The sequence below is a fragment of the Oryctolagus cuniculus genome, chromosome 14 (assembly GCF_051225735.1).
Source record: "Oryctolagus cuniculus isolate XC-2025 breed Fujian yellow rabbit chromosome 14, ASM5122573v1, whole genome shotgun sequence".
In the NCBI taxonomy this organism is placed as follows: domain Eukaryota; kingdom Metazoa; phylum Chordata; class Mammalia; order Lagomorpha; family Leporidae; genus Oryctolagus; species Oryctolagus cuniculus.
The window spans coordinates 5243323-5713363 of record NC_142880.1 but is presented as its reverse complement, the minus strand read 5'-3'; the positions used below and the strand labels follow the sequence as shown (position 1 = coordinate 5713363).

The 470041-nt window shown below is 46.8% G+C and overlaps 3 protein-coding genes and 1 long non-coding RNA gene across 63 annotated transcripts; 2 read left to right on the top strand and 2 right to left on the bottom strand.

Moving 5' to 3' along the window:
* Positions 1 to 126761: 126761 nt before the first annotated feature.
* On the bottom strand, positions 126762 to 165392 carry ATP6AP1L (V-type proton ATPase subunit S1-like protein). Of its 12 annotated transcripts, none has more exons than XR_016220386.1 (9): positions 156110 to 156375; positions 155577 to 155683; positions 146957 to 146997; positions 146663 to 146721; positions 145582 to 145817; positions 138244 to 138294; positions 131861 to 132101; positions 129829 to 129962; positions 126762 to 128737 (listed from the first exon to the last, which is right to left on the bottom strand). XR_016220386.1 is itself a non-coding variant. In XM_089312959.1 (9 exons), exons 3-9 carry the CDS (start codon positions 155669 to 155671, stop codon positions 128438 to 128440), a joined length of 1023 nt encoding a protein of 340 aa, XP_089169085.1. In that variant the 5' UTR covers positions 155672 to 155683; positions 156110 to 156375; positions 165162 to 165392; the 3' UTR covers positions 126762 to 128437. The 12 variants fall into 12 exon arrangements, 9 of the variants coding, with proteins under 9 accessions (XP_089169085.1, XP_089169090.1, XP_069912488.2 ...); XM_089312959.1 differs by lacking the exon at positions 129829 to 129962 and adding an exon at positions 165162 to 165392; XM_089312964.1 differs by lacking the exon at positions 129829 to 129962 and adding an exon at positions 165066 to 165356 and having other exon boundaries at positions 146658 to 146721; positions 155577 to 155599.
* Positions 165393 to 165699: 307 nt separating this feature from the next.
* RPS23 (ribosomal protein S23) lies at positions 165700 to 167117 on the top strand. The gene is made up of 4 exons (XM_002713934.6): positions 165700 to 165731; positions 166032 to 166191; positions 166692 to 166812; positions 166924 to 167117. Exons 1-4 carry the CDS (start codon positions 165728 to 165730, stop codon positions 167068 to 167070), a joined length of 432 nt encoding a protein of 143 aa, XP_002713980.1. The 5' UTR covers positions 165700 to 165727; the 3' UTR covers positions 167071 to 167117.
* A 12374-nt stretch (positions 167118 to 179491) lies between these two features.
* On the top strand, positions 179492 to 181819 carry LOC138845129 (uncharacterized). Its single transcript, XR_011381858.2, has 2 exons — positions 179492 to 180140; positions 181586 to 181819. It is a non-coding gene; the product is annotated as an uncharacterized LOC138845129 (long non-coding RNA).
* ATG10 (autophagy related 10) lies at positions 180681 to 452355 on the bottom strand. 49 transcript variants are annotated; one of them, XR_016220373.1, is made up of 13 exons: positions 451816 to 452355; positions 435377 to 435496; positions 418948 to 419036; positions 378386 to 378493; positions 311519 to 311609; positions 284726 to 284864; positions 274468 to 274496; positions 273785 to 273839; positions 271593 to 272884; positions 267684 to 267781; positions 183334 to 183431; positions 182649 to 182763; positions 181945 to 182339 (listed from the first exon to the last, which is right to left on the bottom strand). XR_016220373.1 is itself a non-coding variant. In XM_089312938.1 (11 exons), exons 1-10 carry the CDS (start codon positions 452125 to 452127, stop codon positions 182664 to 182666), a joined length of 1227 nt encoding a protein of 408 aa, XP_089169064.1. In that variant the 5' UTR covers positions 452128 to 452355; the 3' UTR covers positions 180983 to 181120; positions 182649 to 182663. The 49 variants fall into 49 exon arrangements, 35 of the variants coding, with proteins under 35 accessions (XP_069912475.2, XP_069912483.2, XP_089169064.1 ...); XR_016220372.1 differs by having other exon boundaries at positions 181945 to 182763; XM_089312938.1 differs by lacking the exons at positions 181945 to 182339; positions 271593 to 272884; positions 273785 to 273839; positions 274468 to 274496 and adding exons at positions 180983 to 181120; positions 264938 to 265009.
* Between the last annotated feature and the right edge of the window lie 17686 nt (positions 452356 to 470041).

Below are 470041 nucleotides of genomic sequence, written 5' to 3'. Positions count from 1 at the left end.
TCAAAGATTTTTATTTATCTGAGAAGTACAGTTATGGGTTGGGAGGGGTGGGTAGAGATGGAGAGAAAGGTCTTCCATTCACTGGTTCACTCCTCAGATGGGTGCAACAGCCAGAGCTGGGCTGATCTAAAGCCAGGAGCCAGGAGCTTCTTCCAGGTCTCCCATGTGGGTGCAGGGGCCCAAGCAGTTGGACCATCTTCCACTGCTTTCCCAGGCCATAGCAGAGAGCTGGATCAGAAGTGGAGCAGCTGAGACTCTAACCGTGATCCATATGGGATGTCGGTGCTGCAGGAGGAGTCTTAGCCCACTATGCCACAGCACTGGCCCCTTAAATAGATTTTTTATGAAAGGTAGTTAGGGAGGCCAGCACTGTGGCACTGGCATCCCATATAGACTTTGGTCTGTGTCCCAGTGGCTCCTCCTTTGATACAGCTCTCTGAAATGGCCTGGGAAAGTAGTGGAGGGTGGCCCAAGTCCTTGGGCCCCTGTACCCATGTAGAAGCTCCTGGCTCCTGGCTTTGGACTGGCCTAGCTCTGGCCATTGTGGCCAATTGGGGAGTGAACCGGCTGATGGAAGACCTTTGTCTCTCCCTCTGTCTGTAACTCTGCCTCTCAAAAAAATAAATAAAATCCTTCAAAAATAATTTGCCTGAGTAACTTCATAGTCTCTGCAAATGTCAGGTGACATCATTTTCTCAACATGAAAACCTGCTTCCCGTCTACCCCTCCCCCTCCCACCCCACCACGGTTTTCCAAAGCAAATTGGGAAAATGACCAGCCTCTTCCCACATGGTTTACCAAGGACCTTGTCCCGGCTGCTGCCTTCTCCATGGCCTCCCGGCATCCATCTCCTTCCTAAGGACTGACGTCCTCAGGGCATCTGGGAGCGAGTGAGGTCCGAGCGCTATCCCACTCCCTTCATGCTGTAGTGTGGTGCTGACCCAGGAAGAGAGTCCCCACGGCCTCTCTTGTAGCTCTTCCTAAACCAGAGAGCGCTCTGAACACCTGGTGGGAGCTGCCTTTCTGGCCTGTTTCATAAAACGGGAGAGACAGGGAGGGAGGCCAGGAGGCTGAGGAGTAAGCTTCAGCCGTGTGGGGCTACCTCTGGCGGTGGAGGCGGCGGGCAGCAGGCCGAGAGGTGGGGCACAGGGAGAACCAGCCCAATGGGCTGGAGGGAAGGAAGGCAGAGGCCGATGGCAATCAGCTGCGGAGAGATGAGGTCATTCATACACGAGACGCCGTGGGCCGGAGCACAGGGTGAGGAGCGTGCAGGACCGAGCTGGGGGAAATTCTGAGCGAAAGGAAGTCTCTGGAAAACGGCTCTCGCAACCCAACTAAGCAAGAGCTACCCAACCACCACACTGGGGAAGCATTCTAAGGAACTTCCTCCGCGCGGGCCACCACCACAGGGGGCAACCTGCACAGCGTGCTGGGTTTCTGAGCACACTACCTGTCTCGCAGCTCCTTACAACAAAACTATGGGGTGACGTGGCCACACCGCTGTACAGGTGTGAAAGGCGGCAAGGGACGGGCGCTGATTCCATGGAGATAGACCGCTGGCAAGTGGTGGAGTCAGGACTGTCCACAGCTCAGTTCCTAATGCTTTGCTATCTTGCCCCCCTCTCTCTCTCTCCCCTCCTTAATCATCATAATATTATCTTGCCCCCCCCCCTCTCTCTCCCTCTCCCTCTCCCTCTCCCTCTCCTCCTTAATCATCAGACTTTCCCTCCAACACATCACCTGCCCCCAGAAAGGACTGTGGCGCCCCCAAAGGAAACGGACAAGGCACGGTGAAGGCACACGGTCTCGCTTGTGCATTTCAAACTTCGGAGGCAGGCTGATGGGATCCTGGCTGACAAACACGTCTTATGGCTCCAAATCCTCCCTCCAGAATGATGAGTTTTCCATGTGGGATGCCTATCAGAATTTCCAGGGCAATCAAACACCGCCTCACACCTTCTCTGGGTCAAAAGGGAGCGGGAGCGAAGAGCCTTCTCTCGGGGGTGGTGGTATCCAAGGGAAGACCCTGCTTTTGTAAAATTGAACAGCATTCCCAGAAGTGCCCTGCTTGCTAAGTTGCAAAACTGCTGTTCCCCAAGCTCACTCTTGGACGTTTCCTACCTCATCTTTCCTTATATCTCAGCTCAGAAGAATTTAGCTGGAGAATGACAACAGGAAAATCCGAAAATGAATAAAAGACCTCTTGGGGGAAAGTATTCTTTAACAGTACAAGTTTATTTGCCTCGGGATTTGACTTCCTCATTCAAAAAGCACTGACCCCAGCGGTCAGGGTCAGCCTCCGTGAAACTGTGAATTCAGACTGCCCCCAGCCCCCACCCTCGATGCACACACAGCTTCCTTGCACGGCCATCAGATGTTGGGTATCTCCACCCTGCTTGGAGCTTATGCAGGCTTGCTCTCTCCTTGCCCCCACCCCAACACACACAGCCACAACGTCACACCAAAACTGATGCGTGGGGAGTGTGTGCCCTTCTAATTACATGAGATCATATGGCACACTGCCTGGGGACTGGATACCTGGCTGTGTTGTCACCCCCTTACACCAAGACCAGTCCAGCAGAGCCCACAGCTCCTAGAAGGCTAGTGGCTGGGCTCAGTTGCTAACTAGCGCGAGTGTTGGGTTCAACTATCACTTGGATGGAACAGCATATATGTGGAATTCGGCCATGACTGCCTAATCACGGTGCACCCCTTCCTCGTTCTCCAGCTGTCTTCTCTGTCCACTCACTCACTTATCCTCTTGCTTGCAAGCGGCCCTGGGTGAGGACATGATCCTTTGGGCTGTGGAGCTGAGCAGAGATGAACAGCACAAGCCCTTCCCCAGGACTCTGTCGGAAAGACAGTCCACGCTCCTGTCTCGGAAGAGCCCTGTGACACTCTGGTCAGCAGCCTTCCCATTCTGAGCAGCCCCTCAGGTCTAGGCGGGGGACAGACAGGAAGCCCTGGATGATGAACGCTTCCCGGACAGCTCTGGAGAGATTCACCCCACACAGTAAATCTCCCTGTCTCGCTGGTGCTAAGATGTCATCTTGGAAAGCTCCACGTTTCGCAGGCTCGGGGAGCCAAGGGCTAAGTCCATCAGCAGCAAACACGGCCTCTGATGTGGAAACTCCCCAAGCATTATTCCAGAGTTCCAGCCTCACTGAACACTGAACAGAAAGCCAGAACTGTTCTAATTAGCTCCATCTTGCACAAAACCATCGGCTGCAAAGAAGGTATTGCTGACCTCTTTAATTCAAGTAGCTATGCCTTCATGGTGGAGGACGATTGTTTTAATACTTTGGGCTTTTGTAGATGAAAGTTCAAGCAATTACCATTGTCCAGTTCCTGTTCTGTGTTCAGCTTGCACCAGACAGTGGCCCAAAGGGTCACAGCAAATCTTGACTAAGGACTGTCTTCGTGCAAGTCCTATGCCAGGGACCAGGAAGATGGGAGGGAGTTACTTAGTGCAGGCAATCAAGGAAAAGAGTCCAGGCAAGTGTTGATAATTCTGATCCACACTAAAACTTCCAAACAATTGAAGGAAGTTGGGAAACTGGTTAATGTTAAAAAAAAAAAAAGTTCAGATAAAAATGCCAATTCGATATCTACAAAGCCAAAAGTAAAATGTTATTCAGCTGTTTTGGAGCCATGTAGATACAAGGTCTGGGCTCCAGGAAATCATACAGATAAAGTGGAATGAAATAAGGAGACATGAATGGAAAAGCTAAATACATCGCCTCCCACTCAACCCGTAACCCATCTCCACAGGAGACATGATCATTGCTCTACTCTTTCCCGCACAAAGCCTCTCCCCTTTCTCCCAATAGTAATACCTTAGCAAGAGTCATCTAAACAATTATCCCAAAATTACACTTGCTGTGTCTACTCACACTCAATGAGAGGGGAGAATAATTACACTATGAAGCCATCCAGGGTCAGTGTTGTGGTGTAGCAGGTTAAATCACCACTTGCCACCAGGGCATCCTGTATGTGAGCACTGGTTTGAGTCCTGGCTGCCTTGCTTCCAATCCAGCTCCCTGCTAGTGTACCTGGAAAGGCCGTGAAAAATGACCCCAATGCCTGAGCCCCTGATACCCACCTGGGAGACCTGATGAAGCTCCAGGACCCTGGCTATGACTTAGCCCAATCCTGTCTGTTACACCCATTTGGGGAGTGAACCAGCAGATGGAAGACCTCTCTCTCACTTGTTCTCGCTCTCTGTCTGTGTCACTGCCTTTCAAATAATAAATAACTCTTTCAAAAAAGAAAATGCAAGTCATCTGGTCAGGGAGTCATGTGAAGACGGCCTGCGGTACCTGCCTGCGTGGGTACAAAGTCCCCACACTGTGGGCAGCTCACAATGTGCGAGGGAACCCCAGCTGGGGCGGGTGGAACCTCCGGCACTAATGCAGTGGGTGTCTACTGAGAGGCACAGCAGCCCCCCAGGGGCTTCTGGTGCGGGCGCCTTCTCTCGCCACACTCAATCCCAGATGCCGTCACCCCGTTCTATGATTTGCATGAACTATTTGCAAACCTGTGTCTCCAGCCAGCCCCCACCCCAGGGTATTCAGGGCCCTGGACAAATGGCTGTTGCCAATGCTCTGTCGACATAAACAAAGTGAGTCACCCAAAATCAACCTGTCAGCACCATTCTGGCGGCTCAGTGTCACCCAATTCTGTAGAGAAAGATCCCACTGGGCAGCAGAAGGACTTTCTTGGGATGACCCCATCTGTGGATCCCCTGCCAGCGCCGGCTGTGCCAGGCACCCGAGGGACACTGGGGAAAGTGAGCCCAGAGCGATTGAAGCACAGGCGAGGGCAGCAGCCCACTTGTCCTGGCTGAGGAAACAGTGTCTCTAGCCTTGACCTCTGAACCACATTTCCAATTTGTCAGAAGTCATCCACCAGTCCGACCACGGGTCCGTGTGTGCACGGTCACTCCTCAGTCTGTCGTACACATACGTGGATGGCATAGTGCAGAAACCACTGGGCCCAGACTCACAGAGGACCTTAAACCCCCAAGTCCTAAGTGTGGGGAGCAATCCGGACTGGACTGAGTTACTGGAATTGAGACTTATTCTATGCATCTGCTCTCCCACAATATGGCGCTGGGAGAGAAGAAAACAGCTTCTACACAGCTGCCTCCAGTTCAACCAATAAACTGTAGGACTTGCTCCTGATTGGAGGAGAGCAGCATACTCGGCGTGTGGGCAGCCGAGTTGGGATTGGCAGAGGAGGACTATAAAGGAGGAGAGAGACGGCATGCACCAGGAACATCTAAGGGGAACATCTAAGGGGAACACCTGTGCAGCCCCCGAGAGAGCCGGCCGGCGGTGTGCCGCTCCCCTGCGGAAGTAGGGAATGTGGCCAGGGGGAACTGCCCTTCCACGGAGGTGGAAGGGATAGTAGCCAACCCGGGAAGAACCAGCAGCAAACCCGGGGAGGGCCGAGCAGACGAAAGAACAGCGTAGGGTCCTGTGTCGTTCCTCCACGAAGACGGGGAGCGACATAATGGTGCCGTGACTCGGATAGGAAACCTAGGACGGATATGAAACTTAGGAGGGAAGAAACGGGAAGAATAGGGAAAATATCGGAGAGAGAGACTAGCAAACAGCCTAGGGAAAAGCCGGACGAAAAAGGTGCCGGAAGAAGCTATTGAAAGCCTAGGCATAGACTCGGATACGGACTACGGGGGGAAGCTGGGAGAAATCTCTAAGGTCGAAAGCGAAAGTGAAAGCTAGAACAAACAGACTCGGATGCGGACTGTGGGGAGAGGCCAGGAGAAATGAGGGAGGAGTATTGTTGGAGGAAAGCTTGGGGAAACATACCGGGTAGAGAAAAATGTTAGGGAAATTGAAGCCGCGGGGGGCAGGCCGAGGCGGAGACGAAAGCCACTTTGGGATTCTCAAGTTAGCCCGGGAATAGGGGGCGAAAAGTTGAAACCAGAAGCAGAAACGTAAGCCAGATTGGGATCCGTCTGATTAGCCCGGGGAGCAAAGGACGGGAAGCCAAATCATGGGGCGGAGACGTAAGCTGGGTTGAATTCGCCAGGCTAGCCCGGGGAACTTGGATTGAATGCTAGTGGTGGAGACGTGAGCTGACGCTGTGTGACTCGCGGAGGCTGCCGTGCGCAGAGAGAGCGTGCGGGGCACAAGTAGATAGGGAACGCTGGGCTAAGTGCGAGACCGCGGAGTGTGCGCGCAAAGCCGAGCCGTGCAGATAAGAGAGACGCGGGCTGAAGCGGCTCAGCCGGAAAGCCGCCGAGAAATAGCCTCGGGGCGGGCGCCGGGAGGCCGCGGGGATAAGAGAAACAGAAGTTTAGAAGTAAAATGAGAGCGGGAGGCTGCGGGGATAAGAGAAACAGAAGTTTAGAAGTAAAATGAGAGAAATAGGAATGCTGGAAGATAGAAGTAAAATGGGGGAAATAGGAATGCCCGGAGATAGAGAAATAGAGAAATAGAAAGGCCTCCCCTCAACATGGCAATGAGAAAGCTTGGATTCGGTCTGCCTGATTAGGGAGGCGGTGAGCACCTGCGGGCGGCTAGCAGCTTATGCGCCCGCAGGTCACCGAAGACAGGCACGAATTAACATCAATAAGGCCTCCCCACAACACTGCAATGTGAGAGCTTGGATTCGGTCTGCCTGATTAAGTGAGGCGATGAGCACCTGCGGGCGGCTAGCAGCTTATGCGCCGCAGGTCACCGAAGACAGGCACGAATTAACATCAGTAAGGCCTCCCCACAATACAGCAATGAGAAGGCTTGGATTCGGTCTGCCTGATTGTTAGGGCTTGTAAGCCCCTGCAGGCAGAGCAGAGCATGCGCTGCAGGGCACCGAACACAGGCACGCATCAGCGCCTAAAAACCTCCTCACAACATGGCGAAGAGAGGACCCGGATTCGGTTTGCCTGATTGATAGGACTTGTAAGAACCTGTGGCAACTCTAGCAAGTGGAGCAGAGTGTGTGCCGCGGGACACCGAAGACAGGCGCGTATCAACGCCAAAAATAAAAAGAAAGGGGGATCTGTGGGGAGCAATCCGGACTGGACTAAGTTACTGGAATTAAGACTTATTCTATGCATCTGCTCTCCCACAATATGGCGCTGGGAGAGAAGAAAACAGCTTCTACACAGCTGCCTCCAGTTCAACCAATAAACTGTAGGACTTGCTCCTGATTGGAGGAGAGCAGCGTACTCGGCGTGTGGGCAGCCGAGTTGGGATTGGCAGAGGAGGACTATAAAGGAGGAGAGAGACGGCATGCACCAGGAACATCTAAGGGGAACATCTAAGGGGAACACCTGTGCAGCCCCCGAGAGAGCCGGCCGGCGGTGTGCCGCTCCCCTGCGGAAGTGGGGAATGTGGCCAGGGGGAACTGCCCTTCCACGGAGGTGGAAGGGATAGTAGCCAACCCGGGAAGAACCAGCAGCAAACCCGGGGAGGGCCGAGCAGACGAAAGAACAGCGTAGGGTCCTGTGTCGTTCCTCCACGAAGACGGGGAGCGACACTAAGTTATTGGCACAAAGGGGGGGGGGGGACTGGACCCAGCCGTGGTGCTTAGGGAGTGGGCTTGGGAGAGAGGTCCCTGGGTCACGGTGGTGGCAACTTCAGAGGTGGTTCTCCCAGGAGGGCTGTGACCCCCGCCCCTCTCTGCTGCCCAGCTGGCGGGTCTGAACCTCCTCTACGTGTGTTCTGCTAAGGCCAAGTGCCACCCACATCAGAGGCCGAGCCAGCACGGCCACCCTATCTTGGGTTTGAACCTCAGAACCTGTAAGCTAAATAGATCTTGTCTCATTAATAAAATTCATTTCCTCTGATGTTTCATCATAGCCGGCTGGCACAAACACGTGTTGTACGTTGCTGTCCTCTCCCTAGCAGGCTACCACCACAAAGCCAAATCGTCATTAGCACAGCAGTGGGAAGGAGGGGACGGGGGGACCCAGCTGACATGGTCCTGAACCAAATAAGACAACCAGCCCCAACCAGGCAGCGCCATCAGCGGCAGAGAAAGCTGGAGGGAAGTTAAGTCTCTCTGACGCACTTCGCCCTGCGCCCCAACCACACCCGTTTACAGAACAGAGGCGACTCCCAGCTAAGATCTGCAGCTCAGCCCTCTGGCGGACGTGTCTGCTGGTCCCACAGGTTAAATAGGGCAGCCTAGGCTGTGGTGCTTGCCCGGGTACCTGGCACTGGGCCCTTCCAGGAATCCCTGGGGGCCCGGAAGCCTCTGAAGAGGAAAGCAGCTGCTGCAGTTCAAAGAACGCAATGGAGAACCAGAAAACTCCGTTTCCTTCCCTCCCACAAACACAGGGACGCTCTCCCGGTCTCCAGTGCTCGCTCCCCTCTCCGCTGCGGCACGACGGCTGTTGTACTAGAGACACACCGTGACCTCCTCCAACCTGTGGCTTCAGGGCCTGCTCGCGCGCCGCTGTGAAACGTCACAGGATCATCTGGGAGTTGGGGGAGCTTTCCTAGGTTGTAGTCGTGCAAAAAGACAGCCTGAGGTTGGGTGCACGGACAGCGGGGCAGCTGCACGACCTAATGCCCTGCCCTGTGCACACATTCAGCAAACAACCACACACCTGCTTCTAACACCTGAGGCCGGGCCCTCGTTTTCTGCAAAAAGCCTGCAGTGGTGTTTCCTGGCCGAAGGATAGCCGAGGTGCTTCAGAAACGCTCACCACCTTGGGCTACAAGGATGACCCGTAGGCCCCATTTTCCCTGAAAAAACTCACAGCGGACCCACACAGCCAGGGGCACAACTGAACTCGTTTACACTGCTTGCGCTGCACCTCCGCCCTATTCATTGATTTCCATATCAACCATAAAAAGCAATTTGGCAACAGGCCCAGGCTCGATCTGCCTACCTGGGTTCTTTGTTCTGTTATACAATTCTGACATTCAACACATTGGAGCGGTACCACTGCTCTCGCAACACCCAGTGATAGTGCGCAAACAGCCCGCCCTTCACAGCCTCAACATCTTTCCGGTTCAATGTGTCTACCACATTATCCACCATGTGCAGACCTGTCCTATCTCTTCATTTAGTTCCAAACAAATAAGATCTTGATTGATCTGTTCAGGGAGGCGTGTGAGACAACCCGGGCATCAAACGATTGATGAACACCTTGGGGCCTGGGCTCGTAGACTGGCATCAATAATGTCAACCATTAAGACAGGCAGTAAAAACCTTCCCCTCCGAATCCTGCAGACAGCAGCAAGCAGAAGGTCACGCTGACATTCTCACTGCTTCAGGGGTGAGACCAGTGAGCACCTTGGCTGCAGTGTGTGACGAGGTCAGGACACAGAATGCAAAACGGTTTGCCTTTTGGGAAATAACCAACGGAGGCAGAACAAAGTTGTGGATTCGCATTGCACAGCAGAAGGAACGCGAACTCCCAGGTGTCTGGGGAAGCATTGTAGATTGATCATCACCGTCTTGGCTGGCTGGCCGGCTGGGGACTCTCACCCACCACGTCTTCCCTCCATGAAGTGTCCTGCAACTTTAGCCTTAAAAACGACTCACAACAAAACACTTCAACTTCTTCCTCTTGTTTCTGGGTCCCTCCAGTACCATCTCCCACAAGGCTGCCGGAGCAGTCCTTCTAAAACGTAGACCCACCTCCTTGCGTAAGGTCACTGCAGCTTTGCAGACGTAACATAAAACTCAGACACCTTAGCATTGCAGGCAAAGCCCCCTCCCCCCAGCCCACACCAGCCGTCCATCGCGAACTCCTGCTTCATGGCCCCACCGTAATGAGTCATCTGCAGTTCCCAGAATTCCCCAGCTCCCTCGGGCTGCCGTGGCTTCCTTGTGCTGTCCCTTCTAGCTGGAGCACCCAGCCCTCCGTGAGAGCCGGAGTGCATCCCTGGACTACCCTCAGTGCGTAGTTCCTTCCTCTCTGGAATCTCCTCCTGACCTCCCCTAATCTATCCCAGACCCCCTCCCTCCTCTCCGCTCCTGTAGCACAGCCTCACAGACCTCATTGCACCGTCCTGTAATTGGAAAATGAAATTATATATAATTTCCGTCTGCAGCGTTTTACAAAAGGAAACATGATATAAAAGTCTATAAAGTATATAAATATGAAACAAGACTCTGTGAAAGCCTCCCCCCCAACCCCCTGAGGCCATGCACCTTCCTTCTTCTGCTCCACTGTGACTCGTGCAAGGCCTTCAGGTGCCCTAGGTCTCCATGTGCCCTCTAAGACCTTAAGCCAGACAGTGCTTGTCTCACCTCTGCTCATCAGCCCCACCCAGGTGCCAAAGAGGCAGGGAATGTGGTCTCTGGCTACATGGCCACCTGCCAAGCTAAACTCAAGGATCCTCATACTACAAGGAGGAGGAAACAGGCGCTGCAAAAAAAACAGCTCGCGGCAAGCAGCTCCAATACTGCATGCAGAGAACAAATAGAGACGTCTGCAAATACAGAGCTGGGAAAGTATTAACAAAACTTCTAATCCCCTGGTACAGAGAGCAGCCCCTGGACAGTGCAGCGGAACTGGAGGAGGAGAACCGGACCAGAACGTGACCGGGCTGCATAGGCTCCTGTTTAGCAGCAAGTTTCAAACACGAGCTTTAGACGTAACAGTCCCTGAGCTTTGAAACCTCTGGGCTGTGAATTAGCAGATACGCGTCTGCTCGGCTCCGCTTGCGCAAGCTCACTTGGCAGAGAGGAAGCGCTCCGCACGTGCAGAGCAGTTTCCTGAGATTTAACGCAGACAAATTAAAGATTCCTACAGAACTGTGCACTCTGCCGAATCTTGGCAATCCACTCATTTCCCCAATGGCTTCTGTACTCTCTCCATTTCTGGATAGCACCATCCTAAAAGAAGCAATTATTACTTAAAAATAACCCATAAGGAGCACAAAGAAACACGCTTTGCAGTTACTGACTTATACGTCGATTCCTACACCACTTGGGCGCTTGATTTTTCTCCTGCTGTTCAGCATCTCTTCCTGTCAAAAAGCAGGCGACGGGACCGTATTTGCCGTTCACAGGCACGACTGTCACAGGTGTCCTACAGGAGCTGGGGCAGGCCATCGCAGGACTGCGTGCAACTGTCCTTTAGGAACCACAGAAAAGAGAGCGGCGCAGAGGCTGCCGGGGCAGAAAGCAACCCGTGGGGCGGGTGCCGCAGCTCACTAGGCTAATCCTCCGCCTTACAGCGCCGGCACACCAGGTTCTAGTCCCGGGCGGGGCACCGGATTCTGTCCCGGTTGCTCCTCTTCCAGGCCAGCTCTCTGCTGTGGCCCGGGAGTGCAGTGGAGGATGGCCCAAGTGCTTGGGCCCTGCACCCCATGGGAGACCAGGAGAAGCACCTGGCTCCTGCCATCGGATCAGCGTGGTGTGCTGGCCGCAGCGCGCTGGCCGCGGCAGCCACTGGAGGGTGAACCAACGGCAAATGAAGACCTTTCTCTCCGTCTCTCTCTCTCTCTCTCTCTCACTGTCCACTCTGCCTGTCAAAAAAAAAAAAAAAAAGAAAGAAAGAAAAAGAAAGCAACCTGTGAGAAAAGACCTGCGAGGAGAAGTCTAGTCTCCTGGCTGGGGGCCGTGGCTCTGACAAAAGAAGCAGGCCAACCAGTTCTTGGAGAAGCAGTGAATTACTGAAGAGAACTCCAAAGAAAGACAGGCAGAGAGCAACAGGAACAGGCAGAGATTGACCCAGCGCTGGGGCAGGAGTGGGTGAAGGAGAAGGTAGCACGCTCAGTCAGCTAGCGGAGAGTCACCATAGTAGGCTCACAAAATAATCTGCAGTTCTGTTTCCAGCAACACTAAGTAACCAAAAAAAGAACTTAAAAAGAACAAAAATGGAACTTTTAAAAACATCTGATTTTGTGCATAGGCAAAGGAAATTCGGGGTGGGGGCGGTCAACATGAAGGATAAAGTAAAAATCAGAGTGGTGATCCTTGGCGTCTGTGGTCTACGGACACAATGGGATTCCCCCCTCCCTATCTCCTTCCTTCTACTCTTCTGTCTTCTTCAGTTTTTGATATATCTTAAATTTACATTACAACACAAAGGCTTCATACCACACCACATAAATTTAACAAGTAAAAAGCAAAAAGACCCTAGTTTAATGGGAATACAGACAGCAGCTATCAACAATAATTGAATGCGCAAATGACCATCTCACCCATACTCTTTTTTAAAAAAGGTTTATTTATTTATTTGAAAGTCAGAGTTATACACAGAGAGAAGCAGAGGCCAAGAGAGAGAGAGAGAAGTTTTCCATCCACTGGTTCACTCCCAGTTGGTTGCAGTGGCCAGAGCTGCACCAATCCAAAGCCAGGAGCCAGGAGCTTCTTCCGGGTCTTCTACATGGTTACAGGGGCCCAAGGACTTGGGCCATCTTCTACTATTTCCCAGGCCATAGCAGAGAGCTGGATCGGAAGTGTAGCAGCTGGGACTTGAACTGGCGCCCATAGGGGATGCCAGCACTACAGGCAGTGGCTTTACCCACTATGCCACAACACCAGCCCCCCCCCACCCATACTCTTTAGAAAAGTACAGAAGCACTTAAAATATAATAACAAAGAAATTTTGAAATTAAAAAAGAGTAAAGAAAGATATACTGAACAAATAAAAATTTTTTTAAAAAATGGTGTAGCTATACTATTATCAAACTAAACGGCGCTTCAGGCGAAAAAAGTACTAAGGACAAAGACAGTTATTACATTAAAGTGGCAGGAACCCACGACTCCAATGTGTCCTGTGATGTGGCCTGAAGCTGTGCATGGCAGGGTGCCACATCCAACAGCTAATAATCCAGGCTGACACAGTCTCGCACTGGTGGCTCCTGGAGGAACATCTGGTCTTGCCTACACAGACATCTGCAGAACCAGGAAGTTGATGATGGGACCCTCGCAACTCCATGTACATTGGCTCTCAGCAAGGCAAGCTGGCAGGCTCTGTGGGGACAGTCACCTTTATTAGAGTCCCAAGGCAGGAGTTAGGAACTCGGAACAGGCATCTTCCATCTCCCGGTCCCACTTCCTCCCCGGCCATACGTGAGACACAGGTGGGTCCTCACTCTGCCCAGGGAGACTCCGGTGCGCACACTTCTTCACCTAAAACACGTGACAAAGCCCCAGTCCATGGCGAAGGAGGCTTCACCTTCCATCAAGGTTACACCACCTGCCCTCGGAAGTAGCCCACCCACCCTGGTGGCTAACAGCCCCGGCCTGGCCTGGCCACCAAGAGCAATGACTCCAGGGAAGCAGAGGGCACTTGGACGTGAACACCGTCTGCCACAGCTTCCACATTTATCACCAAGAAATTCCACATGCTCGGGGCACCGTTTGTCACAGAAGGCTCGGGGAGAGCTGTTGAAGCCGTGATTTCCGTCACGGCCATGCTAACAACGGTGATGACATGAGCAGTCATGACGCCAGCAAGCGGTCCCTCTCCAGTTACATCCACTCGGAATTCTCGCCTCCTGCAAGGCTGGGGGCGGAGTCTTCTATCAGCATCACGCTCTTACACAGGATGAGGGCGAGGGCTTTAGATGAAGCCAGTCCCTCCTGCTCCAGTCCTGGCTCTGTCCACTACTGGGCACCACAGTCTACACACAGAGGGGCATACTGTGACCAGGGAGAGGCGCTGCTGCGACCCCTTGCTGCCCCCCAGAACCAAGGGAGTCCCGGGCGCCAGGCTGCCTCCCGCCAACCACAGGAGCTGAACCCCCAATGTTTTCATCATCCCATGAAGGCCACCCACAAAGAAGAAAATGCGCTCCTACTTTTCTCTCTTCTGCGGGAGGCACTGGAGCGAAGAAGCCAGTCTGGGGACACAGCCCGGTACTGGTCAGCCTTCCCTGCCCCCACCCCACATCAGCAGAGCCCAGGAGGCTCCAACTCACAAGCGCACTGGGCACAAACTGCCCCTCAGATTCACAGCCGGCCACGGGGACAGCACAGAAAACCCAAGAAGACAGGAGCAACCCTGCCACGGGCACCGGGCCCTGTCCTGTGCCTTCGCCACTCCCACTCCTCAGCCCAAGAACAGCCTTGCAGTAGAGGCGGAGGGAACCGTTTTCCCAACCGCACCAGGGACTTCAGAATGTTCTTGGGAAAGGCAATTGACAGATAAGTGTATTTGGGTACCAGAAAAGGAAAGGAGGGAGGGAGGGAGGGAGAGGGGAAGGGAGGGAGGAAGAGGGGAGGGAGGGAGGAAAGAAATAGGCTGCTGTTGTGTCACAGTAGGTAAAGCCTTCCCCCACAACGCCGACATCCCATATGGGTGCCATTTAGAGTCCTGCTGCTCCACTTCTAATCCAGCTCCCAGCTAATGCGTCTGGGCAAACAGTAAAAGATGGCCCAAGTGCTTGGGATCCAGAAGAAGCTCCTGGATCCTGGCTTTGCCCTGGCCCAGCCCCAGCCATTTTGACCATCTGGGGAGTGAACCAGCAGATGCAAACTCTCCCTCCCTCTATAATTCTGACTTTAAAATAAACAAGTAAATCTTTAAAAAATATTTGAAATCCATGCATAGTTTTTTCATAATATGCAGTTTTCATATACCATTATGTATGGATTTCAAAAATGTTTATGCCAAAATAAACTTCAACTCAAATTCCATTTCCCGTGAACTTGTTGCCTGCTTGGTACTGCCTAGTGTTGGATTTCAGCTCCCCCCAGCACATGCAGCTAACGGACATGGCCCTATGCCTGCGTAGCCTCCCACTCAACCCCGAGAGGACTGTGGGTCCAGGAGGGAAGGGGAAAGACAAGGAGCAGCTACCTCTTCCCCAAAAGCCAGAGTGCCCACAGCGCTCTGCAGAATCGCGTTCAAATATGTTGAGAAAGAGCATTCGTGGTGTCAGGGGGAAGAGGAAGCTGTCCCAGCACGTCCACACCCCTTTGCAGGCTTGCAAAGAAGCTGGATTCTCTGCGCTGATTCCTGCCATTCTTTCTGTGTGTCTGTTTTCACCATTTCTTATTCCAGACGCGTGCATGGTTGCCTGGAGAGCCAGTCATACTAGAAACAAAATCAAGCCAGGCAGCTGATTGCCCCCTGCTCATTCCGGCTGCACCAGGTGTAGTACAGCCTACCAGCAATAAAGTCGACTCGGGCTCAACCCTGCTGATCATTTTTATTCCCGTCTTGGATGATCTATGGCAACAAAAGAATCAGCTTCCATTTCTCTCCTGCCTGAAGTCCTGCAGATACATCAATATCCTCCAGTCTTTGGGACATGCCTCTTGTTTGTGTGTTTCTGAATTTTTCTTCCTTGCACATGGCTCATGAGTCTGTCAACATGACCTCTGGCTTATTAACAGAGATTCTGAGGTCATACAATGGAGAACATCTTTCCTGAAGCTGCTGGGGCGTCTCAGATTTTAACTTGCAGATCCATCATGGTTTGGTTTTTGCACGGATGGCCGCAGCCTCCCCCTGTGGGGAAGAACAGATGGAAAGATAGAACGGGCAGATTTCCCGTGGAGCTTTGCCTCAAAGTTCAGAGACCACTGTTATCCATTTGCAGCTCTAACTGTCTGGAACTCAACTTCAGCATAGTTCAACCCGAAGTAGCAGAGCCCCGTGAAAGGGGAGAGCAGCACTAGCAATGACCTTGAGTTTTCCATGCCGTTCACCGTTGATATCAACAGCCAGGCCCCCATGAGTCAGAGGAGAAAGGCACGGAACAAGGAAACAGAAAGACCCTCAGCCAGCAAGGCCTTCCAGGGCACCACCCACAGAATCACAAGGGCGAGGACCCATGAAGTGCCCTGAGAGGCGTGGCTCTTCCCAGCCCGTCTGCAGTCCCCTGGGGTGTGTCTGAATGTTCTGCATCAGCTCCCTGCTTTTTGTCTAGATGGACAGCACGCAGCTTCCAGGAAGCTAGGACCATTGTTCTGGCAGAAACCCCTTGAATAAAACAGCTGACGCCAACCATGACGCCCCACCTGAGTGTCCCCAGGGCTGCCCTCTCAGAACCCACCACCCTAATGCCAGCTGCATCAGCTGAAAGGTCAATGCTGGAATGCACTGGCGTATCCAAAGGGGACGGGGGATGAACAAGCAGAAAGGGCTTCTTCTGTCCCCAGGAGATGGGACAATGCCGGTGGGAAAGCATGAACCTGGTGACCGGCAAACCTGACGTTCCTGAGGGTGACAGCCAACACGTTTAACCAATGACCAATCTGCCAGCTAAGCGACTTGAGCATAGCAAGGCATCAAATGCACCACTGTTTTTACTTGCTGACGTTTGTATGGCACCATACAGTGGTTAGGTCCTCTTCTCATGCAGTATCTCATTCACTGTTTGCAGTACTTCTGAAGGGCGATGATCATTATGCACACTTGAGACGTCACAGCCCAGCTCGTCTGAAGCCCCAAATGTAAATAGCAAAGCTCACTGGATCCCTGGACACTGAACTGCTAGCTCAGTGTGTTTCCATTGGACCCCAGATCCCTCACACAGGAAGTTGTCTCGTTCACTTCCCAAGATCCTAATGCATGTTACCCTGGTTATGCTCACACAGCTCTGTAAGATATGTGCTGGGTCATTAGGCTCATTTTTCTAAAAGGAAAACTTAAACACAGGGGGATCACGGGATTTACCCAAAGTCCTTCTAACTAATGGTCACAGCCCAGGTCTTCTGAGGCCCCAATCCAGTGTTCCTTGGGCATGATGACAACATCATCAGACCATGACCCTGTAGCAGGGAGAGCCATGGCTGAGCAAAGCCATGCAGAGGGATCCAACCATCCTTGACATCAGCACAGTAATCTTGTAGCGAGGCTGTTGATACAAGCAACACCAGGTGCATTTTTTTTAAAGTTTCCAGTGGTTCTCATGCTGTAGAAGAAGCACCTTGCCCTTAGCTCTCTCCACTGCTGGACACTGCCACCAAATCCATGGCCAGCCCCAGCCCATGCTCCATGTTTCACCCCCTGCATCCTCTAGGCAGAGCACGTGACTCCCTAGAATATATGATCTACAGTGAGAGGAGAAGGGGTTCCACTGCATGAACTGGGGAACGCAGCACATGACACGTCAACCGGGAAGTACTCATTCCAGTCCCTGTTTCACGTATTGATACCAACTACAAATCCAGAGAGTTAGTGGTAAAGGTTCATTCTTTCTAACTGCAAAACTCCACCACCAGGGACACATGTGGAATCAGCCCCTCTGTGATCAATAAAAGGAAAGCACTTTCCTGGCTTTGGGCAAGGGCCAACCTCTAAGGGCCAAGGACAACTGTAACCAGTCGCTCCGAATCTCAGGTGACCCCCTCTTTGGATGGATGAAGGTGCAGGTGCAGGTGGGGAAAGGAGTCCACTCACCCACCGGGACCGACTAGGAAGAAGCCAGCGGGGCAGCATCTCACTTTCTCTCCAGCCTGAGTTACTTCCCTTTCAACAGGACACCTGCCTCGCCCCAGGCCAGATGGCAAGAGCTCCAAGTCAGCCTCCTGCGGTACAAGGGGACAAAGCACCAGGGACCTGGGCCTTGGGAAGAAACACAGGTCTCTCTTCACTGGGCTTTTATTATTCTTGTTTTCCCGCTGGTTGATAATCCCAGCTGTGAATTCCAGCCAAAGAATGCTGGACAGTGGAGGGTGACAGGACAAAGACTGGAGACAGGGGAGAGTTTAGAGCAGGCAAGGAAAACTAGCTTCTATTAAAAACCCTCCTGGATGCCAGAAACACTCGGCTTTGGAAAGAGCCCCTACTCCGCCTACCAAAAGCCCATAATGCAGCTGCATCCCTCTACGAAACAACATCTGCTATGTCGCTGTAAAAGAAGAGCTCAGGGCTTTCCACTGGAGACTGACTCACTTTCATCTGGAAAGCTTCTAATGCGGTTGGCTCTGGGCATTTTGTATTTTGGAAGCAGTAAGATTGTGTTCACAAGTTGATCTTCATTGCGAGTCTAGGACAACCTCCAGGTCTTCGTCTCACGCAGTGTGTGATGTCTGAAGAGTGCACAGCCTGGGCTGAGTGTGAGTGAGCTGGGCTATGCAGACAGGGGCAGGGAAGGGGCCAGAGGGGCAGAGCAAGTGATGCCTGCTGCTGGGGTGCGGGGGATGCCCCCCATTGTTAGCTTGCTGTAATAGGAGGAGCAGGACTGCCCGTTCCCAGACATCAGCTGGGGAGGGGGGGGGGGGACCTGATGCGACATAACAAAGTGTAACAGAGAACAAGTCCATAATGACAAATCCTTCCCAGAATGAGCCACTCCAAGAGCCCACAGCCTGAACAGGCTCAAAGTCCTGTTCTGACCCTGCCCTGTATCTACACTCACCAATGTCCCTGCCTCGGTCAGGGCCCTTGGAGAAAAACAGCATCCATCCCCTCTCCCCAGTCCAGGAGAATCTCATCGTCCTCTAGAAGCAAGCCTCTCCGGGCACGTCTGGCACTGGGAGTCAGCAGTCGCTTGGAGGGCACCGGACCTGACACCAGAATCTTCCAGATAGTCTGTGGGGAAGTGTAAGCTGGAGAACGTATTTCTCAAAGTGGAGCTGAAAGGGCACCACTCATGGGACCCCAGCTACCCAGTCCAACCTGCCTTATGGAGACCTGGTCCAGCTCTCAGCCTTACCCTCAGTGTCAGGCCAGTAGGTCAGGCACGCATGCAACTATGCCCTGTGATCAGATCCCTACGAACGCAACTGAGTAGCACCACCAGCGAGGAAACACAGCTCACCTGCACACAGCCCTCCCCACAAAGAAATGAGAAAGTGAAGTTCAAGGTAATCTAACTCCAAATGCAGGGGCAACACGTCTAATTTTGCAGAAGCACAACCGCCAATTGCTCAACAAAATATTAACATAATCATTAATTATTATTAAAAGATTAACAACTAGGGCACCTACTTTAGGATTATTAGAAAGTATGCAAGTTTTTTTCCCTTAAATCAGAGAGGAAAATGTGTCCACCTTACACCTGCCTATGTAAAAGAGTTAAGTAGCTTTCCCAAATCAAAAGGTCAGGCTTCTTCAAAAGCAAATCACGGCCGGCGTCGCGGCTCACTTGGCTAATCTTCCATCTGCAGCACCGGTACCCCAGGTTCTAGTCCCGGATGGGGCGCTGGATTCTGTCCCAGTTGCTCCTCTTCCAGGCCAGCTCTCTGCTGTGGCCCGGGAAGGCAGTGGAGGATGGCCCAAGTCCTTGGGCCCTGCACCCCATGGGAGACCAGGAGAAGCACCCGCCTCCTGGCTTTGGATTGGCGCAGCGCACCAGCCGTAGCAGCCATTGTGGGGTGAACCAACGGAAGGAAGACCTTTCTCTCTCTCTCTCTCTCTCTCTCATTGTCTAACTCTGCCTGTCAAATAAAAAAAGAAAAGCAAATCACAGGGGCCAGCACTGTGGCATAGCGGGTAAAGCCACTACCTGCAGTGCCAGCATCCCATTGGGGCACCGGTTCAAGGCCCGGCTGCTCCACTTCTGATCCAGCTCTATGCTACGGCCTGGGAAAGCAGTGGAAGATGGCTCAAGTCCTTGGGCCCCTGCACCCACGTGGGAGACCCGGAAGACATTCTTGGCTCCTGGTTTGGGATTGGCCCAGCTCCGGCCATTGCAGCCATCTGAGGAGTGAACCAGCACATGGAAGACCTCCGTGTCTCTACATCTGCCTCTTTGTAACTCTGCTTTTCAAATAAAATAAACACATCTTTAGGGAAAAGAAGTAAATTACAATCCCTGCTTTAAGAGGCACGCATGTTTGAACCTTTTGAATGGCAGCTTTCTATCTTCCAGGGAAAGAAAATGTTGACATCACCTTCCTACTGGAAACCTCATAATTATGGAGTGGCCCGTGTCGTGCAGCTCCGTTCTGGGCCTTCGGGGGGAATTCTCTACCTGAACTCCCCCTTTCCCATGTTCTCCGGTAAGAATGCTGATGCCCACAAGGCTAAGACCAGGAGTGAATCTAAAAGACGGACCAAGGACACGTGGTCTGCAGGAGCCAAAGGAATTCTCTCAACCCACGTGTGGTCCTCGCAGTGCCCAGCAACCTCAGAACCAGCCAGTAACTCGCCAGAGAGAAGCTGCACCCAGATGGGGGCCCATGCTCGTGACCACCTTGTAATTGAATTCTCTCTCTCAAGACCCCATCTGCAAACACAGTCGCATTCTGAAGTATTGGAGGCGGGGCTTCAACCCAGGAGTTCCGAGGGGCTGTGGTGCAGCCCATAGCGGGAGGTGAGGAACCAGGCGCGTCCTGAACTCTTCAGCCTTCTCTCCCTCCTCCGTGACTCTGCAGGGCAGAGGCCTTGCGTGCGGTGATGGACCCAGCACCCTGACCGTGCCTGCCTGTCACTGAGACGGGTACCACTTCCACTCCGCAGGCTGGGACCCGCCACAGCAGCGTCTCAGGTCTGGTCGGGCTGTTTTTGAACTGCACTATCTCAAGGGCGCCCAGACTCTGATCTCAGCATCTCTGCATCCAAGGTGAGGCTTCCGTTTTGAAGCAATCTGTAAATATTCTGGGACAAGCATTTCTTGCCACACATTGACCTTGTCTGGAATACTCTGCGCGTGTGCTAAGAATAGCAATTACATTAACGACAATTGTTTCCATTCCTGCAAGACGCGAGGACAGCCAAGGTGCATGGAAGATTGTGCGCAGCCCTGTGCCTCCCTTCAATTTCCTGGGTGCCCAAAAGACTACCTCCAGCCTCCACAACAGCAAAACAAGGCGACTCAGGTACAAGGTGAACACTCTCTTATTGCTGCTTGCAAAGCCGATTTCCCTGGCCTAGAGATGAGATAAAACTGCAGAGAGTAGAGATAAGACACAGCGGTGACAAAGGGGAGGCAGACAATAGGACAGAGGCTTCCTGGAGGTCAGAGGTACACAGATACCCATCCAGAAAATTACGTGATGTGGGGAAATGGTAGCTTCCATTTGCACAACCCTTGGCAACTTGTCTACACTGCGTTACTGGATCATCATCACACAGCCCATGAGGCCGGCTGAGCTAGCTGTTACAAATCCCATTGTATAAAAGGAAGTGGGATGTAAGGGTTAGCTAAGTCTTAGCCAACGTCACATAATTAGAAAGTGGCAGAGTCGGAACTGGTTTTCTAGTATCTCTCCCAGCTCACTCTCATGGCTCCATAGGCCTCTCCCCCAAAAACAATGCAACGGTAGAGCATTCTGGGAAGTTGAAATCCTCAGTGAATGAGGTCCATTTTAGCCACAAGTAAAGGTCTCCGGTTCTAGTCAGGTAATTCTATTTTTGTTTTCTGAGCGTTAAATCAGCAGGCTGGGAAAGATTCCATGTGTCCCATTTCCACTGCATACTCCCTCGCTGTGAAGCACAAAGCCCCGTAAACTCCTGTTCAGCACCCAACAGACTTTCAGTCTCAAAAGAGGAAAAGGACACCCAACGACCGGGTTTCTCACTGCTGCTTTCTCATGCTCATAGACACAAGTCTTGTAGGTAGCACACGCGAAAGCAGTTTTCATCCTAATTCACGCAACTGATAGATCGAAGTGAGACGTGCAGTTACTGCACAGCTGTGGAGGCAGACCTTAGTCATGGACCACAGAACTAGGTGCACGGCCAGCGGAGGTGGGCCCTGGGGAGGACAGGACCAATCTGCTAGGGGCTTCAGGACAAAGGAGTTCAGGCCCAACCAGGAGGCCCAGACAAGGCCCCCCAAGAAATGTGCCTATCACGCAGGCTCTGACGGAGCAGGCAGCGAAGACGTGCGGCTGGCTCAGTACATCCAGAGGGGACACAGCCCGCGTGCGGTGTCCCCATGGAGCCCCGATCCTGGCCATGCAGGATCCGGCATGGAGACATTAGGCATGGGGAAGGCAGGCAGAGAACCAGGAGGCTGAGAAGGGGGACTTTCCCTCGAGGAGGCGAGCCCCACTTCGAGAAAGGATTAACGGGGACCAGGGGCTAAAGGTCACCCCCGCTATGCAAGCACCGGTTCCCCAGGGCCCTGAACAACAGGACAAGCACCTGTTTCCCCTGCTGCCCCTGTGAGGCCCTCCCTTTGTGTTCCCAGCGCTGGGTCCCGTCTTCCCCAGCCCCTGCTGCATGCAGCCTGCCTGCTCTCCTGGCTACGTGGGATGCAGCGCGCTGGTCCTCCCCGAGGCACGCAGGGAGACCCACCACCTGTGCTGTGGGCAGCTGACAGGTCTACCTGCCCGGAACCGCCTGCTCCCAGCCCACTGAACTCCCGGGGAGGCTTCCAAGCACAGGGAGCTCCCGCGCGTGTGCAGGAACCACGACCAGGGACTGGTTCTTCCCGGCGCGGAAGGTGAGCTCCCACCATTACACACTGACACACAGCGGGCTTCAGGATACCAAGGGCAGGAGGAGACAGGCACCCGAGGGCCGAGCCTGCCGTGGCCCTGCCTCTGCCTCCCAGGCGGCAGTGCGATGGGCAGCTGGAGGCCTGTGGCCGTTTCCTGGAGGCAAGGACTGACTCAGAAGTGGTCTCCCCGGAGGAGGCTCCCCATCCTGAAAGTGCTCCCCCCATCCTGCTGTGAGGCGAGCGCTGTGGGCGCGTTATGGGAAAGGATGCTATGTGTGTGCAGAAACAGCCCCGAGCCAGACACGCTGCCACTCAGCATCACGAGCCCACGCCCCCTTATCGAAGCCCCCGAAACTGCCACGAGGGAGCAGCCATTGCTATTATTATCATCTCCCATTTTAGAGGGGAAACTGAGGCAGATGGATGTTCAGGTAATTCTTCCAGAAATAAAAAACAGTTTATGATTAAACATCTAAAGAAAGGTTTTGTTTTTTTTTTTTTTTTTTGCTCTGAAAGTTTAAAATACATGGGCCGGCGCTGTGGCATAGCAGGTAAAGCCGCCACCTGCGACACCAGCATTCCACATGGGCACCAGTTCGAGTCCCAGCTGCTCCACTTCTGATCCAGCTCCCTGCTAACACACCTGGGAAAGCAGCAGAGGATGGCTTCAGTGCTTGGGCCCCTGCACCCCCATGGGAGACCTGGAAGAAGCTCCTGGCACCTGGCTTCAGATCGGCGCAGCTCCTGCCATTCTGGCCATTTGGGGAGTGAACCAGCAGATAAAAGACCTTTCCCTCTGTGTCTCCCTCTGTCTCTTTGTAACTCTGCCTTTCCAATAAATAAATATATCTCACATCTCACAAGGCTATCTTGTAGAAGACCAGGTAGTATTCAGGAGATATTAACAGACTCTTAGGTAATATTTTGAAACTGTCAAATCAAGCTTTGATTATTTGTCAAAGGATATATATTTTTAAAGACTTATTTATTTATTTGAAAGTCTGAATTACACAGAGAGAGAAAAAGGGAGAGAGAGAGAGAGAGAGAGAGGTCTTCCATCCGCTGGTTCACTCCCAGTTGGCCACAACGGCTGGAGCTGTGCTGATCCAAAGCCAGGAGCCAGAAGCGTCTCCCAAGGACTTGGGCCATCTTCTACTATGTTCCCAGGCCATAGCAGAGAGCTGGATGGGAAGTGGAGCAGCCAGGTCTTGAACCAGCACCCGTTTGGGATGCCGGCACTTCAGGCCAGGGTGTTAACCCACTATGCCATGGCGCCAGCCCCAGAACATAGTCCTTAAAAGGTGGTTAAGTAAGTGACGGTGCCTTTGTGTAACATCTGAGCCACGTAGCTCAGCTCAGTGCCCAAACTCAGTGGAACATGCGGCTCACAGAGCCGGAGACACGGTCCACAGTGCCTGGGTGAGTCTGCTCAGCAGCCACGAGTGCCACCGACGTGAGTGGCAGTGTGTTCCCTCACAGTCCTGGAGGGGGTGGGTCTACGATCAAGGCAGTGGCAGGACTGGTCTCTCCTGAGACCTGCCCCTCGTCTTGCAGGTGGCTGTCTTCTTCCTGTAACAAGACATAGCCTTCCCTCTGTGTGAGCACACACCAATGTTCGGGCCACCCTTTGACCTCAGCTGAACTGAATTAGCACTTTTGAGACTGTCGCCAAACACAGTCACATTTTGAGGAACCAGGATTTAGGACTTTAGCCTATGACCTTGGTCAGAAGACATTCACCCAAAAATAGTGGCTTAGCCTGTGACTTGGGAAAAACTCAGATCCATGGACAGGAAGACACCAGCAGAGCTAGGACAGCAACGCTGGTTGGACACTTGCTGCACCTTGGGATCTGTCTGTCCCTGAAGGGAGGGAGCCCAAGGAGTGGGAGAGTATTCCTGAACGCAGGTCCAACTCCACTTCCCTGCAAACAGGAGAAGGGCGCCCTGGCTACCTGGAGAATGTGCCCAAGAAGAGAAGATCTGCCTGAGACATGCGCCTCCTTCCCCTAACTGCACCCTTCCATCGTTAGCTGACCTCTTGAATGAGCTGAGAGCCCAGACAGGAACATAAATACGGCAGATTCCAGGGTGGACATGGGTGAGCCCAATTCCATCTCAGCCTTTGAAAGGATACGGCTTGATGATGTGGCCAGGAGCCTATTCTGGGGCTAGCTCATGTGTTTTTGATGCATTTCCTCTCAAAAAGAAATGCAGTATGCTTTGTCTGACACAAGCAAAAATAGAGCTTAATCCTGAAAGCAACCCGTGTTTTTATTTGCCTTTTAGATTAACTAGCCATTTTTACTTTCAGTGCTATTTTCCTTTCTTCAAAAATATCTGCCAAGTTACATTACATGAAATGTGTGTTACTGTTACAATTTTAAAAAAGAACTTCTGCGGAATTATCACATACTTCTCAAACGCCCATTATTATTATTATTATCATTTTTTGACAGGCAGAGTGGACAGTGAGAGAGAGAGACAGAGAGAAAGGTCTTCCTTTGCCATTGGTTCACCCTCCAATGGCCACCGCGGCCAGCGCACCACACTGATCCGAAGCCAGGAGCCAGGTGCTTCTCCTGGTCTCCCATGGGGTGCAGGGCTCAAGCACCTGGGCCATCCTCCACTGCACTCCCGGGCCACAGCAGAGAGCTGGCCTAGAAAAGGGGCAACCAGGACAGAATCTGGTGCCCTGACCAGGACTAGAACCCGGTGTGCCAGTGCCGCAGGCAGAGGATTAGCCTATTGAGCCACGGCGCCAGCCCAAACTCCCATTTTTTACAAAAAAAAAAAGAAGCAGTTTGTAGTTTTGAATTTTTTAAAATTTGTCCAATAAAATTTTCTTCACTAATTAAATACAAGTGATTCTAAACTGGGTAAAATGAAGTTTCGGGGAATGAATCACACATTCTCATTGTAACTTCAGAGGGGCTCCCGTAAAGGGAATAATTGGGGGATCACAGAACAGGAACTTCTTATTGCCAGAGTCACTCCTCTTGCCAATGGTAAAGAAACTTGCTGAAACTGGAAGAAAGCCCAAGAAAAACTGTCATCAGCATGGGACGGGCACTGAAACCCCAAGAGCATTTCAACAAGGAAATTTTACTTCTAAAGATCTAAATTGGTACAATGCGGAAAAATGTTTGCCGTATATGCACACATGTGAGCAAGAGCTAGTAATTAAATATTTGAGAAACTTCTATAACCCACAATAAAAACCCAGTAAGAAATGCACAAATGCCTTAAACAGTCCTGTGACAAATGAAAATATACAAATGAACAATAAACACACAAAAATATCCTTAATCCAGGCTGGCACTGTGGCTCAGTGGTTAAGCCACAGCTTGCAATGCGAGTATCCAAGACTAGAGGGCCAGTTCGAGTCCTGGCTGCTCCAGCTTCCTGCTAAGGCACCTGGGAAAGCAGGAGAAGATGGCCCAGGTAACTGGGCCCATGCCACCCATGTGGGAGACCCAGATGGAGTTCCAGGCTCCTGGTCTCTGTCTGGTCTACCCCTGGTTTTGTGCCCATGTGAGTAGCTTCTTCCCAGGCTCCCACGTGAGTGCAGGGATCCAATTAGACCACTTTCCTCTGTTTTCCTAGGCACATCAACATGGAGCTGGATCAAAGTGGAGCAGCCGGGACTCAAACCGGCACCAATATGGAATACCAGCACTGCACATGGAGGCTTTGTCTGCCACGCCACACCATCAGCCCCTTGGCAGCTTCTTATTGAACTAACCATATACCTACCATTTGACTCAGAAATTTCAATCCTAAGTATTTACCCAAGAAAGTTGAAAAAGTTCATCCATAAAATGTTTATACAATAATGGTTCTAGAAACTACTCCATAGCTTCAAAATGGAAGCAACTCACATAGAAAATAGAAGATTGGAACAACAAACTGGTGTGTTCAGGCAATGCAATACTACATAGAACAATGCAGAAGGAGTTCCTGACACAAATAACAGTCTAAAGTATGTTACACACTGTGCTCTATTCAGATACGCCAACGTGGAACAATGCTTCCTGCCTGGTTCTTTGAAAGCAGCTCAAGAGGAACCACTGTAGTAGAACAGCAGCATAAGCTACTGCCTGTACCAGTAGGCATCAGCACCAGTTCAAGTTCTGGCTGCTCCACCTCTGATCCCGCTCCAAGCTGATACAGCTGGGAAAGGAGCAGAAGCTGGCCCAAGTGTGTGGGCCCCAGCACCCACATGGGAGACTCAGACGGAGTTCTTAGCTCTTGGCTTCAGCCTGGCCCAGCCCTAGCTGTTGCCGCCATTTTGAGAGTGAACCATCAGATGGAAGATCTCTGTCTATGTATCTCTTCTCTCAGTAATTCTGTCTTTCGAATAAATCTTAATGACGAAATGACAGGGAAATGTCTGGAGTGAAGATGCATAATTTTTACCAAAATTCACCGATTTGGCCCTGTAATACCCGTGGTTTTTCGTGGTGTGTAAGTTTACTTCTATGAAAATGCTTCCAGTGGTTCCACAAAACTGAACTTTGCAGTTTTCCTTTTTTTCACATCTAGTGCAGTCTGTGCTTCTCACGTGCGACTTGGCTAGCTCGCCTGACTTGCCTACCGCCTACTCACAGGCCTCCTGGCACACGGTGACACAACCCTTCCGTGGAGGTCAAGTGCACCCCACAACATCCCACTGTGAGGCCGTCCAGAACGTGGCATGGCACAGGAGAACAAGGTCTACCAGACCCTCTTCCAGACCTGTTATTTCTGACTGCCCTTAGCAACAGTGATGTGGTAACATGGAAACACAGCCAAGGAGCCAGCTAAACCAGAGATCACATTCTAGCTCAGCCATTGCCCACCCTTGATCAGGTTGTTTAATCGCTCTGAGCTTCTGTTCTTTTCTTTGCAGAAGGCCCATTGCGAGGATTACAGGCTATATTATAGTGTTGTCTAGGTTAAGGCTTTGCACATACTAGGTCCTCAATAATGGACAGCTTCCATTGGCAATCAACTCCCTGAAAGTAGATGACCATGACTGTTCAGCACACAGTAGGAGTTCACTAAATATTTCCTAAATGAACAGCCCAAGACATTTCTATTTTTCTTTAGTTCTTATGAGAAAACACCAAGGGGTGTGGTCAAGAAGCAGCAGGAAAAGTTATCTCTGCATATATCCAGTCTGTTACGGGGAACACGTGGGATCAGGCGCGACGCTGAATTCAGAATGTTTCTGATTTTGGCATTGGATTATGGTGCCTACACTGCGCATATGTAAACTCCCCAGTAGATGGGAGCAGCACCCTACACCAAATACACTGTGAATCCCACAGCAAAACAGAAATACTTACATTAAATGGAATAAATAAGGGCACAAATTTCCCCATCAGTTCAGGTTAGTTCTGTCACCAAATAAATTATTTTTAAAAACAAAACTTCCCCCTTTTCACGGATGAGTAGTCTTCCACCGTGTATACGCACCATATTTTCTTACCCATTCATCAGTGAATGGGCACTTAGGTCCGTTTCTTAGCGACAGTGAATTAGACCGCAATAAACAGTTAGTGACAGGCTGATTTTACTTCCCTTAAAGGCATGTTATTTGCGACAAAATGGATGGAACCGGAGGTCAATACTTAAGTAAAACAAGCCAAGCACAGCAAGACAAAGACCATGTGATGGCATTCCTCTGAGGAACCTGAAAGAGCTGACCTCGTAAAACACTGAAAGTAGGATGGTGGTTACCAGAGGCCAGAAGGGCAGCGGGGAAGGCGGGAGAGGGAAAGGCTGAGTACCGAGGACCACGTTCCAGCTGGGGAGAAGAAGGAAGGTCAGCCCGTCCGCTGCACAGCAGGGTGACTGTGGACAATGATTGTATACTGCATACCTTCCTAAGAAATACTGGAGTGGATCTGAATATTTTCACCAAAAAGGAATGATAAAACATGACAAGATCAACATATTTACCCTAACTGGACATTATATAGTGTATACATGAATCAAAACATCACATCCCATAATATGCACAATTTTTACACACCAGGTAAATTTTTTAAAATATTTTAAATGTAACACAATAGGGGCCAGCGCTGTGGCATAGAGAGTAAGTCTCCACTTGCGGTGCCAGCATCCCCTAAGGGCACCGATTCATCCCAGCTGCTCCACTTCTGATCCAGCACCCTGCTGATAGCCTGGGAAAGCAGAGGAGGATCTCCCATTGGGCCCCTGCGCCCACATGGGAGACCCAGAAGAGCTCCTGGCTTCAGATCAGCCCAGCCCCAGCCACTGTGGCCATTTGGGAAGTGAACCAGCCAATGCAACACTTCTCTCTGTTTCTCCCTCTCTCTCTCTGTAACTGCCTCTGAAATAAACAAATCAATCTTTTTAAGAAAAAAATAACAAGGGGCCAGCACTGTGGTACACTGGGTTCATGCCCTGGCCTGAGCGCCAGCATCTTATATGGGCGCCGGTTCGAGACCCAGCTGCTCCACTTCCTGTCCAGCTCTCTGCTGTGCCCCAAGTCCTTGGGCCCCTGCACTCGCATGGGAGACCTGGAAGAAGCTCCTGGCTCCTGGCTCCTGGCTTCGGATCGGCACATTTCTGGTCATTTATGCCATTTGGGGAGTGAACCATCGGATGGAAGACCTCTCTCTCTGCCTCTCCTCTCTCTGTGTAACTCTGACTTTCAAATAAATAGATGAATCTTAAAAAAAAAAAAGGTAACAAAATACTGGTTGCTTGATTTCAAAGCTGTTGGTACTTGAGTATTGTTGAAAAATCTGTAAGCTACCTTCATGTAGCACCTGCAGTGCACTCCGCCCTCTGGCTTAAGCACCTGCGTGTATTAACCCACTTACTCGTCACAGCAACACCTTGAGATGGGTGCTATGGTGACTGCTTAGATTTTAGAGGAAAATGAGACACTGGGCACGTAATGTGCCCGAGGCTACACCCAATCAGCACCCCATTAGTACAGAGGCCCGTACCTGAATCACTTTCCCACACCGCCTCATCTCCCCTGCGGTTGGTATCTCAGCAGTGAGCTTTGAGGAAACATGACTCTCTCCCTCAAAGGTTGAAAATCCCTCGAGAACACAGGTCCTGCTCTGCCCACGCTGCCCACGCTGCCCACGCTTCTCCCACTGACTCAAAAAGGGCGATTTTCCTTTCAGGGGGCCATCCAGTTAAACTGCAGACACACACTGCCCATCAAAAACAAATACATGAAAAACTTGTCAAAGGGATGGCTAATAAAAGGCCACGCTCGGAGGCTGCCCCAGCGGTGTGCGTGGCAGAAGAACAGCGAGAAACCGGCCGAGCAGAATGGTGCTTCCAGCAGCCGGCAGCTCATTAGAAGGCACATTCGAGTTTCCGGGTTACCCGGCCGCCTTATCAAAGGAAAACAACCTAAGCCCTGCACAGCAGCGAGGGCGAAGGGAGAGGCAGGCACCGGCATCAATCATGTGGCGGGCTCCATGCTAACAGCTTCTAAACGGGCAAGGTGAAAGAACCTTTGTCCACCAACGGCCGCTTTGGCAACTGATGGGGGAAGGTTTCGGCACACGTGTTGGAAACTGTGCCTCCATGTGTGCCTTACTGTACCCCTGGGCCCCGTGTGCTTGGGAAGCGAGGTCACTGGGGCCAGCAATTAGTCTGGCACTAATCAGTGTCCTCTGCTGAAGCCCTCAGGAAGCCACTCCAACCTAAAGGAGGACGCCCCAGGCCAGCTCTGCCTTCACAGCACATACCCAGCCCTGAGCTAATGCCCTCGGGAATACACACTTCCCCTCTGCCAGCCAGCAGTTCCTGAGCGTCTAGAAGGTACTTAACCCTACAGTCCGTGCTTGGGAGCCCTTGTTAAAAGAAACCCAGTTTCCTCCTGCAAATAGTTTAAAATCTAATTGGGGAAATAAAAAAACACAGTGACGTCAGAAATGGAAAAATCTATGTGCATGTAAGAGTTGACAAAATGTTTTGACTTGTGTTTCTCTGTTTCTCTTTGTGTTTTATACACCACTCCAATTACAGTCTTCGGGCCAACCTTGCTGAACGCTCAGAGAATAACAGCCCCACTCAGGTCAAGTATTTCCAAAAGAAAGCAATGGTTCTTTCAAGCAATCCCTCTGCTCCTCGCACCACCTCCGCACAGGCTGTAGAACAAGTCATACGTGTGGGGCAGAGCAGACAGACACACGGCCCCGCTTAGCAAGCGTCTGTTGGAGTGAACTGAAACCCTGCCCTCGTCTACCCAACCAGGATGATTTTGCTCATGAACCTGACCGGACTCACCAACCACCAGTGACTTGGGCCGACACAGTTCAGAGAAACGTTCTCCCCAAAACAACCTGCACTCACTCATGATAGAAAGCTCCGGACAGGATAGCACAGCCTAACCTCCACAGTAAACCTTTCATGTTCACCAGATACTAGTTTGCTACTAAGTTAACGTGTTTTAATATTGGCCTGTCCAGGGCTGGCACCGCGGCTCACTAGGCTAATCCTCCACCTGCGGCGCCGGTCCCCCGGGTTCTAGTCCCGATTGGGGCACCGGGTACTAGTCTCGGTTGCTCCTCTTCCAGTCCAGCTCTCTGCTGTGGCCTGGGAGTGCAGTGGAGGATGGCCCAAGTGCTCAGGTCCCTGCAACCGCATGGGAGACCAGGAGGAAGCACCTGGCTCCTGGCTTCAGATCAGCACAGCACCAGCTGTAGTGGCCATTTGGGGAGTGAAGCAATGGAAGGAAGACCTTTCTCTCTCTCTCATTATCTATAACTCTGTCAAAAAAAAATGAAATTCTATCATTTGCAACAAAATGGATGCAACTGGAAACCACTGTACTTTGTGAAATAAGCCAGTCCCAAAAAAGATGAATACCATATGTCCTCTCTGACCTGTGGTAACTAACAGAGTACCTAGAAGGTAAGCCATAGATGTGAAATTGATACTTCGAGATGCAATGATTGTTGAACAGCCCTTTTCTCAACTGTTTGTTTCTTTTTCTCTTCACTTATTTATTAAACTCTATAATCTTATGAGTATAAAGTTAAATGAAAATAGATCTTTGTAAAAAAAAAATGAGAACGGTAGTAGGAGAGGGGGGAGAAAGAAGGGTAGGAGTCCAGGTGGGAATCCAGCACTGCTGCCCAACTTTCTTCACGACATTGGCCCTAAAATAGTGGTCTGTTTGCACCACACCCCGGGGAACTTGACAAACCCACAAGATGGCAGACACCTGGCTACCCAGGCCCCTCCTAAGCACCCTGAGGGGTTAGGAATCCTATCAACTCCCACACGTCGTTGACACACCCGGAGGAAAGCCACCAGGAGGTATTTCAACTTCCGGTGTGATCACCCCAGCCTCCTGGTAGGACTTCCGGTAGTAATCCCCACATCGTGGTAGGACTTCCGGTAGTACCCCCTGCCTCCTGGTAGCACTTCCAGTAGTACCCCCTGCCTCCTGGTAGGACTTCCGGTAGTACCCCCCTGCCTCCTGGTAGGACTTCCGGTAGTACCCCCTGCCTCCTGGTAGCACTTCCGGTAGTACCTCCCTGCTTCCTGGTAGCACTTCCAGTAGTACCCCCTGCCTCCTGGTAGGACTTCCGGTAGTACCCCCCTGCTTCCTGGTAGCACTTCCGGTAGTACCCCCTGCCTCCTGGTAGGACTTCCGGTAGTACCCCCTGCCTCCTGGTAGGACTTCCGGTAGTACCCCCTGCCTCCTGGTAGGACTTCCGGTAGTACCCCCCTGCTTCCTGGTAGCACTTCCGGTAGTACCCCCTGCCTCCTGGTAGGACTTCCGGTAGTACCCCCTGCCTCCTGGTAGGACTTCCGGTAGTACCCCCTGCCTCCTGGAAGGACTTCCGGTAGTAGCCCCTGCCTCCTGGTAGGGCTTCCGGTAGTAGCCCCTGCCTCCTGGTAGGACTTCCGGTTTAAACGCTGCCTAGCCAGATCTTTCCCAGCTTACCACTGAGTTTTTGTTTTCATTTTAATAGATTCGAGGTGAGCTAGTTTATTATCAGAAGCTTACAAACCAGCTGAAGAGGAGGAGCTGCAAAGACTCTTGGCTGGATAGTGGATGGTTGGATTCAGGAGGACCTGACATACTTCCTGTCCCCTGAGCTTGTCACTGAGTATCCTCAACAAACCCTGGGGGAAGAAGGAACGCAGGCATGAGAACGCAAACAAGAGGAGAGGGAAGACTAGGGCAGAGGCTGAGTGGGAAGTGTGCGAGGAGGAGAGGAAGTGTTTTCCATGCGGACGGGAGTAGCCATCCGCATGGGGATACGACAGAAGGGGCAGCTCTCTTGCCAGCAATTCACAGCACTCTTCCAGCCCTCCCAAGTGCCTGCCTCCCTCCTTCCCACCTTGGGGCCCTGGACACGGTCACTCCGAGTGGAACACTCTCAGTGCCTTCTCACCTCCACTGGTGGGTCTCCTCTGGGACAGTTCTCCCTCCCGGGGACATGAGCAGTGTCTGGGGCAGGAGGACAGTGCTGCTACTTCCAGCCAGTAGAGGCTGGAGTGCTACCAAATATCCTCCAATGCCCAGGACAAAGAGTTCCTGCATTCCGGCCAGCTCTGTGGAGGCCGATCACCCTGCCCTGTGCTCCAGTCTCTTCCCACCACCCTGCTGGGGTGCTTACTCAGGGAAGCACCCCCCCCACGACTGCCAGGAGGGGCTCTCATCACAGCCTGGGCTTCCCCCCAGTGTGTGCAGTGTGTGTGTCAGGACAGTAAGGAGAACCCAGGGTCTGTTGTACATCTGTGTCCACTGCTCCCCTGGGAGCCCCCGGAAGCCCAAATCCTGCCTGTCTTCCTGGGCACCATATATTCAGCGCTTAACACAGCGCCTGACGTTTGTTGCAGGAAAGAAAAGAGCTCAGAAATCCCCACGGAGAGCAGCCTTCAAAACAATCCAAAAGCCACACAGTGGACCTGTCTCGGCGCTTACACTCAGCTCATTTTTCACTGACAATGGCCCTTCCCAAGATGACGTCACCAGCTTGTCCTCCAAATGCCGCTAGCTGTTTTAAAGACCAGATCCCTCCTCAGAGAACACAGAGTGGCCACAAGAAGGGAGTTTGCAAAAACGGGAAGGAGGCCAGAACACGGACACTGCACAGGAGGGAGCCCAACTCCGCAGCTGAGCACTTAACCTCGAAGGGGGCGATCCTGGGAGGAACCAGCGTTAAGACACTTGCTAAGAGACCAATGGTGCACTCAGTAGTCCTAACAGCACTATTTGTATTTATCCTAAGCAAATGGGATGCCAGGCAATTTTGTGAATGAGAAGAACAGAACATGAATGGGCATGACTTAAAGGAGGTGTGTAGAGGTTTCCGCAGTGAGCTGAGAAGCATGTAAACTCTGGAAGTCAGAGAGAGCCATGTCGGAACTCTGGCTGTATCCTTAGGAAGCTCTATCAGCTTAGGCTACTTTCTTACATTATCTGAGCATCAACTGACTAATAAAAAGTGGAAATGAAACTTCTTGGAATCACTGTTAGGATTAATGGGTTTTATTAGCACAACCCCTAATCCCACCCTTAGAAGACACTGCTAAGAATAAGTTTACACCTCATAAAAAGCATCATTCTGACCTCAGAAACGATATAGCCTGAAAAGACAGCTAAGGATCTTCCTCCTCTAGTGCACTGAATGGTAATGAGCACCTGAGCCCGTCCCTGGGCTACAACACTAACTAAGCCTGAGAATCTTACTACAATGAGGTTCTTAAAATATTGTTGCTCACTGACACCTGCAGTGCATGCAACAGTAAAATAGTAGGCACCCAAAATGCCATGTTTCAGACTCACAGCACAGTGTTCTTGCCTTCATAGTTGTCAATCATCTCCTTATAATTAATATTTATATCATTTTGCAAGAAACAGAACCCCCCCCCAAGTAATTGGAGTCAATAGCGATTCATTACAAAGATGATGTGGGAATCCGAGGCCTGAAAAAGTAGGTTCAGAAAGGGTGGGGAGCAGAGCCGACCCTGAGCGACCCCACGTATGAGCGCTGCAGCAGGCACTGTGTGTGGTTAGCATCCTTCCTTGCTCCACCCCTGTCAGGCACCAAAATCCCAAAGAGGGAGCCCCACAGCCTAGCTCAGGCTGGGTACCCCACCCACACAAAGGAAGGCTGTCTCACCCCTAGTGACAATCTCAGCAAGCAAGCCAACAATAACAGATAAGTTATCAAAAAGGAAGCTGCGTAATATTATCCCCCCAAAATCATAACGCATGATGGAAATACAGCAGTAACAACAATGGGAGCTGGCTTTCCACGAGTGCTTACTGTGTATTGGGTCTGATGCGAAGCATCTTATAGCAATTATCTTATTGAACCATTACCACAATCCTATGAGGTAGAGAATATTATTCCCATTTTAAACATTAATAGATTAGGCTCTGGGTCCACCACTATGGCATAGCAGGTAAAGCCACCAACTGCAAGGCCAGCATCCCATACGAGCGCCAGTTTGTGTCCTAGCTGCTCTACTTCTGATCCATCTCCCTGCTGATAGCCTGATAAAGCAACAGAGGATGACCCAAGCACTTGGATTCCGGCACCCACCTAGGAGATCTGGAAGAAGCTCCTGGCTCCTGGCTTTTGCCTGGCCCAACCGTGGCCATTGTGGCCATTTGGTGAACCAGCCAATGGAAGATATCGCTCCCTTATCTCTCTCTCTGTAACTCTGCCTTTCAAATAAATAAATCTTAAAATAATAATAATGAATATTCAATATTAAAAGGAAAACTGGGGCCCCTGTACTCTGAAAAGTATATTTGGTATCACAGTAAATGATGGCATAGTTATAGAAAAGCAAGTGGCAACAGTAATAAATGCAACACAGAAAGCCAGAATAATGTTTTGCAAAAGGAAAGAAAGGTGACTTATTGACTACAAATGCTTTTTTCATCTCTCTGTAATTTGGAAACTTAACCTTGGCAACAAACTAATCACTTATTTCAGATTGGATTCCAGTTGCCATCACAAGTAGGCTTTCAATCAAATGCCTGTGGATTAGTCAAGCTCAGTAAAAAACTGAACATATACAAGTATCATCTATCATCATGTTAGTGCTATCTTGAAAATAAAACCTCTCTCGCTAAATTGATGAGAGAGAAGCTGAGATTTCTTCTCACCTAACCAATAACACTTAGCATGAACGAATAAATATTTATAACTATGTTGTACTTCTCAAAATTTTAAATGATCTCACACATAACTCCAGTAGTCCTAATGAACAGCTGGAGGTGCAAAACTAAAGAACCCGCCACTTCTTCCAAAGCATCCATCCACCCGGAGTGGCACTGCTTCCGATGCTGCAGGCTGTGTGTGTTGGGCTGAGGGTCTTGGTCCAGGGTCAGACTGCCTGGCTGTGAATCTCAGGCTCCCACTGCATGCCTTTACTTCTTTAGGCTTTGGGTGTCTCGCCTACGAATGGCTGTCGCTAAGAGTTTCTCTGAAGACGAAATGAACAGCACCAAAAGCTGCCCGGCGTGGACCTGTCTTAAGATGGGATTCCCCAGAAGCAGAGCCAGTGGTGGGGATTCTTGCTTTTTTGAGGGAGTAAGAGAAACAGAATGGGGCAGGGCAGTGAGCTGGGAGAGGATGTGACCTCCGCAGGAGACCCGCTCCAGGCAGGTCCAGGCCAGCTCTGCAGAAGGAACCGCACGAGAGGCTGGTCTCATATTGAGGCAGGGGCTGGGCTTGGGTGTGGTCACTGGCCACTGAGCAGAGGTTTAGGGGACAGAGGCCAGACGGCGAGGCTACTGTGGAGCGCAGAGTAGCTGTGAGCACGAACAGCCGATGAATCATGGCAGCTAAAGCGTTGGAACAGGGCACCCACAGTGTTTGCTGCACATGCCCGGGGCACTGCCGAAGGGTTGGATAAACACAGCTCTTATTTTACTCTCCACTTCGCAAATATTTATTGATCCCAGGACCTTGTTTGGCAGTGAAGCTGTAAGATGAATAATGTATAGTTCCTGCCATGGAAGAATGCACAGCCAGGCCAGACAGGTGCACATTGGATAAGGTGGCAATGGGTATGCGAGAGACTATTTTTTGTTTTATTTATTTATTTATTTATTTAGACAGGCAGAGTGGACAGTGAGAGAGAGACAGAGAGAGAAAGGTCTTCCTTTTCTGTTGGTTCACCCCCACAAATGGCCGCCGCGGCCAGTGCACCGTGCTGATCTGAAGCCAGGAGCCAGGTGCTTCTCCTGGTCTCCCATGCAGGTGCAGGGCCCAAGCACTTGGGCCATCCTCCACTGCACTCCCGGGCCACAGCAGAGAGCTGGACTGTAAGAGGAGCAACCGGGACAGAATCCGGCACCCTGACCGGGACTAGAACCTGGGGTGCCGGTGCCACAGGCGGAGGATTAGCCTAGTGAGCCACGGCGCCGGCCGAGAGCCTGTCTTTGGGACTCCTCTAACATCCTCCCATCCTTGAATGCCCTCTTTCTTCCATTCCACAGCAAGTACTTTGCCATCACTTCCTTGGCCACCATGCTCACTACCCAGGCCCATATTTCAGAATTTTTTTTTTTGCAACATTTACCACAGATAGATATGTGATAATGACATGGAACTTCTCTGCTCTACAAATAAGATTAAAAACTCTAAACTCTTCAACTTTAGGTGGGATAATAGGGCAAATACATATTTTTATTTGACAGGCAGAGTTAGACAGTGAGAGAGAGAGAGACAGAGAGAAAGGTCTTCCTTTTTCCATTGGTTCACCCTCCAAATGGCTGCTAGGGCCGGCGCACCGCGCTGATCTGATGGCAGGAGCCAGGTGCTTCTCCTGGTCTCCCATGGGGTGCAGGGCCCAAGCACTTGGGCCATCCTCCACTGCACTCCCTGGCCACAGCAGAGAGCTGGCCTGGAAGAGGGGCAACTGGGACAGAATCTGGCGCCCTGACCGGGACTAGAACCAGGTGTGCCGGCGCCGCTAGGCGGAGGATTAGCCAAGTGAGCCATGGTGCCGGCAGGGTAAATACATATTAATGTTGTGCTCAAGTTAAGAAAGTAGGTGGAATTGCATCAAACTGAATACTCCTGTGGACTGTAACTTGAGTCTCCTTCACCCCAGGAATACCCAGTGGTCAAAGATGTTGCACTATTCAGGAGAGTGAGCCAGGGGGATGGGAACCCCCTCTTGTGTGTATGTGTGTGAGTGCACATATGTGTGAGTATGCATGCGTCCCTCTGCCTCTCAAATGAATACTTTAAAAAAAAAAAAAAAACCCTATTCTATACAAGACTTTGTTTTCTGGTTGTTGTGAGGTACCCTGGTGCCTGACCTCCTGGACTTTAAATCTCTTTTGGGAGAAAAAAAATGCATGCAAAGAAATAAGAAAAAGGAAATACAACTACAATAACATACATGAACCTTTTTTTAAGAGAGGAAGGGGATTTGGTTATTGTTCTTCGATTTGTTTGTTTGTTTGTTTCTAATTCCAGAAAGACAAATAGGAAGTGTAGAGCCATACCAGGTGGAATCAGGAAAACAAGGTTGGGCCAGGAATGCATGAACTAGGGCCAAAGAAAGGCAAATTAAGCACACTCGTCTGTGCTTATCTGACACACGGTAAGCATCCCATAACCGTTGGAGTGCACACAGAGTGCCCATCGCTGATGAGTGGGTTGATCCACCGAATGTTCCCAGGAACCAGCAAGAGCAGCAGTTAGCAGGGACGTGCCTCGTGCTGGGTTTTATCTGATCTCCACAACAGGAAGTGTCAGCAATCTGGCGACACTGGCCACACCAGCACTGGGTGTAGACATCAAGAGTATAGACCTGGAAGAAGCCCCTGCTTCCCGGCTTCAGCCTGACGTAGGCCTGGCTGTGTGGCCATCTGGGGAGTAAACCAGCAGATGGAAAATCTCTCTCTCTCTCTCTCTTCTCTATCTCTTTTTCTCTCTGACTCTGTTCCTCTCTGACTTTCAAATAAATAAATCTCTTTTTTTAAGAAAAAAGACCATAACACCTGGGGAACACAGGAAAGAGACTGATTTGGGCTGGGTTAGATGACAACAAAGCTAAGACATGAAAGAAAATGTCATAAAACAGTGCCAAGATACACAGGAAATCTGATCTGGATAATTTTTCCTTTGCACTATGTTCCTTTTTAATCAGCTTTATTGAGGTATTATTTACTCATATCAAAATTCACCTGTTCTAAGTATACAGTTTGATGAGTTTCCACAAACACCTATGGCAGTGTAACCATCAACACAGTCAACACACAAGACATGTTGCTCCCCTTGGGACATTCGGATCTGGCTAAAAGGTCATGAGAGTCTCACAGGTGGAAAGCCATGACACGGTGGCAAAAAACAATCTAAATGAAAGATCCTGGTGAACAAGACCCCAGCAGAAGGAACAGGCCATCAAGGAGGGAGGCGCCTTTCTCTGAAGGGAGGAAGGAACCTCCACTGTGATACGGCCTTGACTAATCAAGTTCAGAGTCAGTGAACTCAAGGGGCTTCCATAGCCTGGACAGCTCATAGCAAGAGTCTCGGGTGATTGCTGACGTCATAAATAAGAGTGCCAATTGTTAAATCAACAACGGGAGTCACTGGGTACATGCTCCCCACGTAGGATCTCTGTCCTTAATGTGTTCTACTATGAAACTTAAAACAACACTACTAGTCGAACAATACCCTATACCTGTGCAGTTGTGTGAGTGCAGCCTGTTGAAATCCTTGCTTAGTATATACTAAGTTGATCTTCAGTATATGAAGGTAATTGATAATGAAACTCGATGAAGGGCAGGATGGGAGAGGGAGTGGGAGAGGGGAGGGCCACAGGAGGGAGGGAGGTTGGGTGGGGGGAAGCCACAACAATACACAAGTTGCACTTTGTAAATTCACATTTATTAAATAAAAAAAACTATATAACAAACAAAAAGAAAGAAAAAAAAAGAACTTAATACTTTACCCTTTTAGTATTTTTTATGTTCTACTTAAAACTATTGGTTGAACTCTGTAATTAATACACAATTACTCTTAGGTGTTTAATTAATGCTATAACTAGTACTCAAACAGTATTTTACACTTTGTGTTTCTGGAGGGTGCAAACTGTTGAAATCTTTACTTAATATATGCTAAATGGATCTTCTGTATATAAAGAGAATTGAAAATTAATCTTGATGTGATTGGAAGGGGAGAGGGAGTGGGAGAGGGGAGTGTTGTGGGTGGGAGGGAAGTTATGGGGGGGAGCTATTGTAATCCATAAGCTGTACTTTGGAAATTTATGTTCATTAAATAAAATAAAATATATAAAAAAAAACGTGTTGTCCACCGCCCTCTTCCTTCACGTTGGAAAGCAGGCTCTGAGGTGGATGTGTTCAGCGCTGGCGTTAAGGCAAGTTGTGTCGGCCTATGATCCTGAACACTGACTTTATGTCTCAGTAAAGAAATCAAGGCAATTGGTGAGACACAAAGAGAAGACAGTAACAGCAGCAGAGACTGTACAGGACCAGCCACCTCCAGAGACCCAGTCTTCCTCTTGTCTGCACCAGCGTGATCGGAGCACCCATGGGACTAGCGTATCTTCAGTGCCAATGGACTTGTGGAGGTGGGGGGCCAGACTCTGCCCCACCCCCAAGGTAACTTCCTGAACAACCCCCGAGGTAACTTCCTGAACTTCCTGAACCAACGTGGCGGTCCAGAGAAGGAAGTGACCTGAGCATCCTGCAGGCCCCTGAAGGTTTACACGGTGCAGCCTTTTGTGTTCTTTCTAAGGGGTGGACGTGGACCCGAGCCCCACACAGTAGAGACACATCACTCTCAATAGCCACGTCCTCATGAGGATGACTGTGCTCCTAAGTTTCAGACAGATGTTTTATTAAAAAAAAGAAGAATGAACAAAAGCCAGATGGGAGTATTAAAGGCAGGAACCAAATTAAGCCTGAGATTACCCAGCAAGATAAGACGAGGACTGGGAAGGTAACAGCCCGTGCTGACCAGAGAGCGCTCCGCCGGCCAGCCCGAGCAGACAGACGCGGCCCAGACCTGGCTCACGTCCAAAACAAGCACAAGGACATCGCCCTCTCCAGAGCGGCCAGGGAGTGAACCGTGCGCTGAGCGGCTGAATCACCACGTTACAGTAAGCGTCCGCCACCCATTGGGAGGAAGAATGCTTTGAGAAGAAAACGAAATCTCACATGGCTGGGCAGGATAAACTCCAGAGACGTTAGCCCAGGGCCAAGAGACGGCCAACGACAACGAAATACAACGTTGACACACACACGCCGCCCAGACTGTTTTCAATCAAATTTCAAAAGTAGCAAAACACATGAAAAAAAAGCACAAATTCCAATCTTCACCCTGCAAAAAAAAGGGGGATCAAAAGGCTTGAGAGCGTTCTATTTTTCTTTAAAGAGCTATTTATTTTTATTTGAAAAGCAAAGTTACAGAGAGAGAGTGGGAGAGACACAGAGAGGGAGGGAAAGACACAGAGAGATCTTCCATCCACCGGTTCACTCCACTGAAGCCAGGAGCCTGGAGTTTCTTCTGGGTCTCCTAGTGAGTGCAGGGGCCCAAGCACTTTGGCCATCTTTGACTGCTTCCCCAGGCGCAGTAGCTAGAAGCTGGATTGGAAGTGGAGCAGCCAGGTCTCTGTATGAGATGTTGGGGTCACCGGCAGTGGCTTAACCCATTATGCCAAAACACTGGCCCTGAAAGGGTTCTATTTTATAGTTTCAAAAATGTCAGTCCCACTCGAGCATGAAGCTCCCATAATGATGTCCTAGAGGTCACAGAGGTCACACCGTGGATGCTCAGTGGGCATCAGTTCCCAAAAACCCTCAGCCATGACCTTGAGGTGTCTGTCCATCAGCTGTTCTCTCAGCAGCAGGCACAGACGAGTGCTGATTCACTTCATTGCACCACCAAACGTCCCAAGTCTTACTAAACACTCCCATGCCTGACTTTGGCCAAGGCCTAATCCATTCCCTTAGCTGGGCACTGGGCCGGACCCAGCTGAGAATGGCCCCATCCCTGCCAGCTGCCCCACCTTCTGGTTCACCTTTGCAGATTCCAGCTCACCCAGCGTCCCCCCTGCCCCCAGCCGAGTCCCCAGGAGCCTCGAGGGCCGCCTTCCTTTCCTTCTGACTCACCTTGAACCTAACAGAGGCCGAGTTAACCTCTTGCAAACATCAGCAAAGAGACCGAAGCACCAAGAGAGGGAGAAGAGGTGGTGCTGAGAAGCCACTGCCCACCTGACTCTGAGCACAGGGCTGCAGTTCAGACCGGCGAGATGGGGTCTCACCCGAAGCTCTTGTTAAAACACACAGATTCTGACTCCAACCTCTGGGCTGGGCCCAGGCCTCCGAGCTCCCAGGCGGCACCAACCAGGCTGGCCGTTGGCTCTCCCTCAACTAGAGAGTTCTCGGAGTCTTGCCTAAAAATTCAGATTTCTAGGCTCCACCTCGACTAACCGGACTTTCTGCTCTTTAGAAGGTTCCTGCACAACACTAAATGTTGAGAGCTTCTAATTCCCTGTGTCCCTATTGGGACAGTAACACCTAAGTCTATACTTACCTGGGTGACAGCCAGAGTAGCGACCGCGGGGGGTGGGGTGGGGTGGCAGGGGAGCATTCCATCTCCCGGAAGTCTGGACAGTGGCTGGGGAACACAGGGGCCGGCTGAGCTGCTTTCCTAACCCGGGGGCACAAGTGGAGGTGGGAATTCAGTTCACCTGCTACTGGGGGTGGGGCGCTGTCCCACGCTATGGTTGGCTTCTCTCTATGGTTTCTGTCCTACTCCCCAAGAAGCTTTATTGCTTTTGCAGTCAGAGAAAGGAAACCTTTCTAGACGTGTTTACCCAGGGGCATCCGCGTCCTGCCGATACCACAGCAGAGCACAGGGCTTCCCAAAGCAGGGGCGCCGCGCCTCGGAATGACTGCCACTGAAGGGTACGCATCCCTCTGCACGCCACTGGACTTTCTCGAACTCCTCAAAGTCCACATCTGGATGGCTCCTATGACAACGTCCGGGCTGTGCCTTCTGTCCTCGCCTGGGAAGCAGGCAGGCTGCGGTCTCATCAACACATCTGTTTTTCTCATAAGAAAATGTTCAGACCTACCTGCTTTTGACGACTCCTCACATTCTATTTCTTTTGGGTTTTAGTTGTTTGGTTTTAATAAACCTCACTGCTGATTAAATGAAGTAAATGGCCCACATCACCTTTTCCTCAAAGGGACGCACTTTTAACTGTTTTATTTCCTCTGCTCTTTTCTACATTTTTTTAAACTTGTCAAACATGATGAAAGACGCACACTCAGTTCTCTTAATTCCTATGTTGTTGTTGGTATTATTACTAAGTCTTCATGTATCACATACAGAATTCTAAGTGTTCTGACACCTCCGTTCCTTATTCTGTTGGCTCCTGATGCCACCCAGGGTCTTCCCAACACGTCAGCTGATGCAGCTACCAGGGGGTCTCAAGTTCACGGAAATTCAGGCAACTTTTTCCGTCCACTTTTTCATGAACACTGTGAAACTGCCTTGTGCGAACACCTCTACTGCGTACCTCCCTTCTCCTTCCCTCCTTCTCTGTGAAGTCCCTCAGCCTTCAGTCTACAGCTGCTACTTCCATACGCTAACCGTAACTGTCTTTAGAGTTCTAATGCTGAGAAAGGAGCCAGCACTCAGCACCTATGGCATTACGCCCACCTGAATACTGTTCACAGCCAAGCCAGGAAACGCGCCGGTTTGCATGTCCACAGTCCCACCTGGCCAGTTTCCATGTCAACAGTTGCAGCTGGCCGGGCTGGGCAAGCACAGGACCCCCATGAGCACCCAGGCAGAGGGATTCTCCCGTTCCGTGGGGCCTCCGTCACTCCCAACCCTGGCACTCTTGGGTTTGCTTCATATGTGGGCCATGGCTTCCTTGAAGTTTCTGTGTTTGGTTGGGACTGGAGGGCAGAGGGGAGGGGGTATTTGATTAGCTTGTTTTCCCCTCGCAAATAGCAGAGACGGGTGCTTCTCCCATATTCTGGAAACTACCCCCGCCCTTGCACAAAGTCTACTTTTTCCAAGTGCAGTGTCCGCTGTAGGCCCTGGGCCCTCGCCCTCCCGCCCACCCAGCGGCCTCCTGGTCCCCCTGAGCTCCCATCCTGGGCTTCCCCCTGAGCACACTTGGCCTGGACGAAGCAAGTTCTCTCTCAGTTCTCACCCGTGTTTGGTTGTCCTGGAAACACACCTTCCCAAGGGTGCACAGTAGGGACACATTCTGAGCTCTTGCAAGGACGAACGTGTTTTTGTTCTACTCCAATACTGGATTCCTAGAAAGGGTGCAGAACTTCTGTGTCTAAATAGCTTGTCTTCAAAAGTTGGAAGCATTGCACTGCTGATTCTCACAGCCCGTGCAGCTGATGAGATGCCCAAGTCGGCAGAGAGCGGTCTGATTCTCCTTGCTCTTTAGGGGAACCCTGTTTCCTTAGGGAACCCTCCTGGGATAACACACATTTCCCACGTGTTCAGAAACTTTATTCAGAATGTGTCTCTGTGGTCTCCGTCACCCTGTACAGCATGTGATGTGCTCTCCTCACCTTCAGTACTGTTCTGGGTGATTCTATTATCTTCGTTTACTTCGTCTCGTCTGTTTTCTCTGCTTTCCATTGTGGGTTTCCTGTTAAAGTCCTTCCAAATGTATTGTATCTATCTTTCCTATTTTAGTGGTGACCTTGTCTGCTGTTATTTGATGTTCTTGGAATTTTACTTTTCAGCAATCATTTGTAATTTATAAGAGTCATTTCTCATTTTGCTTTTTTTTAATGGAATCCTGCTTTATTTTATGGGTGTACTGTGTTTTCAAGGGCCAATGCCAATTCTAGTAAAACAGGATTTTTGAAGTTCTCTTCTGCTTCCTAAATTATCTCTATTTCCTTGGGGGTCAATCTATATATATCTTATATATCCTATATATCTTTTTAAGTATATATAAAACACACATATTTGCTTATGTGGGCTTAACTACTACTTTTCTGTGGTGTTTGGTATGTTGAATGTCCATATGTAATTAGGAGGGCAGATGTGGATGTTATTCTAGATAACTGGTAGGGGGTTCCTGTGCACTACGATTAGGTAGGCTGTTCTCCCGCGTAGGATGGCCGCCAACTCTGTGGTCATCAGCCAGAGTATGAGCTAGGAGGGCTTGGAGTGTTGGGTGGGCGACCTAATGGCCAGAAGGAGCGTCCCGGTGCTCTAGCAACCTTGGTTTTCTCCCAGCAGATGAAGTTCCTCATTTGGCTGCTGGCCAAACTCTTTCACACCATGACAGACCTCAAAAGCGATACTTCTACTGGGGCACTTGGCCCTGAGCTGTAGAAGATGCACCAGTAGCTCTAGCCACTCCAAGGCACTTCACCCTGCCAGCAGCTCCACGCAGGGAGGCGGGCAAGGATGCACCTGCCACCCGGCATAGCACAGATTTCAATCCATTCCTTCAGTTTCCTGCACCCCACACCTGCCAGTGGGAGCCACATCCCATTTCATCCCATTTCCCCTGTGCCCGTGAGCCAGCTGTCTCCTGCACTGTGTCCCCCTTCCCACAGCTCTGTTCTGTCTTCCAAAACTGTGTTCAACTCTCATCTGATGATGGCCTCTGTGTCGCTTTCTCCTGACTGTTAAGAACTTCTAGGCTTGTTTCAGCGAGAGGAGAGGCGGGAGGCAGGTTAAGAAGCATGCGTGGTCTGCCATCTTGAAATCTTGGATCCAACTGCACCCGTCCCCCAGCAGCCAGGAGAACTCTCTGTCCTGCTTTCTCCGTGTTGCATTTTCAGACAGACATTACTCTTGAGTTAAAGATTTAAATCATGAAATTATCCTTAATTCCTCCTTAGCCTTGATCCCCACATGCAGTCAATCATGAATCCTATCTATTATAGCCCACAAAGGTTTTGAAATCTGGTTCTTGTTTAACATTCCCATTGCCCATGTGGAAAGTGTAGACTGATGAGAGGCTGTTTAAGACCTTAATAGCCTGATCCTCATACGCCCACCTGCTCTGCTGAGACAGCTCCCGCAGTCTCCCTGCCTGCAAATTCTCCAGCTCTAATGCCTCCCACCCTCTGCTCGCCCTCCTTCTCCGTCACTCACTAGCCCAGGCACCCCTGGAGGTGCTTCCCAGCGCCTCAGGGAAGGTTGTGTAAGACTCAAGCATCTTGACCTTGAAGTCCTTCCATGTCCAAGCTTCTCTCTGCATCTCTGGCCTTGCCACCCCTCTGCTCCTCCTTCAACACTCTGAGTTCTAGCCAAGCTAAACTACTTTCTAGGCCTTTAATTTGCTCTGCAGTTTCCTATCCCTGTGTCCCTGGTTTTCCTATTCAAAAATCCCGTTCCCCTTTGGAGAAAAGCTGTTGTCAAACTCTCCCCTACGTCTCAGCAACCAGCTTAAATGCCTCGTTCCTGAGATGTTTCTGGATTCTCCCTGCTGGAATGAGTTTCTTTTTCCGATCTTTGATCTAATGTGTTGGTTTAACACCTGTCTTGACCCTCCTGCCATATCCTCACACTTACTCAAGTCAGTTCAGTGCGCACATTTTATCACTAAATAAAATCAGTGTAGACCATAAACCGCTGAGGGTAGAAATCATGATGGCCATTTCTTGTTCCCTTACAACAGAACAAAGACTCTTACAAGCAGCTGGTGCTGAGTGGAGGTAGATGAACCTTTCTGTGAGAGACCACCATGGGACTCTCAGTAACTTTTCATTGTTCAAGTTGGTTACCCTAGCGTTCAAAGTCCTCCGTCTTAGATCCCCCAAGTGCACCCACTCATTGGAATCCTCATCCATTCTCAGTCTACTCAGGGCCGAAGGGGCCACCACACGGTGCCCATCCCCTCTACTTGACCGCTTTTATTATCTTCATGATTTAAGGCAAAGCACCTCTCCACAAAGCCACTGCATGAACTGTAGCCATTAAACCACAATGCTCTTTCCATCTGCTAATCTCATTCGGCCATGTTCACATCAGCGATAATTTTTCTTGTTACTTAATTATTATTGCAAAATACCTTCCCTGGCTAAGTCGTGCTTCCTCTTCAATTGTCCCAGTAGTTTGCCCACAGCCAGCTTCAGCAGAGGTCTGATTTGTTAAAGATTTTTATCCTCATTCAAATTAATCAGTGACAATATTACTCCAATATAACCAACCATGTTAATGACAGGATTTTAAGATATGCTTCAGAATTTTCCACTATAATGTATTAGCAGTGACTACATTAATGAAGAATTACACATAAAATACATATGTACTAACTACTTGACACTTCAAATTAAGTCTTTTATAACAGGTCAACTGAAATGTTATGGTCTTTATATCATATATGTCAACAGGTTTATGTTATATACGCGCTTTTAGAAATACCAAAATTCATTCCGGATAGATACAAGTTATTCTCAATTTCAAAAGGCTGGAATCATGGAATTAGAGCTTGCTGTAAAATACAGAACAATCCCTTCTCTTTTCAAGTCATGCCTATAGATTTTTTGGTGATAACTTTAAGACAATATGAATTCATTTTAACAAAAAGATGTCATACAAAGGAATAAAATTTTAGTACAAAGTCAAGCTATGTTGCTATGTGCTTTCAGTGTTGTCAGGAAACTTGTCATCTCATCGAAAACAAGTTACTTACTCCTGCTTATTTGTTTTCCAGAATTTTATTTCCATCTTACAAATATATTCCTACCTTGCCTTACTTGTCTTTCCTTCATAACCTCCTATTGCCTTGTGTTTTCTGTCCATACAGAATGTGCATCTTGCTCTGGGCTTCCTCTGTTGAGCCTCGTGCCTGGTGCCTCTCTCTCCCTTCCACTCCTTGAATGGGGTATTGTAAGGATAACGGAGAAACCTAACTCACAGGCTGTCTGCAAGTGGCTTAGGTGTCCAGGGAACATATCATTGAAATTATAACACTGTAAGACATGATGTCATAACATACTAACTGGAGATTATGATTCAATAGAGAACATGACTAAGGTCTCTAGGCTGGAATTATCAGACATGGCTGGATACCATAGAACTTGACCTTCAGTCACATAGACATTAACAAAGTAATGAGGCCGTGTGAATGGTGGAAATGGCATGATTTTTGATGCTGGATAGAACTAGATTCTGCATATAGGTCTTCCACTAACTAGCTTTGCTGTGTAAGGCACATCTCTTCACCTCAGTAACCCATAGTTCTCTGCACCATGGCCAGCTATCCAGTAGGGGAACCGATTCTTACCTCATGGCGTTGTTGGAAGGATGGGAAGACAGCAGGAAGCCAACATGGAACCTGACATGCAGTGAACACTTAGCACCTCGCTTCTTCAAAGACAAAGCAATCTATGGGGACACCCCCCACGCAAGTCAGCGATGGGCCCAGCAGAAGGAAGGGAGCAGCTGCCTACAGCCCATCTAGGCAGGAGGGGGGGCACTCCTCAAGCCGAAATTCCCCTCCTCATCTACCCTCCTTCCTCTTCCCCATCAGGAGAACTTCCTGCAGCCACTTCTAAACCATAAGTCACATCCACAGGCCAAATAGTGTCGCTGGATTTTTCCCCTGCAGAAAAAAATGTCATGGAGGCAGAAGGAAAATATCTCTGTTGCTGCCCCAGACAATGCCGTCCGGCAAAGCAGCTGACTCACAGCCGGACAACCTGCAGAAGGAAAATCTTCCCCAAAACAGCGACAGTGCCACAGAGTTAAAAGGCGGGAGGGAAGGAAAAATATGTCATGACCTGGCACTCCATCCTGATGTCATGCGAATGACTCACTTCACTGTGGATCGGGTGTTGCGGCCACTTTGGAGGAGCGGGTGGCGGGAGGAGTCTCACCCCAGATGGTGACTTTCCACGCCACTTCACTGAGTGTGGCCCAGGTGCCCGGGCCCAACTCTGCCCACATGGCCCAGGGGGTGTGAAGGTCTGCACTCAGGGAGAGTCACCATACGGGCCCCTCCCATCCAGCACAGGCAGGAATTCATCAATGGTACTGCTGAGGTCGCATGCGTCCAGGTTGAGAAGAAGCAAGGGGGGAAAAGCCATCAAAAATGACCCCAAAGCTTCAGGATGGCCAAGAGGAGGGGTGATAAGAAAGCCCCTGATGCACCTGCAAGCACAGTTGGAAGGCACCAGGCCCGGCAGGACTCCAGCTGGACAAGGTCAGAGGTTAGGGGACCTGGACATGTTGGGCACTGGCTGCGTGGGAGCAAAGCAAGTTTCCACTAGCAGAGCCTGGGTGCCCAGCCTGGCCACCCAGCCTGGCCGACAACAGGAGCTCCGCAGAGGTCATCAGGGAGACAAAGGAGGGAGTCCAGGGGAATGGAGGCTGGGCGAGCCAGAGGGGCGGGCACGTTCCAGCCCTGGGAACTCTGCACAAAGCCGGTGCGAGATAAAGCCTGGAGCAGAAAGTGGAGGAGTGACGAGACGAGCTGCCATTGACCAAGGCAAGAATGGGAGAGATCCCTGTGGTCCGAGAGGGAGGTGACGTGTGCAAGAGCCTTCCAGGAGAAGAGGGGAGAGGCAGTTCAGGAGAAGAGGGAAATATCTGTTTATTTTCATGGGCAATTGTGGGTTTAAAAGGCAATCTTGGGGACGTTTAGCCTTAAACAGATAAATGGTATACTACTTGCTAGTCGACCCGGTATCTGGAACACGATTTAATATGCAGTTCCCAGAATGAGTTCTATTGAGCTGGATATCCAGTCCAGCCCTGTGAAAGGCTGTGTGTCTCTTCTCCCAGAAGCGCGCTGGGAGTTCTGCTCACTTCAGCCTCCCGCTTCTCCACGCTGCCCAGCGTCAGGAGATGCCTCTGACAGTCGTCAACATCGCCGCCAGTGCTCTGCTTCCCCCTCCCCCACCCCCCAGCCAGGGTTCGTCCAGGTCGGGCTCTGGTGCAAAGCCAGCTTCCTTAACACCTAATGGAAACTAAGCCCTGCCAAAGACGGACAGGAGCGAGCACGAATCCACGTGCAGTGCACACACACTTGGCACCCAGCAAACACAAGACCACGCCCCCAGGGGCACCACCTCTGCGTCCATGCTCTCATGATCTCCCTCACTTCTGTTTGAAGAAAACATTCAGAAAAGACTTCCCACTTCAAAACCCAACAAATTACTTTGATGCCGCTTCCAACTCTGCGCTGTCAGTTCTCCCACATTTTTGTGCTGATCCTGGGATAAGAAACCAATGACTGCATTGCTGGTGTTTATGGTCTTATCTTCAGGAGACGGCCTTAACCCTTGCCCTTCGAGGTAACCCCGCCAGTGCTTCTCAGCCCAGACAAACTCAACTGAGCATGCCTGAGCCACCCGGAGTCTGTCCTGTGGCGCTCATGTTCAGCTGTTCAGGCCACCCCCACTGCCCCGCCCCCACAGCTAAACTACCCCTCACCCCTTTCCCACAGCATTCAGGAATAATTTTATTTGCTCTTATTCATCAGCAAAGGAAAAAAGTAGCAACGCTCTGAGCCATTAACTATTCATCCCTCCCTGTTGATAACCCTGACCCCGGTACAGCCAACATCTGTCTTGTGTTTGAGGTGGCTGACGGCCAACTGGGGATCAGAAGACAACGGCTTCCCTGGTCGGATGAAAACCCTGTCCAGCATGTTGACTTTATAAACCACCCTGTAAGCTCAGCGCATTTAATTGGTAGATGGGCTTGTCTTTCCTTGGCTCATTTCCCGCCGATTAATGTGACCGGCGCAAGTACCCGTATGATCAGACATCCACTAACAAGGTTCTGTCTAGACAGGCAGAAAAGAACGCTTTCCTTTTTATTTTTTTCCCCTAGAGTTAGGCATTAATGTGCTGGTCGTGAATGGAACAAATGTTTACACAAATCCATCCTGGGAAAAGAAATACTGCTCTCGACTACTTCCAGTGGAGACACTTTAGACGGGATTAGTTAGGTATAAGAGCTACCATATTAGTTTATTCCCTGGGTGGGTGCTTCCAAGTCGTGAGAGCCAAGCAGGGGGAGAGCAGCAGGGTGTGTGAGAAATGTGAGGACAAAGATGGCCAATCAGTGCTCCCATCAGGCTGATTCCAGCTGGCTTCGCTTTAACCACGATCGACCTCAATTTATGGAACCGGGGAGATAGCAGGCTTGGCTAATCGTGTTGAAAATGAAACTGGCCATCCCTGGAATATGGTCTAAGAAATTATCAAAGGCACTTTCAAAAACTACTTTGAATAAATGAGCTATGCCTTGTCAGAATAGCTAACCTAAACTGTAACATTCTTCTTATCTAAAGAGAATTTTTCAAAGCGTCCCCTCCGAAAAGTCAAGTTCTAAGACATAAATACAACTACACACTAACCTTCCCCCCCTCAGCTCACTCACAGCTTCTCCCAATGCCTCTTTAATACTTGCTTACACTGCACAAGTTATGAAATTCAGTTTCCTCAGGAACACTAAATTCATGAGTTTGGGGTAAGAAACGCCGAAACCGACACTGATTAATCATGATATGAACTCATCCATTGTCACAAAGGATCAAATCGTGTCAATTCTTAGCATATTTGCAAAACTCTAAGCTACTAGTAGCATATGGCCCTGCCCTCAAGACTAACCAGGTCATCCACACCAGTTTAGTTCATAAGATTATTTCTGTGGGAAACTGAGACCCAACGGACAGTTTCAGGTTGAAAAGAAAGATTGCCATCAATTTAATGGAGAGTAACAACATCTCCCTTTCAGAGAGAGTTACATCAGCCCTCAAAGACGAGGATGCAATAGGGCTGCCAATCTTAGCGTCCACTTCCTCCCGGCCAGGAAGAGAGGCGTGGAACCCCAGCTGGACCAATCACAGTCCTGCCCTTGACAGTTTTGCCTCGGACCCTCTCAGGTGCAGAGCTTTGGGAGGCCTGAGGCTGGAGCTGCCCGTGGTCGTGGCTTGCTGCCCCTGGAGGAATGAAGGTGGAGAGATTGAAACCCCCATGCTAAGAGCAGCAGACACAAGACAGATGGAGCAGCCCCAGTGGCTCTGTCTCCACACTCCTGAGATGGACCTGCCCCTACCCTCACCCGCCCCACAGCCTGGCTGTGTTTGCAGTAAGTCCCAACCTGGGCAGCCTGGTTGAAGCTGGAGTTCTGTCACTCACGGCCAAGACACCTCTTGACATCAGCTTAGAGCTCAGAGACAAGAGCTCACGTAACCAGAGAGACGAGCTTGGGCTGCTGCAAGAATGACGCAGTGGGCATGGCCATTATATGATGTGTGAGTTCTCGTCCGAACAGCGAAACTGCCACAACAGTGCGTGTGGGACTGTGGTCCCTGATCTCCAGGTCTTCTCAGATGCCTGCGCGAGTAACTTTACACCCAGACCGGGCTCCAGACCCCACGAGTCATTCTCAGGTCATCTGTCCTCCATATCCTGCACTTGCTGAAACACTCCAGAGACCGCCGGCCCTGGTCAGCCGTGCTGCTCCTGCCATCGAGTTCCAAGAGCCCTCCTGTTGCTGTCAACGTCTGCACCTCCGCACACCTCTGGACGTGATCACTCACACACACATTCCAATGTCACCCACACTGTCCCTGCCTTGTCACTGAAAGGCCCTGCCTCCCGCCTGGCCATCTGGCGGCCACATTAACAATATCACCAGCCCTTCTTTCCTGGGTTCCTCCCAACTCAGAGAAGCCCTGGGGTCCCCCACGAGGACCACACTTTGAGAACCTCGGGGAAGACGTCTAGGCCATGTCTGCAGAGCAGTGTGCGGGGTCCTCCCTCCGTGTGTCCTGTGTCTGCTTCGGCAGCGACAAGGGCAGATCTGGGAAGGCCTCCCCCCTGCTTGTCCCACAGTTCCAGAAAACAAAAGACAGGCAGCACGTGAACCTCAACCAGGAAGACTGTTTTTCCAGCTGCTTTTCTTTAACCTTGCGATGCCTGCATTGAAGTGGGGGAGGGAGAAGAATTGGGAGTGGGGCTTGAGAGATTGATTCCTGATAGTGAGGCTGGGGTGTGCGTTTTCACCCACTGTTCAAGTGTTTCTCCATGCTTCACTCACAGAGGAAAGTGTTCTTGGGAGGCAAATCTGTTTGAAATTATTGAGCTCGGAGACCGACATTGTAAAATTAGAAAGCGAGGGTCAAATAACCTTTCAGCAAAAGGCCCCGGAGCTTGCCTAAGCGAAGTGTGCGCAGGCACCACGTAGAAGTTTTCAGATGGCCCTGGACATTGAAAAGACTCGACGAATTGTTTATAAAAGAATTTTCCTTACAGTAGAAGAGATCCAAGTCCCACCCACACCATTTTTTTTTCCTTATGCTGCCTTGACCCTCAGCTGCTAACACAGCATCTAAATTACAGCAGATGCAGTAGGGTTTGGAATCTCCATTAATATTTACAAAGCTTGCCACCCAGGCTACGAACCACCCTGCTGCGTCAGGATGATAAATTCTTCTGTCTCCACTGAGGCCTGCAAAGCCTTATTTCGCTGGGGAATACGCATAATTCCTGCCAGACACGTGATGTGATTATCATGTCTGGTTTATTAGCCTGCCTGGTTCCCGAGGCTATTTCACGGTAAGAATGTGTTCAATAAAACTCTGGAATGACTGGGATAATAGCACTTTCTCCAGAAGTCCTATTTCCTCGGTAGCTGTTAATCTCTCTAAAGTGCAGGTAGACACAAGGCCAACAGGGGACAACAGGTAAGCGTTGGCAAATGCACCATGAAACATGGGCCCCTGAATGAGACATGCACTCAGCAGCAGCAAGGGGTAGAAATGTTTTCTGCCCCAAAACTCGCCTTTCCAACAATGGCTTTGTTTTGCAACCTTTACTCGGGAAAATAATGAGCTGACAACATTTGTTATTTTGATCATGTTACTTAAATGTACAAAAACTGAAATGCACCCAAGATTTTTTTAATTATTTTTTAAAAGGCAGAGTTAGAGAGGGATCTTCCATCTGCTAGTTCACTCTCCACTCCCCAGATGGCTGCAATGGCCAGGGCTGGGCCAGGCTGAAGCCAGGAGCCAAGAGCTTCTTCCAGGTCTCTCAAGTGAGAGCAGGGCCCCAAGAACTGGGGCCATCTTCTGCTGCTTCCCAGGGTGCATCAGCAGGGAACTGGCTTGGAAGTGGAGCAGCTAGGGCTCAAACTGGCACCCAGGTGGGATGCAGCCACTAGACCACAGTGCCAGCCCCTGCACTCAGGTTTGAAGCATCAAAGTCTGGGGCTGGCCTTTAGCCTGGTAGTTAAGATGCCCACATTCCACATTGGAACACGTGGGTTACAGTCCCAGCTCTGGCGGCTGACTCCAGCTCCCCACCAGTGCAGACCCTGGGAGGTGGTGGTGATGGCTCAAGTGAGTTGTTACCACTCATGTGGGAGACCTGGACTGAGCTCCCAGCTCCTGGCTCCTGGCTTTGGAACATACCAGCTCTGGCCATTGTAGCCATCTGGGGAGTAAACCAACATATGGAAGATCTCTCTCAGTCTCTCCCCCACCCCACCTCTCTCCATAAACCCTGACTTTCAAATAAATAAATAAATCATTTTTAAAAACTCAGGCAACCAGGGATCAGCATTGTGAGCTCTGGGTTAAACCACAGCCTTCAATGCCAGCATCCCATCTGGGTGCAAGTTCAAGTCCTGGCTGCTCCACCTAAGATCCAGTTCCCTGCTAATGTGCCTGAGAAAGCAGCAAAATGTGGTCCACATGCTTGGGTCCCTGCACCCATATAGAGACCAGAGTGGAAATCCAGGCTCCTGGCTTTGGTCTGGTCCAGCCCAGGCTTCTGCAGCCATTTGGGGTGTAAACCAATCTTTCTCTCTCTCTCATTCCCTTACTCTGCTTTTCAAATTAAAAAAAAAAAATCCAAATAAAAAAAACATCTTACCTGACATGAGGTAGTCAGTAAGTAAATTATAACTAACATTTTGGTATTGATTTTTCCAAAAACTCACCCTTTTCTTTCAAAGAAAAAGGAAGATCTAAGACTGCACACCAAAGTTCACTGCTCAGTAACTCAAATGTTGGTCTGTCATATTCATTCACTGTCTGTGGCACCACTGAAACTATTACTAATAGTATTAGGAGCAAATATGTATCATTCACAGTGAGGAAGGCATTGTGCTGAGTGATTTGCAGTCCAGCCCCACTTAACACGGTTGCACGGTGACTGTCATCCATATTTTGCAGAGGAGCAAACCAGACGAACAGAGGCGAAGTAAATTTATCAAGAACGTGAAATGTCAAAGGAATATGTTTGGAGAGGATTTCCAATTAGCATCTAAGTCAAAAACCTGCTGCTTTGATTACTCCAGCTAACTGATTCGCCAAAATGTCTTTCCACTCCATCCCTTTACTAAATAAATTTTACAGACGAAAGAATCTGTTCTGATTTGAAGCAGAGAATATTTGAAGCAAAAAAAAAACCTAATTATCAAAAAGTGCTGTTTCTTCCTGGGGAGTAAACATCTATCAAAGCATCACCGTGTGAGAGAATCGGCGAGATCCCGACTGACAACTCACGATTTCACTGTTCCCAGCTGTCGCTCTTGTCTAGTGTTACAGATGTCAGCTTCCGCGCAGCACTGACCAGGTCTGCTGCGAATGCAAAACGAACTTCCAAGTGAAAACTTTACAGCCACGTTATATGCAGGGCTCTGGGACTATTTGGAATTAAATGAGATGGAGAAATTCCTGATTCAAGGTGGCTAGTCTTTTGGGGGGAAAATGTCCAAATAGCCCCGCTATCAAAGAGTACTTGATAAAATTAGTTGCCCGCTATGCCTGTGGAGCTGTGCACTGCTTGGCCTGGGAGATAAAGCTCGTGAGCAGTCCGGGGGCTGCCCCAGCCTTGAGGTCCAGAACTCCACAGATATCCGGACTGGCGAGCCAGTGACCTCCACACATGCTCCTCCAAGGGGCAAAGAGGCACAACACCCTATACAGGGACAGGCTGTTAGGCCCAGAGGATGGACAGGACGATCACAAGCAAGTTAGTACCAGCAGTAACCCGCTGCAAACTTTTCACCCAAGCTCACCAATGTATATGACCCTTGAAATCCAAGGGACCCTTGTGTGGACGTTGTATCATTGGGTCCACAGTTGTAAAGATCGCTTCATTGAATCACAGCATCTACATGGTGACATACCCTTCTTCCCCCATTCATGGTCATTGTCACAAGTTCCTCACTTTGTGCTATCAATCTTTGTTTTCAAGAAAATAGTCTATGTGCATGTATGTAACATCTATATATGAACTGAATGTGGCAACATGTTAAAAAGTCTCCAACTTAAAACTAAAATTAAAAAACTATTTAAAAAAAAAAGACAAAAGAAAGACATCCAAGGAACCTATGTGACCCAAGCTTTAAATACCATTCCATTCAGGAGAAAAATGTCCAAACACCAAGAGTCCTTTGGAAAGCAACTCAGATAATTTACGTGCATTTCTGGAAGGCCTCATTCTTGATCCGCAACAATAAATTCTAAATCTTCTTTCTTGTCTTTCCCAGTTCTCAGGGCTAGAACGACTCCCACAGATGACTGAGAATTGCTAAATCTTTTCAAATTCTCTGCTGAAACATAGCCATGAACTGCAGGTTATATGACGGATACACTTTCTGCTGTATGACCCTTCCCTCTGTGAGAAGAAATACCTGCCCACCCTGGGAACACTGGCCTTGACCACAGACCAAGGCAACGAAGGTACACTTGAGCATCCCTCACGGCCACAATGTGGAGGCTTGACTCGCGCCTCTGTGCCCACTTCTTTTTTTTATTTTACAGGTAGAGTTACAGACAATGAGAGAGAGACAGAGAAAAAGGTCTTCCTTCCATTGGTTCATTCCCTAAATGGCCGCTATGGCCGGTGCTGCGCCAATCTGAAGCCAGGAGACAGGTGCTTCCTCCTGGTCTCCCATGGGGTGCAGGGCCCAAGCACCTGGGCCATCCTCCACTGCCCTCCCAGGCCACAGCAGAGAGCTGGACTGGAAGAGGAGCAACCAAGACTAGAACCCAGTGTCCATATGGGATGCTGGCGCCGCAGGCAGAGGATGAACCAAGTGAGCCAAGGCGCCGGCCCTCTCTGTGCCCACTTCTACCTGCCTTTGCTGTAAGGAGAGGAAGCCCAAAGACTTCCTGAAACAGGGAACAAGAGGAACTTCAAGGACAGAATGTAAGTAAAGGTTAGCAAGCAGGATTAAAGGAACTGCACAGTAAAGTGCACACTCAGGATGGAGTGCCAGCAAGCTTGAGAGACAGCTGTACTCTACAAGGTTCAGGCCATCCCATAATATGAGCTGGGGACATAGGCAGTGGTGTCTGTGCAGGGTTTAATGGAATATTCGTAAAGGGTAGCATTTGGGTGCATTTCCTTGCCCTGTTTTAGAAAACAGAAATATCAGGGCATCAGGCACAGGATAGGGGCAGGTGTGTCAACCATGGTAGTTTTTTTAGATTGACCTTATAAGGAGAAAAGGCCCTCAGGAAAAACAGCCAGCAGCCATGTTGGTGATTTTTAGCCAGCACTGGTTCCTAGCAGCAAAACCACAGTAACTGGGTTTTTTCTGCTACCCAGAGGGTCAGAGGCGGGCGGTGGTTGGGGTGCTGCAGAGAGACTGGTCATCTCAGCTCCACCCTCCTAGCTGCCTCCTTTAAAAACAAATATTGCTACTATCGAGGAAGCCATTCATTCCCGCGCTGGTACTTCCACCTGTGCAGCTGCTCTTAGACAGGACCAGAGCCGCAGCACTCCTGCCTCCGGGCAGAGGGAGCTCAGGAACCCTGATGGGCAGAGTGGGTTCCTGGAGGCCCACGGCCTTGGCTGATGGAGCCGGGGCCACTCCGTCAAGGCGAGTTCTGAGAACAGACTAAGAAGTCAACGCAATTAAAAGACTGAGCCATGGGCTGTTTCTCAAGCAAAGTCTCCCCGTTGCTTTCCAGAGGAGCCCTGTGTCAATGCTTTTTGCTTGTTCTCCTTCATCCTTACTCCTTAAGAAAAAAAAAAAAAAAAAAAAAAAAACTTTTTTTCCTAGCACATTAACATGGTGGGGGCATTTGCTACCTACTTCCAAGTGCCACTACAAGCAGGCCATTGTAGACCGCGGATGAGGCAGTGGTAAGCACTGAGGGATGAGCAATAACACTTCTGCACTAAGACTTACAACTGCAAACCTGCAAATCTCTGGTTTACATATGCAAATGTGAGGCCAATTAGGGATCCACCTGCAACTGCCAGTTCCAAGGCCTGGGTGATGGTTGGCCCCTGTGCGGGCAGACTGGGGTCTGGCTGCCCGGCATCAGCTATGCCCACACAAAGAACGGCCCAGGGCAGAATCTCCAAAGATTAGCTCCCAAAAGAGCCATCAGAATTTTTATATCTACTAATTTAGAAGAAAAAAAAAAGTCATGTGGGAAAATGTAATTATAATGTAGCTAGAAAATAAAAACAGGCAAAGCAAACCAGGCATTGTTGCATCATTAGAAGAGAAAATAACCCTTCTGCGTATTTTTCCCATGGAATTTAGAACAAAAAAAAAAAGAGAGAGAGAGAGAGAGAATTGGAAAAAGGTTTGGAAGAAACCACATGTGATTCTTTGCCCTCCAATTACAACAAATTTCCACAGTTCTCAACTCAGCAAAATGCCTGAACCAAAGCTTGGCAAACAACAGGGAATAAAGTTGTTAATAAAACAAAAAATTCAAGTCCAAGCCTTGCAGACAGAGCGAGGCTGAAGAGGTTCTCATATTACTTAAACTAAGTTGGGAGATATTTATTCAATTTCTGACTTCCAGGGTCAGCTAAAACAATCTAATTAAAATTCAAATTTCTCCAAAACCTGCTTCCTAAGGCCCGTGAGTGGCAGACTCTGCAGATCTGCAGTTGCACAGACCTCAAGGTCAAGTGCTGGCACAGGGCTTCTTTTGTTGGCTTCCGTGGCTCAGGCACCCAGACCTAAATGACTCAACCACTGCTGTGACCACAGCCCTTTATGCTCTACTGTCGCTAAACCCACACCTCTCCACGACCCTCAAGCCCCAGCCCAAAGGACAACCATGACATGAGCTATTTGACCAGAAGCCAGGCCTGTGGCCACACCGACATCTCCATCAAAGGACTGCTGACTGCAGGCGCTGGTTTGGTTGGAAGCATTTGTCCTGGGCAGCACTAGCACGTTTGGGTTGGACAAGGGCCCCCTCAAAGAGCATCTTGAAGAACCTAATGAGGTGTCGCCTAAGAATACTGCGTAACTGAGTAAGCGCGGAGGGGAAGCAGCAGGTGGGTTGCGTCTGTGTGCTGCCCGCAAGAAGAGCTGGCGGAACCTCCTTAGGCTTACCTCATCAGCATATCTTGCTGCCTTGGAGAGAGGAGAAATAAATAAGCAAGGCTCGGCCAAGGGATGTGCAAACACTGGACTTGGAGCTTGCACGGCCACACCACCCAGGCTTCATTTATAGCTTTTCTGATCAACGTGTCTGCTGGTTAGGTTTAACCTCATTGAGTGTCTGTATATTCCGTGAAAAGACAGCACATCTTCCCGGATGCATTTCTCGCCACACTGTCCTCGTGCACTTTCCCACAAGCCAGGTAAGGCCGTAAGCTGCCCAGAGTCGTCGTGCTGTGCAGTGCGGGAGGCGGGAGGGCCTCCGGGCTCCACAGGTGCTGTCCCCAGCCATGCCAGCTGCCACCACCATTTGGAGAAGCCATTCCCCACCCACGCTTTGTCTTCTGCTACTTTTGATATAATTGGGCCCCTTATTTGGGGGGCGGGGCTTCATTTTGTGACTTTTCTGTCTTCCCCTGTTTCTGTTTCCTACAGTTTCCACAATTCTCTGTGCTTCTTTCTTTATACACCTGATTCTCCACTCCTCCCCTTCCATCACTTCCACGTTGACACCAGGCATCCCAAATCCTGCATTATCAGAAACATCAGAGAAAGACGCAGGAAACGTCTACACGGTCTATCAAACCCACTTTCGTTTAAAGAAACCAAGTGTGGGAAAGGTTGAGCAACAAATTCAACTCCCATTCCTCCTAGAGAGTTAGACTCTGGGAGCTCATAGGCTAAGACGGATCCAGAGCCTTGGGCTCCTATGTAAGCAAAGGGAAACTCAACGCCCATAAACAGTCAAAGCAAACTTGAGCTCAACTAATCAGAACCTGCTGACTAAACCGTAACTAGGGACTGTCCACTTTACCCAGCCAAGTGCTTTCTTTGCTGGCTTCTGCAAAGGCTTGTAAAAGTCTTCCCTTTGGCCCCATCAGAAGAGCCTTGAAACACAGCTTGGCGCTGCCCAGTTCATGAATTGCTCTGTGTGCCGAGAAACTCATTGAAACTCCAGTGTGCCTAAACTCACCTTTAACAACTCAATCTAGAAACTAAATCTTACTTCTTCAATGTGAGTTCTACCTCTTCGAGTGCCCACCCCTGCTCCTCAGCAAAGAGTCACCACGGCGATCTACAACCACACTTGCGCTGTCCCACCCCACACTTCGCAGCAGAGGTGCACCTGACTGGAGTCCCTGGGGGCACACGGCTTGGCTGGCCACCTTTGTATCTCCAGCACTGGCCACTGGGTTGGAGCTCCATAAACACTTGGGGGAGAAGGAATGGGTGGGTATATTTACTCCGCTTATTCCCGATTTCTTCCCAAGTCCCAGCACAGAGCTGCTCCAGTTCTACTCACGCGATCTTCAAGTTCTTCCTGCCTGGCATGCCACACCCCACTCCCTCCACTCCACTGGTTCATTCCATCCACGTTTCAGAGAAAAACTCAAGTCCTGGCTCTTCACGGAGCGTTCATTAAGCACTCAACTGAAATGCCCTTCCCTGGTCTCTTATAGAAATTGCCATCATCATAAGCCAAGTTTGAATTTGATGATGTGCCATTTTTGCTTCCTTCATGTGTGTCTCGCCACGGGATCTATGGGAATCAGTGTCAATTCTTGCGTTAAACATAATAGAGGCAGGCATTTGGTGCCGTGGTTGAACTGCCACTGGGTACACCCACATTCCATACGAGAGTGTGTGTGCTCCACAGCTCTGTCCTGCATCCCAGCTCCTGCTAATGCACACCCTGGGGGGCAACAAGTGATCATTCAAGCAGCTGCATTGTGGGGAGCAATCCGGACTAGACTAAGTTACTGGAATTAAGACTTATTCTATGCATCTGCTCTCCCACAATATGGCGCTGAGAAGGGAGAAACAGCTTCTACACAGCTGCCTCCAGTTCAACCAATAAATTGTAGGACCTGTTCCTGATTGGAGGAGAGCAGCGTACTCGGCTTGTGGGTAGCAGAGTTGGGATTGGTGGAAAAGGACTATGAAGGAGGAGAGAGACAACATGCACGGGGTACATCTATGGGGAACATCTAAGGGAACCCGTGCAGCCCCCGAGAAAGCCGGCCGGCGCTGTGCCGCTCCCCTGCGGAAGTGGGGAATGTGGCTAGGGGGAACTGCCCTTCCACGGAGGTGGAAGGGATAGTAGCCAACCCGGGAAGAACCAGCAGCAAACCCGGGGAGGGCCGAGCAGACAAAAAGAACAGCGCAGGGTCCTGTGTTGCTCCTCCACGAAGAGGGGGAGCGACACTGCATCTTTGCCCCCCCCGCCCCGTGGGAGACCTGGACTGAGCTCCTGCGCCCTGGCTTTGGCCTGATCCCGCCCTCGCTGTTGCAGGCCTTTGGGGAGTGAACTAGCAGATGGGGGTACTCTCTCGCTCTCTCCCCCACGAGGCAGGTACTGGCTGCCTCTCCAACTCCCATTCTGCCTCCTCCCAGGTTTTCAAGCCCCAGGGCCGAAACTCTTCCATTAGCAGGCTGTCCCTCTGCCTTGGGGCCAGCACCATTTCACACTTTCCCATGGACTGAATAACCGATGCGCCGGGGACTGCAGAGAAATTCACGGAAAATGAAATTAAAGGGTGAGTTTCTTTAGATGCAAAAAAATATTTTAAAATCCACGCACAGTTTTCCACAATGCACATTTTCCATGAACTTTTTGAACACCCCTACTTTCAGTACTGATTCAAGTTTTCTCTTTACCCACACATTAAATTCACATCCCTCCAGTTTCCTAATATAACTTTTCTTTCCCTTAATCCGATTCCTCTGGTTTCCCCTTTAATCCGTGTCACAATTATGCACAGAAGGAAATTAGGTACCTAAGAAAGCCTGCCTTCCTTTACCTTGGCCTTTTGGTCATACACTCCCAACACAGGTAAACTATGAGAGCCGCTAAGGCTGTGGTGGCACAGCTGCTGCCTAATGGACCCTGGACCTCCTAGGTTCCCGGAGATCATCCCAGCACCACAGACCCTGATGCTTGCTCTACAGGAGAGTCAGAGTGATCTGCATCCCATGATGGGAACTCATCCCTGAAGAACAGCGTTTGCAACTTTCGAAAGAGCTGAAGGCACAGAATCGCAAAGAGAAGTCGAAGGAAGACCTGGGGGAGGAGCTCCTGCACACCTGCTGTCCGTGGCTGCCTGCAAAACACCCTCCTCCTGCCGGCGGACGTCAGGGCCTCAGGTGGCAGCGTTCCGTTTCAGAGTGTTTCTCACCTTTTCCATCAAAGATATTCTCTTAGAAAACTGTCTGTCCCGGTTGCTTTTTTTTGGTAATAGGCAGTGTCGCTCCCCCTCTTCGTGGAGGAGCGACACTAAACCCTGCGCTGTTCTTTCGTCTGCTCGGCCCTCCCCGGGTTTGCTGCTGGTTCTTCCCGGGTTGGCTACTATCCCTTCCACCTCCGTGGAAGGGCAGTTCCCCCTAGCCACATTCCCCACTTCCGCAGGGGAGCGGCACACCGCCGGCCGGCTCTTCTCGGGGGCTGCACAGGTGTTCCCCTTAGATGTTCCCCATAGATGTTCCTGGTGCATGCCGTCTCTCTCCTCCTTTATAGTCCTCCTCCGCCAATCCTAACTCGGCTGCCCACACGCCGAGTACGCTGCTCTCCTCCAATCAATAGCAAGTCCTACAGTTTATTAGTTGAACTGGAGGCAGCTGTGCGGAAGCTGTTTACTTCTCTCCCAGCGCCATATTGTGGGAGAGCAGATGCATAGAATAAGTCTTAATTCCAGTAACTCAGTCTAGTCCGGTTGCTCCCCACAAGGCAGTGATGTGCCTTTTTTTTTTTTTTTTTTTTTTGGACAGGCAGAGTGGACAGTGAGAGAGACAGAGAGAAAGGTCTTCCTTTGCCGTTGGTTCACCTTCCAATGGCCGCCGCGGCCGGCGCACCGCGCTGATCCGATGGCAGGAGCCAGGTGCTTCTCCTGGTCTCCCATGGGGTGCAGGGCCCAAGCACCTGGGCCATCCTCCCCTGCCTTCCCAGGCCACAGCAGAGAGCTGGCCTGGAAGAGGGGCAACCGGGACAGAATCCGGCGCCCCGACTGGGACTAGAACCTGGTGTGCCGGCGCCACAGGAAGAGGATTAGCCTAGTGAGCCATGGCGCCGGCCAGTGATGCCCCTATTCTAACCTGTAGTCACCATGTCTGCAACAGGTTAAAGCTGCATAAGGCCATGAAAGGTGTATAAGGAGAATGAAACCTCAAAACTTACTGAAATAGTAAACAGATGTCATTACACACTCCCATAGCCCATTGATTGCACACCACCAGGAGTGAGCCCAATGTAAAATATGCACACTGGGTGACAATGATGTGCCAATGGCAACGGCCCAATGGCACTCGGCAGCTGTAGTTAAAGGCCCCACCCTGGTGATGTTGACAATGAAGGACTCTGACCCTGAACTGCTCTAAAAACAGTCTCTAAAAAATAAAGAATTTTACAAGTGAAATCCAACCTCTGTGGCTACATACACACCTGGACTTGCTCTACAAAGCTTACTGTATCCGCAATATCAGAAGCAGTCACGAACCTCGAGAACACACGGCATTCACCTTGACATCATGACACGTCAATGAAAATGCACCAGTCGAAAGTGGGCTCCAAGACAGAAGCCAAGAAGCTCGCTTCAAGAACGAAGTCCAATTCCCAGTCACTGTGGGGAAACCTCCACAGAACCCCTGCCAGCTTACGGTCAGTTTTAAACTTAGCAAATACATGTTGGGGATTTATTGGCTAGAAGAGACGAGCCGGAGGGCTGGAGAGCTGCACAGCCTTTTCCAATCTGTAGCCATAACCATCCCTGGGGAAGGAATGCTTTCTTCGCTCTCCTGCCTTTGATCCCCACGGGCCAGACCTACAAGCTGTCAACAGCCCCTTCCAGGCAGGCAGCGAGCGTGAACCTCTGCCGATGAACACTCACACTCTTGTCTCCAGCATCCTGCATGCACACAGGGCGGGCTGTATCTTGCGTGGCCACATGGCAGTGAGCTGCAGCCGATGAAGTAGAAGCAACTGCATGGCCACCTAGACTGCGCTGTCTTTGAGCAGTGGTCCCACCTGCTCTCCCCCCAGCGCTGGCTTCCTGAAGTTCCCAGTGATGTCATTTCTCATGTCATTTGTCCATTTCCAACTAAGCGTGGTAGACAATCTGAGTGATAAATAAGGAGTAACTGAAGCAAGTCTTCGCAGTTGGTTCAGTCATACTGGATTAATTATTAAGTCCTCAAACGCGCTCTTCCAGGACTCCATCACTCATTCTGCCAACTCCAGGCTGTCAGGAGCTCACGGGCCTTATTGTCAAAACAGCAGCAGGATGAGGGGAGCTGGGCTGGGGGCAGAGAGAAGGGAACCCCTATTCTCAGAAAAAGTTCAGAGGCCACCTTTTATGCCAATCCCCAAAGACTACAAAGGAAGAATATAGTAATATAGTCCACTGCCCTAAGGACAGCAGACCCATCCCAGCGAGGGCGGCAGTTGCTCTGCCTTCTGATGACGTCTTCGCCCACCAAACAGGAGTCGAGATGCTTGCCTTGTTACGGAGGTGATGAGACATGCTCTCAGGGCACCAGCTCATCTAGAATTTGGATTCAGAAACTGTCCTGAGATTTTGCTCTGTCTGACCAGAAAGAGAAAGCCCAGGAAAAGGCAGAGTTTAGAAGACAGAAAAGTAGAGGCCGGCGCTGTGGCACAGCGAGTTAACGCCCTGGCCTGAAGCTGGCATCCCATATGGGTGCCGGTTCAAGACCCAGCTGCTCCACTTCCCATCCAGCTCTCTGCTGTGGCCTGGGAAAGCAGTAGAAGATGGCCCAAGTCCTTGGGCCTCTGCACCCACGTGGGAGACCCAGAGGAAGCTCCTGGCTCCTGGCTTCAGATCAGCATAGCTCCAGCCATTGCGGCCATCTGGGCAGTGAACCATCGTATGAAAGACCTCTCTCTCCTCTCTCTCTCCTCTCTCTCTCTCTCCTCCCTCTGTGTAACTCTGACTTTCAAATAAATAATATAAGACAGAAAAGTGTTGACCCCTTTATAGGAACTCTAGTCATCTTTTCTTTTTGACTCTCTTTATTTTAATACCTTTTAGATTTCCTTTTTTTTTTTTCATTTTACTTTAAAGGCAGAGAGATAGAAAAAGATCTAGACAGATAGAGACAGAGAGAGCACCTCTACCTCCTGGACCATTGCCAAAATGCCACAGCAGCCAGGGCTGGGCCAGGCTGAAGCCAGGAACCCAGAACTTCATCTGGGTCTCCCAGATGGGTGGCAGGGACCCGAATACGTGAGCTGTCACCTGCTGCCACCCAGAGCACCCATTAGCAGGAAGCTGGTGGGAAACAGGAGACTCGGAACTCAAACCAAACACTCTGATATGGGAACCAAGCATCCCACACAGCAGCTTAGGCACCAAGCTGAACACCCTCCTTTTCTTTCCATCACAAATTCTTCACTTGGGGAAGAGCTATGGATAAAATCAAGGAGTTATTCAGAATACAGGGCCAAAGTCATACACTTCCTGCATCTCCTAACGATTCCTACCACACCCTAACGTGTTAAAGAAAGTGACCCTCTAGCTGTCCTGCCTGGATCTGTCACAAACCTTCCCCTCTGTCCTTGGTGAAGTTCCCCTAACCTGGCTTTTTGTCCAGACCACATTCAACCTTTACCCAATTATCTAAGTTTTCCAAAATCACTCCTCACCCCTCCCCGGGGGCTTGAGTGGGGTATAAGCTAAACAAGCTTGGACAGAAGTTAAAAATGGCTCAGTCCCAGTGATGAGTGCGTGAGGGTCTCTTATACCATTTATTTGACAGAGGCAAGTTGCCATCTGTATTTGAAACTTTCCCCAACAAATTGCCCCAATGAGATTTCAGCCCACCATCACCTCAGTCAAGTACAGTGCTTTCGTGGTTTTTTGTGGTTTTTTTGCATTTTATTCGAAAGGCAGAGACAGAGAGATATTGTCCATCTGCTGGTTCACTCCCTGTGGTGGAATGAGAAGGCCATGCCAAGATGGCCGCTGGCAACAGAGCCTGACTGGCAACAGGCTGTGATTGGATGGTTTTCAGAAACTGCCTGGCAACAGAGCCTGACTGGCAACAGGCTGTGATTGGATGGCTTCGGAAACTGCCTGGCAACAGGCTGTGATTGGTTAGGGCATAGACCGCCCCTTGACCGGATTGGCTGCCTTGGCTATATAAGCTGCTGTAGCAACTGAAATAAATGAGTCTGCAGGCTGCTCGCCTCTGGCCCGCTTTCACCCTACTCCCCGGGGGGCTGTGTGGTGACTCCACGCCTCTTGCCCCCACATACTCTTCCTCTCAGAACAAATCAACCTCATCAACTCCCCAAAAGCCCACAGAAGTCAGGGCTGGGTCAGGCTGAAGCCAGGAGCCTGGAGCTCAGTCTAGATCTCTAAGTGGTTTTAAATGAGAAATTATGAAAAATATCTTCCAAAAAGGACTCCATGTCAGAGCTGCCCTACATTCTATCCCTCAGCTACAGAGACAGCCCCTGCTGCTTGTCCCGCACTGCAGGTAATTCAGCCTGCTCCCTCCTCCCCTCCTCTCTGCAATCCATGATCCGCAGTTTCGACAGGAGTGTGGTGAAAAGCAGTGCACTGCCTCCCAACGCAGTGAGTGTTTTGAAAGAGGCTGGGAAAGCCTAAAGGAATGGCTTAGCCTTGGGCAAACTGGCTCCTGCTGGGAGGTGTTCCAGGCTCCACTCTCAGCTCCCCTGCCCCAGCCAGGGTACAAGCGTGCTGGCCAGTGTGCATCAGCCCGTGCTTACAGCTAGCTGTCCATGGGGTGGAAAGACCTGGATTGGAAGGCTTTCCATCCTGATCAATGCTAGCTCCCAAGGTGAGGGCCCTGTGTGGGGAGCTGGGAAGCCACGAGCACACTGAGCACCTGGGAGGAACCACCTCCACTGGCTGCTGCAAACAATCATGGCTGACCCTCTGGGGAAACCGCCCCAGAGCCCAGAGTGTCACTTCTCAGGACGCACCCGAGGACAGCTTGCAGTCAATGCCGAACTGCTATGGGGCCCAAAATAAGGACCCTGGGCTTCAAGGTCAGGCAATGCTGTTGGGAGATTTCTGTATCAGAGTCCCTGGGGAATGAGAGCCCATCCCTGGGGACCACCTCACTGCTCAGCACTTCCCCTTCTGATCCTGCCTCCCTCACTTAGCAGGAGGCCTGTAGGAAACTGCACGCAGCTGAGTGTTCGATGAGGGTTCAGCCTCCAGGAAGCCCAGCCTAGGCCTAACACACCCAAACATATCCCAAGAGTTAAGCTCTCCCCAGCTTTTCCCTCCAATGCACCCCAATTAAAATGAGGAAATAATTCTACTCCCAGGAGAGCCAGGGTTTCACAATGTCTAACTACAAACACTACATTTTTGAAACCTTTTAGTTTTGCAATAAAAATGCATGTGAAAATCTTAAATTACATTCTGTAATATATCTCTTTTTTATATGCCATTGTCTTCTCATGAATTCTTTTTTTTTTAAAAAAAGAGATTTATTTATTTATTTGAAAGAGAGGGTCACAGATGGGCAAACAGAGAAAGAGAGATCTTCCATTCTCTGGTTCACTTGCCTAATGGCCACAACAGCCAGGGCTGGGCTAAGCTGAAACCAGGAGCCAGGAGCTTCTTCTGGGTCTCCCACATGAGCACGGGGGCCCAAGTACTTGGACCATCTTCCACTGCTCACCCAGGTGCATTAGCAGGGAGCTGGATTGGAAGAGGGACAGTTGGGACTTGAATCAGTGTGCATATGGGATGTGGTGTTGCAGGCAGTGGCTTAACCCACTACACCCCCGGAATTCTTGAGCAGAATCAATGCCACGGGGTGCTGGCCTATCTTGGACACATGAGAGTGTGCATGTCCACAGCAGAGAGTCCAGACAAAGTGGGTCTGGGGGCAGTGGGGTCCCCTGAGACACTGGGTACTCAGTGTCCAGCTGTGCAGTGTCCAGCATTCAGTCTTGGCACTGTCTCTCCTGCACACAGGCTCACAGCTGACCTACAGCAAACACAGGTCAGTATATCTAGTGTCTGCTTCAGTTTAATCAGGAAGGAAGCGGGAAAAGAGGGAGAGGACAAAGGGTTTCAGCCACAGAGGGTCAGACCTCTTCCTGTGACGAGTGAGCACACTGAGACCTAAACCTCTGGCTTCCGAGCCCGGGGTCTCTGTGCCTGCCCGTGCCACCTGCCCAGCTGGTCACCTGGGAAGACGCCGGTGCCGACAGCACAGCCTTGGGCGGCGGTTCAGCAGCAAGGCAGCCTCCAGACTCCACGGGTTTACAAGTGCGTGCCAGAAACCGCTGCTGACTTCACCCAGGACCAGAGCGCGCTGTGGGTCCCAGCCTCCGTGCCTGGGTAATCCGTGGACCAAGAATGCCCTCTGGTGACTCCCCACTGCGCGCTCAGGCTCACTGGAGGCAGGACTGTCCCTCCTCTGTGGGAAGACGACAACGAGAAGCTGCACTCCTGGAAACCTTTTCCCTCCCAACCACGTGGTGGCTGTTGACCGCGGACCGTGGCAGGGTCCCACCAGCAAGCCGGGTAAAACAGAATGCAGGGTTCCACCCCGGCTGCCGTGGCCTTCTGCTGTCTAACGATGACTGAGCTTCTAACTGTACAATTACCTCAATACTTGCTCCCCATCAGTAATGAATACAAGGCATAGAAACAACAGACTGGTAGGCGTGAAATTCTCTAACACAACTTTAATTTAGGCCTGTCCTGCTCTGCTAGTCTACATCAGATGCTCAGCACTTCAAAAAGAAAAAAGAAAAGAAAAAAGAAAATGAGCAAAAGCCAGGCCCCAGGTCCTCAGAACGGACCTTCTCAAGGTCACGGCCACCCCCTGGGTCCTCAGAATGGACCTTCTCAAGGTCACGGCCACCCCTGGGTCCTCAGAACGAACCTTCTCAAGGTCACGGCCACCCCCTGGGTCCTCAGAACGGACATTCTCAAGGTCACGGCCACCCCTGGGTCCTCAGAACGGGGGGACATTCTCAAGGTCACGGCCACCCCCTAGGTCCTCAGAACGGACATTCTCAAGGTCATGGCCACCCCCTGGGTCCTCAAAACAGACCTTCTCAAGGTCATGGCCACCCCCTAGGTCCTCAGAACGGACATTCTCAAGGTCATGGCCACCCCCTTGGGTCCTCAGAACGGACCTTCTCAAGGTCACGGCCAACCCCTGGGTCCTCAGAACGGACCTTCTCAAGGTCACGGCCACCCCCTGGGTCCTCAGAACAGACCTTCTCAAGGTCACAGCCACCCCCTGGGTCCTCAGAACAGACCTTCTCAAGGTCACAGCCACCCCAGTGTTGGTTACATGCACGTGAGGGAACATCTGCATTTGTGCCCCAAGGTCCACCCGTGAATGCTGGGGAGAAGCCATGGTAAGAGCAGGCAAAGGCTTTTCCGATGAACACATCTATCTGTGCTTCTCAGTTCTTCTAGATCAGAAATACAAAACGTGAGGTCTGGAAACGCCCTCGTCCACATCAGGATGAGTCAGAGTCAAGCGCTGTTGCCTGCTGAGTGTTTCCCAGGAGCCAGGGCAACGCACACACCTGCACGTGGATTCTTCATCCAACCCTCATGTTGGCCGACAGAGAAAGGAGCTGGGACCTTCTGCACTGTGTGTGTGGGGGGGGGGGGGGAGACCTGCAGCATGGGAGGGGGGGGAGACCTGCAGCATGAGGGTGTGGAACGAGTTGCCTGAGGTCACGCAGCCTTCAACAAGCCAGACCTCAAGCGTCCATTGCTCGGCTCCTGAGCCTGTGAGTTCAGACACCCTGCTATGTGGCAGCCAACCTTCCTCTAAAAAAAAGAAAAAAAAAAACACATTGGTTTGTTTGACTTATTTGGGGGGAGGGGGATGGAGAGACAGAGAGAGAGAGAGAGATCTTCCATCTGCTGTGTTACTCCTCAAATGGTCACAACAGCCAGGGTGGGACCAGGCTGAAACCAGGAGCCCCAGAGGGGTGGCAGGAACCCAAGCACTTGGGCCACCGTCTGCTGCTGTCCCAGGTGCACTAGCCGGAAACTGGCTCAGAAGTGGAGCAGCTGGGACTCAAACCGACGCTCAGATACAGGATGTGGCCTAGCCTGCTGCACCACAACGCAAGCCCCTGCACCCCCACCCTTGCTCCATAGCCTCCCTGGCCCTTCCTTGAACTCATCCAACTACAAGCAAATCATCGCCTCATTGCACGGTCCATGTCGCTTACGGAACTGCCGCCCCCATCCCGATTCTGTGTACTGAAGCCAGCTGGCACGTTGCATCGCTCCCTGCCCCACCAGGGCAGAGCCATCCACATTGGGGTTCCTGTTGCAAGGCCGCTAAAGGCCACTTCTGCCCCAGCAGTGCCACACTGATCATTCACACGGGACTCACAATGAGCCGAAGAGTCTCAGCCTCTCCCACCCGGGAAGCCTTCTGCCAGCCCACACACGCCCGGGGAAGGGTTTCTTTACTGTCAATGTCCTAGTCCTATTTCTCCCAGGGTCTTCCTTTTTCCCTGTACTGAGACCATCCAGAGCTCAAGTCGGGATGTGAAGATGCTGCAAACAGAGCGAGAAGCTCCCTCCCGGGGGCACACACTGGTCCTGAGCAGACACAGTCCTTCCGGGGAGCTGTCAGCCGGCTCCCCTATCTGCGTCTTTCCCACAAGGACGGCCTGAGAGGCGTTATCAAGCGCCTTCCTGAAACCCAGACACGTTCTGCCTGTGGCATTTCCCCTCCGCACAGTCTCCCCAGCCTATCAGAAAAGGAAGTGCAGTTAGTGGAGCATATCTTGTTTTTAAGCAAACCCACGTTTAGGGAACCCATATTTGCGTGCACAAGGCTCAAAGAGATGTTTATTTCAGAAAATGATAGTACCTCCAAGAAATCTAATTTTGAGCAGACTAGAGAATCAGGATTTTGGCTACATTTTTGTTCTTTCGAAAGCACTTGCGAACAATGTATGTTTTCAGCAGCATACGGGGCTCAGCGTTTACTGGTTGTACAAACACCACTATGTTCCCAACTACAGCTGAACCGTAAGAACCATCTCCTTCACCACGCAGGAGTGTCTGCATCAGACAGTCGCCAGGGAGGGAAATCTCCCCCAGAAACCCTGGATGCCTGCATTTAACCCCGTATCCAGGGCACGCTAAGTTCCACTTGCTGGAATTTTCAGAGCTGCCATTCAGGTCAATGAAAAGCCGGCATTGAAAGATTCTTGTACCACTGACAATTCCCTTGTGTAAGCCCCCATACACACCAATCCCCCCAGAGCGGGAGAAGACATTCTTGAAGATATTATTTACCAAAAGTAATATAATATTTAGAATCAGGGTGCTCTTAGAGCTATACAAACATTAACTCATTTAATCCCTATAACAATTTTTTTTTTTTACAGGCAGAGTGGACAGTGAGAGAGACAGAGAGAAAGGTCTTCCTTTTGCCGTTGGTTCACCCTCCAATGGCTGCCGCGGCTGGCGCACAGCGCTGATCCGAAGGCAGGAGCCAGGTGCTTCTCCTGGTCTCCCATGGGGTGCAGGGCCCAAGTACTTGGGCCATCCTCCACTGCACTCCCTGACCACAGCAGAGCTGGCCTGGAAGAGGGGCAACCGGGACAGAATCTGGCGCCCCGACCGGGACTAGAACCCAGCATGCCAGCGCCGCAAGGCGGAGGATTAGCCTAGTGAGCTGCGGCGCCGGCCACAGTTCTTTTCTATAGTTACTTTTTAAAAAAGATTTATTCATCTGAAAGTCAGAGTTAGAGAGAGAGATCTTCTAGCTGCTGGTTCACTTCCCAAGGTGGCCGCAGCAGCCAGTGCCGGGCAAGGCCAGAGGCAGGAGCTAGGAGCTTCATTCAGGTCTCCCACGTGGGTCGCAGTGGCCCAAGCACTGGGTTCTCTCCTGCTGCTTTCCACAGGCCACTAGCAGGGAGCCGGATGGGGGTGGAGCCGCCGGCACTTATACCAGCGCCCGTATGGGAGGCCAGTACTGCGGGTGGCAGCTTTTACCTGCTACACGACAATGCCAGCCCCTGGGAGTTACTTTCCCGGTCTTCATTTTAACGGAAGAGAACAAGAAGGCACAGAGAGGGTAAATGGCTTGCCCAAGGACACACAGCTGGGAGGTGGCATGGAGCTTTGACAGTAAAAATGACAAGATTTATGCTTAATATGCAAACAAAAAAAACTCATACTGGCTTTTATTCCCTCCCTGAGAGTCACCGGGAGGGTCTAAGCACTTTAGTATTTCTCTGCACATCCACTGGCAGTGTTGTGCACACCTTCGTAAAAGAACAGGACAAAAAGGAAGAAAACCAGACCGACAAATGAGGGCTAAGCTACACCTGCAGCTGGTGTTCACGGAACACTCTTGAATCCATGGGCTGCGGCTGACTGTGTTTCAATGCCACAGCCTTTCTTCAGGTGCACGGTCTTCTCTCCTGGCCCCCGGCGGGTGCTAATGGGCTGGCGTTTCGGGTGTTCCCAAGCTGCCCCATATCCAGGTAGCAATGCCAATGCTTATCACAGTAAACTTTCCACGTGCTGTTAGCGTGCCCTCTCACTCACGGGAGATTGAGACATAGTTCTGTAAGTAACATCCAGGATGCCTGGGGCCACGCGTTAGCTGAGCCTTTAACAACCCCTGAGTTCCCACGCACGAGCACAGTAGAGCATCCCAAATCAGTCTTACACCAACGTGAAATACTATGAAATGAGAAAACGCACCAAGTCTCTTCACGCTCGCGATTTGAAGGAATACAATCCCATGAAACCCAAGTGCTCCCAGGGGAGGGCACAGTTTCCAAGTTGGCGGGCACACGCACTGTCAGGCTGAGTGAGGCCACTGCCCAGATCGTGCAGGCACTCACTGTGCAGCCTTGAGTCCCCGCCTCCCTGTCTGTGCCCTCGGCCCCCACCCGTCCCCAGCAGACAACACCAATGGAGCTGACGCCTTTCTGGGAGGCTGAGCAGACCCGGAAGCCTCATGCCAAGGGCACCGCCGTGGGTCTCTCCACAGTCTACGGAACCATGGAGAGCAGAGGGGAGAGAGGAGAGACCCAACCGTGGGTCTCTCCACAGTCTACGGAACCATGGAGAGCAGAGGGGAGAGAGGAGAGACCCAATCACACCCACACACCTGCAGGACGCGGGGGAGGGCCCTGGCCAGGCAGCCCGCAGAGAGACACACTCGCTCCACTCCGGCTCCAGGCTCTCAGGGCTCCCGTCCTGCATCTCAGTGAGAAACCACGGCTCTCTCAGAAGCCACGTCACCTCAGGGTAGGAGAAGACCACAGAGCAGCACGTGACAGAGTGAGCTGAGACCAGGGCACCCTGGAAGCAGCATGTGGGAAGGCATGCGACCAGTTCCACGTAGACTGCAGACAGGGAGAGACGCAGACAGGGAGAGATGCAGACAGAGAGAGACGCAGACAGAGAGAGACGCAGACAGAGAGAGACGCAGACAGAGAGATGGAGACAGAGAGATGCAGACAGAGAGATGGAGACAGAGAGAGATGCAGACAGAGATGCAGACAGAGAGATGGAGACAGAGATGGAGGCAGAGATGGAGACAGAGATGGAGACAGAGAGAGATGGAGACAGAGAGAGATGGAGACAGAGAGAGATGGAGACAGAGAGAGACGCAGACAGAGAGAGACGCAGACAGAGAGAGACGCAGACAGAGAGATGGAGACAGAGAGATGGAGACAGAGAGATGGAGACTGAGAGATGGAGACAGGGAGAGATGCAGACAGGGAGAGATGCAGACAGAGAGAGATGCAGACAGAGAGAGATGCAGACAGAGATGGAGACAGAGAGAGATGGAGACAGAGAGATGGAGACAGGGAGAGATGGAGACAGGGAGAGATGGAGACAGGGAGAGATGGAGACAGAGAGATGGAGACAGAGATGCAGACAGAGAGATGGAGACAGAGATGGAGACAGAGAGATGGAGACAGAGAGATAGAGACAGGGAGAGATGCAGACAGAGACATGGAGACAGAGAGATAGAGACAGGGAGAGATGCAGACAGAGACATGGAGACAGAGAGATGGAGACAGAGAGAGATGGAGACAGAGAGATGGAGACAGAGGGATGGAGACAGAGAGACAGAAAGCAGTCTTGATTTCCTTTCCCGCACTGCACGCCCGCTGAGACTGTCCCTGGTATTTAAGAAAGTGTGGGCATAACCAAAACTAAGAAAAGAAAGGAGTTTGGCCAATCTCGAGGGTGACAATGAACGGAACGGAGCTTGAATTCTTCCAGGAGCACCGAGACCCTGAAGGTCTTGAGTTTTATCCATGCAGCGGCCTTCCTAACCGGGAAAATCCAAAGCCAGTCACTTCCAGCGCCTGCATGCGCCTGATCAGGTGTGCCCTTCCCCGAGCCATGCATGACTGTCGGCTCCTGGGTCATCTCTCCAATGGTGAGGTCAGCAGTCTTCACTCAGATTCCCCAGCCAAGCCCGAGGCCGGGTCCTGAGCTGACGCTCCTCCAGTCTAGCGGAGCGACACTGACTGTGAACCTGTCCTTGTGCATCCCTGTGCTCCCCTCACTCCCGTCCTGCAAACCGACCAAAGTGAAACAGAACGCGGACAGCCCCAAAGTTAGGGTCGGCACAAGGGCTTGCTTGGCCAGGGTGAGCGCACCCCTCGTGAGCAGCGCCCCAGCGAGAGGACACGCAAGCACCTGTCAGGCAAGAATGTCCTGGGGCTTCTTTGTTTCATTCTTACACATGAAGAGCTCAGACAGGGCAGGCGGCGAAAATTTGAATCTGCAAGTCCCAAACCTCAGTGCCCTCAGGGACCAGATGGTACAAATTATTAAAATCCTAGGTGTCAGGAAATAGGGAGCCACACCGACTTTTTCCAAATGTGCTAAGCAGACGAAGCACTTATGAGGTCCTGGACACACACACACACACCCTACTGCAGTGTGCAACTCCTTCCTCTGCTACAGGCCATGTTATAGCATTTTCCCAGGCAGACAGACAGGAGAAGAAAACTGAAAAAGAGCCATAGACACGGAGGCTCCTGTCACCTGTGCAGGCAGGACGGAGACCACAGCTTCCGACACAGGGAGAAGGGCTCCTGCCCCTGTGCTCCCCGGGAACCCCTCGGGATTCCCCCAGTGGCAAATGCTCCTGGCTCTGCCGCCATCTCCACCCCGGGGCCCAGCCTCCAGAACCTCACCCCGCCTCTGCCACCTTGCCTGACCAGAGCGGCAGCTCGTCCAGCTCCAGGAGCCTAAGAGGGTCGCAAGAGCTCCACTGGGCTTGCCTCAGGGCCAGGCCACCACCAGGGGGCGCCCTAAAGTACCCTGGGCAGTGTCTTCTGACCAAAACAGCCAAGCTTCCGCCATTTTGGTTTCTTTCTCTTGACTCTTGAATAAGCAGGAATTGGGACTGGGGGTTAAGTTTAAACATCTCTCCTCTCCAAGGCCTTCTCAGCCCTCATGCCAGTGTCGTGGCACCTCAGGTGGCAGAACGAGAGTGTGCATATCCCTCTGCTGGTCTGTCCCCTGCTGTACCTCTGCCACCTGTTGTCACAAGCTGTCCCCAAGGGATGCCACATGAGCTGCTTCCCTGGCTTCTCTGGGAGGTACACACACAATTGTAATATTGTGTCTGAAACTCTACTGTAGAATAAAAGCTAAGGTCAAGATGATACCAATACAAGGCAGGAAACTCAGGACCCATCTAGTTGACACAGGAAGCAAGGTATGATTTTTTTTTCCTTTTCTGGACTTACAGAACTACCAGCTGCAAACTGATACACACGCAGAGTCGGGGACAGGGACGGGGCACGGCGCTCGGGCTCTGGCTGTGTGCAGCCGCTGCCTGTGTCACAAGGAGAAATGCTGCGGCCTGCAGCCAGCGGCAGGATTGTCACAGCAGCACAGCCAATCTGCTGAATGGGAAAGCGTCGGGCTACGAACTGAAAACTGCAGGCCTAACGTTTTAACCGATGCTCGTGCCTGGTAAAATCATTGAACTCTGTTCTCCCAACCCTGAGAGCTGCACTCAGCTCAATTTAGAAATGAGCAGCGGCGCCCAAACCTGCAGGGATCAGGATCCTCAGGGAGGCGTTCTTTAAAACAACAGATCCCCAGCTCTCACCCTGGATCTCATCCACGGGCTACTAAACTGGAAATCTGCATGGGGGTGCAGTTGTATCAAGTTATCCGGCTGACTCCAAATGACCAACCAGACTTCAAAGCACACACAGCACAGGAACCCATTCCCCTGCTCCGTTCCCAGGGCAGACATTAGTAATCAATACCGGCATGCTATCCCACTCTAGCCTGGCTGGGGCTCAGAATCCTTCTGCACATGGATCTCCAGGCAGCCCCCACCACCCGAGAAAGCTGGTTCAGGACTTGAAGCCTATCGGCCACACTTGAACAAAGGCCACGTTGTCCACCAGCAGGTCGTGCTCCGTGGCCCCTTCCAGCCAGCACCCAGAAGGGCTCACTGCAGAATCCTTTCTGTTTGGACAAATGTTTTCAAACACAGCCTCTCAGGAACACGGTGCACTGAGGAGGACACGCGTCCTGATCCTCACTTCACAGATGGGAGTCACGGGAGCTCTCGGGGCTCGCCCAGGTCAGGGAGCGGGGAAGCAGTGTAGACAGAGGCCACCCTGACCTCCTGCCTCCCACACCGCATGCCTCCTTCCCTGTGAGCTGGGCACAGGGCCGCTGTCCCTGGCCCCTGCTGTTCAGCTGCCCCCCCTTCTCCTCTCCTCCAGCCTGCCCCCAAGCGCCCTGCTCCCCCGGGCCTGGTTCCCTCCTCTCAGCCACGCTCCCCTCTCCACAGCCCACCCCCTCTTGCCCCTGTCACTCTGTCACTTCCTTCCAAGTGCAGAAGGAAACCACCCAGCTTACTCAGAGCAGGTCCCGGCCAAAGGGACTGCAGATAAGACAAGCACCTTGGCAGGGAACGGGGAACACAAAGCCGCAAACACTGGAGTCACAGGGCTGTAATCTTCTGAGAGCAGGAAGCGGGGCGGCCTCGTCTCCCCGTCTCCAGCAGCCAGCGCCCCAGATGCCACCTTGAGTCCAGCTGGGCGGACATGATCTCACAGGCCTGCCTGCCACACGTATGCGTCCCCGGCCTGGACACAGGAGACGTGCGGCTACCGGACTTGCTTAGCCAGCCTTCCGTGTGCTCGGACGCAGCCTGGCTGAGCTGGCTGTGCCCTGGGCAGTCTGTTTAATCAAGCACTTTCTGGCTGTGGAGCCAGCATGCCGAGGGTCCCCGAACACAGGGACTGGCTCACCCCTGCCACCCACAAGGGTGTAACCGTGGCTGAGTTGCTTGATCCCTCCCATCTCAATCTTTCATCTACAAAATGGGATTCGAATGCCCATACGTCCCTCCCAGGTTACTGTAAATACTAAAGTGGATACCAGGAATGAGGACTTAGCAGGATGGCCGACACAGAGCAAGCAGGCAGTGTGAACCACACAGCTCTGCGTTTTAGACAACACCTCAACAGGCCTCCAGGTATTTTAAGGTCACAGTAAATGGGTTTAAATAGCCAAACACAAAACCCTACTTGTTAGTAGCTTGTTAGTATTATCTTCAGTGAAACAAATTCTACACATAGAAATGAATAAGGAATTAACAAGAATTTATAAAAGCCATCTTAAAGTGTTTGTGGAGATGTGTATCACCCTTTGGCTTTTTAATAGTACACACTTCTAAACCTTCCAAGTTTCTATCAATAGCACTGGGAGAATTAAATCAGAAATAAACAGGCAATAAAATTGAGTGTGATGCCTGCCAACGTAGAGACACAGAGAGCCGAAGGAAACGGCCGAGAACGAGTGAGGACGCCCAGGTTGCTCCGTGGCTTCCCGAGCTGCCCCAGCAGGACAGCTCTGCTGGGACACCAGAGACCTCGGGCACCAGATCTGCAAGGGGACGGGACCCAGCGCGTGCTCAGTTACCACCGCAGTCCCCCTAGCACCGAGCAGGCCAAGTTAGAGCCACCACCTGAGCTCGTCCCACGTGTCTGGACACAGCCTCGGCCGCCGGGGCTGCTCAGGGTCACCCTGCCAACTGTACACACGCGTGCACAGCACCCACACAAAGTGTGCACAGCCCACACATATGCACGCACATGGGCACAGCCTCTACACACACACACACACACTGCCAATACACACACATGCACACTGCCAATACACACACATGCACAGCCCACACATATTCGCAGTCTCTCCACACACACAGCCCTACATAGACACACACACACATGCACAGTTTCTACACACACACACACTGCCAATATACACACACACACAGCCCACACACACAGTCTCTCCACATACACAGCCCTATATAGACACACACCCATACACACACATGCAGAGTTTCTACACACACAAACACACACTGCCAATACACACATACACACTGCCAATACACACAATACACAGCCCACACATATATACAGTCTCTCCACACACACAGTCCTATATACACACACACCCATACACACACACACGCAGTTTCTACACACACACACACTGCCCACATACACACATGCAATCTCTATACACACACAGCCCCATATACACACACACACACACACAGTCTCTCCACACACACAGATCTACATAGACACACACACACACACACATGCACAGTTTCTACACACACACACAGCCAATATACACACATGCACAGCCCACATACACACATGCAATCTCTATACACACACAGCCCACACACACAGTCTCTCCACATACAGCCCTACATAGACACACACACACACGCACAGTTTCTACACACACACACACTGCCAATATACACACATGCACAGCACACATACACACATGCAATCTCTATACACACACAGCCCCATACACACACACATCACAGTCTCTCCACACACACAGCCCCATATACACACACACCCATACATGCACAGCCCACATACACATACACACATTCACAGCCCCCACACACATGTGCACAGTGCACACACAAGGACACACACACAGCCCACACACATGTGCACAGTGCACACACAAGGACACACACACAGCCCACACATACACACAGCCCACACACACAAGGATACACACACACAGCCCACGCATACGCACAGCCCACACACACAAGGACACACACACAGCCCACGCATACGCACAGTCCACACACACAAGGACACACACACAGCCCACGCATACACACAGTCCACACACACAAGGACACACACACAGCCCACACATACACACAGCCCACACACACAAGGACACACACACAGCCTATGCATACGCACAGCCCACACACACAAGGACACACACACAGCCCACACATACACACAGCCCACACACACAAGGACACACACACAAGGACACACACACAGCCCACACATACACACAGCCCACACACACGACGCACACACAGCCCACGCATACGCACAGCCCACACACACAAGGGCACACGCACAGCCCACGCATACGCACAGCCCACACACTTCCATTTCCACTGCTCTGCTCCTGCGGAGACCAACAAGCACCAGCAAACCTGTTTCTTTTTCCTGATGCATTCTGGGAAGTTCAGCCTCCTTTTTTCAATTTCAATGGTTAAAAACATCCCCTCCCAGAGCACACTGTCAGCTGGTAAAATGCGAATTCTCACGAACCAGCCAACACTAGTGTCCTGTGAGCATCACGAACAAATCTGAAGAACTGCTGTGAAGGCCGACTTGACGCGCCAACCAGACAGACGGGCGCTGCAGCGCCTCCCATCCGTGCGTAGGGGCTGCAAGCAGAGGGACCAGCTGAAAGCCCAGGGAGCCCTGGTGTTGGCTGCCACTGAATGGGAAACTCAGGGCTCCTCAGGGTTGAGAGAGGCCCCAGCAGATTCCACATTTACAAGTCAGTAATATGTTAAGAACTTAATAAATGCCCAAGTACTGCCACAAAAATATGATAGTTTCAGATGTTTACCTTTAGCAAATGAACACTTTTGGCCCAAGAACAATGTTGAGAACTATATGCCTGCTGAAGGAGTCTCAGTGTGTGTCTGAAGCCAAAGGCCCTCTCCCTCCACCCGGACACCGCCTGGGGAGGCCTGAGGAGGACGGCCTGGCGTCAGAGGCTGTGGACTGCACCCCAGCTCCGGCCCCGCCCACATCTGCCTCGTGGCAGACGCACGGCCAGGACGAGGGGCTGCAGGCGCAGGCTGCCCCGGCCCCCTCAGCCCTGACCACTTCTGGAAGTTGGACAGAAACAGGGCATCCAAAGCAACAAAACCTGTGCTGATGGAGCTTCTGCCACTTTGCAAGTATCAACCTGCAGAGGGCCTCGTTCTGCGCGCCCACCTGCTGCTCAGCCTTGGTTTTAAGACCCCAGATCCAAAAGCCATCAAAGAGAAGACCTGGGGGCTGGGGCTCACTGAGTCAAGCTGCTGCCTTTGCCGCCAGCATCCCATACCCGAGTAATGGCTGGAGCCGCGGCTGCTCCACTTCTGATCCAGCTCCCTGCAATGCGCCAGGGAGAGCAATGGAAGATGGCTCAAAGGCCTGGGCCCCTACCGCTCACATAGGAGACCCACACAGAGCTCCAGGCTCCCGGCTTTGGCCTGACCCAGCCCCGGACCTTGAGGATGGACGATCTCTCTTTTTCCTGACCCTGCCTTTCAGATAAATAAAATAAATCTTTTTTAAAAAATAAGGAGAATGTTCTGCCAAAGTGACAGTGAGTAGTCCCACCACCCGTGTTCCCATTAGGGTGGGAGAAAGGACGTTCCGACGTCACTGGGTTGGTGCTGTGATCCTGAAAGACGCACTTCCGAAGAGCAGGATCCTCGAAGTCGAAACCTTGAAAGGTCAAAATCCCCAAAGTTGAAAATTCTGAAATAGCAAATAAAAATTTCAAAAACCACAATTCTTGGGAAAAGAACCTTTAAAAATTCTTTAAAAAATAACCTTTAAAAATTCTTTAAAAGTTCTTTATTTACATTTTCAAAGGGGATTTACTTGAAAAATACTTTTTTAAAAAACCAACAGGTATTTTACTCAATAAGATAGTCACTAATATATGTATTTTTGCAAGCATTAACTACTCAGTTATGCCAGCAACAGCCACAAGGACATGGTAGTTATGACCAAATGAATCGCATTCCTGAAGACATTGGCAAAAAAGCAAAGTGTTTACCCACCCATTGCTAGCATAACTGTGTGCGCTCAGCTTTCTAGCTGTGCTCATCTGAGATACAGCCGGGAGCAAAACTCCAGTTACCGCCACAACATCCGTACCCCCAAATGCCGCGCTCTGCAGACAGCTCTCAAAAACACAGAGGAGCAAACAATCTCTGTTGAACCAAGGACAGTGCAACATTTTCACACACAAAGCCAGTGAGTGGTCACGCACTTTCATGGGGTCACATCTGGGGGAGAAAGCTCATAAAACAAATGAGAACGCTCTAAAATCTCACGGAATTTACACCTCCGGGTTTGCAAATGACGCAATGATCAATTGACAGCAAAGCAAATTGTAAAAACTAACCAACAAAAAAAGCCTAATGCTGACAATTTTATACAGCAGGGAATAAATATAAAAAGCAAATTTGCTGGCACCGCGGCTCACTAGGCTAATCCTCCACCTGTGGCGCCGGCACCCCGGGTTCTAGTCCCGGTTAGGGCGCCAGGCTCTGTCCCGGTTGCCCCTCTTCCAGGCCAGCTCTCTGCTGTGGCCAGGGAGTGCAGTGGAGGATGGCCCAAGTCCTTGGGCCCTGCACCCCATGGGAGACCAGGAGAAGTACCTGGCTCCTGGCTTTGGATTGGCGCAGCGCACCGGCCGCAGCGGCCATTTGGGGGGTGAACCAATGGAAGGAAGACCTTTCTATCTCTCTCTCTCTCTCTGCCTGTAAAAAAAAAAAAAAAAAAAAAAAAAAGCAAATTTGACTTATGAAAAAGTGCACTGCAGATAGATGGCAGGAACTGCAGAGAGATCATGCCTAAGCATTGGGGCAGCGTTGGAGGGGTCAGCACTGTAGGGGCCAGCGTTGTAGGGGCCAGCGTTGTGGGGCCAGCATTGTAGGGCCAGCACTGTAGGGGCCAGCACTGTAGGGGCCAGCACTGTAGGGGCCAGTATTGTAGCAGCCAGCGTTGTAGGGGCCAGCACTGTAGGGGCCAGTGTTGTAGCGGCCAGCGTTGTAGGGGCCAGCACTGTAGGGGCCAGTGTTGTAGGGCCAGCACTGTAGGGGCCAGCGTTGTAGGGGCCAGCATTGAAGGGGCCAGCATTGAAGGGGCCAGCACTGTAGGGTCCAGTGTTGTAGGGCCAGCACTGTAGGGGCCAACGTTGTAGGGCCAGCACTGTAGCGCAGCAGGGTAAGCCGTCACCTACAATGCCAGAATCCAATATGAGCACTGGTTGAGGCCCTGGCTGCCCCACTCCCCATGCAGCTCCTTGTTAATGCACCCTAGGAAGGCAGCACTTGATGGTCCAAGTATGTGGATCCCTGCCACCCATGTGGGAGACCAGAAGGAAGCTCCAGGCTCCTGGCTTCAGCCAGCTCCTGCCCCAACATTGTGGCCATTTGGGGAATTAACCACAGAAAGGAGATCTCTCTCTGTCTCTGTCTCTGTGTAACTCAGCCTTTCAAATAAGTCAGTCAATCTGTAACTTTGTGTTGCAGCCCTGTGTCGTGAGGAGTGGCTGCTTTTGACCTTGCAGGGAGTTAACTCTCTTGAGACAGGGTGTTCACCTGCATCTTCCACGCAGCACTGCTCTTTCTGAAACTCCTCCGGGCCCTGCTGTGCCCCGCCACGTACAATCCCACCTTCCGCACCTGCTCTGTGCACACACATACAACAGAACACAGGTCTGGCCAAAATGACACTGGTGATGAAAAGCCAACAGCGTTCTTGTCTTCTACCGCACATAGAATTATTTTCTAGCCAGTCAGTAACTTCGCCGACTCCCTCAGGCCAAGGCACCTTCGATTCATTAAAAGCTGGTGGAGTTTCATCAGCTGGAAGGCACGCCCCTGCAGCCCAATGACGCATTCTTAGACTGCAGTTTTATCCCGGCCTTATCCTGTGGCCAATTCCTTACCCCAGTATGCGACTTCCTCACTCTTTTTTTTTCCCATGAGAACTGCTGCTTAGAGGATTTGGGCTTTCAGGATTTTAATCGTTTGTGATTGTGATTTGGAGGATTTTAGCCTCTCGATATTTTGATCCTTTGGGGTTCCAGATCATTCAAATTTACGGCTTGTGAGACTGTGTCTTTCGGGATGGGAAGGGTCACCAGACGTAAATACACGACACGGAGAAGCAAACAATTTCCAAACTCTGGGCCTAACCTGGCTCCCAGGTGACGACAGCCTGTCTCAGGTCCCCAGAAGTACAGAGCAGCAAGCCTGGGGAACGGTCTCCGGGTCTCCAAGCCCTCCTAGTGATAGGAGGGAGACAGGGGAATGATGCCAGGGACTTTCGCGAGTGACCTCACGACAGCCCCAATGTCCCCTCCTCTGTTCCGGGAATGCGGCACTCCCAACTCGGCAGCTGCTCACACAGCCTCCGTAATCCGGCCCCCGGCGCCTGGCGCACAGCGCGTGTGATCACTGCTTTGGAAATGAGCGAGCGCTTCGACGCAGACACGCTTTGAAGTCAGTTCTCATTCTGGGTTGGTGAGCTCCGTACCTAGTCTCCACATAGGGTCCGCTGTTGACTAAGAGTCTATCCAGCAGACACCAGAGCAGGCCTGTCCTGTTTACCTCCCAGCTCCAAGAACACTGCTCCTACTGTCTCACTCTGCGGCTTGCAGGTTTGAAGAATAACATAAGAACAAAGAAAATAAAAGGCGGTGAATCTATTTAAGAAAAGGCATCCACGATTCTCCAGCAAATGCATCCCTAGACGTTCAGGCCCGTGGAAAGTAAGAAGCCAGGGGCCGGCATCGTGGCGCGGTGAGTTAAGCCACTGCCTGTGACACTGGCACCCTGGTTCTGCTGCTCCCTGCTAATGCACCTGGGAAAGCAGCAGGAGATGGCCCAAGTCCTTGGAGCCACCCACGTGGGAGGCCCAGATGGGATTCAAGGCTTCTGGCTTTGGTCTAGCCCAGCCCTGGTCACTGCCGTCCTTTGGGGAGGAAACCAGTGGATGGGAGATACATCTCTCTCACATTCTCTGCCCTAGAGCCCTGCTGGGCACCTCGTAACATGCTTGGGGGCACAGAAGGCCAGGAGGTGGTGTTCAGGGAGACGTACTTCCCTGATGACAGTGAGAACACAGGCAGCCACCTGCAGAAGACGGGCGTCACTCCTCCGAAAGTGTACTTCCCCATGCCGGTGCCTCCTGCGACCACCTCCACACATCCGTCCTCCCACAGGCCGTGGGTTTCCTGAGAGCCCGGCCCCGCGTCCGTTCCCCTTTATGGTCACTGCGTCCGCAGGGGCGAGGGAAAATCAAGACTCTTAAGAAATGTTCGGCGGAAAAACTAACATACGCCGCTGTGTCTCTGGAAATGACGCCCAGAATCCTTGCGTTGAGAGGCGAGATCATCAAAGTAAGAAGTTCTCACATCGAGCGCTCCAGACCCGAGAGAGGACTTCACGGTTCTCCAGGCTTCAGCAGCGACCCCTTACGGACACCGCCTCGCGTGTTCTCACGGAATGCTGAGACGCACTCTCGCTACCACTGACACCATCAAAAATGCCAGCCGTGTTCACGACAGCTCCAGTGCCTGTGACCAGGAAGAGCCGCACACAAAGGACCCTCAAGAAGCCATGGCATTGTCCCAGGAAAGCCTGGGGGGCTCAAGGAAGCGGGGTGGGGGCCAGCTGTGCCTCTGTCCCCAGGGCAGGGTCACACACGCACAGCACTGGCTGATGGCGGGAAGCCGGGCTAGGGGCCAGGGCTGGCCTTCCACCATGGGGCCGGGTAAAGGACACTGTCCTCACCTGCGCTCTCCCAGGCGTGCTCTGTCCTTACTCGGCACGAGGGAGAGGCCCTGCCAGATAAGTCACGCTGTCACAGAACCTCTGATGCTTGTGTAGGCGTGCTCCCCGCGAGCGCCTGGGAAGCAGAAGCAGTACTGTGTCTCATGGTTTCTACCGTCAATGGAGAAAGAAGGGACATGGCCGAGGGCTCACGTCTGTGCCGGCTTCCAGTCGACTGCGTTGCTATCCACTGACGTAGCTACACGCTGTTTTTTAAATCTTTAGAAATTTAAGAATCCGACTCTGGGTGTCCTGTGACTACCTATTCATGATGGAAAGACAAAGCATTTCCACCTCCTGGAGTGGTTGATAGCAAAAGGTTATCAGGCGTCTGACACAGCTCAGTGAATCTCTAGCGATCTCTAGTGGCTAGAACAGGAACTCATTTTGTCGTGAACAGAAAAAGCAGCATAGGCCTGGAGGGACTGTTTGCAGGGACAAAAGACAGACCTAGAACCTGGTGAGCTCCACTAACAAGCGCCTGGAACTTTCTGGAAGAGAAAGTCTGGATCATTTCCTTGCCAATTACCTTCCTCTCGTTTCTCTTCTTTGTGCCCGTTACAATCAGCTGTGCCTTTGACACCTGTCTGCCCCCCAACACATACCCCGGAAACACCCACTTCACGGCTTGCCCTGGAAGTCCACACAGCAGACACCACTTTGCCCCTTCAAAGGACTCCCGTTTCTCACATGCATTCCAGGGGCCCCAACACCTTTTTTTCACCCTCCACAGTCCCTGCATCTTTTATTCCTTGATTCTCACGACTGCATGTACTCCCCCACAAGTCCAAGGACGTGCTATGGCTCTGTGCCTGTCACCCCTATTCTTCCCAGATAGAAGAGAACGCCAACATCGACAGGACACTGGCAGATGCCCCAGCCCCACGCGTGAAGTCACTCTCACACATTTGCGGGAGGGAGACGGACGGAAGGATCATTTTAGCCTGAGCACTCGCTGTGTGTACTTTTCAGTTAGTTGTGGTTTTCCTTTCCCAAATTCTCTTATTCAGCTGCTAAGATTATGGATCCAAAGGTGAAGCACACATTAGCATTTATACTCACGGAGACCCGTGGAAGGACAGTCCTGGCTCTGGCCTAATCCCGTCTCAGATAACAGGAAGTGGGGCCTGCAGGTCCACCTCCTGTAGCTCTCACCTGAGCGCACAGCCTTAGCTTTGATAGTCCCCTCCCAAGCCCAGGAGAGGTCTCTCTGACTGGTTAAAAAGTCCATCAATCAATCCTCCCTGCAAATGAGGTCTTTCTTTCTGAGGGGTTGGAATCTGTGGCCAAGGGTGGGTCAGCCTAATGAGCCAGAGGCAGCAGCAGGTGCAGAAAGCCCGGGAAGGGCCCACACAACCTGCACCTGAAGCAGGTAATGTCCGCTCGTTCTCAGAGCACAGGATTTCCCAGAAACCCCCCAAATTAGCAGCTGGCCGGAAGCAGTCACAAACGGCTGATGAGTGGGGAGGCGTATCCCATTGGTTCATGGCATCAGAGAGGCTTTTAATGAAGTTAGGGGATGGTGGGAAAACCCCAGAAACTCGTTCCTTTGCCTCCCTTCCTTAGTTATCTCAACGTGGAAATGGCTGAGGTCACTGATCGACACACGATGGTGTTTCTAGCGCATTATCAAAACCCAGGACCATGATCCTGCTGAGAAAACAAACTAGATCCTCTGACGCAAGTATGCCGTCCAGAACAGGATGGGGCGTGTTATAAAAACCGACAATTTGTTAATCTCTGAAATATATAAGGAGAGTGTAATCTATGAAGGCTAGCCCACTGATATTGCAAAAGCTTTGGCTTTATCGCGCTTCTATTTTCCAACATCACAGCAGTGTGCTTGCGCATACTGAAGATGTGTTTTGAAAAGTTTTACGGGGACGGGTGGTACCACAGCCCATCTCAGGGAAGGAACCAGCTTTCTTTCCGATGGTCCACTGTGGTACAGGGTGAGACCCTGAGGCTGGGAGGGGCAACAGGAAGGCACGTGGGGAGGGGGCTGCTCACAGAAGAACACGGCAGCACTCTGCACTGAGAGAGGAAGAGCCAGGCAGACAGCACGGGAAACGTGCAAGGCCAGATGGCCACTGCAGAACACACCATGGTAGGATGAATGATTTTAAGAACAAGAGGGGCTGGGGCCGGTGCTGTGGTGTAGCAGGTAAAGCCTCCACCGGCAGTGCTGACATCCCATATGGATGCTGGTTCGAGTCCCGGCTGCTGCACTTCCGATCCAGCTCTCTGCTATGGCCTGGGAAAGCAGTAGAAGATGGCCCAAGTCCTTGGGTCCCTGCACCCACATGTGAGATGCAAAGGAAGCTCCTGGCTCTTTGCTTTGGACTGGTCCAGCTCCAGCTCTGGCCATTTGGCCAGTTGGGGAGTGAACCAGCAGATGGAAGACTTCTCTCTTTCTGCCTCTCTTCTCTTCTGTGTAACACTGACTTTCAAATAAATAAATAAATCTTTAAAAAAGAAGAAGAGGGGCCAAAAATAAGAGCTTGGTTTAGAAACAAGAACTGAATCATCAGAAACACTTGTGTCTCTGCAGAAATCCACCTGTACCTCCCCGTCAGCTGTCCGAGCTCAGCTCGCCTCATGAGTGTGGCCCGCCGACGTCTCTTGCCCCTGGCCCCAGCGACACCACTGCTTCTGGTTCCCCGAAGCCCTCTTGGGCCAACTGCTCCACCAGCCCATGCCCGTTGCCCAAGCCTTTATAAATGCATAAGAGAAGTAAGTAAGTTGGAAAATCAGTAAATTCAGCCAGTGAGCCATTCAGCAATTGTCCACTTGTCCTGGAGCTCTGAGAACGGCAAGGCTGCAGGCCTGGCAAGGCTGCCGCCACTGCTCCTGGGCTCCCAGTGCCCTCAGCCCCACAGGGACACCAACGTGTCTGAACCCCAAGAACCAAGGGGACCAGCAGCTCAGACTCAGGCCTGCAGAGAGAACCTCAGACGGAGGCTCCCATCTACAGGGCTCCTTTAAGGGAAACGTGGTGAGGACCCGACTCACTAGGGCTGCCCCTGGAAGCTCTCTGGGATGGAGGTGCTTCTGGCAACACCGGAGGTGACATCACAAGTCAGGCGGGAACCGCTGGCGGGAACTCATGACACCCCAAGGCTCACAGTGTGTCCCCCGGCACCATTGCCAAACAGATGCCCACGGGTCAGAGGAAGGCCTGGCGGTCACCTCCACCTCTTGGGCCCACAAGCTCAGTCGCACCTCCTCTTCCTCGCTGTAGCTCCATCTGCACCATTCAGGATCTCCTGTGCCATGCAGGCGGCGGCACTCAGCCCCCTGTGCCCTTCTAACCTCATCCAGTCTCCCAGAACCATCCCACTAAACGTACACTCAAGAGAGCTTTCACTGCACCGAGCAGGAAAAAGCTGGGAGCATAGAAAACACCCCAGGCACACAACACCCCTTAGGCGGCCCCCACACGGTACCCGCCAACACCCCGCAGAGCGACAGCCAATGACACAGCTGCAGAAATGCAGCCATCAGCGCGGCACAGGTCCAGGGGGCACCAGGGCACGGGTGGCAGGGCGTCTACCGCCTCGCTCCACCCGCAGGTCCCGAGGTCCTGCCAGCACCAAGCCGGGGAGGGGGCTCCCTCCCAGCTGCGCCCGTCCAGGTTGAGTGCCGTGGGCGCCGGCACAGCGGGGACAGCTACCTGCAGGCTGGCCTCTGCACACAGACCAGCCTTGTACCTGAAGGAGAACCTGGCAGCTCTGCTACCAAGGCCAGCGGACTAGGCGGGATGGAGCGCTCCGCAGGCCCCTGCGACAGATCCCCGCGGCGCCATCTGCAGCCACAAGCCGGCTTCTCAGGAACCACCAACCTCCATACCCAAACAGCAAGGGTTGAATCTTCCGGGAGAGGCCTCGGCCCGCAGTTACTCCCGTCTGACATGCGGCTCCGACTCTGAGAGGCGGCTCACGTTCCCGACACTGCCCGCGCCCTGGTCAGCCCGCCAGGGGTCCTTAGACAGGAAACCACGGCCCCCAGGGAAGCCAGCCCAAAGCCTGTGCCTCTCCAGACCTCAGCTCCCTCCGCTTCCTGGGCTTCGATGAGAACAAGGCCAGGCAACAGAAGTGGGTCAGATTTCATGCTCTAGCCTCCCGGAGCCACCAAAGGCCTCGGGCCCGCCACCTCCTCCTAAGGTTCACCAAGCACAGCGGCCCCCAGACGGTCTGTGCATCACCACTCTGCCGCCCCTGGCTGGGCCCTGCCAAGGTGTGCACTGAGAACTCACACTGTCCCCCTTGTTGGGAAGGGAGCCCCAGACCACACGCTTCTCCCCCAGGGGCACACTGCCCTCCCTGTGCAAGCCCCAGCAGCTGAGTCCTTCTTCCCAGGAAACAAGGTCCGAGCTTGGCTGCCCCACGGAGCCTCATCTCCGCGCCCAGGAAGAGACCGGACGAGCCATTTCCATGTCTGCAGACAAAACTCACAGGCAGCTCGTTCCTAAGAGAGCCCCTGTCGCCCACCACAGCCCCAAAGACCCCTGCCATTCCTCGGCGGTGTTTGCTGAAGCACCCCCTGGGAGTCGTGCTGCACGGGAGTCAGAGAAAGGAGAGAAACTGAGGCAGAGTGGGCTCCAGAACTGCTCACCTGACAGCCGATGATCCCGGCAGGGCCCGAGAGGACACGCAGCAGCTTGTGGGCAACCTGCCTGTTCCTCTCCCCGCGGCTGGGCAGGCAGCCCAAAGGGCAGGCGAGTGCTGGGAGAGTGGTGGAAGCCAGCTCACCTCCCATCAGCCTTCTCCTCCTGGGCAGAGGGGGGTTGGGGTGGGGTCGGGACCAGCGAGAAGGCCCCTTGCACAGGAAGGCCGGGGTCAGCAGAACCACGCGCACTGCCCATCTCTGATGCTCACCACGGAGTGGAGCTCTGTGGAGGACACAGAGGCCCCAGGTCCCATCTCCAGAGAGATGGCTTCTACCAGGCACACGGCACGCTGGGGCCGGAGGGTGTGCGAGCTGAGGCCAAGGACTCCGTGTCCAATCTGCCTGGGTTCCAGTCCAGAGCCCGCCTCTCACTAAGCTGGAATTCGGGGCCGGTTCTGTGGGTCCCCATTCTCTCATTTGCAAAGTACAGACAGTAACCAGGTCAACCTGACAAAAATTGCTGTGAGAGCTGAATAAGCCCTTGCACGGAAGGTGCTAATGCATACGTGTCAGCTATTCACGGGAAAAGGGAAAAAAACCTCATACGTATCAGCTATTCACGGGAAAAGGGAAAAAAAAACCTCATCAATTATAAAGCCAAAAAAAAAAAAAAAAAAGACAGACGTGAATCACCCACAGAGTGGGCAGGTGGCTAAGAAGGACCACGCAGCCCACTTTCTGTGAATCAGCCCGAGTCCAACTCAAACACCCAGGAAACACTCACAGACCCTGCCGGGCTCCGGGGCTGCGGCAGAGTCCCAGGACCCCAGGAAGGGCTTCCTCACCCGCCACCTGCCAGCCGCCGCTCGGGGCTCTGTGAGGTGCCCGAGGGCCTGGAAAGGGCCCCGCCTCCCCCCACCCAGCCACCCGAACCACCTGTGGCCATCCCTAGGGTCCTCCCGCAGCCCGGGGCGCCACCAGCCCCATCCCCACTTTGAGAGCCTCTCGTTCCTGCTCACCCACAAAGGCGCTCCACACAGTCCCCCTTTCTCTCCAAACCACCCAGGGCACCTCGCGCTGCCACCTGACAAAGGCAGGAAGAGTCCACCCCAGGCAGTTTTAGGTCTTCTCCCAGTGGCAAAGGTGTTTAAATGGGGACCTGGGCGCCACAGGAAAGCGCCAGAGAAATTACAGCCCAAGGTAACTTCTGCTGCATCCCATAGGATGAGACGGGCGGATGCCGGCTCGCCAGGATGCAGGCCTTCAGAAACACAGCTGTGTGCTACGTGATCTCGCCGGGTGCAGGCTCGGGGCCACAGAGAGCAGCTGCGTGGTCACCCCAGGGGACACGGGGGGTCAGGAGGGCGTGCTGTCGGGGAGGACTGCTTCAGCAGAGTCTGGCGATGGGAGACAGAGGAGAGAAGGGGAGGGCATTTCAGCCGGAACTGGGAGCAGAGGTGGGAGAATGAGGATAAAGTACGTGGCCACGGAGGAGTGAAGACAGGGAGATGCAGGGGCAGCAGGGGCTTCCTGGCACCTAGCAAGGGAGGACCACAGCCGGGGGGGCCCCAAAAAGCAACAGAACTTGTGCCAAGGAGTTGATCCCTGACCCTGGGGTCCGCAGGGGAAGACAAAGCCTCAGAGTAATAGCCGCAGCTCCAGACAGGCGCCCCCATCGGCCCCTCCACGATGCACCGAATGCAGTGAGCAGGATGCAAGATCTGAGTAAAATGTGCAGGAAAATGGGAAATGTTTCACTTATAAAGAAGATGTCCACGGATTCCTAGGGACTGCACTCGGCTCTCTCGATCCTAAGTGCGCGTCTACAGCATGTTTGGCCAAGTTCTTAAGAGCTTCTTTAAAAAAAAAAAAAAAAAAATTGGGGCCAGCACCATGGCTCACTTGGTTAATCCTCTGCCTGCAGCGCCGGCATTCCATGTGGGCGCCAGTTCTAGTCCCGGTTGCCCCTCTTCCAGTCCAGCTCTCTGCTGTGGCCCAGGAGTGCAGTGGAGGATGGCCCAAGTGCTTGGGCCCTGCACCCCATGGGAGACCAGGAGAAGCACCCGGCTCCTGGCTTCGGATCAGTGCAGCGCCAGCCATAGCGGCCATTTGGGGAGTGAACCAATGGAAGGAAGACTTCTCTCTGTCTTTCTGTCTCGCTGTCTATAACTCTGTCAAATAAAAAAAATCAAGATGCCCAGTTTAAAAGAAACACACACACACACACACACACACACATTTTTTGTCACAGCCACTCAGTAACACTCACAACCCACCCCTGAAACCAGAGTGAAGGTGTTGCAAACACTGTCTACTCTCCATACACAGGAACCCCTTGCCTCCATCCTTGCCTTTCCTGTTTAGTCTGTACGGCCGGTGACCTGGTCACAGACGACCACACTGATTTCACAGCTCCCCCCGCCCCCATGGGTCCCCGCCCACCGTAGGAGCACTAAGGCCATGCTGATGAGCAGACATGGAAGCGACCGAACAAGGAAGCGCCCTGGTCGCTCTGTGGGTTTAGAAAGCCGTGCTCTGGGCTCTGCAGTTCCCTGCGGAGGGCATGGGTGGGAGGGGCAGCTCACGCAGGAGGCTCCTGGGATTCGCAGGGGTCTGCAGCAGGACTCGCAGGAATAAAGCGGAGGTGCTAGTCCCGGGTACTGGGAAGCCAGGGTCAGTCAGACTTGACACTGCACTGGACACACTGCGAAGGGTCTAGAACGGCTCCCAAGTTTCCACCCCCGTGCTGGGTACCCTGTTAACTGAAAATAACGCAAAGCACACAGGGCTGCAGGCACAGCAGGTACCTTGTGTCACCTTGACTTTGACTACGAGAGCCACCCAGCTGGCATTTCCAGACACAGGTCAGAAACTCCCGGGCAAGATCAGAACGATGTGAACATTTCGGAATCAAAGGCAAGGGACAGCACTTAAAACTCAGAGGGAGGGCTGGTGCCACAGCTCACTAGGCTAATCCTCCGCCTGCAGTGCCAGTACCCCGGGTTCTAGACCCGGTCGGGGCACCGGTTCTGTCCCAGTTGCCCCTCTTCCAGGCCAGCTCTCTGCTGTGGCCCGGGAGTGCAGTGGAGGATGGCCCAAGTGATTGGGCACCTGTACCCACGTGGGAGACCAGGAAGAAGCACCTGGCTCCTGGCTTCAGATCAGCACAGCGCGCTGGCTGAGGTGGCCATTTGGAGGGTGAACCAACGGAAGGAAGACCTTTCTCTGTGTCTCTCTCTCTCTCTCTCTCACTATCTAACTCTGCCTGTCAAAAAAAAGAAAAAAGAAAAAAAAAAAAAAAAACCTCAGATGGCGTCTCATCCCTAGGGAGCTTTTCCCAGTACCTGGCACATGGAGCTCACTGCCTCTTACGTGTATGACTGTGCTTCTACGTGAGTACCACTTCGCAGACACAGTTAATCGGCTGACATAATATTCTACACACACACACACCCCGAAAACAAAATCAGCCACAGACCTCGCCGTGAAATACACAACGGAGATGCAAGATCATTTCACCACGCTATCTCCCCTTTGGTTCATGGCTGCAGCCTCCTCATGGGACCGGGGGCCCGTCGGCCAGCTCACGGCTGAAGCCGCACACCCGACCCTGTGCTCAGCGGAGCACTGGGTACGCAGCAAGCACCCTGGGAGAACCGCCACCTCCACACTGAACCATCACTCCACACACCCATGCACACTGAGGTCAGGATTTCGGTGGGGCCACTGAAAGAGAGACCCGTTTACAACAGGGGAAACGCTCAAATTAAGAACGCATAACGCGCATTGCTTGGAATTGAGGCCAGTTCTTTGGCAAGCAATGAGAGAAATTAGTTGCGTACCTAAAGTCACAATACATAATGACAGAATAAAACAGTCCTCCGCTATGAGAATAGGATGATCATGTTCCTAATAACTGTACGAGTCATGCTTGAACGGCTTAGATGAATAATTCCCCTGCTGAGACTCCAACACATTTCCTTATACAAATACGTGATTTCACAAAGATGTCACATTATATAATTTTTAAACTATCAAAAGAACTTACTCATGCATATTTCAAGGCTTCTACAAAGATCTATTCTAACTGTGTAGTGAGTAACAAATTTATTACAATAAATTATTTTAAAGTATTATTTCCATTTTCCGCTTACAATAAGCCCATTATAAACAGCAGATCCCTGAGGGAGTTGAGTATTTGTTTGATGTTAAGGTAAAACAACCATACAAAACCTTCTAACCTGCATTCGAACTTGTTTTAGTGTGAATTTTAATCTTTCATGTTCATACATTAAGGAGCCTAAATATTTCTCTATTCATAGAAACACAGAGACTATCCATTCTAGTGTCTTTAATTTATTCTAGAATATTTCCATATAAACAGGTTCATTTGTACATGAACCTGAATTTAACCTGGATTCCCCAAAGGTGATTAGTTCACATTTAAAAGAATTTTCTCTCAAAAGCCTGCTACGAGCAACTTCAAACATTGCTTCCCAAACGCAGATGATGTAACTAGCAGAAAGGAGTTTAGATGACCTTCCATTGTTAAAACAGGGAAGCTCGAGATAGGAGGGCAGATGAGAATTGCTGGCAAGCACCCAGCCTTGGCGTGCGCCAAGGATAAAAGTTTGCCATCCTCACCTCCAGGATAAGGCACCACGGCTGCTCCGGTCTTCTGCCACGTGACAGGACTTTGCCACCTTTTCAAACTTGGCTTGGGTATTCGCTTGTTTGTTTTAAGGCTTATTTATTTATTTGAAAGGTAGAGTTACAGAGAGAAAGAGGGAGGGATAAAGAGAGAGACAGAGAGGCAGAGAGACAGAAAGATAGTTCTCCCATTCACTGGTTCACTCCCCAATGGCCACAATGGCCACAACTGGGCCAGCCTAAAGCCAGGAGCCAGGAGCTTCTTACCGGCCTCATGGTGGGTGCTGGGGCCCAAGTACTTGGGCCATCTTCTACTGCTTTCAGGCTAGGCTTGGTTTTTCTTACCTTCCAAGAATACTATTCCACCTGACTTGAAGTAAATTTTCATGCAAGGTATTTGCCCAAGGACAAAGCCCTTATCAAGATGATTGGGTGCAGACTGTGTGACTACGTGTTAACAACATCTAGGTTGAGTGTCCCTTCTTTGAAATGCTTGGGGCAACAAGTATTTTTAGAATTTTTATATCTTTTTTAATTTGGAAATATTTGCACACACCGACATCTTATGTTATGAGCAGGGCTCAAGTCTAATCACAAAGTTCACTTCTGCTTCATACACACCTCACACACACAGCTTGAAGGCAGTTTTATACAGTGACTGTAATACTTCTGTGCACAAAACGTTTGTGTATACTGAACCAGGTTTTGTCTACGACCTGTCACATGGAGTCTGGTATGGAGTTTTCCGCCCATGGCTCCAGGTTCAATACTAAAATGTTTCCAATTTTGGAGCACTTCGGACGTCACAATTTTGGGTTAGGGATGCTCAGTGCATAGTAGAATTCTCCTGGAGACTTGCTTCCACTGGGAATAAAAACGGCAGCAGTAGCAGCCTTCTAGTTTAAACAGGTGGCAAAGTCCTCTGTCGCTGGCAGCAGCCCAGAGCAGCCGTAGGGCGTCACCCTGAAGGTGGGGATGGTGAACTTCTATACTCTGTCCATGTCAAGGCTGAGGGGCTTGCCTACAATTGTCATGTAACAGCTCCCACTGTTGGAAGCCACTGGTAATTTCCAAGGGAAGCTGACCAAACTGACTTACGGGAGTTCTCAGAATTCCAGAGTGGAGGCCGGCAGAGATACTCGGTAATGGCTGACCCTTCCAACGTCTGAGCAGTCTCAGAAAGAACAGTGGCCTACAAGACGGAAGGTCTCAAACAGCTGAGCTAGGGTAACCCTCTCATTCCAGAGGGTGGCACCCAGGCAGGAGAGAGCAGAACCTCACAGGAAGCAGGTGAAGCTCCGTGCACAGTGCTCAACACCAGCCTGGGGCAGAGAAGGGTCTGCCCGGTCCTGTCCCGAGGAGGGGGTCGGCTGAGACTGCCCCGGAGGCAACTGGAGGGTCGCAGAAAGACTTCTAGCTCACAGCATCGTCCTGGGGCTGCCATCGGCTGCTGATGTTCCTAACAGGTCTTGGTGAGCCAAGCCCAAGAGATACAGAAAGACAAGGAGGCTGTCTGAGACGGCTCCACAGCGCGGGATTTGCGGTGGGACTCGGCGGGGTAGAGCTGGCGCGACTCACTCACGCACAGATACCACATGTGCTCGGCAAACATTACTTGAGCACCGTGTGGATGCCAGGCACCATTCCGGGCACAGGGAACATGGCAATGGAGGGGAGAATCGCCTCTTCCAGGCCTGGGGGAGGAGCCTGTTCTCCAAGTCTCACAGGACTGGGTGTATCTCCACCCGCTGGATGGTTGAGCTCAGAGCCCCGGTGAGGCCTTTCCTCCCGCCGAGCTCACAACAGGTCCAGATGGTGGCCAGATGTGGAACTCACCACTCCGCTTGCCCTGCACCCTCCCCGGGGCCGGCTGCTCAGAGACAGGGGCAGGTTGGGGCCGACATGCAAGGGCTCGCTGCCCGGAGATGGGGCCCAGGGTCTCAGACTCAAGGAGAAAACCCGCACGTCCTGCAGCTGGGGCTCAGAACCGCCCTTGGCAAAGGACTTGCAACTGCTTGGAAGAAGCCAAAAGACTTGCTAGACATCACACGTGCAGAACGCTGCTCTCCCGAGTTGCCGGTCAAGGACTCTGGGACGCATGTGCATCACACTTCCCTCACTGGGCACGAGGAAGAACGCTGCTGACAAACCACCCATTCCATTGCCCCGATGAGGGCACCGCTGTGATAGAGTGCCCATGACGTCTCCTGTGTGCAGCCCCCCAGGGCATGCATCTCCCGCCCTGGGCCAGGCTCCTCCATCAGAGGCGCTCAGAGTAGGCGCTCAGACTGTCTTCCGCGACCCAATACCAAGTGCATCAGACTGAGTAAACCGAACCCTCAATGCTTATCCAAACTTGAGATTAAAAGTGACTCGGGCAAATGTAGTAAAATACTAAATCATCTCGGAGCCCTGGGAGCCCGTCAGCAGCTCACAGGGGTGCACTTTAGCCGGGGCCTGGTTCTGGGTTTGGAGACGCTTCTAAACACGGTGATGGTTGGTGAAGGCGGAAGCAGCCGCAAGTGACCTCTCGTGTTTCCCTGACAGATGCTGCTGGCTGTGACTGGCACACGCACTGCTCTGCCCAGAGTGCACCGTGACACCAGATGGCCAGCTGTGCCCCAGGGCGCAGGGCAGACTCCACTGGAGGCACAGCTGTGCCCTGTCCTTGCCACCGTTGGGTTGGCCAACCTTTCTGTGTGACAGCGCCCCACTGACAACACCACTGGCTCTGCATGTGTGGGAGAGGGCATGGCCTCCTGCCTCCAGGTTCTCTCCAAGGATCGCACACCCAGGGGCTTCCCAGCATTCCAGATCCTGGGAAGGTGCCGACAACAGCCAAGCAAGGAACCGTGGTACGGGTTCCAGTATTAGCATGTGGGCCACGTCGGCTGCTGGACTCGGCTTAGCAGAAGGTGCACTGGGCTTACAAGGGGTCATGTGTCAGGCACACCCAGCCTTTCAGGTATGTGTCATCCTCCTCATGGCTGATGGGCTAGAATGAAGAACATGAAGGGCTCATTGCGACTGAGCAAACTCGTAGGAAATACACTAAAGTATTAACTATATTTAACACATTGGCAAGGTTACATAGAAGCCTTGATGCATTTGGAAAAGGCAAATAGTAAAGGATCTAATGGGGTTAAAAATAATAATGGGCTATGAATTGTGGGCTTGTCCTTCTCCCATTTAGCTCCCTTGGTCCTACCACGGTCTCCTTGGTGAAACAGAGCTCAACACTTGACGGCTGATGGGTCTCTAGGTTCATCCCAGGACAAAAGCTAAGCCTATCTTACTGGAAAAGCAACGCCGAAAGGCTGCCACACAGAATCTGTAACTTCTGACATCGTGGTCTGTGCACCCAAGAAAGGGCCTCCCAGAAATGTTTGGTCCAAAGGGCTCTGGGCAGAATTATTCTGGGAAGAAGTAATTTCTGTGTTTGTCTGAGTCCACAGCAATCCCCAGCAGACAGGGCAGTCATGACATTACAAGGCTAAGGAGGGAGGTTGACACTTTCCAAACCCACATTAGTGATTCCGTCCATTAATCTCAATCTCCATCTGGGCGAGGGTGTACAATGTGGTCTAAGAGCTACCGAACAGCAGGAGCAGCTCAGAAGTCTCTCTGGCTCCATCATCCACGACACTTCTCCTGCAGGAGCAGCTCAGAAGTCTCTCTGGCTCCATCATCCACGACACTTCTCTGGCAGGAGCAGCTCAGAAGTCTCTCTGGCTCCATCATCCACGACACTTCTCCGGCAGGAACAGCTCAGAAGTCTCTCTGGCTCCATCATCCGTGACACTTCTCCAGCAGGAACAGCTCAGAAGTCTCTCTGGCTCAATCATCCATAATACTTCTCCCGCAGGAGCAGCTCAGAAGTCTCTCTGGCTCCATCATCCACGACACTTCTCTGGCAGGAACAGCTCAGAAGTCTCTCTGGCTCCATCATCCACGACACTTCTCCAGCAGGAACAGCTAGAAGTCTCTCTGGCTCAATCATCCATGACACTTCTCCTGCAGGAACAGCTCAGAAGTCTCTCTGGCTCCATCATCCACGACACTTCTCCAGCAGGAACAGCTAGAAGTCTCTCTGGCTCAATCATCCATGACACTTCTCCTGCAGGAACAGCTCAGAAGTCTCTCTGGCTCCATCATCCACGACACTTCTCTGGCAGGAACAGCTCAGAAGTCTCTCTGGCTCCATCATCCACGACACTTCTCTGGCAGGAACAGCTCAGAAGTCTCTCTGGCTCCATCATCCACGACACTTCTCCAGCCACATAAAAGCCCTGAACGCCATGATCATGAAAGGTGTTGACGTATTTAATGGGTTTCGTGTCTCAGCCTTGCATCCAGCCTAATTTTTTTTTAAAGAGATTTATTTAATTTATTTGAAAGACAGAGTTACAGAGACATATACAGTCAGGGAGAGAAAGAGAGGTCTTCCATCTGCTGGTTCACTCCCCAAATGGCTGCAACGGCCAGAGCTGAACTGATTCAAAGCCAGGAGTCGGGAGCTTCCTCCGGGTCTTCCCATGCAGGTGCAGGGGCCCAAGGACTTGGGCCATCTTCTACTGCTTTCCCAGGCCACAGCAAAGAGCTGGATTGGAAGTGGAGCAGCTGGGACTCCCCCATATGGGATGCCAACACTACAGGCCAAGGCCTTAACCCACTACGCCACAGTGCCAGCCCCCAGCCTAATTTTTATTGTAACATCTTCTAGAAAACATAGTCGTGATTATTAACAATCCCTAACAGCCTTACCTAGAAATTTCTATGATCGAAGAAGCTAGGAAGGTGGGGTGGGAGACAGGCAGGCCCGGAGGGAGGGAGAAAACCCACACACCAGGCCGAGAGCATCTGTGGACTTGAAAGTGATCACACTGGATGTGGCGCCTTGCCATTACACCATGTGTCTGAATATAAGAAATACGGTGAAAAATAGAGGGCAAAGCGCAGTAAAGAATTATAAAAGAGGATTAAATGATTTATTTGGGGCTGGCGCTGTGGCATAGGGGGGAAAGCCGCCGCCTGCAGTGCCGGCATCCCATATGGGTGCTGGTTCGAGTCCCGGCTACTCCACTTCTGATCCAGCTCTCTGCTGTGGCCTGGGAAAGCAGTAGAAGATGGCCCAAGTCCTTGGCCCCCTGCACCCACGTGGGAGACCTGGAAGAAGCTCCTGGCTCCTGGCTCGGGATGGGCACAGCTCCAGCTGTTGCAGCCAACGGGAAAGTGAACAGGCAAATGGAAGACCTCTCTCTCTTTGTCTTTCTCTCTTTCTCTCTCTCTCTCTCTCTCTGCCTCTCTGTAACTCTGCCTTTCATATAAAATAAATAATTCTTTGAAAAAAAAAAAAAGAAAATAACTTCTTTGAGGATAAAATCATTCCCACAGAACAAACTGGAAGGAAGTTTTAGATGGAAGAAGGGTGGGAAGGTCCCAGCTAAATAACTTTTTACCGTTTTTTAATGTGACGGTTTCCACACAAAATCCCAAACAAACTTTAAACTGCTCTCACTCCTCCCCAGGCATGGTACTTCGCGTTTCATCATGTGCTGGGTTCAACCAGCACCATCAAGGACGCAGCCGACAGGAGCGTGACCGCCCAGGGCTTGGGAAGCATCGGTGACGAATCCTGCCTCTCCAGAGCGAGCCGCCTGGCGTGGCCCTGGGTGGGAGAAGGGTCCCTTCCGAACCCGACCTCCAGACGAGAACAGAAAGACGCGAACAGGAGGGCGTCTGATGACAAAGGACGATGTCCTCCCCTTCAGTCAACCACGGGACGCGACCGCCAAGGGTTTCCAGGTTTCGCACTTCTCCCTGGAATAGCTGTTACCAAGCTTAGTAGAGACACACGGAGGGTTTCTTCCGGGGCATTACTTGAACCTCGTTCTCAGTTCTTACTTCAGATGCCGAGTCCTGCAGCTGCCATCACAGACGTGCTCCTGGAGGGGGAGGGGACACACTGCCCACGGGTTTTAAGGGATTCCAAAGAAGAAAGGAAGGGGGAAAAAAGGCTAATTTGGAAGGAATAATTTAGGCCAGAGAAGAAAGCAGAGGCAGTCTAAATGCAAACCATTTATGTTAAACAAGTGCAGCCATGCGAAATAACAGAATCAGAGCCTGAGACACAAAGAACACAGGGAGATTCTTATGCTTACAGAGAACCATCCTGCTTGGTCCTGAGGCAAATGAGGAGACTTGCCTCAAACGTGCTGGGCGCCGAGACCCATTCCCAGCCCAAAGCTGCCTTCCCCTGGCCCAACTGACGGACGCAACAGCAAGAGCGGCCAAGGGGGCTCTTGGACACGCAGACCTGAGGACAGAGGTGATGGAAGAAACGAGAATATCTCAGAAGGAAGTCTAGAACCTGGGACCTGGTTCCCAGTCTGTCACTCTCTAAACGTGAAACACAGCAGGAATTCAGCCGAGCCACCGTTTCTTATTCAGCAAAATGGGATGATAACCCCTGCTCTGTCGAGGAACTCAGGACGGGGATCAAGTATGGCATCAGGGGCTGGCGCCGTGGCTCACTAGGTTAATCCTCCGCCTGCGGCGCCGGCATCCCATATGGACATCGGGTTCTAGTCCCGGTTGCTCCTCTTCCAGTCCAGCTTTCTGCTGTGGCCTGGGAGTGCAGTGGAGGATGGCCCAAGTGCTTGGGCCCTGCACCCCATGGGAGACCAGGAGGAAGCACCTGGCTCCTGGCTCCGGATTGGTGCAGCGCCGGCCGTAGCGGCCATTTGGGGAGTGAACCAATGGAAGGAAGACCTTTCTCTCTGTCTCTCTCTCTCTCTCTCTCTCACTGTCTAACTCTGCCTGTCAAAAAAAAAAATAATAAAAAAATTTAAAAAAATTTTTTAAATGTAAAAAAAAGTATGTCATCAAAGTAAAGAGGTAATGAATTTGGGGAACAATAATACACTGTCTTTCTGGTTTAAAGAAGTAAGATGGTGGGGCCAGCACTATAGCGTAGTGCACTAAGCCTCTGCCTGCAGTGTCGGCATCCCATATGGGCACTGGTTCAAGTCCTGGCTGCTCCTCTTCTGATCCAGCTCTCTTCTCTGGCCTGGGAAAGCAGTAGAAGATGGCCCAAGCCATTAGGCCCCTACACTCACAAAGGAAATCTGGAAGAATCTCCTGCCTCATGATTTCAGACTGATCCAGCTCCACCATGGCAGCCAGCTGGGCAGTGAACCAGTGGATGGAAGACCTTTCTGTCTCTATCTCTCTGTCTGTAAGTCTGCCTTTACAATAAATAAAATCTTAAAAAAAAAAAAAAAGAAGCAATGGGGCTTCAGTTTGCTGGCAGATTTTAGTGGAACAAGTTGGAGGGTTAGCAAAGAAAACTAAGATTGAAGAAGCCTGAGATGTTAGCACTGAGTGCTTCCTTGGTTGTGGGTGAGAGTGAACAGTAAGCCTCCTTGGTGCCCAGGGCACTTCTTGATCTAAAGAACATCACGCAAAGCCATGTTTCAGTGGGGACGGGAGTCTTGCTAGCCGCTCTCTCCACCTGGCTCTTTCGTGGGCTCCACCATCTTCAATCTCACTTGGACAACACTCTTGAAGCAAAGTTCAGCTTATCTGACTCCGCCGGGGTGTTGAGTTGTTTGCGTCAGGGCTGTAGGAATAAGGCACTATTCTTAGCTGGGCTTCCTGGTGAAATGCTTAGCAGTGGCCGTTAGCTATTCTAGGAATGGAACTGACCTGGGAGGGGAGCAGGTTGGCGCCTCCGCTAGAAAAATGCCTGTTCTTGTGAGGAAGGCAGCTTGCAGAGAGCAAGTCCACCGCCTTGTGGACAAACTCACGTTCCTGCAGCCTGAGGGCTCCAAGTTTACTAACGAAATATCAAGGGTAGTTCCTGTCTGCCTACCCTAGCTACCACGTTAGCTGGTTGAATTCACTGCGTATTCCACTGACAAAAGACAAAAACCCTCCCAAATAGCTTGCCATATAATTCCTGGCAACAGTGCGTGATGAGTGTCTTAGAAATTACAGGTAGACAAACCCAATTAAAAAAAAAAATCAGGGGCTGGCGCTGTGGGTGCCGCATGGGTGCCAGTTCAAGTCCTGGCTGCTCGTATTGTGATCCAGCTCTCTGCTGTGGCCTGGGAAAGCAGTAGAAGATGGCCCAAGTCCTTGGGCCCCTGCACCCACATGGGAGACCTGAAAGAAGCTCCTGGCTCCTGGCTTCGGATTGGCACAGCACCAGCTGTTGCAGCCATTTGGGGGGTGAACCAGTAGATGGGAGACTCTCTGTCTCTGCCTCTGCCTCTCTGTAACTTTGCCTTTCAAATAAATAGAAAAATCTTTTAAAAAACAAACAAAAAAAATCAGAGACTTTATGAAGCAGAAGGAAAAAACAAAACCCCTTTAGAGCTCAGCTGGCGTCTAAAAGCTAAATAATACGTAGGCAAACTCGGCCTGCTTCTACGGGCTGGGCTCCAGAGGTCCAGCAACCATTGCTAATGTCTACATGCTCACGTTTCATGGCCAACGTCCCCCCTTCCCTCGGTTCAAGAAGACCCACCTATGAAAGTCTTTTCAATCACTCATTTAATCTAGGTGAGTGTTACAGGAGTTATTATCTATAAGCACTTAGAAAAATCCCTGCCACATAGGAGTCTCTATATAAATGTTCATTAAACACAGAATTTAAGATTCTAAAGCATCCACTTTTTAAACCAGTTGCTATAATGGCACGCTACTTGGAGCACTAAAATTCCCTACAGTTTCTTGCTTGTTCTGGGGACACACGAGCCATGTCATAAACACTAATTCCTAACTGAGTCATCCTAACCATTTATTGGATACCCAAAGGGTCATTCAAAAAGAACTGAATACTTTTAAAAACGTATCCTTCAGGCCGGCGCCGCGGCTCACTAGGCTAATCCTCCGCCTTGCGGCACCAGCACACCGGGTTCTAGTCCCGGTTGGGGCGCAGGATTCTGTCCTGATTGCCCCCTTCCAGGCCAGCTCTCTGTTGTGGCCAGGGAGTGCAGTGGAGGATGGCCCAAGTGCTTGGGCCCTGCACCCCATGGGAGACCAGGAGAAGCACCTGGCTCCTGCCTTCGGATCAGCGCGGTGTGCCGGCCGCAGCGCGCCTGCCACGGCAGCCATTGGAGGGTGAACCAACGGCAAAGGAAGACCTTTCTCTCTGTCTCTCTCTCTCTCTCACTGTCTACTCTGCCTGTCAAAAACAAAAACAAAAAACAAACAAACAAACAAAAAGGTATCCTTCAGGAATCCAAACTGTACACATGGCCGAACCTGAACACATGGCCAGAACCAGCAGGTGCAGGAACACTGGCAGCTCACTCCCTAAGCTCGCACACGCTCTGCGCGTTAGCTGGCAGACCTCAGTCCCGCCGTGGCCGCTGTGTGGGACCTCAGCCCCGCGGGTCTGGGGGAGTGGCTCAGTGGGAAGCAGAGGGGGAAAAGTCTCCCAGTGTGAGATCTGGCAGTCGGAAGACCAGTGCTCCCAAGAGAGAAGGGGCCTTGGGCCCACATTCAGAGTCACTGCTTGATTCACCCAACCCAGGGAGCATTCGTACTACAAGGCCTAAAATATCCCTCCTCTTTAAGAGACTTACTCCTTCGCAGCACGCATGCTGTGTTTGGGCTGTAATTCTTGTCCACGCCTATATATATAGTATGTCATAGATCAGAACAGAGAACAGTCCACGAGTGCTTATGCAATTCTAGTCGTTTTTACACGCCTCATTTTCTTTATCTGAAGTGCTCATTTCTGGGCATTCTATCCACGTGATTTTTGTGGAGAATATAGCATTCAGCATAAAAGAGCCATTTTCCTGCACATATGAGGGTACTCCAACAAGTTCACAGAAAAATGCAATCAAAAAGATGTCTGTTTCAGTGCAAAATATTTTAAAAATCCATGCATATGAGAGAGAGACATCTTCAAAAACATTCATGGGAAACGTGTATTATGAAAAACTAGATATGGATTTCAAACTTTTTTTGCACTAAAATAAATGAACCTTTTCCTTGCATCTCTCCACGAACACTTTGAAGCAGCCTTGTGTAGTGTGCTGTGCGTCAGTGTCCATGTGGGCATCGGCCTCAGGTCCTGGGCCCAAAGCCTAAGCCTGCCTGTCCTCCCTTTGCCTGAGATGGACTTTCCCTTCCACACAGCCTCTCCCGGGCTCAGCCTTCCCTGTCTCCCTGTGCTCAGGGGCACTGGACGGTCCTCCCCATCTCGTACACCTCTTCCCGGAGCGTCAGTGACACATGACTCATTTCTTCCAGCAAAACATTTACAAATGCGGTCAGTAACCCTGAGCCTCCTGACCCCTCCAGTGCCTGGCACATCTCTCCGGTCTGAAGACATCTATGTAACCCCGGCCTCTGATTCCCAGTCTGCTTCAGCCTCGCCCACCCAGCACATCCGTAATTAGCTTTCTAGGTCACATGTCATCAGCTCCTAAGAGGAAAGCTGCACTCCAACCTAGGAAGGTCACCTTTTTTTTTTTTTTTTTTTTTTTTTACAGGCAGAGTGGACAGTGAGAGAGAGACAGAGAGAAAGGTCTTCCTTTTGCCGTTGGTTCACCCTCCAATGGCTGCCGCGGTTGGCGCACTATGGCCGGCACACCGTGCTGATCCAATGGCAGGAGCCAGGTACTTCTCCTGGTCTCCCATGGGGTGCAGGGCCCAAGCACTTGGGCCATCCTCCACTGCACTCCCGGGCCACAGCAGAGAGCTGGCCTGGAAGAGAAGCAACCAGGACAGAATCCGGCGCCCTGACCGGGACTAGAACCCGGTGTGCCGGCACCGCTAGGTGGAGGATTAACCTAGTGAGCCGCGGCGCCGGCCACCTTTCATCATTCTCTCGTTCCCATAACCAGAGCTCAGTGCGTCCAGACACCACCATGGCCGAGCTTATTATCCACTCCGTCTGGGGCACACCCCCGAAACCACAGAGATGAGAGGTGGGCTAGCCCAAGAGTTCCCTTCAGAAAAGAGACGTCCTTTATTTTATCAGTCTCCAGGTACCTCCTTTACCCAGCATTCCATGCCACAAGGGTCTCAATGAAGACACTCTTCTCTTAAGGCAAGAGAAGAAATGGAAAGATCTCAGAACAGAAGACCTCAGACACGAGCATGCGTCCAGATCCCAGGCTGGGGCTGACTTTCCTCCAACAACCGCAAGACTGTCGCTCCCCCTCTTCGCGGAGGAACGACACAGGACCCTGCGCTGTTCTTTCGTCTGCTCGGCCCTCCCTGGGTTTGCTGCTGGTTCTTCACGGGTTGGCTACCGACCCTTCCACCTCCGTGGAAGGGCGGTTCCCCCTGCCACTTTCCCCACTTCCGCGGGGGAGCGGCACACCGCCGGCCGGCTCTCTCGGGGGCTGCACAGGTGTTCCTTCAGATAGATGTTCCTGGTGCATGTTGTCTCTCTCCTCCTTTATAGTCCTCTTCCACCAATCCCAACTCTGCTACCCACACGCCGAGTACGCTGCTCTCCTCCAATCAGGATCAGGTCCTGCTGTTTATTGGTTGAACTGGAGGCAGCTGTGTAGAAGCTGTTTCCTCCCTTCTCAGCGCCATATTGTGGGAGAGCAGATGCATAGAATAAGTCTTAATTCCAGTAACAGTCTAGTCCGAGTTGCTCCCCACACAAGACCAGGGGACTGAGACTGCACTTCTGCTAACATCGGCACCGGCACCGCAGGGACGGTGGCCCTCACCCACACACAGCTGTCCTGACCCTGTGTCGGAAGTAAGCCCCAGGCGGCCTTGTGCTCTTCCCTAAAAGTCCCGTGTGCCCCCCGCCAGTCCTCTGCACTCCAGATGCAAGAGTGCGAGAAGCAGCTGGAAGGCTGGCACTTTCATCGCGATGACTCGCACCGGGAACAGATCCGAGTGCACCACAGATTCCCAGAACTCCAGCAACCCAAAGGCAACTGGAGCTGTGATGGTCTATAAACCTCAGCTTCTATTTCACCAAACTCCGGGCAAGGCCTGCATCTGAACTCTTTCAACAGTGAGTCTCAGCACTTACACACAGTAGACGCTCAATACCTATTTATTGAAAAGCTAACGAGTAAATGAGCGAGCAAACGAATGAATTAGAGCTGTAGTCCGGGTATCTTTCCTCAGGACGACAATGCTAGGTACAGCATTAGCAACAGACCCTTTATACTTGCTTTTTGTCTCACAGCACTTGCAGTCTTAAATAATAATCAACTAACTTAAATGACTTGCCCAGTTTCTCACACTTCTATTATCAATATTTAGTGCTTCTAAGCTCAAGAAAAATGCTGAGGCTGGGAAGTTAAATAGAACAAAAAGGCCATGGAAATCTGTAGGCGCTCACAGGCACAAAGTCTGAAATCAAGAGTATGTATGGGGACCAGTGCCGTGGCTCAGTTGGTTCATCCTCTGCCTGTGGTGCCAGCATCCCATATGGGCACCAGGTTCTAGTCCTGGTTGCTCCTCTTCCAGTCAGCTCTCTGCTGTGGCCTGGGAAGGCAGTGGAGGATGGCCCAAGTGCTTGGGCCCTGCACCCGCATGGGAGACCAGGAGGAAGCACCTGGCTCCTGGCTTCGGATCAGTGCAGCTCCGGCCATGGCGGCCATTTGGGGGGTGAGCCAACAGAAGGAAGACCTTTCTGTCTGTCTCTCTCACTGTCTAACTCTGTCAAATGAAAAAAAAAAATTTTAAGGGTATGTATGACACACTGATAAAATAGATGAATATTAATAAAATAAATAATATAGTTTACTTTAATACCTCACTAACGCACGCACTTGATAATCCCAGGCTGCATCACCAACATCACTGCGATATGTACAAGAGAATGTCAAGCCTTGCACAGTTGCAGAGCTTGGTCAACATCTGTATATTGAGCATTTGTCTAAATCAGCCGGAAAAGTGAAATGTCCGGGGGGAAGTACAATCGTGATGGAGAAGCTCCGTGTTTTTACATCTGCAAGTGAAACACACATCTCTGACTGCACAGTTTCAGGTGTGGGTTCTACGTTCACTACAGACCAAAGTGGAGCACTTCAGCAGTGACCCAGGCATCTCACTGTGGGGAGAAGGGCTTTGCCAATTCCACCATATACTTCGCACAAAATTAGGGCCTGGTGTGTTCCATGTAATCTGGGAGAAGTCTGCGTTCTCCTGAAAATCTGGTAGTCACGTGGGATGACCCTTACGTGCAGTGAGCTGTGCTGTCCGGCAATGGACTGCGTGTGCTGCAAAGTGGATTATGTGTCTTCATGTTGCTAATTTAAAATACCAGAGCATAAAAGATGAGCATGCTGACCTGCAGGGACGGGAGGAAGAGCACTGCTTATTCATCTGAATATTAAATATAAACACGGTTCTTTGACTCTAAATATGAGCGAATCCGACTCGACACCAAGTCCCTTACTTGTCACCTTCCCAGCCGTCCGGTGGACCATGAGGGCCTGACGTCTGCTTCCTGGGAGGCTTGGCCCTGCTACAGCCTCCTCTGAACCCAGAGCCAGCTGATGAAAAAGCAATGAGTCAGCAACTGAGCGCCTGACTGCGGAGGAAACAGATTGTGTGTGTTAATCCATCTACTTAAAATGGAAATATTTTGAAGATCTGAAACAGGAACCTTGGATCCCCAAAATAAATAAATGCAGATTTGTGGGAACAGTTTATAGGAAAAGACTGGGTGTGTCTGCATTTTCCTTACTGATGTCTGTGACCAATTAAGTAATTCAAAAGGCAAAACTTGTTAGTAGGACAGAACTGGAAAGAAATGTAATTTTTCTGACAAGTTTTCTGTTATAGATATCAAGAAACAAGTGATCTCTCCTGCAAAGACAAGCCAGCACCCTCCCTGCAATCAGCTATGCGTTGGCTTTGGCTTGATTTTCCCCGGTTCTCCCTGACAAACGGAATTTGCTGGAACTTAACCTGGTCCTCTCTGTGGGAATCAGAGCGCCCTGAGTCTGGTTTCCCCCAGCGAATGGAGGGTGAGGCCCCGGCAGCTGTGAGGCCTGTGCTTTCAGGGCAGCTGGGCAGGCTGAACAGCTGAGCCCCAGAGAGAGAATGTGTGCTCCTATGCCAACGCACATGCAGAGAGCCAGGGGGGAGAGAAGCTCTGGGTCCTGAGGCTGGAGAGGCCAATGCCGGGCAAGTCTGCTTCCTAGGGGAGAGGACACTGCACAGGACATGCTCATCTCCCAGGACACCCCACAAGGCTACACGCTGAGGCCGCCGGGGCGGGGGGGGGGGGGGGGGGGCGGCACTGAAACGCCTTCCGTGTTTTGACATTTAAACAATGAGATGTGGCTGCTTGGAAAAACCCTCCTGACTACAAAGGAACCATCTGGGGCTGATTATGACATCCAGTCCCATTTACGACCATCATTTAATGTTGTAGGTTGAGTTCCTCCGTTAGTTAATTAAGGCTTCCCCTGTCCCTACCATAATCTCATATATATATTATGGGGTGTGCCGGGGTGGGGGGGGGGGTTCCGTACATCCATATTTGGCTAAGAGTTATGAGTTCTCCAGGACTTGTTTTAACTGGAAATCATCGTCCAAGTCTTCCTGAACAGGTAACGGTAATAGTTCGGGAAGACGTCAGTGGCTTATGTCACATCTGGACACCAAGACGGCAGGGCACGTGTGTCACTTGCATTCTGGAAGCCCTACAGACCCAGAATAAGGCAGGCCCCGCCCTCTGGTCTATGGAAAACCCCACGCGGAGCCACGAGGCCAGAAGGAGCCTCAGAGGAACAGAGGCTGGACGACATGGAAGGAACCCCTCTTCTTGCAAGCTGCTCACGGAACACAGACATTTCTTGGTGACCTCTTTCCCACGCCACCACGTTTCAAACTTCCCCTTCGGGGAGAAGTCTCATGGCGGCTGCAGGATGCTCTCACGTCTCTTTTCTACCGAAGACTGAACTTGGAAAGGAGCCAGCGTGAGGTCTGGGGGATGATTCTCTCTTGAACTGTCAAGGAGAGAAGCCAGCACCCTCAAGAGAAGGGAGACTGCTTCCCTCTTTCACTGGAGTGACTTCTTTCCCCCGCTGTGGTCAACACGCTGAGGAGACCGTGACGACCCGGGGACTGCTGAATCCATCGTTAGCGTCTGCTCATCCTTCCTGCTGGCCATCCCCTACCCCAGAGTCTGGCTGAGTCAGGCCGAGAGAAGAACAACTTGACCACTTGCGGACTCTCTGGCAAAAGGCTGAGTGAAGGGACAAGGTCAAGTAAATTTCTAAAATAAATTTTTCAAATATTATTGGTACAAACCCAAGCTGTTTCGCATTACCACAGATACCAGGAATTAACTGTAATTTTGCTCCTATTTGATTCCCTGTAGGGACCAAACCACATTTTTAATGCCAGCGCATGCACATTCTAACGTTACAGTCAACGTTTTTCTGACGCATTTACAGATTCGCCAGAAAGAAAGAGGCGATCTGAAACACTTGGCTCCGGTGGAGTGACTTCACTGAGAATCAGTGAACATGTCAGAAAGCAGGACCATGGAGAAAGCACTAAATCCACTCTTAACAGACCCTCAGGTTAGAGTCTGGATTACCAGAAAAAAAGAAAGAAATGCAAATTGTTTATTATATTCACATGTACAGTAAATTCAAAAAATTGTGTTTCTTTAGAGAACCATATGGGACAGGCTTTCTTTTCATCAGGAGTGGTTTTGCTTGTTGTGCCAAGAGCTAAAAAGATGTTTTTAATAACTAGAGCCAGTTGGCTATGCAATCTGTGTGGAGCCGGCTTGCCAGAGAGATGAAGGTCCCTGGGAAGGAACTGTAGAGTGACGGGGCAGTTGTCGGAGATGACAGAAAACGTGTGCAGAAAATCGCAGAGGGGATGAGCAGAGACGATTCCCAAGGGATCACCTCTGCATCCCGCTGGTAGAACTCATTTGCGTAGTCACTGGAGAACCATGGGTAGCAGTTCCTGCAGCTTCCCTCTTGTAAGTGTGTGGCCTCGTTCTTTATGAGGGAGGCTGTGAAAAACGCACTGGGTGCTGTAGTTAAGTCTGCTGAACACCTAAGCTTGTTGCAAGTGAAGGGTGTCCTGAAAGACCCTCAGAGAACACGGCTGCTCTTTGACCCAAGAGGAGGTCAGCTCCCTGCCTCAGAGGTTAGGGGAAAAGGGGTCTGAGCAACGCCAGCGAACCCCCGGGCTCACCCAGGTGAGCTCCGCCATAATGAGCTGCTCACGGCCCGTGATGGAATGAGAGAACTCAGAAGTCTAGTGCACTTTTCATAAAGTTAGGCAGATCCGTTTTAAGGTCACTCCCTTATTTTAAGATTATATCCTTCCTATATTCCTCGAGTTAAAATATGCTTTAATATATTAGATTGAACCACAGGAAATTGCCAGTATTCAACTGCTTTTGACCTACAAAAACAGCAATTTCCTAGGGTTCAACCTAACATTAAATGATGACGATTGGATACAGGAACTTCTAAAGGCTTTGTGTGGCAAGATGTAAAGGTGGTAACCATATGTCAGTACTAGATTTTTTTTTTAATTTTTTTTTTCAGTTTATAATACCCAGAAGAAGAGTCAGGTAACCCTAGAGTGCCTCTTGAGGCCATCTTACTGGGCAGCCGTCTCGATTTTGACTGCCACAAAATGAAACAAAACCCAAAAAAATGACAGCCCCAGATGCTTAGTAGGATGAGACAGACAGAAAGGCCTATCTCTCTACAAGGACAGGCTGGAACACCTGAATCTCAGAGCACCCTAAAGACATGAGACAGACCGGGTGAAGAAAGTCTTCACTCTCCTGCCCCGGGCTGTGAGCGCCATGAAACGAGAGCTTTCTGATCACCCCCTCATTCCACTCCAGTGAACGGTATGGAAGCCCACCCTCCACTAGGAAAACTCGACGGGTGACCCGAAGAAAACGATTTCCAGAAACAGAGTGGTGCCTTCTGCCAGCAGCACATGTTGAAAATACCCACCCGACGCCCTGCTTCCTACAGGAGTCCTACCCAATGCCAAGAAAAGGGTATTTTTATCGACCTTGTCAATCACTGTTTGAGCACATCTGAGTCTACCAAGGTAGACCCATCAGACTTTTTGGGGGTGGGCATTTGGATTTGTGGAACGTGAGCTCAAGGGTCTGGCAGAGACCAAGGCTGCTGTTTGGGGATGGGCACAAAGAAGATATGTGCAAGCAGAGAACTGGAGAGAAAGTGAAGCAAGCATCAGACGGGACGAGAGCTCAGAGAGAAAGTGACGGAAAGACGGCAAAACCAAGAGGCAGCTCCCTTAGCTGCAGGCTGCATTCCAGATCTGAATCCACTCATTCAAGCAGCTCTGGCTGGGTTTTCAGACTCTGAAGACCCATGAGAGAGACCTGGGCTTAATTTTTCTCTACTTAAATGAGCCTGGGGGGGGGGGGGGGATTCTGAATCTTAGAAACCAAAGATCCCTGTTGAGCAGTAAGAGGTCTATTTAACAGGGGAAGAAATGGGATTATAACCAGAACCGGCTAAAGGCCATCGCAACCTGACTCTCTGTCCCTCCTTTTGCGTCTCTTCCTTATGGCTCACTCCCTGTTTTCGTCCCTCTGATGGGGCAGCTGTAATGTCTCAGACATGCAGGTAGCTAATTTGGAAATACCTCTCCACTTGACGGCACACCAGTAAGCGCTGGCTGCGTAACAAGCCACTCCGAAGACAGAGGGGCTCAAAGCAACCACCATTCTTCACCACACAGGTCTGTAAGCAGGACACCGGGCTGACTCCCCCTTGGCCGTCAGCTTCTGGGCCAGCGGGAAGCTCGCTGATCTGCATGGCCTCAGCTCAGCCGGCTAACCTCTCCTGCACGCGCTCTCCCATCCTCCCGCAAGCTCTCCCTCCAGAGCTGTCCACTTGGCAGCTGAGCAGACTCCAAGGTAGTAAGTGGCTGCTCGGGCTCAGAAAGGATCCAGCATTACCTCTGCTGTGTCTGTGGACCAAAGCAGATTAGACGACCCCAAATTCAAAAGCTAAAGAAACTAACCCCACTTCTTAAGGCAGCAGGGAGGGCAATGCACAGTTAATTCCCAAGAGATGTGGGTACCGGCAGGGGAATAATGGTGGCTACTCTGCAAACAGTTGGCCACAGGTGGCCTTCCAGCCCCAGGGTGGGGTCTGGACTGGTGACTTAGTCCCTGCTCTGAGACTCAGGGAGACGAACTCTTCTTCATTTACCTGCTGGCTTCCTCTGTCATATGCAGAGTCATGAAACACACAGGACAAATGCAGGACATGGACCAAGAAGGGGGACTGTGCACTGGGAACCAAGAGGCTGGCAGTGGATGAATGGAGGCTCAGAAGAGACTCCGTCTGAAGAAAAGCCTGGAGAACTGTCAGGATGTGAGATGGACATTTGACCACATCAATTCAAAAGCAGCTGTTTTGACTGTTACTCCAACTGATGCACCTTCCCTATGTACCTCTCCATTCCTTTAAGCCTTCATGGTCTTTTCAGAACCACTAACACAGACTTTTCTCCATCATGCCACCAGTCTGAGGACGCCAGCAACATCAAGTGACACAGAGAATGGAGCAACAGAGTGTCTTACTATCCAATGTGCAGGACCTAACAGTAAAAACAAAGGAAACAGGGGCAGTGCTGTGGCACAGCAGGTAGAGCTGCCGCCTGCAGTGCCGGCATCTCACATGGGCGCCGGTTTGAGTCCTGGCTGCTCCACTTCCCATCCAGCTCTCTGCAATGGCCTGGGGAAACAGTGGAGGATGATGTCCCAAGTCCTTGGGCCCCTGCACCTACGTGGGGGACCTGGAAGAAGCTCCTGACTCCTGGCTTCGGATCTGTTCAGCTCCGGCTGTTGCAGCCAATTGGGGAGTGAGCCAGTAAATGGAATGGCTCGCTCGCTCTCTCTCTCTGCCTCTCTTCTCTCTCCCTCCCTCCCTCTCCCTCTCCCTCTCCCTCTCCTTCTTTCTCTGTGTAACTCTGACTTTCCAATAAATAAATCTTAAAAAAAAAAAAGAGAGAGAGAATGCTCTGAGAACAAATTTAAAAGGAAAAAAAAAAAGGAAACAACCAGACAAGAGAACGTAGTGATTTCAATGGGCAATGAATACAAAAAAACTATAAGCCCAAACTTAAGTTTATACTTGAACAACAAAATCTTTGGGATTTGTATGATTTGCCATACCCAACAATAAGTACTGACAATCAGGTTTAGGCAAGAAAGTACCAGAAAGCACCCAGCACATAGAGTAGACAGGCGCTTACCTGATGCAATTTCAGTGGCCGCCAAGTCCCCAGCTTTTGCTACCACAAAGCTGCAATGTCCCACTGATAGAGAAATTCCTTCTCTGGCTAAGCCAGAAAAACACTCTTAGACTATAAGTGTGTTTCAAATAGATTTGAAAATATGACTTGCTGATTCATTAGCAATGTGTCATTTTCCCATCAGAGTTCAAACCGCAAACAAAGGAAGAATTAAAAACGAATATTCAATGAGATGGAGCGATGGGGTAGAGGAGTAGACAGTGTGGCCTGGGTCATCCGAGTCTGCCTAAGAAAGCAGAGCACAGAGGAAGGGGGAGAAGGAACAGTCTCTCCGACAGGACCCACTCTGCAGCCTCCACACGTCTGCCTGGAGCCGTCCCTGCAGAGAGTGATGGGGACTGGGAAAAGGAAGAGGAACGTGTGGTAAGGCACAAGGCCCAGCCCCATCCGTGTCACTTTCTTTCGGGTCCAGTTCCTCATCGGGGCTTCATTGCCATGGGGACAGATCGCCACACATTCAATAGCTGCCAACACCACGAGCGTCCAACCCCATTGTTCTGGATGTCCCACACTCTAAAATCAAAGTGGCACCACCACCCCACAAGCTCCTAAGGACAGCTTTCCCTTGCCTGCTGCTAGAGGCCACCTGCAAGTATGGCTCATGGCTCCCTCCTTCTCCCATTCCCACTTCTGCTGTTGCATCCATCGCCCGCCCACCCCTTTGGGTCTGCCTCTTCTGTCTCCCTTCCTTTCACAAGGACCCTAGCGATTACGTTGGGTTCACTTGGGTAACACGGAGAATCCTTTTGCCATGTAATCTAACACACTCCCAAGGGTCAGGATGGAGACAATTTGGAGATTAAGATGCCCACAGGGTCTGTACTCAACACACACACCAACAGTACAAGGTTGTCTGTCCTTCTCTGAGAACTAAATATAATTAACACTAACAAGGAAGAGAAACCATGATGCTGTGATGCCTAAGGGGCACCGTTGGAAATATCAGTGGTGGAGGGGATGTTTTATGGAACCTTTGGCAAGCTCCTATTGGCAAATCACAGCGAGGACCCTTGGGATCTAGGAGCAGAACCACCCATCCTGTTCAGAGAACTACTCTCCTTTAGGGATTTTGGATTTCTACTTGACCTTAGATGTGGAACACTTGCCCACGTACTGTGCATCCTAAGCTCCCATCTCAAAATAGATGCTGTCTGGCTCACCAAGCCCACACAGCTAGGTACACACAGCAGCCCACCATCAAGAGAATCTGGCTAGGGGAGGTCTTGAGACACAAGTCAATTGCATGACACAGTGGCCTGGGTGCCCACAACCCAACTCCTGCTGATTGCCCTCTCTCTCTCCGACCAACCCCATGGCCTTTGTGAGCAGTTGACTGAGAAAGGAGATATAGGTGTGGTTTACAGATGATCCTGCTTCATACACACAGGCACAGCCTGAAAGTGGTGGCTCCTGTGCTCAACCTGAGGCCAGAATGGCCTCTGTGGGTAGTGGCAATGGGGAAGCCTCCCTATGAACAGAAATTTGGTTGTTTGTTTTATGCTGAAGGAAAGTTAACCAGAAGTAGGGTCTGTGGTACTTCTTGAGGTCCAGCTAACGGTTTGCCTGGATTTTCAGGGGCTTAGAAGAGACTCAATTATGACACTCGTAATATAAAGGACTGGAGAAGAGATATTTGGATAAACCTCCCTGAAGGAACACAGACTGAAAGTATTTGAGTGTCATGTGACCACTCATCAACGTGTTCCTTAGCTTTTTCCCTTCTACTCTGTCACCAGCAACAAGCTCAGATAAGATGACCATGGTGGTAGGATAGACTTCTACTCAGCAAGGCTTCTGTGGCTACAGCACTGCTAAGTGTCCAATCTGCCAGCAGAAGAAACCAACTCTGAACCCCTAAAGCAGTGTCTCTCTAGGGAAGATCAGCTGGCTGCCTGGGGAAGGACCAGGTGCACTGGGTCATCTCCATCACAGAATGTGAGACACTTCTCCTCGCTGGGTAAGCATTTGTCATAGATGTCCATTTCTTTTCTTGATCACAGTGCTTCTGCCTGACTACTATTGATGGGTTTACAGAAAGCCTTATCCATCACCACGATATTTCACAGCGTTGCTTCCGGTCAAGAAATTCATTTCATAACTGAACACATACCCAGTGGGTCTGTGCTCACAGAACTCACTAATCTTACCATAGAGTACTGCTGGCTTGACAGAACAGAATAGCTTTTTGAAGACTTAGGTATGGTACCTAGTAGGTGACACTCTTCAAGGCTGAAGACACAGTCACCAGGTTGTAAATATACTCTAAATTAACAACCAATATATGCTTATTTCTCCCTGAAGCAGGATTTATGAGTCTGGGAATCAAGGGACAGAAATAGAAGTAGCTCTCACTAGACCCCATGATTCACAAGCAATGTTTTTGCTTCCACTGCCCGCAACCTAAGGATCAACTGGTTTGGATTTCCTAATACTTAGGGAGGAATGTTTGCACCAACAGACAAAACAATGACTCCACTCAACTGGAAGCCGAGACTGCCACACCGCCACTTCAGGGTTCTCAGGCTTTCAATTAACAGGCCAAAGAAACAGATTTCTCCATAGATTCTCAACTGGGGGTGATTTTGTCCACCAGGGGACAACTGACATCTCTGAACATATTTTTGGTTGTCGTGACAGGGGGAAGAGATGACACTAGATACCATGTATGTAGGAGACAGAAGCCAAGAATGTTGTTTAACATCCTGTACAATGCACAGGGCAACCCACAAAGAATGTTGGCTCAAAATGTCAGTTAAGCAACCCTGGGTTATCCTAATAGTCCTGGTGATTGATACCCACTGTCCATGGGAAACTGAATTTCCCCATACAACTGGGACAGAGAGGAACTCAAGGGTGCCCCTTGAAACTCCCATGTTCTGTGATTAAAGTCAACAGAAAACAAGTACCCAAATCAGGCAAGTTGGCTAATGGCACAGAAACTTCATGAATAAAGGTTTGGGTTACCCGTAGAGATGGAAACCACAACTAACTAGCTGACAGAGGCAACTTGAAATACCAAGTAGACCAGGTAACCAGCTGTAGAAATGAGCACTACCGTTGTGACGAGCACTTTTGCTTATTTTAATATGAGCATGTTTGAATATATATTAGCCAAATACTTTTCCCCTTCTTCTCCCAGTCCTCTATCATCTAACATAAAATGCACTGATAGTTATTAACCTATATCCCAATACTTAACTTACAGGACATCAAAGGGGGAGGCTGGATAACCTAAGAATGAGTAAGACCAAAGACACAAAAGGGAATTAGTATCCATTTGTGGGGAAAGGGTTCCCATGTATTCAGCTGTGCACAGGGTGGTTGTAAAATGTTAGGCAGAGGCATGCTTTTGTCAATGTATCCTTTTCAAAAATAAGTACCGTGAGAGATACATGGGCGCGGAGTTGGCAATGGGCAGACTGCAGTGGTTCATAATACCTCGATGTAAATAGGCCGATCCATGTTTCCCAGGATAAGGTGAGCCAACTGAGAGGCATACTTGCATGAGACTTAGAAGGCGAAAGTGAAGCAGCAAACTTTTAATCTTCCCAGCATAGGGGCAGGGGCTTCTGTAGCTCATGTTCAGTGCCACCTGTTGGCTGGCTCACTTTGTTGGCACAGGGCAGCACCCCTGTGGCTCAGCCATGTGCCAGCTCCTCTTTAGTGTCTCTAACTCCTGGGCCAAGCGTGATCCACCAGTGAGCATGGACATGGATCCCAGTCCCTCACCCACCACGGTCCCAGGTCCTCTCTGTGGATTCCAGCTTATCCGTGCCCGCCCCACCTTATACCCACCTTCCTACCCAGGTGTCTGACATCAACGTGGAGACACCAGGCTCACAGAGCCTGCTGAGGCAGCCCCCATAACCATGCATGATGCCAAAGCTCTATTTCAAAATTCATACTTTATATTTATAATACATTTATAATGAAATAATAAAATGTATGCATACTTTCTCACACACACACACAATTTATCAGGCTCCTTCCATAGCCCTAAAAGGGTCCCTAGCAATGTGTTATCATGATTATGTTTTTGTAAAAATAATGTATTTTTAATCCATCATGTCAACAACTTAAATTTTTAATTCGTTGTGATTTGTTTCCTTTCTTAACAGAGAACCACATCCATGCCTAGTTTATATCTGTAAGTTTACAGTCACTTTCCCAACGAGTCTCCTGGTGTGTGCTACAACATCTGCAACCGTCCTGCAGAGAACACGTCGGACGCCCGTTTTGCAGCTGGAGGAAGAAACAGATGCAAGCCCAGGGGTGGAGAAGGCTGGCGAGTTCTGAGCTCTGAGCCCAGAGCACTGAAACAGGAAGTGAGTTCAGCCATCCTGGGCCTTGTGGTAGCTTGCACCATGCGGGAACCGCTCAGGCTCGGGATACACACAGCCTTTACAGGAAGCAGGTAGCACCCAGGGGCTGTAGACTGTTAGGGTGAGAACATTTATCAAAATCTCCACCAGCGTCTCTCCCTGGACTCCAGATCCGTGACCTCTCCGAAGAGCACAAAACAAGTAACACATAAAGATTCTCCGATTTCCCTGCACTGACTCAACGAGGTGGGGAAAGGAACGTGCCCATTTGAGGAGAAGGACGTGAGAGTGTTGAGTAAGTTTTTAAGTTGGATACCCCACATCAACGGGACAACAAACTCTTACGGCCAGAGATGCTTGACTTTGGCTCCAAATGTCATTGCTGGATAAAGATGAACATTTTCGGAAACTTATCGCTATAATACAGCTGGAAATACAGTTTCACTCCTTTATCAAAAACTGTGATAGTATGCATTCTGTAGCCAATCCTAAGGAATCCCCAAAAAGGTTCACTGAAATGTGTATTGGGCCAGTGCTGTGGCATAGCAGGTTGAGCTGCCACTTGCGATACCAGGATCCTATAGTGCTGGTCTGACCCTACTGCTGATCCAATTCCCCGCTAATGTGCCTGGGAAGGCAGCAAGACAGCCCAACTGCCTGGGCCCCAGCCATGAGCGTTGGAGACCCAGGTGGAATTCCTGGCTCCTGGTTTTGGCCTGGCCCAGACATGGCTGTTGTGGTCATTTGGGAAACAAACCAGCAAATGGAAGATTCTCTTTCTCTCTTTCTCCCCCCTCCTCTCTCTTCCTCTTCCTCTGCCTTCCTTTCACATTTAAAATAAAGTTCACCTTTAAAATAAATTAACTTTAAAAAAAAAGCAAGCTAAAACAAAAAATTCAAATGTGTTTTATGAAAAAAACTGAATAATTTCAAAAATGTTTAGAACCAAAATAAATTTATCTTTTAATTCCAGTTTTTTTCCCTGAAATTTTTGAAGGACGCTGGTGCTTTGCAAACCAAACAATTGTTTTCTTCACATTTTTAAACTTTTCTGTGACAACTTGTCCACGGAAGAGCTAATATGCATCTTTCCCGACCTAAACACGTAGATTTTTAAAATATCTTCTGCTTTTTAAAAAATATTGTGTCTTAGTCTACTTTGATTTACTGTAACAAAATGCCTGAGGCTAGGCACTTTACAGAGAAAAGAGGTCTGTTGATCTCCCAGTCCTGGAGTCTCGAGAGCAGGTGCTGATATGTTCTGGGCTCTGGTGACGGCCTCGTGGTGCACAGCCTCACAATGGTGGAAGCAGCCATGCGAGGAGACCAGAGGCGAGATGCTGGGCAGAGCCAGGCTTGCTCTTCTCACACCAAGTGGCCCCCTCGAGACCTGTCTTCGCAGCCCTCCAAAGTGAAAGGCAGGCACCAAAGACCTAACCACCTTCCCTCTGGCCCTCCGACAGGCCCCACCACTCCTGGACTCCACCACTCCTCTGACCAAGCACCCCGCACAGGAGCCCCTGGGAGATACGCCATACCTGAAACACAGCATTCTGCAAGCCACATTCACCGTATATGTCTCATAGGGCCGATGGGAAGGAGAGAGAGAGAAACGGTCTGATGGGTGCACAGCTGTGACTTTCAAGCTGGTGGTGGGGTGTAAACACAGTAAGGGCAGGAGGAGAAGGGCTGTGTTCCTGAGGAGCAGCCCGCGCTGAGTGCGCTGCTCAGGAAAGCTGGGATTCTTTGGCACCAACCTCTACAAGAGAGTTCCAATAAAGAATCAAACCATTCTCCATCATAAAAAGGATTCGAGAAAACAAAAGGGAGGTTCCTCAGGTCATCAAAGAAGGAGGTACCTTTCTCTGAAGGGAGGAGAGAACTTCCACTTTGACCATGGCCTTGTCTAAATATGATCAGAGTTGGTGAACTCAGGGGGCTTCCATAGCCTTGGAAACTCATGACAAGAGCCTAGGGTGATTACTGAGGCCATAAACAAGAGCGGCAATTTGTTAAGTCAACAACAGGAGTTACTGTGCACTTACTCCTCATGTAGGATCTCTGTCCTTAATGTGCTGTACATTGTGATTTAATGCTATAACTAGTACTCAAACAGTATTTTTCACTTTGTTTCTGTGTGGGAGCAAACTGTTGAAATCTTTACTTAATGTATGCTAAACTGATCTTCTGTATATAAAGAGAATCGAAAATGAATCTTGATGTGAATGGAAGGGGAGAGGGAGTGGGAAAGGGGAGGGTTGTGGGTGAGAGGGACGTTATGGGGGGGAAGCCATTGTAATCCATAAGCTGTACTTTGGAAATTTATATTCATTAAATAAAAGTTTAAAATAAAAAAAAGGGGAGGTTCCTAAGATGGTCCAAGTTCAGAGCCAGAAGAGGACCCTGGCCAGAAACCCCCTGTGATGAGTGAAAAGCATTAATCACCCATGAACGGGGGATCTGGGATTATCTCCCACCCTGTGATTAATTAACCTATTATTTCCCAGCTTTCAGGAAAAGTCCATGATACTCATGCCACCATCAGGCAGCAGTTCCGGGAATGGACAGAGCCGCAGGAGCATCTGAGGCCACCACAGGAGCATCTGAGGCCACCACAGGGGTGACTGGAAACCAACTGGAGAAGTGACAGAACATCACCGCGGCTCACGCCACCGACCCACCCTTCTGCTGGCTTCTCGGCTTTGCTGGGGAGCAGACTTGTTTCTCACACTAAAGGGGCTCAGGTCACTCTATTAGGAGAGAAAGTACAGGTCTCCCCATAAGACCAGAGAACCTGCAGATACCCAAGTGGCCAGCATTAGAGGTAAGTATCTCACAAAATGACTGATGTAACAACTGAACTCGATCACATGCACCTACCCTGTTTTCCCTTAATAGAAATATAAAAGATGCAAACTACACTCTATTTGTAACTAGCAGTTTGCTTTAGTTCCCTTTGGTCCTTGGAAAATGCTGTTCAGCTCAGGAACCAACAGCATCCTATAGCAAATGGCCCAAGTTTTACAATGCAGAGAGAAATGTGTAACAAAAGCAAATTGTCTCAAAGAGCCACAGAGAAAATCTAGATCTGTTCCGTTAATTATCTTCCTGACTCTTGAGGTCTGAGGGCCTGGACGGCTCAAGCAGGCCAGGGGCAGAAGGCAGAACTGCTCAGGACTCGGTCCAGAAGGTTCTGGCCCTCCTGTGTCTCTGCTGAGGAGGCAAGTGGCTCCTTCTCCCCACCCACCTGTCACTCCCCCACTCGCGGAGGAAGGACACCAGACCCTGCGCTGTTCTTTTTGCCCGGCCCCTCCCAGGTTTGCTGCCGGCCTCCCCCCACCCGCCTCCGCGGAGGGGCGGCACCCCTGCCGCTTTCCCTACTTCCGCGGAGGAGCGGCACACCACCGGCTGGCTCTCTCAGGGGTTGCTCAGATGTTCCTGGTGCATGTTGTCTCTCTCCTCCTTTATAGTCCTCTTCCACCAATCCCAACTCTGCTGCCCACACGCCGAGTACGCTGCTCTCCTCCAATCAGGAGCAGGATCAGCTCCTGCAGCTTATCAGTCGAACTGGTGAGGCAGCTGTGTAGAAGTTGTTTGCTCTCTCTCAGTGCCATATTGTGGGAGATCAGATGCACAGAATTAGTCTTAGCAGTTCCAGTAATTTAGTCTAGTCTCAGTTGCTCCCCACACCCACCCGGCTGTAACGCTGCAGTCTAGGACCAAGCCCCATCGTTTTCTCCTCATCTGCTGTCCGTATTTGTCTCCTTTCTCTTTCCCCTAGTTTCTTGCTCCTAGCCCAGGGGCTCCCAACTCCACGCCCTGCACGTAAGTTAGAGAGTATCCAAGAGCTGCCCAGTAAGAACGGCATTCTGGCATTCCAATGTGCCCTTTGGAGTGAGAACACCCCAATCCGGTGCCTGGGAATTGTCTGTAGCCTGCAGCCTATCCCAGCTGCCCATGGACCCAGCCTCAGCAGGGGTCCCAGACACCTGAAGACTGGGAGACAAGGCAACCAGATGTGGGCCTTCTACGCAGGTGCATTCCACGTCGAAGTCAGTGCTCATAATGTTGCAATGGGCAAAACAAAAAACAAAATAACTGGGGGCCACTGCCTTACCTTATATCAAGCTTGGGTGTCTTCCATCTTATCAAAATCTTATTAAGGGGCCAGCATTGTGGCATAACAGGTTAAGCCTCTCTCTGCAATGCCAGCATCCCACAAGGGCACTAGGTCAAGACCTGCTGCTCCACTTCCCATCTAGATCCCTGCTGATGGGCCTGGGAAAGTAATGAAAGATGGACCGAGTGCTTGGGCATCTATATCCACATGGAGACAGGCAAGAAGCTCCTGTCTGTCTGTCTCTCTCTCTCTCTCTCTCCTCTCTCTTCTCTCTGTAACTCTGCCTTCCAAGTAAATAAAAATCTTTTTTAAAAAAATCTGATTAAAATGGTTGCTTAAATCCTTTCTGAAAAACTGTTTAAAAATGATAGATATAAAGAAAGAAACAAAGCACACAGTAAGTTTTAGCTGGCCTAAACCTCTGTGTAAGCCTAAGCCCCAGCAGGTGGGTGTACTTGAAAAGGTCCCAGCAGGGGACAGGAAAACCACAGGGACAGTGTGGTGCACTGAGCGGGCACTAAGGGCCTGGTTCACATCTCTCAGACCAGCGCAGAGAAGTTACTGGAAGCTGGGAGCAGGCAGGCACGTGGAGGCAGCCACCTTGCGACCAATGGTGGACTCTGGAGAAGGGGTGCGATCAGTCCCAGCTATGCCCCCTGGGGAAAACCAGGGGGATAAATACTGAGTCCTCCCCAGTCCCTCTTTTCCATGGAGAGTTAATGTTCATCAATGACTTCTTGCTGGCCAAATCCAAGAAAGAAACACTTCCCAGTTCTTTTCCGACGGTAACGCTCTCCAGCACCGGACAGTGCTGACCGCTTCCTTCACCTCTATGGTCTTTCCCTCCTTCCATTTTCTGAGACCCTCGTCTTCCTCGCTGACTGTTCCTCCTCTCGCGCCTTCACAGACTCCCCTTTGCATCCTGCTCCCTGGTGATGGTGTCCCCTGGAGTCTACAAGCAGCCCAATGTTTCATCTCTGTCTCCATCACCACCGCTCCCACCAAGTTGTCAGCTTTCCCCAAATGCCTTAGTTTGGGTTTCCTTGGAAGCAGATCCTAAAATAGAGACTTCAATGTGAGTAGATTATTTTGGAAGTGGTGCCAGGAAATCCCAGTAGGGGAGTAGCAAAGTGAGTCAGAGAAGAGAACGGAACCAATCAATTAACGCACTCAAGCAAGTTCTCCCAGGGGCCAAAGAGCTTCGTCCCATAGGGGGAGTCTAGAGTTCTCTCAGCCACAAGGCAGATGAGCTGGAGAATTACGCCACAGCTTCTGGGAGTCACTGGCTGAGGTCTACGCCCAGCTCCCACGGGTGGAGCAGCCCTTGAGGACAGCTGTTGGCAATGGACAGACGGGCCAGGATGGACCCAAGGGGTAAGGGCCAGAGGAACCTGGGTGGGACGATGATAAAAGCCGCCACATTTCCAACTCTCTACTTCTGACCCACATCTCCCTATTTCATCCCAGGTCCTACTCTGACCTCTGTTGTGGGATCTGCCTGCCCGGACCTTACACTTCCAGCCTCATCTGTTATCTTCCTGAATTCAGAAGCTGGCATCACATCCTTCCAGCAGACCCCAAGACAGGTACCTACTGGTCTTCTGTGATGTGCCGATGGGATGCCAACCTCCTAACACTTTCTCCAGCTCCCACCTCCCCTCCTAGTCTCTTAGTTCAAAGCTCCATTATTTTTTTGTCTAACCTATTGCAATCTACTCCTAATTGACATTTTGGTCTTTATCCTATTCACACTCACACGTCATGCAATCATCTTGCTCTGAACCCTCCAAGACCCTCTCAGGGACCTCTCCATTACCTAAAGTCAGGCTGTTAAGTCTTGGGTTGAGCACAGTGAACTGGCCCCGCCCTTTCTCTCCATGTCTCCTTCTTCACCCCTCTAAAACTGAGGGATATTCAAAGAGTTCATGGAATTACAGGTTATGAAACAACTATGCACATGGATTTCAAAATCTGTGTGCCAAAATGAACTTACCTTTTTTTTTTTTTTTTTTTTTTTTGGACAGGCAGAGTGGACAGTGAGAGAGAGAGACAGAGAGAAAGGTCTTCCTTTGCCGTTGGTTCACCCTCCAATGGCCACCGCGGCCGGCGCACTGCAGCCGGCGCACCACGCTGATCCGATGGCAGGAGCCAGGAGCCAGGTGCTTTTCCTGGTCTCCCATGGGGTGCAGGGCCCAAGCACTTGGGCCATCCTCCACTGCCCTCCCGGGCCACAGCAGAGAGCTGGCCTGGAAGAGGGGCAACCGGGACAGAATCCGGCGCCCCGACCGGGACTAGAACCCGGTGTGCCTGTGCCACAAGGCGGAGGATTAGCCTAGTGAGCCGCGGCGCCGGCCATGAACTTACCTTTTAACTGCGTTTTTCCACAGCCTTTTTGAAGCACCCCCTTCTATTCCTGCCCACGAGTGTGTATTCAAAGATCTCCGTGCGTGAGAGAGCTGGTCTTTGCAGTTGTGTGTCCTCCTGCCACGCTTGTCCTATGCCTGACCCACCTGGTCAACTCCTGTTCATGTCGTACATCGCTTTCTGTGCCCTGTTGTTCCAGATCTCCCAGGCAGACAGACACCTCATAGGCTATGCTTCCAGAGTAGTACCAATCAAACAGTAATACTCGCCTAGCTGTTGGGTGAAGAGTAACGGTGCCTACAGAAATCACCCAAGTACTTTACCTGAAAATCAGGACACAACAGAAGTCATGAAAAAGACAGATACAAACCCAGAATTGCTCACGATGATGATCAACGCCAGACATAAAGACCAAGGGCCCCCTTAAGAAATGTCTTCCTGGGGCCGGCACCATGGCTCACTTGGTTAATCCTCCACTTGTGGCACAGGCATCCCACATGGGCGCCGGTTTCTCCTCTTCCAGGCCAGCTCTCTGCTGTGGCCCGGGAGGGCAGTGGAGGATGGCCCAAGTGCTTGGGCCCTGCACCTGCATGGGAGACCAGGAGGAAGCACCTGGCTCCTGGCTTTGGATCAGCACAGCGCCGGTGGTAGCAGCCATTTTGGGGATGAACCAACAGAAGGAAGACTTCTCTCTGTCTCTCTGTCTCTGTCTCTGTCTCTCTCTCTCATTGTCTATAACTCTACCTGTTAAATAAAAAATAAATAAATAAACCTTAAAAAAAAAAAAGCCTTCCTTCGAGGAGTCTGAGTTGGGAACAGATTCAGCCCTGGGACCCACCACACTGGCTGAAGCAAGAGGTTTTGAGCCACCTTAACATTTTATCCTCACTGTTGTTGTTGTTGTACAGTGGACTGTTCAGTCACATCTGTCCTGGGTCCATTTACGAGTAACAATAGAATCCAGGAACAATTTATCAGTAATGAATATGACCCAACCTGATTAACACTGTTTGTACTCCAGTAACCAACAGAATCCCATCAGATTAATACTCCTGCCCTCAGCCCTTTGAGGTCACTGTGCTGCTACCTTTGTCTGCCACGGCAGGATCTCGGCCTCGCTACCGAGATGAGGGGTTCCCCAGAAAGGACAGCGTCTTCCAGCTTTGCCCAGAGCCTAGAGAGGACAGTAACTGGGCACGCGTGAGGCATGCTGCCAGCGCGCTTCTCAGAGTTAGGACACAGCGGGGATTCTCTGGGCCTGGACGGAGGAAAACAGTGTGGGTGAGGAGAAGCCTACATAAACATATCTAAATCTTACTTCTCTAAGTCATTAGGCTTCTTTTCTTTCTCTAAACAGTACCAGGGAGTTCCTGATCTACCGCATTAGGATATGTCACCGTGGAGTACCGGTTTAAAGCAGCTTTCTAAACAAAGAGTTGGAAACACTTCCTTGGGGCCAGCATTGTGCTGTAATGGGTAAAGCACTGCCTGAAACACCAGCATCCCTCAAGGACGCCGGTTCAAGGCTGGCTGTGCCACTTCTGAGTCAGCCCCCTGATAATGACCTGGGAAAAGCAATGGAGGATGATCCAAGTGCTCGGGTCCTGCCACCCACGTGGGAGACCTTGATGAAACTCCTGGCTCTTGACTTCAGCCTGGCCCCGTCCTGGCTGTTGGGGCCATCTGGGGAGTGAACCAGCAGATGGAAGTTCCCTCTCTCTCTGTCCCCATCTCTCCCTCTCACTAAATAACTCTGATGTTCAAATAAACAAATCTAAAAGAAAAAATCAGCACATTTAATCCCAAAATCTGGTAAGAAAACTCATGTCAAAAAATTCATCACAATCTTAAAAGTATGCATCTCTCTCCCTGGGCTTGCATGTCCGGAATCCATTCTCAGATATACTCTCCTGAGTCTTCTGCTGAGGATGGCAAAACTAGCTTTGTAATTCAGTACCCCCAGATTCGACATCACAATTGGTTCCCTATCACAGTCTAGAAGCTGACTGCAGTTGCCTACAGGCAGTGAGGGAAACCAGCAGTCGCTGGCAAAGTTACTACCTCTGGAGAAGTCATCAGAGCCTTCAAGCAAGGGCACCGGAATACAGTACCATCTCCCAGAGGTTCATCTGACAATGAGAGTAACAAAAACCTTAGTGGAGCTTGTGAGTGTTGTCTAAAGCCTTCCCACAGTGACCATTCCCCCTCTCGAGGACACTCGCCTTTATAATCGGTGGTTTCATGTTCCCAGAACAGACCCGAGAAGGCTGTGAACTGCACCAGGAATGCAGGGTAGCAGACTGCAGGACTAGACCAGTCTCTGATTTTTAATGCCGTCCCTTTGACAAGAGGTAAGAGATCCCTTTAAATCACTTACAGAAACTCCCCAGATCTCTGCCCATGCTTTGAGATACGAATTTAAAGCCTCGGGCTATTGCTTGCTTCCTGTAAGCCACGCAACACAGTTAGAAAGCGCCAGTCTGGCCTGCAGTCGCCACCTAAGCCCAGGAAGACTACACCCCACTCTGCTTGGTGCCATCCTGCTGTCTGCAGTCACTGAATGATTCCCAACTCCCCCTTTCACTTTCAAAAATGTCCCAGTTTCAACAGAAAATTGTTTTCTCCTCCATGCACCTGTAACTTCTCAGCCAGCCATGTACACCACCAGTAGACACTCAAGGCAACCACAGTGAAAAATCTGTCTCACTTCGGAGTGGCATGAGTATCAGTCTACCATCCCCAATGCTTACAGAGTTTCCACTGGTTTTAAGCCAATTGGAGTAAGACAACCCACCCTAGATTCTCACTTTCTTCAGAGTCTGTTTCCTGCAGTCGTGTTGACACGAGTATGTCAGTCAGGATTCTTGGTTGCAGACTACAGAATCTACTCCGGAAACCGTCAAAACAGAAAAGAATTTATTGTAACATGTTGTTCTTACAGAGCCGTGGGAGGGCTAGAACCAAACCTACATTCACAGCCAAGAATAACACAGCCATAGGAAATGACAGACGTGAGTATGTCCCATCAGAAACTTCACTGTCATTGTCATCTACTGCTCGCTACCCAAGCTGGGACTCATGTTAGACCCATCAGGATGGCCAACCGGAAGATTCAACTTTTCCATGCATGACACCCAACCATCACCCAGTGTTCCCACCTGCATTCCGAGGCTTGGGCCAGGGTATTTGTTCTGTGAACCTAGTTTACGTACGGGACCCTAGTTAGGAAAGTGCACTGTTCTTTTTTACATTATGATCTCTCCGTCACAGGAGACAGAGAAGTTCTGGTGAGGATGGAGAGAGAAGCGATCTTCAGTTATCTGCCAAGAATGGAAAAAGATCTGGTGGGGGTGGTGGCTGCAATGGAAGAAGGTGTTGGTAAGAACATCAGTGGTGGTGCCAGCATTCCATTCAGGGGAGCTTAGGGGCCATCACCTCACTGGAGGGGGTCGGTGGACGTTTTTACAGAGTGGCACACTGCTCTGACTTGGCCCAGTAATGAGCAACCATTAACACCTCCATCAAACTGGAGAGTACGAAACAGTCCAGAGTGTGCTCCCAACTGCACTCCACTTCTGAACAGCACAGGGAACAAGCAGTCTTGAGTAAAGTGCTCTGCCACACCCACAGGGGTCTGCCCCAGACAGCTCTGAGAAGGAGGAAGGAAGACTACCTTGAAACAAAACGACGCTACTTCTGCAAGATGCAATGATGATATAAAAGTTTAAACTCCGAACTTGCAGACAACCTCAGGTTAGTTATCTCTCTCTATTCTAACCCCATCCAAATTGGCCCAGGCAAGGAGGACCAGCCCAGGGGGACAAGTGCGCTTTCCTTTATGATTTGCTGTTTCTCTCTCTCATCCCCCTACTTCTCAACATTTGCCCACAAGAGGTCTATGCAGCAACGTCAGGATCTCTGAGCTGCTCCCCCGCTGCCCCAGGTCATTCTAGGCAGGCTGGCGGAGGCCTCTTTTTTTGTTAACCAAGCCATGGACAAGGGAGCACAGGAAGGAAACAGCCCCTCTCAGGGCTCGTGTGGACAAGGAGAGGGGCAGGATGTTCTGCTAAGTGTAGACTGTGCGGAGGGCTGGCTCCTCAGGGCCCGTGTGGACAAGGAGAGGGGTAGGCCTGTGCTGCTAAGCGTAGACTTTGCGGAGGGCTGGCTCCTCAGGGCCCGTGTGGACAAGGAGAGGGGTAGGATGTGCTGCTAAGCGTAGACTGTGCAGAGGCACTGGCTCCTCAGGGCCCGTGTGGACAAGGAGAGGGGCAGGATGTTCTGCTAAGCGTAGACTGTGCGGAGGGCTGGCTCCTCAGGGCCCGTGTGGACAAGGAGAGGGGCGGGCCTGTGCTGCTAAGTGTAGACTGTGCAGAGGCGCTGGCTCCTCAGGGCCCGTGTGGACAAGGAGAGGGGCAGGCCTGTGCTGCTAAGCGTAGACTTTGCGGAGGGCTGGCTCCTCAGGGCCCGTGTGGACAAGGAGAGGGGCAGGCCTGTGCTGCTAAGCGTAGACTGTGCAGAGGCACTGGCTCCTCAGGGCCCGTGTGGACAAGGAGAGGGGCAGGATGTGCTGCTAAGCGTAGACTTTGCGGAGCGGGTGGCTCCTCAGCTCGTAGCAGTCGGCCCCCTGGCTCCGGAGCAGCTCCTTCTCGGCGGCATCACCGGCGTTCAGCGGTGGGAAGCGGGCAGGAGAGGTGAGGCACTCGTAGTGCTGGTCCAGAGCGCGCAGGTAGGTGAGCATGTGCAGGACGTAGGCCAGCACCAGCAACAGGACCAGGGACGTGGCCAGCCCCATCAGGATGGCAGGCGAGAAGGCAGAGGCGCAGTCCCGGGCTTTGGCGAAGCGCGCCCCCTGGACGGCGAAGCCTTGGATCTGTCAGGAGAAGGAGGCGGCTGCATGAGGGTCGCTGCCTACCCCGGAGAGCTGCTGCCCGCGGCGCTGGCGGCTCTGGGCCAGGCAGCAGCCGGATTCAGTGCTGGGCCACCGTCACTGCGCGTGATCTGACAAATGTGACCGTGCTGGGGCCGCAGGGAAACTTGACTCTCCGTCAGGCCTGGCCCAGAAACTCCAGGGTGCACGGCTGTCCCAGCTCAGAAACACAACCGTGATTGCAAGGCTCGGGAACAAAACCTCTTTTACTCTGACCCCGAGGAGTGTTCCTGTAAAACCACAGCTGCACGGTGCCTCTGAACCCCACAGCGCACGTGTGGGGTTGCAAGTGTCAGCTGAGTTCCACCGAGACTTCAAGTCTCAGTTCCTCCACGCTTCACTGTTTCGAAGGGAACGATGCAAGAGGAGCCCTCGGAGGGAGGGCAGCGTGATTCCCATTTAGATAAACCATGGTGACAACAAAAGCTAACGCGGCAGGAAGGCGATGGCGTGCCAGATACCAGCTGGCAGCACTCACTAGAGCATCTGCCTAACTCACTATTCATCCTATTTTACAGATGTGGAAACTGAGGCACGGGAAAGTTAAGGTGCGTGCGCAGAGGCACACAGGCTGGCTTCAGACCAGACCCGGCGTGCGTGTCCACAGTGCCTGTGTGCCCTGCCTCTTCTGGCCTGACTCGCTCCCTCCTTCACGTGGCCTGCTACCACTCTGGGAAGAGCCGGATACCGGCCCCTCCTTGCATCCTGCCCCAAGAAGGAGAGGGGTCTTCTCAAGTCCATGGAAAATGTGAACTGTGAAAACAAACGTGCATGGATTCAAACATCGTTAGCACTGGAACAAACTTATCTCGTAATTCCATTTTCCACAAACTTTCTAAAGACTCCTAGTGGGAAGAAAAGCTTTCTCGTGTGTGCAGACAAGGCGGTTCGATGACCTGGAAGGAGAACACTTTCAACGATGCTCGGCCCCTACCCATGTGCTGCCAACACGGAAGAGCCAGGGCCATAGAGCTTTAAGCACACAGCTGCCTTGCAGGATAACCCTACACACACCGCCTCACTCAGTCACCCACCTGGCTTTAAAGGGGACATCAGAAGAACAAATACTGGGGTGGCACTGTAGCACAGCAGGTTAAGCTGGCATCCCATGTGGACGCTGGTTCAAGTCCCGGCTGCTCCACTCTCGATCCAGCTCTCTGCTAATGGCCTGGGAAAGAAGTGGAGGGTGATCCAAGTGCTGGGGTCCCTGCTCCCATGTGGGAGCCCTGGAAGAAGCTCCTGACTTCAGCCTGGCCAAGCTCAGCCACTGTGGTCATTTGGGGAATGGACTAGCGGATGGAAGATATCTCTCTCTGTCCTTCTCTCTCTGTAACGCTGGCTTTCAAATAAATAAATAAATCTTAGGAAGAAAAGAAACACCGAATTGTCTAGCAGTGCAGTAGTGAGAATCCATTTTCATGGCACAGTGGGCAGTTCAGTGTGTTCCTGTGCTAAAGTCACTGAAACCTCGCACGGCGCTGCAGACCTCAGGGCCCGGCTCGCGTGACCGCCTGTGCTCTGACTCCTGCAGGAGGCTCTGGGCCCAGCTGCACGGCCACCTGGCCACTGCCCCACATAGCGGGAGAATAGCCCCCAAAAAGCAGAATCTGAGTCGAGGTCTTCAATGGCAGATGATGACCTCATTTGATTCTGCAACTTCCCCACCCCCTGCCAACGAAACTATTCTCATGGTGACTACTCCTTAATTCTCTTTTTGTAAAAACAAAATTCTTTATTATTTGAAGGGCAGTGTGACAGAGAGGCAGGGACAAAGACAGGGAGAGACATCTTCTATCTGCTGGTCCGCTCCCCAGATGGCTACAACAGCCAGGGCTGGACCACCTCCCAGCCAGGAGCCCAGAACTCCATCCAGGTCTCCCATGTGGGTGGAGGAGCCCAGGTCCTTGGGTCATCTTCCACTGCCTTCCCAGGTGATCAGAAGTGGAGCCACTGGGACGTGAGCTGGCACTCCAATGTAGGATGCTGGCGTGGCAGGTAGTGGCTTAACCCGCTGCACCACAATGCCAGGCCCCACCCCTTAACTCTTGACAAGACACGGCTGAGAACAGCCAGTGCGCAGCCTACCTGAAGGCCACGTGGCCCGCCGTCTGCTGGACTGCAGGTACAATACAACGTAGCTGGCACACAGGAGAGTTCCGTCTGGCCCAGGGTTCTGAGCACCCCAAGCATTTCCACCATGTTCATGGCATTTACATCCCCACCAGCAGCGCACAGGTTCCCGTGTCCCCATATCTTTGCCAATACGTATTTTCTGTTCGTCTGTTCTTGGTAACAGCCATCCAGATGTGCCCAAGGGACCATCTCGTCATTTCAAACCAGGTCTGCCTCATTCTCAAAGGCAAGCTCCCTCCCCTAGCCTCTGTCCCCTCTGGGGACCCACACAGCACAGTGACTATCTGTACACGTGGAAAAGGTCAGAACGCACCCGTACCGCGGACCCGAGGAGCCCTCCTGTCGTGTGAGGGGCTGGAAGAACACACAGGTGAGCAGGACGGACGGACTAGACAGCATCTCTGGCCTGAGACACTGGCGCAGGAAGGAGCCTCTTACCTGGCCAAGCCCCTCCCAGACACTGTCGAGAGAGGTTTGGAATATTCTGACTCCCTGGCCGATGATTCGAATCCTGTGCCACAGGGGTCTTGCACAGTGCTGGTGTACTATTTCCCCGCCCTGACAGCCTCACGGCTCCACTCCCTGAAGGGAATAAAACAGTGGCCCAGCCGCGCCTCCCCCAGAAAGGCCTCTCCGTGCATGGAGGGTCCACCGCAGGCCTCAGCCACAGCGTCCCTGGGGCTGGCGTGGCTGCCACTCCCCCGACCGCTCCTAGCAATCGGATGAATGGGAGGTCCAAGCACGCCCTTGAGAGGTGAAGACGCAGAGGTGCAGGGAAGCAGCTGCTCTACCCGGTCCACCCGCCCCTCAGAAGATAAAGAACGGAGCACCAGTGTTACTTTAAGGACAGCCACTCCCGTCTCTCCCCGAAACAGCCGTGTTCCTGCCAGGTGACACCCGGCCGCAGCCTACCCAAGTGCTTCAGTTCCTTACCTGGAAGTCAGTGAAAGAAACCTCCCACGGGCTTGCCATGTCCGCGGGGTCGCTAGGCAACAGGAGGGCGTCGGCTCCCTGCAGGCTGCTGACCAGGTGGCAGTGGTACGAGTAACTGGACGGAGCGTATATGCCAGTCGCATTGAAGGTCGCACGGACAGAATTGTTGAAAATCATCTCCACCCGGTGCAAACTAAACCAGCTCTGGATGGACAACTTGTTGTAATTGGTAAGGACGAATCTGAAAATGATGACAAAACAACGATTACCCCCAAAGCACTTTGTGCTTACTGGTACAGGACATTGTCTATGAGCAGTGCGATGGTGCCCTCTGGTGGCAGATGGTGGAACCACGGTGGGGGCAGCTCTCCCTGTGTTTCCAAACAGGAGCCTCTTCTAGAAGGCTGGGACAACACCCAAAGTGAGCAGCTCAAATTCCTACAGAAGAAAACCAAAACAAAAAACAAACAAACAAAAAACTTTTTCTGTCTTTTTTGAACTCAAAACTTCATTTGATGTTTATTGTTGTTAAAAAAAAAAAAGGAGGCCGGCGCTGCAGCTCAATAGGCTAATCCTCCGCCTTGCGGCACTGGCACACCAGGTTCTAGTCCTGGTCAGGGCGCCGGATTCTGTCCCGGTTGCCCCTCTTCCAGGCCAGCTCTCTGCTGTGGCCAGGGAGTGCAGTGGAGGATGGCCCAGGTGCTTGGGCCCTGCACCCCATGGGAGACCAGGAGAAGCACCTGGCTCCTGCCATCAGATCAGCGTGGTGCACCGGCCGCAGCGCGTCAGCCGCGGCGGCCATTGGAGGGTGAACCAACGGCAAAAGGAAGACCTTTCTCTCTGTCTCTCTCTCTCACTGTCCACTCTGCCTGTCAAAAAAAAAAAAAAAGGAAAAACTTAAAGACACTTCAGTATAGAATTGAATAGTGCACTAGAATTCACAGGTGTAGCTCTCTTACTGTGTGCCAGTCTCCCTTCCATATCACACATGTGTACTTTATTTCATCTTCCTATGAAATCATGTGGTGAAGGACATTACTCTCCTTGCACAGAGCAGAGTGACACCTCGTGTGCACTGACTCACGGAAGCATCAGGGCTTCACAGCCACTCCACGACCAGAGCGCTCACTCCTAGCCACTTAGCAATGCAATACTCTCCAGCCATCAAAGAACTATAATACACCTATTCCAAGATTTTTTCTTTTTCTTCCTACTTACAAATATGGATTACTGCATATGAAAAATGCCATAGCAAGGATAGATAAAACCATTAACACTGATTACAAGTGCTCCTGGGGTTATTGGTGGCTTTCTCTTTTTTTCTGAAGGAGCCTTTTATTTAAGGTATACAAACTTCATGCATTTCATAAATACAGCTTTAGGAACACAGCAATTCTTCCCACCATATCTGCCCTCCCACCCTTTTCCTCCTCCCTCTCCTATTCCCATTCTTATTTTTTACTAGGATATATTCTCAATAAACTTTACACACAGAATATTAATTCTATACTAAGTAAAGAACTCAGAAATAGTATGGAAAAACAAACTTGGGCTGGTGCTGTGGCATAAAGGATAAAGCTGCCACCTGCAGTGCCAGTGCTCCATATAGTCCAAGTCCCAGCTGCTCTACTTCTGATCTACCTCTCTGCTGTGGTCTGGAAAGCAGTCGAACATGGCTAAACTGCTTTGGCCCCTGCATCCACGTGGGAGACCTGGAAGAAGCTCATGGCTTCTGGCTTCAGACCAGCCCAGCTCCAGCCACTCCAGTCACTTGGGGTGTGAACCAGCAGATGGAAGACCTCTATCTCTGTCTCTACCTTTCTCTGCAACTCTACCTTTCAAATAAATAAAAACAAATCCTTAAAAAAAAAACTGTTCCTCAACAGTTTTTGGATGTCTCGTTTGATTTCTTCTATGATCCACACTGTTCATTTTCAGTCTCTTTGCATTATGGCCTAGCATGTGGTCTAGCCTAGACAAACTTCCAAGCACAGGTGAGAGGAATGTGTATTCTGCAACTGTAGCGTAAAAAGTTGTGTAGATTCCTATAAGGTCCGTTTTGTCTATAGTGTCAATTAACTGTTGTTTCCTTGCTGATTTTCTGTCTGGTTGATCTGTCCATTCCTGAAAGTGGGGTATTGAAGTCCCCCACTACTATTACATGGAAGTCTAAGTCTCCCTTCAGATCCATTAACATATATTTCAAATAGCCAGGTACCCTGTAATTAGGTGCATATACATTTATAATAGTTACATCTTCCTGTTGAATTGATCCCTTAATCATTGCATAGTGCCCTTGTCTCTTTTAACAGTTTTTGTGTTAAAGTCTATTTTGTCTGATATTGGGATGGCTAAACCAGCTCTTTTTTGGCTTCTGTTAGCATGGAATATCTTTTCCAACCTTTCACTTTCAGTCTGCATGTATCCACGTATTGGTGAAATGAGTTTCTGATAGGCAGCAAATAGATGGGTTTTGGTTTTTAACCCATTCAGCCAGTCTGTGTCTTTTAACTGAAGAGTTGAGGCCATTTACATTCAAGGATAAGTAACGACTTGGCCCTGCCTTTTTTCCATAAGTATTCCTATTGTTTACTTTGGATCTCCTTTGTATTTTTACTGGGAGATTTTCTGTCCTCAGCTTATTTCATAGTGATGACCATGTTTCTGTGTGCAGCACATCCTTAAGCATCTTTTGTAAGGCCGGATGAGTGGTGACAGATTTTTTCAGTTTCTGTTTGTTATGGAAGGTCTTTATTTCACCTTCATTCATAACTGAGAGCTTTGAGGGGTACAGAATTTTGGGTTGAGTTTTATCCTCTTGGAAATATATCTTGCCATTCTCTCCTAGCCTATAGGGTTTCTGATGAGAAGTCAGCTGTGAGTCTAACTGGAGATCCTCTGAGAGTAATCTGACGTTTCTCTTGTGCACAGCCTAGAATCTTTTCTTCATGTTTTACTGTGGAGAGTTTGATTACAATGTGTCGTGGTGAGGATCTTTTCTGGTCATGTCTATTAGGAGTTCTAAGTGCTTCCTGTACTTGGATGTCCCTTTCTTTCTCCAAATTAGGGAAGTTTTCTGTAATTATTTCACTAAAAAGGCCTTTTAATCCGTTCTCTCTTTCCACACCTTCAGGAACTCCTAAACACATATGTTGGGTCATTTGATACTATCCCATACATCTCCAACATTGTTTTTCAATTTCTAATTTCTAATTTCTTCTTTCTTCTTCTTCTTCTTCTTCTTTTTTTTTTTTTTTTTTTTTTTTTTTTTTTTTTTGGTCTGACTGCAAAATTTCCAGATATTTGTCTTCTAATCTGGATATTCTGTCTTCTGCCTCACCAACTCTGTGGCTAAGGCTTTCCACCGCATTTTTTATTCAGTCTATTGAATTCTTCATTTTCCAATATTTTGATTTCTCTTTAACATCTCAATTTCATGAGAAAGATTTTCATTCATGTCAGGCATGGATTTCTTTGACTTGTGGATTTCCTTCTGATCACTCTAGGTAACACTATGATCGATTTTCTGAATCCTGTTTCTGGCATTTCTTCAACCTCTTAAATTTCACATTCTAGTATTGAAGTGTTGTTGTGTTCCCTTGGAGGTGTCATATTGTCTTCCTTATTCTTGTTTCTTGAATTCTGAGGCATTTGTAGAAATACTTGTTGGGTTCCCCTCCCCATCATGATGGCTTTTATCTTTGGACTACGAATTAGTGGCCTGCTCCTTCAGTGAATACCCTGAGGCGTGTGCTGCACGTGGCCAGGGAGTTCAGTACTCCAAGGTGAGGGTGTCTCCAAGGTGACATCTAAATTGGGTATTTTGTCTTTTATCAGAGAGGAGGTTTAATCTACTCTGCTGGCATAGTCTCACGCTCGTCTCCTCTCCTCCAAGGAGACCAAGCCTGGCTGCTAGCCCCAGCAGGTACAACACTCATCCGCACTGCCACAAGACCCACTCAAAGGGTCTGTGCAGTCCTCAGGGTGAGCGCGGGTCCTGCAGCAGAGACCCTCACTAGGGAATCAGAGCCCCGAGTGTGTGCAGCTGCCCACAGTGACTGCCCAGAGACCCAGCCACACCCTGTGCCCTCCCAGCAGCCACAGTGTTTTCCCAGTCCCAGCACACAAGGCTCCCACAGTCACGAGCACCCAGCCCCCTGTCAGTTCTCCCCGCCAGACTCAGGCATTTCATCTGAGCGAGTTGCCAGGTACACGGACGTGAGCTGGCACAGCTGTTACAAATGTTCAAAATCGAGCCCATCCTCTCTCAGCTAGTTACAGGACACCAGTAACGGGTGGTCAGGGACAGAGAAATGTGCCCCCTTTTTCCCCTCTAGGTTGGCAGGTACACGGTCCCCCAGAGGGCTCCAAGCCAGACTCAAACCAGGCTCTTCCCCACCTTTATTGCCAGAGGCTTGGACTGCTGCAGTCTGCTCTCATCGCAGTCCACAAAGCTGGGGCTGAGGCTCTCGGCTGCTGGGATCCTGTGTTGTACACGTCCATGCCCTCCACATAGATCCACAGTCTCTCTAATTTGCGTTGAATTTCCTCTGCCGCTTTCTCCCTAACTTCCCTGAGACTGTACTCTCTCCACCTTTTTTTTTTCAACTATCTTACCCTAGACTAGGGCAGTAAGCTTCCTCCCTATTCGGCCATATTGCGTGCGCTCTCTCTCTTTCTCTCTCTCTCTCTCTCTCTCTCTCTCTCTCATTTGCTACTTTTTATTGCTCAGTATTTGCTGATTTTAATGGCTTTTCTTAACTTGAAAGTAGACACCAAGATGAGGATGTAAATGCAAGAATATTTCAAATGGTTGGAGAAAAAAAAAATAGAATTAAAAGGTAAGTTTATTTTGGTGAAGAGAAATGCTGAAATCCATCCACAGGTTTGTCTTAATAAGCATTTTTCATAAACTTTTTGAAGACCCCTTTCTGTGTGTGGTTTTCAAAATTTTTTTGCACCAAAACAAACTCATCCTCTAATGTATTTTCCATAAACTTCCTGAAGTACCCTCGCACAAAGGGCACCGTGGGGTACACCTTCCAATCCAGATAGGCAGAGTAGAAAGGAGGCACAAGAGAGGAATGGAAAAGCTGCCAACTGGGGCACATCACTGAGCAGGTTTCCACCGTGAACAGGCCTCACTGCCCTTCCGAGACTGGGAGAGGGAGCTGGGGTATTTGCACACTTCCTGGACTGGGGATGGGAGGCAGGTGGCTGCTTCCTGAGCCAGAGAACGTGTTCGGTTCGGGCAAACAGAGGCTGACAGCTGAAATCTGGGCAAGTGACGCCTGCTCTCAAATGGAAAGGCCCAAGCAGGCGGGAATGGAGTACTGACAGCACCTGCTGTGTGACCTTAACACCAAAATCAGTATTACCAGAGCTAGTTTCCATTTGGAAAAAAGAAGTGTCGTGCATGAAAACACTCCCCACTTTTATCAAACAGACATGCATGTGTGTTTGGCCACCCTGTGGCATTCCAGTTCCTGATAATGCTGCCCTGTAAGAAGAGGCCTGTGTCTCCTTGTTTTCCGTGTCCCACGGGATGCAGGTCGGAGGAAGAAAGCTGGCTGGGGCTAATCCCAGCTCAAAGCACAGCAGTCCCCTTCAGAGCACGCCTTCTCACACACTTGGATACCAAGCCTACCTCCTCCCAGAGCAAGACATGGTGTGTGGTGGTTCCGGACTCTCACAAACACTTTCGCCAAGCAGAGGTGTCCCACAGGGCACGGCTTCCCAAAGGCTGCCCTGGCACAGCCTGCTGGGGCTCCAGGGGGAGTCAGGAACACAAGTGCTTATCGCCATGGACGGCTTCGTCTTATGGGAACTGAAGGACTGTATTTGTATGAGAAAAATATTAATACCTTCTCTTTGTTCTCCCCCACTCAGGAGCAGTTCCCGAACTTCCTGGATAAACCCTGCGGGCAGGTGCCCCTACCACACCTAAGCACAGCCAAAGGCCAGCCCGTGTGGCTGTCTGCTGGGGAATTCTGACGGTACAGGCGTTTACACTGTACTCTGATAACAGTGAGACTCCCTGTAAGGAGCTAGAGACCCTGCATTCACACCACAGCCTCAACAGCCAGAGCTGGCTTTCTTTATCCTCTGAATCTTCGCTCAGAAGTAAAGAGAACACGTGGTCAGGCCCATGCATTCTTCAAGTCCCTGCTGAAGGAGGTCGGGGAGGAAGTGCAGGTGTTTTGACAGGAACGAAGGAAAACATTAACAGATTCCACTGCAGAACACATGACTTCTCCATGTAATTAGGAAGATTTGGCATCCGCTACATCACAGCACTTGGCTCATAGCAAGCTCTCGATACTCACGTGTGAAATGAATAAATCATATAGACTATTCCGAAGAGATGAAGCTGTAACACTCACCTTATAACAAGACCTGTGAGATTTTCTGTGCCGCCAAACTTCAGAGACAACCTAGTCAAAGAGAAACAATGCAGTCTGTCAAAATGGCTCTGATTCCACACTCTTCCCAAAAATTACTTCAAAATGGACCACGGATGCAAATGTAATAGTTAAAGCTCCAAAATCTACAGAGGAAATGAAAAAGAACAGTTTTACAGTCTTGAGGTAGGCAATGATTTCTTGAGAAATACAAGAGGATGAGACGTCAAAGAAGAAAAACTGGGCTGGCGCCACGGCTCAATAGGCTAATCCTCCGCCTTGCGGTGCCAGCACACTGGGTTCTAGTCCCGGTCGGGGCGCCGGATTCTTTCCCGGTTGCCCCTCTTCCAGGCCAGCTCTCTGCTGTGGCCCAGGAAGGCAGTGGAGGAAGGCCCAAGTCCTTGGGCCCTGCACCGCATGGGAGACCAGGAGAAGCACCTGGCTACTGCCTTCGGATCAGCGTGGAGCGCCGGCTGCAGTGTGCCAGCCGTGGCGGCCATTGGAGGGTGAACCAACGGCAAAGGAAGACCTTTCTCTCTGTCTCTCTCTCTCTCACTATCCACTCTGTCAAAAAAAAAAAAAAAAAAAAAAAAGGGAAGAAAAACTGACAACCTGAACTTTACTAAAATCGAAGATGTTTGTTCTTCGGAAGATGCAGTTAAGGAAACAGGTAAACCACGGAACAGGGAAAAATATGGACTTTATCCAGAACAAGGCAAAGGATACTAACAGCTCAGTAAAAGTCAGCTCAACTCCAAAAGGAGCCAGAGACTTGGCCAGTTCACACAGGAGATACACAGATAGCCAATAAGCTCAGGACACAATGTTCAAAACACATAATGAAATCAAGTCAGAAACCACCATACAGAAATCCAACAACTGACTCTTAAACTCTTAGTACCTGTATTTATTCACATTTTCCTGAAAATAAACACAAGATTCCCTGGAGCAGAGTTAGGTCACTACTCACACGAGGGAATAACCGTATCAGTTACGTTTATAACCCAGTTCTTCCCCTGGTTAACATGATGAGAGCCAGATGTCACCCTGCACAGACTGGGATGTGCAATGCAGGTGAGGGAGTTTGTACAGGGGGGGACAGCACCCCCGCCTCACCTCCGGAGACAGAAAGAGAAGTATGTGTTCCCTGGCGTCAGTCAATTTCCCTCAGGGAGAGGAGGAAGATCCTAAGCCCCACCCTCACCCCATAATAAGCTGAGGAGCTGCGGCAGCCTTGGGATGGGAGCAAAGAGCAGGCCATGAGGAGACAGATGGCTGCCGGTCGAGCACCTGTGGTCAGGACTTCCTGACCCCGGAACGGCTCTGTGGTCCTGAGTCCCACTACCTCTCCAGGTCAACACGCCCCTCTGAAGAGGTCAGTGTCTTCACGGCTTATCTGTTAACGCGGGTGCCAATAATTTTATTCAGAAATGACCGCGCATGCAGAAGTGTACAAGCGTCTTCTCTCCAGTCTCCCAGTGACCACGTGACGTGTCGCTGAGGACGCGAAGCAACCGGAACTCTCAGGAACACCACTGGAAAGGTGAAAACACCGCCATGGCTTTGAAAACCAGCGTGTGAGGCCGTTTCCCTAAAAGTTAAACACACGCATTCCGTACGATCCCACCATTTACTCGTGGGAGGAAGGGCACCGAAGAGAAATTAAAATGTTCACTGCCGCAGACTTGCCCATGATAATTATTCATAGTGGCTTCAGCTGGAAAATGACGCAAAAACTAAGGAAAAAACCCATTTCCATCAGAGGGGAATGGTAAGTTGCAGGACACCCACGCAACTCAGCAATGAAAGGGACACACTGTTGATGCGTGCAACAGCACAGAAAATTATCCAAGTCCATGCACAACTGAGGATGGAAGACTGAAAGACAGTGCACACTCTGTGGTTATCTTTATACGGCGTCCTAGACAATGCCAATGAAGTGACCAGTGTGGTCTGGTCTGGAGAGCTGGAAGTGGCTGTAGGAAAGGCTAACCCAGGGGCACCAGAGGACTGGGCGTGACGTCTGCTGTGTTGATGGTGGTGAGGGTTCCTCAGGTGTGCAGATATGTCAACACTGAGCTCACTGGACATGTTAAAGATGCGCAATTCACTGTTCTTCACTCATCTTTCAAAAAGGCTCCAAATGCAGAAGCGATAAGAAGCTAAATATAATTATAATAGATAATTATATAGGGAAATGTGAGAAATCTAAAGATATAAGGAAAGTTGCTACTGCGTCAGGAACTTTTTGAAGACCCCTCAGACATCTAAAAGTTGTAACGACTCAGTTTATATTAGAAAACAAAAAAGCAAAAGTAAATAGTTACAAAATGTCTGATTACAAATGTGAAAAGCATGACACCTACACAATGTAATTAATTTGATCCCGCTTAAAAAGAAATAAAAATAGCAATGATTGGGTTAAAGTTTAGCTACACACTATTTTTTTTCTTTATTAGAGAGACAGACGGATAGAACTTCAACCCTCTAGTTTGTTACTTTAGCTTTTTGTGCCTGTAATGGCTGGGCTGGACCACAGCTGGAGCTTGGAGCCATGAACTCATCCAGGTCACGCACACCCAGGTGGAAGGAGCCCCGTCACCTGAAACACCACCGCTGCCCCCCAGGTTCTGCCATGGCAGGAAGCTAACGTTGGGAGCCGTAGCCAGGTATCAAAGCCACGTGCTCTGATATCTTAAAACTATTTATGGGGCAGGCGGGATAAGCATTTAGAAAACAAGCCATATAAACAGGTTGCTAAGAGAAGTTTTTTATTCCCTAGCATCATAAACGTACACTCCACAAAAGCACCCATAGCAAACACTTCATAAGCTTTGTACTCAGTAAAGCAAGTCTTCAAGAAGGCCTTTCTCCAACAACATGTTTGCAGCCTGCTCCAAAGGACCGAAAATACTTTAAAGAAAATGCATTTTTTGAGCAGCATTTTATAAACGTGACAGCCGCTTATTCTAACAGAAACGCCCCCAGTTCTGCCACGGAATCAGGAGAGCGTGATGTCCAGAAACTGGCTCTGTGGCTCACAAGCTCAGCCTCCAGGCAAACCCGCGTCGGGCCCACCTCCCCTCTGCCTCTGTGCCCTGTCAGGGCTGCCCGTCCTCACAGGGCTTTGCTCCAGGGGTCTTGGTTTCAGGGGAGCTATTAACATGCTCTGTTTCCCAGCAAAGAACACGAGGCCGGATTTCAACAAAGCAGTCGGTGTGCAGCCAGGCGGTGTCTCGTCGACAGGGAACGGAAGAGAAACGCAGCGGAGAACACGATGGGCTCAGCAAGAACCCATCACCCCAGGCTCCCTGCTCTCATGCGCTTCCAACAGACTCCGAATTCTCCAGACTGTCGCTGCCTACATTCAAAACACACACGGTAGCCGGGATCGTGCGTGATTTTCGGGATTTTCTCTATTTAAAAGGACTTCCGCGGCAAATCTGCGTGCCCACAATTTGCCTCCCCCCAGAACGTTTCATTTCTGAGAGCTACAACAAGTTTGTTTATTTTTTACTCCAAGCTTTTGACCTTACATGGTGATGTCTTTGCTTGGGCCGGTTCTGTGAGCAGCTCCTATTCTGGTTCTGGAGAACCTAGGATTTCCTCTCCAGCACAGCAAAGGCCTGTGGCTAATCCACGGGCACTGGCCACACTAAGCCTCAGCAGCGGGCCCCTGGAGGCCTCGCCTCCTAGGGCACGGGGCTTCCCAGGACGCCTGCGCACTCAGCCGAGCAGGAGCCCGGAAGTGCTGTGCACACAGAGGCAGTGCCCAAGTGGACAAACCATGAGCCTGTGTGCTGTGCAATCAGGGTTTCTCAGGGCAACTCCAGAGGCAACCAAAACACAGAATCACTCTACTAGTGGCCATCCTTAGTACCAGGCGTCTCCCAGAAGCTCATGGCAAACACGTATCAGGAAAAGATTATGCGTGGACTTCATAATGTATTTTAAAATAAACTTCTAATTCCATTTGATCAGAGATTTTCTGAAGCGCCCTTGTATGTAAGGAAGGAAGAGAAGCCTAGTTCTCTGAGTAGCACGGGACAAGATCACAAAGCCAGGAACACACATCGCTTCATCTGGATTTCACACTCCTCTGAGACAGGGCCACAGGTGAGGAGGCAAAATGATGTGTTCACTTTATTTACTTATTTTCACGTCATTTGAAAGAGAGAGATCTTCCATCTGCTCGTTCACCCCCCAGATGGCCACAGCAGCCAAGGGGCTGGGCCAAATCAGGACTCAGGAACTCGGGCAGGTGCCCCACCACAGGGGGCAGGGACCCACGCACCTGCGTTGCTACCTGTCGCCTCACAGGTGCATCAGCAGGAAGCTGCACAGGAAGTGGAGGAGCAGGAACTTAACCAGGCCCTCTGACGTGGGATGTGGGCGTCCCAAGCAGCAGCTTAATCACTGCGCCAGACGCTCGCTCCAAAAATGCCATTTTTTTTAGATTTATTAATTTCTTATTTGACAGGGAGAATTAGAGAGAGAGAGAGAGAGAGAGAGGCCTTCCATCCACTGGTTCACTCCCCAAATGGCTAAAGTGGCCAGAGCTGGGCCAGACCAAAGCCAGGAGCCAGGAGCTTCATCTGGGTCTCTCACATGGGCACAGTGCCACAAATTCCTGGGCCATTCTCCCGCTTTCCCAGGTGTACTAGCAAGGAGCTGGATCAGAAGCAGAGCAGTCAGGACATGGATGCCGGTGCTCATGGTGGTGGCTTAACCCACTGTGCCACAGCACTGGCCCCAAAATGCCATTTTTAAAGATGTTTGATGTGAGCTCTACTAACACACAAGCTGTGTGACTGTAGCAAGTTTTCTTTCTTTTTTTTTAATATTTTATTTATTTATTTGAGAGTTAGAGTCACAGATAGTGAGAGGGAGAGACAGAAAGGTCTTCTGTCCATTGGTTCACTCCCCAGATGGCCACAACGGCTGGAGCTGCACCAGTCTGAAGCCAGGAGCTTCTTCCGGGTCTCCCACACGGGTGCGGGGCCCAAGGACTTGGGCCATCCTCCACTGCCTTCCTAGGCCACAGCAGAGAGCTGGACTGGAAGAGGAGCAGCCGGGACTAGAACCGGCGCCCATATGAGATGATGGCGCCACAGCTGGAGGATTAACCTAGTGCGCCATGGCGCCGGCCCCTGTAGCAAATCTTCTAAGCTCTTTGAGCTGTGATTTTCTGAGACATTTGGGACAGTGATAATAAGAGCACCTGTGACTGAGGGCACTCCCATGAGGAATAACAGCCATGAGGCCTCGGGAAACTTGGCACAGTGTCTGGTCCGTGGTCAACACCAAGGCCATCATCTCCATCCCACACGTGACAACCCTGCAGGTCCTTTTTGTAAATTCACAAAACTCACTGGAAGAACCTGGCCCAGAAGTCACATTTTCATTCTTTGCATTCCAGGTTCCCAGACACTGCCACGATCCCCAAGCCCAGTAAAAAGCACGGAGCCCTGATTCTCCCCACCAATACTGAAGGGGCATCCAGCCGGGGACAGGCAAGATGATGCCAGCACAGTCAGCCTCTCTTCAGGCAACTGACCACCAAGAGCCCTGCAGGGAATTGCTCAGAGCCACAGGGAGAAGCCCTGGGCTCTCCGCAGAGCTGGGGTCTTTGATGGTCATGCTCTAACCGAATACAAAGCTGGGAGGACTCTGGGTGCTCACACTTAGAACGCTCTAAATTCCAAATAAAAGACACCCATTCTCATGGGAAGCCAAGACACTCTGGCAAAAAAAAAAAAAAAAATCACCTAAATGAAAGATCTCCGCAAGTGAGATCCCAGTGGAAAGAACAGATCTTCAAAGAAGGAGGTACCTTTCTCTGAAGGGAGGAGAGAACTTCCACTTTGACCATGGCCTTGTCTAAATATGATCAGAGTCAGTGAACTCAGGGGGCTTCCATAGCCTTGGAAACTCATGACAAGAGCCTAGGGTGATTACTGATGCCATAAACAAGAGTGTCAATTTGATAAGTCAACAACAGGAGTCACTGTGCACTTACTCCTCATGTAGGATCTTTGTCCTTAATGTGCTGTACATTGAGATTTAATGCTATAACGAGTACTCAAACAGTATTTTTCACTTTGTGTTTCTGTGTGGAGGCAAACTGTTGAAATCTTTACTTAATGTATGCTAAACTGATCTTCTGTATATAAAGAGAATTGAAAATGAATCTTGATGTGAATGGAAGGGGAGAGGGAGTGGGAAAGGGGAGGGTTGCAGGTGGGAGGGAAGTTATGGGTGGGGGGAGAGAAGCCATTGTAATCCATAAGCTGTACTTTGGAAATTTATATTCATTAAATCAAAGTTAAAAAAAAAAAAACATTGGTAGGCAATCTTGCCAACTTAGTATTCTGAAAAAAAAAAAAAAGACAGCCATTCTGAACAGCAAAACACTAACACTTGTAATATGGCTTTTAAGTGTACACTAACATAATCTCTTTTTAGTCACCATCAAGATTTTTTAAGTGAGAAGTAAAGATTAGGGGAGACAAAGACATTTCCAGCCAAACTATTTAAACTACACACACACACACAAATATGCTACAGCTTATATAAAGCATCTACCCAACAAAACCAGGCCAACACAAATGTACAGAATCCTCCGAAAGCATCGACTATACCAGCAAATGTTGAAGAGCCTTATAGAAATTGAGTAGGACAGGCCAGTTTCCCGCCGCTTGGACCAAAACAAATGGAAGCAAAAATGTTTTGCTTGGACGCCTGAAGAGAAGAGAAAGGCCCTGGACGTTGTGTGCTCTTCAAAAGGGATGCTTGTTTAATCTGCTTTCCTCAAATCAAAACTCATTATTCTAACCACTCTGAAAGGTCCTACAGGATCCCTGAAATTGCCCATCCAAGGGTCACGATTCCAGAAAAGCCCCCTGGCGTCAAACACCTGTCCTGGCTAGGGCCCGGCTCATCGGTTCCAGAAACTGGACTGGATGACCCCGCTGACACAGGTCACTCCTCCACTAGAGGAACAGACGTGGTGTGACACTAACGCTGGAGTCGAGACCAAGACTGGGATCTTTTTCTCCTTTCGGCAGAAGGAGTCTGAGAACCCTGATGTTCAAAACTCTCATTTTCCATGTATTATTGTGACAATCAGAAATTGCCAGGGTGGAAAAAGTTGGTTTTCCAAGTTAATGTCTGAGTTTATTCTTCCATTTTCTACATCCCATTTCATTTTAAATGCTCAAAGGAACCCATCGGTTCTGTTCTGAAGTGACAGAAATCTAGATTCACAAGGTCACCAGACCACAGCAGCCCCGGGGCCTCCTCCACCCCAGGTCCACTCACGTGGCACTTTCTTCACTGCAGTTTGAGTTGACGATGTCCACCGTTGCCTTCTGGCCAAAGGCTTCCTCTGCAAGGTCCAGCCAGGTCTGGTTCTTAAACTTCACGGTGATTCTTCTGGCCCAGAAGAGAATGCAGGGAATTCCATCGATGGAGACATTAACTGGGCTCTGGTGGCCAAAGGCATTCCAAGGTTGTTTCTCTAAATGCCCTTCTCTGCTCAAGGTGTCATTGAGAGCCTAATTAATCAAGTGAAAGAAGTTGACAAGGTAAGTGTGAATCCATGGTGTAAAAGGCTTCCTAGAAATGAAATGGCTAATTCACATCATGGAACGGTGGATGCAAATTGTATACATTTATTAAAAACTCCTAAAATTCACACTACAAAGAATGAACCAATTACTGCAATGGAAATGCAAATGAAAGAAGAATTAGCTAACAGGGAACAATGACCCAAACTCAGTGAGAGAGAAACCGTTCCTATAATGATCCCGTCTGGAAAATGGCAAAAATAAAACAGTATCATAATAAAAATACAAAAGAACAAGTAAAATTAGGTAGTTCACTTTTTTCTCAACTGTTAAGATTACTGTAAGACATGTTTCCACTCAAAGTTCTGGCAATAATATGTTAATAATTAACATGGTTATTACTTGGATTTTACAGTGGTTCTGACATGACTGAAATGTTTAAGACAGGTTACAATCACGTTTCCTTTTTTTTTTTTTTTTTTTTTTTTTGACAGGCAGAGTGGACAGTGAGAGAGAGAGAGACAGAGAGAAAGGTCTTCCTTTGCCATTGGTTCACCCTCCAGTGGCCGCTGCAGCCGGCGCACCACGCTGATCCAAAGCCAGGAACCAGGTGCTTCTCCTGATCTCCCATGGGGTGCAGGGCCCAAGGACTTGGGCCATCCTCCACTGCACTCCCGGGCCACAGCAGAGAGCTGGCCTGGAAGAGGGGCAACTGGGACAGAATCCAGTGCCCTGACCGGGACTAGAACCCGGTGTGCCGGTGCCGCAAGGCGGAGGATTAGCCTAGTGAGCCGTGGCGCCGGCCAGAATCATGTTTCCTGATACAACCATACCTGTGCGACTGGTGTTGTGGAATTCCGGATTGCTGTCATACTTGCATTATTCTCTTGATCTGTCAAACAAATAATATGAGGACCATAGTTAAATGCCATCAGCTTATTAATGCAATTGATCTGTGAACAATACTGGGCCTTTTTGTGGCCCATATTTAGAATCTGCTAGTTTAGAAGATTCTCACAAGGGGCTCCTGGTACCAGTGCATTTGTCAGGGACGTCTGTGGCAGACAAAGCCTTTCTTCAATTCCCCCCACCCCCACCGGAATCACAAGGGCAGCTGGGAGTCTTACCATTCTTTATAACCACTTCCTTATCTGAAGATGTTTGAGAACTGAAATTGGAAAAAGTACACAAAAATTAAAAGGTGCTGAATGAATATCTACAATTCAGACGTTTACGTGACTTTTCAAAGACTTATATGTTCAATTATTTGAAAGGCAGAGCATCAGAGAATAAGGGAGAGAGAGAGATCCTCTGTCATCTGATTCGCTCCCTGAATGGCCACAGCCGTCAGGGCTGGGCCAGGCAGGAGCCAAGAGCCCCATCGGGGTCTCCTGCGTGGGTGGCAGGGACCCAAGTACTTAGGACATCATACGCTGTATTCCCAGACACATCAGCAGGAAGCTGGGTTGCCAGCAGAGCAGCAGGGACTTGAACTGACACCGCTACAGGACGCTGCACTAGCAAGAGGGGGTTTAACCTGCTGTGCCACAATGCCAGTCCCTTTTACGTGAAATTTTATGAAGTATATCTAGGGTTATTATATTTCAGAATAGAGGAACAGAAACTTAGCTGGTCAAAACTGCTTGTTTTTAGAATATTTATTTACTTATTTATTTATTTATATTTGAAAGGCAGAGACAGAGATTTAGAGTGACAGACAGAGAGCTCTCCCACCTGCTGGCTCACTCCTCAAATACCCACAACAGCCGTGGGCAGAGGAACCAAGCTGAAGCCAGGAGCCCAGAACTCAGTCCAGGTCCCCTACACAGGTGGCAGGGACCCCAGTACTTGAGTCATACCCTGCTGCTTCCCACAGAGAGCATTAGCGGGAAGCTGGAACTGGAAGTGGAGCCGGAACTCAAACCCAGGCACTCCCACAGGGGCTGTGCGAATCCCAAGGGGTAACTGCTGCCCCAAATGCCCACCCCAGAACTGTTCACTTCTTAAGATAGTGAATTTGTGATTTAAAAAACAATAAATGTTCTTCAAAGAAAATATGAAAAATACAAAACATTTTATAGAATAAAAATTTTAAATCATCCCTGATCCTTACTCATTGAATAACATACACAGGGTGGTAGATCCTGAGGTTTAACAAATAATAAATAATAACTAAATAATAAAACATAATAAAATAGCTTGCAGTGAAATAATTTTGTGCTACATTATATTATTAACATATTGAAGACAAAATATATACCCTTTATTATGTAAAAGACTCAACTGCCAAAAAGATATTTGTGAAAGTATAAGGATATGTAAATTATGATATATATTCTTTCAGTCTCTATTAAGACACATATATATACATTCATATTTATTGTAATAAAATTTAAAAAGACTTTTGGAAACATATTGTTTTGGAGCCTGTAAATTTTTTTACTAAAAATAATCACAAATATTTTCCCAAGTTATTATATATTTTTCAGACCCAATTTTAATGCCATGTGGTGTTACATTCTAAAAATCTATCAACATGTATTTATCCAAATTCCTATCCTTAACTATTTGTTTCCAACTTTATGGTATTATTATAATACTTCATTGACTATGACTGTAGATGGTTCATTACTATGAGAGTCCTTAGGAATGATTCTAGAAGTGACACTGCTAGCTTAGGAGATTTATACTCTTTTTTACCATGGACTATTTCAAGCATACACAAATAAAAACAGTAAAATACACTAACTATAACTAACCCACGTGGGCCTACACCCATCATCCAGTTTAGTAATTATCAAGTCATAGTCTTATTTCACTTATAAGCTCACCTACTTCCCCCCATGATATTAATTTGAAGAGAATATCAGAAACTGTATCATTTCAATATGTATATCTAAAAAGTAAAAATTTTGAAAATAACAGGACAGTTACATATAGAAAATAGTGATAATTCCTTAACATTAAGTATCTGTCAGTGTTTAAACCTCTTTCACAAAAGTTCCACGAAGATTTTAGGTTTTGGGGCTGGCACTGTGGCGCGGTGGGTTAATGCCCTGGCCTGAAGCACCAGCATCCCATATGGGCACCAGTTCAAGTCCCGGCTGCTCCTCTTCTGATCCAGCTCTTTCTATGGCCTGGGATAGCAGTGGAAGATGGCCCAAGTCTTTGGGCCCCTGCACCAGCGTGGGAGACTGGGAAGAAGCTCCTGGCTCCTGGCTTTGGATCGGCGCAGCTCCGGCCATTGCAGCCAATTAGGGAGTGAACCATCAGATGAAAGACCTCTCTCTCTGCCTCTCCTCTCTCTGTGTAACTGTGACTTTCAAGTAAATAAATCTTAAAAAAAAAAAAAAAAGATTTTAGGTTTCCTCGCTGCACATTTTAAGTTTCTCATAAGTTATATCTCTAGTATAAGGGAATACAGATCTAATTTCACAGTTCCTAAGGCCTGTTCTATCACTGTTATATAAACTCTTAGCATTTTTAAAATTAGACAATGATATAGATTATATGTCATGATGTATATGCAAAACATTATACCTTTAGAGGTACTAAATCTGTATCATAGTAACATGCTATAGAATTAATTACATGGAACCAATTACAAGCTAAATGCACCATTCCCTTTTTAGTATGATCTCTATTGTCTAAAGAGAATTTCTGAAGATGACAAACTGGTAGCAATGTTTACCAATTACCATTAATAAATTCATTCATGCCTGAAATTATTCATCTATTTTTATCAACTTTACTTAAGCATAATTTATGCACAGAAAACTGTCTCAGTACAAATCATACAATTCTATGAATCTTGGCTTATGCCGAATACCATGTCATGACACCACAATAAAGATACAAAGTATTTCTATGGCTCACAAAATCTTCTTATGCATTTGGGCAGTGGAGAGATGTTCCCTCCACATTCAGGTCCAGGCAACTTCAGACTTGTGTCATTTTAGATTAGCTTACATTTTCTAGAACTGCATATAAACAGAACCATATAGGGACTGTTTTGTGTTTGGCTTCTTTCATCTCAACATAATGACTTTGAAACTCTGCAGGTTGTTGCCTACATCAACAATCCTGCCATTTAACTGCTCAGAAATATCTCATTTTGTATGGCTATACCGTATTTTTATAGGGAATACACTGGTGGGCATTTAAGTCTTTCCAGTTTGAGGCTTAAATAAAGATTTAAGAACATCTGTGTACTGGATTTTTTTGTGAAATACGTTTTTTTCTCTTGAATAAATATCTGGAAGTAAAGTTATATAATAGATGTGTTTTACTTAAAAAAAAAAAAAAAAACTGACCCTTGCTGTTGCTCAATATGCTTGCTAACATTTGGCCATCTGGGCTTGTTTAACTGTGTGTGGGTTGCTAGTTACCAGAGGTTAACTTGCTTCTCCAAAGACTACTGAATGACGCTTAGCATCCTTCCTTGTGCCTACTGACCAGTCTTGTATATTTTCTCCTGTGATGCGTATGTTTGAATCTTCTGCTCATTTGAAAAATTAAATTCACTGACGTCTCACAGTTGAGCTGTGTTCTTGGCGTGTACTGGATACGAATCCTGTCCTAGACAAGCAGTAGAAATGCTTTCTTCCCTCTGTGTCTTGCTTTTCCGTTTTCTTAATGGTGGTTCTCAAAAACCCTGAGTTCTAACTTTCATAAAGTCTGGCGTATTTGTGTGTGTGTTTTCTTTTACGGTCTGTGCTTTTATGTTAAAGAATGTGACAAAGATTTTTCTCTTGTGTTTTTTTCCTACAAGTTTAAATATTTCAGGTTTTACATTCAGGTCTGTCATCCATTCTGAGCTGATGTTTGTCAGCTAAACATCTGTAACATTTTGGAGCCAAGGAAAAAGAAAACAAGCTATTAGCTTTCACACATTTTAAAAAAGAGAGAGAAAGAAGTACGGATTCAGGAAGTATGCTTCCCATATTCTCTCACAGGAAGCTGACAGAAGACACACACCTTCTCAGCAAGGGGGAAGCAAGAAAGACAAAAATACAGGCTCTAACAACAGCTGCTGTAACTCAGAAGAGGGGTAAAGAGAAACCTGAGGCCATCATATATGAGGAGTCCGCAAAAATTTCACAAGAAATATGTATTATGAAAAATCTGTGAGTGGGTTTCAAAAATATTGTGCACCAAAATAAACTTACCTTTTAAAAATATATTTTTAGTTGAAAAGCAGAGTTATGGAGGGGAAGGGGACAGACCTTCCATACACTGGCTCACTCCCCAAAAGGCTGTGATACCTGGGGTGGGGCCAGGTCAGAGCCAGGAGCTTCTTCCGGGTTTCGCATGTGGGTAGCAGGGGCGCAAACACAGCAGTCCTCTGCTACTCTCCCGGGCTCGTTACAGGGAGCTGGATCAGAAGTGGAGTAGACCAGCCAGGACTGGAACAGGTGCTCAAATGTGATGCTGGCATCACAGGCGGAAGCTTAATCCACTGCACCACAATGCTGATTCCAATAAGCTTCTTTTAATTCCATTTTCTAGGAGCATTTTGAAGCCCCTTCATCCATTAGAACTAGAGAGACCCAATCCAGATTGGAGCAAGAGGACAAAAGGGACAAGACACAGAGGGAAGCCCAGGGCAAAAGGACATTCTGAGAGACTGTACTACAAGTCAGAGGAGAAAGATTAAAGAATTTAAGAACACACATGTTTAAAAATGGCAACTGGGGAAGGACGATTTTTAATTCTAGCACAAAGGACACAGTTAAACACACGCAAGAAGCATGGTTTCCCAAGTGGCGTGTCACGGAATACACAGTCACAGTGACGCGACGCTGAACTGAAAGTAGTCATGTCCCCATGGGGAGGCGCGGGGAATGAAGGGAAGGAAGGTAAAGACTCTGGAAACAGAAATCTTGTTGACAACAACGGAAAGTCGTCAGACGAGGTCTAAGACACAAACGCTGAGACATCGCCCATGTGTACTGCTGGGACGCTAGGGCAGTGTGGTGGCTGGTGATTGCTGCCAGCTCCTGGCTCCCTTCTCCATGGAGGAGTTCCCACGCCCGACCAGAGGACCTGTAGCTGCCCCCTTGCTAGGTAAGGCTTTTGTCTTGCTTGGGCGAATGGAACATGAGCAGAGGCAAACCAACAGAGAGACAGAGAGAGAGCCCCCATCCACTGGTCCACTCTCCAAACGCACGCAGCAACCAAGGCTGGGCCAGGCTGAAGCCAGGAGACAGGAGCTCCAGGGAGTACCCACATGGGCAGCAGGGACCCAAGGCCCTGGCCCATCATTCCCTGCTGGACCAGAAGGCGGAAGCACACCTGATCCCATGCATTCTGATATGGGATGAAGGCACCCAAGTGGCACCTGAGCTTGCTCAGCCACCACATCTTCCCCCATATTCAAGTTTCAAAAGGCTTAGCGAACAAAAACATAAAAAATTATGAGGTCTATTTTAACTAAATAATATAAAATATATCAAGTCATTTGGAAATATATAGTTAGCAGGGGAGTTTAACAAATGTTTATTAAAAGTGAATGAATAAGCTATAATATTGCTAATATTCTTGGCTTCAGGCTCTGCTCCACTAATTCAAGATTTCTGTGTACCCACTAGTAGACAACACAGGCTCATTATCATTGCAGTAAGTCTATGGTCTCACCACACAATAATGCTGCTTTACTTCTACTTTACACATACTGCAATTCAGGCAAGTCTTACTTGCATCCATCAGCAAGGTAGAGTTATAGACAGTGAGAGAGAGACAGAGAGAAAGGTCTTCCTTCCGTTGGTTCACTCCCCAAATGGCTGCTACGGCCGGCGCTGTACCGATCCGAAGCCAGGAGCCAGGTGCTTCTCCTGGTCTCCCATGGGGTGCAGGGCCCAAGCACCTGGGTCTTCCTCCACTGCCTTCCCGGGGCCACAGCAGAGAGCTGGACTGGAAGAGGGGCAACCAGGACAGAATCCAGCGCACATATGGGATGCCGGCGCCGCAAGCGGAGGATTAACCAAGTGAGCCACGGCACCAGCCCGGATCAGCCTGAACTAATAAGGCTTCATGGGAAGCCATAATCTAAACCAAAGACAAAATACCTGTGAATTTTCCTGTCACAACAGTCTCAGAACTAAAATAGGAACTAAACACTGTTCTGGTTAAAAACTGTCTATGCTCTTTTCTCTCTGTCTCTCTCTCTCACTGTCTAACTCTGTCAAAAAAAAGAATAAATTAATTAAAAAAAAACTGTATGTTAGGTTGGCACAGCAATTACGATGCTACCGGGGACGCACATATCCCTTCTCAAAGCCTGGATCCAAGTCCCAGCTTTGCTTGCAAGTCCAGCTTCCTGCTAATACACATCCTGAGACGCAGTGGTGACGGCTCAAGCACTCGGGCCCCTGCCAGCCACGTGGGAAACGCTGGCTGCCTTCCCAATTCCTGGCTTCAGCCTGGACCAGCTCGGGCTGTCGCAGGCTTGGAGCATGAACCAGAAAGTGGAAAACTCTCTTTTTCTTGTTCTGTCTCTGGTTCTTCCTCTCTCCCTCTCTGCCTCTCAAGTAGATAAAAGTGAGCAAGTTTAAAATTGCACGTGCGAAGAAGCCGAGGAACACAGGTTTAAATGACACCTACATTGTCACTTTAATACTCGGCCCTTTTTCTCGTCAGAGAGACCTGTGCCATCCCCGGAACGCAATCAAGAGCCTTAGGTGCCAAGGCCTTGAGGAAGGTGACGGGGACGTGAGGCAGCTCCTCTGCGGTGCACATTCCCGACCCGGCCTGCTCGGAACGACCTCTGGAGGACCTCGACGTGCCTGCTGCGCCAGCTCGGCTCCCCCTCTCCCTCCTCTCCGCTCCGGCTGCACAAGCACGCCTCAGGCACTCAGCGTCTTGCCCTCCCGAAGCCTCAGCACAGCTGCTAGCACAGCCTGCCATCCTCTCCATCCACCTGCCTCACCCCTGCTCTGTTGTCACCTGGGCAGCTTCCAGGGCACAGCTCCACGCCACCGCCTGGCGACCACAGCCCCTACACTCCCCAGACTGGTTCAGATGGGCTCACTGTCCCCATGCTTTCACTCATGCTGAATTTCAAAGTCTCTTTGTCATAAGAGACATGGGACAAGGGACGAGCCCCTCTCCTCTCTGGTCAGTCAGGCACAATGGTTCTTTGCATCTAGCACAGTACCCAGCTACTGAACAGTACCAAGGATTCTAAACAGGTGTTACATGCATGAATGAACTGTCACGTTAATGAACAAACCCTAAAAGCCAAGTGGAAAATGGAAGATTATAAAGGATTTCCTTTTGGTTCAAAAATAAACCCAACTTGAGGGGGAAGTGTGGGAAGGAAGAATGGAGACCCCTTCCAAGCTGGGAAAATCACACTCTGGGGCCAGCAATGTGGTGGCACGAATGAAGCTCACCTGGGCCCCTGCACCCACCTGGGAGTCCTGAAAGAAGCTCTGGGCTCCTGGCTTTGGCCTGGCCCGCCCTGGCCATTGTGGCCATTTGGAGAGTGAACCAGTACATGAAAGACCTCTCTCTCTCTCTCTCTCTCTCTCTCTCTCTTTTGAGAGTGAACCAGTACATGAAAGACCTCTCTCTCTCTCTCTCTCTCTCTCTCTCTACCTCTTGCTCTCTCGCTCTCTCTCTGTAACTCCGATTTCAAATAAATAAATAAATCCTAAAAAAAAAATCATCCTTCCTAGAACCTGAAGAACCTTGAACAGCCCCATACAGCTGACAAGTACTTCTAATTTCGGATCTGTGATTTAAAAGGACACTCGCAAACATCAACAGTTGCTTCCTTCATCATGAAAAAATATGCCATATCCGAAAATTCAAATGCTCCTTGATTCATCCAGCTTCTGAGGCTAAAATTACTGAAACCTATTAACTTTTTCTTAAAAACAGAATTGAGATTTTTAAAATTCTTGGCATATATTTGAGCAGTGCAAATACATACATCAGTAAGTCCTCTATAAGCCAGGTGGGAAAACAATCTTACGTTCTGAACACGACCCAAAAGAAGTTGCTATTGCAAAGGGAACCTGGAGGACAGCATCGACTGATTTGGAAACCAGGACAAATAATCATTTCAAATGCCTGTCCCCACAGCTGTGACTTCAGGACTGTGTCACACAGGTCTCGCCAGCTCGTCCTGCTTGCTGCTGCCCTTGGGGTTCACACGAATCCCTGCTGCACCGGCTGAGCCAGCACACCATGAGCCACTGGGAGACAGGACAGAAAGAACTGCTACTCGGATCCTGAACGCTCTTAACATAGATAAATCTCTAAGTGCTGCTTGCCACGGTACGGGAAGAAGTCAAAGGGATAACAGAAGTACAAAGGGTCTTGCTTGGTCATTTTGAGTATCATGCACAGTCACCAACTTCTACCAGTTATCTATTTCCCAGATTTTTAATTCTGTGTCCTCCTCTCTTCTGACGTGACCATGGCAGGGAAACTGTAAAATGAACAGTTGCGTGTAAGTATGAAAGAACACTGGTTTCAGGAGTCAGCTCACAGAAACACACTCTGACACATAATTCAAATGTTTCTGGAGTATTCTGATCAAACAACCCTTCAATTCATGATGAAGGCTATGTTCTTATCTCATAATTATAAACCCCAGCTCAGTAACTGTGGCAGCTAACTGTATGCTCTCATCCGGCCTGTACATCTTAATCATAAACAGATGTGGGTATGAAACAACACGAGGACACTCCGAGCCACCCATGCCTGCACGGAAGGGCGTGACGAGACGCGGCTACTCACCTTGCATTCTTCCTGGCAAGGATCTGCTCCAAAGTCAGGGAAAGCCCCATGCACAGAGAAGCAAGTGCAAAATAAAACAAGATTTTTCTTCCCATCAAGAAATGAATCTGTTGTTCGAACCAAGCACATCTGTGAACTCATAAACACAAGCAGAACAGAGGCAGTGCTTTGCCTGCCATTTGACTGGCAGTACATTCAGCCAATGAAAGGACAGCTTTCCCAGGTATTATGTGGGGGGAGACGGAGGGGAGGGGCCTGACAGCGCCTAATTTAGAGCATATGATGAAACAAATGCAATATTCGAGCTTTTAATGATTCATTTCAATGAAAATTAAGGAGCAGATTTTTAGAGATGTGTTTACCAGCTCAGCTTTTTTAAAAAAATTTGCATTGTTTTGATACTGTCCTGTAACTTTTAGTAAGACTCTCATGGTCCTTTTAGGAGCTTTTAAATTCTCCCCTAAATTAGCGAAATGTCCCTTTTCACATGCGTGTTCCAAATGGACAAGTAAGCACCAACCTCAGGAACTTACCTACATCCCCACAGGTGCACACAAGTGCTGAATCCTTGACTCTGCGTTGGCAAGGAGGCAAGTGTGTGCAGTGGTGGGCCCTGCTCTGCAGGTGCACGACCAGGCCAGCCCTCTCCCTCCTCCCCTGCACAGACAGAGGGGACACAAGTTCCTGCAGAGCCGCTGGCACATGAGATGAGCTCCTGTGGGAAAGCTTCTTATGACTTCAATACCCATTTTCATTCCTTCCCTGCCAGACTCTTCACCGACTTCACCCCCTAAAGAGCCTGAAAAACAGAACAAAACAAGATCCCTAAGATCTGTACATCTGAAAAACTACAATGAAGGTGCCACAATAAAGAAAATTCTCCAAAATTAAAGTATCAGTGTTTTGGGCTTCTGGAATCTTGGTCTTTTAAAGGCAGATGGTGGGGAGATGGTGCAGCCAGGGAGGCTAGGGACCTGGCTCCAAGGAGACACTCCCTGCCTCACTGTCAGCTTCCCACTTCTCACACAAACACAGCCTAGGGAATGCAGAAAAGGATCAGAGGTGAATAAGGCACAATGACCAGAGGATGCAGGACTAAGGAAGTTACCAAGAGCAGTTACAAAACAGAGACAACCCCTGGCCCTAGGTCTTGATATGCTCCATCGTCCCCTCCCCTTCTTCTCTCTGAATGTTCATCCTACCCAGCATCCACTTCCATCTTCCGTCCTCACCCCGAGTCTGCGGGATGTCAAGTCACAAGACAGGTATGGACAAGACGTTTAGCCTGAAGTGGGATTGACGAACTCTAGGATATCCAGTTAAGTGGTGAATTTCATAAAAGCAACAAGTAATTTTCATATTAATATGTCCTGTGCATTAAGTGGGACACACTGTATCTTTTTAAACTATTCACTGTTTACCTGAAAATTGAATTTAACTCGGTGCCCTGTGTTTTTATTAGCAAAGTCTGGCCACCCTGGTCTGCTGCGCACAGCTGCACAGGAGTGTCACAAAATGCTTGCCCCGACTCAGCAGGTCTGGGGAGGGGTGTGGGACTCTGTGTTTCCAACAAGCTCCAGATGGCTGTTGACGCCGCTCGCCGGAGGACTGCCCTTGGAGCAGCCCAGATCTAGAACAGCACGGTTCACTAGACATATCAGGAGAGCCCCACATGTCTTAACATTTTCTAGTAGTCACATTAAAAGGCAACTTCTACTTTAAGGCAACAGGCAAGATTGATGTAAATAATATTTTTATTTAACCTAAAATATTTTCACTTCAAACATAATCCACTTTCAGAACTATTAATGAGATACCTTCCGTTCTTTGTCTTTCCTAAGTCTGAAATCTGCCATATAATTCACCCTTTCATTTCTCCATTGACATGAGCTGCCTATCAAGTGTCCAATAGCCACACGTGGCTCATGGCCACCATACCAGAATGGCTCGGCCAGCTGCTCGGGCAAGACCTGGAAGTCTCCTGCAGTAGCAGTAACAGTGGCTGCTCCTCAGGTCCCACCCAGGTCAGGAGGGAGAGCCCAAGCCCAGTGGGGTCAGGCACTGTGACAATAATGACACTGAACACTGAGAAACCACAGTGTTAGGCACCTAGAGGTCATTATGTAAGAATCTTTTGTGGAAATACACTTGGGTTACATTCTTAAACACATGACGTTTTTATTTTAAATCAAGTATCATTTGAATACGCTTTATGTCTTGGTGATCCTAGAATTTTCACACAGCATTCTTTGCGCTGTCGGAACATGTTCCCCACTTGGTTAAGAATATTCCAGGCACGACGTGAGTGTTTGCCTTAGCAGTTAAGATGCCCATGTCCAGAGCAGAGTGCCTGGGTTTGATTCCTGGCTCCGGCTCCTGACTCCAGCTTCCTGCTAATGCAGACCCTGGGCGACAAGAACCGGACGGTTCAAGTAGTTGGGTCCTCGCTGGGCCCCACATGAGAGATCTGGACTGAGTTCCCAAGCCTCGGCTTCAGTCCAGCCCTGTCCTGGCCAATGCAGGCATCTGGAGAATGAACCAGGAGTTGGGAATATACTTGCTCGGTCCCCATCTCAAATAAATAAACAAATTCTAATGAGAAGAAAAGAATATTCAAGACAGAATAATTAGTAGCTAGTAGATTTCACACGTGTATTTTAGAAGAGCTCACACTTTAGGATGTGATTATCTGAGAATAACTTACTTGTGACGCTGGAGAAAAGCAGTGACAGTAACTGTTAATGAGAATCTTCCTGCAGCCTGCAAGGCCTCAGAGGGTTTCAGTGGCCTGGCACGAGGCCTGCCTGCTTGGCCTGCTAAGCAGACTCTGTCAAGACCCGTGAAATGTCTGCGATTTCACCCACTGGGAAGCTAACACCTGCCAGTTTTACAGCTGTTGGCTGAAGACAGGACTCCGGGTCAGAGACACAGGCCTTTATTCTCACCCCACAGCGGCAGTGTCAGCAGGTCCTGTGTCACAGGGCAATGCAGGAACCCTAACGGATGCTTGTCTCCATAGTGAGTTTTTGTTTTTTATATTTATTTTATATTTATTTATTTGAAAAGCAGACAGAAAGAGACAGAGAGAGAGACAGATTGAGAAAGGTTTTCCACCCACTGGTTCACTCCCCCAAATGCCCATAATAGCCAAGGTTGGGCCTAGCCAAAGCCAGGCACCCAGAACTCAACCTGGTTTCCTACATGGCTGGCGGGGGCCCGATGACTTGAGCCATCGCCTGCTGCCTCCTGGGGTGCTCATTAGCAGGAAGCTGGCTCAGAAGTGGAGCCAGAACTCCAGCCCAGGTACTGTGATACGGAACACAGGCGTCCCAGGCAGTGTCCTCTCTGCTCCGTGAAGCCCCACTGGTCTCGTCTCCGCACAGAGAGCCTGAGCTTAGCCCCGGCCGTTCACGACATCAAGCCCCGCTCCCCCAGCTCTGAAGGAAAATGCGATCTCCCAAGGCAGTCGGCAAACCTCCCTCCACTGCAGGAGACAAGTTCTACTTCCACAGCTGCTCACTACACAAACACCCTGGGAAACTATGCAGGAAAAGCGCACGGAGTGACCCACGCACGAGACAAGCCGGAGACAGAGAGGCAGACGGGGAACTTCCCCTGCCAGCCCCAGGAAAGAAGAGGACGCGGCACACTCTCACCACCCTCTCCTCACTTGGAAGGAACTAAGGTTTGCTGCCTTTTGCTGATTTACTGTGTAGAACTGAACGCACCCTCAACTGCGGATCTGACTATCAAACCCGTAATCACACCTGACCACAGAGAACTGTGTTCCCACGGGGAAATTCAGAAACGGCTCAAACTTCAGAATTCTAATATTAATTTAAGAAGCATCTAGCAAGTGTGCAGAATCTATTCATTCAATGCTCTTGGGGCCAAAACGGCATTTGTCAGATGTTTAACTCAATTAGAACGGTCTTTGCATAGTGACTTCAAATCCAGAGCCATCTGCCTCTACAAAGCCCTTCCTGGCATGGCCCCTGCTGGCCTCTCTCGCTTAATCTCATGCCAGCTCCTCCTCCTGCCCACAGTCCAGGCACACTGTTTGCACCCCATCAACAGCGGAGCTCAGCTGCACCTCAGGGCCCTTCCACATGCCATGTCGTTCGTGGGGATCACCTCACCTCTCTAACTCTCCCTGCTTTCTCTTCACCTTCACTGTTACACACAATCTGCACTGAGACTTGCTGTTTTTTTCCCAAGGTTTATTTATTTTATTTGAGAGGCAGAGTTACAGAGAGAGAGAGATGGAGAGACAGAGAGAGAGGTCTTCCATCCACTGGTTCACTCCCCAAATGGCTGCAACGGCTGGAGCTGGGCCAATCCGAAGCCAGGAGCCAGGAGCTTCTTCTGAGTCTCCCATGTGAGTGCAGGGGCCCAAATACTCGGACCATCTTCCACTGCTTTCCCAGGCACATTAGTAGGGAGCTGGATTGGAAGTGCAGCAGCTGGGACTCGAACCAGCACCCAAATGGGATGCTGGTGCCACAGGCAGAGGCTTAACCTTCTACACCACAGCACCGGCGCCAGGAGTCTTGTATTTTCTTGCTCCCTTATCTGAGCCCCATCAGAAGGCTCCAGGACAGGCACTGGTCTAATCAGCCAATCCCCACCCACAGCCCAAGGTGGAGCTCAATGCAATACACAGAATGAATGATTCAACCTACCCCAACACCACTTCATTCAGTCCCACGTCATGTCACATTGTTCTAACCCACAGGGTCCTGAGGCAACGTAACTGGAAAATCAATAAATCCACGCATTCCACAGAATCTAGGAGTTTGAAAATGGAACTGGACAAAACCCAGGTGACACCAGTTCACCACCAAAACACCTCAGCGCACACTGCTTACTCCTCGATGGTATCTCCTTATCAAGTTCAGGGCCAAATCACTGCCATGACTCCAACCAATTTTCATCAAACCAGCTCGGAGGTGACTGCAACCAGAATGGTAAGTCTAATGATTACAAGTGCTTCTAATTTAAACATTAACCACTTTGGGCGTCCATTGACTTCTGGAACACAAATAATGCGGCAGATCAGAGTGTATTTTTTTGGTCTGTGGTGCTTGAGCTAACCTGAGACAGAAGGGCCGTTCTCGCACAGTCTTGTCTGTCTGACAAAGACTGATCGGCACTGCGCCAGATTGTTCACCAGGTATACAGGCCAAAACACAGAGTCCTCGCCTCTCCAGAAGCTCCAAGCCAAGTGTCATGCAGAAACGTGAACACATAACTGTGCTGGTCAGTGTCTCCCTGGGGGCTGTCCTCACCTCCACACCAGGCAATGGCTGGTTAAGTGAAGGGGACAGAGAGGCAGGTGGATAAAAGCTAGAAAGAGAGCCTGAGGGGCCGGCACTGTGGCACAGTATATGGATGCCGATTCAAGTCCCAGCTGCTCCACTTCCGATCCAGCTCCCTGCTAATAGCCTGGGAAAGCAGCAGAAGATGGCCCAAGAGGTTGGGCCTCCACCCCCAAGTGGAAGGCCAGGAGGAAGCTCCTGGCTTGCCGTGCGGCCATACGGGGAGTGAACCAGCAGACAGGAAGATCAGTCTGTCTGTAACTCTGCCTCTCAAATACATAAATACATCTTGGGGGGGGGGGGGTTCAAGTGGGTTTCTGTTAGTTGTGGTGCATTAGAGCCCTCACTGGAAGGATCTGCTAAATGACACTTGGTGCAACGCGAGAGGTGTGAAACAGGAAGAGGGGCCCAGAGGTTGGGGGACCCTCACAGAAGGGGTTCTAGGGATGAGAAGCCCCCGTCTCCACCACCTGCACAGATGCTCCCACCAGGCACCTGCAGGGCCCCTCCCTCAACACCAACAGGAATCCGAGTCTTAGATCACGGAAATAAACTCTCTTGGAGAAGAAATGCCCTACATACCTGGGTTAGTATACCTGCCCCCTTTATACCTGGGTTAGCAGTGTAAATGAATTATCTGGACAGAGACGAAGCAGAACTCCTCACAGACGGCTCTGCATATGGTGCAGTGAATCCCAGCTGCTGCTTTCTGAATCATTAACGTAAATTTGGAAATGCTAACTTACAAGCCAACTAAGTATTTATTTATTTTTTAATTTATTTGACAGGTAGAGTTATAGACAGTGAGAGAGACAGAGAGAAAGGTCTTCCTTCCATTGGTTCACCCCCCAAATGGCCGCTACGGCCGGCGCACCGCGCCAATCCGAAGCCAGGAGCCAGGTACTTCTCCTGGTCTCCCATGTGGGTGCAGGGCCCAAGCACTTGGGCCATCCTCCACTGCCTTCCCAGGCCACAGCAGAGAGCTGGCCTGGAAGAGGAGCAACCGGGACTAGAACCCGGTACCCATATGGGATTCCAGTGCCATAGGCAGAGGATTAACCAAATGAGCCACGGTGCCAGCCCCCAACTAAGTAAATTTAAATATTCATGTGTATTGGGGCTGGCGCTGTGGTGCAGCAGGTTAATGTCCTGGCCTAAAGCGCCAGCATCCCATATGGGCGCCGGTTCTAGTCCCGGCTGTTCCTCTTCGGATCCAGCTCTCTGCTGTGGCCTGGGAAAGCAGTAGAAGATGGCCCAAGTCGTTGGGCCCCTGCACCCACGTGGGAGACCTGGTGAAACTCTTGGCTCCTGGTTTTGGATCGGCGCAGCTCCAGCCATTGCGGCCATCTAGGGAGCGAACCAACAGATAGAAGACCTCTCTTCTCTCTCTGCCTCTCCTCTCTCTGTGTAACTCTTTCAAATAATAAATCTTTAAAAAATAAATAAATAAATATTCGTGTGCACATGTGCACACCACTCCACAGTAGGCAACACGACCATGTATCTACGCCCAGGTTACACATCTCACTCACTGTGGTCGTCCTCAGGGCCGTAATGATCACCAGAGCCAACCCACCTTTGCGGCAGTAAGAAACCCATCACTCTCCTCCTGGGAGGCTCTGCAGAGCCAGGAGCCCCGCATTTCTTTCCTCCTCTATTTCCTCCCATCACCATCTGCTCTTGTTGCCTTCAATTCGAGGGGATTTTGTTTTATATTAAAATCCTTAAAGCAACAAAGTCTCAATAATACAAATGGCCACAATGGTGTGAATGGTTTATTTTGAAAGGGATTATTATGCTTGCATAATAATCCCTTGCATATAATTTCATTTAAATAATCAAGAACTAATCCTGGTAAGTCTTCATTTTGCTGTGGAAAGAACTGGGAGCCACTCTCTGCCACTCCCCATCACCAAAGACCAACTGTCCACCCTCCAATCAGACTGTAAAGACCTGGGTCCACCTACCCCATTCTTAAACCTCTCTGTGCAAGGACATCCTAAAGCTTAATGTTCCACTGTAACACGGAATAGTATCTTTTCTTTCCTAGTGAAGAAAATTCCCTCTTCTACCTCCAAGGTGCCTGCTGAAGCGGAAGCCCGGTTCCTTTGTTTCGTCCTCAGCCAGGCCAGGAACATCGGAGAATAACCCCTACTACACATACTAAAATTACACTCCCTTCCAGGGACTCCACACAGGGCATTCAAGAACAGCTGTGACGGCTCCCTCTAGCTCTTACATGGATGTTTAATGATAATAACTGGATTTTAAAGATCAGGCCTGAATACGAGTAAGGTTATATGGCACCATACACTTATTTCTTTAGAATGTATTCTTTGGAATCAATGGAAAAAGAAACAATTACTGCCCCAAACAGTCACTAGAGATGAGAGATTCCGTTCACCTCGGATAAAGGAAAACTTGTGTTTAACAATTTCATCAGGTAAAAAGCAGCTCCCGACATCCATCCTGAGAGGTCATCGCCACCCTCACTCTCAGCTCCTCCTCTCCCGCTGCCAGCTCTTATTTTAATGTGTCCCGTTACCACAGCAACAGCGGCCACGGTTTTTACAGTTAGATCACTAGCCGTCATCTTCAACTCTTAGTTACATGTTAATAGAACTTCAGTGTTACTGATCCACACTGCTGGCCTCCTCTCCCACATCACTACGCTTTGGCCAGCCCGCGGAGCAGGTGTCCGACCTCTCTCGCTCCGGCCTGTCCACGGTTCCCCCCAGGGAGCGCACCCAGCGCTGTGGCCCTGAACACCACGTGTCCACGTCGCATCACTCACCAGCCCCCTCCTTCGCACCCTACCTGCTCCTCTCGCGGTATGTCCCACTCCCTGGGTGCCCCAGGTGCCCCGCCGCGGTGCTACGACCGAGCTCCGGCCCGGCACGTCGGGTCAGCTGGACCACCAAGGGTACACCTGACCTAACCACTTCTTATCACGTCCACGGCGGCTTCGAGCGGCCGCTCTCACCGGGCTACCGCGATGCCTGCCCACGGGCCTCACGCAGTCTCGGGTTCTCCCCACGGCAGCCCGAGCGATCCCAAAAATGTGACTTCCGCGCTCAGCACTTCAGGACAGCACCCAGTCGGCAACCACAAAGGCCTTAGGGTGGTCGGCCAGGTCTGAGCGACCCCCGGCAGCCCTCGGGCCTCGCCGACCCGCTGCTGGGATCGCTCAGATCCAGAGCCGGCCCACGCCCCGCCCGGCCCACGCCCCGCGCGGGGGGCTCTGAGCTCCGGACCACCTGCTCGGAGCCGCCGGAGCCGGGCTTCCTCACAGAGGCGGGCACTGCTCGGGGCCGAGGGGCCTCCCCGTGGGAGCCCCCGGACTCGGACGGCCCACGGCTGCGAGACGATACCTGGTCGGGGCCGAGGGGCTGCCCGTGGGACGCCCACGGCTGCGAGACGACACCTGGTCGGGGCCGAGGGGCTGCCCGTGGGACGCCCACAGCTGCGAGACGACCCCCCACGGCTGCAAGCCGGCACCTGGTCGGGCTCGAGGGGCCTCCCCGTGGGACGCCCCACGGCTGCGAGACGACACCTGGTCGGGGCCGAGGGGCCTCCCCGTGGGACGCCCACAGCTGCGAGCCGGCACCTGCTCAGGGCCGAGGGGCCTCCCCGTGGGACGCCCACGGCTGCGAGACGACACCTGGTCAGGGCCGAGGGGCCTCCCCGTGGGACGCCCACAGCTGCGAGCCGGCACCTGCTCAGGGTCGAGGGGCCTCCCCGTGGGACGCCCACGGCTGCGAGCCCGCACCTGCTCTGGACCGAGAGGCCTCCCCGTGGGACGCCCACGGCCGCGAGCCGGCACCTGGTCGGGCTCGAGGGGCCTCCCCGTGGGACGCCCACGGCCGCGAGCCCGCACCTGGTCAGGGCCGAGGGGCTGCCCGTGGGACGCTCACGGCCGCGAGCCGGCACCTGCTCAGGGCCGAGGGGCCTCCCCGTGGGACGCCCACGGCCCCGAGCCGGCACCTGGGCAGGGCCTCCCGTGGGACGCCCACGGCTGCGAGCCGGCACCTGCTCGGGGCCGAGGGGCTGCCCGCGCGGGAGCCCCGACTCGGACGCCCCACGGCCGCGTGACGACCGGCACGGGCACCTGGGCTTGGGGGAGCGGCCAGCGGGTGGAGACCTGTCTCTGCCTCCCCAGTAAATAACTCACTCCTACACCGCGGGTGTCCCCGGTTACACCTGCGCACACGCACAGCACCCGTAACTGCTGCGTTCCGCCGGCCTGCGACACCGGTGGTGAACGAACCCTCGGCTCGGAAATCTCTCGTCTGCCATTTCCCTTTCCAGGACACACAGGTTTACAGAGCCGGGTAACGAATCGCCCCAGGTCGCAACAGCGCGGAGCCGGAGCTTAAGGCGCCCTCTGACTCCGCCCAGGGTTCTCTCAGTACTGCCCCGCGACGCGGCACACCGCTCCGGAGGGCGGTCGGGGATCGAACTCGCAGACCGCGCGCCCCTCCCCTGCCCCACGCGGCCTAGGCCCCCGGGGCCGCAAGCGCGCGTGCGCAGCACGGGACTCGCGCAAAGAATTCTGGGACTGGTAGTCCACGATCTCCCTCACCCCACCGTTCACCGGAACGGGAAATAACGATGAAAGCTACAGAGCTTGGAATTTCGTGAGATTCAGAAAACACGCAGATTCTTGCGCAGGGAAGTGGTGCGGACGACTCGTTTTCGAGGGCAAGGCCACGGGCTCGGGTCCGGCGCTGCGCGGGCAGCCGCGGGGTCCTCGGCTGGGCGGGGCTTGCGCGCAGTGGCTTGTGGGGGCCTGGCTCTGCCTCGCTCTTTCGCTCAGGCCCGCGCGCTGGCAGGATGGGTGAGCTCTCGCTGCGGGGTCCCGGCGTCCACGGGCGGGACTGGGGCTCGGGGCGGCGTGCGGGTGGGAAGAGGGGCGCGGAGCGCAGGCGGGCGGCCTCGGGGCGGCCGGGCCCGTCAGCCGGGGAACCCCGCTCGGGCCGGCGCATGGCGGCCGGCGTCGGCGGAGCAGCCCGGGGCCGCCCGGGGCTCGTCGCGGCGGGGCAGCGGCCTCGTGTGCGGGACGCGCGCTCTCGACGCCGCCCGGTCGCCTCTGAGGCCCCGCGTGGGCTCTGAGCGCGGGCGCGTTTGGGCCTCGCAGGCAAGTGCCGTGGGCTCCGCACCGCCCGGAAGCTGCGCAGCCACCGGCGCGACCAGAAGTGGCACGACAAGCAGTACAAGAAGGCCCACCTGGGCACGGCGCTCAAGGCCAACCCCTTCGGAGGCGCCTCGCACGCCAAGGGCATCGTGCTGGAGAAAGTGTGAGTGCGGCCCGCGCGACGCCGCGTGGCTCCCCTGCCCTGGTCCCTGGGGGAGGCGAAGTCGCGGCCGTGCTGACACAGGGAGGGGACATGGTGAGCCCCTGCTGCGCTGGGAGCCCGCTGATGCTGACTCGAGTTAGCCGGTGTGTGCGCTTTTGTAAAGAGGTCATGTAGGGCCCGGCGCTGTGGCGTAGCGCTGCCTCCAGTGCCAGCATCCCGTGTGGGCGCTGGTTCGAGCCCCGGCTGCTCCACTTAGGAAAGAAAAAAGAGGTAACGTAGCAGAGCTCACATTAGTGTTAGAATCCTGAACCTCGACTTCCTTATTGGGGAGCTGCACAGTAATGAATTAGGAATTCCTGTTCTGCCAAAATGAAGACACGGCAGAAACTTGATTTCCGTTAGCAACTGGAGATTGACAGTAGCAGCGGTTTCCAGGCGCGGGCAGGGCTTGCTGTGTCGCCCTCGAACGCCAGCTCTCACGCTTGCTGTCTCCGTTGCAGAGGGGTTGAGGCCAAGCAGCCCAACTCCGCCATCAGGAAGTGCGTGAGGGTCCAGCTGATCAAGAATGGCAAGAAAATCACGGCCTTCGTCCCCAACGACGGGTGCCTGAACTTCATCGAGGTGAGTGCTTGCGGGATCCTCACCCCTCACCTCCGGGCCGCCTCACCCCTGCCGGCCTCCTCCGCCACTCCTGTGCTTGCCACTGACCAGGAACCCACTGTTTTGCTGCAGGAAAACGATGAAGTTCTGGTTGCTGGATTTGGTCGGAAAGGTCATGCTGTCGGTGACATTCCTGGCGTCCGCTTTAAGGTGGTCAAAGTAGCCAATGTGTCTCTTCTGGCCTTATACAAGGGCAAGAAGGAGAGGCCAAGGTCATAAACGTTGATGGCAGAAATGTATTAAGAATAAATTTTCATATTCCAAAATGTCTTGTATCTTATTCCTCTCCATAGCTAGAAGTTTGCAAAGTCATAGTACTTTAAAAAGAGACCTTTGGATGAGACTGTTGACGATGCCCTCAAGCTCAGTGCTGAGGGTTGGGGTGCCCTTGGGCATGGGTACTGTTGGGTCCATATTCCAGGGCCTGGGGTGTCCAGTGTAGCCCACTGTAAGCTGCTCCCTGCTGTGATCTTTCTTAGGTGTCTGAAGGGGTCAGGACCATGTTGGGTTTGTGTGTCTAAAACAGGAAGAGAACCAAGAGTGGGCAGTTACGGGAAGGATGGGCTAGACCTAGCCACAGAAGTTGATGCAGGAGCAAATGGAACAGGTATTTAAATTTGCTTCAAGGTACAAGGTCAGACAATTAGCAGCAGACACAGCTGGGATTTAGGTGCTCAGGGCAAGTCTGCAACAGGGTGGAGAGTCTGGGTGTGGTCAACTCCTGCCCAGCACTTCCTAGCTCCGCAGTGAAGAGTTCAGTGCCGGCTAAACCATTTCCAAGGACTGAACGGATGCAGAAGGCCCTCACTGACTCCCAGAGAGAGGCTCAGGAAAGAAAATGCCCGAGTCGAGCACATGGAGGCACCACTAACTGTCCAGGATGTGGTGGCCACGGGGTCCACCATCTCCCACTGGGAGTCAGCAGCAGGTGGCACGGCGGGAAGGGGCAGAAGCATGTGGGCACCCACTGGGCCTCAGCAGGTTGTGGTGTCTACCACCTCAGCTGAGGCCAGTGGTTCATGGCCTGTAGTCCCAGCTACCAGATGACCAGGAGCCTCAAATCCCAAGGTGAGACGCACATTCTGTCCCTCTGGTCTCTGCTGCCCATCTCATTCCCCTCCACTTTGTGCCCAGAGTCCCTTGTATGTGAGTGTTCATTGTGCTCTGCCCAGTCTAGGGTGAGAGGAATGAGGCACACACCTTGATGTACAATTTAAGCAAAAATCCCTGCAGGATCCGAGACTAGCTAAAACAATACTGAAAAAGTCATGTGGGAGGAGTTATAAAATGGTTTTAAAACAAAATTTATAGCTTCAGTAACCTAAACTTAGTGGAGAAAGGGCAGGAACAGGATCAAGGACCCATCAGAAGAAACTTGCCCAACTGATCTTTACAAAGATAAGCCAGTGACGGAAGGATAATTTTTTTTTTTTTTTTTTTTTTTTTTGACAGGCAGAGTGGACAGTGAGAGAGAGAGACAGAGAGAGAAAGGTCTTCCTTTGCCGCTGGTTCACCCTCCAATGGCCGCCGCTGCAGCCGGCGCACCGCGCTGATCCTGGCAGGAGCCAGGAGCCAGGTGCTTTTCCTGGTCTCCCATGGGGTGCAGGGCCCAAGCACCTGGGCCATCCTCCACTGCACTCCCTGGCCATAGCAGAGAGCTGGCCTGGAAGAGGGGCAACCGGGACAGAATCCGGTGCCCCGACCGGGACTAGAACCCGGTGTGCCGGCGCCGCAAGGTGGAGGATTAGCCTATTGAGCCACGGCGCCGGCTTGGAAGGATAATTTTTAATAAACGATACAGGCTTCTATTTGCCAAGCAAAGTCAAAACGCAGTGGGTCAGGGATCTGAATGTAAGAACACTAAACCAGAAAACCGCATCCTTGCAACTTGGGTGGAGTTCTAGGTGTGACAGCAGAAGCACATTCCATTAAAGAAAAACCGATAAACGACTTCAAAATAAGAACTTTTGCTCTGCTGTGAAAGATTTTAAGAGGATGAAAATACAAAAAATACTTGAAAATTACAAATCCAACAAAGGACTTCCACCAAAATGTTAAGTGAGAAGGTAACTTACAAATGGGCAAATAGGGGTGTGGGTTTGGTGCCAACAGCGAGATGTGGCTTCCTGCACAGGTTGAGTGCTAGCTTCCCACCGCTGTGCACTATGGGAGGTGAGGGACAGCTCAGGTACACGGCTGCCTGCCACCCACGAGGGAGACTCAGTTTCCAGCCCCTGCTGCAGTGTGGCCTGGCCTCACCTGTTGGGCACATTGGGGAAGTCAACCAGCACATGGAAGAGTCCATTTTCTCTCTGTCCTCCCTCTTTATTTTTTAAGACTTGTTTATTTGAAAGGCAGAGTTAGAGAAGTCTGGTCCACTCCCCGGATGCTGCAATGGCTGGGGCTGGGCCTGTTCTCTGGACCATGTGGAACCAGAGGCCAAAGCACTTTGGTCATCCTCTGCTGCTTTCCAGGCGCATTAGCAGGGAGCTGGGACTCGAACCGGCACACACAGGGGATGCTGGCGCTGCCGGCAGTGAGCGTCATCTACGCCACAGTGCCAGCATTAAAATGAAATTTCATTAAAATGAAAATTTTAATGCTTATAAAAGGGGGACAATGGACATTTACCAAAAAGGTGCAAATAAACACGTGAAAAGGCAAACGTTAGGAAAATGTACACGAACCACAAGGTGGTGTCACCTAACAATGGAGAAGAATCAGGACTAACAATGGGAAGTAAGTGGATCCTCCCACGGTTGGTGGGAACATAACGTGGAGTAGGCACTCGGGGAGAGTTACACAGAGGCTTACACGTGGCTTCTGGGTAGTGCACACACGCAAAAATAAATGCGCTTACAACCTGTGCAGATACTCACTGCCGCTTTGTGATAGCCCAAACCAGACAACCTAGGTGTCCTACAAGGAGGGCACAGATATGGTGGGGCACATCCATAACTTAAATACTAATTAAGGCCGGCACCGCGGCTCACTAGGCTAATCCTCCGCCTTGCGGTGCCGGCACACCGGGTTCTAGTCCCGGTCGGGGCGCCGGATTCTGTCCCAGTTGCCCCTCTTCCAGGCCAGCTCTCTGCTGTGGCCAGGGAGTGTAGTGGAGGATGGCCCAAGTGCTTGGGCCCTGCACCCCATGGGAGACCAGGACAAGCACCTGGCTCCTGCCATCGGTTCAGTGTGGTGCGCCAGCCGCAGCGCGCCAGCCGCGGTGGCCATTGGAGGGTGAACCAACGGCAAAGGAAGACCTTTCTCTCTGTCTCTCTGTCCACTCTGCCTGTCAAAAATTAAAAAATTTAAAAAAAAAAACCGGGGCCAGCCTCTACCTGCGGTGCTGGCATCCTAGATGGGTGGCAGGGCGTGGTGAGCATGTGGCCAGCCCATCCCTGCGACCTGAAGCTTCTGGGCCGAGAGAACCTGCTGCTTCTGGGGTGCGGGACTCCGGTCCCTGCATGGCCTGTCAGAGCTGGGCAGGGCCTTCACCACTGGTCTGGGTATTTGTGGGCCTTAAGTCACCAACTCAGGCTCTGTTCTCCAGGCTGCTGGCTTGTTAGTTTACGTCTAGCTTTATAGATCTCCTTTCAGTGTACATTTTTAAAAAGATGTTTGTTTATTCCTTTGAAAGGCAAAATTACAGCGATGAGTCACCTCTGTGCTGGTTCACTCCCCAGATGGCCACAGTGGCTGGAGCTGGGTCATCCTGCAGCCAGGAGACTGGAGCTCCTCCGGGTCTTCCATGTAGATGGCAGGGGCCCAAGCACCTGGGCCACGTTTCTCTGCCTTTCCAGGCGCATTAGCCGGCGTCTGGATGGGAAGGGATGCAGGGATCACAGGGGGTGGCTTAACCCCTGCACCGCAGTGCCCACCGCATTCATTGTAGTCAACCTGAACACGGAGGTTCTGTTAGTTGGCTAGGTCAGAAGTGTAGAACTTACAGACCACACCTAAATTTTCAAAGTTTCTCTGCAATGAAAACATCGCATTGCTTTCCCACCTCTTTTAGCAACCAGCTCCTGTTGAAATCTGCACAACAGGGGGTAGGGTAAACCATATTTTAAACAATTTTTCATTTAATTCACAGCTGAACACAGTAGAGAGAATTGTTGCTTGTTGAGACATGTTTCTCCATTAGCACCTGCCTCGAAACAGTGATAGGAAACAGATTGTTGTGCCGGATCTTCTGTCTCCAACAGATCTGTGCGCATATTTATGAGGATTTTTTTCCCTCTGTAGTTTGGCAGCTTCAGGTACTCCGTTGCACAGGTATTTGTTGGCTATTATGCCTGCTTTCCCCCTCCTCAGGTTCCTAATGGAGTCCAACCATTTCCCTAGGATTTTAACTTGTGTTAATAGTTGATTTTGTTCATTCTGTACGTTACATCCCCCCCCCTTCTTCCTGCCCAAGATGTATGTGGGTAATAGAAGAAAGCCATTGTGAATGGATTTGTGATCTGCACTGTGTCCCATACATGGATGTCAGAAGGCCCAACAATTGCCTGACTCTGTATACACTTTTCTGTGTGTCTCTGTGTGTGTGCATTTTTGCCAAGATGGGTTCGCTGCTTTTTTTCAGATTTTTAAAGAGGTTTCTAACCCAAGAACCCAGTTGTTTAAATCTGTACAAGCGTGAGCAGATTCAGTCACATATCTCACACATGTGTAAACCACATATTGTGGTTTGGCATCACTGATTAAATGCCCCAGTGTGGCGAGGTCCTGGGAATGGATGGTTGCCTCCACTCTCCCGAGGCTGGGAACGTTATAAAGAACTTTATTCAGATCACGGTCCTGGAGATGGAAGAGTGCAGTGCCAGCATCTGCCCAGCTCTGCTGAGGCCCTCACGGTGGGTGGCATTGCAGTGGTGGGGGAGCACATGGAAGAGTCAGGGAGATGGCACTCATTGTTTTAGGAAGAAATCCAGTCCCACTAGGCTGGGCCCACTCTGGAGACAGCAGTCAGCAGTCGTGAGGGTAGAGCCCTCACTGTCTTCCAATAGAACTGACATGTTAAAGGTCTCACCAGCTCAGCATGGCCATCCTGGGGCCCGGCTGCCAATGCCTGAGGGGAACACATCATATCCAAACTATAGCAATGACACGGCCGGCAGATCCTGCAAAATGCACACTCAGATTCTCCTGTGATCGCAATGGTTAAGCTAATTCTGGTAATTTTAGAGGAAAGGGCCCCAGAACCACTGGGAGAGGTAGGATCAGCAAAAGTGTAGTGGCCAGCACTGTGGTGTAGCCGGTGAGACTGCAGCTGCCTGCAGTGCCGCATCCCATATGGACACCACTCTGGCTGCTCCACTTCTGACCCAGCTCCCTGCTATGACCTAGGAAAGCAGTGGAAGATGACCCAAGTGCTTGGGCCCCTGCACCTGCATGGGAGACCCGGAAGATGCTCCTGGCTCTTGGCTTCAGATCGGCGCAGCTCTGGCTGTTGCAGCCATTTGGGGAGTGTACCAGTGGATAGAAGACCTCTCTCTCTCTCTGCCTCTTAAGTAAATAAATAAATCTTCAAAAAAAAGGGGGGGGGTAGACAGCCCTACCCTCAGAAGTAAAAGCAAAGGACAAAAAGTCAGCATCTGAGAAAGGGGTAGAAATGGGTGGAATTGATCAAATACAAATATCCAGTGTGCACCTGTAAAAACAAATGGTGTCTTTGTGACTGTGAGTGCCTTTAAAGTATTTGGGCAAACGTTAGGAAGAAACAGTTCAATGAAACCAATGTGGCCACACTTTGGTAAATGTACTGTTCCCTCTACTTTTTGTTTTAGAAGGCTTTTATTTAATATAATCTTCATAGGTACAGCTTTCGGATTTTAGTGGTTCTTCCCCTCATACCCGTCCTCCCACCCCCACTCCTGTCCCACCTCCTAATCTCTCTCCCATCCCATTCTTCATTAAGATTCATTTCTAATTATCTTTATATACAGAAGATCAACTCAACTAAGTAAAGATTTCAACAGTTTGCACCCACACAGACACACAAAGTATAAAGTACTGTTTGAAGACAAGTTTTACCATTAATTCTCATAGTACAACTCATTAAGGACAGAGGTCCTACATGGGGAACAAGTGCACAGTGACTCCTGTTGTTAATTAAACGGTTGGCACTCTTACTTATGATGTCAGTGATCACCTGAGGCTCTTGTCATGAGCTGCCTAAGCTATGGAAACCTTTTGAGTCCACGAACTCCATCAGTATTTAGACAGGGCCATAAGCAAAGTGGAAGTTCTCTCCTCCCTTCAGAGAAAGGTACGTCCTTCTTTGATGGCCCCTTCTTTCCACCGGGATCTCATTCACAGAGATCTTTCATGTAGGTCATTTTTTTTGCCACAGTGTCTTGGGTTTCCATGCCTGAAATGCTCTCATAGGCTTTTTAGCCAGATTCGAATGCCTTCAGGGCTGATTCTGAGGCCAGAGTGCTGTATAGGGCATTTGTCATTCTATGAGTCTGCTGTGTGGCCCACTTCCCATGTTGGATCATACTCTCCTTTTTAATTCTATTGTTATTAGCAGACATTTGGTCTTATTTATGTGATCCCTTTGACACTTACTCCTATCTTTATGATCAGTTACACACTTAAAATGATCACTTTAACTAATAAGATGGCATTGGTACCTGCCAACTTAATGTATTCCCTTTACTTTTACCTATGCTTGAAGTTTGCCATCATAATTTTTAAAATCACATGCACATACTAATTGTTTAATGGTCACCCTGGGCACACTAGAGCCAGTACATGGATGGCTGGGTCTTATAGGGGGGCACAGTGGAGATGTTGGGCCCTGCAAGTGGCAGGAAGCAACTGAGGACACTACACTTAGGGCCCTGAGACATGTTAACCTATCGGGAAGAACCCTTGCAAGAACAACACTAACGTTCAACTAAGTAGTAAAAACAAAGTAAAATAAGATCATTTTCAAAGATTTAAGGGACAGATAAAACACAAACTGCCTCTGGGAATGTCAAATTGGGAAGCCTCGCTACTGAACAGTGATGTGATGCAACAGCCTTTGATCTGATGTCCCCAGCAACTTGTCTCACCAAAGGAACAAGTGTGAGCCACAGTTTCTGCACGCACTTCCCATCACTGTTCTGAGAGCTCTCGGGGGAAAGGGGCTTTGCCTGCCCCCTTGAGCACTGTATCCCTGGAATGGACCCTGACCACGCAGGAAGTAAGTGCTGAATGCTCAATGAGCAGCGAGGAATTCCAGACAACTAGCAGTCAAATGATAGGAGAATTATTTGGTATATTTTTAAAGATTTATTTATTTTATTTGAAAGGCAGAGTTACAGAGAGAGAGAAAAGTCTTCCATCCTCTGGTTCCCTCCCCATATGGCCACAATGGCCAGAGCTGCACCGATCCGAAGCCAGGAGCCAGGAGCTTCTTCCTGGTCTCGCATGTGGGTGCAGGGGCTAAAGGGTGCTTGGGCCATCTTCCACTGCTTTTTCCCAGGCCACAGCAGAGAACTGGATTTGAAGTAGAGCAGCCAGGACTTGAACAGGTGCCCATATGGATGATGGCGCCGCAGGTTACCCACTACACCGCAGTACTGGCCCCTGGTATGTTTTGTTTTTAAAAATGATATATTCATTTATCAAGAGCCAGAGTTACAGAGAGGGAGAAACAGAGAGAGATCTTCTATCAGCTGGTTCACTCCCCAAATGGCTGCAACAGCCAGGGCTGGGTCAGGCCAAAGCCAGGAGCCTGGAACTTCATCTGGGTCTTCCATGTGGTGACAGAGGTCCCAGCACTGGGCCATCCTCTGCTGTATCCCAGGTGCATTAGCAAGGAGCTGGATCAGAAGTGGAGAAGCCAGGACTTGAACCAGCACTCAAATGCAACGCTGGCATCACGGGCGGCAGCTTAACCCACTGCACCACAACACTAGCCACAGTGTGTTTTGATGTGGAAGAAATCCTAGTCTTTTAAATTCTATTTTCAAAGAACATTAAGTGACATGAGAATATGTTCCAGATATTAAGTTAAATGGAAAAAAATCAGGATGTAAAACCATATTCAGAGTGGTCTTTAATGTGTTTAAAAGAGTATAAGGAACTACATCAAGATTTTAATTGAATGTATCTCTGGGTAATACATATACTTAAATGATTTTTAAATTTTCTCCTTCAGTCTCCTGCATTTTTCAAGTTATCCATAAGGCCTCAAATGTTTTTAACAAAATGAACTTTGTTCCCCATTCTGTAGGTGGAGTGTGTAGCATCACCAGAAGTACTAAAGTCTTCTTGGATCCCTCTAATCCAAGTTCCCACGCTCCGCAGCCCAAGTTCCCTCTTACAAGTTTGGTGCATTTCCTCCCAACCACTCTCCCGTTTTTCACCCATGTAAGGATTTAGACTGACAGACAGCGTGTGGTGGCAGTGTGTTTTTATGTAACAGTATCAGGTCTCGGCCTGTGTCGCGCTGTGCTACAGCGGACTGGGTGATTTCTGAGTGGAATGTGTTGACTCACCATCTGAAGGCTGGGGAGTGCGAGAACACGGCCCCAGGGCCTGGTAAGTGCTGTCCTGAGGCATCATACCGTGGCGGAAGGCATCCCTTACCTGGGAGCGTGTGCAGAAGGGGGCCGCACGGGTCCTGTCAGGAGCCCCCTCTCGAGAGAACAGCATTAATGCAGCCTACGGACAGAGCCCTCGTGGCCCCTTCACTGCTCCAGGGCCCCACCCTTTACTGTTAGTGTCATGGCAATTCAGTTCCTAACACATGCTCTTCTGGGGGACACCACAGGGCCATGCATACCACAGGACATAGCTAGCAGCTGGTTTCTGTTCTAGCCCCACATCTGGCCAGGGGCTCTGCCCATTGGATCCCTGGAGAATGAACTGATTCCCCATTTTTACTCAGACATTTCCATACTGATGAGCAGGAGAGGGCCTGGGTTCCCTTTTCCTGAACCTTTTGAAGGAGGGGGCTGTGGAAACTATACCTCACTCTGCTGCTGCTGGTGGGATGGAGAAATCTTCCCAGGGAATAAGGCGGTGGCTCTTCCCGAAACAAAGAGGCAAGTCCAGTCCCCGGTACCCCGAGAAAGGAGACTGGAGCCAGGCCTCACGGGGACTCCCAGTTTAGGACCTAAGGCATGGCCAAGTCATGACACTGTCTCCTCTCCCACCAGTTCTGATTCTCAAATGTCTCTGACATTGGTCTCTCTTCTCACTGCCTTAGCTTAGGAACTCAGTACCTCATCAGCCTCTTGGCCTCTGTCCAGTTTCTTGCCCTTTTCCCCTTTTCTAAGCACTTTAAAAAAAGACTATTTAATTTGAAAACAAGAGTGACATACAGAAAAGTATTCTTCATCCTCTGGTTCCCTCCCCAAAATGCTCACAGCAGCCAGGGCTGGGCTAGACCAAAGCCAGGAGCCAGGAACTCCATCCGGGTTTCCCATGTGGGTGGCAGGAATTCAAGTACTTGGGCCATCATCAGCTGCTTCCCAGGCACATTAGCAGGGGGCTGGATCAGAAGTGGAGGAGCCAGGATTTGAACTGCCCCCCCCCCCCCCCCGCCAACGTGGGATCTCAGCAGCACTTAACCCTCAGTGCTCCAACATCAGCTCCTCTCTCCCTTCTAATCCATCCTGGAAACCACTGCCGAACGAGTCCTCCAAAAACAACTCGAGACTCCCCTCTGCAGGCCACAAGTTTCAGGCAGGATAAACTGGATCTCACTCATAGGTCGCTGCGTGGCCTTCCACAGCTGCTACCTTCAATGCTCTTGTCCCTTTAGTCTCTTACCAAATTCCTCTCTACCCTTCAAGTCCCACTCTTTCTGGGGTCTGTCTTGAGCTCAGTGATCACCCACAAATTCAGGTATTTCATAAAGATGTGGCAGGTGCTACCAGGTCCCAGACACCCCACAAAAGCCCGCAGTCCACCTGTAAGTAGCGATGCACCAGGGCTGGACCTGTGTGAGCGGCGACTTTCTGTTAAGTTATCAAGGCGTGCTTTGTGCTTTGTTTCAACGTCTGCCTCCTGTTAGAGTTTGCAGTGACTTCTGTGCCCTTGGAGAGCTCCAAGTGCTCCAGGCAGGTGCTCCAGGCACGCGTGGCGCTGCTGTAGGGTTGTCGTTTGAATGTTAGGCTCGTCTGAATGTGTGCATATTGAGTTTTTATTCACGTACAAAACGGGAGTGGGTGGGCTCTAGAGGGACTTCTGCTCTAGCGGTCTAGAATACAGACCCGGAACAGGACACTAGATGTCGCTGCTGACAACAGAAAAGGAAAGCCCGGGCTGGCCATCGCAGCGCTGCTTTAAAGAAGCCCTGTGAAAATGCAGAGGTGCGGCTCCCTCCGGAGGCCCAGTGTCCGAGAAACCAGCGCAGAGCCCTGGCACGGTCACTACGCGCTTCCTCCTTACAGGGAAGCCGGCAGCAGCCCAGGTGGGGAATCAGAGGGTCCTAGCACTGGAAGGCAGCTCATGTTTCCCTGAGTTTGCCGATTTCTGGCTGTTCCCTGGAGATAAAACACGGTGCATTTCACAACCCAACACACAGACGTATCATATAAACGACACGCACACTGTCATGTGCCACATGATCACACACATGCTGCATCACACACACACACTGTTGTACACTGCATAATCACACACACACACACACACACATCATGCACGGCACAGTGACACTGCAGTCCACGATGGGCTGCACCTGAGATGGTGTATACCCGACAGCCTGGGTGTCAGTAGGCCACACCGTTTCTGTCTGTGATACCCACATGGTCACAGCCCAACAACTCCTTTCTCAGAACATATTCCCACTGTCAAGTGATGCGTGACTGCAGCTGAAACCAAAGTCTTGCAAAATAAGCACACTCTTACTGTGTGCCACGCCATTTGCTAGCTTCTCATTTATGTATTCATTTAAAAATAATGGTCATAATCCAATACTTTGATTTAATGATCTAATATACTTCCGTCTATCCACAGACGAGAAAAAGGCAGCTCACAGAGGCACAGCGACGTGCCTCAGGGAACACAGTCAGCCAGGGCTCCAGGCTTTCAGCTTGTTTGGGGAGGCACACGTGAAAAGCCCAGTGTCCCTGGCACAGTCCCAGCCCCTCTCTGCCCTCCTTGGCTGGTACAAACAACAAAACATGGACAAAGTGTATGTGTGGTTAATTATATGCAACAGTCGTTTCGAAAACGCAGGTTCTTCCTAAGACACAAATGGCATCATTTTGGCTTCTCTGCTTGAATGGCTCTTTGTGACTTTTGAGCCAAACACAGATCCTCAGTGTGCCATAAAGGCTGTTCCAGACCCGCCTCCGAGGTGCTAGCCAGCAGATCTTCCTTTTGCTGGTTCACTCTCCAAATGCTTGCAACAGTTGGACTGGGTCAGGCCAAAGCCAGGAGCCCTGAACTCCACCCAAGTCTCCCACATGGGTGGCAGGAACCCTACAGGTGCACATTAGCAGGAAGCTGGAATCAGAAGCAGAGGGCCTGCACGTGAACCAGGCACTCTGATATGGGATGTGGGCTTCCCCTGCAGCATCTTAGCCACTGTGCCAAATGTACGCCCCTGAAAATGGGAACATTTTATCAACCCCAAATTAAGGTTTTTTTTTATGTGAAAAAATTCTGAAAGTGGCACTGCCTGAGGAGATGTATTTGTGTGGGTGCTGGGGGCAAGGGTGGGACTTTCCTGTCTTCGGAACTTCCTTCTGCTGCTGATGAACTTTTAGGTCTTCACCGAGCAGAGAGAAGAAACCCTAATCTTTTTCAGAAACCCAGCGCGGGCCGCTGCTGAGCCGTCTCAGGATCCGCTGGCACGGGAGAAGCAGTGCTTCCAGACCGCCCGTCACCCAGAGGACACGGCGTTCCGTGCTCTGTGCTCCGGCCATGGCCCGGCTGGGAAGTCTGCGTTTACTCTGGGGCGCGTGGCGGGAGGAAGGCCCTGGCGCGGGTGGAAAAGCCGTTCCGTGGTAAATACCAAAATGCCCGGCAAGCACATACGCAGGAATATGTGCAGCTCAGCGATTTAAAATTCACTTTTAGCTTTCCTAGCAGATCGAGTTAACCCCTTCCCTACCTCAGTTCCCTGTGAAAGCGCAGCCCTTACCCTGCAGATGGGCACTGCGGGTGCTGTCACGGCAGACGCCCTTCATCCCACCTGGCTCCCCACAGGCGGGCCATGGCCTTTGTCTTCTGTTGCTATCACAAAATACCTGGGCCTGGGTAATTTATAAGCAAAGACATTTATTTTGACTCACATTTATGGAGACCGGGAAGTCTGAGATCAGACAGTGGCATCTGTGAGGCCCTGGCTGCTTCAGCTCTCGGTAGAAAATGGACGGGGAAGCAGCAGCAGTCAGAGCAGGGCACCTGGGCACCCGCCTGCTGACCACAGCTGCTCTCTCCGAATGAGCCTCCCGGAGCTGCCTTAGGCTCCTGAGGACTGAGCGATGCCCGTGGAAGGCCCCACTGCCTCTCAACACGGGGACCCTGGGAATCGAATCCCAACACACACTGCAGCAGACACAGCCCACGTTCCAGCTGGAGCGGCCATGAGCCAGTGTCCAGGCTGCCCTACTGCCCACCCACACGCAGTCCCTGGCTTAGGATGGGCCCACTTAGGGTTTCTCAACGTTAGGACCATGTGAACGTGATAAGCCTTCATTAGAAGCCAACCTTTGATTTTTTTTTTTTTTTTTTGACAGGCAGAGTGGACAGTGAGAGAGAGACAGAGAGAAAGGTCTTCCTTTTGCCGTTGGTTCACCCCCCAATGGCCGCCGCAGCTGGCACACTGTGGCCGGCACACTGCGCTGATCCGAAGGCAGGAGCCAGGTACTTCTCCTGGTCTCCCATGGGGTGCAGGGCCCAAGCACTTGGGCCATCCTCCACTGCCTTCCCGGGCCACAGCAGAGAGCTGGCCTGGAAGAGGGGCAACCGGGACAGAATCCAGCGCCCCGACCGGGACTAGAACCCGGTGTGCCGGCGCCGCTGGGTGGAAGATTAGCCTAGTGAGCCACAGCGCCGGCCTTGATGTCTTTCTGAAAGATTTATTTGACTGACATGTGTGGGGGAAGGGTATCTCTTCCATCTACAGGTTCACTCCCCAAATGGCCACAACAGCCAGGTCTGGTCCAGGCTGACTCCAAGAGCCAGGAACTCCATCTGCCCACGTGGGTGCAGGGGCCCAAGCTTTGGGCCACCTTCTGCTGCTTTCCCAGGCGCACTATCAGGAAGCCGGATCAGAGGCAGCACAGTGGGGACTCAAACCAGCACTCTGATACGGGACGCCGGCATCACAGGTGATGGTTTAATCCACTCCGCCAGAATGCCAGCCCAGGCTGTTGCACTTTGACTTTCTCCCAGGCCAGGGGTATGTGGGAAAAGCCTCACTCATGGCGCCGAGCAGGGGCAGTGAGCGCAGGTCCCAGGCAGCCATGAGACCATGAGGGAAAGCCGCGGACACTCCACCCTGCACTGTGCTGCCAGCGCGTATTGGAGACTCTGCTTCTGCATCTCATCATGCCTACGAAACGCCCGTCAGTGTGCACCAGGATACACTGTGGGGCACGCATTTGGCCTAGTGGTCAGGTGCTGCTGAGGATGCCCGCATCCCAGGCTGCAGTGCTGGGTCCTAGTCCCAGCTCCAGCCTGACACCAGCTTCTTTCTCATGCGCACCCAGGGAGACTGCAGCTCATAGTCCAAGTGGATGGGGTTTCTAGAACCCAGCTGTGGCCCCAGCTAGGGGCTCCTGAAGGCACCTGGGAAGTGAACCAGCTGTTGGGAGTTCCCTCTCTCAACTCCACCCCCCCCCCACGGTCTCTCAAATAAATTAAGTACATTTCTTAAAAAACAGGCTTTGTGTTGCATGATTTCAGCCTAGGCTAGTACAAGTTTCATGGGCACGTTCAAGGCACAGTGGGCGGAGCTGCGTTTGGGAGGGGGGACGGAGTGAGGGCTCAGCTTGCGAAGCTGAAGTTGATGACGTTGTCAGGGGTTAACACCAAGGTCAGCTGAAGAGCACCGGCAACACCCAGACAATTCCTGTGTGTGTAGGGCTGCAAAAGGCCTCTGGAGACAGCGCGACGGCGTAGTCAGCTTGGTCTGTGAGCCCCCCAGTGCGTGTGCTGTGTGAATCAGCATCACCCAGGGCTGTTTCCCAAGGTGGCGTGTGAGGCTGCCCGAGTCCTCGAGTGATTCCAAAGGCCGCGTCTTTCCACCGAAAGGCACCGATATAGACGCTCTAAAGACACAGTTGCAGCTTTCTCCTCATTTCCGCCCCTAGCGAATTAAAGTGAAAGGCAAAACAAGCCACCAACACAGAAAATTTTTCCAAATTAGGTTCAGCGTACAACTCGTCATAGTGAGTTTAATGCTATTAAACTCATGCCCAGGCTGAGTGACAATCAGACAGCAGGAATGTGAGCACTTAGTGTGCACTTGTGTGCTACTGTGCGGCACCTTCTCACGCGCTGAGACCCCAGTGGCTCCCACAGCCCCTTCTGAGGTCACGCGATACAGTCCCCTGAAGGTGAAGGGGACAGGGAGACTCGCTCATGATCCCCTACTCAGCACAGCACAGCAGCTGTGGCTCTGACAAACAGAGGACAAAATGCCAATTGTTTTACTACTGTAGGTAAAAAGAATTTTTAATCTTTACACATTTCCTACAGTTTTTTTTTTTAAACTACTAATGTTTACAGTGGTTAAGATGTTTCCTGATCAGTGTCTGTGTTTACATCCCAGATTTGGCTCCTGAGTCCAGTTTCCTGCTAATGCAGACCCTGCGAGGCAGCAGCGATGGCTCAAGTACTCGGGTCCCTGTCACTCTTGTGGGAGACCTGGATGGAGTTCCGGGCTCCCGGCTCTGACCGTGGACCAGCTGTGGGCACTGTGGGCGCTTCTGGAGTGAACCAGCCTATGGGAGCACTCTCTGCCTCTCTTGCCTATCAAAAAATAAACCCAGAATTGTCTCTCTCATAATTGTGTTTTTTCTTTATTCTATATCTATCTACACATACACTTCTGGAATAAAATAGAAATAATATATTGTTTCTGAGGTTGACTGTAGGAGAATAATGTAAGATAGGCCACACAAAGTAATATTAATTTCAGAGCTATATAAATCCTCTTTTAATTTTCATACATTGTCCATTACAATGATCACACAAAGACATTTCTCCACCATCATCCACATTAGGAAAAGGGATGTGAAGTGGCCCAGAAAACCACGACCTGCGAGTGCCCTAATGACGTCAGTCTTCTGAGGACTGCACAGTTAGATTCATTTTTTTCCTACTTCTATTGATTTGTGTCTTGGGTACATTCCTTCTAAACATCCAGTGTATCAGACATCAGCTGCTGCAGACGTTCACTTCCAAGGGACAAAGAAGTCCCTGGGGAGAAGGGCTGTCTCACAGTACTGGTCCCAGCAACGCCAGGCCGAGCGGGAAAACTCCTGGCATTCTACTTGTGCAATGTCTAAGCCCAGCAGAAGAATCTGGAGGACAGGAACACAAGACAAGAAGGAAAGAAGCTGCACTGGGCAGTAGGGCTTATTTTGGGAACATCAGCACTGAAGGCAGGGTATCCCCCGCCCTGTGGCTGGGCGAGGGCTACTTTGATGACAAAGGTAAACACTTCCTAGTGGAGCTAGGCACTGACTGGAAAACTGACAAACACGCCAGTGGCCGGCCCAGTGGGGCTGAGAGCCAGTGCAGTGTGTGGTGGGGCCAGCAGGACATACGTGAGCGTAGCAGACACGCTGTGAGCTTGGAGCACAGCACGAGGCCCAGGCTTCTCTTCCTACCTTCAAGTCCACAAGTCACATGTCCTGAGAGGCGGCCTGGGCGTAACTCAGAGGTAGGTTCAGCCCCACCACCGGCCCCACGACGCTCAGCCACGAGGTGACGTAGTTGATGTTCCTAGGAGACACGGAAGTATTTAGACCAAGAGCAGAAAAGCCAGCCAGTCACCTGCAGGAACAGCGGTGAGGCTTTTCTGCACACAGGTGGGCCTGCCGCCAGGAAGACGGAGGGTCTCTGGCTAGGGGAGTTAAAGGGCGGGGCGAGGTGAGGCACAGGGGCTCCCGACTCCCCTTGGTGACCCAGAGCCTTCCTTAAAACATACAGCAGTTACTAAGGTGGCACAGTGCAGTGATATGAGCATGGCTCTGAAGCTACAATCCCAGATCCATCCCCAGCTCGCTGTGTGACCTTGGCCACGTCACATAACTCCTTTGCTTTAGTTTGCTCTTCCATAAACTGGGTAAAATAATGGTACCGAGCCTATAGGGGTGTTATAAAAATCCAGTGTGTTATTATATATAAAACTTTTCCAACAGCACCTAGCGCATGGTAAAAATCAATAAGTGTGAACCATTATTATTATTACAAAGCGTATTTCTTTTTTAGCCTGGCTTTTACAGTCACATGAGAAGATTTATACTTTTAAAATCAGAGTAGAGGCCAATGTATCTTCATGGTGTTTCTTACCTATTGATTTTCTGAGGATTCTTTAACACCGGAGTCATGAATTCATTTGTCTTGCAAGGATGAAGTACAAAAAAGGGTTGGCCAAGTATTGGATGCTCCTGTAAGAACCAGGGTTGCCAGTGTGAGCCACATTCAAAGTTCAAATAATCTGGTTTGTCTTAATCAAATAGATAATCTGGTACACTCCTTGAAAATAAAAAGTTCGTTTTAAATTCCAAGGTACTCAGTGAACACATGAGGTTGATTTCCTGTTATTGCTAGGGCAAACATGAGAAGCTGGGGAGAAGGAGCCAGCCACAGATAAAGCGGCACAGTCGGCTATGGTGTGGCTCAGGGCTTTGCTGACACAATGCCACCTGTAGCTCTGTGTGGTCAGTGCCCTCTCGTTGCTGGCCACTGCTTCTCCTTGGCCCATGATAATTCTGCAGGTGTTCGCCAAGGATGTCCCTGAAGCCCACCGCACTGAACTTCTCAACCATGCATTCACCCAGCTCTTTGTCAACACTGTGTATTTTTACAAATGTTCTGTCAACATACTAATCCTCTCAGGCCTAACAACATACAGTCCCAGTGGATACACATTCAGAGAGTAGATGGGTGGGAAGATGGCCTGCACTATTTAAATTGTTCTACCGTCCATGTGTGCATGCTGTGTGCGTGCATGTGTGTGTCTCTTTAAACTTCCCGTTGCACCTGTTTCTCTCCTCCTGTCTCTCTCCAACCTATGGCCAGGGCTCCTTCTATAAGCTCAAAGCCCCGTGGCATAACTCCACCGTCTCACTGGGGTCAGGGGTGTCCAGCTTCTTCTCTCTGCTGCTGCTCTGCTTCGGGCAGCTCAAGGAGCAGCAGATGGCGGAGCCATTCGTGGGAGGGACTCCGTGGTTGTCCCTGCTGCCTCTACCTCTCCACCCCAACACCCTGCCTGCACACGTGTGCACACACTCACTCTCCGGAACAGGAAGGGGCAGTTCCACTGGCACTGGTGTCGCAAGTAAGGAGACGTGGGCAGGGAGAAGGACGACTGACCCCTTAGTGCCGGTCGGTCAGTGCACGCAGCTGGCATCTTCTCCCCAAAGCCCACCTCCGGCTGCTTTTGCACCACAGCCCATCCGTGCCCAGCCCACCCTGACTGGCCCCGGGGCTCACGGCCCAGATGCGTTATGCCTAGGGGAAGTCCTGTCCACCTTGATTCTGGCCTCCTTCCCTCCTTAAACTACCATGAATTAATTCAACATACACTTATCGATCATCTCTTATGTGTCTGCCAGGAACGGCTCTAGATATGGTTATGGAGTCCACCGTCTCCCTAGGATAAACAAAAGTTTCTGATCCCACGGAACTTAAGATTCCAGGGCAGGTGACAGGTAACAGGCACACAGAACACATTAATAGACAGCATAACACAGACAGCAATAGCTCTGTGAAGAAACAGCAGGTTTGCAGGATCTCGGAGGGACCGTGGTGATGTCTGACTTGGACAGAGCGGAGACCTCACTGAGGAGGTGTGCAACGGACTCAATGTCTGAGTCCCCCTAACCCTGAAAGAGGTGCTTCTGGGAGGGGTCCCTGGGAAGTGACCAGATCATGAGGGTGGAGCTCTCAAGGTCAGGATTAGACAGACCACCCTAAGGGCTCCCCCACCTTCTTCCCGTGAAGTGACAACAGAGTGAGTAGACACCTGATCTGCCACCACCCGACACTGGGCTCCTCAGTCTTTGGTGTATGCTGCAGCCACTAAAACTATGGTGCTTCTGTTGTAGCAGCCAAAACCCACTAAGAATACAAATCGACCTTGCAGAGGTCTGGGACAGTGTGCCAAGGCAGAAGGACTCCAGAAAATGAGCCCAGGAAATGCAAAGAAATTTTAGAATTATCATGGACTTAAATAATTACTGTTTATAGAGGACTGGGATTTTTTTAGATTTATTTATTAATTTTAAAGAGTTAGAGAGAGAAGGAGAGCTAGAGAGAGAGCAAGTGAGAGAGAGGGGTCTTCCATCCGCTGGTTCACTCCCTGATTGGCCGCAATGGCCAGAGCTGCTCCAATCTGAAGCCAGGAGTCAGAGCTTCTTCCGGGTCTCCCACACAGGTGCAGGGACTCAAGGACCCAGGCCATCTTCTACTGCTTTCCCAGGCCATAGCAGAGAGCTGGATCGAAAGTGAAGCAGCTGGGACTTGAACCGGCGCCCATAGGGGATGCTGGCACTGCTGGCAGTGGCTTTACCTGCTGCACCACAGTGCCGGCTCCAGAGGATTGGGATTTTAAGAGCTAAATATAGTCTCAATTCTTTTTGTATGAGTTACATAATCACCACTGGAAGGAATGAAGAGCTGTAACCCAATTTGATTGACAGGAAGCCATAATTCTTTCCTTAATAAGATGAAATCCGGGGGCCGGCACTGTGGTGTAGCAGGTTAAGCCTCCACTTGCAGTGCCAGCATCCCATATGGACGCTGGTTTATGTACCAGCTGCTCCACTTCCGCCCCAGCTCCCAGATAACGCACCTGGGAGAGCAATGGAAGATGGCCCAAGTCCCTGGGTCCCTGCACCCATGTGGGAGTCCCAGAAGAAGCTCCTAGCTCCTGGCTTCAGACTAGCTCAGCTCTAGCCTTCGAGGCCATTTGGGGAACAAAACAGTAGACAGAAGACTTTTCTCTTTCTTCTTTCTTTCTCTCTCTCTCTCTCCTTGCTTCTCCCTCTCTGTAACTCTACCTTTCAAGTAAATAAATAAATATTTAAAAAAGAAGTAAGATGCAATCCAGAGCTCCAAGACTGCCCTGGGAGGGGACACTCCCAATGAGGAGGGCCAGTGTAACCACACAGTCTCCAGCTGTCCAACACTAACTGGCCCTGTGACATCTGAAGGTTATCACGGCCACTTTCACATGGATCTCATGGGAGCCCAGCTTTCCAGAGCGGAGGCAGAAAGGACCATGCAAACTTTAAGTCTGGGGGTACTGTGAGTCAGAAGAAGCAACAGGATCCCCATTGGTCCAGACTCGTTACAAGGCTGGCACCTGCGTGAGTCGTGTGAGACGCTGAGACTGGCTGGGCCTTCCCTCCCTGGCCTACACGGGTGGAGCACTCACTCCACCACTGAGGGTGTCTTCAGAGAAACATCTCCCTTAGCTCCCAGTGCTCCCTTCCTGGAGGACCCGGGGGCCACCACGAGCATCAGCTTCCTCGGATCGTCAAGGCCTGCCTCTTACAGGCCTGTGGCACCACCATCACAGACAACAGAACAACCGCGCACAGCGCTCACCCACGATGCACGCACACCGCAGTGCAGAGCACACTGAGGGCCTCGTCCCGCTGCACCCCTGCTCCCTGGACACTGCTGTGTAAGGACTCGACCTTCACCCCTCTGAGTCATCTTTGCTCACTCCACAGGCAAGTGGCTGAGAGTGTGCATGAGCACCAAGTCAAGGCCGGCGGAGGGAACGTGCTGCTCCATCAGTGAGCAGCTCTGAGCCATTTAATGTCTCTGCTTCCTCACCTGACAACTGAGGCTAATGACAGCACCTGCCTCACACACTGACTGCGCCTTTTCAAGGCGGCAGTACCAGAACAGTGCCCAACACACAATATATAGGCTACTCTTATTCAGCTACTGATCTCTAAACAGACAAGAATAATAACCACATATTCAGAATATGAGCTTAAAGCATCCTGTAATAAAGCCCAATTCAACATATAATACTAGGAAGCCCCTATAGATTATACAGCATAGTTAAAAAAATCACTGATTAGTACCTGAAGGTTTGGGAATATTTGACAATAAGTACAACCAAAAGAAAGAGAAGTCAGAGCCAGTCAAAAGCCTAGGAACATGTGGAGACCAGAACTATCAATATCTTGGTATTCAGGTTTAGAGCCAAATTAATGGAAAATAATTTAAATGAATTTAAGTTAAAATAAAGCTTAGGCACTTCAAAAACACTTCAGCAATCTACATTTTAATATTCATTTTCCTTAAAAAAAGGCCTATTAGCATGTAAGGTTATGTTCTAATAAATAAAATGCGTGATGATGCTCACACTAAGTGTTTTTCTACCTAACAGAGACTTCTATGCCATGCAGAGCAGACCAGATGACTGGGGCACATCTTCAATGCAAGTATGGCCATCTGGAAAAACACTCTTTATCTTTTGCTATATTGGGACCTTATCTCTATGTAATTAAATAGAATATATTTAAATGAATAACTGTCTTCATAAAGATTTCCTTCTTTCTCTCTTTGAAAACAATGTTTTTAAAAAGCAAAAATTAAATTGAATTTTAAAATAAAAACCATCTTTTTAGTAAAATTTCTTTGGTTTACAAAGATCAGGCAGAGACGATGATCAGCTTAAAATAGGAATTATAATGAGATATATTTATGTAATATTTTAAGAAAAGTTTCATAAATAAATAACAATAGAAGCAGACTTCCAGCTGTGTCAGAATGAAGAAGTCAGCAAATTCCCCAGAAAATAAGCACAAAACTCAACAGAACTGTCAAAACCAAACCATTTCCGTACTAAGAACAAATAAAAAATTTTAGAAGCATTTAATTCATGCTAAGCTGCTAGAATGTCAAGTTGGAAGCCGAGGGAGTCTCCAGCCTTCTTGCCTGCAGACACCCCCAAGTGCGCTTGGATGCACACCCGGGTCCTGGCTACATCACCAGGGAGGTCTGCACCCGTGCCCTGGCTGCATCACCAGGGAGGCTGACCAGAGCAGAGCTATGCTGCCAGCAGGGCTGACTTACCTCCGGCACACGGCAAGAACTGCCCAGCGCACTGTCTACAAAAAAAGCAAACTAGAGACGAAATGAAAAGGAGCAGCCGCAGCTCTGCAGGCCAGAGGTTGCTGTCCCCGCTGAAGCAAGCAGCAGCCCTGCCAGAAATGGAACGGGGAGATCCTGGAAATGAGTCCCAGGAGGGCAGGATGAGTCCTTCAGCACTGCCAGCTGCTGGGAACTGCCCGCACGTCCAGGGCAGACGGGAGAAAGCCTGCTGGGAAGCACCAGCCGAGGCCGAGTCAGGCGCTACCTGAGTTCTGCAGGTGCCTCCAACCACACACACGTCCATCAGCTAGAGGGGAAAGCACCACAGACGTGGGGGATTTGAGCACAATCCCTGTCCAGTCATTGGCTGACCAAGAAGCCATACACACCCAGAGCTGGTGACCTTGAGGAAAGCAGACTGAAAAGTCAGGATTAAAATAACATACAGCAGCCACACTTACGGGGGAGACGAATTTTGCAGACAAAGCCTAGGAAAGTTACGAAAACAAACAAATCAATGGCAAAAGGACAACTCCCGGGAGAAAATGTTGGAATCTTGAAGTGCTTCAAGATAGTATCCAAAATGTCAGGCTTCCAAAGAAATGTTTGTGACATGCAAAGACACAAACCAGCGTAATGCATCCAGGGGGGTCCGGGAGGATCCTTTGGACCTCTGCAGGGAACCAGATGCTGGACTTACGGAACCCAAAGCAGCTACTGTAAATGTGTTCAGAGTATCAAAGGGCAGAATTATGACAACGACTCTGAAAATAGGTCATCTCCAACAGGAACACAACTCATGAAAAGAACCAAACGAAATCCTACCATTCAAAAAAAAGTATAACACCAGAAAATTAAAAATTCAGTGATGGGCTCAACAGTAGATATGAGGCAACAGTAGGAAAAAAAAATCAATGGACTTGAAGATGTATTAGTAGAAATAATTCAATTAAAAAAAAACCAACAAACAGAGAAAAGTGAGCCTCAGAGGCCCCTGGGACAACATCATCTGTATCCACATCATGGAAAGAAAAGGATAGAAAGGGGGGAGGCAAAATATTTGAAGAAATATTGGCTGAAAACTTCTAAACTTTAATGAAATACATTGATCTACAGACCCAATGAGCAGAACAAACCTGAAGTAGAAACACAAAGGATCCACACCAAGACACATCATAGTCAAATAATTAACATTACTTTAAAGGCTACTCCTCATCAGTATAGGAGACCACAGAGTAACACTCTCAAAATACTTGGGAAAAATCACTAAAATCGTCAACCCAAAGTCATTGTAACCAGCAAAACTATCCTTCAGCAGTGGAGGTAAGATAAATATATTGCCAAGGAAGAAGACCAAGAGAATCCCTTGCTAACAGATCTGCCTAACAGGATATGCAAAAGAAAGTCCTTCAAAAATTAATACCACAGGGAACTCAAGTCCATGGAGAAACAAATGAAAAGCCTCATAAATGGTGAATATAAAAGGCTATTTTTCCTTAATTTCTTTAAAAAGACATAATTTTATATGAGCAAAAATCATAATATTGTAGTGTTGGGTTTATAGCAGCTGTAATATGCAAGACAACAACAGCTCAGAGGAAGGGGTAAGAAATGTAAGCATATTAAACAAAGTTGCTGTATTGGAACAGAATCAAGTCAGTATTAAGCAGTGTTTTTAGTGTTAGATTGTTAGTAAGGTGTTGTGAAGTGAAATCCTGTTGTGAAGTGAAATCCTTTCAGTGTGTTGTTAATCATAAGCTCTCTGCTAGCATGTGTCAAAAACATCCACTGCTGGGGCTGGCATTGTGGCATAGCAGGTAAAGCCTCCTATTGGATCATGCTGGGACCCCACATGGGCACCAGTTCTTGTCCTGGCTGCTCCACTTTCTATCCAGCTCCCTGTTAATGACCTAGGAAAAGCAGCAGAAGATGGCCCAAGTGCTTGGGCCCCTGTGCCCCACATGAAAGACCTGGATGAAGCTCCTAGCTCCTGCCTTCAGCCTGGCCCAGCTCCGGCCATTGCGGTTATCTGGGGAGTGAATCAACAGATGGAAGATTGATCTCTCTCAAAATAAACTTAAAAATCTTAAAACAAACAAACAAACAAAAATCCATCGTTAAGTATATGCTTAAATGGTACATGGTTCAACACCCAATACTTCCCTTATCCAAAATGCTTTGGACCAGACCTGTGCCCTGTTTTGGAGCTTTCGGCATTTTTGGAATAACAGTATAGACTTTAATGGGTCAGCATGCTTCATCTCAAAATCTGGAATCAGAAATTCTCCAGAATAGGAAACATCGTGTCACATCAGCACTCAAAAAGTTCGGATTTCGCAGCATTCTGGATTTTGAATTTTCCGATCACATATGTTCAATCTTATATATACGCCTACTGAACAGACAAGGCCTTGAGTTATGATGAACGTAATAATGCTCATATTACACAGAAAATACCAAGTTTTCCAGCTATGGTTAGAAGACAGACATTCTATCATTCATTTGCTTAGTGAGCTCAAGGCTACTTCTCTGCTCATTTTAAATGGATTTAAGCCCAACTCAAGGCAAAGGGGGCTAATCCCACAGAGCTCTCATACTACAGGAGGCAGAATTCACATCAGCAAAGCGACCTGAGCCAATTCTACCTTTTCAGTCACATCCAGTCAGGTGCTCCTGCAGCCTACTGATTTGCGTTTGGACAAAGTAGGGTAGAGAATGTACAAACAAGGAGGCAAGTGACAGGTGTAGGCAATCAATCTGGATAATATCCTGCACAGGCCATTTTTGTGCAGTGGACACTATCTATATTTTCCACTTTTTTCCTTCAGATGGCTAGAATCAGGAATGAAACCGTCTCTAGCTGGCTTAGGAAGTATATGTTGGAATTCAAAGAAATCTAAGCTCCTACACCTTCTCTGTTTAACATGCCTTTTTAAGAACTAGAAGGACCTGGACCATCAGGATCCTTTTTTGCGACATTTCTTAGATCAACTGTGAGGTAAATTCATGTCAAAGTGCTGGCATCTGCTGTCTGCACTAATGAACTGAGCAGATCCGCACTGAGAAAAATGTCTGCATGGGAATGCAGACAACCAGTGAACTGTACGAGGCTTACAACTCAATAAACACTTCTCTTGGAACAAAGTCCTGCTAACTGGGTTTCTGTGGAAATAGAAACGAGGCGCTGGGATCTCTCCCTGCAACTCCTGAGGAGTTATGCAGGCACATTCCCTGATGCAGTGTAATTTAGCAATGGTTAAGTGTCTCATAAAGTAAGTCTGACATGAACACTTGAGTTGGTTTCAGGACTATGCGATGGGACTATCACAAGGAAATGGTAGTGCCGCATCTTCACTCTTACTCGTCATAATCGTGATGAGTTACTCAGTTTGTGTCCTCATTTCCTTGGCTCCCTGGGAGGGCACAGATGTAATTTCACATCCTAAGCTTCCATCCAGGTTCACATTCCACTCTGATCAAATTTGTCTTCCACTCTGGGAACACGCCCTGGAAATGGGAGCATGGCGTCTCCCTCTTCCCACCCGCTCCAGCAGGGGAAGGAGAGAGATGACGGGGCACACACAGGATCAGGCTCCTGCCACAGGAACTCTTGGATGAAGGCTTTACTACGGCCACATCGGGGAGCAGGATGAAGAAAGTGCGTTTGGGTACAGTTATCCTTGTAGTAAGGGACAAAGCCCTCCACAGCTCGAGTCCACAGCTTATACTGCACCTCCTCATCTCTCAGAACAGAGGGGGCATCTAGGATGGTCCCTCACTCTCATTACTGTAGCTCACCTCTTCAAAAACCTATCAACTTATTTTAAATTACAGCTGGCCCTCTATAATCCCGGGTTCTGCATCTGTGGCTTCACCCAAGCATGAATCAAATATATTTGGAAAAACAAATTGCATCTGTGCCGCACACATACACACTTTGTTTCTTGTCATTATTCCCTAAACAGTACAGTAGGATAACTATTTACCTGGTGTTTACATTGTAATAGGTGCTAAGGATGATCCAGAGAGGATTTCAAGTTCACAGGAGGATGTGCAAAGCTTTTTTTTTTTTTTTTTTTTACAGGCAGAGTGGACAGTGAGAGAGAGAGACAGAGAGAAAGGTCTTCCTTTGCCGTTGGTTCACCCTCCAACGGCCGCCGCGGCTGGCGCGCTGCGGCCGGCGCACCGCGCTGATCCGATGGCAGGAGCCAGGTACTTCTCCTGGTCTCCCATGGGGTACAGGGCCCAAGCACTTGGGCCATCCTCCACTGCACTCCCGGGCCATAGCAGAGAGCTGGCCTGGAAGAGGAGCAACCGGGGCAGAATCTGGCGCCCCGACTGGGACTAGAACCCGGTGTGCCGGCGCCGCAAGGTGGAGGATTAGCCTAGTGAGCCACGGCGCCGGCCTCATGCCATCTTAATAGGCACACATTCTGGCCTCTGTGGGCAATCCTGAGGCCAGTCCCCAGGGACAGCCAAAGACGCTGCAATGTTTTCACAAACTTGCAAGAACAGTACCCGCAGAGAGTTCAGGAAGTGCAGATGAGAACAAAGAATAAAAGGACGACTCCAAACTACCCGGCTGAGAGCTCGTCCCTGGGGACTGCAGGCCCTTGTCACACTTGCACGGGTGTGGTCTCCCACGCGTGGGTCCACCGGGCACTCACTGAGGACCTGCAGTGGCCAGTCCCTCCCTGTGGCTTCCGACCCACGTGGGGCAGCTTTGTCTTCTGTTTTACTCGTTTCTATCCTCATTTGTCTGCACATACTTTGTGGGGTTTATTCTGCATAAAGAACACACGGTCTTCGCTTGGCCGCAGCTTTATTCTGCATGTTTCCTGTGGTCGAGCAAGCTATGCTGTCCCCGCCTTCTCCACCCTTGTCCGTTCCTGTCTGTCTGGTCTGTCAGCTTCCGAGAGGAGTCCAGATTTCCACTGCGGCAGCTGATGTGTCTATCTCTGCTTGTGGCTTCTCCATCTTTGCTTCAGGTATCCTGAAGCTACAGAAGTGTACCTTCCTAGAGAGCTGACACTTTAATACTGAGTGATCGTGTTTATCTACGATTATGCTTTCTGCTGAATGAGGGAGAGATACCTGATATTAATATAACCACACTAGCTTTCCATTTGTATTATGTATTTAAAATTATTTGACTTTCATTCTTTCTGTGTCTTTATGTCGACTGTGAAAAGAACATAGAAGGATTTGTTTAAATCCACCTTTATACTCTTTTAACTTGAGTGGTTTGCTCACTTACAGGCTCTGTGAGTACTGCTGAATTTTGATTTCATTCTTCCATCTTAATGGAATTTTTACTGATTCTGTTTTTTAAACTAGTAATTAATGTCACACACTCCCTCCCCCCACACACAGAGAGAGAGATGGAGAGGGAGGGAGAGGGAGAGAGATGGAGAGGGAGGGAGGAGACAGAAACACCACTGCCTCCCAGGGTAAGCATTAGCAGGAAGCTGGAGTCAGGAGCCAGAGCCGCAGTCAGACCAAGGGCACTCAGATGGGGCTCAGACGCCCTGACCGACTTCTTTACTGCTGGCCAAACTCCTGCTCCTCATTCCATTTTTAATGTTTCTTCTTTTCTTTTTTTTTCTCCTCCTAAGCTGTTTTCTTTCGGATTGATTGAGTATAGGATTGAATTGTTTTTCCTTGGGGCTGGTGTTGTGTCTCAGCAGGTGAAGCCAGCACCTGCAATGCTGGCATCGCGTACGAGAACTTGTTCAAGTCCAGGCTGCTCCATTTCCAAGCTGGCTCTCTGCTTGTGTGCTCGGGAAAGCAGTGGAAGAAGGCCCCAGCCCTTGAGCCCCTCCACCCCTGTGGGAGACACGGATGGAATTCCAGAATCCTGGCTTCCTCCTGGCCCAGTGCCAGCTGTTGCAGCCATTTGGGGAGTGAACCAGCAGGTGGAAGACCTTTTTCTCTATCTCTCCCTGTCTCTGAACTCTGCCTTTCAAATAAAAAAAATTTTTTTCTCATTATTTTCTTTTTATTTCTTTAAAAATTACATACTTCTTTAAAGTAGCCCCAAATTTTAAAATAATCATTTTATGCAATAAAATCTAAAACTATTCAGTATCTTTACCTTTTCCCCAAACAATTCATGTACTGTATTTGTTGAAGTATACTCACATTTTACTATTCTTTTTACTTCCCATGATTTTGTGTATCTTGATATTAATTCTGGGATCTCTTTCTTTGCCTATGGAATACCAGGGCACTTCACACAGTTCATGGACAGTGGAATTAAAAGATAAAGTGGAATTAAAAGATATATTTAATTTGGTACAAAAAATTTGAAATCCAAGCATGTGAGGGGCCTTCAAAATGTTCATGGAAATTGTATATTACTAAAGAATGGTGCATGCATTTCAAGATGTTTTTGCAACAAAATAAAACTCTTTTGATTCCATTTTCCATGAATGTTTTCAATCTCCTCATATGTTCTTCAGAACACACTTCTGTGAATACCTGTAGGTAGTAAGTGACCCTATCCCGTGGATGCTCTATCTCCCCCTCATTTTACAAGTGTAAACTTCCACGTTGCAATCGTATGCTCCCAGCACATGGTTAAGTTATCTCACTTTCCTCTGACTTCCATTTTTCCTGTGTAGAAGTCACTATCCGTCAAACGGCCGCTCCTGTAGGGATCTCCTTCTTCCCTCGGGCATTCCACGAGACTGTGTCTAGGTGTGGGCTTCTTCCCATTTATCCCGCCGAAGCCTCACTGAGCCTCCAGAATCTAAGTGTCCGCGTCTTTCCAACAACTCCGGGAGACCTCGCCACTAGCTCTTTGAAAAGAGCCAGCCCCTGGCTCTCTCCCATGTCTCCCCCTCCCCCCTGCCAGCTCCTAGTCTACATCTCTTAGCTCCTCCATCCCTTGTACCCCTTAACCTGATCTCACATTTACATTTACTATCTCCTCTTCACTTTTTTGCCACAATGCGTGAATTTCTTCATCTTCTAGTACATTAATGTTCCTTTTAACTGTACTTACCTACATTTTAGTCTAGATCTAATTACATATTTTCTAAACATTCTATTATTTCTTAAATTTGCTTCATCACTTTCTATAGTCTGTTATTATTTCACACTTTCGGTATCTTTAGCCATCTAAAAAATGCGCCGAACATCTTTATATTTTGCGACAAAAAATTTCAATACCTGAATTTGTGGGTCTGATACTGCAGTCTGTTGTCTCAACTGGCTCTCAGTCTGAACGGCTTGCTATGAACTCTGTGCTTTCTAACTGTGAACTTATAGTAGGACTATATATACCACAGTTCTCTGAGGCTTAGGATGGAAAGTGCATCCCTTCAAAGAAGTTGATCCGCGCTCCAGTCTCGTGCCTAGGAGGATGCCAGTGTGTGTTTAGGAATCTTCTGGGTAGGCTTTCTTTCCTTTCCCTTTTTAGCTATCCTATACATAGTAAGAGAAATTCAAAGGGAGGAGGGAGAAAAACTTAAATTTTAGAGACTGATGAGGGAGGGGCTCTTTTGGGTAAAGGCCTCTCTGCAGAGGTAACACCTGACCAGAGGCCTAAGGAGCAGGCCATGTAATGCTTTGGGAAAAGAGTTACTTCCAGCTTGGGAACGTCAAGTCAAAGCTCCTAGGACCCTGATGTTGGGGAAGGAGCTTGGAATGTTCCAAGAATGGCAACACGCCCAGTGACCGGGGACGTGAAACCAGGGTAGTGATGGCAGAAGTGAGCCTGGACAGACGGCCAGGAAGCAGGATCTTGCAGGGCCTCATCAAGCCTGGAAAAGACTGTTCCTATTCAGAACGAGGAAGCAGATATGTACTTCATGCACAGTTTGCCTTTATATGCTTGCAGTGCCCCAAACATGCTGCTCTTTCCTACCCACAGGCCTTTGCACGTGCTACTCTCTCTGCCTGGAGCGCCCTGCCTCCCTCCAATACCCATTAATGCCTGTTGCTCTCCAGTAGAGCTCAGATCTCTGTTATCCCAGCCCTAACCCAGATGCCCTCCATGCTACAGCTCACTGCTAAATCCAAACAGTTCTGTGAAGGCACCTGGCTGAAATTCTTGAATGCAGAGGTTACATTCTGATTACTATTCTAACCTCAGTGCCTCACTGCATATGGTAGGCACTGAGTGATGCTTAGACAAAGACAGCCTGTTGTGGCAAAGGGAGTGATGGCTACACAAGGCTGGCTCTGTAGAGGGGAATGTGTGTGGGGAAGGCAGCAGAAGGCCCTCTGCCACTGCAGACAGAGCCAGTCTCCCCTTGGCGTAAAACCAGGGACAGCACCTCCCGGACATTTATGGAAGTACCCAGATAAGCTCGGAATGTCAATGTCTGTTTCCTCAAATATTTCCTCCAAAGTGTTCCTAAGAGCAAAGGAGAGAGCGTAAAGGCATGTCTAGGAAGAACTATACCTGTCATTTACTTTAAAAACTTATTGGGGCCAGCGCTGTGGTGCAGCGGATAAAGCTGCCACCTGCAGTGCTGGCATCCCACATAGGCACCGGTTTGTGTCCCGGCTGCTCCACTTCTGATCCAGCTCTCTGCTATGGCCTGGGAAAGCAGTAGAAGATGGCCGAAGTCCTTGGGCCCCTGCACCCGCATGAGAGACCTGGAAGAAGCTCCTGGCTACTGGCTTCGGATCCAAATTTATGCAGAGAGAGAGAGAGAGAGAGAGAGAGAGAGAGAGGTCTTTTTTCCGCTGGTTCACTCCCCATTGGCCGCAACAGCTGGAGCTGTGCCGATCCGAAGACAGGAGCCAGGAGCTTCTTCCAGGTCTCCTACGTGGGTGCAGGGGCCCAAAGACTTGGGCCATCTTCTACTGCTTTCCCAGGCCATAGCAGAGAGCTGGATCGGAAGAAGAGCAGCCGGGACTAGAAGTGGCACCCATATGGGATGCTGGCACTGCAGGTGGCAGCTTTAACCTGCTGCGCCATAGTGCTGGCCCCATAAAATCTTTAAAGAAAAAAAGACTTGCTTCAACTAAGCAATATAGTCTCAAATCCACCTATGATTTTCACGTGAAAAAATACATGTTACTTTACCACTGAGGAAAACTGATAGACCAACATGCACACTGCAGTTCTGTGACCGGCCTGCGCCCTGCACACTACTGTATTCCCCTAACATCTGGTACTAGACTGAGAAATGCTGCAGACATCTCAGCAGCTCAGGCCTTCCTCCTCTACTCACACCTTTTACTGCACAGACATCACTGAATGCCTAGAGTGTCCGACTGCTCGTGGCTCACTGCTCCCTGTCCATCTGTCCACCGAGAGCGTGTCCCCCGGGTCAGGCACTGTTCTAGGCCCTGGACCAGGTGACACAGTCCTGAGGACAGAAGCAGCACCTGGTACCACACGGCTCACCTTTCAGGTTAAGTCACCAGGGAGGCCCCCCCCCCCCCCAACACTCTGTCATCTCAGCTCCTGGGTTTACAGCAGCTGCACCCTCTGTACTGAAGCTCCTGGACCGTGCCAGAGCTGCAAAGCAGAAATAAGTTTGTCGTCTCTCACTCCCCTTCCCCGAGGATTTCTAAGGAGAACAGGGAAGCAGAGCCTCGAGAGGACCGAGTTCACCTGGCCTGACGGTGGGGTGAGGAGCAGGGCTCGCCAGCAGGAGCAGGAGAGCTGCTCAGAGATGTCTGCAGGGAGGGACTCCTCACCATCTGGAGGCAAGGCAAGGGAAGCCTTCATGTTCCCAATGCCACCGGCAAAGCACGAGAAAGCCCCCGCTAGACGACAGAGCGTGTCCTGAGGTGTCGGAGGGCCAGGTAACAGCTCACCCATATACTAAGCTAACCAGAGGTGGCCCAGGCTGCGGGCCCGGGCACGGAAAGACCCCTGCTCCCCAGGGTGATGCTCATGTGAGCCCTGGGGCGCAGGCACCATTTCACACCGCAGACCATAAGCTTGCCAAGCGGTTTCACCCTGTGAGCGCTCTACGTTAGACTGCACGGCCATGTGCATGTTTCCATGAGCTGAGAGGCACCTTGGGTTAACATGAAACAGGAAATCTCTCCTCTCCCTGTGCCCCACTGGAGCACCTGCGGCTGAAGGCTCACAGAGAGCGCTGTGTCACACGACAGGTGACGATCCTGGTCACTCGAGGAGTCCACAGGGAAGCTGAGGGCACGTCTGCCTGGAGGTGGGGCATGGGGACAGCAGGGACGTGCCGGACATCCAGCCTGTGTCGAATCTGCCCAGACCTTAAAGGATGGACAGGACTCGGAGGGAGGACCTTGCGGTAACTCAAGTTCAGACAGACAGTGTCTACGCTAAGTCTAAAGCGAAAGTAGCTGAGTGAGATACACCAAGCTCCATCTTTTAAGCAAGACTCTGACATTTAGAAAAGCTGCAGAAGAGAAACATCTCCTTGGTTCAGCTTGGTGGTGGTGGTGGTGGTGGTGGTGGTGGTCCTGACTGAGGCCGTCCTGCTGATTCGAGAACTCCCCGGAAGCAACCAACGCCGATGAGAAGCAGCAGCAGAAAGGTCTGAAATGCAAGCTCTCCTATCTTAAGAGTTTTTGGGGAGAAAAGAGAAAAAACGAGAAAGAAGATCCCAGTCAGATCTCTCTCTTTTTTAAGATTTATTTTATTTATTTGAAAGACAGAGTTACAGAGAGGTAGAGACAGAGAGAGCAAGCGATCTTCCATCTACTGGTTCACTCCCAAAATGTCCACAATGGCCAGAGCTGAGCCGATCCAAAGCCAGGAGCCAGGAACTTCTTCCCGGGTCTCCTACGTGGGTGCAGGGGCCCAAGGACTTCCTCCGCTGCTTTCCCAGGCGCATTAGCAGGGAGCTAGATAGGAAGCAGAACAGCCAGGACTGGAACCAGTGTCCATATGGGATGCCAATGCTGCAGGCTGGGGCTTTAACCTGCTGCGCCACAGGGCCGGCCCCTAACCCCCAGTCAGATTTCTATCCCTTACGGGGGTTGCATGAAGATACAGACAAGAAGACAGCGAGAGAACATTTAAGAAACAAGTATTTGGGAGAGAAATGCCAGGTCTCACCCAAGTGTCCAGGCAGTCAGCAACATCCTCATTTCTGAGATGGGCAGAGGACCCTAGCGAACCAAACTTCTCCCCAGCTGCATCTGTCCACGTTTCATGGCCAGAAAAGTCTAATGGTGCTTGGGAAGGTGGCTTAAAAAAAAAAAAAATGGAAACAATGACCAAGAAACAGTTCTTCCAATTCCTAGCCTGCGCAGAGACCACCAGGCTGCCTAGAATTTTTATTACAAATTACTGACATCACAGCAATAATTCTCAGATGCCGCTTTCTCTACTAACAAAACCCCTCTTTCATGGCTCCAGAGAGAGCCCAGAAACTAATTTTCCCATGCCTGCATAAATCTACAAGGGGCTCCCTCCCTGGGCTTCTGACAGGCCCAGCCCCAGCTCCTGGAATACAGAGCAGAGTCCGCATGTGCCAACAGAGCCCGTCCAGACCACTGTTTTAAGCAATGCTGCTAATATGCCGGGACGCCGAGTTCCCAAACTTAACGCAGTTATCAATTTGTGGTACGTAATTTAATCTCTCTATATTTTGATATGCAAAGTGGAAATGGCACTGCTGATACTTCACAGGGTGAGAAGCAGATAACCACCAGCCCCATTCTAAAGCTTGCTGGGCGCAAGGAGCTTATGTAAATGCCTATTAATTAAACAGTCACAGCTGCACAACTAGGTCAGGCGTGATGATAAGACTCCGCAGCCCACCCCGCCACCAGCAGCAAGCAGGGGAGTGAGCACCGAATTCCAGCAGCACTTGTTCACTTGTTGCGCTCCACAAAGAGCAGTATTGAGTTGTAACGTCCCACAACATGACACAGTGTAGCGTCTTTCAGGCCATCTTCAAAGAATTCTTTGGTAGAACATAAACTTATTAGAGAAGACAGCCACCACAGGGAAAAAAAAAAAAGCCAGCGAATTACTAATGAAGAACTGGCAAAAAGCTAATCAGAGCTCTCATCCAGAGAAAATGAGAAAATCTGAGAGTCAGACTGATTTTGTATATTGATGAGATTTTGATGTAGTGTCACAGACAGGAAAATAAAACAGATTCGAATGAAGACAAAAAGGACCCTTAAGTCTTTGTTTAAAAGCCCTGCTATGTTCCGTATCGCAGTGTTTATTACAATGCTCTGTTCCGACAGAAACGGCCATGTTTTAGAAGAACCTGATGGGAGGGGCTGAGAGAAGACCCTGTCTCCCGAGTCCAGCCACCAGGTGAGGGTCAGAGAGAAAAAGGTTTTCAGCACCAGCAGAGGGTGACGGCACGGGCGGTACTTGAGGATGCAGGACCCCACCATTGTCTGCATGCCAAACAGCACCAACCAACCAAACCCTTGCTCTTCCTTTTTGAGAATAAGGAACATAGCCTGGAGATAGAAGAGAAAAATCCCAAGCAGGTGTCAGATTAGGGGTGAGGAGACAGGAAAAGAGTGGGGGCAAAGTTTCAAGAGAAGTGAGGAATAAAAATCAAAAATCAGAGCAGGCTTCTCAACGTGTGATCTCAGGAGCATCAGAGTGGCGTGGGGTTGCCTGCTGCCAGGGCAGATTCCCGGGACCCACTTCAAACCGCAGTCAGCGCCTGAGGTGATGCGCGCACACGCTCAACTCTGAGGGCCTCTTGCCTCCCCAGAGGAAAAGACTGGCTTTCTCGAATGGCACGAGAAGGAAGGAAGGAAGGAAGGGAGTCGTGGTGATGTGCCGAGTTCAGAGGGAAACCCAGGACACACGGCTTCTGGCCCCCCATGAAAATGGGAGGCACGTGCAGAGGGAGTAACACACCGTGCGTGGCATCAGCGAAGTCGACAGAACCCACAGGCAGGATTAAGTGGGGCAGCACAGATAATGTGTTACTATCGAAAAATGCCCCATTTCTCTGCACCAACACTTTGTTGTCAGGGAGCAGGAAAGGGCCAGACAGCAGAGCACCCAATGGGTGGTGCTGAGTTTAATCAGAGAAGGTGGGTCTGAGGGAGACTGTGGGCACTGGCATCCTTGGAAAGGAAATAAGACAAACAACTGCAGTATTGAATATCTCCTAGGATTCACAATTCTAAAATAACGCTAAGAGGCTGACATATAACTATTACAAAGATGAAGAATCTGAGGCTAATATTTTTATTTTTTTAAATATTTATTTTATTCATTTGAAAAACAGAGTTACAGGGAGAGGTAGAGACAGAGAGAGAGGTCTTCCATCCACTGGCTCACCCTCTAGATGGCCGCAACTGCTGGAGCTGCGCTGATCTGAAGCCAGGAGCCAGGAGCTTCCTCTGGGTCTCCCATGCAGGTGCAGGGGCCCAAGGACTTGGGCCATCTTCCACTGCTTTCCAGGCCATAGCAGAGAGCTGGATTGGAAGAGGAGTAGAACCAGTGCCCATATGGGATGTTGGCGCTTCAGGCCCCGGCGTTAACACACTGGGCCACAGCGCTGGCCCCAGAATCTGAGGCTTGAAGATGCCAATTATCTTGCCCAAGGGATCTTGACTTCAAGTTCCTTGGTCTAATTTCCAAATACTTTCAAGGCTAGTTTGACCTTTTTCAAAAGGTACGCAGAGCAGATGACACTTCCTTCCTACCATGTCTCTCCACCTGTCCCCTGAAGGGGGTTTAGGGTAGTGGGCTAGGCCAAGCTGTCTGCATGAGGCCTAAGGCTCAAGTCTAGGGCAATGTTTGTGCAGATGAGCCCATTTTGGGCACTGCAGAGGAGCTGCTGTAAGCCCCGCCTCTGCAGAGTAGGCCCCCAGCTCTGCTTTGTGCCGAGGGCAGCGGAGGGGGCTGCAGGCAGTGGGGATCAGAGTACGCCTCCCACCAGATACGCCACTTTGGCTGAAGGCGACCAAGAAGCAGCAACTGCAGAGACCTCTTTACTCTCCCCCATCTGCCTAAAAGCAAGACATGCATTTCCCTTTGTGAAAGTGTTTGCCACAGGGCCGGCACAGTGGCGTAGCTGGTAAAGCCGCAGCCTGCAACGCCAGTATCTGATGTAAGTGCTGGTTCAAGTCCTAGCTGCTCCACTTTCAATTCAGTTCCCTGCTAATGCACCTGGGGAAGCGGCAGAAGCTGGCCCAAGTGCTTGGGCCCCTGCACCCGTGTGGGAGACCCGGAAGAAGCTCCTGGCTTTGGACCAGCCCAGCTCCGGCTTTTGCAGTCATTTTGAGAGTGAACCAGCAGATGGAAAACCTTTCTCACTACCTTTCCCCCTCTCTCTCTGTAAAACCTTGCCTCTTAAATAAATAAATCTTTAGAAAGTGTTTGCCTTCCTCTCTCCCAGGCCAAGAGGAGAAGAACCCATTATCACTGGAGAGCCCGCACTGAGATGACTCTGGAGTAACCCTTTCTTCCGTGAGTTTCACCTTAGGTTTGCCTTTGCACAGTTTACTGCCCCTGGAAACACAGACCCCCTTTCCTTTGTCCCGTCACTTCTCCACTGGTTTACTACCCTCTTTTAAAGGCGGCACATAGGCCTCCATGTCTGACCACTCCTTCAGGTCTTTGCTTCTCTTGTGTGAAGACATCTGTAGTGTATGTGAACACTACAGTATTAACACTGAGCAAAACTTGTGTGCCTTTTCTGCTGTTCATCTGTTTGTTAGTACAGTTTGTAGTCCCCGGCCAGTGATTGTCAGAGGGTAGAGGGAAGAGGTTTTTTTTTTCCCCCTTCCTTACACCCAAGGAGGTTGAGGGCAGAGACGTGTGGGCCTCCCATGGAGCCGCTCTTTGCAACAGTACAACCAAGGGGCATTTGCACCTGGGAATCAGACAAGCACAGACTGACATAGTGCAGGACACCCCTAGAGACGGGAGACGCCATGCGAGTTTAAGTGCAAACAGACCCCTTGATGTGAAATAATTACGATTAAGAATGATGCCAGAGAAGGGTAAACAAGCAAATACACAAATGCATATTTTAAAGTTTGGATAATGCAAACTTAAGACCAAGGAAGGAGCTATCCCAGCGACATTTAGAGGCCAAAAAATGTACTTTTCAGTTTAAATTAATGATGAAAGACCAATTCTGGGTTATTAAGGAGAACACATGTTGAAGGGGCCAATTCCTCAGTCTTTTAGGCTCATACTAGAGCAAGTACCTTGCCCATGGCATCAGAGATGGAGTACACATTAAGTCGACTCTAATAGCGAAAATGTTTCTTGGTGGTGACTGAAGAACTCAAAAGTGAATCTACAAAATGAAAATGCATACCTGTAAAATGCTTCCAAGGCAACTAGTGTGCCTCTTAATCAGTCTTACACATCAGCTCCACATCTTTTGTGTTATTTTTGATATTTTCAAAGCCGCATTTCAAACCTGGACAAGGACTTTACAGGCACCTTAGGGAGGAGAGGACTGGGTGTTCTGAGGGAGCAGACCAGAGCCAAGGCTGCATGGCTGGCTCACTGGCTGGCGGGAAGACAGGGCACGCGGGAGCAGGGAAGAGGGGGAGCACGTGACAGGTGCACAGCCCTGGGAAGGAGCTGCCCACCTGCACTTACTCTAAATCATGAGAGGTGCTTGTTTCTAAATTATTTTCCTTATTTGAAAGGCAGAAAGAAAGACAGAGACAACTTCCATCCACTGGTTCACACCCAAATGCCTCAGGTGCCTAGGACTGGGCCAGGCCAAAGGCAGGACCTGCAGCTCAACCCAGCTTCCCACTTGGTCAGCAATGACTTAGCTACTTGAGCCATTACCTGCTGCCTCCCAGGATGCATACTGACAACAAACTGGAATCAAGAGTGGGGCTGGGACAGAAACCCAGGCACTCTGATATAGGATGAGGGTGTCCCAGACAGTCTTAACTACTATAGCAAATGCTTAATCCCCAGTAGGAGGTCATATTTATTTATTTTTAAAACATCTATTTATTTATATTTCGAAGGGAGAGCGAGAGCGAGAGTGAGAGCATCTCTCTTCCATTCTTCCATCCACTGGTTTACTCCCCAAATGGCTGCAACAGCCAGGTCTGGGCCAGGCCAAAGCTGGGAGTCAGGACTCCTTCCAGGTCTTCCACATGGATGGCAGGGACTCAGATACTAGGAACATCATTCACTGCCTTCCCAGGTGCATTCCCATGGAGCTGGATTAGAAACTAGGTAGCTGGGATTTAAACTGCCTCTCCAATATGGGATGCCAGCATCCGAAGTGATGGCGTAACCCGCTGCACCACAATGCTGGTCCCACAGTGAGAGCTTTTAAGTGGTAAATGGCATGATCTGTTTTTCTCTCTTAAAAACAGCACCCTGGTTTCTGGGTGGAGAATAGGTTACAAGAAGGCAGAAAAGGGAGACAGAAGGTGGCTTGACTAGACTGGAGACAGAAAAGATGGAGTGAAATAAATGTATTTCAGATCCACTTCAGGCTAGAGATGGAAGGTGTGTATTGGATTGAGATTATGTAAATGAAGGAAACAATACAGCAATATATATTAGTTGATTTAACTTTAACAATCCGGTAAAGCAGGCATTGTTTTCCTTTTGTAGAACTCTTCCAGAGGAATGACTTATCTAAGATCATGGAACTCACATGAGATGGAACCAAGACTCATGCCCAGGTCTAAGAACAGAACATGGACATTCCAGCACCACACCAGCTAGGACTAAACACAGACCCTCAGTACCAAACCACTTCCAGATGACACATCTACTCTTCTATCTGAAAACAGCAGGCAGCCTGTGCTTTCCAGCTGTTAATAAAAGCTTTCTAGAAAAAAATAATTTAATAAATATAAATTTCATAAGTAGAGCTTTTGGAATATAGCAATTCCCCCCATACCCGCCCTCTCACTCCCAAACCAGCCCACCTCCTACTCCCTCTCCCATGCCATTCTTCATTAAGATACATTTTTAATTATCTTTATGTACAGAAGATCAACTCTGTACTAAGATTTCAACAGTTTGCACTCACACACACACACAAAGTATAAAGTACTGTTTGAAGACTAGTTTTACCATTAATCTTCATAGTACAACACATTAAGGACAGAGGTTCTATATGGGGAGCAAGTACACAGTGACTCCTGCTGTTGTTTTAACAACAGATACTCTTACTTATGTCAGTGATCACCCGAGGCTCTTGTCATGAGCTGCCCAGGCTATGGAAACCTTCGAGTCCACAAACTCCATCAGTATTTAGACAGGGCCATAAGCAAAGTGGAAGTTCTCTCCTCCCTTCAGAGAAAGGTACCTCCTTCTTTGATGGCCTCTTCTTCCAGCCATTCTTTTTTTTTTTTTTTTTAAAGATTTATTTTATTTATTTGAACAACAGAGTTACAGAGAGGTAGAGACAGAGAGAGAGGTCTTCAATCCGCTGATTCATTCCCCAGATGGCTGCAACGGCCAGAGCTGCACCGATCTGAACCCAGGAGCTTCTTCTGGGTCTCCCATGTGGGTGCAGGGGCCCAAGGACTTGGGCCATCTTCTACTGCTATCCCAGGCCATAGCAGAGAGCTCGATTGGAAGAGGAGCAGCCGGGACTAGAACCGGTGCCCATATGGAATGCTGGCACGTCAGGCCAGGGCTTTAACCCACTGCACCACAGCACCGGCCCCAAGCCATTAATTCTTTACTTTTGTTTTCCATGGCATTACATAATGGTGACATTTTTGCCTTATAAAAGTCTATTTCTAGAAGATACTCTAAAACAGTGACCCTACTTTTGAGCTAGATATTTTGGGAAATATAGGGCAAATCAGCAATCAGAAAATTCAAAGATTTTCAAGAACAAATTCACAAAAACCTACCAACATATTGATAATCAGATATCACCATCTGGCAAACACCACACAGGAAGATAACTGGAGTAACACAAAATAAAATGGCTGCCGACCAGTATCTTTATAGAATGGTGCGTGATATAATTTTAAAGCCACGGAAACAGATGAATCTTCAAGATCATTTTTAAAACTCCAAGATACTTCTCTTCAGAGACATACAGCTGTGTCAACATGTAATAGAAGCACTCCTGTGTACAGCTGTGGCTCCTATTAGGTATGTTTTTCCTTCCCACTTTTTACTCAACTATGATAATGAGAGATTCCATTTATTCTCAGAAGCAGATTTCCCAGTGATTTGGTTAAGCTAAAATTGGGTTCTTGAGAACTTCTCTCAAATGAGATTCAATGAAGAAAATTCCTGGAAGGGACCAATCTATTACAAAATCCCCCTTCTAATAATGAAGAACGATCAGTAAAGATCTGACCTACAAGAACTTAGCCAGTGTGACATAGTTTCCCCGCTTTCTGGAGTATTAATAATTTGAAGCAAGTTAAAAAAAAACAATGCCACTAATAGCTGCAGTATTAAGCAGTAATAATTCTCTATGTAGAAATAAATGGAATCATAGAGTTGTCCGAACAACTATTATTCTGCGGTGTTTTGCAAGCAAGTATTCAAGAGAGGAAAACCCAGCACATTACATTCATTATTGTTACAGCCATGGACATGCTGACATGAGACAAGTCCCGTAAGAAAGAAGCATCTGAGACAGCGTTGTGCACAGTGCAGGCTGCCGCCTGCCATGCCGGCATCCCATATGAGCGCCAGTTCGAGTCCCAGCTGCTCCACTGCCCATCAAGCTTCCTGCTAATGTACCTGGGAGAGCAGTGGAAGATGGCTCAAGTACGTGGGCCCCTGACACCCCTGCAGGAGATCCAGATGGAGTTCCAGCCTCCTGGCTTTGGCCTGGCCCTGCCCCAGCCGTTGCAGCCATTTGGGGAGTGAATCAGTGAACAGAAGATCTTCCCACCCACACCCCCCAACCTTGATAACTCTGTCTTTCAAATAAATAACATAAATCTTAAAAACAAGATAGAAGGAAAGAAAGAGAGGCATCAACAATTTTACTTAGAGGCACAGAATGAAATGAAAATGAAGACAAAGGTGTGCGCGTCAAACTCATGTAAATACAATGCACTCGCCTTAACCGTCCGTTTCCAGCATGTTCCTCACGGAAGGCCGTGCGCTCAGCCCTTCGCCCTGGCTGGTGCTCCTCTGGCAGTGTGACAGCTGCCGTCTCCAGGAGGCAGTAAGACTGTCTCGGGGCACCCATCCCTGCAGAGCGGCCTCTCCAATTCTGCTTCGGGCCAGGGACGCACACGACGGGGCCCTGCCCACCAACAGGACAAACCAGCACCCCTTCCAGAGGCAGGGCTCCCCCAGGTGCGGGGAATCCTGGGACTCGGGTGGGCTGAGCTTCTCAGGCAGCACTGGAGATCCTTCCGGCAGGTCAGCCTGCACAGAGCTAAAGCGGCTGCCTGCGGGGAACCTCGAGCTTCCACAACTCTAAGAGTTTCCCAACTGATAAGGACGATATCCTTCCTAAGGAGAGCTGTCACTCAGAAAAACAACGTATAGAGGCAATTGGTGGGGCCGGCGCTGTGGCACAGCAGGTATAGCCACGCCTTGTGGTGCCGGCATCCCATATGTGTGTCAGTTCAAGTCCTGGCTGCTCCACTTCTGATCAAGCTCTCAGCTAATGTGCCTGGGAAAGCAGGAGGTTGGCCCAAATCCCTGGGCCCCTGCACCCACGTGGGAGACGTGGAAGAAGCTCCTGGCTCCTGGCTTTGGATCGGCTCATCTCCGGCCATTGTAGCCATTTGGGGAGTGAACCAGCCAATGGAAGACCTCTCTCTCTGTCTCTATCTGTCTCTGTAACTCTGCCTTTCAAGTAAATAAAAATTTTTAAAAAATACATATAGCTATACACTCCACGGCACGTAAGTTGACCTTTGAAGTTTTTCATTAAATAGTTGCAAATGATATAATTTCTGGTGCATTGTACAACTGACAATTTAAATACAACTATTATATCACTCTCTTAAATGCATCTAATTGGAAATAAATCCCCATCATAACTTTAAAAATATAAGAACAATTCAGTATTTTGTATTTTCTGCTTGAATTCATATCTACATTCTGATTCTCTCAAAGAACTTTATCCTAATATATATTTTATGCTTAAAAGCTTTTTATTGATCATCTTCTGGTTATATATATATAGAGAGAGAGAGAGAGAGCGAGAGAGAGGAGTTTATGTTTTAAAATTTCCTGTGATCATTCTGATCTCAGTGTTAACTTGGATGTCTGATTGCATTTTCGTTATAATTCCTGCTACTACTCAGTTGATCATTTTAATCTCACTGCTAACTTGGATGTTAACAATTGAGTTTTCATTTTATTTATTGCCAGTACTCAGCTATCAATGCAATATATATTATAAATTTGATAAGCAAACATATAAAATGACATCTTTTTGGAAACCACAAGTTAATAGTATTAAACAGTATGTTTTTATAAAACACACTTATATGTAACACGTGTAAGCCATATAGTACATTTATACTCTTCATATAGCCCATACCTTTTGCCTACATGTACAGTGCAAGTGGCCCTCACAATACCACAGTATTCTGGTCACCACTTTACAAGAGCGGAAATGAAGTCGGAGGAAGCCGCAGTGCTTCCCGGAGGTCCTGTAGCGGGCTGAGTAGTGGGCACTGGATCTACACACAGGCCGTGTGGCTCCACAGCCTGGGCACTGAACCATCACCCGCTACTCCCTGGCTCTTAACGCATGGATTGGGGCCCAAGACCGCCTTCCATGGAGAAGTTGTCAAATCGCTGCTCTGGTCACTGCCCTGTTTGGGCGGCAGGCATTGTGAGGGAGGGATGTGGGACACGCCTTTCTTTGTACACTGAGAGACAGGCAAAAGGAGACTGGGAAAAGAAAACTCTTGACCACAAGTGCCTGCTTATGCAGATGGATCTCCCGGGAGGGTGTGTACAGAGGTAGATCAGGAAATCAATACCCTGGAAATGCCTACGCCCACAGAATCCCCAGGAAGTCCTCGGGAACACCAGGGAAATAGATGCAGTGCCCTGGTCTGGATACCACTGGCCTACACAGCCTCTGGTACGATAAAAATTAGAGGAGGTTTTGTGGAATATTTTTAATGCTTTGGAAACAAAATTTAATTAAAATTGAAATGATTTTAACCCTTGCATTTTATATTAAGATGGCAGTGCACTTCAATAATTTGGAAGGACACAAATGCTGAAATATAACAGATTGGTAATAAGCCTAACTACACTCTACATGGTAGGTTTCTAATGATCAGATGTAATGCCTGGAAAGAGAGCAGGTCAGTAATAGAGCTATGCATAAAACGCTGCTCTCAAAATCTTTATTTGCATTTCTATTACTGAAGTCATTTCCTAATAATGAAGTTGCTATGAGAGAAGCCCCATTACTAAGGAATCACTGTTACAGAAACCACGTTATTAAGGCATTGCTATGTACAGGAACTTTTATTAGGATGATACAAGTTATAGATCATTGTAATAAAGCTTCCGTTATAATCCTAATTGCATAAAGCTGTGTTTGAGTCTAACTATGCTAGAACAGTAGGACTTTTAATAAAGCATCAAAATAATGCTTTGGTAATAGGATTGTTTAGAATACTAATACTTCAGGGAAGACTGAACTAGCTGATGGATGATGATTATTTCACTTATTACACGTGGCCCACCAAGAATTAAAAAGGAAAAAGAAAAGGTAGAAAGACCCCCTCATGTACTAACAGCAGGCATTAGCAGCCCTCTCTAATGTAACAAGTCCATGTCTCCTTTCTGAAACAAGAGACCCAGCTGCTTATGTGGACATTTACACACGTGGTCTGAAAGGGTTTAGTATTAAGATACTAATATACGCAGAGCTAACAGCTCCGATACGCGTGCACCTAGACCATGCATACATACACACCTTGAGAATTTCCTATGGGAAAGACCATTAGGGAAATGTAGGTTTGGGGGAAAGAGAGAAAGAACAAGAGTTGACTTTAAAGAGATTCATTCTTTTCCTTCTCCCACCAGAGATCAAAGTTTAATACTCCAGGATGTTACTGCATGTTACCTGTGAACAACGTAGTGGTGCCTCTGAACGCCCGCCTGACATCAGTGTCAGTCTTAAGTTCACCCTGAGGAGTTCGAGCATATTCACTCAAATGTTCCTTTTCCCATGTGTTCCCGGGGAGTCAAACACGCCACTGCCCGCTCCAGGAACATACATAACGTTCACCACCAGAGACCGCCCGAGAGCCATCCATCACCTGGGGGACGAGGAGACACTCAATACACCTGCGGTACCTGACAGGGAAGAGGCAAGGGCAGCAGGGCAGTGGCCAGTGCCTTCCTACTGCCACGTTCTCCATTAGATACCACGCCCAAGGCCGTCGGCGTCGAGACCCTTTGTGGCTTGTCACTGCTGCAGCAGCTGGACTGCCTTGCAAGCTGCTCGGGAAGCAAAGTGCCTCTGCCTCAGGAGTGAGCGAGCGCCTCTTCCCCACAGTTCCCCTTGGACACCTGCCGTGCGGCCGGGATAATCTGCACAGGGCTGGGCGGGGCTGACTGAAGCGCCAGGAGGCTCACTTTCTCATGGCCCAGGTGACCAATCGTGAGCAGCAGGAGCCATGCCCTGGTGCTAGGATCCCTGTATGCTACCTGAGGGGAAGGTGAACCATTGTTTGACTGCACAGGCCGCTGGCATGGCTGGCTTTCAGGACTCTAGGATTCTTTCATTAAATACCATCAACCCAAACTAGTGTGCATTGGCACTACCAGGGACTTATAACCATCTCTGAAACATCAAGAAAATTCTGAGCTCTTCGGGGGGGGGGGGGGTGACACAGAGGTGCTACTGGTCAACTCCAGTACCTGCCACCCAGGACCCACAGCATCTGAAGAGAGCTCAACTTCCACGCATTTAACTAGCAATTTGAAATCAGGTAATTTTGGGAAAAAATTTAATTTCAGCATTCAAGTAGGTTTGCAGTATATAATACACGGATATCCTTATTTTTAATACTGGGGGGAGGCGGATGCAGGAATCCCAGTCTGCCTAATTAGACCTGCGAGAAAACAGAAGCCTTATTGGAAAGTCCTACAGTGCAGCCTGAGGGATTCTTTGGGAGCTGATTTTGTCTTCACCACTCCCGCCTCCCCAAACATTTTGTCAGTGACGGTCAAAGCTCACTTCACCCCCTTCTCTCCTCCTGACTCCTCTCCTATACTCATCTCTCCAGCCTCCAAGTCTGCACACAGACTTCTGCTTCACAGCCCCCACTGCCCATATTATGTCCCTCCCTTGCTCAGCAACACTCCCAATTGCCACCATGTTTGTTGTCTGAGGGCTGGCGATCCCTCCCTCCCTTCCTCCCTTCCTCCCTTCCTCCCTTCCTCCCTTCCTCCCTTCCTCCCTTCCTCCCTTCCTCCCTTCCTTCCTTCCTTCCTTCCTTCCTTCCTTCCTTCCTTCCTTCCTTCCTTCCTTAAGATTTACTATTCGAAAGGTGGAGTTACAGAGAGGCAGAGGCAGAGACAGGAAGAGAGGTCTTCCATCCGCTGGTTCACTCTCCAGATGGCTGCCAATGGCCTGGAGCCAAGAGCTTCTTCTGGGTCTCTCACATGGGTGCAGGGACCCAAGGACTTGGGCCATCTTCCACTGCTTTCCCAGGACATAACAGAGAGCTGGATCAGAAGTGGAGCAGCCAGGACTTGAACCGGCACCGATATGGGATGCTGGCACTGCAGGTGGCAGCCTCACTCACTATGCTGTAGCGTTGGCCACAGCAACGCTTTCAACTGCCTGTGAGTGCCATCGACCTGACACTAGGCCTTTTGCCCATGGTCGGGGCTTCTCACATACCCCAAAGTCTGGAGATTTGTGACCCTGTGTAAAAAATGCTGACGACAACTCAAACGTGCGACACAGTTTTGAACTCCCCGGCCATCTGCCGGGTTTCCCTGCCAGTGGGCACAAAGTGCTTTCCCAGTCTCGCCTCCCAGCAGAGAACCCCCCACCAAGGAGGAGAACTAAGCACCTACTGGACGGCAGGAGTATTCCACACCCTAAGGAGACTCATCCTCCATCCATCCAGTCATCCTGGTCCTGTCGTATCCTGAGCTGGCCTCCAGGTGTGCAGGGCCCGGTTTTGGAAATCAGATTCTTCTTGCACTTTGTACTCCATGTATTCCAGTTTTCTCTACTCCCAGGACACCTTGCGTTTCCTCATCTCTGTCTAGAAAACTCCCTCAGCTCTTCCTCCACCTCCCAAACACTCTAAGACCATATCAAGGCCTTCTTTCAGCTCACAATAAACTTTCTTTCCACCCTCTCTCTCAGTGAGCTGCCTCATCATGGACTGCCTGCAGCACCTATCCAAGAGTAGCAGGGTTGCCGTATGTGGCACCTGTCATCCTGGATGGCTCCTTCTTTGTCATCTGTGCATTGTCCTCCACTTTTGGAGAAAGGAGGACACACAATTGATTTCTGTCTCTTGAACAATGTTGTCTTTTCTCATGGTGCCTTTTGCATACAACACCATTCAATCTGTGTTGGGTGGTGCTGATTAATTCCAAGAGCTGATGCCACTGAGGGCATGAAACTGACTGCTAACTTCCGGTGGGGGGGGTGACCCATACAAATTTTGGAGAATCTACCTCTTTAGGGATTGATAACATGGCTGAAGTTAAGCAGAGCCTAGCAAAGCTAGCTAAGCAGTGTTCTCCATCATTCTGACTCTAAGACACAAGCGTGCAGACCCTGGCACACGGACAGTGTGGGATGAGAGGACTTATATTCCCAACGATCACTTGCTGTTGTCATCTGCATACGGCTTTCTTATGTATTGGACACATTCTTATCTGACCTAATCTTCAACGTTAATACTGGAATTGCAATCTCTGAAGGCACTGAAGGGCACCTTAAAGCAAACAAACAAACAAACAAACAGAAACCCAGACAGCAGATGATCACGGCATGGGAATTCGGCCTTGCTTGGTGCCATTAGTCACTGTAAACGCATCTGCTATCTCCCGTCTGCATCTATAACCATCATTCCCTCGCATGGTAAACAAATGTTGCTTATGAACTTCCCCCACCCACCCTGTCTTTGCAGGATTTTCTAACCTACCAAATCAACTAACAGAATCAAATGCCTTGTTAAAATCAAGGATATGGCATACAAATGCTAATGCTATTCTTAGGACTGTATCAGAGACGGTGTGATGAAATTTCTCAAGCATGACACTTGTTTTCTTTGCAACCTGAGAGAATGATGTGCCTCCATGTCACCTTCTCAAGTGCAGGTCCACCCATGTCTATGCAACCAGTGGTAGGTGTGCCTTTAAAATCCTGGAGCAAGCCTTTCACCTCCCCCGACCGGGGGCCATCTCCAGGTAGGGAGCTGTTTATCTCAGTGGCAGATCTCCATAAGCCTAGAACTGCTACCAGATACTCCACCAAATGATGACTGCTTGATACACACACACACACACACACATATATAAATCTAATATATAAACACTATATATAACTATATAAATAGAACATTACTTGTCATTTGAACTTATGTCTTGGAGTACTAACCTCTTAAGAGTGTTAGGTTTTGAGGCTGGTGAATGACTTAGTGGAGGCTATGTCACCAGCATGAGATACGGCCATTAATGACAGCAATAGGAAGCATTTATTGTGTGGCTCGGCACTATGCTGGGACTGATTCGCAACAGCTGATGTTTATTATTGTATTTAGTCTGCGGAACCACTTCACAAAGCATGTACCGCCCATCTCACCATTTTATAGATGAGGAAAGTCAGGCACAGAGAGGCTTAGCCAGCCCTGGAGCCCAGCAGTTTGGTTCTAAATCGAATGCACTTGACTCCTAGGTTGTACCCATCTTGTTTAATTAGTTCCACTTCCACTCGCAAGCTTGGAAGTGGGGGTAACACTGACATGCCTTGTATTACTGTGTCAGAGGAAAGTGGTGTCAGGTGTTCATCCTGACTCCAAAGATGTGGGGAGCAAACCGGACTAGACTGAGTTACTGGAATTAAGACTTATTCTATGCATCTGCTCTCCCACAATATGGCGCTGGGAGAGAAGTAAACAGCTTCCGCACAGCTGCCTCCAGTTCAACTAATAAACTGTAGGACTTGCTCCTGATTGGAGAGCAGCGTACTCGGCGTGTGGGCAGCCGAGTTGGGATTGGCGGAGGAGGACTATAAAGGAGGAGAGAGACGGCATGCAGGAGGAACATCTAAGGGGAACATCTAGCTGAAGGAACACCCGTGCAGCCCCCGAGAGAGCCGGCCGGCGGTGTGCCGCTCCCCCGCGGAAGTGGGGAAAGCGGCCAGGGGGAACTGCCCTTCCACGGAGGTGGAAGGGATAGTAGCCAACCCGGGAAGAACCAGCAGCAAACCCGGGGAGGGCCGAGCAGACGAAAGAACAGCGCAGGGTCCTGTGTCATTCCTCCACGAAGCGGGGGAGCGACATAATGGTGCCGTGACTCGGATATGAAGCCTAGGCAGGGTTTAGTGTCGTTCCTCCACGAAGAGGGGGAGCGACACAAAGAGACAGTTTTCAACGGGCTGGGCTTCAGGGAGATGTCTGTACTAACGATTCTGAGGTTTCCTCTTTATGTGCAAGTCTTCACCCTCACAGAGAAAGCTGCACTGTGCTGCTGTTGGTGTCCAGGACTTGTGATGACCAGTAAGTCGCCTCTGACTGGACGTCGGCTACTCCACGCACATGAATGCTGCCGCGCCGCCTGTCAGGACAGTGCTGGTCATCCCAGCAGGCACGTTCCAGGACAGCTTCTGTCTATCCAACCGAGCAGCACACATGCTAGTCAGTGTCACGTCTTGGCCTACTTCAAAGACTGACCTTTGCCCTTTGACAAGTGCCCATGCAAACATATTCACGGGCTGACAAGCAACACGTGGCTTTGTTTATTATTCGGATTGGAGAGCAGAGTTAGGGCTCCAGTTAGGAACTAATATAGAGTTTGCCAGTGATGTGCTCAGGCACGGGGGCTGTCCACGGCTCCTCTATAGCCACCCAGCACACAACAGTCTGAATCTGCCTGCTACTAATGTCATTTATTTTATTTACTTGAAAGGCAGAGAGACAGAGTTGAAGAGAGGGACATACACACATACATATACACACACAGAGCACACCCATCTGTTGATTCACTCCACAAAATACCTGCAACAGGGGCCAGAGTTGTGGTCTAATAGGTAAAGTCACTGCCTGCAACGTTGGCACCCCATAGGGGCGCCCATGAAGACCTGGCTGCTCCACTTACGATCTAGCTCCCTGCTGATGTGCCTGGGAAAGCGGCAGAGGATGGCCCAAGTGCTGGGGCCCCTGCACCCACATGGGAGACCCAGAGGAAGCTCCTGGATCCTGGCTTCAGCCTGGTCCAGCCTTGGCCAGTGAAGCCATTTGAGAAGTGAACCAGTGAATGGAAATGCACTCTTGCTCTCGCTCTCGCTCGCTCTCTCTCCCCCTCTCCCACTCCCTCCCTCCCTCTGTCTCTCTCTTTTCCTTTCTTTCAGTAACTCTGCCTTTCAAATAAATAAATCTTAAAAAAAATCTGCAACAGCTGGGGCGGGGCCAGGCCAAAACCAGGAGCCAGGAACCCACTTGGGTCCCCCACATGGCTTAACTACTTGAGCCACCACCTGCTGCCTCCCAGCGTGCATATTAGCAGGAGGCTGGGAACGGGAGCAGGGCCAGAGCTAACATCCAGGCACTCAGATATGGGATGTGGGCATTCCAGGCAGTTTCCTCAACACGATGCCAAACGCTGCCCCCATCATTATTTTTATTATTTTTTTTAAATATTTTTTTGCATGCCTACACTTTACCACGCCAGCATCAGACCCTTGAAACACTACATTGTGGATTCTGAATCCTGTGCAATGGCTTGATGCTGCCTGTGCTGCCGGCTTCACCGCCTGCTGGAAAAACCTCCGAGTGAACAGACGGTGGCAAAACCATGACACGTTGCCCAGGCTGTCCTGCCCCTACGACTCTGACATCTGAGTGTCCTCTACATGCTCTGCGCACTTGGCACACGGTCTGCAACCTGAAGGCCAAACATACACACACGTAGATGCTTTTCAAACACTCGATCAGATCAGTTCATGTCAATGCCCACGTCCTGGCCCTTCCTGGCTCAGAGGCCGCATGCTGTTTACGCATGTTGTATAAAACCGAACAAAACACACCCCGACTGCAGAGGAGGCTGCATTTCTGTAGGAGACACACGTCCTTGAATCATTTCCAGCTGGGTTTGCTGAATAGAGAAGTGCAGAGGCATCCCAAGGGCCAGCAGACGGGAGAGTGCTCCAGGCAGAGAACCACACACACAAAGGCCGGGAGTGAGGAGCGGCACGGTGGACACGGGGCCGCAGGAGAGCTGGAGAGCGAGAAGGAAGCCGCTGTGTGCACAGACGGTGCTTTTCGTTAGCCCGCAGCTCCTGCACCCTGCTCCCTTCCCAGTAGACTTACGACAGATGTTGCCTCCTTCCTTTTCCCACCAATATTACTCATTTTTGCATCCCTGTTGCTATTGGCTCACTGCAGTAGTCTTCGAACCAAAAATGGGGATCCTACTGTCTGAAGTTGGAGAATACCACCTGTGTGACAGAAGAACACACCTTCCAAGACGTGGCCCCCACATCTATTCCCTGCTCCCCTGTCCTGCTGTCCGTAACCTCTCCTGCGCTCCCAGCCACCAGCATCCAGACGGTTCCGCATCTGCTCCTGTTCCTACCTGGGGACCCCGCACATACTGCTCACTCCCTCTCACCCCCTTGCTGTGTGCATGACCAGCAACCTGCTCAGCTGCAGGGCTCTTCTTCCATGAGGCTGTCACTCATTCTCCCAGGCAGAAAAGCCACATCTGTGCCTCTCCTCATTGCACAAATACCCTTTATGAGGGTTCTCATCCAACTGCTTTGCAATTGCTGCTGCTGCTTTTTTTAAAAAAATATTTATTTATTTATTTATTTGAAAGCAGAGTTACAGAAAGAGAGAGGGCGAGCAAGAGCAAGAGTGAGAAAGAGTGCTTTTCCATCCGGTGGTTCATTCTCCAAACGACTACAACAGTTGGAGCTGAGCCAATCCGAAGCCAGGAGCTTCTTCCAGGTCTCCCACACCATTTGAGTCACACACTTGGGCCATCTTCCACTGCCTCCCCAGGCCACAGCAGAGGGCTGGATCGGAAGTGGAGCAGTTGGGACTCTTCTTTGCAGAGCTGTCTCCCCATCAGAATAAAAGCCCTTTGAAGACTAGGAGTGTGTGTTAGCTGTGCTCTGTCCCAGCAAGAATGCAGACAACTTGCTCATGATAGACAGGTGCTCCCTTCTATACCCCCCCTTAGTATTCTCGTAAATCCAGAAGCAATCAAGCATCTAAATCAAACAGTAGGGTCAACACCAGCTTCTCTGAATGCACTACTGCCATGTGGCCAGGTGGGCGAGGAATGTGAAGTGCCAGCCCTTCCTGGGGTGTAGGGCCGCTAGCCTGATGCCCCAGCAATAGAGGCCCCAGGAAAGCCAGCTTACGTAGTTCTCGTCACGATCTCTGAAGCCAGGGCCAGTAGGAGAGGACTGCTCGGGCTCTAACACCATTACATGCCAAAACCATGTCTCTGCTGGACTTAGTAAACAGTCAGTGCCTATTAAATGTTTATGAGTAACAGAGCATTTCACTAAGAAAGTAGCGGCTCAGTGGAACCACCGTCGTAGCATTCTAATTAAGTCTCTGTGTGAAAAGAAGTGCTCATCTCCATTTTAAAGCATCAATCATGGAAAATAAACTGAAATGTGACCAGATTTTAAAATGCTACTTGTGCTAAAATCAGATGTAAATGAAAGCTTCCAGGATTCTGTGAGAGGCGATTACAGAGTGCTAGGAAACCCCATTTAAACTCAATCTTCTAGGAAACTTTAAAATACTTTCCCAGTTTGAAATTGTTCCCTAATACCACCCTTCATATGGTTTCCTTGTCTAAGAAACTCTGCTCTATAAAAATTTCTCCCAATTTATAAATGAAATATTACAGAATTTCCCAGAAGCATGAGTGGTGGTTCCTTAGCAACTGTTGATGTGTCTCAAAACAACCCAAGACAGTCTTCTCGGAGACATGTAGCCGCTCCCTCTCGCCACTCACAGAATCCCACAATATGGCACTAAAGATCTGTGCAGCCAAAAATAGCTCCCGACACACGTTTTCTAAGTTGACGGGGTCCATGTGATTTAAGTCTTCCATACCACAGCTTCGGCTAGGTGTGCCTCAACAGCTGTATATCAAACAGCTCTGTGCAGGGAGATTTTAGGATCTTTTCCTTTTTTAATCACACCATTAACATTCTTGACATTTGAGAAATAATGTTTATCGATTTTGGTGTTAGCACTCCCATAAATTAAGTGATGTAATGGATGGAATTATTGTGGTTCTATAAAGAATGTGTCATTCAGATTGTTAACTACATATGAGAGAAAAAAAAAAAACAACACAGAGACTTTGGCTTCACGTAAAAATAGCCCTTGATCCAGACAGTAACTAGGAGGTGAAGGAAACTGACATGTTTCATTGATAACGCGTGTATCTGCACCACTGCCTCCTGGCTGTGGTTCCCAAAACAAATGAAGTTGTTAAATAAAACCAAGCTATAATAGCAATGATCACTGTGTGCAAAAAATCCAGAGATGAAAGTAAGACGTATGAATTCAATGTTAGACATCTGTGTAAAGGAAAAGCATTTGGAATAGAGAAAAATGCATTTAGAATCTGTGGCCGTCAAGAAGCATGGGGTGCAGAAATCAGAATGGCTCACAAGAAGCGAACCCTGGTCGCTAGGAGGAGACGGCCCAGGTCCAGTGAAACGCCTGAGTGTGGGTCCAGGGCAGGGGAGGGGAGGCTGAAAATGGTGACATCACCATGGGACAGGCACGCTTAAAGAATGTGTATGTGTGTGTGTGTGTGCGTGTGTGTGTGTGTGTGGTGTATTTGGGAAGAGCGGTATTCTGATACAAACTTCCTCATGGGGCTGTTTGGAGGATTAAATGAGATCACGCAGGTAGGCAGAGTGTTCCGCCTGCACAAACCACTACCAGTAAGTATCAGGGGCCTTATGCACACACACAATGTGTCAGGAGATTTGTTAGCGACCCTGGGTTCTTTGCCCCAGTTGCAAACAGGAAATGACAAGCGGCCAGCTGCAACCGGGTCAAGGTCTACTGGGGGCTTATGCTCAAACACAAGGAACATAGCATGACCGGCTCCCCCTGGGAGCTGGACAAGTGTCTTTATGGGGTTGGAGAGGCATGGTTTCCCCTCGGCACACAGCCCTCCAATCTGTACCTGGCCTGGAGTCTGACTCGTCCTCCTCAACACCGGACTCTTCAGTTTGCACCTGGCTTGTTGCTCTGCACACAGCATGTCCCAAATAGCAGTGTTGCTTACTCACTGCTGCCCCTGTAGGAAGGTTGCCTTCCAGGCAAACTGGCTATCCTGGGCATGTGTGCAGGTTGGTAGGGTGCCAAACGGGAGAGTGGGGGGCCATTTTGCATTTAGGGTCCAGACCCTCCTTGCTCTTGACTGATTTGGAGCTGGAGATGAGATGAATACACATGAGGTTGGGAGGGGCTTGACTAATGTGTTCTGCTTCTATCCTGTCTCGGTTTCATGTAGATAAAGACAGGCTCCAATGCACATACATGTGAGACAGGCCTCACGTGGGATAAGAACTGTATAGACACTCACTGGTTTACTGGGTAGTGACCGTAACCGTATTACTAAAGAATACCCGTAGTAAGTGAAGAAATGCACTTATACATTACCACGCCTGGCTCACAGCAAGGACTTAGCAAACGTCGGCAGTGATTGTCCTCACCCTCATCGGCACCATCTCCTACTTTATACAGGACTCTGCGTTTCCAAGGACGCTAGGTAACTCACCCGAGGTAACACAGCCAGTAAGGGGCAGGGCAGAAGCCCATGACCTCCTCAGTTTCACTGTAGGTCTACCTTCTCACAGGGTGGTTAAGTTAAGCAACCTGCTTCTACAAAACAGGCTTCAAGTGAAAAGAGAATACCATCTTCATTTTTTATGGCCGTAAAGCAAATAAATCCAGTGAAAACGAGTGGCATGAGTTTTATGGCCTGGCAGGTTATGTTCATCTGTTGCTGTGCTAAGCATTTCTGGGTCACAGGGCCAGTGTTAGAAGTGGCTTTTGTTGAAGTGCTGCCAGTCAGCCATTGATCTCTGGATCTGTACATATCCAATTAGCATTCTTGAAGTCACACAAGTTGTCAAGGTGACTAAGTTGATGATTTTATTTCTCTCTTTTTTTTAAACGATTTATTTATTTGAAAGTCAGAGAAGGGGGAGAGAGAGAGAGAGAATCTTCTATCCACTGGTTCACTCCCCAGATGGCTCAGGTCTGGGTCAAGCTGAAGCCAGGAGCCAGGAGTTTCATCCAGGTCACCCATATGGGAGCTGGGGCCCAAGCACTTGACCATCTTCCTCTGCTTTCCCAGGACACAGCAGAGAGCTAGATCAGAAGTGCAGCAGCTGGGACTCGAACCGGCGCCCATATGGGATGCTGGCACTATGCCACAGTGCTGGCCCTGATTTTATCTTAAAACAATAATATTACTGTGTATATGGTGAATACCTTTGTCCTATCAGAATATCAAATCCATTCATTAAAGGATCTGTCAAATAAGTCTGGATAGAAATTAATAATACACACCCTTGCCCTGGTTTGGGTATGAAGAAGGAAAGCTACTTGACAATCCAAGGGCAGAACATTTATTTTTAGTCCAGGATATACTTAGTTAATAGTCTTAAGAACAAAATTCGCTCATTTGAATTTCTGTTGGTTGCCCTTCCTTTTCCTTTTTGCTCTTCAGCAGACAAGGTAATAAGCAGTGGGGACAAATCCAGGCGCTACCGAATATTTCTGCAGTTTCTATTTTCTAAATCATCAATCTGTTCTTTAGTTTTATAGAGCAGTTTTTCAATTGTTGAGGATCTTTCTGCAGAAAGGCAATTTGATTTCTATCCTTGGCTCTTCGATTTTACATTCCATCATCACTAAACATTGATTAAGCCTGCTGCAAAACACTCTCTTGTATTTGGGTCTTTGAGTTCTCAGAAGGCCATTATTTATTACAATGTAACAATGTGGAAATATTTTAGAAATACAGTCAATGCAGGTGTGCTATTTTTCAGTACTAGCTTTTTGTTTTAGCACAAAATGAACTAAAGTTTCTTAACAAATATGATATTTAATTAAAATGCTTTTTAAAAAGATATATAAAAATTAATATTCCTTTCTGAGAATATCACTGTTTAAAAAAACAAAACAAAACAAAACCTCAAGGGCTGGTAGGCAGCTTTCTAAAATGACACAATAATCCCCAAATTCTGTATCCGTTCCTTTGGCAACGCTGTCTTCCCGCCCCTGGACCCACACCTTGTGACTCACGTCCAATCCACAGAATACGCCCACAGTGACGGACGCCACTTGCATCGGGTTACGGCAGCACTGATGCTGGCTGCCCCAGCACCTCCTCTCTTGCCCTTTCACTTCCTAGCTCTGCCGGAGCAAGGTATCAAGCCATGAGATGTGGTATGGAGCATCCCAGGGGGCAAGGATCTGAGGAGGGCCTCAGCCCCACCACCCAGGATCCTTCCTGGATAAGCCTTGAGATGGTCCGGAGCCAAAAGACCTCACCAGTGCAGGCCTGAGCTCTGACCCATAGCAACAGTAAGACAATAAATACTTCAAGCCATTCGAATTTGGGTAGACTGTTACATAGCAACAAATCAAAAATAAGACATATGCCATCATCTATGCTATTTAGTACGTATTTAACCAGAGCCTCTTTCATGCAAAGCTCTCAGCCATGTGCTGGGTGGAGTGCAGAATAGCACTCAGGGCCCTCCAGGAGGGGACTGTCCTGTGCCCTCATCCCCGGCTGCCAGTTGGCACTTGCTCCCCAGAGGCACTGGGGGGTGTTGGCTGTCATCTACCGAGAGAACATGGCTACCGTGAGAGATCCTCCATCTCGCAGAAGGCCTTGTGGGTCAGCCACAGCCATGTCTGAATAGGTACTCCCTCCCAGGCACAGGAAGATCCCTGGCAAGTACAGACAGCAAGACTTCAACACTCAACTCGCTTTACAGATGAAAGAAAGGTTGAGCTGTGAATAATTTTTTCTTATATTAAAATAAAACATTCCATTAGCCTAATCATAATAGTAATTATAACTGGCAGCCAATTATAATTGTTGTAACAACAATGCAACTGCAAGTCTTTCGTAAATTAGTAGCCCTCATCTGCTTCTGCTCAATTATTCCTATCAAGCTGACAAAATAGCATGCATTTAGCTCATTATAATACCTTTGTTTTGGGTTCTAGTTTTCCATATGAGGAAAGTTATCTACATTCACAATGCCTTCTGATTCTGTGGTACATTCTTTCAGTGGTCATTTTGTATTTTGAAGATCAGTTACATCTTTAGAACAACTTGAGTCATTTCTTCTTGAATTTCTGCAGATTATGATGTATTCCAAGTAATTGTAGGCTATGAAGTGCTCACAAATCACCATGCAGATGTCCCCAGGTAGGAGAAGACATCTCACTCCTCCAGCTTCATGAAGCACAGGCTACAGAGTGGCGGAGGCAGTGCATAGAAGTGACCATGAGACAGAAACTCACAGTGAAACTAGCAAAATTTACGCCAAATACTTGCAATCAGATGTATTCAAAACCCATCCTAAAGACTCAAGATCCATAATGGAGAGAAAGCAATTGTGGTTTGACTAATTCTGAAAGACTCTGTCAACAGAACAGAGATAAGCAGCAGAGATCAGAGAAAACCAGGACCCAGGGAGTAGACGTGGGCAGTGCTCACACAGCGTGGTCCAAGCAGGGAATCCCAGGAGTGTTCGCCCTCATGCTAAGCACTGGGTCTAATGGAGAGCATCAGAGACCCTGCTCTTAGGAATGTGAGGTTCAGGCAGACCAGATGGCAAAGTGACCGGCCAGACTACACACAGAGGTGGCCATCCCAGGCTTAATGTCACCTTTAAGACCATCTAACTCTTCTTGCTGTGTTTCTAGGTTCACCAGACAAATATTCCCTATATAAAGCAGCTTCTGATAACTTCCTCAATGCTAATTGAGTGCCACAAGCTTTCTCATCCACTTGGCAGTTACAACTCACAATTCTAAATATCATACTGCCATTCTGGCCTTCTGTATCAGTCATTTAAGAGTTTGAGTTTTGCTCAAAGAGTGGAACCCCAGTGGAGGCCAGAAGAAGAAAGGTGCCCAGGTAGGACAGGAGAGGAAGCTGGAAGCGCTGAAGGCAGGGAGCGACGACAAGACAGGCCCTTGGTCAGGAGGGGCCGAACTCTAGTTAGGCTGTGAAAGATGACAACTGGCTTCAAGGTCGAAGCGGACATTTAAAACAGAAACATCCTTCAGTTCAGCTCAAAGTGGAATAAAGTCAAGGAAGAAACAGAGTCAGAAGTTCAGACCTAATTGATATAAAAATGTTTCTAATTGTTTTGGTATGAGAAGCTAGGAGGACAGCGGCCGTGACTTCCTGTAACGAAAGATGCTTGAGGGGCTAGCAGCTAAGATGCCAGTTAGTGTCCCATGTCTAGAGCAGCTGGGTTTGACACCCAGCTCTGGCTCCTCGCTCCATCTTCCTGCTAATGTAGACCCTAGGAGGCAGCAGGTGGTGGCTCAAGCAATCGGATTCCTGCCAGTGGTGTGGGAAACATGGACTGAGCACCCAGCACCTGGCTTTGGCCAGGGCCTTCCCCCCGCCACTGAGGGTATGTGGGGGGTGAACTGGTGGATGAGAGCATATGCTCTCTCTTTCACTCTCTCTCTGCCACCTCCTCTGAAACAAATAAGTAAACAAATAAAAAATATATTTTTAAATGAAATATATTTTTAATGAAATATATTTTTAAATGAAAGAGTGCCATTTTAAATGGCAAGAGTGGGCGTGGATTTGGGAAGGAGGAAAATCAAACCTTTTGGGGTCACCTTAAATTTGAGATGCCATTAAATTATCACACAGGCTGTTTAGATAAACTAGTCTGAGTGGGGGGCTTAACCTCATGGTCAGTGGTGTATGAAAGGTACTAGGATTGGACAGCACCACCCGCAGCGAGAATGCAGACGCAGGAAAGACTAGGTCAGAGACTAAGCCCCGGGGGCAACTTGACATTTACAGGTCTGATGGAGGGTGAACTTGAGAAGTACAACTCCAGGGTCAAAGGCCACCTGTATTCAGCAATCTTCCAAGAGACTGTCAAGTTGACCTCCTTGCAGGTTGTATCTACATGCTCCAACGACACAGAATGAAAGTGCTCTTTCCCCCACACCTTCCCCAAACTGTATGTTTCCAAAATTCAATATTTCTGCCAACATGGTAGGTAAAAATGACAACTCTGTACAGTTTTAATCTGCACTAATCTTTCACAAGTGAGCTAGAGTGTATGTTCAAATCTTTAAGAAACTGGTTTTTACCTATGAACTGCTTATAATCTTTGAAGGAAAAGGTTCTTAAGACAGGTGACAGTATAGGTGCTTATATGGCAATGGAAGGAAGGACCTACAACACAGAGATTGTGAATCAAGAGAGAAGCGTGTAACAGAAGGAGCCATACCCTTGGTTTAGAATTCAGACCATGAGGTTAGGTGTTGGTGTTGGAAAGGGAAGGCCCTCTTGTCCCATAAGCAGAGGTGGGGTACAGATGACAACAGTCACCTCTGGAATTGGTGCAAAGGAGAGGGAGGAGGCCAGCACTGTGGTGCAGCTGGCTAAGCCACCACTTGCGATGCCAGCCATCCAGACAGGAGTGCTGGCGAGTCCCAGCTGCTAAACTTCTGATCCAGCTCCCTGCTAATAGCCTGGGAAGGCAACCTTAGACGACCCAAGTGCTTAGGCCACTGCCACCCACAAGGGAGACCCAGATGGAGTTCCTGGCTCCTGGCTTCAGCCTGGCCCACTTCCGGCTATTGCAGCCATTTAGGGAGCGAACCAACAGAAGGAAGACCTCTCTGTCTCTCCCTCTCTGTTGCTCTGCCTTTCAAATAAATAAATAAATAAATATTTTTAAAAAACCAAGAAGGTGAGGTGGTTTGCTTCCTACAATGCAGTCTCACTATGACGTGTGAATACAGGAAGAGAAGCTTGGGCCCTGAGAGGAAGAGGCGTGACACAGTGTCCCTGGGCAGTGGGAAAGTGGATTTACTAGGGTAGAACGGAGTGACTGGCAGGTCCACACGCCCTCTGAGCTAGGAGGCTCAGCAATGCGGTGGTGCAATGCTCCATTGTTTAGATATGGTGTGGGAGGGATCCAGGGATGGTAAGGGGTTTAAAAGAGGATGACTACTAATCTGGACCCTGGGGCAGAGCGGTAGGGACTGAAGGACTCAGTGAAGCAGGGGAAATACAGGGAGAGGACAGTGTGGCCGAGGGGACACCCAAGCGCAGTCAGGGGCTGGGTGCAGCACTAGCCTGGGCCTCAACGGAGCTGGCAATTTGACATGAGGATGAGCGAGGCCGGAGGCTGAGATGGCACACAGAGGCTGCAGGGAGGCCGGTTGCTCTCAGAGATCTGGGTTCGGTCGAGGACAATGGCCGAAGGAAACCGCCCGTGGAAAGCCAAGGAGGCAGGGCACTTGTTCTCCCTTAGAGAGAGAATTTTAGAGAACACAGTGAAAACTACGGCAGGGCAAGGACACGTGGGACACGGGGTCAGAGAAGAGCAAGGACACGTGGGACACGGGGTCAGAGAAGAGCAAGGACAGACGGGAATGCGGAGGACTCAGCGGTGCAGCACGAGGAGAGGGCCTTACACACGAGGAGAACACGCACATCACGCGAGAGCACAATGAAACCGTGATGCAGCCTACGATAGGAAGGAACAAGGCAGCTTCCATAAGCCTACACTATCCAGCGACCCACAGACGCCTAATTCCCAGCAGATAATATTGCAGTCCATTCTCTTCGGACCTAAAATTTCAGAATCCCATTGCGCAAAATGGAAAGAAGTTGGTTCAGTGTTTTACAACTGGGGGCTATTGTGCTGAAATTAAAACCCAGAAGCTTTCTTTATGATGATAAGCCTCCTTATCTCTACAGGAGAAATTCTAAGTTCTAATTAAACTTCTAAATTAACCTAAATGGAAGCCCAGCTCATTTAATAGAATCCCAGAATTTCAAATTACATGAAAACTTAGATGTCAGCTAGTTCAACAACCTCCTCCTAAAAAAGAAACTGTATTAACCTGCCCCTCCGCCCAACTCTCCCCCTTCCTCGGTCTCTCCTCAGCGTGAGACCCTGTACTCCTGTCCTGATCGATCATGACAGTCCCTAAAGATCCCATCCCCCTTGAAGTCCTCCTAAGTAGAAACTCGGTCCTGTAGGCAGATACAGTGTTACATCTTCCCACTGACCTCCACCAAAACCCTCAGTTCAGGAGCACTGCAGGTCCAGCATGGCTACCACTAGGAACTAGGGAAGCTGGAAACATCTTAATAATATCTACTTGATGGCACTGAAGAATTTCAGAATCACGGAGGAGTTGTACGAGGACAAGACTGTAGGGCAGAGAAGTGAGCCTGGCATCTGGAGGACTGCTGGTTCTGCAGGGTCAAGGCCTCCCAAGGAAGAGGCGCACTCACTGGTAAGCAAGTTCGGATTCTGGATTTTGAGTGACGCCACTTCAGAAGTAAGGGAACTGGAGACAGGCAGTCCTTACAGGGTCTGGAATCCAGCTTCAGAACCTCTCTATCTTGGCTGCATGGATACAATCAGAAATTGCCAGTTCTCCAAAGCCAGCTGCCTGCCTGAGGCAGAAATAAATCCTCCCTGGAGAAAAAGAGCTTTTCATAGAACCTTCAATTACCTCTGTAACGTTTCTATTTGCACAACATCTGGTCCTAAATAGAAAGAAACCACTTCATTTATATACATGAGACTTGACCAAAACGCAAGAGAAAAAAATGGATGATAGTAAAAACTCACACAATCCAGATAAAGAAGTTATGAGACATGAACTTCAAACTTCTAACAAGCTCAAGACAAGCTTGAGAATTTTGGTAAAGAACTAGATTTAAAAATTTTTCAGGGACTGGTGCTGTGGCGCAGCAGGTTAAGCCGCCATCTGCAGTGCTGGCATCTCATGTAGGTGCCGGTTCAAGTCCCAGCTGCCCTGCTTCCAATCCAGCTTCCTGCTAACGTGCCTAGGAAAGCAGCAAAGGATGCCCCAAGTCCTTGCATCCCTTCACCTGCGTGGGAGACCCAGAAGAAGCTCCTGGCTCCTGGCTTCACACCCACCCAGCTCTGGCCATTGAGGCCATATTGGGGAGTGAACCAGTGGATGGAAGATCTCTCTTCCCTCTCTTTCTCTCCTCTCTCTCTGTAACTCTTTCAAATAAATAAAATAATTAATAAAAATTTTTAAATCATTTTAATGATACATAATTTATGGAGTATACATAAATTCAGTGTGTGTAGATCCAATCAGTTAACACTTCCATCTCTTTAAATATTAAATAATTTATTAATAATCATTGTACATATTTATGGGGCATAGCATGACATTTCAATAAGCGCATACAACGTATCTTGATGAAATCAGCGTAACTAATGCTCCCATCTCCTCCTCATTAGTTGACGACTGGAGCCTTCAGACTCTTCCCTTGCATTTTCTCAGACAATATGTAGCAGGTCATTGTGAGCTCCGTCACCTCACTGTGCTGTGTGACACTAGGAACTCACTCCTCTTATCTCAGCGATGTGGTACCCACGATCCAACTTGCAAAGAGAACTAAATCAGAACTGCATACAAGAAAAAAGGGCTTCAAAATAGTCTATCTCAAACCCAGAATTCCACAAAAGGGTTCCGTAGCAGGTTAACAGAGATGAAACTGGAAGAATAGTCAGGAAAAAAATATCCAGAAGAAAGTACAAGTTCAGAGAGACAAAAATGCAGGTGACAAGGAAGAACCTAACAGACTTGCGAGAACCGGCGAAAAAGTCTAAAGACTTCTAGTGTGGGTCACAGGAAGGGAGGCCAGAGAGAAAGCAGCAGAGGTAGTGAAGAGACAAGGGCCGTGAATTTGCAGAGAAAAGCAAAACCGTGGAAGCCACCAAGCCACAGGAAACCCTGAATCTCGAGACGCAGAGGTCCTCCTGCAGAGCCTGCCATGCATAGATAGACGTCTTAGTCCAGTCAGGCTGCTCCAGCCAGAATACCAAGGACTGGGTGACTTGGAAAGGAAGCAGTTTCTCCCAATTCCGGAAGCTGGCGAAGTTGGTGAGGGCTGGCTTCCTGGTTCATGGATGCCGTCTTCCCGCTGCCCTCGCCAGCAGCCAGGGACAAGGCAGCTCACTGGGTTTCTTTATGAGGCCACTAATCTCATCACCGTGGCTCTGCCCTTGTGACCTGACCACCTCCTAGAGGTCCCGACTTCAAAAACTATCTCCTTGGGGATTCCTAGGTTTCAGCAGATGGATCTGGAGGGGGCAAGGTGCAAACACTGAGTCTTCAGCAATATACAATGGTAGTAAAACACCCAAGAACTTAATCTAAAAATCAGCCAGAAAGAAAAAGAGGAAGATTACCTTCAAAGAAACCACAATTAGATAGATAGCTAGATAGTGCCTATCTATTGGAAAAATCAATTTTGTTATTAAAACCTTCCCTTGAAGAAAACTCTAGACCCAGATGGTTTCACTGATTAATTCTCCCAAACATTTAAAGACGAAATAACACAAACAAAACATAAACTCCTCTGGAGAGAGGAAAATGAAAACCCCTTCCAAACTCATCTTATGAGGGTAACATATGCTGTAGACCTGAAGTAACAAAGGCGATAAAGAAAAATAAAAGGCCAATTCCTTCTATGGACATGGATGAAACTGTACTAACCAAAATACTAGCAAACAGAATCTAGCACTATAGTGAAAACTGTATTTTAACAATGTTGGATTTTCCCTCCAGGAATACAAGGGCTGACTTAACATCTGAAAATCAATCAGTATAATTGATCACACTAAAGGAGTAAAAACAGAAAAAAAAATTGATCATCTTGAAGGATGCCAATAAAGCATTTGATTTAAAAAGTAAATCAACATCTCAAAAACACTGACTAGGAGTAGGAGGAAACTTCCTTAATCCAGAAAAGAATATCTATAAGAAAACCTAATGTTCATACTTAAAAAATTGCAAGCTGTCTCTCTGAAATTGGGAATGAGATAAGAATGCCCATTTAACTACTTCCATCAAGTTCTGTGAAAAATTCCTACAAATCAGTAAGGAAAAACAAGTGACCTAAAAAAATGGTAGTAGAAAAAAATGGTAGTAGACACGAACGTGCTTTGATAAGCGTCCATCAACCTCTTTTATCACCAAGGATATCAAACTTAAACTATAATGAGATATCAAAATACATCCACTCCAGTGACTAAATTTACTATCAAATAGCAGTCAAATACAGAGTAATTAAAACTCCTACACTGCTGCTGAGAACGTACCCATGTTCTGTTCTTGGTATACACCCCAAATAAACACATACACTAACAGTTCAAAAGAACTGTTCATAGAATAATCATAGCCAAAACCTAGAATGGGAAACACATTTATCCATTAACAGCAAGAAGATAAATTGTAGTACAGTCTGGAAATGAAATATTATACTAGGCAGCAATACAAATGAATAAAATCCTGCTACAGTCCCCAACTTGGATGATACTTGCAAGCATAATATTGTGCTTAAGAAACTAGAATTTTAAAAAAGTACCACACACCTGTCTTTTGCAACAAAATGGACCCAACTGGAAACCATTAGGTTTAGTGAAATAAGCCAGTTCCCAAAAGACAAATATATGTTTTCTCTCATGTAGTAGCTAATAAAGAATACAAAAAATGTATAGGAACAAAATGGATATCTTGTGATTTGACTGTTGTTTCTAACCCTTGTTTATACTCCCATGGAACTGTGGTCTTTATACTCTCTACTTGTTGAATATTATGGTTAGTGGTACATTAAGCCTGTAATTATAGAGTTGACTGAAATTTGGCTTTTGCAAAAAATTTTTTTTAAAAAGAAAGGAAGGAAGGAAGGAAGGAAGGAGATTGAGGGACTGGAGGAGGGAGGGAAGTATGATTATCATCTTAGGATTGTACCTATGAAATACATGAAATATGTTCTCTTTGTATTAATAATTTTTTTAAAAAAATTCAAAAAACAAGTAAAATTAATGTCAGGTTTCAGGAGTCAGACTAACACTTCAATCTATGGAGTACTGTAAGACCAAATCATCCTATCTTTTCATATTTCTTGGTCAAGATTTTTTCCTTTGACCTCGTAGGAATTTCCAGTTCACATTTTCTCTGAGTAAATTCCCTTTCTTCATTATTAAAATTTTTGTCACTTCACTTTTTCACCAATATTCTCAACTTCCTTGTCTACTATCTCTTCACCTTAACACCTGGCAAAATTCCAGTTCTGACACACTCAACTTGTTGTATACTTTCATGAGGCAGCTGAGCATGTCCTAGGAAAATCACATGACTTGGCATATCCCAAGTAGATCCTCCAGGCCTCTGCTTGTCCATGTCCATTTGCAGTCTACTCTTCCACCTCGCCATAGAGGAAACTCAACTTTCCCAGTCATAGAAAATGGTTTGGAAGTTCCTTGAAAACTAAAATCAGAACTACCAGCATGATCTAGCAATGCCACTAGTGGGTACACATCCAAAGGAAAAGAAACTTATATCAAAGAAATATTTATACTCCCATATTTATTCTGGGTCTATTCACAATAGCCAAGATATGGAATCAGCCTAAGTGTCCATCAACAGTCAAATGGATGAAGAAAATGTGGTCTATATTTACAATGCATTATTATTCAGGTACTACAAAGAATGGAACCCTGTCTTCTGTAGCAACATGGACAAGCCTATAGGACATCATGTTTAGCGAAATAAGTCAGACACAGAAAGACATATGCTGTATCTTCTCACATATGGGAGCTAAAAAGTTGACAAGCCGGGAGTAGAATAATGGTTACTAGAGCCTGAGAAAGGTATATGTGGAGGCCAGGGTTAGGGGGATGGTAGGGACAGAGGATGGTTACTAGGTCCAGCTGGATAGGAGGAATAACTTATTTTTAATAAATTTTTTAAAATATTTCTTTATTTATTTGAAAGTCAGAGTTACTAGAACAAAAAAAAATACTAAAATGGATAAAGTATTACATTGTACTTCAACAGTCAGGACAAGAGCTGATCAAGTCACTGTTTCTCATAGTGTCCATTTCACTTCAACAGGTTTCCCCTTTGGTGCTCAGTTAGTTGTCACCAGTCAGGGAGAACATATGATATTTGTCCCTTTGGGACTGGCTTAGTTCACTCAGCATAATGTTTTCCAGATTCCTCCATCTTGTTGCAAAAGACCGGATTTCATTGTTTTTTTTTTACTGCTGTAGAGTATTCTATAGAGTACATGTCCCATAATTTCTTTATCCAGTCTACTGTTGATGGGCATTTGGGTTGGTTCCAGGTCTTAGCTATTGTGAATTGAGCTGCAATAAACATTAATGTGCAGACCGCTTTTTTGTTTGCCAATTTAATTTCCTTTGGGTAAATTCCAAGGAGTGGGATGGCTGGGTTGTATGGTAGGGTTATATTCAGGATTCTGAGGAATCTCCAGACTGACTTCCATAGTGGCTTAACCAGTTTGCATTCCCACCAACAGTGGGTTAGTGTCCCTTTTTCCCCACATCCTCGCCAGCATCTGTTGTTGGTAGATTTCTGAATGTGAGCCATTCTAACTGGGGTGAGGTGAAACTTCATTGTGGTTTTGATTTGCATTTCCCTGAGTGCTAGTGATCTTGAACATTTTTTCATGTGTCTGTTGGCCATTTGGATTTCCTCTTTTGAAAAGTGTCTATTGAGGTCCTTGGCCCATCTCTTAAGTGGGTTGTTTGTTTTGATGTTGTGAAGTTTCTTGATTTCTTTGTAGATTCTGGTTATCAACCCTTTATCTGTTGCATAGTTTGCAAATATGTTTTCCCATTCTGTTGGTTGCCTCTTCACTTTCCTGACTGTTTCTTTTGCAGTACAGAAACTTCTCAATTTGATGCAATCCCAAATGTTAATTTTGGCTTTGACTGCCTGTGCTTCTGGGGTATTTTCCAAGAAGTCTTTGCCAGTACCTATATCTTGCAGGGTTTTTCCAATGCTCTCTAGTAATTTCATGGTGTCGGGTCGTAGATTTAAGTCTTTAATCCATGTTGAGTGAATTTTTGTGTAAGGTGAAAGGTAGGGGTCTTGCTTCATGATTCTGCACGTCGAAATCCAATTTTCCCAGCACCATTTATTGAATAGACTGTCCTTACTCCAGGGATTGGTTTTGGATCCTTGATCAAATACAAATTGTACTATTGGTTGAACTCTGTAAGTAACACACAATTATTCTTAGGTGTTTAAATTTTAACTGAAAAGTGATCCCTGTTAGGAATTTGGAAAACATTATACTGAGTGAAATAAGCCAGTCCCAAAGGGACAAATATATGTTCTCCCTGATTGGTGACAACTAACCGAGCACCAAAAAGGAAACCTGTTAAAGTGAAATGAACACTATGAGAAACGGTGACTTGATCAGCCCTTGCCCTGACTGTTGATGAACAACTTAATACGTTATCCCTCTTAGTATTTTTTTTTTTGCTTGTTCTACTTAATACTTTTGGTTGAATACTGTAATCAACACACAGTTATTCTTAAGTGTTGAAACTTAACTGAAAAGCGATCGCTGTTAAATATAAGAGTGGGAATAAGAGAGGGAAGAGATGTGCAATTTGGGACATGCTCAAGCTGACTTGCCCCAAACGGTAGAGTTAGAAACATACCAGGGGATTCCAGTTCAATCTCATCAAGGTGTATGTACCAATGCCATCTCACTAGTCCAAGTGATCAATTTCTGTTCACAATTGATCATAATGATAGGACTAAGAGCCAAAGGGATCACATAAACAAGACTAGTGTCTGCAAATACTGATAGAATAAAAAAAGGAGAGAACGATCCAACATGGGAAGCGAGATACACAGCAGACTCATAGAATGGGAGATGTCCTAAACAGCACTCTCTGGCCTCAGAATCAGCACTTAAGGCATGCGGATCCGGCTGAAAAGCCCATGAGAGTATCTCAGGCATGGAAAGTCAAGACACTCTGGCAAAAAACAAAACAAAACAAAACAAAACAAAACAAAAAAACAACAACAACAACAAAAACAAAACCTAAATGAAAGATCTCCGTGAGTGAGATCCCAGTGGAAAGAACAGGTCTTCAAAGAAGGAGGTACCTTTCTCTGAAGGGGGGAGAGAACTTCCACTCTGACTACGACCTTGTCTAAATATGATCAGAGTCGGTGAACTCAAAAGGCTTCCATAGCCTTGGCAGCTCATGACAAGAGCCTAGGGTGATTACTGATGCCATAAACAAGAGTGTCAATTTGATAAGTCAACAGGAGTCACTGTGCACTTACTCCTCATGTAGGATCTTTGTCCTTAGTGTGCTGTACATTGAGATTTAATGCTATAACTAGTACTCAAACAGTATTTTTCACTTTATGTTTCTATGTGGGTGCAAACTGTTGAAATCTTTACTTAATATATGCTAAACTGATCTTCTGTATATAAAGAGAATTGAAAATAAATCTTGATGTGAATGGAAGGGGAGAGGGAGTGGGAAAGGGGAGGGTTGTGGGTGGGAGGGAAGTTATGGGGGGGGAGCCATTGTAATCCATAAGCTGTACTTTGGAAATTTATATTCATTAAATAAAAGTTAAAAAAAAGAAAAGAAAACAAGTGTACCAGCTTCATGAATTTGAACAAGTGGCTTAACCTTTCAAAGCCTTCATATCCCTGAATGAATCTCTTTATGTCACCATCCAGGACTAAATGAGCTCATATTTCTAAAAAAAAAAAAATGGCATACTTCTTCAAATTAAATAATCAAACTGAAGGTGATTATGTTGAAGTTATCCAGTATAAGAAAGGAAAAAACAGCCACTTTTAGTCAGGGGTGGATTTATGGGGAAGCAAATGAAGTTTCGACTTGCATGAAGTTTAAAAAAAAAGAAAAGAAAAAGAAAGTCAGAGTTACACAGAGAGAGAAGGAAAAGAAGAGAGAGAGAGAGAGAGAGAGAGAGAGAGAGAGAGAGAGAGATATCGTCCATCCACTGGTTCACTCCCCAGATGGCCACAACGGCCGGAGCTGCGCCGATCTGAAGCCAGGAGCCAGGAGCTTCTTTTGGATCCCCCACATGGGTGCAGTGGACCAAGGACTTGGGCCATCCTCGAATGCTTTCCCAGGTCACAGCAGAGAGCTGGATCGGAAGTGGCACAGCTGGGACTCAAACCGGAGACCACATGGAATTATGGCACTACAGGCATCGGCTTTACCTGCCATGCCACAGAGCCGCCACCAGGAGGAATAACTTCTAATGTTCCATAACTCAGTGGGAAAACTAGTGTTAACAGCAATTAACTTAATATTTCAAAATAGCCAGTAGAGGGGATTTTGAGCATTCCCAACACAAAGAAATGGTAAGTACCTGAGGTGGTAGATAGGTCAGTTACCCTGCTCTGATCCTTACACGTAACACACGGGCACTGCAATGTCACACTGTGCCCCATAAATACGTGTGACTGCTAAGTGTCAATTAAAATAAAAGTATATTTTTAAAAATCTTTCCCATTTGTTCTGAAGTTCTAAAATCCTTCTCTGTCAGATGAGTTTTCATCCAACTTTCCAGAAAAAAATAGAAACCATAAAATGTCCTTTCTTGCCAAACTAAAAATACCTCTGAATCCATATTCATATTTTGTCTTACTAGCTCTTCTGTTACAATAGAAGAGTTGCTCCGTGTCCCTCCACAATTCCACCTTTTCTGAGATTCTGCTCTTTCAATTCTCTTTCTCCTCTGTCTTGGCTCTCTTTGGACTATCTCCTATTGATTTTTAAAATACCCAAGTCTTTTCCATCTTGAAAACAAACACGAATTACAGTGAAGAGCAAAGTCCTCCTTCTCTCTTTGTTCTTCTTCAAGAATCATCCCATTTAACTCCTGGAGTCAGAGAAGATTACCTATGTTGGATCTGTTCCTTGCCTGGCTCTCAGCAGTGAGCCACACAATCTGCTAACTTGCCCTAAGAACACAGGGAACCATATGAGTGCTGAGCCCATGGGCATGGTTCAGGCCCTTCTCCCCTGACCACTGAAGCACAGGACATGCTCTTGGTGCTGAGAGCCAGCCCTCCCTGGATCCAAGACCCCAGAACCTCTTGTGTTTCTTGAGACACTCTGCTCACACTCTCTCAGTACCTTTCACAGGGGTCCTCTGTTATTCCATTAAATCATGGACTGTTTCCAAATGATCTTTTTCCCTTTGAAGTCACCTAAGTTTGTGGACCGCATCTGTTCCATGGCTTGCACGGCCATTTAGTGCTGGTAACTTCTGACTCCACATTTGTGTTCCTGATTTGTCCCATGAGGTTCAGTGACATGCAACTGATATTTTATGTGCTCTTTAACCTTACGATCTTGAAATATGAACTCAACACATCCTTCATCTGTCAATAGCATCATCTATCAGCCAATTTCCCCAGCACTGTTAATTCTACCTCCAAAATGTCACCTCTTCTGATCTCTAGTACCATTCTTATTTATCTATCTATTTCATTCTTATTTGAAAGGCACAGAGACAGAGAAAGATTCCACATCTGCTGGTTCATTCCCCAAATGCCTGCAAATGCCAGGAGCCTGGAACTCACCTGGGTCTCCTACACAGATGGCAGCAGACACCTAGGTACTTGAGCTATCACCTGCCGCCTCACAGGTTGTGTGTCAGAAGGAAGCTGGAATCAGAAGTAGAGCCAGGATTCAAGCCAGATGCGTGCATACAGGATCCCAAGAATCATCCTACACATCGTGCCACATGCCCTCTCCTCTAATCCCATTCTCTGTCTCCACCACGTCTCCACCTCCAGCGAGGCCTTCATTATGTGTTTTGCTTCTCTCTGACAAATGGTCTCCCTGCCCTGACCGCCAATCCCCTCTAATCGTCTCCATATAAAAGCCAGCAGAAGTTGTTTATTTAAGTGCAGTTGTTTACTTGAATGTTTGTTTTCTCACTGTATTATAAGATTCAATAAAAAAGAGACCATGTCTATCTTGTTAACCTAATGATTACTAAAGTGTCTGCTATGTGGTAAAAATCAAGAAGCATTTATCAAAGAGAGAATTAAATGGGTATTCTTGGCTTTATTTAATATGAAATAATACAGAAACAGCCCTATAGAATGCACAGGAATGCCACATCCACTTGTGCTCTTCATTGTACCCAAGAATCTAGTACAAGTCTGGTTTGTATTTGTTGAATCAATGAATAAGCAGAAAAACAAAAAGTGAGATATTAAAGGGCTTTGGAGAGTGATACATGGAATGCATACAAATGAAACACGCTAAGAACAGAGCAGCGTGACTTCCCGCACAGCAGAGAATGAAGTTCCCATTTTAAAACAGTCACTTCTACCCTGCCAAGGTTTTCCCTACTCTCTCTGTTTAATTTTTCCTTCATAGCTCTGTCATTGTCTATCCCACTTTATAATTCAGTGATTTGTTTCATCCACTGTCATCTTCTCCACTAGAATGCAAGCTACAGTCTTAAGAGCAATACTTTTTATGTATGAATATTATTAAATCAAACTGATTACATTTGGAACTGTGCTAGCTAGAAAACAGCACAATGCTAGACCCTTTTATTTCCATGCTAGAGATTTTTAAAAAATCTCATAAAAGTTACATCATTTCTTCATGACATAACAGTATGTTATGTGAGGAAACCAAAAAGAAAGAACAAAAAAAAAGCATAAATAAGATAGAGGGAAAAAAATTAAAATATACCAGTCATCACAATAAACAGTAAGCAGATGGCAGCAGACACCTAGGTACTTGAGCTGAAAGAAAAAAAACTATAGACTAATACTTCTAAGTATAGCAATATGAAATATACATATATGTATTTTAAGTGCTACTCATATATATATACACACACAAATACATAAAATATTTACATACTTATGTGGTTCTATATTGGTATAAGGACACAGACTAGGGGTGCCGGCCAAGATGAGTCAAGCCTATCACAGCCTATCTTTCCCACCGATTAAAATCAACAAGAAAGAGTGAAACAGAAAAACCCAAATCAGAAAAAGCAACTACCCTGGAAAAGTCAACAAAGCTTGGAGAGAGTAGCCGAACTTGACCCCCTCTGCAGCTAAGCTCCCTGGCTTTCCCTTTTATCTCCTGGCCTCAGTGTAAAGGTTGCTCCACCACAGAACTGTCCAGAAAGCACACACAGCAAAACATGAGCCGCACCCTGCTACCAGACGGCTGGGAAAGGGGCTGCTGTAAGGCGGAGTGGGTGGAGAAGAGCCCTGCTATTCTTTAATTTTTATTTTCCCAATTTCTTTATTTTTTCACAACCCCAAAGTGAACTCAGTCACAGATTTGCACTATTAATGGCAGCCTCAAACTTGAGAAAAACAAAACAAAACAAAAATGACAGCAACAACAACAAAACCACGTTTCCAACCAGTGGCACCGGAAAAGGGCACACTGTGGCTCCCTACTCCCCACGCTGTCTACACACAGAACAGACTCAAGTCAGCCCAGCAAAGGCTTTGAGAACTGGGCTGCTATTTCACCTGGGACCCAAGTCTTAGACTAACCCCTGAGAAATGCATGCAAAGGAGAGAGGCCAAGCACCTTAGTAAATGCTTTGTTTTGCAAATTAGGCTGACATTGAAAACAGCCCTCACAGAAGAAGAGACAAAACGTGCAGTCTGAATCTAACTGGGATGATCGCCTATTGAAATAAACAAAATCAACATTCTCTTCAGGATTTTACTAGGATCCAGATTCTAATAACCTGATAGTCAATCAGACCAGGATACAATCCAAAATTACTTGACAACTAAGGAAGCAGGAAAATATGAACAATTCTCAAAGGACAAGACTTGCCAAGTTCAAAATGTTCACCAATTGGAATGACCATCAAAAACAATATAGCATTGGCTGGCGCCGCCGTGGCTCACTAGGCTAATCCTCTGTCTTGCGGCGCCGGCACCCCGGGGTTCTAGTTCCAGTCGGGGTGCCGGATTCTGTCCCAGTTGCCCCTCTTCCAGGCCAGCTCTCTGCTGTGGCCCAGGAGTGCAGTGGAGGATGGCCCAAGTGCTTGGGCCCTGCACCCCATGGGAGACCAGGAGGAAGCACCTGGCTCCTGGCTTCAGATCAGGGCGGTGCGCCAGCTGCAGCGGCCATTGGAGGGTGAACCAATGTAAAGGAAGACCTTTCTCTCTGAATCTCTCTCTCACTGTCCACTCTGCCTGTCCAAAAAAATACAGCAGCCATTACAATGATACAGAATGAGGTAAAGCTATGCCATTTTGAAATGAATGGGAAGACAGAAGCTCTTTGCAGATAAAACTACAGAAGAATCTATTGTAGAAACTGGAAAGTACAGCAATGTAATGAATTAAAATATAAAATATTTCAAATCCACTGGATAGGTTCAAAAGCAGAACAAAGCTGACAGAGTAGCCAGGTAAGACACCTGGATATCAATCAACAGAAGTTACATAAAGTGAAGAAAACAGATGAAGACTGAAAAAAACCATTAGAATTTGTGGTAATATTTGAAAAGATCTAAAACTATTCATGTCTCCAGAAAAAGACAAAGAAAATGCACAAACTGCAGATTAATATTGCTCATGACAGTGAATGCAAAAAGCTTCAACCCAAAACACCAGCAAATCAGACAACAAAACATTAAACGGACAACACACCATGAGCAGTTGGGATTCAACTCCAGAACATAAAGTTGGTGCAGCACTCGAAAGTGACTCACTATGTTAAGTGACTACAGAAGAAACATACAACCATTTCAATAGATGCATAGGAAGTATTTGATGAAATTTAACATTCAGTCATGTTTTTAAAAAAATTCTCAGCAGGCTAGGAAAGGAGTGACTTTCCTTAAAGCACATTTAGAAAAGGGCATCTGCAGAAAATGTCGGATTTTGGGGCCGGCGCTGTGGTGCAGCGGGTTAACATCCTGGCCTGAAGCGCCGGCATCCCATATGGGAGCTGCCTCGATACCTGGCTGCTCCACTTCCCATCCAGCTCTCTGCTGTGGCCCGGGAAAGCAGTAGAAGATGGCCCACGTGCTTGGGTCCCTGCACCCACGTGGGAGACATGGAAGAAGCTCCTGGCTCCTGACTTTGGATCTGCGCAGCTTCGGCCATTGCAGCCACCTGGGGAGTGAACCATCGGATGGAAGAACTCTCTCTCTCTCTCTTTCTCTCTCTTTGCCCCTCCTCTCTTTGTGTAACTCTGACTTTCAAATAAATAAATAAATCTTAAAAAAAAAAGATAGCAAGAAGATGATTACAAAAAAAGAAAATGTCAGATTTTTTTTCAAAAGATTTATCTTGTTTATTTGAAAGGCAGAGTTCCAGAGAGAGGGAGGAAGAGAAAAGGAGAGAGAAATCTTCTACCCATTTGTTCATGCCCCAAATGGCTATAATGGCTGGAGCTGGGCCAGTCTAAAGCCAGGAGCCAGGAGCTTCTTCCAGGTCTCCCAAGTGGGTGCAAGGACACAAGCACTTGGACCATCTTCCACTACTTTCCCAAGTCATGGCAGAGAGCAGGATAGGAAGTGGAGCACTGGGACTCAAACCAGCACCCATATGGGATGCTGGTTGTCGCATGCAGCAGCTTTATCCACTATACCACTGCACAAGCCCCAGTGAATGTTAATTTAAAAGAAAAAGACAGAATAGTTTCTTTGTAGGATCAGATCAAGGAAAAAGAAAAACATGTGTCTATATCTATTGCTACTCGTACATCCATATAGACATGTGTCATTTAATGATAGATGTACGTTCTGAGAAATGTGTCTTCAGCCAGCTTCATCACTGTGCAAACATAACAGAATATACTTAGACAAACTATGACAGTTAGGCTATCACTAGCCATTGTAGTTGGACCACCATTGTGGATGTGGTTCATTGCTGACAGAAGCATCGTTATGTATGGCATGACTATATTTAGGTCAGCGTCTAGATGGAGATGGAGATACACAGTGTGCATGTGTGTGTGTGTGTGTGTGTATAATAGAGACAATGTTATATATATTATAGAGTATGTATATATTATATAAACAGTGTTTATACATAGAGAGAGAGAGAGAGAGGAAAAAAGAGAGAGAGGTTTATTTTGAGGCATTGGCACATATGACTAGAGGTGTGGCAACTCTAACATCTGCAGGGTGAGCCAGCAGACTGAGACCCCGAGAAGCAGTACATATGGAGTACAGAGACGGAGGGTTTGCAGGCAGAATTCCTTCCCATTCAGAAGTCTAGGTTTTTCTTTTTCTTTTTTTTTCTATTAAGACCTTAAATTGACTGGAGGCCCCACTATGAAGGATAATGTGCTTTACTCACAATCTACGAACTTCAATACTAATCTCTTCCAAAAACACCTTCACCGAAACATCTAGAATAATATTTAGCCAAGTAATCTGGGGACTATAGCTTAGCCAAACTGACAAACAAAATCAAACATTACAGCTATTCAGCATCATTTTGGAAGTCCTATCTAATGCAATGTGGAGAGAAAAAAGCATGCAGGTTAGAAAGGCAAAAATATTTTTTCATAGATGATACAATTATGAATTTTAAAAATTCCTCCTCCAAACTATAAAAACAAACAAACAAACAAAATCCTAGAATGAATAAGTGAGTTCAACAAAGTCTCAGGACATAGGGACAATATATAAAAATTAATTATACTTCTTTGTACTAGCAATGAACAACTGAAAATTGAAATTAAAAAAATTACAAAATTACCAAAAGTTTAAATGATTAGGTAAAAATTTAGGGAAATATATTCCAAATCTGCATGCATAAAACACTGATAAAAGAAAGAAATGCAGACATAAAACATGAGTTGCGCCGTGTTCAGATACTGGAAGACTCATTAAGATGTTAACTGTCCCCAGATTGACCCAGAGATCCTACAATCCCAGTGAAAACCCCAGCAGGATTTTTGTGGATATTAACAAGTTAATTCTAAAATCTATACAGAAAGGCAAAAGAACCCGCAAAGGATTAGTAGACACAACTTTGAAAATGAACAAAGTTGGAAGACTCACACTCTGAAATTAAGATTTAATAAAAAACTATAATAAGCAAGATAGTGTGGCACTGTTGAAAAGATGGAAAAATAGACCCAAGACTAGGACAGTCCAAAAATAGACCCACTCAAATATGATCATTTGACAAAGGTATGGAGGTAACTTAATCAAGAAAGAATCATCTTTCAGTTACTGTTGCTGAACCAACTGGACATTCACAGGCAAAAAACATGGAATGAACTTGAACTCATAGCACACAGCACATACACTGGCTAGTTCACAAGGGATCATAGGCAGAAGCTTTAGAATTTACTTAAAAGGAAAATGTCTAAGAAGAAAATCTTTGTAACCTCGGGTTCTTAGATGTGATGCCAAATGAACAGAACATAATTTTTGTTCATAAAATGAACCCCATGTAAACTAAAGCATTTTCTGTGTAAAACTCTGTTAAAAAATAAAAAGAAATTACCACCTACTGCTTGGAGAAAATGTCTGCACATTACAAAGGACTTGTACCTAAAATAGAAAAACTGAAAACCCAAGAAAAATATAAAACAATTCAATTTTTAAAAAATGGGCAAAAAGTTTGAAAAGACCTTTTACCAAAGAAAATACATGAATGGCCTACAAACATGAGGAGACACATAACATCATTATTCATCCAAAGCCAGGAGCCAGGAAATCTACCTGGGCACTCCTGTGGGCAGCAGCAGCCCACGCACAGCAGCCCTCACCTGCTGCCTTCCCAGGATGCACACTAGCAACAAGCTGGATCAGGAGTGGACGCAGAAGACTGATATGGGATGCTGGTATAGCCACGTGGCAGCTTAACCCACTGTACCACAGGGCTGCCCCCAGTTCAGGTGTTTTAGAAAACAGTCTGGCATTTCCTTATATATGTTTACCATATGGATCACTAATATTATTCCTAAGTATTTACCTACAAGAAATGAAGACTTACATCAACCAAAAAAATGTCAATGAATGGTTATAGTGGTTTTATTTTTAATCACTCAAAACCAGAATAAGCTCAAAGATCCATCAGCTGCTAACGGATAAACAAAATGTTGTACTTTCCTACAATGGACTATTACTCTGCAATAAAATGTTATAAACTATTGATACAGGCAGTAACATGAATGAAACTCAGATGCATAGTGCCAAGTGAAAGAAACCAGACTCGGGATGGACACTCTGGCACAGTAGGTTAAGCCTCCGCCAGCAGAGCAGACTCCCATATGGGCGCTGGTTCATGTCCCGGCTGCTCCAATTCTGATCCAGTTCTCTGCTAATAGCCTGGGAAAGCAGTGGAGGATGGCCCAAGTGCTTGGGCCCCTGCACCCACACAGGAGACCCGGAAGAAGCTCCTGGCTCAAAATGGCTCAGCTCCAGTCATTGTGGCCATTTGGGGAGTAAACCAGCAGATAGAGGACTTTTCTCTCTGTCTCTCCCTCTCTCTGTTTGTAACTCTGCCTCTCAAATAAATAATCCTAACAAAGAAACCAGAATCAAAAGCTTAGATTTTTTTTTTATGCACAAATCCAAGTATGCCATTCTGGAAAAGCTGCAACATGAGGAGAGAGGACAAGGGTTTGGGGTGAGAGACAAGACTGACTGATACAAGAGGATTTAGGCAGAAAGGTGGTTAAGTATTTTGGCTCTTCTTTACACATTTGTAAAAAGTTACAGAACTGTGTACCCCCCTTAAAGTAAATTTTAGGTATGTAAATTTTTTTAAAAATAATGTTCTATTTACCAGAAAAAAATAACACAGAAAGATCTATCTGTGAAATCTCCCTTCCCTCCCACAAAAAGCAGGTGTAGCTATATTACTAGGCAAAATAACTTTTCGGTAACTTGCCCCAAGTGGCTCAAACACTCGAATGCCTGCCACCCATGTAGCAGACTCAGATGGAGTTCTGGGCTCCTGGCTTCTGCCTGGTCCAGCCCTACCTATTGCAACATATGGGGAGTAACCAGCAGTGGTAGACTGACACATCTCTCTGTCTCTCTGTCTCTGTCTTTCTCCCTCTCCTGTTCAAATAAATAAAGCTAAAAAACAAACAAACGAAAACTTCTACTGACCAAATCAGGATGACTGGTCTTCAGAAAAGTTAAGCAAAGTAGCAATTTTTTAATAGATCTATTTTATTTATTTGAAAGAGTTACAGAGAGAGGGAGGGATAGGTTTCTCTGGTTCACTCCCCAGATGGCTGCAACAGCCGTTGTTGCGCCGATCCAAAGCCAGGAGCCAGGAGCTTCTTCTGGGTATCCCACAAGGGTGCAGGGGCCCAAGGACTTGCGCCATCCTCCACTGCTTTCCCAGGCCATAGCAGAGAGCTGGATCGGAAGTGGAGCAGCCGGGACTCAAACTGGCACTCACATGGAATGCTGGCACTTCGGGCCAGGGCCTTAACCTGCTGCGCCATCCCCCAAAATAGCAATTAAATAAAAACTATTGTAGCACTGTTTCCTTCTGGAAGCTTCTTCAATCACAATACAACAGCTGCATGGTTCTCTGAAGGTGATGAGAGCAATAAGCTCCGAGATCACAGACTCAGGTTGTAGAATCTCTGTTCTGGGGGGTGAGTTTAAGGTTAAGGCCCAGAGTACACACAACGCAGGAAAATACACATCTTCATTCTAGCGTTCTATTTTGTTTAGTAAGTGAAAATCTGGTTTCTCTGCTCATCTTCTACTTTACATAAAACCAACAGTGAATTTATTATTCCACTCTCTCTACACATGTCCTAATAATAAGAATGTCTAAGTAAATTTCCAAGGAAATCTAGAATCCAGCAGGTGAATTAAAAGAAACCACAAGGGAACTATATTGCATTACCAGCTGAAACCCTTAAAAAAGACCCTCAGCACTAGTTCCTCAGCGTCTCCCAATATCCCTCATATTCACCCTAAAACATATGAGAACATCTAGCACCATGGCTGAGGTGACCATTCAAGGATTATGAAATCAACTGTACTTCTTGCTAACCTCAGTCCATGGCAAAAAAAAAAAAAAAAAAAGTTCTTAGGGTACTGGGGCTCAGCTGAGATAAGCCACCTGAACCACTGAATGTGACACAGTAAAAAGGATTCAGTATGGATGTACTAAACACTGCTAAATAAATCAGGACATAAAATAGGGGGACAGAGCTACAGTATAATCAGAGTAGGATGCAATTACTCACAGGTGGTGGATGGAAATAATGGAGAAGATGAAGAGAAGTAATCCAAGTAGGATTAGGATTAATGGCAGACCCAATGCTAAAGGAGGGACACAGTCACAGGTCATGTGCCCAGGACAAAACCCAAGCAACCAAGCTTAGCTGAAATAAGGAGAGAATTATGGTTCTTTCAACAATCTCTTTTTCAGGTAACATGATCCTAACTGTATTTTCTGGGCCATCAAACACTGGAGCCGGCGCTGTTGGCATAGCGGGTAGAACCGCCGCCTACAGTGACAGCATTCCATATGAGCACCAGTTCAAGTCCCAGATGCTCCACTTCTGATCCAGTTCTCTGCTATGGCCTGGGAAAGAAGTACAAGATGGCCCAGTCCTTAGGCTCCTGTGCCCGCATGGGAGACCCAGAGGAAGCTCCTGGCTGCTGGCTTTGGATTGGTGCAGCTCTTCCTGTTGCGGCCATCTAGAGAGTGAACCAGCAGACGGAGGACCTCTCTCTACTCTCTCTCTTTCTCTGTCTCTCTCTAACTCTGCCTTTCAAATAAACAAATAAATCTTTAAAAAAATTAAGACATGCCATAATGACATGATCTTGAATATAGAAAATTCTAAGAAATTCACAAGATAACTATTAGAGCTAACAATTGAGTTCAGCAAAGTTGTAGGTTACAATATCAATACAAAAAATTAGTTATATTTATACAGTAACAGCAAACAATCTGAAAATGAAATTAATAATTCACCTTATAATATATTCAAAAAGAATAAAATATGCATGAACAAATTTAATGAAATAAATGCAAAACATAATGCCAAGCCAAATCAGCCAGGAGGGGTAGGCATTTGACCCAGCGGTTAGATGCCTCTTAGCAGACCATATCAGCAGGCCTGAGTCTGAGTTCCAGTTCTGCTACCAATTTTAGCTTCCTGCTAATCCACACCTTGAGAGGTGAGGTCCGTGATGGCTCAAGGAACTGGATCTCTGCCACCCACGTGGGAGACCCAGAACGAGTCTGCACACTTGCCCTTTGCCTCTTTGTGTAAGAAAGGGAGAGCTGAGGAGGGGGAAATCTTCAACTGAAAAGCAGTTGGGGGCCGGGGTAGTTGGGGGAGCGCAGTGTATGGGATTCAACTTATCTAGTATCTTCTTCTCTTTTCTCTACCAGACATCCCAATTTCTGCTTCTAAGAATTAACTAAGAGCCTGACTGGTAAACTTACTATCTAACACCTTAATCTTTAAGTTGACCCTCGATGACCTGTAGTTTATTACCTGGAGAGGTATAACCATCACTCAGAAATTCACAGCCCTCCTAAAGCAGCCTGGTTCAGAAAACCTGCCTTCTCAGAGACTGCTTGGTCATATTATATTGAAAATTTCTTTAGTCTCTGTCCAATCCTGGCTGAAAAGGGTGTGTGATGGTACGGGGATAGAGGGTTGCTTGCCTGCCAGCCAGAACCAGACAGAAAATACAGAGAAACAAGACCAAGGCCAAGCTGGCAAGAGAGACTGAAGGTGTGTGCATGGAGAAGAGCACTCTTGCAGATGCTGTGGCACAGAGGGTAAAGCCTCAGCCTGCAGCGCCAGCATCCCACATGGGCGCCAGTTCATGTTCCTGCTGCTCCATTTCTGACCCAGCTCTCTGCTAATGGCTTGGGAAAAGCAGAAGATGGCTCAAGCGTTTGAACCTCTGTTACCCAAGTGGGAGATCCGGAAGAAGCTTCTGGCTTCTGGCTTCAGCCCGGCCCAGCCCAGCCCTGGACATTGTGGCCATCTGGGGATTGAACCAGCAGATGAAGATCTCTCTGTCTCTCCTTCTGTCACTTAATTCTGAGTTTCAAATAAATAAACTTTTTAAAAAAGATGGTTAAGGTAAAGATGAAGAAGAAGATGAAGATGAAGACGAAGATGACAACCACTTTTTAAGTAACAAAGTCACAGGAGCAGAGGGGTCAACACCAGGGTCACAAAGCGAAGTGCATGAAGCCAGGGAGAAATGAGACAACAGTGAAAGCAGATAGTCAACGAGTCCAGAAGAGGGGATGTCTGAGTAATTTCCCGGAGTTCCTGGTGTGTGCACAGGTGGGTTATCTCTGTCTAAGGTGCAAGCAAGCTGGGTTGGTGTAGACGCAGGAGCATGGGCGTCACCACTGGCACCCACGGAGACCGGGATCCAGAGCTTCCAGGTTAACCAGCTATACTTTCTGATTCTGAGGATGCTCCACCTGGGTGACACCCAGTGGCCTTTAGGGTCTGTCAGGGTGGACAGCCAGTGTCAAACACTTCCAAGTCACCTTCCTCCTAGGCCCTACTGTTTCTGTTAGAAGCTGCCTCCGTTTGAAAGAAAGACTTCTGCAATATCCAGCATCCAAGGCCATGGATGTAAGAACTGTTTCATTCAAGGACTCAACAAAGCCCCTTTGGTAGGCACAGAGTTCAGCCTGGCCATACTGATCAGTGAAGACCGCAGAGGTTTTCTGTTGCTGTTGCTTTTCCCCAAGAAATATCTTAGAAACAATATGGACTTAAATAATCCTGGTTCAACTATTTCAAAAGATAGACCTGACGCATCTCACATCTGGACACTAAAATCCACTTTAATTCAACAGTCTTCTGAATTTTATCTAGGCAATATGCCCACTAGTTCAGATATTTACAAACACCTTAAAGTAGGAGAACACTTTTGCAAATGAGACACTGTAAGAAATCCCAAGAGAGGAGAATATCAGAGGTGAGGTACTCTGATTGAAGTACGGGGATGGATCCAAAGACCCATCTACTGTACATGGTCTCCTCCAAATATACCCCCATTCTCCCTATGCCCTAACACACAACAGGAATGGCCCTGAGATTCCTACACTCACATGGTGGGGGGGGGGCTTTGCTAAAACCAGTATGAAATTTAAATCAGCTGACACAATGATTTCCTGAGCTAGGTGCACATGAAATGACAATAATGTGACTATAGCATCATATAGAAGACAGACCTATTCTAAGAAGAGAGTTCTCCTATGCTCACACCTATAGGCATAGTCATCTTGATCAATGCACAAAACATTTGGTCAAACGTGCAGAAAGTCATAACTTAATTCCCTTAAATTGAAGTCCAAGGGGAAGAATCCTCCACTTATTCAAGAAAATCATTGATCAGTCAGCCATTCCTGACAAAAGAAATTGATGTCCAACATGCATCTGAAGAAACTGAATAAAATGTTTAAAATTTGGAAAATTTTACTGATTATTTCTCTCTATGAGATGGACTCATCATTTTGCAACATACACTCTTAAATTTGTTCACTCCCTTAACTGGTTACAAGCAGTCTGATTGCATGAAGTCTGGAAGATAGCGGGGGAGGAGGAATGTTTTAGGAACCTTGGATTGAATTTGCAGAGCAACCTTCCAAGGTCTGAGGCACTGACAGTTCTGAATGTCCCCTGTGAGAGGTTCTACACTGGCTTTGCGTGAGCAAGCCTACGTTTGAGGAGGGTGAATGCCGTGTGAGGGTGTGAGGGGCAGCCACTGCAGCCTTGCTTATCAGAGACTGGATAAGGCTTGAACTGGGGTGGGAGAGAAGGCCTGGCAGGAAAAGAGCACACTGATTAGAAGAAGCTGATTAGACATGCATCCCATCAACAAGGAGTTTAGAAAAGTGATGACAAGGTTTATACCATCTCATTCTAGATATATTGTAGGGTCTGTAAGGCTGTGTCTATACCTCAGTGGGAAGCTATAGGTTCAGTCAAGGCCCTGTAACAACGTTGGATTGTAGAATGCAACTGTTAAAGGCAGGACTCAGAGCAAAGCATTGGGGAGGCCCACTGTCACTGAGGCCAGACAGCCTACCTCTGCCATCGTGGTCTTGGGACATTCCACCTGCAATCTGTCAATGCGACTCCATGATAAACAGCACATCTAATTGTCATCCCAACCAAAGGCTTCTCTGGAGGAAGGAATTTCAGAACCAAAAGTTTCAATTTTTCAAGCCTTCTTCTGAATGAGAACTATCTACAAAGCTCTTCATTTAGTTACCTAAATCAGGGTACGAAGGACCCTGTTCTGGCTGCCTCTACTGCAGCTGGCCCCTGAGCCACACTGCGCTGCTGCAGTTCACGGCAGCGAAGTGGGTTCCCAGCCCGTGCCAACACAAAGCTGGTGACACCAGCCTCTCAGAGGTCCCCGGAGACTGGCCACACTGGAGTGCTTCAGACACAGTGTGTTCTGCCAGAGCGGGCAGAGAACCGTGCTCTTGCCTTGCAGCGACTGCACTACAGCAAGGCACAGGAGGCAGGGGAAATGGAACTTCTCTACCTACTTGCTAATCCACCAGAGCTACTAGCGTTCCTAGGACTTGATGTCCCGTCGAGGTTCAGGAGAGCCCTGACTAGGGCTGCAGAACTTGATGCATCTCGGGAAAACATTGCAGAGTTTCCATCTGATTCTCAAAGGGGTTTGTTACCCAAACCTTGACAGATCCACTTGAATACAACATCTTTATATGGATACTGCCGGGAGAATAAGCTTAGCGTCGCAGGAGCAGGACAAACGTAGCGGACGTGGGACGTGGGCTCTCAAGCTCGGCTGTCTGAGCTACAACTCTGACCCTGTTGTTTTGTAGGTGTGTGACCTTCAGAAGGTCATTTAACTTCCTTGCATCTCAGCTTACCCCTCCCTGAAACACAGAGAGCAGTTTGAACCTCATAAGGGTACTCAGAGTCCCAGTGGGACAATTTGTGTGAAGTGCACAGAAGAATGCCCAACTATCCCTAATATCTGCTAATGTTGCAGGAACAACTTCTAGACAGGATAAATTCTACTCGTAAGAGGCTGTAAAACACAGTTGCATTCTACCCTACATTTTAACGTTACTTCCAATCAATTTCATAGTTTTTTTTTTAACTTTTATTTAATGAATATAAATTTCCAAAATACGACATATGGATTACAATGGCTTCCCCCCCATACCGTCCCTCCCACCCACAACCCTCCCCTTTCCCACTCCCTCTCCCCTTCCATTCGCATCAAGATTCATTTTCGATTATCTTAATATACAGAAGATCAGCTTAGTATACATTAAGTAAGGATTTCAACAGTTTGCTCCCACACAGAAACATAAAGTGAAAAATAATAGATGATTTTTTTAAATGATGATGAAATCAGAGCAGACCTATTGTCATGTTTAATCCCAGTGAGAGTCAAGTTGGGAATTGATAATTTCTTTTTCTTTTTCTTTTTTTTACAGAAGGTCAGTTTAGTATGCATTAAGTAAGGATTTCAACAGTTTGCCCCCCCATAGAAACACAAAGTGAAATATATTGTTTGAGTACTCGTTATAGCATTAAATCTCAATGCACAGCACATTAAGGACAGAGATCCTACATGAGGAGTAAGTGCACAGTGACTCCTGTTGTTGACTTTACCAATTGACACTCTTGTCTATGGCATCAGTAATCTCTCTATGCTCCAGTCATGAGTTTCCAAGGCTATGGAAGCCCTCTGAGTTCTCCGACTCTTATCTTGTTTAGACAAGGTCATAGTCAAAGTGGAGGTTCTCTCCTCCCTTCAGAGAAAGGTACCTCCTTCTTTGAAGACCTGTTCTTTCCACTGGGATCTCACTCACAGAGATCTTTTGCCAGAGTGTCTTGGCTTTCCATGCCTGAAATACTCTCATGGGCTTTTCAGCCAGATCCGAATGCCTTTAGGGCTGATTCTGAGGCCAGAGTGCTATTTAGGACATCTGCCATTCTATGAGTCTGCTGAGTATCTCACTTCCCATGTTGGATCACTCTCTCCTTTATTTACTCCATCGGTTAGCGTTAGCAGGTACTAGACTTGTCTATGTGCTCCCTTTGACTCCCAGTCCCTCCACCATGACCAACTGTGAACTGAAATTGATCACCTGGAACAGTGAGATGGCATTGGTACATGCCACCTCGATGGGATTGAATTGGAATCCCCTGGTATGCTTCCAACTCCACCACTTGGGGCAAGTCAGCCTGAGCATGTCCCAAATTATACATCTCTTCCCTCTCCCATTCCCACTCCCATGTTCAACAGGGATCACATTTCAGTTAATTTTCAACACTTAAGAATAACTGTGCATCAATTACAGAACTAAACCAGTCATATTAAGTAGAACAGATAAAAAAACTACTAAGAGGGATGATGTATTAAGTTGTTCATTAACAGTCAGGGCTATGCTGATCAAGCCACCGTTTCCCATAGTGTCCACCTCACTCCAACAGGTTTCCCTCTTGGTGTTCAGTCAGTCGTCACCGATCAGGGAGAACATATGGTATTTGTCCCTTTGGGACTGGCTTATTTCACTCAGCATGATGTGTTCCAGATTCCTCCATTTTGTTGCAAATGACTGGATTTCGTTGTTTCTTACTGCGGTATAGTATTCTAAAGAGTACATATCCCATAATTTCTTTATCCAGTCTATCGTTGATGGGCATTTAGGTTGGTTCCAGGTCTTAGCTATTGTGAATTGAGCTGCAATAAACATTAGGCTGCAGACCGCTTTTTTGTTTGCCAATTTAAATTCCTTTGGGTAAATTCCAAGGAGTGGGATGGCTGGGTCGAATGGTAGGGTTATCTTCAGGTTTCTGAGGAATCTCCAGACTGACTTCCATAGTGGCTTGACCAGTTTGCATTCCCACCAACAGTGGGTTAGTGTCTGACAATAAAGCATCCACCTTTATGGTAACGATCTGGTTCTGTTTAGAGTAAATTAATCTAGTGGCCAATTCCCGCCAGGAGGAGCAACTCAAACCTGTCATTTCCAGGGACTTGCTTCAGGACCCAAATGGCTATTTTAAAGGTATTCAAAAGCTAATGCTCTAACTGGAGGTGGGGGTTTATTCAAGTGACCTCATCCTGACGAGTCTATTCACACACAGCTTACTCACATATTCTTATCATCAAGAGGATGACTGATAGCTCACAAACATCTTACAATCTAACACCCCGTCTTCCATGCTTAAAGGCGTCCATGAAGCCATGCTCAATCATTTGTGCAAATCTAATGAATTTTACAAAGAAAACCCCCCTCTCCTGCTGGCAGGCACTCCTGCAGACTGCCTCTGCACAGCAGAAAGACCAGACTCGGAAAACTATGAGTCAGAACCTCTGATTCTGACACAAGGTCAACTGTCCCAGTGTCTCAAACGCATGTGTCAACCAACAGCAAGCAAAACCTGCACTGCAGCTATCCATCAATAATTTCAGGGGAAAACTGTTTGTTTGCATGTGACTCCAATCAGAAATCTGGCTGACATAGGGTTGCCACACAGTAAGGAGACTGAAGAGGACCCCTATCAATCAGCATGTAGGGGCATGGGAGGAAGCAGCATCCTCTTTCTGAGATTAACAAGGCAATATACAACAAACCTTTGAAAACGGAATACTGTTTTCACCATTTCACTTACAAGAATGTATCGCAAAGAATCTGAGAATTGCATAAACTAGAATGAGAGAGAGAGAGAGCCCATCTACTGATTCGCTCCCCAAATGCCTGCAACAGCCAGAGGGCTGAAACCAGGAGCAGGAACTCAGTGACTTGAACCACGACTGCTGCCTCCCAGGGTCTGCATTAGCAGGAAGCTGGGGTCAGGAACACAGCTAAGTCACAACCTCAGGCACTACAATGTGGGATGTCAACATCCTAACTGACATTTTGTGTGTGTGTGTGAAGATTTTAAAAATTTAATTTGCAACTCAGAGAGAGGGAGAGAGAGGGTGAGAAAGAGATCTTCCATCCACTTCCCAGATGGCCGGAACAGCCAGGGCTAGACCAAACCAAAGCCGGAAGTCAGGAGCTTCATTCAAGTCTCCCACAGGGGTGGCTGGGGCCCACACACTTGAGCTGTCTTCCACTGCTCTTTCCAGCCAATTAGCAGGCAGCTGTATTGTAAGTGGAGCTGCCGGGACTTGAACCAACATCCATATGGGATGTCAGTGTCACAGGCAGTGCCTTTACCTGCCATACCACGACGCCAGCACCTAACTTGCATCTTAACTGCTATGCTGAGTGCCTGTTATAACATATTACTTTATCAATCAGCAAAACATAATGGCTATTAAATTTTTTAAGTCCATGTGATGCCATTTTTCTTCAGTACAGTTCAAGATGACTTACTGAGGTGCAAGCATCCACCATCACACAGACTCTCCAAGCACTTTCTTTGTGTCTTACCAACAGGCACACGCAAGTGCATTGGAAGACGGGAGGCCAAACAAGTAAGTGAAATAGACAAGGGATGAGGCAACAGGGAAGGGAGGCATCGTTGAGGAACCGTGGGGCACACACCCAGTCCTAAGACATCAAATCTGAAACATTTCAGAGCTCCTATAATACTTCTGCAGGCTGAATGTGACCAGCAAGGAGGGCCCATTCCAGGGTCGCCCCTACAGAGTGCATCGCTGTAGCTCTCTCACACAGCTGCACCCTGCCGCTGTACTCTTTGGCACACAGAGGACAACACCATCTCTCGCAAGGACAAGGGAACAGCCCCCTCCTCATCTAGTGTCAGCGTAAATAGTAGCTGTAAAAGAGACCACTATTTTTCTTGTATTTGTAAAATGATCTGCCTAGAATTTAGTATAGGGATGTTTCAACAAGTTCATAGAAAATAGAATTACAAGATAAGAATTTTTTGGTTCAACAACACCTAGAACTGTGCAGTTTTTCATAATACATGCTTTCCGTGAACTTTCTGAAGATCCTGGGTACAAGAAAATATTTGTTCCACCCCGGAAAAAAAAAAAAAAACCTCTTTTGCTTCATCCCACAGGGCAGAAACAATGTATTTAATGGCTTTAAATTTTATTTGTTGCTCTAGAAAGACTAGAAACTTCCCTAGATATTCTTCTCCCCTCCATCATTTAGTTCTTATTCACATGTTTTGATGGTTATGGTGTAGGTTGGCATTATTATTATAGTACAGTGAAATGTTGTTGAAATTCAGGTTGGACAGGGGAACGGAGACTTGAATTAACACGCGGAAAAAAGAATATCAGCGAACAACAGAACAATGGCAATGACTCACGCAGGCACCTGACCTGTTTTGGCAGTAGCTCCATTTATTGGCCAACTTTTGTACTAATACACGATTTCAGGAATAATATGGGAAATGTAGCAGCCAGCATGAAAAAGAACCTAGAAAAACCACAGGGAGAAAAAGAAGCTGGAGAGGGTAGGAAGTATAACACGAAAAACTTAAAATAATTGCAAGGCAGAATATGTATGTATAGCAACCATTTATTAAAAATAAGACAAAGCAGAGAGCAGCACACAGCCTGCCCTGGGGACTCACAGTGGCCCGGGTCAGTATGCCGCACAGCCTGGGTCCCACCTGGCCTTCGACCTGCTTGCCAGCCAGCCACACCCCTGGGGGGCCTCACCTACCTCTGGCTGCTGTTTTACCTGCAGTTCGCCTCTCTCTCAGAAACTGGAAAGGAGACCATAAATATAGCTCAAACTTGAAGTTTGAGAACTAAGATGTTTATTAAAAATTAAAAATTGATGGTAGGTAATTATCAAAATGAAATGTGCTAAGATGAGTAATATTAAAATTAATTATTAAATATTCAAAATCCTACTTTATTTTTATATTTATAAGCTGCTCCTTTCTTAGGAATAGAAGTTCCAAAGAACAATGAAATGAGGTAAAATTCTTTAAAGGAGACCCGTGAATAAATTCCAGGCATGCGCTGAGTCAAAAGAGTAACACTGATGGAAAAGGCTCAACCTTTTGACAAGGAACGCTGTCCAGTCTCTCGGTTTTTTTTTTTTTTTTTTTAATTTGCATGCATTTCATAAATACAACTTTAGGAACATAGTGATTCTTACCACCATACCAGACCTCCCACCCACACTCCCAGCCCTCTTCTGTTCCCAGTCTTGTTTCTTACTATGATCTACTTTCATTTAACTTTATACACAGAAAATTAAATTATATACTGAAATAAACTTCAAGTTAAAGAAGTAAAACTCAAATATGCCAGTATAGTCTGGTTATTTATAAGGAGCACATTCTGTTGAACTGTGTGCTAAGAACTCTCATTAAAAGGTATGGCAGGGGGCCGGCACCATGCTCACTAGGCTAATCCTCTGCCTGCGGTGCCGGCACACGAGGTTCTAGTCCCAGTTGGGGTGCCGGCTCCCCAGGTTCTAGTGCCAGTTGCTCCTCTTCCAGTCCAGCTCTCTGCTGTGGCCCGGGAGTGCAGTGGAGGATGGCCCAAGTGCTTGGGCCCTGCACCCGCATGGGAGACCAGGAGGAAGCACCTGGCTCCTGGCTTCGGATTGGTGCAGCACCAGCCACAGTGGTCATTTGGGGGGTGAACCAATGGAAGGAAGACCTTTCTCTCTGTCTCCCTCTCACTGTCTAACTCTGCCTGTCAAAAATAAAAAATTAAAAAACAAAAAGGTGTGGCAGAAACAGTGTTGTGGTGCAGCAGGGTAAGCCACTGCCTTCAGTGCTGGCATCCCATATGGGCATCAGTTCATGCCCTGGCTGCTCCACTTCTGATCTAGCTCCCTGCTAACAGCCTGGGAAAGCAGCAGAGGATAGCCCAAGGGCTTGGGCCCCTGTCACCCACATAGTAGTACCTCATGAAGTTCCAGGATCCTAGGTTTGGTCTGGCTCAACCCTGGCCATTGTGGTCATCTGGGGAGTGAACCAGCAGATGGAAGATCTCTGTCTCTCTGTCTCTGTCTCTTTCTCTCTGACTCTCCCGTTCCCTCTGTAACTCTGACTTTCAAATAAATAAATAAATCCTTTTTTTAAAAAAAAGCATAAGGGAGCTTGGGGTGTAGCGGGTTAAGCACTTGGGATGACTACAGCCCACAGCAGAGTGCCTAGGGTTCAATGCTGCCTTCGCTTTTGATCCAGTTCCTGCTAATGCATCTTGGAAAGCAGCAGATGATGGCTCAAGCACTGCATCCCTGCCACCAGCATGGAAGACCCAATGGAGTACAAAAATTACTAGAAATTAATTTAACAAGATAGGAGTCAAATAATAAATCTTTCCGTCCTTTTACTTAGATTAATCTGAACACTTACTTAGCAATTAGCCATCAGAAAACTTGAGACGGTAAAAAATGGATGAGAAAGTAATGCTGCCCAAATGCCTAGAGTATTCCAGTCTTAAGACTGTCTACATGCTCTGGTATACAGCCCAACAAATTTGAGAAATATAGACCACTCAGCCAAAAACAGTGAGAAAGAAGTTTCATATATTTCTTGATGTAAAGAGAGTGTGACGAACAAACAAAATTCATAAAAATGTGGTTTTCCCCCAAACAAGAAAAGCAAAATGGAGCAGGCACTTCAGAATGGAGAAACAAATACAGAAAGTGTGTGGTACCCAGAGCACCCGCACTCAACAAATGAAAGTACAGACTGACAATCTAAAAATAAAGACTTGGAGGTGACAGTCACTGCCACCCTCCGATGCCCGAGTGAGTGGGGATGAAGCAGGACAGCACGTTTCCGCTTCCTAAGACAAGAAAGTGCAGTAGAACCTGATGCCATTTGCACACTGAAGGCTTCTACCAAAAGCCTGCATGATGGAGACATTTACTGTGCTGCCATAATCGTGCCTCCTCAAGTGACTTATTAACGGCCAGAATTAACACCCACAGACTCAGATCCAACAAATTAGCGGCGAATTACAGTGAAAACAAGCACATGATGCCTGCAGTCCCATTCAAACGAGCTCCACCACGACGGAGCTGGCCGGGAGCTGGCAATGACTGTGCGGTGGCAGCAGCCGCCGCCATCCATAAAGCCTTCTTAATTTCCTTGTCATTTAAGAATTAAGCCACTTCCAGGCCATGCGGATCTTTCCAGGTGCACTAAATTGATGTCATTATGAGCCATCAGGAAATACCCACGGAGACCTACGCCAACACTGGGAAGTTTTGTTAAACAGCTGTGTGTTTTAATTGATTTGTATTATTTAAAATAGGAACCGTTGAAAGTCAGTTATCGGATGTTGTGTGAAAGGGATGCCTAAAGACTCCAGGGAGACTGGGCTCAAAAGCAAGCCAATCACTGGGACTTCACTGGAGCACTTAAGATTATTACTAGAGGAAGCACAATTAAATCATCAGTTTAGCAGCCATCATTATAAATCACCAGGCAACCTATCAAGCCTCATTATCCACGAATCCTTCCCCAGTGGCTTCCTGAACATCACTGCGAGCAGAAAGCTACCTGTTCACCAAAAGGTACCTAAAGAGTTTTGCTTTCTGTTATTTTTTTTTTTTCCGTATCTGGAGAAACGTATCACGGAAGGAAGATAAAATTCACTGAAATTAATGAATGTATTTGTTCATGTTTTAGGCATGGCAAAGTCTTCAAAATGAAATTGGTGGTATTTGGGATATGCAAAATGTGGACTGCACAGGCACCTCCTCTCCCACTGCCTACCAACACTGAGCCTGATTCTCTCAGGACTTGCACAATGGGACCTCAAGAGGAAAACAACCAGGGCAACCCTATTCCTTTACTTGTACCCCCTTTCCCCAGGCATATGGAAATCAGAAAAAAAAAAGTCTTGGTTTCCAAATTAAAAGCACACAGTTCAGTTCAGGTGTTAAATAGAATACATTTAAAAGCAGATGAGACACAGGCCGGGTTTTGCACAAAACTGTCCCCCCTCAGAGCTGGAAGGAAAGCAGGGGCTTGCAGAGAAGACAATGGGGAAAAGGGTATCCCACCTGTGTGTACGCACACACGTGCACACAATGACACCACACAGCAGAGAGGATGTGGGTCTAACACAAGGCTTTCAGAGTTGCCAGGTCTCAAAGGAAAAGCCCCTCCCGTCCCCAACAAGCTGACTGGATCAAGACTTGGCTGGGCATGAACACTGGAGACACCTGCCTGGGCGTCTGCAGTCTGCTGTGACAGCAGGAAACAATGGGGGCAGTAGCAGACACCGGAGGCACGGTGCCTAGGTCCACTATTGCTTTAGGAACCCATGAACATGTTGCTGCTTCTTTTTTTTTAAAGATTTATTTATTTATTTGAAAGTCAGAGTTACACATAGAGAGAAGGAGAGGCAGAGAGAGGTCTTCCATCTGCTGGTTCACTCACCAATTGGTTGCAACGGCCAGAGTTGTGCTGATCCAAAGCCAAGAGCCAGGAGCTTCCTATGGGTCTTCCCACTGGGGTACAGGGGCCCAAGGACTTGGGCCATCCTCCACTGCTTTCCCAGGCCATAGCAGAGAGCTGGACAGGAAGTGGAGCAGCTGGGACTAGAACCGGCGCCCATGTGGGATGCCAGCACTGCAGGCATCCCGCTATGCCACAGCACCAGCCCCATGAACATGTTTCAGTTGGTTTTAAAAATAAAAACCATACACTTTTAGGACAAAGAATGTATTTTTTAAGAGTTATTTATTTACTAGAGGGCAGAGTGACAGAGGTGGGGAGAGAAAGACAAAGGAGGAGAGAGAGAAAGAGAATCTTACCCACTGGTTCACTCCCCAAATGCCGGCCACAGTCAGGTCTCGGCCAGGTCTCGGCCAGGCTGACACCACAAGCCAGGAACTCCACCCTGGACTCCCACCTGAGTGGCAGTGGCTCAAGCACCTGGGCCATCTTCGGCTGCCTCCCAAGGAGCATTAACAAGAGAAGTGAAACACCTAGGACTTGAACCAGAAGGATGCTGATGTCACAAGTGGTTGTTTAACTTGCTGAACCAGAGTGACAGCCCCAAAGAAAATATTTTAACAGGATATAAATGTAGTCATCTTTATAACAATGCAGTTATGAAATACAATTTTTCATACTCTTATGGGAAGGCAGCATTGTGGCTCAGTGGGTTAAGTTGTCTCCTGCAACCCCAGCATCCCATGCGGGCGCCGGTTTGTGTCCGCCTGCTCCACTTCTGATCCAGCTCCCTGCTAATGCACCTGGGGAAGGAGCAGAAGATGGTCCAAGTGTTTGATCCCTGCCACCCACGTGGGAGAGCAGGATGAAGCTCTGGGATCCTGGCTTCAGCCTGGCCCAGGCCTGGCTATTGTGGCCCTTTGGGGAGTGAACCAGCAGATGGAAGATCTCTCTCTCTCTCTAACTATCCATTTCAAATAATTATATAAATCTTTTCAAAAACAATTTTTATGGTGGAAACAGCCCATGAAGGCAAATGCTAAGACCCGTGAGAGTCAGGATATAGTGCTGGAATTCAGAAGTTTGAGGAGAAAGAACAAGAGCAAGACGGAGAGCAAGCATGCATACAGCTGAAACAGAGACTTGGGTAGATGCACTCAGATCAGGAGTTCAGTAGTAACCCAGGGTAAAAGGGGAGTTGGGTCAGACCCTAAATTTGACCCATTTTATGATTAGACTGAGAAAATCCCTGAAGAAAATGTGTTTGCCTGGAAAATGACCATTATTAATTACAAAATATATTTACTGCTTATTACACATTAGACAAAGTATTTGACATGTTTTGACTCACTTATTCTCCCCCACTGACTCTGTGTAGATGCTACCATTATCTCTAATTAAGTTAATTAAGACAGAGACCTTTGCAACATGCCCAAGGTCATGCAGCTGGTCACTGGAGGTGCTCAAAGTCACATACACTCTCTCTCTGACCACAGCACCTGGATAAAGACTCTACCATTTCCCAAAGGAACCAGCCAGGCACGGTCTGTGGCGGACTCCACGTCTGGGCAGGAACTGTCACCGCTGAGTGTGCACCTTGTCATTCCAGGGAGCAAGGAGGCCACTGAAGCTACATGGGTTGTGTTACAATGACTCGGGGGCCAACTCACAGAGATTTTAACTAGCAGAGACGAGGTAAACCGAACTTCCGTAAAGTTAATCATCACAATGAACTGAAGTGCCCAAAAGGTTTATATCCACAAGTTCCTAAAGGTACACACACACAAAAGAAAACATTCCTGGTCACCTTTGGAAGATGCTAAAAAGCATCTCATTATCTTGAAAGCTAGAGTGGGAAGGGAAAGATTCACACGTTATCCTGCCTTTGCTGTGGGACGCCTGCCTCACGTACCTAAGCTGGGGAGAGAAACTTCACCTCTATAGAATTTTAACTAACACAAAACATGATAGAATTAGCGAACTATAGAAATGATCCTGGAAAGTACAGTCTTCATATGACAGAATTAGAAAAGTACCATTTTGGAACCGCTAATGATTTAATGGGTCTAGACAATAATCAAGAATCAAGAATCAAGAATCATGAATATGACACGGTGGCAAAAAACGACCTAAATGAAAGATCCTGGTGAACAAGACCCCAGCAGAAGGAACAGGCCATCAAGGAGGGAGGCGCCTTTCTCTGAAGGGAGGAAGGAACCTCCACTGTGATATGACCTTGACTAAACAAGTTCAGAGTCGGTGAACTCAAGGGGCTTCCATAGCCTAGACAGCTCATAGCAAGAGTCTCAGGTGATTGCTGACGTCATAAATAAGAGTGCCAATTGTTAAATCAACAACGGGAGTCACTGGGTACATGCTCCCCACGTAGGATCTCTGTCCTTAATGTGTTTTACTATGAAACTTAAAAACAACACTACTAGTCGAACAATGCCCTATACCTTGTGCGGTTGTGTGAGTGCAGCCTGTTGAAATCCTTGCTTAGTATATACTAAGTTGATCTTCAGTATATGAAGGTAATTGAAAATGAAACTCAATGAAGGGCGGGATGGGAGAGGGAGTGGGAGAGGGGAGGGCCGCAGGAGGGAGGGAGGTTGGTGGGGGCTACAACAATACAAAAGTTGCACTTTGTAAATTCACATTTAATAAATAAATAAATAAATAAATAAATCATGAATGACCAATAACATCACAAAAAGAGATAACTAGACATTATGTGCTTACCCAGAAAGACCTATGATGTATTCCTGTAAAAAAATCAAACATAGATTTGATCCAGTTTCAAGATCTAACTATCAGTTTATAAAAATTACAAGGAAGAAGGTACCAGAAAGATACAATTAGAAAAAAAAAAAACAATTATTAAGACTTCAAAATAACTACAGACAAGCAATCTGTTCAACAGCAAAAAAGTCACCAGATAAAATGGGAGGAACAAGAAACTGTATCACTGTAAAAAGTCTTGGGGGCCAGTGCTGTGACGCAGCAGGTAAAGCTGCCACCTGCAATGCCAGCATCCCATATGGGCACCAGTTCAAGTCTCAGATGCTCCATTTCCAATCCAGCTCTCTGTTACAGCTTGCGAAAGCAGTAGAAGATGGCCCAAGTGCTTGGACCCCTGAATCCGCATGGGAGACCTAGAAGAAGCTCCTGGCTCCTAGCTTTGGATTGGTGCAGTACTGGCCATTTCGGCCAATTGGGGAGTCAATCAGCAGATGGAAGATCTCTCTCTCTTTCTCTCTTTCTGCCTCTACCTCTCTGTAACTCTGCCTTTCAAATAAATAAATAAATCTTTAAAAAAATTTTAAAAATAAAGTCTTAAGTCAACCAATTTAACAGGTAAACATTGTTACATTGTTTGGATCCTAATTCAAACAAACTGTAAAAAACATATGAAGTGGGGGACATTTATACAAAATTGCTTACTTAATGATACTAAGAAATTTTACTAATTTGAGTTGTGATAACAGAATTACAGTCATGTAAAAGAGTAATGACCTGTTTTAAATTAAACTTTTGAGCTAATTTTCAATTCATATGCAACCATAAGAAATGACACAGAGACCTTTTGTACCTACTCTTTGCCCAGTTTCCCCCAACAGTACCACCTTGCGAATCTACAGTGTCACAGTACAGCCAAGACCCTGACAGTGACCCAGTGAAGAATGCCATGGCCATCAGTCTCCTCACGATGCCTTTTATAGGTGTACCATTCCCCTCCTGCCTACATTTCCTCCAGCACCTGACAATCACAAGTCTGTTGTCCAGGCTATAATTCTGTCACTTCGAAAATGTACATAAATTGAATCACACACTATGCTACCTTTTAGAATTGTGTTCTTGCACTCAGCCTACTTCTCTGGAGATGCACCCACGTTGCTGAGCATATTAGTAATTGGTTCCTTTTCACCACTGAGCAGTACTGCATTGTGAGGGTGCACCCCCAGGGCTATTTAACCATCCACTCAGTGACGGACACCAGGGTTGTTTCCAATGGGGGCAGTTCTGAATAAAACAACTATAAACATTCATGGAGAGACTGTGCCTTTTGAGGGTACTTACTTACGTTTTATGGATAATATAAAATGATGTGTAGGATTGACTTTTAAAAAATTCCACAATAGGTAAGATATCAAAAAAAAATAATAAGGTTGCCATGAGTTGATAAGCCCATTATACTATTATCTATACTTTTGTATATGTTTATAATTTTCCATAATGCCAAGTTTTTAAAAAGATGATAACAAGAAAAAATTACTTATCTGACCACGACTCACCTACACATATAAACACACACATATCTTCAAGTAAAACTGAAGGCATCGGGGCCGGCGCTGTGGCATAGCAGACAAAGCCACCACCTGCAGTGCCGGCATCTCATATGGGCGCCAGTTCTAGTCCTGGCAGCTCCACTTCCAATCCAGCTCTCTGCTGTGGCCTGGGAAAGCAGGAGATGGCCAAGTCCTTGGGCCCCTGCACCCACATGCGAGACCCAGAAGAAGCTCCTGGCTCCTGGCTTCAGATCCAGATCAGCACAGCTCCAGCCATTGCGGCCAACTGGGAAGTGAACCAGTAGATGGAAGACTTTCTCTGTCTCTCTTTCTCTCTCTGCTTCTCCTTCTTTGTCCGTATAACTTGGACTTTCAAATAAATAATCTTAAAAAAAAAACTGAAGGCATATGCTTCTTTTCTTGTAGCTTTAGCCTGTGTCATGATCATGCACATCTTCCACATAAAGCACAGAGCCCACACCTTGCAGAGACTGTATGTGTAAACTACCTAGCACACCAGCTTAGGCAGACCCCACCCAGGCATCTGTTCACCTCCTTTGAGGTGACAGGAAGCCCATGATGCCGGACAAAGCAGGTCAGCAATCACCTATGAGTGCCTTGTCTTCAGAAGAGAGGGTGCCTGTCTTCCATGAACTGGAATCAGCAAGACAAACGCTGAGCGAACAGCAGCGTGATTACCAAAGATGAAGAGCAACAAACTGTGAGCACAGTCAGGCCTGAAAACGAAGTGAGATGCGTTTCATGTTATGCAGAGGCTGCTTTTGTTTTCAAGCCGCTCTGGAGGACAGCATATTATGATCGTGTTCAGCCTGCAAGCTAGTGATTCTTTAGCCTAATTCTGCAAAACGGCACCTGCTATTCAACGCCACCGATACTCCATCAGCTCATCCTCCGTGGTCTCCGTCACACTGTGCATCTCCATCTTACTGGGACATCCTTCTTTTCCTCCACATGGAGGTCTTACAAAAATGAAGACCCACTCTCCAAAGATCACAAGCAAAGAAGAGGACAAAAAATACCCACCCGTTAACCAATCTGGGATGAAACACCAAAATCCCCAAAGTGAACAATCATGATGACTTTCAAATGCCAAACAGTACAAATGACTATAGACAAGTTTCTCTTGCTAGCTCTTTAGTGCCTGGATGAGCAATGCTAAAGCTTAAATGAAATCTGTTATTAGAAGTAAGACACCCATCCACAGATCAAATCCCAATACAAAACATTCCAAAGGATCAACCAAATCTCATAGTTATGTGACAGACTGATTATATCAAATATCCCTCTTATTAGGAGAGCCCTAGCCTTGGTGGGTAAGAGCAGCAATGCCTATTGTGTTAAGATTGGATTTGTAGTACTATGCTAGTGTTAGGTAGGAAGATAGAAACCAGCCTATGTACATGAAAGGGGCCTAAAGGAAACAAAGCACCTTGGGAAAGCAATGCAGCAACCTCGGGAGCAGCCCTGTACTTCACACTACAAAGTCCTGCCCTATCCCAGTAACTTGACAGGCAGTCCTAGCCTCTCCCAGGGCACCCCAGGAGAATCGAACCCTCTGTCTGCTCTACTGGATACCCACATTGGGTCTAACACCTTGAGAGGAATTTTACTTCTTTCACACCAGCAAACCCTTTCTCCTGGTGGGGGAGGGGGGGAATGGCTGGAACACATGGACCCTGCTCCCTTATGAGCCCCAGCCTGAATACAGGCTGCGTCCTCAGCTCTTTCTCGGGACACCCACCTGGTCTGGCAGGTGTATTGCTCTCAGCTCAGCTCCCAGTCCTTTGCTGAGTGTCTCCCTGGCCTACCAGGTGTGTTCTTTCTCTTAGTCTTGCCTGCCCATGTCTGAATGACTGGGCGTGCTCTCTCAGATCCATCTGGAGAGAAGCCCATCTGTCCTGACGGATGCCCTACCCCATTAAACCTTGCTAATCTCTACTCTGTCACACCAGAATTCTCCAAGAGGCAATTCCTGTAACACTAGGTTAAAAAAAGATGGTCCATGAAAAGGCTGTCTGTGACACTCAAATGTCTATGAATTGAAAGACATTATGAGGTTGGTGCTATGACGCAGTGGGTTAGGGCCCTGGCCTGAAGCACCGGCATCTTATATGGGTACCAGTTCTAGTCCCGGCTACTCCACTTCCAATCCAGCTCTCTGCTGTGGCCTGGGAAAGCAGTGGAGGGTGGCCCAAGTCCTTGGGCTCCTGCACCTACGTGGGAGACCTGTAGGAAGTTCCTGGCTCCTGACTTCGGATTGGCTCAGCTCTGGCCATGGCGGCCATCTGGGGAGTGAACCAGCAGATGGAAGACCTCTCTCTCTGTCTCTACCTCTCTCTGTAACTCTGTCTTTTTTTTTTTTTTTTTTTTTTTTTTTTTTTTTTTTTTTTTTTTTTTTTTTGACAGGCAGAGTGGACAGTGAGAGAGAGAGAGACAGAGAGAAAGGTCTTCCTTTGCCGTTGGTTCACCCTCCAATGGCCGCCGCGGTCAGCGCGCTGCGGCCGGCGCACCGCGCTGATCCGATGGCAGGAGCCAGGAGCCAGGAGCCAGGTGCTTTTCCTGGTCTCCCATGGGGTGCAGGGCCCAAGCACCTGGGCCATCCTCCACTGCACTCCCTGGCCACAGCAGAGGGCTGGCCTGGAAGAGGGGCAACCGGGACAGAATCCGGCGCCCCGACCGGGACTAGAACCCGGTGTGCCGGCGCCACTAGGCAGAGGATTAGCCTAGTGAGCCGCGGCGCCGGCCTGTAACTCTGTCTTTAAAATAAATAAAATAAATCTTTTTTAAAAAAAGAAAGACATTAGTCAATTCCATCCAGAACAGTCAGTGTACAGATTGATTCCTCTGGTTCAAAAGAATTTCTACCAAAGCAAAGAAATCTATTGGCACGGCCAGCGCTGTGGCGTAGCGGGTAAAGCTACGGCCTGCAGTGCTGGCATCCCATACGGACGCCAGTTCAAGTCCTGGATGCTCCACTTCTGTTAGGGCTCTCTGCTATGATCTGGGAAAGAATGTAGAAGATGGCCCAAGTCTTTGCGCCCTCGTACTCACATGGGAGACCTGGAAGAAGCTCCCTCCCGGCTCTTGGCTTTGGATTGGCACAGCTCCAGCCATTGCGACCATCTGGGAAGTGAACCAGCAGATGGAAGACTCTCTCTCTTTCTCTCTCGCCCTCCCTCCCTCCCTCCCTCTCTCTTTCCCTCCCTTCCTCCCTCCCTCCCTCTCTCTCTCTCTCTTTCTCTGCCTCCTTGTAACACTACCTTTCAAATAAATGAATAAATCTTAAAAAAAAAAAAAATCTATTGGCAATACCAAAATAGGAAACTAAGAAGATATGGTTGAATTCCAATATTGTGCCTGTGCCATGAGTTAGAACAGAGACATGTGGAATTAAAACACAGAGGGACACAGACCATCAGGAGTTGTGCCATAGGCTGGCACTGAGAAGGTTAACAATAGGGCAGCCAGTGAGACAAAATGGATAAAAATTGCCCTCAGGCTGGCGCCTTGGCTCAACAGGCTAATCCTCCGCCTTGCGGCGCCGGCACACCGGGTTCTAGTCCCGGTCGGGGCACCGCATTTTCTGTCCCGGTTGCCCCTCTTCCAGGCCAGCTCTCTGCTGTGGCCAGGGAGTGCAGTGGAGGATGGCCCAAGTGCTTGGGCCCTGCACCCCATGAGAGACCAGGAGAAGCACCTGGCTCCTGCCTTTGGATCAGCGCAGTGCGCCAGCTGTGGCGGCCATTGGAGGGTGAACCAACGGCAAAAGGAAGACCTTTCTTTCTGTCTCTCTCTCTCACTATCCACTCTGCCTGTCAAAAAAAAAAAAAAAAAAAAAAAAGAGTTGCCCTCAGGAGCATAATGAAAAGTTACTGAGAAGGAGGTGAGAACAAAATGCCGAAGTTAAATACACCTGTACTTTTGGACTCTCCTCCCTTGGCCTTTGCTATCCTCTCAACCCTTACGACCAAATCTCTCCTGGTTCCTACACATTATGACCCTGCAGCATTTATTTTTGGATGTTCTGTGATCATCAATGAGACACAGAATGTTGAAACTCTTATAAGTTAAACAGTTTGCATAAAATTAAGTGTCTTGGAAGAACTATGAAGGATGGATCTGCTTCTGTATCAGATGACCTGGCTTGAACCACCACTGACGCCTGGTCGCCAGATCCTGGACTTCAGAAGCAGTCATTCTGGTGAGCTAGGACGATTACAGAGAGAGGAGTGGATGAGAACAACAGAACAAAGAGGGAAAGAACTCCAAGAGCAAAGCTCCCGTGGTGATAAGCAGCGGCCATGTTTGGTGGGCGAGCTGCAGGGGGAGGAGTAGAAGATGAACTGACAAGGGCAGGCAGAGCCAGGAGTGGGAGTCGGTGCAGCCTGGGCCAGGCACTTGGACGACATTCTACAGACCCTGGGTAGGGCGGAGCATGACTAAGATAAGAAGGCACTTTAAAAAGGTTTTGGAAAAATGGAATTAAATTTATTTGGGCACACAAAAAAATTGAAATCCATGTATGGTTTTTTGATAATATGCAATTTTCTGTGAGTTTTTTTTCTCTTTGTTTGCACGGACTTCGAAAGCTCGTTTTGCACCAAAATAGAACTCTCCTTTAATTCCATTCCTCTACCAATTTTGTGGAGTATCCCGGTAAGTACAGCAGTGGTTGGGCTGTGACTGCAGGGGTAGGAGAGGATGAACAAAAGATCAGGGAGAAGAGGATTTATCAGTGGTCTCAGTGAGGTCAGGGGGCCTCCATCGAGGAGGGTGCCAGTGGGGACAGAAAGGAAGAGATCAATCCAAGCGGCAGCGTCAAAGATAATCACACTTAAAGCTAGCCTTGTCCTCAAGGAGAACCTAGGTAATGGTCATTTGCAGTCACTGTCAAAGAAGTGCCTCTGACGGCTGGGGAATCTCACGTTGATTGGGAGGCAAACTGCTGCTTCTGATCAAACACACAGGAGGGCATAAACAACCTACTGGCTGGTAAGTCATTTTTAAACAAGGCTCTCATGAAGCATAACAGGCTTGAAAGCTAAGATATTTGGCATAAGTAAAAATTATTTTCAAGGAGACCATGATTGGTGGCAAGGTGATGAGTATTTTTAAATTTCTAAAATAATTAACTGCTGATTTTAGGGAGGCAGTAATAATGACTTACATGATTGACAGGTCTATTTTCTCTACTTTTGCAAATCTACTTTTTATACCTACTTTGCAGATCTATTTTCTCTACTTTTGCAAATCACTACTGTAAACCTATTATTAATCAAAAGTCCCTATTTATTTATTTATTTATTTATTTTTGCCAATGTACCCATGAGAAACACTGTGAAACATCCCAGGCAACTACAGTCAACACAAGCCCAACCATCTACTCCGTAGTTTATATGTCAACCAATCTTCTATTTATCTAGTACACATTTACTAAACACATTTTCATTGAGTACCCACTATATGGTATGAGCTCTGCTGGTGCTAGGTGTGTCCAGTGAGGTGTGCATCACACCTGGGAACTCACAGTAGAGTAGAAAAGACAGGTGTGTATTTTCTGAAAATCACACAAATACATAATTTTCAGTTGAGATAAGCACCGTGAAAGGAAGTTATGGGGTGTGATGTGAGCTGACAATAAGGAAACTAGCCCAAGACTGGGAAGGTGTTGTAAGGAGGCTGTTTCTGAACTGAGCTCTGTGTGGCTGTGGGGAAGTGAAACAGAAGGAAGTGCAGAGAGAACTGGACAAAGAGGCGCAGACGGAAAGGCCTGCGTACACAGAAACGAGAACGGTCTCACCTGCTGGGTGATGGTGTCCCACGGCCCCTGCAGCAGCCGCGTCCTGTAGCACTCGTGGACTCCCTCCCAGATGTCCTCCAGGGTCAAAGGCCGCCCGTCTGTGAAAGCGCAAGGGAAGGGCTGAGTCAGCACCCCAGCAACGCACAGTGCTGATGGCTTTGCTACCTCAAGCCGTCAAAGAACCTGTAGCAGGGCAAATTCCACCAGTGTTTAGATGAAAAGAGTGCTGAGTGGATTCCCATTTTCTTCCTGAGGGGAATTTAAGCATTTCTCTCCTTTGCATGTAGTTAGCGGTTAAATTATCTGCTCCTTCATTGACTACACCAATTTTATAAAAATAAGCAAACCCAAATGTGTTTGAGAGAACTGACAGATGCAAGTGCAGCAGAGGGCCAGGTGAAGAGGCCCCCATCTTCTCAAGATGCACCAGGGAGGCCTCGGGGCTTTAGAATGAACAGCCCGCTTTCCCACTTCTTCTACTACATTGACTGAGTGTCTGCAATGTCCAAATGGCTCTGATGGGCACCAGGGAGAACAGAGAAAAGGAAAACACCAAATTTCTCCCACTGAGGAGCCTATCACCTACTAGGGAGACCAGCACAAGGATTCTACAAGCTACCAAAATACCAGGTAGAGGGGTTGCTGCCAGGAAAACTGCAGTTCTCCGACAGACCAGAGGAGGGAGACACTAACACCCAGCATCTGTGGCTGGTGGCCAGAGACAGAGGCGGTGGTTGTTGGGGCCTGGAAGGGATGGTGTGGAAATGAATGAGTGGATAATTCTCCTTCTATTGATTAAGTTGTTTCAATCATCCATCCACATCCATCCAACTGTGTACCTTATAAAAACCACCATGTCTGGCCGGCGCCGCGGCTCACTAGGCTAATCCTCCGCCTGCGGCGCCGGCACACCAGGTTCTAGTCACGGTCAGGGTGCCGGATTCTGTCCCGGTTGCCCCTCTTCCAGGCCAGCTCTCTGCTGTGGCCAGGGAGTGCAGTGGAGGATGGCCCAGGTGCTTGGGCCCTGCACCCCATGGGAGACCAGGAGAAGCACCTGGCTCCTGGCTTTGGATCAGCGCAGTGTGCTAGCAGCAGTGCGCTGGCCGCGGTGGCCATTGGAGGGTGAACCAACGGCAAAGGAAGACCTTTCTCTCTGTCTCTCTCTCTCACTGTCCACTCTGCCTGTCCAAAAAAAAAAAAAAAAAAAAAACCATTATGTCATCAGAGAAGCAATGAGGAAACAAGGTCTCTATGTTCATAAAATACAGCAGAACGATGGAGCTACCCGAAGACTTTCCCACCACTCGTGCTAGAAAAGCAGGTATCTCAATACTAGGATTCAGGGCTAGTCACTCAAAACCCAACAAGCCTTGTGTTCACACTTTCAGACTACAGGGAGAAATGCAGGGTGTCAGAACGACCACCAGATTTGGAGTCCGAGCTAAGTTTAAATCCTGGTGTTGACCCACACTTAGAGTGAGACTGCAAGTTATTTAGCTTTTAACTTTACCTGTAAAATGAGGACAATACTGCTTTTCAAATCTTGTTCTCATGCAGCTTGCATCAGTGAAGCCGGGATTCTGTTAGAACTCAATGCATATTAGCTATCTACTCCCAGGTCTCACTCCACCATGCCAGTTATTCCCCAGGCTAGATTTGTCTCTAGACATGGCTGAGAACTGTTCCATGTGTCTATACCACGCACACTGCCTTTGATACAGTAATATACTAACAGCATAAGCACGGCATTTCTCATGTTTGACCTGAAAAGTTGAACTTTTCCTCAACCTTTATTTTCAATAAATAGCAATAGAATATTTTGATACATTTTCAATAAGTATCTTCATCTTGGCATTTATCTGGCGGCAGGAGACTATTATCTTGTGATAAATAGTTTTATTTCATTGACATTTCCATGTCTGTAAAATGAACAAGATTTATTCATCCAATTAACATTTGAATGTCATGTTTAGCTACAAGTTAGAAACAAGCTGCTGTCAGTGTCTGTGTTATATTGTTTTCTGAACACATTTACAGAGTAGGGCCAAACTCTGTTAAGCACTACACATCTTCGCAATACGCACAGGCACGTGTGTGTGCGTCTCTTTGTGCATGTGTAGTGGTGTTGGAAGAGGCAAATTAAATCTTAAGGTCTTCGTTGTCAAATAGTAAACTAAATGATCAAATTATGGAAAGGTACCACACTTTCAAAATAATTTTTACTTGTCAAAGTCAGAGGAAACCAAGTAGTAGCATATTGAAATGTTAAAGCTGAACATACTTATGTCACAAAAGATACAGATTTTTTTTTAATGACAAAGAATTTCTGTAGACGTTCTTTTTCTAGATTGTTAAAAGACAATACCATAATAATAGTATTCAGGCTATTTTTATGTCATTTAACAAAAACCAGCAATTAGCAGGAATGCATTTCTCGATGTCCCTTGTTTGTAACCTGAACCAAAAACTATAGTAAGGAAAAGATTTTTTAGTAGCGGAAATAAAGCACACCACAAACTGCACACACTGATCCATCACCACGCTGTTTCTCCATTCCCCATGTGGTGCTGCAGAAGAGACCCCAGGAGTCCCTCCACATCTCTCTCTGTCAGCCATGAATCTCAGGATGAAAAGCACGGTTCATTACCAACTACATTCTAATCCCTCGCCTCTCTGCCCTCTGCTCCATTCCCACTGCACTTGAGTTCAGTTTCAACCTCCAGAACCAGCCTGTGTCAGTCCTCTAGCGTTCCAAGCCTGGTCTCTGCCCCACGGGCATCAAACAGATGTCCCCCAAATTCTCCTCTGCTGAATGCCGGTCTCTGGCACCGCTTCCCCCACAGTACGAAACCCAAACACTCTGGTGCTCTGGCCCAGGCTATCTGACCTGACGTCACCATTCTTCTCTGGGAATCAGTCAAGGCCCTAACTCTGCCCATCACAGTCTCAGCCAAACCCACCCACTCTGTGCTCTAGTGCACTCTTCTGATCGCTCTACGGAGTGAACGTAGGTGTTACAGGTTCACCACAGCCTGCCCTTTCCAACCGTAATCCAAGCTCTGGGGAGGCAGGCATGCAGACTGCTCTTACTCCTGCATGTGTCCCAGCCCCTGGGTCAGGGTCTGACACACAGTAACTGGTTAACACAGATTTGCCGAGATAATAGAACAAAAGAAAGCATATATATATATATGTATATTTTCCCACTCAGTAGTATGACATAAACCTTTCCCACATTGGTAAAAGGCGTCCTTATGATTTCACTGGTTATGTGGTCTAGTACTAAGATGGTGCACCATAATTTGTAAATACTCCTCTGTTATTGGTCATTTAAATTATTATCAGCTTTGAAACACAACCTGGAGCAAAACAGTCACAAAGTAAGCCATAGCAATTTTTTCTTCCTTTGAATTATTTTCTTTTGATAAATTCCCCAGAGTGGAATTACTAAGTCAAAGTGAAAAATAACTGTTTCAATTCTAGTTCAGAAGAACTAGTATCTCGCCACATCAAGATTTGCCCTGGGGTAATGAGACAAGAAGTTAATTTTAGAAGTAGGTGCTTATATAATTTGGCACCTACTATACACCAAGCATTGTTCTGAAACCTCTGTGATCCACCAGTGGGAAAAACAATGATGGCCGCGTTCTTGGAGGTTATCTTCCAGCTGGGGGCAGGGGAGAGTGACAAGAAACAAGGCACCTCGTTAATGAGTGAATGGTACAGCCTGCTAGGAGGCCATGGTACTATGATGAAAAGAAGAGGCAGAGCAGAGAAGGAGCGCCTGGCAGGGCGCGCTGGCCACTTCAGACAGCTGAGAGAGCGGCCGAGAGCCAGCAGCAGGGGCGCCAGCCAGCTCTGCGGAGGCCTGAGGGAGAAAAGGAAGAATGTTCAGGGTCCGGGACTGACCTTGGAGAGGCAGGGAGCTTGCTGCGCCCTCAACAACACTGCATTTTCTCAAGGAACAGCTTTACCGATGTAACTCACACGTGTACAATCCAACGATACTTCGGGTGCGGCCCTCGCCTCGACCCAGCTTAGAACGTTCTCACGCCTGACAGCAACCCCGGGCTCCTGAGCTGACAGACTGGCCACCGACGCCGGCTTCCCTAGGGAATCGTGAGGCCATTTCTGGTTGGAATGAATTTGTCCGCTTGCAGGTTTCACAGAAACGGGAGCACACGGCACATGGTCTTTTGTGACTGTTGCCTCTACCCAGAGCGTTCCAAGTGCATCCATCCATGTTGTACCCTGAGTCCGAACTGCAGTCCTTCTCATATCCAAACTATGTTTCCCTGTATGATACAATGTACCTTGTCTACCCACTCATTAGCTTGTGGATATCCGGTTTTTCCCACTTTGGAGCCGTTATGAGTCATGGTGACTGTATGAAAATTCCTGCGCCAGTGTTGGTGTGGACTTGTCTGCCTTTCTTCTGGGGGCACACCTGGTAGTGGTAGTAGAGCAAGATCTCCAGAGGTGCGAAGTAATACCTGCTGGTTCGGAGCTGTTTTCCCTTACAAGTGACACTGAGCACCCCTTCATTGTCGCTCCCCGTCTTCGTGGAGGAACGACACAGGACCCTGCGCTGTTCTTTTGTCTGCTCGGCCCTCCCCGGGTTTGCTGCTGGTTCTTCCCGGGTTGGCTACCAACCCTTCCACCTCCGTGGAAGGGCGGTTCCCCCTGCCACTTTCCCCACTTCCGCGGGGGAGCGGCACACCGCCGGCCGGCTCTCTCGGGAGCTGCACAGGTGTTCCTTCAGATAGATGTTCCTCGTGCTTGCTGTCTCTCTCCTCCTTTATAGTCCTCCTCCACCAATCCCAACTCTGCTACCCACACGCCGAGTACGCTGCTCTCCTCCAATCAGGAGCAGGTCCTGCTGTTTATTGGTTGAACTGGAGGCAGCTGTGTAGAAGCTGTTTCCTCCTCTCCCAATGCCATATTGTGGGAGAGCAGATGCATAGAGTAAGTCTTAATTCCAGTAACTTAGTCTAGTCCGAGTTGCTCCCAGTTGCTCCCCACACTTCATGTGCTTACAGGTCACTGTCTTCAGATCTTCACCCTCTTTTAAGTCGAGTTCTTTGTCTTATTACTGAGCTGTAACAGTTCTTGATATATTTTAGATATAAGTCCTTTATAAGATGTATTCATTTGCAAATATTTCCTCCATTGCTGTGAGCGCTTTTACTTTCTTGATGGTGCTGTTTGAAACACAAAAGTTTTTAATTTCAATAAAATCCAATTGATCTAGTTTTTCTTTGTTTGCTTATATGTTTGGTGTTGCAAATAAGAAAATGTTAGGGGACTGGTGTTGTGGCACAGTGGGTTAAGCCACAGCCTGCAACACTGGCATCCCATATGAGTGCTGGTTTGGGTCCCTGCTGCTCCATTTCCCATACAGTTCCTTGCTGGTGAACCTCAGAAAGTAGTAGATGATGGCCCAAGTGCTTGGGCCCCTGCCACTCATGAGGAAAATCTGAGCTCTGGGCTCCTGGTTTCAGCCTGGCCCAGCTCCTGCCATTCTGGCCATTTAGGGAGTAAACCAGTGGATGGAAGATCTCTTTCTCTAACTGCCTTTCAAATACATACACCTTAACATTTTTTTTAAAAGAAAATGCTGCCTGATCCAAGGTCATGATGACTTGCCCCTCTATCTTTTTCTGAGAAAGTTGTCTGCTGGCTTTGGAGTTACTGCCGGGTTTTCACCAGGACAGTGACAGTACCCGGCTAAGGGTTGGTAAAGATCACACACTGCAGCTCTCTCAGGAATGTGAACTGTGTGACGCACGAGTGCTTATTGCCTCCATAGGCATGTCATTTTCTAAATTTTTTTTTTTTAGTTTTACTTATTATTTTATTGCGGGCTTCGTTGTGGGCAGGAACCTTGATTGTTTGGCTTCCTGATTTCCAGCATCTAGAGCAGACGCTGTTCCTGCTGGGTAGTTTAACACGGGGACCAGCACTGGGGCCACAGTAAGCCACAGCCACGCACAAGCCAAGGCAATGAGGACACGAGGTGCAGAGGAGGAGGCAGAAGCTGGCCTGCAGACAGGAGTGTGGTTTGCAGGGGAGGGTGACACGAGGGCCAGGGAACTGTTTACCTGGGAGGGGTCCCCCACTGCCACTCCCATGAGGCCAGGCCAGGCTCCCAGAACACTACAAAAAGAGTTTGTGGAAAACGGTTTTGGTACAAGGAGAAACAGAAGGCATGTGCATTTTTTTCCATTATCTTTCTGAAGACTCCTCATGTTTGCCTGAGTTGCCTTCTTCTTCACAATGAGTTCTTTTCTCTTAAACAGAAACGGTAAGGATTTTGTACACATCTATCCATGTGTTTACAAAAAGTGAAGACCCAAAGGTTTAACTTAAAATTTAAAAATGGGCATCAATAAGCTCTTGCTGAAGTGCACTAAACACAGAATTAGGTGTCTACATGTTCAGCACAAAGCATCTTCAATCAGAAACTTTACACTACGCTATGAGGGCCTTTTTTTTCTGTCTGGCCTCAGTCAGAGGAGACATACGCATACTCAGTCAACAACTCCCTAGTTTCAGACACAAGATACTCGATAGCACCAATTTCAACTGCGTAGAAATCTCATTAATCACACTGAGGCTGAGGAGCTCAGGAAAATCCCTCGAATACTTGAAAAATTGAAGGAGAAGCCAAAATAATTCCAGCTGCAACCCACAGAATGAGCATAGTAAATTGAGGTCATTCGCTGAACAAGTGTTTACTGAGTGCCTACTACGTGCCAGTGGTACCTGGAATGTTAGTACTCACGTAAGTTACCGGAGTGTTCTGACAGCCATCTAAAACACCAATGACAAAAGAGGAGGAGACATCAGGTGAAAAGAGAATAATTAAAGAAGTATAGTCTTTAGAAACTGCCAGCAGCCTTTAATTTAACATTTTCATATAAAAATCTCTCAGTTGAATAATAACCTACATGTCAAGTAATCTGTATATTACTCAAAATGTGCAGCTTTCTGAATTAAATTTCTCAGGGCTATTAGTTTCCATGAATCCAATGGCAGCTCAGCTTGCTCACAAGCACTACCCACTCCAGTACAAGCACACGGAAGTCACTTTCTCCTCACTGTGCATCTCACTGAAGTTTCTGGACTCCTACAATGAGCAAGATTAGACAGAGTATAAATTATTCACAGGAAGTTTGAGAATAATGTTCTGGATGAGGTCACTAGAAATAAAGAGGAGGAAAATGGATTTTTCACAAAGAACGTTTTTCGACACACTGTCTTCAATGTGGATGTGGCGGATCTAGAAACTCACGCCACACTCCGAGGGAGGCAGAGATGATGCTCCGCCAAAGGAGAAAACTCACTTTTGCTTCTGTGGGAAAATTATGCTGTGATGTGAAATGCATGCAATAGTTCACGGACATTCACACCAGCCACTACCCTGGCTACTTTGGTAATTTTACTATTCTACAAACATCCTAACATCTACATCTTGATTAATCTCAAGAAATTTGAATGGAAATTCCAAATATACAGCTTACAGCAACCTCAGTTTACATATGCATATACATACACACACACACACACACACACATCTATAATGTAATTAGTTTAACTCCTATGCTTCTTAAATTTTGGTTCATTATTTGGATGATGGTGACACGTAGTGAAACACGGGCTACAGAGTTTGAACCCCAACTCCAAGTTCTCTGTGTACCCTTAGATAAATTGTTTTGCCCTCTGAGTACTTGCTTTTTATGTCTAGGCATGAAGACAATAATGGCTCCTGCCTTCCAATGCTACCGCAAACATCAACATAAATAACCCAGCTAGGATGACTGCCAGGAACTGAGTGCCAGGCCCCATTTCACGTATGTTTTGCATTTATAGAACACACGTCATACTCACGTAAATCCACAGCACAATCTTCAGAACTCTGAAGCAGCTATCTTTATCTAATTTTTTTCAGATGATAAAAGAAACAGAAAAATTCCATCACTTGCCCAAGCCATACAGCTAGTGAGTGGCATATCCCGGAATCAGAAAAACGTGTTCAGATTCCATCTTTCACTGGACACGGGCGCCCCATAACCTGCCAGTGATGTGCACGTATTGTGGCATTGCTGCTGCTGCTGGCGGTCTCTACCAGCACCACCTAACTTCTAGGAGCATCGAGACTTTGGCCTCTCCTGGTTTTCTTCCTTGGCCTGGTTTTCTCTTTCCGGTATCACTTCATGGGCAGATCCCAAGCCAAAACCTTCATGAATCACCACCACTCAAGGTAACTTCAGCTCTCTGAGCCAACGTCTTCTCTGGGGGCTCTTAATCTATTTTTTTTAAAGATTTATTTATTTGAAAGTCAGAGTTATACAGAGAGAGGAGAGGCAGAGAAAGAGAGAGGTCTTCCATCCGATGGTTCACTCCCCAGTTGGCTACAACGGCTGGAGCTACGCTGTTCCGAAGCCAGGAGCCAGGAGCTTCTTCCAGGTCTCCTATGCGGGTGCAGGGGCCCAAGGACTTGGGCCATCTTCTACTGCTTTCCCAGGCCATACCAGAGAGCTGGATCGGAAGTCGAGCAGCAGGGTCTCGAACCGGCACCCATATGGGATGCTGATACTTCAGGCCAGGGCGTTAACCCACTGCACCAAAGCGCCAGCCCCTCTTAACCTATTCCACTTGTTGCAGGGACTCTCAACCTGTCTGGTTACCCTCACTAAGATGTACCTCAGATTTCCTCCATTCATCTGGGCATTCCACAAACATCTTCTTGCCTTGGGCATCCGTAAGTTCAAATGAATGGGTGAATGAAAGGTCAACATGATTTCTAGAGCAATTAGCACAATTCTTGCTGAGAATAAAGATAGAACAATCAGGATCAAAAATTCACTCAGTAAACGGTTTGTGCTTATATGACAAATTTCAGACCATGTACATCCATTACATTAGACAGATGCAGACAGACAGGGGACACCTGATTTCTTAGCATCTAAACATAATTCCAGTTTTGGAGAGAAATCTCTCAATAACTGCGGGACAGAAGAACCCCATTTCCACCACTAAGGCCCAACAGAAGCAGATGGCTCTTTCCTTGTCATCTGCTGCCTTCAACTGATGCTGTCATCTGCCTACTACGTCCTTTTATGCTTTACTGCGGTCAGGCTCAAGAACTGCAACTAAGTCTACAAATACGTTACAAACAGATGGTTTTAAAGTATTGCTTAATAAAACCTGCTTTCAAAATTATTAGCCCAGACACCAGCTGCAATGCCAGCATCCCATATGGGAACCAGTTCAAGTCCTGGCTGCTCCACTTCTGATCTAGTTCCCTGCTAATGTGCCTGGGAAAGTAGCAAAAGATAGCCCAAGTACTTGGACCCTGCACCCACATGGGAGACCCAGATGGAGTTCCTGGCTCCTGGCTTCTGCCTGGCCCAGCCCCAGCTGTTGTGGACGCGTAGGGAGTAAACCAGCAGATTAAAAAAAAATCTCTCTTTCTTCTTCTCTCTCCCTTTCCTTCTGTCTCTGTCTCTGTGTAACTCTGCCTTTCAAATAAATAAATTCTTAAAAAAGATTATCAGTTTGGGGCCGGCGCTGTGGCACAGTTGGTTAATCCTCTGCCTGTGGCACCAGCATCCCATATGGGTGCTGGTTCAAGACCCAGCTGCTCCACTTCTGATCCAGCTCTCTGCTATGGCCTGGGAAAGCAATAGAAGATGGCCCAAGTCCTTGGGCCCCTGCACCCACGTGGGAGACCTGGAAGAAGTTCCTGGTTCCTGTCTTCGGATCGGCACAGCTCCAGCCATTGCAGCCATTTGAGGAGTGAACCAGCAGACGGAAGACCTTTCTCTCTGCCTCTCCCTCTCCCTCTCACTGTCTGTAACTCTGCCTTTCAAACAAATCAATAAAATCTTTAAAAAAAAAAAAGATTATCAGTCCAAGATTTTTAAGTGATATATATTTTTAAACATTTATTTATCTATTTGAAAGGCAGAGTCACACATAAACATACACACACAAAAACAGAGAGACAGAGAATTTTCCATCCACTGGTTCATTTCCCAAGTGGCCACAACAGCTGGAGCTGGGCTGACCCAAAGCAAGGAGCCAGGAGCCAGGAACCAGGAACCAGGAGCTTCCTCCAGGTCTCCAAGTGGGTGCAGGGGCCCAAGGACTTCAGCCATCTTCCACTGCTATCTCATGCACATCAGTAGGGAGCTGGCTCAGAAGTGGAGCAACCAGGACTCAAACTGGCACCCATGTGGGATGCCAGTGCCACAGGTGTGGCTTTACCTGCTACATCAAAGTGCACACCCCTAAATGTTACATATTTATCTACAATTCTTAGTAGAAAGATAGGTTTAGTAGAAAGATAGGTTTCTAATTACATGAGAAAGTTAATGAATATTACAATCTAATTTTTGAGATGGATGACCAACAGCACATGAAGAACAATTCTTGAATGGTCTAAACGTTGCATTAAGAGGCCTGTAATAAAGAAAGTGATACTATCAGCCCTCCTGTAACTAAACCTTTAATCTGGCAGGTGTATACATAAGGCCTTCTTGAGGAATCTCTGAATCAGTAAACGTCCCACAGGAAGTAACACTGGTTGCAGAGGATACAACGTCCACACATACACCCTAAACCACACTAATGACCAGGAGCCCTAAGGACCGCCTGTTGGAAATCCATGACTTCAAGGCTGCTGGTTCTAAAGCAGGAGACACACTTCCAAACGGTGCAAAACATCCTCAGGTTCCGATGCCAACCTCCAGGTCTGATGCCCAGCCATCAGCAGTTTGGACACTTGACTTTCTTCAAGCCTCAGTAACCCTAGAACGTGAACCTACCCCTCCTGTACCAGCCTCTGAGTATCCTCAATCTACCAGGAATGCAGTCTCGCCCTTCCTACACAGACCTGAAGACTTCAATGAGAAAAGCAATAAATGAATGTCAGGTTGGGCAACCCTCTTTTCCGGCATCTTTGAAAAGCAGGTTACGGAGCTTTCATGCTATGCACACAGCAGGCACTCAAGAAAGTAAATTCACCTTCCAGTGCTCTGCCAAGCACCCTCTGTGGCCATTTAAAATTGATGCAGTTTGTATGTGTGATTTTTTTTTTAAGATTTATTTATTTATTTGAAAGGCAGAGTTACACAGAGAGAGGAGAGGCAGAGAGAGAGAAAGAGGTCTTCCATCTGATGGTTCACTCCCTAATTGGCCTCAACGGCCAGCGCTGTGCCAATCTGAAGCCAGGAGCCATGAGCTTCTTCCGGGTCTACCAGGTGGGTGCAGGGGCCCAAGGGCTTGGGCCACCTTCTACTGCTTTCCCAGGCCACAGCAGAGAGCTGGATCGGAAGTGGAGCAGGCGGGTCTTTAACCCGCGCCCATATGGGATGCTGGCGCTTCAGGCCAGGGCGTTAACCCGCTGCGCCACAGCGCCGGCTCCAAGTGTGATGTTTTGTACTAACCCAGGTTGGAGTAAACATTTCAGCTAATTCTGTCTCTGCAATGTGATTCCCATTTCTTCAGCACTTCCATTTGGTACATTTTTCAAACCAGACTTGATTTTCAATGAGATTCTATCGCCAGCCCATGTTCTGACCCAGCAGTGCACACTATCTTAACTGCCTACATGCTTCAAACATTTACACAGTTCAAAAAATAGTTCTCATTACATTTCCTCCATTATTTGCACTTTTCAGGTTGAATATATTTGTATTAGTTACAAAATGTTCCATTACGTTCCTTAATAACATTCGCTGTTTGCTCTTCAGATCGTATTCCAATCCTAAGAATCTCTTTTTCAACTCACCAAAATTCATGTTGTAGTTCCTTATTATGACTTTGGCTAGACTTAATATTGTTTACAAAGATGTAACTATATGAACCATCTTAAAGAGCCTTTAAATCAAAAAACATTCTAAATTATTTAATTTCTTTCTATTTTCTGCTCTTTGGAATAATTACTTGGAATCATTTTTGCCTCATTTTTTTTTTGACAGGCAGAGTTAGACAGTGAGAGAGAGACAGAGAGAAAGGTCTTCCTTCTGTTGGTTCACCCCCCAAGTGGCTACTATGGCTGGCACACTGCGCTGATCCGATGGCAGGAGCCAGGTGCTTCTCCTGGTCTCCCATGGGGTGCAGGGCCCAAGCACTTGGGTCATCCTCCACTGCACTCCTGGGCCACAGCAGAGAGCTGGACTGGAAGAGGAGCAACTGGGACAGAATCCATTGCCCCAACTGGGACTAGAACCCGGGGTGCTGGCACCGCAGGCGGAGGATTAGCCAAGTGAGCCGCAGCGCTGGCCTGCCCCAGTCTTTAAGTACTTCTCTAACTCCCTATTTTTTTCCCTGCTCAACAGGCTACGTTAACTTCTGCTGTCATGCAATGGCAACTTTCCCCTGAAAATACACACTACGTTCTCTTCAGCTTGATTTCTCTAAGAGGTTAACATTTTTAAATTTTAGCAATGCTAACAACAAGCACAAGAGTCAATTTCCTTTTCCTCAAATTTCATTCCCACCCTTCATTTATTCTTCTGTTTCACTCGGTCGTAATTGCTAAGAAATTCCCTCCTCTGGCCTCATTCACTTCAGCTCTCTCGCTCTCTATTTATATTCTCCGACAGCTCCCCACTCCTCACCCCTTCCACAGTTTACCTCGACATATCTTTTCAACCACTTCTTCCACAACTCAGCCCAGGGAGACCCTCCTCCAGATCGGTCTCATTGTTCCCAGATGCGAGTATGTGGAGCGCTCTCAAGCCCCCACGGCCTGGCACTCACCCTGCGCCCCCCTACAAGCGTCTCCCCATCCTCTGTAGACACGTCAGGCTGCACCCATGCCTTGCACGTGGTTGGACAGAGCTAGGCGTTCTCTGTTCTCGTTCCTCGTGCTGTGCTGCCGCTCCTCAACACACTCCCCAGCATTCCCACCTCACTCTTCCCTCAGCCTGGTCTCCACCTTGCTTTCGCTCCTGCTGCCTGGGAAGGGATTCTTCCTTGGCTACTGCCTTCCCTGATCTCCATGAGCATCCTAAAATACCTGGGTGATGTTTTCAATTCTACACTCCTATCTCCCGGGCCAGTAATAGAACGGGTCTCCGGAAGGGATAGACACTTAGTTATGGAATGGAAGAGATGTTTCCTTCCCTATTCAAAGCAGCCCTTCTAACTAATTAAAGAACTATGTCAAAACAGTTCCCAAGAAGAACCCATATGTCAGCCAAAGAATTAAATATTTTGAAAATGAGAAGAACTACTCAGTCCATTTCTCAATAGAGACTGAGAACAAAAGAAATGACAAGACACAGGAGAGAAATCAGAATTCAAGCTGAAACGATTACAGAAACCTGTGGTTATAGTAAAGGGGAAAATATTTAAGCTTGGAGCTCTGATGAAGTCAAAAGCCATGATGTAGATGCCCACGATTTCTACCACATTTCTCACATTTGCCATCAGCTTTTGATGAAAGCCAAACTCCCAGAAGGGAACTGGGACAGGAAAAGGTCAGGAAACTTTAAGGGAGACGGGGAATGGTAGAAAGAAGGCTTTGGCATGAAACAAGTTAATTCTTCAATCTAGCAGGCTTACAAAACACTGGGCAAAATCAAAAACAATGGAACAGCGTGCACCTGAAGCTACCAGTGCATTGTGGGAACAGACTCCGTCGGCTACAGTGCTCTCTGAATGCAGGTGATTCATTTCCGTTTGGCAGAAGCAGCACAACTGCCTCTTGCCCATCCCTGGGTGGCGAATGGTGTTGACTGTGGCCCACTACCTCTCCCAAACCTACAATGACAAGAGTAGTGCGGGAAAAACAGAACGTGGAGAACTTAATTCTCCTAAATCCGTGTCCCCCCACGGTGGGAGCTGAGCTCTCATAGCTCACACGGTAGAAATGAGAGGCCTGCGGCAGAATGCTGTTTCACCTTGGCTGTCTGCCTCAAGGGTCAGGCACACACGGTGTGCACAGAAGCACAACAGCTACCAGCTCGTGTGGATGCCCACTTTGGAGTCCTCAGAATGTTCCCTTCTCCTCAGCCCACTGTGTTTGTAGTCTGAGCAGTAAGAGACTGGAGAGAGATCTACAGACGGTCCTGGGTCTCCCAGAGACCAGAGGGCTGCAGTTGGATTCCCTCACCCTGCTTCAGCCTTTGGGTGACATTCAGCAACAGCCAGAAGTCCCTCCCCACTGATTCACTCAACAAATACTTGCTGACACTCTGCCACAGTTGAAACTGGGGGTGTCAATATGAGGAAGACAAATCAGCCAGACACACACACGTTCTCTAAGCATCACACATGCACGAGACCACCAGTCAGGTTTCTCGCTGTGGGCACGCAGTATTAATGTCCTCTACTCCTTTTTGGTCTCAAAGCACTACTGTCCAGCTCACCATCTGACAAAGCACAAGAAAAGAATTCTCTTATGGTACAGCTTGTGATATAATGGACTACATCGTGTGAAATAATAGATCATATGATGTGATGGGATACACAACCCTACACAGGAGCGACAAGAGTGGGTATGCTGTCAGCGGAGTCTCGGCAGGAGCTGGCCTGGTGGACAATGGACCACAAAGAGGAATAAGAGGAAATCACAGTCTAATGGATTTGCATTTCGAAAAACAGAATACAGATTTTCTCAAACCTCAACTCATTAATAAGAGAAAAGATCATGTTAATTTAAATGGGAATTACCCACTACTTGCTTTGCTTTGCTTATTTAAAAAAAATAAACAGGTACAGGAAGAAAAAATTGGGGGCAAAGCAAAGAAATTAATTTCTATGAACCATCAAATGCAAGAGAAATTCTAAATATCTGCCAAAAACAAGGCTAAGTGAACTATTTTTGAAGCAACAAAAAAAGACCCTTGGGCGAGAAATTTTGCAGTCATCTTCTTTTTAGGTCGGTACTCTCTTAAAATGAGACAAAGAAAAATCTGGACCTGGAATAAGAGAAAGACACTAGGAATCCACTCAGCACCCTGACAGATGTGTGGGACCAAAAGATGAGCACCAGGGAAAGTGGACGTCAGAGGGGGAGGACGGAGGGGATAAATGTAAAACCACGACTCCAGAATAAAGGGCGGTGCATCTGCCCAGCACCCACGAGTTTAGGTTAGGTAGAAGAGAAGTAAGAAATCATCAGATACGACAAAGGAAATGAACCATTTTTCATGTTTCTCTACAAGAAAACATTCAGTATACTTCACAAAAATTAAATTTGATATCTTAATGTACCTGAATAAGCAGTAAATGGATTTAAAAATTCCTAATGCCCATCATTCGCTACAACACAGAGCTGGGGGGATAGGATAAGGCATGCTTCCACATGAAATAAATGACTTGTTTCGGCTTTCTTTTATTAGACATCAGTGGAGGGCACCCTACACGTCTGTAAACAGATTCCAAGAGCGCCTGTTGTGTGTGTCCACTGGAAGGAATGGAAAGTCGTCATGAAGAAAGGCTCTTCTGCAGGGCACGCGTGTCATTCACGCCACTGGACTGGAGGGAACGGTTGCCGCGCTGACCTGAGAGGGGCGCTGTTGGCACACGAGAGCCCAGCACACGCATGAGCTCATCCGCCAGCCTCAGCAAGCCCCGCTTCCAGCCAGAAGCAGTCGTGTTGCAGCACCTCCGAGTCCACGACGCTGACAAGCTCAACAACTTGTTTTGTCTCTGGGAGCTCTTCTCTGGTGATTAACTGCTTCTGGTGAATACTAATTGTAGGAAGTGCAGTGTGGAGGAAGTCGTCTCCTGGCGTCTCTACCTGCAGCCTCGACTCTTTGGATGGAGGAGGTACTAGGTGGAGCCACTGCAAACCAGAACCCAGCAAGACCACTCTCCTCCCACAGGGGAAGGAATTATCTCCTCCTTTTGAGTAGGGCGCAGCTTTCTGACAAGAAACCCCCTTTAATCTCTGGGTTCCGCTCCAAACAGAAGCACGAGAAAGTGGGTGTTGTAAAGCCTTCTAATAGTCACAGAGACAAATCTGCAACAGGAGTCTGTGAATTAGGGACCGATCAGTGTCCTCAATTCCCCACATTGTCAGTTCTTAGGAACTGCACCTCAGATTAAAATCTTCTCACTAGGGAGTCTATGAGAATTTGTTCTTGTGTTTTAGATTCTAAGTGCTTGTTAAACCACCAGTGCTGCAAAATTAGAGACCATTAAACAATATAAGGCAGCAAGTGATTAAATCTACCAAACACACATTGGAAGCAGCTTAAGCTACTTTTTAATTAAAAATAAAATATCATTGGCTAAACTCAGATGTCTTAGAAAAAGTTAGAAGGCTGTTCCAAATGCAGAGTGCTGCTGAGAAAGCCACAGGGGCCAGGGGGTGGGCTGGCCAGGGGGCTCCGCCTGGCCACCATGCCGAGCCCAGCGTGCCTCGGGGTTGACCCAGTTCAGGCAGTGGACAGTGTGTGGGAGGGCGAGGACGCTGGGCGGCTGCTGATGAAATGAGCAGCATGGGCCATGGCCTCCAAGGAGACAGGGCGTTCCAGCTTCCTGGCAGGGGGATGAGCTGAGGAACCGCCCGGCACGAAGCTGAGGCGGCCGCAATGTATAGGTGTCCAGGGGAGACGTTAGCGCTATTTTTACACAAAGCTTAAGCTCCCTGATAAACATTTCTTGAAATAATTATTAGCTTTTGGGGAAGGAAGCGTGGGGGCTCCTGAGTTAATGGGGTCACTGGAGATTGAAGGGACTTCTTACTGGTAAGTTTGAAGCAAATACCCAGTGCAGCTTTAAGTTGTCTCTACTTGTCTCAGTGTGGAGGGGCGAAAGGGCTTGGGGGCCCAGTTGGCTGCAGGCAGTAGGCCAGGGCTCACGGGCAGACTGCAGCCTGGGGGACACTGCTCACGCTCAGTCTTGATCCCCTTGACGCAGCACAAGAAAATTTACTGGGAAAAGCCTTCCCTCACCCACAGTTTCCTTATTCTAACTCTTACTTTCTCTCTCTCTCTCGAGAATATTTTTCCAAATATGCATTCTGCCTTCTGTGTCGATGTGATGAACTGACTTTGAGCTTTCAGACGCGGTCTTACCTAAAAAGCTCGCCCTGAAGTACAGCACAGGCACTTGGAAGCTACAGGAATATAAGACGTGATACTCGTATCGTATCACCCGCGACACTGCTGGCACCTCGGCAGCTTCGGCATCGTCCAAGGCCAGCTCCGCAGCTTCCTGGAAAAAAGCAAAATCAAAATGGTTTTTTTTTTTTTCAGCCAAAAATGTACTAACTCAGAGATGGGAAAATTATATTTTCTTCTTGCAAAGTAACAGTTAAATAAATACTGGGCTATGAGGTAAGGAAAAGGGAGTTTCCCATATTAATGTTTAACATTTGAGTCTTGGGTAAATACTAAAACCAGAAAACATTAGCATTAAGTAATTCCAGATTGTTTTTGAGAAGACAAAGCAGCTCTGGCCAGAGAAACAGGAAGGGGGAAGAAAAGCAAAAAGATCTATTGCAACAGCAACTCTGAAAAATCTTTACTGTACAATTTTAGCAACAAGATGATGGCTGTGCATGCTACCTCCTCCCCTACCTGGGAAAGCTAAAAACATCCTAACAGTTGAACAAGAGCCTGTGAAACGTCCCTAAAGATTCTATTGTACTTGCCAAGAGATGATTCATTGTGTGCGGAACAATTCCCACTTCCATTTTGAATAAGAAAGCCATTCTGCAAAAGGTTGAGTTTGTTAGGTTATTTCAAACCCGGAGAAGCTTCTGTTTTCTCTGGTACATTTCCACAATAAATTCTGAGTTATTGCAAAAGTAGATGGCAAATATCAACGTCAAGTTAAACAGGGTTTTATAAGCAGAGATGGTGATAGTCCCATCACTTCTCACCTAATCCTTCTTCATGGTTGACTTTTCTGTGTGTGGGGAGGGCCGCTTATGCCTGCAGCTCAGTGTTCAGAGCACTTGGACACACTGAGTCACAGTCTGGTTCCATCCACATTCACGAATTTATATGCATTGAACAATTTCCTTTGGCATCGAATTAGCAGAAGGAATTAAGCAGGTTGGTTTGGTTCATTTCTACCTCAAAACAGTAATGATGACAGCAAAGAATCAAGAAGAACACTGGAAAAACTTCCAACTTCCTCCATAAGAAGCAAGGCTTCCGATGGAAATAAGCTAAGGCCCAGATCCACATCTCTGTCTGTACTGATTCCCCACCCACAGCCAGTCCTCTGGGGAGATAGTTCAGTGGACCAATCATGACTGCAAATATTAACCAAAATACTGTCACTCAGCCCCAGTAAGGACTATCAATTAAACACAATGAATTAAATAACCAGGAAGAAGTCACTGGAATAAATATTCCAGATACAGAAAATCGATAAGACAGAAAGAAAGACTTTTTCTGTTTTTCAATAGATATGAGTCCATATATTGTTAAGCAGCTCTTTTAACTGAATCTTTCGTTTTAGTCAACAATTACGTTACTTAGCATTTAATTTTTCTTTCTTAACATTATAAAATAATTATATCTTGGTGATAAAAAACAGAATTACAAACACGGCACAAGTACACAGAATAGAAACTGAGATGCTCCCCTCAGTCCCAGCATCCTCTCCCTCAGATTTGTAGCTATTTTTAACAGACCAGTGTTTACTTTTCCAGACTTTTATATTTTCTGGCACGCAAACATATACATACACATACACACCTCCTCCTCATGCTCCCCTGCTTGCATTAAATCATACAAAACATGAAGGGACTTCAAAATGTTTGGGGGAAAATGGAATTAAAAGATAAGCTTATGGCTGGCGCCATGGCTCACTAGGCTAATCCTCTGCCTGCGGCGCCGGCACACCGGGTTCTAGTCCCGGTCGGGGCGCCGAATTCTGTCCTGGTTGCCCCTCTTCCAGGCCAGCTCTCTGCTGTGGCCCAGGAGTGCAGTGGAGGATGGCCCAGGTGCTTGGGCCCTGCACCCCATGGGAGACCAGGAGAAGCACCTGGCTCCTGGCTTCGGATAAGCGCGGCGCGCCGGCCGCAGCGCGCTGGCCGCGGCGGCCATTGGAGGGTGAACCAACGGCAAAGGAAGACCTTTCTCTCTCTTTCTCTCTCTCTCTCTCTCACTGTCTAACTCTGCCTGTCAAAAAAAAAAAAAAAAAAAGATAAGTTTATTTGGTACAAAAAGCTTCTCTGAAATCCATGTGTAGTTTTTTGATAGTTTGCATTTTCCATGAGCTTGTTGAAGCTCCCTTCAGGCCATCCCACCCCAGGGAGCCCCCTCTGTTAGGGTCTTCACTATATTATCCCACTGTGTGACTCGGCTGTCATCTTTTGATCACATTCCCAAATGGCTAGATATTCTTGGTTGATTATAATTTCCTGCTACTACAAATCATCCTGCAATGGATCTCTTAACACACCCTTGCATACACTCAATTCTGTTTTTCTATGGCACAGCTGCCTAAAGGCAGAACCACTGTACCAAAGGATATGTGCATTTTAAATGCAAGAGACGGAGGTAGGCATTTGGAATAGTGATTAAGAGTTCACTCGGGATACCCACAGGACGTATCTGAGTGCCTGGGTTCAAGTTCTGTCTCCACTAGGCTCCCAACTTTGGCCTGGCCCAGCTGCACCTTTTGCAGGTGTTTGAGGAGTGACCCAGAGATGGAAGATCTCCATCTTTCTATCTGTCACTCTTTCAAACAAATGAACACATTTTTAATAGTATAAAATGTTAAATTCCCTTATTATACACCGAAACATGTTTTTAAATTAACACTTAGATCATTAATTCATTTGAATCTTGTTTTTGTGTACAGTGTGATGTAGGAATTTTTCCTAGATGATTTCTAATGGTCCATCTTTTCCCCATTGATTTTAAAAGTTATTATTACCATAAATTAGGGATATGTGTTTATTCTCTATTGGGCTGTTTCTCTTCTTGGACCATCACTGTGCAGTTCTTTTTTTTTTTTTTGACAGGCAGAGTTAGACAGTGAGAGAGAGCGAACGAGAAAGGTCTTCCTTTTTCCGTTGGTTCACCCCCCAAATGGCTGCCATGGCTGGCGCGCTGCACTGATATGAAGCCAGGAGCCAGGTGGTTCCTCCAGGTCTCACACGCGGGTGCAGGACCCAAGCACTTGGGCCATCCTCCACCGCCTTCCCGGGCCACAGCAGAGAGCTGGCCTGGAAGAGGAGCAACCGGGACAGAATCCATTGCCCCAACTGGGACTAGAACCCGGTGTGCCGGCACCACAGGTGGAGGATTAGCCAAGTGAGCCGCGACGCTGGCCCACTGTGCAGTTCTTAAGTGCATACTGAATCTAAGGAACTGGGTCACCAATTTCTGCAGAAAATTGAGACCCAGTCTTGCCAGGGAGAATATGATTTTTTGCAAAGAATGTTTTCCACACAAACTCAAATTAAAAACCCAAGAATGTGCAGAGGTTGACACCACAGACTTGTAACTGGTGTTCAACTAAGCATGGATCCAGACTCTGAAGTAGTCAGGAGGCTCAAAAGTAGGGGAGGAGGGCAGACCAAGCTTCTTCAAGAGTTTGCTAGGGGCTGGCGCTGTGGCATAGCGAGTAAAGCTGCCGCCTGCGGTGCCAGCATCCCATATGGGCGCCAGTTCAAGTCCCAGCTACTCTACTTCTAATCCAGCTCTCTGCTGTGGCCTGGGAAAGCAGTAGAAGATGGCCCAAGTCCTTGGGCCCCTGCAACCTTGTGGGAAGACCCAGAGGAAGCTCCTGGCTCCTGGCTTTGGAAAGCGCAGCTCTGGCCATCGTGGCCAATTGGGGAGCCAACTAGTTGGTAGAAGACTTGTCTCTCTCTGCCTCTCCTTCTCTAACTCTTTCAAATAAAATAAATGAGGTGGGGGAGAGGGAGGAGGAGGGAGGGGGGGATGGAGGGAGAGAGAGAAAGCAGTCCAGTCACTGCTTCCACTGACAGCTGAGTACCTCTGTGGGATGTGGGACCTGAAGGGCAGGAGTACTTCTCCTGTAAATGGGACTGCTCCTGCGACACCCAGTCTTATGCTAGGCAGCCGCCGGTGCAGAAAGGCATTTTTGCAGCCTTCACGTGGATTACGTGAGTATGAATCCCCGGCTTGTGTCTGCTGAGATCGTCCCATCGTTCCAAGTCACCTTTACGATACCCACGCAAACGTTCCCCTTGCAATGTGGAAATCAGACTCCCACAGATTTCTGCTTCCTTTTCCAGTTAAAAGTACCAGACAGTTTTGGAACGTCCAGAGACTTTAGTAGAGAGCTGAGAACCTTAGAAAGCAATATTTTCTATTTCAGCCTGCAGATGTTTCTATGGAGTCTGTTACAATACCACCTAGATGGGAGGAATTATGCTAAGTGCTAAAAGTCATTCCCAAAGGTTGCATACAATTCTATTTACACGACAGCTTTGAAATGATAAGATTTCCAAAATAAGGCACAGAAAACAGGTTAGTACTAGGTAGCTGTAGATTAGTGTTGCGTAGTGTTGGTCCATTTGTAAAAGGGCAACATGAGAACTCTTGGTGGTGACAGGACTGTTCTGTATTTTGGCTGTGGTGGTGCATATTCAAACCCACACAAGAGACTGAATTGTACAGAACCAAATACATACCCGAGTACAAGTCAAAGAGGGGAAATCTGAATAATATCAGCATATCGTATCAACATCATTATACCCTGGTTTCAAGAGGTTACCACTGGAGAAACTGGATAAAGGGTACATGGGGTCTTTCTGATTATTTCATGTTACCAGATGTTAACCTGTAGCTATCTCAAAAATTTCAATTAAAAAATGCACTGTGGCTCAGCACGTTAAAATCCCAGCCTGCAGCACTGTAACCACTATGGGCACCAGTTCCCGTCCTACTCCTGGCTGCTCCTTTTCCAATCCAGCTCCCTTCTGGCATACCTGGGAAAGCAGTGGAGGATGGCCCGAATTCTTAGGCCCCTGCACTCACATGGGAGACCTGGAAGAAGCTCCTGGTTCCTGGCTTCAGATCCACTCAGCTCCTGGCTATTTGGGGAGTGGGCCAACAGATGGAAGATTCCCCCACCCCTGTAACTCTTTCAAATAAATAAAACACTTTTTAAAAATGAAAAGCAAAGAGATGGGCATTTGAGGCTTGTTAAAAACTAAGTAAAATTTCTACGGCCTCAAGGTGCTGACAGTACAGCTTGCAGAGGCAGAGCCATGATGTGCACAAAGATGCTAATCTCTGGGACTTAAAAAAAAAAAAAACACAGGAGAAGAATAAGTGGGTGGAATTGTTAAAGGGGCACAACTGGGCCCTGTGTACCATGGTTGGGGTTGCTTGATGGGCCCCATGGTGCTCATTACACTATTCTACCTACTTCTGTGAATATTTTACATTCTACAAAATAGGGGGAAAATAGGGTTAAAACCGTTATCAATACCATGCGAACAGCGTACAGAATCAGAGAACTCTAATTGTAAAAGGACCTTGCAGCTTCCATCCAGCTCAACACTGCAATTCTGTACACAGACACAGAACAGAGGCTGGTGGTTTACCGAGTGCTGCCGCGGTAGGCAGACACAGGCAGGCCCCGCAGCCTGTCCACCAGCATGGAAGCCACTGCTCTGTGCTATCAGATTCTACTTCTCAGCTATCACCCAACATCATCTGGACTGATGTTCTAAATATCATCATATTAATATTAACATTTTGAGCTAGTTAACACTTTATTATTTTCTTCTTTGCGTTTTAAAGGAATTGAATATATTTAATTTGCTATGAAGAGTTACTGGAAAAAGAAATCACAATACATTTATTGTTCTCAAATTGGTGCCATTTTATTAAATGAGAAGTTACCTGTGCTTAGAAAATTGCGTTCATTCAAGGAGCTAAAAGATTAAGTGGTTCACATTCATTTTAGAAACCTTGATTTTATTGAATTCAATTAACAATAAGTTGACAGTGATCTCTCATTTAGAAAATCTGATATGAATTAAGCTTTACAACTAAATCCCATTAAATAGGGATCATGCTGAAGACACTTCATAGATATTTTATCGAAAGCAAACCCAAATAGTGGATTGGGTTTTGGAAATGAGATCCGTATCTCTATTTAGCCTACAGGGTAAAATAATTGAAGGAAGAAAAACTTTTCTCCTATCACTAATAATCTCTATTACTATAGCTGAGCAAACACAAATAACCAGTTTTATTCATAACTACCCTTGAGCAAAGGAGAGGCCATTTGCTTATCTTCTTAACATCATGGACTAGAATCACAACTCATAGCAAGGTTCAGGGACAGTGGTTCCAGGACAGTGTCCAGCTGTCTCCATGAGTGGACACACAAACCACACACTCATGACAGCAACATTGTATCTATGCAACAAACTCGGCTTGCTGAGGTTCCCAAGTACGCAACCGTTTAACAGTTTCAGAAGTGACAAGGACAGATGAAGCGCTTTGACAAACCACTGAGAAGTCAATTCCTTAAGAAAGAATTTTAATTATTAAAATGTTTAAAGTGAATTTTAGAGCTAATCTGTGAGACTTTCAGCAAGCAAGCCTTTTTTGTCTTAGGCTCACCACTTTACAGTGGGCTGGTCTTTTCATTCCCTTAATTCCTGAGAGGACTTTCTCATTGTCTCTGTGACCAGAACTCTTACAAGTGGTGTGATTTTTTTAGCAACTGTCACAGAGGGCTCAACACAGGCAGACCTGTGTCTGACAGTATCCCCTGAACACAAGACCACCGAGGGTGGGCACAGAATGAGCCCAGAGATGGCAGCTAAGGGAGGCTCCCCTTCACCAGTAACATTAACCCTGATACTGTGGACACATAAGAGGGAAAGAGACATCTTTGCTCTCCATGCTGCATCCGAGGGAAGAGGACCATCATCAGCAGGGCCAACATGGTGCCCGCTGAGCGGGGGATTTATCTTTGTGATGGGCTGGCTCCCCCTCTGCAGACTGCCAAGGGCAGACTCAAGGGCGAAGCAGGTGGGAGCGGGCACAGGGCCCATCAGGACACATCTGGGAGGTTCCTGCATCTTTGCAGTTGGTTCTGTTGTGATCCAAAGACCCTGTTTTCCTCGATGCCAGCAAGACAGCCAATGCCCAGGCCTGAGTGGCCAGCAGAGGGGCTCTGGAGAGGCAGTACGGTACAAGAGGCTGCCTCTTCGTTTTGGCCCTGGAGAGGAGTCATGATACCTCGGTGCACCTGCTGGGCATTAATGGCATTCACCCTCACATCCAAACAGTACATAAAAGCATTGTTGGCTCAGAAAGACTTTTTTTAAAGATAAGGTAGGTTCTTTGTGAGGCAGGACAAGGGATTTGAAATTCCAGAAATTCCTAGGCCAGTCGGGACTGGCTGAAGAGGGAAGGTTTTCACCTGGCTTTCGGAGCTCCAGAAGAGTCCAGCGTGCTTTCCTTCAGCTGTGCAATACACTCCCCATAAATTCTTGGGGTGGAGAAGGGGCTCTGGCTCCCCCTACAATCCCCCCCACCATTTTCACTTCAGTGTTTCTGGAGAGGGAACGTGAGAATCTACCTCACTGTAGAATCACCTCATTGACCACATTCCTGGAGACGCTGACGTGAGTGACCTGTGAACCACCTAAGTAGCCCTGGCTCACCTGTAGGTGGGTGGTCTGCTTTGGGAGTCTTCCCTTTGCTTGTCTGTGGTAGTCAGGAAAGCCCGATCGCCAAGAAGCAGAACTACTCCTTGAGCCCACCTACCCTCACGAGCTGCTCTTCCACACCTTCAGGAGCACCGGCAGGCTGTGCGGCCTCCTCTCAGAGGCAGCCCGACGTGCCTCCATTAATCTAAGAGCCCATGCAACGCCTGCACCCAGTTCAGGGCTTTTTTATTATTATTATTCTCTCCTGCTATTCAAAGCACTCGTTCATTTTCTCCTTTTCCTCCTAATTGATTAATTCTTGTAAAGTAGTAATGGCCATTAGTAGCCTACTCCTTTATCAATTAATTACCTTCAACAGCAAATCTGTGGCTGATCACCCTAATCACAAAGAATCTTTAACAGGGGAATTGTGTACCACACTTGTGACCACTGATGCATGAGGCATGTCTTATCAGATACCCTATTTTTCTAAAAAAAGATTTACTTATTTATTTGAAATAGTTACTCAGAGAGTGAGAGAGATACAAAGCCATCTTCCATCTGCTGGTTCGCTCCCCAAATCACTGCAATAGCCTGTGGTCTGGACCAGGCGGAAGCCAGGAACCAGGAGCTTCTTCAGGTCTCCCAAATGGATAGCAGAAGCCCAAACACCTGGGTCATCTTTCATTGCTTTGCCCAGGCCAGGAGCAGGGAGCTGGATGAGAAGAGGAGCAGCCAGGACATGAACCAACACTCATATGGGAAGCTGGCATTGCACAGTGGAAGCTTCACTCACTATGCCACAACACTGGCCCCCAAACGATCTGGATTTTAACTCCACAGCCATAAAACTCTCCTTATTTACCCTCCATGCCACAGCATCAATAAGTTTCCATTAGATTTGTCATTGCAGAAAATCAAGTACTAAGTAATCATTTTCTTATATAATATATGAACAAGCTTAATGTACTCAGATTTCTCTTCCCCATTCTACCTGATTCTCAGTCTTTCAATTTTTTCTTACAGCCCTAATTCTACAGATCTGCAAACCTTTCCTTCGAGGACCAAACAGTGATTGCTTTAGGCTTTGGGGGCCTTTTGTTCTGTGTAGTTGTAGCCAGGAAGCAGATGCTGGCTACATGTAAACCAACTGCTGTGGCTAGACCCTATGACATGTAGTTACAGAAATGGGCTGTGGCCCACAGGCCTTGGTTTGCCTTCGATTGCCAAACCAACACAGGGCCTTCGTTCTAGGTTTGTAAGCAGGGAGCAGAAGCTTACGAAAGGATCCATTTGCTGAAGGTTTCTCCCTTCCTGTTTTTCTCCTACCTTAGGACATCAGCTGAAATTTCCTGAGGTGAGAAAGTCTAGGTCTTACCAAAAGGATGCTAATGACACCCAGGGGGCTGCAATTGGGCTCAGTCATTTTCTAGAGGAAGAGGCAGCACCACTCTCACTTCAACAGTGAGATTCTTAAATGCCTCGATGAATAAACCGCAAATTCTTTCGTTCTAATCTCAAATCCAGAACTGAGTAAACCCCACCGCCAGAGAGAGAAACTGGTAAGGTCGCGTCAACAGAGCAACAGGGAAGCGCCACGGTAACCTGCGAGGCCTGCAGGTCCCAGGGCACAGGCCTGGGCACAGGAGCCTCAGGACTGAGAAGCGGGAGAGGCTGCCCTCGGGCCCTCCCCTTCCTCAGCACCACCTCCGCGCCTTATGGATGGGAGTCGGGGCTGGCCAGCTTGACGGAGAAATCCCTTAGGACTTCCACAAGCACCTCCTGTGCACCCAGGCACTGTGCTTGTGCCATGACAAATGTGGCTGTTGCTTTATTTAAAGATTCCTATTTCGGCTGAAATGACAGCAAGATGAAGTTCTCATTTTGCTACTGGGGTGTCCATCAGGGGACATTCAAAATCTCATATAAGAACACCTACATTTTAGAGAAGTGCAGCTTAGGTACAAGTGGAAAAGGGCATGGATTTTGGAGTTTGGAGCTGGGCGTGGGTTCAATCCCTGGCCCTGCCACTCAGAGAATGGCTGGATCATTTCCTCTCACTGTACCCCCAAAGGCACGTCTCCCTGAGTAATGTATGTTAAACAGTGCTGGCACACAGTAGGCACACTGATCAACCTACTCATCCATACAGTGTTACAGGGCCCTGTGTAAGCTCTGGATCAACGATCCCCAAACCTTTTCTTAAGGGGCCAGACAGTGACTATTTCAGGCTTAGAGCATGATCCGTCTCTGTGGAAATCCTTCTACTTTGCAGTGTGGCATGAAAGCAGCCTGGGTGACGTGTCCATTAATGAGTGCTGCTTTGTTCCAAAAAACATTATTTATAGAGGCTAAAATTTAAATTTCATAAAATTTTAATGTGTCATGAAATATTCTTCTTTTTGATCCTCTTTTGACCATGAAAAGAAGTAAAAACCATTTTTGAACTGGCAGCAGGCCATGATTTGCCAATCCCTGTTCCAGACACTGTCCCAGGACTGGGAAGATAGGGGAGGAAGTATAACACATTTTGCTCTGACGGCAGGAGACAGGTTCAACAGTCACACAAACACTGCAACCTTACGACAACAGGCTCTATTAGAGACACGCTGCGTCCCCAGAGCATACGTCTTCACACAATTCCACCTCACCTATGTGAAACTTGGTTTGTGAGACTTTGATCTTCCTCCAGCTCTTTCAAGTATAAACGAGTTGTACTAAGCACTGATCATTTTAATATCCTCAACCCCCCTTTCCCATACCACCCACCTAGAGAGAGATACAGGAACAGATGCTGTCCAAGTTCACCAGATCACCTACTCAGCACCTGGCACCTCCAGCCCTGCCACCACCCTCCTAACAAACTCTAAGTGCCTCCCACAAACGGGTCTCCACCCACACTTTGTTCATGTGCTTCATGTCCCTCTGCCCCTAGCAACTTTCAGCATGAGAATACCCCCACAGGTACCTCTCTTAGCTTCACACATTCACATCCAAGTATGTATGTGTGCGCCCACTGAAACACGTGCAGAAAGGACACACACTCATCCCCTGTGTGCTTGGCATGGTGCAGCCCTCAAGTTGTGCTGCTGAACTCAACACACAGGGTGGTTGCCCTCAAAGAGCTCAAAAGCGGAGAGGCTGTGAGGAAAAAAAAAAAAACAAACAAACACTGCATAAAGCTACCTGATGACGGAGCTGCAAGGGCTGCTGGCCAGGGGTCCGGGAAAGGCACACATACACATCCAGGGCAGGACCTGCGCTTGCCTTATGTGCTCAAGTATCCCAAGTACCCTGAACAGTGCAACAGTGCCTAGGAAACCGTAGTGTCCAATCAATGCTCACTGAATGAAATAAATCAATGGAACGGGGATAAACTGTTGCCATTTCCATCCAGTATAGCAGAGGCCTTTCAACTGTTTTGTGACCATAGGAGTCACAAAAGTTAACCACCCACCCCTCACAGATGCACATGTTACGTCTCAATTGTGAGTATGTGTTTCTATGTAAAACACCATGTTCACTAGAAAATATCCTAAAACAGGAAAGCAGGAAGGAGGGAGCACGACGCAGGAAGGCTGTGTCTGCAGCTCTCGCTCATTTCTGATGCTGCATCCCACCCCGCTCTGCTCCCAGCACCAGAAGGCCCTGCCTGGCTGACGGCTGGCCTCAGCCCTCAGTGGACGTCTTGCCCGTTTTGCTCTCAGATTTCCGGGAGAGCGGTTGTGGCCCAATCAAGCTGCAGAAACGTCCGTCGTAAGGTACCCATTGGAAAGGTAGCCCCGCAAATGCTCACGCATGTATTAGCGTGGAAATGAGCGTCAGTTACCTGACCCTCCCCGGAGTCCTGGCTTCCAGACCTCTGTTGCTGAGCAGCCAGCAGGTCTGGGCACGGCCCTGGGTGAGCAGCCACCGGAAACCAGATGCCCGGGTCCCACGTGCACGGCAGGCCTGCCTCTGCTCCAGCGCTGGGGGCAGCAGCTTGATGCAAAACAGATGCTGACAGGCCAGAGGTGATTTCCTTTGTCTTTTTTTTAAAGAATTCCATGCAATTTCACACACAAAGAGCCCTGGTTTCCAAATGTGTAAACCCACACAGGAAATAAGAGGTTACAGAAAGACAGTTATTTTCTACTTAACGGTACAGGTACTTTTTGCCAATAACGCGTTCATGCGGGCAGTCTGACTGAACACGCACTTGGTATCGTTGTTTGAGACCCTGAGTGTGATATGGCAAGTCCACCAGGCCTGGCTTCCCTCGCTTTTCCATAGGCAGTTCTGACGGCTGCAATGGAGCAGCACGAACCACACCCCCCCAAGAAGAAGAGGGCTGCCATGGGCCATGCACGCGTGTTCCCTCCCCTTCTGCAGTCCTAACAGGTTTGTCCTCACAGTCTGAATGCTTTTCAACTGCAAGTCAACTGTCACTTCACACTGTCCTTAGACTCACACACAGGCTGATGGGCATCACGGGAAAGACTCAATATAAACCCATATGTCAAAGAAGTTCCCCAAATTAAAATTTGGAGAGCCAAATTTTGGAAGATCTATTATACAACCAAACATTGTTGGGAATGCGGGTGAGGGTGTGGTTGCGGGTGCACGTGAGGGTGCGGGTGAGGATGAGGGTGAGGATGGGGGTAAGGGTGAGGGTGAGAGTGCAGGTGAGGGTGAGGATGAGGATTAGGGTGCGGGTAAGGGTGAGGGTGAGAGTGTGGGTGAGGGTGAGGGTGCGGGTGAGGGTGAGGATGAGGATTAGGGTGCGGGTGAGGGTGAGGGTGAGAGTGCGGGTGAGGGTGAGGATGAGGATTAGGGTGAGGGTGCGGGTTAGGATGTGGGTGAGGGTGAGGGTGCGGGTGAGGGTGAGGGTGACGGTGCGGGTGAGGGTGAGGGTGAGGATTAGGGTGTGGGTGAGGGTGAGGTTGCGGGTGAGGGTGAGGATGAGGATTAGGGTGCGGGTGAGGGTGAGGGTGCGGGTGAGGATGAGGATTAGGGTGAGGGTGAGGGTGCAGGTGAGGTTGCGGGTTAGGATGTGGGTGAGGTTGCGGGTGAGGATGAGGGTGAGGGTGCGGGTGAGTATGAGGGTGAGGGTGCGGGTGAGGGTGCGGGTGAGGGTGAGGATTAGGGTGCGGGTGAGGGTGAGGGTGAGGATTAGGGTGAGGGTGCGGGTGAGGGTGCGGGTGCGGGTGAAGGTGAGGATGAGGATTAGGGTGAGGGTGTGGGTGAGGGTGCGGGTAAGGGTGAGGTTGCAGGTTAGGGTGTGGGTGTGGGTGCGGGTGAGGGTGAGGTTGCAGGTGAGGATGTGGGTGAGGGTGAGGGTGAGGGTGAGGGTGCGGGTGAGGGTGAGGAGTTCTTTGCAGCCATCTTTTGAGGCTCCTGGTCTGACAGGGAGGAGCTGCGTTAACTGAAGCAGGATGAGAGCAGTTAAAGGGGGGGGGGCACTGGTGAACTCAAGCCTTCCATATAAGGAAAGGAGTACAGGCAACACTGGTAGCTCCTCCTCTCCTCTAGGGCCCAGTTTCTTTCAGGTGCCTTAAGTAACAAACACAACATCTGATCTTTTGACAAAAGGCCACAGTGGAGATAACAATGTGAATCCATATGTAGTAACGCTTCCTAACACAATCAAAATGATGAAAATACCAGTTCTCATGTGAATTCCCACACCTCAGTGGACTGTTGTGCAGGCACCCTGGGGGTACCTGTCCACTTAAAAGGCTCAGGATTATGAAGAAGACAAGACTGACCTTTGGCCTCCTCTAGACCTTGCTCTCTCCAGTTTAACCTGGATCTGATATTCACTGGAAAGAGGCCTGATAAACTTAGTACAGACTGCATTTTAAGTATTTTTAAATTTTTGTAATCTGATTTGAGAGGGAGGGAGAAAGAAAGAGTTCCCACCCACTGGTTCACTCCCCAAATGCCTGTGTGAAGGGAACTCAGTTTGGGTCTCCCACAGCGGGTGGTCAAGAGGCCTTCATTGGATGCCTCCCGGATGCACGTTAGCAGGTATCTGGAATTGGGAGCAGAGCTGCGACTTGAACCTGGGCACTCCTACATGGGATACAGGCATCACAACTGGCATACTGATCAGTGTGCCAAATGCACACCCCTTAGCCAGAGGTATTGATCCTACTGAGAGTCTATGCCTTGTAAGAGAGCGTTCCCTGAAGAGGAAAATCTTAATGAATTACCAGCCACTACAGCTTCTGTGACAGACTGCAGTCTGTGGGGTGATGACAGGGGTGTCCCTGGCACCCTTTGGAACACACTGTGGGCTACTGCCTGCTGTCCTGAGGGCAGGCCAGCAAACAGGGTGTAGTTACCACCAGTGCCTCCTGATCTCTGTCCGAGGTGACAGAAATTCTCCTGGAATGAACCACATTGGACATCCAAATGCTGGGGCCCATGTCTTCCTGTTACCAAGCCTGGGCATGAGACCATTTTTTCTATTTGCAATGCTAATGATAAATCAACATTCAACAGAAGTTTCCAAAGGAGAAAAATAGAAGAAGCTTAAGCTGGTAATCCTGAATTAATGTATTTTCCTGGTTACTTATAATGGCAAAGAATTATTTGCGCAGTAAGAAAAATGCTAATTTTATTAAAGTGCTATTAGATGAGGCTTTTAGACTAACTTGCAGTACTCTAAAAAAAAATTATACGAGTGACTCGATTTGTCAGTTCTAACCTCTTTGGACTCATTTGCCTGCACAGTTGCCATCCTTGGAAGGAAAAGCCAAACCCAGAACTGACTTGTTTCCTAAATGAATCGGGAAGTTGTCATCAGCAAGCATCTGCTACTTTATCGCGTTCACGTAAAAGCGTTCTTATGCCCGTGTGACGGACTATTGAGCAGATGCTGTAGAGTGCTATACCCGCAGCAATGCGTGTGTCATAAAAGAGAGGGAGCTGCGGCGTAAATAATGATTCTGATCCCTCTATAAATGACTTTCACTTTTTCTAATGGATTAAAAGTTGTGTCAACAAGTTCAACTTCTAACCCAAGCAATTCACTGGCAAGAAAGTGAACTCCAAAGCATTCACAGCAATCAATAACACAAGGTCAGCTTCAGGGTTACACCCAAAACGATGAAATCTGAGAGGCAGGAAAGACCTCCCTCGTCAACTCAGTCTCCCACGTTCCCTCACACCAGCCAATCTGCAATTAGACATCAGTTCCTTCGTGCCATAAAGGGCTCTAAGCTGGGAGAATATTCATTTTCTTTAAGAGTGGGAGCAAATATAATTATTATCAGCTATATATTTTTTTTCTTTTAAATCTTAGCCAAGATTTTTTAATGGACCTTGGGGTGGCAGCATGGGAGATGAGAATGCAAAACAGGAAGGCAAGTCATGTGTGAGCGTCAGAGGGGTAGTCAGTTACACATGGTACCCAGTTCCTCTCACTTTAACATGTGCCCTAACTTCAGTGTAGGACATTTGAAAACACAGAAAAGGGGTCAACAGCCAAGGGATGTCTGCAACAAGGCTACTCCTCCACCCAAGACCCATGCTGTCAGAGCCCTTGTCTTAGCTGGGTTAGCCGGGTAGCAGACCTTGACACAAGGGATACACTTGGAGAGGGAAGAGAACACAAGACAGGAAGGGAGCGCAGCTGAGACAGGGTACATGGGCCCAGTAACCAAACTGCCCCTGTGGGCAACTGGGGCTCCTGGCTCCTGGTTCCTGGCTCCTGGCAGAGTACCCTAGTCTTCCCACCTGATGGGTCAGGAGGTTGGGGACATGCCTTTACGAGGATGCATGGACTTTGGGTGTGCAAGGCCACCTCACGCTGGAGCACAGCACACTCTTGCTGCTCTTGATGGCCACCCTCAGGTAGAGTCCCTGTCTGGGCCCCCACACTGTGCACAGGAACAGGAAGTGTCGTGGCACCTGCAGGGGCCGTAGACCATCACCAAGCAACACACCCCGCGACATTATCTGTGCCTCTGAAACCCAAAATGCTCTGAACAGGGAAGGATTTTTTTTCCTTAAGTTTGGCCTACAATTCATTTGGTGGCAAATGCTTACCTGAGGCCTTTCAGAGCATTTATTTACTCTACTTTCTATGAATACTGTTTCCCTGAGGAAATACTAATAAGTGTGAGTATTGGGTGTCATCCAGAATATAATATAACCTAGAACTTACTTTTGTAACATTACATCTTCTCTCTAAAATTCCCAAATTCTTAATTCTGGACACAACAAGGCCCAAGGATGTGGACATGCAGCTTCTCAGTGACTGCTGCCTCTCTTGAGTTCATCCTGAGAATAAATAAAATAATGAGGTAGAAGTACAGTAACCTCCTTGGACAAAAGGCACTGAGCAGATAACTGAGCAGTTGGTTGCCAGATTAACACACTTGGAGAAAAAGGAAATGGAGACTGGTGAGGGTGGAAGAAGGCAAGTAAAAAGTGTAGCTTTTTAAGTACTTGAGTATTTTTTTATTACTGAGATGCTTAGCAGCTTCTCCTTACCCAGAGTCCATCATAGTGAGCAGTCTTGCAGCTTGTATTTAAAATATTAGAACCGGATTCCTCAAAAATCCCTCAGAAAATAAAAACCCAGCCCAAATGTGAAAATGTTAAAGTATGAATATGAACAAAGATCTCGGGTTTCTGTTTGTTTATTTTTACGAGAAGCAGAGAAACAGGACTAAAAGACAGAGTTCCCTTCTGCAGGTTCACTCCCCGAATGTTTGCAATAGCCAGTGCTGGGCCAGCCAAGGTCAGGAGCTGGGAATTCAGCCCAGGTCTCCCACATGGGTCGCAGGGACCCAACTACTTGAGCCACCACATGCTGCTTCCCAGGGTCTGCATTAGCAGTGACCTGGAGCTGGGAGCCAGAGCTGGGATTCAAACCCAGATACTTCAATGTGATCATCTTAAATGCCATGCTAAATGCTTGCTCCTATTTTGTAAAAAGGTGGTCCCATTAGATTAACACACACATAATTTCCACATCAATCTCTCATGTGCATACACTTCAGGAACTCAATAATCCTAATTATTGAGACCCGTTATTATATTTATTCATTTAGTAAACACCTGCTAAACACAGAGTATAGAGGAGACAGTGCAGTGATGACTAAAAAATCATGAAAAAGGAACTCCATAACTGTTCATGCAAGCACTGTGTGCCTGGGGGAGGGGGCCCCTTGGTGTAGGTCACATCATGAGTGAGTGCGTCCCCTAGCAAGCTATGATGATGGCTGGGTATGTGTTCACACATTTGGGGGATTAAAGATGAAGCCCTCTCTTGGTCCCGACTGGAAGGATAAAGGAGGTCTCTGTTTAAGAAATGCTACCCTGCTGAATAACAAATGATTCCAGCTGGCGGAACTGAAGCATGCAACAAAGACAAGCTCCACGGTGCGAGGCACCGAAGCTCATGGCAAATTCAGCAAACCATGCTGTTGGTCTGCAGCACAAGACTGTACAAGAACCTTGAAAGAAGATAGAACCGGTACCATGATAACAAAACTAGACAAAGAAAATATAAGAAAACTCTATCTGTAGATCAATATTGCTCATGAACAAAACAAAACTCCAGCAAACTGAATCTAGCATACACACAAAATTAAGATGTAACCAACCAGAGCTTATCACAAGAATTCAGAGATAGCTGGACATTCAAAATGCAATCAATTTCACTTACCAAATTACCTGAACAAAGGAGAAAAGCCATAGGGGCTTTTTTTTTTTTTTTTTTTTTTTGACAGGTAGAGTTTTAGACAATAAGAGAGAGAGACACAGAAAGAAAGGTCTTCCTTCCGTTGGTTCACTCCTCAAATGGCTGCTACGGCCGGCACTGCACCGATCCGAAGCCAGGAGCCAGGTGCCTCCTCTTGGTCTTCCATGCAGGTGCAGGGCCCAAGCACTTGGGCCATTCTCCACTGCCCTCCTGGGCCACAGCAGAGAGCTGGACTGGAAGAGGAGGAACCGGGACCAGAACCTGGCGACCATATGGGATGTCAGTGCTGCAGGCAGAGGATTAACCAAGTGAGCCATGGCACCGGCCCTGGTAGGGGCTTTTCCATAGTTGCATATGAAAAACATCTGAAAATTCAACACCCAGCTATGACTGAAAACAGAAACCCTGAACGCTTCCTCCTGGATCAGGGAGCAGGCAGGCAGGTCGACGCTCGCTGCACTCGCTCTACCTGATCCTGGAAGTTCAAGGCCATGAGACTGCAGAAGAAAGGTGGGGGAGCAGGGAGCAGAGAAACGGGGATAAAAGAAGAAAAGAGGGAGGCAGAGATGAAGGAAGGAAAGAAAAGACTGGAAAGGGAGAAGCAAAACTGTCTCTGCTTACAGTTTAAGTAGAAATCCACAGGAATCTATAAAACAGTTGCTATCACTATAACTAAAATGTTCATTTTCTCAAGGTTGTAAGATTCAAGGTTAATATACAATATTGTATTTTTATCACACAACTAAAAAAATGTATCTTTTTTTTTTTTTTAAACTTTTATTTAATGCATATAAATTTCCAAAGTACGACTTATGGATTACAATGGCTTTCCCCCCATACCGTCCCTCCCACCCACAACCCTCCCCTTTCCCACTCCCTCTCCCCTTCCATTCACATCAAGATTCATTTTCGATTATCTTAATATACAGAAGATCAGCTTAGTATACATTAAGTATGGATTTCAACAGTTTGCTCCCACACAGAAACATAAAGTGAAAAATAATAGATGATTTTTTAAAATGATGATGAAATCAGAGCAGACCTATTGTCATGTTTAATCCCAGTGAGAGTCAAGTTGGGAATTGATAATTTCTTTTTTTTTTTTTTTTTTTTTTTTTTTTTTTTTTTTTACAGAGGATCAGTTTAGTATGCATTAAGTAAGGATTTCAACAGTTTGCACCCCCATAGAAACACAAAGTGAAGTATATTGTTTGAGTACTCGTTATAGCATTAAATCTCAATGTACAGCACATTAAGGATAGGGATCCTACATGAGGAGTAAGTGCACAGTGACTCCTGTTGTTGACTTTACCAATTGACACTCCTGTCTATGGCATCAGTAATCTCCCTACGCTCCAGTCATGAGTTTCCAAGGCTATGGAAGCCCTCTGAGTTCTCCGATTCTTATCTTGTTTAGACAAGCTCATAGTCAAAGTGGAGGTTCTCTCCTCCCTTCAGAGAAAGGTACCTCCTTCTTTGATGGCCTGTTCTTTCCACTGGGATCTCACTCGCAGAGATCTTTTGCCAGAGTGTCTTGGCTTTCCATGCCTGAAATACTCTCATGAGCTTTTCAGCCAGCTCCGAATGCCTTTAGGGCTGATTCTGAGGCCAGAGTGCTATTTAGGACATCTGCCATTCTATGAGTCTGCTGAGATTCTCACTTCCCATGTTGGATCACTCTCCCCTTTATTTACTCCATCAGTTAGCGTTAGCAGGTACTAGACTTGTCTATGTGCTCCCTTTGACTCCCAGTCCCTTCACCATGACCAACTGTGAACTGAAACTGATCACCTGGAACAGTGAGATGGCATTGGTACATGCCACCTCGATGGGATTGAATTGGAATCCCCTGGTATGCTTCCAACTCCACCACTTGGGGCAAGTCAGCCTGAGCATGTCCCAAATTATACATCTCTTCCCTCTCCCATTCCCACCACCATGTTCAACAGGGATCACATTTCAGTTAATTTTCAACACTTAAGAATAACTGTGCATCAATTTCAGATCTAAACCAGTCATATTAAGTAGAACAGATAAAAAAAACTACTAAGAGGGATAATGTATTTAGTTGTTCATTAACAGTCAGGGTTATGCTGATCAAGCCACCGTTTCCCATAGTGTCCACCTCACTCCAACAGGTTTCCCTCTTGGTGTTCAGTCAGTCGTCACCGATCAGGGAGAACATATGGTATTTGTCCCTTTGGGACTGGCTTATTTCACTCAGCATGATGTGTTCCAGATTCCTCCATTTTGTTGCAAATGACTGGATTTCGTTGTTTCTTACTGCGGTATAGTATTCTAAAGAGTACATATCCCATAATTTCTTTATCCAGTCTATCGTTGATGGGCATTTAGGTTGGTTCCAGGTCTTAGCTATTGTGAATTGAGCTGCAATAAACATTAGGGTGCAGACCTCTTTTTTGTTTACCAATTTAAATTCCTTTGGGTAAATTCCAAGGAGTGGGATGGCTGGGTCGAACGGTAGGGTTATCTTCAGGTTTCTGAGGAATCTCCAGACTGACTTCCATAGTGGCTTGACCAGTTTGCATTCCCACCAACAGTGGGTTAGTGTCCCTTTTTCCCCACATCCTCGCCAGCATCTGTTGTTGGTAGATTTCTGCATGTGAGCCATTCTAACCGGGGTGAGGTGAAACCTCATTGTGGTTTTGATTTGCATTTCCCTGATTGCTAATGACCTTGAACATTTTAAAAAAATGTATCTTTAAAAATCTCATTTAAAATAGCACTAAAGCCCATAAAATACTGAAGAAAAATTTTTCACAAGTGACTTAAAAACTCTGCATTACTGCATATACAGTTGACGCTTTGAAAATTGACTTTGAGATTCAACACAATCTCAAACAAAATCCCAGCAAGGGAATGGGGAGAAAAAGGAATGAACAATCTAGTTTACTTTTAATTATATGCAAAACTTAACAAAGTGGCCATAAATCTAACACAAAGGTTTAAAGTACAAAATTCAAAGACTAAAACATAGAAAAAAACTTTCTTTCTTTTTTTTTTTTTTTGACAGGCAGAGTGGACAGTGAGAGAGAGAGAGAGAGATGGTTCACCCTCCAATGGTCGCTGCGCCAGCGCACCGCGCTGATCCGAAGCCAGGAGCCAGGTGCTTCTCCTGGTCTCCCATGCGGGTGCAGGGGGCCCAAGCACTTGGGCCATCCTCCACTGCCCTCCCGGGCCACAGCAGAGAGCTGGACTGGAAGAGGGGCAACGGGGACAAAATCCAGTGCCCCGACCGGGACTAGAACCTGGTGCGCCGGCGCCGCAAGGCGGAGGATAGCCTAGTGAGCCACAGCGCCGGCCGAGAAAAACTTTCTGACTTCATAGTAAGCAAAGACTGCTCAGGGTACAAACAGCCTGAACCATAAAAGAAATAAATCCTGAGAGTGGATTTTGTCAAAAGTGAATCTTCTATTCCTAGAAAGACAAAGTTAGGAAAATGAAAGGCAAGCCATGTAATGGGAAAAAATTCACAATACAATGGACTCATGTCCAGAATATATGTAAGAATTCTTGGGGTTGGTGCTGTGGCACAGCGGGTTAGGCTACCATCTACAATGCCAGCATCCCATATTTGAGTGCCAGTTCAAGTCCCAGCTGTTCCACTTCTGATCCAGCTCTCTAATAATGCTCCTGGGAAAGTAGCAGATGATGGCCCAAGTATTTGGGCCCACGACACCCATGTGGTAGACCCAGATGGAGCTCCTGGCTCCTGGCTTCAGCCTGGCCTAGCCTCAGCCAAGGTAGACATTTTAGGAGTGAACTAGCAGATGGAAAATCTCCATCTCTCTGTCTCCACACCCCACCCCACCCCACCCCCACAACTCTGCCTTTCAAATAAATAAAATGTTTTAAGAAAAAGAATTCTTACAACTAAATAAAAAGTCAAGCAATCTCATTTTTAACCGTGTTAAAAATTTGGACAATATATTTTACAAAAGAAGACACAAATGGCTAACAAGCACATGAAAAGATGAACAACACAATGTGGCACTATTTGAATAAAATTAAAAACACTGAAAATAATAAATGTTGGCAAAAATATGGCGCTTCGTACCCCTAATCCACTGCTGGCAGGAATATAAAATGCTGCAGCCATTTTGGAAAACTAGCAGTTTTTAATAAAAGTGAAACGTGTGCCTCCCGCAGGACTCAACTGTTCCACTACGATCCCAGAGCAGGAAGACATCTGCCCACACAAGGTCTCCGCACCAACACCCAGCGCAGTTTTATTCACAACAGACCAAAACAGAGAACGACCCAAATGTTCATCAAAAAATGAAAAGCAAGTGTACTGAGCAATGAACACATGCAAGAGGACTGCTGATACACACCATAACATGGATGAATCTCTGAGTGATTACGCTGAGTGAAAGAAGACAGACCCGAAGGAAGACCTATTTTATTATTATCTGCGTCACTGGGTGTTGCTATTAGCAACACGCCTGACCCCGGGTATTTAAAAAGAAGAGATTTATTCAGCTCACTCTTCTGGAGATTCAAGGGTGCGTCCCCAGCATCTGCTTAGCCGTGGTGATGGCCTCATGGCAGAAGGGGTCATGTGGTAACAAGAACAAGAGACCAGAGTGGGGCAAGTTCTCTCTTTGTGTAACAACTCACTCCTTTGGGAATCAATGCACTCCTACCAGAACTGACCTTCTCCGACCAGACAGCACTGATCCACACGTGAGGGTGAAGACCCCATGATCCAATTACCTTCTCCCAGCCCCCACCTCTTAAAGGCACCCAACCTGCAATACCACCATCGTAGAGCCCAAGTTTCTTGCACAGAAACCACTGGATGTCAATCATACCAAACCTCAGCCTAGAGTAACAAAGCACACAACAGCTTTTGCCTGGTGCCGGGAGGTGGATCACAACCAGATCCAGGGAATCTTTAGGGGTAAGATACATTCAGTCTCTTCACTGTGACAGCAGTTTTATACACTGTGATGGTATATATAAAAGCCACAACTCCTGAGATGATACACGCTAAATAGCTCAGGTCTATCACACATAAAATCACTTAAAAAGCATTGGACAGGATGGAATGCAGAGTGTTACAAAAGAGTAGTTGTTGAAATGAGTCAAGTCTGCAGGACTCAAGGTAAAACACAGAGCACATAACACTATACTCTGGCTGACGACGGTGTTACCTGTGGGTGCAGGTTACCGATCTGGACGCCACCATTCGATTAAACAAATGCCGGGCAGATGGCAGGCACGTGTTTCTCACTGCTGGAATGGGAGTGGCTAGGTAAGCAAGGAGAGGTAGAGGCCCTGTACTAAATGTGGAGGCATCAGTGAGAGCTCATGGTTAGTTTAATACACACAGACACGGTCACACATAGAAGTATTTATAGATACATGTAGATACCCGGGTTACTATACACGTGGACGTCTCCTTGCTCTGTTAGCCGAGACACCCCAGCCGCAGTGAGCACAGCCAGCACCCAGAACTTGGTGCACAATACCACCCAATAAAACAAAGCAGGATTCCTTAGAGAAATGGCTGAGTTTAGGACTGGAATGGAAAATACACAAACTCAGCCTAGAATATCTTATAGTGCCAGAAATTAAGAGTGTTTTTTTTTTTTTTTAAAAAAGAATGAAATAAAAGAAGAGAATGGGGATAGGAGCAGAGAAGAAGCAAAGAGAAGAAAAAGGAAAAATATGCCACGGTGTCACAGGCACATCATAGGGACACAGGAGCCAACCGAAAGAGCTACCCATAGTCAAAACCGGAACAATCTGAGCAACAAACAACATAGCACTAGATTTTAACCCAAAGTGTGAATGAAATACCCATAGGCCCATACTGATAAGAGAGCTGATTGGATGCATAAACAGAAAGGAAACTGTCCCGTGCAGACAAGTTCTGAACAAGCCGCACGGTTTCAACACCCTGCAGCAGGTAGAGTGGGTTCCCCTCCTCCCACGAGTGGACTAGGACGGCGCGATGACAACAGCAGTGCTGCAGTCCCGCCAGTCCCCAAACCTCAATCTCACTCCACCTTTACGTCCACCACAGCAATACACGGATTCTGTAACTGAGGAAAATACTTCTCTTTTTGGGGGGGAGAAACGTGGAAAGAAAACACTGTTTAAAGGGAAATTTAAAAAGGGCGGAGCTGAATTTTTATCAGTTGCTGCTTTGGACATCCCTCTTCTCCCACCAAAATCTGTCAGGAATCAGTCCCGTGCGGCAGAAGGAGAGGTGGGGGACAGTGAGAACAGGCCCTTGCTGTACCTTGAGGCTGCAGCGTCTCCAAGGCCTTTTCCTCACATCATGTGAGAAATGCACTCAAGTGTGCCCCATCGTTGAAGTCCACAAATACACAAACACTGCTGACCCAAGACTTCTTTCTTCCAAGCCTCCAGAGCAGCCTCCTTCCACGCCTGCGCCTCCTCACCCCTGCTCACTGCACAGAGCAATCTGGCTTCCACCCTCAGCCCACAGACAGGGCTCTCACTTTGACCTCTGGGGTAGGACATGCTCACACTGTCCACCTGCCCCCTGCACGGGAAGCTTCCTGCTGCCTGGCTCTCGGTGCCGTCACTTCTGCCTTGTTCCCACTGCTATCCCCTGGCATTCTGCCTCCACCAACAGTATGTGCAAGTGTAGGGTTCCACAGGGATCAGGGGATCAGGCCTTGCTTCCCCTCCCTGACACACTCTTCAGGTGACCTTGTCCACCCATGACCCTGGCATCCACCCCGAGGGCTGATGATCTCACTGCCTCTCCCTCGCTCCCATGACCCTGTGCAGCAGGGTTTATGCCCACATGATTCTGATAACCTTCTCTGCTTCCACCCTGCGCTGGGTCTCCTTCACACCTATGGTGCTGACTTTCTGTGAGGGTGCTGCTCCCTCCCACGACCCTGACAGCTACCTCTGAGCAGGTCTTCTGACTATCCCTGCAGCTCTGACTACCAATGGCATTGGCTCCCATGGTCCTGGCTCTTCCTCCACCTCAGTGCCATCTCACTCACTCCCTGGCCCAAAGATAACCTCTTTGTCAAAGGATCTGAAATCTCTAACCTCAACCCAGGCTTTTCTTGAGTGCCAGACCCATCTGCCTGACCAAGCCAATCAAAGCCACTTGTCCTCCTCAACCCTCAATTTTAGCAATGGCACATACATAATAGCCACATGTCTAATAGTCATCCCAAACATATCCCTTTCCCCCTTACCCTAGATTAGTCACCAGATTAAATGACTCGACCTCGTAAGTGTTACCATCATCTGTCTTCTTTTTCTATACTCATGGCCACTCCCTAGCTCAGTCCTTATTAACTCTTGCCTGGAATACTACACCAGTCTCCTTACTGATGTCCTAACTCACATCTCAGCCACTTTCATGGTAGCCTTCACAGGGTTCTTCCTAACACACACCTGCTCATGCAACCATAAGGGTTAGAACTGCATCCCCTTTCCAAGTATGGAATTTGGGGCTCTAAACTGGCATATGCCACACTACCCATCTGAGCAACCCTAATGGCCACCAGTCCCATTAGCAGACTTTGTTCCTCCTCTGCACAAACTTGTAGCTAGCTCCCCTGATCTGTCAGGACTCCTGTGCCTCTACCCATACAACCCCCAGTCAAGGAGTCTCCACCTAAAGATTCCTGCTCATCCTCCCTGTCCAGCTCAAATCCTGTCTCCACTAGGAAATCTTCCAGATACCTTTGGGCAAATATACACACCGTGTCTCCCTCGTGTCTTACTGACAGCAATTATTTTATTGCATTTTCATTGTTTATGAGTCCATCCACTACACTGTTGGCTTAAACAAAGAAATCGGGACTTACAGTCTTCGTAACCCAGTACCTACCACACACCGCCTAAAGCACACACATGTTCAGCAGGTATCTGACGACTAAATAAATAATTTGGGGACTTGTTCCAACAATGTCATTGCCTTACTGCTTCATCCCTAAGCTTTATAGATTCCAAATTAGGAAAAGTAACACTATATTCTCAGAGTAGAGGGAGAATTATTTAGTAAGTCAAGACATTGAAGCTAAAATAACTTGCACTGTATAAAATGTAAGGTTTTGAAAAGAGGCAACAATGGCAGGAAAAGAAGGCAGTATCAGTACTATCTGAGTGAAGACACCACGAAGCTATACCTACGGGCAAGTGGGGTCATCCTGGCTTTCTTTTTAATGGCTTTACAAGAGAGTAGCATGGAGTAATGGCATATCTTGGTTGGAACTTTGCATTATAAAAAATATATAAGAATCATCTTCAAGCCAAAAGAAGAGGCTACCCCAAGCAAATAAAATTCTTAAATTCTATGCATAAATTTTATATACTCATTACTATTTTCCTTTTAAAAGAAATTGTTGTCTAAAGTAAGCTATATTTGCTGGCATCTCTGGGCACAGTGCCCAGTTCAGCTTCATTTTTTTCAGTTGTTGAGTTTTTCTGGGTATATTGTGACTGGTATTTTTAAATGATAGCTTAGCACAACTGCTTTATTTTTATGCACCTCCAACCCAGGATGATGACTGAGGCTAAACACTCTTCCTGCACAGTCCAGACAAGTACACTTGAAGTAAAGGATATGTAAAAATTAAACCCCAAAAAGCAATTTTCTTAATTAGCTTAGTTAGTAACGATTGTTCTCACATCAAGTGTATCTGATCAAGATAAAACAGGATTGGCTCCAATAAGAAAAAATAAATAAATAATAAAATTACAGAGTATTAAATCTTCCATCATACTCTCCTTTCAGTCTTTATTATATGGCTTCAAATTCTGCTCTCACCAAAATAACTTCTAAAATTTAAACAGTAATGTTATTGGTACCACTTTCTGCAAGCCTGCCAACATATTTTTAGCTGCTGGTTAGACTCAAACAAATCCATGGACTCTACAGAGAACAGGATCAGCAGACAGTAGACAGCCAATTTCTCATTCCTCTGTTCCCTTTCAATAGTGGTTTAGACTTGGCCTAGACCGCACCCCCCAGTCTCTATCTCCACCTTCTCATCGTGAAAAGTAGTCTTCCTAGGTGAAGGAAAACGTGTAGCATCCTGAAGAAGCTTATTACTTCACAGCTAAGTAAACGACCCATGAATCTACGTTTAGCTGTGAGTAGCCATATTACAGCATGAGTGAAGAGGGCACTGATGTCCTGTGCCACCTTCCTGGTGGCTCCTATGGGCAGGACAGAAGCCATCCACGAGCACCTCTGGAGTCCTGCAAGTCCCCTCCCCGCCCAGCTACAGTGCCTCTCGCACACAGCTCAGGAAATAACTCTACAAGAACCGGTGGCACGATCTCTTCAAGAACAAAGACTAAAATGCTCTAATCTAAACTCCTGACTCCACATTAGGGCTTCTGAATCTCATTTTAATGGGTGTAATTTTATTATTTCATTCATTTAACTAATCTTTTAAAGACTTAATATATACAAGCACAGTTTACAAATAAATGGAGGGTAACAAGTATGAATTTTCCAGCCAGAAATAACGAACCCTTTCAATCTACACTTGAACTCCCCACCCACACTCGGGCCACCTCCCTCTAAACCACCTTACTGTCACCAGGCCCAAATCTTGGCTGAGTCACAGTCATTTCAGGCCAAGTCCTCCGTGTTCTGCTCAGCCAACAAAGACTAAGACGTCTGGAAAAGAGAGTATAACATCAACAAAGTCTGTAAGATTGTTAGAGAAAGTGACTGGGGCTAATATAAACAAACAGAAAAAGTAAAAGCAAGGATTCTTCCTTAATCTCCTCTTCTGTCTATTACCAAAATCAATCTCTATCAAGAAATGAGGGAAAGCGCTATTACTCGACTCCCCTTCATCAAGTCACTTCCATCCTGCTCCAAGATTTGCCTAAATAAAAAATCTTAACTTTTTTCCTAGAGTTTTTCCCTGCCTCACTAGTCCTAAATATATTCTCAGTCTGTCTATTTTGTGACTTTGCTCAATGTATGTCGCACAGGCTGAGAAACAGCGGCTGATGCGACTCGGCACTACGGAGGTCTTAACTGGCACCGGGCCAAGAAGCATCACCCTGTCCAACTGGACTGCAAATGGGCCAAGGAGGCTTCTACAACACAGAACAACCAACAGGGAATCAGTAGGCTCAAGATTTTGTATATAACTGCAACAAGTCAGGCATTTTTGAAACAAAATCAATATTTCAACCCAAATTTTCTAATCATCTTGTGGGACAACAGTGCATTACAGAAGGGATCTACTGGGGCTGGCACTGTGGCATAGTGGGTAAAGCTGCTGCCTGCGGAGCCATAAGGGCGTCAGTTTGAGTCCCGGCTGCTCCATTTCTGATCCAGCTCTCGGCTGTGGCCTGGGAAAGTAGTGGAAGATGACCCAAGTGCTTGGGCCTCTGCACCCATGTGGGAGAACAGAAGAAGCTCCTGGCTCCTGGCTTCGGATCTGCCCAGCTCCAGCCATTGTGGCCACTCTGGGAGTGAACCAGCAGATAGAAGACCTCTCTCTATCTCTCTCTGCCTCTGCAACTTTGCCTTTCAAATAAATAAATAATTTTTTTATTTTATTATTTATCTTTTTTTGACAGGCAGAGTGGACAGTGAGAGTGAGAGAGAGAGAGAGAGAGAGAGAGAAAGGTCTTCCTTTTGCCGTTGGTTCACCCTCCAATGGCCCCCGCGGCTGGTGTGCTGCGGCCGGCGCATCACGCTGATCTGAAGCCAGGAGCCAGGTGCTTCTCCTGGTCTCCCATGGGGTGCAGGGCCCAAGCACTTGGGCCATAGCAGAGAGCTGGCCTGGAAGAAGGGCAACCAGGACAGAATCCGGAGCCCCAACCGGGACTAGAACCAGGGGTGCTGGCGCCACAGGTGGAAGATTAGCCTAGTGAGCCACGGCGCCAGCCATATAAATAAATAATTTTTTATTAAAAAAAACATATTTATTGACAGAGAAATCTGTCCACTCATAAGTGAGTAGTGGCCCATCCAATTTGTAAATTCAGAGCTACAAAGAGATCTTCATGGGTACACACACAGACACACACAATATGCAGTGGATGCCTGTAGCTACATAAGTCTTCAAGTGTTTCTATTTCCAAAGAAAGGTTTTTGTCCGTTTTGTCTGTTTTTTAAGTTCTCTCTTGCTGGTTGAATGCTATGGAACCTAGTCTATTGCTAAAATAATTTTGCTTTTCCAAAGAAAATCAGGAGAAAAAAAGCAAGATCGTGATCTTTATGGTTGTTTTAAAAAATCCATAGCAATTCAAAAAGCCTTACCAATCAAAGAATAGCAGCTTCCCCATTCTACCATACATGCTCGTATATGCACAAATTTATAATAATACCCTTACTCATTAAAAATCATTTAGGCTAGAAATTCATTTGTCTTTTAATTGCTTTAAGAGTGTTATCACAATTGAAAGGCAAAATTTATTCAAGTAAAAGGGGCAATGGACCATAAAAATTTGAAGAGAGAACAGTTTAGGACATACACTTCATCTAAAAGTAGAAACTTCTTTCCAAATTTTGGTGTCCTCTTGTAGTTAGCTCAGTCAGGCAATGATCCTAAAAGGGCTTTATAAACTGAATCACACTAGTAAAGAATCAATTTTATTTTAATTTAATGGACTTAAGGTAATAGAAAATCTCCACAATTTAATTTGTCTATCAATTAAAGATTCCAGACATAAACTTGAGGCAAAACACAGGATAGCAGACTATTTCAGGCATCCCTGGCCTTCCTAGGACTCTTCCAGGAGGTCAGAATTCCCAAATAGCCCATCCCAAGACAGGTTCTCCCTTCCCTTTGATGACAACACTGTTCCCTGACTTTCCTCCTAGCACCTTGGAGACCCTTCTCAGTTGCTTACCTGACTCGTCTTTCTCTATTTACCTCTTAAGTATCTGTATTCCCTGAGTTCTGTCATCAGCCACTCTCACAGCTCACTTGAATCCTATGAATCTCAACCATTCCTATGTAAGCAGCAGCGACTGACACAAGTATGGATCTCATAACAAAATCACCCCTCTGAAGTTCAGGCAGAGTCCTATCTCCACCTGACCCACGGCATCTCAGTTCCGTAAGTCCAAAATAGAATCTATCACCTTTTCACTGAACTAGTTCACCGCACGTATTTCATGTCTTAGTTGAAAGTATTAAGTTTCATCTAGAACAGTGCCTGATAGTTGATTAAAAATATACATATATTTTTAACAAAGAAAGAGACAGCACTCCTATCTACCAGTTCACTCCTCAAATGCCCACAACATCCAGGGCTGGGTCAAGGCTAAAGCCAGGAGTTGAATACTCAATCCAGGTCTCTGTTGTGGGTTGCAAGGATACAACTACTTGAGCCATCATTGTTGCCTACCAGGGTCCACATGAGCAGTAAGCTAGAACCAGGAGTCAGAGCTGGCTATTGAACCCCGGTACAAAAAAACACCATAACTGCTAAGCTAAATGCTCACCCCATCAATAAAAATTAATTGAATGAATAAAGCTTGTTACCTGGTCAACAACTATTAATTGAGTATATCAGTATAGCCAGACATATGTTAGAGGCTGGGGAACAGGGACATAAGCAAGGAAGCCTAAGTCTTTGCCCTCAGGAGTTCATCTTCATAGAGGAGACAGCCATTAAGTAAACAAATAATTACAAGTATAATTAACTTTTTCACCTTAATTATAAGTGTAATTGCAGAGAAAATATATCCTGTTCAGTCACCCTAACCAGAGAACTTGACAGTACATTCAATATTTTTTCTTTTTTTAAAAGATTTATTTATTTATTTGAAAGAGTTCTAGATAGAGACAACAGGGGAGACAGAGAAACAGAGAGAGGTCTTCCAGCCTCTGGTTCACTCCCCAAGTGGCTGCAACCGTCAGAGTTGAACCAGGCCAAAGCCAAGAGCTTCATCCGGGTCTCCCACATGGGAGACAGGAACCAAAACACGTGGGCTGTCTTCTGTGCTTTTCCTAGGCCATTAGCAGAGAGCTGGATTGGAAACAGAGCACCTGGGACATGAACTGGTGACCACATACAAAACCGGCATTGCAGGTGGTAGCTTTATCCACTATACCGCAATGCTGGCCCCATCTTCAATATTTTTCTTTCCCTCACTCTCAGTTTTCAAGTGTCTCCCAAATCTCATTGGTCCATTTCTGAAATCTTTCTAATCTACTTCTTCCTCTCCACCATTACTGTCTTGCTCCACTGGGACTTCATCTTCTCCTTGCTTTAGTGGATCTCCCTGACTGTACTATCTCCTCTTGGCAGCCTAGTCATGACACCGTTCTTTCCACAGTACAGATGTGATAGTATCACAAGTCTCCTGAACATCGTTTATGGGTCCCCTTTGACCTGAAGAATAAATCCCCAAATTCATGGTCATCATGGCTGTTATAGTCCAGCCTTCAATTGCCTTGTAAACCCCACTATGTTCCCTCTCGGTCCCCTGAATCTTGTCTGAGGCCATATCACACCTGCTTTCTCCCAGACCTTCCTTTCTAATACGGGTCTCTGAAAACTAAGATTGGCTGGAAGACACTGGAGTCAAGACTTGGATACAACTCTGGAGCCCGAGCCAGGTCATGTAAATGAAACCTGAAGCTGTAACGGGTCGAGCACAGGGGTGATTACAAGATGTAGTCAACTTTGAGAATGCAAATCGGTAACTCAAAGTCAAGTCAGCCATCTAACATGGGCCAGGTATCAGTCGTACCCAAAGAATAAAACGAGATAGGACAAAGATCAAGTACTGCAGGATAACAAAAGAAAAATGGAAAGCAGACAATGGGGAAAGTAAAGCAGAAATAACTTCGAAGTGGAGGTTAAAAGGCTCGTATGCATTTTTTTAAAACGTGGTTCTCACAATCACTAATATTAATATAATAGTAATTCTAGTCAACCCCTATTTATTCCTCAAGGTTTTCGTTCCATCCCCTAAGCCTTTCCCTATAATGTTGCCCATTCCTTTTCACAGGCTTCCCTCGTAACAACTGGCATACTCATTCCCAGCTACTCACTCGCATGCCTGTGTACCCAACTGACGCAGGAACAGCAACAGGGTAGGGGCTACATCTCACACTTTCTTTTTTTTTTCCTGACAGGCAGAGTGGACAGTGAGAGAGAGAGACAGAGAGAAAGGTCTTCCTTTTGCCGTTGGTTCACCCTCCAATGGCTGCTGCAGCCGGCGCGCTGCGGCCGGCGCACTGTGCTGATCTGATGGCAGGAGCCAGGTGCTTCTCCTGGTCTCCCATGGGGTGCAGGGCCCAAGCACCTGGGCCATCCTCCACTGCACTCCCTGGCCACAGCAGAGAGCTGGCCTGGAAGGGGGCAACCGGGACAGAATCCGGCGCCCCAACCGGGACTAGAACACGGTGTGCCGGCGCTGCAAGGCGGAGGATTAGCCTAGTGAGCCGCGGCGCCGGCTACATCTCACACTTATGCTTTATCCTCCATGGGAACACACAGTGAGTTTGTTACATGAATGAACCTATAAAATGAATTAACAAAGGAACCCAGTACTCCTGACTTAATGGTACCTAATAAGCACAAATATCTGTTATGAAACTTTGAGAGTGACTTTGGTAGACTGTTGCTTTTGACTGAGTACACAATGAGAAAATAATACTTTGCTTTGCTTTTGACTAAAAAAAATTCAGAAAAGGGACTCAAAAAGAAATACCCAAACAACCCAAGAAAGGTGCAAATGAATATAACCAGAAAAATTTCACAATGTCAACATAATGCTATTTAGTGTTTTTTTTTTTTTTTTTTTGCTTTTAAGTAGTTAGCTCCTAGTGGGTCAATGGTACAACAGAAATCCCACCTTGTAGTTCATTCACAAGTACTAACGGCTGATTGGCTGAAACGCCCTCCCTCATTTTCTGACATGAAGTATAAAATAGGGGCACTTGCCACAAACATGTAAAATGGATACCGTGTGACTGTTCATTTACTGATGCAAGAAATTCTTGCTTTACAACAGTCTTGAGACTACAAACCTAAGTATAATCACAGTTCCTAAATTTTTTCATAAGTGTTACTTTGTAAATTAAAAAAAATTTTTTTCTCTGCTCTAACCAATAATCAATTGCACTAAATAGTTTCATTACTTGAATAATCATAACTATTGTCTACCCATTTTCTCACAACCTTTTTTACAGCATACATAACCAAAATTCTATAATCTACATGGCAGTAATTTTATACCAATTATCCTTTGGAAATGCAATATGTATTTCATAAAGTGCAGAAATAGACAGAATTAGCAGATGACCTCAACATCCCCTTTTAGGTAAAACTTCCACATTATTATAATTATTTCATATTGAACAAACAGAGGAAATCGGGCATAGCAGACCATGTATTTGACAATGAAGAATGTCAGTCCGGCTATATGCCACGTCAGCTAACTGTCCTTCAAATATGCAGCTCTCCCAGTAAGAACTAGCAGTCACCACCCTCAACTTTTCTACACACATCGTGCCCTCCACCTGGTCCCACCTTGTACCCATTCCAGATTTCTTAGGAGTTAGGCTTTGTTTCTTCTGCTCCTCTTGAATATGCTACTGCTATCTCTCCTCAGGTTTCCCTCCCAAACTACAGCTGCCCCATGCGGCCTTACCACACAAGAAATATGCAAGATAATTCATCAAACGTCATGGAATAATGAGGCTTAGAACCACACATCTAACGTATGATACAGTATGACGTCTTAGAAAATCAACAGAATTTAGATCCTAATTCTGCCATTAAATGGCTGAGTAAATGAACTTGTACAGATGGCTGGACTGTAATACTTTTGAGTTCTCTCAGCTCAGTAACATTCACTATGAAAACTTTCCATTACAAATAAAACTATAAAACCAGTATAACAAATCCCACATGCCCATCAGCCAACTCAAAAACTATGAGTACTGACTCATCCATGCCCCTGCCTGTACGTTTTTTACTAAAGCAAACCCTGGGTATCATATTATTTTATCTGAAAACTTCACTCTTGTATTTTAATAATAAATATAAAATAATCATACAAATAATACATAAACCCATTGCCAGCATCATACCTAACAAAATTAACACTAATTCAATTAAACCACCTAGTAATTCATCCATGTTCAAACTTCCAATACTGTCTCAAAAATGCCTTTTACGTTTTTCATGATTGGTTTTTTCTAAACAGGATCCAGTAATATCTCAAATTCTATGACATTTCTTATCTAATAAAACCAGATAAAGTTAATTTTCTTTTTTTAAAGATTTATTTATTTATTTGAAAGGCAGTGCGAAGGTGGGGAGTGGAAAGACTGTGTGTTTCTATCTGCTGGTTCACTCTCTAAATGGCTGCAACCGTCAGGGCTGGGCCAGGTGGAAGCCAGGAGCCCAGAATTCCCACATGGGTTTCACATGCCCAGGCAAGTGGGTCGGCTTCTGTTGCTTTCCCAGACGCATCAGCAGGAAGCTAAATGGGAAGCGGAGCAGCCAGGACTTTAACTGATGCTGCAATATGGGATTCCAGCTTCACAAACAGCTGCTTAACCCACGGTACCATCATGCTGGCCCCTAGAAATTTAATTTTCTGAGTTAATACTCTGAACACAAATCTCTAAAACTGTGGCTTTCAATATAATAATCACTAGTCATATACAGATGTTTAAATTAAAATTTGAGGGGCCAGCATTTGTGGCATTGTAGGTAAAACAGCCATCTGTGATGCGAGTATCTCATATGGGCACCAGTTTATTTCATGGCTGCTCCACTTCGGACCTAGCTTCCTACTAATGGCCTATGAAAACAGCTAGGATGATCCAAGTGCTTGGGCTCCTGCCACCTATGTGGGAAACCATGATATGAAGCTCCTGGCTCCTGGCTTCAGCCTGGCCGGGCCCAACCCTGGCTGCAGTACCCATTTGGGAAGTGAACAGTAGATGCAAGATCTCTCTCTCTCTCTCTCTCTCTCTGTCTCTCTCTTTCTCTTTAAGTCTGATTTTCAAATAAATAAAAAATTTTGAAAATTATATTTTAAATTAATTAAAAATTAAATTACATTAAAAGTTCAGTTTCCCAGTCATGCAAGTCACATTTCAAGTGCTTAAAAGTTACATGTTGCTGGTGGCTACCACACTTGTCTGCAAAAATACAGAGTACTTCTCCCTGATATGAGTCAATGAATGGCTGCAGAAAATTCCACTGGCTGATGCTGTTCTAGGTTCTGAGATGAAACTGACTTTTGCACCCGTCACACTTTCTCACTCTGCATAGATCTGAGGAAACAAGTCTCACTGCAAAGGTGCGGGATCGCTGGGGACCCTCCAGGGTCATCCAAGACCAACCAGACCATTCTGGTCCTTGGGCGAGTCTCTCTCCCTAATAGGGCTGATTGACAGGCCACAGCCTACGAAAATACTCTGCTTCCAAAGTTTATTTGTAAACTATTTTGACCTTAAAATAACTTTATCCAGTTCTCAGGCTACCCTTAAAATTCCAGTTACCTCAGAATTCAGCTGAAATTTTATACAGTGAGCGGTGGAAAAAGACTAGCATTGCCATTTTGGGCTACCTTGGAACCAGATGATTATGCACAGTGAACACAAAGTGTCCCCAGGAGTAAAGAGGAAAAAAGAGTGTCAGTGGAGACATTTCTGGTCTCCTTTCCTTTCTCTACCTCCACCACGGCAGAAGGTCAGCAGCAAGAAGATCAGAGAACTGGAGGACGTTTCTCATGCTCCAGGGGCCTCTTGCAGTCTGAGGAAAGAGCCAAACATGCATACGGGATATCTGCAAGGGAGTCATTATGAACAGAAATCACACAGTCTAGTAAAGATAATTCCTTACAACTTACTACAACTTAGTGCCGTAGAGACCTTGCCTAACTGTTTCTCCAATGTCACACAGTCTCACACACACACAAAAAATTGTCATATGTAGCATTGATGCAGGTCTTTTGAACCTTAACAAATAAATAAAAAAAGAGAGAATAAAAATTTACTAGGTTTCACTATTTTTTAAATTACGCATGGCCAAAAAAAACCATAAATAAGATTAAAATACAAAAATAGTAAAAATATTTGTAACACACTCAATAAAATATTAGCATCCTCTGTAAAATCTCCTGAACCAGTTAGAAGTGAGTCCCTTAAGAGAAAAATGGACAAACAAGGATGAGCAAGTCATAAAAGAGAAAATGAAAATGGCTAAATCAACAAGAAAATTGAACAGCTGAATGATAATCCAAGAAATACAAGTAAAAAAAAGAGAGAGATCAATCTGCCTATCACAACAAATAAAAAGGAGAAAATCAATTTTAACTGGTAATTTCTGGAAGTCATTATTACTGGAAGTCTGCAACAGGGAACACAGCTGTTGGCACCTGTTAGGTAGAAGTGGCCTCTTTCCTGGCCTCAAGAGGGAAGGCACACAATGCACTGTACATAAGCCCTTATCCCTCTGAAAATGCAAACTACATCACATACTACACAATACCCTTCCCAAAATCGTGGAGAATTTTATTAAGGAATGGGCATGAAACACTGAAAGATCTGACTTTTATGGAATGCTACTTTATTATATTTCACATGAAGTCATTTTAAAGCATTTGCAGTCTGTAGTCTGCATCTTCTCTGCATTGCTTCTTAGCATTGACTCATTAAGTATTCTCCATCTGATTCAAGGCAAAATATGCTTCTGATCAAATATGCACTCACATGCTCTTTGGCAAGCTAGAAACCAAATGAGAAAAATCATAAATCTGGTACTAAATGTTCTGAAGGAATGGTATATGCTATACCTTCCTATCAGAGAAGCACACATATGGATTGCAAGATGTCAACAAACTGTGCCTGTGACTTTTCTCACTCCCGATTAAAAAAATCATAGAAAGATCAATAAAATAAGCCATATTACTATATCTGGATTAATAAATTACAAACCTAGCTCCTTACTTCTCAAATGGAAATCATTCAAAAACACTTTGAAAGACACTCAAGATGTACTTGGAATGTACATTTTAATAACTATATCTGCATGAAAGTTAAAAATAAATATATCTGATATCCCAACGCTGGTACCAATTTTGATGTCATTAATCACTTACACAATATGGTTCTCCAAACAAAGTCTGCTACTGGGCTATGAAATCATTTTATCACTTCGAGTATGCTCCTTGATTAAAAATATTCTGTACTTTCTCTACTTAAATGAACATAAGTGATCAATTATTACTACCCTTTAATCATACATGCAAAGTTCACTTTTATGCCACAGTTGTGTCATTTCACATTTGAACCATTTTTACACGTTCTTAATGATCACAGCATTAGCATCTAATAAATCACATACACAGTAAACAAAATCCTTTGCAATTCATAGGAATCATGGTCTAAAAATGCAATTCCGTATATGACCATTTAGTAAGATTAACAACAATAGAATTTCACAAAATGAGATGTAGACATGCAATTATGTTATAAAAGAATAAATGTTTCTATTCAAATAACAAAATGCATTAATCAAAATTCTAGGCATAAGACCAAATATCATAAATTAATTACTAAGAAGAAAAAAATCTGAAAATGTACCATCTTCAAGTATCTCTACAGAAGATTCTAAACCCCCTCAAATATACTTTATAAAATAAATTTTAATGCACATTCATTTTGAAAAATGCACTTTTTTTTTTGTTTTTTTTTGTTTTGGTTTTTTTGACAGGCAGAGTTAGAGAGAGAGAGAGAAAGGTCTTCCTTTGCCGTTGGTTCACCTCCCAAATGGCCGCTACAGCCAGTGCACCGCAGCTGGTGCACTGAGCTGATCTGAAGCCAGGAGCCAGGAGCCTCCTCCTGGTCTCCCATGGGGGTGGAGGGCCCAAGGACTGGGGCCATCTTCCACTGCACTCTTGGGCCACAGCAGAGAGCTGGACTGGAAGAGGAGCAACCGGGACAGAATCCGGCGCCCCAACCAGGACTAGAACCCGGGGTGCCAGCACCGCAGGTGGAGGATTAGCCTAGTGAGCCGCGGCGCAGGCCTGCCATTGTTTTTTAATAAATATTTCTTTCGGGGTCACTGCATGCAAAGTTCTGGGCTATGTACCAGGAGTACAGAAAGATGTAATGACAATAGAAAGATGGATGAGCCATCTTTGGTAGACTTAAACAGGAAACAATCTAACAGCAAGGATAAGACCTACACATCCCAAACCACAGAATTTAATAACCTGAAGAGATGTTCACGTTTCCTTAGTTCAATATCTGTACTTATAAGAAATTCTGTGTTCAAAACAGAAAAATTTCTTTCTGATTTCTCAAAAGTCCACCTTTAAGCCAACATTAAATGATTAGGATTTTGCTTGACTTTTTCCACTTGGAAAATGCCTCGGCATAACCTTGACCACTCATCTTCTGTATTAATGGTTTTCTCCTGAACAAAGCACACATACACACACACCAATATCTGTCAGCTATCATATGATGCATATACTTGACCTGTTGCAACCTGTCCTTTTGCCTTCACATTTTGTGGGGATTTCCCCCTTTTCTGGTGTTTTTCCCTTTTTGAAGCAGAAAAATCCATATATCACTCTCTCATGGTTTTATCTTGAGGCCACTGGTAGAAAGATTAGAGTATCACTAGTGTTTCCATCCAGTAGTTGTATGACTTCATTGACAAGTTTGACTATTCAGTTCATGTAGGATTTTGTTCTGGGGTGTCGCTCCCCCTCTTCGTGGAGGAACGACACAGGACCCTGCGCTGTTCTCTCGTCTGCTCGGCCCTCCCCGGGTTTGCCGCCGGCCCCTCCCGGGTTGGCTACTGTCCCTTCCACCTCCGTGGAAGGGCAGTTCCCCCTGGCCACATTCCCCACTTCCGCAGGGGAGCGGCACACCGCCGGCCGGCTCTCTCGGGGGCTGCACGGGTTCCCTTAGATGTTCCCCATAGATGTTCCTGGTGCATGCCGTCTCTCTCCTCCTTTATAGTCCTCCTCCGCCAATCCCAACTCGGCTGCCCACACGCCGAGTACGCTGCTCTCCAATCAGGAGCAAGTCCTACAGTTTATTGGTTGAACTGGAGGCAGCTGTGCGGAAGCTGTTTACTTCTCTCCCAGCGCCATATTGTGGGAGAGCAGATGCATAGAATAAGTCTTAATTCCAGTAACTCAGTCTAGTCCGGTTTGCTCCCCACACTGGGGGCACACTGTGAACTAAAACTCTATTTCATTTTCCACATGCCTATAACATTACAGTTGAACAGATACACTAAAATATACACATGGAGAATGAAGGAGGAAAAAAAGAGGAAGAGCAAAAAGAAAACCACACTCAAATCCGAGAACAATTCGGCGAGCCTCAGACTCCACCGGCAAATTCCAAGATCACAAAACTGACCAGCAACCATAGGGTCCTGAAGGAAAGAAAGGACGGCCCAAGCGCCAAATGTCTGACCAGGACCAACACAGCAGACGACAGGAAGCAGCCACCTAGGAGACCTTCCCGGTAGGTTCCATTTCATGATGAAAACCAGACAATTAAAATATGAATTACAACTAACATCCAGGGATAGAAAACTCAAGGTAAAAAAAAAGAAGTCGCTGTCGCCGCGGCTCACTAGGCTAATCCTCCGCCTTGAGGCGCCAGCACATCGGGTTCTAGTCCCAACAGGGCGCCGGATTCTGACCCGGTTGCTCCTCTTCCAGGCCAGCTCTCTGCTGTGGCCTGGGAAGGCAGTGGAGGATGGCCCAAGTGCTTGGGCCCTGCACCCCATGGCAGACCAGGAGAAGCACCTGGCTCCTGGCTTCGGATCAGCGCGGTGCACTGGCCATTGGAGGGTGACCCAACGGCAAAGGAAGACCTTTCTCTCTGTCTCTCTCTCTCACTGTCCACTCTGCCTGTCAAAAAAAAAAAAAAAAAAAAAAAAGAAGTAGTCACGGTGATACTGGATTCCATTACAAAACTAAGTATTAATGTTATTAGGCTTGATCAAGTAAGAACACTACTGTAACAAAGGGAAGGTCTAGGAAAGTAGGGCATGCGTAAGCATCTTTCATAGGTTAGTGCACATGGTCTAACAGAGACATGCATTTTAAAGCCACAAACCTAACTGAGTTGTTTTTTCTCATAATCTCATTTCTTAACTTTAGATAGCTGGATCTTCCAAAATAGACAGTATTTCTTGAAGTGAAGAAGCATTCTTTTAAGTACCAGTTTCTTTTCCTTTTTTAAAAATTTAATGAAAAACAAATCTAATAACTTTTATTTAAAATAATAGACATAGAATGATCAGCAGGTCAATAGGAAGGCAAAGAGGGAAGGTGGATTTAGAAAGGGAAGGAAATTGTATTTCTAGTTATCTAATGTACTATGAAGGGTCATCTGAGGAGTTACTTTCTAATTTCTTCTTTCTATCTGAATTTTTCATCATACAAAAATAATAGCGATACTTTTCTCTCTTATAAAATACTAAATGAAAAGGAGTAATAAAATAAAGTAATGGAGGTTTGAAGGTATTACACATCTTTTGGAAATGAAAATGTGAGTCTGATCCACAAACTACTCTTGTGGACATCAAACTTACAGCTCTCAGATTTCAGGTGGAGGGACAGGTCTCTGGCACCTTTTAACCTCCCCTCTGCAGAGTTGCAGGGGCGGGGGACGGAGTGGGGGAGGGGAGGTGCCTCTGCCTCCTGTGTACTTTAGCACAGAATCCAAGTCTACGCATATTTAGGAGGTCTGCTCCCCCTTCCCAGACCACACCTGCAACGGCTACTCCCGCCATGCCTCCGTCACACTCTGGGCAGGGGTCCGGTGCCCAGCACTGGGCAGGAACGCAAGTCTGTGTTGAGCGAAGGGCAGGGTATTCCTCTGGCTGCTCTCATCTCCGCTGGAGTTTGCACACAGACGGCTCCCAATTCATCGTCCTCTCCTCAGCTCCCTTCATGTAGGCATCCCCGAAGTCTGGTCCTCACTCACTCCTGGCCTCCACGCTGTCTCTGAAAAGCGCATCCTCCCCCAAGTTCCAGCTGAGCGCCAACCCTAAAGTGTGAAGTACATGCTGGAAACATCTGCAGGAAAGTTCCTCAGCCCCTCAAATTTGCTGTCGGGACTGAACTACCTTCTCCTCCCCTCCTGCTTCCCACCTGACTGCCCGGCTACTCCTACCCTCCCATCTCCGACACCATGCTGCCTGGTGGTCAAGTACACCAGCAATCCAGGAGTGTCTTCAACTCCTGCTGGTGCCTGTGTCCCCCTATTTTATAGCTCCGCAAAGTGTCTCAAGTACATCCCAACCCTCCCCGAACACCGACATGGTCTAATGCTCACGCTTACAGTATAATGAAAGAATGTCAGGTTTAGGTTCTAAAAACCTAGGATTTGAGCACCAGCTCTGTTCTGAATTTGCTCAGAGACCTTGTACACACTAGCTTACATTCTGAATATAAATCTCCATATTACGGGGTCAGGGCCACGGCACCGGCATCTCATATGGGCGCTGGTTCTGGTCCTGGCTGCTCCTCTTCCAATCCAGCTCTCTACTGTGGCCTGGGAAAGACGTGGAAGACGGCCCAAGTTCTTGGGCCCCTGCACCCACGTGGGAGACCTGGAAGAAGCTCCTGGCTCTTGGCTTTGGATCGGCGCAGCTCTGGCCATTGAGACCATTTGGGGAGTGAACCAGCAGATAAAAGACCTTTCCCTCTGTGTCTCCCTCTGTCTGTAACTCTACCTTTCAAATAAATAAATAAAATAATAAAAAAAAATCTTTAAATTATAGGGTAACTCTGAGGAATATATGTACACGCACATATATGGTAGGTATATACATATTTTATGTATATAGACATGATCCAGACATCTATGGGAACAGAATTATTGTATACAGTATACTGTGTGTGTGTGTATATATATATGCACATATATAGGTGTCTGGTGTTTTTATGCACACAAATACGCATGTATGCGTGTATACACATGTATGATATTATGAACATAAATACAAATAAGAGGCAGTATTATTATTAGGGATGTTACAATGTCTGATCTTGTCTACAAGAGTAATGTCTCATCTTTAATCTCAGTTCTCCAGGCAACCTTTCATGCTGAAACATGCATTATTTTATTAGAACGTCGTTTGTGTCTTCCTACTTGTTTGCAGTTTGCTCTCCTCTGCCAACGGAATAAAACCAGAAGTCCATAGCACGGATTTCAAGGTGCCCCATTATCTAACTCCACCTTGGCTTTCAGACCCCACCTCCCAGCGTAACCCCTCCAACACCCAGGCTCTACCTTCACCCTATAATTGCCTTTCCCCAGACACACCCTGCATTTATGCTGCTGCCTCTGGTCTGGAATTTCCATTTTTGGAAACCTCTCCCTCAAGGTCCAATTCAAATGTCACCTTCCCTATAATACCTCCACTGATTTGTGATCAAAAATTGGATCATATTCTCCCTTTATTACCGTTCTGTCTTGCAAATAATTATTACATTTCTTTCCTTCCAAGTTAATTTAAATTCTTGAAAGATAGTGACTTTGGAACATTCACTTTTGACTCTCGATCATGCATTAAATCTTTGATACAGTAAGCATCTGATGAATGTTTATGGAATGGAATAACGTAAACAAGGCCCCTTTACATCTTTTAACTTCAAAGTTAAATACAGAATAATATATAAGTTAAATACAGAAAAATTAAAGTTATATAGCGAAAGTGTATAATCAATCAATGGTTAGCTGTAGGCATCTTTGTAAATGCAAGTGAAGGAAAAATTTTAAAAACACATTTTTAAGCTTTAAGCTAAACAGAAATACTGTTTGGTGCTCCCTCTGCTGGCTTTGCTTCAGCAGCTTAGAATGTTGAACAATAACCACAAAGAAGGGAACACAGGCTCTGCTCTCCGCTCCCTTTGCCTCCTGCAAATAACCAGAAAAGTCATTTTCCATTGTGTTCATTTGGAAATAATCCCATCTGTAAGAAGAATTCACTTTGAAAGTCATTGATAAAGAGACAAAACTGATTTGCAGTTTTGATGAGAATCACTCCAGTACAGAGCTCCTGTTTATATCTTTGTTTTCTAACTACTTCATGTATAAACAACTTTAAGTTTTAGCTGAAATTGTTGAGAAACAAGGAAGGATGATATCCTTTTGCTTTCTGATTAATCTACATTTATGTTTTAAAAAACTGAATAGGCACATAAGAGGTTAAATTCTTCTTGTGTTTCTAAACAGAGTTATTCTGAGTACCCTGAAGGCATTTAATTCCAAAACAGGAAGCCACAGAGAGGAACACTTGGTTACACTAATGTTATGCAGATCTTGTGGAACTTATTTTCCTAAACACTTGCTGAAAGAACCTTCTCTGTACTGCAAGCTCTCACTTGAAGTTGGAGCTGGTTCCCTGCCTGCTCCAGCCACCCTATTGTCCTCCACTTTCCTTACTCTAAAATGTTATCCTGCCTCTCACAGTAAGAGTGGTAAGAAAACCAGGCGGGGTCAGCCAATGCTCCTACAGACACTGTAGTTTAGTCGTTTTGCCTACAGGTGAACAAGAACTACGATAGGGCTTATGACAGTCGATTTTTCTTAAATGATTGCGCAGCAAGATTAACCCGAGACCTGCAGAAGACATCGCTATTAAAGATCAGTGTCCTTTCTGATAAATTCTTGTTTTAAATGCTTCTAACTCGACTATGAAACCGCTTTAATCTAAACCACGTTCAGTGAGATCACACCCTTGCAGCTGAAACAAAGAACAAGAGCAAAGCACAGGCGCGCGGGCAAGGCAGTGGATTCACGGAGTGAAGAGATGTGGTTGCTGGGGCTCCCTCTGTGACCAAGCAAATCACACGACCCTGCGGATCTACTGCCCCACCTCTCACATGTGAGTCCAGTGCACGGGTGAGCAACACGCTCCTGCCTACCCAGGTGAACTAGCTAGGGCCACTACAGATCCCCAGGTACAGGGCAGTACAAAACCAGCAATGCTGTTGGATTCCATATACCATTTCAAGGCCATTTTTTAAAAATAGCTCTTCTTTAGTTTCTGTCTTCGTTTATATTCAGTTATGTTTTAAAGAAAGTAACTGATCACAGAGCAATTATCCTTCTGTGCTGGAAATTAAGGTTTCATGCACATTCTTGATTATCCATAAAAATGAAGTGCGGCAACACTAAAGCCCTAGTCTAGTCCGAGGAAGCCAAACAGGAAAAATAGTCAATATATTTGGATCTGCCTGTGAGTTACACTCAAAGAATTTATGAAAATATTTACTCCATTGTTAACTTTTCAACATTAAGACTTCTGTTGAAATCAGCTATGAGAAAGTCAAACAGTATTTTTAATCCATTCTGCATGGCTTAGAAATTATTTTTCCTTAAGAAATGTCCAACTGGGGTGGATATTTATTGTATCTGTTAAGTCGCAACCTGGGAGGCCCCTGCAGCCCCTACAGGAGTACCTGGTTGGAGTCTCAGTTCCTTTGCTTCCAATCAAGCTTCCTGCTACTGAACACCCTGGGAGGCAGCAGGTGATGACGGCTGCCTCCCATGTGGGAGACCCACACTGAATTCTGGGCTTCTGACATCAGCCTGGTCCAGTCTTGGCTCTTGTGGGCATTTGGGGAGTGAAGCAGAGAATGGAAGATATTCATTCTCTCTGTCTCTCTCTCTCTCTGCCTTTCAAATAAAACAAAAATACACAAATATTTTTTAAAGAGACACCTCCAGAAGACAGAAAGAAGGGCTTAGCCACTATACTCTCTGGCTACTGGAATTCTTGTGCTGAGATTTTTGACTGCTACCTTCTTCATGGGCTGAGGTCAAAGGGTAGTTGTGAACTTGGGGGCTCTCTGTTAGTTGGGTAACCACACCAGTGGCAGCGAGGCACAGAGGGGAGGGCAGAGGGGGTCTGCATGAAGAAAGATATCCCCCAGCTCACCCTGTCATCCAGTACGTGGAAACCTCTTAAACACTGAGCTCTTATCTTTCCAGCTGGGCTATTACATCATTTGATTTGTTTATAGTATTTCAACTCCTGCATATGTCCTCCAGTGTTTGCAGGGCATCCTCCCTGAAATGTACAATTACATACATGAATGTAGCAAAGACACACTCACTTTTCAAAAGATGTGACAGCAATTCTTCGTTAGACAATGATACATTTCACTCTAAGTTATCCAATGCTCTACTCCAAGTGATACAACAAGGTTTCAGAACTGTAAATTAGCTGGCAGTTAGACAATATCTAAAAAGTCATTTTGAAGTGTGGAAGAAAAATATTCAGAAAACGTGATTCATTTTCATTTAGCATGATATAAACCCAATGTTGAATGAACACAGGAAACTTATGATGTGGCCTGTTGCAAAACTGGAAAGAGTAGTATCCAGTAAAAACAATGCCTTCGCATTCCTTATGGTAACCTGCTTACTCTACTGGCCAACACCAGTTCAGAAAACTGGTGGACAGCCCCAAGGGAAGACGTCAAGGAAAGCCACTGACCAGGCTCCAGCTGCGCTGATGTCATTATGTGCAAGTCTGCGGTGACATCAAACACTGACATTGTTAGGGGCTGCCGTAATAACTCAGCCCTTTCCAGACTGATGCAGCAGGAACTGATCACAACATCAACTCAAGTAGGTCATGTTTCCCTCAAAACACCCACTGCATCAATAAATAACTACAACATCAATAAATACCAGACATCTTAAAAACAAAATACATTTAAATGAATATAACTTTATATTCTGGATGATTTTCCCCTAAAAACTTATAACAACAGAAGACCTTCTCTGTGGTGGTTGACTATAATCACATTAGCTTCCACAATGAAGCCTAAGTTCTGCCCCCTCTTTAGGCCAGTAGGTCTCTGGGGGTATTATTTCCCAAACTCTCATTGAAAAGTTAATTTAATAAAATAGTGGTGTTTAAGGGAAAAAAAAAAAACTATTACTTTTGAATTGTTTTAACTCTCTATTCTCTCTATTGCCTTCAGCTAATCCCAATATGGAAGCCTGAACATTACAGAATCTGGCCAGTTAATACTGCTTAAGGGGGCAGGTGTCCAATACAGCACTCAAGACAAACCTTGAGAAGCCAGCATCCCATAGTGGAGTGCCTGGGCCCAAGTCCCATCTGCACTCTTCATTTCAGCTTCCTACTAATGCACACCCTGGATGGCAGAGGTGGTGGCTCAGTAGTTCACAATCTGCCACCCACATAGGAGACACAAACTGACTGCCTAGCTGTGGCTTTGGTCCTCATTTACGGAGTGAACCAGTGGATAAGAGAGCTGTCTGTCCATCTACTTGTCTCCCCCACACTCCATCTCTTGTCTGCCTTTCAAATAAACAAAACAAATAAATACATAAAAATTTACAAATATACTGACTACTTAGTTTGGCTGTAAAATCAGATTCGCTGTGTGGAGGCCGGCGCTGTGGCATAGCAGGTTAGGTCTCCACCTGCGGTGCTGCCATCCCATAGGGTGCCGACTGGAGTCCCTGCTGCTCCACTTCTGATCCAGCTCCTGAGGAAGCAGCAGAAGATGGCCCAAGTGCTTGGATACCTGCATCCACAGGGGAGACCCAGAAGAAGCTTCTGGTTCCTGGCTTGGGATCGGCCCAGCTCTGGCAATTGCAGCCATCTGGGGAGTGAACCAGTGGATGGAAGACCTCTTTCTCTGTCTCTCCCTCCCTATTTCTCTGTAACTCTGCCACTCAAATAAATAAATACATCTTTTAAAAAATATCCATTGTTTGAAGAGTAGACAGAAAAAGGATTGCTATATTAATTTTTATATTGATTTTAATTGCACAAAGTTTGACCTAAAAACTTTTAGCATTATCTAAACATTAAGAGTTAATTTTCAAGACAGAAAAATGAAAAAATTTCAATATAGACTTGACCTACTTTACCATGGGGACAGACAATAGGTTCTTTGAAAACTATTAAGCAAGCAGGAGTACAAATTATTGCAATTACCTTAGAAAACTCTTGGGCAGAATCTACTAAAGAAGGACCTATACACATTGAATGACCCATTAATTCCACTCCTAGAACCCAATAAATTACATACAGATGTTCATCAAAAGAGATATCTAAGAATGTTCATAGTAGCACTCTGACAGTCAAAAAACGGAAAGAATATAAATGTCTGTCATTTTGTAGAATGTATACAAAGTGTGTATCTTCTCATGATAAAACCATACACAGAAAGCAGAATGAACAACTACATGTAACTTGAATGAATTTCACAAACAAATGAAGGCAGACATAAAGAATATGTAGTATACAATACATTTAGATAAAGCCAAAACAGGGGGACTGAATCTAAGTGTTAGATCAATCTGTGAATGCTGGGGAGCAGGTGGTGACGGAAAGGATCAAGAGTGGGTGGGTATGGTGGTGCAGCAGGTTATCTGCCGCTTACAACACGGATATGCCATCCCAAAGTGCCAGTTTGAATCCCCACTACTCCATTTCCAATCCAGCTTCCTACTGAATGTCCATGGAACACAGTAGAAGATGGCCAAAGTACTTGATCCTTGACACCATGTGGGAGACTAGGATGGAGTTCCTGGATCCTGGCTTCAGTCTGGCCCAGCCCTGGCTGTTGTGGCCATGCAGGGAGTGGTGGATGGATGGATGATCTCTCTCTCTCTCTCTCTCTCTCTCTCTCTCTCTCTCTTTACCACAGCCCTCATCCCCAGTCTCTGTCTTTTCTACTCCATCACTCTGCTTTTGAAATAAATAAATCTTCCCGGGGGGGGGGGGGGAGAAAGTGTTAAGAGTGAATGCTGGCCAAGAGATAATAGAGAAACAAAATGCTAACATCACTAACATCAGGGAAATATAAATCAAAACCACAAAGAAATACTGCCTCACTCGGGTTAGAATAGCTATTATCAGCCGGTGCTGCGGCTCACTAGGCTAATCCTCCACCTAGCGGCACCGGCACACCGGGTTCTAGTCCCGGTCGGGGCGCCGGATTCTGTCCCGGTTGCCCCTCTTCCAGGCCAGCTCTCTGCTGTGGCCTGGGAGTGCAGTGGAGGATGGCCCAGGTGCTTGGGCCCTGCACCCTGCACCAGGAGGAAGCGCCTGGCTCCTGCCATCGGATCGGCGCAGCACACCAGCCGCAGCGCGCCAGCCGAGGCAGCCATTGGAGGGTGAACCAACAGCAAAAGGAAGACCTTTCTCTCTGTCTCTCTCTCTCACTGTCCACTCTGCCTGTCAAAAAGAAGAATAGCTATTATCACAAGGACATCAGTTGATGGAACAGAAACATAAGCCTCAGTCATTCTGCTCACTGCCCAAAAGACAGTAATAGCGGAATTTATCCCTTGTCACTGCATCTCAATTCAGTCTCACACCCTATTGTCTTTATACTCCATCCCGACTCCTACCCCTCATAAGATACAGAAAGGCTCAGCCTGCTGGGGTCTGGGCCCTCGGCCACATGTTCAATCCATGTGCATGGCGGCAGTCGGTCACCCACCTCTTGGACCCTCTGCCTTGTGTTCTGTCTGTGTACACACTGGCAGTTGGTTGGCCTCTGTGAGTTTATTTTCTCTGAATAACTTCTGTCTGGCTTTGAGTTCAAGCCCTGTCTCCTCTCTGTTCCACACCCCTTTTTCTTACATTTTGGTGTGAGGAGGCACCAATCTGCATTAGTGATGTGGAAAAAATGGAATCCTGACACACCATTGCTGAGAATGTAAGCTAGTACAGCCATTGTCAAAAACGCCATAGATGTTCCTCAAGAAACTATAAACAGAATTATAAAGTGACCCAGCAATTCCACTACTGGGCATATACCCAAAGAAATGAAATTGCTCTGTGGAAGAGACATGTGCACTCCCATGCTTATCAGAGCAGTAGTCACATAGCCAAGAAATGAGAACAACCCGAGCCCCATCAACACATTGCCTAAGAAAACGTGATGCAAGCACATAACAGACTACTACTCAGTTGCAAAAAAAGGTGACATCCTGTCATTTGTGACAACACAGATAAAACTGCAGGTCATTGTGTTAGGTGACATCACCAGGCACAAAAAGACAAGTGTGGCATGATCTCACTCTCATGTGGAATCCAAAAATGTTGATCTCATGGAAGTGGAGAATAGAATGGTGGTTACCAGAGGCTGTGCAGAATAGAGGGCGGGGAGGGAATGGGAAGGGCTGGTCAATGAGTACTAAGTTATACTCAGATAAGAGAAAGACATTCTGGTGTGCTTTTGCATATCAGGGTGACTGTAAAAAATGATTTTGAAGTTTTTGCCATAAAAAAAATATATGAGGCAATAGATATGTTCGCTCTAATTTAAACACTGCGCAAAATATACATTTATTAAATCATTACATGGTAACTCATGTATATACAAGTACAATTTCATGTATCAGTTAAAAAATAAATTTTAAAAATGAGTGTTCTGGGATTCCGGTGATGTCCTGTTTCTTGATCTGACACAGCACTTTTTCACAAACTGCTAGGCAGAAGTCATGGGAAGACTGAGGCCCTTCCAAGCAGACATGGGCACACCATAATTCGGGATGGATTTCTAAAGGTGGTGGGGAGGGAAGAAGGCAAGTGAGAAGCGACACAAAGAAGGAAGCTGAGGAATGGTCCTAGATGGGCCATAGGAAAAGAAGTGACAGAAGGGCAGGAAGTCTAAGTAAGACCAAGTTCCACACCCACGCAGAGCACAGGGCAAGAAAACTCGGGGCCCATGTGCCGGGATGACAGGCTCAGTGGGGTCCCTGTAATCTTTAAGACTTCACTTTGGAATATCGGCTCGGTGGCGAAGTAGGTTAAGCCTCCACCTGCGGCACTGGCATCCCACATAGGCACTGGTAGGAGTTCCGGATGCTCCACTTCCCATCCAGCTCTCTGCTAACAGCCTGGAAAGGCAGTGGAAGATGGCCCAAATATTTGGGCCCCTGTACCCACGTGAGTGACCCAGAAGAAGCTCCTGGCTCACTGCTGTAGCCATTTGAGGAATGAATCAGTGGATGGCAGACCTTTCTCTCTGTCTCTCTGTTTCTCTGTATGTAACTCTGATTCTCAAATAAATAAATAAGTCTTAAGACAAAAAATAATAACTGTTGATCTCTATATTAGACACTGTATTAAAAGCATTTTTTTACTATTTTCATTTTACTAGATCAAGAATACAGATTTTGAAATAAATTTATTGAACTTAATTGTTACAATCTTTATATGATTATCCTTAGCTACAGATGCAAAGCCTGAGGCCTAGGTGAGCTATTTATAAATTTTAGAAAAAGAAAGAGGCAGAAGGAGGGAGACCCATTTTTCTCTTGTGACAAAGTTAAGAAGAAAAGAGCCAAAGAAAATTAGTCCTTCCTTTTTTTTTTTTTTTTTTTTTTTTTGACAGGCAGAGTGGACAGTGAGAGAGAGAGAGAGAGACAGAGAGAAAGGTCTTCCTTTGCCATTGGTTCACCCTCCAATGGCCGCTGTGGCCGGCGCACCGCGCTAATCCGATGGCAGGAGCCAGGTGCCTCTCCTGGTCTCCCATGGGGTGCAGGGCCCAAGCACTTGGGCCATCCTCCACTGCACTCCCTGGCCACAGCAGAGAGCTGGCCTGGAAGAGGGGCAACCGGGACAGAATCCAGCGCCCCGACCGGGACTAGAACCCGGTGTGCCGGTGCCGCAAGGCGGAGGATTAGCCTAGTGAGCCGCGGTGCTGGCCAGTCCCTCCTTTTAAACTCAATCTCTGTCCTGCTACCCCAAAGAAATAAGTTCTGATCTCTGGAAAGCATGGTTCAATTCATTTCAACATGGCACGTATGATATTAGCAAAAGACTTCATCAGAGGATCAACTCTGGATTTCTCAAATGAAAACTCTTCAAACTGGAGGTAAAACGAGGCCAAAAGCATCGTGTGTTAGCAAATCCAGTGACATCTTCAGAAGAGCACAGTTTTAGCAGTGGTTGCCTTAGCATTCTTACTGATGCTGGGTCTATCTATCGGAAATCTTGAAAACAAACTTCCTTTTTCGTTTTTCTAATGTGGCACACACTAGATTTTTTCCTCCTGTTTGCAATGGAGTAACAATTGTGTTTAACTACTGAGCGTCATCTGCACCAGAGGGAAAGAACACAGTTCACAAGTACCGGAGTGCTTCCACTCTTTGTACTTTAGACTTACAATGCAAGGAACAATATCACGATCTAACGCTACAAAAACCGTAACTCTGACATAGCCAGAACTCTTAACTATACAATTGCAATACAAATCCAAAATACACACCAGACTAACATCTTAATATTTTTGGAAGAAGTTCATGTAACTCAAACAACACAGGAAAATAAAAATCCACCACAAAATAAGACTGACACTATACATCTCAGGTGCCATGAAACTTAAAGTGTATCTGTCTTATAGCTATACTGAGTGCAGTTTTGGTCAACAGATCAACTCTTTCCTTCAGCAAATTGTTCAATAATAAAAGTCATAAGGCACAGAACTTCATGTCTCAGAACGACTGCTAAGTGTGTGAAGTCACTGCGTGTCCAGAGAATCCTAATTCTTTTTGCCTTCCATCAAAAAAATAAGCTGGAGGGCCGGCACTGTGTTGTAGAGGGTAAAGCCACTACCTGAGACACCTGCATCCCATTTGGGCACTGGTTCATGACCCAGCTGCTCCACTTCCAATCCCGCTCCTGCTAATGCACCTGGGAAATCAGCAGCAGATGGCTTAAATGTTGGGCCCCTGCACCTGAGAGACCCAGAAGAGGTTCCCGGCTCCTGGCCAGCTCTGGATGTTGTGGCCATTTGGGAAGTGAACCAGCAGATGAAGGATCTGTCTTTCCCTCTCTCTCTGTAACTCTGCATTTTAAATAAATAAATAATACTTTAACAGGCTGGTTTTTGAGTCACATGAAAACAAGACTAGTATACTAAGAATTCACTTTAAGCAATACTTGTCATTATTGATTATAGTGAACAGATATCTCAGCTTATCAAAATTTCTTACAAAAAAAGTTATTCCCACTAAAACTCACAGCTTTTGCACACACACACAGAAACAGTCTTAGCACACAGTACTGGGAGGAATCTTAACAGTCTGGTCTTCCCTACAACCTCCTGGGCTGCCATTTTCCTAGTTGCTTTTGAATGTTCAACAGCAGTGACATCAGTACTTCCAAAAAACCCCATTCAATTTGGGACAGATGACGCTATTAGGACATTTTCTTTGTACTTGTTCAATAAAATGTATCTCTTTTTAACTTCTCTCTGCTCCTGTCATTCCACCTTCTGAGTTTAGATGACCTACACAAAGCTGTTTGCCTCTCAATATCCACTGAGCCCCTCCCTCCCTAGTAATAAAGTCCTGGGCACGTCTAGCCTCCCAGCGGCCAGGGGTGGTCACAAGATGAGGCTCTGGCCAGAAAGACGGAGGGGGAAGTGGAAATTCTGGAACAACTTAAAGGGTAGCAGACGCGCCTTCCTCCACACCTGCCATCTGGTTCAGGATGTGGCTGTAGAGGGCGCAGTAACTTTCCTTGAGGTGATGGTGGCACAGGCATAATCACACGCTGAGGTCATCCGTGTTGGGCCCCCAGGACTCCACTCGGCCACTCCCCCAGCCTGGGGCCAGCCACCTGCTGACTCTGTGTACACACAGCACACTCTTCCATGAGCACTCTAGTAACCCAGCACTTCAGAACTGATTCCTGACTGGTGCTGGCTTCAGACAGGCCTCCAACATTCGACGCCCAGCCTCAATTTCTGCCTCTGTCCTCTCCACTTCGAACACTGCACTGGCAGCTTCCCCACTGGGAGTTATTCTCCTCTGCACTGGGTCCAGCTTTTCAGACCCTTCAAAATTTCCGAACAGAATTGAATGCAACCCACCTAATACAATCTGACCAGTGCAAGAGTGGGCAATTTGTAACTACCTTTTCTTTCCCTTCCAAGACATTCTTAGGCATTAACTTTGCCAAGAGTCCCCAAGATGCACACTGTGGTTACATGCATTAAAAAAAAAAAAAGGTTTTCGTTTTACATGCTAGACATGCTGATTTCCATGCCTTACATATGTCCAACTGTTTTTCTTTAACATACGTGTAGAACTTATTAGTTACGGCGCTCCATTACTCCATTCAATGGAGATCAACTTGGAACACCAAGTGTGGCATCAAATCTGCTTCGTTGCTGTTCCTAGCTTGTACTGCCTTTTTATTTGGTTACCCACTGTGTCCTTGTTCAGAAGGGAGACGATGCGATCCTGCCAGAAGACGGAGCCCTTTGCTGACCCACTGAAGACCTCCCTTCCCGTGAGAGGAAGCACACGACCAGTGTTCTGGGGAAGCTCGTACAGCCAGCTCTGATCTCAAAGATCTGCTCCTTCTCTCGGGAATTCAGGGACAAGACAGGGCCATAGGAGGCCCACTGGGCAGAGCTCAGGAAGCCTCCTCCCCAAGGACTGAATCTCAGGACAGAGAATTCCAGTAGGAGCGGACACACTGTGCCGTGGGAAGCACACATGAAAAAAGGCAGGCAAGGCACTCATCTATAAAACAAATACTTTAAAAAAAATCACTGTCTCTTTAAAGAGAAAAAAATCTATTAGTACACTGAATGCAGGGCGGAGACCTGACTGGTGATTGATTGACAAAGCAGTGTAAATTCCATAACCACCCTATTTGCATAGATATTGATTGCAGTGGGCTTCAAAAGACTGATTATGCTGCTTTGCAGATTCGCAATGAGTGTCTTTTACCTTAGCCCTTCAGGAAAACCAAGATTGTAAATGTTAAAGGCTTTAAATATGCACATGCGAAAATTTATTTATGATTAATGATAATTTATTAAGTGTAATACTATGCTAAACTAATATATGCAGAGTAAGGCAGGCTTGTGTTGATGGGATTATCTTGTTTGTGATTATTGTTATTGACTTTAAAAGAGCTGCCTAACTATTTTCTGAACAAGAGGCATTGTCTAATAAACATAACACAAAACATTTGGATATTGATTTTATTGTCATTGTTAATTTCATTTACGGTCAGTCACTACAGATTAAGAGTTCTCTGTATCTATAAATGCCATTTCACTTACTACATAAATATTATTTGAATATATACTTATTAATATACTTATTTCTGATTAAAACATAAACATACAAAATAACTACTTTGCCAACTAATGACTATCCCAGTATCCCTTACATAAGTTATATCTTAACTAAAATTATGACTCTCTTTAAAATTAATTATTAAATATGCTTGTCAATCTTTCATCCCATCAGTGTACTTTTTTTTTTAATAAGTTTTATTTATTCTACTTGAAAGTCACAGTTACACAGAGAGAGGAGAGGCAGAGAGAGAGAGAGAGAGAGAGGTCTTCCATCTGCTGGTTCACTCCCCAGATGGCTGCAACGGCTGGAGCTGCGCTGATCTGAAGCCAGGAGCCAGGAGCTTTCTTCTGGGTCTCTCAGGTGGGTGCAGGGGCCCAAGGACTTGGGCTGTCTTCTACTGCTTTCCCAGGCCATAGCAGAGAGCTGGATGGGAAGTGGAACAGCCAGGTATCGAACTGGAGCCCATATGGGATGCAGGCACTGGAGGCGGCAGCTTTACCCACTGCTGCACAACGCCCGCCCCACCTTTGAAACTCACCCTGCTGGGCTGGCACTCTGGTATAGGAGGTTTTGCCTCCTCCTGCAGTGCCAGCATCCCATATGGGCGCTGGTTTGAGTCCCGGCTGCTCCACTTCCAATCCAGCTCCCTGCTAATGAGCCTGGGAAAGCAGAACATGGGCCAAGTCCTTGGGCTCCTGCACCCACATGAGAGACTGAGAGAAGCTCCTGGCTCCTGGCTTCAGCTTGGCCCAGTTCCGGCTGTTACAGTCATATGGGGAGTGAACCAGCAGATGGAAGCTTGCTCTCTCTCTCTCTCTCTCTCTCTCTCTTTCTTTCCCTCTTCCCCGTGTCTCTGACTTTCAAATAAATAAGTAAATAAAAATGAATATGAATATAAATATAATAAATAAGTAAACCTTAAATCAAAAAACAAAAACTCACCAGCCATCCTTTTCTTTTTAAAGCAAATTTTTTTTTCTCAATTAAATAACATATTCAGGTTTGGCTGACAGATACTTAGATTTTCTAGTTTTTTTTTTTTTTTTTTTTTTTTTTTTTTTTTTCCAATGAGTAAAATGTAAACCTTGGTGAGGCTTAAGTCTGAACCCCTCTGATAGCTTTTTCTTCTCCTTATAGGCAGGGAAAGATCTCCAAATTAATATGGTTTTGTCTAGTTTTTGGTTCATAGTTTGTATTAGTTCAAGTTCCTAGTTAAAAGCCGGCGCCGTGGCTCAATAGGCTAATCCTCCACCTTGCGGCGCCGGCACACCGGGTTCTAGTCCCGGTTGGGGCGCCGGATTCTGTCCCGGTTGCCCCTCTTCCAGGCCAGCTCTCTGCTATGGCCAGGGAGTGCAGTGGAGGATGGCCCAGGTGCTTGGGCCCTGCACCCCATGGGAGACCAGGAAAAGCACCTGGCTCCTGGCTCCTGCCATCGGATCAGCGCGGTGCGCCGGCTGCAGCGGCGGCCATTGGAGGGTGAACCAGCGGCAAAAGGAAGACCTTTCTCTCTCTGTCTCTCTCTCTCACTGTCCACTCTGCCTGTCAAAAATAAAAAAAAATAAAAAAAAAAAATAAAAAAAAAAAAAGTTCCTAGTTAAAACTAACTTACATGCAAGATGTAAGACTATTTTATTGTTTTTTTAAGGCTCTTTTCTCTATCTGACTTCAATGCTGTCAGCCAAGTCGCTATGTTGGTGGTAAGTGGGACAAAGGCCCTTTTCAGGCTTACCTGCAAGGAACCATTTAAACAGATAGCTCAGTACTTGTGAACTCATTGGTCTTGAATCGACTACAACTGTTCCTATAAATCTTACTTCTGAACAATCTGAACATTTTTACTGGTTCCCATTAGCTAACAGTTTTGTCTTAATGGCAAATCAAGTAAGGATGTCTAAAAACAATGATTTCTACATTGGCACTAGTAGCTGAAATGAACATTAGCAAATAATGAAAAAGACAAAGACAGGTGGGCATTGCTGAGCAGTGGATTAAGCCACTGCTTGGGACGCCCACATCCTGTATCAGAGTACCTGGAATCAAGTCCTGCCTCTGCTTCCAATCCAGCTTCCTGCTAATGTACACCCTGGGGAGCAGTAAGTGATGGTTCATATACTTGGGTCCCTCCAGCCCAAAAGGGAAGCCCACAGTGAACTCCAGCCCCTGGCTTCAGCCTGGTCCAGCCCTGTCTACTGTCTACTGTAGGCATCTGGAGAATGAATCAGCAGGTGGAAGATCTATGTCTCTGCCTTTCAAATAAATAAAAACTATTGACTATTACCATAAAGTCTTTTTAGATATTAAAACACTAAGCTAATGGAAAGACTTAAATATTTCACTCTTGTATCTCAAAACTGAATAATTTACATAAATTTAAAGTATCCAACACCTTTAACCACCTTTAGCTTTTGAGAGACCGGGCTGAAAGACAACTTTTAACCACCATGGTTGAATGAGACGATCACGGGTGCAGCGGAATCCAGACCTGCAGTCACAGTGGGAAACAACCATCTTTTCCCATTGGCTGCTCCACGGTCTGACTGTAACTTATCACCAAACCAACTTAAAGACGTCCACTCTTCTCCTTCTAGTTCTCCAGCTCCACACTCCATTCCCCCCAGGCCCAGTGCACTGCTGCTTTCAGATACACTGCTTTAGTGTGTGTTAAATGACACCCCAGGTTCATAAGAGTGCTTTGATTTTGTGAGCAATATGGACAGTAAGTAAAATATACCCATTATTTTGTACTCTACAAGTATGGCATCTTCAATGATGACATTGAGCTGACAGAAAATGACTTGCAATATGTTTGAAAATTAAATTAAGACACTGATTCATGTTTCCAGTTGGGTTTGGTTTTTAAGCATGGCTATCCTATAGCTCAGGCTGCAATCCTTGCATGATCTATTGTGAGTTCTTTGAGAATTCTTCAAGCAAATACTGTGCTGTGTTTTAACAAGGTCTTAGACCTTCTGAGAAAGCTTTGCACATAATTTAAGCAATGGTGAAAAAGACTTTCTAAATAGACTTGTCCCGAGGTATCTGTGGGGGGTTGGTTCCAGCTCCCGCCGCATTACAGAGACCAAAATCTGTAGATGGTCAAGTTCATAGTGTTTGCATATAATCTATGTATATTCTCCCTCAAACAGAACTTTGATATTTTACTCCTGACTCATTATAACCCAGTGACCTTTGATCTTTACTTAGGAAGGCTTGGATTTGGTAAAAAGAAGGAATTTTTGATTTATAATACTAATATTTTCAGGGATAAAGCTCATTATCATCCATAAGATCAACAATAGTACCTGATATTTACATAGCATTTTTCCTCAAGAAGAAAATTTCTTCTTTACTAAAAAAATTAAGATTGACTAAAAATTCTTTCCTGAGGCTGGCACGGTAGCATAACACGTAAAGTCACCGCCAGCAATGCTGGCATCCCGGCATATGGGTGCCAGTTCATGTCCTGGCTACTCCACTTGTGATCCACCTTTCTCCTAATAGCCTGGGAAAAGCAGTAAAAGATCGTTCAAGTGTTTGGGACCCTGCACCCCTGTGAAAGACCCAGAGGAAGCTCTTATCACTGGCCTGGCTCAGGCTCGGCCATTGTGGCTATCTTGGGGGTGAACTAGTAGATGGAAGATTGATCTTTCTCTTTCTCTGTAGCTCTTTCAGATAAATAAATCTTTTTTAAAAAATTCTGTTTTATACAACTAATATATTTTAGATACAAATGGCTATAATTTTGCAATGGATTTTAAACTACTAAGTAAATGGAGCTAATTTGCTTTAACCTTGAAGTAATTCAAAGGGTATATAATTTTTTAGGATTTATTTTAGTTATCTGAAAGGCAGAGAGAGGGGAAGAGAACAAGAGAGAGAGGCTATCCATGTGCTGGCTCACACCCCAAATGGCTGCAACAAGAGGGGCTGGGCGAGGCCGAAGGCAGGAGCCAGGAATCAGAAACCAGGAGTCTTCTCTGTGTTTCCCACACGGATGGCAGGGACCCAAGAACGTGGGCCATCCTTTGCAGCTTTCCCAGGTGCATCAGCAGGGAGTTGAATCAGAAGTGGAACAGCTGGGACACAAACCAGAGCCTACACGGGAAGCCAGCATCCCAGGCAGTAGCTTTACCCACGATGCCACAACACCTGTCCCAAAATATAATTTTCCTAAGTAATTCTAAGCCATATTTTCATAACTATTTCTTTGTAAATTGTTTTGGAAAAACAAATACAATAAAATGGACATGAAAGACAATAAAGACAGAACATACTATTTGGTACATGATTTTACAATTAAGATTGAGGTAGTAGTATGAAGTACAAGGAATTACTAGGTAATGATGTGTTGGTTAAGGGCATTAGTCTACATAATGTGCTTCGAGAAACTTTGATTTCAGTGTGAAATGCAAATTCCCAGGCTATCTCACACTTTTCACCAGGGTACCAGCATCAGCAAGCAAACTTCACCCATTCTGGATAAATGGGCCCCTTCACAAACTCTCAGGTCTTCAATAACCGCGCTGGCACCCCCTCCTCCCACGGCCTTGCAGCCTGGCACAAACACTCATCAAGGAGGCAGTAAAGGAAGGTACAGCCAAAGGGCTAGAGGCAACAGAAGAAATTGCAAAGCAGTGCTGACACCATGGACTGGAAAAAATCGCAAGGCACTGAAACAGTAATATTCCCATGTGGGTTGCATTTTGAGCTAACTTTGTATATAAGTCTTTCCACAGAAAACATATATCCGAGAGACTTGTAAGAGCTAACTTTCAAACTGTTCTACTAATAGCAAAAGTGGCTTAAATCGACATCTGCAGAAAATTTAAACCCAAACCGTCTGACAAAACAGACAAATCTTAGAAATAGATGTGTGAGTACACCTGCTTTTCTCACAGCAGTGCATAAAAATACTCCAAACCCAGACAGACTGCAGCACTGACGCTTTGAGTCTTTATCTGACTACAAAACACTGTCCGTGTGATAGCTGACGTGCCAGTGTTTTCATCTGAAAGATTAGTAATGTCTTTGACAATAAACACTAGTTTCTCTTCTACAATATTAGTGGCAAGACGCTATACTGAACACAAAGGAAAGAAGCTGAGAGAGTCCTGCCTCCACGGAGTCTCCAGAGCTACACCACTGTAAGGGTGTAAAAGTGTGAAGAAGGACTTTCATTTGAAGAGTTCAAGATCACTGAAGCCACCCGACTTTCCTACGGATCACACCTTGTTTTAAAGAAGGCACGACTCACTGTGCTCCTCACAGTGGGCTTATCCCTGGGAGTAAAGAAGGGTGGCTGGAAACCAAGAGACGCCTGAGGTGCCGTGAGGAAGGGCAGGAAGCCACCGTGCAGGAGCACAGCCTGGGCACCCCCCTGCAGAGAGCCGGCCCTCCCCACACAGAAGGGGCCCTCAGGCTGGGAGGAACCACCCGCTCCAAGGAGAGAGCAACTCCCAGTTAAAATCAAACGAAACAAAATACTTTGTGAGTCCTTTTTGTTGTTGTTGTTTGCTGGAATATTTATTGTTTTTCTGTTTTCAATGTACTTGTATTGGTTTATTTTATTTTGTTTTATTTTTTCCAAAGAAACCTTTTATTTAATGAGTACGAATTTCATAACTGCAACTTTAGGAATATAGTGATTCTTCCCACCATACCTGGCTTCCCACCCCCACCCCCACCCCCACCCTACCTCCTCCTCCCTCTCCCATTCCCAGTCCCATTCTGTGCATCTCTTAATTGAAGATCAGATTTTAGACCAAAATTGAGCTTAATTGAAATTAAAGATGGCAGCTTTCACACAGAGATAATTAGTATCTGCTAATTGTACCATGATAACAAAAAACCCATCCCATAGTCCAAGTAGATTTGATACCTGGTAAAAATTATTCCCTTTCCCTTATTTTGTAAAAATAATAACTTGAAAAAGCAATCCATTCTTAGCTGAGTGTTTGTATACTGCCTGTGCCATGAATATGATAATTACAGGATATATTATAATTTGAAAAGTTCCTTCACATCTACTGAAGTCAAAGCTGTTCAATAATTTACCCAAGATCACCCTATGTAGAAAGGAAAGAAACCGACTCAGACTTAGCTGCATCTGTTTCTGCCACCAAACCCCACACGGACAGATGACAGGAGTCGTCTCGTCTCTACACACCAGCTTCTTACAATCCCTGTAAGGCTTCTGTATGCATGTTTCCTTCCTGTTACTGTCTTTTTACAAATACAGCAAAATCTTTATCTTTTTGAAACTGTAAAAGCTCTACGCTATAGTTTAAGTAAGATTTTGCCCTTGAACTCATACAGATATTTAAGCCTCAAGGGTGTAGGCTAATGGCAGTAAGAGGGTGGACTTCAGTCCAGTTGTGGTGCACAGGAGGTGGGCCTATTGGGAAGTGCCGTGGACAGGGAAGGTGAGTTTTGAGAGAAGCTGTCGTGAAAGCCTGTGTTAGGCCTAACTACTCTCTCTGCTTGCAGGCTCCCTCTGAGATCTTCCTCTTACACATTCCATCATCCACCGCTCACCAGCCTCATCAGAGGTCAAACCAATGGGGCTCCAGAAGTGTGCACTAAATGAATGTCTTCTCTTTATAAAGTCAGTTGCCCAGTTGTTTTTTTTTTCCAAGCAATTTGTTGAACTCTTTACTTAGTATAGAGTTAACATTCAGTATATAAAGTTTATTGAAAATAGATCTTTGTGAAAAATAAGGCTGGAAATAGAAGAGGGAGGGGGAAAAAGGGCAGGAGTGTGGGTGAGAGGGTGAGTACACTAGGAAGAATCACTGTATTCCTAAAGTTGTATTTATGAAATGCATGAATTTTGTATTCCGGCCGTCGCCACAGCTCAATAGGCTAATCCTCAACCTGCGGCGCCGGCACCCGGCGTTCTAGTCCTGGTTGGGGCGCCGGATTCTGTCTCGGTCGCTCCTCTTCCTGTCCAGCTCTCTGCTGTGGCCCAGAAGTGCAGTGGAGCATGGCCCAGGTCCTTGGGCCCTACACACACATGGGAGACCAGGAGAAGCACCTGGCTCCTGGCTTCGGATAAGCGTGGTGTGCCAGCCGCAGCAGCCATTGGAGGGTGAACCAACGGCAAAGGAAGACCTTTCTCTCTGTCTCTCTCTCTCTCACTGTCCACTCTGCCTGTCCAAAAAAGAAAAAGAAAAAAAAAGCATGAAGTTTGTATTCCTTAAACTAAAGGTTTCTTTGGAGAAAAAATATAAAGTCAGTTGCCTCAGGTATTTCATTGTAACTAAACGCTAGCTGATATATTGTCCATCCTCATTATTTCAAACACTTATACAATATAAGAACAGAAACTGGGGCCGGCAATGTGGCATAGAGGATAATGCCACCGCCTGCAGTGCCGGCATCCCATGTGGACGCTGGTTCAAGTCCCGGCTGCTCCACTTTCGATACAGCTCTCTGCTATGGCCTGGGAAAGCAGTAGAAGATGGTTCAAGTCCTTGGACACCTGCACCCACATGGGATACCCAGAAGAAGCTCCAAGCTCCTGGCTTCAGACTGCCCCAACTCCAGCCATTGCGGCCATTCAGGGAGTGAACCAGCAGATGGAAGACCTTACTCTCTCTCTACCTCTGCCTCTCTGTAACTCTGCCTTTCAAATAAATTAATTAATCTTAAAAAAAAAGAAGCTAGAAAATGAAAATCACCTGCATTTCGACCTCTCAGAGGAACGCTATACATTCAGATGTATGTGAATGTGCACATGCTAGCTGTAACTCGCCTCTTTCAATTGGTATTTTTAAGATCTTTTCATATTAATAAATAGCTACCTCATTATTTCTAATAAAACAGTTTTTTAACACCTGATGAAATAATGGCAAAAATAATCACTGCAAGATTTTTTTTTTTAAGATATTCTCTATTTATTTGAGAGACAGAGTTACGGATAGAGAAAGGGAGAAACACAGCGAAAGTTCTTCCATCTGCTGGTTCACTCCCCAAATGGCTGCAACTGCCAGAGCTGGGACAATCTGAAGCCAAGAGACAGGAGCCAACTCTAGGCCTCCTATGCCAGTGCAGGAGCCCAAGCACTTGGGCCATCCGCCACTGCCTTCCCAGGCCAAGAGCACAGAGCTGGCTTGCAAGGGGAGCAGCCAGGACACAAACCGGCACCCATATGGAATGTCAGTGCTGCAGGAGGAGGCCTAGCCCATTATGCCAAAGCAGCGGCCCCTGCAAGATTTATCATAAATAAATAGCATGTGTAACAGCTAACTATTTGACTGGTGATTGACATTAAAGTTAAAGGCAGGCACTTGGTGCAGCAGTTAAATTGTTGCTTCGGACACTGGCATTCAAAATGCAGTGTTGGGCTCAAATCTCAGTTCTTGTGCTTTCAACCCAGCTTCCTGCTAACGCACACCCCAGAGCGGCAGCTCAGGTACCTGGACCCCTGCCACCTACAAGGAAGACCTGGACTGAGTTTCTGGCTCCCAGCTTTGGTCAAGTCAAGCCCCAGCTGTTGAGGGAGTGAACCAGAGGATGGAAGATCAATTTCTTTATATCTCCCCTACCTCCAGATAAACGTAAACCAAAATGAAAAGTAAGCTTGGTAAACTTAAGATGTAACCCTAGAAATTATTTTTAAAAAGTAACTATAAATGAAAAAAAGAGTAAAGAAAGAAGAGAGCACCAGTGAGCTGTGGGGCAACATCAAGCAAGTAAACTAACATACTCGTAACTGGAGTCCTCTAACGAGAGAAACAGGATGAGGTGAATAGTTTAAAACTATGAGCCTACATATATAAGCAGCTCAGTCAACGCCAAGAACAGGAAACATGAAGAAAACTGTGCCTAGGTACATCATAACCACATTGCTTAAGTTCAGCAATGAAGCTACTGCATTTCTGAGTTAACATAGTGTGAGTATGATTGGCAAGTTAGTGAGATTACCATGTAATCCAAGACTATTTAGATATTAAGTTTCTAATAGGAAATAGCAAAAATTCAATAATAGGGGACTTATCTAAAAATGTACCCAAACCTTTGTGTTTCTTTTTTTCAGGCAGAGTGTTGGATAGCAAGAGACACTACAGGAGGTCATTATTACAGTGGCTTCTGAAGAAAAATGCCACAGCAAGTCAAGACTGATACTGATGCTCAAGAGAAGGAGTCTATGCGTTCATCCTCTTACCTCTGGCTGGCCTTGCAACTTGTTGTGGCCAACAAAATGTGGCAGAAGTGGAGTTTAGTCTTTGGAAGCCTAAAGTTTCTCCCTTCAATTGCCAATTACCAAGGCAAGTTTGGGCTGCAACTAGCTCAGAAACCACAGGCAGGAATGGAAATAGCCTTGAAGGCCCTTCAGCTACAGCCATCCCCAGACAAAAGCAGCCACAGAAGTCAGTCCAGATGAGACCCACAGAAGAACTGCTTAACCAATCTATGGTCTCTTAAATCATGAAGTCTGGAATGGTTTTTATTCACTGATAGATATCATAAACTTGCTGTGTTTGGTTATCAGTGTCATGTTTAGAAAGCCCTTGTCACGGGGCCGGTGTTGTGGCATGGTGGGTAAGGCTGCCTCCTGTGATGCCAGCTTCCATACGAGCACTGGTTCAAGTCCCAGTTGCTCCACTTCCAATCTAGCTCCCTGATAACGTGCCTGCGAAAAGCAGCAGCAGATCATCCACGTGCCTGGGCCCTGCCATCCATGTGGGAGATCTGGAAGAAACTCCTAGTTCCTGGCGTTGCGGCCATCTGGGGAGTGAGCCAGCGGATGGAAGATTTCTCTCTCTCTCTCTATGTAACTCTTTCAAATAAATATTCTTTATAAAAAAGAAAGAAATCCCTTGTCATGTGATATTATAAAAATGTCAACCTTTATTTTCCTCTAGTGTTTTTACTTTTACACATTTAACCACTTGATTTGTTTGGGCATATTATATGAATGTAGTACCTAATCTTGTTTTTTCCAAATAATTACTCTATATAACATTTATTGTTGTTGTTTTTTCTTTTTTTTTCTTTTTTTTTGGACAGGCAGAGTGGACAGTGAGAGAGAGAGACAGAGAGAAAGGTCTTCCTTTTCCATTGGTTCACCCTCCAATAGCCACCGTGCTGCAGCTGGCGTACCGCACTGATCTGAAGCCAGGAGCCAGGTGCTTCTCCTGGTCTCCCATGGGGTACAGGGCCCAAGCACTTGGGCCATCCTCCACTGCACTCCTGGGCCACAGCAGAGAGCTGGCCTGGAAGAGGGACAACCGGGACAGAATCCAGCGCCCCGACCGGGACTAGAACCTGGTGTGCCGGCGCCGCAGGCAGAGGATTAGCCTAGTGAGCCGTGGCGCCAGCCTCCATATAACATTTAATACATAACCATTCTTTCCCTCATTTAGCACCACTTTAATCACATATAAATCTTGAGGGTAACTTGGTGAGACAAATCCAGAAGTAGAATGTATAATCCCATCTTCAAATAACAGAGGCTATTAAATCACATTAGTAGTATTTGTACAAAAATTACATTTCAAGTATGTATATACATATTTATTATAAATATTCTTTTTCTATATTTCAATAATAAAACAGAAACATGTGTTTTCCCACATTTTGACATGAAAAAAGCCTTATTATTTAGGAAGCTTTTCAGTATTGTATTCACTGTAATATGATTTTACTGGTACCAATTATCCCTGGTCCTGTAATGTGGTTCCTAAGCTCCCTAACTATTATGAGCCAAATGACCTTGAGTCAGCACTTATCCCACTGAAAAGACTTCTTGAGAAACCTTCACTAAAATCGACAAATATGATGTAAAATTCAAGTCAGTATTTTCCATATTGTAAAACTAAGCATTGTGGGGGTGGGGGGGAAAGGGGGACAGAATAGGTAGTGCTAAATTCCCTGTAGGGTTCTGTCAACACACAGGTCTTTGAGGAGTTCCTGGGTCCCTTAAAGTGAAACCTATAAGAAGACATTTCATGGAAGTTATTTTAACAGCAGGGTTAAACCCTGTATCCCTGATGATAAAGATAACAGTGTTTATGGAGGTCTCTGTAACAGGAAAAATGTGGTCCCCAATGTTCATGGAAAGTATGAGGGGGTCTTCAAAAAATTGACAGAAATGTGTACTATTAAAAAACTGCATGGACTTCAAAAAGTTTTGCACGACCGTAGCTTATGTTTCAACTCAATATTTCTACAAACTTTCTGAAGCCCTCTCATAGACATTCAAATGACTGCTGTTGAGTTGCTTCCTTTTAGTTCCACTTCATTGCCCAAAGTTCCCTGATGAGCATCGTGAAAGTCACTGAGTGGGAAGAAGGAAAGACGCATAAAAAGGAAGAAAGAGCAAAAAGTGAGTGGCATTTTTAATGTTGTAGTCGAGTTCATTGTTGATACAGAGAAATAATTTGATTTTTGTAGGTTTACCATATATCCTATGATATAACTCACTTCTTAATTGTAAAAGTAATTTTATAGTTTCCTTAGAACTTTCTACATTAAAAACATCATGCCATGTCCTCTGCAGTTAGGTACAGTTTTATTTCCTCCTTTTCAACCTGAACATTGCATACACTGGCTAAGACTTCTACCACTATTTGAATAAGAATAAGAGCAGACAACTTTGACTTGCTCCTGAATTTACAGGGAAAGAGTCCAGTCTTTCACTATTAAAAATAACGCTAGAAGTTTCCTGTATCAATGTTAAGGAATTTCTCCCTGTTCCTATTTTTCTGAGTTTGTATATTGAGCAGGCATTGAATTTTGTCATCTGTGTTTCTGCATTGAATATTATGAGCTTTTCATGATTGTTCACATGATTTTTCTTCTTTAGCCTGTTAATATGGTAACATTACACTGAATGATGTTTCAAAGACTAAACTAGTCAGGCATCCCAGGAATTAACCACACTTGGTCATGGTGTATAATTCCTTTTTTTAGTGCTGAATGCTATTTGCTAGTATTAATTCAGGATTTTTGCTTCCTTGTTCACAAGGATACAGGCCTGTAGTTTTCTTTGTTCTACTATCTTTGTCTGCTTTGGGTATCCATGTGATATTAGCTTCATAAAATGAACTGGGAAATAGTCCCTCCTCTTCCAGTTGCTGAAAGAGATTCTACAGAATTGGTACTGTTATGTTTCCAAGAGTTCTCATTTTTAACTTTTTTCTTGTACCCCAGTTCTTCTCCTCATACCTGGATGCCCTAGAGTTTTCTCTGAGCTTCCTTCAGGTTACTCGGTCAGACTATGGAGACCTAAAACCCACCCCTCAGCAGTATCTCCAGCATGAAAGGCAAAGTGCTGAGCACAGTCCTACACACTGTGGCAGTGTCTATGAGATTACTCTACACATCAAAAACGCCACCAAGCCCGTCAACATGTCCTTTAGATATCATTCCCAGGGCTGGCCTAGAGGCAGGCAAGAGAGGCACTTGGGCCATGGAACCACTGAGGCCCCCTCTCTGGGCAGGGCTGCCTCTGGCTTCCCCAACTCAGTCCTGACCTGCATTGTTTATTTCTTCCTCTGCATTTATGAGAATCCAAGCCTTCATTCCTGGGCACCTGGACCTCTTTAGCTCTGACTCAATTCTGGTATGAAGGCTTCCCAAATAATTTCAGAATACGCTTCTCTCTCCCTTCCCTGAAAATGTGTATCATTGCTGCGAATTGCCATTTGTCTCTTGATGTGTAAAACTTGTCTCAAAAACCAACATTTTCTTCAGTACCGGATCTTATAATTCTCAGAACTTTTTCTCTAGTGACTTGAGCAACACCCCCCTGGGCCCAGCAGATAATCAAAATGAATTCGAATGAAAGAAGGCATTTGTTTTTAGAAGACTTAATTTTCTCGTTGTAACTAAAACTTTTATTAACATACAAATGAAAATACATGTTGGGGTACAAAATTGTTACACTTATAAAAACTATTGTGATTTTTAATTTTGGAAGTATGCTGATCCAAATTTTAGCAAATAGCCAGTGAAATATTTACCATACACTTACAAATGAATATTACGAATGTGGCAGCTTATCTACAGCAATGTCTCTCTGCCCTCTCTCCTCCCTTCCTCCCAGAAACCAAGCCCCCTGAGTCGTCCCTACAAGCACCTGTACAGACACTGCCTTGGACTCTGGGCTCACCCTGAGACTCACGGCTGATCAAGAGCATGGGCAGAAGGGAAGTGAGGCCACGTGCTTTCTCAGGCTAGGTCACAAGCCCTGCAGCTGCCATCTTAGTAGTCGCCTGCATTATTTGTAACCAGGAGAATGAAAAGTCACCAGCCAAGAAGTTCAACCACTCTTCAAGAACCACACTGCAAAAAGTCTGTGACAGCCAAGAAGTAGACAGGTCATATAGGAGGGAAGAGAGCCTGCCAGCCTCAACTATCCCCACCACCCCAGCCAAAGCGCCAAACATGTGAGTGATAAAAACCCCTGGGATGTCACCCCAGTTGAGCCTATGGGAGCTCCAGCCTTAGATTTCGGTCTGAAATCACTGTGTCCTGTGGTAGTTTCCTAGGCAGCAATATATGACCAAACTGCACACTTAAAACATAATCACTCATACAATAAACATATGGTTTTTCATTTCAGTCATAGCCCTAAAGGTATTACTGTTTTGTCTATTGTTGTTTTTCATGGTTTTTATTTTGCTAATTTTATTGTCATGTTTAATTTTATTCCATTATTTCAAATTATAATTTATAATTGGCTTTTTAGTACCAGTAACTATAAAACATCTTCTCTTTGTAGAATCCACTCAATTGTTTTTTAAAAATATGTTGCTTTTAAAAGTTTTTGAAAGCAGAGATGTCTTGATTATTTTTCCCTATACTACGCAGTTCACAGTAGTTACTCAATAAAGGTTGGTAATTCAATTGGTAAATGACGGGAAATGAACACTTCACAAAAAATTAAATCAAATGTCTTCCACAGAATCTACCATGGACCCAGTTAAGAATTTTTAAAATAGGGAAAACTTATTTGGCATCTATTGTCATATGTGTTTGAAATTATTAGGCTTCTATTCTAATTCAGTATTATCCATTCTAACCCATTATTAGTCTGAAATGAATATTGTAATAAACAAACAATAAATTCACAAATAAAACAATTTGACATTTTAAATGAATTTTGAGGGCCTAATAGGAAATAATTAGAAATAATACAATAGACCTTGAACATAACTTTTGAACAAAAATAGAAAAGGCTCTGTTCAAACTTTTTACCAAGTATGGCAAACATCCATATTTTTGACAGGTTTAACAGAAAAATGATTTCTTTAAGACTTAGTACTTTCTGCAGTTGTAAATTCTATATGGACCATTAGTAATTTTTAACTTTGTACTATAGCTGTTTACCTACTTAGTTTACAAACCAAGCTTCTAAGAAAATTGTGATAGTGATTATCTGGAAAAACTATAAATATATTCACTAAAACCTTAGTATTCCATATTTCCTGATTTGTTTCCTCTTTCATGAGAGTAAATGAATTCCTTACCATTTTAGTTAGTTTTGTTTAAAGAAGAATGAAGTATTACCAACGGGATAAAAGGCTAAGAACTTATTTTGGTCTCAATGCATTCATAACATACTTTTAAACAGGAAAAATCCAGAAGTCTACTAGCCAGAAAATATATTATAAAAGGAATTTAGAATAAATTAAGCATGTTCAAAGACTCTCAAGAGACTCTTCAAAATGAAGTTGCCCATGAGACACGATGTTAATCAAGTAATTCAGGGGAAAAAAAAAAATTCAGCCTGGTTACATGCCTATTTACTGCTATACTTCTGGGCTCAACAAATGACAAGATACAAGAAAATGGGTGTCTAGGTGTTCGTGAGTTACACTTCTCATACTGTAACTGCCTTCTTCAGAACTTCCCACATAGTCACAGCACTGAATTCCAGAAAACATGAACTGTCAAAAATCAAAGGCCAAGTGACCGAGAGAAAAAAAGAAAAAGAAAAAGATGGTCTAGTTTTACCCTTTTATCTTCATGAGACAGAAGTTCAGGGGTCAGGACTTGAGATCTATCAAGAAAACTGAATGATTGGTTTAGTCCAGATAAAACACCGAAACATCAAACCGCATTTGAAACAAAGGGAGAGAGACTGGGAACTTGAATCAAATCTTAAGAATGAGGTCAGAAACAAGAGATCCACACAAGGATGAAGTGTAGGTGAAAGCAGAAAAGGGACCAAGTAAGGAGACATGTTCAGAGTCACACAGGCAGGGCTAGTCAGGAATTCCAAGTTCAGCTCCCAACAGGAAAAGCAAGGTGCTGGGGTTTGGGTGCATGGGCTTCCTGATAGAAAAGAGATTCAGTGGCCTTTTCTGTGAGTTCCTCTTGTGTCCATCCCTGAGCCCTCGGCCCTAGGGTTCACAAAGTGGCCTTTACCCACTTTTCTGAGCCAAAACTGGTGACAAGTTTTTCCCACTGTCCCTACAGCTGTGTCAGAGAAGACAAAAGAATGACTGTGCCTTTATATGATAACTTATTTGGGAAATGGACAAGTAACTCTAAGTAGGCAAAATAATAATTTAATCTTCTAAGATGGCTGGTGGGATAAAAGTCTTCATTGCAAGTTATAGTAAAAAACTAAAAGGAGGGGAACTATCAGTCTAAGAAAGTACAGAGGATAGTGGCTAACCAGGAAGGTATATGCTTTCTATAATATAAATCATAGAATCTCAGTATTAAATAACATTCAGCCAACTGAGATGCTTAGAAGACTATGATGAAAGCAAATTGATTGATTGTATTATAGTTACGGTAGAAAACTGTTTTTCTGTGTTAAAAATCATGATCCCAGTGCACACAGGCCTTACTCCCTAAGAATAATTGATCAAAGGAGAGTGATTTCATCACGTAATTGTACTACAGTCAGTGAAAAATCAGAACCTACTGAACCTGCCAAAAAATACCCCAGACAAGTGCAAAGTCTATGGAGCAAAAACAGCACTACCCACACTAGAAAGAAAAGAAAAGAAAATCTTACAGTTTCTCCTAAAGCATCAATCAAATGAGAACCAAGCGCCACAGAGAAGACTGCTTCATGAAGTGCTGGCTTCCTTCAAGGTCATTCATGACGGGGATGCAAAGATGGCTGCACACTGTGCTTTCAGACGCGCACTAGAGAACTGCCTAGGGTCCTCACTTAATGAGTTTACTAGCTGAGCTTCATCTTAATAGAAGCTGTTGAGTTCAGGAAAAAAATTCTTCTTTTTCAATCTCAGCTCAGTGCAGTCTGTTTCACAGATACAAAAAATATATACATTTATTATAAAGTAATGGATACTGAGTTAAAACAAACATGACCTTCGAAACACCACTAAACATAATTATTATAAAAGACAGCTTCTCATTTATTCATCATTCTGCACAAAATGTATATGAAATGTTTACCATTTAATACTGAATTAGATATTTATCATTCTCTTTTCTCCCTAAAGACATCTTTCATTCGCTAAACCTTAATCTTTGAAAGATGATCCAAGTTTACAAAGGCTTTCAAAAAGCCTAAACCAATGGATTATGAAACAAAATTAGAATTAGGTGATATGACAATGTAGACTTAGCATATTAATTTTCTGAAACTATTAGAATGTTCCCAAACTTCAGCATTAAAAAAGGAAAGAGGACCAGTGAGTATTCCTCATTTATTTAATGGATCACAACATTACTGCACTATCAGGGGAGTCCAACCTAGTCCATGAGTCCATGAAGCTTCTCTACTTGACCAGCCCACCGCTCCCACAAGACTCAACACCATCGACAGTCATGTGAGTACCAAGCACTCAGGTTGTATCTGCACATTTCTCCGTGAAACTGGCTTATCTTGGAATATGACCTTAATCCAAGGCCCTCAAAAAGATCACCACAATGTGCTTTCCCTCTGAGATGCCCCTGCTCCATGCACAGGACAAAACTGTGGCCACAGAATCAGAAGTAAACTTAAAGAGAGGCGGTTAAGGAGGACCTGTGAACTCTGTTCACTCCATGAAAGCAGCCAGGAAACTCTAGGGCTCTCCTTCAGAATAGGGAACTTTAAAAAGTTCATGGAAAATGTGTGTTATGAAAAAACTACATGAATTTCAAAATTCATTTATGTACTCATTATTTAAGCAACAAGGAACAGAAACAGAGCTTCAATCTACTAGTTCACTCCCCAAATGCCTGCAATGACAGGAGCTAGGCCCAGCAGAAGCCAGGAGCTAGAAACTCAATGCAGGTCTCCCAGAGAGGTGGCAGGAACCCATGACTTGAGCTATCACTGCTGGCTACCAGCTGCATACCAGCAGGAAGCTGGAATCAGGAGCAGAGTCAGGACTCAAAAACTCAGGCATCTAAACAGTCATCTTAGCTGACAGACCAAATGTCTGTCCAAATTTCAAAAAATTTTGACCCAAAATAAACTACTCCTTTAATTCCATTTCCACAAACTTTTTGCACCTTCACTTGTCCATAAATACAATCCAAATAACACTGCTAGAAAGAATTTTACAACTTAAAAGGGCCAGCCTCTGTTCTCAGCCAGGTGTCATTTATGTGCATAAGATCTGTGATGTTTGCTCTAGCTGACCTTTTATCACAACTACTTCATATATCAGAGACCAACAGCAATTTCTCACTCCAAAGCTACAGAACACACCAAAAACTCCAGCATTCTGTTTTAAAAATAAATAACTGATTCATTAGAAGAAAGTTCCATACGGATCCAGATAGTAATTCCCAACTCAAACCATAGAGTTTCATCGTCACAGCAGAGAGGAGCCAGATCAGAAAACACAGCCGGATCCCTTCCATCACCACACTGTCCTGAGCTGTCTGTCCTCAGCTACCCCAGAGGGCTTGACCCCTCAAGCTGTCCTTCAGGGCTGCACCTGACAATCCGAGAGAAACCCAAACATAGTCGCTGAATGAAGCACCCAGGGAAAAAGAAATACAGCAAAAAACAAGGATACTTCAAGAAAGCTCACAGAGGGGCTGGTGTTGTGGCACAGTATGTTAAGCTGCCACTTGCAATGCTGGCATCCAGTGTTGGAGCACTGCTGTGAGTACCAGCTACTCTGCTTCCAGTCCAGCTCCCTGTTAATGCACCTGGAAAATCAACAGAAGATGGCCCAAGTGCCTGGGCCCCTGCCACTCATGTGGGAGACCTGGATGGAGTTTGGCACTCCTGGCTTCAGTCTGGATCAGCACTGGTCATTGTGACAATTTGAGGAGTGAACCAGCAGATGGAAGATCTATCTGTCTCGATTTCTCCCTCTCTGTTGTTCTGCCTTTCAAATAAATAAATTTTTAAAAAAATTTTAAGTTCATGAAAAAATGAAATTAAGCTCATTTTGGTGCAAAAAAAAATTTGAAATCATATATACAAATATAGGCACTAACTTCCTGTCCTAAGGAAGTCTCATTCAATATGCAAAAATAATACTTTGCAAACCATTTAAATATAACCAGAGAGCTCGCATATATGAGTGGTCAATATACCAAGACACTTTTGCTTTGAGAAAATATTCCAATTAAAATTTGTAATTTATTTACTCCACAGTTATTTATTACTAACTACTAGTGATAAATTACCTAATAACACTGAGATATTAATAACTAAACATTCTTTATTAAAATAATTATACATTAACAAATTCTAAATTTACTAAATGTAACACACAATACAGTACAAAACCTTCAAAGTAGAAACTAAATAACTCTTCTTAATAAACTCTACAGTACTGAAAACACTTAACCCCATGTTTTCACATGATGCTGGCCACCCATTCAAAACGCCCCTTCACTTCCCTTGCCCACGTGTTTCCAGGCTCTGAAGAAACCCTGGCCGAACCTCTCCATGTACTCCAGCGAGTTCTTTCTGTCTCACCCTCATGGTATTTTCCAACTGTCTGCCTTAAACAAAGAGACACTGCTGGCGCTGGCGCTGGCTTGCTACTAGTCAGTATTTAGCTCGCTCTCTCTGTAGTGCAGACAGAGCTACCATCTGCTTCACACAGCTTTTCATTCCTCGGATAGCTTGCTGCTCGTCCCTCTTCCAACTCAGACACAGAAAGCAGGAGATAACACAAAGCATCTTAGGTCCACAAGGAGCTGCAGGACACCCAGGAGAGTTTCCTCCCAATCACGAAAATGCTTCCTTAGCAACCAAGTTACTAAGGCCAATTAACCTCCCCTCTCTATCAATATTCACTTTTCATTGAAGCCCTTTTTGGTTAAGCCCTTAGGCTGTACAATGAGCTTCCTGGCAGAGAGAACAGTGCTTCTGTCTTAAAGGAGCCAGGCCCATTCTCCCGCGTGTCTCTGAGCAGGATCTGGACCTAACATAAAGTCTTTTGTGATTTCCTAAGGCCAAGTAAGGGGCTGGAAACTTAGAATGGGTACAGAAATTAAATGCAATCAACCAATGCATGCCTAAGTGAGGCAGAAACCTATCAGAGCAACCAGACTGTGGAGACTAAGAGACCTGGAAAAGATGCTGGCTGATTTATGTCCCTTTCCCACAACGAACAAAGCCCAGGTTACCACTAAATAATCACAATCTCAGTAGCATCCCAGAGAAAAGAGGGGTGGAAGAGAAGGGTATAGGCAGTAACAAAATCCAGCAACGTTCAAAATTGTAACTAGTGAGGAACTAGCCATGACCTATTTCAAAAGAAGCAAAAACCGTAATACTTAAAAGAAAATGAGGTGGTTTTATAAAAGCATGTAAATGTACAGTAAAAAGTCTCTCCCCACCCAAGCGTTCAAACTGTGAGATGGGGGTGGCATTTTTCTAAGTCTCTCAATTAAATTATTGTACTGGGGCCGGCACCATGGCTCACTTGGTTGATCCTATGCCTGCAGCGCCAGCATCCCATATGGGCACCGGTTCTAGTCCTGGTTGCTCCTCTTCCAGTCCAGCTCTCTGCTGTGGCCTGGAAAGGCAGTGGAGGATGGCCCAAGTGCTTGGGCCCCTGCAACCGCATGGGAGACCAGGAGGAAGCACCTGGCTCCTGGCTTCGGATCGGCACAGCGCACCAGCCGTAGCAGCCATTTGGGGAGTGAACCAACGGAAGGAAGACCTTTCTCTCTGTCTCTCTCTCTCTCTCACTGTCTAACTCTGCCTGTCAAAAAAAAGAAAATGAACCTAGATCATCGTGTCTGATCCTCATAACAGGGCTGAGAGGCAGGGACTGTAACTGCGGCCTTCCCCAGCCGACGCTGGAAGTTGAGGGTGCTAGGAGATGGAAGGGAACTGGATGAAGCACCGACCACAAAAAGCTTTCATTTCCCAGTGCTGGCTGGGTATACACACACACACACACACACACACACCCTTATGCACAGCCCTCAAGTCCCCATCTCCTGAATCCTAGGAGTATCTGGGACTCCATCTGACAAATGAGGGATCTGAGGCTCAAAGAAGTTCAGTAATGTGTTCAAAGTCACACAGTTAAAATGAGGAAAAGCAGGGGTTTGAAACCAAAGTTGTCCAACTGCAAAGCCCTTGCTCTCCCAACCATGCCATACCACCTGTCACACCAAGCCCCAGCAGCACCATTAGGCTGCTCCCCGTGAGCAGCCACTAAGGGTCCGTGGCCCCATTTCTAAACGTGAATCATGAGGCAGCCTTTTTAAAAAATAAAACAGAGCAGACTAGATCAAGTAGAGTAGATCAGAAAGAATAAGAATTGTTTCACAGACCGTGGTTTCAGGCACACATGTGCGCACTGAATTGGGTCCTGATGTAAACTGTGGGTTTATATCAAAAAATTTGAAAGAACCTGGTCTCAGAGGGTAAGCACGCCCAGACCCAGGACACGAGGGATCCTATCAAGGGCCTGGGGACTCAACTCTTTCTGCTTAAATAACACCAGGAAACACAAGATAGGAAGCTCCTTCTCACACAAGACAGAAAGAGAGAATCCCCGAGACTCAGCCGAGGGGGAGGAAGCTGATTGTATAATTACACACCTCCTTCCAGCCACTCCAGCCCATCAAGTAGATAGTACGGTTTATTTTTTACAGCACTAATTATGTAATTATCCATAACACTAAATCAGTTCCACCTGATTCAGACTATCACAGGTTTCCTGAAACATTCATTTGTTTATTATTTTTAAAAGAACACTAAACTACCAATCACCTGATAGTAAAAGTTCCAGCTTGGAAATCTGACAAACTTTCTTGAAAAATATCTTGTGTCAAATATGACGCTTTTGGCTCTCTGCGGTAAATGCCAACTGAACTTTCTTTGAAAACACACTGCGGAGCTTCTCCACACAACAGTGAGGCAAGTATATTCTCACTTTATTCTTGTTTCTTCTTTAAAAAGAAGATTGATTTATTTATTTTAAAGGCAGAGTTCAGAGAGGCAGAGGTAGAGAGAAAGAGAAAGTCTTCCATCCAATGGTCCACTCCGCAGATGGCCACAACGGCTGGAGCTACACTGATCTGAAGCCAGGAGCCAGAAGCTGCTTCTGGATCTCCCATGCGAGTGCAGGGGCCCAAGGACTTGGGCCATCTGCTACTGCTTTCCCAGGCCATAGCAGAGAGCTGGAGTGGAAGTGGAGCAGCCGGATCTTGAACCAGCACCCATATGGGATGCCAGCACTGCAAGCAGCGGCTTTACCCACTATGCCACGAGCCAGCCCCAACATTGGATATTTTCACAAAAAGCTTTACCATACAGTACAATTTAGTTGTCCTTTATAAAACTCCTTCTGGTTTGCCATTCATTCACAATGCTTTGCTGGGAGTACGCTGCAAACGTAAACAGGCTAGGGTCCTGCACTGAAGCAGTGGGCAGCTGACTGGGGGAGACAGAATCCAAAAGGCTGCGGCTTCCACTCAGCTGCCTCCCAGCCCATCTGAGAAGAGCCATCACCCCAGCTACCAGCCAAAACCGACAACAGCCGTGGACCATCCCCAAAAAAGCACCAGGCCCCTCTACCACGCAAGAGACTAAACACACACACACACACACACACACACACGCACACACACACACACACACACCAGAGCCAGGAGAAAGCATGCTAATTATAGATCCCGCACATTCAGACCTCTTATCTCTGCTTAAGCCCCCAAACCTGTCAGTCAAATGCCAGCCAACCACCACCTGTGAGAAGAGCCGGCAACTCAGCTTGGTCAGGGCAGTCACATGCTTCCTCCTCACCTTCCCCACCTAACCTAGCCCAAGTCTCCCTTCTGCCTAACACCAAACCTTCAACATCATCACTGCCTGCAGTATAAGTCCCTCTAGACTTGTGGATTCTGACTTGGTCTCCCTCTCTGGACCTCAGTACTCCCTATTGGAATAGGAAGCCCAAATTCAGGAACCTGACAACACATCAGAAACCCAACCAAGGCCCCAGCATGGCGAGCCCACGGCCCCTCAGTGGGGGAGGGGGAGATGGACCTGCGAATACCTCTGACTCCTTCTCAGATCAATCTGAAGTCACAAGTCAAGTCCTCATGCCCCGCCCACAATCACTTTCTTTAGTGCAGAGGCCCTCTTGCTTCCCACCACTACTTTTTTTTTGGACAGGCAGAGTTAGTGAGAGAGAGAGAGAGAAAGGTTTTCCTTCCATTGGTTCACTCCCCAAATGGCCGCAACAGCCAGGGCTGAGCCAATCTGAAGCCAGGAGCCAGGTGCTTCCTCTTGGTCTCCCATGCAGATGCAGGGCCCAAGCACTTGGGCCATCCTCCACTGCCCTCCCGGGCCACAGGAGAGAGCTGGACTGGAAGAGGAGCAACCAGGACAGGACCAGCGCCCCAACTGGGACTAGAACCGGGGGTGCCGGCACCGCAGGCGGAGGATTAGCCAAGTGAGCTGTGGCGCCGCCTCCACCACTACCTTCTGTACACATTACCATGCATCTCCTACAGCCATTCCAAAGAAACCTAGACGTGATAAGTAGTGGGAGAGGCACTAGGCTCCTGCCAGCACCAAAAGTAATTCCAGCACCCAGTGTCACTAAAAGAGCATGGTTTGCAGAAATGTCTTTGGAAGTCAACATCCCACCTCAAGAATGCCTAAGATGTCCTGTGGCCTCTCTCCTGAGGCCTGGGAGTCACTGTAGAAGCCAGGACTGATGGGTGGGTCCACAAGGCAGACAGAAAGACAGACGGAGCCCACCCTGAGCTCTCAAGGATTTTGTGGCCATGTTTCAACTATCTGTACTCAAGTCAGTCTGACAGAATGCCCCCATCAAACTGGAAAGCAATGGGCACGTCAGCTTTACTTCCCCCAGATCCTGTTAGTAGCTCTACATTCACAATGCTTGACTCAGTTTCTCATTTCCAGTCCCATACCTGTCTTCTGGAGTCATTCTTGGTTTGCATGATTTGACCTTAGGTCCCAGGACACTACTTAAGGAGATGTTGGAACTACTGTCACAGAATAATAGGTAAAAAAAAATAACCTGTTAAGAGACGAGAATACAAGGGATCATCCGCTGTGTCTCAGAGACAAAAGAGGAGGTGATTTCAAGAAGAAAGAGGATACCAGATGTGAGCTAACCAGGAACCTAGAAGGAAGCAATTTCCATTGCTCAGTTTTGAGAGCTGAAGTGGGAGTGACCGAAGAGAGAAATACTGCCGATCACTTACGCCATCAGTAGTGAAGGAAGAGAGGACTGGAGAAGACTGGGAGTGGCAATGCAAGTGTGGCATTACAGTACAGGGCCTGGGGACAGCACTGTGGCATAATAAGTTAGGCCCCTACCTGTGCTGCCATCATCCCGTATGGGCGTCAGTTCATGTCCTGGCTGCTCCTCTTCCAATCCAGCTCTCTGCTATGGCCTGGGAAAGCAGTGGAAAATGGCCCAAATGCTTGGGCCCCTGCACCCACGTGGGAGACCTGGAAAAAGCTTCTGACTTCGGACCAGCCCAGCTCCAGCCGTTGCAGCCACCTGGGGAGTGAACCAGCAGATGGAAGACCTTTGCCCCCGTCTCTCCCTCTCTCTCTCTGTTACTCTACCTCTAAAATAAATAAATACATCTTTAAAAACAAAGTAGAGGGTCCTGGGCCATGGAACCTCAGCATTGTTGAGGGCATTGGTGAAAAAAGATTGTGTAGACATTAAGTAGGAAGAGTAAGTAGGTAAGGATTAAGTAGGAAGACAAGCGACATAAAAAGGGGACGGGTGTCATTGAGTTCCTGATGACAACAGTGTGTACAAAAGCACGTTCAGAAAGATGCACATAAACACAGCTGAAAACAAGAGTTCAAGATCATTATACTCTCCTCTTTTGCTTCCTATCTAACAAACTTGAAGGAAAGCTGAGAGTAAACTGTTCTACGGGTACAGGACATTGAAAAAATGTCACTCCAGAATACTCACTGATCACTTTAACTATCTCATTAAAAAAAAAAAAAAAAAAAAAACTGGGGGCTGGCGCTGTGGCACAATGGGTTAACGCCCTGGCCTGAAGCGCCAGCATCCCATATGGGCATCAGTTTGAGATCGGGCTGCTCCTCTTCTGATCCAGCTCTCTGCTATGGCCTGGGAAAGCAGTGGAGGGTGGCCCAAGTCCTTGGGCCCCTGTACCCACGTGGGAGACCTGGAAGAATCTCCTGTCTCCTGGCTTCAGATCGGCGCAGCTCCAGCCATTGCAGCCAATTAGAGAGTGAAGACCTCTCTCCCTCTCTCTCTCTCTCTCTCTCTCTCTGCCTCTCCTCTCTCTGTGTAACTCGGACTTTCAAATCAATAAATAAATCTTAAAAAAAAAAAAAAACTGGTCATTTTTGAAGATGAGTGCTTTTCTTTCCAAAGAAGCAGAGTGAAGCAGTGAGCACCGAGACCAGGGTGCTGTTCTCTCACAGGCCCAGTCACCCTCACAGATGCTCCTCAGGGGCACTGCCAGCATTCTACACTGTGGCTGAGACAGACGTGCCATCCCCACTGCAAGGCTCCTTCCCGTTTAGCGAGGGCTACACGTGGCTTCTCTCACTGCTCAACCTAAACACCTAGGATGAACAGTTTGCTAAGAGCAAACAATCCCACTCACACGGAACATTCGCAAGCACCATATGGAAGAAGATTACTGAAGTTCCCCCAGCCTGTTTACACAATCAAAAACAATACCCGTAGAACCCTGCGATGCCTCCCTCTGACAGAGTTTTTCCTCTTAGTTTTTCATTTTGTAAACCCTGAACACAATCCAATCTTGGTTATTTCCATTTAATTTAAGATAAAATTAGTATTCACTCTTAGGCACATAAATTCATAAATAAACTTTAACAAAACCTTCTTGGGCTATTAATTTAATAAGTGCTCCTTATAAATAGACAATGATGGATGAAGGCAAAATGTTTATATGTCCATTGCTGGCTCTGGCTGTCAGTTCAGTTAGCAGTGCACTGGGGAGAAGGAAAGGCAAGCCATCGCAGTTTCTGGAGCTGATGTGCCAAGATGTAGGTGAGAAGCCGCGGACACTGCAGCAACAGAGGTGACCTAACCAGGCCCATGCTTAACAGACTAGACACAGGCTTCAGAACCAAGACTCCAGTTTGAAAACGGTCTGTACCCTTCACCCCAAACCACCCCTCTGCATTCTGAATGAGGACTCTACGTGCGAGCATGTTTAGGGCACTGGCAACTGTAGGAGCCCTATATGTCCAGAGCCTTCCACACGCATGACTCCCTAGCTCTGGGCAATGCTTTTGCAGTAAAATCATACTTGCTATAATGGCTAGTCTTTACCTAACAGTTAAAGTCAACCTAACATGTAACTTCATTCAAGTGACAAAAAACATTCAATAATCCTTCTGAAATCTGAAGACTAACATTTATACCAGGCAATTCTACACTCTTACTTGAACATTCAATTTCTTTAGAACACACAAGAAGATTGTTTTTGAGTGCTGCAGATGAGTTTAAGCCAGTGGATATTTCTTTCATGCCACAAAATACTTCTTACATTGTCCTTTTAATTTAATTAAGAAATAAGAAGAATTTTAAATATAATTAATAAAAATAATTTTGAAAACTCAAACATTTTAGGTTCTATTTAATCTTTTGTGAAGTCAAATCTCATCATAATATATTCTAAGCAGGGTATCTTTCTCCACACATGGAGTCTGTGCTGGCTTCAAAAAAAATCAAAGGGGGTGAAAGCAATACTAACTAGTAGTTTCACTTTCATTTATTTTAGACTTGATTATAAAAATCAAGATATCCTGTTAAGAAATTCTCCATGAAAAAGACTCACATAAAGTCTGAAACCCTCAATCAATCCATTACGCGTCCTGCAAAAAGCTGTTATCACAGGAAGCATCTGAAACTCATTAGAAGAAAGGGGAGAGATACATAATGAGTGCAATTCAAATACTGCCGCGGTGTCCTTCCTCAGAACAGCTGGCTCCCTGGCGGACCCTGACCGCCGCACGCAGGCACTCCTGCAGTGGACGCTCGTCCGACGTTGTGCAAAAATATCAGCTCGGTATTCTCATAAGTACACATCAGCTGCTAGAAGTGATCTTACTGCAGATTTTAAAGAACTGGGCTGGCTGCCTTGCACAGCAGTTAAGTCACTGCTCGGGTCCCCATTCCCTGTGAGAGTGGCCGTTCAACTTTGGCTGCTCTGCTTGAGAGCCAGCTTCCTGCTAAAGCACATTCTGGTAGATCGCACGATGATCTGGTTCCCTACCACCCACGCAGAGGACCTGGGTGAAGCTCCTGGCTCCTGGCTCCAGCCTGCTCAGCACGCATTTGTGGAGTGAACCAGCGGGTGGATGATTTTTATCTTTTATCTGTCCTTCTCTTTCTTTCTTTCTTTCTTTCTTTCTTTCTTTCTTTCTTTCTTTCTTTCTTTCTTTCTTTCTTTCTTTCTTTCTTTCTTTCTTTCTCTCTCTCTCTCTCTCTCTCTCCTGCCTTTTAACTATATGAAACATAAATTTTAAAAAATTTTAAAGCAACTATAAGGACTGAGTTCTTAAAGAAAGAAAGCAGCTCAACATTAGAACGACACATAAATGAAAGCAGCTGACAAAACTCACTCGTGAGATAAATTTCAAATGGTGACAGCAAGTGCCTTTACAAAGGCTGACGAATAGAACAAGTTACCTATCTGGACTGATTCAGCTTGATTCTTCTCAGAGAAACAGACTGTCCCTTTCCTTCACCAAGGAGAGGAGGGCACAGAGCGTTCCAGAGGGGGCAGTGACATGAAGAAGCCGTGCAAGCTTTCTGGACTTGATCAAGGGGACCACACAGGTCAGTAGGACATGGAGCCCAGCCTGCGGCTGGCTTCCCGGCCCATCGCAGAGCACTACAGTGCGGAACATCCTGAAGACTCGGATGTCATCAGACAGTTGAAATGGTTTGAGTGCCACATCTCCACATGTGCTTTCTGATGAATTCTAAGAATTCATGAACTCCGACATCCGTGAAAGAAATACAGCTGGTGCAGTAAGTATTCCATCTAGCGCAATAAGGCCCGGTTTTACTGGAATTGAAAAACACTTATCAGGCATGACGACTTTTCAGAACAGTCTATGTTCTCCCTTCTTGAACATCGCACTACTATATGTCATGTTTGCACCTTACAGTAAATAGAATACAGTTTACCCTGTCTTTAATTTTTTCTTAATGCCTTAAGAAAAACACAAAAGTGGAATTGGGGTATGTTGTATCGACAATTATTTCCTTAAAAACATCAATATTTCTATCAGCCTTAGACTTGTCAAATCAGTCCATAAGCAGTGAGTAGTGAACTGCCACCCGCACTTCCACTTACTTCTGTGCACAGAGTGTGGCAGGTGTCCTGGTGGGCGGGAGCCACATTCACAGCCACACCCCCAAACACCAGGGGTATTCCTGCTCGTTTCTCCTCCCCTGCACGACTCTGCACATCTGCACTTCAGCCTCAACGTGGCAGTCACTTCACAGCTAACTCTGAGCACTGTGGCTTCTCATTTATTCCATGATGTTCCGTAATGTTCGGACTTCGGAGTCTCGTCTGGATGTACGGGGTCATGAGCGTATCTGAAGGCTGGCTTCCTCAGAAACTCATCCTTCTCTGACTGCGCTCCTCAGCAATGCGGAGCACCTTCTGTTACCGATTCTTGGCTTCGTGCTTCGGGGAACTTATGAGAGGTCATTTTTGTTGGGGCCCATTCTCTTTAACATTCTACCTGCCCTGGTGTAAGGGAGGGAAGTCCCAGTGAGTGGGCCATAAGGCCCTGGGACAAAAACCCTTTTTTTCCCCAGTAGCATACAATTGCTATTTTTATCACCCCAACTTTTTCATAGTTTTAAAAAATGTAATCTGAAGTTTCAACCTGAGGCTCTAGAGAAACGAGGGTAGTAAATGAATAAATAAAATCTGCTCAGTACCCATTTCTGATGTCTCTGTAAAAGGAAGAAATGGAATTTTGGTAATCAAACTTCAGACGGAAAAATCCAAACTTCAATAATATAAAATTTATAGGCCAATTTGAAGTAAAAATGTATGGGTATCTGAACTGTATTAATCAAAGGGCAAAAATCTAGGCCATTTCTATTCTACGAAATGATTGAAAATTTCATAAATGAAGAAGCTAGAGACAAAAAGGAAATGCAAAGCAATGTCAGTGAGAAAACAGGTTCCAAAGGAAAGACTTGTGCAAACTTCCCTCTTCCGAATACTCATTAATAATTTTTACTACTGATCATTAACCACCAATATCCACACTGAATATTCATCTCGTTTCTTCCTTTTATGGATTGGTTTAGGTAAGACATGGTAGCAAACCTACATTTCATTTCTCCATTCTATTCTCTCTATCCTTATTAGCCGGTGAGTTAATTTAGAATCTTACAAAGTATTTTTAAAGTATAGTAGCTATTTTGCAATAATACATTCATATGAATCTTAAAGGTTAATGACTAATTTTCATCAAAAAGCTGTCTAATTAGAAAAGGGAGCTTGTGTTCCCATATCCATTCTCAAACTGTTGTTTTGTTTCTGTAAAGAGGCTTTGAAAAGGACCATCCATTGAAAACCCAGTGTTGATTAAAGACCAGCTGGTAGATCACATTTTCTCACTACTATTAAGCCATCACATCCCAATTCCTCAACAGAAAGTTTCCAATTAAATCCACAGACCCATAAACTGATAAAGTGAGTGTAGCACTGACACCCCTTTACAGAAATGTTTCACTAAAAATGACATATCCTAAGGACCAGTGTATATGATTATGTTGGCTCATGTTGGTAATATTCATTTATATTAGGCCGGCACCGCGGCTCAATAGGCTAATCCTCCGCCTTGTGGCGCCAGCACACCGAGTTCTAGTCCCGGTCAGGGCGCCAGATTCTGCCCCGGTTGCCCCTCTTCCAGGCCAGCTCTCTGCTGTGGCCAGGGAGTGCAGTGGAGGATGGCCCAAGTGCTTGGGCCCTGCACCCCATGGGAGACCAGGAGAAGTACCTGGCTCCTGCCATCGGATCAGCGCAGTGCGCCGGCGCACCATTGGAGGGTGAACCAATGGCAAAGGAAGACCTTTCTCTCTGTCTCTCTCTCTCTCTCACTGTCCACTCTGCCTGTCAAAAAAAATTCATTTATATTAGAGGACTTTGAATAAATGTGGTGATTTCCTTTGGTCATTAATAAAGAAAAGATCATGTTCAACAATCACCACAGTCTTGTTTGTGATTTCACAAATTCAGAAATGCCACAAGCAAAATCATATTAGCCATTCTCAATGTCTCATCCATTACAACCAACCTGTAAGAACTGTTTCCCAAAGCCAAACTGAAAAGACACCTCAATATATTTGAGACTTCTGAGTATCAGCTCATTCTTTAATTATCATTTTAAATTATACTTAGAAAATTTTAAAAAGGTAGAGATTATGGGGCTGGCGCTGTGGCACAGTGGGTAAGGCCGCCGCCTGCAGTGCCGGCATCCCATGCAGGCACCAGTTCGAGTCCTGGCTGCTCTACTTCCAATCCAGCTCTCTGAAAAGTGGCCTGGGAAAGCAGTAGAAAATGGCCCAGCTCCTTGGGCCCCTGCACCCACACCTGGAAGACGCTCCTGGCTTCAGATTGGCACAGCTTCAGCTGTTGCGGCCAATTGGGGAGTGAACCAGCAGGTAGAAGACCTCTCTCTCTCTCTGCCTCCCCTCTCTCTGTGTAACTCTTTCGAATAAATAAATAAATAAATCTTTTAAAAATGGTGGCAATTAGGTTTCTCACAAATGACTTCATTTTCTATTATTTTCTTCCTTTAATTTTTAATTTTTATTTTTAGGATTTACCTGAAAGGCAGAGAGACATCCTCTGTTTCACACCCTAAATGCCCACAACAGTGGAGGCTTGGCCAACTCAAAGCCAGGAGCCCAAACTTAATCTGGGTCTTTCACAAGGACAGCAGGAACCAGTACTGGGTCCTTGCTGCCTAGCAGGGTGTACATTAGCAAGAAGCTGTAAAGGACTGAAGCCCAGGCATTCTGATATGAGATGCGGGCATCCCGAGTAGCATCTTAATTAATGTGCCAACCCTCAGCTTTTTTTTTTTTTAAATTGCACTATTATTGATAATCTCAACAGGCCTACAAGTCATGAATCTAGCAATCTTTCTACAATCAAGACTGTCAGTTCAGGACAGAACAGGGAAGTGAATTTGATGATTTCCCACATCATCCAAGGCCAAAATAACAAAAACATGTTAAAACAACCACTAGCAGAGCCATCTCTTTTGACATCTTTAAATAGGAATGCTGATGTATACATACGGAACTATTGGTCATTAAATTCTGAAGAGAATTTAGAAGTTCCCTAGCTCTGTCCTGTATATAATGCAAGAAATTTTTCTGAAATATTTGAGGCCTGAGGTTATAAACTGACAGTCTTAAGGACCATTTAGAGCCTATAGATGCCAGCTATTTGACATGTACAGGGTTTGTTTTTTTTTTAAGATTTAATTATTTATTGGAGAGGCAGAATTACAGACAGAGAGAGGTAGAGATAGAGGGAAAGCTCTTCCACAGGGTGGTTTATCCCTCAAATGACTGCAGTGGCCAGAGCTGGGCCAGTCCAAAGCCAGGAGCCAGGAGCCTCTACCAGGCCTCCCAGGTGAGCGCAGGGATTCAAGCACTTGGGCCATCTTCCACTGCTTTCCCAGGCCACAGCAGAGAACTGGATCAGAAGAGGAACAGCCAAGACACGAACTGGTGCCCATATAGGATGCTGGCACCGCAGGCAGAGGCCCAGCCTACCACACCACAGCGCCAGCCCCAGATAGTTATTGGTTTGTTTTTTTTTTTAATTAAGCCAATACATAAAAATCCTTATCGGCCTTCTCTTGAAAGTTGTCTTACAGCTGCAAGTCTGCTGCCTGTTGGAGGAAGGACACCTGTACCTCCTCATGGATGCTCCCACCTCTTGCAATTGGCCACTTCCCTCCCTCATCCTCTGGCCTGTTGCATCCAGCATCCATGCACTGTGACCACTCTTCTGGACAGGTGTTACCCACACCAGAGATGAACATCTCTACTCAAGTGGAGGGTGCTCAGTGCTTTACAAGTGGATTGATTTCATTGTAGACAACACTAAACATTCCTAAGATTTGTCTAGAATAACTTCCAGGCACTGGAACCAGTCCTACGCTCAGAAACTAGCAATGTCAGTCTCCTCTCTCTTCACAGGAAAGCCTTCTAGAACTAAAGGCAAGCAATTCTTCTGGGTCTTCAGTTCTTTGGTGTGTTCCTCTACAGGGATGATTTACTTATTCATTGGAAAGGCAGAGCTGCAGAGAAAGAGAGAGAGAGAAAGACAGAGAGAGATCTTCCATCCTCTGGTTCACTTCCCAGATGTCTTCAACAGCCAGGTCTGAGCCTGGCCGAAAGCCAGGAGCCCAGAGCCTCATCTGGGTCTCCCAGGTGGGTGTAGTGGCCCAAGAATGTGGGCCATCTTCCACTGCTTTTCCCAGACCATTAACAGTGAGCTGAATCGGAACTCAAACAGCCAGGAAATGAACCAGCAACCATATGGGATGCCAGTGTCACAGGAGGCAACTTAACCTGCTGTGCCAAAATGCCCACCCCATGATCTTTTTCTATTGTAACTATTTTCTATCATAACTATTTATGAATTCAAGTATTATTTATACCATTATCCATGTTCTCCACATGCATTACTATAATATTTTCCTCATTGTAGATGAGTGGTTCTAAAACTTTCTGGTCACAGGACCCCTTACACTATTAAACTTTATTAAGGTGGGGCTGGTGCTGTGGAACAGCGGGTTAACGCCCTGGTCTGAAGCGCCAGCATCCCATATGGGTGCCAATTCAAGACCCAGCTGCTCCACTTCCGATCCAGCTCTCTGCAGTGGCCTGGGGAAGTAGTGGAGGATGGCCCAAGTTCTTGGGCCCCTGCACCCATGTGGGAGACCTGGAAGAAGCTCCTGACTCCTGGCTTCAGATTGGCACAGCTCCAGCCATTATGGCCATTTGGGGAGTGAACCATCGGATGGAAGACCTCTCCCTCTCTCTCTCTCTCTCTCTCTCTCTGCCTCTCCTTTCTCTGTGTAACTCTTTCAAATAAATAAATAAATCTTTAAAAAAATAAATAAAATTTATTGAAGATCCCAATGAGCTTTTATTTTAGAGAATTATGTTTCCACATGTTAGAAATTATATGAAAATTTTTTTAAAACGAATTCATTTCAAAGTAATTGTCAATGTGTTGGCATATTTCTATGAAAATAAATATATTTTCCCTAACAAAATAAATGTGTGAGTAAAGTGGCATTATTTTACACTTCTCAAATCTTTTTAATGTCTGGCTTTATAGAAGACAGCTGGAGGAGGGGGGAGGGGTGCTGGTGTTGTGGCACAGGGGCTTAAGCTGCTTCCTGAAATACCCGTCTCCCATAAGAGCGTCAGTTCGAGTGCCGGTTGTTCACTTACAATTCAGCTCCTTGCTACTGCACCTAAGACAGCAGCAGAAGATGGCCCAAGTGCCTAGGCCTCTGCCATTCACAAGAGAGACCTGGATGGAGTTCCAGGCTCCTAGCTTCAGGCTGTCTCAGTCCTGGCTGTTACGGTCATCTGAGAAGTGAACCAGTAGACAAAAGTCTCTCTCTCTCTCTCTCTCTCTCTCTCTCTCTCTCTCTCACCATCTCTCCTTCACTCTCTGTATAACTCTGTCTTTCAAATACAGAAATCTTCTAAAAAAAACCAGAAATTTATACAAAACATAGAAGAAATCCGGGTTCTTATAGCTGCTTTGCATTCAATCTCTTGTAATAACAGATATCAGAGTGGACTCTGGAAAGGCCAGGGTGAATGAGAGTGAAAAATGCACACAGGGTAATATATTATGACAGTATCTGATTTTGTAGACCCGCAGAAGGGACTCTGGGACCCCTCAGGTGCCCAGGCCACGTGTGAGATTCAGTTATGCTTTAATGTGCAAGTTACAGTTACTGTGTCCGCAATCAAGGCATTCTTTTTGCTTGTCTTGAGCATGCAGTCAACTGAAATCAATAGTTCTTCCTCAAACTATCTGCTGTCAAGTCAGGCCTCCCGATTTTGTATAAATGCAGACTTTATACATGTATTTTCCCACGGATGACATTTTGTTGGTTTCAGGTTATTCTTTAGTTAAAAGAGAATGTGCTAAAGTTGTTGATTAAAAAAAAAAAAAAAAGTACTTATCAGGCCTACTACTGCTTGAACAAGATTTGGCTTCCAAACTCATGCAGACATCCAAATCCCCTAAGTCCCCAAATCCCCATAGTTAATGACACAAAGAGGGTGGAAAGCTAATTCAGTTAGGGTGCTGAGAAGCTAGGCCCAGGGGGAGGTCCTTAGGTCACTGATGGCAGGCCCTTGGAAGGCTGTATGCATCAGACGGTTGACTATAAAAATGCCTGAGTGAGGCCCCGCCACCCTGTTCCTAGCTTACCATGTGACACTTCCTGCACTCATGCTTCGTGCTCCATGTTCCACCACTGCTGCCCTCAACAGTGGCCAACATATGGAGCTGCCCAGTCTTGGACTTGAACCTCCAAAATGGTGAGCTAAATAAACCTTTTCTCTTTATAAGTTATCCTCTCTTGGATATTGCCTTGTAGTGATGAGAAGCTCACTAATACAGGGCTAAGCAAATTTACTAACCCCACAGAAACCATTCCTGCAAGCTGATATCCACTCATTCATGCATCTGTATTCCTTCGGTATGGTTGGTCAACTACCTATAGACACCATTAACTATTAACTTAGAAAAAAAGTTAGAAAAGATTTTTAGCCCCTCGTCATTATATTTTCAGGGTCAAGAAACAATTGGGACCAGCATTTTGGCCCAGTAGGTTAAGCTGTCATCTGCAGCGCTGGCATCCCATATGGTTGCTGGCTGATGTCCTGGCTGCTCCACTTCCAATCCAGCTACCTACGAATGTGCCTGGGAAAGCAGCAGATGGCCCAAGTGCTTGGACCCCTGCACCCACCTGAGAGATCTAGATGAAGCTTCTGGCTCCTGGTTTCACCTGAAGTGAACCAATGGATGGAAGATATTTCTCTCTCTCTCTCTCTCTCTCTCTCTCTCTCTTTGTGTGTGTGTATGTGTGTGTGTCCCCCTCTCTGTAATTCTTTCAAATAAATAAATAAATTTCTTTTTAAAAAAGTCTTATACCTAAATTTTCATAATGCCAACTACTCTAATTACTAAAAATTAATCACTTTTTATACAGAGCTGAGGTTTATTTTGATAAGTGATGGTTGAAAATAAAAAAATAATATTGTTTTCCACAATTTCTACAAAGGTCATGAAGCTCATTAATTATCATAAAACTACCAACGATTTTTCATGACTGACAAATTCTATCCTTTAAATACACGTATGGCTGAATTTGATCACTTTCACAAATTAGGATTATACATCCCTTGAGTTACTCTATCAACAGCACAACAAATCCTCTTCATGAAATTTGCTTAAACACTGAATTTTTAAAATGTCAGTAGTCCACTTCATTTCTGAGAAAACAGGTTCTTCATCTTACTAAATTACAAACATACACAAGCACACACACACATATATATACATATACATACATACATATATATATATATGGTCATATTATTTTATACTGATGTTACAAATACAAGCACTATCCATTAGAATAAACATTAATTCTGAAATATGGTGGCACAGCACGATAACTGCCACTCGGGATGGCCACATCCCATGTCAGAGTGCCCCAGGCTGACTCCCACCTCTACTTCTGATCTAGTTTCCTGAACATCCTGAGAGGCAGCAGATGATGGCTCCATTTCTCGGGTACCTGCAGCCCACACGGGAGACCCAGAGGGAGTCTGGGACTGCCCTGTCCTGACTTGTGCAGGCATTTGGGGAATGAACCAGCAGATGTAAGACTGATCTCTTTTTCTTCCTCTCTCTCTCTCTCCCTCTCTCTCTCTCTCTCTCTCTGTCTCTCTCTCTCTCTCTGGCATTCAAATAAATAAAAACAAATTTAAAAACTTTTTTAAAAATAAAATATTTCATGTAATCATTTGGTACCTCAAAAAGTTTATAGAAATTGAATGAAAAATAAGTTTACTTTGATGCAAAGCTTTTCTGAAATCCATGCATAGTTTTGTCATAATAAGCATTTTCCATTAACTTTTTGGAGACCCCTCAAAATAATAAACCTACGAGTGAATCCATAAAAGTCATGAATAAATCTATGATGAAAAAATGAATCTAAGAGAAGAAAGTACAACTCTTTCCAATATTAGTCCAGGGATGTAAGACACTAGATTGCAGCTGAAATGAAAGGCTCTAAATGCCCTAATTAGTCTACCATGATCTTTTAGTGAGGGTCATTGTCAACTGTCTTTCCACTGCTCTCTGAGATCCTGGTGGCAGTGCCTGAATGAATGGTCACCTTCCAATTTGGAGGTTATTCCCAATCTCTAAAGGCAAGAAAAGAAGAGAAGAAGAAAGGAAGTATTACAGACTTCCTGTTCCTTGGTTTTCCAGTCACATCCTGCTATTCATCGCAAAATTTAAAAGATAGTTTCACATGTGACATTGATAGCATTAATATTAGTACTTCACGCTTATCACATCCAACCGAAAAACAAAAACCAGCTAAGTAGCATCTGTATTTGGGATGAGCAAACAGAAGTATTGTTAGTAAGCGGCTAAGAGAATTATAAAATACAATTTCTAACTCAAGTCCAGCATTCTTCTTCCAATCATGCTGCTGTTATAATCTAAGTCAGGAAGGCTTGGTCTAAATGTACTATGTTATCAGATAAAACACTGAAGTTGACTAAAAGATGGAGTGCTTACCATCAGACTCTTAAGACAACTCCTACAAACATATACCACCAAAAAAAAAACAAAAACAAAAACAAAAACAAAAACAAAACAAAAAAAAACCTCATGGCAAATCAGCCTTTTAAATATTGCTAATTTTTCTAAATAAGTTTATTGTTGGAAAACATGCTAGTAGATATAAATCTTTGGGAATTCCACCAGTTCTAAGTAACTCTCCCAAGAATCCAGCCTACACAATGTCATCATGCTGAGGCATCTCATCCTTCAATGAGCTGGTACTAAAGAGAACTAGATCTGAAGGATTGAAAAACAGGTGCTGAGTCGCCCTACTCCCTGCAGCTGACAGTCTGAGCAAAGGGTCTGACCTTAAGGAAGTAAGGACAAAGCCTAAGACGTAAGAAGGAAGAGAAATAAAGGGAACACACTTTTAAGGAAAGCCACTGAAGCGAAAGAACAGGAATAAAAGATACTAAAAAGAATTTTAAAAATCAGCTAAGAAAACCTTGTCTGACTGGAAGAGGGAAACTATTTCTAGGTCTTGTATATATCTTTCAATTACTGTTTCTGCTCAGGATGGGCAGGGAGGAAAAGCCAGGAGATGCACTACTGCACTTTGACTCTGAACTTAAAATCTTACACTGTCTGGGAGAGCAGTGACAGAAAAGGGACAGCAAGGGACTGTGTAAGGATGAATGGCAACGACCAAGAAAGCCACTGAATGAAGTAAAAATTATCCCAGGGGCTTTGTGAGGTGAGAGAAAGAGTAAAAGGCATCATTCACTGAGATACAAATGTAAAAAGGAAAACAAAATAGTGATTTAAAATCATAGCAGCCAATGGATAATTTCAAGGATGTTAGCTGTACATGAATTGTAATACCATAAGGACCACTTTTTTCCCTTCAACATGAACATTTAACCTTTACAATTAGTCACGTAGATGACCATTATTCCTAATAACTGCATCCATCATACAAATGTCCCCAAACTAACAAATCCATCGCAGTTGGACACTGCAGCTGTTTCCATTTTTCCTAGAAAATAACAATGAGGGCGCAAGCGCTGAGTGTCACACAGCAGGTTAGGCTGCCACTTGAGATGCCCGCATCCCATAATGGAACTCCAGTACTAGTCCCAGCTGCTCCCTCCTTCTGTTTACTTTTAGACTTATTTATATGAAGGGGCAAAGTTAGCAGAGAGAGTGAGAAACAGAGAGAGAGAGAGAGAGAGAGAGAGGTCTTCCATCCCCTGGTTCACTCCCCAAATGGCTGCAATAGCAGGAGCTGTGCAAGGCAGAAGCCAAGAGCCCATTACTCCACCTGGGTCTTCCACTTGACTGGCAGGGACCCATGACCTTGGGCCATCTTCTGATGCCTTCCCAAGCACATTAGCAGGAAGCTCCACTCTGACCCATTTCCTTGTTGATGTGCCTGGGAGGCAGCAGATGATGGCTCTAGTACTTGGGTACCTGCCATCCATTTGGAAGACCTGGGTGATACAGGTTCCTGGCTTTGGTCTGGCTCAGCCCAGACTGTTGTGGGCATTTGGGGAGTGAACCAGTGAAAAAATGGAAAAAGCTCTCTTTCTCTCTCTCTCCCTCTCCCTCTACATTACTCTATCACTCAAGTATATAAGAATAAGCTTTAAAAAATAACAAGATGAATATACCTGCAGGTAAATCAATGTGTATATTTCTTTTTATGAGTTATTTGTTTGCAGTCTACCGTGATATAAAATATAAGATATTGAGAGCTGGATAGATATTTAATAGAGAACGCTCAGCAAAATGATAATGGTGGAAAGTAGGTGGTAAGTATATTCATGTTCACTAAAAATTCAAGTTTACTAAATGTCTGAAATTTGTTAGAAATTAAAAATGCTGAAAAAGTTATATTTTAAAAGCATAATTTCAGAATTGGAATAGGTGTGCACACCTTTAGACTTGGTGAAATGAAAGCATCAATAGGAAGCACCAGTTCCCTTACACTGATACCCCACTTTCTTTTTTTTAAGATTGATTTTTATTTATTTGAAAGACAGAGTTACAGAGAGAGGTTGAGACAGAGAGAGAGGTCTTCCATCTGCTGGTTCACTCCCCAGATGGCCACAACAGTGGGAGCTGAGCTGAACTGAAGCCAAGAGCTTCTTCTGGGTCTCCTGTAAGAACGCAGGGGCCCAGTGACTGGGTCATCTTCCAGTGCTTTCCCAGGTGCATTAGCAGGGAGCCACGTCAGAAGTGGAGCAGCGGGGACTCAAACCAGCACTCACATGGGATAGCAGGCACTGCAGGCCAGGCCTTCAACCTGGTGCACCACAGCACCAGCCCTGACAGCGTCACTTTCTAGTGCCTTAGAATCTCGATCACTGGTTAAGCAGAGACCTGTGACTCATCTTTTAAATCATTACCTCTGTGTTCATTGGTAAGATGTGTTAATACGTAATGAACTGAAAAGTTTCCTAGCACACTTGGCCTCAGATCTGATGTTGTTATCTGAACCATGAAGCAGAAATCAAGATTCAAGCACACCAGCAACTGCCCCAGGGAGCTCAGCTTACCACCACAGCACAGGACCCTCAAGAATAACCTGCAGATAGGATTACGTGGGAGAACGTTCTCAGAGGCCAGAACAAACACAGGCACAGAGGGCTAACGCCTGATCGCCAGAAAGAGCTCCCCTTCACAAGAAAGGCTCCTCTCCCATTCCACCAGGATTCTCGGAAGCTACATGTTGGTGGGGAACTCCCCAAGAGACTCCTTTCAAAATTCAAGTATTTCACTTCAGTATGAGCTCCACATGATTATGGTGTAGCTATAGCATGGGATACAACGGAGTCATTAAACAGAACCAGGAAATTCTACTTCTACTGATACACTTGCTCATTGCAGAAGAACAGTTATGTGTATGGGGGTATGACAGAAATGTGTGTGAGACTATCTACCAGAATGTTAACAGCAGTTACCACTCAAGTAGTGTATGGGAGAATATTTACCCTTGTTACACATTTCTCTGTTCATTTTTATAATGGATAAATATGTATATAATTTTACTGACAATAATGAATACAGTCCTAGACTGTATAATGACATTTCGGTCCACAATGGATCACATATTCAATCATGGTTCCACATGACCACATGGAGATGAACACTTTTATTGCCAGTGACATCAAAGCTTACGTACCTGTGGTGACACAGGTGTGAACACAGGCACTGCACTGCCAGCAGTACAGCAATGTGACACATGTGTGTGCAGAACCCAATGCTCGATAATAATGAATCACATTGATCCCAACCCATGTGTTTACTGTGCTATTCTTTTTATTGCTTTTAGAGCCTCCTACTTTTAAAAAACTGTGTACTGCGATGGCGCCTGCACTGGTGCACCAGGAACAGCCTCATACATCTCATGTTGACTACATCATTTGACCAATCAGGGCCACAAGGGTAAATGACCCATACTGGGTAGGCCTGCAAAGTGTTGTGCATGATACTCATGAAGTACGAGATTTCCTAATGACACAGCTCTCAGAATTTATCCTGGATCTTAAGAGGTGCATGACTGTACAATAAGGTTATCTGTACTTCTATAAAAAAGAAAATTTAAAATACCCCAGAAAACCACTAAGCCATTAGCACCTTAATACAGCTTAACTTGGCAAGGCTTTCAAGTCAAGGTTAAAATCCCATTAGCAATGAGACCGAGAGTCCTCATACTTTCAAGGGTCAGAGGCAGAGTAGGCAAAGGGGTCTCCATACTAGATTATGTAGCCAGGGATATGTCTCTATCTTCCCAAGGGGGCTTCCCTGGAGAAAGTCAGTAAGCAGCAGAAGACACCTGGGCTCTGCAGATCCAATGAAAACAGAAGCAAGAAGGCCCACTACGACCTGAGCATGCTCCAAGTGGACCTTGCCTTTATCATAATTCCTGTTTTCAGCATTGTAGAAGGAATACCTCCCTGCAATGATGTTCCTTTCCCCCAACTACAATGGGTCCAAGAGCAAAAGGCAGTTTATTTTTTAAAAAAATACATCTAACATATTTAAATTTTTAAGCATACACTTCACAAAGACTGTAGAGAAGAACATGATGTGTCGACACACTCACCTCCATGGGAAGACCCGTCTGTTCGTGGGCAGATGGTCTTGGGCGAGGCGCCACAGTCCCGTTTTTAATTTGCAAATGCGTTTTGCACATGTAGCCATCAGAACAGTCCTGTGTTCCACCACCAAAGAACATGTAAGAAAATGCTAGTTATTTTAAGAAGTCATCGTTCTAAGAACTACATTTTCTGTTAAGTTCCAAATTGGGCAATGAGAAAGCATGTATATTAAGTAAGATAAAATGGATAAAGAGACTAAACTAATACACCTGCACATAGTAGGCAAGACACAGAAGTTTTACTCCCCTTCCTCTCTCATTTACTAACATTTCCCCTTCTAGATTCAAACCTCCTCATCAGAATATAACATCCAGGTCAAAGAGTAGAACTCAAGGTTGACAGCTGTGAAAAAGCATTTATACTTGCAAAAATGCCTTGTCACACAATGGATATTTTTTATGGCATAGAGGAATTCAGATTTTAGGAAGATTTGCAACGGATCTTGAAGCTGGAGGAACTTTCCCTTTCATTTTCTTTTTTTCCTTAAGATGAAATCTCTATTAAAATGTCCCAGGAAGATAATTACATGGCATCTACCCGAGGACTCGAAGGAAGCTGCACTTTCTTCCTCCTTTCAGACAGGCAGTTCCACCTCGGTGTGCTGTACGTTGGGAGAGTTTTGTTTTAGGCTGCACTGACATGTTTAAATCTAACTCACTGGTTCTAGCTCTGCTCTCTAGAGTCTAATCCCTTTTCCACAGAGCTTTTCGTCCAATAACTGACAATGACCACCAGCATGTTCAAATATGCCATTCAAGACATAGTTTCCAAGTCCTCCACCACATGTATTTCTTTTGTGCTTGTTCTTCAATATACTGATAGATGACATTCATCTAATTATGGGCAGTTGCATTTTTTAAGTAAGTTCATATATAAGAAGTTAATACCTCCTCATACACAAACACACAGGCATATGAAAATGAAGTGTCCTTCAAACTGCCATACCCACATTCACACTTTAACAGAATTAAAATAATAACAGAATTAAAATAATAATCTTCCTAGAAGAAGAGGAAATTATAGACACAGAAAAAAAGACACGCAGGGGAGAACTCCCAGGAAGACAAAGATAGGAGTGGTGTACTCATAAGCCAAAGCACGCCAAGGATTGCATCAAAGGTCTTCTAAGAAGTCACAGACGGGGCTGGTGTTGTGGTGCAGTGAGTTAAGCCGCCACCTGCAATATTGGGATCCCATATGGTCACCAGTTAAGAGTCCTGACTGCTCCACTTCCAATCTAGTTTCCTGCTAATGCTCCTAGGAAGGCAGCGGAAGACGACCCAAGTGCTTGGGATCCAGCACACACATGGGAGACCTGGATAAAGTCCCTTGTTCCTGGCGTTGGCCTGGCTCAACCCTGGCCATTGAAGCCAACTGCAGCCAACTGGGGAGTGAACCAACGGATGCAAGATCTGTCTGTTCTCTCTGTCATGGAAAATGAATATTATGAAAATTTTATGCATGGATTTCAAGATTTTTTTGTCCCAAATAACCTTATCTTCCAATTCCATTTTTCCATGAACTTTATGAAGTGCCCACAGAGAAGAGGCAAGGAAAGACTGACCCTGAAAAGACCTTGATTTCGGACTTCTAACTCCTATAACTAGAAGAGAATGAATTTCTGTTAGTTTAAGTCATCCAAGATCGTAGTCCTCTATTCTGGCTGTCACTACACGTTTAAGAGATGCAGTGGCACTATGACACTGTCCTGCAGGAGGCTGAGTTTCCAGCCGCCACCACTCACTTCTGATTGGCAGGACCCAACTCACTCAGACCGGCCAGTACCTCTGCCACAGGTTAAATATTTTCCATCTCATTCCTGCCTCTCTAGAGAACTGTCAGATTATCTGTACTAACCTTTAATTATTTCATTAAGGTTATGCATTTTGCAGATAGAATGATTGCTTTAAATCCCACCTCTCTATCATCCAAGCTCAAATCACATCTTCCGGTAGCTTTCTGCCACCAAAATCCTTGTTTTGGACAACATAAATTTAATCCTGGCTTTAGCGAAGAACAGTGCATGCAGTGCCTGTGGCCACCACTGTTGCTGCTGCTGTTTCACATCCAGCGTCTACTCCCCCTCCTGTAGGAACAGCCACCGATCTTCCTAGAGGGAATCATTCCCTGCTCCACCTTGAGTGTCAACATGGCCTCGATATCCAGGGACAGTCAAAGGACTCCCCCCAACCAGCCAGTCTTGTTGGCCTCAGACACTTTGGAAGACTAATGATTTTTAATCAGCCAATGAGATGCCATTCAAGACTTGTTGAGGGGAAAGGGGTTGTTCTCTTTTCCACTGAATGAGAATGGGAAAAAGAAAAATCCCTGGAAACCATCATGTAGTTATATGGAGCAAAGAGAGCAAGGCCATGAGATGCAGGGAGGATGGGTTTTTATTACACCTGTTGTACCAACTCTTCCTAAAGCTGGTTATACCAACCCTACACAAAGCTGGTTACACCAATAACTACTTGAAGCTGACTATACCAAACCAACCTGAGGCTGTTAACACCAACCATACTTGAAGCTAGTTAACCACACATTTTTCAATTACATGGCTCCAAAAAGTTCCTTCTATGCTTCACCCAAAAGGTTGGATGTTCTATCACTGGCAATCAAAGTAATCTTGCTGTTATATGACATATATTGTGCATGTCAGTTTAAAGACAGAAAATATCTATTATATCATCATTCTCATTATGGCATACAAAAGGTGAAGAGAGACTGATAGAAAAATAGACTCAGCCCTTATTTGGTATTGGTGATTTTTTTTTCAGTGTCAATCTCAAGAATCAAGAATAGCCTTGAAAAATTAAATACAATGGGGAATAGGGAGGGAGCCTACTGCTCTAGTCTAAGGGAAGATAGTTAAAAACAAAAGTTCAGAGAGTACAATTTCAGGAAACAGAGAGAAAACTGCAGAGGAAACTCCATGCAAATTAGACACCATGGATCTATGTGGAGGGTGTGGACGTGCACAACTCAGGACCCCAACAGTTGAGAGCCTCAGCCCCAGCTTTGGAGAGTGAGGTGAGACCAGACTGCAGCAACCCAAGCCACCAGCAAAAAAAAAAGCTGCAGGAAAAGGCTAGCATGAGTCCAGCTTGTAACCCAGTTGAAAAGTATACCTGCCAATCTAGAGGGGAAAAAATGAAAAAGGAAGCAAATTTTTCCTTCTCTAACCACCCAGCACCAGCATCCTGTAACTATCTGAGAGAGGACAGGTGCCATTTTGGACATATGTAATAGCTGCTCCAGCTTGTGTACCTGTGCCCAGCAACCAGCTGACAGGAGACACCTCAGTCTGGCTGGGAGCAATGACAGGGAGCTGGGTGCTCGTGACTGTGGGAGCCTTGTATGCTGGGACTATGAATACACTGTGGCTGCATGGGAGGGTGCAGGGTGTGGCTGGGTGTTTGGGCAGTCATTCTCGGTGATCCCATATACTCCAGGCTCCCCGATTCCCTGGTGAGGGCCATTGCTGCAGGATCCATGCCCACACTGAGGACAGCACAGGTCCTTTGTGTGGTTCTCATGGCAGCAAGGATGAATATTACACCCACTGGGGCTAGGGCGCACACATTAGTCTCCTTGAAGGAAAGGAGGTGAACATGAGACTATGCCAAAGGAGCTGATGAAACTCTCCCCTCTGATTTAAAAGAGAGAGAGAGAGAGAGAGAGAGAGAGAGAGACCATGCCCAACTTTGGTATCACCCTGGACAATCCCCTGACCCTGGAGCACTGAACAGATCGTCCGAGCCACACTCAGCACATGCCTCGGGTATTCACTGAAAGAGCAGATATTCCATTAAGCCACAGAGCCATAGTACAAAGATAAAAGCTATCGGGGTGGGGGGGGAGTCAACAAATATCTCCACAAATACCTAAAAATAAATGCAGAAATTCAAAAGGCAAGAATAAAAAGACAACATGACACCCCCAAAGTAACACATCAACACTTCAATACTAGAATGTAATGATGAAGAGATTTAAGAAATGCCAGAAGCAGAATTCAAAAAACTGATCACAGGATTACTTAGAAGTAATCAGAAGGAAATCCACAAATTAAATAAATTCATACATGACATGAATAAAAAATTTTCCCATGAACTTGAGATTTTAAGAGAAATCAAAATGAAATATCAGAAATGAAATCAGTAGAACAAACAAAAAAATGTGTGGAAAGCCTTAACAACAGACTCGGTGAGGCAGAAGAAAGAATATCCGAGTTCGAAGAAAAATCTCTGCAAGTTTTAAAGTTAGACAAAAAAAAAAAAAAAAAAAAAAAAAACCAACATAAGGGACTTAGGAGTTCCTGAAGACATAGAAAGAGATAATGGATTAGAAGGCCTTTTTAGCAAAATAATTACAGGAAACTTCCCCATTTTGGAGAAAGAAAGGGAGGTCCAAGTACAGGAAGCACACAGAACTCCTAATAGACATGACCAGAAAAGATCTTCACCATGACACACTGTAACCAAACTCTCCACAGTAAAACATAAAGAAAAGATTCTAAAATGTACATGAGAGAAACGCTAGATTACTTTCAGAGGATCTCCATTGAGACTCACAGATGAATTCTCATCAGAAACCCAACAGACTAGGAGAAATGGTGAGATATATTCCAAGTCTTAAGAGAAAAAAAAACTGTCAACCCACAAAACTGTACCCAACAAAGCTCTCCTTTATGAATGAAGGTGAAAAAAAGACCTTCCATACCAAACAAATTGAAAGGGTTTGTCACCACTCACCCAGCCTTAAAAAAGATCCTTACAGATGGGCTACAGACAGAAACAGAAACATGGTCATCACTATGAAAGAAGGTGAAGGCAGAAAATCCCCCACTAAAAGTACAAAGGAAACCCAAAGCAAACAGTGAAAAGATTTATGGGAAAATGACAGGGCCAACTCATTACTTATCAACAGTCACCTTGAATGTACATGGCCTCAATTCTGCAGTTAAAAGACACAGACTGGTTGAATGGATTAAAAAACAAGACCCACCTATTTGCTGCCTACAAGAAACACCAACAAAGATACACACATACTGAAAGTGAAAGGATGGAAAAAGATATCCCATGTTAACAGAAAACAAAAATAAAGCTAGTGTAGCCATCCTAATATCACACAAAATAGACTAACACCAAAACAGTTAAAAGAGACAAAGAAGTGCACTATGCAATTGATTAATGGATCAGTTCAACAGGAAGATGTGACTACAATAAATGTACATGCACCTTTACAGGGCACCTGGCTATTTAAAAGTAATGTTAATGGGTCATCAACTTCTTCTACGAAACCAACATCACCTTAATTCCCAAACCTGAAAATTAAGAGAAAATGAGAAAGAGAACTACAGACCAACTTCCCTAATGAACATAAATGCAAAAATCCTAAACAAGATTCTAGCCAGTCAAAAACAACAAAACATCAGAAGGATCATTCATCCAGACCAAGTGGGAAATATATCCCTGGTATGCAGGGATGGTTCAACACTCATAAGTCAATCAAAGTGGTACACCACATTAACAAAGTGAAAAACAAAAATCATATTATTCTCCCAATAGATGCAGTGAAAGCATCTGATAAAATACAACACCATTTAATGATGAAAACTCTAAGCAAACCGGGTATACAAGGAACACAATACAATTTATGATAAACCCACAGCCAGCTTCCTACTGAATGGGGAAAATTTGGAAGCATTCCCATTGAGATCCGGAACTAGACAAGGATGTCCACTCTCACCACTGCTATTCAATATAGTCCTGGAAGTTTTTGCCAGAGCAATTAGGCAAGAAAAAGATATCAAAGGGATACAAATTGAGAAGTAGGGAGCCAAACTCTCCCTATTTGCAGATGACATGATTCTATATATAGGACATCTAAAAGACTCCACTAGGAGGCTATTGGAACTCATAAAAGAATTTGCTAAAGTGACAGGATATAAAATCAACACACAAAAATCAACAGCCTTTGTATACACAGAGAATGCCACAGCTGAAAAAGAACGTAAAAGATAAATCCCATTCATAATAAATGCAAAAAATACCTAAGAATAAACTTAACCGAGGACATCAAAGATCTCTACAATGAGAATTACAAAACATTAAAGAAAGAAATAGAAGATGACACATAAAAAAATGGAAAAATCTTCCATGTTCATTGATTGGAAGAATCAATATCATCAAAATGGGCATATTACTGAAAGCAATTTATAGATTCAATGCAATACCAATCAAAATACCAAGGACATTCTTCTCAGATCTAGGAAAAAATGATGTTGAAATTCATATGGAAACACAGGAGACCTCAAATAGCTAAGGCAATCTTATGCAACAAAAACAAAGTTGGAGGCATTACAATACCAGATTCCAAGACATACTACAGGGCAGTTACAATCAAAACAGCCTGGTACTGTTACAAAAACAGACAGATAGACCAATAGAACAGAATAGAAATGCCAGAAATTAATTCACACATCTACAATCAACTCATCTTTGACAAAGAAGCTAAAACCAATTCCTGGAGCAAGGACAATCTGTTCAACAAATGGTTCTGGGAAAACTGAATCTCCACATGTAGAAGTATGAAGCAAGACCCTTACCTTACATCATATACAAAAATCACTCAAAATGGATTGAAGACCTAAATCTATACCCCTATATCACCAAATTATTAGAAAACATTGGGGAAACCGTGCAAAACATTGGCATAAGCAAAGACTTCTTGGAAAAGACCTCAGAAGCACAGACAATCAAAGCCAAAATAAACAAATGGAATTACATCAAATTGAGAAGCTTCTGTACTGCAAAAGAAACACTCAAGAAAGTGAAGAGGCAACCAACAGAATGGGAGAAATTATTTGCAATTGATAAAGGATTAATAACCAAAATATATAAAGAAATCAAGAAACTCCACAACATCAAAATAAACAACCCAGTTAAGAAATGGGCAAAGGACTTAGGCATTTTTCAAAAGATAAAATTAAAATGGCCAACAGGCACATGAAAAAATGCTCTAGATCACTAGCCATAAGGGAAATGTAAATCAAAACCACAATGAGGTTTCACCTCACCCCAGTTAGAATGGCTCTCATACAGAGATCAACAAACAACAAATGCTGGTGAGTATGTGGGGGGAAAAGTACCCTAATCCACTGTTGGTGGGAATGTAAATTGGCACAGCCATTGTGGAAGATAGTATGGAGATACCTCAGAAATCTGAATATAGACCTACCATAAGATCTAGCCATCACACTCTGGGGAAGTTACCCAAGGGAAATGAAATCAGCATTTGAAAGAGTTATTGGTATCCCCATGTTTATTGCAACTCAATTCATAGTAGCTAAGATATGGAATCAACTCAAATGTCCACCAAATGAAGAATGGATAAACAAATTATGGGATATGTATACCATAGAATACTATACAGCAGTGAAAAAAGAAAGAAAGAAAAAGAAACATGTCATTTGCAAAAAAATGGATGCTACTAGAAACTAGTGAAGTAAGCCAATCCCAAAAGGAAAAATGCCATATGTTCTCACTAATCTGTTTTAACTAATAAAGCACCCACAAGGTCACCCACAGAAGTGAAACCGACACTTTGAGATGCAATTACTTTGAACAGCCCTTGTCTCGACTGCAGAGGAACAGCTTTGTTTTCATACTATTTGTTGAACTCTTATAGTATAGAATTAATCTTACATGTATGAAGTTAATTGAAAATACATCTTAGTAACAAATAAGCATGGAAATAGGAGAGGGAGGTTCAGGAAGAAGGGTCTGTATGCAGGTGGGAAGGCAGGTAGAGTGGGAAGAATCATGTTCCTCAAGTTGTATATGAAATACATGAAGTTCATGTACCTTAAATAAAAGGTTTCTGGGCTAAAGAAATTAAATGAAAAAAGAGATATTCTGTTATTTCACAGTTATGAACATAAACACTGAGGGAGGAAATTGACATTAAATTGTATTTAATAGTTTTTTTTTACATTTTTTTATCTATTGGGAAAAAAGAAAAATTACGGTAAAAGGAGAGTTTTCCACATTTGATTTCCCTTCTTCACAGAATGTGTTGCCTCTAAATTGTTTTAAGACACAAAACCACGTCTTCAGGGCCAGTGTGTGGCACAGCAGATAAAGCCACTGCCTGCAGTGCCAGCATCCCATATGGGCACCAGTTCACCTCTGGCTGCTCCATTGCCGATCCATCTCCCTGCCAACGCACCTGGGAAAGCAGTGGAGGATGGTCCAGGTACCAGGGCCCCTGCACCCACGTGAGAGACTGGAAAGAGATCAGTCCAGCCCCAGCCATTGCGGCCATTCAGGGAGTGGACCAGTGGACAGAAGATCCTTCTTTCTCGCTCGCTCTCTGCCTCTGCCTCTATAACTCTGCCTTTCAAATAAATAAATAAATCTTGGAAAAAAGAAGGAAAACAAAAGAAAAACAAAAACCATGTTTCGTTCCTCACTGTCGAAGGACACTTCGCAGAGAGCCACACCCTGGACTCAACTCCAGAGTCCACTGCACTCAGCATACAACACTTAAGTCAAAATCTGCCCTAACTGCTCCCATTCAAACTCCTCTCTCATTCCCGGCATTGTCTCTGGACTTATCATAGCTTATAGTTTAACAGTAACTATTCTGTAATTTGTTAACATTTAGGATAGAAGAGTATCTAAGGAACTTGTCCTGTGGCTAAGCAGGAGCGTAGAGGGAAGGGGACAGCAATTCTCTTGACCTGAGCCTTCTTTTGTTTATCAAGTTGAGTCTGCCAGAGAGGAGTGAGGCAGAGCCGTGCTCACTGGCTCTCATAGATCGGGATAGGCCTATACTTTGCACTTGGACTAACTTGATCAAGCCATCAGGCATGGTCTAGGGGTTCATCAGACATGCAGACTCTCCTGCTGCACCCCAGACCACCTGAATCTGTATCTAACAGAAAAGAAGTTTCTCAATATATAAAAAAACTTAAATTTCCTCAAAATATAAATAATTACAACAAATCAATAAAAGACCACTGAATAGGAAAATGAGCAATGGATCTATAGATAGTTCAATAAAAAGGAAATACACATGGATGAATATATCTTCAATGTTACTCATAAGAAAAATGCAAATTAAAAACTCTGATAACATTTTTTACATATCAGATTGGCAACAATCAGAGAGAATGAAATACATGGTGTAGAGAGATACGTGGATAAAACAGGCAAAGACTCTCACATTGCTAGGGGCCAGGAAGCTTAAATCCATGCAAATCCTTGAAGAGCAAGATAGCAATAACTAATAAAATTAAAAGTGCACATACCCTGGACCCAGAAATGTTACTTCCAGGAGTAATTTGCCTTTCAGATCAGTTGCACAAGTAGGAAATAAAATTCATGCAATCACATGTACCAACGTATTGGTACAACCCAAACACCTTTCAGGGTGGATTGGTTAAATAAATTATGGTATATCCAAATAACAGAATACTATTCAGCCACAAAAAAAAAAAAAAACTGAATAAATTCTGTATATTTCGTGTTAAATCACAACCAAGACAGGTCTTTCATGTGTTTTAAGTGTAGAACACTATGCGTACGCATGTGAAATCTACCATTTTTTAAATGTATGGTGCCTGCTGTCCGTACACTATTTTGCTACAAAAACACCACAGATCCTCCTATCAGTGATGACCTCTGAGAGTCTGAGTAAGAAGACAGGAGTTTGAACTTTTTTTAAGGTACCAGCCCTACTGTGCCTACAAACAAGTAACACTTCATTTTAAACAAGTAGCTGATTGCCCTTTGCACCTGTGTGCCTCCAGGCCAACGCACTGCTGCAACAGATCCCAAACTTGATCTCATAAGCAGAAAACATCCTGTAGGCCTTACAGAGTCCCAGAGAAACCCATGAGTTTTCCAGTGGAGTGCTGACAGCATTCTGGATGGAGATCTAAGGCTTTCCAACAGAGCATGTTTGGGGCTGCTTCTTACAAGCTGTCATAAGGCTGTGCCACCCAGGGAGCCGTGTTGTGCCTGCTGGAATCCAGCTATCCAAATAATGACAGGCTTCTGCTGCTGAATTTTACTAAGATTTTAACGACCTTCTCCAGGAAAAAATGCTGTTTTTTTTAAAAGGTTTAAGGGGAAGAGTGTTTATGTGAAGGTCTCAGCTTCGCTTTGGAATAAAGCACTGCATTGGACTCAAGCTCAAGTTCACTGCCCAGACGGATCGGCTGCAGGAAGGGCTTGGCAAGGTCCTCAGGGAGGAAGACAGCTGACGTTTCTAGGTCACTGCCTGCAATGATCAAGCGAGGTCTTCAAGGGCAGTGGAGCCCTGAGGACAGGGACAAGCCTGGGCCACCGTCCTCAGCAGATTCCTCTTTCTTGTTGGAGGAGCACACCAATGCTAGCAGTAGCCACTCAAAACTGATTAACATTGGGGCTGGAAAAAAGAAACAGCTACTGCTGAAAACAAAGTTTACACCAGGTAGGTCAGGCATGGAACTAATATCCATCCATTTTATCTATTTATTTTTAAAGAAGTATTTATTTATGAGAGAGAGAGAGAATCTTCTATCCACTGGCTCACTCCCCCAAATGGTCACAAAGGCTGGGGCTGGTCGAGGGCCAAAGCCAGGAGCCTGGAACTCCATCTGGGTCTCCCACATGGGTGGCAGGGGCCCAAGTACTTGGGGATATCATCAGCTGCTTTCCCAGGCACATTAGCAGGGAGCTGGTTAGAACTGGAGCAATCGGGACTTGAACTGGTGCTCTGATATTCAATGCAGCATTACAGGGAGCAGCTTAGCTTTCTGCGCCACAACACCAGCCCCCAGTAACTGTCCATATTTTTAAAAGCCAAAGTGAGATGGTATAGGAAAAAACTGTTACGGATGTGGAACACAATTCTGAATATATTAACGCCCACTCCGAGTACCCATTCCAATCTCAGTAATACTGGCTTCAATTTCCTAATCTGTGACACTTTCCAGATGCATGTGTGGATTGTAGCCATGGCTGACTCTGATGCCTCTTGTAGTACTGTACACAGAGACAAGTTAAAATAAAGAATAACAAGGGGCCAGTGCTGCGGCACAGCAGGTTAAAGTCCCAGCCTGCAGCATCAGCATCCCATATGGGCGCCAGTTCAAGTCCCAGCAGCTCCACTTCCAATCCAGCTCTCTTCTATGACCTGGGAAAGTAGTGGAGGATGGCCCTGCACCCACCTGGGAGACCTGAAAGAAGCTCCTGGTTTCTGGCTTCGGATGGACTCAGCTCCAGCTGTTGTAGCCATTTGGGGAGTGAACCAGAGGATGAAGGATATCTCTCTTTCTCTCTCTCACTCTCTCACTCTCTCTGTTTCTACCTTTCCCTGAAATTCTTTCAAATGAATAAAATAAATCTTAAAGAAGAAATTAAAAAAAAAAAAAAAAAAAAAAACAAAGAGTAACAAGATCCATCGAAATAATTCATGAATAGCTGCTGGTCTTTGGCTGAGACAAAAAATTCAGAAGACTCAAGAAACCAAAATCTCATGGGGGCCGGTGCGTGGTGCAGTGGGTTAATGCCCTAGCCTGTAGCGCCGGAATGCCATATAGGCGCCGGTTCCAGACCCGGCTGCTCCACTTCCGATCCAGCTCTCTGGTATGGCCTGGGAAAGCAGCAGAAGATGGCCCAAGTCTTTGGGCCCCTGCATCCATGTGGGAAACCCAGGGCAAGCTCCTGGCTCCTGGCTTCAGATCGGCGCAGCTCCGGCCGCTGTGGCCAACTGGGGAGTTAACCATCGGATGGAAGACCTCTTTCTCTGTCTCTGTTTCTGTCTCTCTCTCTCTGCCTCTCCTCTTTCTGTATAACTCTGACTTGCAAATAAATAAATAAATAAATATTTTTAAAAAGAAACCAAAATCTCAAAAATGAAAGAAAATAAGGATGTGATATCTTGACAAAGACCTCTGCATGTCTCTAGCTCTTCCCAGTCCTCTGCTGTGTCAGGGTTTATGGAACACGACACATTCACTACGTAGTCCTGGCACATCACAGAGCTTTCCAGGGAAGGGGTTGTAGAACCGCTCAGGAAACAGTGAGTGCCACCTGAGGAAGCTGGGCCTGTGCCTCTGGGCAAGAGTGAGACGTTCTGGATGCACTCAGTCCCACAGAAGCTGACAGTAACTGCTGCAGCTGCTCACTAGCTGGGAAGCACAGCACACAAAAACACCATGGCTGCAAACCCTTGGACGGAGGGCTCTAGAAGAGCCTTCCTGGTGGGGTCCTGGAACAAAACTGAAGGAGGATCTGTGCAACTCTGACTTCAAAATGTCTCTGTCCAGCAGCAGCAGGCCAGCACATCATGCTGCCCTCTATCACGGTGCCTGGTTCAGAGTCCTGGTTGCATAAACAGACTCAACACATGCTTCAGTTAGGCTTCCATTTCTAATCAACCTACAGGCAACATGCAGAGGGCTTATCTATACAGACCAGGATCTAAACATTACAAATCTTGATGATGTAAAAATAATAGTGTAATTAATCAACAATCAGATGGAACAAGAAGGAAGATGCGCAGTAATATAAATTCCTCATCTATCATAGCAGGAATCAAGTTATTGTCTAAAGATGAGAAATCGGGAAATAGAAGTATATTGTTTAAAGTTATGGGGGAGGGAGCTGGCGTTGTGGAAAAGCAGGTAAAGCCACCACCTGCAATGCCTGAATCCCAGAGGGCAGCTGGTTCATGTTCCACCTGCGCCACTTCCAATCCAGCTCCCTGCTGATGGCCTGGGAAAAGCAGTGAAGAAGGCCCAAGCACTTGGGCCCCCACTAACCACATGGAAACTTGGAAGAAGCTCCTGGCTCCTGGCTTCTGCCTGGCCCAGCTCCAGCCATTGCAACCATCTGGGGAGTGAATCAGCTCACTCGCTCGTTCGTTCTCTCTCTTTCTACCCCTCACTCTCTATAACTAACTTTCAAATAAATGAATAAATCTTTTAAAAAATAAATAAATTTCGGGCTGGCACTGTGGCACAGCAAGTTAAAGCACTGGCCTGAAGCGCGAGCATCCCACATGGGCTCTGTTCTAGTCCCGGCTCCTCCTCTTCCAATCCAGCTCTCTGCTATGGCCTGGGATAGCAGTAGAAGATGGCCTAAGTGCTTGGGCCCTGCACCTTTGTGGAAGACCTGGAAGAAGCTCCTGGCTCCTGGCTTCGGATCGGCGCAGCTCCGGCCATTGCGGCCAACTGGGGAGTGAACCATCGGATGGAAGACCTCTCTGTCTCTGTCTCTCTCTCTGTCTCTCTGCCTCTCTTCTCTCTCTGTGTAACTCTGACTTTCAAACAAAAAAATAAATTTTTAAATAAATAAATTTATAAGGGGAGAAAGATGAGGAAAAACTGATTAACAGATACTAAGTTATGGTTAGAAGAAAAAAGTTCTGGCATGCTATTGCACAGTAAGGGAAATACAGATGATAATGTACTACATATATATACTTATATGCTAGAAGAAAGAACTTCCAAAGGTTTTACACTAAAGAAATGATAAACGTTTGAGGAGACAGATATATGTACCCTGATTAGAACAGTACATGATGTACACATTTATTGAAACATCATATAGTACATCCCATTTATATGCATAATTTTTATGTACCAATTAAAATCTTAATAACAAAAAAAATAGAGTAGGGGCCAGAGCTGTGGCATAGCAGGTAAAGCCACAGACTGCAGTGCCAGCATCCCATGCGGGCACCGGTTCCAGTTCCAGTTGCTCCACTTCTGATCCAGCTCTGTGCTATGCCTGGGAAGGCAGTAGAGGATAGCCTGGTTCCTTGGGTCCCTGCACTCGTGTAGGAGACCCAGAAGAAGCTCCTGGCCCCTGGCTTTGGATTGGCACAGCTCCAGCCAATGCAGCCAATTGGGGAGTGAACCAGCGGAAGGAGGATCCCCCTCCCCCCCACCGCCTCTCCTCTCTCTGTGTAACTCTGAATTTTAAATAAATAAGTAAATCTTTAAAAAAAAATAGAGTTGTATGGGTAACCATGAGATTAACTAACAGATTATTTGTCATAAATCAAATTTCTATTAAACAAATTAAAATCACCCATACAGTGGAATACTGCATAATTAATAAAAATAACAAGATAATTATGCATATGCCAACAAATAAAGGCATTAATGATATAACATTAGGTGGAAAAAGTAAGTTACAGGACAATGATCCCATTTATGTAAATATATGTGTAAATATGTGGACATATTTTATATGTGCATAGAAATGAACCATAGAATTAGAGAATGAAACATATTCATCTTTATTTCCACATATCTATATTTTATTAGAATTTTCACTATGATTATTGTTTTTCTTTGTAAATCTTAAATAAAATAAATACAGACACACTCATGAAATAAAAATTAAAGTTAGTACATTTGGGAGACTGAGACACAAGTCAGGAGCAAGGCAAGTTCATTACAACTTTCCTTCCACTCTGCAAGCATTATGATTCCAAGAACCCTGACATGTTCAAAGCTGGCCTTTGTCTCTATTTTCTCCCTGCTTTGAGCCAACCCTCTAGCTCCAACATTTGATGCCACTTATGGCTTTGAATCTCCATCTCTGTTCAGTGAAAACACGCTGAAAACCCCAGCACTACGCTCATGCATGTAGGAAGCTTGTTTTCTTACAAGCCCTGCGCCTTTTGGTCAGCAGGACTCTCAGAGACCCAGCAGGTCCCTCTCTTCTCTCCAGCCCTTGCTGACCCCGAAGGAGCAGCAGGAAGAGCTCTACTCAGCCAGGCCTCTCCCGCGAGTCAAGGCCCCTCAGTGACAATGATCACAGGGAAAAGGAGCTGAGGAAAAGCAGTCACTTGTCAGGCCAAAAGAGAAGGCTACCGGGCACAACGTGGTGACCTTATCTGAGGTAGCACCGTGCACGCGTGTGCACACACACATGCAAGCCTGCCTCTCTCACAGCGCCTTCTTAGATGGTGAGGACCTTTAAACGGCATTGACTCCCTCTCCCTTTTCACAGCCAAAGCTAGGGTTCCACTTTCCTGATGAACGGTCTGTTTTGCTGTTAAGCATTTTCTTTCCTCTCTTTCTTTTTTAATACTGTTTTGTTTGCAGGTTTTCCAGTTTTCCCATTTTGGGTTTTCAATCTTCGGTTCATAGATGGGGGACCTCCGTGGGTGCCCTCACACTTGTGATAATATTTAGCAATCTGCTCTGGGCTCCCAGAGTGCCCTGCTCTTTTGTGCCAGAGGAATGGCCGGCGGATGCTATAACCAGTGCAGGCGATGTGGGGCTGCTGTAGAAAACCAATTTTTCCCTCTCTTTGTTCCTGCTTCCTTCCAATTTAGGTTTATAGAGATTTTACCATATTTTGTCTGCTCTCACTGAAATGTTCTCAAAGATTTAGTTTTGCTTTTCTAATATCACAGATTAAAAATACATACAGATGGCCCAGGTTCTGATTTAACCTACCTTGATTTCTGGATTTAAAGTTACTCCAAATCTCATTCCTCTCATAAATAAATGATTGATTTTTAAACCATGGCTGTTGCAAGAGAATACTCAGAGAATTAAGAGATTAAAGAAATTTTATACTTTGTTAAAATGAAAGAAGTTTGATAGTACTGATGGGAGGAAAATTATCAGGGTAGCAAATTGTTGCTATACCTGGAAAGCAGTACAAATAATTTATCAACTTCCACAGATTCTGGTGAAATGAAAGGTGTCCAAAGTTAAGCAGTTCACCTCAAAGAAAGATCCTGCTACAGAGTGCAAAGTCACATGACAGGTGGCCTAAAAATAACACAACTTTATTCTCTTAGCCTGTGGAGGGCAGAAGGCTGGAAGCGAGGCGTCAGCAGGGCCGCACTCCCACTACTCTCTAGTGAAGAGCCTTCCTTGTCTCTTTCTGCAGTGGCTGCTGCGACTTGTAGACCTGCCACTCCAACCTGCCCAGATCCCTCTTCTTACAAGGACACCAGTCACTGCACTCAGAACCCACCCTGATCAGGAGGACCCCATCATGCCTTGACCACATCTGCGGTGACCCTATTTCCAAAGTCACATTTGCAGGCCCTGCAGATAGGAAGTGGGGGGCAGGTGGGAAGGAGGCGCATGGTTACTACTCAGTCCTGCACCGGTGCTGAGGCAAGGGGAGGTGGGGAAAATGCAGAGGCACAGCTGCTGCACCTAACACAGACACAGTGAGCCCTAAGAACAGCCGAGGCAGGACTGTCAGTGGCCAGTGCTGCAGAGGCTGCTCCTGTCTGGGGAAGCGGGCCTGATCCTTGGGGCTGCTCCTGGAAACCGGAAGGACTGAGGAGGACGAGGCAGAGGAGCCAGCTTGCAGAGAATGCTGCATGGTAGCACAAGCACCGCTTTCTAATCCATGGAGCCTGGATAACAGGAGGTTGAAGATTCTGCTGAGGTCATTCGGCTTGCCAAAAAGAGCGTTCAGTACTGACTTCTTGGATCAGCACCAGACGCGTGGCAAACGCGTGAGGTCAGCAGAGAGGGAACAGGAGGGAGCACAAGGAAGCAGAGAGGGAGGATGTAATCCACTCAGCCTTTTTTATATCTAACTGTAGCAAGTTTCCTGACATGTTTCCCAGAATGAGTCACAGAAGCTGCCCTCCTAGTCATCTCCATTCCAAGCCTGTGCTTGTTTAGAGCGCTTACATTGAGGTCCCTCTCCTTCCACGTCATCTCTCAGAACTGCTACATCCCGGAGCCTGGCATTCATTCACCCAGAAGTGGAGGGAAGCTGTGGCCTGGGCAAGGAGAGCTGGGGAGTGAGGCTGGCCCAGCGCAGTGCAGGCAGCAGAGACAGCCCTGTCCTTCTTCCTGCTTTATACCCCAAATGTTTCCCTTCCATAGGCCAGTCAGCTACTCCTACTTCTGCGTTCCCAACGGTAGGAATAGAAACAGATCAGATGAACTGATGGTCATATACAACTTCAAAAACATTCACAGAAAGTATATATTATGGATAAGTTAGACATGCATTTCAAAATATTTTGCACCCAAATCAGCGCATTGTTACATTCGGTTTTTCCATACTTTTATATATAAGACTTATTTATTTGAAAAGCAGAGAGACAGAGAGAGATTTTTCTATCCCCTGGTTCCCTTCCCAAAGGATCACAATAGTCACAGCTGGTTCAGGGAGCCATCCAGGTCTCCCACATGGGTGGTAGGAGCCCAAGGACTTGTGCCATGTTCCACTGCCCTCCAAGGCACAGGAGCAGGAAGCTGGAGCTGAAGCTAAGCAGAAGATGGCCCAAGAGGCCCAGCAGAGAGGAGCATCATTGGAAGGGGTACTTAGGCCATCAGACTGAATCTGTGGGAGGGAGGAAGGAGAGCAGGAAGGGAGTGAGACTGGTCAGTGAGGGCTCACGAGTGGTCCAAGCCAGCTGGAGCCTAAAGGCTCGTCAGGACTTGCCCTACCAAACCCTAAAAGCCATACTCTAGCAACCAAACCGATTCTGTGTTTGGGGGAAGGGGAGCAGCAGGCAGAAGTGGGAAGGGGTTGAGCTGGTCAGTAAACACATGGTTAGACAAAGAATAAGCTCCTGTGTTCCACTGTACAGTGTGGTGACTGTAATTAATTGATGATGATGTATTGTACTATTTCAAAGTAGCTAAAAGGGAGGATTTTAAGCATTCTCACTATAAAAAATTAAATATTAATAATTAGATAATATGATAACTAGCCTTATTTCATCATTCCATAGTATATAAGAGCTTCAAAAAGCTCATGGAAATGTGTAGTATAAAAAAACTATGTATGGGCCGGCGCCGTGGCTCAGTAGGCTAATCCTCCACCTTGTGGCGCCGGCACACCGGGTTCTAGTCCTGGTCGGGACACCGGATTCTGTCCCGGTTGCCCCTCTTCCAGGCCAGCTCTCTGCTGTGGCCCGAGAGTGCAGTGGAGGATGGCCCAAGTGCTTGGGCCCTGCACCCCATGGGAGACCAGGAGAAGCACCTGGCTCCTGGCTTCGGATCAGCGTGGTGCGCCGGCCGTGGTGACCATTGGAGGGTGAACCAATGGCAAAGGAGGACCTTTCTCTCTGTCTCTCTCTCTCACTGTCCACTCTGCCTGTCAAAAACAAACAAACAAACAAAAAACCAGCAAAACATCTGTGCTTTCATAGAACATGAGAGAAATTAAGGAAGACAGATAATATTCAAATTTATATAATGTTATAGCATGGTGCTAAGTACTCAGAGAAGAAACTGTTGGGAAGATATACAAAGAAGTCTTTTTGGATAAATAATCAGAGAAAGCCTCTCAGAAGTAAAGACATCTGAATAAAACAAAGAGAAATAAGCAAACACAAAGCAACCCAACAATCTAAGGGAGGGGATTGCAGGCAGAGGAGGCAGAGGGTCTGTGGCAGGAATGAGCCTGGACATGTGAAGACAGCAACAGGTCAAGAGTCACATCAGGTCAGGATCTGTGGGCCACAACAAGTGGTTTACATTTCTATACCTTTTTCTTTCTTTCTTTCTTTCTTTCTTTCTTTCTTTCTTTCTTTCTTTCTTTCTTTCTTTCTTTCTTTCTTTCTTTTTTTAAGACAGGCAGAGTGACAGAAAGAGAGGGAGAGACAGAAAAAGAAAGGCATCTTCCATCTGCTGGTTAACTCCCAAAATGGCCACAATGGACAGGGCTAATCCAAGCTGAAGTCAGGAGCCTGGAACTCCATCCGGGTCCCCCAAGTAGGTGGCAGGGGCCCAAGCACTTGGGGCAGGCTCTGCTGCCTCCTAGGTGCATTAGCAGGGAGCCGGGTCAAACGCAGAGCAACTAAGACTCCAGCCGCTGCTCTGGTATGGGATACCAGCATCAAAAGCAGGGCTTAACCCACTGCCCCACAATGCCAGCCCCGTATTTTTATATATTTTATTCAGTTTACAATGAAATTATTCTAAAATAGAATATTGGGTCACAAAACGTTAACTGATTTTTCTTCAACAAGTAAAACCACAGTGGGGAAAAAAAACCTAGTTTAATCACAAACAGACAAAGCCCTGTTACATCAATCACAGTATATTTTGTTCTGGTACATTCTTTATGTTTGGGCCCCTGTGCCCACATGAGAGACCCATGTGAAGCTCTTGGCTCCTGACTTCAGCCTGGCTCAGCCCTAGCCATTGCAGCCATCTGGGGAGTGAACCAGTGGATGGAAGATCTCTTTCTCTGTGGGTCAGACTCCTGGCTACTCTCTTCTGACCCACTCCCTGCCAATGCATCTAGGAAGGCGGCAGAAGATGGTCCAAGAACTTTGGCCCCTGCTACCCACATGGAACACCTGGATGTACTTCCTGGATCCTAGCTTTGGCCTGGCTGTGTCCCAGCCATTGTGGCCATTTAGGGGACCAGCAGATAGAATCAATCAATCTCTCTCTCTCCCTCTCTCTCTCTCTGTCACTCTTTCAAATAAAAAAAAAAGTATTGTACACTTCAACATAGAAGGATGTCAACAGCTCTCACAAAAGAAATGATAAATGTTCTAGGTGATGGATATGGTAATTATCCTGATTTAATCATTACACAATGTATACAAACATCAAAACATTACACTGTACTCCATTAATATGTATAATTATTATGAGCCAATCACATTGTTAAATGTTATGTCAGAAGATTTTTCTGTTATAAACCTTGAGAAAAGTCACTCTCAATGGTTATCCGAAAGTGTATATGGGTGGTTATAAAAGTTCACAATAAGTATATTCACTACCATTAAAAACTGATTCAAATTTTTTACAAATGCAGTGCATCTTTGTTTACAAAGTTTTCCCCTCAGAACTCAGAGTACAGCTTTGAGTCAATTATTGACAGAGTGTTTAAAGTTTCTGATATTTACTGCCAAGATCTTTTCCAAGTCTGCCTTCCAATGCCACCAGCAACGTCTGTCTCATCCACCCATGTCAGGACAGGATTCATCCTTTCAGTTGTTTTATAAATCTGTTCTGTTTGTATCCTTTGCTAACTTGATGTGTAAAGCTCTGTTTCACTGGTGCCTCTATTCTGTATTTCTTTTACAAGTAGGTTAAAGATTGCTGCAAGTTTTTTGACAGCTCTGCCATTAAGATGTGCAGTTGGTTTGTTTCACTTCCTCTTCAAATGGGCAACCCTATGATCACGTCAACCAATAAAACATGGAAGATGTGACCCTATGCCAGCTGTAGGTCTACCCGTAAAGAGAACGGGACACGTGGGAATCAGTCTCTTGGACTCCTGAGCAGCAGCTATGAAGTAGAATGACCACATGAAGAGGCCCCCAGATCCCATGTAAGACCCAATCCACCTGGAGTAGTTGCTCCTGCCTGTGAGTGAAAATGCTGGAGCCTGCAAACCAGCTCAGCTGGCGGACGAACACCACCAGCTGACCTGAGGCAACACCTCGTGAAGCAGAAGAATCACTCTACCAAGCCCTGTGGAAGTCCCAACCCATGAAATCATTCAAAATTATGAATAGGTTTCTAATTGTTTTTGGCACCAAAAGTGACTTGTTATAATATTACTGAAAACATACTTTTTAAGGAGAAATTAGCTTTATTATGAAGAGACATTCCATATTAACCCAAGAAACCATGGTAATTTAGACAAGAAAACTGTACTATAACAAGTTATGAGTCTTAAAAAAAGTAGCAAGAGTACAGTCTCAGGGAAGAGTTAGGGAGAAAAAAAAAAAAAACAGAGGAAACTACACAAATTGGAGGGACACAATGGATCTACATGGAGGGCACAGACACCAACAACTCAGGACCCCAGCAGCTGAGGGCCTCCGCACCAGCATTGGAGAGTGAGATGAGACCAGACTGCAGCCCAACCCACTGGTGAAAAAGCAGAACAAAGAGCCTAGAGGGAATTCAGCTTGGAGCTCCATGGGAGATAGTGTACCTGCCAAACTAGAGAAAAAATGGGGGGGGGGGGCACATTTCTCTCTCTCTGAAAAACGGTGTCCTGTAACAAGCTATGGGGAGCAGGTGCCATTTGGACATACACAGCAGCTGCACCAGCTCTTGTCCATGCCCAGCAAGCAGCCAAGCGAGAATGCTGAGTCTGCTGGGGAGAACAGACGGGGGCTGGGTGCTGGTGACTGTGGGAGGCTTGTCTGCTGGTATTGTGAAAACACTGAGGCTCCGTGGGAGGACTCGGGGTGTGGCTGGGACTCTGGGCAGTCACTGTGGGAGGCTCCACACGCTCAGGGCTCCCTGTTCCTGCCAAGGGATGTTGCTGGGCATGGACATGAGCTCACACTGCAGACTGCACAGATCCTCTGAGAACCTGCACAGATCCTCTGAGATCTGGAGAACAGAATAGAGCCCCCTGGCCACACCCACCTCACACCTCAAGCTACTAACTGAAAGCAGACACTCCACTAATCTGCAGAGGTATAATACAAAGATAAAAGATGCCACAGCGAAAAGAAAAAAAAAAAAAACAAAGAAGAAACCAACAAGTATCTCCACAAATACGGAACAACAAACACACCTAATCAAGAAACACGAATAAGGAATGCAATATGACGCCCCAAAAAGAACACAACATATCAATGTTAGATTGTGAAGATGATGAGATTGAAAAAATGCCAGAAACAGAATTCAAAAAATTGATAATAGGATCACTTAGATGTAATCAGAAGCAAATGCATAAACTAAGGAAATCTGTCCATGACATGAAAGAAATTTCCCACACAAAATTGAAATCTTAAAATGAAATCTTGAAAATGAAGAATTCAGAGGCCGGTGCCGTGGGTCAATAGGCTAATCCTCTGCCTTGTGGCGCCGGCACACCAGGTTCTAGTCCCGGTCGGGAGGCCGGATTCTGTCCTGGTTGCCCCTCTTCCAGGCCAGCTCTCTGCTGTGGCCAGGGAGTGCAGTGGAGGATGGCCCAAGTGCTTGGGAGCCCTGCACCCCATGGGAGACCAGGAGAAGCACCTGGCTCCTGCCTTTGGATCAGCGCGGTGCAGCGGCCGCGGTGGCCATTGGAGGGTGAACCAATGGCAAAAGGAAGACCTTTCTCTCTGTCTCTCTCTCACTGTCCACTCTGCCTGTCAAAAAAAAAAAAAAGAAAAGAAAAAGAAAAAAAGAAAAGAAAAAGAAAATGAAGAATCAGTAGAACAAACAAAAATGGGGTGGAAAGCCTTAACAACAGACGATGAGGCAGAAGAAAAAATAGCTGAGTAAGAAGGAAGCACAGGAAATTATATAGTCAGACCAAGCGCAAGAAAAAAGAAACTAGAAAACTAAAACACACTGTTGGTAATCTACAGGAAACTATCAAAGGACCCAACATACAGGTTCTAAGAGGTCCTGAAAGCGTGGAAAAAGAGAAAGGATTAGAAGGCCTTTTTAGCGAAATAATACCAGAAAATTTCCCCATTTTTGAAAAAGAGACACCAAAGTACAGGAAGCAGATAGAATTCCTAACCAACATGACCAGAAAAGATCTTCACCACGACACATTGTATTCAAACTCTCCACAGTAGAACATAAAGAAAAGATTCTAGGCTGGCGCTGCGGCTCACTTGGCTAATCTTCCACCTGCGGTGCCAGCACCCCAGGTTCTAGTCCTAGTTGGGGTGCCAGATCTGTCCCGGTTACTCCTCTTCCAGTCCAGCTCTCTGCTGTGGCCCGAAAAGGCAGTGGAGGATGGCCCAAGTGCTTGGGCCCTGCACCTGCCTGGGAGACCCAGAGGAAGCACCTGGCTCTTGGCTTCAGATCGGCATAGCACACCGGCTGTGGCAGCCATTTGGGGGGTGAACCAATGGAAAGAAGACCTTTCTCTCTGTCTCTCTCTGTCTAACTCTGCCTGTCAAAAATAAAAAAGAAAAGAAAAGATTCTAAAATCTGCACGAGAGAAACACCAGGTTACTTCCAGAGGATCTCCAATGAGATTCACAGCAGACTTCTCACCAGAAACCCAAAAGTCTAGGAGATAATGGCAAGATATGTTCCAAGTATTAAGAGAAAAGAACTGTCAACCAAGAATACTATACTCTGCAGAGCTCTCATTTGTGAGTGCAGGTGAAATAAAGACCTTCCAAGAAAAAAAGAAATTGAAAGAATGTCACCACCTGTCACAGTCCTACAAAAGATGCTTAAGGATGTGCTACACACAGAAACATAGAAACATGGTCATCACTACCAAAGAAGGTAAAGGAAGAAAATCTCCCAGTAAAAGTATAAAGGAAACCCAAAGTAAAAAATAGGAATATTTATGGAAAAATGGCAGAGCAAAGTCATTACTTATCAACAGTCACCTTGAATGTAAATAACCTCAACTCTCCAGTTAAAAGATACAGACTGGTTGAATGGTTTGAAAAACAAGACCCATCTATTGGCTGCCTACAAGAAACACCAACAAAGAAATACACAGACTGGAGGTGAAATGTTGGAAAAAGATACTCTCTGCTAACAGAAACCAAAAAAGAGATGAGAGATGGTGTAGCCATCCTAATATTAGACAAAATAGACTTTAACACAAAAACTGTTAAGAGAGACAAACAGGGGCACAATGTAATGATTAAGGGGTTAACTCAACAGTAAGATATAACTATTATAAATGTATATGCTGCACCTAATTACAGGGCACCTGGCTATCTAAAAGAAATGTTAAGGGATCTAAAGGGAGACATAGACTCAAACACAAAAGTAAGAGGGATTTCAATACCCCATTTTCAGCAATGGACAGATTAATCAGACAGAAAATCAGTAAGAAAATAGCAGAGTTAATCAACACTACAGACCAAATGGACCTAACAGATATCTACAGAACTTTTCATCCTACATTGCATAATACACATTTTTCTCAGCAGTACACGGAACCTTCTCTAGGGCTGACCACACGCTAGGCCATAAAGCGACTCTCAGCAAATTAAAAAAAAAAAAAAACTGAAATCACACCCTGCATCTTCTTGGACCACAATGCATCTCAAAGACCTAGAAAAACAACAGCAAACCAAACTGAAAAATAATAGGAGAAAAGAAACAAAATTAGAGAAGAAATCAACAGAATTGAATCCAAAAAAAATATAAAACATCAGCAAAACAAAGAACTGGTTTTCTGAAAAAATAAACAAAATTGACACACCATGGGCCCAGCTAACTGAAAAAAGGAGTGAAAAGACCCAAGTCAATAAAATTAGTGATGAAAAAGGAAATGTAACAACAGACACCACAGAAATAAAAACAATCATCAGAAATCACTACAAATAGCTGTATGCCAACAAACTGGGAAACCTAGAAGAAGTGGATAGATTCCTGGACACATACAAACTAACTAAATTGAGCCATGAAGATACAAAAAACCTAAACAGACCCATAACCAAGACAAAATTGCATCAGTAATAAAGACCTTCCCAACAAAGAAAAGCCCAGGACTAGATGGCTTCACTGCTGAATTCTACCAGAAATTTAAATAACTAACTCCAATTCTTCTCAAGTTATTCAAAAAACCATTTATGACAAATCCATGGCCAGATTCCTATTGAATGGGGAAAAGTTGCAAGCATTTCCACTGTGATCCAAAACCAGACAGGGATGCACACTCTTACCACTGCTATTCAACATAGTCCTGGAAGTTTTCGCCAGAGCCATTAGGCAAGAAAAAGAAATCAAAGGGAGGTCAGTGGAGGATGGGCCCAAGAGCTTGGGTCCCTGTACCTGCGTGGGAGACCAGGAGGAAACACCTGGCTCCTGGCTTCAGATTGGCACAGCATCGGCCATAGTGGCCATTAGGGGAGTGAACCAATGGAAGGAAGACCTTGCTCTCTGTCTCTCTCTGTCTATAACTCTACCTGTCAAATAAAAAAAAATCAAAAGGGATATAAACTGGGAAAGAGGAAGTCAAACTACCCTATTTGCAGATGACATGATTCTATACATAGGTGATCCAAAGACTCTATCAAAAACAGATGGATAGACCAATGGAACAGAATAGAAACATCAGAAATCAATCCATGCATCTACAACCAACTTATATTTGATCAAGGAGCTAAAACCAATCCTTTGGAGCAAAGACAGTTTCTTCAACAAATGGTGCTGGGAAAACTGGATTTCCACATGCAGAAGTATGAAGCAGGACCCCTACCTTATACAAAAATTCTTTCAAAATGGATTAAAGATCTAAGTCTATGATGTTATGCCATCAAATTATTAGAGAACACTGGGGAAACCCTGCAAGACATTGGCATAGGCAAAGAGTTATTGGAAAAGACCCCAGAAGCACAGACAATCAAAGCCAAAATAAACAAATGGGATTACATCAAATTGAGAAGCTTCTGTACTACAAAAGAAATACTGGGAAAAGTGAAGAGGCAACTTACAGGATGAGAGAAATTATTTGCAAACTATGCAACTGATGCAGGATTAATAACCAGAATATATAGAGATCAAGAAACTCTACCAAAAAAAAAAAAAACCCAGTTAAGAAATGGGCAAAGGACTCAAGACAGGCATTTTTCAAAAGAGGAAATCCAAATGGCCAAAATACACATGAAAAAATGGTTGGAATCACTAGCCATCAGGGAAATTCAAATCAAAACCATAATGAGGTTTCACCTCACCCCAGTTAGAATGGCTTTCATACAGAAATCAATGAACAACAAATGCTGGCATGGATATGGGGGAAAAGGTACCCCAATCTATTGCTGGTAAGAATGTAAACTGGTAAAACCACTATGGAAGACAGTTTGGAGATACCTCAGAAATCTGAATACACACCTACCATTTGACCCAGCCATCCCACTCCTGGGAATGTACCCACGAGAAATCAAATCATGTTGCCTGCATCCCCACGTTTACTGCAGCTCAATTCACAATAACTAATACATGCAATCAATCTAAATGTCTGTCAACCAAAGACTGGATAAAGAAACTATGGGATATCTACACTATGGAATACTACACAGTGGTAAAAAAAAAAAAAAGAAAGAAAGAAATCCTGTCATTTGCCACAAAATCGAAGAATCTGAAAAAACATTATACTTAGTGAAATAAGCCAGTCCAAAAGGGACAAATACTATATGTTCTCCCTGATCTGTGATAACTAATAGAGCACCTAAAACGAAATCTGTAGAAGTGAAATTTACACTTTGAGAAAGAATGACTGAAATAACCATCATCTTGACTGTAGAGGAACAGGTTTCTGGTTGGTTTGTTGGTTGGTTTTCTTCTTCATACTATTTGTTGAACTCTTAGAGTTAATTATATGTGTATAAAGTCAACTGAAATTGATCTCAGTAAAAAATAAGAGTGGAGGGGCTGGCACTGTGGCACAACGGGTTAACACCCTGGCCTGAAGCGCCAGCATCCCATATGGTCACAGGTTCAAGACCCGGCTGCTCCACTTCCAATCCAGCTCTCTGCTGTGGCCTGGGAAAGCAGTAAGAATATGGCCCAAGTCCTTGGGCCCCTGCACCTGCATGGGAGACCCAGAAGAAGCTCCTGGCTCCTGGCTTTGGATCGGCACAGTTCTGGACATTGCGGCAACCTGGGGAGTCAACCATCGGATGGAACACCTCTCTCTCTCTCTCTCTCTCTCTGCTTCTCCTCTCTCTGTGTAACTCTGACTTTCAAATAAATAAATAAATCTTTTTAAAAAATAAGAGTGGGAATAAGAGAGGGAGGAGGAGGCTTACAACTATAAAGCTGTATAGTTCTGCATACATTCCTACAGACTAACTTCTAAGGGTATAGTATAAAAACTTGCCATGGGACCCTAAATCTCATTCAGCTGGGTGGTAAAAATGCCATCTTAAGTGTTAAAGTGATCACATTAAATGTTAAAGTGATCATATAGAGAGGACTAAGTGCTAAAGGGATCATATAAATAAGATCAAGAGTCTGCAAATAATAATAGATAGAATTAGAAAGGAGAAAATGTTCCAACATGGGAAGCAGTCCATACAGCAGACTCATAGAATGACAAACACTTTAAACAGCACTCTGACCTCAGAATCAGCCCTTAAGGCTTCCTGGTCTGGCTGAAAAGCCCATGAAAGCATTTCAGATATGGAAATCCAAGACACTGTGGCAAAAAATGTTCTACATGAAGGATCTCTGTGAGTGAGACCCCAGTGGAAAGAAGTGACCATCAAAGAAGGGGGTACTTTTCTCTGAAGGAAAGAGAGAACTTCCACTTTTCTCAGGGCTTTGTCTAAATACTAATAGAGATTATAGATGCAAAAGGCTTCATAGCCTTGGCAGCTCATGTCAATAGCCCCTGACTTCATACATAAGAATCATTTATGTGTCAGGTGATCACTGACTTCATACATAAGAGTGTTACCTTCTAAATTAACAACAAGAGTCCCATGTAAGACTTCTGTCCTCAATGAGTTGTATTATGAGAACTGTAAAACTTCTCAAACAGTGTGTGTGTGTGTGTGTGTGTTGAAATCTTTATTTAGTACAGAGTTGGTCTTCTTTGTATAAAGTTCAGTGAAAATGAATCTTAATGGAGAATGGGACTGGGAATGAAAGAGGGAGGAGAAGGTCGGGTGGGAGAGTGGGTGGGAGGGTGGGTATGGTGGGAAGAATCACTATATTCCTAAAGTTGTACTTATGAAATGTGTACTCCTTAAATAAAAGATTTCTTTGGGAAAAAAATTAAAAATAGAGTTATTAAACCATAGAAGGGGAGTAACTATATCAATGAAAAAAAAAAAAAACTAAAACAAAACTGCAGGTTGGTATAGGGCTGAGGAAAAGTATGCAATGGAGGGCAAGGTTGGAAGGGGGGATTCCAAGATGGGGTTTGGACCTTGTTGCAGAGTGTGTGGCTGTAGCTTCCTGAAACATTTTCTGGGTCACTAAGTTCAGAGTTGTACCACATCTGCTGGGCAAGCAGGATGTAAGGTGGCAGGAGCTCTAGTTCCTAAGTGGCTACACAGACAGGCAATGGGGAAGCACAGGAGCTCAGGCAGGGATCACCGGAAGCAATCCTTCCAGTCACACGGTGGAGGGGAGACTCATGAGCTCAGGCAGAGAGATCACAGGAAGCAATCCTTCCAGTCACACGGTGGAGGGGAGACTCAGACAGGCGTGCACGGTCAGGAGACGACGCCCTCCTTCTTTTACAGCCTTTCTCCTGGGGCCTCTACTGATTCAATTTAACCCATGTTCATCACCACAAAAACACCTAGATCCCCACCCATTGCTGCAGGGTGGGCACTAAAGTGTGAGTTTGGAGCCCAAAGGCAACAGATGGTGCAGATGGGAATAGATTGAGCAGACTCTAGAAAACCGTGAGAGACCAAGGGTGGACTCAGGGACCAGTCCTCTTTCATTTCTCTTTCTCTTATCTCAGTTTTTTCTCAAAGTGTCTCTTGGGTTCCTTCTTTATAATTTCAACTTGTACATGACTACCATAATTTCTCTAACTGCTTATGAGGCATTTCAACTTCAGCTTCCATTTCTAATTGGAAGAGGGAATCTATTTAACAAAGTTCATTTTTTTGCATGAGACCTCATGAAAAATGGAGAGACAAAGCATACAGACTGTCCCTAAGGGCACCACTAAGAGCACCTACTTCATACAACATGGTGTACCTGGGCCTAAGAATACAGTGGTACACAAAACGGACAAAAGTCCTTGTCCCTGCAAAGCATGCATTGTGGTGGACAGAATGCAGACTGGAGAAGATAAACAACAAATCACTAAATACATAGAGCAGGTGGTTCTAAGTTCAATAAAAATAATAAGTCAGGCAAGGGATAACAAGTGATAGGGTTCGGAGGATTCTTTTTTACATAGGGTGGGTAAGGGGGACATTTGACCAAAGATCTGAAGGTCATAAGGGAACAAGTCATGAAGCTTCTAGGGGGATACAAACACATTAGACAGAGGGAGCAGGAAGTGCCAAGGCTCCAGGTGGAAAGCAGGATAGTAGTATGTCCAGAAAAGAGTGAAAAAGCGGGAGAAAGATAGAGGATTCGGGAGTAAAGAGGATGGGAACTATTTAAGATCTTGGAAGCATAAAGTCATTGAGGGGTTTTGAGTGAACTCAATTTTTTTTTTTTTTTTTTTTTTTTTTTTTTTTGGACAGGCAGAGTGGACAGTGAGAGAGAGAGACAGAGAGAAAGGTCTTCCTTTTTCCGTTGGTTCACCCTCCAATTGCCGCCACGGCCGGCGGCGCACCGCGCTGATTCTATGGCAGGAGCCAGGTACTTATCTTGGTCTCCCATGGGGTGCAGGGCCCAAGGACCTGGGCCATCCTCCACTGCACTCCCTGGCCACAGCAGAGAGCTGGCCTGGAAGAGGGGCGACTGGGACAGAATCCGGTGCCCTGACCGGGACTAGAACCCGGTGTGCCAGCGCTGCAAGGCGGAGGATTAGCCTAGTAAGCCAAGGCGCCAGCCTGAACTCATACTGTTTTTAAAGTTTGATTGTCCAGTGTCGCAACTCACTAGGCTAATCCCCCACCTGTGGCACCGGTACCCCGGGTTCTAGTCCCGGTTGGGGCGCTGGTCCTGTCCTGATTGCTCCTCTTCCAGTCCAGCTCTCTGCTGTGGCCCGGGAAGGCAGTGGAAGATGGCCCAAGTGCTTGGGCCCTGCACCCACATGGGAGACCAGGAGGAAGCGCCTGGCTCTTGGCTTCGGATCGGCACTGCGCACCGGCCATGGCGGCCATTTGGGGGGTGAACCAACGGAAAAGGAAGATCTTTCTTTCTGTCTCTCTCTCTGTCTAACTCTGCCTGTCAAAAAAAAAAAAAAAAAAAAAAAAAAAAAAAAAAAAAAAAAAAAAAACAGATTGATTGATTTGAGAATCAGAACTACAGAGACAGAAAGAAAGAGATCAATCATCCATCCACCAGCTCACTCCCAAGATGGCTGCAACATCCAGGGTTGAGATAGACTGAAGCCAGGAGCCAGGAGCTTCAACCAGGTCTCCCACGTGGGTACAGGGGCCCAAACACTTGTGCCATCCTCCGCTGCTTCCCCAGGCACATTAGCTGGAAGGTGGATTGAAAGTGAACAGCTGGCACATGGACAGGTGCCCATATGGGATGCTGGCATTGCAAGCAGTGGCTTTAACTGCTATGCCAGAACGCCAGTCTCAAGAACTCATATTTTAAAATGATTGCTCCACCTGTTGTTTAGAGTCCAAATTCTAAATGCACAGTAATTAAGAAGTTATTGCAACAAGCCATGTAAAAAATAACAGAGGCATGGGCTGAGATGGTACAGTGAGAGTGAAAAAGGGTTGATTTTGAATACATTTTGAGGGCTGTTATTGGGTTTTACTACTGGACTAAAGGTGGCATATAAGACAACAAAAGGAGTCAATGGGTAACTCCAGGTTGTAATCCTGAGCAACTAGAAGCTAATATGTACTGATACAGGGAAACATATGGAAGAAGCAAGTGGTGAGGGGAGAGAAGATAAAACTGCATTAAATTTGCAATTCCTAGTAGACATTCAAATTAGGTAGACATCAATTAGGTAGCTGGATATAAGAGTCTGAAGTTCAGGGAATGATACATGCTAAAAATACAAATTCCAGACTCATCAGTGTATACATAGTCTTTACTAACTAGAAGTTGCATAAGATCTCCTATTAGCATCTAATTAGAGAAGCCCAAAGACTGAACAGTGTTTAGCAGCTGGGAGATAAGAAGGCAACAGAGGAAGCCAAGAAGGAACAGTCACCAAGACAGCAAGAAACCAGGAAGCCAGCATTCCAGATGCCAACCAAGAGCATTTCAGTATGGGAGTAGTAATTATGCCAGTTCAGCCATCGCAGTATAGTGAGTAAGCCACCGCCTGCATGCCAGTATCCTATATGGGCCCCGGTTCAAGTCTTGGCTGCTCCACTTCCAATCCAGCTCTCTGCTAACGAGCCTGGGAAAGCAGAGGAGGATCCCCCAAGTGCTTTGGCTCCTGCACGCACTTGGGAGACCTGAAAAAAGCTACTGGCTCCGGGCTTCTGCCTGGCCCAGCCCTGGCCATCACAAGCATTTGGGGAGTAAACCAGAGGACAGAAGAGCTTTCTCTGTGTATCTCTCCCTCTCTCTCTGTCATTATGCCTTTCAAATAAATAAAATGAATCTTTAAAAAAGCATTTGTGCTTTCATTTTGAAATTATTAATCATTTTTTTCACTGAGAGAAAATAAATAATAGTAAAAGCCTATGGATCTCCATAGCTATTTCTGGCAATTTTTATTCTATGATCTATGGTTCAGCTAATACCAAAAAAAATCAAAGAATGGAGCTAATGTGAAGCAGACAATATAAAACACTTTCTAGCCATTCCCAAGATAAACAGATACACAGACATGTGGCAGTACAACTAGAGAAGTCAGAATAAAAGAACAAGGATAAAGTGAAACAAAAGGAAGACTATGAAATCGAGTACAGAGTCTAAGTACAGAGACTAAGCATTCAGGCAAATCTAAAATCCTACCTATCATACCTGATCGAGGCAGGCAGCCAGCATCTCCTTAAACATTCCCAGGGACACGACAGTGTGAATTACTGGCCAGTTCTAATTTACATTAGGCAAACACACTCCCTGCTTGGTCCGATTTCTCTCCTCTGAAGCAACACAGAATTAAGTCTTCTCTCCACAAAGGCAAGCTTTTGGCACAAACCTTGACACTGCTGCCTTGCATGGGCAGGCCCAGCCCTGCCGGTGTGGGCAGGGAGAACGTTCCAAACAGCAGCCTGCCACAGATGCTACAAACCTACTGTGAAGTACAGCTAAGATCCTTTCCACACAGCGATGCCAACAGGTAGGACAGTTAAGGCATTGTGGAGGTAAAATCAGGGAAAATTCTGTCACAGAAACAATAGGTCTTTGAGGACCACAAATGCCAGTGTGCCCCATAGAGACTCAGCTTGACCCTTTGATACAGAAATCAAAGTCCTTCCCTCACCACTTCTTTGTCTTTAGCACAAACCCTGTGCCAGCTCCTCCCAGACCTTCCCAAGGTGGAGCTCACTACCCCAAGTATGTCTCTGCCTCTAATTACTATTTACGGCATTTGCATGTGTGTTTTTTTTTCTCATTATAATGTCATTAGCATGAGAGGGAGCCCGTTGCCAAGGCAACCAGGAGTGGTGCATACAAGGCACTGCCTTTAATAAAAACTTAACCCTACTTCCTTCAATTCCCACTGTGTCTTTCCCCACACTTCACTTCTGGGAGTGCAAAGATGAAAATTTCCTACAGCCACTCCTTCCTATTCGGCATTGCTCCAAGGGCTTAGTAACCCAGGTGTGTTCCCCACAATACACTAAGAACACATTTATATTTTTCATAACTAACTTGGTAAATTCTCCTTCTGATCAACACTGTTCATTCAACATAGTCCCTTGGTTACCTAAAATAGTCTATTTTTCTCCAGATTAAATATTGCCAGCTTCAGAGTTGCAATGATTTCCACAGTCCTCACTCACGTGACTGTCCCCCCCCAAGGGGCTTAGTTGAGATCAGACTCACTATTCTAAAGCATCCTGCCAACCTGGTAACTCTCAAAAAAAAAAAAAAAAAACCTTGGTTTGACATGACTTTTTTTTTTTTTTAATTTACTTATTTGTTTGAAAAGTAGAGTGATAGAGTGAAAGAGACAGAGAGACAAAGAAATCATTCATTTACTGGTTTACTCTCAATGGCCACAATAGCCAGGGCTGGTCCAGGCTGAAGCCAGGATCCCAGAGTTCCATGAAGATCTCCTACGTGGGTAGCACAGACCCAGGGACTTGGGTCATCCTCCACTGCCTTCCCAGGCATATCCACAGGGAGCTGCATCAATAGTGGAACACTAGAACCAGCTCTCTGATCTGGGATCCTGACATTGCAGGCAGTACCTTAGCCCACTGTGCCACAACATTACTTGTTTTTCACCAAAGCACAAAGGTATGTTTCTATTAAAGCCGGGCATAACAATAATGGTTCATCAGGTGATCAAATTATGGTTAAACTTTAAAAAACCAGCAGTTACAAAAGGCAACACATGATAAAATTCTAAATTTAGACTAAAAAATTCAACTAATCAAATACAGTAATGTACAATTTCAAAACACAAGAGCTATGGATGTCTTCAAGCTCATTAGGTGCCAAAGTGTGAACAGGCTGTCTTTTAGGGATTCTGGGGAACTCAGTTTGTAATTGTCGTATTTGCAGAATCCAGTAAGGAGGAGAAGTCACCAGTATTGCTGAGTTGTTCCAAGAAAGCACATCTTGTATGAATTAGCAACTAATGACCACGGAAACATCTACTGCTCTGTGGTACCACCATCTTTGCAGTGTGAGGGAAGAGAGGAGCACCAGGACCAATACGAATTAAGCCATCTAACTGGGTTAGATGCCAGCAGGAATTGAGCTCCCACTGTTGAAAATGTAGCAGACTTGGAGAAGTAGAGGGTGAGGATGCCACTATAAAATAAAACCATTTGTGAAGGGCCAGTGATGTGCAACAGGTGAAGCCACTATCTGCAATGCTGGCATCCCAAATGGGTGCCAGTACAAGTCCAAGCTGCTCTACTTCTGATCCAGCTCCCTGCTAATGCACCTGAGAAAGAGGGGAAGATGGCCCAGGTGTTTGGGACCCTGCACCCACGTGGGAGTCACAGATGGAGATGCAGACTCCTGGCTTCAGCCTGGCCCAGCCTCAGCTGTTGAGGCCGCTTGGGGATTGAACCAATGGATAGATCTCTCCCCGCCAACCCGGAACTCTGCCTTTTGAATAAACAAATAAATCTTTAAATTTAAAAAAAAAATTGTGACCATGGAAATGCCTTCTGTGCTGTCCCAAACAGTAAAGAGAAACCACTGAAAACGTAGCCAGCACCACCAGGAAATCAAATTTTTCTTTAATTTCACTTAATTTAAATTTCGAGTAGCCACATGTGGCTGGTGGCTGCCAGCCTCTAAGTCACAGCTCCCTAGATGATGGGCTGGTGTGGAGCAAGTACTCAGAAACATTTTCAAGTAAGACCACAGGGGGCCCAGAAGCACCTGACTCACAGTCCAAGAGGAAGTCTTGCTATGGCACCCACGGTAAGCCACGTTCTTGGGCCGTAAGAGTCGTCTGCCAGAGACCAGATGAGGGTCTAGAGGGAGACAGCTGGTTGGCAACACTGCAGCCTAGAGAAACCAAGCAGAGGGCTAAAGACTCCAAGGCCAAACTGCCCAAGTTCATAGCCCAGCTCTGTCACCAATAAGTGCGACCTCAGTTCCCTTATCTGTAAAATGGGAATAATCATGTTTCTATTACCCAACATTAAGAAGATAAACTGAGTTAATATGTGCAACACACTCAGAATAGAGCCTGTTACAAAGTAAGAGCTGAAAAGTGTTTGTTCTCAAAATAGGTTTTAAAAGTGAACTTGTTTTGATCAATCCCCCATAAGTGAGTGAAAGGCCTAAGAACCTATTTCCCCTCCAGGCCTTCCACTTTATTCTACTTTATTCGGAGGCCAGGTGAGCAGCTCATCAGCCTCGCCCAGCCCAGTGTGGTTCATCCTCCTCCTGCCACTTCCCATCCCACCTGTTCAGACGCTCATCACCCATACCCATACGGCCCAGGGCCCACCAAGCCTTGCCCATGACACATGCCCAGTTTTTAAGTTTATTTCAAGAGATTGTACCCTCTCCCAGTCCTTGCATTTCCTCCAGATCTGCTGGCAGCTGGATCTGGCACGTGTCACAGCTGACAGCCTCGCCCCAGCCTTCTAGACTGTCCTGGGACCCACTCCCATCACAGCTGACAGCTCGCCCCAGCCTTCTAGACTGTCCCGGGACCCACTCCTGTCCTTCCTCACCTTTGCACAGCACGGCACACAGAAATCCACACCTGAACATTATAATAGGGTGCACTGGAGGGGACACAGTGGTGTTCATATGGAACTGTGTAAAAAGTTGTATTTTCTTTGTAATAGATAATTATTACAGCCAGTCCCCATTCCTTCCCCCATCCCAGGCAATAGCTACCCTAACCCTCTGTCTCTATGCAGGTGAATATGAATCACTTTTCTCTAGATGACAGAAACACTTTTCTTATCATCAACCAACCAGCATTTGGAATATTCAAATCTAAACTGTACTTCAAAAGTGCTACCATGGACCGGCACTGTGGCACAGCACCCTCCATTTGCAAAGCCAACTTCCCATTTCAGAGCACCAGTTCCAGTCCTGGCTGCTCTGCTTCTGATTCACCCCCCTACTAAAGCACCTGGGAAGGCAGCAGAGGATGGCCCAAGTGCTTGGGCCCCTGCCACCCGTGTGGGAGACCCAAAGGAGTTCCTAGGTCCTGGCTTTGGCTTGGCCAAACCCTGGCTGATGCATCTATTTGGGAAGTGTACCAACAAATGCGAGATCTCTCTCTCTCTCTCCCTCTCTCCCTCCCTCCCTCCCTCCCTCCCTCTCTCCCTCTCTCCCTCTCTCCCTCTCTGTCACTCTGGCTTTCAAATAATCTTTTTTAAAAAGTGCCATCATTCAGTAAACCAGATTTTCTTTTACTTTCATTAATAAAGGTAATGTGAAAATTTCTTATGGTAATATGCATAAACTGTGGATTCAACTGAAATCATACATTTCAAACCAACGATGCAGCTTTCTCTTAAGTATACAAGACATTAACCTACTTGTCTTAAGAAGCACCAGTATCAGGGCCAGGGCTGTGGCGTAGCAGGTGGGTCCACCACCTGCAATGCCGACATCCCATATGGGCGCCAGTTGGAGTCCTGGCTGCTCTGTTTCTGATCCAGCTCTCTGCTATGGCCTGGGAAAGCAGTGGAGGATGGCCCAAGTCCTCGGGCCCCTGCACCCACATAGGAGACCAGGAAGAGGCTCCTGGCTCCTGGCTTCAAATCAGTGCAGCTCTGGCTGTTGTAGCCAATTGGGGAGTAAACCAGCAGATGGAAGACTTCTCTCTCTCTCTCTCTGCTTCTCCTTCTCTCTTTCTGTGTAATTCTGAATTTCAAATAAATAAATAAATAAATCTTTAAAAAAATCACCACTATCTACTCAAACTATAACAGACTAGACATTGTGATGAAGGCATTTTTTAACTTCATGTCTCCAACACCAAATTTTTACCTTGAATCCATCAACTTTATCTGTACACAGAAATACATTATCCTGACAATTTTCTAATAGGTTCATCCATTCAGCTAATTAAACTATTTTTCAAGCCAATAACTACTGCTTAACAAATCTTCAAAATGAGAATTATTTACTGAAAAAGTTCCAGTTCTCCTTCTAGTTCATAAACTCCTGACCAGACCCCTCCTTGCGTATCCACTGTACTTTTGTACTTTTTTGGAAGTTGGCATTCCCCTTTCTTCACAAAAGGTGAGAACACAGGTTGAACGAAGCACCTGGGGTCTCTATTGAGGTACATCAGACCGTGGCATTCACATACAGGCAAAACAGTCCTCTAAGAATCACGTACTATACCAGCTGACTTTCACCCAATGCTTGCACAGTCTCCATCAGTATTCAAATCCAAGCCTGCTCCAGACAACACCTTTTGCTCCAAAGTATGAATTTATCACCTCCAAAGTCTCCTTCCCCGTAATCTGTCTGGTGCCTCTTCGTGGAGAATTTATATTCCTCCCAGCACTCCTCTTTAGGAATCCTACCTTGCACTGGGACCTACTGTGTGCTGCTTTATCAGTGTGCAGTCTGGATCCCAGCTGTCTTGGTGGCATCCGACAGGTCACTAACACATGCCCTGGTGTTCCTCTCCATGTGCTCTGCTCCCCCTGCCTCAGGTGATTTCCACACCAGGTGGTGAAGTGAGGGTGCCCATCTTTGTTGGAGGCGTCTGGCTTCAGCTTGTAATGTGAGGCTTTGTAACTGGTTTATTTAACTTAACTAACACCATTGGAACAAATCTCCACGAGAGCTTTGGCTTCTCGTTCTGCTGTGGCAGCACTTGAAGGCATTCAGACCTCGTCTGGGGAGGTTCTGGGTGAGGTGTCATGGAGCCTGCATGGACCCCTGGTTTCATCAGTTTTCTCTTCCCTGCCAACAGAGCATTAGGCTAACAGGAATGAAGAAAGTCCTCAATATGCACATCCAAACTTAAGATAACTTTCTTTTCATTACCTAAAGAGTGACTCTACCTTTTTTGATGCTATGTTTACTTTGTGAAGCTAACGCTTTCTGGTTTTAATGAAAAGTTACCCAGTAAGACTGAAAAGCTAAGTATATTAACTATAAAAATTAAATCTTTTTTGAAACACAAATAATAGGGCCTATAAGTTTTTATATACAGAGAGTTTCCTGAATTCTTTAAAAACAAATTTTGGAGCTGGCACTGTGGCACAGCAGGTAAAGCAACCACCTGCAGTGCCGGCATCCCATATAGGTGCCAGTTTGAGTCCCAGCTGCTCCTCTTCTGATCCACCTTTCTGCTAAGGCCTGGGAAAGCAGTAGAAGAGGGCCCAAGGGCTTGGGAGACCTGGAAGAAGCTCCTGGCTCCTGGCTTCAGATCGGCCCAGCTCTGGCCATTGTGGCCATTTGGGGAGTGGACAAGCAGATAGAAGGCTTCTCTCTGTGTCTCTCCCTCTCTCTGTAACTCTACCTCTCAAATAAATAAATCTTTTTTTTAAAAAATGAATTGCATCAAAATTCAAACAATTCATCACTGGTTTTTATTTATTTCAAAAACTAAAATCAGGGGCCAGCACTGTGGTACAGCAGTTAAGCCACTGCCTGCAAAGCCAGCATCCCATATGGTCACCGATTCAAGTCCTGGCTGCTCCAATTCTGATCCAATTCCCTGCTAATGCATCTGTGAAAACCAGCATAAGATAGTCCAAGTGCTTGGGTCCCTGTACCCACATGGGAGATCCTGGTGGAGTTCCTGTTATTGGCTTTGGCCTGGCCCAGCCCTGACTGTTATTACCACTGGGGGAGTGACACAATGAATAGATTTCTACTCTTCACCCCCCTCCCCTGCCTTCCCTCACTCTGCCTTTCAAACAAATAAATCTTTAACAAAAAAAAAAAAAAAAAGTTCTGGCGAAGGAAGGTAGTGATGGCTGCACACCCATGTGAATGTGCTTAATGCCACTGAATTCCACACTTAAAAACTCCCACAATATTTGGGGCTGGTTCAGGCTGAAGGAAAGAGCCGAGAACTCAGTCTGGGTCCTCCACAGGAGTACTGGGGATCCAATTCCTTGAGACATCACCTGCTGTCTCCTAGGGTCTACCTTAGCAGGAATCTAGAACCAGGAGGTAAGGTGGGACTCAAATGCAGACATTCCAATTTGGGACACATGCGTCCCAGGCAGCATCTTACGTATTATGCCATTCACTTCTGTAATTCTTATAAACAAAGCAATCTCCAGTGACCAGTATAGCAAGGCATGTAATCTCACATACTGGGTTGATCTAAAGCCCAAGGTCAGGTGTGGGTGCCATGGGATGTGGCTACTGCAGAGAATTTCCTTGTCATAGGTGCTATGCTTAATGGTTTTAAGGTCCAAAATAATTAGTGAATTCAGGGGTTTACATAGGGAGCCTTCCAAATAGTCCCCAAATATCATTTTGACTACCATATATTTCTAAGTGATCATACAAAACACTGTGAGTGAATTTTGACCCCTGACGTCTGAAGCCCATTTGCAGCCTCTTCACGGCACAGCCATTGGGAAACCCTGACCGAATCCACGGCCTTCAGCCTTTCCCTGAGCAGGCCCTTGGCTCTCCCAGGCTCAGCACATTCCTGGCAGTCCTCTGGGTAAATCCCAGCCCAGCTCAGCCAGGGCTTGGGACCTCTGCAACGTGAAGGCTGTGCACAAGGACATTTCCCCTGCCGGCACACCCCGCCCTCATGGGAAGAACCCATGAGTGGCCACAAAAAAACTAATGCATGGTAAGCAGGTTTCACAGAAGCAATATCGGGAACAAGGTGAATTATATGACCTTCCAACTTCAAACCTTTATTTCCATGACTTATGAACGTTTTTATGACCCAAGGTTATATAACACATTAATCTCAGCTTTATGTTCTGATTGCTTGTCCCGGTATCAGCAATGAATAAAATACATACCAAAGAGGCACGCCTCATGATTTTTAGTATCACTGAGATATCCTAGGGAAAGCTGAGAAGTAAACGAAACCCGTTATTGATGCTCTCCCATTTCCACCTCCATATTCCACAGAATGTCTCCTGCTGGCCCCAAGCCCCTAACTATCTTACATTAGCCTGCAAAAGCACACAACAAAGTATATTGCTTGGGGCAGCACTGTGGCACAGGTTAATCCTCTGCCTGCAACAACAGCATCCTATATGGGCACCAGCTGTGGTCCTGGCTGCTCTCTGCTGATGGCCTGGGAAAGCAGTAGAAATGGGTCCCTGCACCCACATGGGAGACCCAGAGGAAGCTCCTGGCTCCAGGCTTCAGATCAGCCCAGTTCCAGCTGTTGTGACCATTTGGGGACAGAACCAGTGGATGGAAGATCTTTCTGTCTCTCTCTCTCACTGTCTGTAACTCTACCTGTCAAATAAGTAAATAAAATCTTGAAAAAAAAAAAAAAAGAATATATTATTCAGTGTCCTTCCCTTTCCTCCACCTAAATCCTGCCCCACTTTTGAAAATCTCAATTTGGCAGTAGCCCACTCCACTGGGGCATTAACTCTGCTCAGACTTCCTGACTGTCATATGACCAGGTCAAGGCCAACTACCACTCAGGGGTCCCAACAACATATGGACCTGCCTCGATGAGAAGCACAGAGTATCTCTCTTTAGGTTCTACTGTCCGACCCTTCACTTACTGTACTGACCATTCAGTGTCTGCTAGCGTACGGGAGTTATAATCGAAGGATTCCTTCTCTTTATTCAAAGCTCACTGCCTAATGCTATACTACGGGGCAAAGGATATAAGTCAACATTGGAACATCTTATCCTAGACCAAATGCTTTACAAACCATCTGTGGTGAAAGATCAGGAATTTTATTTCCAATCTGTCACAGACATACTTTCATGGGGAAAAAAAAAAAAAAACACTAAAAATGAATTACTAGAAAAAAGGAAATAAAAAAGTCCAAAACATACAAACTACAAGCCCCAATTCTTTTATTAGATTTGACAGATATAAAATTAGTCTGTCAAACTGTGTAAAAGCTTCTAGTCACTCATTTTCAAGTTCCGTACTTACATGCTCATGCTGGCACCCACCTAGGACCACGCTTCAAATAGCACTGCCCTAGAGTAACACGTATCTCCACCCTGTCCTGTCCCTACAGAAGGAAGCTGCAGGGGAAGCCAGGTGCCACGGGCAGTGAGAGCCACGTGGGGCCCTGCCATCCAGAGAGCTTAATTCACAGAAGCTGATCCCTTCCAAGAGACTCAAGAAACGCTCTCCAGACTAACACACATCCAGGTTCCTGAGAGTAAGGGTGGAATCCTCCTTTCTCTTTCTTTTCTTTCTCTCTCTCTCTCTCTCTTTTTTTTTTAGGTTAGTTAAAGCTCTCACTTTGGCTCTGGGTTATTTACATAATAAAGATCTATTTAAATGCACATGCACTATACCATTGTGCAGCCAGCAGGAGGTGAACATGAAGATCTGAGCGCAAACTTCTCTGTGTGTGTGCAAAGCATGTCTCCATTGTGCAACGGCTCTACAAATAAGACATAAACACTGGGTTTTTAAGACATGTAAGAAAAGGTTTACGGCTTTGACTGTTTTTCATTATGGGAAAATTTACATGCTGAAAAGTAGCAAAAGCCAGCGCAAAAGAATAAACAGCGGGTGTACTTCAAGGGCTTGTTTCTTTCAAGAATCAGGAGCAAAATTGGGTTTTATTAGCTGTTTCATTAAGTTTTACTTTGAAGAAAAACAAACAGTGAAAGCATATGTGCAACATCTGATGAAAAAGGTTTTTATTCTAAACAGTCTCTGTACAAAACTCATTAATGTAACATTAAATGTGAAGACTTGTCTAGCAATTTAAGGATAATTTTACTCATTTTAGTTTATTTATAATTTCTGACACAGTTTATTTAATATATTCTAATCTTTAAATCACCATGTGTACTAAACTAATATATTAAAGCTGTCTGTTCAAAGACATTTTGCGATAAATATCCACAGCATCTGTTAAAGGCAATTAGTCCATGAAGTTTGCATCAAATTTAACACCTAAAGTAAGATAATACAGCTGGATTTTTGTATGCTGGAAAATTCATGAAAACGGATCAGTTCTTGGTCAAATTCCTAAGAGTTAATGCTTTCCTTACATTGCAAGAATATTTTTTTAAAAAACGCTACACTAGTACAATATCTGAAATCTAAGCACCTTGTATACTAGTCAGAGTATTAGATAAAAGTGTATCCCCCTTCGGACAAATGTGGTCATGCTGGATACTCACTGCATTCCTGCTAGGAAAACTGCCAATAGCTCCACTGCCATTTCAAGACTACATGTTGATAAGAAACAACTAAAGCTTACTTGTGGGGAAAAATAGAAATTTTACATATATATACATATATATATGTATATATGTTCAAATTCAGGGTGATTCCTGAATTTCAATAACAGGACATCTTTCTAAAAAACCTTTGTTAAACTCACACATTAGAGAGAATATAAAGAAGAAACAAACTCAGTTTTAGGAGTCCATGTAGTCAAATCAACTGTAAGCTGTTTACTAAAGAATCTCTCTGTCTCAGGGTACAAATATGAAACGGGTTTCTCTTTTCCAATAACTCTCCTTAATATTCCAGTGTGGACTCTCCTCTCCCACCCGGTAAATGTGGCAGACTGACTGTGTTAATGACCCAATTTTTCACGCCACCCCTATAGTCACGCCCTTTGAGATGACCTGCCCATGCTGACTCAACTTGGCGCCTATGAAAAGCTCAAGCAGAGGTCTAAAAATGTCCTTGAATGCATGCACATCTTCCCTTTGGATCCTAGACAACAGGCCCATGCTGGCTGCCAAGAACAAGGCATGCGACTGAATCACCCTATGGAGCCCACCGTAGACCTGCCAGCCCCTAGCCAACCCTCAGTTGACTGTAAATGCATAAGTAACCCCTGGGGACATCCACGGAGCCTGGTGCACATTGGCAGAGATGTCCAGTCATTTTGTAGACCTCTGAGAAATTACAGATGTTTTGAGTCACTAGGTTTAGCAGGATACAATACCTGACACATTAGGTGTCCTTAGACAATGACTTTGTCTCCATCCATAACTTGAGATGCTCCCAGTTACTAGAACTCTATCCTCAGAAAATTAAGATTAAATCCTGTTATATCTGTTACTTTGAAGACTCAAATATAAAATTGATTTGAAATTCTTTTTTTCCCTGTAGTTCAACCCAAATCCTCAGTGGCTTGCCACACAGAAGCATGGCAGGTTTGGTCTTGCTGGGGAAATCCTCCTGCCCGCCACTCCCACTGCTGGGTGTGGCACCTGGGCCCTGAGAAGCAGAAGGAAGAAGCAGCATCCATCCCTGTGCAGCTGGGCGTGCTCACAGCCCTCTCCATACTCGCTGCGCTGCCCTGACAGACACTGGCTGGGTGTCACAAACACAGCTGCTGCTCCCACTCCCTGCTCCAGCGACTGTGTGGGTTCCTCTCGGGGTCCTGCAGGGGGACCATCCCTTGCACATTTACGTCATCTTGGCAGCCACCACCCCTCTCCACCCCGGCAATGGTCCCTTGCCTGAATGCCAGCCTCCTTGCGAAGGACAGGAGAAAGCAGGCCAAGTCTGGCTACTCTCAGAGTGACCAGATTCCACAGCTTACACAGCATCGCCTCTGCGCCTGCGTAGCCCACTCTGCCCTGCACTCCCTTCACCTCTGCTCAGGCAGAACTGGGTGATCAGCAAATCCACAGCCAAGCAAATGCAAAAGAGGCAATGAAATGACCACTCCTCCCGCCCACCAGGGTTCCCTTACAAGGGGCTCTTTGAAGGTGGAAGGGGGCTTTGGGGAGGGAGGGAGGGAGAAAGCAGCACTGGCCCCCTCCCCTGCTCTGCTGAGCCAGTTCTCAGAGCAGGTGGAGGTGGGATCCCAGCTCCGGACAAGCTCCTCAGAGCCGCTCAGCAAGGCAGGTTTCTGGCCCCAGCGGTTACTGGATTATTCATAGCAACCCAAATATAGAAAATTAGTTACTTAGTGTCTTTTGTCTTCAGCTTAGGGCCTTAGCTGCAATTCTGGAACAAGATAAAAAGGTCCCCACTCAACACACTGCTACATGGTTATTTTTAAATCTAAAGTGTGCATTACATTCTACTACACTGCATATCATTACAGAAAAAAATCCATTTTTACAGAAATGCCAGCTTTATTAAAAAGACTGCCCTGAAGAGATTATTTGAATGATACTTATTAACTTGGTATGTAAATGTTATGCTGTTTTCATGGATCCTAATTCATCAATTAAAGGTTAAAAAATGAACTTTGGTATTTTTTTAATTTTCAGAATTTTTCAAATACAATCTTTTTTCTCTCTCTCTTTTTTTTTTTTTTTAAATTGAGAGACTGGGAGAGAGAAAGAGACAGAAAGTGAGAGAAAGATCCCATCTGCTAATTGCTCCCCAAATGCCCACAATGGCTGGCGCCAGAGCCAGGCGCTATGAACACAATCTCCCACATGGGTGGCAGGGACCAATCAAAGGGCCATCAACACGGCCTCCCAGGGTCAGAACCAAGAGCCTGAGCTGAGGATTAAACCAGGGCACTGTGGTGTGAGAGGTCAGCATATTAACTCCCAGGCTAACTGCTTGCTCTCAAATGAAATCCTTTTGGCGGGGAGGGGAGAGGTGCCGAGGCGCCATCGCTTGGGATGCCCATATCCCATGTCGGAGCGCTGAGCCAGCTTCCTGCTAATGCATTCTGGGAAGCAGTTGATGGTTTCAGCACTTGGGCTCCTGCCACCCACATGCAAGACTCAATTGGAGTTCCGAGTTTCTGGCTTTAGCCTGGCCCAGCCCTGACTACTGTGGGCATTTGGGGAGTAAACCAACATATAGACGATCTCTCTCTCACCCTGTCATTCTTTCAATAGATGAAAATTTTTAAAAAGTTCATAATTCTCAAATTATGAATTTGAATTTTTTCTAGAAAATCAGATATTCAATCATCCATTTAATACATATTTATTTACATGCTTACTTTATATGCAGTGATAGTCTAATTGCTCTGGCATAACAGCAAACAAAACAAAGATCCCTGCTCTCAGACTAAACAGGGAGAGAGAAGCATTAAACAAGAAACACAGTAAGTAAGCAAATTACAAAGCATCATCATCACCCTAGGGTGAGTAGCAGTGTAGGACAGAGGGAGAGGAAAGGTGGAGTAGGCCATGGAGCATCAGGCAGTCGGGAGTGAGGATGCCAGGCAGGGGGGTGTTGAATGCTGAAATGTACCCAGCGTGCGTAGGAGGCCTCAGGTAAAAGGCCTCATGTGAGCAACCACACCAGGAACCTGGGAGCTGGCCTGGCAGGAAGAAGAGCGTTCAGATGCAGGGGCAGGCAGGTCTGCTTGTCTGCCTGTCTGAGGGACAGCAAAGAGGCCAGACTGCCTGGACCACTGGAATGAAAGAAGGGAAATGGGAGAGGAAGCTGGAGTAGAGAGGACGGGGAAGGGGCAGACCGCAGTCCACGGAGCATGAGAAAGACTTCGGCTTGGACCCTGAGAAGTGACACATTATGACTTGTGCTTTAAAGGGCCATGCCATAGGAAGACAGGAGTGAAGCGGGCAGAGGTCAGGAAGGTGATTCTCAAAAGAGCTGATGGTGGCTTACACCAGGGTGGTCCCAGGGAGGTCAGGAGAAATGGCCTGGTTCTGGACATCATCAAGGGGGGATCACAGGATTTCCTAATGGATTGGGTGTGGGATATGAGAGAAATAAAGAAATTAAGGACAACCACAGTGGGCTGAGCAAATGGAAAGATGGAGTTACATCAATTAAGAAGAGAAGTGTGGCTTGGGTGGTGCCAGGAGTACATGTTTGGGAGGGTGTAGATTAGGGCCTTAATTTTGAACATGCTGGCCTTGGGATCTAAATAGAGATGTCAAAGCTGAAATGTTGAATGTTCAGATGAAGGGAAATACTCCCTCTGGCCTCTGAACGTTTGCTGAAATGAACAAACAGGCAGAATCATTGGAGGAAAAAAGGCATAACAAACATGTTAGAGTGCATAGGGTAAAAAAGAAAAAAATCACAGCACAGAAGTATAAGCTCCCTCCAGGTGTCAGGCAGATGCAGTTTAAATGCCTTCCTAAGCTACAGTGAGAAACAGAAACTTGGATAGGGAGGGCTTAAGGTACCCTGGAGGGTGGCAAGGACAGCCACAGGAGAGGTGAGGGTGCGCATAAAAACTGTGCATAAAGAATCTCAGATTATCTCAGGCAGCGCCTTCAGAAAAGCGGGTGAAAAGTCTGTCCAGTGCAGTATCCTGGGCACGCAGCCCTTGAGTCTCTTACTTTTCCAGTGATCATGTTTCCACCACACTTGGTAACTACTGTAGTCCTCCTGGGAACGGAGCTTCAGGAAAGCACCCCAGCTCCCCACCATGCTGGAGGGAAAGAAGATCAAGAGATGGGGTGAGGGGCAGGGTCAGACAGAAATCCTGAGGTTGCTCCCTTAGCTCAAAGCCACCATACTTTAGAGATAGGGGTATGTTTTATGAACTCCAACACAAGTAAGAAGTTGTCTTTATGAATCTGGAATCTAGGACAGAAGTCTGGCCAATGAAGAAGTAAGAAGTCTTGGGACTAACAGGTATTAGATGGAATTTAAATGAGATCTCCAAGATAGCTAGAGAGGAGACTAAGACACAGGACTGGGCCTGGGCACTAATCTTAGGGGACTGTGGAAACAAGAAAGAAATAGCAAAGGAGTGAAGAGAAATCTAGGAGGTAAACCAAGTCAGTGAGTACACTCAGTGACAAAAAAGTCTATCAAAGAGCAAAGGATGGCCAATCCTATCAATTGTTGCTGAGGTATCAATGAACTTAGCAGCCTAGGTCACTGTAGGCATCGCATAATGATATTGAATCTTATGGCTCATCGCACTAAAAAGAAATTTTATTATTTAATGAAAGTTCTGAAACAAAGAGGATTTAAAACACCCATCAGTGACCCACTTATTTCAAACAACATATTCCACAATAAAAATGAAACACAACAGAATATATCTACAGAAATAAAAGGCTTGGCTGAAGTCCTTGCAGTTTATATTACTTTAATTCAATTAAACAAATGCAAAAATGACATGTGCTCACTATGCTAAGCACCAAAGATCAAGAAAAGAGGACTGAGAAACAAAACACAGGCTCTGCTGTCAAGGGGCTCTCAGGCTGCCACGGGCGAGGAAGCACATGCACAGATAGTCAGCACGTAGAACCGTGCTGCTGCTGCCGCTACAGAACCACGCAAGCCCAGAGGAGGGTGCCTTGGCCAGCCTGAGGACAGCGGGGGCGGGGCTGCCAATCAAGTGCATGACGCTACATACAGTTTAACCCAAAGCAACATGGGGTGAGAATGGCATAACCCAGCAACACAAATCACAAGAGGTACTACAGAATGAATAAACACAGGAAAATGGGGTTCAATGAACTAGTTTCTAGGGAAAATGCAAATTACAACCACCACACGGCCTCAGGAGGCAGGACTTCAAATCCTCTTCTTCAAAAACACAACTATGAAACTGGACAGAACTATTAAAAAAATTTTTTCAAGGATCTGGAAATTGGCAAAGGCAAATAACATATTAAGAAGCAAAATTTGGGTAGCAACAGTGGGGTCTGTGGCATTCCTCTCGGGTTGCCCCCACTGCTCCCTGGCGGCCAGCACAGTGGATCCACCAGAACCACAGGCTGTGAAACTCACGGCTTCCCTCCAGAGGGGCTCCAGGGACCTGAACAGCAGGGGGAAAGAGGCTGTCCCAGACAGAGCAGACAAGGAGAATCTCACTAGCAAGCCTGAGGCAGCCATCCCAGTCAGCACAAGTAACCACAAGCAACACAACCAGAAAAGAAACAGGAAATCCTAGAAATTAGGCTCCACGGAGGTGCTTCCTGACCTCTCAGCACAACCCTGGCTGGCTGCCTGCCACGACATGACAGGGGAACCAAAGAAGCCCAAACTGTCCACACGGCCTGGCTGGCATGGATGCTGTTCACGGGCACAGCGGACAATGGAGAAGCCAACAGAAGTGCAGACTGAACACTGCTTCAGATACGAATGTGCCCTCAACCCACACACAGACCCCTCAGGAAAGGCCGAAGCCTGACTGGCTCCGGGTGTTGAATGTGACTTCCTCCCAATCAGCAACCGGCAACTAAGCTATGCACAAATGTAATATGGAGAAACAGAAGCCAGACTCAAAGAGTCCATCTCTTTTAAGCAAGTTTTGTGTGTTTACATAAGGAGCCTGAGTTATATTCTGACATAATGGAGGGTCACTAACAGATGTGAACCAGAAAGTAAGGGATTGCAACTGCATTTCCTAAGATAACATCGGTGGGGTGGAAGGCAGGCTGGCTGAGGGCAAGATCTGAAAGAGCAGAAGTAATAATGGCCTGAACAAAGACAGTGGTGATGGGCAAGGAGGGCAGAGGGTGCGGAGGTGAGCCAGCGTGCAACATGCTTACAGGTGGGATAAATTATGGAATGACCCAGTAGGTACAGACACTGAGGAGACAAGAATGCAAAACCAGGGCCAGATGGATGGTGAAGCCCTCACCTTAAAACAACAACAAAAAATTCAGATGCAGCAACTGATGTGGAGGGTGAAAAGTGATGAGCTCAGGCTTGGTCATGTTGAATCTGAGGTGTGTAAGTATATAACTTCATGTAAAACCCATGACCGACACAGGGGTAAGGAGCATAAGGGAATATGGACTGCAGTGGCCCACAGATCTGCATTCTTGTGCCAGCTTAGGCTCGAACTCTGACAGAACCATTCATTGCTACCTTGGTTCTAAGCTTATTTATTTACTTATCTTTAGGCAAAAAGAAGAAAATAAGAGGGCGTTGTATATCTACAGGAGTTTTGTGAAAATCGAAAGGATGCTATAAAGCAAGAATGCACGTGATTGTTGCTATAGTGCACAACTTGTCCTAGAAGTTAAAATGAATACAATATGACCATAAGAAAGCCATAAATCTTGCAAAATAAACCATATTCTCATTCCATCAGATGACATGAAAGCTCAAAAGAGTTATTTTTAAAACAACTAGAACTAGCAAGAGTGTTTGGTAAGGTAACCAGTTAACAAAAACTACCTAGGAAAATCAGTGTCTTCCCTACATATCAGCACTAACCCATTCCAGAGCAGAAAATCCTCATCAGATTACAGGATTTACAGGCAGAAAATCTTCCTCTGCCTAAATAATGCCGCTCTGTAACTAGCTACTCTATCCTGGACCAACTTAAAGAAATTAATAATGCCTAATGAAGACTTTAAAAAGTGAACACCTACCATGGTCCTAAAAGGAAAGACAATGTTGTGGGTATGTATATAATTTCACTTCAGATTTATATAGGACAAACATTAAAACCCTAACTAGGAAATATAGCAACATTTAATTATTTAAATTAAGAGTACAGACATCTAAAATGAAAGCTTATATATAGGGGAATTAACCAAAAAAACCCACAACTGTATTTGAGTCAGAGAATTTGTGACTTTTTTCCCTCTATTTTCACAAATTCTCATAATCAGAATACTGTCTGTACTTGGAAACATTCTCCAAGACTTTGGGAATTAGGAATATTAAGAAAGCATTTTCCTAGTTCAAGCACAAAACTAACTCAAAATAGATCAAAGCAGACTGGCAAATTACCTGACAAAGAGAGAATGCCTCTCTAGTCTGCAAGAGTCAACTGAAATCCAATGGCAACCAAACAAAGGTTGATCAGTCATTAATACTATAAAACAAAAACAAAAACAAATAAAAAGCGGGAAAGCAAGCATGGGCAGTGTTCACTATACTATTCAAGAAGAGGAGCCTTTGATTCCAACTTCCTGCTAATGCACACCCTGAGAGAATCCCTGACACCCACAAAGACCTGGACTGAGTTCTCAACTCTCAGCTCCAGCCTTTGAGGGGGCCTGGGCAATGAACCAGATGATGGGACCTCTCTCACTCTTTCTCTACCTCTCAAACAAATGATAAAAATACAAACAAAACAATTTTAAAGAAACAAAGTCTTAACCTACACAGTTTAAACAATTTGACCTCACTGGTGAGATGGCCACCACTGCAGAGCAAGACACATGATGCCAGTTTTAGGTTATGTCATTCAATACTTCATTCTTGCAACTATGCATGAGAACTGGTGCTCACTCTGCTCACACAATTGTGGTTTAGTTACCTAAAAAACAGAAATGAGCCATCACAAGGAGAGAATTCCATTTCACATGACAATTGTTATTTATTATAAATGAATAAGTTAGATTCTAATATATATGCATATAGATATATAGGCATATAAATAACTATATTTTTATATGTAATATTTACAGTAAGTTCATATTATAGAATCAGTGCTTTGACATCTGGGAGATGGATTCCTTCCATTTGAATCAGAAAACCTGAGGGTCAACCCTGGTTTGGGAACTGGCCTGTGTAAAGACAACTGCCCACAGAGCCTTCTGAAATGCATCCTGCCAGCCTGTCCAGTGAGCCCAAACATTACTGCAGAGGCTTCTGTGCTGTTATTTGTTAAATTGCTATCATTTAAATTTTAATTTATAAATTTGCAAAGATAGCTTTCCTTTCTGAGACTATTTTGATAACCTTTAAAATGGTGCTCCAAAGTATTTAATTCACAAGTGATACAACCTGTTCTTGAAATGATTGCTTAAGATGTGCATATACTTAAGTGACAAATCATAACACTCAATAAATTATGAATGAAAAACTCTAGTGTAACTGACTGGGATTCAATGCTTATTACAAAAACACAGCACACTGCTCCAAGTGCATTTTTCCCCTAATTTCCAAAGATAAACCAAAAAAATGTAATTTAGTCTCATCAAGAAATGGTAAGAATGCAATATATTTAAACTTTATCTAGTGATATTTGGAGCCAGAAATAATATTTTATTAACTCACAGTAGATGATTTAAACAGATACATCATTACCTGCTCCAAACCCCCTTTAAAACTATTATTATTAATAAGGTAATATATAAAAATCTATAAACTAGAATAATAAAAGTTAAGCCAAAATCAGGTGTTTCAAGCCAACACATGCATTCGTTATTCAACAAATACAGCAATATTGTTCCTAAGGATCCGAGGGTGATATCTATTTTTTTAATGAACCTTAAAATTGTCATTAAATTTTAGAAAAGAAATCTAAGCATTTTGTGTACACGGAGACTGAAATTTCGAGTACTTAATATTTCACTACTGAAACAAAAAATAATTAATTGCACTAGGTTCAATGTATAAGTAACACAAAAGTGAATAGGTAAGCAAAGTAAAGTAATTGTATTTAAGGCCTGTGTTTCATTGTTTACTGTCTAATTTGATTATGTTTCTGATAGAAGTACCCAGTTGAGTTTACATATTATCAGCAAAAACAAGACTTGGTGAGAACCAATCTTATCAGATGTACAAGGAAAGTATTCTTAATCCTCTTTAACAATGCATTTCAGAAATAAAAGGAATATGATCTCTTAAAAGAATGCAGCTATGTAATTTAAAAAGTCAACATCCAACAAAAATTCACCATATATTTTCTTTAGTCCTTTACCTCATAAAATCCTAAATCAAAATTTGTGGAAATAGTGGATAAACCTTGAAGACACTATGCAAAACGAAATGTTATGAAAAGACAAATATCATATGAACATACTTACTCAGATGAGTTACTTTGAGTGATCAAGTTCAGAGAGACAGCAAACAGAAGGGTGGCTGCCGGGAGCTGGGGGTGGGGGGAGGGTAGGGGGAAGGTTCTGGAACTTGATTGCACAACAACATGGAGGTACTTAACTGTACTGTGCTGGGCACTTAAAAACGGTCAAGATGGTAAATTTGATGTTATGTGCACTTTACTGCAATCTAAAAAACAAATTAAAATTTTTAGAAATAGTATTTAATGTGTCTGGGGTCTTTGTTCCAGAGTTTGCTCATTAATTTTAATATATAATAATAAATAAATATGCAGAGTGCACTTGAAGAACCCATAATTTTAAGACATATGGGAGAAAAATAAAGAAAGCCAAGTTAATTAAATCGAGATATACCATGTCACTTCATACACGGCACAGATGCTTTACAAGACTCTGTTTCTGGCTGTGAGTTGGTAATTGTGGGAGCAAGGTGATGAGCACGAGGGAGTTCATTACAATACCATGTTGACTTTCATAGGCTTCAGATTTTTTCATAATAAGACATTTAGAAATACAGACCACAAATAAATGAGGTATGAAATTCAGCAGGGCAGTGGGAGCTATGGGAAAGGCCATGGTGGGCTTTGTTACTCACTCAGATGGTGTGAAAAGATGAAATAAGGCAAAATATGGAGATATTGAAGATTCTATTTTTAAAATATGAATTTGATATAATTAGCATGATGATGAAGGGTTTTAAGAAAAGCAATGTGAATCAGCCAGAGGGAAAGAGACTAGAAGAAAAGGAATCATAAATTCAGTTTAAATTTATACTCAGAATAAAGTGATATTTAAAAAATTTTTCTCTATATGTTAGGAAATAAGCCCTTTCAATAAGCACTTCTTACACTGTAATGGCGGTAATCAAAATATTTCTAGTGTGCTATTGTATATATTTAAGATACAATCAAGTGGGTTTAACTGAAGAGAAGGGATTAACACAGGGGAGAAGCTTTTTAATTCTTCTTTAAGAATGATATATAAAATGCTCTGGTACTAATTGTATAAAATCTAATTTCAAGAAAGTAGGACATTGTTTTCAGGATCTGCATGTTCTCTCTTTCTGTTTCTGCTATCAAAAAGCAAGAGAAGGAAGCTGAAAACCTGTGGGAAATTACTTTTTATTAAGAAATTGTAAATAGTAGAATCACAGAACTGAGATCTACAACTAGAACACACACACACAAAAAGAAAAAACTCTAGAAGGCAAGTTGGTTTGGAGTCTTAACATTGCACAAATCCCCAAAAGGGGCTGTTGGATCCAAGATAAACTAAGAACATTTCTAATTAGAAATAAAGCACAGAGAATGTAAGCAAATTTTGGCAAGACAGAGGGAAGTATACATGTACAGAACATGAAAGTAGAGGGAATAATACCAAAATTAAATTCATGTACACATTATTCATATTCGATACATACAAAGATGTTGCCACATTTGCTTCACCTATCCCTAGTTTGGTTTGGTTTTGCTAAAAACTCTTTGCTATCCTTTTATACCTTATTCCATAATTAAATATCCCTTATTATCTCAAAAAACAACAAAAAATTCCTTTTACAAATGATTTCTTTGAATCAGGATCCAACTAAGGTTCACACATTTACAATAGGGTATGTCTCTTAAATTTCTGCTAACCTAGACCTAGACCCTGCAAAGTATTGCTTCAGCTAGTGCCAGTTTTAGAGCTAACGGTTGCCAGTTCCAAACCAATTTGGCATTGTCTACAACTCTTTGTTACAGGCCAACAAGGTCAGGACAACACAGGGAAGTAGGCACACAGCTTCCATAGCAAGCTGATGCTGGAGAGACCTCCAAGGCCTGAGGGGGACCTCCACCACTGAACCAAGGGGCACTTTCTGACACCCACTGGGCACTAGAACCACGTACTAGTCACTGCCAGAATAGGATATTTAAAAAACAGAAACAAAGAACCTGGTCCTCAATCCTGGGTTGAGACACAGTCCTCTGGCTTCTTTCTCCTACCACTGACTTTCTGAAGAAATCCAGTCAGTCGTCCTTTAGATGTCTGGATTCTTCTGTTTATTGCCTCTAGTGTTAACTAACTTGGTCCTCTATCACCTGACTTCCATTTTGGGGCACAAACACATCATAGATGGTACCCTGTGACTCACGTTACAAAACCGTCATGGAAACAGCAAGAGTGAGTACTGGGCTCTGGTGACGACAGGTCAAGATCTCCTTGGCAAATTCCTCATCCCTAATTCCTTACCTAATTGTTGAACCCACCAATTAGTGTCACCTTATTCATTTCATTAGGGTTTGAAAGAGAGTGATTTTCTAAATCTACCCGTCTTTCTATGTTTGTTAGACAGGAGGGAGGAAAATTAGCCTATTTGGTTACCATGAAATACAGTTCAGGAAGGATGAACTATACAGGTGGGATAAATGCCTATTTCTTTCCTTTGGATTATCAATTCTCAGATCAAGACACTGATGTCCTCGATACTTCCAATGACATTCAATTAGCGGAGTAGATGTTCTCTCTTTTTCTAACAATGTGAATGCTTGGTTCTTAAGAGATTTAATGTTTTTAACAGATTCTAACAATTTCATTCCTCATTACTTATGTTACACATATTGGCTTATCTTTGACAAGTGGACAAGATCTCACCAACCACTAACCTCTAACTTCCTTACATTCTGGTCAAGTCAACAAGTTAACTCAGACTCACCTTGTATACTTCCTCCCCCAGACTTAGAATTAGCCATTCCTCCAAAAATCTCTGTTTCCTCTTTGTGGAGAATGGTACTTAAAATAAATCACAATCTGGGCACTTCAATGAACAAAGCTTAAAAATATATCACCTGAATTCTTATTGATACTTCCAATACAGAGTTAATATTACAAGATTTTTATCTAACATCTTTGGTTTAAATTGATCACTTTTCTCTTATACTCTAAATCTTGCCTCATGACATTAATCTAAGTACTTGTTTGCACTGTTGCAAAATAGGCATTAAATAATCGCAAAATATACAATACTAATAGTATACTAACAGACTACTAAGAATGATGTTTAAGATTTCTTTATAGCACTATTTATTCTTCAGTTACATCCCAGTAAGAATGTAAAAGGAAAAGACTGTGTTTAGAGCAAGCACTTAGTCTGGTAGTTAAAACTCTGGTTAAGATACTCATATCCCATATCAGAGTATTGGGTTCAAGTCCCAGCTCTGGTTCCTTATTCCAACCAGCTTCCTGCTAATGGAGACCCTGGGATGCAGCAATAGCTCAAAGTAGTTGGGTCCCTGCCATCCATGTAGTAGATATGGATTGAGTGCCAGGCTCCTGGCTCAATACTGATCCTATAGCAGTTGTTGTGGGCATTATTGAGAACTGGCCATACATAACCCACACATCATATGTCAACAGTGTTTGATTTAGTCTTCCTGATGTTTGGAAAACATCTTTTAGAATTAGCTGTCAACATTTAAACACTGAGAGAACTCTCCTCTCAAATCTGAACTCTGCCCTTCTTTTGAAATGTCAAAAGATCTATTAACAAACGGTCCTGCGTTTCCAGCTTGGCTTTGAGCAAAGCTCTCTGGGCAGCCACAGACCACAAGACGTGGTCTCCACCCTGTTCATCCCTGGCAGCTTCGTCCACCTACATTATCACTCTGGTCTCCACAGATGCTGCAGTTTGCAGTCCATGCCCTAGGGTGGAAAGACTTCTCTCTGAAGGATATTTTGCTTTGTTCTGATACTATCCACGGCGTCACTTCCACCTGAAAAGGAACTGTCTTTAATTCAGGGCCTAACTCTCTCCAGAAAGAGCAAGGAACCCTCCTAAGTCAGCAGCCAGCAGTAGCAAACAAAAGGCAATATACTTGGCTCTATCTCTCGTGGGACAGACCAACAACAAAAACAAATCCTGCAAACTGGTTCAAGACATTTATTTAAAATTTCACTGAAAAAAATCCTGAGAGATATAATTTCCCTCCTCAAGACCTGCTGCAGTCCCTGCCTACACCCTGTGACAAAGGCATACACAGTCCCAGCTCCCCTCTAATCAATCCCTTCCTCACCCTTGGAGGCCTCTCAAATGATTATAGGAACTTCATCACCCTCCCTCCAGCTTAAGATAAAAGAAACTCTCCTTTTTAATTTTTTTAGTGATTCCTTCATTTATTGTTCAAAAGGAAGCGAGAGAGAGACAGAAGGAGAGAGAGAGAGACACGCAGATCTATCTTCCATGCACTGGTTCACTCCCCAAATGGCTGCAACAGCTAGGGCTAAGCAAGGCCAAAACCAGGATACAGGAAGTCCATCTGGGTCTCCCACACAGATGGCAGGGGACCAGGTGCATTAGCAGGGAGCTTGATCAGCAGTGGAGTAGCTGGGAGTCAAACCGGTGCTCTGATACAGGATGTAAGCATCCCAAGCAGTGGCCTGATCCCACACCACCACAACACTGGCCCCTCATTAAAAAAAAAAAAAAAAAAAAAAAAGTAGCATAAAGGGAAGATTCCCAAGGAATAGCCACACAAATTATTACAGGTCAAAAGGCACAGAAAACCTAAAGTCAGGCTCAAGACAGGAAATCTGATACTACCACTACTTAATATTTTTCTAGTCAGTGCATAAAATAATAGACACAGAGAAGGTAACAACCACAGCAAAAGTTTCATTTGCAGATGACCTCACAGTGCCCTTGAGGCTCAAGAGACAGGGGAAATGCCAGCGACTCACAGCGAGTACGTGGGACAGGACGGTCAGCCATGCACTGTGTAAAAATCAACAGAGCTTTTCTATATCAGCAATAACAACAGAAGAAATGAGTCAACTGAAAATTCAAACACAACAGCAAGCAGAAGTACAAAGGACCCAGGAGCAGTAAGGCACATCATCCTGCACAGGGAGACTGCCACAGGCCTTGCAGACTGGCCCATCACGCGTCCGCACAGTGGGGCTGCAATCTACCACACGGTTGGCCCTCCACCTCTGGACCCTCCACGAGCCACTCTGCCACAGCTGCATTGGCAAAGCAACCAAGAGGGCACCATGGCTTCTCTCCCTGGGGACATTTGGACCCAACCAAGACATCTCTGTGGCCCAGTTCTGAGTAACAGGAACCAGTTCAAAACTGTTCACGTTTCTCACGGCGCATAAAAGAAACAGAACCAGCAGAGAAATCAGAACTCATGACTTTTTAAGAATCTGGGGCTTGTGCTGTGGTGTAGTGGGCTAAGCCTCCGCCTGTGCCCCAGCATCCCATACGGGTGCCAGTCTGTGTCCCAGCTGTTCCTCTTCTGATCCAGCTATCTATTATGGCCTGGGAATTCAGAAGATGGCCCAAGTCCTTGGGTCCTTACACCCATGCGGGAGACCCAGAAGAAGTTCCTGGTTCCTGGCTTCAGATTGGCTAAGCTCCAGCCATTGCAGCCATATGGGTAGTGAACCAGCAGATGGAAGACCTTTCTCTGTGTCTCTCCCTCTCTCTGTAACTCTACCTCTCAAATAAATAAAATATTCTTTGAAAAATCAGATAAAATGCCAAGGAAAAAAACATAATCTCTAAGAAAGGATTTTAAGGAACTCTGGGCATCAAACTTTATTCATTGAATCTGTGGAAGTAGGTGGGTGCCTGGGCTTTTCGCATTATTCCTTAAGGGAACCCAAAGAGAGCAGGTTTTGGAATGTGTATACATTCCTAAGTTTCCCTGAATACAACCTTCAGCATCTGGGAGTCCACGGCTGTCTGACTAAAGCCTGATCCCAGCATTATCTTTTTTCTCTCTCTGGACAAAAGTGATTTCCTAAGAAAATAATGTAGGCAAGTAGACGTAGACCACAGAAGCTCTGTCTACATTCAGGTGTTAATAGGCCAAGCATTCTTTTTAAATTAAGCAGGTGACCTCCAGACTTTTTAGATAATACCTCATTAGCTAATAACAAGAAGTATATAGAATTGAAGTATAAACTGGACATCTGTTTCAAAAACACTTCAATTTAAACCTTTTATTAAATCAAACCAGCTTTCATACCTCCGTTTCAATTAGTGAGGTTTTACATGGTGGGGCAGGGAAGAACGCCCCCCATTGAAATAGGACATAAAAATGTCTGTCCTTACCTTAGACGTTCTCCATTCCCATCCGTCGCCTATCAGTTGTGAATGTTTGATGAATTCTGCACAACAATGCTGGAATGCTTTCTCCCCAAAGAACTCATCTTGTTCCATGTCAAAGGATAACTGCAGTATAAAAACAGTATTAGCTTCAGCTCCAGAATAAACATTGAAAACAATTCTAATTGTCTTAACTTCTTTAAACATACCAAATTTGGAGATGTAGAATGGAAGACAGCCTCAGTACCATTTCCATCTTTCGTGCCCAATCCTCATTTTTAAAATCACACATCAAGAAAAATGTGATCAACATGAAAACCCCAAAACTACATTCATAATTTTTTATAATGAAGACAGTATAAATCCTTGCTGTTATACTTTAGTAGGATCTGTGTTTAGTAAAAAGTTTGGCCTGTTCATAAATTAATCTAAAGAGCTTAATTTTATTTCACTTCTTGCCTGGAAGCAATCTCCTTAGACCTTCCATCTCCACCTCTACCTTGGCTCTTAACACTGATAATTTAACACTGACTAGTGGAGCTAAGCTAGTCTGCACACTTTAATAGAAAGTTCAACTTACCAACAAATGATGTCCTACAACCTGAAATTATTTTTTCAAGGTATAAGCTGATCATCATCTACCAACCTACTTTATCAAATCTACAAATGTGAAATCTCAAGAAATACACTTATATTTGTTATACAAATCTGTCTAAAACATGAAGCATTCTTTATGCAATGAGAATTTTGGAGCAGGAAGGAAACACAGGCCATGCAATCCTGTCCGTGATAAGTCAGATCAAGTGAATTCCCATGTTCTCCTGATTGGTGACAAACATTATCAAGGCTATCGTGCATTATGTCAGACCTTGTGCTAGACACTTCACATGCTCAGCTAATCCTCACACAATCATAAGGGGGTTGCTACCCCCATTTCTCAATGAAAAAAGGGAGTGCAATCTGCTCAAGAATACAAACAAAAGGGTTCAAACCTCTATTTTGTGCCAAGGCAATGACTTAGCTGTCCCAGCTGAGTCCCAAACCAGTGTTCTTTCTGATTATTCCAATGCAGTAGCATGAACCGACATGACAATCTGTTCATTCATCTCACAAATACATGCTGAATATCTACTTAGTAGTAGATACTATGCAGAAGGAAAGATCAGATAAACAAAAATGAAAAAATACATAGTCCCTACCTTTGAGAGAGCTCATACTCCAAAAAGGGGAGAGGTGAGGAAAATGACTACAGGAGAAACTCTTTTAACTAACTTCCATCCAACAGCACGCCAGATAAATTAACACAATGTCCACTCCCTCCGTACAACACTGATTGATGTCTACTGATCACACGGCACCTCTGCTCCAAGCAGTTGAATGAATTCATAAACCATATCTTATATCAGAAAATATACACTTCAATTAAACATTAAACAAACCATAAAATATAAGTGAAAAAGAAAGACAAGTGGTATTTCTATGATTGAATGCCTTGGAAAAGACATGATAAAGGTGAGTCTCTGTAAGAAAAACAAACTGCTACAGAACTAGGAGAGGACAGCACTACTGAAAGGATTTGGGGGGGGGGGGTGAGTCATACACCAGAATTCTGCACTCAAATCACTGCATAAGTGGCTTGCTTTTTTTTTTTTTTTTTTTCCATTTAAACCAAAACTAGAAATCTAGAGGGTGCATTCTGGGTGCAGCTTAATCAAGAATGAACAATGAATTCCAATCAAGTATCCACACTCCAAAGAAAATGCCTTGGTCATCACTTAAAAATTGGAAAATGAATGTATTTAAGTTGAATTTAAATATTTATAGTAGGCATTTTTTTGTTAACTCCAGCTTTTCCAATTAACTGCTCAACTATCAGTTCCAACAGCACTGGGAAACAGAACTTCAAGATGGTATGAACAGGCACAAGGAATGGAAGTGGAAGTGAATCTTGAAATTAGGTAGGAGTGTTTGCTTGGTAAATCATCATCAGATAAAACTAGGGGCTGGAACAGTGCTCCAAACCAGGAGAACAGTGTGAATCAAGTCGCAGAGAATAAGAAGTTTGGTGTCACTGGAACATGAGGCAGAAGTTAGGAAGAGGGGGAAATGGTGGAATCACACTCAAGTTAAACCCACCTGCCCTCACTAGTGGAGTAGAAATGATGGGAAGGGGGCCAGCGTTGTGGTGCAGCTGGTTAAAGCCCTGGCCTGAGGCAGCAGCATCCCATATGGGCGCCGGTTCTAGTCCCAGCTGCTCCTCTTCCAAACCAGCTCTCTGCTGTAGCCTGGGAAAGCAGTAGAAGACGGCCCAAGTCTTTGGGCTCCTGCACCTGCAGGGAAGACCCAGAATAAGCTCCTGGCTTCAGATCGCTGCAGGCCTGGCCATTGAGGCCATCTGAGGAGTGAACCAGCAGATGGAAGACCTCTCTGTCTCTACCTCTCTCTGTAACTCTTTCAAATAAATACAATAAATCTTAAAAAAGAAAGAAAGAAATGGACGGGAAGGGCCTCAAAGACACAAAAGAGCAATGAAGTTCCTCAAAAGAGGCTTGGGTGTCCTTGCAAGGGTGTGGAACCACTTCTGTAGGAAATGGAGAACCTGTGCTGAAAGCTGAAGGGGCTGGGAGGAGGACAGATTTGAAGGGCAGCAGCCTGAGGCAGGGAGAAGAGTTAGAAGCTGTTCGCAGCGTCTGCCTCAGAGGTCAGGAGGGTCTGAAGCCAGGCAAGGAAAAAGAAAGAACACGGGTCTCGGGTGAAAGGGAGAAGCCAAGATAAACTTACAGTTAGAGTCATCTCTCTGAAGACACAACTGAAAGCATGAGGGTGCCTATCACCTAGCTAGAACACAGAGAACACATTCTTCCCAGGGCTTCCCGTGACTCTTGACACTTTACACTCCATTTCCTGTGTATCAGCCTGTTTGTTTATTTGTGGGAGAGAATCCATAATTTTCAACAGATTGTTTAAAGGTTATAAGGAAAAGTCAAGAACCTCTGTGTATAGGGAAGGGCAGAGGTGGAGAGAAATCTGCAGAACAGAAGCAGTTAAGCCAGCTGTGGAGGAACAGGAACCAACAAGAGAACCAGAGGACAGAGTCAACCATGAGGAGGTGGTCCTAGAAGGGGTGTTATTACAGAGTCCAGTGTAGGGTTCAAGAGAGCAGAGAATAGCACACAGACATCCAACAGTGTCACAGGTGGCTCACTAAGGAGAGGACTGAAAATATCCATGAACTTGACAGCAGTCAATGAGGCCCTTAGTGGCCAGTGTTGGCAGCATGAAGAGAGAAGTCATGTTGCAGAGTGCTAAGGAGAAAACCCAAAGTGAAGAAATGAAGATGACATTGCTGACTACTTTTTCAAAAAGTTTGGTTGAAAGTAGATACAAACCAGTAACAGAATGGACACACAGGCTTCAGGCAGGACACTGTTTTTCTTAAGAGACCTCTGAGAGTCATGTGCCACACAACGATGCTTTGGTGGAGGATGGACCACATACAAAATGGTGGCCTGGCAACAGTAGAATAGGGCTGAAAAACTCCTATCACCTAGTGATGTCACAGCCATTGTATCGTCATATGAACGCACTGCTTGTATGTTTGTGGTGATGTTGGTGTCCACACACCTACTGCACTGCCATTGTTTAAAAGTATAGCACATGCAGTCTGGATGCTGGACAATTAACAACAGACAACTATGCTACTGGTTTACAGACTGACTGTACTAACCTTATCATTACAGAGCACTACTTATAAAAACAAGGTTACTATACATAGTCCCAGGCAGCTCCTTCAGGCGTCCAGAAGGCGGCTTTGGCATCACAGGGGATGACAGCTCCATGCATGTTGCTGCTCCTGACCACCTTCCAGTGGGACAAGATGTGCAAGTGATATTGATGAGCATGACCCCGTACAGGCCTAAGCCAATGTGTTTGTTCCTTGGTCTCTCTCTCAGATGTAGGCTAATGCCTATGTTCCTACCTCGCAAGTACACTACATGATGTTCACAATGATGAAATCGCCTAACACATTTCTCAGAAAGCATCCCCATCATTAAAAGATGCACCATTTAAGTAGGTGCTTAAACCAGACAAGGGGGTGGGAGAGAGGGTAAGTTAAAAACAGCAAAGAGAAAAAGTGACTGATGAAGCAATAACGTAAAGGGCTTGGGAGGGAATGCAACCAATAGCACAGAAGGATGCATTCGAACAATACAAACCCATTCTCCTGCAAGGAAAGACACCTGAGAACCCCTCGAAACGGTCGAGAAGTCTCTGGAAGAAGACCCACTGCTAAGGAAGAGGGAGTTACAGGATACACTGGTGCAGGGCAGGACAAGATGAGCTGCAGAGAGCCAGGAGGGTGGTGGACGCAGAGTGTGGGAGAAGCTTAGTGTGGAACTAGAATTGCTGGTGACGGAAATGAGAGAGCAGAATGCAAGGATAAGCAGATGGAGGTCTCATTAAAACCGAAGCTCCAGCAAGGTTGGAGACCCTGGATGTATAGTGCCACGCTCTGGGAGCTGTTGTGGTAGTGGTCATTGTGCTCAGTACTCCAAGTGTGGAGACCAGCACAAAAGATGCCTGCATGGGGCCAGCGCTGTGGCATAGCGGGTAGGGCCGTTGCCTGCAGTGCCAGCATCCCATGTGGGCGCCAGTTCGAGTCCCGGCTCCTCCACTTCCAATCCAGCTCTCTGTGGCCTGGGAAAGCAGTGGAGGATGGCCCAAGTCCTTGGGCCCCTGCACCCACGTAGGAGACCTGGAGGAAGCTCCTGGCCCCTGGCTTCAGTGTGGCACAGCTCCAACTGTTGCGGCCACTGGGGAGTGGACTGGCAGATGGAAGACCTCTCTCTGCCTCTCCTTCTCTATGTAACTCTGACTTTCAGGTAAATAAATAAATCTTTAAAAAAAAAAAAAAAAGAAGAAGAAGAAGAAGAAGATGCCTGCATGACCCAGAGCTGAGTTTTTGCTGGGCTGATTTGGTAGAAGGATTAGCATGTAAAAGGGAATAGAAAATGCAAGTGAGAACGGCTCAGCAGTTCGGGTCATGTAAGAAAGGAAAAGATGCAAGGGAAAGCTAAAGGGGTTGGGAAAACACAGAGACATCAAGGACTATAAAACATCAAAAAGTCTTAAGACCGGTAGTGAAAGGGGGAGATGAAGCAATGGAAAGAACATGAGATTTTAGAAAGCGATGAAGTCTCGGCTATGGTCACACAAGTGAGTATATAAAGTAGCTTGGAGGTGAGTATTACTGGAGCTCAGGAAGGTTCTAAGATGAGGCTTAGATTCCTTCTCAAGACGGTACTAAAGGCAGCTACTACCACTGGACAAGGACAGGACGTGAGAAAACCTACTCACAATGGCTGAAAGAACTGAATCACATGAGCCTCAAAGGAGCAGGACTGTTCATATGAGGCTAGAGAAGCAGGGACCTGACTCTGGCTCCAGGGAGGTGAGGGCAGCCGGAGATCTCCACTCCCTAAGTCTTGTGGGGCAGAGAAAATGATGGATTCCATTCCAGGGGCTTCTCTACCTTTTTTTTTTTTTTTTTTTAAGTCAATTTCCTCTGAATCTAGTCAATGAAAGCGCTGATGTGTGAAGCTTCCAGTGGGAAGACTGATCTGCAATGCGCTCACTGCTCACCCCAACCTGAACACACAAGCTGCTCACCTCAACCGGAGCACTGTCAACTCAGGCCACCCGACGCCTTGACCTGGGAGCACTTTTCAACAACGTACTCCACAGGATGTAGTAGCACAGGAAATAGTGGGTTAACGGTCTGGGTAAGTTCCTTTCCTATAGATGCCTCCTAAGATCACAGTGGAATTGGGGTAAAAAGGCCTGGAAGAGCAAGCATCAAGCACGGTGTGTGATTCCAGACCACTGGCTATCAAAGGATAGAGCGACGGCAGTTAAAGCTCCAGGCTGCACACAGGCTTCTGATTACAAAAGGTGCTCAGTGCAGACACAGACTGAGAAAGTAACGTCCACCAAAATGCTAAAAGGAAATGCAGGGGCCAACCAAGCAAAAGGAGAAAGTCTAATGTAACAGAAGGCGCAAAACTCTGAATCTAAGAGGAAGTCTGATATCTGAAGAATTCTCCTTTGATGAAACAGAGGTGGAGAGGTGCACGGGGAGAACTACTGTTGAAGGCCTTATGGCCTGAGGGCTCAAAAGAGTTTTGAAAGTGAGAGTGAACTGATGGGATTTGCAGTCTGGCTTCCAGTAGAGACTGCAATCTTGCCTGAGTGGATGAAGTCAGTTAAAAGGTTCTTACGGTAATCTGAGAGACAGACACAATGATGCGACACAGCCCAGATATGGGCAGGAGGAAGGAATTCAAAAAGACCTTTTGATAGTAGACTCATTACAACTGACAGAGTTTGGCACATGCAGGAAAAAGAAAAGCGAAGACTCAAGAATGAGTCCAAGCTTTCTGCCTTCTGCTGGTGGTGCATGGACTGACAGACACAGTGAAACCTGGAGGAACAGCAGTTTGGGGAGACAGAGGGGTTTCCTTTAGCCATACTGAATCAGAAATGTCTGTACAACACCCAGATGAAGGGGTCCAGTAGGCATTTTGAGGTGAGTCTTGAATTCACAAGAAGAGAGACACCTGCTATGAAAATATCAGTTCTGTACCAAGTATACCTAGATGGTAAAACACATTTCATCACTCAGCACTGAAGGAGAAGGTACAGAGTCACAATAGGTAGAGAAGACTGAAACGGAGAAGTAAAGGAAATCACTTCCCCAGTTATTCGACAGACCACACATAGCAAAAGATAGTAACTCAAAGAAAAGTTGGCTCTTTCACAAAAAATACTAATGTACTTGAGAATTTTTTTTTAAATTCCAAACAAACTCTTAATTACAAAATTGAACAAGTAAAAACACTCCATTCCCTAAGCCCTCCAGTTACACAAGATTCACTTAACTATTGAATACGTTAGTTAAAACATAAAATTTTACTCAACAGCCAAACTTTACCTAATTAACAGCATTTGCTATCAGCAAGATTTGAACATCAAAATTCTAATTGCTATTTGGTCGAATACTTGTAAAATTATCCAAAGACTGGCCTTTGCTAAAGGATGTTATACACAATGATGTAACCACTTATAGCTTGATTACAAAATCAGGAACATCTACTGTATTAAAAAGATATCCATCTCAATATGAACCATCACAACAACTCATATTGAAATAGCACTGAATAACTGTTTCATTGCTTATGTAAGAATATTTCAACTAATTATAAAAAAATGAAAATACAATCCAATCAACATTTCTAGACACACTTTTTAAGTTGTCATACTTTCGTCTTCTACCAAGTTCATGGCTTATTAGAAGCAAAAATTTGAATCTTATAATATCCTAATATGAGATGGATGGAAATAGTCAAAAATAGAAAAATCACAACTGAAGATTATCAAGTAATAATGGCAAAAATAATCCTTACTTCACAAATGAAAACCTGTAGGTATGTGAACTGCCTGCTTCCAGACAAGAGATCTTAACTAAAGTCAGACTAGAGGTGACAACAGAACACAATGAACCTCTCGTTTCCAATTAGAGCCAAAAGACAGAAATGAGTCAGAGCTCCTCATGCCATAAAGAATAAGTTGTTAATACATCTACTCGGCTCGCTTGAACAGCTGTTTTTTTTTAATTTTCAATCAAAATCTTTTTTCACTTGTCTCAGCAGAGACCAGACCTAGTAAGATAAAATACTTCTTCCCCATCAAAAGAGACTAGTACTTCCAAACGACAGTCAGCCTAGACATTGAGAAGCAGCATATGCTGCTGCTATTCACATACAACTTCTCATTAAATCAGCCCCAGTGAATTCTTTTTCATGTTTATTTTTATTTACTTAAAAGGTGAAGTTTCAGAGGGAGAGAGACAGAGACAGAGATCTTCTATCCACTGATTTACCCCTCGAATGCCTACAACAGCCGGGGCTGGGTCAGAACAAAGCCAGGAGCCGGGAACTCAATCCGGGTCTTCCACATAGGTATCAGGGATCCAAGCATTTGTGCCGTCATCTGCTGCTTCCCAGGGTGTGCTAGAATTCTCAGGAAGCTAGAACTGGAATCAGAGCCATCTGGGACGCTGAGCCAAATGCCCCACTTTGAATTCCTGTAGGTTAATCACATACCTAGCAGTGTCTTTGGTGGAGGCCCTATAACTTTTAGGAACAAGTATCTCAGGAGACTGCGAGAGACTTCTCTATAGCAGTTCGCGTGAACACAGTGAGATATACTGAATATATGTAAGGGAGGCGCAGGACAGCCAGAAACCGACTATTGCAGGCACAGGAACAAGCCAAAAAGTACACTTCAAACTGCAGTATCTTCACGGGTCGAGTGGGCTTTCCCCATGATCAACAAGTGTTCCCAGGTACATCATTTGCATTTCTAGGCACAGTGCTCCCCACCAGCACAGCCCTGAGCTTTGGAGCACTCACCAGTGCCCTGGGGCAATCATCCACAGCAAGGAAGCAAAAGGGGTTAAAATTTAAATCTGAAGTCCTAGGCCAGAAAGATTATGCATTTTCTGATTTCCACAGGCCCCAAAATAAGCACCTTTAATTAGTACCTGGGTTACTTCTGAAGAAGAGTGATGCTTAAAAATTGAAACCAAAAATGGATCATTTTGCTAGGACTGTCAAAAATCTGGACTTCAAGAGCATTTGGCAGCCTGGGGAGAGCGCAGCGGCACGGCCCAGGCCAATGAAGGGCAGACAAGCATCAGAAGGGGGGAGGGCAGCTCCGTCTGGCACAGCTGCCCAGCAGGATTCGTTCTCCTTCCCTGCCTCCACAATAAAACTGAGAGCCTGGGGCCACTGCTGCTGACACCACATCCTACGTCAGAGGGCCAGTTCCAGACGCTGCTTCCAACCCAGCTTCCTGCTAATGCGCCTGGGAAGGCAGCAGAGATGGCCCAAGGGCTTAGGCCCCTGCCACCCATGTAGGGAGCCAGGATGGACTCTCTGACCCCCAGCTTTGGCCTGATCCAGACCTGGCTGTTGTAGCCATTGGAGGAGTGAACCACCAATGGAAGATTCTCTCTCCCTCTCCCTATATCCCTATTGCTCTGCCTTTCAAATAATCAAATAAATCTTACACACACACACACACACACACACACGAAATCAAAGTTTCCTCCAGACTGGAAATGAGGCTCTCTGTTGGCAGGTGAAATCAGCTCTGATCTCTGCGGCAGGTCCACTGAGGAAGAAGGTAAGAAGGCACCTCACTCTCCCCTACTCTGAACTTTCCTCAGAAAAACAAATTCTGAGTTGAACTGGCTTCCACCTGCCAGTCTCTTTCAAGGCAGCTCTGTGCCAATCACACAAAGCACATGACCAGAAGGGAAAGGCAAGGCCACGTGGCACACTGCACACTGTGAAGTAGCCAGTGACAGGTAGCTACAGGAAAAGGATTTGCCCTTGGACTAGTATTGTCTCAATGCTAACACCAAAAAAACTATGAACTTTCAAATCACACAAAGACAATCTCCCTGTTGTAGGCACAGGACTGAAAACTAAACAACAGAGATGAAAGCCATCTCTGGAGTGTAGAGGAAGACGTAGTCTTCATAAATCTGGCTGGACTCACCTACCTGCTCTCCAACCTAACACCGAGAAGATCCCTTCTGCACTGGTCTGAGGAGGGATGCTTGCTCGCGCTGACCAGTCAAGGGGAGTACACCAAAACCTTGCCCAGCCACAGGGGCCACGATCAGCTCTTATCTAAGCAAAGAGGGGCAAAGCCACCTCTGTCCTGGGCTTACACAGGCAAGAAGGGTACAACTTAGAAATGACCTGCTCCACGATGCTCTCAACTGAAGAAGGAAAAGCAAAGAAGGCCTCTGAAGGCAAAAGAAGAGGGAGGGGAAAAACTGAGATTAAAAAAGGAAACTGTATAAGAAAAAACTGGAAGAAAATTCAAACATATAACAGTAGAGACATTAATTAGATGCCGCAGAGAACAGAAGCTGGGGGAAAATCAAATCAGTATTTCAGCATACACTTGCGAGACGCTTTCCAAACACACAGAAGAAAAGGGGCTAAGAGGAAAACAATGCGTATTGATTGATGCCAAGGACAAAGAACACAAATCCAACCTGCAAGTAACTGGCATTTCTGAACTGCAATCATAAGCAAGTGTACAACTGAAAAATGCTTCTGGCTTGGAAAAACAGATTTGAAAGATTTACCTATAAATTAAAAGGATTCATTATGTTTCCGAGAAAAACTGTTGGACAGAAACTTTTGCCTACACATAGCCTAGTGGAATTTCTTAAAAAAGAAAAAGATCCAGGCAGAAAAATCATTTTACCTGTGAAGGAACAAAAATTAAACGAAGCCTCAGCCATCTTCTCTACCATGAACACCAGATGACGAGGGAGCAATGCCCACAAAGCTTGGGACTCGCATCTTAGTCTTCCTATCTTAGCACCTGTAACAGGCAGGTGGAGGATTGCCCCAAAACTAAGGGGGGCACCTCCCCACACACGCACACATACAAATGCAAATTACCTACCTGGGAAAGTTTGTTGGATCCTGGGAAAAATTCACCCTAACAAGGCACTACAGTTACAAGTATACTTCTTTGGGTTGTAGTCTCTGTAGCAGACACTCTCTGGCTATCCTGCCCCAGAGTGTTCAATAAATCCTCCTGCTCACTCTGATTGCTCTAGTGAATTCTTTTACAACCTGCCATGCTTACCTCAACTGGTTGCTTCCTGCAACAAGACACAACTGTAGACTTTAAATAAAGGTTGTATTAAATAAACGAAAAACTCAAAAAGTACAAGTGAACTTATTGTACATCTGTGCATCAATTGGACTTTTCCCTACTGAAGCAGATTTCTGACATCTGATCGGACACAAGATCACGTTTCTCGTATAAAACCAGACTTCTCTGTAAGCATGTAAGAGAAATCGATCCGCCACTGGTGGTGATTTGAGCTGATTTACCTGCTCAGATTTTCCTGCTGCCTTTGAATAGTGGTACTTGTAAAACAAACTCCAGTCAGCACATAGGCTAATTATACCAGAATTGGGAACTAATGGGGTACGACCTTGGCCAAAAATATCCAACAAGTAAGCTACTGAAAACATCAACAAAATATCACAGACTTGGGGCTTGCTGAATATAGATGATAGAGCAATATGTCTTTAAGATACACTACCAAGCACCATTATTCTCTTAGGGGGAGAAAAAATTGTGAATGGTTGCACACTGTTGTAATGGAAAAGATGTTTCTGGTACGTTTTTCTTCCTGCAAAGTCTCTGTTCAAACAGTAAATAAATGTGCCTTATTATTTCCATTTATTCATTCAGCAAAGACAAGATCTCAGTCCTTGTTACACTTGTCTTCCTAGGAAGGAATGTCAAATTTTTCCTGGGCAAACCAGAGATTTCACGAAAAGGGAGTCTGGAAGACATGAATTTAACTCTTGAAGAACTGTCAAAGTTGAAAAGGGTCTACCAGGTGGAGATAAAGACACCCCTAAAAAATGGAAGAGCTCCTGCAAAAACAGGGCCCGAGTGCATGCTAAAAAAATAAATAAATAATGGCAGTGGATACAGCACAGGGTGGGTGGAGTGGCCTGCTGGCCACTCCCCTGCTTAACCTCTCTGCAGGGGAGTGTTTGGAAACAAATGGGGTCATACTGGGTTGTCCAAGTCCAAGGGTTCTAGTTTGCTGTTGCCATTTAGTGCCCACGAAGTGGGGGGAGAGGGGGTAAATTATCCTACAATGTTCAGACATCTCTCACACAAGGAAGAACTGTCCATAAAAATGCCAGGAGAGTCCCTTGACAAATACTGGGGAGTAGAGTAGGATCTGACCAAATCTGAGGAACTCCTGGACTTTTGAGTATTCCCTAAATCTGCAATCAAAATCTGCATTTCACTCATGAGATACTTCTCTCCAAGTGTTGTAGGACAAACTAGGGGTGGGTGTTTTGTGTAGTGCCATAGGAGTGCCTAGGTTTGTGTCCAAGCTCTGCTTCCAACTCTAGCTTCCTGCTAATGCACGCACTGGGAGGCAGTGCTGGAGTAATTGCCACCAATGTAGAAGACCTAGACTGAGTTCTGGGCTTCTGGGTTTGACCTAGCCCAACCCCAGCTGATGCGGGCATTTGGGGAGTGAACCAGCAGATGTGAGATCCCTGTCTGTCTCTATTTCTTTCAAAAAAAAAAAAATCTTTTTTAAAAGGTAATCTAAGGGGCTGGCGCCGTGGCTCACTTGGCTAATCCTCTGCCTGTGGTGCCAGTACCCCGAGTTCTAGTCCCAGTTGGGGCACCAGGTACTAGTCCTGGTTGCTCCTCTTCCAATCCAGTTCTCTACTGTGCGCTGGGAGGGCAGTGGAGGATGGCCCAAGTCCTTGGGTCCCTGTACCCGCATGGGAGACTGGGAGAAAGCACCCAGCTCCTGGCTTCAGATCAGCACAGCGCCGGCCGTGGCAGCCATTTGGGGGGGTGAACCAACGGAAGGAAGGCCTTTCTGTCTCTCTCTCACTGTCTATAACTCTCTGTCTCTCTCTCTCTCACTAACTCTGCCTATCAAAAAATAAAAATAATAAAGGTAAACTAAGGCACATTTTGAAGAGTTTATTTGAGCAACGATTCATGAAGTAGGCAGCTCCAGAAGGCAAGCAGTATGCATTCTACCAAACACAAGGCTGGGGCCGGCTCCGTGGCATAGTAGGTTGTCTCCGACTGTGGCGCTGGCATCTCATATGGATGCCAGTTCCTGTCCTGGCTGCTCCATTTCCGATCCAGCTCTCTGCTTATGGCCTGGGAAAGCAGTAGAAGATGGCCCAAGTCCTTGGGCCCCTGTACCCACATGGGAGACCTGGCTCCTGGCTTTGGATCAACCCAACTTCCTCCATCCGCGGCAGCCATTTGGGGAATGAACCAGAGGATGGAAGACCTTTGTCTCTGCCCCTGTCTGTAACTCTGCTTCTCAAATAAATACATTAAAAACAAAACAAAACACCATAAAACTCTTACGGAGTCAATGCTGAAGCAAGGCAAACAAACGATTTGACTGGCTACAGGAGAGCAGTGGTCTTACTTGGGTCATTCCAGTGGAAAATTCCTGGTCCTAGATGAGATGGCATTTTCTGATTAGTTAAGCCTAGGTTTCCTTTCCTAGAAGGTGACCACTGACACAGAACTGGGTTTTGGTTTGTTTCCCTGGGAATCCAAGATGCCAGAATCTCTTCAGGTAATGGTCTCCCAATTACTTACTTTAACACTGGAGATCATGTTTTTGCTGAGCAAGGGGAATGTTTACTTCTTTGCTTTGACTATGGTGAAGCTTAGAACTTAGTCTGTGGCCTATGTTTAACAACTGTTCAACTTTTCATGTCTATTTCAGTGTAATGCACCTAATCTCATCTTTCTAGTTAAGCTTCATTTTCTCATAATTCTGTTTTATCTTTATTCTATATTGATTTTATCATTTGTTTCAAACACTTTTAAAACAAAATAAAATCAGGAGCAACACGGATGACACTGCAGCACAGGGTAAGCTACCACCTGTGACACCAGCATCCCACGGCTGCTCCACTTCTGATCCAACTTCCTGCTAACAGGCCTGGGGAAGCAGCAGCAGATACTTGGGCCCCTGTCACCCACTTGGGAGATTTGGATAGAATTCCAGGCTCCTGGCTTCGTCCTGGTCAACCCCAGCTGTTGTGGCCATTTGGGAAGTGAATCAGCTGATAGAAGATCTGTTTCTCTGTCTATCCCTCTTTGTCTGTAACTCTGTATTTCAAATAAATAAATCTTGTTTTTTAAAAAATTGGCAGCCTATATTAGGTTTGGCCCAGTGCTGGCCACTGTGGCCATTTGGAGACTGAACCAGCAGATAAAAGATTTGTGGCTCTCTGGCTCTCCCTCTCACTCTGTAACTCTGCCTTTCAAATAAATCTTAAAAAAAGATGCAAAATAGAAAACAGGCAATTAAATTAGTAAGACAGGAAGAAAAAAACATTACACTGAGCCCTCACAATCATCCTGGGAAAGCTTTCGGGGATTTTTTAAAAGGAAAGAGTGTATATTACAAGATCTTTGCTTTCAACAGTTTGCAATAAAATTTGTAAGAAAGGATTCAAACTGGAGTGAACATTAGAGAATAAAAGACAATACAATGATAAATTGTGTAACCACTATTTAAGGAATTAGTATGGATTAAAATAATTAAAGTAGCATGTATTGAGCTCTTACTGTGAACCAAGAACTGTGGTAACTCCAGTCCTCACAGCAAGCCTAGGAGGAAAGTTACTAGGATTTTCTGCTCCACAAATGGGGAAATTGCGACAGAGAGGGTAAGCAGCTTGTGCAAATTACACAGCAGGTAAGTGCAGCTTAACTAAGGCCCCAAGGAAGCAGAAGGCGCACCACATGGGAGTTAGATTTCAGCCAGTCATTGAACTGTGAGAGGCAGCAAGCAGCTGATACACGGTCTAAAACTAAAAGCACTGTCCACTCCAAACATCGGGCCATAGGAAACTATTACAGATCCTCAAGCTCAGAAGAGATGACTGAAAAATCCTCTGGGAAAGATATGACTTAACAGTGATAGGAAATAATCCTAACTTGGAAGTTCAACTCTTACTACACTGCCTTCCTGGATCCCATAAACATCCATGACCAGGCACCTCAAGCCTCGGGGGGCCAAGCACACTCCTACACAGGTCTCAGCAACCTCTCCCTAACCAGGATGCCTTCAAGTGAGACTTCCTCTCCATCCCCCTACTTTTCAATTGTTTTATACCCAGCCTCCTTATCCTCTGAAGGTTTCTGCTTTCCACAGATCATCTCTATGGTTGTTTCTGTTGTGGCTTCCTGATTGTATTTATGATTCAAACACAACCTCTAAGGTCCCAAACGCATCTCAAGTCTACAGACTTAATAAATCAAGCCCAGTCGTAAGCAGTCTACTTACTGAAGCTTTACCCTGCTTGTTTTTCCTAAGGGGCTACTTATCGTTCTCAGGAACTTATTAAGGATTAGACTGCTATCCACATATAATTAGCCATAAGACATTATTCCTAATTTGATCGTCTGATAATGCGGCAAAATTTCAGTTCACTTTTGTCCTAAACAAAACAGAAGGTGGTAGGGAAGAGAAATAGGGGACAGAGAAAAATCCTCTTACACCATTCCACACCACAGTGAGTCCCCTTTATAACTGTTTCCACTAGTACCCTCAATGAAAAATATCAACAATATTGAAATTCCGTAATTTGCAGGACTATAACTTCAATTTCTCAATATTTATCTTTTGGTCCAGGTTTTCATTTTGTAAAGTTTCCTCTCACTGACATTTGCCCTCCGGAAGTGGTGCGGAGGAATCTGCTTTAAGCACCCCATGGGGCCCATGTTCTTCAGTCCCGAAAAGTACGGTTAAGCTTGTGCCACTCAAGCGCAGGCCACTGCCAAACCCTCAGAGTTACGATAAGCATGACTCACAAGGAGCCTGTGGGCAAGATTTATGGAGCTCGCGATCACGGGGCACGCTGTAACACGAACCCTGAAGAAAATCACGTGTGACTGCGAGGTCAGGATACAGAAGACCCCATAAAGCAGCAAAGCCTCCACCTCTAGGGCTACTTCCGTCTCCTGCTAACAATCAGTGCCTCAGTTGCTCAAAAAGACCGCACCCTGTGGTCATGAACCCTCCCTCCACCAGGCCTCGCACCCTGTGGTCACGAGCCCTCCCTCCACCAGGCCTCGACTGCGAGGCCCCGCACCCTGGGGTCACGAGCCCTCCCTCCACCAGGCCTCGCACCCTGGGGTCATGAGCCCTCCCTCCACCAGGCCCCATACCCTGTGGTCATGAGCCCTCCCTCCACCAGGCCTCGGCTGCGAGGCCCCGCACCCTGTGGTCACGAGCCCTCCCTCCACCAGGCCTCGGCTGCGAGGCCCCATGCTTTTGCCTACTTCCCACGGTCTTCCTATAAATTTACCCCCAGCAGGCACTTCTGCACACCCCGTACCGCTTCCGTGCTGTCCTAGGCTAAGGGCCGGGGGCTGCTGGCCCTAACCACTGGGTTTCTTGATGAACCTCAAAGCTAAGGGGCGCTGGGGCCCGAGCCCCGGGGACGCCCTGTCCTCTGTGCACGGCCCACGGACAAGGCCTCGGGCCGCAAAGGAGACCACCGCGCCGGGGCGGGACGGCAGGGCGGGACGGCAGGACGCGGAGGCGGCCCCGGCGCCCGCAGCCTTTCCCCGCCCCGGCCCGGGAGCGGGCAGCACGGGCGCGCAGGCCACGCGCGGAGTCCCGCGTCCGCGGCCTTCTGTTCGGGGCCGCGCGCCTCCCGCCCGCCCTTCCTCCCGTCCCCGGAGTGGGGTGAGGACCGCGCGGGAAGCCGAGGCGCCGGGCGGCCGCCGCCATTGGCTGCGAGGATACTCACCCCGCTCCGCTCGGCCCCTGACCCGGCGCCCGGCCTCGCGGGGCGGGGCGCCGGGGCCGAGAAGGGGCGGAGGGAGGCGCCCGGCGCCGCGAGCGCGGGGCGCGGCCCACGGGGCGCGGGTGCGGGCGCCGAGCCGGGGCGAGGGGCAGCCCGCCCGAGGCGCCCCGGCCCTGCCTCGGAGGCCGGGGCGCGGGAGCCCGCCTCGGAGCATGCGCACTGCGCCGCGCCGCGCGGGCGGGTGACGTTGTCGGCGGCGCGCTCTGGGCTGGGCCCTGGACGCGGCCGGGTGCGAGGCTGCGCATCCGGAGCCATCCGGCCGTGCTCCGGCACGGGGGCGTTGGCGGCGGGGACCCTGTGACCGGCGGCGGAAGGTGCAGCCGTCTGGGGAACACAGGAGTAGGGGTGAAAGTGGGGTGGCCAGCCAGGGCCGTAGTGCGGGGCACCCCGCTTTAAACTTAAGATGGAGGCGGAAATTAGGACGGCTGGTGCTGACAAGGGTTCTTCTGTGGTACGTAAAATGCAGTGACTGGAGAGCAGGGGCGAAGCTGCAGCCTGTGGCGCCTGCACCCACTGAGGAAGGTGCGCCGCTTCCCGGTCAGCTCCCTGCTAAGGGCCGGGGAGACCAGCGGAAGATGGCCGCCCACGGGGGAGACCAGCGGAAGATGGCCGCTCCCGGGGGAGACCCGGATGAAGGCCGCTCACGGGGGAGACCAGCGGAAGATGGCCGCCCACGGGGGAGACCCGGATGAAGGCCGCTCACGGGGGAGACCAGCGGAAGATGGCCGCTCCCGGGGGAGACCCGGATGAAGGCCGCTCACGGGGGAGACCAGCGGAAGATGGCCGCTCCCGGGGGAGACCAGCGGAAGATGGCCGCTCCCGGGGGAGACCCGGATGCAGCGCCTGGCTTTGGCCCGGCCCAGCCCCAGCCAACGTGGCCATCTGAAGGCCTCTCTGTCTTTCTCCTAAATAAATAAAATCTTAAATCATTAACAGAATTACGTGGGGGTGGGAAGGAAAGACTAGAAAAAGCACCAAATGATCAGCCTGCAGCTGCTCCCTCCAACAGCAGACCTGAATTGGTTGGAAAGAGCAGTAAATCCAGGCAAGGAAGTGAACGGGGACTCCCTGTAAGCCTTGAGCTGATCCGACGTTCTAGGCGGTAGGTACGGAGGACACTGGATGCTACTTTTAGTTTCCCGTAATTATTTCAAAATAAAGGGTTTTTTAAAAATTTTTTTTTCTCATTTTAGAGGCATCGAGAGACAGATCTTCCATCCGCTGGTTCACTCCCTAGATGGTCACAAAGGGTAGGGCTGGACTAGGCTCAACCAGGAGCCAAGAGTTCCATCCTGGTCTCCAGGTCTCCTGTGTGGGTGGCAGGGATCCAAGCACTTGAGCCATCATCTGCTATCTCCCAGGGTCTGCATTACCAGGAAGCTGGAACCTGAAACTAAGGTGGACTCTGAACCCAGATGTTGTGATATTGGCCGCGGGTGTCCCAAGCGGTGTCGACAGCTGTGTCAAAAGCCTGCCCCCCAAGATAAAAAGAACAGTGGTGACCAGGGCTGAGGTTTGGGGCAAGGGGTTGAGAAACCAGCCTGACAGTATTGTTCGAGATCTTAATTGTACTGGTGATTAAACCACTGGTGTATTTGTCAAAGCCCTCTTCAAGATAAATTTTACTGCCTGGAAAAGAGTTCAAAACTCAGCCTTTAAAAAGATGCCACTAGTGGCCAGCGCCATGGCTCACTAGGCTAATCCTCCGTCTTGCAGCGCTGGCACACCAGGTTCTAGTCCCGGTCGGGGCGCCAGATTCTGTCCCTGTTGCTCCTCTTCCAGGCCAGCTCTCTGCTGTGGCCAGGGAGTGCAGTGGAGGATGGCCCAGGTGCTTGGGCCCTGCACCCCATGGGAGACCAGGAGAAGTACCTGGCTCCTGGCTTCAGATCAGCGTGGTGCGCCGGCTGCAGCGCACCAGCCGTGGCGGGCATTGGAGGGTGAACCAACGGCAAAGGAAGACCTTTCTGTCCCTCTCTCTCTCACTGTCCACTCTGCCTGTCAAAAAATAAAAAAAATAAAAAGATGCCACTAGTAACAGTGAACTTGCACTGGCATTTTTGAGCAACTATGCATGTAAGTCAACTGGTGTTTGCCAGTTGAAATGATCCATTTGATTTTTGTGAAGTTTAAGAAAGTAAATTCTGGGGTTGGGCATTTGCGGCATAGCTGGTTAAATCGCCACCTGCCACCCGACATCCCATATGGGCGTCGAGTTGCTGTCTCTGCTGCTGCACTCCAACCCAGCTCCCTGCTAGTGAATTCTGAAAAACAGCTTTAATGCATGACTGTCTCCTTCAACTAAGCAGTTACCTTTCAAACAGCGTTTATGTGCTTAAAACTGTATATATGAAGTACATAAAATCTGTTCTTTATGCAGTTTTTTAGAAAAGCTTTCACATCTGAAAGTAAAAATACATCCCTTTACATTGTATTCAATAGTTTTTAAAAGATTTTATTTATTTATTTATTTGAGAGGTAGAGTTACAGACAGTGAGAGGGAGAGAGAGAGAGAGGTCTTCCTTCCGTTGGTTCACTCCCCAAATGGCCGCAGTGGCTGGAACTGCGCTGATCCGAAGCCAGGAGCCAGGTGCTCCTTCCTGGTCTCCCACACAGGTGCAGGAGCCCAAGCACTTGGGCCATCTTCTGCTTTCCCAGGCCACGGCAGGGAGCTGGATTGGAAGAGGAGCAACCGGGACTAGAACCGGCAACCATATGGGATGCTGGTGCCACAGGCAGAGGATTAACCTGTGCCACAGCACCAGCCCCTCAATGTTTTTTTTTTTAAAGATTGATTTACTTGAAAAGCAAAGTGACAGAGACAGATCTTCAATCCACCAATTCACCTCCCACATGTCCACAACAGCTGGGCAGGGTCAGGCTGAAGTTAGGAACCAGGATCTCCCGACGTGGGTAGCAGAGGCCCAGGTAGTTGGAGCACCCTTCTCTGTTGTCCCAGGCACCTTAGCAGGAAGCAGAACAGCCAGAACTTGAACTAGCAGTCTGCTGTGGGATGCCCTTGTCATGAGTGGCAACTTAACTCACTGCACCATGGTACAGTTTAGAAACACTTTCTGTGCAATAAGTATACTGTACACCGTGTTAGCTTAAAAAGGTGTGTTGTTTTTTTTTTTTTTATGCTGAAGAAGTTTTCAAGTTCACTCAAATCAAGTAAACTCCCAAGTGCTTCCTCTCATCCTGTCACTCAGGGATGGCACTGGTCTGTGTCGGTGTTTACCCTGCAGCACTATAAAGTGTTTAGGACAGAGTCCATCATCATAGCACCCCTAGCATCAGCAGGATCCCCCCTCTCCCAGGAAATATTTGTTGAATAAAAGAACATTAACTGAAAAAACCTGAAATTTAGTCACCACCTTCTATAGCTTCAGAAGCGTTATACATCATCTCATGACACAGTCACGAGATTTCCATTTTACAGATGTGAAAACCAAGACTGAGAATTGAAAGGGAGAGAACCTTTCCATCTTCACTCTACAAGTCCAACACTACCCTGGTACTCAGTATCCCTGCACTGATTTGGATGCTGACTGTCTCCCCATGGCCCGTGTGTTAAAGTTTTGGTCCCCAGGGTGGTGCCATTGGAAATGGTGGAACCTTTTAGAGATGGTCTAGAGGGTGGCTCTTAAGTCATCTTGGGTGTGCCTCAGCAGGCGCTTTTCATGTGACATCTTAAGTTCTCACCAGAGTGTTATAAAACTCTGACTCTGAGTCTGCCCACTCTTTCTGCTTCCAGACTTGAGATGTGATGACTTGCAATAGAACGTGCTCCTGCACTGCCTTTTGTTACCCCCATGAGAGAACAGGGTAATGGGCTGCCTACATCTTGGATCTGAACTTTCAAAACTAAGTAAAGTAAATATTTTCTTTATTAAGTTAGGCTGCCTCAGGTGTTGCATTATAGAAATGAAAAGCTGATGAATGCAGTATGTATCTGCTTGGCTGCTCTTGCTAAGTGTAATGTGTTTGTTTGTTTGTTTTTGAACAGTCAGAGTTAGTGAGAGAGACAGAGAGAAAGGTCTTCCTTCCATTGGCTCACCCCCAAAATGGCTGCTACAGCCAGCACGCTGTGCCGATCCAAAGCCAGGAGCCAGGTGCTTCCTCCTGGTCTCCCATAGGGTGCAGAGCCCAAGCACTTGGGCCATCCTCCACTGCACTCCCAGGCTACAGCAGAGAGCTGGCCTGGAAGAGGAGCAACCAGGACAGAATCCAGTGCCCCAACCAGGACTAGAACCCGGGGTGCCGGCGCCACAGTGAGCCATGGCGCCGGCCAAGTGTAATGTTGTTAACGTTCACTCATGTTCTCGTGTTTACCAGTAATTAGTTACTCTTTATTGTTAAGTAGTATTCCAGTGTATGAATATAGCACAGTGTGCTTCACTGTTCATTTGGGAAGAACATTTAGCTTTTGGCTATTATCAATAAAGCTGCTGTGACTAACCATATACAAAGATTTTTGTGGACATATGTTTTCATTTCTCTTAAGTAAATACCTAGGGGTAGACATATATTTTGTGACCATTATGGAAATAATTGTGTTCTACTAATATTTTACATTATCTTCTTTAGCTTGGAGCTTTTCTTATTTGATAATTCTAATTTAGAGAATTTTTTGTTTTGCTCAATTTGTTTATCTTATTGAAATTAAACATGTTTCATATTATATGCTTTATTTGATTTTTGGTAGTAGACATGTGGTTACAGTATTTAGGATTAGGGACTATGGCATGACATTCTAGGATTTAAATATTTGTGTAGAAACAGCAATGGAGGATTATTTTAAATTAATCAGTATTATTGGGCAAACAAAGATCTTCAGTTCACTAGTTCATTCACTGAATGCCTTCAATAGCTGGGACTAAGTCAGGCCAAAGCTAACAGCCAGGAACTCAGTCCAGGTATCCCATGTGGGTGGCAGAGACGTAAGTACTAGACTTCACCTAGGGTGCTCTTTAGGTGAAAGCTGGAATTGGGAGCAGAGCCAATGTGGGATACAGGCTTCCCAAGCACTCTATTTATCACTACACCAAATGCCTACCCTGATTGTCATTCTTTTAATGACAACATCTAGGGGCCAGCGCTGTGGAGCAACAGGTTAAAGCCCTGGCATCCCATATGGATGCTAGTTCTAGTCCCAGCTGCTCCTCTTCTGATCCAGCTCTCTGCTATGGCCTGGGATAGCAGTAGAAGATGGCCCAAGTCCTTGGGCCCCTGAACCCGTGTGGGAGACCTGGAAGAAGCTCCAGGCTCCTGGCTTTGGATTGGCACAGCTCCAGCCATTGCAGCCATCTGGGGAGTGAACCAGTGGATACAAAATCTCTCTCTCTGTCTTTACCTTTCTTTGTAACTCTGTCTTTCAAATAAATAAAATAAAATCTTATTAAAAAAATGACAACATGTAATCCTATAATTATGTTTTCTTAGAAAACTTCTAAAGGTTACTGTAAATTGCTTGTAGAGGTTTGACATAACAAAGAGTGAGGGTAATGCAGTGACGCATCGTACTCAGAGTGTGTAACAGTGGGAATCTTGCCGCGCTTCTGTTGGAGGATCTAGGCTGCGCTAGGAAGGATAGCGCATTTCAGGAAATTATCCAAATTGAATCATCTGAATAAGGCTGGACTATTTTACTTAGTGAATTTTCTAATTGGCGTTGTCTATTATTTCTAACACTTTTGGTTTGGCATTTTTATCTTTCAAGCATCTGAGAACAGTCAGAAGCGATAGCTGTGTTTTAAATTAATCAGGGGAATTCAGTGTTCTGAAAGGGTCACCCTGTCTCATATCATCCAGAGCACTTGGTTTTTTCCACTGGATTTCTTGGGAGAGCCCCATGTCCTTTTAGTAGAAAAACCAGGCATTTCTATAGCACATCCTTCTGGGTTATCAGATTCTCACCTTGTTGTCTTCCGGGCAGTTCATTGTAAGTTATAGATAGTTGATATGTAAATTTTATACTATCTGGAAGTGGTGATTTTGTTTCAGAGGTCCTACCTACAGGTTCTTGCCTCAAATTCCAGCAATGACCAAAGCTGAGCTGGGGCTGAGTCCGAGACTGGGACTGCAGTCCAGGTCCCCACCGGGGTGTCAGGAACCCAGTTACTCAGGCCATCATCCATGCCTCCCAGGGTCTGCACTGGCAGAAAACTCAATCAGGTGCTAGAGCCAGAAATCAAGCCCAGGTATTCCAATGTGGGAACACAGACATCTTAACGACTAGATTAAATGGCTGCTCCAACTAGCAGTGATTTTAATCAACCCATCCCTCACCTTTCCACTGGAAAAACCAGTTCTGTCCCATTTTTCCTCATTTCCTCCTATTGTATTGTTATGGCAACTCAGCCCAAGCTGGGCTTCTTTCAAGTTCTATCTCCACCCATGAAAGAATTCAAGGAGGAGCCCTAAAAATGTACAAGGAAGCATGCTTTATTGAACAGCATGAGTGTGGGCAACTTTTCTTTCCAAAGAAGGAACTGCTGCTGCTCCAACTCAAGTTGGGGGTCATCCTTTTATAGGGTAGGGGTAGTGGCCTAATTGAATATTCACATGGAGCGCAGTTTCGGCAGGACTTGAATATTTATTGCTTCCGTGTCCCCATTTATGGAAATCTCAGAAGTGTCATGGCATATCCACGGGGGGCTGCAGCACAAACGTGGTCATCTCTGGGAAGGTGTCATGGCGCCATTGCATGATGGGGGATGGGTGTGCCAAGCTTGCATTTGGGTTGGAAGAGCCTGGGTTTCGTGTAGTGGGGGGCAGTGGCCCAGGTGCTGCTGGCAGTTTCTGAGGCCTTCTTTGCTTACAAGCTACCTGTATATTAGCTATATCATTTCTTCCCTCAGAGATTTTCCATCCCTCAGTCCCTCATCCAGCTTCAATCCCTCAACCATCGCATAAGGGAGGGCAATGCAGGAGGGTCAGTCTTTGTCTGTTTCATGAAAACTCGGGGCATTGTACTTGCCTGGCCAAGGAACAAAAATCCCTTACTGGCTGATCCAGAGGTGTTTCAGGGGCTCGAGATCTGTCGCCAGCCATTGGCAATGGCTCGAATCCCTGCACAACCATCATTTCTACGTGAAATCTGAAAGCTGAAAGAGAGATTTGATAATTAAGCTGAGTACAGTTAGGGGAAGAAGACACCAGAGTAGGAACCGTGGCAGAGAAGGCGGAGTATTTTCTATTACTTCCCAGGTAGTGAAGCTGTCAGGCTTCCCTTTCTGAAATCATCCTGAATCCTTTTGATATCTCTTTCCATGAACCCACCGTAGTTAATGGAGTGCAGCAGGTTTCATTAGTCACTGCACATACCCTGTCCTGTCCTGCCAGTACATGTTCCAGGTCCAGTTGGCTGTCCATGACCACATCAGCTAGGGCATCCAGAGAATCATGTGGTTGCTGGGCTAAGTTGCCAAGGCAACAGTTTCCTCCGAGCAGTTTCATGGGATACAGTAAGATTCCCTCCCGTTATGGAGAAGCTTCCAGTGAGCCTCACTGCCAATAGCAACTTCCCAAGAGACATAGGTAGGAGCCACAGCCTAATGTCCCCTCCTAGGGAGAAGTGTGTAGCAGAGGCACCCATTCTACTTATAGTTTTGCTTCTCAAAGATAAATTTGAAGTCCTCAGTCGGTTCACATGTATACACAGAATTATCTTCTGGGTGTACCCAAGAAGATTCAAGTGGTAGAGATTTAATTCTTTTTTTTAAATTTATTTATTTATTTGAAAGGCAGGGTTACAGAGAGGCAGAGGCATAGAGATAGAGAGAAAGTCTTCCAACTGCTGGTTCACCCTCCAAATGATTGCAATGATCGGAGCTGGCCAATCCAAAGCCAGGAGCCAGGAGTTTCTTCCAGGTCTCCCACGTGGGTGCAGGAGCCCAAGGACTTGGGCCATCTTCCACTGCTTTCCCAGGCCATAGTAGAGAGCAGGACCAGAAGTGGAGCAGCCAGGACTGGAACCGGCACCCATATGGGATGCCAGCTTTACCCACTGCATCATGGCGCCAGCCCCGAGGTTTCATTCTTGACAGGTGTACCCAGCTAGAAATTTCCTGTAATTTAACTGCAGTAGGAGTGCTAAGTAATACCTGATAGGATCTCTTCCATTTAGGCTATGACTGGTCAGAGGGAGTTACTTCTCTCCAGTTTTTTTTTTTTTTTTCCTTAAACAAAACTAGATCTGTTGGGGAGATTAGTTGTTCATGATTTTTGAATTTTTGTGTCACCAAAAACTGATGGGAGACAAGGACATCTCTCTAGCATACCAGAGGCAGAGTAAATTTTGGGGAGTAAAGTTTGCGATCAACTCCTTTGAGCTCTTTGAGGGTAGGGATCCTGCATGGGAATTCAGTACACAATGAGTGGCTCCTATGAGAGCAGTATTCTTACCTGTGATACCCAAGACCATTTGGAGCTCCAGAAGTGAGATAATTGTAGGGTTTGTGGGAGCTGCCTGAGCTTCCAGACCCCCTCAGTCCTCAGACAAGGGCCTCAGAGAACTGAGAGACCCCCTGCCCCCGCCTCCTGCCACTTCCTGCAGAGCTGAGGGCAATCATTTGAGGACAGGGGCCGAGTGGGCTTTTCTGGTGGGGACAGTCCTAGCGCCAGTGTCCCAGCCTCCCACTCCTGATACATTCTCTCTTGGACTGTTGAGCCGTAGTAGGGTGCCCTGTAGGTTGGCCCTGGAGTGACGGGGCACTGATGACAGCAACTGCTATCCCATGAGCCTATCACATGGATTGTTGTTTCCGACTCTGGGGTATACTTCCCTCCTCAGCCTTGTCTCAGTTTTTAAAACTACAGATGCTGTTATCTAGAATCTGGTTCACAAAGCAAAGCCTGTCACTGTGCTGAGACTTAAAACCTCTTGTAACCAAAACCCCATGCCTGCCCTCCTCATCCCAGGGGTCAGCGGAAATGCCTGAGCAAGGAAGCCCCAGGTGTGAGATGAGCACCAGCCATGCCAGGTCTCTTGTGGAGCCTTGCCTTTTCATTTTCTCTCCCTAGATCACCAGGAAGGTTTTTCAGCTATGGGATACTCTACATCCATTCCCATGGCCTCAGCTCTGGGTTTCTACGCATCAAAAATGGGAAAACTCTGGGACTAGAGGTTATAAGCAAGAAGAAGCTCATTTTCTTTTGCAACACTGTCATAACATGAGCGGGAGAATGGAAAAATCTGGCCTCTCAGCTTTACTAGTACTTTCCAACTATACCTCTTTGCAAGACACAGCAAAAATTCCTTACATCCAGGTCTTTATAGCACTCTTCAAAACCTCATCCTTGAAGGGACTATGGACTCTATTACACCCCTCATGTCCTACAGACAAAGGATACAGGGGAGCAGCAGCTGCACGTGGTAGGTGACCCACTATTGAGTGCCTCCCCTGTCCCCAGCTCCGTGTTTCCCAGCACTGGAACCATGCCCAGGGGCCGACCCCCTTAGCTGCTCTTAGCCTCCAGCCTCCAGTCCCTGGATCCCGACCCCCTTACCTGCTCTTTGCCTCCAGCCTCCAGCTGCAGCCATCCTGTCCTCCTCTACCAGGCAGTCATAGTGGGGCTTGCTACTGGCTGGATACAAGTAAGCTTTGTCCCCTGAGTGTGGTGGAGGTTCTGGGACAATTAGGGTATGTGTCCCTTTCTCCATGACTGACTTAATTCAATGTAAACTAAAGCGAGGGAGGTTTTCAGAAGATCCTACCAGGTTTACTGAGGAGTTCCAGGCCTCGCCTCTGACGTTAGGCCATCCTAGGATGCCCTACATGTTGTCTCATCCACCTGTTGCACCATGGAAGAGAAACAGTCTACCTGGGCCAAGACCCAAACTTACGCTGACCCTCAGGTGGTTCAGCCATCCCCCAGTATGCTGTGCGAGCTATGGCAGTCCCACTAATAGACCCAAGTTGAAATTATCAGAGATTTAAATGACTGAGATGGTTACCTGTCTGCTGGCTGGGATGAGGAAATGTATAGTTAAGCCTGTAAATTATGACAAAGTCAGAGAGGCAACACAGTGTAAGGAAGAATATACAGCCGTATTCTAGGGACAGCTGATAGAGACTTTAATGAAATCCGCTGACATAGACCCTAGCACTGCTGAAGGCAGATACTACTTGATACCCATGTCATCAGGCAGCCAGCCCCAGATAGGCAGAAAAAACTCCAGAAATGGCCATGAGACCCCAGACCCCGTGAACCAGATGCTAGATGTACCATTTGGAGTGTTTAGTAATAGAGACAGGGCTTAGGAGGAAAGGGTACTCCAAGGCAACAGGTCCTTGGGATAGATTCCCTGGAACTCTGAAGCAAACTGGCCTCCCCTCACCGTCCAGCAAAGAGAGTACTCCTGGGAGAGAGTGAGTCAGGATCAGTGCACCTGCCTCCAGGGCTGTCATTATGTTAGTAAAGACTTGACTGTCCTGTTCAATAGTGATCTGTTTTCTTTAGTGTTCTGCGGCCATGTTTCTTGATCATGAATTAACTAGAATTGAAGAAGTCAGTTGTGTATTGATATTGATATTGATATTGATATTGATATTGATATTGATGTGGGTGAGGCAGGGAGTCTGGAGGGGCTAAGGAGCCGAAGACTGCCCACACCCAAGCTGTAGGCACAGCCCACATCCCATCACCTCCCACGCCGATTCAGCATGGCTCACAACTCGCTTCATCATGCAGCTGAACCTCACTTTCGTTCGCACTCCAGACGCCACGACACCTTCCCAGAGACTACCTTGTGCACTGCACCCCTACCCCAATCCTGTCTCCTTTGAGTCTTCAGGCAGGCCCTGCCCTGAGCACTACCCTCCCCTACAAAAGGATGGCCCAGCCTGGGTATGGGGCAGTTCTCACTCTTGAGGTTTCCTGCACTCATGTCTGAGTGTGGACTGTCCCTTTTGCCTTTCAGTAAATCCCCTCTTGTCCACATCTGCCTGTATCTCCTGCTTGTGTTCTTACGTGTGGGAAGACAAGAGTCTGCCCTTAGTCTAGCTAGGGGTCTCTCCGGGTCCAGCCAGGGCCTTCATCACCACAATGTAATTTAGGATCTCATCCCCAGAGCAATACTGGTGTGTTGTAATCATGTTTTGCATTAAGACAAGCTCACACTGCAGCCCCAGAAACCCTTTTGCGGGTTTAATTCAGGAAGCTGCCCTAGATTCAAACCAAATCAGGAGTTGCTCCTGAGGCAATGAGTCCCTTTAGGCTGCTCTCAAAATAAATAATAATAACATGCACTTGCCGGGCCCCTCTGCCTGCACGTCTGCTCGCAGAGATGGGAGGCACATGCTGGAAAGGGCACCGGTTTGGAGTCAAGAGCTCAGGAGGCAAGCCGCCTCAGGAAACTCACCTTCTCCGAACCTCAAGATGTGTGTTTCCAGGGCTAGCGTTATTGTGGCACACAGGTTAAATCTCTGCCTGTGACACGAGCATCCCATATGGGTGCCAGTGGGAATCTCAGCTGCTCCGTTTCTGGTCCAGTTCCCTGCTACTGTGGGTGGGAAAGCAGTGGAGAATGGCTCCAGTACTTGGTTCCTGCCACCCATGGGGGAGACCCAGATAGAGTTCCAGGCTCCAGCTCTGGCCTGTGCAGCCATCTGGGGAGTGAACCAGCAGACAGATTGATAACTCTCTCTCTCTCTCTGACCCTGCTATTCAAATGCACAAATAAACCTTTAAAAAGGATTTATAATTCTGAAATAAAATTTGTGATAATATTAGCTTTTCAGGGCTGGGATTGTAAATTCTATCCTACATAGTTGTAATTTCACCTCCTGAATTTTCATGTTTATAAGGTTGATAAACAGGTGTGATGGAATAATACAATAAAGAAGAACTGTATTTTCTAACATAGAAAGATGATTAGGTATGAAACAGAGTGTTAAAGAATGACTTCATTTATGGTTCTATAGAAAAATGGTAAAACATAATCACCAAAAATTAACAATGGCTACCTGTAGGTGAGGAGGTTGGGAGTGATTTTCTTTCTTTTTTTTGATATTTTAATTATAAAAATAATGTCTTTTCATCAATAAGTTACTTTTTATAATAAAATAAAGAATGATATATCTAAATATTAAAATTGATATCTGTGATTTTAAATAAGAACAAATTATTTATAATTTTACCTTAACTGACTATGTATTTGACACAAAGATTGCTATTTGGGTGTAAAATAAATACAGTTCTTCTGTACAGGGAATAACAATGGAAGAAATAAATTAGCTTCAAAAGGAGAGAAGCCAGAATGTGATGGCCAGCAAAGGATGACAGTGGGACACTACATGTGCAGCCTCCTACCTTCTTTAACCCAGGCTTGGCCACGAAGGTTGTCCCTGCGTGACTCAGTCTCCCTCAAAAGAAGTGTTGGTGGTACACTTACTCCTATGTAGGAATAAGTAGTAGAAGGATGGAAAGAGACAAATGTGGCCGGCGCCGCGGCTCAATAGGCTAATCCTCCACCTAGCGGCGCCGGCACACCGGGTTCTAGTCCCGGTCGGGGCGCCGGATTCTGTCCCGGTTGCCCCTCTTCCAGGCCAGCTCTCTGCTGTGGCCAGGGAGTGCAGTGGAGGATGGCCCAAGTGCTTGGGCCCTGCACCCCATGGGAGACCAGGAGAAGCACCTGGCTCCTGCCTTCGGATCAGTGTGGTGCGCCGGCCGCAGCGCACCAGCCATGGCGGCCATTGGAGGGTGAACCAACGGCAAAAAAAGGAAGACCTTTCTCTCTGAATCTCTCTCTCTCACTATCCACTCTGCCTGTCAAAAAAAGAAAGAACGAATGAATGAAAGAAAGAAAGAAAGACAAATGTAAGGTAGGCACATTGTGGAACGTGAATAAAGACAGGGAAGCAAGAGGCTACCATGAAAGCTGTCCAGTCCCATCGTAATTACATGTGGCTAGAATGCTGACTGTGGTGTGAAGCGTCCCACTGCTGAGCAGAATTGCCACAGTGTCGATGTAATGTTCCACTGCTCTGTACCGTGATGCTTGTCATGATTCATGCTTGTGGTGTGTGTAAGGGGGCGGTAACTATGTCGCTGTGTAGACTTGTCTGTGGTGTCAACAGAATACATACAGCACACAACCCTGCTTGCAGCCGTCAGGTGTTCAGTCTGGTCACAGGAAATGCTGGTTTTGCATGGCTGGTGGGTCATGACGCCCTCACGAGCATGGGCTGTAGGGTGACAGCTGAGTGGGAAGTGCATCACTTGAAAGACCACTAAAGAATTGCAATGCCTTCCTGGGTGCTCAGGAAACCCAGGAATAGCAACAAGGCTGTTCACCTCAGGCTGCAGGCTTCTGTGATAACTGACCTAGAGATTCCACCAACCAGAAGCTTCCTATGGCTCTTGCCGTGCAGACTGGGTTGACAGCAGCTGCACAGGGCTCGGACGTCTGCTGGAATGAGGACATCAGTCAAGATGGGAGGAAAGCACACCCTGGTCACATCACCATATCCTTTTAATAAATGCCCTTGCTAAATAGAATATGGGTTATCTCATTTCTTCAGCTTTCGGAAATATAATTAAAACAATCTGGAGTGGAACGTCTGAAAGGAGAGGTGCAGTAAGTTCTTTGGTATATAAGTCCAGAGCTCATCGATGAGGTCAGTCCGAAAATACAGACAGAGTAGTTATCTCCTGCACTTGCTTAACTTACATTCACTCTACTATATGGGCTTGGCAAAAAACAAAAACATATTTTTCTTATAACATGGCCCCTAAATGCAAGCCAACTACTTCATCTGGTGTTCTACTAAAGAAACAACTTTCTGTTCCAATAGCAGAGGAAAATTGGCTGTGTAGGATTTCTTGATTGATAGTGTATACATTCCAAACCGTGGATACAGTATTTTAGAGGAAATTTCAAAGATTTTCAAAGATAATTTTAAATGTGTTCTATATTTGCTTTTCACATGGACTTCAGATCCTGACCCCTCAGAACAAGTGTTTGGGCATCTCTCATGTATGGGTGGCTGCAGCCACAGTCACCAAAGAGCTGTTCAAGGAGGAGGACAGCGAGAGAGGGAAGAGATCTGACACTGGAACCTTAGGGAAGGTTGACATTTAACAAGCAGGTAGGAGCACCCCCAAGGAGTCTGAGAATTAGGAGGATGAGGAAAACCTAGCATAATAAAGAACCAAGAAGAGTTTCCAGAGAGTGGTTAACAGTATCAAAAATAAAACTCCAAAAGATGAAGATAAATACAGAAGAGTGACTGTTACCTTTGGAAGTTAGGAAGACAGTGACGACCTTAGCAAAAGCAGTTGTGATTTATGGTGGTGTTCCAGGACCACCTTGGATAAGTGATGAAGTGAGTGGGTCTAACAGATGAGTAACACAGTGTGCAAGGGTGGCGTGGTGGTTGAGACCTCCAGAAGCAAAATGGGAGAGGCAGGTAGGGGAGAGTGCTCTGGCATTTCACGTGTTCGGTGGATGTGGCTTGACCCAGCTCTCAGGCCAGGCACAAGAACCAAAAAGGAAGAGGAGGTCATTGAGATAGCACAGCTCCCGAAGAGACAGTTGAGTCGGAAGTACTTACTGGCATTAACTTGAAGAGGAGGAAGGAGAAAGGTGTCTGGGCAGGAGTGGAAACAGATGCCTTTGTGTCTGGGAGGGACGAAGAGCTGGGGGAAAGGGTGGAAGGCAGTTCCTTTCCGACAGCTTCTACTTTATGCAGTAGGAAGTAAGGAGAGCCACGTTCCGAGAATGAGGATGGGGCTTAAAAACCAAAATTTTGTAATAGTGTTTAAAGAAAATAGAGGGAACTGAGAAGAATCTAGGATTCGATGGTTTAGTTTAGGCTGGATTCCTGTATTTGTGGAGATACATCTTATCTAATTATTTTTTCAATGCTGTTCATCTCAGTTGGGTGAAGGAGTAGAATATGCAAAGTTGAAAATAAAAGGAAAAAACATGCTGAAAGCAACATTGAGAGAGCATTTCCCAATGGAGTTGGGAGGCACGAAGGGCCAGGACTCCTGCATTGAGAGAGCGTTTCCCAGTGGAGTCGGGAGGCATGAAGCGACAGGACTCCTGCACACCTCAGGCTGCTGCTGCCTGGAGAGTGGACTTTGGGCCTCCTTTACCCTTTGGCTGCAGGCATCTGGAAGGGCCAGGTGATAATGACATCATGTCCTGAGACTCCAGATTATTGTACTCTTGCTCTGTGGATGTGAATTCTTGTCTTATCTTTAATGGGTCTAGCCCCTGTTCTGTCTCAGCTCCAAGAGAGGTTTCCCACAAGAGATTTTTACTGTTTTGTAATAAATCACCACTGCTCATCTACATAACCTCCCAGTCTGCCTGTCTCCTTCAGAACACTCCTTCAGAACTGTCAGAATTGTGCTCTCCTAAGACCCCCAAATACAGTTCTTTTACAGCTTCTGAGCCTGATGGGTAGAACTGAGCTCCTAAATGTTTCCTTGAATACAGATACTAGGAAGCATCAGACCCAGCTGTCCAGCCTCCCTCCCAAGTATCCTTGCCCTGCTGTTTGATGGCAAATCAACCATTTAGTAAAATTAATTCACTGAATTGAGAGAATAGGTCAGCTCTGTTCCTGATCACTGGGGTCATGGGGTCATTTGCTTCTGCAGCAGGTAACACCTTGGTGGTCAATACTGTCTCAAGGGGTTTCATTTTGGGAAATTCCAGGTCTAGGCACGGGGATTTCAGATCTGGGCTATGTGCATATACCTCCCAGTTGACTGAGGCTGCTTGGCCATCATAAGAATTCCCTGAAGAATCCTGTTCCGCTACCACCCCTTGTCCATGATACAATTTTTCACTTATTGGGAGAGCAAACCCACTTTGGGGCTTCTATAGCAATTCCTTCAACCTTTTGGGGGTTTCTATATCATGAGTGAATGAGTCCTGAATTGCAGGCTTGCAGGGGCTGCTAAGAACTGCAAAGGTAGGGTGAATTAAGTTTTCTGGTAGGAGAGTGATAGAAGTGAGATCCCTGGGTCTGGACTGGATGGTAACGAAGTGGTACTGGAGGGAATCGGCAGACTTGGAAGAAGGAGGAGTCAAGGGACTGAAGATTACTGAGGTCATCGGTTAGAGAGTTGGCCTGTGGAAATCTAAGTGAGAAGACTGGCATGGAGGAGCATGTGTTTAGAAAGCAGGCAAGCGGTCTGTGAAATTACAGGTGTATTGGTTACTTGCAGGTAAGCATGGAGCCCAAGAAGTCAACCCAAGGGGAAGTTCTGGGATGGAAATCAAGGCCTGGAGCACTGAGTAGACACAGGACTGATACTGAAGCAGTTTAGGGGTCATTCCTGAAGAACTCGGCAGTTCTGCTACAGGTGGTGAAGAGAGAGACAGTGAGCCTGGCAGCAAAAACCCAAGTGTAGGTCAGAGCCAAGAAAATACAATAAAGAGGAGAGGTTAGGGAGTGGCACAGGTGAGTTGGGATGAAGCTCAGTGGAAGAAAAACGTTCCTGATGGGCAGAGTGGTCTAGAATTGGCCATGGGAGCCAGGAAAATGCTAGCAATATCCAGGCTGTGAGGAGGAATTCAGGCTACAGTGATGTAGGGACTTCAGGGAGCCTGGGTTTCCAGTAATGGGTCTGTGTCCTACAGTCTCTCTATGGAAAAAGGAAGGTGTTAGGCTGATCAGCTCTCATCCACTCTCCTCACAAATGCATCACGAATCTAATCTATGCCTGCACTGTGCTAATGCTAGAAATATAGAAATGCAAAAGACAAGAACTGCCCCTGCCTTAATGGAGGTGAGAGTTGTCAACAAGTCCCCCAAGACCCTGGACAAGCAACCAGAAAGACATTTGAGCCTGAGTTTGTTAAAGGCTAAACCCAACAAAGCTTCCCCAGGAGTAAAGATATGCACGGGATCCAGAGGGCACTGGTACTGACGATGTTGATAAGCTTGCCCAGCCACTGATAACAGCTGTTCACAAGACAGCAAATGCTACTTTACTGTATATTTAGAGGCCATTTACATTATAGCAGGGCACAGAATCTATTGATACGACATCAGTTAGGAATGCTTTAACAGCAAAACTGCCACAGACTGTTTAATCTTATTCTAAAACATAATACCTAAGAAACATATGAAAGTTAAATTTAAATGTTATATGCATGCAAGATGGAAAATTTCCTAGTCGCTTTTGGAGACACTTATAGATTGCTATTCCAAGTGCCAAATGATAAAGAGAAGGGGAAAGAACTAGATGAATTACAGGGAGATAACATGTGACAGCCACATGTAGATTACATGTAAGATCATCATGCCCTTTTTTTGATCATCATTCCTTTGATGGCTTTGAAATCCTTGCCTAAAAATAGTATTTTCCATTACCAATCAGTTTATTTCAGATAGAAACTTTCAGCCACTTGGATCTGCTTTGAAAAACTGTGCTTACATCACCATGTCCACAAATAAAATCAATATGTTAATAAATATCTATTAAAATAGTATTTGGAAGACAATATGTAAGCTAACAGTGTCAAGTTATCAGAGACAAAAGTTTCCACATAAAAACACAATAAAATAAAAGTATAAAATTGAAATCAACAAAAAAGGATGTGTAGATTGTAACATGCAGCAGAATGGGAAACAATAAAAAGGAAGAACAAAAAACATGAAGAAACAAAATCTTGTCACCATTTGCCATGTTCCTAAAGTACGAGAATGTTCAAGCCTCAAATCCTGAAGCCAACAGTGCCTTTTAGTCTTCTGAGCTCTTTCTCAGAACCGGCGGCTTGAACATAAGCTTCTAGGGCCCAGCAAAGCCTCCGAGAGGCACACCACCTCAGGCTTCGCTGTGGATAAGGCTCAGTGAACAAGCAGCAGGCAGAAACTCAAGCTGACCTTCCCTTAGGAGGGAGGATTTGGCTTAGGATAGGGCTTAGGGATTTCAATCCTGTGTTTGCTTCCCCAATCTCTACGTGACTGTGTCAGAGGCCCCTGTCTTCCTGCTGTTTTGCAGTTTAAACTGGAGTCATTGGTCTTATAGAAAGTAAGAAAATGTTATTAATATTTCATAAAATAAATTTTCTTCTGTCTCATATGAAGTAAAATCAGGGATGTGGTCTCACAAAAAATCATCCCTGGGCAAGGTGCAAAAAACGATAGCCACCTAGTCATTCAACGACTGCTTACTCAGTAACTACGCGTGCAAAGCACTTTAA

Excerpts from the sequence above, each read along its gene's own strand:
- ATP6AP1L (XM_089312959.1), bottom strand. The coding sequence starts at position 155,671 with ATGGGAAGAAAAATCTTGTTTTATTTTGCACTTGCTTCTCTGTGCATG. Across the intron at positions 146,722-146,956 it reads GGAAGTGGTTATAAAGAATG|ATCAAGAGAATAATGCAAGT; the intron begins GTAAGACTCCCA and ends TTTGTTTGACAG. Across the intron at positions 128,738-131,860 it reads TTTCTTTCACTGACTTCCAG|ATCCAAGGCTTCGCCGTCCA; the intron begins GTAAGGAACTGA and ends TTCTCCTGACAG.
- RPS23 (XM_002713934.6), top strand. Across the intron at positions 166,192-166,691 it reads GGCATCGTGCTGGAGAAAGT|AGGGGTTGAGGCCAAGCAGC; the intron begins GTGAGTGCGGCC and ends TCTCCGTTGCAG. Across the intron at positions 166,813-166,923 it reads GGTGCCTGAACTTCATCGAG|GAAAACGATGAAGTTCTGGT; the intron begins GTGAGTGCTTGC and ends GTTTTGCTGCAG.
- ATG10 (XM_089312938.1), bottom strand. The coding sequence starts at position 452,127 with ATGGCTCCGGATGCGCAGCCTCGCACCCGGCCGCGTCCAGGGCCCAGC. Across the intron at positions 435,497-451,815 it reads CAGGGGCCGAGCGGAGCGGG|TTATCCTTTGACATGGAACA; the intron begins GTGAGTATCCTC and ends TTTATACTGCAG. Across the intron at positions 378,494-418,947 it reads CTCCTGCTGGCTGCACAATG|GACTGTTCTGATGGCTACAT; the intron begins GTATAGTGCATG and ends GGTGGAACACAG.